The sequence below is a fragment of the Saccopteryx bilineata genome, chromosome 5, assembly GCF_036850765.1.
Source record: "Saccopteryx bilineata isolate mSacBil1 chromosome 5, mSacBil1_pri_phased_curated, whole genome shotgun sequence".
Lineage (NCBI taxonomy): Eukaryota > Metazoa > Chordata > Mammalia > Chiroptera > Emballonuridae > Saccopteryx > Saccopteryx bilineata.
In genome coordinates this window covers 159,288,580-159,865,295 of record NC_089494.1, presented here as the reverse complement: position 1 = coordinate 159,865,295, position 576,716 = coordinate 159,288,580, and the positions used below count along the sequence as shown (strand labels likewise).

The window sequence follows — 576,716 nt, the reverse complement described above, 5'->3', positions numbered from 1 at the left end:
GTGCTCCCTGCCTCCCTTCCACGCAGCCTTTCGTGTCGAATACCAGCAGTCAGATACGAACTGTCTATTTAGATGATAACACGTGTGGCCCTATTCTCTGGAGCCCACCCTAAGACAGACTGAGCTGTCTGTTATGATGGTGTTTTAAGAAAGGACAGATGTGATGGTAAAAGCCTGTGTCTGTTTCATGACAACTATATAGACAAATAGTCATCCTTTGCTTTTACTACAATCATTGTTACTGATGAGAAAAAATCTGAAATGCCCTAGATTAAATTAGAGGAGGCTTGAGGGTGGGAGGAAGAGGCAGGATTGACCAATCAGTAAACAGCTACAGGCCAGAACCAATACAAGACTGATTATATTCCTGAACATAAGCTGAAATTCTGAATTAACTTCTGATTATTTCCACGATCATCTAGAGAACAGCCAAATAGCCAGGTGTCACCCTGTCGTGCTTATGCATGAACTTTCCAGACTGTTGCCCAAACCAGTCTGAAAGAGCAAACACTCCTTCCTTGAGGACTATTCCAGAACTAGCCTGCTCCCTCACCCCATCACCATTCTTTAGAGCCAGTGAAAAGTCTGTCAAACAACTAACATCTTACCTGCTGTCTTCTCCACCCAGCCCTGCTGCTGGTGGTCAGACGTCATGGCCCAAGACCTGGTCCTTTTCTGACTAGAATATGGCTCAGTATATCCTTTCTTTCAGAAAAGCTTTTTGCTGTAAAGGTGGGGTTTTTTTGTTTGCTTTCTGTTTGTTTTTTTTTAACATACACTCATCATTTCTAAAAAAAATATTATTTATTTTTAATTGAATTTATTGGAGCAACACTGGTTAACAAAATTATATAGGTTTCAAGTATACAGTTCTATAGTACATCATCTTCAGAGTGTTTACCAACCCATGTCTTCTCATCACCATTTATTCCCCTTTTACCCTCTCCTATCTCTCCCCTACCCCCTTATCCTTCTTGTAATCACTATATTGTTGTCTGTGTCTATGAGGTTTTTTTCCTTTGCTTAATTCCTGCACCTCTTTTATTTATATTAATTGAATTCATGTCCTAGGAAGACTGAAGTGCCATTATCAATTTGAAAAGTAATGAAAGTTCTGCCTGACCAGGTGGTGGTGCAGTTGATAGAGCGTCAACCTGGGACACTGAGGACCCAGGTTCAAAACCCCAAGGTCACCAGCTTGAGCATGGGATCATAGACAGGACCCCATGATCACTGGCTTGAAGCCCAAATTCGCTGGCTTGAGCAAAGGGCCACTGGCTTGGCTGGAGTCCCCTGGTCAAGACACATATGAGAAAGTAGTCAGTGAACAACTAAAGTGCCTCAGCTATGAGTTGATGCTTCTCATCTCTCTCCCTTCCTGTCTCTTTCTCTCCCCCTGTGTGTGTCTCTTTCACTAAAAAAAAAAAAGTAATAAAAGATCTAGGTTTAGCCATTACCTGTATTTGTTTAAATTTTTTATTGATTTGAGAGAGAGTGGGAGGGAAGGGGGAAGAAAGAAAGAGACAAAGTATTAACTCATTCTCCTTGGTTGTTCCATTTAGTTGTGCACTCATTGGCTGCTTCTCATGTGCCCTGACCGGAGATGGAAACTGAGACCTCTGTGTGTTGAGACAACTATCCACTGATCTACCTGACCAGGGTCCATTTTCTGTATTCTTAAAGCAAACCAGGCCACAGTGAAAGTTTTGCATACTTAAGTCAAGGTCACCGACTGCCTCAGTTTGCTAATCCACTGCTCTCCTTCCAGAAGTCTTTCTATCTCCCTTTTTGTGTGCTGGGGTGCCTGAATTTCCCTTCTGTCTGACCTGCTGTTCCTGTTCCATCTCCGTGGCTGCACCTTCCTCCACCAGACTCTGCATGTGAAGTCTACTGTCCAGTGCTACAGTCTGAATAAATCATCTATATACGAATGACTTTCCATTTTCTGTTTTACACCTGGCTTCTGGGCAACAGGCTCACAGCCCAACTTGGCCTCTTTGGTGTCTCCACCTAGATGGCTGAGGAACATCTTGGACATCAGATGTCCCACATGGCATACTGATTGTTCGCACCTCACCTGGATGCTTCACCATAGTAAATAATGACCCCTTCCACCCAAATTGCAAAAGCCCAACTTGAGGGCTATTCCTGGATCCCTCTTTCGCTCAAACCACACACTGAATGGAGCAACAAGCCCTGTCTACTCTACCTTAACAACACTTCCCAGCATTGTCACCTGTTCTGAACCATTGCCCGATCTCCTAACTGGGCTCTGTGCTCTTACTCTCACCCTTCTCGCTTTCATTCTCCCCTCAATAGGAGGTGATGCTCTAATACTGCACCTCAGGTCTCTCCTCTCCTTAGGCCCTTAGGTGGCTCCTGGTTACTCTGAAGCTAAAGTTAACATTCACAAGCATGCGCATGTGATTGGGAGATCATCACTTCCTTTGCCTCCCCTCACAAGCCCTCCCTTGTTGGCTCTGCTCTGTCATAAGCCTCCCGCGTACCCTGCCCCCAGCACCCCAGATTTCCTGTGTCCTCTGTCTGAGCACCTCTTCCACTGATTCTTTATTTTTCTGGACTTAACTTCCCTGTCACCTTATCAGAAAGGCCTACCTTGACCACCCTCCCTGACATGCCCCTTCATGTGTGTTAATTCATTGTCCTCAGTGCACTTACTACTATTTAATTATCCTGCTTGTCACTTGTTCATTGCCTGCCTCCCACACCAAGTGACAGATCCATCAGAATGAGATTCTTGCTTTGCTTCCTCACTGCTGTGTCCCTAGTGCCAACCACAGTGGCTGGCACATGGTAGATACTCAACATGTAGTCATTGAGTAAATAAGTAATGTCGGACACCTATAAAAAGCCAGTGGGTTTTTTTGTTCTTTATTTTCATACTATATCATGGGCATTTCTTTTGGTACATTCTTTTAGTATCTCATTAAATGATGTTTCTTATTCGTGTGGTGCAGATAAATGAGATGGCTTACTCTGGAGCATATATTATAGTGGAGCTGTTAGCAGATGTTAATTATATACCACTGAGCACCCTTCATGGCCGCAGGCAGCAGCCTAATGGAGAGCATCAGTCACACCCTGATGGGCACGGCCCTGCTGCAGAGGAAGTGGAAATGTGAAATGAGAGTGAAATAACCCATTCAGTCGGTCCTCCGACCCACTCAGATATTCAAGCCCAGAACACAATCCTGAAATAGTGTCCCTCTAAAGCACTGTGACCTGAGCAGCTGGGGAGTGCCTCCTGGTGGCTCCCTAGGGAGGTGGCACATGGCCCCTATCCTCAGAGTGACCCTGATACCCTCACAAGTTTCCCTAGAGGCCACTCTCAGCTTTCACATGTGCTTTCCAGAATTTTATCTTCGGCTCCTCTCCAGTTCTCCCACTGCTCCCTCGGTCCAGGTTTCCCAAGCCCTCACCTGGTCTGCAAATTGCCTTCTAACTTCTCTTCCTGTTATCGGACCTTGAATTCCAGGTGTTTGAGTCTCAATGTCATAGAAATGGGTGCTGATCTCAATACAAGATCAAGCAGATGGAGTTTATTGAAAAACCCTGTGCACAGGGAGTCAATCAGAAAAGAGAAGCTGAGCTACCAGAGGGGATCTTGTGTATGGCTGACACAGGGGTCTTGGGGAGGGGTCTAGGGCTTGGGACTGAGAATGAGGTCAGTTGTCCCTCGATTGCCATTGGGTGGTAGCTGATCCCAGGGTATCATAAGTTGTTTTCTATGGTTAGTGGACCACTCAAAGGGCCTGTAAAATAATGCTTGCACAAGTATTCTAGTTACCATTTAATTGAAAAACATCTATAGGCAGTCCCGGGTTATGAACAAAATAGGTTCTGTAGGTTTGAAAATGTTTGAGCATTTATACACACAGAAAGGTAAAAATAATACTATGTTAAGACAAACATCTGTCTCAGTTGCACTTAATACCTGTCTTGTTTATAAACAACTGCCTGTATTTTGTAGAACATGATGTTTAAAAAGGATATCATCGTACATTAAGGGTGCAACTAGGTTAATTTCAATGGCAGAATTTTATCAATAGCAAAGGGTCGTTGTCAGGACTCGAAGACGGAGTCCTTTCAGTCAAGATGCAGTCCAGTGCTACCCCTATCCTGTCTCATTCCTGCCTCTGGTACTTTATCCACACATGTCTAGAATTTGCTTCCTCAAGCATAAGTGGGACCCCTTCGCTCATGACACATAGCTCAACATTTTTTGAGTGAGGTATCAGGTATGTCTTCTAGGAAGGCAGCTTAAGGGGAGTTAGTGTCCCCCACGACTGCCAGCTTTGTAGCCTGGCCCACGGTCTTGCCCGAGCAGCCCCTACTTATATTTCCCGCTTCCCTGCCAGCCACTTCCCATCTGTCCCAGCACCCTGAGCATTCCATCCCTCCCCTCTGCTGCCTTTTTGTATCCTGAAAGCTTCCATCCAAACGCATGTCCTGGTTCTTCTGACTTTATAACCCAGAATAAATTCTATTCCTTCTCTGATGTCCAGTTGTTCCTAGGCATAATGCTACTAAAGTTCTTTTCCCACCACTTTCATTTCATTTAAATTGTGTGTTATCTTACCTGTCTTTCCTCCTCAAGGACAAGTCTGTGTTTGACTCAACCTTTTTACACCATGCCTGGCACAAAGTACACTCTAAAAAACTGTGTTCAATGAGTGAGTGACCACCGAAACACTATTAGAAACAATAAACCAATACAGTAAAATCACAGGATAAAAAATTAATATACAAAAGTCTATTGGTTTCCTATACACCAATGATGAAACTTTGGAAAATAAACTAAAAAAATACAATTCCTTTTACAATTGCAACAACAAAACAACAAAAATACCTAAGAATAAACTTAACAAAGAATGTGAAGGACCTATATACTGAAAACTACAAAACATTATTAAAAGAAGTTCAAAAAGACACAATGAAATGGAAAACATTCCATGTTCATGAATTGGAAGAATCAACTGAATTAAAATGGCCATATTACCCAAAACAATATACAAATTTAATACAATCTCAATTAAAATTTCAATGTAATTTTTTTAAAGAATTAGAACAAAAATCGCCAAGTTTGAATGGAACCATAAAAAACCCCAACCATCCAAAGCAATCCTGAGAAAAAAGAATGAAGCCAGAGGTATCATTCTAGCTGATTTCAAATTATACTACAAAGCCATGATAATCCAAACAGCATGGTATTGGCAGAAAAACAGACATACATACCAATGGAACAGAATTGAGAGCCCAGAAATAAAACCACATATATATGGACAAATCATCTTTGACAAAGGAGCCAAAAACACACAATGGAGAAAAGAAAGCCTCTTCAATAAATGGTGCTGGGAAATTAGCAAAGCCACATGCAAAAGAATGAAACTCGACTACACATTGTTCCCCTACGGGAAAATTAACTCAAAATGGATCAAAGACCTAATATAAGATCTCAAACAATAAATCACATAGAAGAAAATATAGGTACTAAACTGATGGAACTTGGCCGTAGAGAACAATTTATGAATTTGACACTAAAGGAAAGGAAAGGTAAAAATAAACTAGTGGGAGTACATCAAACTAGCACTAAGAAATCTTATTCTCTAAAATGGGAGACTTTCAGAAACTTTTCTGTTTGAAATCACGTCACTAAGAATGGACTCTCCCCCCTCTTACCTGGAAGATTCGAGTGTTGGGGACGCAGAGTAGCAGCCTGGGTTTCCAGCCCAGGTAGTAGAGCTTCAGATGAAGAGGTTGTGGACTGCACATTCTACATTTCTCTTAACCCTGTAGTTTCCAGGGAAACAGGACGCGGAGTCTACCCTCAGTCCAGGCTGATGGTAATTCCTTCAGACAAGCAGCCCTGCTTTGCTTTGAGCCCATCAAAACAGTGCTTCATTTGTAAATCCCACCATTTCCCCAAGTCCTGTAAGAACCTACTTGTTTCCTTTGTTTGATGAGTTACTGATTCCCTGGGGCACAATCTGCATTGTAACAAGTGAATTAGCTTCACTGTGGAAACACATTTATCTCTAGTGATCCCAACGTTTATTTCTTCAGGCATTCCTGGGAGAGTGAGCCCTGAAAGTACACAGCAATATGTAGAATTTGAGAAGTGACTTTGAGAGCTTAAGATATGTGGTTCTCTGGGTTGTATGAATGGATGGATGGATGGAAGGATGGATGGATGGTTGGATGGATGGATGGATGGATGGATAGATGATAGATAGATAGATAGATAGATAGATAGATAGATAGATAGATAGATAGATAGATAGAAATGGAGTATGGAGTATAGTAGGGAGTCACTGGGGATTTTTGGAGTCAGAAAGCCCTGGGTGAAAGTTCGAGCTCCCCACTTTCTAACTGGGTGTTACCCAACCTGTCTCAGCTTTCATCATTTTTATTCTGGGGTGCTGCGAGGATTTAATGAGGTAATGCCTGAGAAATTTTAATTATGGTGCTTGTCATATATTAACCACTCTGTTAACTGTACCTATTTGTAAATTAGGAATGGATATTAATTTGAGATGAATCATGAAAAAATAAATATATCAGCTTTGTTGCAGTTGTGGGATTTGGGGTGACTTTCTTGTACATCAATATTGTTGTTCCTTTATTGTGATGTCTCCCTTTCTCCAGGGCTCACAGGTAGACCACAGGCCTGCCTCTTCTGCAGCTTTCCCTCTGTCAGTTAATGGAAACTCTGTTTTTCCCGCTGCTCAAGTCAAGACACCTAGAATCATCGTGGGTCCTCCCTCCCCCACCTCACATCTAAATGAATAAATCCTTGTTCAAAACCCCATCACCTGTCTCCACCTTCACCTCCACATACTGGTCCAGTCAACCATCACCACTTGCCTTGGTTACTGAAAGTGCATCCTAACTGGTCTTCCTGTTCCTCCCATTCCTCAGCAGCAGCCTTTTAATATGTAAATTCGACTGCACCCTTTTATGCTCAAAACCCTCCACTGACACCCACCTCATCAAAATCTTTACCATCCCTTACAAAGTCCTAAACAAACTGGCCCTGGTCACCTCTCTGAATTTCTCTCTCACCCCTCTTCTTTTTCATTACTCCACAGTAGCCACACTAGATTCTTAGCTATTCCTCGAAATGCCAAGGGCACTCTTACTTCAGGGCCTTTGCTTGTGCTACTCTTTCTTCCTGTTGCACATGATTTCAACATGGTTGCCTTCCTCACTTGCTTCAAGTCTATGCCCAAGTGTCACCTTCTCAGAGATGCCTCCCTGACTATTGTGTGCATGGACATAGACACACAAATACACGCACACACATAGAAGGTAAATGCTTCCATTCCCACCACACTATCATCTATATCCTGCTTTCTTTTCTCTCACAGCATTTATTGCCACTGGACACGCCATGTATTCACTTTCTATTTGTTTATTTTCTATCACTAGAAAAAGAAAATGATCAGGGACTTTCTTTGTTTTGGTCACTACTGTATTTCCAGCATGTAGCACAAAGCTGGCATAAAAGAGATGTTTGATTAATATTTTTAATAAACTATATGAATAAAATCTAAGGTTTTAATGGGTGTTAATTACTTCCCATGCACTGCTGAGCAAGAAAGACAATAGCATTTTTTCTTTTCATCACATGAAACAAACAATAAAAAGAAAGTCAGTGATTTTATCCCAGGCACATCAGGGCCAGGGAGTTCTCACCTGCTGCTCTGGTAGAGGAAAGCAATGGACTTCGCAGAGTCCCCAGAAGTCAAGGGCTCATGTCCGTGTACACACACACACACACACACACACACACACGCACACGCACACACTTGCATACAGTGGTGCAGAAGAAAACCTCACCCAAGGAAGCAGGCGGTCTACTGCCAGGCCACCAGGGGCAGCAGCTGCACTCACTGCCATTTTTAGAACTCTAAAGCAGCTTGTCGGCAGAGCCCACCGAGCCAGGCTCAGTGTCCACATGCTGTAGTTCTGGAAGAGCAAGCCCAGAGCAGCCTCAGCTGCATCTCCTGGGGGCTCGTTTAGAAATATGGTATCTCGATGCCAGCAGACCCACTGGCTCAGAGTTTGGGGGACTGGGCTCAGCACTCTGCTTTAACAGGCCCTTCAGGTGATTCTGATGCACTAAAGTTTGTGAACCACTTACCTTCATGGATAAGTAAGAGCATATGAGCAGGATAGAAAGTATGAAAACTGATAGAATTGTTGTCTAATATTGAGTTCTGATTTGAATGTGTCAGGCTGTATAAATCTGAAAGAACTTCGGAGGTGAGGGGACCAGGAGCTTTCTGGAAATTGGAAATTCTGTTGCTTCCCCATTACTGATCTTTGACCCCAACCCAGCTGTTTCTGTCCAGCTGGTGGGAAATAGATTGACAACATCTCTAGCTTCCCAAGGAACAGGTATCTCTGGCATCATCACAGCAACTGATATCACTGCCTGCACCAGCTAGGCAGCCCTACTCAGGTTAAGAATCAAGGTGACTAAGTGGGTCCTGGGGATTGGGTAACCTTCTGCGGACTCCAGGCTGCCTGTGCTGCACGCACTCCCACCCCATTCCTGCCCTGTATACGGGAAATAGGGGGCATTACAGAGTGGTCTAGAAATACAGGACAGTAATGAAGTCTGTGGAAGGAAAAATAGAGCCTAGGCCTTCTGTCCTAATTACACTACACTTTTAGCTCCCAGTGAGCAAGGCTGACTGTGGTTAATAATGTCATTGATATCTATCCATACTGATTCTAGATCCAGAAGCCAGTATTACTGGAGTCCATCATGTAATCACTCAGAGAGAGACACAGACCCTTCTTAAAATGCCACTTCCCTGTTTGAGCTCCATGACACCTTTCCATCACATTTAAAATAAATCCTAAACCCCTCACCTCCACCACCACCACCCACCAACACAAGCAAGCAACCTAATTAAAATAATGGTCAAAGAACTTGAATAAACATTTCTCGAAAAAAGATATACAATGGCAAACGGGCACATGAAAAATGCTTAGCATCTAATTATTAAAAAGATGCAAAGCAAAACCAGTGAGAGATCACTTTACCCCATTAGGATGGTTACTATTAAAAAGTTAAACAAAACATAAAGTTAACAATGCTGATGAGAATGTGGAGAAATTGGAATCCTAGTACATAGCTGGTGGGAATGTAAAATGGTGCAGCCATTGTGGTAAAAAGTTTGATGGTTCCTCAAAAAAATTAAACATAGAATTACCATATGGCCCAGCAATTCTTCTTCCCAGTATATACTGAAGAATTTAAAGCAGGGACTTGACCAGGTATTTGCACAGCAGTGTGTATGCAGCGTTATTCACAATAGCCAAAAGGAGGAAACAACTCAAAAATTCATTGATCATTGATTGGATAAATAAAATGTGCTGTCTGCAGGCAATAAAGCATTATTCAGTCTTAAAAAAAAAAGAATGAAATTATGATATATGCTGCAACATGGATGAGCCTGGAAGACATTATGCTAAGTACAATAAGATATACCCAAAAGGACAAAGATTGCATGATTCTTCTTATATGAGGTTCCTAAAGTCATCAAAGCCATAGAGATGGAAAGTAGAATGGTGGTTGCCAGGGGCTAGGGAAGGGGAGAATGGGGAGTTAGTGTTTAATGAATACAGAGATTCAGTTTGATTAAAACGTTCTCAAGATAGATGGTGGAGACAGTTGCATAGCAATGTGAGCGTACTTAGTAAAACTGAACTGTACACTTGTAAAATGTTTAAAATGGTAAATTTTTAATGTATATTTTATCACAATAAGAAAAAGTCTTAAATCCCAAAGCCCTCTCCTAATCTCACCCTCACCCATATTTCCAACAATCTCATAGTGCTCCACCCCTTGCTGACAGTACTTCAGCCACACTGTTCTCTTTTCAGTTCCTCAAATGTGGAAGCTCTTTCTTGCCTCAAAGCCTTTGCACACACCCTTCCTCCTATCAAGAACATTCCTCCCTTTTTTCTTTGCAGGGATAAGTTCTTTTAATCATCTGAATCTGCAGCAGAAACTAGCTATCTGTTCACCAATCTGCTCCTCTTCCTCCTGGACACACAGCTAGACCTTATTTCCCAGCCTCCCTTGAAGTTAAATATGTCAAGTGATGGTGAGCAAAAATAACATGCATCCCTTATGGCTTGCACACCCCTCTGAAAAAAACATGATGCAGAAGAGCATTGCAGCAATAGAAGTTATGTATTAAAAACTGAGGAGCCACAAGATGGAAGGGGCCAGGGTCCCTGAAACACTCCATGGAAAAGAGCCATCAACTGATTGGAAATATTCATTTTGAATTTTACATGACAAAAAACTTGTCATTGAGCTATTATCCGTTTAGAGGGTGTTCCTGTTGTGGATAAAAAATCTTAGGAAACAGTATTCTCTGTCCCACCAACATCTAAGACAGGGGTCGGGAACCTATGGCTCACTAGCCAGATGTGGCTCTTTTCATGGCTGCATCTGGCTCACAGATAAATCTTTAATAAAATAATAATAACGTTAAAAACATAAAACATTCTCATGTATTACAGTCCATTCATTTCCTACCACTCATGTTCATGGTTGCAGGTGGCTGGAGCCAATCACAGCTGTCCTCCGGGACAACACCAAATTTTTATTGGATAATGTGAAATGTACATGGGTCGTTGTATGGGTCGTTCTCATGGAATTACATTTTAAAATATGTGGCATTCATGGCTCTCTCAGCCAAAAAGTTTCCCGACCCCTGATCTGAGAGCTGTCCTACAGTCCATTATTTGTGTGTCACCCAGTATTTTCTTGGCCTCTCTTTGCAGTTTATAAGTTATTCATTCATTTAATACATTGGTTTTGGTATGTTTTCCCCACTAGCTAGTAACCTTCTTTGATATGCAAACTGTGTGCCTGGTTTAGCACTACATTTCTCAGTGCCTAATAAAAGCTTAATGAACATATACCATATAAATGAATAAAAGCTAAATTTCAGCCTAGGTGTTGGTCCATTCTGTTAGAGTCTCCTCTGAAGTCATGCTCCTCTGAGATCACATGTGTCTTCATTAGTCCTCTGCTTGATAGTCTCAGAGCCTTCTGAATTTGGCACATCACATTTTTGTGTAAATGCTGCAGTTAACACTGTCCTTCAGAGGCCAAGTTTTCCCCAAGGTGCATTTGCATTCTTAGTGTCTAGCATGTAGTAAGCAGTCAAATGAACTGAGCAAGTGAGTGAATAAGTCAAGAGAAGGACTGGTCCCATCTCAAGTCAGAGGCAGAGCGCAGAATACAGCATTGGCAAGTTTAGCCTATTCCTTGTCTAGACAAGTGTCATGAGTCACCACATCCCAGGAATGGAGTATGGTCTGGAAAGAGCACTGGCCACGGGGGCAGGAGACATGGGCTCAGAGCCCACTCGGTCCCCAGCTGCCTTTGTACTCTCTGGCAAGCCACCTATCTCTCCCAGACGCAAATCTCTAATTTGTAAATTATGGGATTTGAACTAATCAATATTGAAAGGCCATTTTAACTTTAAAATAACATTATTTAAACCTGAGCAGCCAAAGAATAAACAAAGAACAATGCTCAGCCTGTTTTATTTCAGAAGACATGAACCACATGGAGCTATTGAGAGCTTGAAATGTGGCTAGCCCAGATTGAAATATGCTGTGAGTGTGAAATGCACACTGGATTTCAAAGACTGGGTATTTTTTAAAAAGCATGTAACAGATGACATCAGAGTAATGGCGGGGTAGGAAGCGATACCGATAAATCTCCCTCAAAACTCAACAAGATCTTCACCCAGAAACAGAAAAACCTATACTTGGAGCTTCCAGATGCTTCGCAATACACCCAAAGATGCCATTAAGGAAGAGAAAATCGAATATCATGGATACAAAAGAAAGAGAGGTAACACAGCTAGATGAGGAAAAATCTATGGAGAAAAAATTTAATATATTGGAAACCTTGGAGCTAAATGACAGAGAATTCAAGATAGAAATACTAAAAATCCTCCAAGATATACAAGAAAACACAGAAAGGCAATTTAGGGAGCTCAGAAAACAACTCAATGAACACAAAGAATATATGTCCAAGGAAATTGAAACTATAAAAACAAATCAAACAGAGATGAAAAACTCAATTCACGAGCTGAAAAACAAAGTAACAAGCTTAGCTAATAGAACAGGTCAGATAGAAGAGAGGATTAGTGAAATAGAAGACAAGCAACTTGAGGCACAACAGAGAGAAGAAGAAAAGACTCAAAAATTTAAAAAAATGAGATAGCCCTACAAGAATTATCTGACTCCATCAAAAAGAATAACAAAAGAATAATAGGTATATCAGAGGGAGAAGAGAGAGAAAATGGAATGGAGAACATACTCAAACAAATAATAGATGAGAACTTCCCAAGCCTGTGGAAAGAACTAAAGCCTCAAGTTCAAGAAGCAAACAGAACTCCAAGTTTTCTTAACCCCAACAAACCTACTCCAAGGCATATCATAATGAAATTGACACAAACCAACAGCAAAGAAAAAATTCTCAAGGCAGCCAGGGAAAAGAAGAATACAACATATAAAAGAAGGCCCATTAGATTATCATCAGATTTCTCAGCAGAAACTCTACAAGCTAGAAGAGAGTGGACCCCAATATTTAAAGTCCTGAAAGAGAGAAACTTTCAGCCACGAATACTATACCCATCAAAGCTATCCTTCAAATATGAAGGAGAAATAAAAACATTCACAGATACAGAAAAGATGAGGGAATTTATCATCAGAAAACCCCCACTCCAGGAATTACTAAAGGGGGTTCTCCAATCAGATACAAAGAACAAAAAAAAACAGAGCCACAAGTAAAAGCTCCAAGAAGAACACAATAAAACCAAATTTAAACTGTGACAACAACAAAAAGAAAGAGGGGGAGAAGATGGAGATTAACAGTAGCAAAGGACGATGGAGTGCAAAAGTACTCACAAAATAGTTCGCTACAATGAACAGGGTAGGGACCCTTTTCATTACTCAAAGGTAACCACCATTGAAAAAACCACCACAGAAGCACATGAGATAAAAAAGATAGCAACAGAGGAAAGATGTATGGAATACAACCAAATAAAAACAAAAGATAGAAAAACAAAAGAGAAGGATCAAACAAGACACAAAACTAACAGAAAGCAAGATATAAAATGGCAATAGGGAACTCACAAGTATCAATAATTACACTAAATGTAAACAGATTAAACTCACCAATAAAAAGGCACAGAGTAGCAGAATGGATTAAAAAAGAAAATCCAACTGTATGCTGCCTACAGGAAACTCATCTAAGTAACAAGGATAAAAACAAATTCAAAGTGAAAGGCTGGAAAACAATACTCCAAGCAAATAACATCCAAAAAAAAGCAGGCGTAGCAATACTCATATCGGATAATGCTGACTACAAGACAGGAAAAGTACTCAGAGCCAAAAATGGCCATTTCATAATGGCTAAGGGGACACTGAATCAAGAAGACATAACAATTCTTAATATATATGCACCAAACCAAGGAGCACCAAAATATATAAGACAGCTACTTATTGATCTTAAAACAAAAACTGACAAAAATACAATCATACTTGGAGACCTCAATACACCGCTGACGGCTCTAGATCGGTCATCCAAACAGAGAATCAACAAAGACATAGTGGCCTTAAACAAAACACTAGAGCACCTGGATATGATAGACATCTACAGGACATTTCATCCCAAAGTGACTGAGTATACATTTTTCTCCAGTGTACATGGATCATTCTCAAGAATTGACCATATGCTGGGCCACAAAAACAACATCAGCAAATTCAGAAAAATTGAAGTTGTACCAAGCATATTTTCTGATCATAAAGCCTTGAAACTAGAATTCAACTGCAAAAAAGAGAAAAAAAATCCCACAAAAATGTGGAAACTAAACAACATACTTTTAAAAAATGAATGGGTCAAAGAAGAAATAAGTGCAGAGATCAAAAGATATATACAGACTAATGAAAATGACAATACGACATATCAGAATCTATGGGATGCAGCAAAAGCAGTGATAAGAGGGAAGTTCATATCACTTCAGGCATATATGAACAAACAAGAGAGAGCCCAAGTGAACCACTTAACTTCACACCTTAAGGAACTAGAAAAAGAAGAACAAAGACAACCCAAAACCAGCCGAAGAAAGGAGATAATAAAAATCAGAGCAGAAATAAATGAATTAGAGAACAGAAAAACTATACAAAAAATTAATAGAACACGGAGCTGGTTCTTTGAAAAGATCAACAAAATTGACAAACCCTTGGCAAGACTTACCAAGGAAACAAGAGAAAGAACTCATATAAACAAAATCCAAAATGAAAGAGGAGAAATCACCACGGACACCGTAGATATACAAAGAATTATTGTAGAATACTATGAAAAACTTTATGCCACTAAATTCAACAACCTAGAAGAAATGGATAAATTCCTAGAAAAATACAACCTTCCTAGACTGAGTCAAGAAGAAGCAGAAAGCCTAAACAGACCTATCAGTAGAGAAGAAATAGAAAAAACCATTAAAAACCTCCCCAAAAATAAAAGTCCAGGCCCTGACGGCTATACCAGCGAATTTTATCAAACATTCAAAGAAGACTTGGTTCCTATTCTACTCAAAGTCTTCCAAAAAATTGAAGAGGAAGCAATACTTCCAAACACATTTTATGAGGCCAACATAATAACCCTCATACCAAAACCAGGCAAGGATGGCACAAAAAAAGAAAACTACAGACCAATATCTCTAATGAATACAGATGCTAAAATACTAAACAAAACACTAGCAAATCGAATACAACAACATATTAAAAAAATAATACATCATGATCAAGTGGGATTCATCCCAGAATCTCAAGGATGATTCAACATACGTAAAACGGTTAATGTAATACACCATATCAACAAAACAAAGAACAAAAACCACATGATCTTATCAATAGACGCAGAAAAGGCTTTCGATAAAATACAACACAATTTTATGTTTAAGACTCTCAACAAAATGGGTAGAGAAGGAAAATATCTCAACATGATAAAGGCCATATATGATAAACCATCAGCTAACATCATATTAAATGGCACTAAACTGAAGGCTTTCCCCCTTAAATCAGGAACAAGACAGGGTTGTCCACTCTCTCCACTCTTATTTAATGTGGTGCTGGAGGTTCTAGCCAGAGCAATCAGACAAGACAAAGAAATAAAAGGCATCCATATCGGAAAAGAAGAAGTAAAGGTATCACTTTTTTGCAGATGATATGATCCTATACATCGAAAACCCCAAAGAATCCACAAAAAGACTACTAGAAACAATAAGCCAATACAGTAAGGTCGCAGGATACAAAATTAACATACAGAAGTCAATAGCCTTTCTATATGCCAACAATGAAACAACTGAGAAGGAACTCAAAAGAATAATCCCCTTCACGATTGCAACAAAAAAAATAAAATACTTAGGAATAAACATAACAAAGAATGTAAAGGACTTATATAATGAAAACTATAAACCATTGTTAAGGGAAATCGAAAAAGATATAATGAGATGGAAGGAAGACTATACTTTCAGGGATCATTTCTATAGTTTGAGATGGAAGAATATACCTTGTTCTTGGCTAGGAAGAATAAATATAATCAAGATGGCTTTATTACCCAAAGCAATATACAAATTTAATGCAATTCCCATCAAACTTCCAATGACGTTTTTTAAAGAAATAGAGCAAAAAATCATCAGATTTATATGGAACTATAAAAAACCCCGAATAGCCAAAGCAATCCTAAAGAAAAAGAATGAAGCTGGGGGCATTACAATACCTGACTTCAAACTATATTATAGGGCCACGACAATCAAAACAGCATGGTATTGGCAGAAAAATAGACACTCAGACCAATGGAACAGAATAGAAAGTCCAGAAATAAAACCACATATATATGGTCAAATAATTTTTGATAAAGGGGCCAACAACACACAATGGAGAAAAGAAAGCCTCTTCAATAAATGGTGCTGGGAAAACTGGAAAGCCACATGCAAAAGAATGAAACTGGACTACAGTCTCTCCCCCTGTACAAAAATTAACTCAAAATGGATCAAAGATCTAAACATAAGACCTGAAACAATTAAGTACATAGAAGAAGACATAGGTACTCAACTCATGGACCTGGGTTTTAAAGAGCATTTTATGAATTTGACTCCAATGGCAAGAGAAGTGAAGGCAAAAATTAATGAATGGGACTACATCAGACTAAGAAGTTTTTGCTCAGCAAGAGAAACTGATAACAAAATAAACAGAAAGCCAACTAAATGGGAAATGATTTTTTCAAACAACAGCTCAGATAAGGGCCTAATATCCAAAATATACAAAGAACTCATAAAACTCAACAACAAACAAACAAACAATCCAATAAAAAAATGGGAAGAGGATATGAATAGACACTTCTCCCAGGAAGAAATACAAATGGCCAACAGATATATGAAAAGATGCTCATCTTCTTTAGCTATTAGAGAAATGCAAATCAAAACAGCAATGAGATACCACCTCACACCTGTTCGATTAGCTGTTATTAGCAAGTCAGGTAATAGCAAATGTTGGAGAGGCTATGGAGAAAAAGGAACCCTCATACACTGTTGGTGGGAATGTAAAGTAGTACAACCATTATGGAAGAAAGTATGGTGGTTCCTCAAAAAACTGAAAATAGAACTACCTTATGACCCAGCAATCCCTCTACTGGGTATATATCCCAAAAACTCAGAAACATTGATACGTAAAGACACATGCAGCCCCATGTTTATTGCAGCATTGTTCACAGTGGCCAGGACATGGAAACAACCAAAAAGCCCTTCAATAGATGACTGGATAAAGAAGATGTGGCACATATACACTATGGAATACTACTCAGCCATAAGAAATGATGACATCGGAACATTTACAGCAAAATGGTGGGATCTTGATAACATGATACGAAGCGAAATGAGTAAATCAGAAAAAAACAGGAACTGTATTATTCCATACGTAGGTGGGACATAATAGTGAAACTAAGAGACATTGATAAGAGTGTGGTGGTTACGGGGGGGGGAGGAGGGAATGGGAGAGGGATAGGGGGTGGGGAGGGGCACAAAGAAAACAAGATAGAAGGTGACAGAGGACAATCTGACTTTGAGTGGTGGGTATGCAACATAATTGAACGACAAGATAACTTGGACTTGTTATCTTTGAATATATGTATCCTGATTTATTGATGTCACCTCATTAAAAAAATAAAATTATTAAAAAAAAAGCATGTAACTATCTCATTCACAATTGTTATATTAATTATATGTAAAAATAATATTTTTGATATATTAGGTTAAATAAAGGATACTATTAAAATTAATTATACCCATTTTGTTTTGCTTTTTTTAAATATGGTTACGAGAAAATGTAAATTACACACATGACTCACACTGTGGACAGCACCATTCTGTGCCATCAAGAATGCTGTAATCCAGCTTCATAATCCAAACTGGGATGCATAAGTCATTGCTCCTAAATTCTTTTTGGAGTTCTCCAAATTCATTGTGAAATGAATCCATAAGAAGTTCACTAAAGTGGAATTACCTGTATTGAAATTTCAATATAAATATATGCCATGTTTTGTAACCAGTTTGTTTTAGGTTGAAACTGTTAGAAAGAAAACAATTGCAGTGATGGAATTCCAAGCTGAAACAATTTTGATGGAGACAGTGAAAGACACACACAAAAAAGGATAGCTTTTCCAGATGTGGGATAGCCCTCTTTGTACCCTTGAACTTCAGATGTAACTGCTGTGTTATGAGGAAAGCATAGTGAATGTCTTTTCTTTGTTTCAGTCATTTCTCATTTCAGACATGAATAGAGTATAATCTGAGATGGTGGTTGGGGCTGGGAAGAGTTATAAAAAGGAGACTGTTGGGTAAAATAAGTGTCCACATGAGAAATGAGAAATCTGAGGGAAGCAGAGTGGGACCAGAGCAAGAAACCAGGAGAGAGATATGGGGATGGCTTACAGGACCAGCAGCAGCAGGTCAACATCACCTGGGAAACTGAAACAAATATAAATTCTTGGGTCCAACTCAAATGATCAATATGGGGCCACTTATATCTTTCCCAGGACTTTTCTCTCTCCACAAAGTCTTGGCAAAACACTCATCTAGGGCTGGGGTTTCCAAGGAGTAGATGGCAAAGATTTTTTGTGGTTGAACCCAGGCCAGTATTGTCACACAGTCTTCTCTTAAACAACCCACCCCCATAGGGCAGCTGGAATTACCTGAAGGACTTGGGGAGAAAGGTCCCTCCCTTGTCACTTTGGGTCTTAACTGTCAGTAAAGTTTTCTCCTACCTGTCTACCTAACCTACTGTCTCCTAAGGGACCACATCACCTTTGTAGAAAAGGCTGATACATAGAACTATGAATCCAGGACTTAACAAGTGAGTCATTCAGACACTGAAAACATGATGTTAAAAAATAATTTATCTCCAGATGCAGTTTTCTGGTCTCAGTAATCAAGCACCAAAGACAGTAGGAATGAAGAACAACACCCAGCCAAATTTGTTTCAATAGCAACAAGAGTTGTTTTAATTCTCAATCATGCCCTTAAGGAAAGTGGAATCTAAACAGAAGGCAGATGGAAAAGTAACACTTTTAATGCCCAAAAGTCACCTCCTAGGAAGTCCCCATCTCAGTCAGGGCCCCATTGTTAATCTCCACCTTCATTCTTCTTCACAACACTTTCCACCATGGGAAATTATATGTGTATGTATATTTATTTCTTTAATGTAGGTTTCTTCTACCTGACCATAGCTCCTTGGGAGCAAAAACCTTGTTTATATTTTCACTTGTGTATCCTCAGGTGCCTGGTTCGTATTGGGCATTGGTAAATATCTACCAATGGAATAAGTATCCAAGATGTGCTTTATAATCATGAAATAACTACAAGACTTAGTTCTCTAACTTTTTATGAAAAATAATACTGGGTTTGTAGAAATGTGTGGTCATGAGCAGCAGACAGGTGAGAGAAGGGGTCAGGGCTCTGAAAGCTTCATTTTGTCCACAACAGCTTGAAACACAAGTCAAAAGACTGTGTGCAAATCCAGACCAAAACCCCATTCGGGATGAGAGGGAAGGGAAGTTTATCTGGGAGAAGAAGACTTCCCCATATAGTTGACATATAACCAAAAAGAAGATGAGAGGAAAACTCCAGAAGTTGATTTTTGGTTTAAAAAATGTCAGCCTCCATGGTGAAACTTTTCAAGTATGAAATAAGAAACAAATTCCTTCCTGAATTATGTCTAAATTAGATCAGTTCACAACTGTGTATTTATTTCATGTTATTTTCCACGGTTATGTGGACTATACCCTGCCCATCATTTCTCAGTCTACACAGTTCTCTGACCTGAAACCCATTATATCACATTCCAGTGACTGGTGTTGACACTACATTGCTAATCTGTAGGAATCCCCATGCTGACAGGACAGACGAGTCACCAACAGTAACTGTTGTTAATTGTTCCTCCTCCTCCACTGTTAAGAGAACTTTCTCAACTGAAGATACCAGAGGAGTGGGGAGAAAAAGATACATCTCAGGAACACCCCCTGCAAAGTTTATCTTTTTTCTCCTCACATCTACAATCCCAGTTGTTCAGCAGACAATATTAGTAGGCCACTTCTCTTCTCCTAAATAAATAAATAAATAAATAAGCTTTGCAGAAATGAACAGATGGAGGAAAAATTCAAAGCAGCATGTGGGCGTTTCAGGCTCAAATCACATTAACAGATAACAGGATTTATAACAGCAGCTCCCACATGGAGCTTTGGTAATTTTAAATTTGTGTGTAATAGACTGGGCTCCCCCTTCCCCCAAAGTATCTGCATTGACATCCTTTCATTTGGGTCAAACTTCTTTCTCTAAGCTAAAGTGTCAACGTTGCCATTCAAGAAGTATGTGTTAGGGGCAGCAGGTGTTAGGTGAGAAAGGGGCCTGCAGGTGGACAGCACAAGGTCTTATCATTCATATGGCTTCTTCTATCTTCCTTTCCCAGGAGTTGTTCAAATTCTGGAGGGGTGGTGGGTTGGTTGCGGTAAAGCAGAACCTTGACACAAACAAAGGAAAGAAGATTTCAAGCATGGATACTCTCAGTTACCTAAAGACATGGCTGCCTTGTTTCTATAAAACAAGAAAACCTAGACTCAAGTTAATGTCAAAATATTAAGAGGCACCACCTAGCGCTCTAGCAAAGAGATTGATGCAGTTCTGAAACTACGCAGGAGAGAAGTAAGATCACTCAGGGACAGTCAGGAAAGGACTCTCAGAAGCAGACAGAAGAAACCCCAGGAATCCCTGGCTGGGATGGGAAGGATATGAGGAGGTGTTTGAAAAGGGAGCTGCTAACTGGAAGCCATTGTTAGAGAGACCCATGCTTACTCGATTGTCCCCCTCAGTTTGATAGGGAAGTAGAAGCTTTGCTCTTAAAAGTTCATTGATTATCCTAAAACTCAAGATATGCAAGGATAAAAAATCCATGATGGCCATGACTCAAAATTGAAGAAGACATATAGAGTTCCCTCTAGCCCCTGACCTGGGTACTAGCCTCAGAGTGTATATCTCATTGAATCACAGGCCTCCAGAAATGCAAAGACAAGTGATGCCATTTTACAGCCAACTCATGGGGCCGGTAGAACACAGTATCAGAGAGTCAGTGCTTCCGGCACATCTTAAAACCCAGTAAAAATGTCACCCATGCCACACACCAATAAACAAATGTTACCATCCTATTTCAGTTTCAACTACCTCAAAGAAACCTTCCTTTACTTCCCCTTACTCAGGCCTCCCTGTTAAATATTTCCATAGCACGCCATTCTTCTTCATTGCATTTAATCTACCTGTAATCATGCATTTAATTAGTTGCCATTATATACTTAATATCTGCCATTCCTGCTAGACTGTGAGCTCTGTGAGAGTGGAAAAACATGTTTATTTTTCTCATCATTTTATCGCTCGTGCTTAAAAAGTATATGTTGACTACTTTTGGACTAACGGCCAAGAATAGTTTAGGCATCATTTATTAAGTAAAATGACTGAATAAAATGAATTAATAAACCAATAGCATTTAATTAGAAAAGAGAACTTATGAGATTACTTAAATTAGGATATGGCACAAACCTTTTGATTATCTATCATAAGATCCAAAAAATGAAAATAGAATCTGGTGAGCTGGGTAGAGACATTGCCTTTGAAAAAAATCTAATGAGAAGCCCCATTTGAAGATGACGAGCCAAACCCTCAACTTCAATGTTTGTCAAATGTATATTTCTCCAATTTGGCATACCTTCAGTAGGTCAAGGTAAGCAAAGAATGTCTTGATGTGTTTGGTTCTTGAACTGGATCCCTTGGGAGAACTGAGGTATCTTTTCTAGCAATGAGTTATTACTCAAGAATTTAGAATGTGCACTGATCTATGCAAATGACATTGAGTCTGAAGGGCCACTTGAAAGGAATCTCCACTTGAAAGGAGGCTAGTACTCTCCCAATACACATAACCATTATTTACTAAGCTATATTTATTCTAAAGGTCTAGAACATGTCAGCCATAAGCATTTTAGGGGATTATAGTGAGTGCCCTGTATTCATTAAATAACCTTGACTTTCCTACTTTATTTAGGTAAAATCAATCAGAATCCTAGTTGGATAATGATAGACAAATCCAGACATATTAATATCATTGAATTCAGGAAGGCAGTGTGTCTTATTTAAGAGGGAGTACATATATTTTCTCAGTCTCTCACATCTGCTCAATGGCAGCTGTAAGAACAGGTATCAGTGTCCTGAGTTGTGGTGGCTGAGTGTATCCTGGAAATGTAGTATTCTCTTGGAAGCTGAATGACAAGGTTTGACAGTTCACATGTTAGACTATGTAAGTTTTCTAAGGTTCTCTAATCATCCAGAAAAGGAGATAGCTCCAAGATAGACTAGACTCCGCACCTATATTGGCATGGGAACTGTGAAAGAACGAGCATTCATGGTTGTGAAGTATCTCCTTTTACATATGCAGCTGACTCTCAAAAAGAAAATAGGCTTCTGAAATATTTTTCTGAGCAGCGGGAGCATTTACCAAGTTTATATTATTGTGGCCAGTAAAATAATAAAAGTTTGGTTATTGGTGAGTAAATTTAATTTCCTACGGTAGAGTTTATAACTGTAAGAAAACAAACACAATTTCCTTTGACAACTATTTTTTAACAAACTTTGAAGTTTATGCAAGTGTATAGCTTTGGGTCCTAGCCTCAGGTGATAATTTTCCAAAAGTAAATAACCTCTGACTGAGAGATCAGCTCTCAGTTAAAGTATTCTATGCCTTTCGTTAATCAAAATTTAGGAAGAACTTTCCTGATATCTACAAGTATCAGAGCATACACAAATTTTTCTCTCTTTCTCTAAAAATGAATAAAAATAAAATTAAAAAGGTAAATATAACTAAAAGACAAAGTTTCTTCCTTTGGCAAGAGTCATTAGTCCATCAAAGCCTTCATAACCTAATTTTTTTTTTTTAGATTTAACCAGACTGAAATAATATAATTTTAAGTTATCATTTTTTCATTTTCACAGGCTAGTTTTAACTGCACTTAGGGAAATAAAAGAGATATGATCATATTTATACCGCAAGGACTATAGGACAGTTTCTCCCTGTTGTTTTACATGAAGGTGTAATACTGTATTTACCACGAGTCAGCCTTTGTAGCATGACTTTGTGGAGGAGTTTTATTCTCCTTTCATGTGGCTTCAGGAGAGCCGACAGGGGACTAAGCTTCCAGCAAGGTCTGCGAAGAGCTTCGTTTGTGGTAGGGGGAGGAGGGAAAATATATAAAAAACTATCAGTCTGTGTTTAACACACAGAATAAAATTATGTAAAGAAGGGCCCCTGGAACTTAATTAGAGCACTATTACATTTTAAGCTACAGGCTGGACTATTCTCTGTCTCCCTCTAAAAGAGCAGAATTTTTACCTTACCCTTCTTTCTCACTGTCACTGTCGTCCAAGATGTGGCAATCCCCCACCACTCTGTCCTTAACAGACACAAGCTTGGGAAAATACCCGAGGTTCACATCATTCTCTTTATCCTCTGTCACCCATGGCCTCTCTGCTCATTCTTCACACCACTCAGATGCTCAATGCCTTCTTTCGTCCTTCTATAAAAACCTAGTCTCAGGAAGTGTCCTGATCGACTCATGAACATCTAAGTAAATATGTCTGATGAACTGGCTACCCCTCCCCAGAGCGCTTGCTTTTCAATAAAGAAAAAGTTTTAAGTCAAAAGAATGATACTCTGCTGGTCCAATTTCAGGATTCATTTACCTGGTGGCCACGAATGGATATCCTGGTGATTCTGACCCAAGAGGGGCCCCATACTCTACCACATACTTGCAGACTTGTCTGGTATTCTTCTCCCCATCACCCCCACGCACAGTCTAATTAGTTATCTCCACTATGAAATTCTCTCTAAGATCCAGAGCACTCCAAGCTCTGGCATCTTATAAGAAGAACAGGGTATAAAGGTTGGCTTCAAAACTTTCTTGGATTCTAGTCATGGCACAGTCAGTCTCAGATCCAGTGGCATCAATCGTTCCATCTAATTCTGAGAGCAAAGGGCATAGGACTATGGAAATTGTAACTACTAAAAAGAAAGTGTCAAAATCCACAAAATGATACTGTTATCTTAAAGGCTAGGGGCCAAAAATATTAAGAAATCATCTGAGTGCTTAAATCTCCATGAAGAGAACAGTGATACACAGGGCTGCTACTGACCAGAAGCAGCATGGCTTAAACCCAACCCATCTGCTGGGCATCTCATCCCAGTCACAAGCTCCTCAGGGGCTGGAAGCTCCCACAAAGCTGAAGCAGCAGTGTGCCAGCGCCCAAAGCTGTACAGCCGATAATGTCATTTAGGGCATGGCCAGCCACCTCACTTGCTCTGGACAGCAGGCAGAGTGGGGCCAACAGACCAGCTGTGTCTGATGTCCATGCTGGGGGTGGACCTGACCTCACCACCCTTTTAACTCCACCCACTGAGTTCTGGCTTCAAAAGAAACTAAAGACAACCCCAAACAGTGCAGAAACAGGGAATGGGGCAGAGTTTCCTGGCCAAACCGTGTGGGATAGTTCTGAAGGAACTTGGGTCGGAAAAATGCTACAGGGACCCTTGTACAACTATCAGTTCATTTTCATGAACACATGGGATGAAAACCTCTTTCTCTGGGTCAGATCTGTAAGCAGTGCTCTGTGTGTAGTACCTGGCACTGGGCAAGCATCAAGCGGAAGAAAATCAGAAATAAAATACACGGAGTCTACTTTCTCATCAGAGTTGAGAAACAAGCCATCTTTGTGACCATCCCCTGGGCATCACTTCGCTTGACCAGACATTGTCATTGTGTTCTGAGTCACATGGAAAACCGAAGTGGCCACCAGCCCCTACGTGTTGCTTATTTTACAATTTTCAAAGGGGACTTTCTGAATAAAGCTGCCGTCATTTGTTGAGCACCAAGCATGTGAAGGCACTTCATCAGGACAATGCATTCCTGTGTGACCTCATCTGATCTAAGCAAGCTTGAGATGCAGACCAGAGAGGTGCGTGTCAGTCCTGCATCTGCACAGTGAGAGAACAATGAGTGCCTTGTGATTTACTAAAAATCACAGCGTTGGTAATTTATGAAACTAGGTTTATAACCCAGGTTATCTTACTCTCTCTTTAGGAATTTTCACCATACTGGTGGCTCCCCTGAGAATTTCTCAATCTAGCTGGGCAGAAAAGAAATGTGAGTATCTAATGCAAAATATTATACCTCGTGAGCAATACAGTTAATAAAAGCCAAGAGAAGTCAGGAGGAAAAGTCTGGTGGGAGGCTGGAATAGTGAGGAAAGACTTCCCAAAGGAGGCAGGACATGAGTTTGGATTGGAACGTGTGTAAAAGAGGGATAGTTGAAGAGAAGTAGGGAATTCTGGACATAAGAGTATAATTAGGGTGGTTTCAAGGTGGGAAGAAATCATTTGGCCAGTCGGGTTGTAAAGGACAAATTGTAGAAAATAATGTGAGGACAGTAACATGAAGTCAGATAGCAGAGGGCTTGTAGGGAATGAAGCGTCACAGAGAATCTTGAACAGGGGAAAGTTATAAGAGCTATAGAACCTATTGAAAGTCTCATTATTTTTCTCTGGAAACTCTATGAGTTTATGGTGCATGAAACAAAATCAGGAGAGAGAATGAACTAGAAGTGTGAACAACATCTTAACATTTTCAGGTTAAGTCTGGCAAAGGTGACGAGGTGGTGAACTAAGGGGAAGGTGAGGGAAAGGAAGGGAAGGGCTCAAGAACAAGGTGCTTTGGGGAGGGACAGTCACCAGGGTCTGGCAATGAATTGAGTATACGAGTCAGGGTGGCTCATATCAATGTTGTCCTTGTCTACCTGTCACTGATGATCTGTGTGACTTTAGATAAGTCAGTTCTGCTTTAAAAAAATAAAAAGTTTTTACAAGCCATCAATAATTCTTGGGGATTTATGTGATTTCCCAATCTCAATAAATTTCCTCGTAGCCACATCTCTTGACCCACAGATGAAAACTTCACCCAGCTAACATGTTTCCCTCATCAGGGTGGGACTGATGGAGAATTTGTGAAATATGGAGTTATCCTGGTTGAAATGAGAAAATTAAAGTTATTGCTAATAACTATTTAGTACCCCATATTTGGTGCCATCAGTCATCCAGATCTGGAAGGCAATTTTTATCTCCCCTTTTCTGTCATACTATTTAGTAACTAAATTTAGGTCTTATATCATCTGTTGACTGAGTTTCTGCAAAATCTTCCTTAACTGGTCTCCTGCCCCCATTATTCCTCCCTCCCTCCCTCGTATCTTCTCTACATAGCCAAGAATGTGTTCACTACAAAGCAAACATGGCTCTACAATCTTAAAATACTGAAAAATCCTCAGGGATATCCTACAGGATACGATCTGTGCTCTCTACTCAGCACAGCGAGACTCTCATAATCCGCCCTGCTTAATTCTGTGGACTAACCAAGCATTCTCTGCCTCCTCTCTATGCTGGAATAAACTGTATCCACTACAGGTCCCTACATTTGTTGATTTGCCCCAGGGCCTTTGTTTATGCAGTCAGCTTTGTGCCCAGTAAGCCCTTCTCCTTGTCCTACCCTTTTCTCCATGGCACCTTTTATGTCTGACTTAACTCCTTCACTCATTCACCTTCCCCAGGAAATCCAAACCGACATACCACTCAACCAATCCCTGCACTTCTTGCATTCCACACCCTGACTTCATTGCATGCTTCCTCTCTGCACTTATACTTTGAGCATAGCTTAAGCTTTAGGCTTACTGTGTGGCTTTATAACCTTTTATTTTCATGTTCGTTCTCCTCCAGACTATTGGCTCCATAAAGATAGAAGCAGTGTCTTCTTCATCTTTCTCTGACATGTAGCACATAGTAGTGCTGGGACATAGTAGCCTTTTATTTAGTGTTTGTTGAGTGAGTGAATGAATGAATGAGATCCCATCTTATTTACCACTCAGGGTCAATGTTTCATTTTGGTCAGTTAAGTTATAAATCTTTTCAGTTATATTCCTCTGTTTCTACCATTTTAACTATGAGAAACTATGGTGGATTAGTGCAGAGTTCAACCAAAGCCACGTCTATGAGTTTAATTCCTTCTACTTTTGTTCCATTTCCAATACCGAGAATCTCACCCCAACAATAGCTAATTGAAGTGAGCTGAATGGTGGCCCCCCCCAAAAAAAAGGTATGCCCATGCTCTAAAACTGTGAATGTAAAGATGATCCTATTTGGAAAAAGGGTCTGTCCAGATATAATTAATTTAAGGATCTCATAATGAGATCAGAGATGAAATGAGATCCTGGATTATCTAGGTAAGTCTTAAATCCAATGACAAATAAAAGGACAGACACACAGAGAAGAGGAGAAGGTCACGTGAAGACTAAGGTAGAGATTGGAGTGATGTAGAAACAAGCCAAAAAAACACTTAAAACCACCTGAAGCTATCCTGACCAGGTGGTGGCATAGTGGATACAGCATTGGCCAGGGATGCCGAGGACCCAGGTTTGAAAACCCGAGATCACTGGCTTGAGCATGGGCTCACCAGCTTGAGTGTGAGGTCGCTGGCTTGAGTATGGGATCATAGACATGACCACATGGTCACTGACTTGAAGTCCAAGGTCGCTGGCTTAAGCCCAAGGTCACTGGCTTGAGCAAGGGGCCACTGGTTTGGCTGGAGCTCCCTGGTCAAGGCACATATGGGAAAGCAATGAGTAACTAAGTTGCCACAACTATGAGTTGATGCTTCTCATCTCTCTCCCTTCCTGTCTGTCTCTCTCTCTTTCTTGCTAAAACAAACAAAAAAACAAACAAAAACCACCTAAAGCTGGAGGAGACCAGGAAAGATTCTCCCCTAGAGCCTTTGTAGAAGCACAGTCCAGCTGACATCTCGGCTTTAGGGTTTTGGCCTTTAAAACAGTGAGAGAACAAATGTTTACTGTTTTAACCCACAGACTTCTTATAACAGCCCAAGGAGATGACTGCACAGGCCAGTAGACTTGGGTCCTTCCACGGGCACCACCAGGGGGCCCAGGCTGCAGAGGATGCACTCAGCAGCACAAGCATCCCCAGTCCTGGGAAAACAGCCATAGAAAGCATCGTCAATAATAAAAGTAAATTATTTTCTTAGGAAAACAATAATAGTTTATATTTATTGAGTTCTCATTAAGTGCCTGCCACTGTTCTAATCATTTCATACTTAGAAGTCAGTCTTCTTGACAATCCTATGAGATAGCTAGTGACATCATTCCCATTTTACAGACAAGCAAACTGAGCTCCGAGTGTTTCGCTCACCTTCCCAGGTTCTCATAGATGAGCAGCAGGGCCCACACAACCACATCTTTGCATAAAGCACAGTGAAACACAAAGGGAAGAACATTCGCTCGCTCCGGGTTAGAAGGGCCTGGATCTCATCTCAGATATTGGTGGGCAGGTTTCCTGGACTCTCTGAGATGGACCGAAGCTCTGGCTGGTCTTCCCAACTCTGACATTCTGGGGTCTCCAAAATCTGTTCTAATTCTGAAATGTTATGATTTGCAAATCAGGTGTTTCCTATTATCAGTGATTTGCTTCTCTGTTTGCACAGCTCCCTCCTGCCAGAATTTGGAGCCCAGGCCTGCTTGGCCATCAGTCCGGGAGAGTAAGCAGCAAGGCAACGGAGCCAGCATATTCCCCAAGCATATGGAGGGGTGGTAAGGAAAGCACCTCATATTTTAAAATGACATTTCCTCCACCCCCACCCCTGCAACCAGGCCTCACTGACAAAACAGGCCCCAGAGCTGCCAGGAAACCAAGCTGCCTCTTGTTCTCATATTTAAATTTAATTTAACCGTAGCATTACCCTGCATGTCAACAGTTTGGGACGAATTGATGGATTCAAGTTTAACTATTTAGCTGTGCCAGTGGTAATACCTTCAATCCTGCATTAAATTCAAAATGACACTTGAAAATATGTGTATCCTGGACCATAGTTCTGTGCACCAAATAGGAAAAGATTTAAAATGCTGTCTAGTGGAGGATTACCACTGAAGATGCATGAATCTCATTACAGCAGGCTGCACAGAACACATTTGCAAAACTCCATTTAAAAGGCTCTCAGATTGTACAGCTTGGTTATCTGGCTGGCTAAACAAGCCATTTCCTTTCCTGAGGAGAAAACCTAGCTTCTGCCAAAGCAAAAATGTCAATGTCGCCTTGCTCCTAACACACACCTCGATTCCTGGGCACCCACCCTCTGCTCATGGGTCACCTATTTTGCTTGGGGTTGTCTCAATCCCTTTGCTGTGCCCTCTCCCTCCCAGGGCAGCGGACATATAAAAAATGGCTTTCATGGAGCCTCAAGAATGAAACAATCCAGCGTAATGTGGACTGCAACACGGTACACCCGCGCCAGCGCCTCCTCCAGTGGTACCAGAACCATTATGAGCAGGCAAAGCACCTGGTCAATGGCTGGGCCTCCCCACTTCCCTCACCCCCGAGGCTCATGTCCAGTAATGCCGCTGAGATGCAGGCTCATCTTCCTGCTTCTCTACATGAGCACAAGTCTAACTACTGTCATGATAGCAAAATGCAAATAAAACCTCATTTCATAAAAAGTTCAATCACATTACCCAGTTAAATCCATGGCTCCTGAAATAATCTTACTTTCTAGAAAATGAACAAAGATCAAGTCTAAGACATTTTTCTATTTACCCAACTCCACTTCTGTTCATGTCTCTTACTTCATATGTCCTACCTTACTTCCATCTCCTAGTGATAGGCTGGAACGTTCCATTTCCTACAGAAGCCATACAGACACTCAGTTTTGCAGTTCTGCATTTCTTTCTCGCCTGCCCCACTGAGAAATTCCCATTGTCAGGAGCTTTACCGCAACCTAACCTTGCAGAGTTCTCGGTTGAGCTGGCCTTGGCGCTGAGAGGACAGCCTCAGGACGAGGCAATACTAACCCGATTTCAGCAGTTGGCTTCTGAGTGTGCTTGCATCTGCTCTCTTAATGGACTGTGAGGGATGCCAGACTGTCTTCTAGAACCTGCTGTCAAGGTTGAAGAACACAAGCAGACAGCACAGCGGGAGCCTGGATGCTCAGTGGCTACCCTTGGTTGGCTATCTCGTACTGTCAGGCAGGTCTGTCTGGAAGCCTCTAGCTGTTCCTGTTCCCCTTTTAATTTTAAAAGTAGAACTATTAAACATGGCCTGAACTTATTCAATTAGAACATAACTAAATATTTTCATCAGTCTCATTTCCTGGGGGTCATTTTAGTATCTTGTCCTTTGTGAGAAGGCCCAGGCATTTCCATGTATAAAATCCTCCATTACAGAGCTTTGACAAAGCAGGCACAGGACGGGCCCTGCTTAGGCAAAGCAGACACATTGACCATAAACAGAGGTTCTGTCTAATCAAACTGAAATGCACTGTTTGTTTTTATAAATAGCTATTATTTGTTAAACATTAACTGCATCCCGAAATTTATGGTTGTGATAAGGTGCCAAGGAACTGTAAACTTAGCAGCAGCAATGCCATTTTAAAGAGGAAAAGTCAGGCCTTTTACCCCCTCCTTTCTGTAGAGAATGGGAAGAGAAGAATGCAGGAGCTTCCTGGCTTACAAGGACAACTGGGTCATCTAGTCATAGTTTAGTTAATTCCTAGAATTCTCTGAAAGGGTGCCTGGGACCACTTGCCACACAGAGCAAGGAAGATAGAACTTATCTGAAAACCTTAGAAAACAATGTTTATGTACCTTAATCAAGAATTCCTATACTTGGACTCACCCGAAAGTCATGAGAGTAACTGTTGGTTGATGGATACATGAATCTACCAAAACTTCCAAACTGCCCTTTCGCTGTTCTGCTTGGCTATCTGACCCCACCCTTACTGGACTATCGCCCCTGAAACAGAAAAGTTCTAGGAAGCTGGTCAGCCACCCCGAGGAGAAGTGTTCCAAGAAGTCGATATCGTAGGACTGCAGAAGGGAGCATACCAGAATTGCTGACGCAACACACACTTGCTCAAAGCTCTCCTTTAACCCTAAAAAAAATTTGCCTCAGAATCTGTTTGGGTGCGCTTCTCCTGGAGAAGTGCCCCGGCAGGTCTTTCTCCTCTAATAAAGCCTGCACACCTGGTGTTCGAGTGCCGTCTCATTCTTACATTGGTCAAATAAGGTTTGCATTGGGTGTGAGGGACAAGCTGTAAGCAGTTCAGGTCGTTATAGCCTAAGGCTTAGTTTTAAGACTAAGCTTTTCCCTACACCCTTGACTATTGCATGATAGTGGGTGGTGCACTTTCATGAGGAATCCCATTATGGCTCAGATAAGTGACTTTGTATCAGAGACTTCCTTGTTTGTATATTGGATTAAAGGTTTTGATTTCTACACTATAAAATGGGGCAGACCAGGATCTTACTCTCTTTTGGTTCCTGAGATTAGCATTAGAGAGGAGAGCAGAGAAAGGCCACAAGGTGGAGAGGAGAAGTAGCTAAGATGACAGAGTGCTGAAGGAGAAGCCAGTTTGTGCAGTGTGTGCAGAGAGAAGGAGATGGGGAACAGAGGTGAATCGGGCTGATGAGGTAGAAACTTTGATTCTAGGAAACTCAGATAAGTCAGTGGCTTTGGGAGCCCTGAATGGAAAGGGAAGTGTTTTCCCACTGTGTGTACTTCTTGCCCGCTGGATGCAAGCTAGGATTAAAGCTAACGGCCCACCAGTTCTTGGCTCCATTGTTTCCTTACCATCTGTCTGAATCTAATGTGAACCTGCATGGGCCAGGTGGCTGTGACGGTGGCTGAGGAGCCACTGCACCACCTTACCCACAGGTGTTGTAAAGTACCGAAAGCTGCAGAATTAATATTAATATTTTAAGAGGCTTGAAGAACATTTTATTAATTTGGGTTAAGGTGTGCAGAGAAATTTTGAGAATAATCTCTGTACTGTGTGATTGGCCTAATACCAGGATGCCCCTGGCATTGTATTGTAAATGCAAAGGGAAGGAAAACATGGATTCCCTGACATTCCACCACACCTGTGGGGAAAGGGGTGAATGGCTAGCCAGGTGCAGGAAGAGAAAAGCCAAAATAAACCTTTTCTTATAGTAATGAGCCATTTGCGAGTATTTGTCCCCATGGAAACTACCTCTCCATATGAATGCATGTAGTTAATGTGTGTGAGAGATGGTGGATAAAGAATATAGGAATGCCTTTTAATATGTAAAGAGACATCTTTCTACCATTGTGTTGACTTATAAATTTTGTTTTCTCCAAAATGATGTATGGCTTGCAAATTGAACATGATCCTATCATGTTAAAGGACATATGACTATAACCAATAGCGGTAAAGGGCACCTAATTGCAATTTTTGCTTCTGTACTTCCCACTTGCAAAACTATAAAAACTAGGTAGAACAAAGGGCTGGCACGCTCTTCCTCAGATTTCTGTCAGAGTTGCCGCCGCTTGACCAAGCTAGACAATAAAGCTTTGGTGTGGAGTCTACGGATTTTGTTCACGTCTTCAATATTTCAAGTCCCTCCAGATAAGGCTTACAGTGGCCGTGGCTACTGGCCTTACAGTAATGTATACCTCTAGACAAAGGGATCACCCCAACCAGTATGTGATTTGGTCTATAAAATCAGCCTCAGAATTGTAGGGACTACTACATGATTTGGGATTGTGCCCCATGTAGCTAGCTGGTTAATTAATTAACTCCTCAAAAATTCATCTGGACTTGGTGTCTTTGAGGAACTCACTGGTTACATTACAACATGGTAAAGACTTTAAGTGACCCTATCACTGTCCCCGGTAAAGGTTTTGGTACTTGGCCAAGATTACATACCTAGGAATAGAGGAACAGGGTTGGAATTCATACCCAAATCATTTGATAACATGGTCCATCGTTACTGGTTCTTATAAGGGGAGCAGGTTTTACTCTCAGGAATGAAATAAACTGATGGCAACTCTGGAGAGCTAGGTCCTGGTTTGAATCTCATTCTTCTGTTCCACTCATTTTTATCCTTTTTCAACACTAGAATCTCTTTGTTCTCTCCAAAAAATGCATCATTGTTGTTTGGTTCCTGTTTCTCACACAGGCACCGCTTGTCACAGAGACAATGACTACTCAGAGACCACCTGGAGTGCCCGAAGGACCTAAGGGAGACCACCTCACAATCCCCACGCAAGTTTCAGGAGACAGCCCGGACCCCCAGTCCTTACGGGTATTTATTGATACACACAGATAGAAGCAGGGATGAGAATGAGGAAGTCAGGAAGCAGAAAAGAGAGTAAGGAAGTCAGAGGGGAACTTCTATAGAGCAGACAAAAGAGCAAGAAAGTAGCTCAAATGTCCCCACCTATTGATTAATCAGAATTGCTAATTCTATCCCTATGGTGCTGCATTCAGCACAGTACTGCCTTTAGTACTTTGTCAGTAAAGCCACTGTGGCTTTTGCCTCAGGGCACTGAACTCTGTCCCTGTTCTATGTTCTTATTCAGGGCCTCTACATATCTTGATAATCACTATTCTCTCAGTACACATTGAATAATGCAAAAAGCTAGTGTGAATTTAATAACATTTATAAACAAGTTTGCATCTTATTCCTTACAATCAATTCAGTGAACACAACATGTGTGTGAAGGTCATTATTATCCAGTCAGCACACAAAGCTTAGGGTGCGTATGGATTCTTGGGTCCCTTGAACTACTTCAGAAAGTCACAGTCAGGAATGATTTCTGCCTCTGCTCCTTGTCTCATAGGAGCCCAAAGTGGGTGGTGTAAAGATAGATAAGCATTCTGACTTAAAAATAACAGCACAATAACAACAATGAAACACATTTAAGTGTTTAAATCAAGGAGTAATCTAAGAAGACACTGAACTTATTGTGAATGTTCTTGTCTTCTTAGGGTTGGGCACAAAATCAGCCTGCAGAAGAATGAAAGATTCTGGGATATGAGAGGAACTATCCTTTCAGAGAGTTTCCAGGGCCTTAAAGAAAGAGCCTTGGTCTGAAGTGAACTGTTTCGCTAACCAGGACAGGACAAAGTTCCCAGGGCTGCCCACTGACTGCCTGGGCTCCACCTGGAGTCTGTGATCTATTGTTTTTGCTTTCTTGTTTTTTGCTAAAATACCAAGATTTTGTCTTGCACCCTTGATAGGTCACCTTCATTATGTCGTGACAGTCGGTCAAAGGACTCCAAATCAACATGTCTCTTCTAATCAGCATTAGATCAGCTCTAACAAAAAGCAAAAAAGTTTCTTTCAAATTATTTTTATTCTCTTGATAGAGTCACTTCACTTTCTGAGTTTCTTGGTCTTAGATGCTGCAGGGCAATCTGCCATTGCAAAGCTGCCTGACCACAAAGGCGCGACAAAGTCTGGTGGCCTTACCACTGCCAAATACACTGCTCACAAACATTAGGGGATATTTTATCGTTTCATATTCATTTTGAAATATCCCCTAATTTTTGTAAGCAGTATATTTTGAGTTCTCTTATTTTTCAGATGGGTTTTGAGTAACTCCTGGCATCAAAGGAATAACTACCATCCAAGCAGTTCCTAGGTTATAGGGATGTTCACAAAGGAAGAAGTCCCCTCTGCTAGATATGTGTTTGTTCTAAAATTAACATGGAAAGAGAATTCATCCTAAATTTTTTATATTAGAGACCCAGAATTTAAGTCCATATTATTGGCACTGCCACTTATCACAGGGAGAGGAAGCTAACAAAGGATGACTTGTATGTGTCATATGTCAGGTGTCCCCAGGCAGACTCCATCAAGTCATGTGTCTGTTTGGATAAGGTTTAGTCTGTGGGGTCCAATGCTTCAGTCCACAATCATGGTTATAACTCAAAGACCTGCTAAACAGACACCTAGGAAAGCATTTCTGGCACCGTCCTTTCTCACCTCCAATTCTCACACAGCAGAGTGCAACTCAGGCTGCAAACTCTGCCTCAGCAACAGAACCAAAGTCCCAATCAGTCTCCAGTTTGCCAAGGAATCCGTTCACAAGAGGGACTGGAAGACTACAGGATGATTACGGGACAGACCCTGATTCTTGTCGATTCTACTAAGTGCTTTTCTCCTGAGTGGTTTGTAGCTAGTCTTGACTTGCTAGCCTTTACAACTCTCTGTAAGACTGAGAACAACATTTTTAATTTTATTTTTATTAATTTTAATGCAGTGACATTGATAAATCAGGGTACATATGTTCCGAGAAAACATCTCCAGATTATTTTGACATTTGATTATGTTGCATACCCCTCACCCAAAGTCAAATTGTCTTCCATCACCTTCTATCTGGTTTTCTTTGTGCCCCTCCCCTCCCCCCACCTCCTCTCTCTCCTTCTTCACCCCCTCCCCACCCCACCCCCCACTCCATCCCCTATTACCATCACATTCTTGTCCATGTCTCTGAGTCTCATTTTTATGTCCCATCTATGTATGGGTTCATATAGAAGAACAACATTTTTTATATCTGTTTTTCACTTGGGAAGATCTGAGACAAGACTTTTTGAGCCCCCTGACTTGTCCACAAGTTAGTCAGCAAAATGATAAATAGGACTGACATTTCACGACTTGTCTTTTCAGCTGTATATTTCCTGGGAGAGAAGGGGGAAAGACGTGTGATTGGGCCCCCAAATTGAAAGAACAAGGAAGAGTTAATCCTTAACTGAAAAGTTATTTAGGAAAGAGGTCAGAGCCTGGGGACAGCTCATTGAATATTGAATATGGTACATGACCTGTCAACACTTGGTCAACTTATGCAGCCTCTCTAAGTCTTAGTTTCTCTTTCCTATAAATAAAATCAAATAGCGTCAGCACTACATAGTTATTATGAGGATTCAAAAAAATAACGTTCATTAAGCTTGGAACCAACGGGATTTTGTCCTCCAATATGGCTCTAGCTTAAGGTAGAGTTAAGTCTCTTGTCACTTTGCTTAAACAATCCTTCTAGAGCCCTGACCTTCACTGCATAACTGGGACTGGGTCACAGTGAAAGAAAAATGGCCCAGATGGGAATATCAATCCTCACTTTTTTCTCAGATATTTAATACAGATCAGAAAATTAATCCATGAAACTCTTATTCGTATCTTCTCTGTTCTCCAGATCCCCCAGCGTAGGTCAGTCTTTCGCCCTAACCAAATCCACCAGCCACCCTTCCTCCCCTCATCGCTGCCCCAGTTCCCTCGCTTCTCCGTGCATATCACCTCCACACTTCCAAGAGAAATTTTTTACAAAAATCTGTGCATGTGGCTTTTGTCCTCTTTTTTCCTTGGGAGGAAAAAAAATAAAACAGGGCTGGAGACAATTCTGAGGCAAAGGGGCTCAGGGAGTTATGAACTCCCACACATTAATAATGTTTATACCATCTTATAGTATTAAAACACAGGGTTCTTTATTTTCTCAAGTATTATGTTGCTATATATAGTGTTTAAATTTCCCAGGAGTTTAAATAAAACATTTTATATGGTCCATAAATTGTGATATTAGCCCTGGGATGGCCTGGGAAGCTCTATAACTTTTTCCCAGGCATCAAAATCATGCTAGCATCACTGTAGCAGTTTCTTTTACAACCGTCTCTGGATTTCTTCTTCATTCCAATTTTTATTTATATTTTAATAGTCATTTGACTGAAAACTCTTTTTTCTTTGTAACTTAACTGAAACCATATTTTCTACTCTTGACATAGCCATGCTATAAATTCTAAAATGTTAGCCTACTCCTGTGGAATATTTATAAAATAAGGATGTTTTTCTTTGCATATATACTTATATCACAGGAAACAAGCTTGAAGACTGCAAATATCATATAAAGTTTAAATTTTTTATTTATAAGTGTTATTTGACAAGGAAATAATGACAAGTGTCGGCCTCAGGTGTGTATAAGTAGCTAAAAACAGAAACAGAAGAAATGACATTTTTATAAAAACTAGTACCTTACCACTATTTTTAGGTTCTAAAATTAGATGAAAGAAATGTTTTGATCTGGATTCTCTTAAACCAGACCCTCTCATTTGATTTCTTGATCCCTTTCGTTCCGTGTCAGTTAGTTCCTTGACTTTAACCTTCACACCACGTCTCGTGAGTGCTTCTCACTCCTCTGCCTTTCATCCTGTCCGTGACCATCTGACCTGCCCTGAGTGACTGTCTCTTTTTGTCTACTCCTTTAGTCTCGCCCCCTCAAATAACCCCCTGTCCCCTACTTGTTACTATAAAAATTAAGCTAAAATGGACATCAAAAGCTAAAAATATAAACATCCATTACATTTTCACCTAAAACTCTGCTTAAAAACCAAAGATTCAAGTGGAGCCGCTGCTAAGCAGGAAAGCCTTTCTCCAAGACCTGCAGTCTGAGTTGAGATGGAGACAGAGAGAAAAGCCAAGCAGAACTACGGCATTGCCAGAATTCCTGATGTCAACCAAGAGGATGGAGAGCAAGCAGTGAAGAATGTAATGTCAGGCACTGGTGTAGTCTTCTGTTTCATTGTGTTGCTTTGCAGGCAGTTTATCTCTCACTGAATTAGATCATCTTAAAGTACCAATGTGTTTATTATTCTCATTTTCTTTCCTACTGTTTGACAAAAATAATACAACTATCCTATCTCCCTCTGAGTCACTTCAGCAGGAAGTGACTAGAAATCAGGGAAGTTCCTGACTAGCAATTGTAATTAGCCAAAGTGAATCACACACATTGCCAGCCTGTGTCAGAAAAACACAGATGTCCTTCAAAACAAAACCATGAAAAACAACCACCGAAAATTGAGTCAAGGGATAATAGACAATGAAAGAAATGTTATTCTTGTTTATTCAAATTTTCTATTGCTTGAATAGTAAGAAAAATATAAAGAATTATAACAGTTTTATATATAATTTATTTTGGGTGATGGATATTTGTAATATTTTTCATGGCTGTTCAATTCTAAATTATATGTCTTTTTTGTAAATTAATAACTGATTGTTACAGTTATTGACAGGTGAACTGCTACTGGCTTTGGAATCTCCCTCAGACATCCTGTGAATGTGTAATCATGGAGCTCAGAGACAGTAGGTTGTTTGTTTGTTTGTTTGTTTTTAGTGCATGAATCAGCAATTTTTTTTATTTCTGTAGAAGCCCAAATAGCAAATATTCTAAGCATTGTGGATCATAGGACCTCTGTCACAACTATTCAACTCTTCTTTGTAGTGCAAAAGCAACCATAGAAAACACAGAGTGGGGCAAAAGTAGATCTACAATTGTTCATATGGAAAATAAAAACAATAATTAATAAGTAATAATACAGAACAAACTGTTTTACACACTCAAAACTGTAAGCCTATCTTTGCCCACCCTGTACACGTCCATGGAAATGGCTGTGCTTCCATAAAATTTTAATCAACCAGGAGGGGATTGGAGGAGAAAGGATTGTGATTTGGCAAGCAGACCATGGTTTGCCAAACCGTGGTTGTATACAACCTCAGAGATGAAGGCACCAGATAAATCTGAAAGCAACAAATCAATGGATTTGAAAATAGAATTGAAAGTGTGAACACGATGGAGCTAGGACTCAGGACCCACCTGCCATCTATTACAGCCAGGTTCAATTTCCTCCCACACTTGCTAGAGACTGAAGGACTAATGCCTGGGAAATGAATGCAGGGGATTCTGGATTCAGGCACATAGAAAGGTGGGTGAGATGTTCTAATAAAAACAAAAGGCTAACTTAAAATATCTCAAACTCTAGTGCCCAGTCGGCTAGCAGGACCTGGCAAGCAGACTTGAGTTCTTCCATAGAAGACTAGTGGCTTCCTCCCTGGGGTAACTGCCAAGCCCAGAGAAAAGATCTAAAGCTGCTGAGTGCATAACCCAACCTAACAGGCCTGCCAGATCATCCTAACATCCTAGCATAAACCTCTCCACTTAACCTCTTCTATCTTAAAGAAGCACCCTCTGTCATGAAAGACAGCAATATATATCTATATATATATATATATAGATATATAGATATATATATAGATATATATATAGATATATGTATACATGAACATTTTTTGAAGAAAGGGAAAAAACCCTTCCAAGAAACAGAGCAGATAGCCCAGAAAGCTTCAAGATAAAATAATGAATTCTCCTCTGAGAATAAGAGAAGATATTGCATCCATGAAATGAAAATAGGAGGCTGGAAAAACAAAGCATCTTCAGAGAACAAAGAAGAACTCTCAGAAATTAAAAATGCAATGGCAGAAATAACGAATTCAAGGGCAGTGCTGAAAAAGACGACTGAGAAAACCTCCTACTAAAACAACAAGATAAGAAAAAAATATATAAAATTACAGGATGGACCAAGGGGTTCTCACATCTAAATAAAATTATTCCCGCCTGACCTGTGGTGGCGCAGTGGATAAAGCACTGACCTGGAAATGCTGAGGTCGCTGGTTCAAAACCCTGGGCTTGCCCGGTCAAGGCACATATGGGAGTTGATGCTTCTAGCTCCTCCCCCCCTTCTCTCTCTCTGTCTCTCTCTCTCTGTCTCTCTCTCTCCTCTCTAAAAATGAATAAATAAAATAAATTAAAAAAAAAAATTTGCTAAATAAAATTATTCCCTTAGAGAGAACAGAGAAAATATGCTGTTCTAGAGCTCTTCTGTATTTTTATAAAATGTCACATTTTTTAAAACAAAGAAAGACTGTGATTTAAATTCATAAGCCTTTAGATTTATTTGTTGAGAAGAAACCTCCAGACAAACCAGAAAGGATCATTCATATTGCAGCTGCGTTTCCTTCTAACACCTTTAAAATCATTATTCAAACTAGCAAAGAAAAAATTAGTTTTTCTCTTTCTAAGCCATGCAAAACAGTTTAATCATCTAATATAATGCGTACATTTATTCCTTACTGGTTTTTTTCCCAATGGATTTCATCAAGGTTTGTCACCCCTACTGTCACCTGTGCCTTAGCATCCCTAAAATCCAGTCTCTCCAAACAGAATGCTCCCATCCTCTGGCAGGTGTGGGAAAGCCAGCGCCTAACTGCTGGGCGTAGAGCGGGGACCTGGGGTCCTAACTCTCTCTTTTAGACACTGTCAGATCCTCTGCCACCACCTTCAGAAGTATTCAGTAACTTTAATGCCCATATTTTTTTTAATTTAGAAAATTAAATTTAATGGGGTGACAATGATCAATAAGAATAGGTTTCAGGTGAACATCTCTATAGCATTTGAACTGTTGATTGTGTTGTGTGGCCATCACCCAAAGTCAAATCATTTTCCGTCACCTTATATATGTCCTTCTTTACTTTCTTTCCCCCACTCTTTCCCCCACATCCCCCACCCCCGGTAACCACTTCACTTTTATCTATGTTCATGAGTCTCAGTTTTATATCTCACCTATGTGTGAAATAGTAGTTCTTACTTTTTCTGATTTACTTATTTCACTCAGTATAATGTTATCAAGGTCCATCCATGTTGTTGTAAATGATCTAATGTCCTCATTCCTTATGGCTGAGTAGTATTCCATTGTGTAGCTGTGCCACATCTTCTTTATCTAATCCTCTGTCGAGGTACACTTTGATTGTTTCCATGTCTTGGCCACTGTGAATAACACAGCGATGAACATGGGGGTGCATGAGACACAGTAGTTTCTGCGAGTGATAAAAATCACAGTTTTTATCAAGAACATTAAAGTGCCCATTTGTACCCTTTGCTACCATTGAAGGTCTGTGCTCTGCAGCCCCCCCAGCAGTGAGATTCCCTCTGCTCAGTAATTCTGGTGTCAAGTCACTGGCTGAGGTGATGGCTTCCTTCAGCTTTTCCTCCAGAGTAAGAACTTTCTGAGATTCTGTGCCCTCCATTGAAAAGCTTTTGGTTTAAAAAACTTTTTAATAATTTTATTAAAAAATCATCCTTGTCAAAACAAAAAAATATGTTAAATATAAAATAAGTATACCTACTGTTGTCTTTGATTTTTTAGGCATTGCACAGATTGACCCAAAACTGTTAACACAAATGGAATTTTATACGAACAGTGAACATAAAAAGCTGCTGTTTTTACTCCTGTCATATTTCAGTGAGTTCTGCTGTCACATCAAGATTTGAAGCACTGAGGAGTCTGCTGGCTACTGAAGAAGGTATGTCAAAGATCATAATAGTATCTATCTCACAGGGTTGTAGTAAGGATTCGTTGCATAATTATACCTATAAGAGCTTGGTATAATGACCAGGATCTACTAAATACTGCATACGCAGTAGTTATTGTCTTATTGGGACCACAGAGCTCTGTGTAACTTGTGGCCCCATATCCCAGCATCCTCTTCTCACACACTGCTCTGGAGTAAGCCCTGAAAAGCTGTGTTACAGAGAAGTGCTTTACTCCACCCTCAGAGTCATTGGTCTTGGCTTATTCTTCCATCTAAATGTTTTTTTAGAGAAGTTTGATCCAGGTTTGAATCTCAGCCTTACTGCTTTATTTCTGGAGCCCAGTTCATCTGGAAAGTGAGGACAGTACCTGTCCAGTAAAACTGAGTTGAGCATCTTGAGTCAATGTGTGTAACAGCACCATACTCGGTCCATCACAGGCACTTCATAAGTGCCAAATATAGCATTATTATTACTATGATTTCTAAAACAAAAGATGGCAAAGAGTTTCACTGTTTTCCTGACTTCCTGCCCTTGACTTTGCCATAGAAAAAAGATGAGAAAAGGCTCTGAGAATATTCCTGTTCTTTCTCAGAGGAAACAACCAGTAGAAACTCCTCCTTAACAGCCACAGCTCCATAGAAATTGGGGGGGGGGGTGCTGGTTTCAGCTTTTCCGTAAGTCCCAGCAGATTCAGAAGTGTCTCGTGGAGTGCCCTTGAGGGATAAATGCACGGCTCACTAAATGTGACAGCCTGATTTTACTCTAGAGAGGAAGTCACCCAAATACCTAGTTACAGCTGTGATATGTGTATTCCTACACATTCCCAAAAGCTACCACTCCAACTAAAACCAAAGATAACCTGAAGTCTAGCAAAAAAAATTGTACCACTCAAAATGCCCTTGGGAATTTTTGCAATTGTCAGCCTACCTTATGTGGGCTTCATTTGACTTAATTACTTGATTTATGAATGGTCAAAGTTATTGACCATACAGCTGCCCATAGACCCTTCCACTTAATAAAACAGTGGCCTAATAGCCAGCTAGTTCAATAAAGCATCAAAGCACAGCAGTATCTGTGGGGACATCCAACGCAATGCAGCTGGGCTCCCCTGTCTCCACAAGCAGTCTTGCAAAGATGGTAGAGATTTTACTTTGGATTTATAGATGCCTTGTTTGATTTTGCATAAGGAAATTACTGTGTGAACTCTAACTCATTTTCTCTAAAGAGCAGTGAATATTGGTGAGCTTCAAGCTTCAAAAACACTGCTAAAAATGTACATATATACACATCTGTAAAAAGAGTGTATTCAATCTTATGGACTGCTCAACCTCCTAGCGATGTGCCAAATATTACAAAATAATTAATTCCTTTACGTAATGCTGGATTTACTGCTCCTGTAAAATAAAGCATGGTGAGTACAGATCACATTGAAAAGAAAGTCTTTTGTGATGCAGTAATACTATTCATGCTAAGGAATCAGGATTCCTTGAGATGGTAATCCCAACATGAACACAAGGTCTGTGTGTATCTATTCCCTTTGAAAATTTACTGTTCCTCACATGGTATAAATGATTTAACTCTGGACCAACTTCAAAGTGAAATGCTCCCATACTCTGGTAGAGTTTTCCATTCCCCTCCCCTCCACTATATTCAAACTGTATCTGGGAATTCTAATTTTAAGCACCTTTAACAAAGATCAGAGTTTAATAACTTGTTTCTTGTAGCCTCTGAATGAATTGTGAGTTCAATCTTGTGATATGAAGGCACATTAGAAACTCTAAGTCTCACCTGACCAGGCCATGGCATAGTGTATAGAGCATTGGACTGGGACGCAGAGGATCAAGGTTCAAAACTCAGAGGTTGCCGGCCTGAGCGTAGGCTATCTGGTTTGAGCACAGCTCACCAGCTTGAACTCAAGGTCGCTGGCTTGAGCAAGGGGTCACTCACTCTGCTGTAGCCCCTTGGTCAAGGCACATATGACAAAGCAATCAATGAACAACTAAGGTGCCACAATGAAGAGTTGATGCTTCTCATTTTTCTCCCTTCCTGTCTTTCTGTCCCTATATGTCCCTCTCTCTGTCTCTCTCTCTGTCTCTGTCACAAAAAGAAGAAAAGGGAAAAGAAATTCTAAGTCTCTGACATACGCCAGCAGTTTTGCTTGAGACTTGCTGCACAGCAGCACAGGAACGGAAATCCAGCTCTGCTATACTCAGCATGTGGTCCTGCAGAAAGCCCCAGCAATGGACAAGAAAGAGCCTTCCTTCTCTGGCACTACACTCACTGTCCATGTTGGAAAGTCTTTTTTTTGTTCTTTCTTTCATTCGTACCTTTAATGAAAGCCCCTAAATCTGTGTGGATAACTAGGAGAACTGGAAAGAGGCTGGGAAGGGGCCAGCTCTTGCGGAACAGATCTGAGAGTGGGCTAGTCCAACATTTCTACAGCTAGCCAGGCCCTCTGCTAGGGCAGAATTGACACTGAAATGTTATAGGCACCTGTGAAAACCTGATAACATGGAAGCCATTGAGATATACAAGAAAGCCAAGACCTTCTGAGAATATTTTTTTTATTTTGCTGAATATTTACAAAATAATTATATTATTTATTACACTGTTTATGAATTAGTCCAATATTTTGGGGTCAATGATAGTCACTGTTTTGCATAAATTTTTATTTAAGCACATAAATAATTTATACTTTAGTTTGGTTCTCATGGTTTTACATAGTTGTTATTCATAAAAACTGAGGGGAAAAAAGTATAATGTAGAGGATTCCAAGGTGGTGATGAAGTAGGCAGATGTTCCAACTGCTACCTCCCAGAAAAAAATTGAAGATATAGCCATTGTAAATATTTATGCATCCAATATAGGAGCATCTAAATATATATATATACAGCAAATTTTGTTTGACATAAAGGGCAAGATCAACAGCAATACAATAATAGTAGGGGATTTTAATATCCCGCTAACATTAATAAATAGATCATCCAGGCAGAAAAATCAAAGAAATAGCAGCCTTAAATGATATACTAGGACAACTGTATTTAATTGATATCTTTAAAACATTTCACCCAAAAGCAGCAGAATATACATTTTTTTCAAGTGCTCATGGTACATTTTCTAGGATAGACCACATGTTAAGATATAAAACAAGTCACAATAAATTTAAGAAGGTTGAAATTATATAAAACATCTTCTCTGACCACAATGGCATGAAACTAAAAATGAACTACAATAAGAAAACTGAAAAACATTCAAACACTTGGAGGTTAAATAGCACGTTATTAAGTAATGAATGGATTAACAATGAGATCAAGGAAGAAATAAAAAATTTCCTTGAAACAAATGAAAATGAACACACAACAACCTAAAATCTATGGGACACCGCGAAAGCAGTCTTGAGAGGGAAGTTCATAGTATCCCAGGCATACCTTAAGACAGTGGTCCTCAACCTTTTTTGGGCCATGGACCTGTTTAATGTCAGAAAATATTTTCACGGACTGGCCTTTAGGGTGGGATGGATAAATGTATCACATGACTGAGACAAGTGTCAAGAGTGAGTCTTAGACGGATGTAACAAAGGGAATCTGGTCATTTTTAAAAAATTAAACATTGTTCAGACTTAAATATAAATAATATGGAAATAATCTAAGTTATTTATTCCTTCTCTGAGGACCAGTACCAAATGGCCCACGGACCGGTACTGGTCCACAGCCTGGGGGTTGAGGACCACTGCCTTAAGAAGCAAGAAAAAGCTCAAATAAACAATTAAACTCTGCACCTAAAAGAACTAGAAAAAGAAAAATAAATAAATCTCAGAGGAAGTAAAAGGAAGAAAATAATAAAGATCAGAGTGGAAATAAATTACATAGAAGCTAAAAATAATTACAAAAGGTCAATGAAACCATAAGCTGGTTTCTTGAAAAAGTAAACAAGAGTGACAAACCTTTAACCAGACACATCAAGAAAAATAGAGAGAGGACCCAAATAAAATTAGAAATAGGAGAAGTAATAACTGACATCATAAAAACACAAAGGATTGTAAGAAAATACTATAAAATTATATGCCAAAAAATTGGACAACCTTGGTGAAATGGATAATTCCTAGAAATGTACAATTTTCCAAAAATGAATCTGGAAGAATCAGAAAACCTAAGCAGACCGGTTACAACAAATAAAATTGACAGTTATCAAAAAACTCCTAGCAAACAAAATCCTGGGCTGGATGACTTTACAAGTGAATTTTAGGGCCCTGGCTGGTTGGCTCAGTGGTAGAGCATCAGCCTGGCGTGCAGGAGTCCCAGGTTCGATTCGCAGCCAGGGCAAACAGGGGAAGTGCCCATCTGCTTCTCCACCCCTCCCCCTCTCCTTCCCCTCTGTCTCTCTCTTCCCCTCCTGCAGCCAAGGCTCCATTGGAGCAAAGTTGACCCGGGCGCTGAGGATGGCTCTGTGGCCTCTGCCTCAGGCGCTAGAATGGCTCTGGTTGCAACAGAGAGATGCCCCAGATGGGCAGAGCATCACCCCCTGGTGGGCATGCCGGGTGGATCCAGGTCGGGGGTATGCGGGAGTCTGTCTGACTGCCTCCCTGTTTCCAACTTCAGAAAAAAACAAATAAAAAAAACCAAGTGAATTTTAGTAAACATTCAAAGAACAACTAACACCTATTCTCAACCAATCCAAAAAATTCAAGAGGAGGGAAGACTTAAAAGCTCATTTTATGAGAAAATTATTATCCTAATTCCAAAACCAGTTAAAGACACTACAAATAAAACTATAGGCCAGTATCCATGGATGAACATAGATGCTAAAATTCTTAACAAAATATTAGCAAACTGGATCCAACAATACTTTAAAAAGATTATACATTATAATCAAGTGGAACTTATTCAAGAGAGGCAAGGCTGGTACAGTATTCGCAAGTCAATAAATGTGATTCATCACATAAACAAAATTAAGGCTAAAAATTACATGACCACATCAATAGATGCAGAAAAGCATTTGATAAAATCCAGCACCCATTTATGATCAAAAGTCTCAGCAAAGTGGGAATACAGAGAACATACTGTAACTGGAAAACAAAGCCAGACTCGGGGTTACCTGTCACCCTCAACACCAATAAAAAGAGACGAGGACCAAGTGGGTTAAGATGTGTCTTTAATTTCAAATTGCAGCAACTTGAGAAGCAAGGTGATTCCTGTCCAAAAGAACTGCCTTAACATTCTCCCAAAGCTGGCAGTCTTTATAGGGTTCAGGGCCTGTTAGTAATGTTATAAGGGGAAAAGGAAAAAAGGAAAAAGCCCATGCAGTTAGTCACGTAGCACTGTGCGGGAAGTGGGAGTCTGGTTTGCAGGAATGTCTCCTCTGCAAGTTCTTCTGATGTAGAACAGGTCTAATCAGCATGGTCCTATCTGGTGCACTTGGTATCTATTCAAGGCTGTGGGGGCAGGTGTCTCCCAGGTACAGATGGGGTTGTGATACCTCTGGGAACTTCTGTAATATGTAGAACTCCCTGTATTTCTTAGGCAACAAAATAAAGATTAAGGTTTATGAACTGAGCTCCTAGTTATCTACAGTGCCTTGACTCCTTGTAGAAAATTTTATGCCTCAGCGCTTATAAAAATTATTATAATTTAACTTCTTAAATACTTCAACATAATAAAGGCCATACATAACAAACTAATGATCAAAATCATACTCAATCAGCAAAAATGAAAAGCAATCCCCTTAAGAACAGGAACAAGGCAAGGGTGCCCTCTTTCACCATGCTTATTCAACATAGTTCTGGAAGTCCTAGCCACAGAAGTCAGACAAGAGAAATAAATAAAAGGTATCTATATTGGAAAAGAAGAAGTAAAACTGTTATTATTTGCTGATGACAACATGTTGTACATAAAAAATACTAAAGTCTTAGCCAAAAAAAAAAAGACTACCTGCTAAATAAATTCGACATGGTGGCAGGATATAAATTTAATATTCAGAAATCCATGGCATTTTTATACACCAACAATAAACTGTCAGAAAGAGAAATTAAGGAAACAACCCACTTTATTACTGCAACAACAACAAAAAAATAGAGTAGCTAGGAATAAATTTAACCAAGGAAGTAAAAGACTTGTACTCCAAAAATTATAAAGACATTGGAAAAAAAAATTGAGGAAAATACAAACAAGTGGAAGCATATACTGTGTTCATGGGTAGGAAGAATTAACATCATTAAAATGTCCATACTACCCAAAGCAATGTATAGATTCAATGCAGTTTTTATTGAAATACCCATGGCATACATCACAGGTCTACAACAAGTATTCCAAAAATTTATACGGAACCAAAAAAGAACCCGAATAGCCTCAGGAATCTTGAAAATGAAGAATAAAGTGGGAAGTATTACACTTACTGATATCAAGCTATACTACAAGGCCATTGTAATCAAAACAGACTGGTACTGGCAAAAGAATAGGCATTCAGATCAATGGAACAGAACAGAAAATCCAGAAATAAACCCATGCCTTTACAGTCAATTAATATTTTTTAAATTTGTTGTGTTTACATAGTTACAAGTGTTCCCCCGAAAATATCTCCCTCCCTCCCCCCACCACCTTTCCCCCTTCCCTCTATGATTTACTAATCTGCCCTCTATCTCTCCGTGTTATGTATATATACTTTCCTAATGTCTTTCCTTTGATTCCCTCTTCTCATCCCTGTTCCCTCTGACCAGTTTCCCTCTGGACTCTAACCCCTTCTCTGCCTCTCTTCCGTTCTTCAGTTCACACTGTTCATTGGATTCCTTATATGAGTGAGGTCATAAGATAGTTTTCTTTCTCTGCCTGGCTTATTTTGCTTAGCACAATAAACTCCAGGTCCATCCATGTTGTCATCCATTTCCTTCTTTTTCACAGCCATGTAGTATTACATTTTGTATATGTACCACATCTTTTTAATCCACTCGTCCACTGACAGACACTTGGGCTGTTTCCAGATCTTGGCTATTGTAAACAATGCTGCAGTAAACATGGAGGTGCATATCTTCTTTTGAATCAGTGATTTGGTATTCTTAGGATATATTCCTAGAAGTGAGATAACTGGGTCAAAAGGCAGTTCGATTTTTAATTTCTTGAGGAATCTCCATATTGTTTACCACAGTGGCTGCATGAGTCTGCATTCCCACCAGCAGTGAAGGAAGGTTCCCTTTTCTCCACCTCCTCACCAGCACTTGTTATATGTTGTTTTGTTAATGAGCACCATTCTGACAGGTGTGAGGTGGTATCTCATTGTGGTTTTAATTTACATTTCTCTAATGATTAGTGATGTTGAACATTCTTTCATATGCCAATTGGTCATCTGTATGTGCTCTTTGGAGAAGTGTCTCTTCAGTTATTTTGCCCAATTTTTTATTCGATTGTTTACTTTCCTGTTGTTGAGTTTTACGTGTTCTTTGTAGGTTTTGGTTATTAACCTCTTATCAGACATGTTAGCCAATATGTTCTCCCATTGTGTGGGTTGTCTTTTAATTTTGCTCATGTTGTTTTTTGCTGTGCAAAAGCTTTTTAGTTTGATATAGTCCTATTTGTTCATCCTGTCCTTTATTTTGCCCGTGGAGTAAAATCAGCAAATATACTGCTGCAAGAGATGTCGAAGAGCTTACTGCCTATGTTTTCTTCCAAGATGATCATGGTTTCACAACTTACATTCAAGTCTTTTACCAATTTTGAGTTATTTTTATGAATGCTGTAAGTTGGTGGTCTAGTTCTAATTTTTTCATGTATTTGTCCAATTTTCCCAGCACCATTTGTTAAAGAGACTGTCTTTACTCTATTGTATGCTCTTACCTCCTTTCTGAAATATCAATTGATCATAAAGGTGTAGGTTTATTTCTGGGTTCTCTGTTCTGTTCCATTGATCTGTATGCCTGTTCTTATGCCAGTACCAAGCTGTTCTGAGTACAATGGCCTTGTAGTATAACTTGATATCAGAAAGTGTGGTACCCCCCCCCCACTTTATTTTTCTTTTTCAAGATTGCTGAGGCTATTCGTATTTCTTTTTGGTTCCATATACATTTTTGAAATATTTGTTCTATATTTTTGAAATATGACATTGGTATTTTAATAGAAATTGCATTGAATTTATATATTGCTTTGGGTGGTATAGACATTTTAATGATATTTATTCTTCCTACCCATGAACACAGTATATGGATACCACTTGTTTGTATCTCCTTTGATTTCTTTTATCAATGTTTTATAATTTTCCATGTACAGGTCTTCAACCTCCTTGGTTAAATTTACTCCTAGGTACTTCATTTTGGGGGTGCAATAGTGAAGGGGATTGTTTCCTTAATTTCTCCTTCAGACATTTCATTGTTGGTGTATATAAATGCCACTGATTTATGAATATTGCTTATATACCCTACCATCTTGCTGAATTCATTTATCAGTTCTACTAGTTTTTTGACTGAGACTTTAGGATTTTCTATGTACAGTATCAAGTCATCAGCAAATAATGAAAGTTTTACTTTTTCTTTTCCAATTTGGATACCTTTTATTTCTTCTTCTTGTCTGACTGCTATTGCTAGGACTTCCAGAACTATGTTGAATAAGAGTGGTGAAAGGGGGCACCCCTGCCTTGTCCCTGTTCTTAAGGGGATTGCTTTTAATTTTTGTCCCACAGATGTTGTCTGTAGGTTTGTCATAGATGGCCTTTACTATGTTGAGGTATGTTCCCTGTATTCCCACTTTGCTGAGAGTTTTGATCATAAATGGGTGCTGGATTTTATCAAATGCTTTTTTTGCATCTATTGATATTATCATGTGGTTTTTAATCCTTCCTTTTGTTTATATGATGAATCACGTTGATTGATTTTCAGTATTGTACCAGCCTTGCCTTCCCAGAATAAATCCCACTTGATCATGATGTATGATTTTTTCTTGTATTGCTGAATTTGATTTGCTAATATTTTGTTGAGAATTTTAGCATCTAAGTTCATAAGGGATATTGGTCTATAGTTTCGTTTCTTTGTAGTGTCTTTGCCTGATTTTGGAATGAGGATTATGTTCGCTTCATGAAAGGAGTTTGGAAGTTTTTCCTCCTTTTAAATTTTTTGAAATAGCTTAAGAAGAATAGAAGTTAGTTCTTCTTTGAGTATTTGGTAAAATTTGCCTGTGAAGCCATCAGGCCCAGGACTTTTGTTGGTTGGAAGTTTTCTGATAACTGTTTCAATCTCTTTTGTTGTAATTGGTCTTGTTAGGTTTTCTGATTCTTCCAGATTGATTTTTGAATGATTATATTTTTCAAGGAATTTATTCATTTCATCTAGGTTGTCCCATTTGGGGGCATACAGTTCTTCATAGTATTTTATTACAATCCTTTGAATTTCTGCTGTGTCAGTTGTTACTTCTTCACTGTCATTTCTAATTTTATTTACTTGAGCCCTGTCTCTTTTTTTCTTGGTGAGTCAGGTTAAAGGTTCATCAATCTCATTTACCTTTTCAAAGAACCAGCTCTTGGTTTCATTGATCTTCTGTATTGTTTTTTTGTTTTGGGCTTTATTTTGACCTCTATGTCATTTATTTCTGCTCTGATCTTTATTATTTCCTTCCTTCTACTTCCTCTGTGTTTTACTTGCTGTTCTTTTTCTAATTCTTTTAGGTGCAGGGTTAAGTTGTTAATTTGAGCTTTTTCTTGCTTCTTAATGTATGCCTGTAATGCTATAAACTTCCCTTTCAGGACTGCTTTTTCTGTGTCCCATAAATTTTGAGTTGTTTATGTTCATTTTCATTTGTTTCAAGGAAGTTTTTTATTTCTTCCTTGATCTCATTATTAGTATATTCATTATTTAATAGCATGCTATCTAGTTTCCAAGTGTTTGAACATTTTTCAGTTTTTCTATTGTAGTTGATTTCTAGTTTCATGTCATTGGGAATAGAGATGGTGCTTGATATTATGTCAATATTCTTAAATTTATTGAGACTTGTTTTGTGTCCTAACATGTGGTCTATCCTAGAGAATGTACTAATAGCACTTGAAAAGAATGTATATTCTGCTGCTTTGGAGTGAAAGATTCTGAAGATATCTATTAAATTCAGTTGATCTAGTATGTCATTTAAGGCCACTGTTTCTTTGTTAATTTTTTGTCTGGAGTTTCTATCCATTGATGTTAGTGGGGCATTAAAATCCCCTACTATTATAGTATTGCTATTGACCTCACCCTTTTTGGCCATCAAAATCTGTTTTAGATATTTAGGAGCTCCTATATTAGGCACATATATTTATATATTCATAATAGTTATATCTTCCTATTGTAATGCTCCTTTTATCATTATGTAGTGATCTTCTTTATCTTTTACTATAGCCTTTGTTTTAAAGTTTATTTTGTCAGATATTAGTATTGCTACCCCAGCTTTTTTTTTCATTTGCGTGAAATATTTATTTCCATTCTTTTACTCTCAGTCTATGTGTATCTTTTGTTTTGAGGTGGGCCTCTTGTAGACAGCATATGTATGAGTCCTGTTTTCTTATCCATGCAGCTACCCTATGTTTTTTGATGGGAGCGTTTAACCCATTTACATTTAATGTATTATTGATATGTAGTTGTTTATTACAATTTTATTCTTTAAATCTATAATACTCTTTTTCTCAATTTCTTTTTTCCTTTGCTCTTTTTACAGCAAGCCCCTTAACATTTCCTGCTGTACCGGTTTGGCTGTAATAAATTTCTTGAGTCTTTTTTTTTTTTTTTGTCTGGGAAGTTTTTTATTTCTCCTTGAATTTTAAATAATAATCTTGTTGGATAAAGAAGTCTTGGTTGTAGGCTCTTGTTTTGCATTACTTTGAATATTTCTTGCCATTCCCTTCAGGCCGCAAGTACTTTGGTTGAAAAGTTGGATGTCATCCTTATGGGGGCTCCTCTATAAGGTAATTGACTTCTTTTCTCTTGCTGCTTTTAGTATTTTTTCTTTATCTCTTAGCTTTGATATTTTAATTATGATATGTCTTGATTGTGGCCTCATTGGGTTTCTCTTGACCCAGACTCTCCATGCTTCTTGAATTTATGTGACTTTTTCCTTCATCAATTTAGGAAAGTTTTCAGCTATGATTTCTTCAAACAGGTTCTCTATCCCTTGTTCATTCTTTTCTCTGTTGGGAACCCCTATGATGCGGATGTTATTTCTCTTCATATTGTCACAGAGTTCTCTTATAGTTTTTTCAGACTTTTTGAGCCTCTTTTATTTTTGCTGCTCTGTTTCTGTGTTTTATTTATCTTGTCCTCTAATTTGCTGACTCGGTCCTCTGCTTCATCCAGCCTGCTGTTGATTCTTTCTAGTGTAGTTTTGATTTCTGATATTGTAATTGCCATTTCTGATTGATTCTTTTTTATGATTTCAATGTCCTTTTGATTGATGCTTAAAGAATTGATGCTTGCAATTTCTTTATTTAGGTGTTCATTAAGTCCATCCATTGTAGCTCTGAGATCCTTGAGCATCCTAACAATCATTATTTTAAACTCTGCATCTGGTAATTTGGTTACTTTCATCTCATTCAGTTCTTTTTCTGGGAATTTTTCTTGTTGATTCATATGGATTACATTCCTCTGTCTTCCCATTTTTTCTGTGTGTGGTTTGCAAGCTTGTTAGGGTTGTGGGTCTGAGGTTGGTATGTGGAATGTGGCTCCTCCTCCAGGTCTTTATTTCTCAGCCTCTTCTGGTTACTTGGATTTTAATTCTCCTTAACAAGTAGAGCTGCTTAAAAATCTTTATTTCCCTGCTGTCTGTTTGCTGAGCCCACAGGGAGCTTCTGTGTTTAGGACAGGAGTATCGGGTGTATCTTTTTCTTTGGCCCCAGTTGAAACTCTATCCAGGAATGTGGTGTGTGTGACCTCTGAGAAGCAGATGGTGTGGTCTTCCCAGTTACTCTCTGGGGGCAGGGTGCATTATTCATATCTGAAGGGGGAGGTGTAGCTCAGGTCTCCTCGGATACCTGAGTCACTTCTCCTCCCCTTTATTTCCTCCTTTCCGAATGACCTTTTGCACTGATTAGAGCTGGAGAGCTTTTCAGAAGTGGGTCAACTGGCTCCACACTAAGCTTGTGATAGATGGAGGGAGTGGCCTTCCCCCCAGCTATGGCCGTCTCAGCACTGGAAAATGACCAGCTCAGGTATTCTCCCTATCACTGGCGTGTCCCTGTTCCTCGATCTCCCCACTTTCTTCATGCAAGACCAGTTCTCTCAGCCCTCCTCGTCCCCATAGCCCCAGGCAAGTGGCTATGAGTGATATTTTCTGTGCTGGCCCTTTAAGGTTACAACTTCTTTGCCAGCCGTTTCCCACAGACAGAAATCCTGCTCTTCTCCCCACTCAATGCTGTCAGGCTGTCTCCTCCAGTCTCTGGGTATCTAGGCTGGGGCTCCAGTCCTCAGACTGAGGATCCCCACCCCTCAGGGTTTCCCGCAATGAGAAATCCTCTGGACCCTCAGCTGTCCTCGCTCCTGGGAGTGGGGGAGCCTCCACTGTGTCCCTGCACTTCCTACCAGGTTTGGTGTGGTTTCTTCTGTTATCCTTGGTTTTCGAGTCCTGTTCTTTTAGTCCAAAGTTGGTTTTTACTATAATTGCTCTTAAATTAACTTATAATCCAATTTGGTCCCATGAGGTGGAAGTTTGTATGTCTGCCTACTCTGCTGCCATCTTGGAATCCTCTACAGTCAATTAATATTTGGCAAAAGAGGCAAGAGTGTACAATGGAGGAAAGACAGTTTCTTTTAAAATGGTGTTGGAAAAGTTGGGATGGTACATGCAAAAAATAAATAAAACTAGACTACCAACTTACACCATTTACAAAAATAAATTCAAAATGGATAAAAAACTTAAATGTAAGTACTGCAACCATAAAAATCTTAGAAGATAACATAGGTAATAAAGTTTCCAATATTTTTCTTTCTTTTTTTTTTAATTTTTTTTTTACCAATATTTTTCTTAGCAATATTTTTGCTGATATATCTCCTTGCCAAGTGAAATAAACAACAAAATAAATAAACAAGACTAGGTCACACTAAAAAGCTTTTGCACAGCGAAAGTCACCATTAACAAAATAAAAAAACAAGCCACTCAGTGGGAGAACATATTTTGCTGATATGTCTGATAAGGAGTCAATAACCAAAATTTATAAAGAACTTATAAAACTTAACACCAGGAAGGTAAAAAATCCTATTTTTTTTAAAGGCAAAGAAACTAAATAGACATTTCTCCAAAGAGGACATACAAATAACCAATAGGCATATGAATAAATGCTCAATGTCACTAATCATCAGAGAAATGCAAATTAAAACCACAATCAGATATCACCTCACACCTGTTAGAATGGCTCTCAATCACATATCAACAAATAAGTGCTGGCAAGGGTGGGAAGAAAAGGGAACCCTCCTGCACTGCTGGTGGGAATGCAGACTTGTGCAGCCACTGTGGAAAACAGTAATTGTGTTTCCTCAAAAGAATTAAAAGTGGAACTGCCTATGACCCAGCAATCTCACTTCTAGGAATATGTCCTAAGAGTCCCAAAACACTAATTCAAAAGAAGATATGTACCCCAATGTTTATTGCAGCATTGTTTACAAAAGCAAAAATCTAGAAATAGCCCAAGTGTCTGTCAGTAGACAAGTGGTACATATACACAATGAATACTATATAGCTTTGAAAAAGAAGGAAATCTTACTTTTTGTGATGGTATGGATGGACCTGGTGATTATTATGCTAAGTGAAATAAGCCAGGCAGAGAAAGATAAATATCATATGACCTTACTTATATGTGGAATCTAATGAACACAATAAACTAAGGAACAAAATAGAAACAGAGGCAGAGTCACAAGTAACAGATGGACAGCTGTAAGAGCGAAGGGGAAAAGGGGATGAGATCAAAAAAGGGAAAGGAATTAGCCAAATTATATATACATAACACATAGACATAGATAATAGGGTAGCAAGTCCCAGAAGGAAAGGAGGGATAGAGGTAGGAGGGGCAAAGGAGGTGAAATGAGAATAGAAAGGGACTTTGCATGGGGCATGGGGAGCATGATGTGAGGGGGGGTGAGCATGTTGGGGGACACCTGAAACCATTTTAACACATAGATTTTAATTAAAATATTTACATTTAAAAATTTTTATAACAATAATCAGCCCTGGCCTATTGGCTCAGTGGTAGAGTGTTGGCCCAGCATGGGTCCTGGGTTTGATTCCTGGTCAGAGAGCACAGGAGAGGCGGTCATCAGCTTCTTCACTTCTCCCCTTCCCTCTTTTCTCTCTCTCTTCTACTCCCACAGTTATAGCTCAATTTGTTTGAGTGTATCAGCCCCAGGCACTGGGGCTCCATGGAGCCTCTGCCTCAGGCACTAAAAATAGCTCAGTTATGAGCATGGCCCCAGATGGGCAGAGCATTGGCCCCAGACAGGGATTGCCAGTTGGATCCTGGTTGCGGTGCACGTGGGAGTCTGTCTCTCTAGTTCTCCTCCTCTCACTTGAAAAAGAAGAAAAAGTATATAAAGAACTCATAAAGCTCAAAAGCAAACAATCCAATTGCAAATGTCTCATGAAGACAAATAGCAAACAAATATATGAAAAGATGCTCATTTGCTAGCTATTAGAGAAGTGCAATTCAATGAGATTCCACCTCACACCTGTTAGATTGGCTGTTATCAAAAAATAATTTAAAAATAAATAAAGAGAACAGCAATAACCAAAAGGTTATAAAAGAGAAATTATTATATTTCTTAGTGGCTTAACATAAATAACATTTATTATGTTATAGTTTCCATGAATCTGGAATATTGTAACTACTTAGCTAGGTGGTTCTGGTAATATAATCAAGAACATTTATCATAGTGTAATTTTAAGAGCAAACATTAGAAACGATCTAAATATGCAACAGTAGAAATGATCCGAAAAAGTGCATGTACCAAAATGGTGATTGTACTAAGTAAGTGATCACTCCAAAAATTAGTGGATTAAAACTATAACCATTTATTTGTTAATGATTCTATAGTCTAGATAGTTCTGCTGGTCTCTCCTGGAGTCACTTATATGGCTGCAATCACCAGATGGCAGGACTGAGACTAGACACCCAAGGGGGCTTCACTCACCTGTCTGGCCCCTCAGCTGGGATGGCTAGAACAGTTAAGATTGCCTGAACCTCTGCCCCTTTCTCTCTCTCTCTCTCTCTCTCTCTCTCTCTCTTTCTCTCTCTCTCTCCCATTCATTTTCCATGGTCTTTCCAGCAGGACAGCCAGATCTCTTCACATGGGGGTTCAGCACTCCAAGACGGAATATTCCAAAATAATAACCCATAATATACAAGCGTTTATTAAGTCTATGCTTGTGTTACATCTGCTAATATTCCATTAGCCAGAGATGACATCTGAAATCCACAGGGCAGGCTGACAGACTGGCAATTAAGGTAAGAATTAATGTTATAGTCTTGAGTCTGAATTCCAGCAGTCTGGAAACTCAGACTGGGTATTTTATGTTGCAATCTTAAGGAAAATTTCTTTTTCCTAGGAAAACCTTAGTCTCTGATCTTAAGTCCTGCAACTGATTAGATGAAGCCACACATAATAGGAAAAGTAATCTGCTTTATTCAAAGTCCACTGATATAAATATTAACCACCAGTCTAAAAATATCTTCACAGTAACAACCAAACTTGTGTTTGACCAAAAAGCTGGGTACCATTGCCATTGCCTGTACAGTTCATTTAAAATTAACGATCACACATGGCCAAACCCAAAGTCAATGTGGGAAAGGACCACACAAGGACATGAATACTCAGAAGCACGGTCCATTGGGAGCCACCCACAGAACAGGCTACCATAGTGGATACAGCTGGGTGACAGGCCTTTTCTTTTCTCTGTATATTTCAATTTTTCTGCAAAGAGCATATATAATATTTTGAAAAAATAATAAATGTTATATAATAATTCATATTTGTTATTTTAAAATACAATAGGACAAAGAAGACAAAGGACACAAAAGGATAAAGAAGAAATCAACGAATCACTGCAAATCTCACCATTCAGAAATAATCAGTGTTAACATCTTATGATCATCCTTGCAGCCCCTCTCTGATATTTATACAATGTTTGGAAAGAGAGAAGAGAAAGAAAATTAAGTTTATAAATTTAGTATTTTTTCTTGAATTTAACAGAAAAAAAGAAACTAGAAAGATTTTGAAAGACTTATAGTACAATAAATATTTCTTCACTCCTGAAAGATACTAACTCCTTAACAATTACTCTAAGGTTAAAGAAAATTTTTAAATATTACAAAACCCATTAAGAGGTTGCAGTCATAAATTTTTGGATTAAGATTTTAAATAGTATTGACTAACACATCTTTCTAAGCAACATGAAAGTGGTAATAATTTCACACTTCCTTTACCTTCCTTTCCCACCCCAGAGTGTCTTCAATTTAGGTTGACTTTACTTTGCTGGAGATTATAGTAGTATTCTATTCTGTAATCGTAATTTGCCTGGGGGAAAAAATAGGTTTTTATTCAAATGAATTCATTGCTTATCACCAGTCCTTTTTTTACAGCCTCGCCAAACCTTATCTCATCACCAAAGATGCTGGTTTCATGCCAGCAGGTAGAGTGGGTGCCCAATCCCGACTGCGATTTCATATTTCACACTACTTGTCTGCTGCCTTTAGACATGGCAACTCCTTGGCCACAAATAGTTTTTTTAGGTTTAACTTTCCAAACTTAAAAACTTTATTATTTCTTCATTGTCCTTAAATAGAGTGTTACCATGTGTGTGGAAAGACAGCCTCATCTTAATATAAGCAGCTCAGTTCATAACACCTCCCTTCCTTACCTGGGACCAGTTTACTTTCCCCTGCTCTGAATTTCATTTTGAGGCCTGGATGTTGTTGGTCTATCCACTTCTCTGTAGCCTGAGAGAAGACAGAGCTCAGCCAGGAATTAGTTCAGCCTTTGCTTTCTTGATTTTAATCGTTCTACTAAATGTATAGAGACACCACACTGTATTTCTAATTTGCACTTCCCTAATGACTAATAATGTTGATCGCTTTTTCTTGTACTTACGAGCCAGTTTTATGTATTATTTAGGGAAATATCTATTTAAGTCTTTTGTCCATTTTTAATTGACTTGCCTTCTCATTATAACTTTTTTTTTTTTTTAATTTTTCTGAAGCTGGAAACGGGGAGAGACAGTCAGACAGACTCCCACATGCGCCCGACCGGGATCCACCCGGCACGCCCACCAGAGGCGATGCTCTGCCCACCAGGGGGCGATGCTCTGCCCCTCCAGGGCATCGCTCTGTTGCAACCAGAGCCACTCTAGCACCTGGGGCAGAGGCCAAGGAGCCATCCCCAGTGCCCAGGCCATCTTTGCTCCAATGGAGCCTCGGCTGCAAGGGGAAGAGAGAGACAGAGAGGAAGGAGAGGGGGAGGGGTGGAGAAGCAGATGGGCGCTTCTCCTGTGTGCCCTGGCCGGGAGTCGAACCCGGGACCCCCGCACGCCAGGCCTACACTCTCTTATTATAACTTTTAAGAGTGTTTTCTACATTCTGGATAGAAGTCTTTTATAAAGATATGATATGCAAATGCCTTCTCCAAGTCTGTAGTTTGTTCTTGCATTTTCTTAATAATATCTTTTGAAATGTAAGATCTTTTAATTTTAATAAAATCCAATTTAGCAACAAAAAACCTGTAATGCATGCTCTTTATAATATTTATAAACCCTATATAACAAGAGGAGGAGGCATCATGTACATATGTGGGTGACAGCATCTGTATACTTCTATGTTTTCATAAGAAATAAAGAGTCTAAAAAATTGCTAAGAAAGTGGTATTTTTTTAATTTTTATTTATTTATTTATTTATTTATTTATTCATTTTTAGAGAGGAGAAAGAGAGGCAGAGAGAGAGACAGAGAGAGAGAGAGAAGGGGGGAGGAGCTGGAAGCATCAACTCCCATATGTGCCTTGACCAGGCAAGCCCAGGGTTTCGAACCGGCAACCTCAGCATTTCCAGGTCTACGCTTTATCCACTGCGCCACCACAGGTCAGGCGCAGAAAGTGGTATTTTTAAATTTAGCTATACAACACTTCAATTTATTAAAACATAAGTAAAACCTTCGAGTAGCTAGAATATTGCTCATTCTGTTTTTGAATGGAAAAGGTAAATGAAAACATAGCAAACTAATGTTAAGAGGTTTATTTTATGACACTTATTTTATACCACCCAGAAGTGTATTTAGATTATGCATATTCTACATTCACAGAACTGTCAACTGTATAAGATATTCTTCAAATATTAAACAAGAGCTGAAACAGACTACTCCACCTTCCCAGGAGGTCCATTAATTTTATGACACCTTGCCAGAGCATTTTAATTAAGCATGGCCTTCATGACTAATTGAGGCCACGAGTACATGTGTGCCTCACTTATGATCCATTTAGCTTTACAGAAAGATCTAGAAAACAATTACCCTACAAATATTTAGTTCAATGGATGTCATACACCTTCATCAACCTGGAAACATAAACTCATCAGTGGGTAACCAATAAGAGACAATCAATCTGCAAACAGACGCTCATCAACAGATACTAAAAGTAGTAAGTGAAAGCTTCACAAGAAACAGGAAATTTACGTTAAGTCACATGGTATCTCCCCATAAATCACTTATTCACTGCAAAGGGAGCAAGTGACTCCCAAGGGAGCAAAGTCACCGTCACCGACATTGCACGAATAAACATGTGCCTGCTGACAAGATGCACTGAGGACAGAATAGCACTTTTGTGCTATTCTTGCCAAAATCCAGAACTTGAATCTAGTTATGAGGAAATAGCAGGCAAACCAAATAGGGGGACATTCTACAAAATAAAGGGCCTCTACTTTTCAAAAATGTCAAGATCAAGAAGATAAAGACAGGCTGAGAAATTAGACTAAAGGAAAACATGCTGTGACAAATGGAGGCAATCTGGCTATAAAGGAAACTATTGTTACCCCTGAAGAACCTGGATATGGCTGGACTGTGGAGGAAGTAATAGCATTGTATCAGTGTTAAACTTCTTTATTTTTATGATAGGATGGTTATGTTATAGAATACTCCTGTTTTTCTAAATGTGTACTGAAATATTTCAGGGTAAAAGGGAATGTTGTTTCCAACTTTTATGTATTGCAGAAAAAAGTGTGTGTGTGTGTGTGTGTGTGTGTACAAAGAGAATGAAAGAGTAAAATGTGAACAGCTGGTGATTGTGGGTAAAGGATTTTCAGGAATTCTTTGGACTATCCTTATAACTTTTCTGTAATTTAAAATGTTATTAAAATTTTACTCTGTGTTTGTATCACACTGTGTCAGCTAGGTGGAGTTTTGAAATTTCTCTAAGCTGCTCTGTCTCCTTTAGAGGACAACGCATGTCATCTTGAAGCAGGCTTTCACTATTATAGACATAGTCACGTGAATGGCCACTGTTCACCATGTCAAAGTAGGATAACATTGGAAAGGTGCTTCCCCTGGAGGTTCTGATGTAGACAGACTTGGGGGACAGATGGCTACATGCTTACCAGAAGGGAAGAGCCCAGAACTGTTTGAGAAAGGTTACAGAATGTCAGGAATTATATTAAATTATATGTTCTATTTAAGTACATTAGAAGATCCTCCCAAAACAATAGTGCAGCGCATATTTTTACAATGTGAACCTCTGAGCTGGCATCACATTATCATCTGTAAAAATCTAGTTTCAAGCAAACTATCTCTGCAATAGCATTTACATTATTTCAGATGCAAACAAAGGTATAATATGCATTTCACAAGTCAAAAAGAGCAAAGCTAAAACACTCATCTTCCAGTTTACCCACTTATTTATATTGTGAGCAATGTTAGTCACCCGCTAAATGCTCAGTAGACAAAAGCTCTTAAAGCTCTTCTCTTTCCTATTATTTGGAATTGGAGACGCATTTACTTACCCTCTAATGAGCATGTCAGATTCACATAGGCTGACCATACTCCTGATTCCCACATTGCCTTCCCAGCCCTGTACCTCTTCCATCTTTTCCATCCTCAGCAAAGGGCAGTGTCATTTTCCTAGTTCCTCCACCCCAAAACCTTGGAGACAGTCTTGACTCCTCACTTTGTCTCACAACCAGCATCTAAGCTGAGAACAAGTTCTCTCTGTGCTACCTTCAAAATAGATCCCAAGTCTGGCCATTGAGTATCTCCGCCACTTCTTACCTCTCAAAACTAAGCACCATCACATCTCACCTGGATTATTAAAATAGCAGCGAGATGTTCTTCCAGCTTCTGCCTTGCCCCGCACATTCTGCACTCACACAGAAGAAAGAGTAATCTATTTTAAAAGGAAAGTCACTGCTTTAGTCTGCTTGGGCTGCCATGACAGACTGATGGGCTTAAACAACAGACATTTATTCTTCTCACCACTCTAGAGACTGGAAGTCCAAGATCAAGGTGTAGACAGGGTTGGTTTCTCCTGAGGCCTCCCTCCTTGGCTTGTAGGTGGCTGCCTTCTCCCTGTGTCCTCACATCAACTTTCCTCTGAGTGTCTGTGTCTTAATTTCTTCTTCATATAAGAGCACCACTCAGATTGGATTAGAATCCACGCATATGACCCAATTTTACTTAAATTTGCTCTGTAAAGGCCCTATCTCCATATGCAGTCACATTCTGAGATACTGGTGGTTAGGATTTCAACATATGAACTTCAGAGGGACACTGTTCAGCCCATAAGAGCCAGGCCACACAGTCCTCTTGAACTGTCAGTGGCTCCCGTTAACACTCAGCATAAAATCCAAAATTCCTAGAGTGACCTACAAACCCCGAGACTGCTCTGCCCTTCTATCCATTATTCTCACCTGGCTCACTCTGCTCCCACCTCACTGGCCTCCTTGCTGTCCCTAGGCTATGCCAAGTACACCCCACATCAAGGTCTTTGCGAGGCTGCTCCTTCTGTCTGGACCTCTCTTTCCCCAGATATGCACATGGTCTTTACCTTATTTTCTTCAGGTCTCTGCACAAATGTGATTTGATCAAGGTGAAGCCCTCCCTGACCACTCTATATAGCAGAGTTGGCAAAAGTACTTTTGCAGTTGTTTATATGGAAAAAGACAAGCAGGTTATGATTATTACAATAGCTTTATTAACTCAAAAGAACATCACAATGGCAGAGTGCACTTAGGTACAATCTCTAAGTGCTTGAATTGCCAGCCTTCATTATTCCCACAGTCTTGTACTGTAGTTACTCTAAAATATACTCTGTTCCATGTATTCACAACTGTAAGCTTACTTTCGCCAACCCTATATAATAGCAAACAACCCCACTATGCCCTACCCTTCGCCTGATTTCTTCCTCTCCATAGCTCCTGCCACCAGCTGACATTATTTATGTTGCTTGTCATCTCTCTCCCCCACTGAAATGCAAGTTTCTAACAGTACCATATTTTTCCAATTTGTTGACTATGATAGCCCCAGCACTTAGAACACTTGGTGACTTTTTATTGCAAGATTGAATAAATTAACTTATTTTACTGGTTTGCACTACACTTTGTGAGAAATATGAAATTCACTAGCACTTTTCTGCCTTTGAGAAGAAAAGTGTATAGTCTTAAAGAGTGTTAAGAAATTACTTATTAGTTGACATGTTTCTTTTTTTAATGTTTAGAAATAAAGGAGGGTAAGCAAAATTCTCTTCAGTTTTACAGAGTGATGGAAGATTGTCTTCTAGCCTGTTTATTTTCTTGAGACATCTCCATTCTTATAACAGCATGTACTTCTTTATTATAATTGAGAGCCTTAGAAAATACATTTAAAAAATAATTATGCCTGGTGATTGGTTTAATTGTCCCTCTCTAGAGCACTAAATCTGCCACAAAACATGCCACAAAGGGAATTTTTACCTTTTTTTATTTTTATCTTTTCTTAAACTATAAATATATACAACTCAAATGGCATCTGCCTGCTCTTATTAATTGTGCTTGGATAATTCCTATTTACATCACTGGTTACAAAGTTTAATCTCTCTGAAGAGATCTCCGTAGTCCCAAGGGGAATTGTCTAGAAGACTCTAATAGGTTGTATCACTTCATTTAATGTTATTAAGTGACAGCAAAGGCTGAAAGTCTGAAGTGGAAAAGAATCCCTCAATTCTACCTCAAATTATTGTGATGAAATAAAACCTCTGACATTTGATTTGTTCCTTTGGGTCAGGGCTCACCATCTTCTACCGTCCACACTCGCTGTGTTGGAAGGCACTCTGCAGCAACAAGCTGACTCCTAGCCTGATCAAAGCTGTCCCTCCAATCGCGTACTCTGCATGCAGCCAAAGAAATCTCCAATCATGTCCAGCCATTGCAAGCCCCCAAGCTTTTGCCCAGATGTTCCCACACATGAAGCCTCTCACTTGCCTATTTGACTAACTAACTTCAATCATTTTTCCTGACCCAGCTCAAGTGTCATCTCCAAAGTCCTCCTTTGCACTCATTCTGACAGTGAATAATTCCTTTCCCCAGGCTCCTATAACACTTACCTTATTCATATCTGAATCTTGGCAATAATCAATGGGTTAGTCAGGTTAGTCTAGATTATGCTTCAGGAACAGTAACTCCCCAAATCTTAATTATTGTAAAAACAAAAGCTTATTTCTCTTTCAAACAAAATCTGCTCAAGTAATGGTGAGAAGGACACCTGTACTCCATGTGGACTCAGTGATCCCACCTTTTTTATTTGTTTGTTTCTTTTAGGTGAGAGGAGGGGTGATAGTGAGGCAGACTCCTGCATGCACCCTAACTGGGATCCACTCAGCAACCCCATCTGGGGCTGACACTTGAGTACTACAATATTTTTAGTGCCTGAGGCTGATGTGCTCCAACAGAGCTTTCCTCAGCATCCTGGGCCAGCTTGAACAAGTTGAGCCACTGGCTGCAGGAGGGGAAGAGGGAGAGAAGGAAGGGTGAAGCAGATGGTCATTTCTCCTGTGTGCCCTGACCAGTAGAGCGTCGGCCTGGTGTGCAGGAGTCCCGGGTTTGATTCCCAGCCAGGGCACACAGGAGAGGCGCCCATTTGCTTCTCCACCCCTCCCCCTCTCCTTCCTCTCTGTCTCTCTCTTCCCCTCCCGCAACGAGGCTCCATTGGAGCAAAAAACGGCCCGGGCGCTGGGGATGGCTCTGTGGCCTCTGCCTCAGGTGCTAGAATGGCTCTGGACACAACAGAGCGACGCCCCAGAGGGGCAAAGCATTGCCCCCTGGTGGGCATGCCGGGTGGATCCCGGTCAGGCGCATGCGGGATTCTGTCTGACTGCCTCCCCGTTTCCAGCTTCAGAAAAATGAAAAAAGAAAAGAAAAGAAAAGAAAACATTGATGTAAACTGCAGCTTTTTACAAATATTTATTTATTGATTGAGTAAATGTATAGATGGATGGATGAATGGATGGATGGATGGATGCAAGGATGGATAGACAAATGGTTTAGCAAACTGCTTCCCTATCCCTATTGCAAAAGAGTCTACTGTGCTCAGATCACCGAAGCTACTACAACATCTGTTATAATAAACATCACTGGGCATAGTCATTTTTCTCCCTCTACACTGATGTCAGGGTCATCCTCTAAAATTCAGATTGGATCACGTCGTCACCCTATTTTCTTTTTAAAAATCAATTATTCATCATTTTTTAAGGAAAAGAAAAACATTCAAAGTCCTTTATATGATATTTGAGATCCTTCACAATCTGATTGGAACGTGCTCCTCAACCATCTTCCACCCGCCTCCTCCTACTGCTGTCTCTCCACAGACCCAGTCAGCTTTGGCCACATGAGACCATGTGCTGTTTTTTGAAAAGTGTGCATCTTCACATCTCTGTGCTTCTGCTCATTCTTTTCTTTTTCTCCCTATCCCAAGATGTCCAAGTCAACTGGTATTTCCTCTGTAAAACCTTCCCAGATCCCTTCAGACAGAATTCACCATTTCCTTTTATGTTCTCCCATTATATGGGTCTGTACTTTAAAAAAGACTACTACATACACTTAGGATAATACACTTTACACTTGGACTTAAACCTTTTGAACTAAAAAAAGGACACTTTAGTTGTGTAAGTGTATCTATTAGATTATATTTTTTTGAGAACAAGCACCATATTTGACTCTCTTCAATCCCAGTTACTCACTGTTTCATTGAACAAATGTTATTGAGTGCTATGTGCTAGGCAGTGAACAAGACAATTCATATTTGTAGATATGAATTAAAACCTGAATAGAATTCTGTTCACCAGAGCCCTTATGTTATTTTTACATAGTCTACAATTTCATGTGATGGTTATATCATTAATAAAGCTTATTTCATAATTAAATATTACTTCATTATCTTGTCCTGATGCCTACAGCATTCTTGATATACAATCTTAGAAAGGGAGAAACAGAGACCCTCGCTGTGAAATACTTCCCTGATAATATCTTATATTCATTTCTCAGGAGATTAGGTTGCCACTCTCTGAATTTTTTGGAAGTTTTTATGGCCAACTTGGTCATTTGGATATGGACTAGTATTAGTTACAAGATGCAGAAATTAGACATGCCATGTTGGCGCACATTTATTGCTGCACACATTTCCATTACTCAAGACAAAATGTTTGTGGTGTTTTTTAAGATGATCCTTAATCTTTTCAATGGTTCCATAAAATTGTTCTTGTGCATGATGAGCTTTCATTTTATTTCTTTTTAAGGCATTGATAGAGAAAAATTGAATGCTTCCAAACAGCTTCTATTTTTTTCATGGTATAGAAGTTGGGGGTCGAAATGCACACTGCATTTCCTACGCATGGGTTCAATAGCCAGAACCGGCACTGCACTATAAGACATCTATTCTCCCTTCAGACAAGGCCCTGAAACTCCCACTTCAGTTAATAGAAACAATCATACCCACAAACTAAAAGGAAAATAGACACTCATTTTGTAAATTAGTCCAGTCCTGGTACAAACCAGGAAAGAGTAACATGAAAGCATGACTCTCTCTACTTAATTGTCTGAAACAAATGGGAAGCTTCCCATTCCCTCTAATAAAAAAGGAGAGACAGCAAACTCTCAGCAGCAACTTGAGAAATTAGTCTGTGAACTCCTCCACTGTTTCCTTACTAAACCTTTTCTGCAAATGGTAAATGGCCAGCCTGCTGATTGCTTTTGCCAACCCCATAGATCTACATGGAACAAGTCCCACTTTCCAGAAGCCATTTCCCATGGAGAGAGACTGGCTTGCTTTTAATTGTGTTCATTTTTTATTAGACAAAATAAAAATAGATCTCTCTCTCTCTTTAAGATTATGAAAAACTGAAAAGTGTATTTCCCCTTTCTAAAAACACTTGCACTTAAATTCAATGCTGACAAAGTCACAAGTTGACTATCTAAGATAGGGCTGAAATAGCCCACAGCAGTGATCCAGAATAGGACCAGTCATTAATAGTGACCTTTGGAGGGTCCTCCTTTTTGGGGAAATACACTCAGCAAGCACCCAGTCATCATCTAGATATGGAGACTGCAAGGACACCTCTGATACAGCAGTCAAAATTCACCTGCCCAGTTTGCCCTTAGAACAAAACTAATGTATTTTGAAAATGACCCAAGGCATGGAGATTTATCTCCACTTACAGACAGCTGTTGTCCTTGCAGTATTTCCCTGGGACGTTCCATCATCATCTTTCTACAACCTGGCCTTGGTCCTCTCCTTTTGTACCTTAGTGACCCAGGGCATACCTGAGAACAAGAACATGGCCTTCACTCCATCTGGGCATTTAGCATTCCTGAGCATGTGCGGCCCCTAGTTGATAATCATGCTATAGCTATGGCTGCTGGGTCCCAACAGCCAGAATTCTTGATAAACTAAGAAATGGTTGCATCCTAATGTTCTTATAATTCTTTCTTTGCACACATCAAACCGTTATACTTTGAAAAAATATTTTTTAGAAGTTAAAACTGAATATTAAAGCTACAAGAGATAATATAAATTTATATAGATAATATCTTGCATAAAGATACACAATTAGAAGAAAATTTAAGAGGATAAAAAGACTTCCAATATATAGTAAGAATGATCCCAACATTATTCATGATAATGAAAAATAGTTTCTGTTGTATTCACCACTGAGCCTCCAGTCCCTGTGTGAAGCTTATTATACTCATTAAATATTTGTTAAATTAATAAATAGCAAATGAGTTATGGGATTTCATAATTTAAAATTTTAATTTGTTTTACATAAGAAATATGATGATCTGCCTGACCAGGCAGTGGTACAGTGGACAGAATGTCTGACTGGGACACAGAGGACCCAGGTTCAAAACCTGAGGTCACCAGCTTGAGCACATGCTCATCTGATTTGAGTGTGGGCTTACCAGTTTGAGCACAGGGTTGCTGGCTTGAGTGTGGTGTCATAGACATGACCCCATGGTTGCTGGCTTTAGCCCAAAGGTCACTAGCTTGAGGCCCAAGGTCGCTGGCTTGAGCCCAAGTTGCTGGCTTGAGCAAGGGGTCACTGGCTCTGCTGTAGCCCCTCCCCCCATCAAGACACATATGAAAAAGCAATCAACAAACAACTCAGATGCCACAATGAAAAATTGATGCTGGGAGTGACATCAGAGAAATGGTGCCGTAAGGAGTGATACCAATATATCTCCCCAAAAACTCAACAAGATCTTCAACCAGAGACAGAAAAATCTATCCTTGGAGCCTCCAGAATTTCCACACTAAACGCGAAGGTATGATCGAGCAAAAAATTGACTAAATATATAATCAACCCTGAAGGAAATAAGGAAGAAGAAACACTCTGCCTTCCTCACTAACCTAAATAAGGGCTGCTTTCACCGGGAACTGAGAGTATAGGAACTGAGGCGGGCATAGGGTGTGAATAGAACCAGACTGCGGCACAAACGTCCGAACCAGGCTGTGGCACCGACATCCACGCCGAGGAAAAACTGTGCTTGTGGCAACCCAGTCAATACAAGCTAACGCTCGCACCAAACCCAAACAAAGAAAGGCACTTGGGACAGCCATCCGCCCCAATCTCCTGGTCAGTGCATGCAGATAGTAGGCGAGAGATTCCTCCTAGAGCCCCGGGAGTGGGCGCCCATGTTACTGGACAGAGGGGCTGAGTCAGAGGCCTTTGTGTGGGCTGAAACCGGAATCTCGGAGTTGCCCCTGCGCCCCAAAAAGCAGCGCCCGGGGACGGAGCGGGAGCAAAATTTCCTATGCTCGAACTTTTCCGTGTAGGTGGGGCGCCTTACTGGGAGTGAGAGGCAGCCAGCCTGATATTCTGGTCTGCGAGCACGGAGAATAGGCAAGAGATTCCCCTGGGAGTGGGTGCCCATGTAACCAGACAGAGGGGCAGAGTCAGAGGCCTTTCTGTGGGCTGAAACTGGAGTCTTGGGGTTGCCCCTGCACCCCGAAAAGCAGCATGCGGGGAGTGAATGGGAGTGAAATTCCCTACGCTCGAACTTTTCCATGCGGGCGGGGCACCTCACCGGGAGTGAGAGGCGGCTGGCTGGATATTCTGGTTGGCGAGCGCAGATAGTGGGCGAGAGATTCCCCCGGGAGTGGGCGCCTGTGTTCCCAGACAGAGGGGCAGAGTCAGAGGTCTTTGTGTGGGCTGAAGCCCTGCCTGATTATGCTAGGGGCTCTGACCGATTGAGCCTTACCCAGAGCCCTGTGCTGAGTGGGAATAGAGTGGGGATTTGCCAGCTCTTTGAGCCTCTTACTCTCCAGGCAGAGGCAGCAGCAACCCCATAGCTGGATTATCAGGTTACTAATTCAGGAAGGAAAGACTAGGAGAGAGGCTCCAGGAACACGGACTCTCTCAATGGCAGGGCCTGCAAATGCTAATGAGCCTCGACTGCCAATGAGACTGAAGCCTAATATATGACATCGCCATACAGACTTATCAACTGCAAACCTCTACCTAAGCATGCCACAGGGGCAGAACCCAGGGTACAGAGTCACCGACCAGGAAGAGGGAGAAAAAGAAAAAGCAAAAAGATAAACTCTCAAAATCAAGAATAAGCCACAGACTTTATCCTATCCCATTTTATTATATTTGTTCGTTTGTTTCTCTTATCTTCTTGTCTTGATTATTTTCTTCCTCTTCCAATTTGGTCATTTAATTTTCTGCTGGTCTTACTCTCTCCTCTCCTTGAACTACACTACCCACAAGTGTTACATCTCCCATTATCTTTTCTTCCTTCTTCCTTTCTCTCTATGAGGGTTGCACTTCAAAACCCTTAACTCTCTCTCTCCCTATCTCTCTCTCTCTCTCTCTCTCTCTCCTTTTATTCTTTTTACTTCTTTTTGTGTTTTCCTCTTTCTTTCTTTCTTTTTCTTTCCTTCTATATTAGTTTCTTCTTTTCTCCTTTACTTTTCCTCTCATTCAATCCTCAATCATGAACAAATTATTTTATCTGGGACTCAAATTTTTCTTTGTGGAGCTTTGGGGGTTTTTTACTTTGCTTTTTTAACTCACTAGCAGTGCTCCCAAACCTGGCTCTCCATTTTATCTAGTTCTTGCTCCACTAAATACAATAGTAATTTTTAAATTATTTCCCCTTTTACCTGTTTCCCTCTTATTTCTCTCATCATATCTCTTAGTCAACCATCACCTAAAAGCAAATCATTTTATTCTTGACCCAAATTTTTTCCTTTTTTGCATTTTGTGGGTCCATGCCCCCTTTTTTGCCCCTTTATCACTTCTCCCCAACTCAGGCCCTCCAACTATAGGTAGTTTTTGTTCTATTTAGCATAACATAATTCACAGTTCACCACAAAATTTTCTCAAGAAGGAGGGGAAAGGAGAGGAGAGGAAAAAAGGGGGGAATGATATATTTTTTTATTCTTTTTATTTTTTTTACCTTTTTATTCTTTATTAATTCTCATTAATACTATCAACAAAACCACCCTCAGATGTCATTAAGGAAAAGGAAATTGAATATCATGGATACAAAAGACAGAGAGGTAGCACAGATAGATGAGGAAAAATCTATGGAGAAAAAATTTCATATATTGGAAACCTTAGAGCTAAATGACAGAGAATTTAAAATAGAAATCCTAAAAATACTCAGAGATATACAAGAAAACACAGAAAGGCATTTTAGGGAGCTCAAAAAACAACTCAATGAACACAAAGAATGTATGTCCAAGGAAATTGAAACTATAAAAACAAATCAAACAGAGATGAAAAACTCAATTCACAAGCTGAAAAATGAGGTAACAAGCTTAGCTAATAGAACAGGCCAGATAGAAGTTAGGATTAGTGAAACAGAAGACAAGCAACTTGAGCCACAACAGAGAGAAGAAGAAAAAGACTCAAAAATTTAAAAAAATGAGAAAGCCCTACAGGAACTATCTGACTCCATCAAAAAGAATAACATAAGAATAATAGGTATATCAGAGGAAGAAGACAGAGAAAATGGAATGGAGAACATACTCAAACAAATAATAGATGAGAACTTCCCAAGCCTGTGGAAAGAACTAAAGCCTCAAATTCATGAAGCAAACAGAATTCCGAGTTTTCTTAACCCCAACAAACCTACTACAAGGCACATAATAATGAAATTGGCACAAACCAATGACAAAGAAAAAATTCTCAAGGCAGCCAGGGAAAAGAATACAACATATAAAGGAAGGCCCATTAGATTATCATCCTATTTCTCAACAGAAACTCTACAAGCTAGAAGAGTGTGGACCCCAATATTTAAAGTCCTGAAAGAGAGGCACTTTCAGCCATGAATACTATAACCATCAAAGCTATCCTTCAAATACGAAGGAGAAATAAAAACATTCACAGATACAGAAAAAATGAGGGAATTTATCATCAGAAAACCCCCACTCCAGGAATTACTAAAGGGGGTTTTCCAACAAGATACAAAGAAAAAAACAAAACAAAACCACAAGTAAAAGCTCCACCAAGAACACAATAAAACCAAATTTAAACTGTGACAACAAAAAAGGGGGGGGGAGAGGACAGAGATTAACAGTAGCAAAGGATGATGGAGTGAAAAAGTACTCACAAGATAGTGCACTACAATAAATAGGGTAGAAACCCTTTTCATTACTTAATGGTAACCACCATTGAAAAAACCACCACAGAAGCACATGATTTAAAAAAGATAGCAACAGAGGAAAGATGTTGCTCAAACAAAAACAAAAAATAGAAAAACGAAAGAGAAGAATCAAACAAGACACAAAACTAACAGAAAGCAATGTATAAAATGGCAATAGGGAACTCACAAGTGTCAATAATTACACTAAATGTAAACGGATTAAACTCACCAATAAAAAGGCACAGAGTAGCAAAATGGATTAAAAAAGAAAATCCTACTGTATGCTGCCTACAAGAAACTCATCTAAGCAACAAGGATAAAAACAAATTCAAAGTGAAAGGCTGGAAAACAATACTCCAAGCAAATAACATCCAAAAAAAGCAGGTGTAGCAATACACATATCTGATAATGCTGACTACAAGACAGCAAAAGTACTCAAAGACAAAAATGGTCATTTCATAATGATTAAGGGGACACTGAATCAAGAAGGCATAACAATTCTTAATATATATGCACCAAACCAAGGAGCACCAAAATATATAAGACAGCTACTTATTGACCTTAAAACAAAAACTGACGAAAATACAATCATACTTGGAGACCTCAATACACTGCTGATGGCTCTATATTGGTCAACCAAACAGAATCAATAAAGATATATTGGCCTTAAACAAAACACTAGAGCACCTGGATATGATAGACATCTACAGGACATTTCATCCCAATGTGACAGAGTATACATTTTTCTCCAGTGTACATGGATCATTCTCAAGAATTGACCATATGTTGGGCCACAAAAACAACATCTGCAAATTCAGAAAAATCGAAGTTGTACCAAGCACATTTTCTGATCACAAAGCCTTGAAACTAGAATTCAACTGCAAAAAAGAGAAAAAAAACCCCACAAAAATGTGGAAACTAAACAACATACTTTTATAAAATGAATGGGACAAAGAAGAAATAAGCGCAGAAATCAAAAGATATATACAGACAAATGAAAATGACAATACGACATATCAGAATCTATGGGATGCAGCAAAGCAGTGATAAGAGGGAAGTTCATATCACTTCAGGCCTTTATGAACAAAAAAGAGAGAGCCCAAGTGAACCACTTAACTTCGCACCTTAAGGAACTGGAAAAAGAAGAACAAAGACAACACAAAACCAGCCGAAGAAAAGAGAAAATAAAAATCAGAGCAGAAATAAATGATAGAGAACAGAAAAGCTATAGAAAAAATTAATAGAACAAGAAACTGGTTCTTTGAAAAGATCAACAAAATTGACAAACCCTTGGCAAGATTTACCAAGGAAAAAAGAGAAAGAACTCATATAAACAAAATCCAAAATGAAAGAGGAGAAATTACCACGGACATCATAGATATACAAAGAATTATTGTAGAATACTATGAAAAATTTTATGCCATTAAATTCAACAACCTAGAAGAAATGGATAAATTCCTAGAACAATACAACCTTCCTAGACTGAGTCAAGAAGAAGCAGAAAGCCTAAACAGACCAATTAGTAGGGAAGAAATAGAAAAAACTATTAAACACCTCCCCAAAAATAAAAGTCCCGGCCCAGATGGCTATACTAGCAAATTCTATCAAACATTCAAAGAAGACTTGGTTCCTATTCTACTCAAAGTCTTCCAAAAAATTGAAGAAGAAGCAATACTTCCAAACACATATTATGAGGCCAATATAACCCTCATACCGAAACCAGGCAAGGACAGCACAAAAAAAGAAAACTACAGACCAATATCTCTAATGAATACAGATGCTAAAATACTAAACAAAATACTGGCAAATCGAATACAACAACATATTAAAAAAATAATACATCATGATCAAGTGGGATTCATCCCAGAATCTCAAGGAGGGTTCAACATACGTAAAACGGTTAACGTAATACACCATATCAACACAACAAAGAACAAAAACCACATGTTCTTATCAATAGAATCAGAAAAGGCATTCAATAAAATACAACACAATTTTATGTTTAAGACTCTCAACAAAATGGGTAGAGAAGGAAAATATCCCAACATGATAAAGGCCATATATGTTAAACCATCAGCTAACATCATATTAAATGGCACAAAACTAAAGGCTTTTCCCCTTAAATCAGGAACAAGACAGGGTTGTCCACTCTCTCCACTCTTATTTAATGTGGTGCTAGAGGTTCTAGCCATAGCAATCAGACAATACAAAGGAATAAAAGGCATCCATATCGGAAAAGAAGAAGTAAAGGTATCACTTTTTGAAGATGATATAATCCTATACATCAAAAACCCCAAAGAATCCACAAAAATACTACTAGAAACAATAAGCCAATACAGTAAGGTCGCAAGATACAAAATTAACATACAAAAGTCCATAGCCTTTCTATAAGCCAACAATGAAACATTTGAGAATGAACTCAAAAAAATAATCCCCTTCACAATTGCAACAAAAAAAATAAAATACAACAAAAAAATAAAATACCTATGAATAAACATAACAAAGAATGTAAAGGCCTTATATAATGAAAACTACAAACCATTGTTAAGGGAAATCGAAAAAGATACAATGAGATGGAAGAATATTCCTTGCTCTTGGATAGGAAGAATAAATATAATCAAGATGGCCATATTACCCAAAGCAATATACAAATTTAATGCAATTCCCATCAAAATTCCAATGACATTTTTTAAAGAAATGGAACAAAAAATCATCAGATTTATATAAAACTATAAAAAACCCAGAATAGCCAAAGCAATCCTAAAGAAAAAGAATGAAGCTGGGGGCATTACAGTACCTGACTTCAAACTATATTATAGACCCATGACAATCAAAACAGCATGGTATTGGCAGAAAAATAGACATTCAGACCAATGGAACAGAATAGAAAGTCCAGAAATAAAACCACATATATATGGTCAAATAATTTTTGATAAAGGGGCCAACAACACACAATGGCCCTTCAACAAGAGGCCCTTGTTGAAAAGAAAGCCTCTTCAACAAATGGTGCTAGGAAAACTGGAAAGCCACATGCAAAATAATGAAACTCAACTACAGCTTGTCCCCTTGTACTAAAATTAATTCAAAATGGATCAAAGACCTAAATGTAAGACCTGAAACAATAAAGTATATAGAAGAAGACATAGGTTCTAAACTCATGGACCTTAGTTTTAAAGAGCATTTTATGAATTTGACTCCAAAGGCAAGGGAAGTGAAGGCAAAAATAAATGAATAGGACTACATCTGACTAAAAAGTTTCTGCTCAGCAAGAGAGACTGACAACAAAATAAACAGACAGCCAACTAAATGGGAAATGATATTTTCAAACAACAGCTCAGATAAGGGCCTAATATCCAAAATATACAAAGAACTCATAAAACTCAACAACAAACAAACAAACAATCCAATAAAAAAATGGGAAGAGGACATGAACAGACACTTCTCTCAGGAAGAAACACAAATGGCCAACAGATATATGAAAAGATGCTCATCTTCATTAGTTATTAGAGAAATGCAAATCAAAACTGCTATGAGATACCACCTCACACCTGTTAGATTAGCTATTATCAACAAGATAGGTAATAGCAAATGCTAAAGAGGCTGTGGAGAAAAAGGAACCCTCATTCACTGTTGGTGGGAATGTAAAGTAGTACAACCATTATGGAAGAAAGTATAGAACTACCTTATGACCTAGCAATCCCTCTACTGGGTATATAACCCCAAAACTCAGAAACATTGATACATAAAGACACATGCAGTCCCATGTTCATTGCAGCATTGTTCACAGTGGCCAAGACATGAAAACAACCAAAAAACCCTTCAATAGAAGACTGGATAAAGAAGATGTGGCACATATACACTATGGAATACTACTCAGCCATAAGAAATGATGACATCGGATCATTTACAACAAAATAGTGGGATCTTGATAATATTATACGAAGTGAAATAAGTAAATCAGAAAAAAACAAGAACTGCCTTATTCCATACATAGGTGGGACATAAAATCGAGACTAAGAGACATTGATAAGAGTGTGGTGGTTAGGGGTGGGAGAGGAAAAGGGGGAGGGGGAGGGGCACAAAGAAAACTAGATAAAAGGTGACGGAGGACAATCTGACTTTGGGTGATGGGTATGCAACATAATTGATTGACAAGATAACCTGGACATATTTTCTTTGAACATATGTACCCTGATTTATTGATGTCACCCTAGTAAAATTTTAAAAAAATAAATAAAATAAAATAAAATAAAAAAAGAATTGATGCCTCTCATCTCTCTCCCTTCCTGTCTTTCTGTCCCTATCTGTCCCTTACTCTGTCTGTCTCTCTCTCTCTGTGTGTCTCTGTAACAAAAAAAGAAAGAAAGAAAGAAAGAAAGAAAGAAAGAAAGAAAGAGAGAAAGAAAGAAGGAAGGAAGGAAGGAAGGAAGGAAGGAAGGAAGGAAGGAAGGAAGGAAGGAAGGAAGGAAGGAAGGAAGGAAGGGGAGAGAGAGAGAGAGAGAGAGAGAAAGAAAGAAAGAAAGAAAGAAAGAAAGAAAGAAAGAAAGAAAGAAAGAAAGGAAGGAGGAAGGAAGGAAGGAAGGAAGGAAGGAAGGAAGGAAAGAAGGAAGGAAGAAGGAAGGAAGGAAGAAGGAAGGAAGGAAGGAAGGAAGGAAGGAAGGAAGGAAGGAAGGAAGGAAGGAAAGAAAGAAGAAAGAAAGAAAGAAAGAAAGAAAGAAAGAAAGAAAGAAAGAAAAAAGGAAAGAAAGAAAGAAAGAAAGAAAGAAAGAAAGAAAGAAAGAAAGAAAGAAAGAAAGAAAGAAAGAAAAAGAAAGAAAGAAAGAAAGAAAGAAATATGATGTTTCAATGATGCTGGCAGTAGTTACATTTGCAGGGATGAAGTATAGATGAGGCTGGGACATCTTGTGGTATTACATGTGTAACCACTACAGAGATCATCACCTCCTGCATCCCACAAGATGCCCCAGTCCCGTCTATACTTTGTCCACACATATATAAATACAAAAATTCATCCTGGTGCACACTTGAGATTAGTGTTACATGTTATGATATCTATGATGTCCTCAGTTAAGAAAAAGTAAATGATTATACATGATGCTTCTAACTTGTTTTGTTGTCTTTTCAAAAGGACTTTTATCAGCCCTGGCTAGTTGGTTCAGTGGTAGAGTGTTGGCCTGGCATGTGGAAGTCCCAGGTTCAATTCCTGGCCAGGGCACACAGGAGAAATGCCCATCTGCTTCTCCATCCTTCTTCCTCTCCTTTCTCTCTATCTCTTTCTTCCCCTCCCGCAGCCAAGGCTCCACTGGAGCAAAGTTGGCCCAGGGGTTGAGGATGGCTCCATGGCCTCTGCCTCAGTGCTGGAATGGCTCAGGTTGCAACAGAACAATACCCCAGATGGGCAGAGCAATGCCCCCTAATGGGCTTGTGAGGTGGATACCAGTCGGGCACATGTGGAAGTCTGTCTCTCTGTCTCTCTGCTTCTCACTTCAGAAAAATACAAAAATATAAAAAATAAAAAGCCTTTTCTCTACTTTTGTGTGTTGGGAATCCTATATTCCAGGGCCTTTCTAACTATGATTTGATTAAAATTTAAATACTGGTCTTATTTCCCACCAGCTCTTACTTAAATGATTTATGATTCCCAGATTACTGAATTTGTTTTGTTTTGCTAGAAAAAAACAAACAAACATGTAACTTGGTCCTGCAAAATAAAAATGTAGAACAACGTAACATAAACAGATAATTTTTTCAAACACATTTAGACATATATAAGATTAAAAACATATTATATATTAAATTGGTCATCATCTTGTGTTTTACAAAGCTTACGATCTCTAATTAAGGAAGCACCAAAAATAATGTCAAAAAATCTCTCCAGTTTGCAATCTTGACAGGCTCTCTTCCCAAGCAACTTTCTACTTTAACTGGAGAGCACCTAACAACTTCACACCAAAGGATGTGATATTCAGGAAACAGATCCCACTGGCACGTGACGTTAAACCAGTCATGTAGTCCCTTCATTAGGCTTCAGTTTTCTCTTAAAAAACAAGAAACTCCTATCAGGTCTAAGGTCACAGTCAACTCTATCTTTCCATATTTCAATGCAAGATGAACTTCACTTGTATTAGTAGCATTTCTTAAGTGTTCAGTTTAATAGCATCTACAAAGACACATTTTCTCCTTACCTTTTCTCTACATAAAGATGGCTTTGCTTCCATTTCCCAATTCAATGATGTGAATAATTGTTGTCTCATGTGAGGAACATTACACAAATATTAATTAGAAGGAAAAAAACTTTTGTTTTTTTGTATTGTGCCAAATTAACAGCACCTCGCTGGCTCTCGAATATTGATTAATGTCTTTGAGCCTATTAAAATTAATTAACATCTCCAATGCCCCAGAGTTAATAAACTACCACAAAGTAAGCAGCTCATTCCCATTTTAGGAGTCTGCAGTGTTTCTAAAATTTTCTTAAGAGTTTATGATCAGACCACCATTCACATACTAAGTTAAATATTAATATTTTGACAAAACTGGGAGAAAACCAGGAAAACTCAAAATAAATACTGAAACTCAGCCTTGAACTTGTCTTATGATCTATCATAAAGGGCCAGAAATGAATGAGACCTATCAGGTAAGTTAGTATCACTGTGAATGACGTGGGCTTGTGTTACTCGACCACAGATATCTGTCATTTCTGCCCACTGACAGTCTCTTCTTAAAGTCTGTCTCATGCACAGCTCAGGAAGGGTGACTACCCATTACATCTGCTAGGAGCGAAGAAAGCAGAACCTGATCTGGACTGGGCTGTCAGCTCTTCCCATGCAGGAATCTGGAATTGCCAAACAGGTTTTGAATCAGTCAGATGGCGTTGGAACTGAAGATTCATGTAAAGTTAGAGCTCCATAGCATGCAAAAGCCAAATACTAGGCAAAATTATTGTCTTACTCCATCCATTTGAGCTGCTAAAACAGAATACCATAGACTGAGTGTCTCATAAACAAACATAAATTCATTTCTCATCGTTCTGAAGGCTGTAAAGCCCAAGATCAAGGTGCTAGCAGATTTGGTGGCTGGTAAAGCTACGCTTCCTGGTTCAGAGAAGGTGCCTTCTCACTGTGTCCTCATAAGGTAGAAGGGGTGAGAGAGCAAAGAGGAGTCTCTTTTATAAAGGGCACTTAATGCCATTCTTAAGGATTCTACCTTCATGACCTAATCACTTCCCAAAGCAAGGGGCAGGGCAGGGTGGAACTAAAAGACTCACCACTTAATGCCGTCACCTTGGGGCTTAGGTTTCAACATATGAATTTTGTGGGGAAACATTCAGTCTGTTGCAGTTATGGATATCAGAAACTAGGAGGCCGACTAAGAAAGCAGGGTAGCTCTTTAATTCTTAGAGGCTGACAACATAGCAAACAAACATAATTCCACCAAGTCATTCCATCATGTTATGTCCCAGGCTGGCTTTGGCCACCAGAAAGACGCCAGGCCTCACCTCCCCCACTGTCAGGGAGTTCATTAGAATAGTGTTGCCTCCACCTGGAAGTTTCTGAGAATGGAAGTGGAAGAGAAGGGGCATTCCTGCATTCCTTATTTCAAACACTGAGAGCGTACCACGTTCTAGGTACCAGTTAGCAGTTTACTGCACTTTCCTATAAATAAGGGATATAAAACTGAGACTCGTGGACATAGATAAAAGTGAAGTAGTTACCAGCGGGAGAGGGATAGTGGAGAGGGGAATGAGGAAGGGGTAGGGGCAAAGGTGTAAAGAGGGACAAATAAAAGGTGATGGAGGATGATTTGAGTTCGGTTGATGGGTATTCAACATAATCAACAGTTCAAATGCTATAGAAATGTTAACCTGAAATCTATGTATTCTTATTGATCAATATCACCCTGTTAAATTTAATTTTCTAAATGAAATTTTTTTAAAGTAGTTATGCTTCATTATTTATTATAACGTGTCCCAAAGCTATTATATGCAGGTCTGGAGACCACACGACTCAAAAGTGGTTTGCAGCAGGGAAAATTTTTTTTGAAAATTTCTTTTTTTAATTGAGATGATGGCAAAAGGGAAGTAAGGTAGGTATTGAATCATAGCCCTCATCCTTACTGCAGAGCTGTTGCTTAAAGAAATGTCCATCATCCATTCCTAATGAGAGGTATTCAACAAATTTTTCTTGAGTTCTCATACATGCTAGGCGTGATTCTAAACTCTTGGAACACATCAGCCATTGAAACAGACAAGCTTCCCTCTTCTCTAGGGGCTTCCTTTCCAGAGGATGTCATAAATAAGAATTTTGGACACTCTGATTATTTACCCATTTATTTCCATTTAGTGATAGTGCTGATGATTGGAAAGATTCTTAACATTTTTTTCTGATACTCACTTAGAAATCATCACTAAAAAATCCATGTGCTTCCCTCACGGTATTGAAAGCATGGTTTCAACAATATTCATATCAGAAATGTGTACTGAAAGATTTTTCTGTGACAGGGAAGTGTGCTGACAAGTAGGAGGGAATATAAACATGTGGAAAACATTTCTGTAAACTTATCCTTTGGTGGGTTGCATCTATACCATGATTTCAAAGGAAAATACTATCATCGCTATGTTACAATGTTGGCCGACGTTATAATTCCATTGACTATCATAGAGTTGTGACTCTACCTTCTGCTAAATAAAAGTCCCTTTGGTTCAGATAAGTGTACCTGGACAACTAAAATGGGAAGCAAAGAGCACATGAGACTCTTGGTGACATGGAGGGTCATTTAAGCCTAGTCCTGGCCATCATGGTTCTAGCAGGATAAAGACCCACCCAAGATCACTAAAAACCAAGATGTAGGAATAGAATATAACCTGTTGGCCATCTGATCATCTGATATCATATATTATTCTCTGTTCAGAACCAGTTGAGAATGTTCTGTGACAGAAGGTGATCTTAAAGGAGGTAACAATTTGATCTTGATTGCCACATAGTACAAGTAAGTCAGGGCTGAAAGGAACTGCTACTTTTATGCAGAAAGTGACAGTTTGTGCTGGAGATGAGAACCGCAGAGCGTGAAGTCAGATTCCTTGGTTAACCGAAAACACTTGACCACATTTAAAGTTCTAAACCATGTTCTACAATTTCTTGGTTTTGAGTATTTGGCAAAATCCTCAATTTTCTATTTTTAATTTTAGCATAAAGGGGTCAAGGAAACTTCTATGAGCTTCTCAGATTTTTCTTGACCTGAAAGGTTCTTTAAGAATAATATTTTGATGAGTTAAGAATAAATGACTCAGAAACATGAATTGTATTTGCATTGATATATCATACTTTAACACAAAGTGGATTAAAACACTTCGCAATACCTTGTGTTCTACCAAATGTTTGCAGAAAGTGTAGTAACATAAACAACTCTGGGCACCTCACTACTTTTGTATGCTTCTCCTTCTTTTCATTTTTTCCTTTCATGCTTTCTGAAATAAGTACTGGACTTCGGATAATAGTCAGCAGCATGAGGGACTTCCACTTCCATTGCCCAAGAAGTGCCTGGGATGGTCTGCTCAGCAAAAATGAATAAACACAGGAAAAGGCCACACTATGTTCTTAACCACAACAAGGCAGCCTTTCTTAGTGTTTCATTCAATTCCAGCTTCCTGCTTATCTGAGATATCAATCAGGCCTGGTGGTGACAGGATCATAATTCGAGGAGCTCAGTGCAAAGTAAAAGTGTGGGTCCTTTGCCCTGGTGGGATTCAAATAATTTAACAACTGGTTCTCTGCCCTAATGACCATTTTAAGTATAAAAAAAATATTTATATATACCAAAAGATAGTTTATTATTTCACACATTCAATACTTAAATAAGAACAATAAAAGAGGTACACAAAACTAGATTATGTTCTAAGAAAGTGAAGTAGTTATGTTCTAAGAAAGTGAAGAATATGTTTAAAATATTAATGAAAAATATTACATAATACTGACAGAAAAACAATAAAACTGTTATTTAAGATATTTCCATATTTCTTCTTGATTGGCATCCTCACTTGCAACCGTTTTCACCTGTGGATGGAATGAACATTACTACAGGCACTTAGAATACGCTGTTGCGTAGATGAATGTTAAAAAAGAGTAAGGAATGTAAATTTGTGATTTCCACATTGGGCAGCTGCCCAGGCGCCCACTTTACAGAGAACACTGAAGACAAGTGTCATTTTAACAACCAGTTCACCAAACTCAACAAAAAATTAGGTACTGGTTCTCCTGAACCAGTGCAAACCGGCTGAATCCCACCACTTGTTCAGTAAGTATTCAGAGTTTCAGGATGGCACAAACAGAGCATTGGAAGCAGCATGGCGAGCCTGGCCCTGAAGCCAGCTCTACGTGGCAATACACTGAGGCACTTGCTCCCTGAACACTCCTTATCACAAATAAAAACAATTTGATGGCAGAATAATTGGTGTGAATTCAAATTAAAAATGTGACATAAAGTTATAATTTAAGAATTTGGATTTCCCAAGCACTATTAACTAAAACAGCAAGAGTGGGAGGGGCTGATGTCCCAGGCTGAAGCAGTGAAGGTCTGACTAACAAAGGGGTGGCACCTCTGGGATCAAGCTGTGGCTGTGGGACTCCAGGCCACTGGGCTGCTTCCTGCTGGGGCTCTGAGACAAGAATTATTTTTAGAACTGATGGCACCATTTTATTATAACACACCAAGGACAATTTTAAAGGAATGTGGAATAGCTCCGGGATGTTTAAGTGGGGAAGTCTCTGCATTTGCAATTTTTAATTTTACCATATGCCACCTGACCAGTCGGTGGCACAGTGGATAGAGCGTTGAACTGGGACACAGGGGACCCAGGTTTGATACCCCGAGGTCGCCAAAATGAGCGCAGGCTCATCTGGTTTGAGCAAAAGCTCACCAGCTTGGACCCAAGGTTGTTGGCTCGAGTGAGGGCGTCACTTGGTCTGCTGTAGCCCCCACCCCCCTCGGTCAAGGCACATATGAGAAAGCAATCAAAGGACAACTAAAGTACTACAACGAAGAATTGATGCTTCTCATCTCTCTCCCTTCCTGTCTGTCTGTCCTTATCTGTCCCTCTCTTGGACTCTTTCTTTCTCTGTCACACACACATACACACTAATAATAATAATAATAATAATAATAATTTTACCATATGCCTTATTCAGTGTTGCCTAAGAAAAACCTCCTCTTCTTCCCTCACTGTTTCCAGAGAAGAATAAATATGCAAAGTTACAATGTGGGAACACAGAAATCACCTTAGAAAAATCCCTTTAAGATTGAGCTTCAAAAGTGAACGACAAGATAACCTGGAGTTGTTATCTTTGAATATATGTATCCTGATTTATTGATGTCACTCCATTAAAAATAAAATTATTAAAAAAAAAGATTGAGCTTCAAGAATCCTAGTATCTAACTAAATGTAGGCATTGCCCATAAGCATTTCTTTAAAAATTTGTACACAGCACATGTTTATGTATTACTTTTTTCCTGTTGATAAAATTTTGAGCATGTAGAACACAAAATAAAAATTCCTTGGTTATTTCTCTCTCTCCTTTTATGAGACACCAGATACATATTTCCTAACTTTTCTATTTGTCATATTGTATTATAAAGATCATTTTATAAGTTTAGTAGTTTTCAGTTTCTCATTAGTCCTTTTTGTTTACCTATAGTGTCTATTAAGACTTGCTTTTAAGCCCTGGCCAGTTGGCTCAGCGGCGGAGCATCGGCCTGGCGTGTAGAAGTCTCAGGTTTGATTCCTGGTCAAGGCACACAGGGGAAATGCCCATCTGCTTCTTCCCCCTTCTCCCTCTCCTTCCTCTCTGTCTCTCTTCCCCTCCCGCAGCCAAGGTTCCATTGGAGCAAAGTTGGCCCGAGGGCTGAGGATGGCTCCATGGCCTCCATCTCAGGCGCTAGAATGGCTCTGGCCACACGGAGCAATGCCCCAGATGGGCAGAGCATTGCCCCCTGGTGGGCATGCCGGATGGATCCCCGTAGGTGCATGCAGGAGTCTGCCTGATGCCTCCCTGCCTCTAATTTCGGAAAAATACAAAAAAAAAAAAAAAAAGACTTGCTTTTAGAAAAAAAATGAGATAAGACAGCCTGTTTTACATTCTTCACACAGTTCTCTATCATCTTTAAAAGAGAATGGATTCTATTTTTTAGCTAAGCAGCATGAGGTAAATTATTAAGTATTCAATTCCATTTTTGTATCATATTTATTTATGAAGACGAATGAATCTGTGTTTTTTTCAAAAAGTAAAGTAATAAGTGCTTCATATATTGCAGATAATAAATATTAATTCAATAAGAAAACTAGAAAATATTCAATATTCCAAAGACTTGGCTTTAGGCAAAATATCAGTTTAGTTACATTCTATAACCATTTGTTATATATTTACTGGTTAGCTACCACATATCTAAAGATAAATTGGACTCTACCCTGGCCTTGTGCAGCTTTGCTGTGTGTAAGAACTGTAGATGCAAAAATGCCCAAACACTGCGGACTCAGTAAAGTGCTGGAATGAAAGAAGCTTGTCCCAGCATAGTGGATCAGGTGACTAAATGCCTTTCATTTCAAACTTATGTCATTTCATAAATAACAAAGCAGTGCATAACAATGCAAGGACTTTATTTCCTTTATAGACCCCACTGTCTAGCAGACTGGGAAGTAGTTCAAACAGTACAATCTACACTTGTCAGATTCGGTAAGGAAAGGCCATGTAGGACACATTTATTTTCCTTGACTTTCTTCTACAGAGGTTTTTCAATTCCTTGCAAGTTTTCAAAATTTGGTAGTTGACAACTGATCTCACAGTAACAGCAATGAATTAGGCAAGTCTGGCTTTCAGAAACATGAGATTTCTACATTCTGTTAAGCCCTTACAGTTAGGAGTGGTGAAGACAAGTTGGGGGAATTGAGAATATCTATGAATTCCTACCAAAAAACAAAACAAAACAACAAACTAGGTTAGAAGTAAACATCCCATCTGAGCTGATTCTCATTTTTTTCTATTTTAATAAATCTAGGCGTTAGAAAACAGAGACTTTCTTTATCCACAGCATCTATTGCATTTGAAGGTGTGTTTACAAAGTTGGAGGTGTGTGTGTGTGTGTGTGCGTGCGCGCGTGTGTGTCGGTGTCTTTGGGAAAGGAAGGAGAAAAGGAGAAAAGTTAGGTGGGAGACAGCAGCAATGCATGGACCTACAGAAGCAAGGTTGAAGACCTGGCATTGTCTACAGAAAAGGAGGCTGCAGACTGCTTTTGATTTACTCCTTTACTCCCAATGCCTCTGATGCACCCCTTCTTTGGCCTTGCTTATTTACATACAAAACACGGCAGCCCCAGGTAGACACTGGTTTGAGCAGGCTTGAGCAGAGTGAATGGAACAGAAAGCATACAGCTTGCTATCTTTGATATCCCTGGGTTGACATAATAGATACTATAGATACTACAGATTCATGGCTTTGTGTCTCACAGTTCTGAAGGCTGAGAAGTCCAAGATCAAGGTGCCAGTAGATTCGATTCTTGGAGAAGGCTCACTTTCTGGCTTGAAGATAGCCACCTTCTCATTGTGTCCTTTCATGGTGTTGGGTAAACAAATGTTTTCAAGTTTGCTGCTTGTATTGGGGCAGTGTCTTGTGTGTATAGTCTTGGTGCTTGCCCTCTGGGCCACAGATTGCAAATTGCAGATTGCCTTCCTGCTTGGGAGGAGTGATTGTTTGCTGGAGAAGGGTTTTTATCCCCAGCCTGTTTTGCTAAAGAGAGCAGAGAGAGAGAAAGGTGGGGGTCTGTGAGTCAGGGAGTCTGGAGAATGAGTTGGGGCTTTGGGGAGCCCTGAGTAAGAGGGAAGTGGTCTTCCCTGCCTGTTTGCTCATCTGCCATTATGAGACTTTAATAAATGGAATGACCCACCATTTTCTGGCTCCACGGTTTCTTTATCATCTGCCTGAATCCAGTTTGGGAACCTGCATGGCCATGGTAGTAATGGCCCTTGGTCTTATATCTGACATAGTTGGCAGGATTCGGATCAACATGGTATGGAGCCGCAGCCATCATCCTTAAAGGATGGGGTAAAGGACTGGTCATTGCTCTCCAGCATATGGTTCCCATGGCTCTCCTTTTGGGGACTGTCAGATGGCTGTTTTTTACATCCCTGCAAGAGGAAGCTGAGAGCCGAGGCCAAGAGCTCCAGAAAGAGCTGAAGATCCAAGAACTGCTGGTCAGGCTAAAGTCTGAGAATAGCAATGACTCAAACTGGAGTGAGTGCTGGAAAAGGAGGTAGACCCGATTCAAGAGCTGCTGAGCACTGATGGTGCCTGGAACTGGAGCGATCTACAGGCTTGTGAGTTGCAGTTTGCCCTGCACTCAGAAGTGGAACACTGGCAGCAACAGTTGGTGGAGACACAACTGCAAGGTCACCTTTAGGCCAAGAGCCAGCAGCCACAGGAGCTGAAGATGTCGCTATGCTGGCAGAGTGGCTCTGAATCAGCAAGAGCAGACGTTTCCAGCTCCTCTTCTGAGGATGAGGATGCTCAGGCTGAAGCTGCCGTTTACACACTCAAAGCTTGGCCGGTGGTTTCCCAGAAGGTAAAAACCCAGCACCAAAGAGTCCCTCAGGGGCAACCACAGCCTCTTCCCCAGGTAATGGAACACTCTGTGATCCAGCCTTATACCCTGGCAGAGCTGATGGAATTTCTGTGATTGTGGTCCCAGCAATTGGGGTGGATGGCATCATGCTCTCTGAAGCAAAAATAGAGAGGGTGGCCACTGTTGCCATGAACTCCTCCTTGGGGCAGAGTCTTCAGCGCTGCCATGACTACAGAGATGAGAGGGAGGCCTGAGGACCTATGTGAACCTAGTTGCCTGTAATGGACCTTTACCTTGGTGATTTGCACAGGCGGGCTGTCTATCATGAACCAATTCTTAGACTGAAACCAAAGGGGGACACCAGCTCCCCTGTTAAATGGACATACTGCTTTTGGATAGTATGAGAGACCCTGACAGGGGGCGCTGCTCTGGTGGAGGCCCTCCTGCACCGGAAAGCTGTTCTCATTCAGTTGGAGAGACACACCCAAGGCACTTTAAGGTTTCCATGGACTATACAGGGCCTCCCACCTACCATGGAGTAGGGGGCTAGAGATAGGCCTCCAGTTTACACCTTGGGCAGAATGCTCAAGGAGACATTGTAAAGGACACCTTTGTAATTATTGTAATTGTACAACTTGTGCTGTTGTTATAGCCTGTTTGTTTATGTATGGTACCTCATTCTTCACACAGAAATACTTATGGTGTAAATTGTAAAGTGAGCAAAAGGGGTGGAATGTTGGGTAAACAAATGTTTTTTGAGTTTGCTAGCTTGTATTCGGGCAGTGTCTTGTGTGTATAATCTCAGTGCTTGCCCTCCGGGCCACAGATTGCAAATTGCAGATTGCCTTCCTGCTTGGGAGGGGTGACTATTTGCTGGAGAAGGGTCTTTTCTTCCAGCTTATTTTGCAGAGACTGTAGAGAGTGCAAAGAGAGAGAAAGAGGGTGTTGAGGCGGGGGGGGGGGGGCGGAGAGGAGCTGTGAGTCTGGGAGAGTCTGGAGAATGAGTCAGGGCTTTGGGAGCCCTGAGTGAGAGGGAAGCAGTCTTCCCTACCTGTTTGCTCATCTGCTATTATGAGACTTTAATAAACAGAATAGTCCACCATCCTCTGGCTCCACAGTTCTTTAACCGTCTGCCTGAATCCAATGTGAACCTTCATGGCCATGGCCATGGCCCCTGGCCTTATATTGGTTTAACATTAAAAACTATCAATGTAATTAACTACATTAACAAGTTTAAAAGAAAAGATGTACAATCAACTCAAATTAATGAACAATAGGCATCTGACAAAATTCTACAACTATTCATGATAAAAACTCGCTGTCAACTGTGACTAGAAGAAACTCCTTCAACTAGATTAAGTGCATCTACTAAAAATCTGCAGCTAATATAAGACATCATCATGAAAGAAGGAATATGTTAGTTTAAAAAAAAGCAAGAACATCCATCCTTATCACCTCTATTCAATATTACACCTAGCCAGTGCAACAAGGCAAAACAAATAGAGGACAAAATTGGAGAGAGAAAAAAATTGTTTCTTCACAAGTGGTATGATATATACCAATTCTAAGGAACCCACCAAAATGCTACAAGAATTCATAAGGGATTTTACAAGACTGTAAAATACAAAACCAAAAACAAAAATCAATTGCATTTCTATATATAATTAACGAACAATTGTTAAGTGAATGAAATACATGGAAAACTGAGAAACTCTGATGAGAAAAAAAATTTTTTAACCCAAATAAATGAAGATGTACACTATTTCATGAATAGGAAGATTCAATACTGTTAAGATGTTGATTCTTTCTGAATCAATCTGTATACATAATGCAACCTCAAAATCCTAGCAGGCTATATCTAGAACTTAACCTTACACCATATAGTTTTTGTTTATTTGTTTTTTTGTTTGCTTTTGTATTTTACCAAAGTTAGAAGCAGGGAGGCAGTCAGACAGACTCCCACATGTGCCCAACCAGGATCCACCTGGCATGCCCACCAGGGGACGATGCTCTGCCCATCTGGGCCATTGCTCCATTGCAGCTGGAGCCATTCTAGTGCCTGAAGGCAGAGGCCATGGAGCTGTTCTCAGCACCTGGGGCCAACTTTGCTCAATGGAGCCTTGGCAGCGGGAGGGGAAGAAAGAGACTGACAGGAAGAAGAGGAGGAAGGGTGGAGAAACAGATGGGTGCTTCTCCTGTGTGCCCTGGCTGGAAATTGAACCTGGGACTTCCACACAACAGGCCCACTCTCTACCGCTGAGCCAAGCAGCCAGGGCAACCTCACACCATATTAAAAAATAACTCAAAATGGATCACCTTAATGATGTAAAAGCTTAAAGTATAAAACTTCCTGAAGAAAACATAGGAACACCTATAAGTGAACTTGGATTATAAAAAAAAAAAAGACTTTTCAAATAGGGCACAGAAACATAAACTTCAAAAAAAAAGTGATAATCAAATTTGATAGGTCAAAATTTAAATTTTTTGCTCTTTGAAAGACAATTTAGAATATAAAAAGGCAAGTCTCATCTTGAGACAAAATGTATGCAAAATGTTAGGGTTAAATTAGCCCTTGTAAAACTCATATTCCCCTCACCCAAACATTTTGTAAAGATAGAGTTAATTTGCTTGCTATTCTCTCTCCTAGCAGCTGTCTAGCCTTCACTTTGAAATGTAGCAAAAGCTTACTTTCACAAAAATGTCTTAAAAAGTTTGCATTGGGAACCTGACCATTAGGAGAGCTTTAAACCACAATAGCTATTTGTGACAGCAGGCTCACAGACTCAGGCCCCCCGCTATTACTGGGAGACTGAACTCTTAGCCATCTTCAAGATTTACCAAGGACACTAAGTCTGTGCTACAGCAAAGAACTTATGTCTCTGTAGCAAAATTACTCTAGTTACATCAGTAACCAAGGCCACAAGAACCCCAATATGCTAATCTAAGCTTGCCCAGGTGTATGAACCCCATGCCAGCAAATTCCCTATGTCTAATGCCTCCTCCCTCAGCTCAGGACTGACACCCTTTGCTCTCAGTCTGCTTGTCCCCAAGCAATTTTGGAAATAAAATTTCCTTTTGAAACACACCAGCCTCATGTTTTTGGTTCGTCCAGTGCTTTCTGCCTTTCATAAAACATATTATCTAGTTAAAGACTTTTAGAGGAATATATAATGAAATTTTACAATTCAATAAGAAAAACAAAATCAATAAAAAAAAAACAAGATAGGCAAAAGATATAACCTTCCTAGTCTTAAGAATGGCAAACAGCCCATAAAGTTCAACATTACTAGTCATTACAGAAGTGCAAATTAAAATACAAGATGATACCACAACATAACCACTAGAATGGCAAAAATGTTTAAGACTGACAATATTTTTATTGGTGAAGATGCAAAGAAACCAGAATTTTTCTTTCTTAGCTGGTGAGGGTTCTCCTTAAACAATCGCTTTCAAAAACACATTGACAATTTTTAATCAAATTAAATATATACTTATCACATAACCCAGAAGTCCTCTTTTTAGGTATTTATTTAACAATAAAGAAAATGTTCACAGAAAGCCTTGGACATAATTTTGATAGCTATTTTATTTGCAACACTCCCCACACTGAAAACAACCCATAGGATGGATCAGTGAATGAATAAATAGTGATAAGTTTGTACAATGAAATCCTACTCAGCAATGAAAAGGAATGAATCACTAATACAGATGACAACATGGGCAAATCTCAAGAGCATTATGCCAAGTAGAAAAGTCAGATTCACAAGACTACAATATTATTATATTTGTATTTAATTCCATACAAGAAAAGAAAAATACAGAGACAGAAAGCAAGTCAGTTGTTGCCAGGACTGAGGGAAGAAAAAAAGGAACTATCCACAAAGACTCACAGAGGAACTTTTTGGAGTGGTAAAAATATTCTGTACCCTGATTGTGGAGGTGGTTATATGATTAGACACATTTTTTAAGACTCATTGAATGTACACTTAAAATGCATGAATTTTATTAATAGTGAAGTACAGCTTTATAAGAACATATATAGGCCCTGGCCAGTTAGCTCAGTCAGTTAAGAGCATTGTCCCAAAACAAGGTTGTGGGTTTGATCCCCAGTCAGGGCACACACAGGAAGCAACCAATGAATATATGACTGAGTGGAACAACAAATAAATGATTTCCTTTCCTCTCTTTCTCCCTTCCTCTCTTTGTCTCTAAAAAAATAAAATAAAAATTAAGCCCTGGCCAGATAGATGGCTTGGTTTGTTGTAGCATCATCCTGGAGTGCAGAGATTGCTGGTTCAATTCCCCAGTTAGGGCACATAAAGGAGCAAATTGATGTTCCTGTCTCTCCCTCCCTCCCTGCCTCTCTCAAAAAAAAAGAAAAAAAAAAGAAAAAAAAAAGTGGGGGGGGAGAACATATACAAACAAAAGCAAAAGGATATTCATTACATTATTTTTAAAGATTGCCTCTGGGAAACGGAGGCAAACAAGAGTAAGAAATAGAAATAAAAGAGAAGGAAGAGAGAGACCTGAAGATGGCAGCGGAGTAGGCAGATGCACAGACTCCCAGCTCACACCACCGAAATGGATTATAAACTAATTTATGAACAATCAACGTGAAAAACCAAATCTGGACTACAAGAACAGCTTTCAAAAACCAAGGAGCAAAGAAGAAGTTACAACAAACCTGGTAGAGAGCACCTGAATCTCCCCTGCTTACAGGAACAGAGAGGGTAGGGGTGAGGCTGGGCTCTCACTCCAAGGAAAAGAGCAGTAAATACTGTTCTCAGCCACTTGCCTGGCGACCAGGGAACGAGGTGTGTTGAAAGGGCCCGCTTGTATTCCAAAAAGAAAGGAGAGAGACAGAGACGGATGGTGAGGGGGAGAGGAATATAGGTGATGACATGAAAAGCTGACTCATTCAGTGCTGGAGGCGGCCATACTGGGGGAGGGGCTGATCCTTCCACAAAGCAAAATACAAAAGTACTTCCAGGTCACAGAGATACAGCCATCTCTCCAGCTCCAATCAGCGCAACAAGACACAGCTGAAAACAAGAAGTGGGAAGGAGGGGCAGTAACTCAGGTCTCCATGGAGATCTGAGATACACCTCCCCCTACTGAAGCTTAGAAAGCAACCCGTCCCCAGAGAGATTAACTGGCAGAAGAGGACTTCAGAGCCTCAGGTCACACCCACTGCATTCCTGGATACAGTTTCAAATAAGCCCCCTGCTGAGATCAGCAAACAAGACAATCACCTGTTAAGAAAACAAACAAATCAAGACTTCAAAGCAGCCCAAATCCTAAAGTGGATTACAAATAATAGCTGATGCCAACCCAAGAAGACTTAGAAACAACACAAGTAAAAACTAGAGGCAGAGAACAGCAAGCCTAGACTCAATCAGCTCTACAAAGAAAACACCCTGGGTAGGCACAATGAGAAGACAAAAAAGTGCAATCCAAATGAAACCATAAGAGAAACCTTCAGGAGATGAACTGAGTGATATGGCAATAATTAAACTTCCGGATGCGGAGTTTAAAATAATGATTGTAAGGATGCTTAGGGATCTTAGAACAACAATGGATGGTCATCACGAACACCTAAATAAAGAAATAGCAAGTATAAAAAAGGATATTGAAATATTAAAAAAGAATCAGTTGGAGATGACAAATAAAATATCAGAAATGAAGACCACAATGGAAGGAATTAAAAACAGGATGGATACAGCTGAGGATCAAATCAGCGAGTTGGAGGACAACTGGAATGAAGGCATGAAAGCAGAGAAGAAAAAAGAAAAGAGACTCAAAAAGTCTGAGGAAACTCTTAGAGAGCTCTGTGACAACATAAAGAGAAATAACATCTGCATCATAGGGGTTCCTGAAGAAGAAGAGAAAGAACAAGGGATAGAGGCTTTGTTCAATCATATCATAGCTGAAAACTTCCCTAAATTAATGCAGGAGAAACTCTCACAAATTCAAGAAGCACAGAGAACTCCACTAAAAAGAAACCCAAAGAAACCTACACCAAGACACGTCATAATTAAAAAGAGAAGGAAGAGAGAAGGAGAGAGGAAGAAAGGGAAAGAAAGGGTAGGCAATAGAGGAGCTTATATATACCAATACTGATAATATGCCATGAACTGAGGTTTTTGATAATTAACCTAATCTTCTATACCTGGGTATAGATGGGAGAGAAATCTTTAAACCAATGTAATATAAAAGAAAAGCCCAGATATCATATTACTGATCATGCTGAGAGAACGAAGTATTCATAAATGATGATGGAACACCTGTCACCCATTTGGGAATAACATTTAACCTGTACTTTACAATACACACAAAAATTAATTCTAGGTGGAATAGAGAATTAATTTTAAAACTCAACACATTAAATTTTTTATATAAAAACATTTTTAGAGCTTTGGTTGAGGAAGATATCCTTACACAATATGTAAAAGGAACAAACCATAAACACTGACAACTTTGACATTAAAATTAAGATGATCTCTTTATTCAACAACAATCTAAAGATATTCAAAAGCCAAGCCACAAGCAAGAAGATACAAAACCCATATAATTGACAAAAGATTAGTGCCCAGCATTGATAAGGAACTCATAAAATATTAACAAAAAGACAAGTAATAGAAAAATGGATGGAACATATGAACACTTTTCTAGAAATAAAAAGACAATGGCCAATGGTGGAATATGTAAAGATACTCAACCTTAACTGCAGTCCAGAAAATGCAAATTAAAACCCTAATACAAATATCAGTTTATACCCCATTCCCAAAAGAGGCAAAATTTTTAGAAGTTGCAAAATACCAAACGTTCACAAGTTTGCAAAAACAATGGAAACTTTTATACACTGATATTGAGAAAGTAAATTGTTATGATCACTTTGGAAAGCAATTTGACATTATCTGATAAAGCTGAAAATGAACATGCTCCATGATTCTGCAATTCCATTCCCAGAAGCAGACCCTAGAGGCCCTTGCTCTGGAGCATTGGGGAACATGCTCAAGAATGTTCATATCAGCCTGACCAGGCAGTGGTGCAGTGGATAGAGCGTCGGACTGGGATGCAGAGGACCCAGGTTTGAGACCCCAAGGTCGCCAGCTTGAGCGTGGGTTCATCTGGTTTGAGCAAAGCTCACCAGCTTGGACCCAAGGTCACTGGCTTGAGCAAGGGGTTACTCAGTCTGCTGAAGGCCCACGGTCAAGGCACATATGAGGAAAGCAATCAATGAACAACTAAGGTGTCACAACGAAAAAACTAATGATTGATGCTTTTCATCTCTCTCCATTCCTGTCTGTCTTTGACTCTCTCTCTTTAAAAAAAAAAAAAAAAAGAATGTTCATATCAGCACTGTTTGTAAATGCAAAAACACAAAACAAAGAAACTAGAATCAATGTCCTTCTATAGGAAAATGGATAAATAAACTGTGGCCCAGTTATTCTATGAAATATTATAGATCAGTTACAATTAACTAAGCATAATTACAAACATTAATTGATTTTTCTAAGAATGCATCTATGAAACAAGAAATGCAAAAAGTGAGTCACAGAAGAATAAAAACAGCAGGATACTATTCATATAATGGTCAAAAATACAAATCAAAGTCATCTAGTCTAAGGGTTCATACTTAGGTAGTAAAATTACAATAAAAAGCAAGGGAATGAGAAACACAAAAATCAGAGCAGCATTTATCTAAAGAAGGGAAATGTAATCATAACATAATATTCTTAAGTTGGATGATGAGCATTTGGCTGTTAATGATGCTTCATAGCTTAAACATAGATATAATAGAAATCTTTTTGATATCTGAACCATATTATAATAATTTTTAAATTAACAAACAAAAATTTTTTTTAATGTGGGAGAAAATAAATAGCCATGGAATTCAGATTTATCAGTGAACTTTTGCTTCCATACAAAATATAGCTTCAGCACACTGTGTTACAAAGTGCTGTGGGATTTGGGGCATTTTCTGTAGATGACTTGTAATTTCTCACAGTCTCAACCTTGCTTTAAGGCTACTTGGTAGCAGTCAGGAGAAAAGTCCAATATTTCCCCTTGCTGACATATTCTTTTAATCAAAGTATAAATTTTATTTTTTTATAAGAGTGGGCACTATTGGGTGCCCTTTGGGTTAGAAAAACAGTTTATTTTTCCATGGTAAACAGATTTGTCAGCCATTCCAACAGCACAAAATGTCAAAGCATCAATGAGGAAAGGGGTGATCACTGCAATATTTAGGTGGTTATCCTGTTTAATTATTGATATGTTGAAGATCTAAATCTCCACAGACTGTTTTTTAATAATGTGACTGGGTTACATGTTCTCGCAGCCTACCCGATTGTCACACGGAAACCAGCCATTTAAATGTGCTCTACACTTTTCTCCTTTCTTCCAGAAACTGCAATCAGTGTTTTGTCCCTTGTTTCTATAATATCCAATGACATATTGTATATAAAATTACTTTGACTATACAAAGGAATCTCTACATGAACTATTACCAATTATTACTATCCTTGTCCCCCAGGTAAAATAAGTGAGGTTGGCAACAAGGTTTAGACTTTGACCTTCCTCCCAAATCTGAAGCTAAGAAGGAAAAATAATGAGTTTTCAATCTTTAAAATAAAACAAACAAAAAAAATCTGTACAACTTTTTGCACAATAAAATCCTGCAAATTGCTAACAAAACAGTTGAGCGACTCTCGCTGGCACATAGAGGATCTGGAGACAGGTGGCTCAGCCCCTTCGCAGGCAAGAGGGCCTGATGGCCACACCCGAAGCCCTGGCAGCCCAGAGACTCCTCCTGACCTCAGAGGTTGCTAAAAGTGAGGAGGCGGCATAAGTGGGGGGCTTTCCTAGTGATTAGGCTTGACCCTAAACGTTATGGTGTTCTGTTGGTCCCAAGCATGCAGTCACTTTCTCCAAAGCCAGTCAGCAATCCTAGAGTGACAGAGTCAGGGAAGAGTCCAGGGTCCTGACCACCTGGAAGAGTGCCTGACACAGAGTGGGCACTCAGTGAGTATCTATCACAAGTAATCAGTGAGTGAATGAGAATCGAGGGGCTGCAGTGCCTAATCTACTCCTCAGTAGGGCACCTACGCATTAGACCCTCTCATAGCCGATCTGTCATGTAAAAATGAATGAATGCACATCAGAGCGCCATGCCCGACACACCCTTTCACACTGTGGTGTTGACACAGGTACCCTCCCATTTGATGATGCTGGATATGCTCGTTTTCCTGCTTTGCCCTTGGGCCACCCACTTTCTCCTGTGTAGTTAGCTTTGAGTGATGGCTCCCAGAGCTGTGGGAGGGAAAGAACCTTGTGCTGCTGGCCCATGACCCCCGCCAGGTTGCTGGGGATAAGTGAAGTTCCCCCTTCTACACAAATCAAGTAGGACAGTGAGGCTGGATACAAGGGCAGGGGCATGTGGCAGGAGCTGGCTCTAAAGACAAAAAAAGTTATCAACAAAGAAACCCAGCCATGACCTGGGCAGGAAAGTGGACAGTGGTAGAGAAAGCAGTCCAGGAGAGGGAGCGAGGTGCAAGAGGAAGAGAGAAGGGGATGATAAAAGGGAGTAGAAGGAATCTGTCCTTTTCTGATCGTGCTAGAGACACCATCTGAGCCATGGTTCAAATGATGAGATAGAAAAGGATTCTGACACTTTCTAAGTTGGTTCCAGCTGGGGAAGCTGACTCACTGAGAAAGTTGACATCTCTTCTGCCTTTAAAATCACTATGTGTTCTGGTTGCCTTTGCCCCTTGATTAATAACATTCCATTTTCACATATGCACACACATATGCGCCAACAGATACAAACACATTTAAATTACACATACACAAACACACATGTGCACACATATAAATACGCACACACAAATATACACATGCTAACACATGCACTTAGAAACATAATACATATAGGCACACATGTATAAACACACACAGACGCCCTGGCTGGTTGGCTCAGTGGTAGAGCGTTGGCCTGGTGTGCAGAACTCCCGGGTACGATTCCCGGCCAGGGCACACAGGAGAAGCGCCCATCTGCTTCTCCACCTTCCCCCTCTCCTTCCTCTCTGTCTCTCTCTTCCCCTCTCGCAGCTGAGGCTCCTTTGGAGCAAAAGATGGCCTGGGAGCTGGGGATGGCTCCATGGCCTCTACCCCAGGCGCTAGAGTGGCTCTGGTCGCAACAGAGCGACGCCCCAGATGGGCAGAGAGAGCATTGCCCCTTGGTGGGCGTGCCGGGTGGATCCTGGTCAGGCGCATGCGGGAGTCTGTCTGACTGCCTCCCCATTTCCAGCTTCAGAAAAATACAAAAAAAAAAAAACCACACACAGACATAAACACATACACGAACATATTAAATACGCAGAGATGCACAAATAATATACACCATGCACATGCTCAAACATGCATGCACACATACAGTCGTATGCATGCATACATATATACAAAAACATGCACATACACAAACATGCATTCTTATATAAATAAACATGTAAACATATACACATACACAAACACATGCATGTATACACATATGCACATACACACATACTGTGACATTTAGTGCTCAAATGGTCACACTTCATTCCAGAAAAAGAAACAAGAAAAAAAAGCTAAGTGCAGAGGAGTTTCTGGATCTGACATCCTGACCATATGAATAGAAGTGGGTCCTTTGATTCAGCTGAGACCTCCCTGGAAAACTGTGGGAAATCTTCTTCAGCAAGAAACAGGTCTTTGTGACCCTCCAAGTAGAACAGCCTTCTTCCCTGGCACAACCAGGGGAGTCTCCCCCTCAGAACAGGAGGGTCTGGCCCACCCAGAATGACAGTCATAGAGGGCCTCCCGAGGGTCACATAGCCAGGCCTGGCTGAGCAAATTTCCTCACTCCCCCTCCCAGGTTGAGAGAGGTCAGCTGACAGAGCTCCAGGCCAGTTCAGCATCTGGTCTACAGTCGAATCCGGTTATTCACAGTAGCTATGTGCTATAAAGTCTCCTGAACTCTGATTTATAAATTCTGAATCATTGCTCCTCAGGGAAGTATGTGTGAACACACACACACAGCTCACACAGATTATGATCTTAAATGCTAAACACAACTCATCCTGTAGATTTTATTTTTGTTTTTACAAAAGAGAAAGTGAGGTTCAGCATGTCACATGACTTGCCGAGGCTGCCCCACTAACAAGAACCAGACCGGGATCAAGCCGTCGGCTGGTTCCAGAGCCAGAAATCCTGGTACTGCCTGCCAGTGACCATCTGCCTCCACCCTCTGGTCATTTCTGGATGGGGTTGAAACACAAAGGCAGAGAGCTCTGCTTTACTCTAGCTGAGACTTGTACTTGAGGCCATTTAAATATTTCATGAGTCTGTGCATATCCATGAATGACCAGCCATTAGTATTGATTTTTGGATTACAGATAAATTACAGCAAGTGGGATAATTTGCAGGATCCAAGAGAACAATGAGAATGACTGTACTCGTACACAGGGTTTCCACCTCTGATAGCATCTAAAGAAAGAAGTCTGTTGTAAAAATTGTTGGAAAACAAGGGATATATTTCATACCTCATTTTATATGAGGAAAGGCAGGACATAGGATCTGAGTGCGAGTGAGTCCAGTCATTAGTAGTGGCAATCTGGAGGCTTCTCCAGCCAGTGGGACTCAAGGAACAGGAATACGTATACCCCTGCTGACCATCGCAGTTCTGAAGGAAACTGAGGCCCAGAGAAGCTACCCAAGACCCCATAGCGAGGTAGTGGCCAAGCTGAGATGAGCAGGCAGGCCTCTTGGCCACCAGCTCAGTGTACTTCCCACTATTCTGAGCTACTTTCTGTGTTGTGAGGTGAAAAGAGAAATGAATTTAAAACCAAAACACTGACTTCCCCTGACTATGTCTACCACAGCCTCTGCCATGTCACCTTGGACAAGGGACAAATTTTGTAAATCCCTCATGTATCTGAAGCCAAAGGCTCAGCCTGGGGCATGTGGACAAGATGAGAAACAGCGATGAGGAACAGGCCCTGGATCAGGCATCCATACAAGTCCTCCAGCCACCAAGTCTATTTTTGCCAATAAAGGCTTGAAAGGAAACCTGAATAGAATGCAATCATATGTACAGATAAAGCTTTTAAAGCTGAAACCCATTCTAATGCAGGCAAACATCTGGAGCCTCTTCTTCTAGTGTTGCTTTGTTCACAACAGAAATGCTCTTGGAAGCTTCCCAGGAAAGGAGCAGAAACAGGACAGCTGCTAAGAGAATCCAGAATCCCATTGCTCTACAGGAGGCCAGTCACATGGCTACCACTTCATTCAAGACTTAGGAAGACAAATGAAGGAAACTGAGACCTCTAGGATACAGGCCCCAGGAAGGTCAGTGGGAGGGTATGTACTAACTGGCAAGAAGCCAAGAGTGCATGCTGCTCAAGTGAAGGTGGGTAGCTTTATTTCTGCAAGGCTTTCTTCCTTCTAACAGCAGAATAAATTTCATTCTGCAAATACAGCTGAAGGAGAAAGAGATGTTAGAGGATATACAAGCAAAGCCTGACTGGGCAGTGGCTCAGTGGATAGAGCGTCAGACTGGAACACAGAGAACCCAGGTTCGAAACCCCAAGGTCGCCAGCTTCAGTGCAGGGTCACTGGCTTGAACGTGGGATCACAGACATGACCCCATGGTCACTGGCTTGAGCCCAAGGTTGCTGGCTTGAAGCCCAAGTTTTCTGGCTTGAGTCCAAGGTTACTGGCTTGAGCAAGGGGTCACTGGTTCTTCTGTCATCCCCTAGTCAAGGCACATATGAGAAAGCAATCAATGAATAACTAAGATGCCGCAACAAAGAACTGACACTTAGAATCTCTCTCCCTTCCTGTCTGGCCCTATCTGTCCCTCTCTTTCTCTCTTTGTCTCTTTCAAAAAAAAAAGGATAAAAAGGATATACAAGCAAAAAAGTGGTTAGCTTGGATTGAGTTGAAGTTTGGGGACATTAGTGAGTAGTTGCCATGTGTCACCTGGCACAGAGTGGCCCACTGAACCCCAATTAAACAAGGGGAGGGAAAACTCTAGCCATCAGCAGGCCTGGGCCTGGCAGTAAGCTCCTGACTAAATCTCCACTCCTTGTGATTGGCAGTTGTCCCCAGGCCCATTCAGGGCAGGGATCTAGCGGGCAAAGGGAGGGAAGAAGGAGTTCACTCGCAGAGTAGCTCTCCCCCTGTTCTTTGGGTTCCCTGGAGTTCAGACAGGATCAACTGTACCCCCTGCAAGAGGTTTGTAGGCTGGCTCCCTCTCCAGGGAGACAATTATGGACTGAATGGGTCTTCCTAAATTCATATATTGGTCCTAACCCTCAATGTGATGCTATTTGGGAGAAAATAGATTCAGATAGTTGGTGCCCCCATGCCAGAACAAGTGTCCTTATAAGAGGAGGAGAAGACAAAAGAGATTTCTCTCTTTTCTCACAAAGAGGTCGTGTGAGCATACAGCAAGATGGCTGTATGCTGTCTACAAGCACACCAAGAGCAAAATCTGATGGACATTGTTCTTGAATTTTTAGCTTCTAGACCCATGTGGAATATACATCTGTTGTTTAAGCCTCAGTCTGTGGTATTTCATTATAGCTGCCCAAGCTGCCTAAGATAGTGGCTTCTCTACCATCTGGAATCCCAGGATTCTCTCTGTAAAGCACAGTCTAATAGATGTACTCAAAAATGCACCCTAAGGTTTTAAATCCACAAGTGTTTTATAAAATATTCTATTAGGAATTTGTCAGGGTCAAGAAATCCCTTGGAAGGTAAGGCAGTGCCAACGGAAAAGAATGCACAAGGAGTTGACATGGGGGAGGGCAAGTTACAGAAGCTGCTAGGCACTTTATTTCCCGGGGGCAGTTTTATACCATGCAGAAGAATTCATGCATGCACAACCCCCCTTCTGCTAAAGCAAACTATAGATAAGGTAGTAGGTTATATAAGTGTGGGAGCAATTGCACATGCCCTCCCACTTCCGGGTCATGTCCTTTGGCACAGCTACTGTGCAGACACTCAGGGCTCCAGATCATAGCTGGGCTCTCATAGAATTGTACCTTCAGCCCTAGCACCCAGCTCTAGCACCATGCAGGGCACATTATGAGCATGGGACAAATGTTTGTTGAATAAAGAGAGGCATTTAATGTCACCAGTTCTCTTAAGACACATTGCTTGGGGTGTTTACAGTTGTTAGTTCCAAAACTTGATTCCAAATAAGTGTGGAAGGATCAAATAAAAAGGTCACTATCGGCCCTGGCTGGTTGGCTCAGTGGTAGAGTATCAGCCTGGCATGCAGGAGTCCCGGGTTCGATTCCCAGCCAAGGCACACAGGAGAAGCGCCCAGTTGCTTCCACCCCTCCCCCTCTCCTTCCTCTCTGTCTCTCTCTTCCCCTCCCGCAGCCAAGGCTCCACTGGAGCAAAGTTTGCCCGGGTGCTGAGGATGGCTCTGTGGCCTCTGCCTCAGGTGCTGGAATGGCTCTGGATGCAACAGAGCGACACCCCAGATGGGCAGAGCATCAACCCCTGGTGGGCATGCCGGGTGGATCCCGGTCGGGTGCATGCGGGAGTCTGTCTGACTGCCTCCCCGTTTCCAGCTTCGGAAAAATACAAAAAAAAAAAAAAAGTCACTACAATTTGGTAACTGCCATTGTGGCATAAAACTCTGACACCCTTTTAGGATTCTAAACGTGTCCCGTGTCACTACATGGCACCTGGAGAGAGAATGAAGCCTGGCAGCCCGCCTTACCAGTGCCAGGAAGGTAAGGTACCTGAAGGAGCCTTGCTATGAAAATTACATTTTAATCTGCATTGCATAGTTGATTCAGAGCCAATTATTTCTCTGTCCAGAAGAGTGACTGCCTTCTTTGAAACCTTACAGTGGAAAAGCATTCATGATGTGCCCTTTCTAACAGAAGGTAATTTGCACATGCTCTTTCTCTGGGAGCATGTCATTTAAATGAGAATAAACTTCCTTTAAAAAGGGGGGGGGGTAAAAGAAAATTAATGAGACATTCAGGAAAAAAAAGACATCACTAGAATGCGTCCCGACCCGTGCCAGATTGATCACATCCTTGGGAACCGTGCTCAGAGTATCATCACGATATTACCCTCACCTATCACTGCTTAAAATTTAGAAGACTTTCAGATGCTTGTAGCAATCACCGTGGGTCAGTTTCCAACCACACTGTGCATCTCAGATATGACATAAACCTGTGAGGCAACAGAAGCTGTTGTTTATTTATGGCACAGGTCTTTTTAATGGATGCATATTTCTCTGATGTGGTTATGACCAGCTGCCTTTGGTGCTGCATTTATTTTCTCTGCACTGCCTGACCATGAAAGAGAGCTGCCTTCAGGATATATTTCCTTTCTATTCTAATACCCAAAATGTTAACAGAAAATTGCTGCTTTATGGGTGTCAAGAGTTGGCCCAACGTGAAAAATGAATATGATTTCAAAACGGGGCTTTCACAAAACTCTCCTAGTAACATAAAACTACCTCCTAACTCCACATTTCCAAAAAAGGCAGAGTAGAACCAGTAAATTATTACCTTCATAACAACAAGGAAATAATGCCGTCACTCTACATAGTTATACGCATTATACTTTTCTGCAGGCCCAGTTCTAACACCTGGCCCAAGCTACCATCTCCTGCACCTGGGCTGTTACACTAGGCTCTCACTGAGCCCCGACTCCAGGAGGATCAGAATTAGGGGGAGGCAACTGGTCACTGCAGGTTCAAAATATAACAAGATGCTGAAAAACATAGGAATCAAGACGAATAATATTTTAGTGCTATATTTTTTTAAAACCCAGGTTTTTTAAAACATTACCACAGTAAACAAAGTATCAAAATTATAAATAAAGACATTGCACACTGCCTTACGCACTCAGACTGAGCAGAAAGTGTATCTCTATCTGCAGGCTTTTACAGAAATTTTTAATTGTAATATTTTTAGAACATTAAAATAGTTCAGAGTATTAAATTTTGAAAAGAAGGTTTAAAACTCAAATGTTATTTTAAGTTTAAATAATCCAAACAGAATTTATTATAACTCAACTTTCTTAGATATAAGAAATGACAGCCAGCCTGACGTGATGGCGCAGTGGATAAAGTGTCAACCTGAAATGCTGAAGTTGCCGGTTCAAAGCCCTGGGCTTGCCCAGTCAAAGCACATATGAGAGTTGATGCTTCCTGATCCTCTCTCCTCTTTCTCTCTCTCTCTATTTCTCTCTCTTTCCTCTCTCTAAAAATCTATAAAGGAAAGAAGGAAGGAAGGAAGGAAGGAAGGAAGGAAGGAAGGAAGGAAGGAAGGAAGGAAGGAAGGGAGGGAGGGGAGGGAAAGGGGGAGAGGGGGGGAGGGTAAGGGAGGGGGGAGAGGGGGAGGGCAAGGGAGGAAAGGAAGGAAGGAAGGAAGGAAGGAAGGAAGGAAGGAAGGAAGGAAGGAAGGAAGGAATGGAGGAAGGAAGGAAAAGAACTGTCTGACATGTAGTGGTGCAGTGGATAAAATGTCATCCTAGAATGCTGAGGTCGCTGGTTCGAAACCTTGGGTTTGCCCAGTCAAGACACACAGGAAAAGCAATTATTATGAGTTAATGCTTCCTACTCCTCCCCCACTCTTTCTCTCGCTTTGTCTCTCCCTTCTCTAAAATCAATTTAAAAAATCAGAAGAATAAAGGGGGGGGAAGAAGAGGAAGAAGAACAAGAGGAGGAGGAGGAGGAGGAGAAGAAAACAAGAGAAATAAATAAATAAATAAATAAACAAACAACAAATGGCACAGGAAGCAGAAAGAACTGATATCTGTAGATAGGGACAGATAGGCCAGGGCTCCAGTGTCAGGTTCTCTCCCAAAGGAAAGCGGGGACAGATCAGAAAAGGAAGACTTGGGGTTTCAGGCAACTTATGAATTAGTGTGTTCAGGCACAGGGACTGAAAAGGGGCCAATCCTCAGAAACCAAAGAATCAATACAAAGCAGGGTTTGAATAAGAAAATAATATATTCACTGGGATGAACAGGGAACGTCACTGGATGCTAATCACCAGAATATTAGAGAACTATTAGAATCATCTCCTAACTGGTCTTCTGCTGCTGCCCTTGCCTGGATGGTGTTTTCTCCAGCCAGTAGCCATAGTGAGCAAGTTAAAACACAATTGGATCCTTTCATTCCCCTCCCGAGGAGATCCATCTCACATAGTAAAATTCAAATTCTTTACACTGGCCCTCAAGGCACTGCCCACCCAACCTCATCTTGCTCCAGCCCCACCAGCTACTGTACAGGGCCTCAGCCTCTCCAGCACAGTCCTGCCTCCAGCCTTCACCTAGAACACTCTTCCTGGAGCTATGCCTATGCTGCCTCCCTCACTTCCCTTAGGTCTGTGCTCACAGCTGGCCTTATCACAGTTCATCTCTGACCAAACAAAAAAGCTTCTGCACAGCAAAAGAAACTGACAACAAAACAAATAGGCAGCCAACTAAATTGGAAATTATATTTGCAAACAACAGCCCCAATAAAGGGCTAAAATCCAAAATATATAAAGAACTCACAAAGCTCAGCAACAAACAAGCAAACAATCCAATTAAAAAATGGAAAGAGGACCTGAATAGACACTTCTCCCAAAAAGACATACAAATGACCAACAGATATATGGAAAAAATGCTCATCTTCACTAACTATTCAAGAAATGCAAAATCAAAACTACAATGAGATATCATAGCACACCTGTTAGATTGGCTATTATCAACAAGACAGGTAATAACAAGTGTTGGAGAGGCTATGGAGAAAAATGAACCCTCATTCACTGCTCGTGGGAATGTAAATTGATAGAGCCATTATGGAAGACAATATGGTAGTTCCTCAAAAAATTAAGAATAGCTCTACCATATGACCCAGCAATCCCTTTACTGAGAACTTACTCAAAAAACTAAAAAACATTGGTACTTAAAGATACATGCTCCCCCATGTTCACTGCAACATTATTCACAGTGGCCAAAACATGGCAACAACCAAAGCATCCTATGATAGAGGACTGGATAAAGATGTGATACATAGGCCCTGGCCGGTTGGCTCAGTGGTAGAGTGTCAGCCTGGCGTGCAGGAGTCCTGGGTTCGATTCCCGGCCAGGGCACACAGGAGAAGTGGCCATCTGCTTCTCCACCCCTCCCCCTCTCCTTCCTCTCTGTCTCTCTCTTCCCCTCCTGCAGCCAAGGCTCCATTGGAGCAAAGTTGGCCTGGGCGCTGAGGATGGCTCATGGCCTTTGCCTCAGGCACTAGAATGGCCCTGGTTGCAACAGAGCAACGTCTCAGATGGGCAGAGCATCGCCTTCTGGTGGGCTTGCCGGGTGGATCCCGGTCGGGCGCATGCAGGAGTCTGTCTGACTGCCTCCCCGTTTCCAACTTCAGAAAAATACAAAAAGAAAAAAAAAAAGATGTGATAGAAATATATACAATGGAATACTATTTGGCCATAAGAAATGATGACAGGAGGAATTCAAAGATGGCAACGGAGTAGGCAAACATTCCAATTGCCACTTCCCAGGACCAAATTGGATTACAACTTAATTTAAGAACAATCATCTTGAAAAAACAACTTTGGACTAAACAAAGAAGAGTCTATAACCAAGGATCACAGAAGAAGCAACACTGAGACTGGTAGGAAGGGCAGAGACATGGAAAGGACTGCCCTCTCTCAGGAGCAAGCAGCAGCTGAGGGTCCAGAGAGACTCTCACTGTGGGGTGGGTCACCCTGAGAGGTGTGGGTGCTCAGCCCCAGGCCCAGAGCCCCAGCCTAGAGACCCAGAGCCTAGAAGAGGTGCCCACAGAGCATTTGGCAGTGAAAAAAAGCAGGATTTCTGTCTGCGAGAAAGAGACTGAACTCTTAGAGATGCAGACTCCATCTTAAAGGGCCTGTGAATGAGAAAATCTCATTCACAGCCCCTTACCTGGGGCTTCGGCAGAGGGAGAGCTGAGAGGACTAGAGTTGCATGAGGAGAGTATAAAGTTGGAGGCCCAGGGAGAGACACTGTGTTGGACAGCCACTGGAAGCCCTGTACTGAGTCATTCTCCAGTAATGCAGTCTCCATCTTTCTTGGGTGGAGCAGTCCCCTCTGGGTGGCACCATCCTGGGGAGAAGCAATTGCTCTGCCTGCTCTTGGGAGTACCTCCTGTGTACTCAGTCATGGCGACTGAGTCATGCTGAGAAGCCAGGAGGCAGGGGCGCATCAGTGACTCAGTTTTCTGGTGTTGAGGCCAGAGCTTCCCCTGCCCCCATACTCCCGACTCTAAGACTGATAATTCCACCTCACAGGAGACTCAGTGGAAACTGTCCAGAGTGTGGGCAGACCACACCTCTGGGTTTCAGAGGCCACAACCACTGGACTCCTGGAGCCACACTCTACTGAGGTCTGTGGAAAAAGTCTGGAGAGACTGACACCTGGGGGCGGGTGCAGAGCCACACCCACTCTCCTTCCTAATCCCTGAATTGTGGCAGGCTTCAGGCTCTAGCAGAGGTTTTTTCAGTGGCTGAGCCCAACAAGCAGCCAGCAAACAGAGGCTGCAGGAGGCAGGACTCAGGGAACCTTCCCCCAGGACTAATGTGGTTTTAAAGCCAGCCTAGGTGTGCAGCTTGGTATTTCCATGTGCACCTGGGCCCAGGAGAGATAGCCACAAACTCTGGATTGATTGTAGCTCCAAGATGCTTGCTGAGGGCCAGTCATGGGCAGTGTCTCCCACTAGTCTGTGCTAGGTTCCTGCCAGAGAGGCCCAAGACTGGTACATCCAGGGGCCAGCTGAAAAGAGCATTGGTTTGGGACCTAACAACCCTTGCTACAGTGGTATCCAAAGGTGGGGCTCCTCAACCTGGCCCAGCTGAGGCGAGTTCCACTCTGTGATCAGCACCAGCACAGCAGCTCATGTGCATTGGGTAGGGTGGAGCTTCATAGTCAGCCAGCCCAGGTGCTAGATATCCTACCCTGCTGGGCTAGATTACACTGGGGGAAGGGGGAGAGGCTTGGAGCATGAACATTTAAAGTGTAGGTCCCTGTGAACCTAGTGTTGGATCTGGTCGAGGGGCTTAGCCATTTTCTGCAGGAGCACAGTCAACCCCAGGAGAGGTCTCTCACAGTCTTCCTCCCTGAGACTAGAGTCTCACCCACTATAAGAACTTCTGCAGAAGGGACTGTTGGCCCCACTTTGACCTGACCCTGCAGCTCACCTTGTTGAAGAGAAATAAAATTTGAGTATCCAGCAGTGGCTGAGGGATTAGGCTCTGGATAGGAGCCACATTCCCCATACTGAGCTCCTGACCAAGAGATCCCACTGAAACAGTTGGATTCCCAACCTCAGCTGCCCTAACTCAACAAGCTTGCAACCTGAAGAAGGGTTGGTAGGGTAAGGTCAGTCTGGACCCACACTATAGTCTTTCTACAGAAGACTGTGGGAAGACCTGGCAGCTGCAAGAGGAGGTGGAGCAGCTGAAAAGTGGAGACAAATCTTACAGAGCTTGGGGATTTTACAGAGCTGATGTCATCTCTCAGCAGGAGGAAGCTGATATCTATACACAGGTTGGCCCCTCCCAGGCACAGAAAATGAAGATACAACAGCAAAAAAAGCAGTAGCTTCAGGTAAGTAGCCCACAGCGGGTTACAAACAACAGCTGACACTAACCCCAAAAGATCTAGAACCAACACAACTGGTAGTGGGTGGAAGACAGCAATAACCCTAGACTCAGCTAGCTATACAATCAGCATGCCCAAAGAAGGAGTCTAGCAGGCACCAGACACTGTGGAGAATGAATACACCCAAGAAGACAGACATTGCACAATGTGTAATACACACGATCAAGGTTGACCCTTAGTACTAGCCAGCCTAAAGGAATAATCGTACCCACAAAAGGTCCAACTGCATTCAATAATCACAGACGACATGGGGGAAAACAGTACCCTCAAGAAGGATTCCAAGAAAAAGGAAAACAGGTGGCCTTTAGGTCAGTACCACTGAGCCCATCTTCCTCATAAAGAAACTACAAAAACTTCAAAGTTAGACAGTGCTACCTAGTACATAGACAAAAAGGGTACACAAAAAATATGACCCAAATGAATCAACAAGAGAAATCCCCAGAAAAAGTACTAAGTGAAATGGAAGTAACCAAACTATCAGCTGCAGAGTTTAAAATAATGATTTTTAGGATGCTCAAGGATCTTAGATCAACAATGGATGGTCGTAAAGAACACCTACATAAAGTGATTGCAAGCATCAAAGAGGACATTAAAATCATAAAAAGAGCCAGTCAGAAATGAGAAATACAATATCAGAAATGAAGGCAGCACTGAAGGAATCAGCACTAGAATGAATCAAAAGGAGGCTGGATAAAGCAGCAGATCGAATCAGTGATTTAGAAGACAAGATAAACATAAGCACAGATGTAGAGCAGCAAAACAAAAAGAGGCTCAAAAACAGGAAACTCTAAGAGACCTCTGTGACAATGTGAAGAGAAACAACATCTGCTTCACAGGGATTCCTGAAGGAGAGGAGAATGAAAAAGGAATAGAAAACCTGTTTGAAGAAATCACAGCTTGAAATTTCCCTAAATTGATGAAGGAAAAAGTCACACAAGTTCAAGAAACACAGAGAGTCCCATTAAAGAGGTACCCAAGGAGGCCTATACCAAGACACATCAAAATTAAAATGCCAAAGTTAAGAGAAAAATAAAGAATACTAAAAGCTGCAAGAGAAAACCAGTTAATTATCTACAGAGGAACCCATATAAGGATGACATCAGACTTCTCAACAGAAATACTTGAGGCCAGAAGGGATTGGCAAGAAATATTCAAAGTGATGCAAAACAAGAACCTACAACCAAGACTTCTTTATCCAGCAAGGCTATTGTTTAAAATCAAAGGAGAAATAAAAAGCTCGCAGACAAAAAAAATCTCAAGGAATTTATTACAACCAAACCAGTACTGCAAGAAATGTTAAGGGGCCTTCTGTAAAAAAAGCAAAGGAGAAAAAAAATCTAGAAAGAGAAGATTGTAGATTTAAAAAATAAAATGGCAATAAACAACTACATATCAATAATAACCTTAAATGTAAATGGATTAAATCAAAAGACATAGGGTAGCTGCATGGATAAGAAAACAAGACCTGTACATAAGCTCTCTAAAGAGACCCACCTCAGAACAAAAGATACATATAGACTGAAAGTGAAGGGATGGAAAAAGTATTTCATGCAAATAGAAATGAAAAAAAAAGAAAGCTGGGGTAGCAATATTTATATCTAACAAAATAGACTTTATAGGCTATAGTAAGGGATGAAGGAGGTCACTACATAATGATAAATGGAGCAATCCAACAGGAGGACATAACCATTGTATTATTTATTGTAATATTTATGTGCCTAATATAGGAGCACTGAAATATACAAAGAAGATTTTGATGGACATAAAGTGTGAGATCGACAGCAATACTATAATAGTAAGGAATTTTAATGCATCACTAACATCAATGGATAGATCCTCCAGACAGATAATTAACAAAGAAACAGCCATCTTAAATGACACAGTAGATCAACTGGATTTAATAGATATCTGCAGAACCTTTCACCCCAAAGCAGCAGAATATACATTCTTTTCAAACGTTCATGGTACATTCTCTAGGACAGACCACATTGTTAGGACACAAAACAAGTCTCAATAAATTTAAGAAGATTGAAATAATATCAAGCATCTTCTCTGATCACAACAACATGAAACTAGAAATCAACTACAATAGAAAAACTGAAAAATCAAACAGTTGGAGGCTAAATCGCATGTTATTAAATAACAAGTGGGTTAACAATGAGATTAAGAAGGAAATAAAAAACTTACTTGAAACAAACGAAAATGAACATACAACAACTCAATATTTATGAGACACAGCTAAAGCAGTCCAGAGAAGGAAGTTCATAGAATTATAGGCATACCCTAAAAGGAAGAAAAAGTTCAAGTAAACAACTTAACCCTACATCTAAAAGAACTAGGAAAAGACAACAAATAAAGCCAAGAGGAAGTAGAAAGGAGGAAATAATAAAGATCAGAGTAAAAATAAATGACATAGAGGCTAAAAAAACAATACAGAAGATCAATAAAACCAAGAGCTAAGTTTTTAAAAAGATTGACAAAACTTTAGCCAAACTCATCAAGAAAAAAAGAGAGAACTCAAATAAAATTAGACATGAAAGTGGAGAAGTAACAACTGACACAGCAGAAATAGAAAGGATTGTAAGAAAATACTATGAAGATCTATATGCTAAAAAATTGGACAACCTAGGTGAGATATATAAATTCCAAGAAACATATAATCTTCCAAAACTCAATCTGGAAGAATCAGAAAACCTAAACAAACCAAATACAACAAATGAAATTGAAACAGTTATCAAAAAACTCCCAGCAAACAAAAGTCCTGGACCAGATGGCATCATAGGCAAATTTTACCAAATATTCAAGGAAGAAATAACACCTATCCTTCTTAAATTATTTCAAAAAATTCAAGAGGAGGGAAGACTTTCAAGCTCCTTTTATGAGGCAAGCATAATCCTCATTCCAAAACCAAGAAACTACAAAGAAAGAAAACTATAGGCCAATATCCCTAATGAACTTAGATGATAAAATTCTCAACAAAATATTAGCAAACCAGATCCAGCAATACATGAAAAAAATCATATATCATGATCGAGTGGGATTTATTCTGGGGAGGCAAGGATGATACAATATTAGCAAATCAATCAATGTGATTCATCACATAAACAAAAGGAAGGAGAAAAATTTCATGATAATATTAATAGATGCAGAAAAAGCATTTAATAAAATCCAGCACCCATTTCTGATCAAAATTCTCAGCAAAGTGGAAATACAGGGAACATACCTCAACATGATAAAGGCCTTCTATGACAGATCCACAGCCAACATCATAATCAAAGGACGAAAATTCAAAGCAATCCCCTTGAGATCAGGAATAAGGCAGAGGTGCCTGTTTTCACCACTCTTATTCTACATAGTTCTGGAAGTCCTAGCCACAGCAATCAGACAAGAAGAAGAAATAAAAAGTATCCAAATTGGAAAAGAAGTAAAACTATCATTATTTGCTGATGTCATGATACTGTACATAGAAAACCATAAAGTCTCCATCAAAAAACTACGAAACCTGATAAATGAATTTGGCAATGTGGCAGGATGTAAAATTAATATTCAAAAATCAGTGGCACTTTTATACACCAAAATTAAACTGTTTGAAAGAGAAATTAAGGAAACAATCCCCTTCACTATTGCAACAAAAAAATAATAATAAAGTACCTAGGAATAAATTTAACCAAGGAGGTAAAAAACTTATACTCAGAAAATTATAAAACATTAATAAAAAAAAATCAAGGAAGATATCAACAAGTGGAAGCATGTATCATGTTCATGGATAGGAAGAATAAACATCATTAAAATGTCTATATTACCCAAAGCAATCTATAAATTTAATGCAAGCTCCTATTAAAACACCAATGGCATAGTTCAAAGATATAGAAAAAATATTCCAAAAGTTTATATGGAACCAAAAAAGAACACGAATAGCCTCAGCAATCTTGAAAATGATGAATATAGTGGGAGGTATCACACTTCCTGATATCAAGTTATACTACAAGACCATTGTACTCAAAACAGCTTGGTACTAGCATAAGAACAGGCATACAGATCAATGGAACAGAACAGAGAACCCAGAAATAAAATCACACCTGTATGGTCAATTAATATTTGACAAAGGAGGTAAGAGCATACAACGGAGTAAAGAGAGTCTCTTCAATAAATGGTGTTGGGAAAATTGGACAGCTAACTGCAAAAAAATAAAACTAGACCACCAACTTACACCATTCACAAAAATAAACTCAAAATGGATAAAAGACTTAAATGTAAGTCCCGAAACCATAAACTTCTTGAAAAAACACATAAGGAGTTAATTCTCCAATATCTCTCCTAGCAATATTTTTGCCGATTTATCTCCACAGGCAAGTGAAATAAAGGACAGGATGAACAACAAATGGGACTATATCAAACTAAGAAGCTTTTGCACAGCAAAAGACACCATGAAAAAAATTAAAAGACAACCCATACAATGGGAGAACATATTTGCCAATATGTCTGATGAGAGGTTAATAACCAAAATTTATAAAGAACTTCTAAAACTCAATCAACACCACGAAGATCAACAATCCAATTTTAAAAATGGACAGAAGAACTGAATAGACACTTCTCCAAAGAGGATGTACAGATGGCCAACAGGCATGTGAAAAAATGTTCAACATTACTAATCATCAGAGAAATGCAAATTAAAACCACAATGAGATATCACCTCACACCAGCCAGAATGGCGCTCATCAACAAAACAACACAGAATAAGTGCTGGCGAGGATGTGGAGAAAAGGGAACCCTCCTGCACTGCTGGTGGGAATGCAGACTGGTGCAGCCACTGTGGAAAACAGTATGGAGATTCCTTAAACAATTAAAAATGGAACTGACTTTTGACCCAGCTAGCCCACTTTTAGGAATATATCCTAAGAATACCAAATCACTGATTCAAAAGAAGATATGGACCTCCATGTTTATGGCAGCATTGTTTACAATAGCCAAATCTGGAACCAGCCCAAGTGTCCATCAGTGGATGAGTGGATTAAAAAGATGTGGTATATATACACAATGGAATACTACATGGCTATGAAAAAGAAGGAAATCTTACCTTTTACGATAGCATGGATGGACCTGGAGATTACTATTCTAAGTGAAGTAAGCCAGGCAGAAAAAGACAAATATCATATGATCTCACTTATATGTGGGATCTAATGAACAATGTGAACTGAGGAACAGAAAAGTGGCAAAGGTGGGGTCACAGGGAACAGAGGAACAGCTGTCAGAGGAAAGGGAGATGAGGGGATGGGATCAGAGAAGGTGAAGGGATTAGTGAAATTATATATACATAACAGAGATAGATAACAGGATAGCAAATCCTAGAGGGAGGGGGAGCAGTTAGAGAGAGGGGGTCAAAGGGGGTATAAAAAGGGACACAGGGGTGGAGGGTGAGGGTATTATATTCAGTGGGACACTTGAATCCTTGTAAACACAATAAATTAAAATTAATAAAAATTAAAAAAAAACAAATGATTTTATTGCATCCAAAAAAAATTCTTAAAGATACTGACACAGTATAAATAAATATAAAAATGAATTTAAAAAAGAAATGATGACATAGTGACATTTACAACAACAGGGATGAACCTTAGGAACACTAAATGGAATGAAATACATAGATCAGGAAAAGCTGAGAACTATATGATTTCATACATAGGTGAGATATAAAACTAAGACTCATGAGCATAGATAAAAGTGAAGTAATTATTAAGGGGAGTGATATGTGGGGGAGGGGTGTTGGGAAGGGAGTAAAGAAGAACAAATATGGCCCTGGCTTATTGGTTCAGTGGTAGAGCATCAGCTCAGCATGTGGAAGTCCCAGGTTCAATTCCTGGTCAGGACACACTGGAGAAGTGACGATCTGATTCTCCACTTCTCCCTCTCCCCCCCCCCTCTCTTTTCCCCTCCCACAGCCGTGGCTCAATTGGTTTGAGCAAAGTTAGCTCCGAGTACTGAGGCTGGCTCCCTTGCCTCACCTCAGACACTAAAATAGCTCAGTTGCCAAGCAACAAAGCAATGGAGCAATGGCCCCAGATGAGCAGAGCATTGCCCCATAGGGGCTTGCCAGGTGGATCCCAGTTATGGTGCATGTGGGAGTCTGTCTCTGCCTCCTGCCTCTCAATAATAATAATAATAATAATAATAATGACAAGTATACAATGACAGAAAAGAATTTGACTTTGGGTGATGAGTATGCAACATAATCAGCAGTTCAAATGCTTTAGAAACATTTTCTTGAAACCTATGTACTCTTATTGCTCAATGTCACTCTGTTAAATTTAATTTTCTAAATAAAATATTAATAAAAATAAAATAAAAAATAAATTGATGCCTTCCAATAATATTTAATGGTACTGAGGAAACTTTACAGAAATAGTACTGAATGAAAAGAACAGAAACAAGTGTCAGTAGAGCATGACCAAATTTTGTTTGACAAGTACACATACACAGAGAAGACACTATAAAAAATAAACAAACTATTACTTTCATCTCTAGTGGAGAAATTACAGGTGGGGTTTTTTTTTTCTTATTTTTACTTATTTTCTACCATAAGTATGTATTAGTTTTAGAATCAGAAACAAAGGGTTTTTTTAATTTTTATTTTTTATTAATTTTACTAGGGTGACATCAATAAATCAGGGTACATATGTTCAAAGAAACATGTCCAGGTTATCTTATCGATCAATTATGTTGCATACCCATCACCCAAAGTCAGATTGTCCTCTGTCACCTTCTATCTAGTTTTCTTTGTGCCCCTCCCCCTCCCCCTTTCCCTTTCTCTCTCCCCCCTCCCCCTGTAACCATCACACTCTTATCAATGTCTCTTAGTCTCACTTTTATGTCTCACCTACATATAGAATAATGCAGTTCCTGGTTTTTTCTGATTTACTTATTTCACTTCGTATAATGTTATCAAGATCCCACCATTTTGCTGTAAATGATCCGATGTCATCATTTCTTATGGCTGAGTAGTATTCCATAGTGTATATGTGCCACATCTTCTTTATCCAGTCTTCTATTGAAGGGTTTTTTGGTTGTTTCCATGTCTTGGCCACTGTGAACAATGCTTCAATGAACATGGGGCTGCATGTGTCTTTACGTATCAATGTTTCTGAGTTTTTGGGGTATATACCCAGTAGAGGGATTGCTGGGTCATAAGGTAGCTCTATTTTCAGTTTTTTGAGGAACCACTATACTTGCTTCCTTAATGGTTGTACTTTACATTCCCACCAACAGTGAATGAGGGTTCCTTTTTCTCCACAGCCTCTCCAACATTTGCAATTACCTGTCTTGTTAATAATAGCTAATCTAACAGGTGTGAGGTGGTATCTCATTGCAGTTTTGATTTGCATTTCTCTAATAACTAATGAAGATGAGCATCTTTTCATATATCTGTTGGCCATTTGTATTTCTTCTTGGGAGAAGTGTCTGTTCATGTGTTCTTAAGCAATAAACTGATTGTTTTCCTTTAAAATAAAAGGATATAGCTCTCTCTTCTTAGACAAAAGGAAACTCAGTCAGAATATGTATAAATAATATAGATTTTTCTTATTTTGTTTTTTCCAACCCTTTTGAATAAATCAGGAGGATCCAATATCAACAATAGCTTTTTACCCAAATAGCTTGATTTATATTTTGATTCAGTCTATTTAGTGCATTTATTCACTCAAAGTCTCATCCACTTTTTGCTTTATTAATGTAGGGGATTTTTTTGTTTTATTTTGTAGGGTTTTGGGCTTTATTTTCTTTTTGCTTCTTATACTATAAGTTAACACAGAAAAAATAAAAGTTATTTATTGGAATTTTGGTGTGCTGGGTGTTTTGTTTTGTTTTGTTTCCAGATCTCTGTTACTGCTAGTATAGCATGGTTCATGCAATTTAAAATTTTATCACAGCTTGGTTCATCTGGTTCCACGGTAGTGTCTGGAAAGGTAAAGTGCAGTCTTGTCTAAGTACCCATCAATCATCCACACAGTGAGATCTTGGAACTGGAGGCATGACTCACAGACCAGCCATCTGTGACCTAGACTTATGTCCTTCATGGCTCTTAAAAACCAACAGTATGACATGAAGTCATCCTGAAAGACGACAGACGCGTATGCTAAAACGCTGGAACAGTGCCCAGCCTTTAGAAGGAAACAGGCATCAGTTTGTTTTGGTGCTAATGTCTTTTCCATTTTCAGTCTCTGTTTCAAGTTCATTTTCAGGGTGGGTCACTGAAGAGTATAAGAAAGATACCCTGGCATGGCTCCAAGTTTTTTTTAACTTCCTGGATTTTTTTTCAGTTTCTGTATCCATATTTATATATATTCTCGGAAGCTAGATGTGTAAATAAAGTTGGTTAAAAAACAATATAAATCAGAATATGTCACATAGGTATTCTGTCCTCACATTTCCTTAGACTGCCTGCAGGAACATTATACCAGTGATAGTTCACCGTGGCTTTCCTAGGAATGGATTGTGTCAGCTGTCTATTGGACAGATCAAGCCACATGGCCAAGGTCAAAGTCTTGAACAATTTTTAAGTGTGCCCTGGACACCTGCCAGGAGAAGTGCCACCATGCCCCCTGTAATGCTGGTGGCTGAGGCCAGGCAGGTCCACATTGGATTCAGGCAGATGGTAGAGAAACTGTGGAGCCAGAAAGCATCGGGCCATACCCGTTTATTGGAGGCTCGCAAAGACAGGTGAGCAAATAAACAACAAAAGGGAAAGAGCTAATAAACAATGGGAAATCTGCTATTCACAGTAAGGGCAAGGGGGCAAGAAAAACGGCACCTCACGGTGGCTAAGCGTGATCTGGAAGAATCACCGCCCAGGGGAAGCACCCATAGCCTTATACAGGCTATGCACACGTGCTTCTGCCATGTGCTCACACACTAATCAAGCAAAGTGCTTGCAGGTGGTAAACCTGCAAGCCAGACTAACACAGTTGCCCCAAACCCCCATTTCCATAGGGCTCTTTTCTCCCCCATCCAAGAAGGGACTCATTAAAACCTTTGCAAAAGGACTATAAATGTTTCATTAAAATAAAATGTAATGCAGGTCCAAGCTGGAGCTTCAACTGGGATTTATATCTGTTGAACTTGTCTGGTGAACTGGTGGGAGAGACGTGTTATTTGCACCTGGCACTGGCATTTCCTAGGAAAAACCTCATTTTTCCTAGGAAAATGAGGGAGTAAAGGAATGAGGCATGGAGAATAGGATTCATAAGAAGGGCACACTGGCTCTTTATCTAAAGAAGAAAGAAGAATGGAAATAAAATCAGACAGGCTATTTTATTAAAATAGTTACAGAACTTCATGGCACACACACATGCACACACAACATAGAGTAACAAAGAGAGCTGTTGGTTCTCCCGCATCTTGCCACAGACAGCCACACAGCTTGGCAACAGAAATGCCCCACTGAATTAGGAGCAGTGTCCAGAGAACGATGCCATGGTATCAGTGGAAGACCATAAAGCCCAGGGAAAATAGTGAGACATCAGATGTACCCAGGGAGACACTGCATGCCCAAAGTAGAAACAGTAACAGTACTCCAAGGAGCAGCCTTATTCAAGGGCAAGTGAGGCATGCTCCAGGGAGCTCTTGAGATGTGTTAGGAGAACCTACACTGAAATAAAGGTCACCAAGGAGGCAGGGCAGAGGAATCAGGGGGCATTAGTAGGAGACAATAAAATTTGAGTTATGACTCATAATATGATCCCATTAGACATACAGGTTAGCAACTGCCAGGGAAACACAGGCTGCGAGACTGTATCTGAGGCTGTAATTATCAGTCCACTTATTTTCACTGATGACAGGAACAGAAGCCCAGAAATTAGAGGAGACTCAAACATATTGTGTTCCATCTATTCCATATTTTATAGGGGAAGCTTACAACCAGATGAACTCTAGGACACACTATGGCTCATTACTTTTGACAGGCTGGGACAGAAAACATGAATTGCCAAGTGATCCATCACCATTTGTACTCAGATCATAAATCTTTATTTTCCAAAAGTTATGTTTTGGATTCAGGACAGACCATAGTTTTTATTCTTTTTCGTTGACAGCCAGAAGAATAGCCTCCTGATGTCCTTCCCTATAGATTTTATGGTGTCTTTGGGGACCATTTTACACACTTTCTTGTGATTTGTTTCCCACCCAATTAAAAAATACAGCTGCTGTAATGAAGGAAAGGATTTTTCACAAGTCAGTTTTCAAAAACCTTTGGGGTGATTGTGTTGGCCCTGACCCTGCTAAATTGTAGTTCATTGGTTCATCTATTATATAGAGTTAAGGAAGTCAAAATACTATTTTAAAATTTAAAACAACACAATTAAATGGAAAAATACTCCATGTTCATGGATTGGAAGAATCAGCATAGTTAAAATAGCCATATTACCCAAAGCAATATACAAATTTAATGCAATCCCCATTAAAATCACAATATCATTTAAAAAATAGAACAAAAATAACCAGATTTGTATGAAGCCATAAAAGAACCTGAATATCCAAAGCAATCAGAGAAAAAAGAATGAAGCTGGAGGTATCACACTACCTGACTTCAAATTATACTACAGAGCCACGATAATCAAAGCAGCCTGGTATTTGCAGAAAACTAGACATATGGACCAAAGGAACGGAATCAAAAGCCCCCAAAATAAAACCACATATATAGAGATAAATAATCTTTGACAAAAGAGCCAAAAACACACAAAGGAGAAAAGAAAGCCTCTTCAATAAATGGTGCTAGGAAAATTGCAAAGCCACATACAAAAGAATAAAACTTGACCATACATTGTCCCCATGCAGAAAAATTAATTCAAAATGGATCAAAGGCTTAAATATAAGATCTGAAACAATAAATTGAATAGAAGAAAAACATAGGTAATAAAGTTATGGACCTTGGCCATAGGGAACATTTTATGAATTTGACCCCAATGGCAAGGGAAGTAAAGGCAAAAATAAATGAATGGGATGTATCAAACTAAAAAGCTTTTGCACAGCAAAAGAAACTGACAACAAAACAGCCTACTGAATGGGTATTGATATTGACAAGTAACAGCCCCAATAAAGGGTAAATATCCAAAATATATAAAGAACTCACAAAACTCAATAACAAACAATCCAATTAAAAAATAGGGAGAGAACCTGAACAGATACTTCTCCCAAGAAGACATACAAATGGCCAACAGATATATGAAAAGATGCTCATCTTCACAAGCTATTAGAGAAATGCAAATCAAAACTACAATGAGATACCACCTCACATTTGTTAGGTTGGCTGTGATCAACAAGACAGGTAATAACAAGTGTTGGAGAGACTTTGGAGAAAAAGAAACCCTTATTCACTGCTGGTGGGAATGTAAACTGGTACAGCCATTATGGAAGAAAATATGGTGGTTCCTCAAAAAATTAAGAATAGAACTACCATATGACCCAGCAACCCCGTTACTGAGTATCCAAAAAACTTGAAAACACTGGTATATAAAGACACATGCAGCCCCATGTTCATCACAGCATTATTCACAGTGGCCAAGACATGGAAACAACCAAAGTGTCCTTTTCTTTTCTTTTCTTTTCTTTTTATTTTGTATTTTTCCGAAGTTGGAAACGGGGAGGCAGTCAGACAGACTCCCACATGTGCCCAACTGGGATCCACCCGGCATGCCCACCAGGGGGCGATGCTCTGCCCATCTGAGGCGTCATTCTGTTGCAACCAGAGCCATTCTAGCGCCTGAGGCAGAGGCCACAGAGCCATCCTCAGCGCCTGGGCCAACTCTGCTCCAATGGAGCCTTGGCTGCGGGAGGGGAAGAGAGACAGAGAGGAAGGAGAGGGGAGGGATGGAGAAGCAGATGGGTGCTTCTCCTGTGTGCCCTGGCCAGGAATCAAACCTGGAACTCCTGCACGCCAGGCTTGGGTAAAGAAGATGTGGTACATATATACAATGGAATACTACTTAGCCATAAGAAATGATGACCTACTGCCATTTACAACACGGATGGACCTTGAGAACATTATTCTAAATGAAATAAGTAAATCAGAAAAAGCTGAGAACTATATCACTTCACACATAGGTGGGATATGAAACTGAAATTCATGGATATAAATAAAAGTGAAGTGGTTACCAGGGGGACGAGGATGTAGGAGAGGGGTGTGGGGAATGAAGTAAAGAGGGAGGATAAATGTTGGGCAAATAAGTTTATAAAATTTGCATTTTTTGAGTTTGCTCACTTTTACTGTTAAAAAATGGTGCTGGCAGTTCTATCGGCAAGGGCAGAAGCCGGCTGGCCACCACTGAGGCCCAGGATGAGCTCAGTCTTGCCTGGCTGGGGAGGAGGGGGTGTGCAAAAGTGGTCAAGCCTAGCTGTGGGCCGCCTGCAATCCAGCCTGCGGGGGAAGGGCAGGAGCCCTGGAAGGGGTGGAGACCAGCCCTTGAGCAAGGGTACAGGAGCACAGCATTGCCCCACCTGCGGAACAGAGGCTTGTGGCCTGACTTGGGAGCCAGCTCCTCCCGCGGGGGTGGAGCCAAAAGCCCAGAACAGGCAGAATCCCACTACTGAGCATGGGCACGCAGAACCCGCCTGGCCTGTGGAGCCAAGGCTTGGAGCCATCTCAGGAGCAGGCTTCTCCTGCAAGGGTGGGACAAAAGCCCAGAAACAGGTGGGGACTGCAGCTGAGCAAAGGTGCTCACCACTGCCCTAAGGGCCGAGCATAATGCCACCCACAGGGGCAGGGCAAAGGCCAAGGCCACCAAGGCTTATACACCCGAGCACATGATCACAGCCACTCCTGTGAAAGAGAGGCGGAAACCACAGCAACAGCCCAAGTGGGCAGGCACCAGCAATGCTCATACCCAAACACCCTAGGCAGCAACGGCAGAGGGGGTGGCAGGCCTGCAGACAGACCATACCTAGAGAACAGAGGCCATACCCAGTAGACTCCAGTGGCCAAAACCTTCCTTTACACAGAGAACATGAGAAGGCATAGAAATGCAACACAAATGAATCAAGAGAAAGCCCCAGAAAAGGACCTGAATGAATCAGATATAACCAAATTACCAGAAGCAGAGTTTAAAATAACAGTTGTTAGGATCCTCAAAGATATTAGAACAACAATAGATGGTCATTACGAACACCTAAAGAGATAGCAAATATAAAAAAGGACATTGAAATAATAAAAAAGAATCAGTCAGAAATGACAAATACAATATCAGAAATGAAGAACACAGTGGAAGGGATTAAAAGCAGGATGGATGAAGTTGAGAATCAAATCAGTGAGTTAGAGGGCACAATAAATAAAGGCACAAAAGCAGAGCAGAAAAAAGAAAAGAGACTCAAAAAGTCTGAGGAAAAACTAAGAGAGCTCTGTGACAACATGAAGAAAAATAACATCTGCATCATAGGGGTTCCGAAAGAAGAAGAGAAAGAACAAGGGATAGAGACTTTTTCAAGCATATCATAGCTGAAAACTTCCCTCAATTAAGACAGGAAAACATCTCACATGTTCAAGATGCACAGAGAACTCCATTAAAGAGAAACCCAAAGAAATCAACACCAAGACACATCATAATTAAAATACCAAAGCTAAGTGATAAAGAGAAAATATTAAAAGCTGCTAGAGAAAAAAAGACTATCACCTACAAAGGAGCCCCCATAAGGATGACTTCCAACTTCTCAACAGAAACACTTGAAGCCAGAAGGGAATGGCAAGAAATATTCAAAGTAATGCAGAACAAGAGCCTACAACCAAGACTACTTTATCCAGCAAGGCTATCATTTAAAATTGAAGGAGAAATAAAAAGCTTTACAGACAAAAAAAACAAACTCAAGGAATTCACTACAACCAAACCAAGGCTGCAAGAAATGCTAAGGGGTGTGTTGTAAACAGATCAAAGAAGAAAAAGAATATAGCAGAAGAGGAATATAGTTTTAAAAAATAAAATGGCAATAAACAATTACATATCAATAATAACCTTAAATGTAAATGGATTGAATAATCCAATCAAAAGACATAGAGTAGCTGCATGGATAAGAAAACAGGACCCATACATATGCTGTCTACAAGAGATACACCTTAAAACAAAAGATGCACATAGACCGAAGATAAAAGGATGGAAAAAAATATTTCACACAAATGGAAATGAAAAAAAAAAACTGGGGTAGCAGTACTTATATCAGACAAAATGGACTTTAAAACAAAGACTATAGTTAGAGATAAAGAAGGTCACTACATAATGATAAAAGGAGCAATCCAACAGGAAGATATAACCGTTATAAATATCTACGCACCTAATATAGGAGCACCTAAATATATAAAGCAGACTTTGATGGATTTAAAGGGTAAGATCAACAGCAATACTATAATAGTAGGGGATTTCAATACCCCACTAACATCACTAGATAGATCCTCAAGAAAGAAAATTAACAAAGAAACAACAGACTTAAATGACATACTAGATCAACTCAAATTAATAGATATCTTCAAAACCTCTCACCCTAAAACAGCAGAATGTACATTCTTTTCAAGTGCTCATGGTACATTCTCTAATATAGACCACATGTTAGGGCACAAAAGTGGTCTCAACAAATTTAAAAAGATTGAAATCATATCGAGCACTTTATCTGATCACAATGGCATGAAACTAGAAATCAACCACAATAGAAAAACTAAAAAATACTCAAACATTTGGAAACTAAATAGCATGTTATTAAATAACGAATGGGTAAACAATGAGATCAAAGAAGAAATTAAAAAATTCCTAGAAACAAATGATAATGAGCATACATCAACTCAAAAATTATGGGACACAGCAAAAGTATTCCTGAGAGGGAAATTCATAGCATTACAGGCATACCTCAAGAAGCTAGAAAAAGCTCAAATAAACAACTTGAACCTACATCTAAAAGAACTAGAAAAAGAACAGCAAGTAAAGCCCAGAGCTAGTAAAAGAAAGGAAATAATAAAGATCAGAGCAGAAATAAATGACATAGAGGGTAAAGAAACAATACAGAGGATCAATGAAACCAGGAGCTGGTTCTTTGAAAAAGTAAGCAAGATGGATGAAGCTTTAACCAGACTCACCAAGGAAAAAAGAGAGAGGACTCAAATAAATAAAATTAGAAACGAGAGGGGAGAAATAACAACAGAAATACAAAATATTGTAAGAAAATACTATAAAGAACTGTATGCCAAAAAACTAGACAATCTAGATGAAATGGGCAAATTCCTTGAAACATAAAATCTTCCAAAAATTAATCTGGACGAATCAGAAAACCTAAACAGACCAATTACAATGAATGAGATTGAAACAGTTATCAAAAAAACTCCCAAAAAAGAAAAGTCCTGGGCCTGATGGCTTCACAAGTGAATTCTACCAAATATTCAAAGAAGAACTAACTCCTATCCTTCTCAAGCTAGTTCAAAAAATTCAAGAGGAATGAGGACTTCCAAGCTCCTTTTATGAGGCGAGCATAATTCTGATTCCAAAACCAGGCAAAGACAACACAAAGAAAGAAAATTATAGGTCAATAACCCTGATGAATATAGATGCTAAAATCCTCAACAAAATATTAGCAAACCAGATCCAGCAATATATGAAAAAAATCATATACCATGATCAATGAATTCTTGGGAGGCAAGGCTGGTACAATATTCGCAAATCAATCAATGTGATTCATCACATAAACAAAAGGAAAGAAAAAAACCACATGATAATTTCAATAGATGCAGAAAAAGCACTTGATAAAATCCAGCACCCATTCATGATCAAAACTCTCAACAAAATGGGAATATAGGGAACATACCTCAACATGATAAAGGCCATCTATGACAAACCCACAGCCAACATCATACTCAATGGGCAAAAATTAAAAGCAATCCCCTTAAGATCAGGAACAAGGCAGGGGTGTCCCCTTTCATCACCCTTATTCAACATAGTTCTGGAAGTCCTAGCCACAGCAATCAGACAAGAAAAAGAAATAAAAGGCATCCAAGTTGGAAAAAAAAGAAGTAAAACTATCATTATTTGCAAATGATATGATAGTGTATATAGAAAATACTAAAGTCACTGTCAAAAAACTACTAGACCTGACAAATGAATTCAGCAAGGTGGCAGGATATAAAATTAATACTCAGAAATCAGAGGCATTTTTATACACTAACAATGAACTGTCAGAAAGAGAAATTAAGGAAGCAATCCCCTTTACCATTACAACCAAAAAAATAAAGTACCTAGGAATAAATTTAACCAGGGAGATTAAAGACTTGTTCTTGGAAAATGATAAAACATTGATAAAAGAAATCAGGGAAGATACAAACAAGTGGAAGCATATACCGTGCTCATGGTTAGGAAGAATAAACATCATTAAAATGTCTATGTTACCCAAAGCAATTTATAAATTCAATGCAATACTAATTAAAATACCAATTACTTACTTCAAAGATATAGAACACATATTTCAAAAATTTATATGGAACCAAAAGGGAACATGAATAGCCTCAGCAATCTTGAAAAGGAAGAATAAAGTGGGAGGTATCACACTTCTGGATATCAAGTTATATTATAAGGCCATTGTACTCAAAACAGCCTGGTACTGGCATAAGAACAGGCATATAGATCAATGGAACAGAACTGAGAACCCGGAAATAAACCCACACTTTTATGGACAACTGATATTTGACAAAGGAGGTAAGAACATACATTGGAGTAAAGACAGCCTCTTCAACAAATGGTGGTGGGAAAATTGGACAGCTACCTGCAAAAAAATGAAACTAGACCACCAACTTACACCATTCACAAAAATAAACTCAAAATGGATAAAAGACTTAAATGTAAGCCGTAAAACCATAAGCATCTTAGAAGAAAACATAGGCAGTAAGCTCTCTGACATCTGTCGCAGCAATATATTTGCCGATTTGTCTCCACAGGCAAGTGAAATAAAAGACAGGATAAACAAATGAGACTTTATTAAACTAAAAAGCTTCTGCACATCTAAAGACAATAAGAACAGAATAAAAAGACAAACTACACAATGGGAGAACATATTTGACAATGCATCTGATAAGGGGTTAATAACCAAAATTTATAAAGAACTTGTAAAACTCAATACCAGGAAGACAAACAATCCAATCCAAAAATGGGCGAAAGAAATGAATAGACAGACACTTCTCCAAAGAGGACACACAGATGGCCAAAAAGCATATGAAAAAATGTTCAACATCACTAATCATTAGAGAAATGCAAATTAAAACCACAATGAGATATCACCTCACACCAGCCAGAATGGCGCTCATCAACAAAACAACACAGAATAAGTGCTGGCAAGGATGTGGAGAAAAGGGAACCCTCCTGCACTGCTGGTGGGAATGCAGACTGGTGCAGCCACTGTGGAAAACAGTATGGAGATTCCTCAAGAAATTAAAAATCGAACTGCCTTTTGACCCTCTTATACCACTGTTAGAAATATACCCCAAGAATACCATAGCACTGTTTCAAAAGAAGAAATGCACCCCCATGTTTATGGCAGCATTGTTCTCAATAGCGAAGATCTGGAAACAACCCAAGTGTCCGTCAGTGGTCGAGTGGATTACAAAGCTTTGGTACATATATACTATGGAATACTACTCAGCCATAAGAAATGAGGACCTCGGATCATTTACAACAACATGGATGGACCTTAATAACATTATACTGAGCGAAATAAGTAAATCAGAAAAAACTAAGAACTATATGATCCATACATAGGTGGGACATAAAAATGAGACTCAGAGACATGGACAAAAGTGTGGGGGTTATGGGTGGGGGGTAGGAGAGGGAGGGGGTTGTGGGAGGGGAGGGGCACAAAGGAAACCAGTTAGAAGGTGACAGAAGACAATTGGACTTTGGGTGATGGGAATGCAGCATAATCAAATGTCATAATAACCTAGAGATGTTTTCTCTGAACATATGTACCCTGATTTATCAATGTCACCCCATTAAAATTAATTTTAAAAAATGGCGCTGGGCAACCACCTGTGTGCTTGCCCTCAGATCAGGGCAGTTGATTGCAAATTACGATTGCACTCCTGCTTGGGAGGGGCCATTGTTTTGCTAATGCTTGCTGGAAAAGGGGTCTTTGTGGGCCCCCCTTGTTTTGCAGGGAGAGCAGAGAGAATGCAGAGTGCTGAAGAAGAAGCCAAGTTTTGCAGAGAGAGAGAAGGTGTGCAGATGGGGAACCAGAGCTGAGGGGCTTTGGGAGCCCTACTGAGGCTTGTGGGGGTCTTTGATTCTAGGAGGAACCGGAGAAGATTCTCTGGTTGTGGAACCAGAGAATGCGTCAGGGCTTTGGGAGTCCTGAATGAAAGGGAAGTGTTTTCCCTGTGTGTTGGCTCATCAGCCAGGGCGAGACTTTAATAAAGGAATGGCCCATCATTTTTTGGCTCCACTGTTTCTTTACTGTCTGTCTGAGTTCGATGAGAACCTGCATGGCCACGATGGTGGCAGCAGCCACTGGCCTTACAACAAATATACAGTGATGAAAAATAATTTGACTTTGGGTGATGGGTATACAACATAATCAACAGTTCAAACGCTACAGAAATGTTCACCTGTAACCTATGTACTCTTATTGATCAATGTCACCCTGTTAATTTTCTAAATAAAATTTTAAAATTAAAGTTTTGGGGTAATTTGCTACAAGCAATTTATTATCAGAATACCCCAAACTCCCAGAAAAATAGATCTTCTTTAAAGGTACTAGCAGAATAGAGGCTCTGTACTTCCAAAGAAATGCATTTCATATAGAAAAGTGATTGCCATGTTTTGAAACCAACATTCTGCTTATAGACACTTAACTGTTGTTTTTGTTGTCATCGCACTGAGAAGAGATGATTGGGTTGGGGATAGGGGTGGTTCCAGGCACTTGCAGTGTGAGGGAGAACCTTGCCTGGAGATTCCAGCCTATCTTCTGGGCTACAGCAAAATGAAGTTAATTGCCAGCCTATAAAAACATGATGGTGATTAGGTCCCTCAATGCGCTACCATCTATTAGCATCATGACAATTGCAGAATCAGGTGAAACAAACGTACTTTCCAGCCTCCCCCAGCTGAAGTACTGCTAAAGGTTAATTGAAGTACATTTCGGAGTCTGTGCATTTCAGAAGGGATTGTACATGTTAATTGCAAGCCAAAATACAAGATGCTGTGGCATTCAGCTCACTTCAGGTCATAGTTGCAAGCTGCCTTTCCCAAATTAATGCCATTGTCAGGTTTTGAGCTCCCCCTACCATCAGCGAAGTTTCAAGCTATTAGCAATTCACAGGTGTTCTTGTTTGTTGATTTGTAAATTGCAATGGTGTCTGAGTCCAGTCTCTTTGCAGAGAGAATAAAGGGAGTCAAGCAAAGGAATTTCCTGGGTTATTTCATGACAGTGGGTGGGCCCAGAGTTGCCAATACATGTGAAACACATTAACTTCCTCCTAATTTGTGGCTTGGTAACAGCCAGCTAAGAGGCTCTGCCAAAAACCAAAAAACCAAAAAACCCAAGCAGAGCCCTGGCTGGGTAGCTACAGCATCCTCTGGATATGCCAAGATTGTGGGTTTGATCCCTGGTCAGGGCACATAGAAGAAACAACCAATGAATGCATAAATAAATGGAACAACAATTGATGTTTTTCTCTCTCTCTTCTTTCTCTAAAATCAATAAGTTAAAAACAAACAAACGAGCAGAATTCCAAAATTCCAGGGTGGCAAATTAACCTATCTATAATCTGATGTTTACCTTTTGAAATTGAGGTGTCAGAAATTTCTAGAGCACCATTCCTGTAATGCTGGTGGCCGAGGCCAGGCAGGTCCATATTGGATTTGGACAGATGATAGAGAAACTGCAGAGCCAGAAAGGGTTGGGCCATTCTGTTTAATAAAGTCTCATAACGGTTAAACTGCCTCTCAGGCAAAGAAACAGCAAGACTGGCCCCTCACAGTGGCAGGCAGGCAATTTGCCATCTGCAGTTCCCTCTCATTGCAAGCACCCATAGCCATAGCCTTACATAGGCCATATACACGTGGTGCAGTCACACACTCATGTACCAATTATGCAAAGTCCTTGCAGCCGATAAACCAGCGAGCAAGCCTAACACAGCTGCCCCCAAATTCCCAACATGAGAATGTGTCTGTGGCACAATCCCCACCCCTCTATTCTTTGGCTTTTCATACGCTCAGGTCATTGTTTGTCCTAGGGTTGTAAAATCCATTCAAAGGTGTTCAGCACAGGTCCCCTGCCCCCACTGCAGTGTGTATGAGCTCATCTCTTGATATAATTGACTTGGTAAGTAGTAAAGTCACTTTGGAACAAGTCAGGGCACCAGTGACTATGTAGAATTGCCTGATAACTTGTACAATTTTCTACCACTTCCAAACCAGGTCCTAAGTCTCCAGCAGAAGAAAGTTGGCCTTGACTAAGCACTTACTGGGTCAAATTTTCTTTGCTACACATATTTTGTACCAAGTCCCAAGCCAGGGATTTGGCAAAAATCCTTGAGGACTTAGCCACTGGATGTGAGAAAAACAACTTTGGTAGGTTAGTTGCAAGCTATTCCTTGGTCCTAAGTTGGGAAGTCTTTAGCTCAGGGGGCACTGGACATGGAACCAGAATGAAAACTTGGAGAAAGCCCTTATACCTGGGCAACCAGGGTCCCTGCCAACATCCTGAGCTGGTCTTTCAGCTGAGCCACTTATATGCAGAGTAGAGTTCACTAGGTTAAGAGTATGTCCTCTGCCCACCCAAGTCCCTGACCTCAAGCCCCTTGCAGGCCTGACACTGACCTCCTCTTCAGTTCCATGCTCTCTAGGGCGGCCCGTGCTGCCTACATGCATCATCAGGGACAAAGAGCGCCATGAAGTGGGTGCTTACACGGGAAAGGACTGGAGGTGCCTATGGTGCAGGAGAAAAAAGGCAGGCTCTTTCCTGGGTCCTGCAATGCTGCCATTGGGCGTTCACACAAGATTAGTCCTGGAAAAATTCTATTTGTTTTAGCAGCAAGGTTGTGTAATGCTAGTGGTCAAGGCCAGGCAGGTTTACATTAGATTTGGGCAGACCACAAAAGAACTGTGGAGTCAAAAGACATTGGGTTCTCATAGAGGCAGGCAAGCAAACAGGTGTGGAAGAACACCAGCCACTCACAGTGGTGCGCAAGCAGGGGCAGATTTAAGGGCGGGCGCCCCAGACGCGCGCCCTGGGCCCCGACTTCTGAAGGGCCCTGCAAAACCCCAACTTGACACTTCTTTCTAATGACACCAAGTTTGATTTCATATGTGCAGTTTTCACATTAATAGTACATAATATTTTTTATTTATTTAAAAATATGGTTAACATGTATTTTTATTTTCCCTGTCTCTCTTTTTTTTAAGGGGCCCAATATTTTCTTCTGTGCCTGGGGTCTCAACGGACCTTAATCGACCTCCGTGGGCAAGCCATCCATGCTGAGGGAAAGTACCCATAGCCTTACAGAGACTACACACACATGTGGCTTTCTGCCACGTACCCATGCACTAATCACACAAAGTGCTTGCAGCTGGAAGACCAGTAAGCAAGCCCACCACAGCTGTTTCCCCCACAGAAGACACAGCAATCCTTTTACCCTCCTCCCCTCTGCCCCATCGACACCATGAGGGTGACAAAACCCTGACACTTCTTATTTCTTTGCAAGTCATCCTTCTATTTTTTGTTTCCTAACATACGTTAAAATTTTCTATTTTTCACTTCAGAAGCAATGGTTAGTCTTTTCGTGTGCTCAGTGGGGCAGCTGTGTTAGGCTTGCTCACTGGTTTACCGGTTGCAAGGCCTTTGCATGATTAGTGCTGGAGCACATGGCACAGGCACGTGTGTATGGTCTATAAAGCTAAGGGTGTTTGCGCTCAAAAAGATTGGAGATGGCGGACTGCCTGCCCGTCACTGTGAGGGGCCATTCTTGCTGTTTGTTTGCCTGAGAGGCGGTTTTCTCCTGCCTGTGTGCTTGTCCACTGTTGTGAGACTTTATTAAACGGAATGGCCCAACCTTTTCTGGCTCCGCAGTTTCTTTATCATCTGCCCGAATTCAGTGTGGACCTGCCTGGCCTCGGCCACTGGCATTACAGGCTCTTTCATTGATTTCGTATGAGTCATTGATTCTTGGTTGAAAAATAACACAACCACCAAGGTCTTCCTCTCAGCACTTGCTAGTTGCATGTGAAAAATGAGGGTGCTTCAAGGTTCTGAGGAGCCCTGACCCTTGGGATGAAAAGCCAGTCCTGGACTAGGCACAGCCTAAGCTAGAAGACTAGAAGACCTGGTGTCCTTGAGTTTATGATTATCCCTATATCCTTCCATATCCTTCATGCCTGATAAAGTGAATTCATATATGGGAACCCACAGAATGGAGGCCACCCTGTGGCCCAGCCCATGTCACAAATCTAACCCTAAGAAAGCTTGCACAGGAAACAGCTGTCCAGGAGACCTAACACCCACAGTCACAGTTCTCCAACTGAGCTTCAGCTTGCTCACCTGACGTTGGAGAGCCGGGCCCGCTGGCCTGATAAGGAAATCCCCTCCCCGTCTATCATGCCCAGCTTCCGAGGTGCTGCTTCTATCACCCTGTAAAAGCTATTCTTGCCCAAAATCCCTTGGGAGGAGTCTCCTTTGCTTGTGAAACACCTCACTCCCTGAATCTATGGATTGCTTTCCCTTGAATCAAGGACATCAAACTCATTACTGAATTGTTTTCATGTCATCCTTGGACATGCCACTACCAGGAACGGGGAGTTGCATACCTTGCTTATATTCCATGGTTATATTTCAGTGTAAAACTAGCAGCCAGACCCAGATTGCCTCCCAGATGGGAATGAGATGAAAGGAGCTGAATAAAGTCAGATGGCTAATTCAAGAGCCAGATATAAATAAACTAAAATTGAACTGGGGCTAGGATTTGGGGGAAGAAAATAGTTCCTTTCTTGTGGCTCTGGCCAGGGCCTTGGCCATATAGGACTGATGTAGAAGATCTAATTTAGGATGCCACAAAGAATTCACTGGTTCAAATTTCCTCTGCTCCTCACTTTTTGTTCCAAGTCAGAAGCCTCTGATGCTGGAGGTTCCGGGCAGGGCCACTGGGTCCCACGGAGAGAAGGACCAGCTCCTCCTCTGCCTCTCAGCCGCACTGTTCACTCGTGTGTTGATTTCTTTCTGATGATGACAGCACTGTTTCTCTGAGAAAGCCTTGATTTAAAAGTTTAAAGGAAGCATTTCTTTCACTTTGGGCATAACTTTAATACATTTAGGAATGGCAAAATATAAGCTGTAACATACAATATTAAGGAAATCCTTAAGTAACCAAAAATACTTATTAAAGGCTTATTAAATCTTCAGCCCTGGGGTAGGTACTAAGAGTAATTTCAAGAAGCCTAAGATATAAAAAGGCAACTCAAATAGCAGTAGTGAGTGAGTCCTGAATGAATAATGTGGTTATTAAGTGTCTATCTTTCATTTATATACTCAACAGACATTTATGGAGTAAATCTGATGTTTTGGGTACTTAAAAGGCACCAAATGACATAGATGAGAGACAAAGCCCCTTTCCTCAAGGACTCAGAGGTGATCAGGGGAAGCAGACACATCACAAGTAGACTGAACAATATTCAAACGGCAGTTCTTCTAGCCAGAGCTAGAAGGGGAATCGGGGAAGGGTATTTCAGACCTAGTGAGGGCCTGAGCAAGCTGGAGCTCAGACAGCACAGGTGGGGCTCAAGTCTGGCTGAAGTCAGGTTTCCTACAGGCACTATGGGAAGGAAGGCTAACCAATGCTACCCTTTCATTGGTTCATTCAACTGACTTGCTGAGCACATTGTATCATCAGGCCCTGGGTTCTGCAGAGAGGTCCCCAAGATGAGCAAGACACAGTCTGAACTCTCATAAACACCTCGTCTAGTGGGGGAAGGAGACAGGGCAACAACCAGCCACTATTCCATGACATAAGCACAACCCAAAGAGCTGTGCCAGGGCCCAGCACGATGGAGAGAGTGACCAGCTGAGCCAAGCAGTCACAGAGGAGGCTGCATTTGGGTGGAATCTTCAAGAGGAACAGCAGTGTCCAAAGTTGATGAGAGGAGGAAGGGGAGATGTGGACGGCATACCAGGAAAAGCTTGGCCTCTGCAAGCACCACCGTGAGAGGTTCCATGAGATCAGAACCTAGCTCATGAGTCTGGGGTCTTTCTTGAAGGTGAGTGAGACTATGGAATTATGGGGCAACCAAAACAGGCTGTTTCGGGACCCCCCCAGAGGCCTCTTTTTTCAGGATGCTGAAGCTGGAGTCAGGAAGTGACACAGTAAAACTTTTACTTTTAAATGACAACTGGAGATTTTATGAAAAATAGATTGAAGGAGCACAACCCTCCAGTTTGTATTGATGGCAATTACACACTGTTGAGGGATTCCTGAATTCAATGTTGGGAAGTTCAACTGGCCAGGGAAGATCTACAATTGATTTTGTTTGGGCTAAAATTTCCTCTCATTATTCTCTCAAATTAATGATAATAATCTTAACTGTGCAGTTATTTATTGTACCTTTAGAAAATGCAAGGCATCATATGAAGAACCCTACCTGAGAACTGATGTGAGAGAGGCTCCCCATTTCTCAGATAAAGAAATCGAGGCTCCCGGAAGCTAAGTAATTAGCTTAAGTTTGTATTACTACCAAGAACGGGATCTTGGATTTTTTTTAGACTCCCTAGTCCACACTTTTAACCCTATACAATCTTCTAATTTTTTTAACCATTAATCAAGGTCCTTTGTTGATGACTAACCCTCATGCGAGAATTTGTGCAATTGTGTGAGTTACAAATGAACGTGTTTGGTAAAGAGCCAAGTGCTACCATCCTTGTTGCCCACGTGTTAAGTGAAGTCTGGAAAGTTTTCAGTGCTGGTTGTGAGTGTTAGTTCTCTACACTGAGCATGACCAAAAGAGCCTAAGAGGGCAGATTTAAAGCTGAACTGGAGACAAAACTTGTGCCACAGGATTCTTTCCATCTTCCCTGATTATATCCTGTCGGCTAACATCACATCTCTTCTTGGTGCCAACAAGGGCTGCTAAGCCAAGGAGAAAATTCTGGAATGATCCAATGAAAGAAGGATTTTTTCTTTAGCATAGCTTTCATCAAAAATGTATCCTTTGATCTAGTGTTAATCCTTGTGCATTGTCTGCTCCAGCATGGCAGCTGACATCAGGATGTTTATTACGTGTGTCCATTGGTACCAGCTTTACTTTAAAATTGAAAGTCTCTCAAAGCCTGATTGATCTTTGTGCCCTGAAATGCACTTTCAAGAGCTGAAGATCTCCAGAGTGATTTTAGCAACATCAGAGCACTTCCATTAACTTCTGTATTATTATCTCCAGAAACAATAGAAAAGTGAGAACCAATTCTTGCCTGACTTAATAAGTGTTCTGGATAGACCTTACACTGAGGTTAGCAAGCAAAATTTTATCCTTGTGTTATTCTACTACTTAGCAAAAACAACTTTCTCTTTTTTATTCCTCCTCTTTACCTCTTCTGCTCCCTCCTTCTTTCCTTGTAATTGTTATTTTTCCTGGCTTATCAGTCTCTCCTGGAGGACTCTGAGTACCAGTAGGACCTATAAACTACTTATGAGATGGCTACCCCTTGCCCAAATGCTGTTCTGCAAGTTCAACCTTCAGTGTGCAGATACGCCCAGTCCTCCTCAGAACCGTCTTTTCCACTTCACCTCCTCTTGGTACTTAAATTCTACACCTATCAATTACTTTCCACCTTGAGGAGTTGGTTTCTATTTGAACAGGCAGCTGGAGGCAGTCAAAGCATGACTTAAAATGATCGTTTGCTATTGCAAAGCTCCCTTCATCCACAGGCTTACCATTAATCACACCGGAAAATAAAAGAATAATAAAGAGTGACTGCTGGCATTAATAAACCAACCAAACACAGCCAACAACAGAACCAACCAAACACAGCCATTGGGAACTGTTGTATTGCCTTATTACCTCTGAGTGATTGTCTAGCTGCCAGACCCTAACTATGCCCTCACAAACAAAAAGTTACACTCAGAGGGACACCCCAGACATCAGGAAGGCTGGCAGTGGGGTTCAGACATGGCAACATCTCTGGGCTTTGCAACCCAATATAACAGAGAGCTGGTTGGATTGTTAAACAAAATGTCAATTTATTACTATGCAATAAAAGGTAAGGTTTGTTAAATACAGGAATTGAAAAGCTAGTAAACTATTAGGCAAGTTGTTGTGTGACTCTTACATTACAGAAAAGGAAGCGAGGACAGTCACCCAGCTACCCCAACTGGACTAGTCACCCTTCTCTACTGTCACGGGTCCTTACATTCACAAATATTGGCAGGGACTCCTGTGTACCAGACAGACAGTTCTAGGAGATGGGGCCAGAGAAGCTGGCACACAAAGCCCTTGCCCTCTTGGAGTTTATTCCCATTGATTAGAAAGGCAAAGGCGTAAATAGATAAATGTCAAAGAGAAATAAGTACTAAGAAATAAAAGTAAAACAAAAAAGGAGAAGAAACAGCCGGTTGTTTAGGAACAGTCCCTCTGAGAAGGTGACATCTAAGCAGAGACTTGAGTGAAGAGAGGATAGGCTTTATGAGTCTCTGGGGCAACGGCCAGCCAGCAGAGGGGAAGCATGTTTCCGGCGCTCAAAGGAATGGGCTTTGCTTCCTAACAAACATTGTAACAAATTAGCACATCTTTACCCTCAACTAAGCACAGCACTTTATGAGATCGCCATTTTGCAATTGCCTATATAGAATCATTTTCAGGTCGCCATCTACATCCTCTGCCTTTCAGGCTTCCATTACAATAACCAAAGAACATAAACACAAGCCAAAAAGAGAGGGCTTGGAAGTAGAGGGCCATCAGCAGGCCAGAAACTTGTTTTTTCAACAAGAGAATTCCAAATGACCTTCCCTATGAGGAGATGGTTGTACTCTCTTAGCCTCCTGATAGGGGCCAATAGAAGTGGAGATGAGGGGGTCTTGCTTCGTTTTGACAAACATAAAAGGCCAATATGCATTTGACAGATTTGTTACAATTGTCTCTAGTGCTCTTGATTTTTAAAAACTAATAGGTAAAGCAAATCTTCCTAAATCCCTTTGCGGCAATATTAATGCACCCTGGAGATGCAACCACACCTAAACCCTTGGAACAGAAAAAGTGCATTTCTCCCTGTGCATTGACAGTTGTTAAAACCCACTGGGAGTGCTGGTTGATATTTTTACAGAGCAGTGGGAGGACCTGATCTGAGATGAAATTAGACATCTTTTCTTGAAAAGATTATACTGTGAAAGCCTCTTGCTTGGCTCCTTTGCACTAGCCTGGCTTCCTTCTCCTTTCCAAATACGCTAGTGTCCACTTCCTAGGTGACCAAGGTTGTTTTTTTATAACACCACTCATAAGATTTCATTAAAAATTCACACTTTAAAATAAATTTAACGTGAAATATCTCATACTATAGAAGAGTGTACCAAACACATGTCTGTGTTGTAAATAACCATAAAGCAAACACCGACGCGACCATGACCCAGGCTAAGAATCAGAAGGTGAGCACAACCTAGAAGCTTCTTACACTCCTCTCTCTGATGTCTCCTCCTTCTTCATCCCTGAAAAGTGAAATAACTGCATCCTGAATTTTGTACGGATTATTTCCCTCCTTCTTATTGTTTTGTCACATTTTAATGTGTCGCTGTGCAATAGCTTTCGTTATACAATAGTCTCATTTTGCCTCTATCTATACTTTGTGTAAAGGAAGCCAAACTGTATGCAATCCTTTGTGATAAACTTCTTTTGTTTAATATTGTGTGTGAGATTCATCTTTGGGTCCTTTGTCAATGATTGTTTTATTAATATCTTCCTTATCATTTTTATCTTAAGAAATACTTCACTATTCACTCCAAAGAAAAAACGATTTCGGGTTTAACCTACCTAACCTACCTTCCAAAAAAGAGAAAATTGGCCACCACTAGGGAGCCATCCTTTTTAATTTATCAATGGCAACACTTTAGGCTCCTTCATTCCTGCCTCCACTTGTTAGATTGTTAAATTGCACAAGTAATTTACATTCATACTTCTCTGTAATGCTCCCCATTTTCTGATAAGTTAGGCTCCAATTTATAGGCAAGGAAATTGATTACCAAAATCAAGTAATGAGGTTGAAGAGCCAGCATCTGAATCTAAAAACCTGAGGATTAGAAGAGACCTCAAAACTCATCTTTGAGCTCTCTTGTTCCACTGAGAAGATTAATCATATTTAGCCAGGGAAGGGCACAGCCCCAGCCATAACCAAGTTCCTGACTCCTAGGCCACGATCCCTTCCATTACCTGGTAAGGTTCTCCCCCATGTTGGAGTCACTTTACTGAAGCTTGTTAAAGCTCTGTAAAGAGGGTCAGGCTTGCTTTTGTACAAAGTGATAGATAAAATGGCTACTCAGCTGCCATCTCAAGAGCAATGCAGGCCCAAAGGAGAATAAGGACTGACTGACTTAGTAACCCAGCCCATACCTCTTTTGTAGCCGGTTGCTGATAAGGAACGGTTGAGTCAGGTGTAAACAGTTTTGAAGAACTGTGATGCCACTCCAATCCACAAACAAAGGAAACTGTCTTGCACCAGCAGATGTAGCAATGTCAGCTGCTTTTGCCCCAGGCCCTTTGATTTATCTATATCAGTGATTTTCAACCTTTTTTGAGCCACAGCACATTTCTTACATTGACAAAATCCTGGGGCACACCACCTACCAAAATGACACTCTAACACAGTACATATTATACATATAGTTAATAATATAGTTTCTGAATGTATTTATACTCACTTAGTGTGAAACCTGGGCCTGTTTCGATGAACACAAAAGGAATATCCTGGCAGGAATGGTAGAAAGACACACACGAAGCTCTTCCTCAACAGTTCTTAGTCTCTCTCTGTTTTTAGTTTTTATCGCAGTCAAGCTTGAGAAGCTCAGCTCACATAGATATGTGGTTGAAAACGGGAGCAATGTCAAAATAGCTTTGTTGGCCAGAATGGGGAACTCCTTGGCAACAGATAACCAAAAACTGTCCAAAGGAAGATCAGCAAACTTTAGCTTTAAAGTTAGACAACATTGTGATGCATTGTGATGCATTGTATATCACCCTCTGCGGGGGCCTCTTTTAAAAAGAAAAAGGTCAAATATCTATATATACCATCAGGATAGACATAACCAGCTGAGGCTGAGGCTTCATCTAGTGGTGGCAACATTTACCTCCAGTCCTGACCAGGATTAGAAATCGGGACCATAGGGAGGAGTAGCAGCTTCAACTACTCGCTGCGGCCACACAATGACAAGTGCACGGCAGCCCGAGCGGGGACCTTCCTGGGTGTGGATGAGAGGCGGCCTACTATTGGTTCATCGCTAGTGGTCGGAATGAATCCTAGAAGGTGATTGGTCAGTGAGCGTTCCCTGTGCCTCCACTCTTCCTGTCTCTGATAGCTGGAGGGATTGTGAGGGGAATGTTTATGTTCGGATGGAGGCAGCTGGCAGCGGGCCGGATAAATAGCCTCCGTGGGCTGTATCCCGCATGCGGGCCATAGTTTGGGGACCCATGTTTAATTTCCCCACAGCACACCTGACCATGTCTCACGGCACACTAGTGTGCCGCGGCACACTGGTTGAAAAACACTGATCTATATAACCCCTGCCCTTTCTCTCCCTTGGGGCTGACACCCTCTGCTGGTCTCAGCCCGCTTGCACCCAGGCGTTTTTAAAATAAATTTTCCTTTTTGAACACACTAGCCTGTGTTTTTGGTTTGGCCCGCGGTTTCTGCCTTTCACAAAGTCTGTATAGGATAGTTTCAAGTTTGTCTCTCAGTTAGAATAGGACATTCCCCATGTAGTAACCTCTGGTTAGAAGGGCAGAAGCAGGCTTTAGTTGAGATGAAAAGTGAACTAAAATCAAGGAGACAATTCTCAGAACATTTCACATTCTAAATCTGTTTACATTTTCTAAAGAAATTATAAAACTGTCTGCTGGCTTATGTTTTTCTGATGTTTTAGTTTACAGAGCACTTTCTCCTATGCTGTTCATTTACTGAACTCAGCAAATCTTCATTTAGTTAGGACTGTGGCAAATGGTTACGAGACACCTCCCTTGTGTCCAGAGAGGCAAACGAGGACACCACCTCTATCGTCCATGACATAGCATGACATATGCTGTGACTCCTCTAGGGCTGGAAGTAGCAGAGCAATGTGGATGTTAGGAGCAGCCTGGTGATCGGGATATTAGAGCTGGGTCATGAGCCATGGGTGAGATTCAACAGGTGGCAGTGGAAAGGCACGCACTCCAGGAGTGAGGTGCAGAAGCGGGAAGAAATGTGCAGTGGGAACTAGTGTCCCAGGGTGTGGGCTTTGCTATCTGGAGGACCTGGGTGTGCGTGGCAGTGCTGCTGTCTACGCCTGTTAGGTATGTTCTTTGAATCTCTCTGCCTCTGATTCCTTATAGCAAAACAGAGCATATGAATAGGGCACAGATTTTGGGTTGCTGTGAGGAGTAACAGATAAAGCATGTGGCAAAATACCAGACACGTGGAAAAGGCTACCTGCTATTATTTCAAAACCTGTAAGTAGCCTGACAAGGCTGGCCAGTGTATTAGGGTCACAGTGTCCATGACAAATAAGCCGGATTTTATTCACTGACAAGGGAGAAGGTTTCTGAGCAAGGCAGTAATATGCTGAGATGTGTTTCAGGAAATAACCAGCAGTATTATGGAAGAAGACAGTCTGGAAGCAGAGAGCCATCTACTCACTGGTGTGAAGAAAGGTTTAACGGTTTGTGCCCTGTGTGTGTGCTTCTGTTTCATCTACAGAACGCTGGTTCCCTGATAGCAGCACCCTGCCCTGCTTATTTCCTTGGGGGCCCAGTGCCAGAGTGCAGCCGGCTTCACTGCATCACCAGATGAATGAATGAGGAAAACTGTGACCCTTACAATGCTACGCAGCTGTGGGCAGCAAAAGTATGGTTGACTCATTTCACAGATGAGGAAAGTAAACACCAGAAGGCTGGGTGACTTGCCCTTGTCCCTCAGCAGGAGGCAGCCCAGGGTGAGAAAGGAGGATTTTTTCCTATGTTCAGGAACCTGTCCTATCAAACTGACAGAGCACTTTCTCCTATGCTGTTCATTTACTACAACTCAGCAAACCTTCATTTAGTTCGGACTGTGGCAAATGGTTACGAGACACCTGCCCTGTGTCCAGGGAGGCAAACGAGGACACCACCTCTATCGTCCATAACATAGCATGACACATGCCGTGACTCTTCTAGGGCTAGAAGTAGCAGAGCAATGTGGATGTTAGGAGCAGCCTGGTGATCAGGATATTAGAGCTGGGTTATGAGCCATGGGTGAGATTCACTTTACGTTAGTTCACCTCAACCAACAACAGTAGATTAATGTTCTAAGAAAAGAATTTGAAGCCCAACTGAGTAAATAATAATAATGATGATAATGAGTGAATTTCAAGTCTGATTAAAAAGTTTAAAAGTTCTGTTGATACACACTAGATGGCAGTATCTTGCACCATTTTAAGGACAGTAACAGCAGCAGCCACATCCCTCCGGTGAGGGTCTGTAGAACCGGGCCCTAAGCTAGGGCTTGAATTTATTATTTGATGTATGCCTCACAACCACTCAATCTGATAAATTAAAATCTCCCAGCAAAAAGCATCAAATCCATCTTGCAGAAGCCTGAGGCCCACCAGCCTTCCTATTGCCAGGGTGGGTGTGGAAAGAGTTTCAGCTGGCTGCTTTGCCTTTTCACTCAAGACACTGCAGGGGAAGCATTGATTCCTAGAAGCCTCTCAATTAGGGCTTTTCTGAGTTAAGGAGGTGTGGCAGGATAGAGGCTTCCCCTGGGCCTCAGAATGGGCCGGCACTCCCATCTGCCTTCTCTCCCAGTCCCTGCCTTCAGCTAAATTGGGCCAGCCCTGCGCACACTGGTGACAGCCCACACCTGCCACTGCCGAAAAGCCCTCTTTCCAGGATCTATCATTTAATGGCAAATAATTATGGAGCACCCACTCTGCACCAGGCATTCTACCCCGAATGCCAGCCTGCCACCTCCACATACCTTTACCCCCATGATCCATCCCCATCCACCTCCTCTTCCAGACTCCTCAGGGCTCGTGCTTGCTGTGCCTGAGCCTGAATACTCACAGCCTGGCTGTTTCTCCCTTCTCAAGCCCAAAGGGGTTGCCCCGGCTGTTCCCAGGGCCTGAGAAAGCACCAAGGGATCTCTGCTAAAGCAGTAACAGATAAATGTGCCATGTCTCCCCAGGAAACGGCATAGTGGGACTTTAACAGATCTATGCTGTGGTTGGCATTTTAAAGGTTAATGCTGTGGGCCTTCAGAAGAAGAATTGAGAAGCAGTAGATGTTATGCTTTAAATCCTCCCACAAGGCAGAGGGTCTTGTCAGGAGGATTGCCCTGGGCCTGTGCATTGACTATGTGAGCAATACAGTCTTACAGTGACTCTATCCCACACAGGTGTCTGATGACTGAGCCCGGACTTGCTCAGACCTCATAAATACAACACACAGTTAACAAAGGAACAGCAACAACATTAATTGCTAATGTTTGTTAACTACACCTTTAACTTGTACAATAACTCAATGATGCAGATACACATATTATCCCCACATTTCAGATAAGGAAACTGAAGCCAGAGAGTTCATTTTCCCAGGATCACAGAACGAGAAAGTAGTAGGGCTCAGCTCCCATCCAGAGCCTGTGCTCCGGACCTTCCTCCACTACCCACCCAGTTTTTCCCCAAACTCCAAACTGACGTTAAATATGAACTCCGTTCGACCCTGGTTATGGAAAGCAGCCCCTCCTCCCAAACACACACACACACACACACACGCACGCACACACACACTCATGCACACACAACCCTTCCACTGAAGGCAGCCGGCTCTGATCCTGTCTGGTTCAGGCTGTCGGCCAGTGAGAGTTATTCCAACAATTAGTTCTGAACTGCACTGTGTAAAGGAAGCACCGAGACTTGAAAGTTGGCCGTTGCCCTTGGCATTGCTACATTTTGCTTTTATACAAACAATGCATGTGGGGTGCTCAGGTATGTTCATATGGTGACACAGACAAGACTGTGGAGCTTCCTGATGACACCTGCATTTGAACGTTCTTCATACTCTCTTAAGAAAGTATAAATTGCGCTTTCATGGCTCCTACACTTTCCACAGCCATCTCTGTGAAGGTCAACACACAAAGGCTCCTTGCATGTTGAGGACACTGTTTACCTGTAGGGTCTCCAAGGAGTATAAGCTCAAGAATGGGGACTCCATGCTACGGGGGTTTCACCTTCACGCTGACAAGCACACACGGTTGGTGTTCAAAAAATGTTAGCTGACACCAATAAAGTGTGACCACACCCCAGGGAGGGTAGAAGGTGGGCTCAGGGAAGAATGGGTCTCTCTTGGTTCCTGCCACTCACTGCCTGGGACAGCCTCCCGCTCCCATCCTGGTTTCACCGCCCCTCACTGGTGCTCCCTCACTGCGCCACACTCAAACAGAAGGAGGTGTGAGAAAGCACACCTAGGGCCGAAAGCCATCATGAGTAAAATCAGATGGGAAGAAAGGACCACAGCACTGCAGAAAGAGCCAGCACAGCTGGTATGAACAGGATGCAAGGTTTTTCAAGACCGCGTGTAACAAACAAACTGGCTGCTATAGAAAACAAAGTAACGGGCAGCGACTCCAATACAGAAACTTGACTCATCTGAGCCTCGAGGTCACAGGCTTGAAAAAAAAACTCACCTGCCTAAATTTGAGAACAGTGCTGAAGATTTATGTATTTTTTTTTATTTCACTAGGTAAGAAGGGTGGAGAGAAATGGGGGGGAGGAAACGTTAATGAGTTGTGTGGAGAATGAGGGGAGAGGAAACTTATTTTTAAGACTAACAGCTTATTAATTAACTAACAGCAAATAAAAAGCCTACATTTAGGATCTGCCCAGTCTGAGTTACAGATTAAGTTCCCTTGCCTGGAAAACATAACGTGGAAGAGCAAGGGTGATTATTTGCTGTTCTACTCGGACCTGTCCACGATTCTTCTGTCTAGTAGTTTCTAATTGGCTAGATGTGTTCACAGTGACTGGCCCACCCTCACTGCCTTGCTCCTGCCTCTTTTGGGGGCTTTGAAGCACTCACCAGAGCTGTCATTTTCTATTTGTTGGTGTGGTTCTCTCAAAAACCTTTGTCTGTTAACTAGATTATGTTAAGCTCCAAAAAGCAGGGACTGAATATGAATTTGTTCAACATTGTGGCCCCATCACTGGGGGTTGAGATAAAAAGGGACCGATAGCCTAAAACAGAATGCATGCTTCCTCAGAACCCCATGCATTCCTGCGTGCCAACTATAGACAGGTACAGAAGACAGCCTGTCCCCTGGCTGGTACTAATTACCCCACAGCAAAACACACCATTCTTCCAGTTCACGTCAGGAAGCAAATCTAAACTCACCACATCCTAACCTTAAGCACCCCAGGAACTTCTTTGGAAATAAGCAATGGCAGGTGTTAGCTGGCAACACCACTGTCACTGTCACTCATGGGTGGGGGGCTGTGGGTTCTTTTTCTGCCGCCTCCTTGCCACACGCCACTCTCCTGTTACTGGTACTCATAAGAACTTGAGTTTTCAACTGTCCAGTTGTATTTTCTGGAGAAGAGTCTGTGAAACAGGAAGATCAAGACTAAGAGTCCCAGTTAATTCAGAACATCATTTGATCTGTTCAATTTCCCCGGCCTCCCTCAGAGAACGTTTCTGTGGGCATCGACACGCAGCAATATAACCGTCTGATTTAGTGTTTCTTTCTTTCCTTAATTTGTTCCCATGGCTCTTATGTTCTAGGTGTTCACATGGCACTTTAATTTAGTGCTTGTTATTATTTATTACACCTTATGCAATGTCTTATCTCTGAACAAGATTATAAAAACCTCAAGGGCTGGAACCAGCTCCTAGCAAGATATCTCATAAACCACTCCATAAGTAGTTTACTGTACTTGACTGGTCGCCCCGCTTATTTTTGAGAAACTGAAATCACCGAGGAAGGAAACAGGAATGGAAAGGAAGAGCAGAAACAGAATCTTCTCCACATAGCAAAGCCCGACCCATCAAATTTATAGTAGCCAAGAAATTGCCTTTGCTCACTTGAGTGTCCACAGTAAATGTTGCCCTTGCTATCGTCCGAGGGTGGCTGTCAGCCCCGGAGGCTACGTAGGATCCTACCCTGACTGGCTCGCGGTTCCTTGGCTAAGATCCAGCCCAGCTGGTTAGCAGATGTTTTAGTCGTGCTGCTCCCCTTTGCCGGCATCTGGCTGACACAGGTGCAGTGGTTTCCTGACCTTGTCAATGAATAAATCACTGTGGGTCAATGACCAAAGGGTTATCATGTGGGTGCACCCCAGACTTCAATAGTGATGTCAGAACTGCGCCTCTGTTCTCTGCTGTGAATTCAATTCTAAGTCAGCCTCTGGCCAACCAAGAGTCTCCCCAAGGCCCGGGACACAGGGCCCAGTAGTTACCACTGAGCTGCACTTCCTCACCTGCCGTCACCTTGACCTTGGCCAACAAAAGCAACAGTGGGAAAAATCATTTCTGTAACCATGTTGCCTTAAATTCCAGGAAACACATAAAGATAAAGCTACAACTGCACCCCTTGTAAGGAACCCCAAGTTAGGCCTCTGTTCCCTCATTAGGGGTCAACCAGGAATTGGAAGTTTCTCGCTGACATTCTGGAGTCTAAACTCTCTATTCCTTCCCAGGGCCTTTTTTATCTTTGACTCTCCATCCGTTACATGTCTGTGTGCTTAAAATTGGACTTCTTTTTAAGTTAGAAAATTAAATTTAATGGGGTGACATTAATCAATGAATACATAGGTTTCATGTAAATATTTCTATAGTATTTGAACTGTGTTGTGTGCCCATCACCCACAGTCAAATCATTTCTTGTCGTCGCTGTATATTTGTCCCTCTTAACTCCCCCTCCCCCCACCTCCTCCCCATAACCCCTCCCCTGGAACCACTGCACTGGTATCTGTGTCCATGAGTCTGTGTTATATCCCACCTATGTGTAAAATCATAGTTCTTAGCTGTTTCTGATTTACTTATTTCACTCAGTATAATGTTCTCAAGGTCCACCCATGTTGTCATAAATGGCGATGTCATCATTGCTTATGTCTGAGCAGTATTCCATAGTGTATATGTACCACATCTTCTTCATCCAGTCCTCTATCGAGGGACACTTTGGTTGTTTCCATGTCTTGGTCACTGTAGTGTTGGAATACAGGCCTCTTAGAAAAAACTGACCCTGTATTTTCTGGGGAAAATATTATTTTGTAGCCTTCCTATCTAAAAAAGGAAAAATTTTAAAAATCCTTTAAATTAAAAAAAAATTGGACTCTTGATGGTTTCCTAAAATAGATTCACTTTTACTTATTTTTTGGAAACAGTAAAATCATTGTGTTGTAATTTCTCACCAGATGTGCACTCTACACACAATTATGATACGAATAGCCTTTACATTTTATGAAGCAGGCACATTTTCCAAGATTCTTTTTATTTTTGCTTCTTATGCCCTTTTAAATACTAGTGATTCAAGAACACATTCTAATTGTATAAAGCTTTTTAAATATAAAAATATGCAGAATAAACACAGAGCACCCTGTTATTATATTTCTAACCCCAATTTCCTTCTTTCCCCATTGTTAACATAAATAAGCTTCCAGTTCTATTTACAAGCCTTTTTTTAGAAGAATGGATATATGTACTTTAAAATTTTCATGTAAATGAGATTATACTATGTGTATTCTTCTGCAGCTTGCCTTTTTATATAACAGCATAGCTTCAAAGTCTTATTTCTATATATGTAGAATAATATAATAATCTTATTATTGTACATAATCTAGTAAGCTAGGTGGGTCATTTCCAAGTAAAATTATGAGAAATGCTACAAAAATATATTTGAACAACAATCTTTGTGCACATAAACATTTTTGAAGACCAAATTCCTAGAGATGCAACTGTGTATCAGAAGGTATGTACATTTTAGAAGCTTTGTTGAGGTATAACTCAAATGCCATAAAACTTACCCATCTCAAGCGGATATTGTTATATAACACTTACACTAATATGATTACTAGTATGTATAAGAGTTGTGCAATCGTCACCGCAATTTTTTTTCAATTGTTTCCATCATGTATGCCCATTAACTGTCACTCCCCATCCCCACCAAACCCACCACCTCCAGCCTTAGGCAACTACTAATCTACCTTCTGTCCTTAGTTTTATTTATTCTGGACATTGCATGTAAGTGTCACTATGCACTATGTCCCTGTTTGTGTTTGCTGCCTTTCACTGACATTGTGGAATGTATCAGTACTTTGTTCCTTTTTATGGCCAAATAATATTTCATTGCATGGATATACATTTGCTTATCCACTCACCGGCTGATAGACATTTGGGCTATCACTTGTTAGCTGTTTGCGTTTCCATTTTTTAGCTATTACAAATAATGCTGCTATGAATATTTGTGTGCAAGACTTTGTGTGGATGTATGTTTTCATTTCTCTTGGGTAGACACTTAAAAGTAGAACTGCTGAGTCATTTGATAGATCTATGTTTAACTTTCCAGGAAACTGCCAGACTTTTCCAAAGTGGCTAAGCCATTTTACATTATCACCAGCATCCTTGTCAACACCTGTTGTCTTTTTGATGATCTCCATTCTAGCAAATGTAAAGATAATGTTTTAAAATTGACTTTACCAATTTGTATTCCTACTGACAGTATGCATATAAGTGTACCTGTTTCTACACATCCTCACCAACAATATCAATTATCGATCTATTTAATTTTTGCTTTCTGAATATATTTTCAAATTACCTCACTGTGTTTAAATTTGCATTTTCCTGATATTAGTGACATTGAGCATCTCTTCATGTGTTGATGGTCCATTTGTATTTCTTTTTCTGTGAATGGCTTGTTTGGACATTTTTTATTGGACTGACAACTATAGACATTCTGTATGTAACATATTATTCATTTGCTGACATATATGTAGTATACCTTAGTCTGCTACTTGTCTTTTAATGTTTTTTATACCAAAAAAGAAGTTTATTTTTCACCAGCTAAGTCTGTCAGCTTTCTTCATTATAGATTTTGTGTTAGATGTATTGCTTAGAAAACTCTTCCACTTCCAGGATTATAAAAAAATACTCCTTTATATTTTCTTCTAATAGTTCTATAGTTTTATTTTTTATCCACTTTGATAAATTTGGAAATTAGTCTTACATATGATATTAAATAGAATACATATTTATTTGGTTATAATGGCCCCCAAACCTTTCATTGAATCATTTATCCTGTTGTAACTAATTTGAAATAAAATTCTATCTCGATCATAAATTCCACTATGTAAATAAGTCTCCTTCTGGACTTTATTACATTCTATTGATCTATTTGTCTACTCTGAACCAATATTCACGCAGTTAAATGACTATTTCTTGAAAGTGTTTTATATCAGACAAGACCCCTTTCATAATTCCTATTTTAAAATAAAATCCCTCTGTAAATCTTTATAAGTGTAATGAAAACGTTTGTGGTTCAATGAGACTCATACTATAAGAAATACAAGGTAGAGTCACATCAGGGGTAAAATGGAAAATCCAGGGTAACTCAACATCCTTTCGCTCTATCACTACTCAAAATGCAGGAGCACTTTTCTACTCCAGCAATTCCAGTGTACCTCATGCCGATTTTGACCTCTATTTCCATTTGCCATCAAGAACCAGTACTCCTTAAAGACATGTAGTCCTATGTCTGTCAGGAAAGAAAAATAGGATGGTCTGAAACATCATACTGTTGTAACAAAATAAGGATACATTCATAAACTGTTAAAAGTAATATTATAAAAAACTCAAAAAAATAAAAAGAGGAATAAGCTTGAAAAGCTTCCACTAGCTAAGTTTTAATATTCTGAACTAAAAAAAGAGGTGGAAATTTTAAGTTGAATATATATAGAAGGCCACAGATTCATGATACTAAAGAGAAAAAGGAAATGTAATGGAAGGGAGGAAGGGAGGGAGGGAGGGAGGCAGGCAGGGAGGCTGGGTAAGATTATACAGCCCAGGAAACATGATGAAGTATAATTGAATTCTTAGTGAGATATGATAATATATATGGCCATAATAATAGTAGGGAAGTTTTTTTAAAGTAAAAAAAAAATATTAGACAGTTTAAAACTCAAAAATTTATTTATAAAACAGACTTTTAAAAATATGTTTAGTAGGCCCAGCGTGTGGAAGTCCCGGGTTTGATGCCTGACCAGAGTACACAGGAAAAGCGCCCATCTGCTTCTCCACCCTTCCCCCCCTCTCCTTTCTCTCTCTCTGTCTTCCCCTCCCACAGCCAAGGCTCCATTGGAGCAAAGTTGGCCTGGGTGCTGAGGGTGGCTCCATGGCCTCCGCATCAGGCTCTAGAATGGCTCCTACTGCAGCAGAGCAACGTCCCAGATGGGCAGAGCATCGCCCCCTGGTGGGCATGCTGGGTGGATCCAGTTGGGCGCATATCGGAGTTTGTCTGTCTGCACCCCCCTTCTCACTTCAGGAAAAAAAATATATGTTCAGCATTGTATTCAATTGTACTAATTTTATGTGTTGACTTGACTGAGCTACAGGGTGACCAGACTATAAACATCACATCTATGTCTAGATGGTTTTTCCAAATGAGACTGGCATTTGAATTGATTGGTGGACTCAGTAGATGGCGCTCTCTAATGTGGGTGGGCATTATCCAATCAGCTGAGGGCCTAATAGAATAAAAAGGCAGACGAAGGGAGGTTTTGCTCTCTCCAGGCAAAGCAGAAACACTGGTCTTCTCCTGCCCTTAGGCTAGGATTTATACTATCAACTTCCCTAGGTCTTCATACTCAGACTTAATTAACTACACCACTTGCTCTCTTGGGTCTTCAGTTTACAGACGCCAACTGTGGGATTTCTCAGCCTCCATAACTGCATGAACCAATTTCTCAAATACGTAAACCTTGCTTTATACATATATTTATACCATGGTTTTCAGGTTATGACACAATTCCATTCCTAACAACAGTGACATAACCCAAATTTTGGTGTAAGTGGACACACACCCTAGCCTAAGTCACTTACCTATCCTAACACAGTTATGAAATCATAATCTAGAACATAAAAACACAACTAAGCCACAGAAAAAGGAAAAGGACATAAATACACTGTACTGTACACTATACTGTAAGTAACAGAAAAAACAACAAAAAATGAGTGTAAAAAAAATCCCTTACCTTTATTCCTGTGACTGGCTTGCACCCTGGAAGGGGCATTGCAAGGTGGGAGAGAGTGACCTATTGGGAAAAGGAAGCTGGAGAGGCAGGAGAACCTGCAGAAGGTGCTGGAGATACTGGGTCAGGTAAATCAGGATTGCCTAAGGAACATGCAGGAGATGCTGGAGATGATTCGACCTGTACTACAAGTGTTTCATCTTGAGAAGCAGCTGATGTAGAGGGTACAGGAGCTGTTGCAGGCCTCTCTACCTTCTTAAAGACTTGTTCCAGGCTAGTCTGGAAGTACTACGTAGTCTATATAGTATGATGCTAACAGCGTAAGCCAAAACACTCATGTCTCAATTTTTTAAAGTGTTTAAGGGAGTAAGCATTGTAAACTCAACCTCATATGTCAAGGCTGTCGTAACCGGAGGACCTGCTGTATGTACCTTTCCTGTTTACCCATTTCCCCCAGCGCTGTTTCTCTGAAGAACCCTGACAGATACATCAAGCATGGTTCATGTGCTTTTTAAGGAGTTTGAAAGGTTCAACACAATTAGGCATGCTAAATCAGTAACTGCAATTTAAGTTGTTTGAGGCAGTTTAATTAAATTCACAATAAATGTTTAAATGCTCAAGAAAAAAAAATGGTGTTACCTTCTTTCCTTCCCAAGTAACGCCGGGTTACATACGGGAGGTCCGTACACGGGCAGGCTGGCAGCCAGGCTTTCCCTGCGAGAAAAGCTGCAACTATGGAGAGGAGGAAAACAATAATGTGCTATTGGGTTAGAATCGGGGATGTTGCTGCTACCTAATGATTTTCAATAACCATCGATATAAAAAAAATATCAATGTGAATGTACAAATACATATTTACACTTAACACACACAAATATATTTACATTTCCTAACCTTGAGGGGCCTAGGAGCAATAACATCCCAGTAACAATCAGCATACTTCCTATAAATAACCAAACACCGGTTTAATTGGCAAGGTGATTAGCAACCACGATCTTGCTAGAAAATCTAGACATTCAAACCATCCCCAATTGATAATCAGAATGCATCTTCTCATGAGAAAAAAAAAATTAGAAATTGTAATTATGAGACTGGCTTATAAAGTTTTTTATATCATAAGACTTCAAAAAGAAAACACTCGTTTCTCATTATACTAGTAAATGTGAGCCTGGTAGTAATATTCTAATACTTCTTTTAGTTGTACTATATTCAGCATTACAAGTCTTATCAAACACATTGATTTCCCTCTGTATTCTTTCAAATCTATTACAGGAAGTCCGAGTTACCAATATCCAACTTACATACACCTGTACTGATGAAGAGTGCCATAAGGCTACTGATCAACTGCAATGGACATCAGTGAAAATATCATAGTTACTTGACTCCCATGGCAAAGAATGAACCAATGAAGACCTTATAGAACTAGAGCAGCAGATGACAGCATTTAGGGAAGAAAACAGGGGACCTACAAACTCCAGAACCAAAAGTTTTCTACAAGTTAGCTGATGTTTTTCATCTACTGAAGCAGGAATGGCAAAGTCAGAAGAGCAAGATCTTGAAAGAGAGGTTCACCAAAGTTTACCGTACAGTTACTGAGATGCTACAGGGCCATTTGTGATGAGAAAAAGAAAAGCTCTGCACAAACCTCCCTTGATGCTACTTCAAGAAACTGACTGCAGCAGCAGAGTCAAACCCTGACTGTCTAACGCCAGTCCCCTCCTCTGTAACAAGTCCTTCATCTTCTGCATCATCCAAGATTGTTTAAGGTTGTATTTAAAAATGTTAAGTATTTTAAATGTTAATGTTTAACATTTAAAAATGTTATAGTCACAGAAAGGTAAAAATGACTACTATGTGAAGACAAACATCTAAGTTGCATTTAATAGGTAAATGTATCTGTTCTAACTCACATACAAATTCAACTGAAGAACAAACCCACAGAACCTACCTCGTCTGTAACCCAGGGACTGCCTGTACTACATATATTATAATAAACATATAGTACGTTCCAATGAAATGAACTGACTGCCTCAAAATTGTCACATTGAGAAAATGCATAGTAAATCCAAGGATAATTCAAATAATTTTTGGAACCTGTCTTCTGTGCTAGCCTTTAGAACTCAGGGCATAACCTTAGAGGTAGCAAATCTTTATTGCCCTAAGTAGATCTGATTTTCAAAAAAGAGTCCAAACATACTAAGAATCGATGATCAAGCTGAGGAATAATTTGGGCTTGAAAAATTAAAGAAACTGAAACCTCCAAACTAATTTAACCAACAGAATAATGAAATCTTGTGCATATCTTCCCCAAGTGACTTCTTTGAGGAAAACATTAATTTAATTGCATAAGCAAAATAATTTTATGGTCACACTTGAGACATGCACTAGTTTACAAGCACTAAAAAATGTTCCTTCCCAAAATATATCTCCCACTGTCCTACCAAGCTATCTAAAATTAAGAATACTTTGTACTGCAAGACTGACAGCTGCTGCTAATATACCATAGATTCTATGGGAAATATAGCGTAATACCTTAGCATGAATTTGACACAATAAATTGTCAGTCTTGACTGACACAAGGCAAGAGGACATAACTGATTTGGAGGCAAGGCTGTCAAGGAGCACGGTCACCGAAATTCCAGAACCATCTTCTGATCTTTAAATTGAAGACAGCCCGCCCACCCCCATTCAGTTCCAGACATCCATTTCAAACACATCAGACAAACACAGCTGCATGGTCCAAGCATGTGGTGATTTTTATTAAGAATAACTTTGGTTCTAAGAATTCCACCCTCGATTCTGTAATACTTTCCATTAAAAACAATTATACAAGAGCAAATACAAAAAATATTAAATTATGAAAACAAACGCATTAAGGCTCCCTTTATATATATATTATATACACTCAAACAAGTCAAGATTTTTCAGAGTAGAAGAATAAAGTCAACTGTAGTCGCTTAGAAAGCAACACTACTTTACTACTTGGAGACTATAAAATACTGAACTAGTTATAAGAAAACCAGAGTGGGAAAATTGAGCCATATTTGTCAAAACGTGGCTCAAAGCACAAAACTGCTCGGATGTTCATGAGTCCTAGGGGTTTGGACTGTACAGTGTAAAGTGTGTGTGGGAAAGGCTTTTTAAACTCAGGCCTGTGAGCTAAACTGATCTGCTGATTTCAAAGAGCTTCTCTACGTGTACCTTCTACAGTTTAGTTGTAAGACATCACTGTATGCTATTTACAAGTCTTCTTTTGGCCAGACCTTATACTACTAACTACAAATAATGCTGCAGACTTACGAGTAAGACTGGGAGGGAAATACTTTTGTAATTTATTATTTCCCCAGGGAAGAATGAATTCTAAGTTCTAGGAACAGAAATGGTCCTTCTAATGGAGCCTATCAAAGCCCTTGAGAATTGTATCTAGTGGCAGAATTACTTCAAGGACACAGGACCTAATGATCTTCTATGCAGATATAGGCTATGTATGGGCCAGTCCTGAATCATCGTTTTACAAATCACACTATTCGTCCATATGCACAAAGAAATAACTCCGGTCAAGGTGCAATCAGAAATGTACTTTCAAGATGATCAGTTAACATGCTTTCTTCTCTCAAAAGGAAGAGTGATGGAAATATTAGTTACCATTTTATCCTTCAAAAGCAAACTATTAGAGAGCAGTATCTTAAGCATCTTCCATTTTATTGCAGTAATACTTGCTGAGGAGAGAAAGCCATTCCAGGTGGAATCCACTTATTCTCAAACTAGCAATACACGATCACTGTATTTATGTGAATCTTGTTCACATTAGGACTGAATATAAGCCTAATCGTCAACGATGAAAACTACAGCATTCCCACAGAAAACCAATTTCTACTATGCTTATTAAGAATTCAAAAGCTCAGAATCCAGCTTTCTTCGAGCCTTGAGAAGAATGGTAAGAAGAGCCTTCACTGTAGAAATTACTGGCTGAACTGGACCTACGGGATTCTGCCTAAGAACTTTGCTGTTACGGGCAACTTGGGCTTCACTCTGAGTAGCTTGCTGACTAGAGTGTGAAACTAAGCACTTGGCTCTTCCTGAGATGCAGTACAGTAGTCATTAATGTCATCGTATCAACAGCATCATCATCACGAAGGGAGTGAGAAAACAGTCTTTCTTCTCAAGAAAAAAAAAGGCAAAGAAATGGGTGATTATTTCTCAGAAATTTTCAGAGCTTGGATTTCAGTAACACTGAACACATACAAATGCTATGAGTCTTCCAGCTAGGCCTCCTTGAGACCATCTACATTTGCTTCACATTAAAATACCAAAGAACTCCTCTTTTCTACGCTCCCAAAGGGAGCATTCCCCACACTGCTCTCCGAAGGAATCAAAAGATCTGGACCCTTTACTTTCGACACTGAAGTTGAGTTATGTGGACTAGCTTTTATCCTCCAAACGATGGGAAGATTATTTCATATAAAAGGACTAGCTCAGCAAGAAATATAAAAAAACAAACAAACTAATAGTTATCAAAGCAATAGATGAATTTATATAATGTGTCTTCTCTGAACCAGAATGTTACCACGGAGCATAACTAAAAGGAATTAAAATAAGATCAAGGTGGCTGTTCATATCTTTTTGTTTACATATGTTTGTTTACATACTTTTTAAACCTTTTCATTCTATTGCTGTCAATAAAGGTAATGTCTGTGCTCACCATTAACACCAACATTCTCAGGTGTGAATCCTAACATAGGTAAAAGTATAAATTAAATTTAAAAAAACTGTGGGCTCTCAGAATTGATGAATATTGGCTGTAACAGAGCAAATGCATTTCTGTGCGATCTACACTATGTGATAGATAACTAAAGGAAGAATGAAACACACTCTCCTTAGGTTTTAAAAGAAAAAAGGCTCTGTGCCCCACTAAACTTGGATCAGAAGAAAAACCAAGTAGTGCAACTCTCAACAATTTATTCCAGTGTCCTCTTCCTCTTTTTGTTGTTTTTTGAAAGTCTCTGAACACAGGTCCACATCCCAACTTAAGTGCTGGTCAATGTCCTTTGTTTGGCGAATAGGAATTGCAACTGTCACAGGTAATTCACCCACCCACATTGTAGGTGAACCAAGACCAAATCCTTTTTTAAGCAACAACTCTCCGCTGGCTGGGGTGCTCCCAGGGGCTCTGCCCCAAGAGCGGGCGTTGAGGAGGCACTGCTCACAGCTTCGGTGCAGTCTCTGAGGCGCGGCCTACGACTCCTGGGCTTGGGCCACTTCTTGGCCCGTTCTCCTAAGATTGCCTTTAACCTTCACAAACTCTGGGGCGTTTTCTTGCTCTTCTTGCAGTTTCTGCTTCTCAAGTTCAAGCTAAATAAAATTCAAAAGCAGGAAAATTATTAACAAATTAAGAGGCTTTTCAAAACACTCCTCTTTCCTCAGTCCCTAATGACTGTTTCCCAATGGAAGAGATCCTCTCTTGGTCTCCAGTGAGGGGTTGATATTTATTTGTGTTATCTCCCAGGGTCACTCCGCTCAGGAGCAGCCGATGAGGTTGTTACTATAAGCAATACCAAGAGATGACAAGAATCTAAAACTCAAGGGTAAGACAAGCTCTTGAGATCAACACAATTGTTGTCCTGCGCTCTCAGTGAAGTTAAATTTCACTCACTTGTTTGAGCTCCCAACACTGCTATGAATACAGTGAAGGCCCCTGGCTTTGGCTGCGCCTCCTGAATCTCTCCCAGGTCCTTAGAATCCTGGACTTGACCCTGAATGCATTTCAGCCCATTTGCTGACAGTTTGCCTCACTTTCCTTTCATGGCATATACATTTACATCTGACATGTCTGGTAAATTCTGCTGGTTAAGACATTCTTATTTTTCAGGACAAAAAAAAAAAGACAACTTGTAAGTCGGAGAAAAACAAATACCAAATCATATCTCTTATATGTGAAATCTTTAATACAACAACAACCTGTGAAAGCGGAGAGTGGAATGGTAGTTACCCAGGGCTGGAGGGGGGAAGTGGGAGATGTTAGCCTAAGGCTTGCAACTCATAGATAAATAAGTTCTGGAGACCTAAGACACAGTACAGTGACCGCAGACAACCAAACTGTATCAGAAACTTAAATTTGTCAAGAGAATAGGTCTTAAGTGTTCCCAGCTACAGAAGAAATGATAATTATGTGATGCAACAGAGGTGTCAGCTAAGGCTACAATGGCCATCATAGTGCAATATAAGTGTACCAAGTCAGTGCGCTGTGTACCTCAAACTTACAGTGTTGTATGACAAATGTAGCTCAATAAAAAGGACCACTTTCACTTCAGTCACCCTTACCTGCTCCAGCTTCTGCTGCCGTTTTAACAGTTCTATTTCCAAGTCAGATTTCTTCTTCTGTGCTTCTTCTTCCTTCTGCTTTATTACTTGATCTCGTTTTCTCTTTTCCATCACCTTCTGCAGTTCTGGCTTATTCTGAGGGGCAAGACCCCTGTAAAACAAAGCATTAATAAAATAAAACAGTTATACTCTAACGAACACAGCTTTCATGAATAGAAATTTAAGGCATCAGCCACAGATAAGGGGTCTAATGAATTAGTATGATTGTGACCCCTTGACCCCTACTACCCAACACCAGTGGTCTCAGAAATCCATGAGCATGAAAGAAAGGACAAGAACACCTCCCAAGAATAAACAAGATACCCATGCACTGAATAAAAATGGACCTGAGTGCCAGGTGCCGTGCTCTACAAAAGAGGCTAGTGGGGTGATGGGCTGGGGAAGGTGGGGGGCAGCATGCTCATTCAATGTGACAACCACCCAGATGGACATGGACATGGAGATGACATGGCTTCACCAGAAATTTAAACAGCAAAATGGCCAAAGTATCAGGTTTGTAAGAGTTATTGCATGTGTAAAGGCACATCCAAGGTTACATCATTACTAGGGGCCATGTCCACAGAGGAACTCTGACCTCCCCTCCCCCAGCTCCCAGTGATCCCTGTGGCTGAATCATTTCAAATGTGTGGTTGACTATTGACATTAAAGGAAGCCTGACATTTTTAAGGGATAAGATAGGCTACCACCTTTTCAAATAGAGAGAAACAAAACCAAAACTTAGGCCCTAGCAACACTCCAACCAAGAAGTCTGTGGCAAGGCAAGGGAAGATCACTCCCTAGCATTTCAGCCAGTCTCCACTGGCTCTTATGTAATCTCCCCTTGATATCAGTATTTACTAAGAGCATTTAAAATAAAAATGAGGCCCTGGCTGGTTGGCTCAGTGGTAGAGCATCGGCCTGGCGTGCAGGAGTCCCGAGTTCAATTCCCGGCCAGGGCACACAGGAGAAGCGCCCATCTGCTTCTCCACCCCTCCCCCTCTCCTTCCTCTCTGTCTCTCTCTTCCCCTCCCGCAGCCAAGGCTCCACTGGAGCAAAGTTGGCCCACACGCGAAGGATGGCTCTATGGCCTCTGCCTCAGGCGCTAGAATGGCTCTGGTTGCAACAGAGAGGCGCCCCAGATGGGCGGAGCATCACCGCCCGGTGGGCGTGCCAGGTGAATCCCGGTTGGGTGCATGCGGGAGTCTGTCTGACTGCCTCCCCGTTTCCAACTTCAGAAAAATACAAAAATTTAAAAAAAAAATGAAGCAAACCCCCAAACTAGAGAAGTACTGTCAATCTCAGGAGCAAAGGATATAAGTGGTGGTTATCAAATTCACACTCATGCATTCACCGATGGATGTACTTGACTGAACAGTAATCCGTGCTTTTCTGGGCTGAAGGAAGCGAGCACGGTGAATCAGCCTTCCTACCACTGTCTGGCCTTGCTGATGAGGGCTGCCAGTCTGTACATCGGGGATGGCTGCCTCGATGGTTACTACTCCAACTACTTGAATCAAGTAATGACACTAATCAACTAGTCATCTGAATAACCGTTAAATGATTTCCAAAATGTGTGCTCTGGTTATAAGAATCTCAACCACACACTTCTCTCATTTATCTAGTTATAATCTTAGATAATTCTGGCATCTCTCCAAGCTACATATTTTTTTAAATTGCAAAAAAATTTTCATTTGTTTACAAAATAAAGACCAGTGTATTTCATCATTGAAGATAAAGGACACATAGTCAAAATAACAGGTCTCCTCCTGATTTTCATTAGCAAAACTTTTGTTAAAAAAAAAAAAAAGGAAAATATTAAATTCAACCAAATTCTAGTGAAACAAAAGGGACAGGACACTTTATGACTGAATTATGCTTTCACAGTAACTATAATTATATGAGGGGGACAGAAATAGAGACCAGCTTTTCTGGTAATTAAATCTTTAATCAGCATGATAAAAGTTACTGATGGTATTGTGTTCACAACAAACCTAAGGATCATTGAATACAGGAAAATTTGTTTGTAAATAAACTGATTCGAGACCCACTCAGCTTCATGACTACTAAAGAGTCTTATGACAGTATGGACAGAATTAAGGGACTTAAATTTTAGGATTAAGGATTTAGCTATCTGCTAAATGTCAAACCTTTTTTCCCCCTATATTTTACAGGCAAGATTAATTTCAACCATTATTAAATTCTTCTGGATTACACAGAAGCTACTGCACAAACTATGATGTATGACATGCTGAACTGACATTCCACTGCAATATATGAATGGATTTAGGTATTCATTTTCTATTCAAAGATTTTATACAACAGTGGTACTGAGATAAAATATTCAGTAACAGAAAGCTTAGGAAATGGTGCCTATATGACAAATGTTCTGAATTTGTAACAGTTGAGAAGCCATACAAATTTAGTTAATAATTTATAGTAGCCAATCACTTAATCTGTGCTGACTGGAAAAAGTCAAGCTAGCACTGCCTGTATGGTTCTGAGTATAAAATAGTCAGACTGAGGAGAGAAATAAGTTTCTCCAAATTTCATAAAAACGATATCATTCTGGGTATGACAACAGTTGATTGTCTTTAATCAATTCTGATATATACAATTAACAAGTACATTTGACACCTACACAACTGTGGCTTCAAACTACTCACAACCAACAGTCCTGAACCTGCTTGCTGCTGTGACTATAATAGTGGGCCAAACCAATTTTTAAAATTACTGAGTGCTCCCTGCATAAAAATAGATTAGGTGACATATACATATATAAAATAAAAAGTGAGCTTGACCAGGCGGTGGCACAGTGGATAGAGCATCGGACTGGGATGAGGAGGACCCAGGTTCGAGACTCCAAGGTCGCCAGCTTGAGCACGGGCTCACCTGGTTTGAGCAAAGCTCACCAGCCTGGACCCAAGGTGGCTGGCTCAAGCAAGGGGTTACTCGGTCTGCTGATGGGTTGCAGTCAAGGCACATATGAGAAAGCAATCAATGAACAACTAAGGTGTTGCAACGAAAAACTGATTGATGCTTCTCATCTTTCTCCGTTCCTGTCTGTCCCTGTCTATCCCTCTCTGACACTCTCTCTGTCTTTGTAAAAAAAAAAAAAAAAAAAAAAAAAAAAAAAAAAAAAAAAAAAAAAAAAAAAAAAAAGTGAGAGCACACCCGAACTCCTCTTTTTAAACAGATCTTTGAAGCACTATTTAACACTATTCTATATGAACGGTGGCCCTGAAAAGTGTACAATGTAGAGGCCCTGCCCTCATGGACCTAAAGACACCAGAGTAGTTGAGGCTCATCCATACCTTCTATACCTCTGCAAATAAAGCTCTTCCTCATTCTTCTTTACAACTGCACAAGACATCACAGTACAGAAGAGCCATAAGTTTGCCACTCTCATATTGATATGAATTTAGGTTGCTTCCTGTTGTTGCCTATTAAAAGTATCAAGACAATGACCTTCCTTGTACATTTACATTTATACTCATATAAGTATTTCTGTTGGCTACATTCATAGATATAGCATTGCTGGCTAAATACATTTTACATTTTGATTTTATTGTCAAACTGCCCTTCAAAAAGGCCATTCATACCTTATATTTCTACCACCAGTGATGAAATATACAAGTTTTTTTTATTTAAAAATTTTGTTTTTGCCTGACCAGGCGGTGGCGCAGTGGATAGAGCATCGGACTGGGATGCAGAAGGACCCAGGTTTGAGACTCCAAAGTCTCCAGCTTGAGCGCAGGCTCATCTGGCTTGAGCAAAAAGCTCACCAGCTTGGACCCAAGGTCGCTGGCTCCAGCAAGGGGTTATTCGGTCTGCTGAAGGCCTGCGGTCAAGGCACATATGAGAAAGCAATCAATGAACAACTAAGGTGTCGCAACGAAAAACTGATGATTGATGCTTCTCGTCTCTCTCCATTCCTGTCTGTCTGTCCCTATTTATCCCTCTGACTCTCTGTCTCTGTAAAAAAAAAAAAATTTTGTTTTTAATTTATTGTGTTGACATGGTTTTAGGTGGCCCACTCAATATAACACCCTCTACACACTACACATCATGTCCCCCATGCCCCGTACAAAGCCTTCCATTCCCATCTCACCCCCACCGCCCTCCCTCCCCCTATCTCCCATCTCCCCTTTCCCTCTGAGAATTGCTAACCTGTTGTCTGTATCAATGTGTTACGTACATATAATTTGGCTCACCCTTTCACCTTCATTGATCCTGTCCCCTTTTCCCCTTCCCTCTTACAGCTGTCCTGTGACCCTGCCTCTGTTTCTATTTTGTTCCTCAGTACATTGTGTTTATTAGATTCCACATATAAGTGAGGTCATATATTAGTCGTTCTCTGCCTGGCTTATTTCACTTAGCATAATAATCACCGGGTCCATCCATGTTGTCACAAAAGGTAAGATTTCCTTCTTTTTCATGGATGTGTAATATTCCATTGTGTAAATGTACCACTGCTTTTCTATCCACTTGTCCACTGACAAACACTTGGGCCATTTCCAGATCTTGGCAATTGGGAACCATGCTGCAATGAACATGGCAGTGCATATCTTCTTTTGAATTAGTGCTTTGCTGTTCTTAGGATATAATTCTAGAAGTGGGATAGCTGGATCATAAAGCGGGTCCATTTTTAATTTTTTTGAGGAAACACCAAACTCTTTTCCACAGTGGCTACACAGAAGCGTTGGTGGTATAGTGGTGAGCATAGCTGCCTTCCACAGCGGCTGCACCAGTCTGCATTCCCACCAGCAGTGCAGTAGGGTTCCCTTTTCTCCACACCCTTGCCAGCATTTGTTGTTTATTAATTTGTTAACGAAAGCCCTTCTGGCAAGTGTGAGGTGATATTTTTTTGTGGTTTTAATTTGCATTTCTCTAATGATTAGTGACATTGAGCATTTTTTTCATATGACTATTGGCCATCTCTATGTCCTCTTTGGAGAAGTGTCTATTCAGGACCTTTGCCCAATTTTTTTTTTGTTTGTTTGTTTTGTTTTACAGGGACAGAGAGAGAGTCAGAGAGGGATAGATAGGAACAGAGAGAGAGTCAGAGAGGGATAGATAGGGACAGACAGGAACGGAGAGAGATGAGAAGCATCAATCATCAGTTTTTCGTTGTGACACCTTAGTTGTTCATTGATTGCTTTCTCACATGTGCCTTGACCACAGGCCTTCAGCAAACCTAGTAACCCTTTGCTCAAGCCAGCGACCTTGGGTCCAAGCTGGTCAGCTTTGTGCTCAAGCCAGATGAGCCTGCACTCAAGCTAGCGACCTCGGGGTCTCGAACCTGGGTCCTTCCGCATCCCAGTCCGACGCTCTACCCACTGCACCACTGCCTGGTCAGGCTTGCCGAATTTTTAATAGGATTGTTTATCTCCCTAGTGTTGAGTTTTACAAGTTCTTTATAAATTTTGGTTTTAATGCCTTATCAGATATATCAGCAAGTATGTTTTCCCATTGCGTGAGTTGTCTTTTTATTTTGTTAATGGTGTCTTTTGCTGTGCAAAAGCTTTTTAGTCTGATATAGTCCTATTTGTTTATTTTGTCCTTTATTTCACTTGCCCAAGGAGATTTATCGGCAAAAATATTGCTATGAGAGATGTCTAAGAGTATACTGTCTTCTTCTAGGATTTCATGGTTTTTGTGACTTATATTTAAGTTTTTTTTTAATCTATTTTGAGTTTTTGTGAATGCTGTAAGTTGGTGATCTAGTTTCATTTTTTTGCATATACCTGTCCATTTTCCCAGCACCATTTATTAAAGAAACCAACTTTACTCCATTGTATGCTCTTACCTCCTTTATCAAATATCAATTGACCATAAAGGCATGGGTTTATTTCTGGGTTCCCTGTTCTGTTCCATTGATCTGCAAGCCTGTTTTTATGCCAGTACCAGGCTGTTTTGATTACAATGGCCTTGTAGTATAGCTTGATATCAGGAAGTGTGATACCTCCCACTTTGTTCTTCATTTTCAAGATTCCCGAGGCTATTTGGGTTGTTTTCTGGTTTCATATAAATTTTTGGAATATTTGTTCTAGATCCATGAAGTATGTCATTGGTGTTTTAATAGAAATTGCACTGAATATGTAAATTGCTTTGGGCAGTATGGACACTTTAATGATGTTAATTCTTCCTACCCATGAAGACAGCAAATGTTTTCCACTTTGTATCTTCCTTGATTTCTTTATTCTTTTAGTTTTAATTTTACTTATTCATTTAAAAATTTTATAATATTTAGAAAATTAAATTGAAGAGGGTGGCATTAATCAATAAGAGTACATAGGTTTCATGTAAATATCTCTATAGCACTTGAACTGTTGATTATGTTGTGTACCCATCATGCAAAGTCAAATTACTCTGCTCACCACATACTTGCCCCTCTTTACTCCCCTCTCCCACCCACCTTCCCCTTTATTCCTCCCCCCTGGTAACCACTTCACTTTTTTCTATGTCCATGAGTTCTGTTTTATATCTCACCTATATGTGAAATCATATAGTTCTTAGCTTCTGACTTACTTACTTCACTCAGTATAATGTTCTCAAGGTCCATTCCATCCATGTTGATATAAATGGCAATATGTCATCATTTCTTATGGCTGAGTAGTATTCCATTGTATATATGTACCACATCTTTATCCAATCCTCTATTGAAGGACACTTTTATTTTCACTTGGCCACTGTGAATAATGCTGCAATAAACATGGGGGTGCATGTGTCTTTACATACCACTGTTTTCAAGTTTTTTGGGTAGGTACCCAGTAGAGGGATTGCTAGGTCATAAGGTAGTTCTATTCTTAATTTTCTGAGGGACCACCATACTTGCTTCCATAATGGTTGTAAGTGTTTACATTCCCACCAGCAGTGAATGAGGGTTTCTTTTGCTCCATAACCTCTTCAATACTTGTTATTACCTGTCATGTTGATAATAGCCAATCTAACAGGTGTGAAGTGGTATCTCATCATAGTTTTGATCTGCATTTCTCTAATACATAGTGAAGATAAGCATCTTTTCATATATCTGTTGGCCATTTGTATGTCTTCCTGGGAAAAGTATCTGTTCAGGTCCCCTCCTCTTAATTGGATTGTTTGCTTGTTTGTTCCTGAGCTTTGTGAGTTCTTTATATATTTTGTATATTAATTCCTTATTGAAGCTGTTGCTTGTGAACATCATCTCCCATTTGGCTGGCTGCCTATTTGTTTTGTTGTCAGTTTTTCCTGTGAAGAAGCTTTTTAGTTTGATATAGTCCCATTCATTTATTTTTGCCTTGACTTCCCTTGCCTCTAGGGTTAAATTCATAAATTGTTCTCTATGGCCAATGCCTACTATTTTATTACCTGTATTTTTTTCTTCTATATAATTTATTGTTTCAGATCTTAGACCTAGGTCTTTGATCCATTATGAATTAATTTTTGTGCAGGGGACAAGGTGTAGTCAAGTTTCATTCTTTTGCATGTGGCTTTCCAATTTTCCCAGCACCATTTACTGAAAAGGCTTTCTTTTCTCCATTGTTTATTTTTGGCTCCTTTGTCAAAGATAACTTGTTCAGTCTGACCAGGCGGTGGCGCAGTGGATACAGCATCGAACTGGGATGCAGAGGACCCAGGTTTGAGACCCCAAGGTTGCCAGCTTGAGCGTGGGCTCATCTGGTTTGAGCAAAAAAGCCCACCAGCTTGAACCCAAGGCCCCTGGCTCCAGCAAAGGGTCACTCGGTCTGCTGAAGGCCCGCGGTCAAGGCACATATGAGAAGGCAATCTATGAACAACTAAGGTGTTGCAACGCGTAATGGAAAACTAATAATTGATGCTTCTCATCTCTCTCCATTCCTGTCTGGCTGTCCCTGTCTATCCCTCTCTCTGACTCACTCTCTCTCTGTAAAAAAAAAAAAAAAAAAAAAGATAACTTGTTCATATATTATATAGTTTTATTTCTGGGCTCTCAATTCTGTCATAAGGATGTGGGCGGGGCTGCAATCACTATGGTGGGTGGAGCATGTAGTAAGGGCATTACTGCTTTAGAAACAGTGATCTCAGGCCTCCAGGGTCCAGACGTGGAGCACCTATGTTCCTCAAGGGAGAGAGTAGCTCTGGAGAGCTACCTGTGGGGGTCTGTCTCTGCACTCTCCATACCATGAGGTGAGGGAGGCAGGATCTGGGAGGCAGGGCAGCTGCACTTTAGGTTTCTCTGTCTCTGCCAAGTACGGGCTGCAGGCAGACCACAGGAACACTGGCCGTGACCCTTCCTTCTGTTACCGCTTTGGTTTATTATCTCCCATGTCCCTCAACCTCTCCGCTCCTCCCGGCAGAAGGAAACCCAGTCACTCGGGCCTCTCTCCTCTCTGGACCCAAATGGGAGTGCATCTTATCTTCTGCCCCCATTTTCTACCCTTCCCACCTTTAGCCCATTCAGTGTGCAGATCTTTCAGGCAAGCCTGCGAGCCCAGCTGGAGTTGCTTCAGTGCATTATAACTGTTCAATTTGTTGAAATTTCCAGGGGAGAGATCAAGAGTACTTAACCTCTCATGCTGCCATTACTCTGACATCATCTTCCTCGATTTCTCTTTTCAATGTCTTATAATTTTCCAAGTATAAGTCTTTTACTTCTGGTTAAATTTATTCCTAGATACTTTATTTATTTTGTTGCAATAGAAAATGGGATTGTTTCCTTAATTTCTCTTTCTGGCAGTTCATTATTGGTGTATAAAAATGCCTCTGATTTCTGAGTATTTGTTTTATATCCTGCCACCTTGCCAAATTCATTTATCAGGTCTAGCTGTTTTTTGGCTGAGATATCAGGGTTTTCTATGTACAGTATCATCTCATCAGCAAATAATGATAATTTTACTTCATCTTTTCCAATTTGGATGCCTTTTATTTCCTCTTCTTGTCTGATTGGTGTGGCTAGAACTTCCAGAACTATGTTAAGAGTAGTGAAAGGGGGCACCCATCTTACTGCTGATCTTATGAGGATTGCTTTTAATTTTTGCCCATTGAATATGATGTTGGCTATCAGTTTGTTGTATATGGCCTTTATGTTGATGTATGTTCCTTGTATTCCCATTTGGATGAGAGTTGTGATCATAAATGGGTGAATTTTATCAAATGATTTTTCTGCTTCTAATGATATATGATCATGTGATTTTTATCCTTCATTTTGTTTATGTAATGAATCATGTTTATTGATTTGCAAATATTGTACTAGCCTTGCCTTTCTGGAATAAATCCCACTTAATCATGATGTATGATCTTTTTAATGTATGATCTTTTTAATGGCTGGATCCAGTTTGGTAATATTTTGTTGAGAATTTTAGCATCTATGTTCATGAGGGATACTGGCCTATAGCTTTCTTTCTTGTAGTGTCTTTACCTGGCTTCAGAATTAGAATAATGCCTGTCTCATAAGATTAGCTTAGAAATCTTATATTTTTTGGAATAGTTTGAGAAAGATATGTGTTAGTTCTTCTTTGAGTGTTTGGTAAAATTTGCCTGTGAAGACATCCGGTCCAGAACTTTTGTTTGCTGGGAGTTTTCTGATAACTGTTTTTATTTCATTTGTTGTCATCAGTCTGTTCAGATTTTATGATTCTTCCAGTTTTGGAAGATAATATGTTTCTAGAAATTTATACACTTCACCCAGGCTGTTCAATTTTTTGGCATGTATTTCTTCAAGTATTTTCTTAGAATCCTTTGCATTTCTGCTATGTCATCAGTTACTTCTCCTCTTTCATTTCTTTTTTTTTTTTTTTTGAATTTTTCTGAAGCTGGAAACAGGGAGAGACAGTCAGACAGACTCCCGCATGCGCCCGACCGGGATCCACCCGGCACGCCCACCATGGGGCGACGCTCTGCCCACCAGGGGGCGATGCTCTGCCCATCCTGGGCGTCGCCATGTTGCGACCAGAGCCACTCTAGCGCCTGGGGCAGAGGCCAAGGAGCCATCCCCAGCGCCCGGGCCATCTTTGCTCCAATGGAGCCTTGGCTGCGGGAGGGGAAGAGACAGAGAGGAAGGTGCGGCGGAGGGGTGGAGAAGCAAATGGGCGCTTCTCCTGTGTGCCCTGGCCGGGAATCGAACCCGGGTCCTCCGCACGTCCTCTTTCATTTCTAACTTTATTTATTTGGGTCCTCTCTTTTTTTCTTGATGAGTCTAATTAAAAGGTTCATCAATCTTGTTTACCTTTTCAAAGAACCAGCTCTTGGTTTCATTGATCTTTTGTGTTGTTTTTTAGACTCTGTAATTTATTTCCACTCTGACTTTTATAATATCCTTTCTTCCTTCTACTTCCTCTGGGATTTATTTGTTATTCTTTTTCCAGTTCTTTTAGGTGCAGGGTTAGGCTGTTTGAGCTTTTTCTTGCATCTTAAGGTATGCCTATAATGCTATGAATGTTCCTTTCAGGACTACTTTTGCCATGTCCCATAGATTTTGGGTTATTTTTGGTTCATTTTCATTTAAGCCAAGAAAATTCTTCTTTGGTCTCATTGTTAACCCATTCATTAATTAATAACATGCTATTTAGCCTCCAAGTATTGAATATTTTTTAGTTTTTCTATTGTAATTGATTTCTAGTTTCATGCCATTGTGGTCAGAGAAGATGCCTGATATGATTTCAGTCTTCTTAAATTTACTGTGTTTGTTTAATTTGTTTTGTGTCCTCACATGTGGTTTATCTTAGAAAATATACCACATATCTTTATCTTAGAACTTGAAAAGAATGTATATTCTGCTGCTTTGGGGTGAAATGTTCTGAAGAAATTAATTAAATCTAGTTGATTTAGTGTGTATTTAAGGCCGCTGTTTTTGTTGATTTAATACCTGGAGGATCTAACCATTGATGTTAGTGAGTGTTAAAATCTTCCCTACAATTATTGAATTGCTATAGATTTCTCCCTTTATGTCCATCAAAATCTGCTTTATATGCTTAGATGCTCCTATATTGGATGCATGAATACTTGCAATGGTTATAGCCCCTTGTTGGGTTGCTTCCTTTATCATTATGTAGTAACCTTCTTTGTCCCTTAGTATAACCTTTCTTTTAAAGGCTATTTTGTCAGATATAAGTATTTTACCCCAGCTTTTATTTACTTATTTTTTCATTTGCATGAAATATTTTTTTCCATTTCTTCACTTTCAGTCCATGTGTAACTTTTATACTGAGGCAGGTCTCTTGTAGACAGCAAATACACAGGTCTGGTTTTCTTATCCATGCAGCACAAACCACTGAATACATCCAGTGGCACACCACCTTCGCCTCTACTCTATATGCACTCAAACCCATAAAAGTTCTCCTCACCTGGGAAAACCGAGCGAGAGGCAAGGCTGACGCAGACGCTAACAGAACATGCTTCCCTGCCCATGCAGCCAAACATCTCCTGGTCTTTTTTTTTTCTTAGGGTGAAGGGAGAAGGTGCATTTTTATTTTAAACCCTTGATCTTTAATCTTGGAATATTCTGGTCTGCCCTACCTTGTCTACTTTTGTGACTGAACCATTTCTACCTGCATGGATTCAAATGCAAATACTTTGATATCTATTTCCCGTATTTTTCCATGTTGCACAGCAATGAGTATTTATTGAGGAAATGTCTATCCAGCAAAACATGCCAAATGAAGTTATGATGATCAACTGAAAACACAGGAAATAAAAAACTCTGATTGAAATGTGCAAGACAAAGAACCAGTTTTAGAAATGTGTTTGATTAGTTGGGTATGCTGTATTTGCCCTCCACAAAAGTACTCCTGTAGAGAAGTGAATCTAAATTATATTAGAAATATTTTTAAACACTAATCATTGTACTTAAAAAAAAGTTGCCTCTTGAAATCTGCCCTTCTTATGCTATTGTGATCACCTATAGAAACTGAGAACTTTCTAAAAATGGTCTTAATCAGACCTTGCGGCAAATTGTGACCAGACAGAAATATAAACACTTTTAACCTGACACTTAGCTGGTCCAAAAGATAGCAAATAGAGGAGCAGCATTATATTCTTAAAGGAGCTTAGATCTCAGAGTTAGAAAACCTATGAGTAGAATATTTGTTCTCCTAACTGGGGACTTTACTTTTATCTTACGATCACTAAGAAGTAATTCATAAAACTCTTTGACCTAACTGTTACAGGGCTCTACAGAAAGCCTGTTCTGTGTTGATCTCATTTCTGTCCTCTCTCATTTCCCTACCCCCTTTATAACTTTTACTATTACTATATTTGCTCCATCTCTGCCTTTAATTTAAACTGCCTTTAATTCTATGTTTATTTCTACCCCTTTTATTCCAAAAAACTACTGTGAGATCTTGAGAAAATTCCTTAGCCTATTATTCTGAGTTTTCTATTATTAACAAATCAAAGTAGGGTAACCCCACAATAACACCTCAGGTCACTGGAAAGACCATTGGATTAGATAATATAAAATATGGGAAGGCCCTTTACAAATTATATAAAGTAAAATAAATATACCTTCATAATGGTACAAACCAGCAATCAAGTATGATTACCCTTTAACCAAACATACAGTGTGTCTGTAAAGTCATGGTGCTCTTTTGACCGGTCACAGGAAAGCAACAAAAGACAATAGAAATGTGAAATAAAAGGAAAACCCTCCATTTCTGTAGGATGATGTGGCAGCATGTGCGCATGTGCAGATGATACAGTGTATACAGCGAAGCAGCCCACTGCCATGCAGGTCGAGATGTGGGCGGTACAGAGGGAAGTTCAGTGTGCTCTGTGGCTCGCTAAATTCGAATCCGTGACCAAAGTGCAACATGAATATTGGTGCATTTATAACGAAGTGCCACCACATAGGAATAACATTACTTGGTGGGATAAGCAGTTGAAGGAAACCAGCAGTTTGGTGGAGAAACCCCGTTCTGGTAGCCATCAGTCAGTGACGAGTCTGTAGAGGCTATACGGGATAGCTACCTAAGGAGCCCTAAAAAATCTGTGCGTGAGCCCACATCGAACTGCACTGAATAGGTATGAAACTGGGAGAGTTTTCCTTTTATTTGGTGCAGATTTCACATTTCTTTTGTCTTTTGTTGCTTTCCTGTGACTGGTCAAAAATGCACCATGACTTTACAGACACACTGTATTTATTATGGATGTGAAATCACCCTACTTGCTGGTATTAAAATTTAGAAATAAACACCTAGTCTGCAAAATGTATATGGGATAGAAGATGAATAAAAGAAACTGCTTGAGAAGTTTCACTCTAAAACCAGTTGTACTTCCAATAAGAGGACCCTAGCAAACTAAGATTTTTACTTTGAGAAACCTGAAGACATAGGATAAGATAGTCATTTGACTTTGAAATCTGTGTTTTTTCTTTCTTTCTTTCTTATCTTAAATGTACTTCTATGGCCAGACCAGAACTTTTTAAAGAAGGAGGAAAAAACAATAGAAATTTCCAGATGACACATAGGAAGGAAAGATGTGGGACTAATTGAGCACTTACTGTATGTTAAACATTTTAACACATATTTGCACACGCTATTATTTACTTTCACTTTTGTAAGAAAGATATTTTTATCTCCTACTTTATATATGAAGAAACATCTCAAGAAAGGGGAACTTGCCTGACCAGGCAGTGGCGCAGTGGATAGAGCATCAAACTGGGATGCAGAAGGACCCAGGTTCAAGACCCCGAGGTCGCCAGCTTGCGTGAGGGCTCATCTGGTTTGAGCACAAAGTTCACCAGCTTGGACCCAAGGTCACTGGCTCCAGCAAGGGGTTACTTGGTCTGCTGAAGGCCCGCGGTCAAGGCACATATGAGAAAGCAATCAATGAACAACTAAGGTGTCGCAATGCGCAATGAAAAACTGATGATTGATGCTTCTCATTTCTCCGTTCCTGTCTGTCTGTCCCTGACTATCCCTCTCTTTGACTCTCTGTCTCTGTAAAAAAAAAAAGGGGGGGGGGGGCTTGTCCAAGCTCATAAAGTCATTTCTCTCTGACCTCAAGGCCCACATCCTCTCTATCCCAGGGCACCTGAGGGAACACCAGCACTTTCCTGAATTATCTGAGCTGGGCTTGCCTAAAGAGTCAACTGTGCAAACAAGTTGCACTCTGGAGAGCATAGCCCAGAGGACAGAAAGAAGGGTGTTCCATTTTCACAGAAAATGCCTATTCCAAAAAAGTTTGGAAATGGATTCAATTGCACAAACCTGTTTGTTTTATAGATATAGGACCCAAGCTGTTAAATAAATTTTTTGCAGAATAATTTGTAGCCAATAATTCAGAAGACAAATTATTCTGCCAGTTGTGGTTTTACTTTTGCCCACTCCATTCTGACTTGGAGTCTTTTCAGAGATATCATAGAAAACAAGTAAACAAACAACAAAAAAACACCAGTTTGAGTTAGAATGGTCCTCAGAGATCAACTAAGTCCGCTACTCCCATTTTACAAATAAGGGAACTGAGGTCCAAGAGGAAAAGACAATCAGAAAACCATTTACCAGTAGTTTAGAAAGCCATTTAGCTATTCTCTTTTCAAGTATAATGAACTTTCAATCTTTCCCCCCAAATGGAGACATTTCCAGGCAGGATCGTCTCTAAATTCTGTGGCTTATTTAGGAAACTATAGTCTTATTTTGCTTTGGGTACGATAATAATGAATCCACGTTTTATTTTGTTTGGTCTTTTTTAACAAAGACCAGTAAAAAAAGCTAAATACGAATCAGAAAGGTTCAAAGTTGCATTCAATTTCTAAGCTTTAATCCAGCACTGGGGCTGAAAGGAAATAAGTCATATTCCCATAATCTAGAAGGAGAATACACTTACAAAGAGTTCCTGGGACAGGAGTTCTGGTAGAGGGCGAGCTGAGAAGAACTGCTATAAAAATGTCCTCTCATTTCCTTTAAAATAACTTTAAAAATTTTAAAAATTAGGCCTTCCCTCTAAAACATGACCCTAATGCTTAACTTCACCTGCATATCTTTCAGTTCAATGGGTAGTACCAGGGCTAGCAAAGAGTGTGTGGATGAGTGATCTATCAATATATTAGTGTTTTTCAACCGGCGGTACAGGGACTAGACTGCCAAAAATTTCGTGCCAATTCGCAAAACAGTTAACCACCCTGACACTGTATGAAGATTATAAACCCAATGATCTTAGTGGAATTCGCTTATGCTCAGGGTTATTTCTGCCTTATCAGTCCCCAGAGTAATTCCCCTATTTTCACCAGTTGCCAAGTGTAAAAAGTTGAAAACCACTGACTATATAGTCTCACAATTCAGACCAACAATTTCATTTTGAACGTCTAAAAAACAGTTCCAAATGAAGCTTAACAGATCTTAAATAAAGAAGGCAACCTTGTGGCCCTGGCTGGTTGGCTCAGTTGTAGAGCGTCGGCCTGGCATGTGGAAGTCCCGGGTTCGATTCCTGGCCAGGACACATAGGAGAAGTGCCCAGCTGCTTCTCCACCCTTCCCCCTCTCCTTTCTATCTCCCTCTTCTCCTCCTGTAGCCAAGGCTCCATTGGAGCAAAAGCTGGCCCAAACACTGAGGATGGCTCCATGGCCTCTACCTCAGGCGCTGGAATGGCTCCGGTTGCAATGAAGCAATGGCCCAGATGGGCAGAGCATCGCCCCCTGATGGGCATGCCGGGTGGATTCTGGTTGGGCGCTTTTGGGAGTCTATCTGCCTCCCCACTTCTCACTTCAGAAAAAGAAAAAGAAAAAAAAAAAAAAGGAAACCTGGAAACCTTATGTCCTAATAAATAAAAATAAAATAGCTTTGTACCTTCTGCTCTTCCAGTGTCCTGGCCCTGAACAGCATCACTTAAAAAGCAGAGTACTACAACCCAACATCCAAAATTATTTATAACACAGGGGGAATTAACAAATGATTTACAAAGAAAATAAAAGATAAATGTTTTGCTCCTCTCAATAATAATAAATAATACTACAAATGACAACAGTGATAATTAAAATGTTACTTAAGAACAAAGAAGAAAAGAGTGTGTTGGGGACCGAAAAATAAACAGGCTATTTTGCAATTTGGAGTCTGGGGCACAGAGGTGCTGAGAGCTGACTGTAAGCTGACAGTCTGCCCAACCCCCCACCTCACCTGCCTGATTAAGTTGCAAAGGGTTGTGCTTCATTCAGTACTTGCCCTGCCTACCCATGTTCCCCTGAAGGACTGGAAGCTAGTTACTTCTTTGTGTAAAGTTAAGATAGTGGGGTTTTCTGCACCTGGTGGTTTTCTTGTGTTGCCTTGGAAATGTGATTGATTTGCTAATGGCCCACCTTGCCCAGTAAATAAAGAAGGATGTCTTTCTGAGGGCAGCCATGTTTTGCAGCTCAGCGGAGCGATAATTTTACTGCTGGCAAGAAGCTGTGGCTTCCTCCCAAAACCCATCTTATATATGTCTTTAGTTCTTTGTCTATTTTCATTTAATTCGCACCGTTCTCGCTTGGGACCCTGGAATAGACTCGTCGCGTGGGTCGCAACAAGAGGGCTCTCATCTATTTGTTAAGACTGATGTGGGCCTTAGCCAGCTGGCTCAGTGGTAGAGTCAGCTTGATGTGTGGATTTCCTGGGTTTGATTCCCGGTCAAGGCACACAGAAGAAGTGCCCATCTGCTTCTCCACCATTCCCTTCTCTCTCTCTCTCTCTCTCTCTCTCTTCCCCTTCTGCAGCCATGGCTCTGTTGGAGCAAGTTGGCCCCAGGTACTAAGGATGACTCCATGGCCTCTGCCTCAGGCGCTAAGAAGATCTTGGTTGCTGAGCAATGGAGCAACACCCCAGATGGGCAGAGCATTACCAGTGGGCTTGCACAGTGGATCCCAGTCAGGGAGCATGCAAGGAGGGTGTCTCTGCCTCCCCTCCCCTCACTGAATAAAAAAAAAAAAAAAATTAAAATAAGTAAATAAAAATAAATACATTTTAAAAAGACTGAGGTGGTTCTAGAGACTTCAACCTGCTACTCAAAAATGCCAATGCAGACAGTATTTACATCTGACTCCCACATATTCACATACACAGGGGGAAATTCAGAATGTTTACAAATCTAAGAAATAGTGTATTTCTCTGTGACTTAGGACACTCCCTATTATTCTTAGTTCAGACCCTTCCACCCAAATTTTAAAATCTACATCCATTTGAGAAGGGGACACAGAACTGCAGACCTCTGAATAGCACCACCTCCTGCTGGCCTCACTCCACCGAGGGACATCCTGGCCCAAAATGCCAGAAGGAATAAGGAAGCTTCAAATATAGTCAAGAAACAAAAACTTCTTTCAAGCCTTAGTAAACATAATTAAAATTAAATTTAGCTACCTTGCAAGTCCAGAGAACAACTCTGCTTGGGAAGCCATCTTACCTTTTCTGATTCATAAGAAGTTCTCTGTGAAGATCTTGGTGGTTGCGGGATGTTTTGATGGGATTGACAAGTTTTTGAGGTCTAATGAGTTCAGGATTGTCATCTTCTATATAGTCTGGCTCGGCCATGATGTTTCTTGGAATGAGATAGGAGTCCTTAAGGTCAGGATCCTCAAATGGACTGTCTGAAACAGAACGATAAAACTCATTTGTGGTCCTTTTTCTTTTCTTTTTTTTTGAGAGAAAGAGAGAGAGAGAGAGGGAGAGAGGGAGAGTCAGAGAGAGAGACAGATAGGGAGACAGGAAGGGAGAGAGATAAGAAGCATCAGTTCTTTGTTGCAGCTCCTTAATTGTTTGTTCACTGATAGCTTTCCCATATGTACCTTGACTAAGGGGCTACAGCAGAGCGAGTGACCTCTTGCTCAAGCCAGCAACCTTGGACTCAAGCCAGAGACCTTGGGCTTTAAGCCAGAGAGCTTTGAGCTCAAGCCAACCACCCTGTACTCAAGCTGGTAAGCCCGCACTCAAGCCGAAGACTTCAAGGTTTGAGCCTGGGTCCTCTGCGTCCCAGTCCAATGCTCTATCCACGGTGCCGGTGCCACTGCCTGGTCAGGCGATTTTGTGGTCTTTTCTGAGATGATGTCTCACACAAATGCAGAGGCCAGTGTGGATGTGCACAGTGCCCTTGATGAGCACGTCATCCCCTCAGTCCCCTTTACTTCTTCACCCCAATGTTTTCTGGAGCTCTTATGTAGAATTAGCTGGGGAGTAAAGGAGAGAAAAGAACATATTGCTCTGTACTGCCTGTGACTAAAACAAATAACCCCTGAATCTGGCTCTGGTCATACCCTGAATTTCAGGTCACATTGGACACGTCCTACCACCATGTCTAAAGACCAGCTCAACCCACAGGTAGTGGGTGCTCTGTGAACATGTTACATTTAAGGAGATAGAAGAAAATAAATATTCATCGGGTGCCAGAGCTGCAAGGAAAAGGCTGGCTGAGCATCAAGCATGGTAGGTCCATCGGGCAGGTATCCTATTGCCATAGATACACCTCCTGGTTCTAACCCCACCCTGCTCCCGGCCCCCAAAGTAAATCTGGCAAACATTTCAAGACAATTAACACTCCATTTGATGCTTCTCTGTCCCTATGTGATGACTTTATTTTCCAAACCAAAAATCAGTTGCAGGACCTAACTATGCAGGCTACTTGACATAGGGCCTTCCTAGCAACTCTCTAAAGGATATGATGACTAATCCTCTTTTCAGTTCTCTGACCTTAAAGGGAGTGCTGATTCCATGTGAACAGGCTAACACCCAGGACTACCATCTCTCCCCCCTCTCCAGGGAAGTCTACAGAACTGCCATTTCCATGCCTGCAGGGCCTCATCAGCAGTGCAGATGTCATTTTGTCACAAAAGGCAGCCTAACAGAGGGTAACCACAGGTTTCATCTGTTCTCTGTAAGAGCTAAAACCACTTCTTTTCCGGTTTTGAGTCTCCGGGTCCAGCAAAGACCCAAGTCCTGGCACATGGCAGAAGCTGAATAAATGCTAAACAAAGTCAAATCTACAGTAAACAGAAAAAGTGAAGTGGTCCTCCATGAACAGCACTGCTCCTAGATGGAGAAAGGGCTCCATCTTTATTTCAGCCCCTGAAATCAAACATCCGAGGAAAGAGTGTGTGTGTTTACATATGGCACAGGGGTGACCAGAGGAAGGAACACGTGTGTGCTTCCAGGGACTCTGGCACGGTGAAGAGGGGCACTCAAAAAGAATAAATCCAAAACAACAACAACAAAATAGGTCCAGTGGCTATCAGCTACAAGCAGGAGTTTTGGTTTCAAAGTCATCAAGGATGTATTCCTGAATCCCGGAACTGTCCCAAAGCACTGCTGTATCCAATAAGAAACACTGTTCCAAGTGGCAACCAACAATGAATCATTGCTTTAGATATAGCACTTATGGGTATGTGATCACATCTGATCTTAGCAACAACCCTAAGAGCAGAAGAATTAAAATCTTCACTTTATACACAGTAAATCGGAAAAACAAAAACTAAATAGCTTGTCCATGCTAATGTTGCCAGTAGTATAAAGCTCAAATGAAAATGAATGTCCTCTGATCTCAAAAATCTATTTATATGTTCTGTCTTCCAAATTATAATGCCTAATATTTTTATAGAAAAATATTGTGAAAAAGAAGATAAACATGCATACTATAGAATAAATAATCAATAAAAACAGAAAAATTAGATGTTCATTGTTTATAGGTTTTAGGTATAACTACATTATCAAGGCTCAAAATTACGAAATAAAAATACACATATAAGAAAATTACACCAAACAGTCCTTAAATGCTACCTGCATTGATCTTTTAAATAACCTTTCACCAACTGAAGAATTACTAACCTTGCACATGCTGAGTCAGCGATCTCATCGTAGCTAGCCTAACTTTCATATACTGGCCCTCAGGAAAAAATGTTCCTTGGTTGAAAAATAAAATGTACCATACAAACCTCTGTGTAGTCCCAACTGTCTTTAAAAGCTAACAGCAATTTCATTTTAGTTAATCTTTAGACAAGAAGAGCTGTATACTTCCATAAAAGGAAGTATACTGCCCTAAACCATGGATAATCTCCATGACACCAAATCACTGCCTCCTAAAACCACCATACTGTGGGGGAGGGGAGGCTCTGTGAACACGTGGGAAAAGAGCATTCCAGACAGAGGGAGCAGCCAGCACAAAGATCATAGGCAGGTGTGCACCAGACGGTATGAGGCATAGCCAGTTTGTAAGGTCTCTGGCCTTTACCCTGAGAGATATGGGGAGCCAGCCATTCAGAGTTTTGAGCAGAAGAGTGACATCTTATGACTTGTATTTTTAAAAGATCACTCTAGCTACTGAGTTCAGAACAGACTGAAGCAGGCAAAGAAGAAATCAGGAAGGCAACTACTATAATAATGCAAGGGACAGATGGTTTAGACCAGGACGGCTACAGGGCAGGCTGGAGGAAAGCCTCCGGATTGCCTGCAGGACTAGAGATGGGTTATAAAAGCATAGAGGAACCAAAGATGACAAAGTTTCTGGCCTGAGCAACTAGGAAGTTAGCGTTTACCTCCCGGTGGTGACAGCGAGAAGGCAAAGCACTCAAACCCTGGGTAATGACTATTTCCTTTGTCTTCCTGAGTGACCTCCTCAGTCCCTCACTTTGCCTGCTCCCCTCCTCCGCACCACCATTCCCACTAGTCCCACAGGTAGAGGCAGCACAAGACCCCCCCACTTCTGGTCTTTCCTGAAGGTCAGCACCAGGGTACAGACACGTCTTGGTCCCTGGAGCCACAACGTGGGTTGAGCTTTGAGTGTGCAGAATGAAAAGGCTTCAGTTCTTAGTTTAGGAAACGAGTTTTAGCTTGGGTTATTATTTTTTTTTAATTTCTCTTTGGATTTAGTGTCTAGTAAGTCCTTCTTCCATAGGGCCAGTGTAGTAAGATGGACCTCAGCCTGTCTCCTACCTGGAGAGCACAGGTGGGTGGGCGCTGGAGGAGTTCTGCTGTAAATGAAAGCAGACATCTCCCTTCCTTCCTTCTCACTGGTCTGCCTTGCAGTTGGGAAAGGGAGCATAGAAGCCCCCGGGTCTGGGTCAAGTATGCAGATTTTAAGCCTGCCTATTGCCCAGACTGGAGTCTTTGTACCCCTCATGCAGTAAACCACATCAGGTCCAGGAAAGGTTATTTAATAAGGAGGAGCTCAAGTGACCAAGAGTAACCTCTGTCACTGTGTACATACAGGCTAGGGAAGGATCTAGGAGCTGGTTCTGGCCACTTCTTAGTGACTTTCCGCCCTGAAGCCATGACCAACAAATGGCAACCATCACCTAAATGACCTTGTTCAACTTTCTTCCCTTTGTCAACCATGTTCCTCACTGCCACCAAGGCTGGGAAATGCCACTTTGATCCTAAGAGAGCTCTTCCATGTCACAGATCCTATCCTCCGACTGACTGGAAACAAACACTCCCTGTTCCCTGTGTCTGCACACATCTCTGCCTTCCTCGCCTGCACCTCTGCACACAGTTCCCTGCAGCAGGAGTGCTGGTCCTCTTCCTCTCCACCCCTGGACTGCCACAGCCAACTCTCACTCACCCCTTCAGATCCAGATAAATGTCGAATCTTCCACAAAGCCTACCCTAATTTCCCAGGTGCAATTAAGCGCTCCGACCTCTAAACAGCTGCGGAATTTTCTTTGTTCCCTTTTCCTAGTATTCACTGATCTCCACCTTGTATTATAGCAATACAGATATAAATCCTATTGTCTCTTCGCTGCAAAGACCGTGTCTGGTTTGTATTCACATTCCTCAGATCCCTTGGAGGGAGGGATGTGAATACTTAGGTAAGTAACCGAGTCACAGTTAACTACCAGTAGAGGGAGCTCATGACCTGCTGAGAACAAAGCAGCAGGCCAAACAACTGAAGGTCGAGCTGGGAGGACCTGCCAGTTTTCCTCACTGAGCAGCAAGTAATACAGAAGCCTGAGAGAAACAATGAGATAGAAATGCCTGGAACTAAAAGCACTTTGTAAGTGGTTATTATTATTACTACAAGAAACATTCTTCTAGAAATAAACATGAAGATATTCTTGTCATATTCATTCCTCTGGTCAAGCAAATGATACAGAAAGTAATTTTTAAAGTATGAAGTCAATGAAGAAAAACTAATGTTGACTCAGTGGCAACAGAAAGAAAACTGGCTTGAGATCTTGGACAAAGCTTAATACCTTCTCTGACCCTCAGTTGTCCAATGTGTTAAAATGAATATGGCTGTAAGAGCTGGCTGAAATGTGGATGTGAGTTCCCTGTATCATCCCTGGCACATCTGTGAAAATTCAATCAGTGGATGCTACTATTAGTCAAACTATGGGAGGACCAAAGCCATCCGTATTTTATTTAACAGTCTAGGAAATCTTATACACAAAACTCTAACTTTCTAGGCCTTGGTTTCTTCAAAAATATAAAAGTTCAAGTAATGACCACCAAGTCATCTCACTAAGATTCAATGGTTCTAAGATCCATTGGTGCTACACACATTAAGAACCTTCTGGAAAGTTTAAAAATAGTCTATCACACCTTCAAAGTACAGCACAGAGTTCTGAATGGCTTCAGCTAGACTGTAAGGATGTAGCAAAAAAACAGACAGGCCTGATGGTGAGGGCTTGTTCTGAGGGGGAGGGCTCACTGAGAGATACTAAGCAATTTAATAACAATACAGGATTACATTTTAGACAGATACTAACAACATGCACTGAAAATGCCACCTGTTAGAATTCTGCCTTTAAGAACTGTGAAGCAACAAATGACATCATTACGAAACTTTCCTCTCCCAGAGGATAAGGAATCCCATTCTTATAGATGAATCTGGGATCTTGCTCTTCATTTTCTTCCCCTTTTATGGGTTCGTTCTGGACTCAGTTGCAGGCATAACCTGGGTATTTTATATTGATTGCTCTTCAGAGGTTAAACACTGCCAAAGAAAAATTTCACAAATGGGCTAATGACACAAACATTTATTGTGGCTTCGTTTTCCACCGTACTATTTTGGCTCCAGTTGTTCATTTGCATATTTGCATATCAAAAAAGGTGAAATTTAAAAACTCATCCTATGATATTGACAAATCAGAACTTAGCGGTTATGTTAAATTTCATGTTTACCTAAACACTTAAAATCAAATTGTACCTAGAAGTACTACTAGTTGGTTGAATCCTTTTGAAAACAATACCTGAACCATGGCTTACAGATGACCTATAACCATAACCAATCAAAACTAAACAGTTAAACTTTTGAATTGTTAAAGCTACTTCTGTAAAGTTAAAATGCCAAGAAATTCTTTAAGACAACTTTTCCCAGGCTGTCTCTAAGAGATTGAGCAATCCTCTGACAATATCTAAGATCCCAGTTACTTTTGATTGCAGGCCAGCAAACTCAAGGCCTGGCTCAGTTGAACAGGGGAAATGCTCCCCTGGATCCCAGCTGTTTGCCTGAGCACCCCCAGTTCCCAGAGGGAGGGTGGTGAGGCAAAAGGCTGAGAGAGAAGAGCAGAGTGAATTAAAATGGGAATTTTCCCCAAAAAGCAAAGCCTTAAGCTGACAAATTCCTGACCTGCCTGAATATGAGGTTGATTCTTGGACCAGGAACAGTGACACCAACCTGTACCCATACACGCTGGACAAGTGCCCACAAGACCTGCATGGCCACAAATCTACAAGAAGGCTTACAAGTGATGCCCAGCCAGAACAACCCACACAAGTAGGGAAATGCGACTTTTCACTCTGCCCAGCCCCACTGCTACTGGAACTCCAAACTCGCGGTAAACTGGCTGCAAATATGCCGCTGTACAAATGCCAAATAGCAAAGCTTTGGGAAAAATGTCAAACTTGTTTTCTCACAAGTTTTTTTCACCCACCAAAAATATATTTTTATAAAAAAAAGGCACATATTTTATATTTAGAAAGTGGGAAAGGAGGCAAGAAACTTCAGGAAGACAGAACACATGCCAATAGGAACAATAAGTTGGCCTGAGTGAGGTGAGACCACGAGGTGGCGATAGTTCCTCAAATAGGTGTCCGTTTTCATGACAGCGTGACAGCAAGTTCTTTTCCTAACAGCTCCACACTAGAAGCAATCTAAATCTCTATCACCAGGAGGCTGCACTGGAATACTACACAGCAATGAGAATAAACAGAGAGCAGCTGGAGCAACAGCATGCTGAATCTCACAAATATAACACTGAGTAAAAGAAAGCAGACAAAAAAGAGTCCGTACTGGATGAATCCATGTACATAATGTTCAAAAGCAGGCAAAACCAAACTTTGGTGTTAGCACAATAATAGTTATCTTAGGAACACGGAGGGAGTAAAAGGGATAAAAGGGGCTTCTGGGTGCCGGTAATATTGTTTCCTGATGTAAGTTTGATTACACAGGTGTGTTCACTCTAAAAATTCACCAAACAGTACACTTTATTGACTTCTGTGCTTCTCTGTTTGCATAGTGTAATAAATAATAGTACATATTAAATAGCTATTAAAATTACTATCTAAAGATCACTTGGTTCCTGCTAGACCAGTACAACTTTGTTATTTCAACTTTAAACCTTGTTTGGTACATAAGAAGTTAACAACGTTATAATGGGAAAGGGCATGAGGTTTGAAGACCATTTATCCTGAATTATGCACTTATGTATACGATTTTGTACAATTAATATATCTGAGTCTTGATTTCTTCATCTGTAAATCAGAGCCCATTCAGGGGATTTCCTCAGGGCTCCTGGCTTCTTAAGGTACACTCTCAGCCTCTCCCTGGAATTTGAGGCCACTGTCAGTCTCCTTGAGTTGAAAGCCAGCCCCTTGGACAACCTTCTCCTGGTTCTCCCCACCACCTGTCCACCCAAGTGTCCTCCTCCCTCTCAGTCTCTTGACACCAACAGTTCTCCAGGAACAGTTCCTAAACCTATAGTCTTCTCTCTCTGTCTTGCCTTTGGAGGCCCCACACGCTCTTGGCCCTTTCATTAGGAGAGTAATTTCTACAGTGTGGATGAAGCTGACCTCTCCATGAGTCTTCCCACGGCCATTCCTCAAGAACCATCTATCTCCTGCTTGTCTGGACAACCTAACACAATTTTACTTGATCGCCCTCTCCCTATGAATTTGACACTTAACTTGACTTGATGTTTCATGTGTCTGCCTACAAGGGTATCCCTTCAGAAGGGAAGAGACCTTCGGCTGAATGAAATCTCTCCCACAGCTCTAGCACATGCTTCACAGCCCCATACGTACGCCACAAGTAGCCACATGGTGACTAGTTGACACAAAAGAACTGGTAGAAAGCTGGAGCCACGGACTCCTTGTGCCTTTGTCTGGGATCCATGGGGGCCAGCAACATTCCTGGCTTTACTCCCTGGTGCATCCCAGCGCCATGCTTGTGCCACATCACGGGCACTCTACAAACAGTACTGAATGAGAGGGGCAAACACTAAAGGATTAGAGCATCCAAATGAAGTAACTCGTTCCATGAAGCCTTCCAACTCCTCCTGAGGTTTCCCTTCTTCCTATCCCCACAAGATACTGTTGCTACTTCTCTTAGGATACTTCCATCTGCTTCCATTAAAACTATAAGTTTTCTTACATTAAACTCACAAAGGGAAGTTTCTTATCCCCAGAAACATCTCAGTATGCCTTTTGCATACTGCTTGACTAAATCTTGACACAGGTCAAGAGAAGTGTAGAGTTCAGATTTATAGAAGGGACCAAAAACGGGACAGGAGGGGAGGTCAACTCATGCTCTGGACAAATTGTATGTCCTCATTTGCTCTCAAAGGAGCTCAGAATGAGACAAGTGCCTGCTTCTCTTGATAACAGATCTGAACAGGGAACCCAACCAAATGCCTATTTTTCTAAAACAGCTGATTATGTTCCCTCTTGAATAAAATGATCCAATAAACCGCTCCCTAAAAGTCCACAACATTAATTGCTGTGTATAAGCAATGAGTCTTTTGCCACAGAAGGACAACTCAGATTACTGTCTGATAGGGAAATAAATATGAGTACACTGGCTTGCATAAATATTCCCAGGAAGACATTAGCACTTCATTGATGTGCAGCCCATTAATCTGCATAAACCAGTAAGCAAGTGAAATGCTGTCCAATTAACAGTATTCTCTAATAACTGACCACCTTAAACTCACTGGCCTTACAACTGCCTTATCCTAGTAATTACATTTATCATAGAACATTTGCTAGATGACCACTAAGTGACTCAGAGGTTCTCTGTCTCCTACATAAAGCAGCTTGATGAGATCTGAAGATCAAGTACCCTTAATTTTATGAGTGAAGAGTGTTTTGTGGTCTGACAGCATCACCAAGTGTTAGAAGGCACAATTTGTGTTCACAGTAGCTATTGTTTTTTATAAGAATTATTGGTCACGTTTTGGGTTTTTATTTTATTTTACTTTTTACTAAAAGGAAAAAAGCAGTTTTTAAAACTGAACTAAGAAAACTAGTATTTATAAATTCCAGAAAGTATGGGGCTGGTGCAAGAAGAATGCTACCCTGTGTCTAAGGCTACTTTGAAGTTCTGGGATCATGCAGGAATATGCAGATCTAAAGAAGTACAGTGAAATTCCTTTGCCTCAGGGGGAGGTGCACATTTGACACTATATCAATGTCGTGTCCCCAGGCTGAACAATAGGACCACAGTCACCCCTGCTGTCTGCTTTACTACCTACCATTCAACCACTTCAATTCTCAAATGCTCAGCTCTTCCAGATCAAGGAAAGAAAAACTAGCCAGTTTTGTTGCATGGTTGACTATCGGAAATATATGAGGTGAAGTTTAATTGAAAATAATGAATTATTTACTTCCTTATCTGTAAAAAGAGAAGGCTGGGCCAGATGACCCTTGAGATCCCTACTAGCACTAACATTCTGATAATCCAGGAGAATCTGGTTTATCTGTCGTCTCCACTACAGGGGTTTAGGAGTTAATAAGGGCTGCAGAGCTTTGGCCCCACCATTAGGGCCGGGCGGACCTGGGCAGGCCACTCCTCTTACATACCACACATTCTTCACCTTGGCCTCCACTCCTACTCATCCCCTTTCCCCAGAAGCACAGATTTTTCCGGCATGACATCTATGCTGATTAGGTTTTCTCCTGGTGAGGCTGAATTTCCCCAGGTGCAGCCGCCAAGTCCCTTTAGGAGAGTCTCAACTGCTCGGTCCAGGGCTAGAGATGTCCACACAGGATGGAGCATGGGCTAGACTTTATTAACCCAAAGCTCCAAATCCAGGGGTTCCTACATACCAGTCAGAAATCACATATATACTAAAATGAAGCACTATTTATTCTTCTTTGTATAAAATCGCCTGTATAAGGTACATATTACACCATAATTAAATCAATTCAAATCTGAATCCTAAGCCTGCTCTGAAATCAAGCCACAAGGCAGTCCCTGTTGCTCTTCCCCTCACTTCCCTTGATTATATCTTTGTCTTCTCTATAAATCCATAGACACTCTTCTTGCCTACTCCCACCAAGGACCAAATACATGAGTTTTATAAAGTTAATGATTGTTTTCTCCTCATTCCCTTACATTTAGAAAATCAGTATCTCCTTTCAGAGACTAATCCTGAAAAGATAGATTTTTGCTATTTTCTTTCTGAAGAATTTGTTGGTAGTATGTGACAAAAGGCTTTAACATGTACACCTCCTTGATTCTGGTAATTCTACTTCTAGGACTTTACTCCAAGGAGATAATCAGAGATGTAAATAAAATTTATGTGTAAGTATATTTTATCTGTGACAGTGAGAAAAAAGGAAACCATTAACTATAATAATAAAATACAATGCAGCTTAAAAAATCATAATATTAAAATAATAGAAGAGTAAATATTTACAAAGTATCAACTGGGAGAAAGTGTCAGGTTCTAAAACAATATGCCCTTTATTTTCCCATATGCTCATTTGTGTGTACAGAAGCTATTCCAGGTGTAGTTCAAGGACCAGATGCATCGCACAAATAAGGAACTTGCTTAAATGCAAATGCTGAACTGAGAGCTACTGAATCAGAATCACTGAGAGCGGGCCCAACAATCTGTGTTTTCATGTTTACTAAGTGCCACACAAGCTTTGAGGTAGATACTAAAATTCACCCCATTGTACAGATAGGAAATTGAGGCTCAGAGAAAGAATCTAGGTAACAGCTAATGCTACAAAGCAGCATCACACATCTAGCTCCGGAGTCTACACTCTTAACCACTTTGTTCTGGTGCTTCTCAAGGTTAACTCGTGTAGGATTTGGAAGTGTGCTCTGGTGCTCTTTCCCCTGAATTGACAGCATGATGCATCCTACCTCTTGTTTTGTCTTCATAGTGTTTTAGCACTGTTGTTGCAAGTTACTGACATCTCTGAAGGCTACAAAAACATGTTCAGATTTATGTGCACATTACATATCAGCCCATATTAGCAGAAACCTTAATGCCTGACAGTGACAGGTAGCATGGAGAGCATGATACCACTAATACAGAAGGCCTTCCAATTGCCATCTAGAGTGAAGCTGCCACGGAGCAACCCCATAAATACTCTCTGGAGTCTTTGAAATTGTGCAACTTTTGATCAATTTTTTTGTTTCTAAATTATTTCAATATTTACATAGAATATTTAAAATTTTATATTATGTGATTTTATAATCACAAAATTCAAATTGCTAACAAATGCTACCAGACTTTACTCCCAAACTACAAATTCCTGAATAAAGAGGCCTCACTTAGCATTTTTATTTTGTTATTTTCTAAGAAGGAAACACCTTAGTCATTCACTTCAGGAAACAACAGAGAGGATGGACTGGGAAGATGGCTGATCAGGCCTCCTCTCCTCGGAGAGGAAGGAAACGACAGAAGAGAAAAAGCATCCGGCTGGACTAGCTTTCAAAGCCCTCACACATTCCTGTCTTCATGAGCTGAATAATAATTCCATAAAAATGATGACCTGACCCAACTGGGCAACCAAAGAAATATTTTCAAAACAGGAGACCATCTTCAAAAGGACTGAATGACAGAAACTTTGGAAGAAACACAGACCACTTGGTTCAACTCTCTCATTATTACAGAAGAGGAAACTGAGGCCATTATTACAGGTGGCTTGGCTGAGCCCACAGGGAAAAGGCAAAGTCTGGGCTACAACCAATATCTGACTCTGGTCCACACTCACCTAACCTACCACTTGCTTCTGACTTCTATACTGGATTTTCTACATTTTCTAGTGATTCAGGGAGGGGTGTTTTTGGCACTATCACTAACACCACCATTAACATTATCTCCTGATCAATAACTGGATGGCATCTTTAAAGATGTTTATATTATAAGGATACTTTAATTATAGCACTGCAGTTCTGCTTCTATATGCTGCCAAATTCCAGAGAGTACAAAGTCATTGTGATAATTGGAAGAAAAAAAAAGCCTTTCAAAGTAGGAGACAACTACTCATTTGCCTCTTTTTTGTTTGGTTGGTATTTTTCTGAAGTGAGAAGTGGGGGTGGGGGGTGAGGGTAGGGGGATGGCAGACAGACAGACTCCTGCATGCGCCCAACCAGGACCCACCTAGCATGCCCACCAGGGGGCGATGCTCAGCACCTCTGGGGTGTTGCTCTGCTGCAACCAGAGCCATTCTAGCACCTGAGGCAGAGGCCATAGAGCTATCCTCAGTGCCTGGCCAACTTTGCTCCAATGGAGCCTTGGCTGCAGGAAGGGAAGAGACATAGAGAAAGGAGGGGGGGAAGGGTGGAGAAGCAGATGGGTACTTCTCCTGAGTGCCCTGGCTGAGAATCGAACCCAGGACTTCCACACACTCGGCCAATGCTCTACCACTGAGCCAACTGGCCAGGGCTCATTTGCCTCTTTTTTAGCCTGAGATATTAACACTGAACAACTATAATGTTAAAAAAACAATGACTGCTTAGAAGCAGTAACTTCAGACTCCCCATTTACAGCCCATCCTTCTTTTATTAAAATCTATTCTTCCTCAAGCATCAACACTCAGGGTATAATTAAATAAACTATTGGAAAAGTAAAAAGCAGCTCTACTGACAACAGGAAAAGACAAGCCTGACTTACAACCGACCCCAGTGTTGCCATGAGAACATAAAGAATGCTCAGAACAAGCTCACACTACCATTACAAAATGACAGACACCCCCCTTTTCTCCCTGACGTGTAGTTGCTAATTCTTTCCTAAGCAACAACTCTAACCTCACATTCATCTCCCACCATCTAGATAAAAACTGTTATAAGATACCTGATCAATGAATTGTGCCTGCTTCCTGACCACAACCTAACCTTGTCTGGCCCCATTTCCCTAACTCCACTTTCAAATCACACAGCACAAGTACCAATTTAATTCTGTCTTTCCAAAAAAGAAAAAAAAAATCCCAACATTCTTCTGATCTCTGATCTCCATCGCCTACTGCAGCAAGCTAAATGAACAGAATATTGGTATGACTACTCCTGTGGTCCTGGTGGTTGTGGGTGATGGAATTCAATACAATTTTGTTCTAATAAGTTATCAGTAAAGCTGCTAGAGTAGAAAGACCCTTAAATAAAAGGCCCACAAATCTATACCCTGACTTACTACTTCTCTGGATCTGTTTCCTTATTGCTAAAACAAGAACCAACAATCCTATCATTTTAGAAATTTTCATCTCAAATCTGTTATTTCTCAAATTTAAGCCATATTATGGGTCAAACAGATTTTTCCCCCCCTGTGGAAGGACATGCTTTGTCCTCCAATCACTCAATTTCCTATTTCTCTGTTACAGTCTGACTGGAGCATTTCCATTTTTCACTCAAAGAAAAAAGGAGGCTCGCATGCCAGAAACAGTGGTTACATGTTTCTAAATGGTTATGTGTTTTTCTAAATGACTAAAATGCTTCATAATTTTAACACTATAAATTGAAGAGTATTTGATTTCTGCTTCCACAATGAAAATGGGGCATGTCTCTGTCTGGATCTTTGGAGAACTGTCTGGCTCTAAACTAAACCCCAGAGAACAGCTACGTATTTATATAGCCTCGGTAATTTTCATTAAAGTATGGAAATCTTACCTCTCTTCAGGTTACCTCATGTACTTTCTATGACCAAGAGATAGCCTTGTTTTGGAGGACACCACAACCAAAGTAAGGATATTAAACCAACCATTGTCACAAGACCAGAACCAAGATTGTCTGTCTACTTATGTACTTAATCACTATGTCCCTCCTATGTATGAGCTGTGGGTTGTGCCCTAAAGATCTAGAGATAAGTGAGATGTGGTTCCTGATGCCTAGAACTCAAAACTAGTGAAGACAACTGCATACAATAAATACAGCATGATGTGTACACACCTTGAGGGTGGAAAGTCTAGGGAGGTCTCAAGACATCTGGTCTTCCTAAGACTATACCTCCTTTCACCTCCAAAAGGAGAAAGGCTTTCCCTTATAGACTGTATCAGTGATGATGCTCTGGGACACATGTTAATACACTAGACTAAAAGTCACTGAAACCACAGGGGCTCATTTTACCTTTCACCAGAATCTGGCATTAAGCTATCCATGGCTGTTTCAGAACTCAGTGATGAGATCAGGACCCTGGGCTCTTTTCATCATCCTGCTCTGCTTCAGCAGCCCTGTGCACCTCCAAGAGGAAAGGCAAACTGGGAAAGCCTCACCATACCAGCCTCTCTCTTTATCTGGGAGGGAAGTATTTCCCGTAAGTCTTTGGAGGACCTCTCACATCTCACTGGCCAAAACAGTGTCATGTGACTACAGCTGCAAAAGACGCTGGGAATATGGGAACATGCCAATTCAGCAGTGTAGAGGAAACAATAAACTCTGCCACATACACAGACTGTTAATGGCTGAATGTGTCCCCTGCAAATTCACATGCTGAAGCTCTATTCCCCATTGTGATTGTACTCAGAGTGAGTGAGTCCTTTGTGAGGTAACTCAAATTAGATGAGGTAATAAACATGGGGCTTCATATGAGATTACTGTCCTTACAAAAGGAAGACACCAATGTGCCCTCTCTGGCCTGTGTAAGCCAGGAAGACAACCTCACCAGGAACTGAATTGGCCAGCACCTTCATGTTGGACTTCTCAGCCTCCAAAACTGTGAGAGATAAATGTCCGGATAAGCCACCCAGTCTAGAGCATTCTGTTATGATAGCCTAACAAACTCAGACACATACTCAATTCAACTGTCTTCAAAGGTATTTTGACTTCCTGACAGGGCTCATCGCGCCCATTGGGTGAGGACATTGTGCTTCTCTGGCCCTCAGCTCCACAGCTGCAGTTTCCCAACTACAGCAATGATAATTTCTTAGAACTGTCTAGTCCTCGCCTGACCAGGTGGTGGCGCAGTGGATAGAGTGTGGGACTGGGAAACGGAGAACCCAGGTTCAAAACTCCAAGGTCACCGGCTTGAGTGTGGGATCATAGATATGACCCTATGGTCACTGGCTTGAGCCCAAAGGTTGCTGGCTTGAAGCCCAAGGTCACTGGCTTGAGCAAGAGGTCACTCACTCTGCTGTAGCCCCCTGGTCAAGGCACATATGAGAAAGCAATCAATGAACAACAAAGGAGACTAAGGAGTCACATGAAGAATTCATGCTTTTTATCTCTCCCTTCCTGTCTGTCCGTCCATCCCTATCTATCTGTCTGTCTGTCTGTCTCTCTCTCTCTCTCTCTCTGTCATACACACACAAAAAAGAAGTGTTTGGTCCTCACAGCATCTATAATGAGAGCTTGAATAAGCAACCAGAACAGGAGACTTTTAATGGAAACCCTTTCTGCTTTAGCTTTTCCAACTCCACAAAACCCCCCTTTTTAAACTTGGGAGGTTGGCAAAAGTTCAAATGTAAGTACATTTGTAGTGGGTGTGGGCCCCGGAAGAGGGAGTAAACTATACTGACTCAACTTTCTCTACTTGAAGGCTGCACATTAATTCAACTCCCTCCGGAGGCTTGTCACTCCAAGAGCCAGGCCTTACCATTTTCCCACGGGCTGTCTCACCGAGTCACAGAAACACAAAAAGCAAGTCTCCCTCAGTTCCTTGAGACCTTCTGCTAATACAACCAGTTATTTTAGTCATCCTCATCTTATAGGCACACTCAATCCAGAAAATGGATTTGATCACTCCGTGGGGCTATGCCAAAGCCTTGACTATCTGTACATATAGTAATAGGCAGAGGAAAGTAAGAATGAAGAAAAAATGACAGTAACCCAGTTGGCAAACAAGGAACACAGGAAAACGAATGCTGAAAAACAACTAGCCTGCATTGACACTAGCAGACATCAGGCGCCACAATGTCTGAAAAGAAGGACAGCCTTTTTCCTCACTGGAATGGTAACAAGGCTCTCCATTTTAAAAACTCTTCAAGATTTCAAAAATTCACATACTACTAGAGTAAGCAGAGGCCTGATCTGGAATAAATAGAGGCCTGAGAGAAATAATCACTTAATTTTAGTGAAAAGGAATAAAGACCTCAGTCAGAATCCAGATCTATAGAAGTTGAGTGATTTCATTCACCTTCATTCAAATAGGATGCTTTTAATGACAATTTATGACCATAAACTGAATTTGTAATTATTGTCTCATACTTACTTTGTAGCTGCCATCTTCAAGTATATTCTCTCTCTTAAAGCCTTAACAATTATTCCTTCCTCCCCCACCCCCAAGCAAGTATGTAGAACTCAAAACCATCTACCCCACTGTATCCACAGTCCCCACGTCCTTGGCCACCAAAGATTAGACTTTTGACCTAAGTACCAACATATGCTTCATCAGGCTACTTACTCTGGCATTTCAGTCAAACCCATCACTACTTAATAACACTACAGTCAGATCGTGTTTTCCCCAAGTCTTGACACATTATTAGCTACTTATATCCTGTAGCAGCAATACCGATTAAGTGAAAGAACAGGAAGGGCTGGTAACTAGTAAATGCTCTGCCCTCACCAGTTCCACATGAAATGGAGAACTCTGCTTCTGTCTCTCCCTGAAGTAACCCAAGTTTAAAATATTTTTATTTCTCTATTGCAAGAGGTTCCATTACTCAAGAACTCAGCTTCCAGAATCTTCCCATCAGCTCTGACTTCTTTCACTGCTCTCTTCAAAAAGCTCAGGACTTTATTTTAATAGTATCTGCTTTAAAATCCACACATATAGGAGTTACTGGTTACTCTAATTAAATAAAATGGGCAAAAACAAATGACATGTCAACATATTCCTAATGAAAACTTGTCTTCTACTTATAGTTGCTTATAAAGAAAATCATTAATTCCTTCCAGAAGAACTATATAATTCCCCAACAAGAAATTACAGATGTATCATGATAGCTAACTACACACTTCCCTTATGCCTTAAAAAACAACAAAAGACTCATCTGAAAAAGCTTAATTAAGATAGGATAGTTAAATTAAGTATTCAAAGTAAAATGTAGCCAAAGGGCCATGAAAAGTGAGAAAATTCTGTTAAGTGTTTAAGGTATTCAGAGTTCAAAGAACAAAATCTAGAAGTAAAATTCTGCTCTTTAGTCTGTAATTCTACAAATACTAAACTAAAGAAAATTCCAAGTATTTCAGAGTATCCTTGAATATTTTAAAATTCAGTTTAGAAAACCTACAAACACAATGGTACATGTGACATGTTAGTTAGGAAGGACATTGACAACTTTATTTTCCTATAAATCTTCAGAATTGAAGTCATAAACTTTATTTTCCATTTATGAACTATGTAAGCTCTGGGGAAAAACATCTCCATGTTACCATTCCTAAGTTTCATTATATCTGATGGCAATACTATATACAAAAAACAATGATCAAGACTCAACTATAAGCACTTTCCTTCCATGCAGAGACTTGCTCTAAAAGTGGATATACTTTCTAAAATACCTCAGATCAATGACTTTCAAGTTTTGCTGCCTGTAAACCTCTTTACACAGTGACCCAACACATACCCACACTAAAATCAGCTGAAATAAAAATTTCCAGAAGCAATATACACACAGCCTTTACTGTACACTTTGACGTATTCATTGTTTCACTTTTCTGTAATGCTTGTCGTGACCCACTAAACTGATTTCATGAGCCACTAATGGATGCAGCTTGAGAACCCCAGCCCTAATTCGTTTACTTAAACTTGCCACAATAAGTTGGCAACACTCCGAAGACCAGGGAAGACACCTGAAAATTTCTAACAGGCAAACTGCATGAGCTGCTGTATGCCAACTATCATCATCCTTCCCAAATGGGAAATACTTATAAACCATGACCTTTAAAAAATTTTATTTGGGGTAGCAGTAATGATATTAAAGCCATCATCTTCTTTCTCTTCTGCCTAATCTTTGACCCATCCTTACTCCAAAGAATGACCTCAAATCCTTCTGGCCATTTGTGACTGAGAAAAGGAATAACAATTAAAGGTTAGAGAATTATATTTGTTCTTAGGTTAAGTCTTTTTCCCTGTTATGATGGAATATGAGAAGTACAGATGACCCAGAAAGTATTTCCTCCCCTTATTAAAATATTTTTAAAGTTTTAATACTTTCTCTATTATATAAATAAAATGATACAGCACATCAATATTTAAAACTTGAAAGGCATTTGCCTTTAAAAAAATTACAGTGTAACACAGATAATGTTTCTTAATATCAAAACAATAATTCTGTTTACATAATTTTTAAGAAGCAGAATAAAATTCCACACACTTAGCCAGAATAAAAAATGAGTAAAAAGAAAGTTCTCCAGTCCCAGGTACCTGGAACCAAATAGTCCAAGGCCATTTATCCCCACACACAGGAAACTGTAAGAAATGAAGAACTGATCTATTTTTCTTCCTGGTTAAAAAAAAAAAAAGGGTAACAGTGATGGCAGTATGGAACAGAAGAGCGAGCCTAGGCATTAGCACTGGAGAAACTCACACCCAGCTCTGCTATGTACTCACTGTATCATCTTAGTTCAATAATAAAAATAATTCAGTAAACATTAGCTGTGGGCTGGGTACAGTCCTAAATGCCCGCATTCATTACCTCATTGAATTTTCACAACACTCTAAGGTAGTTTCTGAGGGCCAGAGCAGCTATGAAACTTGCTCAAATTCTTACAGTCATGTCAAGGCCAGAATTCAAACCCAGGCCAACCCATTTCAAAACCCTTGCAGGGATCACATTGCCGTCTGAGCCCTTGTTTCCTTATCTTTCTCTCCTAGTTATTATATGGATTAACAAATGCTTCTGGCAGATCATATAAAGAACTCGTTATCACCATGATCCAGTAACACAGCTGCCACCAGCACAGGCCACAGAACTATCTCAGGTAAACTGGTTTCATTAGTTTAGTCAGAAACTTCTTTATCTTCTGTTTAGAGTCAGAAGGTTTATCTTTTTTCTTCTACCCTCCTAATGCTCCACCCCTCAAGCACACCTCCCCCAGGAATACCTTCCACTGACCTTAGGAGATCCAGCCTCTTTCATCGGTGCTGGAGGTATGAGTAATGTAATACCTATCAAGTATATTTACTAAAGGAAGGGGGGTGGGTATCTAATGTTTGTACCGCAGGGCAAAGCTGTCAGGCTTAATTCAAAGCCAGACAATGACAAGCAGAAAGCCAGAAAAGCTGGGACTCAGAGGGCACAGCAGGAGTGAACTGGACAATCACTAGGGTGAAATTTACTTACGAGGTGAAGTCTTTACCACAGCAGCATGAAGACAGGAGAGAGAATAGGCAGGTAGGGCTGTGTGAGATGGATTGGGCTAGCTGTGTGGGGATCTGGCACAAATTAGAGGGGCAGGGCCTCAAATATGCCAGGAATTCTGCTGAAGGCAGTAAAACAATCTCAAAATGGAGAGTAGGATTACGTTAACATCAGTTCTGGAAACAGGAAGTACCAGTACCAAGTAGCTAATAAGTGTGGACAGAATTTTTCAAAACAGAATTACCTTCTTCCTGCCTTTCCTGTCTGTATTAGTTGGCAATGTTTTCCTCTTCACTTTTTTACCATTAAAAAGTGTGTAAAAGGAGGCACTGAGAGTCCACTGAATGGGAATAAAGTACAACCAAGTTAATTTAACCAAGTTGATGAAAGATGTGCTGATAATGTAACATTACCTAAATACTGACCAGGTCATTTTTTAAAACAAATATACAATAACTGTGTGAGTATGGGTGCCTCTATCATGGGTGGCACAAATTAACTATTAATGTTAGACTTAAACTGTTAGTTATCATAGCTACAGTAGATCATAATGCCTGCTCAGATTGATACTGAGCAGTTTAGCTCTTACATTACACATCTATTACTAATTATTATATAAACTACCTTCCAGGTATTAAGAAATCACAAGTTTGCCAACCAAAGAGAAATATAATCTATAAACTTGACTTGGAAAAAGCACCCATGAGTCTAAATGACATAAATTGAATTTATGAATGTTCATAAAACAGGACATTGTTATTACAAAGCTATTTAATAATCCTGAGGCAGGATAGTAAGAAGCTAGAAAAATTCCTTGGCAAGTGGAATGGGGAAACTGAGACAGATAGCTGAACAAATTGGTTGAGCAATTTACAGCCAGATACAGAAGGTCACCAGGGAAGAAAGCCTCAGGTGCCTAACGATAAGCAAAACTGGCACCAGACCTGGCCTCCAGGGTGACCTTTCCTCCACTGGCACCATATCTCTGGTCATGTGGTTTAAACCCCCTGGCATTTCCTCCCTAGAGATAACGTCTAGGTCTCAGTTGTATTTCAGCTTCAGACCCAGAAAAGCAGCAAAACTGGGCCCACAGCCCCAGGACTAGCTGCAAAGACTAATGATGACTCTCTGCCCTGGTGCTGACCAATCAGTAAAGACCACGACCCTGAAAGGGCAACCTGAGAAAACTGATGTATATTCTATTGAGATCCCCCCCTGAGACCTCCTCTAAACCTCCAGCCTTTAGAAACAAAACAAAGGACTCAGCATGTGCTCCCTCTCCCAGGAGCAGCCTGTGCCAGCCTTTCCTTCACTTCTTCCCCCACAGGCTTACATCTCCTAAACTCTAAAGGATTCCTCCCACAAGACTTGAACCTAGGGCAGCTCATCCTGGGCTAACTCCCTGAACCTGTCCCCAAGGCCCCCTTTTCTCTGATTCTCCAGTGAGCTGACAGCATCCCTGCCTGGGCTTTCTCCTGTTGCTTCTTCTAGCCTAAGTCCTTCCTTATTGCACTGTCTCCAGCCTTAATAAACGTACTCTTAAAATCAGCTGAACTCATGTTGTGAAATCTTTTCTGCATGAAGGCATGAACCCACACAGCACTGGCCGGACCCAAGGCACATTGCCGTAAGCATCTGAAGAGATACAATGCTTGTTTTTCACCCTTAGGGAAAAGAAATTAATTATGGAAATGCCAGATTAAATAATATTCTCTAACAAAAATAAATTTACTAACACATCTATTATTTGAATTAAATTAAGTACCAATGACATTATAAATTCAGGATCATTAATGTCACTCCCATGACATAATTCAATGCTTGATTACAAAATAAACATATGAAGTATCCTAGGCAAACATTTTATTTCTCTTTAATCTAGTTTTACTTTGCCTCATTCTTTAAAAAAAATAAGTTCTGCTCCTATTAGAAACAAATTTTGTTTTAAAATGGTTCACTGCAGAGATAAAACAGATTCAACTTAGTGACTTGGAATAATTGAACATTATTCATTTCTTCATTACACTTGTTACTAACCATTTCCTTTACAGTTAACTAAGCATCATGCTTAGTGAAAGGTCACAAGTCCCAGGTTCAGAAATGCCAAGTCCTATTATCAACTCTACTGTCCTCAGACTCTGTGCCTTCAGAAGATGACAGTGGCCTTCAGTTTCCTTTCAGTGAGCCTCCACCAGATCAGAGGTTCTCACTAGTCAGCACACTCTAGACAAACTTGCAGACTTACGCACACATGCTGTGCACCAGACACCAGTCAGGCTCTCTTTCAAAGCTACACACATCCCTCCTCCTCCTCCAAAAAAGGGAACAGTGAGAAATCTGTACTTTATCTGTCTGCAGCTATAATACAAAATAAGAGTGACTCCTAAGAAATCTATGACCCATAAGAAATCCATATCAAAGCTTGTGTCTGAATACAATGTCCCATTGCTGTGATGGGCCTATCAATACCTTGGAAATGATCAGGCAGAGAGAAGGAAAAGAGCACTCACTATTTAATGAATGATGATAACTTTAAAATGGCCTCAGAACCAACTGATCTGATAGTATCTGATATCAGAAATTTACAATACAGTAGTCCACAGTTATTCCTCCCCATGACTAGAAGACCTACAAGTACTGATCAGAGTTTCTAGATTGTTCCTGGCTCATCCAGGACGCTGTGACTGGAAAAGGAAATAGACTAGTCAGCACTTAACATGCCAGAGGTTGGCTGGGTCACTAAAATCTCATCTGTCACAGCCCTGATTGAATGAATGAGAGTTCTGCTCTTGACACAACAGAGCTTGCCGACCTCTAGCTTGATGAGCAACCTACTGTGTGCTCTGCTTTTTGGGACAATGGGACTCCACAAAGTGACTAGGGCCACAGGCCATCAGCTGGCCTCCACAGTTCAGCTGCAATGTATTTTAGTGTAAAAATTCAGAAGGCCACCTTGGCATTGTGCGTCTCAAATATACCTAGATACAACATTTCCGTGGCTAAATAAAACAGTACCAATGTTTTCATTATTGAATAAAAAAATGTCAAAGCAGGCAACCTGCATTAAGAATTATCTTTCTTCCCATAGGGTTGTTTTAAGAATGTAAATTGGGTTAGGTCACTCCCCAATGGCTTCTGACCTTCACTCCTAGCTGATCTGACCTGGGCCTATTTCTTTCTACACCTCAACTCAGCCTCTCCTCCAACCTCACTTCCCTGCACTCCAGCCAGCCTTGCCTTCCTTCATATATTACCTGGCTAAGTCTTTGCACATGCAAATCGCCCCGACCTAGAGCAATCCCCCCCAACTCATCTCCATCCCAAAACTCTCCTACCATTGGCTCACCCTCATCATAGTAATGATTTTTCTTGCCCACCTGTGTGTGCACATGCATGCACACACGCAAATGCACGTGTTTTCAAATTCTTATTTGCTCTCTCTAGCTTTTAGAAGTCAGGAAGTAAATAAATCACCTAATTCTTTCACCCTGAAGTGCAAAAGGTAAATGATTTGGCCTTTCTCGAGATGCCAAAATGCATAACTTTTAAAATGTTACTTTTGCATAAAGTAGAGTTTGAATTATTACATAGCCTGAAAATGACCAAAACTGGATGGAAATTTCAAGAAGTGTCCAGGAAAATAATTAAACAGAGAGGCCAACTGGCAACTGCTCAGCTGATCCCAATTTTCCTAACAGTATTTGTAAGGCCAGTGGCCGCCGCCATTGCCATGCAGGTCTCCACTGGATTGAGGCAGTCGGTAAAAGAACTGTGAAGCCAGAAAATGGTGGGCCATTCTGTTTATTAAAGTCTCCTAAGGGTGGGCGGATGAGCAAACAGGGAAGACCACTCCCCTTTCTCCCATCTCAGGACCCCACCAGTCTCAGTACTCCCCAGCCAAACAGGCCATGTGGAAATCAAAATCTCCAGCCCTACAGCACTCCCTCCCTCTCTCAGCACTATAGCAAAAACACCTGGGGAAAAACCCCTTCTCCAGCAAACAGCCCCTCCCAAGCAGGAAGGTAATCTGCAATTTGCAATCTGCTGCCCTGAGGGCAAGCACCAGCAGCCTTACAAATACTATACACACAGGGCACTGCCCCAATACAAGCGAGCAAACCTAAAAAACAGTGGTAACAAACTTGTTTGCACAACAGTATTTCTTCCTTGGTGTAAAGCCAGTAGCCACAGCCACCATCACAGCCGCTTGGCCCATGCAGGTTCGCATTTGATTTGGACAGACGGTAATGAAACAACGGAGCCAAGAACTGGTGGGCCATCATCTTTATCCTAGCTTGTGAACAAGAAATACACAGTGGGAAAACACTTCCCTTTCCATTCAGGGCTTCCAAAGCCACTGACTCATCCTAGAATCAAAGGTTTCTAGCTCACCAACCTTAATCACCTCTGTTCCCCATCTCCTTCTCTCTGCACAAACTGGCTTCTCCCTCAGCACTCCTCCAACTTGGCTGCTTCTCCTCTCCTCCACGTGGCCTTACTCTGCTTTCCTTTATAGCAGTGGTCCCCAACCCCCAGGCCGCGGACCAGTACCGGTCCGTGGGCCATTTGGTACCGGTCCACAGAGAAAGAATAAATAACTTACATTATTTCCGTTTTATTTATATTTCAGTCTGAACGATGTTTTATTTTTAAAAAATGACCAGATTTCCTCTGTTACATCCGTCTAAGACTCACTCTTGACGATTGTCTCGTAAGTTCAACAATTATATTTAAAAATACCACAGTTTTTACAACGGTCGCATAATTTTATTTTGTGCATTTATCCATCCCACCCTAAAGGCCAGTCCATGAAAATATTTTCTGACATTAAACCGGTCCGTGGCCCAATAAAGGTTGGGGACCACTGCTTTATAGTGTAGAAATCAAAACCTTTAATCCAAAATATAAACCAGGAAGTCTCTGAAACAAAGGCACTTATCTGAGGCATAAGGGGATTCCTCATAAGAGTGCACCACTGCCTATCATGCAACAGTCAAGGGTGAGGAGAAAAGCTTAGTTTTGAAAAGATTTTAGTATTAAAGGGTGGGAAAGGCTTAGTCTTAAAACTAAGCCTTAGGCTGTAAGGACACTGCTTACAGCCTGTCCCCCACATCCAATGCAAACTATAAGCAAGCAAACATATATCATATTTTCAAACTTATTTGACCAACACTTGGATTCTGAACTCTGTCTAATAACTGTGATTCTGGCGAGTGCGGGGAGGACTGGGAAACTGGGGAGTGGAGAGAGAGCACGGGGCAGGAAGATGCTAACTCCTAGTGTTTGGAGCTGGAGACCACCTGTACTCTTACACTATGTTGCTGAATTTAAAAAGTCAAATCAACACCTTAATGATATGTTCTGCCAAGTATAATAAAAATATGCCCAAAGAGCTTGACTCTTACTAGCTGCCAAGAGCTAAATGTGAAAGGAAGCCCAAAGCAGCAACTGAAGATGTAGGGGAAAGAAAACCTCTTTCACTACTGAGTTGACGGGTCCAGCTGAAGAGCAGAAAAATGCTATATATATAACCCAAAAGGACATGTTAATTCTGTTTATTTACACATAAACCAATGGCTTAAGTTAACCTCCATTTTCTTTCACTCTACGAACTGTAGTTTTCAACCCTAGCTTGCACATCAGAACTACGTGTGGAACTTTTAAAAAAGCAGTGTCTAGGTCTAGTACAGCAGTGTTTTTCAACCGATGGTCTGCAGACCAGCTGCCAGAAATTGCTTGCAGGTCCATGAGTTAATCATCCTGCTGTATGAAGATTATAGAACCAACGATCTTAATCAAATTCACTTATGCTCGGGGTGACTTCTTACTTAGCAGTACCCAAAATAATTCTATTTTTCACCAGTCCACAAGTGTAATAAGGTTAAAAACCACTGCAGTAGAGAACCACTAAAAGAGAAGCAACCATAATCAGCCACACCTACTGTAAAGCCAGTGGCCATGGCCACCATTACAGCAGCCTGGCCCATGCATGTTTGCATTGGATTCGGACAGTCATTAAAGAAACAATGGAGCCAAAAACTGGTGGGCCATCATCTTTAATCCTAGCTTGCATCCGGCAGGCAAGTAAAAACACACACTGGGCTCCAAAACCCACTCATTCAGTGCTCACAAAGCTACTGACTTTATCCAAGTTTCCTAGAATCAAAGGTTTCTAGCTCATCAGACTTATTCACCTCTGTTCCCCATCTCCTTCCTTCTTCCTGCACAAACTCTGCACAAACTGGCTTCTCACTCAACACTCTGCCATCTTGGCTGCTTCTCCTGGCCTCCTCCACGTGGCCTTTCTCTGCTCTCTGCTGTCTCCTCTAATGCTAATCCCAGGAACTAAGAGAGCAAGCTCCTGTTCTGCCCTCATTTTATAGTGTAGAAATCAAAACATTTAATCCAATATACAAAGTAGGGAAGTTTCTAATACAAAGTCACCTATCTGAGGCATGATAGGATTGTACCACCCCACATCAAAAAGGGGGGAAAGGCTTAATCCCAAAACCAAGCCCTAGGCTACAAGGATCCTGCTTGCCCACAGCCCGCCCCCAAAACACATTAATATCACCTGGGCGACAGCTTCCATGTGGGCAGCGAAAGCTTCCATGTGGGCAGCGCCATATTTAACAAAGTGAGCATAATAAGGTCTACCGGAAAGTTCTATCCATTTCTATCACAAGTTTCTACACGTAAGCACATGTTTATTTGATGCATGTGTGCCTCTCTATTTTTATCACTTAATGTATACATACTGACATAGCACATTAACTAAAACAAAGTTGATTCACGTTAGTCTTATGTGTGAAGCGATAGTGTACCCATGGCTACTGATAAAGTTCATTTACACCACTGTAATTTTTACGAATTTCAGCAAGGAAGAAATGCTACAGAAGCATGTCTGTCGCATCCACCATATTCTCCGGACTTAGCACCCTCCGACTATCACTTGTTTTTGTCCTCACAAAATATTTTGAAGGGCAAAAAATTCAAAAATGAAGAAGATATCAAACAAGCACTGGTTCAATTTTTTGCATCAAAAGATAAAACATTTTTCAAAAATGGGATATACAAATTGCCCTCACCCTGGCAAGAAATCATTAATAATAATGGCAATTATATTATTTATTAAAGTTTATTGATGGTAAGAAAAATTTGTATTTTGTTTCATCTACAACATAAGGTAACCATGGGAAGGCTGGTCAAGACTACAAGAGCCAATCAATCCACACATCTTCTCTCCCTCCACCTCTAAGACCAAGCAGCTGAACCAAACCCCCAGTCATCCACCCCTCACTGAGCGCCTCTGTGCCAGCACTGAGCATCAAGCACACATGGCGAATGTAAAGCCAGTATTCACGGCCACCATCAGAGTGGCCTGGCCCATAAAGGTTCGCATTGGATTCGGACAGTTGGTAATAAAACAACGGAGCCAAGAACTGGTGGGCCATCATCTTTAATCCTAGCTTGCACCTGGCGGGCAAGTCAAAACACACACTGGGTTCCAAAACCCACTCATTCAGTACTCACAAAGCTACTGACTTATCCGAGTTTCCTAGAATCAAACGTTTCTAGCTCACCAGACTTATTCACTTGTGTTCCCCATCTCCTTCCTTCTCCCTGCACAAACTCTGCACAACCTGGCTTCTCACTCAGCACTCCACCATCTTGGCTGCTTCTCCTGGTCTCCTTTACATGGCCTTTCTCTGCTCTCCTCTCTGCTAATCCCAGGAACTGAGAGAGAAACTCCTGGTCTGCTCTTTTTATAGTGTGGAAATCAAAACCTTTAATCCAATATACAAATAAGGAAGTCTCTGATACAAAGTCACTTATCTGAGGCATGATGGGATTCCTCATGAGAGTGCACTGCCCTACATCAAAAAGGGTGGGAAAGGCTTAGTCCTAAAACCAAGCCCCAGGCTACAAGGATCCTGCCTGCCCACAGCCCACCCCAACACACATTAATATAATCATGCCCATTCCAAACATAAGGGCAACTAATATCATCACCTGGGAGATGGGCTTCCATGTGGGCAGCGCCATCTTTAACAAAGTGAGCATTAATATATTTTATCTGCCCAACAGTGAACAACCCTGGTAGACCTACCCTCAGGAGCTTCTGTTCTAGTGGAAATCATATCAGGGAGATTTAAGTTACATACTTTACTCTTGGAGGGAAAAAAAGGAACTTTTATAGAACCTTTTAAAAGTGTAGGGCAGGGGTCCCCAAACATTTTACACAGGGGGCCAGTTCACTGTCCCTCAGACCATTGGAGGGCCAGACTATAAAAAAAACTATAAACAGGCTCTGGCCGGTTGGCTCAGTGGTAGAGCGTCGGCCTGGCGTGCAGAAGTCCCGGGTTCGATTCCCGGCCAGGGCACACAGGAGAAGCGCCCATCTGCTTCTCCACACCTCCCCCTCTCCTTCCTCTCTGTCTCTCTCTTCCCCTCCCGCAGCTGAGGCTCCATTGGAGCAAAGATGGCCCGGGCGCTGGGGATGGCTCCTTGGCCTCTGCCCCAGGCACTAAAGTGGCTCTGGTCGAGGCAGGGCAGAGCGACCCCTGGTGGGCAAAGCGTCACACCCTGGTGGGCATGCCGGGTGGATCCCGGTCGGGCGCATGCGGGAGTCTGTCTGACTGCCTCTCCCCATTTCTAGCTTCAGAAAAATACAAAACAAAAAACAAACAAAAAAAACTATGAACAAATCCCTATGCACACTGCACATATTTTAAAGTAAAAAAACAAAACAGGAACAAATACAATATTTAAAATAATGAACAAGTAAATTTAAATCAACAAACTGACCAGTATTTCAATGGGAACTATGGGCCTGCTTTTGGCTAATGAGATGGTCAATGTCTGGTTCCATATTTGTCACTGCTAGCCATAACAAGTGATATGACGTGCTTCTGGAGCTGTGACGTGTGCGTCCCGCGTCACTGGAAGTAGTACTGTACGTGAGTAACACCACATACAGTACTCCTGTGCTCCTCTCACTGACCACCAGTAAACAGGTGCCCCTTCCAGAAGTGTGGCAGGGGCGGATAAATGGCCTCAGGGGCCGCGTGTGGCCCACAGGCCGTAGTTTGGGACCCCTGGTGTAGGGAATCATCCATCCAACCTTGAACCCTGACTTGGATTGGAGAACTTTAGTTAAAAGCCCTGAGTGAATGTCTCTTGGATGCAAACACCAAGAAACTGTGTGAGTGACCTTTGTGCAGACACAAAGGAATGCATGTGAACAGGCTTTAGAAAATTAGCCCGGAGGTTCTGGATTGCCCTTTCCTTTGTGAATGTTAATTAGCAAAAGAAAAGAATGTACTGACCCAAATTAGCCCTTTCTCCAAGTCAGCAAAACAGCTATCAGTCATTCTTTCCCCTCATCACCTGGCCTCCCTCTCTTGTAATCCTGTTACCTCTGTTCTGCTTCTGATCAAGAAAAGCTAAAGGAGAAGGAGATTCAGGAGATCTTCTTTGCCTCCCTTGGCAGGCCTCCCCCTCTTCCTCTTGACATAAGTTTGTGTCTTGAGTAGGTTTCTTCCATGTGACATTGGTAGTTCCCAGCCGGCTGAAGTACTACATAAAAGTCCCCCCAAGCAATGTCAATGTTATTGAACTTAAGTCCTTTTAGTCATTAGGGCAGTGTGGTATTGTCTTAGAGGAACTGGTAAGAGCCTTCCTAAGTGTGAAGAAAATTACACTAGTTCAAATTTTAAAATCTGAACATCTTCCTTCCCTGGTTGAAAATTATAGTTCTTTTAATTTTCACACAATCTCCAGGCTTATAAATAAATCCACAACCCCTGCCAACTAAATATCATTTCAACTGGCAGGCTAGACACTACCCAACATACGGCCCTACTCAACAGCTCGATCAGTCAGTATTTGCTCAATGCCCCTTCTGTGCCCCATACCCTTAGAGTGTTCCCAAATCAAAACCTGCTCCCATCAGCATTCTGGATTTCATTACTTTTTCTTTCATTTTTTACCCTTGGAACAAAATCACATTATCACGGGATATAAAAAATATATAAAAGTCCCTCTTAAAGAATGTTTAGCCTTTCTGTAAAAACCAAACCAAGATAGATAACATATTACAATAATATCATATCATATTATATTATATACTGATTTAGAACTAAATTGCATGACTATTGGGGACAATGGGTTGGTAAGTATATGAGAGCTTCACTGAAGCAAGCCTAGAAGGAAGGACTTGGCCAGGAGTTAGCAATGACCAAGCAGGACATTTTAAGGCACACAAAGGGCACACAGAAGGGAGGAACATGGAAACACCAGCCTGGCTGAATCAATGAAAACTCACCCTATAAATGGCAAGATATGAGGTTGAACTAGTAGGAGAAGCAGTTAACGCATGGCTCTGAAACCAGATGTGATGTATCTGTAACAGTCAGGGAGGGAGTGGTGTGGCAGGTCCCAGGGAAGGAGTAAGGCATGATGGAAACTGTTTTAGTCATGTGGAGAAATTACTGCCATCAACTCTGTCAGAGCTCCTGATAAAATGTCTGACATCCCAGTTATTTTCAACAAGAACTTCATCAAACCACTTCCTTCCTAATATCAAAAATAACATCAAAGAATGCCAAAGGCCCAATATTTACTAATTTACCCACCTCCCTGGGATTTTCATGCCCTCATTTTCCCCTCCTATAGAGCATTACTGTTATGGGTGACACTGACCAGACAGGAGCCATCCAACTATAATTTTGTTCTCTAAACATCAGACTATCAGGCATGGTTTCTGGCAATTCTGAGTCAAGCCTAAAATTCAGCAACGCCTTTGATGCACTGTCTTTCTAAAGTGTTCTGTGTAAATGCAATCTTATGTATAGTACACAAGACAATCTGAGTTCATTCTGCCATTAATTCATCACAGGATCTGGGGATTCTGTCTCCTAAGTGCCAAGCACTATCCTAAATAAAGTGGAATTAGCAATTAGCAGCAAAGGAAACAAAGCTCCTGCCCTCGTAAAGACTATATTATGAGAATTAGGCAGACAGTAAGTAAGCAAACAGAAGTATAATATCAGCTACTGATAAAACACTGTAGGAAAAGTACAGGTAGAGAAACAGAATAAGCAGGCTGTGCAATTCAATATATTCAGGGAAGACTTCACTCTGGAGAGAGCAGACACCTGAATAGTATTTGAGCAAAGATCTAAATGAAGAGAGGGAGGCAAGCATTATACTATGTGGGAAAAAGTTTCATTCCAGACAGAGCCACCAGCAAATGCTGAGGCCATGGCCAGAGGCAAGGAGGCCTCCAGGCTGTAGTACAGGGAGCCAATAGGAGGCAAAATGGAAGCAGTGGTCAGGAACCAGTTTATGGCAAGGATTTCAGATTTTATTCTCAATACCACAGGAAGGTAAGGGTAAAACACCCCTGCGGTTTATGGTATGGTAAAACAATAATAATGCCCATCATTCCTTACTTAGACTCTGCAAATCCTTCCTGCCTGTTCACTAAAAGGTACTGCTCACTTTGAAGTGTAAACTGTGATGGGAAACTACTTAATTGCCTATTCTTGTACTGTTTTACATGAAAAGGTCATTCTATCCTCTGCTTAAAGTAATTGAGAATATTCTACTTGGAGGCATCCCTAATGGTTAAAGTCATTATTAAATTTGGAAATATTCTAATGTTTTCTTTTTTTCTCTCTCTCTCTCTCTCTCTCTCTCTCTCTCTTTGTATTTTTCTGAGGTTGGAAACGGGGAGGCAGTCAGACAGACTCCCGCATGCGCCAGACCGGGATCCACCTGGCATGCCCACCAGGGGGCGATGCTCTGCCCATCTGGGGCGTCGCTCTGCCACAATCAGAGCCATTCTAGCGCCTGAAGCAGAGGCCACAGAGGCCACAGAGCCATCCCCAGCGCCCGGGCCAACTTTGCTCCAATGGAGCCTTGGCTGCTGGAGGGGAAGAGAGAGACAAAGAGGAAGGAGAGGGGGAGGGGTGGAGAAGCAGATGGACGCTTCTCCTGTGTGCCCTGGCCGGGAATCGTACCCAGGACTCCCACATGCCAGGCCGATGCTCTACCACTGAGCCAACCAGCCAGGACCTGAAATATTCTAATTTAATTTTTCCTTAAATGAGAAGTGAGGAGGCAGAAAAACAGACTCCGCATGCGCCCTGACCAGGATCCACCCAGCAAGTTCCCTATAGGGCAATGGTCTTTGCCCATCTGAAGCTGTTGCTCTGTTGCTCAGCAACCAAGCTATTTTGGCACCTGAGGTGAGGTCATGGAGCCATCCTCAGTGCTCAGGGCCATTTTGCTCCAGTTGAGCCATGGCTGCAGGAGGGAAAAGAAAGAGAGAGAAAGGAGACGGGAGGCGTGGAGAAGTAGTTGGTTGCTTCTCCTTTGTGCCCTGACTGAGAATTGAACCTGAGACATCCAAACGCCAGGCTGACACTCTACCGCTGATCCAACCAGCCAGCGCCTCCAATATTAATTTTCATCAGATTTTCTAGGTTGAACATTTTGGAGGCTTGGAGATGTACTCCAGATATACATACACATAAGTCTTGAATCAAGTTTCTCTAATAAATTAATTCCTAAATAAAATAAAACATTTCTGACTTTAAAACAGCCACAGAAGAGGTACATTACTCTATTAAATAAACAAAAACATTAAGTAGAAAAAAGAATCTTTGTTGCCACTTAAATCTAGGGTTTTACTTATAAAAAGTGACACATGAGTGAGGGAAGCAGTTTAATAGACATCCGTATTTCTGAATTTTTAAAACAAGAAACTTATTTTTCCCTGGTTTAATAAGCAATATACCTAGTGGTTTCTTATTTTTATTATTGAAACTACTCTTTGTATTTAGTTATTTCTTGGATCTGTCATTGTCTTTTAGTAAACAGTATTGGGAGGGACTGAAACACTGCCTGTCACTAACTTATTAACGAAAGCCTCAGAACTGTAGTTCAGCTGGAAATATCCAAGTGATAATGTTCTCATCTTTAGGATGGTAAGTAGAGGATGTGAAACTGCTACTTTCCTGCTTTATGGATATTTTGTAACTTGTATAGACATGTTAATAATCACTTAATTATATCATCAGGAACATTAAACAAAAAAAATACCAACAATGGATGAAGTCCTCCATTTTTCAGGACGCAGACCATCAGCAGATTTGGATTCCTGTCAGATTTGGATCCTGTCTACAAAGGACAAAAGCCTTAATGTGACAACACTCTAGTACAATACTGCATCAGCAACATAACTGTGAGCAAACATCCTTTCTAAATCCAGGGGTAAAAGCAGAGGACTAATCCCTGGATGTGAGCTGCCCTTTTCATTTCTCTGAAGCCACTTCAACTTCTAGTCATTAATTATAAAGAGAAACAGTCACACCACAGGCAAAATTACTCAGAGGTTAAGTGCATGCTAACTTCCATGATACATACTTCTCCACATTGAGAGTAGCTCTATTATCACTGTAGGACAAGAAGATCCTTTTGCCATTTACTTAGATAAGAATTAGGTACTGCTTGCCTGAGAGGTAACACAAAGGAAGATACGCAAATTATGTCTCTGCTGGCCCTGGCCGTTTTGCTCAATGGATAGAGCATCGGTCTGGCATGCAGACATCCTGGGTTCCATCCCTGGTCAGGGCACACATGAGAAGTGATCACTGCTTGTTTCTCCTCCCTTCCCCTCTCGCAGACAGTGGCTCCAGTGATTCCAGCGTTGGCCGTGGGTACTTAGGATAGCTAGGTTGACTGGTTGACTCGAGCATGGAACCCAGACAGGGGTTGCTGGGTGGATCTGGTTGGGGTGCATGCAGAAGTCTATCTCCCCTCTTCTCACTTAAAAAAAAAATTATGTTTCTGCTATAAAGTAAAACAATTAATGCTTTTCTTCAGAAAGTCTTGAATAAAGTTTCTCTAATAAATCAATTAATTCCTATTAAAATTAAAAAGTTCTGACTTTAAAACAGCCACAGAAAGGGCACATTACTCTATTAAATAAACAAAAGCTTTAGGTGAAAAAATAAATCTTCGTTACCACTTAAACCCTGAGGTTTTACTTATAAAAAGTGACACATGAGTGAGGAAAACAGTTTAATAGTCATCTTATTTCTGAATTTTTAAAACAAGAAACTTATTTTTCCCTGGTTTTATAAGCAATAAATTTGGAAAACAGAAAAGTATAAACAAAATAAAATATTATCCATGAATGCATCACTAAACATATTCAAACTTTAATATATTTTCCTTTCAGTTAATACACACATCTCATTTTTTTTTTTTTAGCAAAACTAGGATCATACTGAATAGACAAATTTATTACACTTGTAAGCATTTCATCTCTAGAAAATACTTTTTTTTTTTTGAGAAAGAGAGAAAGGGGGAGGGGAAGAGAGAGAAGCATTAATTCCTTCCACACAACACAGTTATGCACCCACTGACTGCTCCTCATTCATGCCCTGACTGGGGCTGGAATCGGCCATCTTGGGGTCAAGTCCAAGCAACGCGGGATCAAACCGGAGATCTCAAGATCGGTGACCTCGCCCTGACCGGTTGGCTCAGCGGTAGAGCGTCGGCCTGGCGTGCGGGGGACCCGGGTTCGATTCCCGGCCAGGGCACATAGGAGAAGCGCCCATTTGCTTCTCCACCCCCCCCTCCTTCCTCTCTGTCTCTCTCTTCCCCTCCCGCAGCCAAGGCTCCATTGGAGCAAAGATGGCCTGGGTGCTGCGGATGGCTCCTTGGTCTCTGCCCCAGGCGCTAGAGTGGCTCTGGTCGCAGCAGAGCGACCCCTGGTGGGCAGAGCATCGCCCCCTGGTGGGTGTGCCGGGTGGATCCCGGTCGGACGCATGAGGGAGTCTGTCTGACTGCCTCTCCCCGTTTCCAGCTTCAGAAAAATACAAAAAAAAGATCCATGATCTCAGTACTTGGGGTGACATTCTATCCACTGCATCACTGTTCAGGGCAGAAAATACTTTTTAAATATGGTTGTATAATATGCCATTATATAGCTGTATTATAATTGACATCTATCCCTCTTCTGTCCTATTCAAAATGCAAAATAAATTAATGAATTTTAATGTATCAGAGTAGGAAAAAATCGTTTTTATAGTTTCAGAATCCACATTGTACCTAACCTTTAAGAAACCTACCAGTTGTCAGGTTTTGGTTTGTCATCAAAGAAAAATATCCATAACTATTTGCAAAGGTTATTTCAATGCTCCTGCCTTTCCCGTGTGAGATTGGATTTTCTTCATACACTTCAACCAAAACAACATATTGCCAGACCATACACAAACAGATAGGAGAACACTTATTTTTTATTAAAGCTGATTATGAAACAGATTTGTAAAATTACAAAACAGTGCCATTCTTCTCACTGAATTTTTTACAATTTAGAAAATAGTTATTTTTCACTTAAAAATCATTAAAAAGACTTGTACAAATGCAAAACAATATCATTTATCTCCACTATTTTTTGTTTCAGAAAAACTATTTTTATTTTTTTTTCTTTTATTTGTTTGAGAGCGGCAGGGAGAGAGACAGGAACTGTTCCCATATGTGCCCTGACCAGGGAATTGAACCAGCAACCTCTGTGCTTCAGGACGATGCTCCAACCACCCGAGTTATATAGCCATGGCTTACTTTTTTTTACTTTAGAGACAGAGAGAGGAAGGGAGACAGAGAGGAGGGGAAAGGGAAGTATTCATTTGTTGTTCCACTCAGTCATGCATTCACTGGCTACTTCCCATTAGTGCCCTAACTGGGATTGAACCTGCAACCTTGTCATTTTGGGAAGATGCTTGTAATTGACTGAGCCAACTGGCCAGGGCCAGGAAAAGTTACTTCTCATTACAAATAATCTTTTTGTTAATAGTCAATGTGTTTATTGTTACTTTTGTTAATTTCAAGTGAATTTAAACTTCTCAGTTTTATACAATAGAAAATATCAATAGATATAACAGAAAAAGTTCTTTGGGCATCAACTACTTTTTAAACAATGTAAAGGCATCCTGAAGGAAAAAAAAAAGTTTGAGAATCACTATGTTATAGAACAAAAGATCTCTTTAACAAATAAATAGACCTATGTATTAATTTTTTCCTTGTCACTGGCATCTGCTTAAAATGAGACTGCTCCAAAATCTTCCACAGATTAGCAGTGTCTTTGTGAAGTGGAATCCTTCCCATTCTAGCCCCCAAACTCTTAATATATTTCAGCATTCTATTACCAATCACTTTTTAAAGCAGTTATTGCAAGGTAAACAGACCCCAGAAAATCAGAAGCATGGATCTTTAACCACAGCTCTCTACTTGTTTGTGTGTGTGTGTGTGTGTGTGTGTGTGAGAGAGAGAGAGAGAGAGAGAGAGAGAGAGAGAGAGAGAGAGAGACCAGGAGGTGGCACAGTGGATAGAGCATCAACCTGGGATGCTAAGGACCCAGGTTCGGAACCCTGAGGTTGCCAGCTTGAATGCAGGCTCACCTAGCCTGAGCAAAGGCTCACCGGCTTGAGCCTGTGATCATAGACATGATCCCATGGTCGCTGGCTTGAGCCCAAGGGTCTCTGGCTTAAAGCTGGAGGTTGCTGGCTTAAGCCCAAGGTCATTGGCCTGAGCAACGGGGTCACTGGTTTGGCTGGAGTCCCCTGATCAAGGCATGTATGAGAAAGCAATCAATGAACAACTAAAGTGCTACAACTACGAGTTGATGCTTGTCATTTTTCTCCCAAATTATATATGGATAAGAGCAGAATGATTCAGATGATGGTAACTGATACACACTTATCTTCACAGTCATCATTTGTTTTTACTTCCTCCTACCAAAATTACACAAGCAAGTCTGTGAACTCTGCAGACCAAATGGCACATGCTCCATTCCAACTACCAGTGTCCACAACTCAATGGAAATAAGAAAACACCCATTTAGTTCCTGGTTATTTACTAGTCAACAACAATGCAAGGAAAGAGCCAAGACACTAATGACACACAGATATTCCTAACGGTGGTTGGCAAACTCATTAGTCAGCAGAGCCAAATATCAACAGTACAACGACTGAAATTTCTTTTGAGAGCCAATTTTTTTAAACTTACACTATATAGGTAGGTACATCGTTATTAACTTAATTAAGGTACTCCTAAGCTAGCCTTTGCGCCCGCACTCAAGGGGCCAAAGAGCCGCATGTGACTCGCAAGCCACGGTTTGCCAACCACTGTCCTAGTATCACAAGAACCAAAATTCTACTACATTATTGTCCTGTTCTTCTATACCATGCAGTTTCTACAAAAGAACCAAACAATCACACTTTTAAAAAAGGCTGAAAATAAAAAAACACCTCTTTCATTGAAATATATACATACTTATTGAGTATGCCAGCAGGTGGCTAGCACACTTCTCGACACTAGGATAAAGCAGTTACAAAAGGAAGTCCCTGCTCTCATGATGCTCGTATTCAAATAGGGGAAGCAGACTGTTGGTAAAATAAGTTTGTAAAATATGATTTTTATGTTTGCTCGCTTATAGTTTGCACTGGGGGCTGGGTGGGGCCAGGTATATGTGGTCTGTGAGATTACAAATTACCTTCCTGCTTGGAAAGGGCCACTGTTTTGCTAATATTTGCTGGAGGAGAGGTTTTCGTGCCAGAAAGTTTTGAAAAGAGGAGAAGGAGAAGAGGCAGAGAGAAGCCATGTTTGTAGAGTGAGAGAGCAGAAAGAATGTAGAGCGCTGAAGAAGAAGCCATGTTGGCAGGGAAAGAGAAGGCATACAGATGGGGAACCAGAGGTGAGGGGCTTTATGAGCTCCACTGAGACTAGTGAGGCCTTTGATTTTAGGAGGAACCAGAGAAGATTCTCCTGGTTGTGGAACTGGAGAAGGTTTTTCCCTGTGTGTTTGCTCATCAGCAGGTGCGAGACTTTAATAAAGGAATGGCCCACCATTTTTTGGCTCCACTGTTTCTTTACCATCTGTCTGAATTCAATGAGAACCTGCGTGTGCATGGCCATGACAGCCGCGACTGCTGACCAAACACAGACAGTAACAAAGGAGTAGCAATAAAATGTGCTGGGTTTTAATAAAAGAAGCCCAGGAAACCCTCAGAATAGGCTGCAGAGATCCAGAAAGATCACCCAGATGAAATACAGTCCCAGAAGAGACCTCTTCATGGACATGTGGCAACTCACACTTTAGGTATAAGTTTAAGATCAATCAGAAGGAGGAAAAAGGAGCTTAGGAACAAGAATACATTCACGTGAAAATGCAAACTCACTTGGGGAGAGAAAGAAGCACCTTCCAGAATGAAAAAGGCACTGAGGAGGAACAAGTCTGATGAATCAGAGAAAATTAAGAGATCAGTTTTAGACATGCTGCATTTCAAGTATCCAAAAACATGCAAGTGAATATATAAAGGAAGTGCTGAAACAAGTGCTTGAGCTTGAGAGTCAGACAAGGGCTAGATACACAGATCTAGGAACCAAAAATCCACAGGCAACTTGAAGCTATGGAAACTGCTGCTGTTCCTCAATAGGGTGATCAAGGTGCTCCCCAATATCCCCAAATATAAAAGGGTAGTAAAGAATAAGAGCCTGCAAAGAAGACAGAAAGAGAAGGAAATGCAAGAGAATATGGTCTCAGAAGCTAAGTATGAGAATGTCTCAGAAAGGAAGCTGTTCTCAGCAATGGTAAACTCGGTCAACAAAACTGCTGAGTGATCAAGTGAGGGGACAGGAAGCACCCTCTGGACTCAACAACAGGGAGGATGGCCTCCCTGCGGGGCTGGCTTCACAGGCGGGCATGGGACTTTCCCCGTTCCCACACTTGGATGGGCACTGCACGTGGTTTAATGCTTTGCTGTTGTTGCCATGGTGAAATTCTTAATTATTTTTGCATGAGGAACCCCACATTTTCATTTTGCACTGGCTCTGCATGTCATATAGCCAGTCTGACTCTAGGTTTCAGTAAAGTGGTGGAGATTTAAAAATAAAAAATTAGAATATAATGGTTGAGGATTAAAAAAATAGAATATAGTAATTCAAGGAGTAAATGAGGAATAAGCCAATCAAGATGTGGTCAAGAGGCTTTCTGGTAGCCCCCAGAATCCTCATCTGTTCGCCTCCCAGTATAATTCCCAACCCCCACGTGTAGCCAGGACCCATCAGTCACTTCTAACCCACAGAATATGGTAAAGGTGATCAGCTATCACTCCTGTGACCTTGCTCAAGTCTCTCTCTCTCTCTCCCTCGACATCTGTGTAAGCTACCACAAAGTAAATGAAATCTCACATGGCATGGAAGTACAAGTGACCTCCAGGAATTAAGGACAACCTAAGTACCACAAATGCATTCTGCCAACAACCTGAGTGAGCTCAGAAGTAGGTATTTCCCCATTTGAGCCTCTGATGAGACCACAGTCCTGGTACTGCAGCCTGGGGACACTCTTAAGCACAGAACCGAGATAAGTTGGGCCAGGATTCCTAACCCACAAAACCTGTGAGATAATAAATGTGTCATCTTAAGCCACTAAGTTTATGATAATGTGTTAGCAATATATAATTAGTACAAGCCAGAAAGCAGAATAATCCTCTCCAGTAGTTTAAATGGAAGGAGAGAGGAAGTGGTAGCCAAAAGAGGAGGGCACCAGGAAAGGCTGGGTTTCACAGGGTTTGGTTTTTGTTTTATGACAAGTGAGACAGAGAATGGTAAATCCTTATGAGAAAGAAACACTAGGATGGAGATTTAAATAGGATGTGAAAAGATGGCTGTAGAGAAACTGATTATTAAAAAGTGAGGAGGTACTTCCTGCACTATAAACAAGAAAAATGAGCAAAGGATAGAGGAGCAAGCAGATGTGCAAAGGGAAAGTGGGAAGATGAGAGAACGGCCTTCACATGACTGCTTTACCAGTCAGGGAAAGGTAATCTGGTGAGGGCGAGGCACAAGTGGGAGGGATGGGCTGACCAAGAAATGAGAGATTTAAGAAGTGTGAGGGGAAAAAAAAGTGTAGAGAAGGCTGAAAATAGTCATGCAGATCAAGAATGCTGATGAGAAAAGCATTTAATTTCCAGGCAGTGAAGAGGCCCTGATAAGGTTGGAGACCAGGACATCTGTGTGACTTTCTCTGGCAGAACCTGGCAGCCCAGGAACAGATGTGGGGACAGCGGGCTCCCTGATCCTCCAGTGTTGGGGTGTGCCAAGACAGTATATGGAAGGGACTTTGTTGTATTGAGAAGTGCACGGTGGAAATGCTGGCCGTGGAACTGGAACAGTAGAGCTGAGCCATGCCTGACATGCAGGGTGACAGCAGGGGCAAGGGACTTGAAACGGACCTGGAAGAGCAAACATCTGATGCTACTTGGGATAGTTTGTCAGATGAACTAGAGGCATAAAAGGTTCTAGTCAGCAGGTGGGATCTCTTAATTTCAGATCAGAATTCCTAATTTTTACAAGATCTAGAACAGTGACTCTGTAGGGTGACCCTGATTTCAGCACTTAAAGTCCCATGTCCTGGGAAATACCCTAGACCCGGGCAAACTGGGATGGTTTTAATAATGAAAGTCCTTCATCAAAGAAAGCCCCACCTCCCAGACCCAGGCAAACTGAGACTGCTGGTCATCCATCTTTGGCTACCATTTAACAAATATTGACACCTGGAGCAGAAGATCACCATCAGATGGCCAGTAAGTGACAGCACTGAGGAGTAGAAGACAGAATATGATTGAAATGAGCAACCAATGGGTAAGGAGAAAAAGAGTAAAAATCTGAATATGGTCATGAGGAGCAGGGGCCCCATCCCATATATAGGAGAAGGGTCATTCCCCACTCACCAGAGCCTGAGACAGCAGCAAACTCAGACAGCCAGGATTCAGTCAGGATCAGGAGGTGAAGACTTTGGAGGAAGAAACTGGCTGATCATGGAGTAGAGTGAGAGCACGCAGTAGAGAAGTCTGAAAGTCTAGGGTGAGGGGGATGCACAGAGCAGTCCTGGTAGGAAAGTCCCCAGAGTTCCAGGACTAGAGGACCCAACAGAAATAGCTGAGGGGAGAATGGGAACAGGTGGAAGGTATACCACATGTGGTTTGCAGGTTGTATGGCTGGTGACATACTAAATGGCAACTCCAAGGAAGCTGCTGTCCCATGATGACTGTGGGACATAAGCACCGGTGTAATTTAACACACTAAGATAGCTATTGGATGTAAAGATATATATTTATCCTGAAAAAAGAGAAGGACTTTTCCAAGCTTCAAAACGGGCTCCTTTGGTCCTTGTCTAAAAGTCTCTTCATCTTGAGACTCAATTCTCTGTTTCACAAATCATCATCTTCGTTCTGATATGCAAACCTTCACCCAACCCTAAGATTCTCCTTAAACCTTTCACATTTCACTAACACACTGTGTCTGTTAACTTAGTCCAGAAAATCCTCATGAATTTGCTGATATATTATAGCTGTTGATAACTGATACAGGAATAAGAGTACAGAAATGTATTTCTTGAAATAAAATGCTGAAGTTATCACATCATCACGGAAGAAGGGACGGGTTCCTGTGTATCTTGTGAACTGTATGTTGTGGTATGTATGTGCATGTTTGTGCGTGCACGTACCACCTGGAGATTTAAGTCCTATGGAAGCTAGAAAAACTCAGCAGTACAACATACTGTTTCAGCAAAAACTTTTTAGCATTATTTAGAAAATATATATATACAAAAAACCTCCCTTGACTCAAAAACAACTCAAGTACTTCTGTTCAGTCTAACCTTGTACTCTAATTTTGGAGAAGACAGAGTTAAGCCAGGCCTGAGAGTGCAGGGCCCTAACCAAACAAAAACAGATAGTAAGCTCATGGGTCACCAGGAAACATGATGATTACTAGACACAGACCTGGAAGGGAGCTCAAAAGCCCTGTGCCTCCTCTCTCACACAGCCCACAAGTTCTCTCCCCCTTTAGCCCATCAAGTCTAGGCTGGGCTTCATGAAGGAGACTTGGACGCTGTTCCTCACCAGTGTGCTATTGTGATTTCCCCAGGAACCCAGGGGAGTAACAGAGTCCAACACTCTCCAGCCTTGGCCCAGTACACAACCATGCATGCTGGGCCAGCCAAGGGCTCATCAAAAACCAGAGTACAGAAAGTGAAGCAATGCCTGACCTGTGCTGGCACAGTGGACAGAACGCTGACCTGGAATGCTGAGGTCGCTGGTTTGAAACCCCAGGCTTGCCCGGTCTAGGAACATACGAGAAGCAATCAATGAACAACTAAAGTGAAGCAACTATGAGTTGACAGTTCTCATGCCCTCTCTCCTTCTCTCTCTTTCCTCTTCCCTAAAATCAATAAATAAAATCTTTAAGAAAATTTTAAAGAAAAAAAAAAGTTGAAGCAAAATCCCTACCAACCAAGTCTGTTTTTCACAAATGCCTTTACCAATAAATATTTCTAAATAATTTTCATTAGCTACAAAAAGAGAATTATTTTATGAATTAAAGCTTTCAAAAATTAGGCCTTTAAGATGGTGTTGATCACTGTATACAAAGTAGATGAGAACCTTATGTTAATAAGGGTAGCCCATGTTTTTTCTTAAATGAAGACACTACAAATACACCTAGTTTTTAAAAAAAGTGTGTGTGTGTGTAATCTGCTTGTCTAGATAAACATTACACTGTCACCAAATATTTGTGCACATCTACGTCAGGCACAAATATAGTGAAGTACTATGTAGCAAGACAAACCAAAGCCACTGTGAAAATCATTATTACACCACAAGGAAGAAGAACATCTAAATACCTATTCTCATTAGACAGGAATTAATAAAGATTCAACATACTGTTTCCATGGTGGACAACACCCAAGAAATCATCTTTCCTAATCCCAATCAAGGAATCAGAAACAAATTAAAGTGAGGGCACATTAGAGTGTTCTGTTGTTACGGTATATTAGTGTTACTTTATATCCACAACTACTAGGAAGAAGATGAAGGCAATAAGCAAAACAATTTCAACTCAAGTAGTACTATTTTGTGAAAGTGAGTAACTTCAAAATACATATAAATCTTATAATTTTCATTGGATTGTCACACTTCACCAGAAGTGAATCTTAAAAAAAAAAAAGTACAATTTAATCACCAAAATTTCAGACATTGAATGAAACAAGGATAAAAAATGGAGATAAACTTAATAATAGGTAAGCAAAGTCTCATGACAGAGACGGTTAGATATTTGAATAAATTTTAGGGGGAAAAACAGTTGATGACTAAAGATAGTCTACTGCAAAGTTCTTTCCCTAGCAAAGACATGATAACCGAAACAACAACATGACATGATTTTTTAGTTTTGTATAAGTCTGTTTTCAAAGCCACAACTTCAAGTTCAAACATTTGAAGAACTAATTATTCAGTGACTAATGGGCAGATTTCAAGGTTCATTCTGACCTCAGATACACATTTTCTTGTTTATAATTATGAATATTCAAATTTTGAAAAATCATCCTGTAATAAGATACAGTTAGCTGACAAAATCACCTCACACTTGTCATCTATTCAAGGCATAAGCAACAGAAGAGAATGAACACTAATGTCTTTGGCTATTTTCAGGCTCCTTGTTCAAGGTAACAGATAAAAAGGTCATAGTAAGAAGGCATCTCTCAACAGTCATAGTTCCTTCAGGTGGTGAAGAAAAGCATCCAAGACAAGAATTTACCACATTACTCCCCTCCCCCATGCTGAAGCTCTGTTCTTGGGAAAAAAAACCCACAAAAAACAAACAAGTTCAAGTTCAAAAGGAGACACCATAGCGACATCATAAGGCATAGAAACAAGAGCAAACAATGAAAAACAACAAACTGTTCCAACTCTAGTACCAGTTACAGACCTTCCAGGCAATCTGTAACTTCATAAGGCACAGAAACAAGAGCAGTGAAACACAACAAACTATTATAACTCTAGTACCAGTTACAGACCTTCCAGACCAATGGAATGTGCTATCCCCAGCAGGACAGTACAATATAGTTATGCAGTAAACATCAGTTACTCTGCTTGAAAGCAAATACCTTCTATACAAGTTAACTGAAATCTACTAATGAAAGTACACATTTCCCTTCCAAATCAGCTCCCACAGTAAGTTGCGTGAAAATACATATTTAAACAAGTCAAATGCACCAGGAACTCCCCAGGTCTGCATATGCATTGTCCCAGCTCAACATTCACACACCTTACCCAGGTTCCAGTCACCTTTCCAGCTACTTAAAAATACCCCCAACCCAACCAGATGAGGTTGAGTTTTAATATTCACTACAATGCCACTGCAAATACCTATAGCATACAGGCTTTAAGGCAACTAAAACTTGCATTCCTAAGGTTCATAGTTCATGACATTACAGTCCATTCATGTGGAACTCTAGTCCCAATTCTGTCCAACTACCGGTGTGGCTCCGGGCTAAATGGTCCACCTCTCTAAACCAAGGATGTTTCCTTCAAGTTATAGATTGTTGTTACTAAGTTAGCAGGAAATATGAAATCTAAAGTGAGGCAAGAGTGCAAAATTACAACTGTAGAGATATATACAAGACACAGATTTAGTCAGGTAACTTCAATTCCGATCCTTCTTTCTCACTATATCCCTCTCACAACACAGGTAAGATTGTGTAGCTCTCAACATGAAAAATGTCGTTAAGACTTGGTAGAAACTTGAGTGCAACTCTACTCTGCCTGTAAAAAAGTGTTTAAACAAAATAGGGTTTTAGTACAACACATATATACACGTTTCACAAAAAACAGTACTGATCTCGAATATGGGCACATTTTCTATTGCATTCTATGTTTTAAAATGTTAGTTATAATGCACAGTATAAAAAACAGAGTTAGATCTACTACTGACAGATGAATAAACAAGAGGTGGTATAGATACAATGGGGTATCACTCAGCCTTGAGGAGGAATGAAATTCTGGCACATGCTACAACATGGATGAACCTTGAAGACCTTATTCCAAGTGAAATACGCAAGTCACAAAAAGATAAATACTGCATGATTTCACTGATATGACATACCTAGAATAGGCAAATTCATCAGGACAGAAAGTAATATGGTGGTTCCTAGGGGGAGAAGGCGGGAAACATGGAGTTAGAGTTTATGGGTATAGTGCTTCAGTTTGGAGAAATGAAAAAGTTCCAGAGAAGGATGGTGGTGAAGGGTGCACAACAATGTGAATGTACTTAAAGCCACTGAATGAATAAGATGGTAAATTTCGGTATATTTTACCACAATAAAATAAATAAACATTAAAAAAAACCCACTGAATTACAAAGTAGTCAACAACTGGGAAATTCCCTTAAAAAATAAAGACTATGGCCCTGGCTGGTTGGCTCAGTGGTAGAGCGTCGGCCTGGCGTGTGGGGGACCCGGGTTCGATTGCCGGCCAGGGCACACAGGAGAGGCGCCCATCTGCTTCTCCACCCCTCCCCCTCTCCTTCCTCTCTGTCTCTCTCTTCCCCTCCTGCAGCCGAGGCTCCATTGGAGCAAAAGATGGCCCGGGCGCTGGGGATGGCTCCTTGGCCTCTGCCCCAGGCGCTAGAGTGGCTCTGGTCGCAACAGAGAGACGCCCCGGATGGGCAGAGCATCGCCCCCTGGTGGGCGTGCCAGGTGGATCCCAGTCGGGCACATGTGGGAGTCTGTCTGACTGCCTCCCCGTTTCCAGCTTCAGAAAAATAAAATAAAAAAATAAATAAAGACTGTGATGTTAGTGAAAACAGCACAATTGGGAAGGAATATTTATAGTAGTATTATGTAGCATTACTGTGAGTTAACAGAAAAAATATATATTAGTCTCTGAGCCTGGTTTCTGGCACAGAGCTCCTAAAACCCTTATAATCTCTGGTAACGGCACTAGGAGCATCTTTTGTTCTAAAGAGGCAACTCTGGGTGGGTACCTAGATGGGTACTGGTCACCAGATTGACCAAGCCATGGTTAGAAGACTGGTCAGCCCTGCCTCCCACCCACTCTCCAGAGAGGGGAGAGGGGCTTAACCAAACATGCTTAAGTGAGAAAGTCTCCACAAAAATCCCCAAAGTACAGGGTTCAGAGAGCTTCTGGGTTGGTGAACATATCCACATGCTGGAGGGTGATGTACCCCAAACTCCACAGGGACAGCAGCTCCTGCACTCGGCCTTCCCAGACCTCGTCCTATGTCTCTCTTCACCTGACTGCTTATCTGTATCCTTTATCATTCCTTTGATAAACTGGTAACTTGTTTCTCTGAGTTCTATGAGCCATTCTAGCAAATTCATCCAACCCAAGGAGGGGGTTGTAGGAATGTCCAACTTGTAGCTAAATCAGCATAAATTGTGAGTAGCTTGGGGCCCAACTACTGGCGATTGGCATCTGAAGTGAGGGCAGTCTCTTGGAACTGAACCCTTATCCTGTGGGATCTGATTCTGTCTCTGGGAGATCGAAGTGTGAAAATTGAGTTAAATTGTAGGACACTCAGCTGGTGTCACAGAATTCCTTGGTGGGGGGAAACCCCTTCACATCTGGTGTGAGAAGTGTTGTGAGTGTGGCAGTGTGAGAGTAAAGGAGAGACATGGGAGGAAAGACTGGGTGTTTTTTCCTAAAGCGATTAGACTCCTAACAGTGTACTCAACTTTCACTATTCAATCTTAGTTTCTTCCAACTACCATATTTCCCCATGTATAAGACATACACTTTTTCGAAAAATTTGGGGTCTAAAAACTGGGTGCATCTTATACAGTGGTGGTACATTTTTTTTATTTGCATTTCCCGCTTTTTCACACTTGTTTTTGTGCTCACTGTTGAAGACAGTGATTTGTCATCAGACACAGATGAGGACAAGCTAATGGATGGGAGTTTTGACAGTGATGAGTTGTATGAATTTTATGATGAATAAAACTTGAGTTCAATAACTTTATGTAACTACAAGGCCACTGTACTCAAAACAGCCTGGTACTGGCATAAGAACAAGCATATAGATCAGTGGAACAGAACAGAGAACCCAGAAATAACCCCACACCTATATGGACTGCTGATATTTGACAAAGGAGATAAGAGCATACAATGGAGTAAAGACAGCCTCTTCAACAAATGGTGTTGGGAAAATTGGACAGCTACCTGTAAAAAAATGAAACTAGACACCAACTTACACCATTCACAAAAATAAACTCAAAATGGATAAAAGACTTAAATGTAAGCCGTAAAACCATAAGCATCTTAGAAGAAAACATAGGCAGTAAGCTCTCTGACATCTCTTGCAGCAATATATTTGTCGATTTATCTCCACATGCAAGTGAAATAAAAGACAGGATAAACAAATGGGACTATATCAAACTAAAAAACTTTTGCGCAGCTAAAGACAATAAGAACAGAATAAAAAAACAAACTATACAATAGGAGAACATATTTATATTTGACAGTACGTCAGATAAGGAGTTAATAAACAAAATTTATAAAGAACTTGTAAAACTCAATACCAGGAAGACAAACAATCCAATCCAAAAATGGGCAAAAGAAATGAATAGACAGACACTTCTCCAAAGAGGACATACAGATGGCCAATAAGCATATGAAAAATGCTCAATATCACTAATCATTAGAGAAATGCAAATTAAAACCACAATGAGGTATCACCTCACACCAGTCAGAATGGCGCTCATCAACAAAACAACACAGAATAAGTGCTGGCGAGGATGTGGAGAAAAGGGAACCCTCCTGCACTGCTGGTGGGAATGCAGACAGGTGCAGCCACTGTGGAAAACAGTATGGAGATTCCTCAAAAAATTAAAAATCGGCCCTGGCCGGTTGGCTCAGCGGTAGAGCGTTGGCCTAGCGTGCGGAGGACCCGGGCTCGATTCCCGGCCAGGGCACACAGGAGAAGCGCCCATTTGCTTCTCCACCCCTCCACCACGCTTTCCTCTCTGTCTCTCTCTTCCCCTCCCGCAGCCAAGGCTCCACTGGAGCAAAGATGCCCCGGGCGCTGGGGATGGCTCTGTGGCCTCTGCCTCAGGCGCTAGAGTGGCTCTGGTCGCAACATGGCGACGCCCAGGATGGGCAGATTATCGCCCCCTGGTGGGCAGAGCGTCGCCCCATGGTGGGCGTGCCGGGTGGATCCCGGTCGGGCGCATGCGGGAGTCTGTTGGACTGTCTCTCCCCGTTTCCAGCTTCAGAAAAATGAAAAAAAAATAAAAAAATAAAAATCGAACTGCCTTTTGACCCAGCTATCCCACTCTTAGAAATATACCCCAAGAACACCATAGCACTGTTTCAAAAGAAGAAATGCACCCCTGTGTTTATGGCAGCATTGCTCACAATAGCAAAGATCTGGAAACAGCCCAAGTGTCCATCAGTGCACAAGTGGATTAAAAAGCTTTGGTATATATATACTATGGAATACTACTCAGCCATAAGAAATGATGACATCGGATCATTTATAACAACATTGACGGACCTTGATAACATTATACTGAGCGAAATAAGTAAATCAGAGAAAACTAAGAACTATATGATTCCATACATAAGTGGGACATAAAAATGAGACGCAGAGACATGGACAAGAGTGTGGGGTTTACGGGATGGGGAGAGGAGAGGGAGGGAGAGGGGGAGGGGTGGGGCACAAAGAAAACCAGATAGAAGGTGACGGAAGACAATTGGACTTTGGGTGATGGGAATGCAGCATAATCAAATGTCAAAATAACCTAGAGAGCCTGACCAGGTGGTGGCGCAGTGGATAGAGCATCGGACTGGGATGCGGAAGACCCAGGTTCGAGACCCCAAGGTCTCCAGCTTGAGCACAGGCTCATCTGGTTTGAGCAAAAGCTCACCAGCTTGAGTCCAAGGTCGGTGGCTTGAACAAGGGGTTACTCGGTCTGCTTAAGCCTGCAGTCAAGGCACATATGAGAAAGCAATCAATGAACAACTAAGGTGTTGCAACCCGCAACAAAAAACTAATGATTGATGCTTCTGATCTCTCTGTTCCTATCTGTCCTTGTCTATCCCTCTCTCTGACTCTCTGTTAAAAAAAAACAACAAAAAAAACCTAGAGATGTTTTCTCTGAACATATGTACCCTGATTTATCAATGTCACCCCATTAAAATTAATTAAAAAAATAAAATAAAAAATAAAGTGTTAAAAAAATAAATTTTATGTAACACATTTTTTTTCATATTTCGGGTCCCAAAACTAAAGTGCATCTTATACATGGGAGCATCTTTTTTTTTTTTCCCATGGGAGCATCTTATATGGTATGTATGGTATGTATAAAACAGGAATAAAGATGTTCACTACAAAATTAAAGAAAGTTGCAACGCTCAAAAATGTTGATAAAAAAGTTGAGAACGCTGAAAATTTAGTTAAGAATAAAAATTATCAATATGATTCCACTCATGTAGAATCTAATAAACAAAATAACAGATTCAGAGAACAGACTGACAACCTTCGGAGGGGAAAGAGTTTGGGGCTGAGTGAAAAAAGCGAAGTGATAAAGCAAAAGGAAACACTCATAGACAAAGATGACAGCATGGTGATTCCCAGAGGGAAAGGGGCTGGGGGAGGTAGAAGAGGGTAAAAGGAGGAGAAATGCTGATGGAAGGAGACTTGATTTGGGATGGTGAACACACAATACAATAGACAGATGATGATTTATACAACTGTACACCTGAAACCTATATAATTTTATTAACCAATGCCACCCCACTAAATTCAACAAAAAATTATCAGATCACTGAATATCAAAAGGATATTTTATTAGAGTAAATCTTCCCAAAGTATTATGAGATCAGTAATATGTCACTTGTATCAAAAACTAGGAAAAAGAAAAACACTGATTTTAAGCAATAGAACAAATGAGTATAATCACGGAAGGCTTTTTTTGATCAAAAAAATGATTTCTTTTTAAAAACTTTTATTTCAAAGACATGCTGATTAATATCACAGTGTTTGCCCTTACTTTTTAAATTGATATCTGAGGAACTGAGCTCTTAAGAGGGTAGGAAGGGCCTTGCTCTTACTCAAATCTCAGGTCCAGTTTCCCCTAAAGCCAAGCCCTATAAACTATAACAACACATCTTCATAGCAGGTACTCTGGGGAAATCAACCTAATGTTTTTACCACAAATGTGAGTAAAAAGTCTTTACTTACAATCTATAGTTTTCTATTCACATGCCACTCCAATATTAAAATCTTTCTCCAAATAAACATTTTGAGGCAATTAATATTTCTGTGGCTGCAACAGGCCAGGAAATACAATGAGTTTTATTAAAGTACTATCACTAATATCACCTAAGAATAATTCCTTTTTCCCCAGTTCTTCCCAACTGAACTTAGTCCTAAAGCGGACACCTATTTTTATGGTGTCCTAAATCAGGCCTTATGGGTTCTCAAACTCTAGGTTCAAAGCCAGTACATGGAAGTACAAAGCTTTCTTTCAATCAGGAAAGTTCCCTCAACAGCGCCGACCTCACTTCAACACATTGAGCAACTAGTTTGTTAACGTATTTGTTAACTGTATGATTAGCCTCCTTAATTAGGTATCAAGACCCTGAAGAGAAATATCCTGCAGACTTACCTGTGCCCAGGATGCTGGGTCTTTCATCAGTTTAATAAACATCACTTGGATTAATATCTTCCACAAACTCAATCCATTTTATTCATTTTTCTTCACTTGGCCAAATGTCTTTGAGTAATTGCTCAAAGTTAAGAAATATAGAGAAGAAAAATCTAGAACAAGTTCCTTCCTTACTGTGAATACCCATTTCCTTTGGAAATTCTGAAATCATACCACTAGGTTATAAATATTACAAGTCCTTATTGAGGGGAAAAAATCCATCACAGACTTGCCAAGAGAGGATTTTGTCAAATGGTTCACTGTTAGGTCCTAATTATAAAGAATATAATAGTATTCATTTAGGATCAATTTCCCATAGGAGCCATTGATAAGGCAAGAAAAGACAAACAGCACCCTCCATCAGTAGAAAAAATATTTACTCTGAAATACTTATTTAGCAAAAAAAAAAAAAAAATCATGACTATTTGAGAAAAGATTTTCTATTAATTTTATAGTACCCTCAGGAAAACTCCAGTAACAAACACCTGGAAAAGATCTACTCACTACATTAAGCAATAAGCTCCAGTCACTAAACAAACTGATTTTCTAAGCGGAAAGATATTTCCTTAATTGCTTATAAACAATTACCAATTTGACACACCAAGTTTGAAAACCAGTTTATTAGAATGTACACTTCTCAAAAGGAGGTTCAAGTAGTTAAAGCATCACTTGTAAACATCCATAACAACCCATGTAAATCTCTGAACACAGGAAGGCACTAATTTACTGAATGCAAAAACTCAAATCCTTTGGAAATAGCAATGCTTAAGGAACTGTATTTTAATATTCAAAAGTCAGTTATCTGGCCTGACCTGTGGTGGCGCAGTGGATAAAGCGTTGACCTGGAAATGCTGAGGTCACCGGTTTGAAACCCTGGGCTTGCCTAGTCAAGGCACATATGAGAGTTGATGCTTCCAGCTCCTCCCCCCCTCCTGTCTCTCCTCTGTCTCTCCCTTTCCTCTCTAAAATGAATTAAAAAAAAAAAAAAAAGTCAGTTATCTGGTTTTCCTATAACCGTGCATATTTAGTTTAAAGCCCTTGACTGCAAGGTAACTAAACTCTTGCAATTGGGGAATAAAAAGATAAAGCCAGTGAGGTATTTACCTCAAAACTGTACTCTGATTATTACAAGTTACTACTTCCCTACCAAATGGTTACTGATATTAAATTGCTTCTCTGAACTTATCTGCCAAAGAAATTCTACCTAAGCAAGCACAGATATTTCTGTCGGTAGCATTATTCAAGTAAAAACACACAAAGCTAAGTGATTTCAAAACCAAGTTGGCTACTCAATACCTTGCATTAAGAGATGAGAGAGGAATAAAACTGTCCTTCTCTAGTTCTTTCCTGAGGAGATCTGGAGAACCTCAAAATAAGTCATATATGCAACTAGATAAACAGAATTAAAAAGTCAAGGCCATACTACTGAGGAAAGAGCAAAAATGTGACACATTCAAGCTAATATAATTCCCAGATCTGAGAATTAAACATGGTTTTGAGCTTCCTAGTGACCAGGACAAAAACAAATGAATAAAAAGTTATATACTTTTCATTATCAGGAAAAAAACAGTATCTCATCCACCTTCTCAAGAGAAAGAAAAAATATCATGGCACATGCATGCACTAGAGTCTCAAAGAAATTCCCCTCCTGGGTGAGACCTTACACAAGAACCAATGAGAAGAGGGTGGACAATATCCTTTATTCATCTGCCCTCAAAAGTTCATGGATCACATGGCTCTTTTCTATTAAAAACAACCTGTTAAAGACCAAAGGTTGAAGATTATGCTTGACCTTTAATTCGCTGCGCTTTAATTCATTTTAATTCATGGAAAGGAAACGCTACCTGATCCCCCCCTTTAGCCTCCAAAATATGACTTCATACCAAGATAGAACTTAAAATAATGCATTCTGCAGCACTTTCTTCTTTATTGAGAAGACTGATGATTCAGTAATCCTGATGATTAAAGGCTATAGAACTCTTACCCTGTGTTGCTTTGGAAGGATAGCATATGGGAAGCCATTTAACCTGGTGGAAGGACATCTGGGGTTACAGAAACCAGTGCTGTAAGAACAAAGCAGAGTCGCCTGACCTGTGGTGGCACAGTAGATAAAGCGTCGACCTGGAAATGCTGAGGTCGCCAGTTCGAAACCCTGGGCTTGCCTAGTCAAGGCACATATGGGAGTTGATGCTTCCAGCTCCTCCCCCCTTCTCTCTCTCTGTCTCTCTCTCCCCTCTCTCTCTCCTCTCTAAAATGAATAAAAAAAAACAAAACAAAAAAACCCAAAAAACAAGAACAAAGCAGTCTCTGATGCTGGAAACACTGGTTCCACGGACTTTTACATTCTAGCAGCGGGCTGAGGGGAGAAGCAAGGCAGGCAGAAAACAAAGGTGCATACACGCTATCTGCAATAGATCTGGTGGTGTCCAGTCGAGTCGACAAATAAAGCAGGTAAGAAGGTGTTAGCAGGTCAGGGGGCTGCTTTAATAAAGGGTGAGAGTGAAGCCTCTGTGTTTCTGGGATGAGCTTTCCAGAAAGCGGATCTAGAGAGCCCCACAGGCCCTAGGCAAGCGTGAGCCTGGCTTGTTAGGAAAAACACAACAGAGGCCAATGTGGCTGGAGCCAGCAAAAGAGGAAAGTGCTTGGAAACTAGGCCAGGGAGGTGGCAGGGGCAAGTCCAGCTTCTGATTCACCCAAACCTTGAAGACATAGTTGTTTTAGGTCTCACGGTTCCATGCCACTGGCCTGAAAGATGCTTACAGCAACCCCCTGCATCAGCCTTATAAAGCCATTGTGAGGGTCCGAAGGGACATCTAACTTGGACTTCACCTGCAGCTGTCCACACCATCAGTAGTTGTGAAATCAATGCCCAGTTACTATAAGAAGACACACTGTAAGGGGTTTAGGATTATTGCCTCAGACTTTGTAAAATACTTGACAGTTTCAGCACTGTTGAACATTCTTTGTGAGAGCAGTTAAAACTCTAGGTTATGGTATGTTAGACAAAAACTCTTCCATCACAGGGCACATTCTCATTTCACCTGCTGCAGGTTACCAAAAGGATCTGAGTGTCCTGGGACACTCCCATTTCAGATATTCTGAAATACCTGCACAGTTATCAAACAATAGACTCTAGTCATGATTGGAGAGAGACAATGACCATACCTCAAGGAAATAGGTAACAGTTCTAAAAACAGTACCCGAGTATTAAGGTGTATGTTTTTATCAATAACATAACCACGCCTGACCAGGCGGTGGCGCAGTGGATAGAGCGTTGGACTGGGATGCAGCGGACCCAGGTTTGAGACCCTGAGCTCACCAGCTTGAGCAAGGGCTCATCTGATTTGAGCAAGACTCACCAGCTTGGACCCAAGGTCGCTGGCTTGAGCAAGGGGTTACTCGGTCTGCTGAAGGCCCGCGGTCAAGGCACATATGAGAAAGCAATCAATGAACAACTAAGATGTCACAACGAAAAACTAATGATTGATGCTTCGCATCTCTCTCCGTTCCTGTCTGTCTATCCCTCTCTCTGACTCTCTGTCTCTGTAAAAATAAAATAAAATAACATAACCACATGTTTTTTAACACTTTATTGAGAGCTTACTATGTGCAGGCATGTTGCTAAGGCAATAGCTGGGTTTCTGTAAAACTCTGTAAGGTATGTATTATTAACCCCATTGTACTGATAAAACTAATCAAGTATAGACCCAGAAGGTGAGCCCAAGTGTTCTGATTCCAGAGGCTGCCAAATCACACTACTTCTTTACTGAAAGATACTGGATGGAAAAGAAAAACTCATTGATGGAATATATATCCTTTTCAATTTAGCTAATAAGACAGTCTGTGTGTTATTTAACACCCAGAATCAAGACTCTTTAGGGAGATATATATACCCTAAAAACTCTTTAGGGAGATATATATTTCCCTGTAGTATATACAGGGAAAGAATCTACTGCTTCTTAGTGACTAGTGACAAGAAATATGGAACCACAGTATGGACCACAAAACTCTGAAAACAGGATGCAGGTTCACCTTCCTGGGCATGCAACCACCCACCCACTAGCTACCCTTCTCTTACATTTTTATATTCTTTCATCTGTGGGAGGCCATAAGCTTGTTGCACAGCTCTCCATTTCCTTTATTTTTTTAAAGGGGTGATGGAAGTTGTGGGCTTACACCCCACCCAAATCATAAAGATATGATGGGTGGGGATAGAGGAGGAAGAAAAGGATCAGAGCCCATCCAACCTGCACTGCACATTTACTGGCCAACATCAACTACCACGAAGGAAGGGGAAAAGTTCAGAATGTAAATCAGCAGCAACACAAGGGAAGGAACACACAGAAGCACAGGATCTTCCACTGGCAGAACAGTCTTCTGTATCTGGAAATACTGGGACTCTCTGCAATCACAAGGCTGCTTCTTGGGATCTAGGGTCTGGGACACAATACAAAGTACAAGACAATTCCCCTAAAAAGGTCTGTTATGGTTACTGGTGTTGTTATTGTGTGTGAGCATGTCTGTGTGTTTCAAGGCAAGTCCTTAGGAGGGATGGGTGTGTGTGTGTACATGTGGGTATGTGAGTGTGTGTGTTTCAAGAGAAGTCCTTAGGAGGGAGGGTTTTCAGCTCAGGAAAGGTGGGACTACAATGATACAAAAACATAAGAAAACAGTACTTTTTAAACTGCAGCTACTTCTACAGAGCTCATACTGACAAGTCTGACTGAAGAGGCCAAGCTCTCTATATAAGCTTTATGCTTTTATGACTGAAGTCAGCCCAGTCCTTTCTAAACAGAAAGCAATTCTCAGGGTCCGAATCTGGCCCCTCAGCATCCCACCCAGCACAGCAGCAATACCTTAACAAGTACTGACTCTCCATAGGACAAGATTGGGATGACAGAATCCCCACCCTCATTTTCCAATCAGAGATGGAAAAACACAGTCCTAGATCAAGTGACCATAGAGAAATCCATGGTGGAAAAGCACTTCCAAGCAGGGCAGACGAGTCCTGGGTCCTCATCCCAGGACACTCAATTGTGCAGTCTTTCACTCCATCTCATCATAAACAAAACAACCTCAAAGCACCACACTGTGCTATGCCACACTGGCATCCAAATCAAATCGTCCACGTGGAACCTCTAGGAAGAACATGAACTCTTTTTCTGGGGGCTGAAGCTCTTACCAGAAGTTACAGAGAACTCCTGCTAAAAGGAAAAAGAAATCCATGTGGGGTGCATTACCAACACTCTGGGCTCTGCTCACCCACCCACTCCCGCCACCTCCAATCCCTCATACCCCAATCCCTCATACCCCAATTTTTAAGAACTCCAACAGGACTTCTAGTCAGGCTGACCAGTAAAGGCAGATGGAGCCTCCTCTCCTTCCTCTCTCCCCCTTTCCCTCTCTCACAAGTCCTGCCACCAAGGGACTGGTTACATGGGGCTAACGGTATCCCAGGGAGCCCCAGGGAAGAAACAGAATCTCCTGAGAACCCCAATCAGAGGTGCAATTACAGATGCTGCTGGGTGTGACTGCATTAAAGTTTACAGCATGAACAGATCGGTGCCAAAACAGTCGATGAAAACATAAACCAAGAAAGAAAAGAACACTGAAAAATGTAATGCAGAATACTCTTCAGAGTTCAAATAATAAGGCAAGAGATGGCGGCCAAGCTCCCAGATGAGGCAAGTAAGCCTTGGGGTTATCACAGAACCTCACATCAGACAAACCTTTAATGAGGACCTTTCCTCATACACACAACAGTTCCCTGCAACCATGAGGTATGTTCGCGGGATGGATATAGTATTTGTCAATCAAACCAAGTCTGGCTGCAATGAGTGTGGATGAAGGCTCTTTACTTGAACAAAAAAAAGACAGGAACCACGCTCACTCCAGACACAACAGGAGGCACACCCACTGCATGTGTGAGGTACACAGGTGGGCCACTCTCCTGCAATGAACTGCTGACACTGGAAGCCTGTTGTTTCGGGGTGTAGGGCTGCCCTGACTCAGCAGTCAGTTCCCATGTTTACAGGAGCATGTGATCCCACAAACGAAGAGGGCGAGAACCCTTACTCAACATCACTGTGAACTCCTAGTTACTGGTGACCTACTGACCTCCTTTTCTCCTCTGCTGGTTCAGATTCCTGACCCATAGCTTCACTCTCCTTTCTAATCGTATCTCCCTCCTTCTACCTCCATCCTGGACACTGAACAACTAACTACCTTCTCTACAGAACACTTCTTTGTTTCTAAGAACCCTGCCTGCCCACAGATTCTAAACCTCTGATAACTGTAGTCATTGCTATGGGCCAAATGTTTATTCCCCCAAAATCAAATGTGGAAGCCCTAATTCCCAATGTGATGGTACTCGAGGGTGGGAGACTGGGGGATGGTTAGGTCACAAGAGCGGAGACCTCATGAATGGGATGAGTACCCTTACATGAGATATGAGAAAGATGATCAGTCTCCACCATGTGAGGACACAAGATGGCCATCTACAAACCAGAAAGTGGGTCCTTACCAGACAGCAAATCTGCCAGCACCTTGATCTTTGACTTCCAGCCTCCAGAACAGTGAGAAATAACTGTCTGTTGTTTTAGGCCACGTTTGAGCCAGCGGTCTCTCTCCCACTCTGCTATCTGGCCCTAACCCTAACCAGCTCCCTATTCCACCACTGCTCATAAAACTGGCTCAGCACTTCAGGCGCAGAAGGCCTATGAGACTGATACAGGTAGAATAGGCAGTCATCCTAAACCTGAGGCAAACTCTCTCAATTGAGTCCTAACAAAACTGAAAAGTTTTGTTCTACTGGGTGAGTAAAAACAATCATGTATGACATCATATCCAGATCCCATTTGGGTGCAGCACACACAGGGAGAATACCAGCATTTGTTGACGTATGTGCAGAAACTGTGCCTAATATTCCCCTCGCAGAGATGAGAAAACATGCTCAGAGAGGTAAAAGAGCTTACCACACACCACCAGGTCCATCTAAAATCAGGTCTGCGTTCTTCCTAGGATGCCAATGTTCAAACTAACAAATGATAAAACACTTGAAAACACCTTGTGGGGCAAGGCAATATGAAAAGCATCCTTCCAAAATTATGGAAAGAACTCATATATTTAGTTAGAAATATATGCTTGTATTATTTTTAATCAGAAAGAAATTGCTTAGCCCTAGATGTCAAAATGTGAACAACAGAATACAGTCGGCAAAGACAGTTCTCACACGTTTAAAATAAATACCTAGGCTTTTGTTTGTGCGGTATTTTTAATGTTTAATGTTTTTAATCTTTGGTATTAGTGTAAACAAGAACTAGAAACACACATCTAAAAAAGAAAGTTGTTTAGGATGACACAATTGTGTGAGGTTTTTTTAAAAAAAAACATTTTTCTACAATAAAATCATCATCACCCCAGTAGCTAGGAAGTTTTTGTTTTTGTTTTTATTCTTTTGTGGTGACACTGTCAGCAGATGGGGCAGATAGGGCAGCGCAGGTGAGAGCAAAGAAAACTACTGAACTAGGACTCTGGAAGAGAGCTCTAGTCCCAGATGCGCACTGAGCTGGTTTCATCCGAATGCCTGAGCTTCGGTTTCCTCCAGGAAATTCAAGCACTCCATGTCCCTCTATGAGGCCTTGTCCCCCATTCAATCCTACTGACTACTGTGACTATAGTGACACACTTCAGAGAAACCACGGGGAGTGTATTTAAAGAGGACTATCAAATGAGTCATCTGTGAATAAAAAAAAATTTTCTCCATTTAAAAAGTCATGTTTATCTACAGGATGTTAGCAGAGAGAACACTTTACAATCATTCTGAAGAGGGTATAAATAGGCAGTATTTGTAATTAGTGAGCCATGAGCCATGGTTCACCAAGAAGCACATGTATGCAACATGTGGCAGACTGCATTTGCAAGCTGTTTGGTTTCTAGCATGCATGGAGTGGAGGAAAGAAACCAGTCTTGGTGGATCCAATCATTACAGAGTCTAGCTGTATTTAAGAAACAGGAAGCTTGTGAAGAATTGCAATTTAGACTCATATAAAATAAACAAAAACACATGGTATATACATGGATCACTGCAAAGCCAACTGTCTTTTGGTTTTACTACAAATTGTTTAAAGTCACCATGGATCAGAACACTAGAGACATGCAAGAGGAGATTTTCCGGGACTTGACCAGAGGTACTCATTTAATGCAGATCAAAGAATCTAACAGCCACCTCTGTGGCACCCCTATCAGAGTCTGTGCAGGCAGCATGGACAGAGAAAAAGGTGTGTCTCCCAGTCTTAAGAAATAAGAGGTTGACCACACTCAGAAAAGCAACACCAATTGCCTTATCCTGTTTTCAGAGGGCTGACTTGTCACCTCCGTTCCTCCCTGCCCATCACCCTTCACACACTTGCTCCTAAAAGTAGACTCGCTCTTGATGACATCTCTGCCACAGGACAGCCCAGGATGTGACTGAAGGGCAGGGGAAGAGGAAAAAGACAATGAGGCTCTCATGTGAAACGCACCACAAGTCAGTTCCTTGGTGATGTTTACTGTCTTTAAAGGATAAGCAGTGGTTATTTTAAAAGAACTAAAGGAATTCTCTTTTAAAGCTCTGTGTTGGTACAGAGTATTTACAAAAGAAAGAAGCAATCAGTTCAAACCTACCTAGACAGCTTTTCAGAGTCCTGAACCATCTATCACCTAAAAGCTCTTTTAAATGCTAAGAGGCCAAGCAAATTACCATTTACATATTTATCATAGCTAGTATGTCACTTCCAAATAAATAATTTATTTACAATAAATTCGAGCTGGCAAGTTTAGTCTAGATCTTTACAGTACATGAAAGGCCTTGAAAAGGCAATGTTTATGGACAGTTAGTTAGGAATAAGGCATTCCTTTAATAGGTTTAATAAAGTTAAAAATAATAATAAAAAGGAAGAAAAGAAGGAGTACAGTAAATGGCAGTGCCATAGAGTAGATAAGCACACTCTCTGTACTGAGTATATCTGAGTTCTGTGTGATCTTGGGTAAGTTACTGAATGTCTCTATGCCTCAGTGTCCTCAGTAAAATATAGTCAATTAGAGTCCTACGTCACAGGGTAAGAATCAAAAAAATGCACGTAAAACATTTACTATGTGTGTCAAACACTCAAATATTACTGATTGTCAGCCTGGGATGAGTTTTAGTTCCAACTCTACTAATAATTAGCATGTGGTCTTGGGCAAGCTAGTTGACACATCTGACCATTGATTTATTGACCAAAAAATGGAGTCTAGATTAAATGAGCTCTTGATCTCCATGGCTTCTCCAAGCTCAACTCCCCATGACAATGCAATAGAGTTTATAATTTCAAGTTAGTTTTAGTTTTAGTTTGTGGTTTACACACCTTTTTTATGACTTACCTGGTCATAGTCAAGATTTATTCATACAAGTGTGTGGTCACAAGCACATCTCTTAATCATGAGGCTCTGTTTACAAGAATCATAGAACATGCTATCCTTTTCACAGTGTGGTTTCCAGGAACACACTGGGCAAAAGGCAGGTGTGCCTATGCTAGGAATAATCAATTATTTCCATTCCAGTGGCCTGCAAGTGTTAAGGTTGTCCAAAAATCAGATTGCTGGTAGTATGTCCCTGTGTGGCCTGGCAGTGATTGAGTGTACATAAATTCAATTCATTTGCTATCACCAACCTCCTTGAAGGGACTCCCAACTACTCTCTGCTGGAATCACTGCAATAATTTATCCTTTCAACGTTAACAATACAGTCAAAAGTTGACATAAGAGGTCCACTTCTCTTATATATACCTTGGCAGAACAGAAACAAAACCAATTCAGATTTATCATTCTCTTCCTGTGTTGTTAAACTTATCAATGACTTTTTATTTTAAAAACAAAGACAACACATAAAAGTCCTTACCTATCAAAAAAATTTTAAATGATTACTGAAAAAGATAATCTATTATGGTCTGTACCATCATGTGGAATTCTCTATCTGATAACCCCATGTTCTAATAATATCTTAATTCAGGCACCCAAGTTATGTAAGCAAAAGAATATAATATATATACAGACAGACTTTAACATTGCTGCTACACGAGACTCATAATAAAATTAACCTGACATGATAACATTCACAAAAAACTGTGGAAATAGTAATTAGCTCTAATGATTGCAAGTATTCCCAATGCTTAGATAAAGCCAGGCCAATCCTTCTTCTCTAGATATCCCTAAGATGTATCAATGTTGACCATTTTTCCAGACACCTTGTCCAGTTTAAATCTCATTTCACACTCTATTAACATGCTCATTAGGAGAAAAGAATCAATAACCCCTAATGAAATAATTACTTCGGGCAACAGTCTTCAACAGATGCTAAACAGATGTTGGGAGAAAGGTGGATGAGGAAATTCACAATGGACGGATCAAAGTGCCAGACCATCCACCTCAATCAATATCTCAAGGGAGACAACCAGACATTTTCCTGAGATGACGAAACATGCAGCACACAACATCACCAACAAACTAATCTTGCCTAAAAATCTGGACACGAATCTAATTAAGCTTTAGTGTTGACTTCCTCTTTACAGAAATAGACTAGTGGAACAGGTTTAAACAGAAAATTATCAGCCAAGTCCAGAATGTGGGACATTCTACAAAACAAGTGACCTGAGTTGTCAGCAAATCAATAGTATAGGAGGAAAGGATGAGGGAAGAAATGTCCTAAAGTTAAAAAGCTTTGAGACTAACTGTAAAAAGATATTTTCTAACTAACAGAGGTGAAATCAATGCTGGGGAGATTGGGAATTCTATACTCAACCCTTGATATCTGCTGTTCTAGAACTGCACATTCAGCCACTCCCTGACTGCAAAGAGCAGGGCCCATCAGCAGAACTGGCCATACCCAGGTATCCAGCTCCACGCAACAAGGGGAAATCCTCAGGTAAAACGACTCAGAACATTCATGGTTGACAGAACAAGAGGGAATTTACAGGTTACTCTGCCAGTAATTTTTGCCAACAGGTATCTAGCAGCCCCAAGTTTCATCTGAAATCCATTCATGCAAAAAGCATAAAATCACTGTTCTGAGAAGGTAATGACCATCTGAAGCAAAAGGAGACCTATAAATTGAGAGAGAAGGAAACAAGATGGGCAATACCCAGGTGATAACTTAGATTCTGCATTCTTGAGTGGAATCCACCTCAGCACCTCTATTCCCTGGAGCACTTGGTATTGTTTAGCATTTTTGTCTATCTTTTTTTTTTAATTGAGGTATAACTTATGCAAAGCAAAATGCACACACCTTACATAAACAGCTCCTTCAATTTTTACCTCCTGCAATTATAATTTCCTTTGGTTTGGCTTTCCAGTATAACATCCCCTTTCTTCAAGACTAGTGCTGGTCAGAAGCAAGCCTGGCATGCAAAAATAAACACACTGGAACCTGCTTCCAACTTCTGAGCCCTGCATCCTGGTGGCCATGCAGCAGTCTGGCCAGGACACAAAGAATAAAGTTGAACAGAATCTAATGGCAACTAAAGATATGGCTTCTTTACTGCACTTTTTAAGTCTCTACCTCTGCCCCCAAACCCTATTTCCCCAAAGCTACAGTTCAAATCATAGGGGTTTTAACCTACTGCTCTCTGGAACTGTCCAATGGGTTTGGAACAATGGTTGCTCACTGGTGGTAATTTTGAAGACCTAGCATTTTACTAGTTAATCATCTTTTAAAACAGCAGACTCCCCTGTGGTTCTAACCATATAAAGAGATTAGAAAAGATTTGAAGGAAACCTTTTTAGATCAAAATTTAATGCTGTTAATTTTTTACTCTTAAAACCAGATATTTTAAATTATTTTAAAATGCCACTTTTTTAATTTGATATTTTGAACTAAGAAACTGGGACTATAGTTAAAAACCCCTAAAGAGGACAGATGTACTACACTTAAAGGGTTAATTTAATCGTGCCACAATTCCATTTTAAAAAATCAGGAAGTTATGACACCAGTAAAAAATGTCTTACCAGAGACCAAGGGCAGAATACTGATGTAAAGTTAGCCCTGTTCCAAAAAGGTTATTGCTCAGCATGGCTAACATATATAACTAGCTCTTACCAAGCTACTCGATAATCTTTTAAAAAATATATAGACTAAAAGATATGCAATGTTTAAAATCTTTTTAAATTTGGTAGGTATTTATGATACACAAAGACTTCCTCTGCATTAGGGAATACGAAATCTTCCAACATAGATTATATGTGAATAGGAAAAAAAATACTGTTTAAATATAAAATTGTTACATGAAGGAGAAAATGTATTCATAAAAAACATAATTAGATAAACATCATAAAAAATGCATGATGCCTAATTAAATGCTATCCATTAATAAGGCAACAGCCTTGAGATACTTTGTACAAAAAGGTCATTTCTGGTAAATATAATATTTAAAACACAACTCAAATACAGAAGCTCTGCCTAATGACATAATTATGTGTTTTCCATTTGGTGCCACTCTCACTCTAAGCCTAAGAAAGCTACTTCACAAATGGACCACTTTAAGACACTATCATCTCCACATGACAATGCCAAAATCAAAATACAGTATAAATAATTCTCCTTAAAACACCAAGTATAGATTTGCCTGACAAGTCAATTATTCCAACTGGGATTCCAAGCCCCTTCTGGAGATAAGTCAAAGTTTTATAGACACAGTTAAGGGAACACAGAGATAGGGCCCAAGTTTGATACCAGTTCTTACAACATTAGGCAAGAATTTTCATCTCTCCATGCTTTAGTTTCCTTCCTCATTTGTGAAACACTGATAATAGTACTTACCTCGTAGAATTACTTGAAGACAATGTAAGATAATAAATGAAACCATGCCTGGCATAATAGTGAATATTCAATAAATGCTAGCTATTATTTTTATCATCATCTCAAGGCCCACCTCAGTGGAAATCATTTTCATCGGCCCAGAGTACCTCTTTCTGACAAGGGCAAAGAATATTCCTTAAAAGCAAATGTGTTGTGCAACAATGGATACACCTTAAAAACATTCTATGAAATGAACAAAGCTAGACACAAAAGGTCACCTACTGTATGATTCTCTGTATATGAAATTTTTCTAGAAAAGGCTCAGACACAGAAGAAAGATTAGTAGTTACCCAAGATGGAGGCTGGGAAAAGAACTTGACTACAAAGTCTAAAACTGGACTGGGGTGATGGATGTTGTTGGGAAAATAGCTGTGTTAGGCTTGCTCACTTGTACTTTGCCTGACTGGTGCTTGAGCCAGTGGCAGAGGCACATGTGTATTCTCCCTGTAAGGCTAAGGATGCTTGCTCTCAGGGGGCTGGTGGATTGCAGATTGCCTTCCCGCCACTGTGAGGGGCCATTTTGCTGTTCCTTTGCCTGAAAAGCGGTGGGCCCTGCCTGTTCACTCAGTCGCTCTTGCAAGACTCTATTAAACGGGAATGGCACAATGCTTTCTGGTTCCGTAGTTTCTCTCCCACCTGCCAAAATCCAAAGTGAATGGCTTCGGCCACTGACATTAATTACACTTGCTGATAGCACAAATTTACTAAAAATGATGCAACTATACACATAAAATGGGTGAACTGTATGGTATATAAGTTATTCCTCAATAAAGCTGTATTAAAAAATGGATGATGTGTTTTGAAAGTGTTGCACAGTATAACAGTTCACGCCGATCCATTATAACAAATTCAACTATTTCCACAGTACAGCAGAAACAGGTGAGAACACAAGGCTTGGGCAAGAACCAGGCTTGGCTTTTACCCTGACTTTCTTCCTAGGTCAAACTTCTTACTTCTGACTCAGTTTCCACATCTTAAAAATGGGAATCATAACAGCATTGATGTTAGAGAGTGTTGTGAGCATTACATATCTTCCCCCAGGTTTCCCTAATCAGTAAGTGAGTAGCACTTCACCCAGGTGACTAGACTTAAAATGTAGGTGTCACTCAAGATTGGGAGGGGCCTTGCCCCATTAAAAACACCACCTCCTCTCCTACCAGAGTCTAGCCCTTCGACCTGATTTACTTTTCTCATAGCACTGACACACTAGCTGGAATCCTATTATCTATGTATTTGCATTCTGCCTTCCCATGAATAAGAACTCCGCACAAACAGGGATTTTGTCAGTCCTACCCGTGCCAGATCCACAGACTCCCAGAGTCTGGCACAACACCTGGAATACTTACTAAATGAATGAAGAAATTTCACAAAGCCCTGAACACAATGCCTGCCAGGAAGGAGGTGCTCAAGAAGAGTTACGTGGTAATAACAAAAATAATATTACATTTATTATTCTATTTCACAGACAAGAATATGGATGCTCTTCTAGGTTAATTGACTAACCCAGGTGGAACCCTAAGTCTGACAGTCTCGTATTTCCAGGATGTGTATTTCCAGTCCATGAGTGCAGAATAACTGATGTTCCCACCATAGCAGGAACCTAGAGGATGGTGAGCCAGTTCTCTTTACCATTCTGTTGCCTCTTGTCACCCTCAAAGAGGCAGCCTTATCCCAGAGGGTGGCCCTCATGCAATCAGAACCCTAGGGCAGTCCTGACACTAACAGCTTACAGGTATGAGTGCTCCACCAGTTATAAAAAACAGGCTTTGATTCCACTCTTTTTTTTTTTTTAACAGCTGACAACATTTCACTCCCAAGACACTGTAAGAGTTGGGCAAGTGTGATTGTCTCCATCTTACTGATGAGGAAATAGAGAAACAATCTGCTTAAAAATCATATACTAATAAATAGGAAGCTTAGGCCTACAATTCTGAAAATTTAAAAAGACAAGGCCTCTCTCTTTCCAACACCCTATAGTACCCTGGGCATTCATTAAAAAAGAAAAAGGACCCTTACCACAACTTAACCTATTTCAAATAACATTAAGTTATAAGGAAAAGAGTATTACTTTTTAAGTCCTGCTACATATGCATATGCACAATTACATTCTTAACTTCCTCTAGGACATGGGATTTTAATACATGTACATCAGACATTTATAAAGAACTGCTGATTATGCATACTGCAGGAGTTTATAATATGACTGTACAATTTTATAAACTCATTAGCATGCATCAGCCCAGAGGTCTGAAAAACCTGGATAAAATGTGAGATTTAACGTGCTCTGTTTCATATATTAATAACGACACAGAAAAGCTTCTGCCAGTGTCACAGCCCTCTCTCCTATATACTTTATTATGACAAAATCTGTGTCCCAGAATAGAATGAAACATGCCATTTCCAATATCAAAGCCAGGTTATCTTTATAAAACTCTCAAAGGCAGAAAGGCACCCTGAGGAACCAGGTGAAGAGAGAAGGGAGAAAGTCACCCACATGTCCCTCATCAGTATCTTGGCATTACTGCTGCTAGGTTACTAAAAAGTTGAGTCAAAAGACATGGGCAATAGCACAAAAGCTTAAACACCCTGGCCAGCTATGTCAGGGACCATGAGTTTGGGGCTTCATGACCTTGCATTTGCCCTCACCTTGCTGTAAGAGATATATCTTACTAAGTTTGCCTCACAATTGAGAGCACTAGAGTTGCCAGGAGTTCTGTGACTTGCTGGAGGTCACAACACCGGGGTCTGATCCTAACTCAGAGCGACTGACTTCAAAGCTTTAAGTCGTTCCCCTACACCTCATTAAAAATGTACCCTGTTTCCCAATCCTACCCCCTTTTAGTCCAGGGCTGGCACTGTGGAAGGCCATACTCAGTAAATGTTCCAGTGTAACATAAGTCAGCAATAACAACAAAAAAGGACAATAGAGAATGAGGTGACAAAATCTTACAGCTTGCATGTACCCACAACCAGCCAGGGTATGTTTAGCTGGTCTGCCTGCATATTTTCCATCTTGTTTTTGGAGAACATCTGCCAGCACATATACAACCCAGAAGGCTCTCTGGCTTAGCAGTCCTCACATAAGTCTTCTCATCCTAAGGACTGCTAAGGATTTATGATCTACTAGCAGGAATAACACCAGACAGCCCAGAAGCTCCTGCACATTAAGGCCTCTAAACAGGATTTTCTTCACACTCCTAAACCCCAAGACTTTGCTATGCATAGGTAACATTATTGCCATCAACCATGCCTCCATCCCACCTCCTCATACACACACAACACTACAGAGCACAGAGAACGGTCACTGCTCTGTACCAGCTGCGTCATTCACAAGAAACCTTTGACAGAACCTCACCCTGTTAAAGAGCTCACCTACTGTGCTGAAGCAAATCTCCCTGTTTCTGTACCTCTCCTGTGTTCCTTCCTATACTTCACCTGAGTTGGAAATATACATATATTATTAAATAAGTCTTGCCACAATTTCCCTACAAACCTGTGTCAAATCTTCTCATTTGTACCAGAACCTCTGGTAGTCATAGATGCAGTCGGTTACCATCTGCATAAAACTAGTCTTCAACGTCTGGGAATTTCTCAGAACAGTTCAGGACACCACTACCCCACAACTGCATTGAGGTTTACCTTCAGAGGGTACACTGGAACAATACCACTTCCCCAGTCCTTCCTCTAGAAAAATCTGAACAGCCAAGATCCTTCCAACTTGCTCTTAAACTGATGAGCCCTGAACAAATCCTACTCATTTCCCTCCATGCTTCTCCAAACCTGGCCTTCACCTAATAGCCAGGAACCCTTATCCAAGGCCTTCTCTGTGATTTACATTATCATTTCTGAGTTATCTTAATTCACGAAGTGCTACTTACCCCTCTCAGCTCTTAACTGTCATTAAATAATTTTTTGCATAATTTTGTGCAGTTCTTTAAGTATCTCCCTCGCCTGTCCTGCCTTGAGGGACCCCATCAGTCTCGTCACCTGCAGTACACCCAATGTTAGGCCAGCGCTGGCGCACAAGCAGCTCTGAGTAAATGTCTGTTAAATGAAGGAGTGAATGAAGAGCAACGTCTTCCCTCTCAGTCTGAGAAACAACCATTGTAGACCTACCATGACTAAATGGCAACCTACACCAGTTTGCCAAATAGGTTGTTTCCTTTACTGACAGGGTACTGGAATCAATATCGGATGGGTAAACGTACAGATGCCTTCTGCCTGAGCTTTAAGTACGGTATATACTTAGCATAAGGAAAAGTTCAGATGGATAAGGCCCAGCACTTCTTGCACTAGAAAGGATAAGAGAAGAAAAATGTTTTGCTTCAAGAAAGAAAAACAAAAATAGGTCTAGATTAGAAAAGGAAATTACACAAGAGAGTGAAGGGCAGTCTCACCCAGTCACCCTGCCCAGCCGTGTGCTGCGCAGACTGCGCAGGGCAGAGCGGCTTCCCCTCCCAGCGTGAGAGGCAAAGTAGACTGGTGCCCACAGCTGCTTTCTCTGCACTTAAAGAAAGGTAACTAACGACCCCCCAAGATATCTGGGGACTTCTACAAGTGCCTGAAATTTAGATTTCACATAACCAAACTTCTTGACCCACAGAGAATTCGGGGGGGGGGGGGGGGAGGTGCAAATAGGACATTAATAACAATAAGCCATAATACTAATCACTACACTCCCTCTTTTTTGGAGAAAAGTCTTCCAACCCCTTGACCAGCCCCCAAAAAACCAGTAAAATCTCTTTCACCTTTACTTTAAATAATTGAGAAATCAAAGGAAAGAGGGAAGGAAGGGAGGAAAGAAGGGAGGGAGGGAAGGAAGGGAGGAGAGAAGGGGGAAGGGGAGGAAGGGAAGGAAGGAAGGAAGAAAAGAGGGAAGCAGGAAGGGAGGAGGGACAGTGTCTATCCTACTCCAGTTCAGGAACAGGATTTCTCATAGCACTACTCTCAAGCAAAAAAGCAAATCTACTTTTAAATATTCCAGGAATGGACTCCCCAGTCCACAGGGACACGAGGCTGGCCATCGCAAATAGCCATAGCAAGGCCGTCACACTGGGCCACTGCCAAACTTTTTCTCCTCTCTGCGAGGCAATGTTACAAAAAAAGAGTGAAACTACTGAACTCTGACCTCAGATCCAGCTGCTTACATTGCCCAAGGCCACAGAAGGTTGAAAAATAAGATTTAGAGGTTCTAGTATTTTCTATTCAGGTTTCTTCTTTGACTTTTCTATGTAGAAAGGTACCATTATTTCAGAAGGAATGCTGATCACCACAGACTACATACTTCACACATTCATTTACATGTCACTACTGCACAAACGTAATTATGCATGCAGATTAAGAAGCCTCAAATGAGAAACAGGAACAAAGATTGCACCTGATAGTACATAACCACAACTTCCTTCTTTAAATTCTTCTAACTTCAAAAAGTATTGCATCATCCTCATGCTCAGTCTACTTCTAAACAGTTGTCTCCAAGAGCTTTTACTTTGCACATTGGAAAAATAAAATATTTGAAAATTTTACAAGTGGAAAAAAAGTATATAATGACAAAAGCATTCAATGGTTAATCTGGGATTGAACAATGTTTTCGTTTTTGTTTATGTTTTGGTTTGGTTTTCCACAAAACACACACACTCAAAACTACACACAAAAGACTCATAAGGAATTCCCTTATTTACTTACTCAATGCAAAGTCTTTCAGAAGTAAGCATGTACCCAGCTACAAAACCACTGATATCCTTGTGCTACAAAAACAATTCTTTCCAATATTTATCTCCCATGAGAATCTCAATTTTAATTTTTTTTTTTTTTTGTATTTTTCTGAAGTTGGAAACGGGGAGGCAGTCAGACAGACTCCCACATGCGCCCCACCGGGATCCACCTGGCATGCACACCAGAGGGTTATGCTCTGCCCATCTGGGGCGTTGCTCTGTTACAACCAGAGCCATTCTAGCACCTGAGGCAGAGGCCATGGAGCCATCCTCAGTGCCCGGGCAAACGCTGCTCCAGTGGAGCCTTGGTTGCGGGAGGGGAAGACAGAGACAGAGAGGAAGGAGAGGGGGAGGGGTGGAGAAGCAGATGGGTGCTTCTCCTGTGTGCCCTGGCCAGGAATCGAACCCGGGACTCCCGCACGCCAGGCCAACGCTCTACCACTGAGCCAACCAGCCAGGGCTTTCAATTTTAATTTTTAAATATGTTTAAAGCTGAAAGACAGAATTCTATTTAAAAATAGTCAATCCTGTCTACGGCCATACCACCCTAAATACGCCAGATCTCGTCTAAAAATAGTCAATCTCAAAGTATTGCTGAAATCTAAAGAATAGAGTCCACAAAACTTATCGGTCAGTCTACTGTTCAAAAGTGGAACTTGCAATGTCTTTTCTTCCCTCCCCTTTCTGCACAGGTGTTTATTTGCAAGGGTATAAGAAAAGATAGTTAAACAACTTGTTGATGTTAATCCTGTGTGGAAGTGGCAAACCACTACTGTAGAAATATAGTTTATTCAATATATTTTAGTTTGATGTGACTGGTAAAGATGACAAATCGGTAACTCCCTCATTTGTTCACACATTCTCTCTCTCTCTCTCTCTCTCTCTCTCTTTCATACACACACAGACACACACACCATGGCTGCCTAAGTCATACATCAACCAAAGATGTCTTCATCCTCAGGTTGTGTCTTGGTGGTTGGGTACGTGAGTGAATTTTTCTTAATGTACTTTTTCAATTTTACTTTTTCAATTTTTAATAAATATATATAACTTTGTACTTAAAAGTTTTAAACGTAAAAGTACTAACACTAAGAAATATCTAGAAATACACTCATTCCAATAAAAAAATGACTGCTCTACTGGCATTGACCAAGTAAGGTTTTGGAGGGAAGGGAGTTCATGGTACCCAGCCCGAGACAGTAAGATTTGCAATCTATCCTCTCAAGCGGATCCTATTCACACTTCAGAAGGGGCTTTACCGAACCCTACTACCCATTATGTTAAAACTTAGCCATCAGCATCCATGTCATCCCCGAGAGACCTGGAGATGCTTGGGTAGAAACTGGGAACCCAAATTTTAGAATTTCTTAGGGGCAGACGCCATCCAAGATACTGGGTTCACTGGAGCAGTAGGAGAGGAGATATGTCAAAATGAAAAAGTTACTTACAGCCTGGAAACAGTGCCACTGTCATCTTTAACCCAGCGGGGCAACCCCCCGCGGCCCCTCCTTTGTTTGCCCAGGCGGCGGCTCCCTCGGTCTCCAGAGCCCGCGTCCGGCCGCCCGGGGCAGCGAGGGGCGAGCCGGGCGCCGAGGACTCGGCATCTGGCCTCGCGTGGCGAAGGCAGCGGGCAGCGCATTCCCGATCCAGACGGGGGTCTCTCCATTTTCAGGCCCGAGGACGCAACAATAAGCCAATCGGCGCGGCAGCCCGGGCTCCTCTCCCTCGCTGCGCCCCCTGCCTCCCACCACCCCGGGCCCGGGGTCACCACCCCGGGCCCCCGCCACGCCTCGGCCCTGCGCCCTCCCCGCACACGACGCCGGGTGACCAGCGCGCCCAGCATGCCCACCGCCCAGGGTCAGGTCGCCTTCTCGCGCTCGCAGCAACCCCCGCCTCAGAATCCGTGCCGCTCGGACCGTCGGCCGCGGGGAGGAGTAGCCCGGCGGCCCTGCCCGTCCGGGGGTTTCTGGGGCCGGGGCTTGGGGCAGGGCGGGGGCCGCACAGTCTCCCGAAGGGCACCCCGCCTCCCCCGAGCTCCCAGTCTTTGTGTGCAAAGTAAGTGCGGGAGGCGAACCTACCTCAGCGCGCACAAAGGCGCTCCGCTCTCTCCTCGGGTCTCGCTCCGGGGGCTGCGGCGGCGCTCAGCGGCCCCGACGCTCCGGGTGGCTGCGGCGGCCAGTCCGACGTAGCGCGGCTCTTTCACACTCCGCGGCCCCGCGCGTCGGAATTAAGTGGCGGGGCGGGGCGGGGGCGGGGCGAAGCTGCGGAGGCCCCGCCCTCTCCCCACCCCGCCGCGCCGCTCTGGCCTGGATCCCAGCGTTCCCACTGCCGCGTGTGGAGTATAGACTGCGCCCTGCGATGCGGGAGCTCCGAGAAAGTCTGGGGATTTGGTTCCGGGAGGTTTTCCTTCTTTTGTTTTAGTTTCGTTGACTTGAGAAAGTCTCGAAAGAGGAGAGGGAATGTTGGAAGGACGAAACTGTCACCAAATGGGAGAGAAATGAGAAATCGAAGATCGGTGGCTGATCTCCATCTCCAGTCCGCCCTATATGCCTGTGACGCTCAAAGAGGACTGACCCCATTGAAATCTTGCTACTATGTCACGGAAAAAAACTCAGAAGGAATTAGGAGGAAAAGGAAACAGATCTGCTGTAATTCTACAAATTTCAAACTGGAGTTTTAAACCCAGTGACCTGGGAATTTATTCATATTCCTCACACTGTTCCACTCCCTCCCCATCAAAAGGTAATTGGAGATTTTAGTTTGTGCTCAAGAAGGAAAGAGTTTGTTTTACCTCTTTTTCTCTTGATTTTCTTTTTTCTTTCGGTTTTTATTTATTTTATTTATTTTTTTTAGCTTTCTGACAGTAAATTAGTTCTCTGCCCAAGCCTAAGACTTAAATTACCATCTACTTAGTAGGTCCAACAATGGGAGATACCCATTTCAGAGTCACAAACAAGGACAGCAGATTGATGGGCTTTAGATCAAAAGTGATTTAATTTTCTTGTAATCAGATGAATTAGTGTTTATTCATTGGGAAACTTTTCTGACTAAAACAGCTTGGTTCATGATTACACAGAATAGTCCTATCAGTTACAGATTTCAATAAACAAATTACTCCAAAGGTGCTCTGAAGTCACATCCCTTTAAGGGACTGGCCATTCTTAGGTTTCTGAAACCCAACGAGGAAATCACCAGCCACAGGACTTAGAAAAAGAAAAACTACTTTTTAGCCCGAGAAACTGCTTTGGGTACACTTCATTCCCAGCGCTTCCTACCAGTCTTCCTTCTCTCCCCATCCTTGCATTGTGCTATTTTTATTCTTGACAAAGGGTCCACGAGTCACCAGAATAGAACCTGGGATCCAGACCAGATTTTCCCTTCCCTCCTCACATGGGATTCAATTCCAAGTCCTGTGCATTTTATAGGATGCCTAGATAGCCCCATCCCCACCCCATTGGCACTGCCACAGTTGACCTTTAGCATCTGTCACCACACTGTGCCACTGGTCTCCCAACTGTCCCCAGACTCACACACCCTTTTCTTCCAAACTGCTTTTCCAGTGAACTTTCCAAATGCAAGTATGCCCAGGTTCTTCCTCTTCTTTTTTTCTGCATTTTTAAATTTTTATTTATTTATTCATTTTACAGAGGAGAGAGAGAGAGAGAGAGAAAGGGGGGAGGGGAAGGAATCATCAACTCCCATATGTGCCTTGACCAGACAAGTGCAGGGTTTCAAACCCACGACCTCAGCATTCCAGATGGACGCTTTATCCACTGCACCACCACAGGTCAGGTCAGTTCTTCCTCTTCTTAAACAGGGGTGCTCAATTTCTATTACATGATCAAGTCCAAGCATCTTAGTACAGTATCCCAAAGGTCAGCATACTTCTTGACATCACCGTGAGCCCTTTCAACATTCCCCAAACATCTAGGGCGGGGGTGGGGAACCTATGGCTCAAGAGCCAGATGTGGCTCTTTTGATGGCTGCATCTGGCTTACAGACAAATCTTTAATAAAAAAATAATAACGTTAAAAATATAAAACATTCTCATGTATTACAATCCATTCATTTCCTACTGCTCATGTTCATGGTTGCTGGTGGCTGGAGCCAATCACAGCTGTCCTCCAGGACAACACCAAATTTTTATTGGATAATAGTTAACGTACACGGGTGGTTGTATGGCTCTCACGGAATTACATTTTAAAATATGTGGTGTTCATGGCTCTCTCAGCCAAAGAGGTTCCCGACCCCTGATCTAGGGCTTCACTCAGCCAAAGTGCTGTATTTGCTAAATGGTGCTGTTCTATTAATACGAAGAATGGATGAAAAAATCTGTCACCCTTCCCCATGCCTTCCCTCTACCTAGCATACTTTAACTCCCACCTGCTCACCTCCTAAGAGTTTCTCTCTTCTCTGAGACCCAGGTTTCTCTTAAAAGCCTTCCTTCCTCTGCTTAGACTGAATACATATTGTCTGCCCTTCCCACACTTAGTACAGTCTTGTGATTATTGCATTGTATTGTAAATCTGTGCCTTCCTGGAATAAATTTGGTGCTTGATATATATACATATCTTTACATCCTTGTGCTTAACATAGTGTCTGGCATATAAGAAGTGTTAGGGACTAAACTGGGTCTCCCCCACCCCCAAAATTCACATGTTGAAACTCCAACCCTCAGTGTTATTTGGAGAAGAGCCTTCAGAGATATAATTAAGGTTAAATGAGGTCGTAAGGGTAGGCCCCTAATCTGATAAGACTGGTGACCTTATAAGAAGAGGAAGATACACCAAAGATTCCACTCAGTCTACGCACACAGAAAGAAGAAGCCATATTCAGACACAGCTAGAAAGCCCCTGCAAGCCAGGAAGAGGTCTCACCAGAAACCAGCCCTGCTAGCACCTTGATCTTGGCCTTCCAGCCTCCAGAACTGTTAGAACATAAATGTCTGTTGAGTAAGCCACGGTTATGGCAGCCCAAGAGACGAAGACAAGGAACAGGCATTAGCTTCTAGATTCTAATTTTGGAAAAGCATTAACCTACCAATGATCTGTAATGACCCTCAAAGCAGCCTGGACAAACTTCTGTGATGCCAGGACAGTGGACAGTGTTTGGATGTGATAAGTGACCACACAGCCCTTTTCCTGCCCTGTGAGAGAAATAGAAACGTGCAGCTTATTCCATAGTTTGATGTATAACTGTCCAGACTGTCAGTCTCTTACATCAGGAACCACAATTTCTCTTAAACCAAAAACAGTAAGAGGAGATCAAACATTACTTTGAACTTCTTACATCAAAGGTTCATTAAGAGAGAGGATACCAACACTCATTTATTTTAAATAAGTCCTCTGTTTGGGGCTGAATATCTCACATTCTTCAGGAATCTTAGGGGAATTTTGATCCATGTAGGATCAAGTATCCAATTTGTTTTGGGGGCCCTGGAGGCTCTGTGGGTGGGCCCCAGAAATAAGAACTTTACAGTTACGGACTAGAGTGATATTTATTTTTGTATCCATACCATCTACCAACAGTGCCTGGGACATAGCGTGTGATCGATGTTTGTCTAATGGATAAGCCTGGGTTTTCAGGGCATAGATAGATTCCCCAGGGTCATGCCAGGTGACAACAAACTCTCCATCAGAGTCTGATATCCTATAGATTTTATATTCCGAATGTAGACAGGACTCTAGAAAATGTCAGGTAAGCCAGTAGCCCAGGCACCTAGTGCTCTGCATGGGTTTCTGCTCCTGGGCTGACACAGTTTATTAGGCACAGGGAGGGCCTTTGTGATTTGCTTTCTCCAAATCCAAGAAAAAGAAAATGATTTTTTATTCACTTAGCCCATCATTGATGGTAGAGTCTCTAATCTCACCTTACTGGAAAACATACACAATAATTTTCCCACAAGGTCACACATATATTCACCTTTAACCTCACCCTTTAGTTTTGACATCTGTGGGACTTTTAAGTTCATTCCTCAGGAAAACTGAAGAAAGCAGAGATGAACATTTGGGGACATAAAGTGGAACAAAGCAAATCAATTTGGAATGTTATATTGTTTTTCAATTTCCTACTTTGGTCATTTTCTGAATGCACAACCTTGAAATTGTTGCTTTGTGCCCTAACCAGCATCCTAAAGAGCTCCAAAGGGGTGAGAAGAGTTTAACAAAGCCCTAGAGAAGGGAAATTTATTTTTATGTATATATTCTTTTGTATCTTAAATTTTGCACTGTGTACATGGACATTTGAATAGATAACTATTCAAAAAGATATAAAGTTTTAATTTTCAAATCATATTTTTAAAACCATGTTCTTTAATGCCTATATCAGTTATCTTTTACTGCATAACAAATAACCTCAAAACATAATGGCTTGAAATAAGAACTAACGATCTGCTCACGAAGCTGTGGGTTGCAGTTTGGGTGAGGCTAAACGGGAGCAGCTCGGTTCTGCTCCATTTGGTCTTAGCTAGGCTCTATCATGCATCTGCAGTCAGTTGGGAAGTCAGCTGGGGACCAGCTTATCCTCTGAGTGGCCATGAAGTCCAGATGTTAACTGGAGCTGTCTGCTTGGTTGTCCCTCAGATGTCCCTCACACGGCTGTCACCAGGCTCTCTGCAGCCTCCTCACAGGGCAGCTGGACCCGACAGGGTGAAAGAGGAAGCTGTAAGGCCTCCCAAGGTCTAGCCTCATGGTTATTCTGCTGCATTCTTCCACTCAAAAATATCCCACAGCCAGCCCAAACTAAGGTTTAGGGAAATGGACTCTACTCCTCAATAGTAGAAGAGGTAATCTTATTACAAAGGGACCTGAGTACTAAAGTAGGAAGAATTGTTGTGACCACCTTTGCAAACAATCTTCCCCTGACTCAGTTGTGGAACTACACACTGGAGGGGAACCATGATAGGTGATAACAATAGTTTTAAAAGAAAAATATTCTAGCCTGACCAGGTGGGGGCACGGTGGATAGAGCGTCAGAATGGGATGCCGAGGACCCGGGTTCGAGACCCCAAGGTCGCCAGCTTGAGTGTGGGCTCATCTGGCTTGAGCAAAAAGCTCACCAGCTTGGACCCAAGGTCGCTGGCTCAAGCAAGGGGTTGCTCGATCTGCTGAAGGCCCGCAGTCAAGGCACATACGAGAAAGCAATCAATGAACAACTAAGGTGTTGCAACGAAAAACTAATGATTGATGCTTCTCATCTTTCTCCCTTCCTGTCTGTCTGTCCCTATCTATCCTTCTCTCTGACAATCTCTCTCTGTCCCTGTAAAAAAAATAAAAAAATAAAATAAAATATTCTAAATATAAACAAGCCAAAATCCCTTTGCAATTGAACATAAAACCCACAACAGATAAAATAAAGAACTAAGGCTTAAGACTCTAAAGAAGCTAAGGTTGACCAGGTTCTAAATGGGTGTGTTAGTTATTTATTGCTACATAACAAATTACCATAGACTTAGCAGGTTAAGATAATGGCCCTGGCCGGTTGGCTCAGTGGTAGAGCGTCGGCCTGACGTGCAGGAGTCCCGGGTTCGATTCCCGGCCAGGGCACACAGGAGAAGCGCCCATCTGCTTCTCCACCCCTCCCCCTTTCCTTCCTCTCTGTCTCTCTCTTCCCCTCCTGCAGCCAAGGCTCCATTGGAGCAAAGTTGCCCGGGCGCTGGGGATGGCTCTATGGCCTCTGCCTCAGGCACTAGAATGGCTCTGGATGCAACAGAACAACAACCCCAGATGGGCAGAGCATTGCCCCCTGGTGGGCATGCTGGGTGGATCCCGGTCGGGTGCATGAAGGAGTCTGTCTGACTGCCTCCCCGTTTCCAACTTCAGAAAAATACAAAAAAATAAAATAAATAAAAATAAATAAATAAATAAAGATAACACTCATAAATTAGCTCACCCTTGCTTTAGTTCACACACTCTTTGGCTGGGTTCTCTACTTACGGCTTCCAACTTGGAAATCAAGGTCTTGGCACAATTCATAGTTCATCTCAAGTAGACCTCGAGATCCTGTTGGCTGAATTCAGTTCCTTTGCTTGTAGGACTGAAGTCGCTGCCTTATTGGCTGTCAACTGGGATTCACTCTCAGCTCCTAAAAACTGTGCACATACCTTACCATGTGGCCCTCTCTATCGTCAAGTCAGCAATGGAACAAGAAATCCTTCCAGTGCTTCCAATCTTCACCTCCCCCCAGCTGTGCCTCTAGAGCAAGGGTAGTCAACCTTTTTATACCTACCTTCCACTTTTGTATCTCTGTTAGTAGTAAAATTTTCTAACCACCCACTGGTTCCACAGTAATGGTGATTTATAAAGTAGGGAAGCAACTTTACTTTATAAAATTTATAAAGCAGAGTTACAGCAAGTTAAAGCATATAATAATAATTACATACCAAGTACTTTATGTCGGATTTTCGCTAAGTTTGGCAGAGTAAATCTTTATAAAACAACTTACTATAGTTAAATCTGTCTTTTTATTTATTCTTTGGTTGCTCTGCTACCACCCACCATGAAAGCTGGAACGCCTACTAGTGGGCGGTAGGGACCAGGTTGACTACCACTGCCTTAGAGCCTGATTTACAGTGCTCACGTGATTAGGTAAGGCCCACCAGATCATCTACCATATGGTCAACCAATTTGAGACCTTCTTTACAACTGCAAAATTCCTTCACAACAATACCTAGATTATTGTATGATGAAATCAATGAGAGAAGGTATGTGTACATGGAGGGCCAGAAATCTTGAAGCTGATCTTACAATTCTACCTGTACCAGCAGGAATACAGATAGATGAATGGCGAGGCACACAGACAGATGTTTGTTAGGGTAAAACATATGTGAGGGCAGGCAGAAGATAGGAGCCGTAGGGAGATACCACATACAAGCTCATCAGTTACTTAAGGTAAATCAGAAGCCAGGCCTAAGAAGGAATTCTGATTGGGTAATAACTACCGTATTTTTCGCTCCATAAAGACACACCTGAGCATAAGACGCATCTAGGGTTTTTGTTTTTGTTTTTTAAACACTGATTTCTTTTTTAAATTTATTTATTTTATTTATTCATTTTTAGAGAGGAGAGGGAGAGACAGACAGAGAGAGAGAGAGAGAGAGAAGAGACACAGAGAGAGAAGGGGGGGAGGAGCTGGAAGCATCAACTCCCATATGTGCCTTGACCAGGCAAGCCCAGGGTTTCGAACCGGCGACCTCAGCATTTCCAGGTCGACGCTTTATTCACTGCGCCACCACAGGTCAGGCCGCACCTAGGGTTTTAAGGAGGAAAATAAGAAAAAAAAAATCTGAACCAAATAGAGTGTTAAAATATATAATAAAATACTATACTTTTCGCTCCATAAGACACACGGGCATTTCCCCCTCCACTTTTGGGGGGGAAAAGTGTGTCTTATGGAGCAAAAAATAAGGTAGTTTTTGTAAAGCTCAATAGATAGGAAGTTTTCATTAAATCCTAGTGACCTGATTATTGAAATAGAAAAAGACAAAGAATATTAACTAATTTTATCACTTAAATTAAGTAATATAATATGAATATAACATTTTCTTTATTTTGCTTAACTAGTTTGCACTGTTTTTTGCATAATGGTAACATGAAGATAATAATTCTCAATGAAGATACTTATAGAACTCATTTGTGGAAAATTTTTGTCAAAGGATGTGTGGCTTTCCAAACAAATAAAGTAAGTATGTACCTTTTAAAATTAGTAGTACTTAGAAAGGATCAAAATGCTATACCCGGCCCTGGCCGGTTGGCTCAGCGGTAGAGCGTCGGCCTAGCGTGCGGAGGACCCGGGTTCGATTCCCGGCCAGGGCACACAGGAGAAGCGCCCATTTGCTTCTCCACCCCTCCGCTGCACTTTCCTCTCTGTCTCTCTCTTCCCCTCCCGCAGCCAAGGCTCCATTGGAGCAAAGATGGCCCGGGCGCTGGGGATGGCTCTGTGGCCTCTGCCTCAGGCGCTAGAGTGGCTCTGGTCGCAACATGGCGACGCCCAGGATGGGCAGAGCATCGCCCCCTGGTGGGCAGAGCATCGCCCCATGGTGGGCGTGCCGGGTGGATCCCGGTCCGGCGCATGCGGGAGTCTGTCTGACTGTCTCTCCCTGTTTCCAGCTTCAGAAAAATGAAAAAAAAAAAAAAAAAAAATGCTATACCCAAATCAAAAAGAATGTGCAAGATCATGATGTGTTATGCTGTTATGTTAAAATAACCTCTTTGCATGAGCATTTATAAGCAAAGGAATGGAATAATTTCACTGTTCTTAATAGCTCTGATTAGAAAAATGAATATCCTCCCCTTTAATAGTTATCCGCTACAAAATGTTTTGCAAACCCAACATCAGAGCTGGAGTTCATAAATGTAACAGAATGGTGCTATTTCTGGAGAGTTTAAAGTTTAGGAGTTTTAATTTCAAAACATTCACTGATGAGTGGAGCAATAGTCTCAATAAGACAACAAAGGGTTTGTTTTGCTTTTTTGTTATTTGTTTATTTTGGTGGCTATGAAATGCCTCTCAAGACAATAGTTTATTTACCTCGGTTCAGTTGAAGCCACGTGGAGTCAATAAGCATCTTTTGATCCAATTAAAAATGTTGCCCAAGGCCCTGGCCGGTTGGCTCAGTGGTAGAGTGTCGGCCTGGCGTGCAGAAGTCCCGGGTTCGATTCCCGGCCAGGGCACACAGGAGAAGCGCCCATCTGCTTCTCCACCCCTCCCCCTCTCCTTCCTCTCTGTCTCTCTCTTCCCCTCCCACAACCGATGCTCCATTGGAGCAAAGATGGCCCGGGCGCTGGAGATGGCTCCTTGGCCTCTGCCCCAGGCGCTAGAGTGGCTCTGGTTGCAACAGAGCGACGCCCAGAGGGGCAGAGCGTCGCCCCCTGGTGGGCGTGCAGGGTGGATCCCGGTCGGGCGCATGCAGGAGTCTGTCTGACTGTCTCTCCCCGTTTCTAGCTTCGGAAAAATACCAAAAAAAAAAAAAAAATGTTGCCCAAGCCCGCGTGTGCGTGCACACACACACACACACACAAAACATTTAATGAATGTGTTGCCTGAAAAGCTTAATTTAGTTTGTTTGTTTTTTTCCCCCTGTATTTTTCTGAAGCTGGAAACGGAGAGGCAGTCAGACAGACTCCCGCATGCACCCGACCAGGATCCACCCGGCACACCCACCAGGGGGCAATGCTCTGCCCATCCGGGGCATCGCTCTGCCGCGACCAGAGCCTCTCTAGCGCCTGGGGCAGAGGCCAAGGAGCCATCCCCAGCGCCCGGGCCATCTTTGCTCCAGTGGAGCCTTGGCTGCGGGAGGGGAAGAGAGAGACAGAGAGGAAGGAAAGGGGGAGGGGTGGAGAAGCAGATGGGCGCTTCTCCTGTGTGCCCTGGCTGGGAATTGAACCCGGGACTCCTGCACGCCAGGCTGACGCTCTACCACTGAGCCAACCGGCTAGGGCGAAAAGCTTAGTTTTAACAAAACACTTGCTCTTTGTTATTTATCATTTTAAAATCAAATCTAGCCTGACCAGGCGGTGGCGCAGTGGATAGAGCGTCAGACTGGGATGCAGAGGACCCAGGTTCAAGACCCCAAGGTCGCCAGCTTGAGCGCGGGCTCATCTGGTTTGAGCAAAAGCCCACCAGCTTGAATCCAAGGTCGCTGGCTCCAGCAAGGGGTTACTCGGTCTGCTGAAGGCCCACGGTCAAAGCACATATGAGAAAGCAATCAATGAACAACTAAGGTGTTGCAACACACAATGAAAAACTAATGATTGATGCTTCTCATCTTTCTCCATTCCTGTCTGTCTGTCCCTGTCTATCCCTCTCTCTGACTCACTCTCTGTCTCTGTAAAAAAAAATAATAATAATTAATAAAAAAAATCAAATCTATAAATTAAATCTATAAAATGATGATTAAGTTTGTAACCAAATATCACCTAAGAATCAAGAGAAACAGCTATTAGTCACATAAACAGCAACTGAATGATGCAAAGACCTGAGTTTTATGTCTTTTTCTTTATATAAATCAAAAACCAGAAAAATAGATTTCCTGAGACTCTTCCTGTATATTAAAACTGAAGTTTCCAAAAAGCAGAAGGGGGAAAAGCACTCAAACTCCCATCCTGTCAGAAATATTAAGATATCTTATAGTAGGTAATAATGCATTAAAGAAAGCCATCTCTGCATTATAATAATTTCTGTATGTTTTCTAATTCATGTAACTAACATAAAACAAATGGCCAATTCACTAAGAACATTCTAAATTTTGCTCCAACATTTCTTTTTTCTTCTTCCTGATGTATATGCCAGATACACACATTTCTATTAGCAGGAAGTATCCCTTAAACCTCTTATATTGGTAATAACTAGTTGAATGCCATTTGTATATATATTCACCTACCTTTAAGCAATGAAAAGTTCATGGAGTAGTGAAAAGAAAAGTGAGCTGGGGCAGAAGAGATCTCAGTCCTGGCCCTGCTATCACCAAGGTTTGAGACTTTGGACAAGATATTTAACTCACTGTGGATTTAATTCTTAATAATTCTACAGCAAGATATAGATATAGATATAGACATAGTGTCCTGTATAAAACTTCAGCATTCTAGTATATATACAAATATATATATATATATATAAATTAATATGAAAATTACAGCACTGATGGTGTGTCTGTTGCTGCCCAGGGTTGGCTGGAAAGGGGGCCTGCTCAATTCACTTTGAGTTTAAAGTAAAGTCCTAACTGCAGTTAAAGCTAAATCTTGCCAGAGAAAGTTTGCTTATTAACTTTGCTTAGAGAACTGTATCACCCAGTCATTGAAGTGCAAATTACTGGGCTTTTTGAGAGGTAATTTTCTTCTACTTGTTCCACCCAAGCTTAATGTGAATTAAAAGTCTATCTAATGTGAGCTTTAGCCGGATAATGTTGATATTAATACATGTTTGCACTTTATAAGGACTAAGAATGAATGAGAATAGGGCCCTGGCCGGTTGGCTCAGCGGTAGAGCGTCGGCCTAGCGTGCGGAGGACCCGGGTTCGACTCCCGGCCAGGGCACACAGGAGAAGCGCCCATTTGCTTCTCCACCCCTCCGCCGCGCTTACGCCCAGGATGGGCAGAGCAGCCCCCCCTGGTGGGCAGAGCATCGCCCCTGGTGGGCGTGCCGGGTGGATCCCGGTCGGGCGCATGCAGGAGTCTGTCTGACTGTCTCTCCCTGTTTCCAGTTTCAGAAAAATGAAAAAAAAAAAAAGAGAATAGGCTAGAGTCTACTGGAGCACCTAACTGCAATTCTGGGTATGTTTGTAATCTTCTCCATTCACCTCGCAAACAGCCATCGTCCTTGCCCAGAACAACCTGCCTTGTCCTGGTTCTAACTTGCTCTGATGACCTCCCTTTTGTGAGTCAACAGCTGAGACACATAGGAAACAGTACTTTGACAGGCACCTGCCTTCACCAGATAATTTCTCTCCACAACAACTGCTTAAGCCATCTGCTATCATCTACATCAGCGCATAAAGAACTACTTAAGAGGATAAAAGAAGAAAAGAAATGCAAAAGAATAATGGAAATTATCTTTTTCTTTACCAGACCAATACTATTGACAAACCTCTGTTCAAAATGATGAGAAACAGAGACAGAGAAAGACACATAGAAGAGAACAAGTAAAACAATACTAGAAATGAAAATGCAGGCATAACTATAGATACTCAAAGGCTAAAAACAAAATATGAAAACACTATGAACAATTAACAACTTATTTGATAAGTTAGATGGAATGGTTGAATCTTAGAAAAAGACAACTTCTTAGAGATGATAACTCAGGATGAAATGAAAAAATAGAATATTTTATAAACTCAATAAATTATATCAGCAATTAAAATTTTCTCACAGAATAAGAGGAACCTAGTGCTATAGAAATTGATTTTCAGATTGATTTCCTAATGTCAGTTCTTAGCTTGGCTAGAGATATTCTTAATCTTTTTGAGAGACAGTTTATCGCTGTGACTAACAAAAAGCAGAACTTCTCTTTTCACTCTTAACTTCCCTACTTATCGTATGTTCCCTTTCAAGAAGACCCTACTAACCTTGGGTCCACAACTCTGAGATGATCTTTATTTCCTCTCTCAGGCTCCAGATCCACTTAAGTCACAAAACCAAGCCGTTACTGTCTTTATCATTTCTCTTATATCTACATTTTTCTCTCCACCTCTATCAAATTCTGCCTGAACCACAGATACTTAATCCTCATTGAATGGGCACCTACTGGAATGAATACTGCTTTCCTTCCAGCTGACACACAGTGCACACTACCACCCAAGCCATAGCACCAGCAGGCCACACCCACCAGGCTAATCCAGTACAAACTTACAGTTCTTCTCCCCTCAGATCCATAGCAGTGGCTTTTTTTTTATTAAAATTCAAAATTACTTCTTCTGTTAGGAAATGGTTTGCCCTGACCAATTAGCTCAGTCAGTTAGAGCAGTGATTTTCAACCTTTGTTGAGCCGTGGCACATTTTTTACATTTACAAAATCCTGGGGTATACCACCTACCAAAATGACACAAAATGACACTCTGTTAGAATTTGTTTAAAGTTTAAATAAATTACATTTATTAAAAAAGTTAAATATAAAAGGATAACCCCCTCATATATCAGTCCCATGTAACATCCCCTCATATACAGTCCCACATAACATCCCCTCATATACAGTCCCACGTAACATCCCCTCATATACAGTCCCATGTAACCTCATATATACAGTCCCATGTATCCCCTCATATATACAGTCCCGCTAATAGATACTGGAGCTTTCATCAAGGTTGTGGGTTCAAATCAATTTGGCAAATACTCTCTCTATATAGAGACTGGACAAAATCAATTTTAGAAAATGTTGGGTACTTGTGTAACATCATAAGTCCTCAGAGCATCTCTACTGTCAGGTTGAGAAGTTTGCTTTCTAGGTAAGGATTCTGATAAATACTAGAGTTCTCCCTGAGGTTGTGGGTTCAAATTCCATGGTCAGCTGGGAGCAGGGGCCTTGGTTCTGTCTGTTTTGATGCTGTATATAGAGATTTGAGCTCTAAGAAGATGACCCCTTCAGGAGGCCATATACAATATAGATAACATTGTGATGCATTATATATCACCCTCTGTGGAGGCCTCTTTTAAAAAGAAAAAGGTCAAATATCTATACACACCATCAGGATAGACATAACCAGCTGAGGCTGAGGCTTCATCTAGTGGTGGCAACATTTACCTCCAGTCCTGACCAGGATTAGAAATCAGGACCATGGGGAGGAGTAACAGCTTCAACTACTCGCTGCGGCCACACAATGACAAGTGCACGACAGCCCGAGTGGGGACCTTCCTGGGTGTGGATGAAAGGCAGCCTACTATTGGTTCATCGCTAGTGGTCGGGATGAATCCTAGAAGGTGATTGGTCAGTGAGCGTTCCCTGTGCCTCCACTCTTCCTGTTGCTGATAGCTGGAGGGATTGTGAGGGGAATGATTATGTTCGGATAGAGGTGGCTGGCGGTGGGCTGGATAAATAGCCTCCGTGGGCCATATCCAGCACAAGGGCTGTAGTTTGGGGACCCATATTTAATTTCCCCATGGCACATCTGACCATGTCTCACGGCACACTGGTTGAAAAACACTGAGTTAGAGCATTATCCTGAAAGGGCAAGGTTGCCAGTTTGATCCCCAGTCAGGGCACACACAAGAAGCAACCAATGAATGCACAGCTAAGTAGAACAACAAATGAACGCTTCCCTTCCCTACCCTCTCTCTACTTTCCTGTCCATGTCTCTCGAAAAATCAATCAAACAATAAAAAATTAAGCCCTGGCCAGATTGGAGTGTCATCCAAAGCACAGAAGTTGCTGGTTCAATCGCCAGTCAGGACATATATAGGAACTCTCTGCCTCTCTTTCTCTAAGAAAATAAAAGTTTTCTTAAAAATATAACTACCGTATGATCCAACAAATTTTCTTCTGTGTATATACACAAAGAAATTACATCGGTACTTCCAGGAGAAAGCACTATCTCTGCACTGCAGCATTATTCACAGTAGCCAAGACATGGAAACTCCTTTAGTGTCTGTCTATGGATAAATGGACAAAGAAATTGTGGCATATATATGCAATAGAATATTACCCAGCCTTTAAAAAGGAGATCCTGCAATGTGTAACAACATGGGTGAAGGACATTATGCTAACTGAAATCATCCAAAAACAAAAAGAAAATATGCATAGTCTCACTTTTAAGCAGAATCTAACAATGTTGAATATATAGAAGCAGGGAGTAGAATGGTGTTACCAAGGGTGGGGAGGTATTGTAGTTATTTAGGTTGAATTAAGTCTGTAGATCTAATCAGCAGCATGATGATTATAGCTATCAATACGTATTATATCCTGGAAATTTGCTAAGAGGGTAGATTTTAGGTACTTTCACCACACACACAAAAAAATGGTAACTATGTTAGGAGATGATATGTTAATTAACTTGGCTGTAGTAATCATTTTACTATGCATGTGTATTAAATCAGAACATTATACACTTTAAATATAACCATTTTTATTTAAAACATGATTTTCTTTTCCCCCAAACAGTTGTCTTCAAGAGCCAATGCTAATAAATTCAACTGAGCTAAATATATAAAGGCCGAGGCAATTTACTCCTATAGAATAATGCATTTTCTCATGAATTGTAGTGCTGATCAGAATTATTACTTTTTAAAAAGAACTTGACACATCTTCAGAAATAGTACTCAAGGATTTTGAAAGAGCTGGTTCTTAAATATTATTATTTAGTATCAAAATATTTGTCTAGATAATTGTTGCCCAATTGCCTATTTTCTTTGTATATTTAGTATGAAAATAGATAAGCCAAGTTATAAAGGACTCTGAATTTTTCTTCATGAATTTTTTTAAACCTATTCTACTACTCTGGATAATAACTTTAATTCCATTTCTCATTTTTCTTGTCTTCTCAAAATATAAATGAAGTCTAAAATAAAAACTTTAGTAACCTAAAAAATGACATGGAGGCCCTGGCCGGTTGGCTCAGCGGTAGAGCGTCGGCCTGGCGTGCGGGGGACCCAGGTTCAATTCCCAGCCAGGGCACATAGGAGAAGCGCCCATTTGCTTCTCCACCTCCCCCCCCCTCCTTCCTCTCTGTCTCTCTCTTCCCCTCCCGCAGCCAAGGCTCCATTAGAGCAAAGATGGCCCGGGTGCTGGGGATGGCTCCTTGGCCGCTGCCCCAGGTACCAGAGTGGCTCTGGTCACAGCAGAGCGACGCCCAGGAGGGGCAGAGCATCGCCCCCTGGTGGGCAGAGCGTCGCCCCTGGTGGGCATGCCAGTTGGACCCCGGTCGGGCGAATGTGGGAGTCTGTCTGACTGTCTCTCCCCGTTTCCAGCTTCAGAAAAAATACAAAAAAAAAAAAAAAAAAAAAAAAGACATGGATTTGGAATTAATATTTTTAATCATCCTTATTTATCTTACTCTCCTTAATCTTAATTAGGTCAATAAAGTAGTGCTCTCCTTTACATAATGCTATGGATTATCAAGGGGAGAGTTTACAGTGTAAACATGAGGATGCTGCATAGTTGTGAACAGGACTACTAAATAGTACCAGTGAATATCTATCAAAAGATGCTGCTTTTTTTTATGTCATTATATTTTTTTAAGATTTTATTTATTGATTTTAGAGATAGGAGAAAGAGAGAAAGGGGTTGGGGAGTGGAAAACATCAACTCATAATAGTTGCTTCTTGTATGTGATTTGACCAAGTTAAGCCCGGGATTTCAAACCAGCAACCTCAGCATTCCAGGTTGATGCTTTATCCACTGCGCCACCGCAGCCAGGCAAAATGATGCTGCTTTTGCATTGCTACATATATATTTTTTAATTTTATTTATTCATTTTAGAGAGGAGAGAGAAAGAGAGAAGGGGGGAGGAGCAGGAAGCATCAGCTCCCATATGTGCCTTGACCAGGAAAGCCAGGATTTCGAACCAGCAACCTCAGGATTCCAGGTCAATGCTTTATCTACTGCGCCACCACAGGTCAGGCGCTACATTTTTCTTACTTTTTTTTTTTTTTTACTTTCAATTTTATTTTCTATTGGTTTCAGATGTACAGCTTAGTGGTTAGACAGTGATATACTTTACATGTGCTTTACAATGATATTTCCAGTACCCCATTATAAAAAAGCTGTGGTAGCCTGACCAGGTAATGGCACAGTGGACAGAGCATTGACCTAGGATGCTGAGGACCCAGATTTGCAACCCTGAGGTCACTGGCTTGAGCTCAGGCTCATGCAGCTTGAGCATGGGTTGCTGGCTTGAGCACGGGATCATAGATATGACCCCATGGTTGCTGGCTTGAGCCCAGTGGTCACTGGCTTGAAACCCAAGGTCACTAGATTGATCAAGGGATCATTAGCTCGACTGGAGCTCTCCTGTCAAGGCACGTATGAGGAGCAATCAATGAACAACTAAGGTGCCACAACTATGAGTTGATGCTTCTCATCTTTCTCCCTTCCTGTCTGTCTGTCTCTCTCTCAAAACAAACAAATAAACAAACAAATAAATAAAACAGCTGTGGTACATTTACACAATGGAATACTACTCAACCATAAAAAAGAATGAATCTTACTTTTGTGACAGCATGAATGGACCCACAGGCTATTATACTCAGTGACATCAGTCAGTCAGAGAAAGACAAATACCATTCTTATTTATTTTTGAGCAAGTTATGACTTCTAATATTGGGATAAAAAATCAAATTTTTCATAGAGGAGTTATCAAATAACATAATTAAAAATGTCTTGGAGAACAGTGTCATGCTTTTGATAAGGTGAAGGGATGGTTGCTTTGCCACTTCTAGGGTCAAATATAAGAATTAAGTTCACAGTCCAGTTGATGTGAGTCTGTGTCCTGTATCTCCTGCTTCCCGCTGAGTAATCTTGGCTAAGTTATTCAACTTCTCTAAGAGTCAGTTTTCTCATCAGTAAAATGCGGGTCTATCCATTTATTTGTTAAACAGCATTTCTTGAGCACATTCTCTTTTGCAGGCACTGTTCTAATTCCTGAGAATACAGCAGTGAACAGTACAGAAAAAAATCCCTGCCATTATGGGATATATATTCTAAAAAGGGGGAATCAAACAAGAAAGGAAGAATGATGGAAGAAAGGAGGAGGAAGGAAAAGAGGGAGGGAGGGCGAGAGTGAGGGAGGGAGGGAAGAAGAAGAAATGGAAAATATGAAAGCATATAGTTTGTCATATGGCCTTCATTATTGCTATGCTATAGAAAAAATAAAGCTGGGAAAGGGACAGAAAGTGGTGGCAGGAATGTGTAATTTTAAATAGGGTGGCAAGGGAAGGTTTCTCTGAGAAAGTGATATTGAGCAAACACCTGAAGGGCATGAGGCAGTTGTTTCACAGGCATCTGGAGGACAAGCTCTCGGAGCAGCTAGAATAGCAAATACAGAGGTCTTAAGGCCGGCACACATGGCAAATTCAAGGCACAGCAACAGTCCAGCGTGGCTGGAGAGCACAAACAGGAAACGTGATAGATGATGGGGTCAGAGAGGTCATGGGGGAAGGCAGAACAGATCACATAAGGCCCCAGAAGATACGGTAGGGAGTCTGGCTTTTACTCTGAACAAGCTGGGAAGCCATAGAGGGTTCGGGGCAGAGGAGAGACCTGGTCTGATGTGCATTTTAAGTAGATCTCCTAGCTCCTGGTTTGAAAGTAAGCTTGAAGAGAACAAGGTAGATTCCAAAAAAAATATTTAGAAGGCTGTTGCATTGCTCCAGAAGAGGAAAGTTGGTGCTTTAAATGAGAGTGATAAGAAACAATTACATTATGGATATTTTGAAGGTACTGTAGATCTGACAGGATTTGCAACTGGATTAGATTTGGAAAGGGAGAAAAAGAGAGTCAAGAGTAACTCCGGAGTTGTGGGCTGGAGAACCTGGAAGGATCTGTTCCCCTCTTCTGAGAAGGAGGAGGCTCTGAGAGGAACTGCTTTTAGAGAGAATATGAGACGTTCAACCCGAGATAAGTTGAGTCCAAGATGCCCTTAATGATCCAAATGAAGATATCAAATAAGTAGTCAGATATGAGTCTAGAGTTAAGAGGAGAAGTCCAAGCTGAAGCTGGAAATTTAGGAGCCATCAGTGCGTATGTGATGTTGAATGCCAGGAGACTGCATATATCACCAAGTAAGTGACTGAGCTTTGGACCTTGGGTCACCTCGACATAGAGAAGTCAGGGAGATGAATGGAAACTAGAAAATCAGACAGAATAAATGGCCAGGGAAAGGATGAAGAAAAAAAACCCAGAAAGTTATGTGACATAGAAGCCAAGTGAGCCCAGTGTTTCACGGAGAGAGCGATCCAGTGAGGGGGGGACTGAGAATTGACTGTTGGGTTTACCTACTCATGTGTCACTCATGGGGCAGCAGGAATGGGAACCTGGCTGGGACAGCTCCGGGGGAGAGTGGAAGGAGCAGCACAGGAGACAGCTGGTCTGGGCAACTTTTTCTAGGGCAGTAAATAAAAGAGAATACACAGCCAAGAAAGTTTTTGTTGAATTATTTGGTTTGGTTTTTTTAAGTAGAAGAAATCAATGGCATGTTGAGATCTGTGTGTAGTTTTTGTTAGATTCCTTGTTAGCTGACAGGAATGATCCTGTATGAGAGAATTAATGATTACCCTTACTGGCCTTTCAAACATTAAACACTGACCGGGCTAAAGTGAACACGCTGTTCCAGCCAATTTTCCTCACTTTGGCATGAAAACACTTGCTCCCGCCTGTGAATCCTATTCATAACCTTCCCTCTGACAGGAATACTGTTCCTCTACCTTTTAACAGATCCAAATTCTACCCATATATTATGTGTCAGCTGAAGTTCTCCTTCAGCCAGGGGGCTTTCTTTAACTTTTGTAATCTAGATTAATTTCTTCCTTTATTTTACTTTTATAAAACTTAGTATTTCTAAAACATTTATCAACTGTCTCTGTGTATAAAGGAGTGGACTAGATTAGGGAGGTGAATAAGTTAAATAAGAAGCACAGTATCTACACTCAAGAAGCTAACAAACTTATCTGTTGTGCATTATAACTTTTATGTGCCTATCTTTTCCCTAATTACCTTGTGAATCTTTTTATTCCTCTTTAATTTTGTTTTTCTATTCAGTGAGAGGAGGGGAGACATAGAGACAGACTCCCACATATGCCCTGACCGGGATACACCCAGTAAGCCCCTAGGGGGTGATGCTCTGCCCATCTGGGGTGTTGCTCCGTTGTTCACCAACTGAACTCTTCCTAGTGCCTGAGGCAGAGGCCCTGGAGCCTTCTTCAGCACCTGGGGCCAACTTGCTCCAATCAAGCCATGGCTGCAGGAGGAGAAAAGAGACAGAGAGAGAGGAGAGAGAAGAGCCTTATCTGGGAATTGAACCCAGGATATCCACATGTTGGGCCGATGCTCTACCACTGAGTCAACCAGCCTGGGACTAAACCTTGTAAATCTTGAAGGCAGAGAAGAGTCAGTGTTGTCATCTTTTCAGTGTTTAGCACAAGAGAACCTTTAATATAATAAAATTATTCTAATTATTTAAAATATTACTTCTAATTATATGAAGTAATTACCCCAAAACCTTAGTTTAACAGTTCTTTCCTTCAAACATTTTATAAGTTATTTTAAATCTTTCTAAAAGCTGTTAGACATTTCCGTGCTGTTTTATAAAGGTTCTTAGAGACAGTTTTTTTCAAAAGTGATTCTTATCTTGTGGAAGGCAGAACTGGGTATCTTTATTGGGAATTTTGATAAAGCTGACCTTAGGGCACATTGTATATTTGCTGGAATAACTGTTCTTAAGACTCAGTTTTATATGTAGGAAAAGAATCTGATAAGTCATTCTAGGGAGCAATTGGAAACTTGTGCTTCAAAAAAATATCAAGGCAAACGAAAACACAAGAGGCATTGTCTTAACTGAGATTTCCACAATTCCCAGTGCCCTCTGATGACACAGAGTAAGTCCCGGAGGACTACTAAAGAGGTAGGAAGTATGAATATGCATGAGCTGGATTCACACCAAGAAGCTGATAAAGGGTTTGTTCCTCGCCTCAGTCTGCCTGGAATTTTTTTAAAAAGTGGAAGGATCCAGTGAGTATATTGTTGGCAGATTTTCTCCCAGGTTTATTGGAGAACACAAAACTTTATTAAATAAAAACAGCAATAATTAAAGATACATGTGAGACCCTTAAAGAAAGTGAAGAGTAGGAAAAATAAAGCAAAAATAAGATGAGCAGCTAAGCAGAGAAACGCAGGAGGAGGAAGAGAAGGAAGGGGTAAAGGAAGGGAGAGGGAGTAATAAAATAAAGACAGGAAGAAGGAAGACAGGAAGAACTGATGGGGCAAGAATGCAGTGGGAGAAAAGAAATAAAGAGGCTGGAAAGGAAAAGGAAGTTAGCAGGGAGAAAGATGTCAGATTCTGTTACAATTTTTTTTGAAGGTCATGCCCTGGTTTTATTGTGAATTAAAGATTCAGGAAACAAACCTTCCTGTTGCATGTGTGTGATTCTTGTTATGTTCCTTGTAAGTGCTTACTGTGTATTAAGATAAGAGTATCTGCAAAGAGAAGGGGTTGCCCCTGAAGGCTGGGACCCTTTCCTTGGGGAAGATACATGTTTGTTAAACTTGAAAAAGGAAGTGAGAGAGAGAGAGAGCTTGCCTTGGTCTTTGCTCAAAAAGGATTAAAGCCATGCAAGAGACATAGTCTAAATAAAAGGTGTTCATTAATATGATTTAACATAACACTGTATGTTCTGTCATTTGAAACTTAATATATCATAATTTCATAATTGATGGCTTCTTCAAGTTGAAACATAGAAGTACAGAGTGGGACAAAAGTAGCTTTACAGTTGTGAAGACATGAAAAAATAGTTTATTCTTGTATTATTATTTATTAACTATTGTATTATTTTCCATGTGAACAACTGTATACTTACTTGTGCCCCAGCCTGCATGTAGTTATCCATATTTGAGTTCAGATAAGTAGAACACTAAGTCCAAAGGCAGGACAGATGAAAACCAGGAGCAAATTGTCCTGGTAGGGAAGCAGAACACAGCCATGTCTGGGGAAAGGCTGTCAAGAGAATAGACCTAGGAAGTAGGAAACAGTCAAATAGAGGCCAAAAAACTAGCCCGAGGCACACATAGGAGCCAGGCTGGGGCCTCTTGGCTGCACGCTACTCAGGTTTTCTAAGTTTCTGGTGGTCTTAAGGGCTGCTCCCTATAATTATCAGAAAATCATTCCCCAAAGTATGGACCCTGATTTAGACACTTCCTCTCTTGATTTCCAGCCAGAGAAAAAACTATGCTGACATTTACTAATTCCAATTAACCTGAATATGTCTTAACAATCTCACATTAAAGTAGTTTATATACAGTTGACCCTTGAACAAACAACAAGCATTTTTCCATCCACACTGGGGCCAGGCAGTGTTTTAGGAGCTAAGAATATAGAAATTAATAGAGTTCACTACCCTCAACAAGGTAACAGCCCAACGGAGGAGACAGATAGTGAAGCAAACGGATATAGCCCAGTAAAGTGCTGTGATGGACAAACAACCAGGAGCCAGGATGAGGGATTCTTAACTCAGACTGGAGAGGAGAGTCAGAGAAAGCTTTCAGCAGGAGACTGCACCTGAGAAGTACATAAAGGATCTGTACACTAGAAATCATTTTATCAACTATTGGTACATAGAGATGGGCAGTTAATCAGCGCGGTAAACTGTATAAAAATAATAGATACCTTAAACTCTTAATTTAAACAGTAACACATATTGGGCATTTGTTCACCAATTTACTTGATTATAGGGTCGCAGTTTTCTTTTAAACAAAAGTCTTCCAATTGGATTTTCCTCGGTTTCTTTCCAGCACATAATTAATTACACAATTTCTAGTTTGTTTCTTTAAATGGAAGCAAGAATGTGGAGAGAATTGTAAAGCATCTAAGTAGAGAATCCTTACTGATGTTTAGAACTTTGTCTTATATAATTCTCTTGCCCACTCCTAATTTGACAGCAGCTCATCTTCCTTTATTTCCATGTTTTTTCAAACATTTGATTTGATTTGCATAGTAATGACCCTCTTTGGCACTCATATTTTGTTGACTCATTTAATGTTAATTATATTACAATATTACAATAATAATTGGAATAAACAAGTTTGAAGCAAACATTATATTTTCAGTTATCAAACAACTCAATCAGTAAAAGTGAAAGTATGTATGTAGGAATAGCCATCAGCTACAAGAATCTAGCATATGCTGGGACTCACCCTGTACATCTCATGGGGAGAATTTAGAGTGACAGTCAATCTAGGAGATGGCTAAGAGGAGATCTGTGAGAAGGACCGGTACTACGGAAGAGGCACAGATTTTCCAAGGAGAATGGGCGGCACAGGGACGGAGATGGGCACACAAATATTTATGGAGGATGAGGATGAGTTCAGACTTCAAGCTAAATATCTCACACTAGGACTTTGCATTTCAAAGGCATATAAAACAGTTCATTATCCTTAATTTTCCCATTGTTTAACAAAGATATCAAATTCATCTTTCTTAACTTGAACATTAAACATTGCTGAGGACCTCACATTTTAATAAACTTGCCAACATCATTTGTAAGGCATTTTTCTGAATAATGGATCATTGTAAATGTCTGTTGTCTGTGTCATCAGCTTCCCATGGTATATGCACCCAAATGGTTCCTAGCATACATAACAACATAGAAGCAGGTAAGGTTGGTGCCCAATTCAAAAAACATATGTAGTACCATTACAAAACTGCTGGAAGCTCTGAAAGAGACCCATTAACAATGTAAACAACCTAATGTCATGAGAACAATAAATAAAACATGAAACCCTTCAGAAAATGCAAGAAGTGTGGAAGGTGTTCCAAAATCGGTTGAAAAAGCTGGAGGAGACGTGGCAGAGCCAGTTCCCATGGGACCACAGTTTTGTTCAGCCCACTTTATTTCAAAAGGAACTTAGGAGTCAGCTCCCAAGGAGCTTAAGGTCCCTGAGTAGCTTTCCATATTTGAGCACCACAAGTTGCACATACGACAAATGTGGCAAAATAACTCAAGCAGCTGACAAATGCAAGGGGAATGTAGGCAATGGAACTGTTAAATCAATAACACAGAGGTCTTATAAACCAAAACACATACATAAAGGTTATTTATCTTCATCAGTAAGTATTCACGAGCATGAAACACTTGTACTCCTCGTGGCCCATTGACCTAGATTCATGACAATACTTCTATTGATTAGAATGTCATTTTCGTGTGTGTGTGTGTGTGTGTGTGTGTGTGTGTGTGTGTGAGAGAGAGAGAGAGAGAGAGAGAGAGAGAGAGAGAGAGAAAATCCTTTATAGCCCTGCCAGTTTTTCAACTTGGCACTAAATCATTTCTCTGTCGGAGGGTCATCCTTCATTCCTTCTTCTTTGACCCTCTGGCAAAGCCTCATCTAGCCCCTACACACCTTCCCAGGACAGTGAACAAAGCTGGCCCTAATCTGTTAATTGCTTCCAGCCAGGGTCTGAAAGTCATGAATATGACTCTTCTGGCAGCCCTGCAGGGAGCTTATAAGAACAGGCAAACAGGAGGGACCAGCCCTGCTTTGCAGCTGTGACATGAGGTGCCAAAATAGGCATTAATGTCGTGTGGAAGAGAAACAGGCAAAAGGGATGGAAAGAATTTGCCTCATTAGAGCTGAGCTGTGGTCATTTTTGTGGTAAAATTTGAGTGGTTTTAGTATCTAGTATTCTTGCTTAGAATAAGAAAAAAACAGCAGAGAGAAATAATTGAGTTAAATAAATTTTCAGTTTTTCAGCCCGGACCCATTCAATTTGATACTGCAAGCAAACTCATCCAACCCTGCATGCAGCTGTTCCTGGGTAAATGAACAGCTAATTTCAACAGGGCTGCTGAATAATCAAGACTTAAAAGGATACGTCCTAATGGAATCTGATCTCTTGCCTACCTCATTAGAAAACCTACAGCTGTACATCAAAGCCAAGCACATTTCCTCCCTCATTAGGGCCAAAGGAAGGCTGGGACTTTGGGTCCCCCCCAAAGTACACTTGAAACTCTTTTAAGACAGTATTTGTTTTGAAGCCACCAAAACAGAAGAGAAGAGAAAAGCCATCTCCTGTTATGGTGATGACTTTACTTAGTTTTCTGAGGACTGGCCACTGCTGGCCACTGTCAGTCTCTGGCTGGCTTTGGTTTACACAAAACCCTTCTTGTAGCATGAATGAACTGAGATTCCCTCCTCTCTCCTCTGTCTCCAATATACAATTCATTAGAGGAACAATAGAAACAATGCTGTTTTATATTTGAATAGCAATTTAGAATTTTCCATTGTACTATACAATTGTCCAAGAGCTGGAAATCCTGGAATTTAGATGCAAGAGAGCATATTCTCCCCTACCACTTCTGCTTTTTGGTTTCTTATTTGGGGTCACAGTTACACAGGAACCAACTTCCACGGAAACAGATTGTGGCATTTGATTTAGATCATTTCATATCTTTAGGTGTCTTATAAGTCTCTGTGTATCTCAACACAGCTCTTGGGCCATGTATGAAAAGTACCAGTGAGAACATGATCAATGACCTCTGAATTTATTTCCAGTCTGCCCCAGGTGAGCCATTTGTATCTCACTCCATCTCTTGGACATCACATTTAAATCCTCATTTATTATACAGATTTTCTTCTGCACCAAACTGGCTATGCTTCCTGTTCTCATCAACATCTCTCCCCTCACACGATGCTCCTAATTAGATATGACATGACCTGAAGGTGGCCTTCAGAAAGGACAATTATAGAGGGATTGCTGGGCCAAATGGTAGTTCTATTCTAGTTTTTTGAGGAACCTCCATACTTTCTTCCATAATGACTGTACCAGTTTACATTCTCACCAGCAGTAAGTGAGAGTTTCTTTTTCTCCACAGCCTCTCCAACAGTTGTTATTACCTGTCTTGTTGATAACAACTGATCTAACAGATGTGAGGTGATATCTCATTGTAGTTTTGATTTGAATTTCTCTCATAGCTGGTGAAGATGAGCATTTTTTCCTATATCTGTTAACCATTTGTATGTCTTAGGAGAAGTATATGTTCAGGTCCTCTCCCCATTTTTAATTGAATTGTTAGTTTGTTTGTTGCTGAGCTTCGTGGGTTCTTTATATGTTTTGGATATTAACTCCCTATTGGAGCTGTTTGCAAATATCTCCTATTTGGCTGGCTGCCATTCTGTTTTATTGGTTTCTTTTTCTGTACAGAAGCTTTGTAGTTATAATTTTATTCACTTATGTTTGCCTTTACTTCCCTTGCCCTAGGGGTCACATTCATAAATTGTACTCTATGGACAAGGTCCATAAGTCTTAATATCTATGTTTTCTTCTATGTAATTTATTGTTTCAGATCTTATATTTAGGTCTTTGGTCCATTTTGAATTAATTTTAGAAGGGGACAAACTGTAGTCAAGTTTCATTCTTTTGCATGTGGCTTTCCAATTTTCCCAGCACCATTTACTGAAAGGCTTTCTTTTCTCCAATGTGTGTTTCTGGCTCCTTGTAAAAGATTATTTGTCCATATATATGTGGTTTAATTTCTGGGCTTTGATTCAGTTCTGTCGGTCTGTATGTCTGTTTTTTTTTTTTTGCCAATATCTGGCTGTTTGGATTACTGTGGCTCTATAGTATAATTTGAAGTCAGGTGGTGTGATACCTCCAGCTTTACTTTTTCTCAGGCTTGCTTTGGCTATTCTGGGTTTTATATTGTTCCATACACACCTGTTAATTTTCAGTTCTATTTCTTCAGAAAATGACATTGGGATTTCAATGGGGATTGTATTAAATTTGTATATTCTTTTAGATAATAAGGCCATTTTAATTATGTTGATTCTTTCAATAATGCTTTGTAGTTTTCAGTATATAGGTCCTTCATATCCTTTGTTAAGTTTATTCCTAAGTACTTTTTTGTTGTTGTTACAATTGTAAAAGGAACTCTTTTTTTAGTTCATTTTCTGAGGTTTCATTGTTGGCATATAGGAAAGCTGTACTTCTGTATATTGATTTTGTATCCTGTGATTTTACTGTATTGTTTTATTGTTTCTATTAGTTTTTTTGGTGGAGTCTTTGGGGTTTTCTATATATAGGATCATGTCATCTGCAAAATGTGATACCTTTACTTCTTCTTTCCTGATATGAACGCCTTTTTTTTCTTTCTCTTGCCTGATTGCTCTGGCTAAAACTTCCAGAACTATGTTGAATAAGAGTGGAAAGAGTGGGCAACCTTGTTTTGTTTCTGATTTAAAAGGAAAAGCCTTAATTTTTTCACTATTTAGTATGATATTAGCTGATGGTTTGTCATATATGGCCTTTATTATGTTGAGGAACTTTCCTTCTATACCCATTTTATTTAGTGGTTACTCATAAATGGGTGTTGTATCTCATTGAATGACTGTTCTGCATCTGTTGATAGGATCGTATGATTTTTGTTCTTTTTGTTGTTGATGTGGTGTATTATGTTGATCAATTTACATATGTTGAACCATTCTTCTGCTCTGGAAATAAACTTTTAATGTATCATTGTATTCAATTTGCTAGTATTTTGTTTAGGATTTTTGCATCTGTATTCATTAGAGATATTGGTCTGTAGTTTTCTTTTTTTGTGTTTTTCTTGCGAGGTTTCGGTATCAGGGTTATGTTGGCCTCATAAAATATGTTAGGGAGTTTTGCTTCATCTTCAGTTTTTGGAAGATTTTGAGAAGGACACATACCAAATCTTTGAATGTTTGGTAGTCTTCTGGTCCTGGACTTTTATTTTTGGCGAGGTTTTTGATAGTTGTTTCTTTCTATTTCCTTCCTGCTTATGTGTCTATTTAGGTTTTCTACTTCTTCATGACTCAGTCTAGGAAGAGTGTATAATTCTAAGAACTTAAACATTTCTTCTAGATTGTTGAATTTGGTGGCATATAATCTTTCATACTATTCTAGTATGACCCTTTGTATAACTATGATATCTGTGGTAATTTCTCCTCTTTCATTTTGAATTTCTTTACATGAGACATTTCTCTTTTCTCCTTAATGAGTCTAGCCAGGGGTTTATCAATTTTATTTATCTTTTTAAAGAACCAGCAGCTCTTTGTTGTATTACTTTTTTCTATAGTTTTTTTGTTGTTGTTCTTATTGTTCTCTATTTCATTTATAGTTCTCTAAGTTTTAGTATTTGCTTTCTTTTGCTGACTCTGGGTTGCATTTGTTCTTTTCCTAGTTTTTTAAGATGTGATGTTATATTGTTTACTTGAGATCTCTCTTGTTTCTTGATATAAGCCTGTAATGATAGAAACTTCCCTCTTATTACTGCTTGCGTTGCATCCCAGAAATTTTGATATGTCGTGTGTCATCTCATTTGTCTGTATTTATCTTTTTTTTTTATAAATAAATTTTATTTTAATGGGGTGACATCAATAAATCAGGGTACATATATTCAAAGAAAACATGTCCAGGTTATCTTGTCATTCAATTATGTTGCATACCCATCACCCAAAGTCAGATTATCCTCTGTCACCTTCTATCTAGTTTTCTTTGTGCCCCTCCCCCATCTCCTCCCTCTCTCCCTCCTTCCCTCCCCCCACCCCCCATAACCACCACACTCTTGTCCATGTCTCTTAGTCTCGTTTTTATGTCCCACCAATGTATGGAATCCTGCAGTTCTTGTTTTTTTTCTGATTTACTTATTTCACTCCATATAATGTTATCAAGATCCCATCATTTTGTTGTAAGTAATCCGATGTCATCATTTCTTATGGCTGAATAGTATACCATGGTGTATATGTGCCAAATCTTCTTTATCTAGTCTTCTATTTTTTTTTACAGTGATTAAAGCCTTTAAGCAAACTCTTGGCCAATACAGCAAGAATCCATAAAAGAGTAGTGTCCTTAACATGTTCACCAAGTCCAAGTTGGCCCCAACACCATGCCAAATCCCTGAAAATGCAACCCAACCCCAGTTCAGTCTATTAGGAGCTGTCACAAGGAGCAGAAGTCCAGGAAAATTCCACATCCAGGAAAAGACCGCATGGCACTGGTATTATTGTCACAATTCTATACTTTGCAGCTCACGTCCAAGTCCCAATGACCACTGCTTCTAGCTGGTAATGATTCAGGTAGGCTAGAAAAGCCATCTGCAGCATGTGTGGATATGGAGCTTCTGTTCTCCTCTGCCTGGAGAGATGAGACCAGGGTGCTTTTCCCTGGAGCTCTGCGACTGTGGCTTGGTAAAGAGAACCTTGGGATACACTAAGCTGGGTGGCAAAGATAGATTCATAATAGAAGTTGGCAAAAGAGGGAAAGAGACCTCTAAATTAGGAGTAGGTCCCAGCTTGAAATATGAGTGGGGCATTGAGGTAGGAGCAATAAAGGAAACACTATATATTAAACAAAGCAGCAGAAAATAGGACTATCAACACCCACAACAGAGATCTTCGAGGGAAGAATAAAAAACCTGACTACTCAGGCAAGACATAGTTAAGTGGCCCTTGTGCAAATGAGATCAGTTTACCTGCTTCTTGGAAGAAATACCCTAGGCTTGTCCACAGTGTCATAGATGGGGCCGATGACCCTGGGCACCTTCAGCCTTCCGTGGCAAACCCCAGCATTCTGGGCAAATAACACCCTTGAGTATTTCTTGCAGTGGGGGTTTTCCAGTGATAATTTCCCTCAGCTTCTGCATGTCTGTAAAAGTTTTTATTTCTCCTTCATATTTGAAGGATAACTTTGATGAGTGTACTATTCTTGGCTGGTAATTCTTTTCTTTTAGTACTTTGTTTGGATCCATTCTCTTCTGGCTTGTAGAAATTCTGTTGAGAAGTCCAATGATAACCTAGTGGGCCTTCCTTTATATGTTATGTTCTTCTTTTCCCTGGTTGCCTTGAGCAGTCTTTCTTTGTCATTGATTTTTGACAATTGTGTTATAATGTTTTTTTGGAGAAGGTCTGTTTTGGTTGAGGTAACTTGGCATTCTGTTTGTTTTGTGGATTCAAGGATCTAACTCTTCCCATTGGCCTGGGAAATTCTTGTCAAATATTTGTTTGAATAACCTCACCATTCAATCCTCCTTCCTTTTTCTTCTGATATACCCATTAATCTTACATTGCTTTTTCTGAGTCAGACAATTCTGGTAGAACTCTTATCATTTTTATAAATTCTTGAGTCTCTCTCTTCTTCTCTCTGTACCATCTCTAGTTGCCTGTCTTCTATGCCAGTGTTTTTCAACCAGTGTGCCACGGCACACTAGCATGCCATGAGACATGGTCAGGTGTGAGTATAAATACATTTAGAAACTATATTATTAACTATATGTATAATATGTACTGTGTTAGAGTGTAATTTTGTGTCATTTTGGTAGGTGGTGTGCCCTAGGATTTTGTAAATGTAAAAAATGTGCCACAGCTCAAAAAAGGTTGAAAATCACCGTTCTATGTCACTCCTCTTATGTTCTCTCCTCTTATGTTCTATTAGCTAAACTTGCTACCTCAGTTTTCAATTCATATATTGAGATCTTCACCTCTGTTTTTAAACTTTCAATATCCTTGGTGAAGCACTCATTTTGTTCATTAATTTTTTGAGCTTATTATATGCCTATCAGTGTTTTCTCACATCTCATTGATTATTCTCAAAACTTTAATTTCAAATTCACTCTCATTTAACTCCAATGTTTTATGTGATTGAGATCTTTTTATGGAGATTTTTCATTTCCTTTCTGAACTACATCTGTTTTGTGTAGCCATGGTATTCATTTTCTTCTTCTCTGATGATGTTTGAGAGTGGTATCTGTAGGAACTCTAACAGAAAAACAACTAAAAAATGAAAAATAAAAATGAAAAAAATAACAATGTAAAATGCAAAAATTCACAAAGTAATGACAGAAAAGAAATCCACAAACACAAAGAACAAAAACAAAAAAATCCAAAAAAAAATCCCCCAAGAAAATAAGAATAATACTTTAAAAATTAAAGAATATGAAATTCAAAAGAGAAAGAGAATAAAAGAAAAAATTACTTCAGTTTTCAGAGGTAGTTCTGTTTTCTTCCAGTCATGCTGTATTACAAGTTTTAGCTCTATGAAATTCCTGGGCTGACCTCCACTGAGATGTTACTGTCGCAATGATGTAGGTGGGGCTGCAGTAGCATTGGTGGGTGGGACATGTTGTGAGGGTTTTACATTCTAGCAATGGCATATCAGGCCTCTGGGTGCTCCTCCCCATGTCTCAACAGGCCAGGTGACCAGACACAGAGCACCTATCTTCTTCAGGGGATAGAGTGGCTCTGGAGAATTAGGTGTGAGGGCCTGTCTCTGCCACTCTCTGTACCTGTGAGGTGAGGGAGTTGGGATCTAAGAGGTTTGGGGGGGGCGCACTTTAATTTTCTCCCTCTCTGCACCAAGTGTGGGCTGCAGGCCAACTGTGGGAACACTGGCCATGACCCCTTGTTCTGCTGCTAGCTTTGGCCCCTAAGAATGTCCATTATTTCTTTAACAATTAGCATATTTAGGGTTTTTTTTTAATCTATTTATTTATTTTCAAATTGAATGGCTTTTAGGTGATAAAGTCCTCCCCACTATTGGAAATGGAAAGATTTGTTCAAAGTTTCCGTCAAACTGGAAGCATCATTCTCTTTTCTCTTCCTACTGAAAATTTATCTACTTACAAAGTTCAAATTAACCTCTCTGTGCATGACACTCAAACCTTTGGAATGTTAAAACAGGGAAAAATAATCTTTGGGCTGGGCCTAAGCAATCTTGTTTTCCAAAGAACTGTTTGCAAAGATAATGAAAAAGCAGTTATTATGATTAATGTTCTCTTGTTCATAGTGATATCTTGGAGATCCTATTTGTATCTAACCTAGAGTTTGGCCATGGTAACACACAACACTCATTGAATAACTACTATGTGTGGTGCACTGTTAGCAATATTTCACATGTTTTAACTCATTTATCCCCCACAACAAGTCTTTCAGATAAAAACTACAGGGGAGGAAACAAAAATTAAGTAGTTTGCTCAAGGCCACAAAGCACATAAGTGTTGGAACTTAGATTTGAACCCAGAGCATCTAACTCCAGATCCTGTACCATTAACCATAAACTATACTGCTTCTCAATAAAATTTGGTTAAATAAATGTGTGCGTGAATGAATTTTTAATCAACTTTTTCATTTGTCTCCTTGGCTTATTTTAGCATGTCCTAGGTGAAATCTCTTTGGATTCACAACTCTCAAGGCAGAGTCTCATCTGCTTTATTTTCAGACTGACCAACTTGCACCAACAGAGCTCTCACATGAGCCTGATATAACCTGGCTGGGTGGCAGGTACTACATAATAACTTGGCAGGTACTCCAAGTTAAATAAAACTAGTGAGTTTTCTTTTTGCTTGCTAGATTTTTTAGGGTAACACCTTGCATAAATGCTAGCCAGCACTATAGAATTTTAGAACTGTAAGGGTCTTAGAGATCATGTGTTTCAAGTCCATGATTTAATGATGGGGAGCATGAGACTCTGATCAGCAAAGTCATCAGACTGTCCATGGTCACACAGATAGTTAGTGATTCCCAAATAGATGCGAAAGAAGACAGAATACTCCAAAATTGATTGGTACATCCTTTTTCTCCAAAGGAAATGCCCAGTTCTGACATTTTTTCCCATTCTTTTTTTTAAATAAGAAAATTGCTTCAAAGGAGTTATAATCCAGTTACAATAATTTCATCCTTTACCTAGCATGATTTGCTTCTACTTCCAAGTATGTTTAGATTCAAAAGATATATGCTGGCTTTATTATATCCTATTAGATGAACATTCTTTTGCCTCAGAAACGAAGAGATTGTTTTTCTTATCAGAAGTTATAACAGAAGGGGAAAATATGCTTTAACTAAATGTGTTTGCTTAAATAATTGATTATCAACAAAGTCTTACACACTCTGTAGTTCTTTTCTCAGATAGCTAGAAAACCAAGTCAAAACTTTCTAATAACCCCAATTATATTATAATTGCTATATATATTTTATATATAATAACTACCAATTTTGATATATAAACAGATAAAATATGCTGGGAGTTTGGGATCCTCTGTCACATGAGACTTCTGAATAAATCAAGCCAACACTGGTTTGGGAAAATATAAGTTGCTGCGTTGAGCACTATATTTGGGTTACACAAATTAACACAGAGGCAAGTTTGGCCAGTTTCAGATGAATGACTCTCAGGTACAGAACCTTAGTAACCATTGCAAGCAGCCATGAAATTTTTCCAGAGGATAATTTCAAGTCACTTTGGGCAAAGACATAAGAAAACCGTTGTTCATTGTAAGGTTTAAAAAGTTATTGCCATATTACTTATTTGGAAATGACCTAATGGTGTTGGTAACAAGGAGGAGAGATCAAGTGTAAGGAAGAAGGATATTTCCTCTCCTTTTGTGACTTCTTTTTTTTTTTTTTTTGTATTTTTCCGAAGCTGGAAATGGGGAGAGACAGTCAGACAGACTCCCGCATGTGTGCGACCAGGATCCACCCAGCACGCCCACCAGGAGGCGACGCTCTGCCCACCAGGGGGCGATGCTCTGCCCCTCCAGGGGGTCGCTCTGTCGCAACCAGAGCCACTCTAGCGCCTGGGGCAGAGGCCAAGGAGCCATCCCCAGCGCCCGGGCCATCTTTGCTCCAATGGAGCCTTGGCTGTGGGAGGGGAAGAGAGAGACAGAGAGGAAGGAGAGGGGGAGGGGTGGAGAAGCAGATGGGCTCTTCTCCTGTGTGCCCTGGCCAGGAATTGAACCCGGGACCCCTTGCATGCCAGGCCGACGCTCTACCACTGAGCCAACTGGCCAGGGCTCCTTCTGTGACTTCTTATTCTCTCTCTCTATGTCTGCTTAACCTTATTATTGCAGTAAGATGGCAGAACTGTGGAGAGTGGCCAACATATTTGGGACACTGCAACAATAATACAACAACAGTAATAGTGATGGCTAGCATTTATTGAATGCTTACCATGTTCCTGGCACTATTCTCATTTAATTTTTATTTAATCCTTTCTTGCATACTTGGCATTGTGCCTTTCATATATTTCGTTGTGTTAATCCTCAGACCTAGCTGATAGATAGGTCTTTCTATCCTATTTTACAGCTAAGAAAATTTCCCAAAGTCAAACAACAAATCAGAGCATGATCTGGGACCCACACCCAGCTTGGCTTACTTGGAACCACTTGATCTCTCCCACTTACGCCATCTGCCGCCATGAAGGCCCTCAGCACCACATATATTAGCAGACATCAATATGACAAGCATAGCAGATGTTTTTCTCTCTGCTAGAGGCTGGAAAATGTAAAGATCTCATCTTGATTTTGCTTTAAATTTGTCATGTGACCTTAACAAGTAATTAACAATAGTGATTCACTTTCTCTGTGACTTAGTTTCTTTTCTTTTCTTTTTTTTTTTTTTTTACAGAGACAGAGAGAGTCAGAGAGAGGGATAGATAGGGATAGACAGACAGGAATGGAGAGAGATGAGAAGCATCAATCATCAGTTTTTTGTTGCGACACCTTAGTTGTTCATTGATTGCTTTCTCATATGTGCCTTGACCGTGGACTTTCAGCAGACCAAGTAATCCCTTGCTTGAGCCAGCGACCTTGGGTCCAAGCTGGTGAGCTGTGCTCAAACCAGTTGAGATCGCACTCAAGCTGGCGACCTCGGGGTCTCGAACCTGGGTCCTTCTGCATCCCAGTCCAACGCTCTATCCACTGTGCCACCGCCTGGTCAGGCTGACTTAGTTTCTTTACTTATAAAGTGAAAGTTGTATATGTCCCACCTTATGTCAAGATATTTTTTTTTAAACATTTTTTTTTATTTATTCATTTTTTCAGAGAGGAGAGGGAGAGACAGGGAGAGAGAGAAAGGAGAGACAGAGAGAGAAGGGGAGGAGGAGCTAGAAGCATCAACTCCCATATGTGCCTTGACCAGGCAAGTCCAGGGTTTCGAACCGGCGACCTCAGCATTTCCAGGTCGACGCTTTATCCACTGCGCCACCACAGGTCAGGCATGTCAAGATATTTTAATGACAGATTCAATAAATTGATAGTGAAAGCATTATGAATGCTGCTGTACAAATGTGGGCATTGGTGTGGTTGTGTTTACAAAATGCAGAAATCTTCTTATTTGACAGACAGGAGAGGTCTTTTTTTATATGTCTTGTGTCTTATCCTCTTCATACCCAGCTATACAAACAGACAATAACTTCTCTTTATTTATAAGAATGGGTACATAGAGAGTGTCTGGTCTAGCAGGTGCTCAATAATATTAATTTTCTTATTTTGTTTGAATGGGCATAGGAGGCAGAGCCTTGCTATGGCTAATGTTATGTGTCAACTTGATTGGGTAATGGTGTGCCTGGATTTGGTCAAATATTATTCTGGCTGTTTCTGTGAGGGAATATTTGGTTGAGATTAACATTTAAATCAGACTGAGTAAAGCAGATTGCTCTCCCTACTGTGGCTGGACCTCATTTAATCAGTTGAAGGCCTGAATAGAACAAAAAGGCTGACCCTTCCCTGACTAAGAGAAAATATTTCCTGCCTTTGGACTCTAACTGAAATATCAGCTCTTCCTGGGTCTTGAGCCCACCGGTCTCTGAACTAGAACTACACCATTGGTATTCCTGGATCTCCAGCTTGCCATCCTACCTAGCAGATCTTCAAGTCTTGGGTCTTGCCCACCTCCATAATTACATGAGCCAATTCCCAATTCCTCATAATATTAAATAATCTCTCTCTACACACACATACACACACACACCATAGATTCTCTGGAGAACTCTGACTAATACAGCCTGGTACAGGCTTATCAAACATCATGGAGAATGTGTTTACAGCAACCTAAAAATAATATTCAGCCATAATCTTGTAAACAATTGATTTCCAAAATGAAAATCCTGAGTATGGTGGGGAAAGGTAACTGTGCATGCATAGGAATCACTGAGTTTCATTTAGAGCCCTAACCTTATGATTCAGGACTTATATCCTTGGGGAATTCAGCTTTTTTCATGGCTGGGAACTAACTGTTCTTTCCACCCTAGGATGCAAATCACTTATTTAGCTGCAAAAAGCTCCTTGATTGCCTTCCTCACATTCTCCATTTCATCAATCTGTAATAGATCTCCTCTACAGAAGGTAGTGGCTATTTCAGTAATTAAGAAATAATCCACAAAGGCTTATCACCTGGATATATTAAGATGACTTTTTTGTTCCCCTTTAGTCTCAGCCAGCCTGGGAAAGAACACATCATGGCTGTCTGACTTCAGTTGGTGCTTTCTTCTCCACATCTCCATTGATTTATAACATTTTTTTTCTGGTTAACCATGGCAATGGTGGTGGCAGTGCACACTACCATGGCTAGACTCCTCAGTTTATGGGGGGATATGGCTATTAAAGAGAGAGCCTGGCTCCCAGAGGATCTGGCTCCTGAGATGCATTTTTCTTCCTTTCTCATTTGCTAGTAGGAAATAATGCCTGGGAGGAAACTAAGATAAACAGTGGCGGTTCAGATGTTCCCTAAGCTAGAATTTATTTTTTACTTTTTCCAGATCCCAGATAAATTCCTTTCCTGGTTTCTGTTTTATGTCACTTTGGCTGACATATGTCAAGCTCTTAGCATTGATAAAAATAGCCCATTTGGATGCAAACAGAATATCATAAGACGGGAGGTTGCTGTTTAGCTTTGTGGTTTTAATAAATGTTAAGGTTAATAAAAGAGCTAAAAGAATAGTCTTGGAGACCAAGTTCTCTGTTTATCTATAGAACAGACGTAACTTCTCAGTTTTGCTCCATCGCACTCAATCTACTGGATTACTCAGAAAGTTGGGTTCACCCTACCCTTTACCACAGCCCCCATGTAGAAAGAGCTGACTAAAGAGAACATCTATCATTATCTTTGTTTAGGTTACAATCTTGCTTGATAGTTATGTGGGTATAAATCTTACCTTCTCTTTTAAATTGAGACCGCCCTAAGATTACAGATTGTGTCATTCACGTTTATTGCCACAAGACATAACACGATGTCTTCCACATGAAACACATTCAATCACAATTACTTAGTCAGATGAATGAGTGAACAAAAATAAGTTAAATGGTATAGATAGCAAGAATTCTAGGAGCTGTTAGGCTCAGTTATAATTAGCTGCATGCTGTTGTACACCACTTTAGTGCAACCAATCGATACTAGCCGATTGGTAGGTAAAAATGTATAACCATCTCCTATAAGGTTATTGTTTCCATTCAGATTGCTATTTGAAGATGAAATGAGGCATTTCTAGTCGGCAGTTCTGAACCCAGGCTAGAGCTATGTGTGATGGTCTGTACAAATTTCCAATGCGAAATAGGGCACTATAGCTGGAACAGGTACAGGACCAATGCCCCAGTTTAGGGTGACAATCCCCAGAAGCTCTGTTTTGCTAGATTGAGGCAATGTTGTAAGAAGATACTTTATTATTTCCCCAGCCATTTTGTATCTTAAACTGCATGTTGAGGTGTTGCCAAATATAAGGAATGAAGACAGTTTGATTTCTGTGAAAAAACAAAATAAGGATGGGGTAAAAATGAACTCTTCAGAAAGAAGTCTACTTAACCTTTCTTAAGAGATTTAGCTCATTTGAAAAAGAGATAAAACTAGTTTTTTCTTTAAAAATAAACTTCAATCAAAATTTTCTTTGAGTACCTCAATATTTTCCATTTCTGGTCAAAATCTGAAAAGGAAAAACAGAAGTATGACCTGAGGTAATTATGGTTCAACCAGGAGCAAAACAGGCCCCAGACCTCACTAAGAAGTTTAACCAAAAGAGGAACAGGGCTCTGTGAGCTGGTGAAACGACTGCTGGAGTCACACTGACCAGCCCTGATTCTGAGCAGGTGCAGTCACTCTGGCCTATTGCTGACAGGCAACACACAGGAGAGAAAACACAAAGCAAGGAGAAGCACAGAGCGCTAAGAGGCTTTCAGAGGCTCCTGTTGCTAGGGAACCACTTCCTCTGTGCTTATACACAGCTAACTCAAGCTATTCAGATACCACTAGAATAATCTTTCTTAAGCTCAGGAGGAAAGGAAAACAGCTCTCACAGCTCAAACGTCATGGTAACACCAGGCAAAGCTCAGCTTTTCCAGCAGATGCCAAAGAGCCAAGGATGCCGGGAGAAAACCAGAAGTGAATGGGCATCTTGTTTTAATTCAGACAGATGGAGGGCGGACCCTTTCTCTCCTTTATCTCCACCAGTGTGTCAGTTCCAAACAGTGACAACACATGTGTGCACACACATGCAATTTTATTATCAGTTTCCTAAGAGCAGAGTCAATGTTTTATTCATCTTCAGATACCCAAATCATTCAACATGGTGCTTTTCACTTATTTCTCTAAATTGAATTCAACTCCTGCATTTCACAGATTTATTGAGAATTTGGTTCTATGTGTAGTGTGTGGAGTGTTGTGCTAGAGATAATAATGCACAGATATAATTCTCACCCCAAGAAGCATCCTGATCTTATAAGAGGAACATAAGAGAGGATTAGGTTTGGCTACAAATAACAGAGACACAAATAGAAGTGGTGTAAATGAGACTGAATGTTTTATTTTTCTTCTTATACGTAATAGAAGCCCACAAGGAGGCAGTCCAAAATTGGTATTGTGACTCAATGGTCACTAGAGACCCAGGATTCCCGTTTTTCTTCCACTATTCATAATTCATGGTTTCATCCTCAGTTGCCATGTGGTCCAAGATGGCCACCATGATAACCTGTCAATATTCTGGATAGGAGAAAAGAGGGAGGGTGTGCTCATTTTCCGGAGCTTTCCAGGAGCCCTACAGTAGTAGATGCTACCACTGAAGTCCTTTTATAAATAACACTAACATCCCTTCCCCTCAGAGGCGGATTTAACAGTGGTCACACTGGGCACGCGCCCTGGGCCCCAACTTCTGAAAGACCCCGCAAAACCCCAACTTTACACTTTATTCTAATGTAAGGGGCCCAATATTTTCTTCTGTGCCCAGGGCCTCAACCAACCTTAATCCACCTCTGCTTCCCCCCCTTATTGTTTTGTGGTGTGAAATAAGTCTTATTTGTATACAGTTACACTTTTTTTCATTATGAAACTTATGGCATCTCATTATGGTAAATTTGGAAAATAGATAAATTCATACCCAATTCCAATACTTGTTTATTTAAGAATAACTAATATTTATTGCATACTGGGGTATTAGGAGCTAGAGCTCTGAAGGTGAACAACTGCTGTGAGTATTCTGGATTTTTCCTCCATTTTGTAAAGTTATACATCAGGTTTAGTGTGTTGTAGTTGAAATGATAATAAACCATTTTATATCCTACTTTTTCTTGTGTAACATTCAATTACTAGTGTTTTTTCATTTTATTACATCACTAAAATATATTAAGACATAATATATATTCATAGTAATAATTAAAATGTTATTTTTTTTAAAAAAACCTGCCATAAACAATAATCAGCTATCAATTCACACCTCTTAGAATAGCCAAAATCTAAAACATTGACAACACCAAATGCTTAGTAGGCTGTGGAGCCACAGAAACTTTCATTCATTACCAGTGGGAATGCAAAATAGTACAGCCATTTCAGAAGGTGGTTTCTTAAAGAAACTAAACATACTTCTATCATACAGTCCAGCAAATTACACTCTTTCCTATTTTCCCAAAGGATTTTAAAACTTATCTACCAACTGTATTCACACAAAAACTTACAAAAAGAAGTCTATAGGAGGGAGTGGCAAGATGGTGACAGAGTAGACAGACATTCCAATTCCCACCTCCTAGAATCAAAGTGGCTTATAACTTAATTTTAAGAACAATCATCTTGAAAAACCAACTTTGAACTAAACTAAGAGGAGTCTATAACCAAGGGCCATCAAAGAAACCACACTAAGACTGGTAGGAAGGGTGGAGATGAGGAAAGGGCTGCCCTGCTCTCAGGAGTGAGTGGGAAGCCTGGAGGGACTCTCATGGCAGGGTGGGTTTCCCAGAGAGTTGTAGGTCCTCAGCCCCAGGACCGGAGCCCCAGCCTAGAGCCCCAGAGCCTAGAAGAGGCATATGGACAGTATTTAGCTGGGAAAAGAGCCAGAATACTGTTTGCAAGAAAGAGACAGAACTCTCAGACCAAAACTTCATCTTAACGGGACTGCACAGAAAACCTCGTTCACAGCCACTTACCCAGGGCTCCAGGAGTGAGGAGAGCTGAAAGGACTGGAGTTGCCAGAGGAGAGTGTAATCTCAGAGGCACAGGGAGAGACACTTTGAGGGACAGCCACCCTAACTCTTGGACTGAGTCACTCCCCAAATCTAAAGTGACCATTTTTCCTGGGAGCAGCAACACCAGCCAAGGGAAGAAATTACCCTGCCCACCAGAGACTCTCCTGCTCCAGTCAGAGCAAAGAAGTGCTTAGAAGCAGGGAGCACTTCAGGGACACAGATAGTGAGTGCTGAGGTCTGAGCTACACCACCCCTCGTGCTGCAGAGTACTCACGGAGGCTGGGGTGGCCGGGGAGGTTATGATGGCAGGGACTGGGGCAGTCCGAGCACACATTCACAAGACCGCCTGAGGTGGCGGAAGCCAAGGTGGCTGCAGGAACAAGTGCCCAAGCTCAAATGCCTGAGGCAACAGCAGGGGTGGTTGCAGGCAGGTGGACAGACCACACATCAGGAACACAGTGGCCACGCCCTTCTGAGGGCTGAAAAAGAAAAAATAATAAAATAAAATAGAAAAAAGTCTAGATAGAATAACACCTGAGACTAAGGGGCAAGCCACATCCAATACTGTACCTAATCTCTGAATTACATTACTGAGCCCAACAAGTAGCCAGCAGTAAGAGGCTGCAGAAAGTGGCTCTCAGGGGGAATTTGAACTTTTAAACAAACTTCACCCAGGCCAAGAGTAGATAAAAGCTAGCCTAGTAGTGCAGCTGATATTTACAATGGCACCTGGGCCCAGCAGAGACAAACACAAGATCTGGATCGCCTGTGGCTACAAAAAGGTTGATAAGGGCCAGTCATAAGCAGTGACCCTCCCACTGATCTGCACAAGGCCTGACCAGGGAGGTTCAGGGTGGGCATATCCAGCGGCAAGACATGGAAAGCATCAGTTCAGGACCTAACAACCCTTGTTAGAATGGTATCTAAAGGAAGGGCTCCTCACACTAGACCCAGCTAAGACATAGAATATGCCAACACAAATAGCAAAAAGAACAGTGACAGCAGACAAGTAGCCCACAGTGGATTACAAACAACAGCTAATGCCAACCCAAGAAGACCTAGAAACAAAAAAACAGGAAATTGGAGGCAGACAACACCAACCCTAGACTCAGCTAGCTACACAAACAACACATCCAAAGAAGGAGTCTATACATAAACAAAATGGGAAGGCAGAGAAATGCAACCCAAATAAATCAACAAGAGAAATCCCCAGAAAAAGAACTGAATGATATGGAAATAACCAAATTACCGGTTGCAAAGATTAAAATACTGATTGTTAGGACGCTCAAAGATCTTAGAGCAACAATAGATGGACATAATGAGCACCTAAAGAAACACCAATCATCAAAAGGACATAGAAATCATAAAAAAAAAAAAACAGTCAGTAATGAAAAATACAATATCAGAAATGAAGACTACACTAGAAGGAGTTAAAAGTAGGATGAATGAAGCCAAGGAGAAAATCAACTACTTAGAGGACAAGATAAACAAAAACACAGAAGCAAAGCAGAAAGAAAAGAGGCTCAAAAACACTGAGGAAACTCTAAGAGAGCTCTGTGACAATATGAAGAAAAACAACATCTACATAATAGGGGTTCCTGAAGGAGAAGAGAAAGAAAAAGGGATAAAGAACCTGATTGAATAAATCATAGCTGAAAATTTCCCTAAACTCATGAAGGAAAAAGTCACACAAGTTCAAAAAGCACAGAGAGTCCCTTAAAGAGGAATCCAAGGAGGCCTACACCAAGACACATCATAATGAAAGTGCCAAAGTTAAGAGACAAAGAAAGAATACTAAAAGCTGCAAGAGAAAAGCAGTCAATTATCTATAGAGAAGCCCCCATAAAGATGACATCCGACTTCTCAACAGAAACACTTTAGACCAGAAGAGAATGGCAAGAAATATTCAAAGTAATGCAAAACAAGAGCCTACATCCAATACTTTTTATCCAGCATGGGTATAATTTAAAATTGAAAGAGAAATAAAATGCATCTCAGACAAAAAACAAAAACAAAAAAAAAATTTAAGGAATTCATTAAAAGCAAACCAATGCTGCTAGAAATGTTAACAGCCTCTTGTAAACAGAACTATGGGGAAAAACTATAGAAAAAGAAGAATGTAGATTTAAAGAATAAAATGGAAATGAACAACGACATATTAATAATAACCTTAAATGTAAATGGATTAAATGCTCCAATCAAAAGACATAGGGTAGTTGTGTGGATAAGAAAACAGGACCCATATATATGCTGTCTACAAGAGACCCACCTCAGAACAAAAGAGACACACAGACTGAAAGTGAAAGGATGGAAAAAATATTTCATGTAAATGGAAATGAAAAAAGCTGGGGTAGCAATACTTATATCTGACAAAACAGACTTTAAAACAATGGCTATAGTAAGGGCTAAAGAAGGTCACTACATAATGGTAAAGGAAGCAATCTAACAGGAACATATAACCATTATAAATATCTAAAGGCCTAATATAGGAGCACCTAAATATATAAAGCAGATTTTGATGGACATAAAGGGCGAGATCAACAGCAAGACTATAATAGTAGTCTAAAATCAATGGATAGAACCTCTAAACAGAAAATTAACAAAGAAACAGCAGCCTTAAATGACACACTAGATCAACTGGATTTAATAGATATCTTCAGAACCTTTCACCCTAAAGCAGCAGAATATACATTCTTTTCAAGTGCTCATGGTACATTCACTAAGACCACATGCTAGGACACAAAATGAGTCTCAATAAATTAAAGAAGATTGAAATCATATCAAGCATCTTCTCTGATCACAATGGCATGAAACTAGAAATCAACCACAATAGAAAAACTGAAAAACATTCAAACACATGGAGACTAAACAGCATGCTATTAAATAATGAATAGGTTAACAATGAGATCACAGAAGAAATAAAAAATTTCCTTGAAACAAGTGAAAATGAACAAACAACAACTCAAAATTTATGGGACACAGCAAAAACAGACCTAAGAGTGAAGTTCATAGCATTATAAGCATACCTTAAGAAACAAGAAAAAGCCCAAATAAACAACCTAACCCTACATCTAAAAGAACTAGAAAGAGAACAGCAAGTAAAGTCCAGAAGCAGTAGAATGAAGGAAATAATAAAGATCAGAGCAGAAATAAATGACATATAGGCTAAAAGAACAATATAGAGGATCAATGAAACCAAGAGCTGGTTCTTTGAAAAGGTAAACAAGATTGATGAACCTTTACCCAAGAAAAAAAAAGAGAGGACTCAAATAAATAAAATTAGAAATGAGAGTGGAGAAGTCACAACTGACACAGCAGAAATACAAAGGATTGTACAAAAATACTATGAAGAACTGTATGCCAAAAATTAGACAACCCAGGCAAAATGGACAAATTCCTTGAAACATATAATCTTTCAAAAGCCAATCTGGAAGAATAAGAAAACCTAAAGAAACCAATTACTTCAAATGAGATTGAAACAGTTATCAAAAAACTCCCAACAAACAAAAGTCCTGGGCCAGATGGCTTCACAGGTGAATTTCACCAAATATTCCAAGAAGAACTAACTCCTATCCTTCTCAAGCTATTTCAAAAACTTCAAGAAGAGAGAAGAAAGACTTCCAAGCTCCTTTTCTGAGGCAAGCATAATCCTCATTCCAAATCCAGGCAAAGACACTACAAAGAAAGAAAACTATAGGCCAATATCTCTGATGAATTTAGATGCTAAAATTCTCAACAAAATATTAGCAAACCAGATCCAGCAATACATGAAAAAATCATACATCATGATCAAGTGGGATTTATTCTGGGGAGGCAAGGCTGGTACAATATTTTCAAAAACAATCAATGTGATTCATCACATAAACAAAAAGGCAGAAAAATCACATGATAATCAATAGAAGCAGAAAAAGCATTTAATAAAATGCAGCACCCATTTATGATCAAAACTCTCAGTAAAGTGAGAATACAGGGAACATACCTCAATATGATAAAGACCATCTATGACAAACCCAAAGCCAACATCATAATCAATGGGCAAAAATTAAAAGAATTCCCCTTAAGATCAGGAACAAGGCAGGGGTACCCCCTTTTACCACTCTTATTCAACATAGTTCTGGAAGTCCTAGCCACAACAATCAGACAAGAAGAAAAAATAAAAGGCATCCAAATTAGAAAAGAAGTAAAACTATCATTATTTGCTGATGACATGATACTCTACAAAGAAAACCCTAAGTCTCAGTCAAAAAACTACCAGACCTGATAAATGAATTCAGCAAGGTGGCAGAATATAAAATTAATATTCAGAAATCAGTGGCATTTATATACACCAACAATGAACTGTCTGAAAGAGAAATTAAGAAAACAATCCCTTTCACTATTGCAAAAAATAAAAAGTAAAATAAAGTACCTAGGAGTAAATTTAACCAAGAAGGTTAAAGACTTGTACTCGGATAATTATAAAACATTGAGAAAGGAAATCAAGGAAAATACAAACAAGTGAAAGCATATACAGTACTGTGTTCATAGATAGGAAGAATAAACATGATTAAAATGTCTATATTACCCAAGACAATCTATAAATTCAATGCAATTCCTATTAAAATACCAATGGCATACTTCAAAGATATAGAACAAATATTCCCAAAACTTATATGGAACCAAAAAGAACACAAACAGCCTCAGCAATCTTAAAAAAGAATAAAGTGAGTGGTATCACATTTTCAGATATCAAGTTATATTACAAGGCCTCTGTACTCAAAACAGCTTAGTACTGGTTTAAGAACAGGCATTCAGATCAATGGAAGAGAACAGAGAACCCAGAAATAAACCCACACCTATATGGACAATTGATATTTGATAAAGGAGGTAAGAGCATACAATGGAATAAAAACAGTCTCTTTAACAAATGGTGTTGGGAAAATTGGACAGGTACTTGCAAGAAAATGAAACTAGACCACTAACTTACACCATTCACAAAAATAAACTCAAATGGATGAAAGAGTTAAATGTAAGTCGTGAAACCATAAGCATCTTAGAAGAAAACATAGGCAATAAGCTCTCCAACATCTCTTGCAGCAATATATTTGCTGATTTATCTCCATGGGCAAGTGAAATAAAGGACAGGATGAACACATGGGACTATTATCAAACTAAAAAGGTTTTGCACAGCTAAAGACAATATGAACAAAATAAAAGGACAAACCACACAATGGGAGAACATATTTGACAATACATCTGATGAGGGGTTAATAACCAAAATGTATAAAGAACTTGTAAAATTCAACACCAGGAAAGTAAACAACCCAATCAAAAAATGGGCAAAGGAACTGAATAGACACTTCTCCAAAGAGGACATACAGATGGCCTATAGGCAGATGAAAAAATGTTCAACATCATTAATCATTAGAGAAATGCAAATTAACACCACAATGAGATACCACCTCACACCTGTCGGAATGGCGCTCATTAACAAAACAACACATAATAAGTGCTGGCGAGGATGTGGAGAAAAGGGATCCCTACTGTACTGCTGGTGGGAATGCAGATTGGTGCAGCCACTGTAGAAAACAGTATGGAGATTCCTCAAAAAATTAAAAATGAAACTGTCTTTTGACCTAGCTATCCCACTTTTAGGAATATATCCTAAGAATACCAAATCACCGATACAAAAGAAGAAATGCACCCCCATGTTTATTACAGCATTGTTTACAGTAGCCAAGATCTGGAAACAGCCAAGTGTCCATCAGTGGATGAATGGATTAAAAAGCTGTGGTACCTATACACAATGGAATACTACGTGGTAAGATTTTCATAAGGAAATCTTACCTTTTGCAACAGCATGGATGGACCTGGAGACTACTATGCTAAGTGGAATAAGCCAGGCAGAGAAAGAAAAATATAATGTGACCTCACTCATATGAATAATTTAATGAACAATGTGAACTGAGGAACGAAATAGAGGTAGAGGCGAGATCAAAGGGACCAGAGGGAAAGCTGTCAGAGGGAAAGGGGAGAAGAGGGTGAGATCAGAGAAGGGAAACAGATTAGTAAAATTATATATAGATAACACAGCATTATAGAGAGCAGAACAGCAAATCCTGAAGGGAAAGACGGAGGACTTTGGGGGGGAAGGGTCAAAGGGGGTATCAAGTGGAACACGGAGTGGGGGAGATATATTCAGTGGGACACTTGAATCTATGTAAGCACAATAAATTAAAATCAATAACAAATTAAAAAAAGAAGTCTATAGGAACTTATTCCTAATTTTTAATACTTGGAAGCAACCAAGATTTCCTTCAATAGGAAAATGAATAGTTAAACTGTGATACATTTAGACAATAGAATATTATTCAGTACTAAAATGAAATGAGATATCAGATCATGAGAATGCATAGAAAAAACTTAAGTGCATGTTAATAAGTAAAAAAGCCAATCCAAGGTTTATGATTCCAACCATAGTACATTCTGGAAAAGGAAAATTATGGAGATAGTAAAAAGACCAGTGGTTGCCAAGGGTTGGGGAGTTGAGAACAATAAACAAGCAAAGCACAGAGGATATTTTGAACAGTGAAACTACTCTGTATAATACTATAATTGTATATACATAACATTATATATTTATTTGTCCAAACCTATAGAATATACAACAGCAAGAGCAAACCCTCATGATAATTATTGGCTTTGGGTGATCATGATAGATCAGTGTAGGTTTACCAGTTATAATAACTGCATCACTCTTGTGCAGGATGTTGATAATGAGGGAGGCTACACATACGTAGAAGCAGGGATATATGGGAAATCTGGTTACCTTTCACTCAATTTTACTATCAACCCCAAACTGCTCTAAAAAAAAAAGTTTATTGAAAATCCAGCCATATTCCATTACCCTTCAATGTGCCATGCTCCAACTTGGCACTTGGAAAACGGCTATTACCTCAAGTAATATCTCAGAGTTCCTGAACCGAATGAAACTCCAGTCACCAAATCAATTGTTTTCTTAACCAACCGTTCCTTGATTGGCTGCCTGTCTAGTGCTGTTTCACTTCCCCTCCCTGTATGTGCTTCCTGAGGTCTCCTCCAAAATAAACAAGCTGTGATCCTTGTCTGAAGATCTACTTCTGGGATAACTGGATTAGGATATCCCATGACAATTTAGCTTATGCATCATTGGTATGGAGGCCAGGAAATGTAGTTTTATAGCTGGGCCTAAAACTGCACCCAACAATGTCAGGGTACTGTAGCTAAAATAGAGAATATTAATACCGAATATACAACTGGCAAAGATATGACAAGCCCACACATGCCCTGAAAATTATGGGCCATAAGAGAGATATTGGAGGGATTTCTTACTGGTATGTACTCTATAACTCCATGACAATTATAGAATTTGACTTGGACCTTCAAGCCTAGCTGTGGTGTTAATAAGTGAACGGTGGCGTGTAGGATATATAATAGCAGGTAAAGCCTGGATTCGGAAAAACAAATTTGGAAACTATTAAAATATAGTTGACCCTTGAACAATGTAGGTAGAAACATCAACCTCCTATACAGTTGAAAGTCTGCATATAACTATTTACTTACCCAAACCTTAACTGCTAATATCTACTGTTGAGCAGAAGCCTTACCAATAACATAAACAGTGAATTAACACACATTTTATATGCTTATGTGTTATATACTATATTTTTATGATAAAGTAAGCTAGAGGAAACATTATTAATAAAATCATTAGGAATAAAAAATACATTTACAGTATTTATTGAAAAAAAATCTGTGTACAAGTGAACCCATTTCAAACCTGTGTTGTTCAAGGGTCAACTGTAGCTTAGGTATGAGGAACTAAAAACCTAAATGGGAGTGTCACAGCAGGACTGGAAAAGCTGTAATAAAGACGAAAAATACTGCAGAGATTCTCAGCAAGATAGATATGGAGGTTAAGCAGAAAGAAGGAATCAAACATGACCTTAAAGCTTGAAGCCAGGATGAATGTGAGACCATAAACAGAAATTGTACAAATTGTACAATTGAATAAAAGAGCCAAGTTTGAGGGAAATTTGTTATTATCTTTGATTCTGCCAGATTTAAACATAACATCCCAATAGAGTGAAACAGATTTAAAACAGAGATACTCAACTTCACCAAATCTTTTTTTTTTTTAAGTGAGGACTCTTGGCCCTGGCCAGGTGGCTCAGTGGATAAAGCATCATCCCAGCACACTGAGGTCACGGGTTCCAATCCCAGTCAGGCCACAAACAAGAAGCAACCAATGAGTGTACAACTAAATGGAACAACGAGTTAATGCTTCTCTCTCTCTCTCTCTCTCGCTCGCTCTCTCTCTCAAATCAATGGATAAAAGGGGAAGAAAAGAAAAGTAAGGACTCTCATTTCTATGCTTTATCTTTTTTAAAGATTTTATTTTTATTCATTTCAGAGAGGGGAGAAACAGAAAGAGAGAGAAGCAGGGGAGGGGCAGGAAGCATCAACTCCCATATGTGCCTTGACCAGGCAAGCCCAGGGCTTTGAACTGGTGATCTCAGAGTTCCAGGTCAATGCTTTATCCACTGAACCACCACAGGCCAGGCTCTATGTGTTATCTTAATCAAAGTATGACTTTACATGCCCAGGGCAAATTCCAAGAACTCACCCTACCCCAGCACTCCCTACTTGCTGGAAACCAGGAGGATTAGGCTTTCTAAAGGACACCAAATCTAGGACCCCTGCTGATAAACTTGCTCAGCTCAGCAATATTAAATCAACCCTGTGAGAATGGCACTTGATTTTTACCAAGTTTCTGAAATGGCTAAAAGTATAGGGCTGTGGACTCCACCAGGACTATATAGGGATAAATTAACATTTTAAGCTTGAGTTTTCTTATCTGCAAAGTGGGTATGCACACTATCTATTCATAGGGCTATTAAGAGGATTAAATAAGAAATCCATGTAAAGTAAAGTACTTAGCACAGTGCCTAATGCATTGCAAGTACTTAATTAATGTTAGCTAGTATTATTGTTAGAGTGTTAGAGTACCAGGCAAGCATGGCTACCTGAGGTTTTGAGTTCAGTTATGAGAAAAGAATAATCCAGATAATGTCACCCTGAATGTGCTTAAATTAAAAATGGCAGCTGGACCAGATTAACTGAGCATACAATCAGTGTAAGTGTCAAGGAACAGAGAAGGTTGTAGTTCCCTAAAGTAATGCAATTATCCATTTTCTTCAAGTCTTTTCAAGTTGTTGGAAGGAGCTACATATTTGGACCTTAGAGCAGAGCCATGAAAATAATTCAGACACAGAAACAATGATGAAACATAAATTTCTGGAAACATAGCTATTAGGGTGGAGGGCAGTAACAGGCTCCAGATGAACCTAAGGCAATACTTAAGGCCCTATCTCAGTGCCCAGCACAGAGGAGAGGCTTCATAAATGCTTGTTGAATACATGAACAGATGAACCATGTGACTGCATGAATGATGCCACAGTATTCACAACTACGTCCAACTACTAGAAGTGGGTCTTTGTAAAACATGCCCTGACTTTTTGAGTCCTTGATCTATTCTGCTACTATGACTTGGAAAAAGCCAAGGGCAATTTGTCCCTTTTGTCAGTTTCTCCTTGGCTAGGAAAACTGAAATTTCCTATGATGATTATACATACTGGAGTCATGCTTGATTGACATCATCTAGATAGAAAGTGCCAGGCACACAGCCAGACAGGCAAATGCTCACAAAGGAAATTTTATATCAGCCTTGCTGAGAAAAAGCAGAAACAGAAGGTCTTTACTATTGTCTTCTTGGTTTATGTGATAGGAGAAGGCTAGAGGAGAAGGTCAAGGCTCTGTAGCTTTTCTAAGGACCTCAGTGTCATCAAGGTGCCAGCTGGAACTACACTTCTAGTTGTTTAGCCACACCCATCCATTAATTGATTCTGTTTCCTGAGGGTACCCTTTTTAGTTGCAAAATGTTTGTAATTTTCCAATACTGAAATACTGTAATGAGAAGCTTCTGAATAGGATAGACTTAGCCTCTTACACAGAAGAAAAGGAAACTGCAGTTTTGGGAAATTGTGTAAAGATCAGTAGCTGAGATAGTGTTCCTCAGTTTGATGTTAGCATTTCCTCCCCGGTTTCCATAGTAATGGCCCCACACAATCATACCTGCTTCTCAGACCACTGGCAGGGTTGGAAGGAGCTTCAAAAGGATGCAACGCTGGCTGATTAGTTAGTGAGTTAGTTAGTGAGTTGGTTAGTTAGTTAGTTAGTTAGTTTTTCCCATTTAAGAATGCAGGTCTCTGGTGGCCAGTTCTTACAATTTCTTAAGAGAAACTGGAACCTAGATTTTTATAAGGAATTTTCCAGTTTTTGAACATTGGCAAACAATTTTTAAAAATGTTAAGAATGCAGGTCAAACAAAACACATCTATAAGCTGAGTCTACCTTGTTTTGTAATATTAATCATAGGCAGTTAGAATCACCTCTCAGATTTTCAGAATTACTAACCATGTCTAAATATCTGTGTGGAATGTAGACTGCTTATCAACCTTCAGCCATAACTCGTTAGAGAATGGTCTTCATTAACATTTTACCATTGTATTTTGCCTTTCTCTCATTTTCTCTCTGTGATGAAGAGCAAGGAACCTAATGTTCTTTTCTAAGCTGTTTTAAAAATCAGGCTCAGGACAGGAGCAATGAATGCTCAGGCTCACACAGACTCACTGTAAAGCCAGTATCCACGGCCACCATCACAGCTGCCTAGCTCATGCAGGTTTGCATTGATTTGGACAGATGGTAATGAAACAGTGGAGCCAAGAACTGGTGGGCCATTAGCTCTAATCCTAGCTTGCACCCGGTAGGCAAGTAAAAACACACACTGGGCTCCAAAACTCACTCATTCAGTGCTCAAAGCTACTGACTTATCTGAGTTTCCTAGAATCAAAGGTTTCTAGCTCACTAGCCTCATTCTCCTTTGTTCCCCATCTCCTTCTCTTTATACAAACTCTGCACTAACTGGCTTCTCTTTCAGTACTTCCGTCATCTTGGCTGCCTCTTCTTTCCTCCACATGGCCTTACTGTGCTCTCCAACCTGCTCTCTGCTCTAATGCTAATCTCAGGAATCAAGAGAGCAAGCTCCCGGTCTGCCCCCATTTTATAGGGTAGAAATCAAAACCTTTAATCCAATATACAAACAAGGAAGTCTCTGATACAAAGTCACTTATTTGAGGCATAATGGGATTCCTCATGAGAGTGCACCACCCTACATCAAAAAGGTTGGGAAAGGTTTAGTCCTAAAACCAAGCCCCAGGCTACAAGGATCCTGCCTGCCCACAGCCTGCCCCCAACACACATTAATATAATCATGCCCATCACCTGGGTAACCGGCTTCCATGTGAGCAGTGCCATCTTTAACAAAGTGAGCTAATATATTTTATCTGCCCAACACCCACTCAGAAATTAAACTGAACATTCAGACTCATATTTGTGACTCAAGAATAAATGCTTTTATGATGTAAATCCACTCTTTAACTTCATCAGTCCTGCTTCCCCTATCTCTGATACAGACAATGACAGTTTCTCAATATTACATGAAGTGTGGAAAGGTTGAAAAACAACCTTAGGACAGGTTCCTTATGTCTTTCCAACCACATTGCTTGACCCTGTGCCCCTCCTATGTACATACTTTGGAGCAGTGGCTGACCTGTCAGGAACTGTTTAAGTGAGTAGTAAGGTATGGTTTCCACAAAGCCAAATTGCTGCAGTGTGGGGAAACAAGCTGATTTCAGAAAACCCTAGGACCAAAATGCCACTTTATTTAAACACTTGCAGGAAAACATGGGTAAATAGCAACAACAACAATGACAATCTTTGAGATTTAAAAACTTCACATTCTCTCCCCTAAGAGCATCTGTGACTATAACCATCTGGAATTTCTGGATGGCAATTTCCACTCTCCATATCTTGAGAATGAGAGGAAAGGTATACTTCAAGAACAGGGCAGGTTGGGCCCTGAATACATAGCATGCAACATAAGATCCACCATTTTATTCACATGCAGGAAAAGAAAGTGAGAAGCAAGAAGTGAGTAGAGAGATACCTCCAGGATGAAAACATTTAAAGACCATGTGGCTTCACAGTTTGAGTCATGCAAAGCCAGTAGGCAGGGCCACCATCACAGCAGCCTGGCCCATGCAGGTTCGCATTGGATTCGGACAGTTGGTAAAGAAACAACGAAGCCAAAAACTGATGGGCCATCATTTTTAATCCTAGCTTGCACCCGGCGGGCAAGTAAAAACACACACTGGGCTCCAAAACCCACTCACATTCAGTGCTTACAAAGCTACTGACTTATCCGAGTTTCCTAGAATCAAAGGTTTCTAGCTCACCAGACTTATTCACCTCTGTTCCCCATTGTAAGGCCAATGGCCACGGCCAGGGCCACCATCAGAGCAGCCCAGCCCATGCAGGTTCGCATTGGATTCGGACAGTCGGTAAAGAAACAACGGAGCCAAAAACTAATAGGCCATTTTCTTTAATTCTAGCTTGCACCCGGCAGGCAAGTAAAAATACACACTGGGCTCCAAAACCCACTCACATTCAGTGCTCACAAAGCCACTGACTTATCCGAGTTTCCTAGAATCAAAGGTTTCTAGCTCACCAGCCTTATTCTCCTCAGTTCCCCATCTCCTTCCTTCTCTCTACACAAACTCTACACAAACTGGCATCTCACTCAGCACTCCGCCATCTTGGCTGCTTCTCCTGGCCACATGGCCTCTTTCTGCTCTCTGCTCTGCTCCCTCTGCTCTCTCATGCTAATCATCCCAGGAACCAAGAGAGCAAGCTCCCGTTCTGCCCCCATTTTATAGTGTAGATTCAAAACCTTTAATCCAATATACAAAATAGGGAAGTCTCTAATACAAAGTCACTTCTCTGAGGCATGGTTGGATTGTACCGCCCCACATCAAAAAGGCTTAATCCCAAAACCAAGCCCTAGGCTACAACGATCCTGCCTGCCCCCAACACACATTAATATCACCTGGGCAATGGCCTCCATGTGGGCAGCGGGCAGCGTTATCTTTTACAAAGTGAGCATAATACATTTTATCTGCCCAACACCATCTCCTTCCTTCTCCCTGCACAAACTCTGCACAAACTGGCTTCTCACTTAACACTCCGCCATCTTGGCTGCTTCTCCTGGCCTCTTCCACGTGGCCTTTCTCTGCTCTCTAATGCTAATCTCAGAAACCAAGAGAGCAAGCTCCTGTTCTGCCCCCATTTTATAGTGTAGATTCATAACCTATAATCCAATATACAAAATAGGGAAGTTTCTAATACAAAGACACTTATCTGGGGCATGATGGGATTATACCACCCCACATCAAAACGGGTGGGAAAGGCTTAATCCTAAAACCAAGCTCCAGGCTACAAGGATCCTGCCTGCCTACAGCCTGCCCCCAACGCACATTGATAATATCACCTGGGTGATGGCCTTCACATGGGCAGCGCCATCTTTAAGAAAGTGAGCATAATATATTTTATCTGCCCAATAAGTCATTTAACATAAGCATTACTTCAGTCATTGCTGTTTTGTATATTAATGTCACCTTCCCATTTCCTTCTCCCCTAATGGACCCCAATAACAAATTTTAAGCAAACAAACAAGAAAATAAAAATAAAGTGAAATAGCATATAAAATAGGCAATTCTGGCCTAAGTATTACCACAATGAAAATTTCATTCTTGGTAACTGATTCACTTTATGACCTGAATAAACTTCTGGAAAGCTCCATGTCTCCATTCTCACTGTGCTAAGAGGACATAGGATTGGATAGAGAATAATAGGTGATAAAACTACTGAGCTGTCTCAGGGGCTGTGTGGCCACAATACCGAAACTAAGCATTTGCTGTGCAGGGACATTTCAGCTCCTCTTCAAGGCATAGGTGCCCAGTTGATCAACAAGGCATCAGGTATACCTAAACACAGAGGACTAAACCAAACCCTCATGATTATTTGTATTCATGTTTTCCCATTTATGAACAATAAGTGGTCTGTAGAATTTCCTGAATCCAAAAATAAAAATAAAAATCTGGAAATGATTAGTTCTCTGCCCAAGGAGAGAAGAGAAAAAGCAGAGACTAATCTCTGATGACTCTGAGAAGAATAGATGCTGTGGTTGGTTCAGAGCCATGGGTGATAATATCACTTAACAGATTTTGCCTAGGAAAGTGCAAAGAATGTGAAAAGAGAATTTCATTAGTCTGATGCCTTCTCAGTGCAAAATGGCAGTGAGTTGGTAGCAGACTGGAACATCTTTCACGAGGAGACCAGGAAGTCTCCCTTCATCTCAGCCCAGACACATAGTCTTGCTCGTTCTCCTGCCAACAGCAGACAACATCCCCAACCTGCATATCCTTTCACTCCTGGTCACCAGAGAAATAGCTCCTTAGATTTTAAGGCAAGTTCACTGATTTCACAGGTGAAGAAAATCTAGGCCAAAAAAAAAAAAAAAGACTTTTGATTCTGGCCAGGTGGCTCAGTGGTAGAGCATTGGTCTGGCTTATGGAAGTCCTGGTTTCAATTCCCAGTCAGAGCACACAGAAGAGGCAACCATCTGCTTCTCTCTCTCTCCCTCTCCCCTCTCTCTCTCTCTCTCTCTCTCTCTCTCTCTCTCTCTCTTTCTCTCTCTTCCTCTCCTGCAGCCATGGCTCAGTTGATTCAAGCACGTAGGCTCTGAGCACTAAGAATGGCTCTGTGGAGCCTCTACCTCAGGTGCTAAAAATAGCTCAGTTGTGAGCAGCCCCAGATGGGCAGAGCATCTTCCCCAGAGGGGGTTGCAGGGTGGATCCTGGATGGGGCACATACAGTAGTCTGTCTCTCTGTCTCCCTTCCTCTCACTTCAAAAAAAAAAAAAAAAAGACTTTTTTCCTACTCATGCTGATAAGGCAGGATCTTCAACTAAAATCTAAAAACATTTTCCTCTTTATGAATCTATGTTAAAGAGGTAGGACCCATGACCTCCTTCCTGTCCAATGGCGTCTTAGTTCTTGGAAAAGGGAATATATCACCTTCACAGGTCTGTGTTCCTGTGCTTAAACCTCTTGCATCAAGTATGTTGGTGCCCTCCTTCCTTGGGAAAGACATATAAGTTAGTGAAACTCCAATCAGTATCATTTGAAGTAGAGACAAAATAATGAGATTCTTTCAACTAAACTAAAAATAGAGTAGCTAAGTCTCATAAAGAGATTTAGTGATCAGAACTGCTGAAAGCCATCTATAACCCCACTATCTTTTTCTCTAATAAAAAGGAAAGGGAATGGAAAGAAGAAAATCTCAGGATAAAGGAAGTCCATTTAGTGTCTTGAGGGCAAGACCATGTTTACCTCATCTTTGACTACTCTGTGGATTAGCGTGCTTCATTCTGTGTTTGTTAAATCTTCAACCAAACAACAGTTTTTATAGTAAGAGTTGTGCTGTAAACCAGACTCAATCATTCATGCATGCAGGCATACTTTATTGAAACAATAATTTATTTTGAGTTCTTCCACCTTTCAGGCATTGTGCTAGGGGGTTGGGAGAAAACAAATAGACGTGACTCAGTGCTCAGTTTCTGATTGATCTAATTGCTTTAGCAAGAGTTTAAAAGAAAAGAGCAAGCACTCATTTTTCACCCAACAAACATTCAAACATAAGTGCCCACCGCATGTCAGGCTCTGTTCTAGGCATTGATTCTGTATGCAGCAGCACATAAGAGGCCCTAACACCCCTGCCTTCATGGAGCTTACATTCTAGAGGGGAAGACACAGAAAGAGCAAGCCAAGGAGATAGGGTGTCAGAGAGTGGTGAAGTGATTTTCAGACAAGCAAGGAGTGGCAAGGAGATAAGAGATAAGGCAAAGTTGGCAGTTCTGCTCCAGGTGGTCAGGAAAAGCCTTACTGCAAGCAAAGACCCAGCAGGAGGCAGGCATGTGAGCTGTGCAACCGAATATCCCACACAGGAATTTAGTAATCAGGCCTGAGCTGAAAGCCATCTACAACCTAGTAATGTTGTCTCTAGTAAAAGACTTCCCAGAACCCTCAGATTGTCTGTTCAAGGTTAAGGGAATGGAACGAACGTCATTTAGGAAAAAGGAAGTACACCACCCTTCTGTTTTCTGACTTTCTTACCAAAACAGTTTTCTATTCATTCTTTGGCAAAAGCCTCAGAAAAATTGGTAAAAAAGACAACTTTTTGCACAATTAGGGTAGGGTGAGACTGAAATCTAGTTGTTTAGGGCAGAAACCTCATTTTGACTTTTCTATGAGATGAAAGTAAAAGCAGACTCTTTAGTTGTCTGAATTATCAGAGAATGGGTCTCATGTTTTCACCTCCCAAGACTCTGAGCCAGAAAATTGACCTCTGTGTACAGGGAACCAGCCTCACACAGTAACACCATGTTGCTTAAGAAGCTACTCTTTAGAACCCTGGTCTCACTTCCCCATAAAGATGACAAAAATACATGCATTTTTTTCTTCACTGCATCCATTTTTAGTTGAAGAATGTTAACCGTTTGAGGTTCATTGCTTCACACTTGAGAACCCTACAAACCACAGGAAATGAAAACTTGACTAAATGCAGATGACACAGCCAGCCAGCCCTGAAAGTGCGTTGGGCCCCCTCAATGCTAGGTGGCCTTTAGCAGAAGTAGGGTGTTCTGACAAAACTCCTGCACTGTCATAAAATGGCTTTAACTTGTAGGATTCTCTCCTGTTTTCATCAAAGTGGTCTTTGGGGTCTTGACAGCACAATTTGAGTGAATCCCAAAACATAATAAGAATTCTGAAAAGTCTTCTTGAATGTTTAACACATTTAAAGTTGCTTCAGCATTCAAAAATACTTGACCTCCTTCTAAAACAATGCATAAACAAGAAAAAGGCAAGATCAAGCCAGCATTTTAAAAACCTGTTTTACCAAAAAGGGGGGGGGGCATAGCTAACAGAAAGAATGTAATTTATTTATTTTTTAAAAATTTTCCAGAAAGTGTAACTGGCCTATTCATTGCTCTTCTTGCACACAGGGAATAAATAAACAAATTAAGATCTGATATGCCACCTCTGAAAGGTTGTTAATCTCCATCTCTCTCTCTCTCTCTTCTCAAAAACTGATACTACATCATTTCTATTTCTCTGGCTACAGATAAGATTAGTATGGGCAAGATTTGTAGTTTCTTTATTCATTTTAGAGAGGAGAGAGAGAGAGAGAGAGAGAGAGAGAAGAGGGAGGAGCAGGAAGCATCAACTCCCATATGTGCCTTAACCAGGCAAGCCCAGGGTTTCGAACTAGTGACCTCAGCATTCCAGGTTGACGCTTTATCCACTGCACCACCACAGGTCAGGCTGTAGTTTCTTTATGTCAGCTATTAACTTGAGCCTCTGTACTAAAAAAGTAATGTTCAGTTTTAATCTTATTCAAAGTGATGCATTTCATAAGCTGTTATATGTATGTGTGCTTGTTCCAAGGGCCTTTCAGTGGAATAGAAAGAAATTATATGAAGACACATCATAAAATTTCTTCTCTACAGTAAAAAGTCAGAGCAACCATAGAAGGGTCTGAAAAAGAAACACATTCCATGGAAAGGCAAAAAGGAAAGAGGCTAACTACCCATGGAAAGAAAAACCAGAGAAGAGGTAGGGCACGGGAACCACAAAGACCAGAAAGTCTTCCAACTGTGATGTAGCAGTTGCTGAGAAATGAGGCATAAGTCCATGTAAAAACATACAAACTAGTTTCTTCCCTTGTCTTCAGCTACTTCTACTTCTAGTAAGCGACTTGTCCTCAGAGGATTATCAGGCTTCACATTATGTCTTTCTAACAGACATAGAGTACTCTCTGTCTGGAATTATAAGTTTTCCCTTGTAATTATTAGTAAAGTGTCTTTGCTTTTTCTTTCTTATCTGAACAACATTATGGTCATATCAAGGGAACTCTGAAGTATGGGCATCTTTACTCCACAATGCCTCCACTTATATTATCATTTTTCACAGGTCCATTACCTCATTCTTCCTTCACCTTGGGCATAGCCCAGGTCCAATCTTTCTTTCTTTCTCTTTCTTTCTTTCTTTCTTTCTTTCTTTCTTTCTTTCTTTCTTTCTTTCTTTCTTTCTTTCTTTCTTTCTTTCTTCTTTCTTTCTTTCTTTCTTTCTTTCTTTCTTTCTTTCTTTCTTTCTTCTTTCTTTCTTTCTTTCTTTTTTCTTTCTCTTTCTTTCTTTCTTCTTTCTTTCTTTCTTTCTTTTTTCTCTTTCTTTCTTTCTTTCTTTCTTTCTTTCTTTCTTTCTTCTTTTCTCCTTCCTCCCCTCCTCCCTTCCTTTCTTTCTTCCTTTTATATTTTTCCAAAGTTAGAAATGGGAAGGTAGTCAGACTCCTGCATGCACTGACCAAGATCCACCCAGCATGCCACCAGGGAGGGGGTGAGGCTCTGCCCATTTGGGGCATTGCTCCATTGCGGCTGGAGCCATTTTAGCACCTGAGGTGGAAGCCATGGAGCCATCCTCAGCACCCGGGCCAACTTTGCTCGAATGGAGCTTTGGCTGTAGGAAGGGAAGAGAGAGATATATAGGAAGGAGAGGAGGTAAGGTGGAGAAGCAGATGGGAGCTTCTCCTATGTGCCCTGACCGGAAATCAAACTTGGGACTTTCCCACACCAGGCTGATGCTCTACCGCTGAGCCAACCAGTCCTTTTCTTTATTTTTACATTGAATGTTATGTCAGATGCACTGCACCTTTCAATAAAGGATACTGCAAACAGACACAGCTTCTAAGAAACACACAGCCTAATGGAACCTTCAATGGATGTCCCCATGATTCAGGGCCTTCCTAGGCTCAGGACAAGATAGTGATTAATCATGCATTATGACTGGAGCCAGAAATGCCTTCCTACCTGTTTGCTGATGTTTCCAGTCCCTTTAGCAGCTGCCAATTTTTTTTATCCCATAGGTAGATGTACAACTTAAAATACTAAATAGGCTGAAAAAGAGGCAACACAATGATGTTAATTAATATGTACTGATTGCATGTCCTGATGGTAGAGAACCTGGGGACTGAAGATAGTGAGGAGGGAATCCCACTGAGGAGGGGCTGGGTGCAGGAAGGCACGCTGGACGCAGAGGTACACGTTGTCAGATGAAGCTGCCTGGCACTGGTCCTGCTGAAAGGGAGTATCAGCTCACAGCAACCTACGCACTATCACATTAAACAGGACTTATAAATGGGCTAACTGATCCACTCAGTTAATATGTTTATGAAGTCAAGAACAAACACCACAGTAGCCAAGACACAGAAACAACCAAACGTCCTTCAATAGATGACTGGATAAAGAAGATGTGGTACATATACACTGTAGAATACTACTCAGCCATAAGAAATTATGACATTGGATCATTTACAACAAAATGGTTGGACCTTGATAACATTATACGGAGTGAAATAAGTAAATCAGAAAAAACTAAGAACTGCATGATTCCATACTTAGGTGGGACATAAAAATGAGTCTCAGAGACATGGACAAGAGTGTGGTAGTTACGGGGGGGGGAGGGAGAAGGAAGGAGAGGGGGGAGGGGAGGGGCACAAAAAAAAACAGATAGAAGGTGATGGAGGACAATTTGACTTTGGGTGACGGGTATGCAACATAGTTGAATGACAAGATAACCTGGAGCTGTTTTCTTTGAACATATGTACCCTGATTTATTAATGTCACCCCATTAAAATTAATTTTTAAAAAAATAACAAACACCATCTGATTCTGAGCAGGCATTAGGCTTCTGTCTATTATAGACAGGCTACTTACTAAAACAAACAAACAAAAACCTCAAACATACATAGACACTAAATTATGAGAGATAAAAAAAAAAACCCAGATAATGAAGTTGGCAGAGTTTCAACACACTCTTAATCACCCTGTCATTACTCCTGGGTGGTTCCTGCAAGTGCAAATTATAGACCTCAGGAAAAAGTGACAGATGCCTAAGAATTAAGTCACCAACCAAAAACTGGCTGAACTCCAAGTGAGTATTCCTTTGGATTCAACTTATAGTATTTAGTGTTCACTTCATAAATGCCCTGGCTAATATGTCTCCCTTCACAAAGGGTTCATAGCTATCCTTCAAGAGTCAGCTCATATGCTGCGATCTCTTGGATAGTTTCCTGAATTCCCCAAATGGCATTTCCCCCTCCTCTTTAGCACTCCCTTCCTCCCTCCTCCTGTCTCTGTTTTAGCCTGTACTGTATTTTACCTTTTGTCTTAGCCTTCTGTGTCCCTATTTAACTATAAGCTCAGTAAATGCCAAACTTCCACAGTACCCTACCTTATCTGCAAGTTATAGTTTATTTGTGAAAGAGTATAATTTTGCTATAATTTACTTTTCTTTATATGTGTAACGGCTGTATTTCTCATTTTCCCAGAAGCTCCATAAAGCACGGAGTCATGTTTGTTCTACTTACCACCCTAGATATAGCATAATTTCTTGCACAGTATTGAGCATATAGTAGACATTTAATAAACATTTTTTAGTTAATGTATGATATGTTCATACTTTTTAAACAACCTGGCAGATACAACTTATACCTAACAGGATTTCAAATAATGGCTATGTACAGTAGGCTTAAAGTGAATGAACTAAACCTAGAGACTCAAGTGTACCAAAACCACAGTATAAAAACGCACATTTGGAATAAATCCCAAATAAAGAAGAGATTTCACAAAAGCTCCCAAATCAGTGGATCCAAGCATTTTTGTTTTTAGAAATAGTGCAAAAATTTGCATTTTCTGCTTGAAATTCCACATATAAAATAATGTTCTTATATTTGTTTGCTTTTTTAAGAAAACAGGAAAATGATCCATTTATTCACAATCCAAAATCTAAAATGATATACTCTGGTTACAAAGAAATTGCAATTATAGATTTCTAACTGAACTGCATGCCTCCTGTTCTGTGGAACGATGTTCCATGGGGATCTCTGACTATACATTGCATTTGCTGAGGGAAATCTTTATTACTACACTAGATTTCTAGTAAAGTACGCTGAGCCCCTAATGATCCAGGAACGCTAGCAGACTGTTTGCAAATGAAATCTCTGATTTCTCATCCTGAGATGAGGACTACTGGAGTCAACTGGTCTTAGAAAAGCCTTCAAGAGCAGTGGTGCCTCCATAACATGTAGGGTAATTAGGCTTTGGATATGAACAAATGTATTTATACTTAAAATACAGTGGGCACTATGCCAAGAGAGCAAATAGTATCACTTATAATAGCAGCTGAGAAACAGTCTCTTGGCTGGAAAAGTGTGCATTGAGCTCACAGTGGCCATCATTGCAAACTCCTTCTCTAGCTGGGGAACTGAAAATCAATAGGAAGTGTGCAAAAGTGGCAATCAGGATGGTTTTCAGAGGTGTAACAGCAAACTCCAACTCTGCTCTTCAATACCTGCTTTCAAACCCCAAAATTCAGTACAAGAATCATCAAACCCAGGAGACTTTTTAGATCTTGCTTCCTTATGCAATTTAGTTGCTTCCTCCTTAGTGCTCCCAGGAGCATTTTAATTGTATCAATATTTTCACATTATTTCTTATGTTCTAATAACCACATCTGTCTCTTAGACACGATTTGTTTTCTAGACAGCAATCACCATTTCTTACTCTCTTTTATGTCCCAGAAATCCAAAATAAGTATGGAGTTGGCTCCCATCAAACCCACTTCACCCATATCTCCATTACAGAGAGAAAAAGAAAGTCTCTCATATTGTGGACATGGGCGCCTCAGTAAGAATTTACTGACTGATTACTATGTGCTGGGTGCTGTCTAATATGTTGGAGATACCAATAAGTAGGAAAGATCTTACTCTTTAGGGGACATTAAGTAGTAAACCAATCAACAAAAAGACTATTTTAAATCATATTGGATGTTATGAAAAAATAAAAGTGAGCAATGGGATGAAGAGTAAAATGAAGGAATGATATGGTGGCACTGAAACTTTCAGCTCAGACCTGATCAATGAGAAGGAGCAGTCATGCCATGGTCTGCAAGGGGACAGTGTCCTGGAAAGAGCCATTAAACTACAGAAATTTTAGTTTACTGGGGGTAGACATTGGGAGGGGTGTAGAGGGAGATGGTGGAGCTGGTTAATTGCTAATTCTCACTGCATCTATTATCAGAGCAAGGTACTATCTTTCCCCCTTCACTCGGCATATTCTTTTCATTACCACTCCCCTTTTCTTAATTCTGTTCCCCGATTTCCATTAAATTAGAAGGACATGAGCCTCTGTCAGCAGCAAACACATCTGGAGCTCTTCTAACCTCTAATCACATAAACACCAATCAGAAAGCCAATGGAAAATAAAAGCTGAGAGTACTAAGATTTAGCTTTCACTCTTATTAAGTCCATTCAACTAAGGTTTATTTTTATGACTATTACATCTCATTATCAGTACTGATCATAGTCATTTGTTTCTTTCTATATTATCTCATAGGAAGTCCTATAATGGGGTAAATATCTTTAACAAAGGTGTATATTTAACTATACAGTAACATTTTAAAAGATCCAGCAAATGCATCTAAATAATATTTTCCAAGGTAGGAATAAACATTTCAGTTAATAACTATACTACTGATTTTAGTATTACTAAACTTGAAATTTCTTCATCATTATCATCATGTACTTCATTGCAAGTATTTATTCATGAAAAACTATAATCAATAAAAGAAAGAAGAAGAGAAGAAGCTATTTTCTGCCTCATAACCAGATTGTCCAGATGTCATGCCTGGAATACATTAGAAGTGACATTTAGTCATGTTTCCAGTCATTTGGAACATACAGATTTCTGTTGCAATCTGGAAACTGTGAGCCCTGCAGTTAGCAAAAGCAGTCCAGGAAAGGATGTGTCGCATGGAATGTACTCTACCTGATGTCGTCTTCTGTTCCATCTGGGGGCATCTAAGTTTTTCTTGGGATTCCTCTTCTTCCTGAGTTCCAGCCCCACACACCAAAAACATAAAGAGAAAATCAAAATAATGCATTTACTTGCAGCAATACTTTTGCAAATCTACCAATAATATGAGGTCAAGATCTGAAAATAATTAGACTAAGTCTTTTTAAAAACTGAGACTTTGGAGAAGCAACAAATGCAGCAATAGATATTGAGTAGAGTGACTGTGCGGGCATTGGGTTACAAACTGCAGGGTGCCATACACATGGTTGTATCTGTAAATGCTGCCCCTGAGTAGTACAACCCAGGGACCCCTGTTTGAGGGCATCAGTGACTTAAACATAGTGGTGATGGATTTCTCCATAATATAGAAATTCTGTCAACATGGTACAACACAAGAGAACTATGTTTTAGTTTTTACAATTCAAAGACCTGATTTCATGTACTTTTAAAAATTTTACCACTGTTCACAATTACTCTTTTTTTTAATGTTCATAGCAGCTTTATTATTAATGACCCAAAACTGAAAACAATCCCAGGATGTCCTTCAGTGGGTGAATGGTTAAACAAACTATGGTACATCCATACCATGAAATACTACTGAATGATAAAAAGGAACAAACTATTGATACATGCAACAACTTGGATGGAATTCAAGGAAATCATGCTGAGTGAAAAAAAAGCTAATCTTTAAAGGTTACATACTACATGATACCATTTATATAACATTATAGAAATGACAAAATTAGAGATACAGAGAACAAATTGTAGTTGCCAGAGACTGGGACTTGGCGGTAAGGGAGGGAGCATAGCACAAGGGACTAGTCTGCATTTTGCAGTGGTGGTCACATGAATCTACACATGTAATAAAATTGCATAGAACTAAATGCACATAAATACACAAAAAGAACAAAGTTCAAGCAGTTGAGCACAAATATTTTAATTCTCTAAAATGAAATTTTCTTTAAAGAGTTATCTACAGTTCAAAGTTCATTTCCATGAGGTGTCACATCCACCATCCTTTTAAGAGACATAAAATTATGAAGGGATATCACCAGAAGCTACCTAAACACTTCAGCTAAGGGCTAAGATACAGTTAAAGGTGTTTTCACCCAGAAATCCAGAGAAGGCAATCAGAATGAAACAAGTTCCACATGGTCATACACATCCTGTGAAGGAACTAGAGTGGAAGCCCAAGCTGGTGAGCAACTGGGAGAAGGAAAGAAAAGATGGTTCAAAACAGATCACAAGAGGAAAACCAGTACAAGTGCTGGCTTCAGCATTATCTGGGTAACCTCTATTTTTTGTCAAAGGTGACTGTAATAATAGTGCTAGTGTTGCAAAATCAGTTCAAATCCTATCAAGTTAAAAAAAATCCCTTGTTGACTTGTTTGGATGTAGGTGGTAACCCATATCTTTCCACACCAAGAGAGATCAGTTCTGGCAAGAAAGTTCGAATGTGCCATCATAGTGCTGTTGGTAGGATGCCTTAAGCCAGGCATGTCTCAGTGATGTTCTGCTGGCTGAGATACAAGGTGGAGGAAGAGTAGGCCTTCTTACTCAATCCACTTCTTGGCCTGAAAAAGCCACGAAGGTAGAAGACCTGCCAAGTGGCCAGTCCAATGAGGCAGAACATTGAAAAGAGATTAAAGCATAGGACCAGGTCTTTGTTGACTCATTGGTTCACTCATCTCTTCCTCTCCCTTCTTCATGTAGGCAAAATCATTAACGATAGATTCTGAAAGGTCTTCTAGGCATCGCAGCTCCACCTCCAAAGATGTGAACTTCTCAGCTTTTGTGATCACTTCATAATTTTTCACCTCCACTCCATGCCTCATGTCTCGGATCACAAGTTGGTCAGGTATCTGCCCTGTTCCCTTGCTCTCAAAGCGCACTTCGAATATATCAAAACCTTCCCTTGGTTGCATCCTCTTTGGAGTATAGAATAAGGGCAGCAGAATCTGTGATCTTGAGGTGAGTGTGCAGGCCACCAGAACCCCTAGGCTGGTCGGTATATGCACCAGTGACCAGCAGGTGCTTGTGAATCTCCTCTCCAAGGCACTAGTGGGAGTTAATGGGCAGATGGAAGAAGATGGCAAGAACCGGGCTGGGGCAGAGCAGAGTGAAAGCAGCAAAGGTAACTGGCAAGGACCATGCTGGGCTTGTGAGCCAGACAAACCAGACATGGTGCCGCACAATTATTTTTATCTCTGAGAAGGTGGGTAAATTTATTCTTTGAGTTTTGGCATGATATTCTTTAATGACAGTTGTCACTGCTATAGCATTAATATATAAGTAGACCCAGCTAGGAATAAGGGAGGTAAATTAAGAGGAATGCCTATATATGCTGCTTTTCTAATTTTGTCTGCAAGATGGCTTCATACTGATTCCTTCATTTATTTTTTTTCCTTCATTGAGTAAATATCTGTTGAGTGACTGTGATGAAGCTATTTCTGTGAGATCTTAATCTTTAGACAGGATCCCTTCCAATATTCTTTGAATTATACTGTGGGCAACATAGACTCAGCTTCCTTGCTAGGCAGGCACACTTCCTGTGCGTACTTTGTTCTACCTAAGAAGTTAGTCCAATTGAAGCTATTCCATATTAAACCATACAAGTATGGGTTCCATAAATGATACCAAAGCTATTCTAACTAGAGTGGAACAATAGAACTCAACCACTGATATTGTCCATCAGAAGAGCACATCCCAATTTGCTCTCAGTTTGCAGTTCCTGGGCAGTATCTCATTGCTGGTGATGAAAACCCACCAGTCTCTCTGGGTTGGTTAGTAAGATTTGAAAAAAAAAATGTCCTTTTAAACTCATAAAAATTAGTTTCCTTAAATTACCATCAGTATCAACTCATAAGGGAATTGGTTTCACTTGTTTAGGAACAAATAATTTTCCTAAAGATAAAAAATTAATCTCAAATGTTCATCATCAGGAACGAGTTTCAAAAATTTGTCCTGCTTTTAAAATCCATGAAATAACACTGTCATGGGCAATTTGTGTAAACCATCCTTTGGTTCAATTATTTCAAATTTATATACTACAAGAAATTTTAATAAATTTGTTTTTGAAATTACATTTCTTGCCCTGATCAGTTGGCTCAGTGGTAATGTGTTGGCCTTGCATGTGGGTGTCCCAGGTTGATTCCCGGTCAGAGCATACAAGAGAAGCAACCATCTGCTTCTCCTCCCCTTCCCCTTCTCTCTCTATCTTTCTTCCCTTCCCACAGCCATGGCTCAATTGATTTGAGCACATTGGCCCCAGGTGCTGAGGATGGCTCTGTGGAGCCTCTGCCTGAGGTGCTAAAAGTAGCTCAGTGTGAGCATGGCCCCAGATGGGCAGAACATCAGCCCCACATGGGGGTCACCAGGTGGATCCCCGTCAGGACATATGAGGGAGTCTATCTCCCTCCTCTCACTTAAATAAAAAAATAAAGAAATCACATTTCTGAAAAAGGTGTGAATTAATACTATACCAGAAGACATGCAAATGATTTTTAAAAAACCCCTATCACACTGCAACTTAGTGCAGCAAATAATTTCTTGTTTCACATGCCCCAACAAGACAATAAAAACATGAGAAGCTATTTTATGATACAGCCACAGAGACAATCTCTAGAGATGCCAAAATAATCCAAATAAAGTTGTTTCTTAGATGAAAGGTCTCTCCTTTGAGCCAATAAGACTGTTTACTTTTTTATTGTTCTGAATTCCAGAATAGTGAAATAACTTAGCTCTTTATTCTTCTAAACATCTATGGCTTCAGTTTAAATTGCCCCTCCCTCAATTTTCTCATAAACTAGTAAAAATTGCAAAGCCCTGCCATGATCTGCAGATGGAAGGATACTTGGAATACTTTTGGCTGGAGAGTTCTCAGCATAGAATAAATAAGCATCTGTCTTAGATAGTATAAACTATGTTGTAGTGAAAAAAAGGCTGAGCTCCTTAGATTCTTGTGTTTCTTTTCTTCAGTGCAAATCTGTGATTTGCTGAATTTGTTCTTACTGGCTTTTTCCCCAAAAAGCTGGAATAAAATGACAAGAGTCCAACTGTAGTAGCCATCTGTGGAGTTTGCTGCCTGGCATTCACTCACTCTGTCTAGTAAGTGTGTCCTGATTTTCTCTCTAAAGTCATTCTTTCCCACTCTTAATGAATTGTGATTCCTATAAAACCAACTCCATACACTGCACAAGCCCCTCATCTACCCTAAGGGTTAGGCCCATCAGTCCAACACATTTCTATATGATTGGTGCAGGGTGGTCATGTGACCCAGTTATGTTTATCAACCCAATTTTCTCTGAGATTGGTTTAGACTAGTCATATGACTCTGGGCTGTGCCCATCAGTCCACTTCACAGTGGTCATGTGACTCAGTCAGGGCTGGTGACAGATATTCTCTGGACTTGCAACTTCTATTCTTCCCCACTGATCCTGAAACCTGGGACAACTGTGAAAGTTGGAGTTACTGTCATCACTTGCAGCTGAAACAGAAGTCCACTCAAAGGAAGGCAGAGAAAAGAGATGGACTGATACAGAGTCCTCATTATATCATTTGAGCCCTAAATCTAGGCATGCCTGAAGCAAGTTAACCCTGGATTTTTCAACCTAAGCCAGAGATTAAATTACTCTTAAAAAGAAAAACAACTACGTTGATTTTTTAAAAAAAATCAAAACCATTTCTACTAGGTTTTCTGTCACTTCTAACAGAAAGGGTTCCAGCTGATACTTCTGGGAAGCCTGGAGTGGGGTGTGTTGATTATTGATTTATATACCTCACACACCATCATGTACTTCACAACCTAATTAAATGGAGTGTGACAGGGATGACGCACTGAGGAGTTGCTATGAAAATTTGGCAAACAATTGGGCTTTTCATCTGTGTCTGAGGACTAATCCCAAGATGCTTTATTGAGAGGCCACATGATTTGTATACTTTATGAGATGGTCAGTGAGGTGTGGCCCCAAGAGGAGGCAGAGGTTTGGGGAAAAAAAAAGTTTATCATTCTCACAGGTCCTAGAGAAGGAAGTGTGGCACCCCTCACAGGGCCACGTAAGACACCATGGTGGTCACAAGGAGAAGGCAGGAGCAAGGGGAACATTTAGACCACATACTTTATTGGGTTCCAGAGGGTAAGGCAAGGCAGAGAGAGGCCATCAGGGGAGCCCAAGAAGACGGAATGTGCCACTCCCCCCGAAACCACTTCACCTCACTCTGACCACCACTGAGCCCATGGAGGATGGATTGCTCATGAGCAAAAACTTCATTTCACTAAACTACTCAAGACTGGGGAGCTGGGGACCTTGACCAGAAGATTGCTTAATTCACTGCTTATGTGGTGTCAGAGTGCTAAGCCTCTGCTTTTCTTAATCTCTGCTTGTAAGAAACCTAAATAACTACAGCAAAAGAGGAGATGCATTGGATCTCAGGCTTGCAAAGCTATAGTTCTTGAATTTGAGTGTGTATTCAACTAACCTGGAGGATGTGGCAGAAACACAGAGGCCCAGCCCTTTCCAACTTTGACAAACCTGAGCCTCTGGATTCTTTATCATCTCTCCCATTGGTGCTGATACATACTCAAATTTGAGAATCAATGTTGGGAAGGATGATAATTGGGTCTAATATTCAGACAGTGTCATCTGGGCCTCCCATTCACTCATCTACATTTGTCTGTTTCTATGAATTTATCACTTCTTAGTCTGTTCCTTCATTGCATGATCAAGGCCACTAGAAGGTCTAGGACCACATCCTTTCAGCCTATTGAGACTTCAGAGAAGTATCTCTGAACCCCAGTACACAGAGAGCTCCTTTCAAAGATGGACAAAGAGTGTCTCAATCCCTGCATTCATATCCAGAATTCTAGGGCAAGACTCTGATTGGTCCATCCTGAGTCACATACTTATCTCTAGACACAGGCACATCTCTATGGGGGGATGGGGGCTGTCATTTTCCAGACTTACATCACTGCCCACCCCAATAGCCACTGGAAGGAGGGTGTTCTAATTGTATACTTCACCAGAACCTCAGAGAATAGAGAAGGTGCAGTTCCCTAAGGGAAGCTATGTCCCAGAGTGGGGGAAGAAGGGATCCTGGTTACAGTTCTGTTCAAAATATATACAGGCAGTCCCTGTGTTTTGAACAATATAGGTTCTGTAGGTTTTTGAATTTGTATGTGAGTTGGAACAGGTACATTTACCTATTAAATGTACCTATTAGGCAGATGTTTGTCTTAATATAGTATTTATTTTTACATTTCTGTGCATATAAATACTTAAACATTTTCAAATGCAACCTTAAATAATCTTAAGATGATGCAGTAGATGAAGGACTTGTTGGAGAGGAGGAGACTGGTGTTAGAGATGCAGGGCTTCATTCTGCTGCTGGAGTCAGTTTCTCGAAGTAGCATCAAGGGAGGTTTGTACAGAGCTTTTCTTTTTCTCATCATAAATGGACCTGTAGCATCTCAGGCCTTTGGTAAGTGTATGATAAACTTTGGTGAACCTTTCTTTGTCTGGATTTTGTGCCTCTGTTTGCCACTCCTGCTTCAATTAGACAAAAGCATCAGCTGACACTTTTATAGAAAACTTTTTTGGTTTTGGAATTTGTAGGTCCCTGTTTTCTTCCCTAAATGCTATCATCTGCTGCTCTAGTTTCATAAGGTCTTCATTGGTTAGTTCTTTGCCAAAACTCTATGGGAGTAACTCTATGATGTCATTTTCACTGATGTTCAACTGCAGTTGATTACCAATAGCCCTCATGATGCTCCATTCGTAAGTATGAGTTGTCTGTAAGACAAATGTTCATAACTCAGAAGCTACCATAAGAATACATATGTCTACTGCTTATTTAGTGCCTAGCATGGACAAGAGCTTCATATATGTTACATGTAACATGGGATGATATTAAAAATATTTAAAAGCTTGGATGGTACAAGCCACAAGGTATCCAGAACAGGAAGGGTCTTGGAGGTCCCTGGGGTATAGGTCATAACCTTTTAGTTCAGGGCTCCAAAGATGAGTAATGTGGGACATGGACACCAATCAAGGGCTTGGGAAGCAGTTATTTACCAATCAATAAAAAGTGTTTTAATATGTTAACAGCCAATATGTTCTTACTAATGTATACCTGCTGAATATTTTCAGTCCTGAGTACCATATTAACAACCACACTCCTAAGGGGTAGGGATCCCCTGGAAATATGCTGTAATATGCTAGAGGTATGCAAAACCTCTTCTAGAGCATCAGTTTCACTCAAAGATACGGGAGGGAAAACATGATTTGTATATTAAAACAAATTTGAGTACATTATGGAAAGTTTGTAGAACAGATATAAATGTTTAGGATAACGATGGATGTCAGGAAAGTCTGGACAAGGGGTCCCTGATAGCAGGTACTCCTGTAAAAACAATTGAAAAGCATTGTCAGAGGAACTCAATGTTGGTATTTGTGACCCCATTTTACAGAAGGGACTCTGGAGTGGTGAAGACTTAGCCTAAGCTTGCATGCTTTAAATTGGTCAAGATTCATACCATCTGCCTGGGTCAAAGCCTCTGCTCTCTTAGCCTTACCATGCTGCTTTCTTTTATGTTTGCTTCTCACTGGTATTATTTATTAAAAATTTAGCCTTAAGTGGAAAGAAAGCTAGTTATTAAATAGCTATATTTAGTGAAAGGACTAACTAAAGAAAACTCTGGGTAGAGCACATAAATCATATCGTTTTACAAAGGAATGAGCAACTCTTCTTCAGAGCTAGGGAAGGGCATTTCAAAGACAGACCATTGTGTGTTTTGAGGTTTAGAAAGAGCCAGGGCAAGAAAACCACAGAACAAAACAACACTTAACACATGGAAATTTCAGAACCAAGCATGTAGGAAAGTTTGACACATCATTATGGCTATAATTCAACACGCTTCTCCTAAATTACATAATGATTGCAGAATATTCAAATTAAAATAAACTCTCAAACTGCAGGGAAACTGAAGGTGTAAGACTGGTTGCCCATACTGATTTCTAATGTCTGAATGACTGTCTCTCTCCAAAATTTATGTTGAAATCCATATCTCCAAGGTGATGGTATTAGTAGGTAGAATATTTGGGGGTGATTAGGTTGTGAGGATGGAGCCCTCATGAAAGGAATTAGTGCCTTTATAAAAGAGGCCCCAGAGAACTCCCTCACCCATTCCACCATGTGAGGGCACAAGAAGAAGATGGGTGTCTATGAACTAGGAAGTAGGCTCTCACCAGACACCAAATCTGCCAACACTTTGAACTTGGGCTTCTTAACCTTTAGAGTGTGAGAAATAAATGGTTGTTGTTTAAACCACCCAGTCTATGGTACTTTGTTATAGCAACCTGAACAGACTAAGACACTGATTAACTGAGGATTATTATATATCCCACATATAGATTGGTATTATAGATCTTGAATGAGTGATGAGAGACAATCATGGCTCTCTGGCTACTTACACCTTATACTGTATAGGTACTCCTTAAACACTGGCTGAATGAATAATATCTGTGGTTTTTAAAAAATTAATTAATTAATTAATTAATTAAAGAGAGTCAGGGAGAGAGAGAGACAGGAACATTGAACTGTTTCTGTATGTGCCCTGACAAAGAAATCAAACTAGCAACCTCTGTGCTCCGTTTTGACTTTCCAACATGCTGAGCTATCTGACCAAGGTTTGATTGATTGATTGATTGATTGGGGAACAGTGAGAGGAAGGGAGAGAGCGGAGAGGGGGAAGGGAAGCATTCATTTGTTGTTTTACTCAATTGTGCATTCATTGGTTGCTTCCCATGTGTGCCCTGACTAAGGATCGAACCCACAATTTTGTCACGTTTCTGGATGACACTCTTAACTGACGGCGCTAACTGGTCAGGGCCAAATAATATTTATTTTAAAGAAAAAATTTCCCCCCCAATTTTTTCTTGTGTAAAACTGAAGCTCCAGAAAGCTCCACATGCATATCACATGGCTTCAAGCTCTGCAGGGCACATAGCCAAATATCCCTGGAAGACAAGGCAAGTTTGAGAGAGAATGTGCCAAAAGAATTTCATGCATACATTATGAAACAGAGAATATGAGTATTATTGGAAATTTGGGCCTGGTTTCCATATCCTGATTAATCTCACTTTCAGAACTTATTCTAAGCCATGACATTTGTGGAAGCTAGAATTATGTTTATGAGCAGAAGTTACAACCCTAGATAGTAATACCCAACAACTCTTTTGGTTTCCTGAAGAAATTTACAAAATAAATTGAAATGTGATGGTGGATATTTTTGGTAAACCTTAATTTTTCTAGCCCTAGCCAAAGCTAAGTGATGGTAAGAGCATTTAGATTTAAGTTCCAAAACTCAACCACTTTTTGGAAGACTGAATTGACATGAGGTACTATTTATTAATTGCCCAAATGAACTCAAAATATTGTCTGCAACCACCCTGGGGAAGAACTGCTAAACGAGGGCTGCTTAATGCTCTCTCACCGTCTCCCGGCTCCACCAATATGCAGGGTCCTGACCAAGCATACCTCTTAAAGCAACCTTTAAAACTTCATTTTTAAATATAATTGTGCTGGCTTTTAATTAAAGTATTGTCCTGAAACTGATGGATTTTCAGGAATTTCCCTCACAAAACTTTATGCTTAAAAAATCCTGGAAACCTGTTAGAGAGGATTCAGAATTTCCCTGGGTCAATATAGAACTTTCATATTTCAGGCTGTGTTACAAATAAAACAATTTTTTTAAATGTCCTTCCACTAATTCTTGTTAACATTATTTTAGAAGAGCAATGACATCTAATGAAAAATGAGAGTCAGAAGAACCATCTTCCATCCCATGTAATAATGGGAACCTAAGTTTATACTGCCTGGGCTTTATTGTCTTCTTAACAAAATGGAGAGAACAGCAGCCCTTATTAGCAACATCATTACCATGCTTCCAGAGCAAATAAGTGAGGGAGCAGGAACAGCACCATGGGCTCTTTTGAATAACATACAACATACTTGTTATTTGGAAAGAGACCATTATAAAGGCCAGTATTTATCTTTTTGCTTCAACAGAACCCATTCAATATAAAATCAACATAATGAATCCTGTCACCTTGCTCATAGTGATGACTTAGCAAATACTTATAGTTTGTGGGTTAACCTCACCATGCAGACAATTAGGTGTGTATGTTGGGAGGGGGCAGCTTATAATAAAAAGTGCTGCCAAGAGTAATTTTCTACCATTTTCATTCCCATTCTGCCTATAAATACTTCTCTGCCAAGTTATTAACTTCTGGTTGGAACCTGATAGAACTATAGAACCAATCACTCCTAGACTATAAGGATCAGGGCAACTTACACATACACACTCACACAAACACATACATGAACATAAACACACAGACAAACATACACATGCACAAACACACATATTTAAACACACATACTCACATAAGCACATAAACACATACACACAAAGACACATACACAAATACACACATACTGGAACACACATGCACATATAAGCACACACACATACGATGCATGAACAAACACAAACACACATACAATACACACACTGTACCAAAAGTAAACTGAACAACAATGAAGAAAAAGTCTGGTAAGGAGATTTTTCAGTTGCTTAGCCTCTCCAAGCCTCCTGTAAATGCCTCTGTTCTTCCTATCAGGATACAGGTTATTTGCTTCAGACTCTCTTTTTGTCAGAGCTCCCAGAAAGAGAAAGGCAGTTACTGAAAATCTGAGTGTTGACTTAAGCTATGTCGAGTTCTTTCACAAGAAATTAGTCAACAGAGTTGCATTTTTCCAGACACCATTCCATGGTCTGAGCACCCTCCACCCACCTTCCTGCTGGCCCACTGCTTCCCACAGCATCCGTTGACATAGTCCATCTGTTGACACTCAGACTTACCAGTTTAACTGCTCACTTCTCTGTGGGCCTATCCCTAGAGCAGTGGTTCTCACTGCTAGAAGATTTCCAGGTGTGCCCTATGGTATTCCAGAGAAATATGTGCCTGTTGGAGACCAAAAAACCAACAGGGTTTTTGAAGTTTAGATTTTTGGGGGACAGAAGTGTGGGGAATTGGCTGTAAACTGACAGTCTGCTCAACTCCCCACCTCACTTGCTTGATTAGGTTGCAAAAGGCTGTTAAACTGTGGTGCTGAATTGTTTGTACTACCCCTCATGTTCCCCAGAAAGACTGGAGGCAAGATTCTTCTATCCTTTGTTTGGTGTAAAGTTAAGATAATATGTATGATGGGGGTTTTCTGCACTTGGTAAAATTCTTGGGTTGCCTTGGAAACATGATCAAAGATCTCATTGATTTGCTAATGGCCCACTTTACCCTATAAATAAAGCAAGATGTGGTTTTTGGGTGTGTTTTGTTCTTGCCAGCAGCAATTACAGGGCCATCCTGACTCCCTATTTTCTTAATTCCACATTGTTTCCACTCAGGACCTGGAATTACTAGCTGCACTGGTTCGCGGCATGTGCTCAGATATAAAAATAAATATAGTTACTCTATCATACCATTTCATTACAGAAATACTGCTCTTTTTGTTAACAAATTATTATTATATTTATTATTAACACATCATATATTATTTTTAGATAAATACACCCAAATAAAATGGAATGATTTCTCAAAAAGAAGCATGATGTTGAAGAATCTAATTCTACTGACCAGGTGGTGGCACAGTGGATAGAGCGTCGAACTGGGATGCAGAAGACCTAGGTTTGAGACCCCGAGGTCACCAGCTTGAGCACGGGCTCATCTGGTTTGAGCAAAAAAAAAAAAAAAAAAAAAAGCCCACCAGCTTGAACCCAAGGTTGCTGGCTCCAGCAAGGGGTTATTCGGTCTGCTGAAGGCCTGTGGTCAAGCCACATATGAGAAAGCAATCAATGATCAACTAAGGTGTTGCAACGCACAATGAAAAACTAATGATTGATGCTTCTCATCTCTCTCCGTTTCTGTCTGTCTGTCCCTGTCTATCCCTCTCTCTGACTCACTCTCTGTCTCTGTAAAAAACAAACAAATAAATAAATAATTAAAGTGAGCAAAAGTTAAGTGTAAATAAAATAGGGCTTGAAGGCTGATGGGCAGAATTTATAACATTTTCCATCACTTAACACTGAACAATATGATTGGATTAAAAACCCATTCATGGAAGCTTCAAGTGATTTTGGTTTAACATTAACAGAAGAAGAAGAACTGGCAGCTATATCCACTGATCATGGATTGATGATTAAACATAAGAAATTGTCTCTCTTTTTTTTTTTTTTTTTTTTGTATTTTTATGAAGTTGGAAACGGGGAGGCAGTCAGACAGACTCCCACATGCGCCCCACCGGGATCCACCCGGCATGTCCACCAGGGGGCGATGCTCTGCCCATCTGAGGTGTCGCTCTGTTGCAACCAGACCCATTCTAGCTCCTGAGGCAGAGGCCACGGAGCCATCCTCAGCGCCCGGTCCAACTTTGCTCCAATGGAGCTTTGGCTGCAGGAGGGGAAGAGAGAGACAGAGAGGAAGGAGAGGGGGAGGGGTGGAGAAGCAGATGGGTGCTTCTCCTGTGTGCCCTGGCCGGGAATCGAACCCGGGACTCCTGCACGCCAGGTCGACGCTCTACCACTGAGCCAACCGGCCAGGGCCAGGAATTGTCTCTTCCTTTTGGATTTCTGTAAAAGAAGAATATGTGGCAATATCTAAAAAAGCTTTGAACATTTTACTACAATTTTCAACATCCTATTTATGTGAATTAGAATTTTCTACCCTCAACACAAGAGTAAAAAGAGAGGAATTCTTCAATGTATTAAAGGAGGAAATGAGAGTTTGCCTTTCAAATATATGCCCAAACATTGAAGAAATTGCTAGGACACATCAAGCTCATGTTTCTTAGAAACATAAGAATGAGAAAACTTAACACATTTGCGCCATGACCTGCCAAATTTACTAAATCTTACTAAGAATTTATCTATATATATAAAAAGATAACTTTTTGTCGTTTTTTATTTTTTAACCCCTTTTTTACAAATTTGAAAAAGCATAACTCAAAAATGTAACATGAAAATGTTTTTTAATGTCAGAATAAATTTAATTTTGTCATATTTATTTCATTTAATTACCATAAAAGCACACCTGGACTTTATATTTTTTTCTTTAATATTTGACTTCATTATTTTAACATATTTCTCAGAAATTTGTATATAGTGCGCCTACAATTATTTGTAGGATTTTAAATGCGCCCGACTTCAAAAAGTTTGAGAACCACTGACTTAGAGGAATGGTCCTTTAAGGTAGAAGAGAGGTGTTTATTGGAAAAGGAGATGATTCTGGGCTTTAATCTAAATCGAATGGCAAGCCTGCTTTCTTCTCATGGGAAACTTATTCATTCAGCACAAAGTCACTGAGTACCTACTGTGTGCCTACCTGCTGCTGAGCTATGTGTGAGAGATACAAAAAGGACCAAAACATAGTCCTGGCTGTCAAGGAGCACCTAGAGGAGGAAAACAGTCCCTAGAATGTGAGGATTGTGAGGGGAGAGTTAAGAGGAAGGGTTTCGCTGTCTGCAGGTGATGAGAGGTAAGTAGAAGGAAGACGTGTCAGGGGAGATAGCACCCAATGCCAAGAAAGGGGAAATGGTGGTATTCTAGATAGGGAACAGGTCCAAGAAACACAACTGCTGATAATGTTTTTCCATTTTAATTCCTCTTTAAAAGTGTACCATGTATCTTAGAGATAACTGTATCTCCCATACCTTCCATGTGGCCCATCCTTCTTCCCAGCCTGCCCACTTATTAATATGTCATAGGTTCTCTTGCCCTCTGGTTTTCCACTGGGCTCAGTCCATGGCAATAATGGGCAGGAGATCTGAGAGAGGGAAGAGTGTGAGTTAAAGCACTTATTCTACTCTCTGACCAGGCAGTCTTCTTAGGAAATGCTCTTTATTCCAGGTTCCTGCTGCGGCTTCCTCCTGCCCTCATCCCTTTGCGCCTGTGAGTGGTAACATCTTTTTCACTGTTATGTGTATCCCTTGTGGTTCCTTGCCATCCCACCCACACTTTTGTAAACAGTGGCTTTATTAAGCTCTCCTTGAATAATTCCAACTTAAGGGCCATCTGTTTCCTGTTGGGACCTTGATTGACAGAGCAAATAGCAAATACATCACAGTGAGCAGGATGCAAAAATTATATAAATATGTTTTTTGTGTGTAATATATATATAGATACACAAATATACCAGTGATGGTGCCTAATCAATTCATTCATTTATTCCAAAGGCAGTATGATGGCCAACTATGTGAAAGGCACAACGGGTAAGGGAACCACACTTTTCAGATCAGTTACAACATCCTTTGTTATGGTTAGACTAAGTCTTTTAATTTGGGGTTCATAAAATATGATCTCAATAGCTATGGACAAGGGGATGAGTACTCTCAGAGTTTATCTTCTCGTCTAGTTTAGTCTTCCAAATTCCAAGTCTTTAAAAGAAAAGGCAAATGGAGAAATTCCAAGACATGACCAAGTAACAGCTCTGCATTCTGCAGGTCATGCTAGGCAAAGCTCCCTCGCTTGCTCTCTGAGCGGTGAGTCCACTGCTTTGGGGTTAAAAGCATAGACAATGATAACGAAGGCTCGTGATATGCCAGAGGGTGAGCTGAAAACTTCACGTGCTATGTTGAATTTATTCTTCATAAAAACGCTATAAAGCAGCCATGGTTTTCCTCATTTAGAAGAAAGCTGAAGTTTAAAACGTTAAGCAGCTAGTAGTTAGTGCCAACTAACCCAAGTCTATATCCAATACAAGCCCAAGCCTATATCCAAGGCTCACTGCTCTTAACTATTCTGCTGCAATGTCTCTTCCAGGAAAACAGTTCACAGCCAAAGCCAGAGGCTGTTTAGGGAATGAAATAATTACAGGTTTGGAGGCAAAGGGCTAGCCTGCAATTTTGGCTTACTTTCTGTTATTATATCCACACAGAAATCAGCTGGGGAACCAACTTCACAAAAGTCTTCTTTTGATTCCATGTGGTCAAATCAGCCCTCAACTAACAATTTGCTCAGATTAGATTAAAGATTAGAAAGAAGGGGCAAGTCAAACAAGATGTACCCCAGGGGCACACCAAAGATTTGCTTTTGTGGAGGGTCTGGCTCCCTTTGAATTATCAAATAATTATTGCTTTGGCGAGGTAGTAGAGATTGAAATGTTAATGTGAAGGGAGGTAAGGGGCCATTTGAAATTGAAGGCTATTCTATTTGTGATTAGTTACACTGGAGCAGAGGTGGGCACAGCCTTACCATATACATACTTTCTTTGGGGCCAGGGCAGCCAACCTAACAACACAGGTGGGTTTTATAAAAGGCAAACAATACAAATGCTTGTAATTTAAAGTACCCTGTGGATTTTGAAGAATTCAAGTTTAAGATATGTTTATGCCCTTATAAAAATTGTACCTCACTTTTCCCCTACATCTAAAATACCCATATATAATGGTTTATTCCTGATGTCCCAAATGCTAACTAATCATGTCCCCTTTCACTCTCAGAAGTGTCGACTTAGATGATAAATTTTCACCCTACCTTTGCTGTTATGTAACTGATCAACAAAATAAGGTGAGGGGATGGGTCTGTGAGCTTCAAATAGCCAAGTTTGGTTTTAGGATGAATATTGTCTTCATGCAAGGGCCTAGGTGACTCAATTAACCTCTCTGATCATTTATGTGCCAAGTGAGAATAAAATACGTGGCTTGTAACTTTTAAGAGCAATACAAATAGAAGTAGTTTGTAGAGTTATAGATCTCAGAAATAGACACAACCTGGAGAGATCATTTAAGCACACAGAGTTATGAAGAGACAAGTCATGATGATGCAATCAGTCTTCCCCATAACCCTGTATTGTTTTGGAGAAATCTAGCAACTCAACCTAGCCATGGTAAACTATATGATGGAGAGTTGATGGCCTTCCGTCAAGAAGAATTCTAGCTACCAATTAGCCTGTGTCTGTTCACCTGTGTTTATCACAACAAAATATCTAGTGGTCCCCTGCCCTGTTAACAAACCTCAGAAAAGTGTTCAACCCAGATTCAGCTGCTGGTTCTTAATGGGGAATACACTTGCCAACTCATCAGTGGACTTCATAGAGAAGGGTAGGATTGGCGGACCCAACCCCAAAGACCCGTTGGCTGTGACCAGAGGCACATTGACTGGTCCCAGCGATTTGTTTCTCCTAGTGTCTCTGAAGACTGTTAAAGTCTGCTCCTCTCTGTCCTGTTTACTCATGGTCTGAATCAAGTGTGTCCCCAGTCCCCACTACTCAACTGACTTAACAGTCTTATTTAGAGGGCTATGGATGTAAAGGATATAATAGCTCAGCTCTTAAAGAAGAAGCTGGAAAAAGCTGACTTGGTTCCTCTGCTCCTTTACCTGTTTGTGGCTAACTCTTTTTTCCTCCTCTCCTTCCACCCCAGAACCCCAACCCAGATGTCTCCAAACCCAATTGAATCTCAGAAATGGCAGAGGGTCATTACTTCAGATTTTCCAAGGCTTAGAAACTAGAATCATTTCTTTTTTCTCTTTTTTATTTTTTGTGGCAGAGACAGAGAGAATCAGAGAGAAGGACAGACAGACAGGAAGGGAGAGAGATGAGAAACATAAATTCTTCGTTGCTGCTCCTTAGTTGTTCATTGATTGATTTTTCGTATGTGCCTTGACGGGGGGGGGGGGGGAGGCTACAGCAGACTGAGTGACCCCTTTCTCGAGCCAGTGACCTTGGGCTCAAGCTGGTGAGACTTGCTCAAATCAGATGAGCCTACACTCAAGCTGGTGACCTCGGGGTCTCAAACCTGGGTCCCCCACATCCCAGTCCAGTGCTCTATCCACTGCGCCACCGTCTGGTCAGGCGAAACTAGAATCATTTCTAGGGCAAGTATTACAGACTTTTGAAATAATGCAATTAAAAAGTTGGTCACACCTGTCCAGGAATTAATCACAGGCCAAATTTGAATTTGGCTGCCAATAATTTATAAAGTATTGTGTTTCAGAATCTATTTTCTCCCTCTTACAATAGTTGTAGAGAAAGTGGGAAGGAGGCAACTAAAAATAATCACTTTCCAATGCCTTCACATCTAAGGAAAATGTAAGGGTCACTTTGAAAGTTGTTTTATCCTTCTGCAAAATGGGTTGCCCATGGGTTTCAATGAAAGTAGCTGTTGACTCCCCTTGTATGTAGTTTGTGACATCTATCTTTATGCATCTCTATCTAGACTGATTCTATAATTTTGCACCTTTATTGTTGTGGGGCCACTTGCCACACATTGGCCCAGCCCCAATTCAAATTCTGGTTTTGAAACACAAATAACAAGATTAAAAATAATGTCCATAGAAATTAAAATTCTATAAAAACAAATAATTCATGTTGTAGTACTCCTTAGCCAAGTTAAATCCTGGTGGGTTTGCTTGCAGAGAAGTAGACATCTACATGGAAAGTTCCTTAATTTAGTAATCAAAGGCCCAATTGAAAGTTATTTGAGTAAAAGCAGAAAAAAGTTGTACTAAGTGTTGGTAGAGTGAATGCAAAACCTAGAGGGCTATTAGAATATCTGTATCTTGTAGATATTTGGAAACTATTTGCAAACTTCTAAATGTAATTCACAAAATATTTACTGTTTACATCTAAATGTACACTGTATTTTATCATTTTAAAACATTTTCACACATATTACATCATTAGAGCTATGTAGCAGCCCTTGGGTATATAATAGGGCTCGAAAAGTTATGTGATTTGACCAACATCATATGGCTACTACTCAACTCCAGATTGGTCTGATTTTCAGTATGGGGTTCATTTCAAGATATCCCTGCCGACTTGCTTATGCTTACTGTATACAAAGTAGTGTGCCAGGTTTCAGGGAACTACAGCTTAGAAAACATTGCCCTGCCCTCTTTGAGGCCAAGACAGAAATACAAATAACTTGTAATACAACGTAGATGTATTCATCATAAACTGTTAGGAGCACATGGTGTGGAGGTTCTGAGAAGGGTAGAACCATACTTCTTTGGGGGACTAGGGCGATCTTGCTGACAAAGAGGCCTAAGTTGGAGCATGGAAACTGGGCATACTGTGAGCAAGTAGAGACAGGAGGTAGGGGTACAGTATGGACTTAAGGGGACAATACGAGCAAGGGAAGGGAAAGTATGGTGAATGCTGAGAAGGATAAGACACAAGTTCTGCCCATAGAGAGGGCATTTGTAGGGAAAGTGGTTAAAACACATGGTGCAGTGCTTCAGAGCCACGTAAAGCTTTTTATTCGATTTGAAAGGCGGTGGAAAGCCCACAGTGGAGCATAAAGACTGACCATCCTGAAGATTGGCGTCGAAACAGTTTGTAGACTGGATTGGCGTGTGTCCAACCTTTGAGTGGTAAGGACAATGAAGAATCCTTTTTTAAAAGCCATAATGACAGTTGTAATTCAGGGAGAATAGCTGACAAAACGAGGTCAAACAAAATCCAGAAGAAAATCAACAGAATAGAGAAATAGACTATTTCTTTGGAAAGACTATCTTAGAAGGTGAGCCATTTCTTTGGGCAATTTATGAAGCTGGAGGGAAGCCCTGTCACATTAAAAGGCTATTATACTTAGCATCATCTAAGTTACCTTGAGGGATGAGAGAGCACCTGGTTCCACAACTTTCAGAACTGAAGGAAAATATTCTTGAGTTCTGAAGAGTTCCGTGTGGATGGCTTACTTCCACATGGGAACCCTCAAGGCTTTTCAGTGTGTGCTGAGAATTTAATGTAAGGAGAGTAATTAGTGCTGACATCAGATGAGATTCCATTAAGATGAATGTCCTGAATCTGAAACAATAAAAATGGGGGTAGGAACAGAGGTGGAAGCTGGAAAAACTCAGCCTGAGTTTTATCTCTGTAACCTGAGCTGGATCCATGATGCATAATCTTCTGTAGTTCCTGCTGCATCCCTTTTCTGCTACAGAGAATGACCCTCTCCTTCTCAGATGTTGAAACAGACTAGCCCTGGCCGGTTTGCTCAGTGGTAGAGCATCGGCCTGGCGTGCAGGAGTCCCGAGTTCGATTTCCGGCCAGGGCACACAGGAGAAGCGCCCATCTGTTTCTCCACCCCTCCCCCTCTCCTTCCTCTCTGTCTCTCTCTTCCCCTCCCGCAGCCGAGGCTCCCTTGGAGCAAAGATGGCCTGGGCGCTGAGGATGGCTCTGTGGCCTCTGCCTCAGGCGCTAGAGTGGCTCTGGATGAAACAGAGCCACGCCCCAGAAGGGCAAAGCATCGCCCCCTGGTGGGCATGCCGGGTGGATCCCGGTGGGGCGCATGCGGGAGTCTGTCTGACTGCCTCCCGGTTTCCAGCTTCGGAAAAATGCAAAAAAAAAATTTTTTTTTAAAGAAAAAAAAGAAACAGACTAGCCTCTAATATCCACTGGCGGCTCTGACAAATGATGTTATTTGAAATCTCACCAGCTCTAGACAGGTGCAGCTGGTCACTTGAATGCTTTAATAGCAAGGAGGTGGGGGGAATGCCACTGAGGTTGAGCGTGAAAGTTTAGCTCTGACCACTAATAACCTTTCGGGTTACAGGGAAGCATCCAGACAGTGACTGACTGTGGGGCGCGTGCAGGCATCCACTCATATGCATGCACGTACACATACACACGCACGCATGAGCACGCATTCACATTCTCCTTCACCCCTGACCTGGCTCCTCACGTGCTCTAAAGTAGTGTGCTTTATGTTGATGCCACACTACAGCCAGAAGTGAAACAGTCATGCTTTCCTTGGAAAATTTGTCTCTACTGCCTCCTTCTTATGGAAATAAACATTCATCTCATTCGATCTTTAAGTTACTTCTTTTTTTATTTTTTAATTCAGCGAGAAGAGGGGAGACAGAGACAGTTTCCTGCATTTTCCCCCACGGGAATCCTCGGCAAGCCCCCCTGCTCAGCCCATCTGGGGAGTTGCTTTGTTTCTCAGCTCCGGAGCTGTTCTTAGCACCTGAGGCGGAGGCCAGGGAGCCATACTCAGCGCGGGGGGGGGGGGGGGGGGGGGGGGGGGGGGTCAACTCACTCCAATTGAGTCATGGCTACAAGAGGAGAAGAGAGAGGGAGCAGTGAGAGGCGGAGGAGTGGAGAAGCAGGTGAGTGCTTCTCTTGTGTGCCCTGCCCAGGACATCCACACACCAGGCCCACACTTTACCACTGAACCAACCACCAGGGCTTAAGTCATTTCTATGAAAGTATTGTTTAATGTCCTAATTTAACTTCCTGCTCTCTGACATTATGCTAAAATTCTAACAAAATTATTTTAAAAAATATTTGTGCCAGGCCAAGCCCTCCTTTATTTATTTATTTATTTTTGCTATTTTAAATGTTGACAGCAGTACTGATTCTATTTTCTTATTTCTCACAGAATCATGGAATGTGGGAATAAAAAAGAATGCAGAGACGATTCAGTCCATCAGTTTATGTTACAAATCAGGAAGGGAGACCTGACAGAAGGAATGGCTGGCCCAAGGCAAGGGGTGTGTGTGTGTGTCTGTGTGACTGTTGTCTGTGTGTTTTCTTTTTTTCTTTTTTTTTTTTTTTTTGCAACTCTTTTTTTTTTTTAATTTTTTATTTATTTACTTTTTTAGATTTTTATTTATTTATTCATTTTTATTAGAGAGAGAGGGGAGAGAGAGAGAGGGAGAGATACAGAGAGAACAGGGGGAGGAGCAGGAAACATCGACTCCCATATGTGCCTTAATCAGGCAAGCCCAGGGTTTTGAACCGGCGACCTCAGCATTCCAGGTCGACGCTTTATCCACTGCGCCACCACAGGTCAGGCTGTGTGTTTTCTAATAAAAGGGTAAAGGAAGAGGAACTTGTGTGATGTTATAGTGGTGATTTTCTGCAATACAAGCCCATTGTCCCCCTGGTGATATTTTTTCCTTTTCTAAAATTTATTTTTATTTAATTAATTAATTTTTAGGTAGGAGAAGGAAAGATAGTGAGGCAGACACCCAGATGCACTCTGATCAGGATCCACCTGGCAGCCCCATCTTGAGTGAAGGTACTGAGCTATTTTTAGTGCCTCAGGCTGATATGCTCCAACAAAGCTATTTACAGTGCCCAAGGCCACACTCAAACCAATTGAGCTACTAGCTGGGGGAAGGGAAGAAAGAGAGAAGGGACAGAGGGAAAGAAAGAAAAGTAGATGGTCACTTCTGTGTGTCCTGGCCAGAATTGAACCTGGAACATCCATATGCCAGCCAGCACTCTATCCACTGAGCCACCAGTCAGGGCAAAAAATTTATTTATTTGTTTGTTTGTTTGTTTATTTATTTATTTATTTATTTATTTATTTATTTATTTATATTAAATGAGAAGCAGGGAGGCAGACAGACTCCCACATGTGCCCCAACTAGGATCCTCCCAGCAAACCCCTTACCAGGTGATGCTCTGCCCATCTGGGGCAGCAGCTCTGTTGCTCCACAATGAAGCTATTTCAGCACCTGAGATGAGGCCCCAGAGCCATCCACAGTGCCCAGGACCAATTTGCTCAAACCATTTGAGCCATGGGTGTAGGAGAGGAAGAGAGAGAAAGAGGAGAGAGACAGAGAAAGAGAGACGGGGGAGAAGTAGAAAAGCACATGGTTGCTTTTCCTGTGTGCCTTGGCTGGGAATCGAACCTGGGACTTCCACACAATAGGCCAACACTACCGCTGAGCCAACCAGCCAGAGCCTATTTTTAAAAATTAAATTTATTGAGGTAACATTGGTTAATGACACCATACAATTTTCAGATGTACTAGATTATTATTCAATTGTATGCTCCCCACCCAAAGTCTAGTTACCTTATACCTTTACCCACTTTGTCCTCCCCCACCCTTTTTCCCCTCTGGTAACAACCATTCCTTTGTCTTTATCTATGAGTTTGATTTTTGTTTTATTTTATTTTATTTTTTTAGAAAATTAAATTTAATGACATTGATCTATAAGAGTACATAGGTTTCAGGTACACATCTCTATAGTATTTGAACTGATCATTGTGTGGTGTAACCATCACACAAAGTCAAATCACTCTCTGTCAACTTGTCCCTCTTTACTCCTCTCTCCCACCCCCTCTCCCACAACCCCCTTCCCCTAGTAAGCACTTCATTTTTATGTGTTCATGAGTCTCAGTTTTATATCCTACCTATGTGTGATATAAATGATATCATTCTTAGCTTTTTCTGATTTATCAATACTTATTTCACTCAGTATAATGTTCTCAAGGTTCATCCATATTGTTATAAATGATACTATGTTATCATTTCTTTTAACTGAGTAGTATTCCATTGTATATATGTACATCTTCTTTATCCAATCCTCTATCGGACACTTTGGTTGTTTCTTTGTCTTGACCCCAAAAGTTGCTGGCATGCTCTCTCTCTCTCTCTCTCTCTCCCCCCTCCACACACACACACGCACACACACACACACACACACACACACACACACACATGAGCTGCATTACTGCCATAAGTAGGAGGACCCAAATATTTATTCTCCTTCTCTTTTCAATTCTTCATTTTGTTAAAATCACTTTACTTCTACCATTTTTAAGCATGGTTCTCTACCCTAGACTATAATGATTAATGGTGAAATATTCCTGCATTTTGGGTATTTTGAAAAGTAACTAGAAAGACGTCATTAGTCTCACAAAAAATCCCATCTTGTGGAGGAGAAAGCAACTTTATGAGGAAAATAAGATAATACAAATTCAGATTGAGCTGTGGAAGGCATAGCATATGTTAACGGCTATTAATGGAAGAGGCTTCAGCCCCTAACATTACTGGCAAACAGTCCCGCCATGACAAGTTGTCCCCACACTTTCCCGTCCATTTCCCATCTTGCCGCCTCTTTGTGAGATTGCCCAGTCTTTTCACCATAGGAGATTTGAACCCCAGATCAACTGACCATTTCCCTTTCTCATGACTTCGTATGCATTTCAGACAGATATCTGCAGGAGGATATGATAAGACGATATCCTACTTATTTCATGATCTAAGGAGCTGAATTTCCCAAGGAAAGAGCCTTGAGATAAATGGTGAAGGAAAAATGTAGCCAGGCTATATTTTTACATTTTTCTTTGGTCATTAAATCTCAACCATGGTAGTATATTTGAAGAAAAAAATGGGAAATCGGGAATTTTTTAAATTAAAAATGTCTGATCTGGAAAAGACATCCTTAAGAGAATAAAAAGCAATAGCACGGGAGAAAATATTTGCAAAACACATATCTTATGAAAGGCTGGTATCCAGGATAAATAAAGTACTCTTAAAACTCAACAACAACAACAAACAACCTAATTTAAAAATGGACAAAAGACCTAAACAGAAATCTCACAAAAGAAGATATATAGATGGCAAATAACATATGAAAAGATACTTAGCATTATATGTTATTAGGGAATTGGAAATTAAAACAATTTAATACCATTTTATACCTATCAGAATGGCCAAAATCCAAAAACTGACAACACCAAATGCTGGCAAGGATATGGTACACTAGGAACTCTTATTCATTACCGTTGGGAATGGAAAATGATACAGCCACTTTGGAAGCTAGTTTGGCAGTTTCTTATAAAACTAAATATAACTCTTACCACCTGATCCAGCAGTTGCACTCTTTAGCATTTACTCAGGTGAGTTGGAAACGTGTACAGAGAGAGCTGCACATGAATGTTTATTGTATTGTAGTTTTATTAAGAATCACTAAGTCATGGAAACAAAGAAAAGGCTTTCAGTAGTGAATGGATAAAAAAATTGTGGCACATCCAGACAATGGAATAGCATTTAGATATAAGAATAAATGAGCCACCAAGCCATAAAAAGACATGGAATAACCTTAAATAATGTTGCTAAGTGAAAAAAGGTAATCTGAAAAAGCTACATACTCTATGATACCACAATAAAACATTCTGAAAAATGGAAAAATCTATGCAGATAATAAAATGATCAGTGTTTGCCAGGGGGTGGGGATGAGAGAGAGAAGAAGGTGAAGCACAGGGAATTTTTAGGGCAGTGAAACTATTGTATACAATATTATATTGGTGGATACATGTCATTATGCATTCATCAAAATCCATTAAAATGTACAACACAAAGAGTGACTCCTAATGTAAACTATGGACTTTAGTTAATAATAATGTATCAATTTTGGATCATTGATTTGTTAACAAGTATACTATACCAATGCAAGATGTTAATAATAGGGGAACTTGGGGGAGGGAGTAAGTGGTTTATGTGAACTCTCTGGACCTTGCACTCAATTTTTCTGCAAACATAAAACTTCTAAAAAAAAGTCTACTAATTTAAAATGATAGATAGGTAGATAGATGATAGATTTTTAAAAATACCTAGGTACCACTCCAGAGCTTCTGATTGAATTAGTGTCCAGTGGTACATGAGTTTTCCTGAAGTAGTTGGAGGCTTACATTCACCGCTTCTTGTCAAAGATCAAGGGTACAAAGACAGGCTTTTCAACTGTAGTTCATCAGCATCACTTAAGAAAAGTGCAGGTTTGTTATTTTAGGAAGTCATCGACATAGCGGTGACTAACGGGAAGCCAAGGCCATTGGTATAGTGAGTCTAAGACTTAATTATTAGAAAGAGTAATTTCTGGGAAAAGGTTTAAGAAACAAAACAGCCAGTGCTTCAGATCAGAAGTAGGTATTTTTTCCCCCTAAATTATTTTTTCTTGAAAGTACACAGGAAGGGCCTTGTTTTAGGGAAAAAAATCATGGTCACTATGGGCTGTAGTTTCCGGCACTTTCCTTAATGGTGGCTAAGACTAAAACTGTGCCTGCCTCTAACTTTAGGTCTTCTTGAATTTACATTCCTAACCTTCAGGTTTATGCCCCAGTCTTGGCTACTGAGCTTCAGAGTGGCCCTAACCTTCCCTTGCCCCAAGCTAAACTCTCTGCTCTATTTGTTCTATGTGGGTTTTAGAATCTCAGTCAATGTCTTCTGGCTAAGCAGATTAAGTTAACTACATTGTTGTAATGAAAGATAATGTGATATTTACATTGCTCCCTCTCAACAACTGACAATACACACGAAAAGCCTCCGTGACCTTTGGCCCAGAAATTTCTTAAAAGTCAGCACAGCTTCATCTATAAGTATGTTCATTTTAGAGCATAGATAATGTTACACAGAAAATATTTTGAAAATATGTGACAAGGGACTACTCCTCAAGACATTTCCTTGTAACATTTACCATTTACGGCCCAAAGGAAAGGAGGAAGGGAATGCCATCCAGGGCTGGAGGAATTTATGACGTAAGGAAAGTCTCTGAGTAGGAAAAAATAATGCAGATCTCTTGTGGTTTCTGAAGGAGAGGGAAAGAGGGTGGGGAGCTGAGTTGGGGGGAATTAGAAGATACTGGTATTCTGCACCAAAATTCTAGAACAAGGCATGTTAAATGGGTTGAGCAGAAAGTACAGGACTTTAGCATTCATGGTTGCCTACTGGAAAGGCTTCTGCAAGCATCTGGGGAAAAGGTTCTTATGCAGCCACATCCCACATGGGGGGAGTGCTGCTAGCTCAGCATTGGTCGTAAGAAGGGGTCATTGGGGGACCTGCGGCCATATTCCTGAACCCTCACAGTCTCTGTTAACTCGGGAACTTTACAAGTCTCTGTGCTCTTCAGTATGGGCACAGAGAATTGGTGGGCTGGTAGTCTTGGTTCAGGACACAGTGGTGACTGTGTACTGGGACTTTAAGACAAGATGCAAATGGCCAGTACCACAAAATCCAGTAATAAGAGCCACATAATGGCTCAAAAACACCTTAAGAGACTCACATCTCAGCAGACAGCAAGTGCAAGACAAATCCAGACCTGCCAATCTCTCTCTTTTTTGTTTTTTGACAGAAACATAGAGTCAGAGAGAGAGGACAGATAGGGACAGACAGACAGGAAGGGAGAGAGATGAGAAGCATCAGTTTTTTGTTGTGGCTCCTTAGTTGTTCATTGATTGCTTTCTTATATGTGCCTTGACCTGGGGGCTACAGAAGAGTGAGTGACCCCTTGTTCAAGCCAGTGACTTTGGGCTCAAGCTAGTGACCTTAGGCTTTAAGCCAGCGACCTTTGGCCTCAAGCCAGTGACCATGGGGTCATGTCTATGATTCCATGCTCAAACTAGCAACCCAGCACTCAAGCTGGTGAGCCTACACTCAAGCCAGATGAGCCCGCACAAAAGCTGGCGACCTCAGGGTTTCAAACCTGGGTCCTTCGTGTCCCAGTTCAACACTCTATCCACTGTGCCACCATCTGGTCAGGCTAGATCTGCCAATCTTTATTTGGCAATGAGAATGCTGATGGTAGCACAGGAATCCAAAGCCTTTAACCAACACCCCCACCTTCCTCCTGCAAAAAATCCAGACTTGTTGTCAGGAAGGTACTGAGGACAGAGCCCTGACCATTTATCCAAGGAAACTGACCTGACTGGGACTACTTAACCTGGAAGACAGAGAATTTTTATTTTCTTCTTATAATAGTGTTTGAAAGCCACAGAAGCAGTGTTGGATCAGTGGTGGAAAATAAACTCTATATTTTTTCTCTCTGAGTAGTGTTGTTTTAAATTTTCAAACCATTACATTTACCATATAGCTAGGTTTTCCTTCAAGGCAGAAGGTTGGGGGACCCTATATACTCAAACCAGAGAAAAGCGCATTAAGCATTGAGGTTGGGATGCTTACAACAAGAAAGTGGTGATCATTAACCCCTTATAAGACGTGTTGTCGAATATGTTCTCCCATTGTGTGGTTTGTCTTTTTATTCTGTTCATATTGTCTTTAGCTGTGCAAAAGCTTTTTAGTTCAATATAGTCCCATTTGTTTATCCTGTCCTTTATTTCACTTGCCCGTGAAGATATATCAGAAAATATATTTCTGCGAGAGATGTCGAAGAGCTTACTGCCTATGTTTTCTTCTAAGATGCTTATGGTTTCACAACTTACATTTAAGTTTTTTATCCATTTTGAGTTTATTTTTGTGAATGGTGTAAATTGGTTGCCTAGTTTCATTTTTTTGCAGGTAGCTCTCCAATTTTCCCAAAACCATTTGTTAAAGAGGTTGTCTTTACTCCAATGTATGCTATTACCTCCTTTGTCAAATATCAATTGTCCATAAAGATGTGGGTTTATTTCTGGGTTCTCTGTTCAGTTCCATTGACCTATTATGCCTGTTCTTATGCCAGTACCAAGCTGTTCTGAGTACAATGGCCTTATAGTATAATTTGATATCAGGAAATATGATACCACCCACTTTATTCTTCTTTTCAAGATTGCTGAGGTTATTCGTGTTCTTTTTTGGTTCTGTATAAATTTTTGGAATATGTGTTCTATATCTTTGAAGTATGTCATTGGTATTTTAATTGGTATTGCATTGAATTTATAAATTGCTTTGGGCAATATATACATTTTAATGATGTTTATTTTTCCTATCCATGAATACGGTATATGCTTTCACTTGTTTATATCTTCCTTGATTTCTTTTATCAATGTTTTATAATTTTATGAGTACAAGTCTTTAACCTCCTTGGTTAAATTTACTCCTATGTACTTTATTTTTTTGTTGTTGTTGCAATAATGAAGGGGATTGTTTTCTTAATTTCTCTTTCTTTTTTCTTTTTTTATTTTTCTGAAGTTGGAAACGGGGAGGCAGTCAGACAGACTCCCACATGCGCCCAACCGGGATCCACCCGGCATGCCCACCAGGGGGCGATGCTCTGCCCATCTGGGACATCGCTCTGCCGCAATCAGAGCCATTCTAGTGCCTGAGGCAGAGGCCACAGAGCCATCCTCAGCGCCCGGGCCAACTTTGCTCCAATGGAGTCTTGGCTGCAGGAGGGGAAGAGAGAGACAGAGAGGAAGGAGAGAGGGAGGGGTGGAGAAGTAGATGGGTGCTTCTCCTGTGTGTCCTGGCCGGGAATCAAACCCGGGACTCCTGCACGCCAGGCTGACACTCTACCACTGAGCTAACTGGCCAGGGCCTTAATTTCTCTTTCTGATAGTTCATTGTTAGTGTATAAAAATGCCTCTGGTTTCTGATATTTTATATCCTGCCACCTTGCTGAATTCATTTATCAGGTCCAGTAGTTTTTGACTGAGACTTTAGGGTTTTCTATGCACAGTATCATATCATCTGCAAATAATGATAGTTTTACTTCTTCTTTTCCAATTTATAAAGAACTTGTAAAACTCAACACCAGGAAGATAAACAATCCAATCAAAAAATGGGCAAAAGAGCCTGACTAGGCAGTGGCGCAGTGGATAGAGCGGCAGACTGGGATACTGAGGACCCAGGTTCGAAACCCCAAGGTCGCCAGTTTGAGCACGGGCTCATCTGCTTTGAGCAAGGCTCACCAGCTTGAAGCCAAAGTCACTGGCTTGCGCAAGGGATCACTCGGTCTGCTGTAGCCCCCCAGTCAAGGCACATATGAAAAAGCAATCACTGAGAAACTAAGGTGCCACAACAAAGAAATTATTCTTCTCCTCTCTCTCCCTTCCAGTCTGTCTGTTCCTTTCTCTGTCTCTATCACAAATTGAAAAATGGGCAAAATAAATGAATTGACACTTCTACAAAGAGGACTTACAGATGGCAATAGGCATATGAAAAAAATGCTCAACATCACTAATCATTAGAGAAATGTTGAAACCAGAATGAGATATCACCTCACACCAGTCAGAATGGCACTAATTAACAAAACAACACATGATAAGTACTAGTGAGGGTGCAGAGAAAAGGGAACCCTCCTGCACTGCTGGTAGGAATGCAGACTGGTGCAGCCACTGTGGAAAACGTATGGAGATTCCTCAAAAAATTAAAAATAGAAATGCCTTTTGACCCAGCCATTCCACTTTTAGGAATATATCCTAAGAGTACCAAACCACTGATTCAAAAGAAAAAAATGCACCCCCATGTTTATGGCAGCATTGTTTACAAGCCAAGATCTGGAAACAGCCCAAGTGTTCGTCAGTGGATGAGTGGAATAAAAAGCTATGGTACATATACACAATGGAATACTATGGGGCCATGAAAAAGATGGAAATCTTACTTTTTGCAACAACATGGATGAACCTGGAAACTATTATGTTAAGTGAAATAAACCAGGCAGAGAAAGAAAAATATCATATGATCTCACTCATTTGAGGAATCCAATGAACAATGTGAACTGAGGAACAGAACTGAGAAAGAGGAGGGATCAAAGGGACCAGAGGAAAAGAGAACAGAAGGAAAGAGGAGGATAGGATGGGATAATCCTGAAGGGAAGGGCTGAGGGGGACAAGGGAGATGTTGAGGGGAATATGGGGGGGATGCATTGGGGCCGACACTAGAATCTACGTAAACACAATAAATTAAAATCAATCAATTAAAAAAAAAGAAAAAATAGTGGTGATCAGCCTGCTGTTCTGTAGTGAAATCTCTAATTGGCAATCTCCAGACCTCACAAAGAGACTTCACAGAGTGTGTGACCCCTTATCTGTTGCTTCTTTTTATTTTTTTATTTTATTTTTTACAGAGACAGAGAGAGAGTCAGAGAGAGGGATAGATAGGGACAGACAGACAGGAACGAAGAGAGATGAGAAGCATCAATCATTAGTTTTTCATTGCAACACCTTAGTTGTTCATTGATTGCTTTCTCATATGTGCCTTGACTGTGGGCCTTCAGCAGACTGCGTAACCCTTTGCTTGAGCCAGTGACCTTGGGTCCAAGCTGGTGAGCTTTTTGCTCAAGCCAGATGAGCCCGTGCTCAAGCTGGCAACCTCGGGGTCTCGAACCTGGTTCCTCCGCATCCCAGTCCGATGCTCTATCCACTGCGCCACTGCCTGGTCAGGCTGTTGCTTCTTTTTAAAATATGAATCAACAAGCAAGGCTCAGCATACATTTGAGAAACAAACAAAAAATGACTTAGAAGAATCAGAGACAATACAAAGAATAGAGGAGCAATATTTTTGAAAATCATTAATATCTTCAGAGAGAAAGGAGATCCTTAAAACAATAACAAGTTATGTGCAAAAAAGAACCAATCAGAGCTTAAGAAAGAGACAAATTATGTGATTCCATTTAGCCATCACATAATATGTGGTCTTTGTGACTGTTTTCTTTTATATGGCATAAGGTTTTCAAAGTCCATCAATGTTGTAGCATGTTTCAGTACCTCATTCCTTTTATTGCCAAAAACATGTCATATTGTTCATCTATTCATCAGTTAGACATTTGGGTTGTTTCCACTTTGGCTTATTATTAATAATATTGCTACAAACATTCATGTACAACTTTTACTGAAACACAGCTAAAAACAGAATTGCTAGGTCATATGGCCAACCTATATTTAACATTTTAAAGAACTGCCAATCAGTTTTACAAAGTAGTTATACTGTTTAGCATTCCTACCAGCAGTCTCTGAAAGTCCCACTTTTCCATATCTGTGTTAATTTTTGTTATTGTCCTTTTTATTTTAGCCATCTTAATGGCTGTGAAGTGGTGTCATATTGTAGCTTTGATTTGCATTTCCATAATGACTAATATATTAAGCATCTTTTCATATGTTTCTTGGCCATTTTGTACGTCTTCCTTGGAGCAATATTCAGTCAAATCCTTGGACCATTTAAAATTGGTTTATTTGTCTTTGTATTGTTAAGTAGCAAAAGTTCTTTACATATTCTGGATACAAATCCCTTATCAGATATATAATATGAAGATATTTTCTTCCAATCTGTGGGCTTTCTTCTCAATTTCTTCTTCTTTTTTTTTTTAAATGAAGTTAATGTTGCTTTTTTATATATGGCCTTTGATTTTTTTTTTATTTTATTTTTTTACAGAGAGAATGAAAGAGAGAGAGAGAAGCAGGATGCATCAACTCATGTAGTTGCTTCCTGTATGTGCCTTGACCGGGCAAGCCCAGGGTTTTGAACTGGTGACCTCAGCATTACAGGTCAACACTTCATCCACTGCGCCACCACAGGTCAGGCTCAATTTCTTTTTGAAGTCTTTTGAAATATAAATTTTTTTCAATTTTAATAATGCCAAACATCTATTTTTCTTTTATAACATGTACTTTTGGTGTCATATCTAAGAAACTATTGATGTATCCAAGCTCATGAAAATTTACTTCTTTATCTTATTTTAAGAATTTATACTTTTAGCTATTACATTTAGGTCTTTAATTTATTTTGGGTTAATTGTTGTATGTGGTGTGAGGTAGGGATTCAACTTCATCCTTTAGCATGTGACTATCCAGTTATCCCAGCACCATTTATTGAACTAATTATCTTTTCCCCTTAATTTTCTTAGAATCTTTGTCAAAAATCATTTGGTCATAAATGTAAAGGTTTATTCCTAAACTATTAATTATATTTCATAGATGTGTTATGTTTATCCTTATACCAGTGCTACCCTGTCTTAATTTCTTTATATATTTAAGTTTTGAAATCAGGAAGTTTGAGTTCTTCAAACTTATCATTTTTAAGATTGTTTTTTGTTGTTTTGGTTCCCTTGCATTTTTATATAAATTTTAAGATCAGTTTGCCAATTTCTTCAAAAAGGAGAACTGAGATTTTGATAATGTGTTTAATCCATAGACCACTGTGGAAAGTATTGCCATCTTAACAATATTTAGTTTCCCAATGGATGAATATAAGACATCTTTCCATTCACTTAGGTCTTCTTTAATTTCTTTTATTGATATTTTACAGTTTTTCATGTAAAAGTATTATGCTTCTAGTTAAATTTATTCTTAAGTATTTTATTTTTTTGATGGTATTGTAAATGGAATTGTTTTCTTAATTTCATTTTTGAAGTTTTGATGCTAGTATATAGAAATACAATTTATTATACATTTCTCTTGTATCCCGAAAGCTTGCTGAATTTATTCATTGGTTTCAATAGCTTTTTACTGGATTCCTTATGTTTTTTAATATACACTACCATATAATCTGTAAATATAAACAGTTTTACTTACTCCTTTCTGTTATAGATATCTTTAATTTCTATTACTGGCCTACTTGCTCTGACTAGAACCACCAATATAATGTTTAATATAAGTGGCAAGAGCAGACATCTTTGTCTTGTTCCTGATCTTAAGTCAAAAGCTTTTTGTCATTCACCATTAAGTATAATGTTAGCTGTTAGTTTTTCATAGATGCTCTTTATCAGGTTGATGAAGTTCCCTTCTAGTTTTTATTAATTGAGTTTTAAAGATCAACTTAGAATAAAAGCACTGAGGCCCTGGCCAGTAGCTCAGTGGTAGAGCATCGGCCTGAAGTGTGGAAGTCCTGGGTTTGATTCCCGGTCAAGGCACACAGGAAAAGTGACCATCTGCTTCTCCACCCCATCCCCTTTATCCTCTCTTGCAGTTGAGGCCCAATTTGAGCAAAGTTGGCCCCAGGCACTGAGAATAGCTCAATGGCCTCACCTCAGGTGCTAAAATAGCTTAGTTGCTGAGCAACAAAGCAGCAGCCCAGATGGGCAGAGCACCACCTAGTAGGGGCTTGCTGGTTGGATCCCAGTCAAGGCACATATGGGAGTATGTCTCTGCCTCCCCACTTCTCACTTAATGAGAAAATAATTCATTGAGAGTCATTTTGAAAATTTAGACTCAGAATTTTTACTTTATCTTCTGCATTTTTCACTACCTTAAAAATAATCCTAGAAATAAAATAATGTGCTTATATAGTTCTCAATGTTATTAAACAGAAATATTGAGCATGAGACATGTTTCATGTCCCAGAGGGAATAATTTCTCCCACATACATACAAATCCCTCAGAAAAGATGCATTCTGGATGATATCAGAGTAATGGCTGTGTGAGAGAGATACTCATGGTCTCTCCTCTTGAAATTTCAACAAATTGAACAGCTATAATACAGTGAAGGAAACTCAGCTGAGCTCACAGGCAAGCCTAAAAGATCTGTGCACCAAATGGACTAAAGTTGGGACAAGTTTAAAAGGGGGGCAGAAGATAAAAACCCTCTTGCATTCAGCTCAGGAAAGAAGCCCAGATTGACTAGTGTTTGTTGTTGTTTTTCTCTGCCAGGACTACAAAGAAAAGAAAAAATCAGGCTGTCTGGGTTTTGCCTGCCAGGCACATAGAGAGGGAAATTCAGAGTGACTGGACCTCCTTCTGTCAGGAGGAGTGGAGAGAGTAAGGGGCAGTGGGGTAGAAACTAAACCAAAGAGGTAGCCAAACGATGGTCATGACTGTGTTTCTGCTGTCTGCCTGCAGCTTGCATTTGGCACAGAGACAGAGAAAACCAAAGTGCACTTCCCCAGCCTCTCAGATCCCACCTCCCTCATTTCACAGGTATGGTGAATGGCAGAGACAGACCCCACAGCTAACTCTCCAGAGCCATTTTCTACTCTGAAAAACAGAGGTTCTCTGTGTCTGGTCCCGTGGTCTGTTGAGATGAGGAAGAAACACCTGAAGGCCTGAAAATGCTATAGCTAAAGCCATAAAGCTATAAAGCGATAAAACCTTCACAACACACCCCACCCACCAACTGCAGCCCCACCTACATCACTGTGACAGCAACATCTAAGCAGAGGACAGCCCAGGAATTTCACAGTGCTAAAACTTATAAAACAGTGATATCTAATGGAATAAAACAGTAGCTTCTCAAAACTGAGTTTTTTCTGTTTCTTTTTATTCTTTCCTTTTTTCTCTTTTGAATTTCATTTTTCATAATTTTATATTTTTTATTATTACTTTTTTGTGGGTGTCCTGTTTGGTTTTTATTTTTATTTTTTTGGTTTTTACTTTTTTCTGTAGTTTTCTTTCACTTGTCATTTAAAATTTTTTATATATTTATTATATATTTTTAATTTTTATTTTTTTAGTTTTTTTTTTGTTGTTGAGTTCTTAACAATACCACTCTCAAATGCCATCAAGAAATGGGAAAATACTATGGAAACACAAGACAGAGATGTAGTTCAGAAAGAAAATGAAAAATCTCCAGAAAAAACTCTCAATCACATGGAAATCTTAGAGTTAAATGATAGAGAATTCAAAATTGAAGTTTTGAGAATACTCAATGAGATGTAAACAATACCAATAGGTAACTTAATAAGCTCAGAAAACAAAACAAATACCTCACCAAGGAGATTGAAACTTTAAAAACAGAGTTGGAGAACTCAAAACAGTAATTGAAAATTGAAATAACAAGTTTAGCTAATAAAACAGGCCAGATAGAGGAAAAAATCGATAACACTGAAGACAGGCAACTAGAGATGCTACAAAGAGAAGAGGAGAGAGACTCAGAAAAATTTTTTAAATTAGAGAGTTCTACAAGAATTGTCTGACTTCATCAGAAGGAGCACTATAAAAAATGATTGATATATCATAAGAAAAAGAAGAGAGATAAGGGAATGGAGAGTCTATTCAAACAAATAATTGATGAGAAATTCCCAAGCCTATGGAAAGAGTTAGAATCTTGAATCCAAGAAGCAAACTGAATGACAAGTTACTGAAACCCAAACAGACTTACTCCAATACACATCATAATAAAATTGTCAAAAATCAATGTCAAAGAAAGAATTCTCAAGGCAGCTAGGGAAAAGAAAAACATAACATATAAAGGAAGGCCCATTAGTTTATCATCAGACTCTCAGCAGAAACTCTACAATTCCGAAGAGAGGGGACCCAGTCAAAGTACTGAAAGAGAGGAATTACCAGCCAAGAATAGTATATTGAAAGTAATTCTTCAAATATGAAGGAGAAATAAAACTTTTGCAGACAAACAGAAACTGAGGTAATTTATCACCAGAAAACCCCCACTGCAGAAAATAATCAAGAGGGTTATTTGACCAGATACAAAGAACAAAACAAATAAAAACTACAAGTAAAAACTCCAACAAGGTCACAATAAAAACAAGGATAATCTGTGACAACAATAACATAAAAGGGGAGAGGATCAAGATCTGCAGTAGCAAAGAAGAATAAAGTACAGAAGCACTCATAAGGCAAAGGACTCTTGTACATATGACAATCTTTCTCTTAATAACCTAATGGTAACTACCCACAAAAGAGCCGCAAAAGAGTTTTAAGCTAATAAAACACATAGCTTAAAATAAAAAAGAAACAGGAGAAAGAAGTTTAGAATGCCATCAAACAAAAACAACTGAAAGAAACAAAAAAGGGAAGAGCCAAAGGACACACAAAGTTACCAACAAACAAAGCAGAAAATGGCTATAGAAAATCTTCAAACATTGAAGGGGTCCAAGATGGTGATGCAGTAGGCAGATGTTCCAATTGCCACCTTCCAGGACCAATTGGATTACAACTTAATTTAAGAACAATCATCTTGAAAAACCAACTTTGGACTTAAAAAAAAGAGAAGTCTATAACCAAGGATCACAGAAGAAATCACACTGAGACTGGTAGGAAGGGCAGAGACAGGACAGGGCTGTCTTGCTCCCAGAAGCGAGCAGCAGCTGAGGGTCCAGAGGGACTCTCTCTGTGGGGAGGGTTGCCCTGAGAGGTGTGGGTGCTCAGCTTCAGGCCCATAGCCCCAGCCTAGAGCCCCAGAGCCTAGAAGAGGTGCCCAGACAATATTTGATGGTGAAAAGAGCAGGGTTAATGTCTGCAAGAAAGAGACTGAGTTTCTGAGATACAGACTTCATCTTAAAGGGCCCATGCAGAAAATCTTGTTTACAGCTAGTTACCTGGGGCTCTGGTGGAGGGAGAGCTGAGAGGACTGGAGTTGCATAAGGAAAGTGTAAACTTGGAGGCCCAGGGAGAAACACTGTGGAGGACAGCCATCAAATCCCTTGAGCTGAGTCATTCTCCAATACTGCAGTCACCATTTTTCTTGGGTGAAACATCTCCTTTGTGCTGCACCAGCCTGGGGAAAAGCAACTGCTTCACCCTCGGAAGTCTCTCTTACCCCAGTTATGGTGACGGGTCATTCAGACAATTCAGGAAGCAGAGGGTGTGTCAGTGGCTCAGTTTTCTGGTGTTGAGACCAGAGCTTTCCCCGACACGCTCCCAACTCTAAGACTGGTGCTTCCACCTCACAGAAGACTCAGCAGAAACTGTCCAGAGAGCAAGCAAACCATACCTCTGGGTCACAGACTCCTGAGGCTACACCCTACTAAAGTCTGTGAAAAAGTCTGAACAGACTGACACCTGGGGCTGAGAGGTGGAGCCAAACCCACCACCCTTCCTAGTCAATGAATTACTGCAGGCACTAGACTCTAGCAGAGAGGTTTTTTCAGTGGCTGAGCCCAACAAGCAGCCAGCAGCCAGAGGCTAAAGGAGGTGGATCTCAGGGAAACTTGGCCTTTTAAGCAGAACTTGCCCCAGGCCCAGGGTGGGTAAAAGCAGAGCTAAGAGTATAGCTTGGTATTTCCATGTACACCTGGGCCCAGCAGAGGCAGCCACAAACTCTGGATTGCTTGTAGCACCAAGAAAGAAATTGCTGAGGGACAGTCATGGGCAGTGTCTTCCATTGGTTTGTGCCAGGGTCCTGCCCAGTGGCCAGCTATGGAAAGCATTATTTCAGGACCTAACATCCCTTGCTAGAGTGGTATCCTAAGGAAAAATTTATCATACTTGGCTCAGGTGGGGTGAGTTCCATTCACTGTGATCAGCACTGGCACAATGGCTCATCTGCATTGAATAGGGTGGAGCTTCACAGTCAGCTGGCCTGGGTGCTGGATATCCTGCCCTGCAGGACTAGATTACATACGGGGAAGGCAGAAAGGCTCTCAGCATAGACATTTAATGTTTGGGTCCCTGTGAGTCTATTGTTGGATCTGGCTGAAGGGCTTAGTCACCTTTAGGGGAACACAGTCAGCCCCAGGAGAGGACTCTCTTAGTCTTCATCCCTGAGACCAGTGTCTCACCAGCTGAAAGAACTTATGCAGAGGGGACCGTCAGTCACACTCAGTCTGAATCTGCTACTTACCTTGTTGGGGAGAAGTAAAATTTAAGTATCCAGCTGAGGCTGAGGGATTAAGCTCTGGAGGGATTAAGGTCAAGAGCCCTATACTAAGCTCATGACCAAGAGACCCCTGACATAGGGGGTACCACAAACGTTGTACTCACAACCTCAGCTGCCCTAATCCACCAAGTGTGCAACCTGTAGAGGGGTTGATTGGGTGAGGCCAGTCTGAGCCCACACTACTCTCTTACTACAAAAGACTCTGAGGGAAGAGCAGGCAACTGCAAGAGGAGGAGGAGCTGCTGAAAAGTGGAGACAAATCTTACAGACTTGGGACTTTTATGGAATTGCTGTGATCTCTAAGCAGGAGGAAGCTGATACTTATTCAAAGGTTGGCCCCTCCCACACTACCCAGGCACAGAAAATGCAGATACAAACAATAAAAAGTGAAGTAGCTGCAGACAGGTAGCCCACTGCAGGTTACAAGCAACAGGTGATGCCAACCCAATATCTAGAGCCAACACAACTGATAGTGAGTGGCAGACAGCACCAACTGTAAACAGCTACATACACAAGCAGCATGGTCAAAAGTGGAGTCTCTCAGGCACTAGACACTGTAGAAAATAAATACACACAACAGGACAAACATTTCACAATGTATAATACACATGATCAAGGTTGACCCTTAGAGCCAGCCAGCCTGAAGGAATAACTGTACCTGTGAAAGGACCAACTGCATGTAATACTCACATACAATAAGAGGGAAAATAGTACACTTAAGAAGCATTCCTAGAACAAGGAAAACAGGTGGTCTGGAGGTCAGTCCCACCAAGCCCATCTTCTTCATAAAGACACCACAAAAATTTCAAAGTCAGACACTGCTACCTAATGCACAGATAAAATGGGAAGACAGAGAAATGCAACCCAAATGAATCAACAAGAGAAATCCCCAGAAAAAGAACTGAATGAGATGGAAAAAACAAAACTACCAGATTTAAAATAATGATTGTTAGGATGTTCAAGGATCTTAAAGCAACAGCAACAATGGATGAACATAATAACACCTAAATAAAGAGATAGCAAGCATAAAAAAAGGACATTGAAATCATAAAAAAGAACCAGTCAGAAATGACAAATACAATATTAGAAATGAAGACCGCACTAGATGAAATCAATAGCAGGCTGGATGAGGCAGAGAATTGAATCATCAATTTAGAGGACAACATAAAACCACAGAAGCAGAGCACCAAAAAGAAAAGAGGATCAAAAAGTCAGAGAAAACTCTAAGAGAGCTCTGTGACAACATGAAGAGAAACAACATCCTCATTATAGGGGTTCCTGAAGGAAAAGAGAACAAAAAAGGGATAGAGAATTTGTTTGAAGAAATCATAGCTGAAATTTTCCCTAAATTGATAAAGGAAAAAGTCACATAAGTTCAAAAAGCACAGAGAGTCCCTTAAAGAGGAACCCAAGAAGGCCTTCACCAAGACACATCATAATAGAAGAGACAAAGTTAAGAGACAAAGAAAGAATACTAAAAGCTGCAAAAGAAAAGCAGTTAATTACCTACAGAGGAGCCCCCATAGGGATGACATTCGACTTCTCAACAGAAACACTTGAGGCCAGAAGGGATTGGCAAGAAATATTCAAAGTGAAGCAAAACAAGAACCTACAACCAAGACTTCTTTATACAGCAAGATTATCATATAAAATTGAAGGAGAAACAAAAAACTTCCCAGACAAAAAATAAAAATACAAAAAAACTCAAGGAATTTATTACAACCAAGCCAGTACTGCAAGAAGTATTTAGGGGCCTGCTGTAAAAAGAGCAAAGGGAAAAAATTCTAGAGTAAGAGAATTGTAGATTTAAAGAACAAAATGGCAATTAATAAGTACATGTCAGTAATAACATTAAATGTAAATGGATTAAATCAAGGGTCCCCAAACTTTTTACACAGGGGGCCAGTTCACTGTCCCTCAGACCATTGGAGGGCCGGACTATAAAAGAAACTATGAACAACTCCCTATGCACACTGCACATATCTTATTTTAAAGTAAAAAACAAAATGGGAACAAATACAATATTTAAAATAAAGAACAAGTAAATTTAAATCAACAAAATGACCAGTATTTTAATGAGAACTAGGGGCCTGCTTTTGGCTAATGAGATGGTCAATGTCCAGTTCCATATTTGTCACTGCTAGTTGTAACAAGTGATATGATGCGCTTCCAGAACCATGACGCGTGCATCCTGCATCACCGGAAGTAGTACTGTATGTGAGAGATGACAATGAAAGAGGTGCCCCTTCTGGAAGTGCGGCAGGGGCCAGATAAATGGCCTCAAGGGGCCACATGTGGCCCACAGGCCATAGTTTGGGGACCCCTGGATTAAATGCTCCAATCAACAGACATAGGTTAGTTGTTTGGATAAGAAAACAGGACACATACATATGTTGTCTAAAAGAGACCCACCTCAGAATAATTGAGACACATAGACTGAAAGTGAAGGGATGGAAAAAGTATTTAATGCAAATGTAAATGAAAAAAAAAAAAAAAGCTGGGGTAGTAATACTGATATCTGACAAAATAGATTTTAAAACAAAAGGGATAAAGAACATCACTACATGATGATAAAGGAAGCAATCCAACAGGATGATATAACCATTGTAATTATTTATGCACCTAATATTGGAGCACTGAAATATATAAAGCAAATTTTAATGGACATAAAGGGTGAAATCAACAACAATACTATAATAGTAGGGGATTTTAATATGCCACTAAGATCAATACATAAATCCTCCAGAGAGAAAATTAACAAAGAAACAGCCACCTTAAGTGACACACTAGATCAGCTGGATTTAATAGATATGTTCAGAACCTTTCACCCTAAAGCAGTAGAATATACATTCTTTTCAAGTGCTCATGGTACATTCTCTAGAATAGACCACATGTTAGGACACAAAACAAGTCTCAATAAATTTAAGACTGAAATCATATCAAGCATCTTCTCTGATCACAATGGCATGAAACTAGAAATCAACTTCAATAGAAAAACTGAAAAACACTTAAACACTTGGAGGCTAAATAGCATGTTATTAAATAACAAATGTGTTAACAACAAGATCAAGGAATAAATCAAATTTCCTTGAAACAAATAAAAATGAACATACAACAACTCAAAATTCATGAGACACAGCAAAAGCAGTCCTGACAAAAAAATTCATAGCATTACAGGCATAACTTAAGAAGCAAGAAAAAGCTCAAATAACAAATTTAACTCTGCATCTAAAAGAACTAAAAAGACAACAGCAAGTAAAGACCAGAGGAAGTAGAAGGAAGGGAATAATAAAGATTAGAGTGGAAATAAATGACTTAGAAGCTAAAAAAAAAAAAAATACAGAAGATCAATGAAACCAAGAACCAGTTCTTTGAAAAGGTAAACAAGATTGATGAACCTTTAACCAAACTCACCAAGAAAAAAAGAGAGAGGACTCAAGTAAATAAAATTAGAAATGAGAGTGGAGAAGTCACAACTGACACAGCAGAACTACAAAGGATTGTAAGAAAATACTATGAAGAACTGTATGCCAAAAACTTAGACAACCTAGGTGAAATGGACAAATTCCTTGAAACATATAATCTTTCAAAAATCAATCTGGAAGAATCAGAAAACCAAAACAGACAGATTACAGCAAATGAGATCAAAATAGTTATCAAAAAACTTCCAGTAGTACAACCATTATGGAAGAAAGTATGGTGGTTCCTCAAAAAACTGAAAATAAAACTACCTTATGACCCAGCAATCCCTCTACTGGGTATATACCCCAAAAACTCAGAAACATTGATACGTAAAGACACATGCAGCCCCATGTTTATTGCAGCATTGTTCACAGTGGCCAGGACATGGAAACAACCAAAAAGCCCATCAATAGATGACTGGATAAAGAAGATGTGGCATATATACTCTATGGAATACTACTCAGCCATAAGAAATGATGACATCAGATCATTTACAGCAAAATGGTGGGATCTTGATAACATTATATGAAGTGAAATAAGTAAATCAGAAAAAACCAGGAACTGCATTATTCCATACGTAGGTGGGACATAAAAGTGAGACTAAGAGACATTGATAAGAGTGTGGTGGTTACAGGGGGAGGGGGGAGAGGGAGAGGGAAAGGGGGATGGGTACAAAGAAAACTAGATAGAAGGTAACAGAGGACAATCTGACTTTGGGTGATGGGTATGCAACATAATTGAATGACAAGATAACCTGGACATGTTATCTTTGAATGTATGTATCCTGATTTATTGATGTTGCCCCATTAAAAAATAAAATTATTAAAAAATAAATAAATAAAATAAAAAAATAAAAAGTTATTAGCAAAAGAAAAAAAACCACAAAACTTCCAACAAACAAAAGTCCTAGACCAGATGGCTTCACAGGCAAATTTTACCAAACATTCAAAGAAGAACTAACACCTATCCTTTTCAAGCTATTTCAAGAAATTTAAGAAGATAGAAGACTTCCAAGGTCCTTTTATGAGGCAAGCATGATCCTCATTCCAAAACCAGGCAAAGACTCTACAAAGAAAAAAAAGCTATAGATTAATATCCCTGATGAACATAAATGCTAAAATTTTCAACAAAATATTAGCAAACCAGATCCAGCAAAACATTAAAAAAATCATACATCATGATGAAGTGGGATTTATTCTGGGGAGATAAGGCTGGTACAATATTATCAAATCAATCAACGTAATTCGTCACATAAACAATAGGAAGGATAAAAATCACATGATTATATCACTAGATGCAGAAAAAGCATTTGATAAAATTCAGCACCCATTTATAATCAAAACTCCCAGCAAACTGGGAATACAGTGAATTTACCTCAACATGATAAAGGCCATCTATGAAAAACCGACGGCCAACATTATACTCAATGGACAAAAATTAAGAGCAATCCTCTTGAGATAAGGAACAAGACAGGGGTGCCCCCTTTCACCACTCTTATTCAACATAGTTCTGGAAGTCCTAGCCACAGCAATCAGACAAGAAGAAGAAATAAAAGACATCCAAATTGAAAAATAAGTAAAGCTATCATTATTTGCAGATGACTTGATACTGTACATAAAAAACCCTAAGTCTCAGTCAAAAAACTACTAGACCTGATAAATGAATTTGGTAGGGTGGCGGGATATAAAGTTAATATTCAGAAATCAGTGACATTTTTATACACCAACAATAAACTGTCTGAAAGAGAAATTAAGGAAACAATCCCCTTCACTAGGAGTAAATTTAACCAAGGAGGTAAAAGACTTGTACTCAGAAAATTAAAAGACATTGAAAAAAGAAATCAAGGAAGATACAAACAAGTGGAACAGCTTCAGCAATCTTGAAAATGAAGAATAAAGTGGGAGGTATCACACTTCTTGATAGCAAGTTATACTACAAGGCCATTGTGATCAAAACAGCTTGGTACTGGCATAAGAACAGGCACATAGATCAATGAAATATAACAGAAAACCCAGAAATAAACCCATGCCTGTATGGTTAATTTTAGAAAGTAGGTAAGAGCAGACAATGAAGTAAAAATAGTCTCTTTAATAAATGGTGCTGAGAAAATTGGACAGGTACGTGCATAAAAATGAAACTAGAGCACCAACTTACACCATTCACAAAAATAAACTCAAAATGGATAAATGATTTAAATGTAAGTCATGAAACTATAAATATCTTGAAAGAAAACTTAGGCAGTAAACTCTCTGATATCTCTTATATTTTTGCCGATTTATCTCCACAAGTAAGTGAAATAAAGGACAAAATAAAAAAGTGGAACTATATCAAACTACAAAGCTTTTGCACAGCAAAAGATACCATGAACAAAATTAAATGACAACTCACACAATGGAAAAACATATTTGCCAATAAGTCTGATAAGGGGTTAATAACCAAAATTTATAAAGAACTTCTAAAATTCAACACCAGGAAGGTAAACAATCAAATTAAAAATGTGCAAAAGAACTGAATAAACACTTCTCCAAAGAGGGTATACAGATGGCCAACAGGCATATGAAAAAATGTTCAATGTCATTAAACATCAGAGAAATACAAATTCAAACTACAATAAGATACCACCTCACACCTGTCAGAATGGTGCTCATTAACAAATCAGTACACTTACTAGTGCTAGTGAAGGTGTGGAGAAAAGTGAACCTTCCTTCACTACTGGTGGGAATGCAGACTCGTGCAGTCACTGTGGAAAGTAGTATGGAGTTTCCTCAAAAAATTAAAAATGGAACTGCTTTATGATCCAGCTATCCCACTTTTAGGAATATACCCTAAGAATACTAAGTCACTGATTCAAAAGAAGGTATGCACTCCCATGTTTATTGCAGCATTGTTTACAATAGCCAAGATCTGGAAACAGCCCAAGTGTTCATCAGTGGATGAGTGGATTAAAAAGCTGTGGTACATATACATAATGGTATACTACATGGCTGTGAAAAAAAAATCTTTTTTTTACCTTTTGCAATGGCATGGATGGACCTGGAGATTATTATGCTAAGTGAAATAAGCCAGGCATAGAAAGACAAATATCATATGATCTCACTTATATAATATGTTGAATCTAATGAACAAAGTGAACTGAAGAATGGAATAGAAGCAGAAGCAGGGTCACAGGGACCAAAGGGACAGAGGGAAGGGGGATGAGGGAATGGCATCTGAAAAGGTGAAGTGATTAGTGAAATTATATATACATAACACATAGATACAGATCACAGGACAGCAAATCCCAAAAGAAACAGAGGAGGGAGGGGCAATTGGGGAAAAGGGGTGGTGGTGAGGGAGTTATATTGAGTGGGACACTTGAATTCATGTTAACACAATAAATTAAAGTTAATAAAAATTTTTTTTGAAAAGGAAAATCCTCAAGTGTCAATAATTACCTTAAATATAGATGGATTGAATTCACCAATTAAGAGGCAGAAAGTAGCAGATAAGATCAGAAAACAAAACCCAAACATGCTGCCTTCAAGAGACACATCTAAGCTACAAGAATAAAAGTTTTAAAGTGAAAGTTTATAAAATGATTTTCCAAGCAAGTAATAGCCAAAGTATAGATGTAGTCATACTCATATCTGACAATGCTGAGTTCAAGACAATGGTAACAAGAGACAAAGATGGACATTTCCTAATGATAAAGGAGACATTGAGTCAAGAAGACATAATATTTTTTAATATATATGCTGCTTATACCTGTGCTGGAGAGGGGGCTCTGAGCTGTTTGGTATGAAGTGTAATGAAACAGACTTTCCCACCTGAAACTGCTGCTTTAAGTTAAGATCAGGCAAAGAAAATACCTTCAAACAACCAACAAGACCAAAGAAGAGTACACTTAAGTGGAAGACACAACACTTGATTTGAAACAGGAAGTTTGTGCCTACTCAACAGCTTTAAAAGAGCACTTTTTTTCTTTTCTTTTTTTTTTTTTTTTTTTTGTATTTTTCTGAAGTTGGAAACGGGGAGGCAGTCAGACAGACTCCTGCATGCACCCGACCGGGATCCACCCGGCATGCCCACCAGGGGGCGATGCTCTGCCCATCTGGGGCATCGCTCTGTTGCAACCAGAGCCATTCTAGTGCCTGAGGCAAGGTCATGGAGCCATCCTCAATGCCCGGGTCAACTTTGCTCCAATGGAGCCTCGGCTGCGGGAGGTGAAGAGAGAGATAGAGAGGAAGGAGAGGGGGAGGGGTGGAGAGGCAGATGGGTGCTTCTCCTGTGCGCCCTGGCCGGGAATCGAACCCAGGACTCCTGCATGCTGGGCTGACACTCTACCACTGAGCCAACCAGCCAGGGCCAAAAGAGCACTTTTTAATGCTGCTAGTAGTCTTTGTTTTCTTTGGTGCTGTACTGTGAGATTGCCCGGTGCAGCAGCAGTTGTATTCTTTATTGGCTTAATAGATTACTTTCTCTCTCTTTCTTTTAATTTTTATTATTATTTTTTTTTGTAATACAAATGATGGATAAGGGTTTATTTTATTTTATTTTTTTATAAATAAATTTTTATTAATTTTAATGGGATGACATCAATAAATCAGGATACATATATTCAAAGGAAACATGTCCAGGTTATCTTGCCATTCAATTATGTTGCATACCCATCACCCAAAGTCAGATTGTCCTACGTCACCTTCTATCTAGTTTTCTTTGTGCCCCTCCCCCTCCCCTCCCTCTCTCCCTCCTTCCCTCACCCTGCCCCCTGTAACCATCACACTCTGGTCCATGTCTCTTAGTCTCGTTTTTATGTCCCATCAATGTATGGAATCCTGCAGTTCTTGTTTTTTTTCTGATTTACTTATTTCACTTCGTATAATGTTATCAAGATCCCACCATTTTGTTGTAAATGATCCGATGTCATCATTTCTTATGGCTGAATAGTATATCATGGTGTATATGTGCCAAATCTTCTTTATCTAGTCTTCTATTTATTTATTTTTTACAGTGAGTAAAGCCTTTAAGCAAACCCTTGGCCAATACAGCAAGAATCCATAAAAGAGTAGTGTCCTTAACATGTTCACCAAGTCCAAGTTGGCACCATCACCATGCCAAATCCCTGAAAAATGCAACCCAACCCCAGTTCAGTCTATTAGGAGCTGTCACAAGGAGCAGGAGTCCAGGAAAAGTTCACATCCAGGAAAAGTCCGCATGGCACTGGAGTTGTCATAATTCTATACTTTGCAGCTCACGACCAAGTCCCAATGACCACTGCTTCTAGCTGATAATGATTCAGGTAGACTAGAAAAGCCATCTGCAGCATGTGTGGAGATGGAGCTTCTGTTCTCCTCTGCCTGGAGAGATGAGACCAGGTTGCTTTTCCTTGGAGCTCTGTGACTGTGGCGTGTGAAAGAGAACCTTGGGATACACTAAGCTGGGTGGCAAAGATAGATTCATAATAGAAGTTGGCAAAAGAGGGAAAGAGACCTCTAAATTAGGAGTAGGTCCCAGCCTGAAATATGTGTGGGGCATTGAGGTAGGAGGAATAGAGGAAACACTATATATTAAACAAAGCAGCAAAAGATAGGACTATCAACACTCACAACAGAGATCTTTGAGGGAAGAATAAAAAACCTGACAATTCAGGCAAGACATAGTTAAGTGGCCCTTGTGCAAATGAGATCAGTTTACCTGCTTCTCGGAAGAAATAGCCTAGGCTCGTCCACAGTGTCATAGATGGGGCTGACGGCCCTGGGCACCTTCAGCCTTCAGTGGCAAACCCCAGCATTCTGGGCAAGGTTAGGTCATAGGTGGCTGGAGCGGGGCTGGAAGAGACTGAACCCTCCCTTAGAGGACCAAGGGGGAAGCCTACCTTCCAGTGTCCCTGTTTCCTCACAGCAGAGGCATGTAAGCCTGGCAGGCTTTAGCTCAATTACCTTTCTTTCCACTATTGAAGCAGAACCCAGATGGATTCCTATGAGACTCCTTTGGGGCATTGGAGCCTTTAAGGGCACATCCTAAAAGCTGGTAGTTCACCTTATCTCTATTGGGCTTTTTCTGCCTCTTGGTATCTTAAAAGCCATGCTCAGAAGATCTCTCTGAGGGGTTTCCCTTTCGCCTATATAAATATTTTCCATATATCTGGAGCTATTTGGAAAAAGACAAAACAGTGTTATTAGCTGGATCAAATAAAAGAAGGTAGAAGTTTGCATGAGGAAAAGATGTGGCGTCTCCTGTTCTCCTGTTCATCAGCATTCAAAAAAAATTAAAAAATTTTTAAGTAAAAAGCATGATATGGTAGACCCATAAAAGTTCCAGGATATGACTCCCCCCTTTTAATTTTTTTTAAATTGACCTTAAAATATTTGCTCGGTACACTTTAATAATACCTTGACTTTAACAATTGTAAAAAATACACATAATTCGAAAGGTTTGACAAAATACAATAAATGCTTTTGCTCCATATGCAGGAGCATTGTCAGTTTAACTAGTTTAGGAAATCCAATAATAGAAAAAGGCATACAGACAATGAGCTATAAGATGCTTAGTAGCCTCCTGTTCTAACAGAGGTTACTATAAATCGAGAATATGTATCCATTGTAACATGGGCATAGGACTGTTTGCCAAATGAAGGTATATGAATAACATCCGTTTGCCAAAGTTGTCCTGATAGGAGTCCTTGAGGGTTAACTCCAAATGAAGGGACAGATTGTAGTATAGAACCCCTTGGACAGGATTTCCCAATCTGCTGTGCTGCTTCCCAAGAAAGTTGAAACTGTTTACACAGGGCTGCAGGGTTCTGGTGATGAATAGTATGAGACTGAATTGCTCGATCTGTCATGGTTGCTCCAAATAATTTTCCTCGAGTGAGCTCGAGGATATCCTATAAAACATGGAGCTCTATGCTGACATACAAGTCTTTGAAGAAGGAGGAACTGCTGAAATAGTTCCTCAGCATTTGTCCCTAAGACAGCAGTCTTTATAGTGGAAACACCATAAGTAAATATTTGCTGTCTGTATATAGATTAAAGGGGAAATATGGCAAATGCTGAAAATCCATGATAATGGCATATAATTCTAGTATTTGAGCTGATTTTAAGTTGACATTTCAGTATAAAGTTGCCCATTGATTTGCAAGAGCGATTTGCCATTTAGTGGAAGTTTCTAGAACCATTGTTGTTGATCCTTTGAAGAAAGGAACAACAATAATTTTGAGGCTCAAAACCTATAAACTGTAAGGGTCGCCTGTGCACCTTGATAATCCAGGAGGCAACAAGATCAAAATATGGAAGTGTATTCCATGGGCTATTAGATGGTTCTATGTGCCCAAACTGTAGCTGCTCTTGTACCAATTGAGCAGGTGCCCTAAGTTTCTCCTGAGAAAGGGGACATTGGTCTACCCATACAGGCTTATCTGATTTCCAAGTAATTGGGTCTGCACAGTGCATTATTGAGGTAGCAGGAGCTATCAAGGCCCCTATGCTAAATTTTAATATCCTAATACACACATTCTGGCATTGGGTGCCACTTCTATGGAGGTGAGAATTCCTCGCTGTTCTTCCAGGGGTCTCCAAACTTTTTACACAGGGGGCCAGTTCACTGTCCCTCAGACCATTGGAGGGCTGCCAAATACAGTGGTCCTCTCACTGACCACCAATGAAAGAGGTGCCCCTTCCAGAAGTGCAGTGGGGGCTGGATAAATGGCCTCAGGGGGTCGCATTGCGGCCCGCGAGCCGTAGTTTGGGGACGCCTGCTGGTAGGCAAGAATCCCCAATCAAGCATCTGAGTACTGACTAAACCATTAGGACTGACAAGCAATGCTCCCATATTTTTTAAAACATCTCTACCCCACAAATTAACTGGCCATCCAGGGAGCACATAAGGCTTAAAAAATCCAGAATGACCTTCTTAATCTTCCCAATGTAGAAAACTAGAACTTTGTTGAGAGGATTTACTTTGCCCCATACCCTGTAATTCTGTGGCTGCTGCATGAGTGGGCCAGGAAGCTTAGCAATAACAGACACATCAGCCCCAGTATCTAAAAGTCCTTTAAATTTATGCTCATGTATTGTTAGTTCCATTTCAGGACGTTACTGACCTATTTTTTTTAAATCCAATGGCAAAATCAGAGGAGCCAAATCACCAATTTTCTTGGGGCCCCTTTTGTAGGATGTGGCCTGAGAAGCAGAATTAGCATCCTTATACTATTTTTCTAAGTGCCTGTATTAGCTGTGAGACAAATTCCTTTTTTTAAATAATTTTAATAGGGTGACATTGATAAAATTTTCTTCTGTCACCTTCTAATTCATTTTCTTTGTGCCCCTCCCCTCCCCCAACCCTCTCCCTCTCCTTCCCCCCACCGTGTAACCCCAACACTGTTGTCCATGTCTCTGAGTCTCACTTTTATGTCCCACCTATGTATGGAATCATATAGTTCTTAGTTTTTTCTGATTTACTTATTTTACTCAGTATAATATTATCAAGGTCTATCCATGTTGTTGTAAAAGATCCGATGTCATCATTTCTTATGGCTGAGTAGTATTCCATAGTATATATGTACCAAAGCTTTTTAATCCACTAGTCCTCTGACAGACACTTGGGCTGTTTCCAGATCTTTGCTATTGTGAACAATGCTGCCATAAACATGGGGGTGCATTTCTTCTTTTCAAACAGTGCTATGTTTTCTTGGGGTATATTCCTAACAGTGATATAGCTGGGTCAAAAGGCACTTTGATTTTTAATTTCTTGAGAAATCTCCATACTGTTTTCCACAGTGGCTGCACCAGTCTGCTTTCCCACCAGCAGTGCAGGAGGGTTCCCTTTTCTCCACATCCTCGCCAGCACTTATTCTGTGTTGTTTTATTGATGAGCGCCATTCTGACTGGTGTGAGGTGATATCTCATTGTGGTTTTAATTTGCACTTCTCTAATGATTAGTGATGTTGAGCATTTTTTCATATGCCTATAGGCCATCTGTATGTCCTCTTTGAAGAAGTGTCTATTCATTTCTTTTGCCCATTTTTGGATTGGATTGTTTGTCTTCCTGGTATTAAGTTTTACAAGTTCTTTATAAATTTTGGTTATTAACCCCTTATCAGACGCATTGTCAAATATGTTCTCCCATTGGGTAGTTTGTCTTTTCATTCTGTTCTTATTGTCTTTAGCTGTGCAGATGCTTTTTAGTTTGATAAAGTCCCATTTATTTATCCTGTCTTTTATTTCACTTGCCTGTGGAGACAAATCGGCAAATATATTGCTGCGAGAGATGTCGGAGAGCTTACTGCCTGTTTTCTTTTAAGATGCTTATTGTTTTACGGCTTATATTTAAGTCTTTTATCCATTTTGAGTTTATTTTTGTGAATGGTGTAAGTTGGTGGTCTAGTTTCATTTTTTTGCAGGTAGCTGTCCAATTTTTCCAACACCGTTTGTTGAAGAGGCTGTCTTTACTCCAATGTATGCTCTAACCTCCTTTGTCAAATATCAGTTGTCCATAAAAGTGTGGGTTTATTTCTGGGTTCTCAGTTCTGTTCCATTGATCTATATGCCTGTTCTAATGCCAGTACCAGGCTGTTTTGAGTACAATGGCCTTATAATATAACTTGATATCCAGAAGTGTGATACCTCCCACTTTATTCTTCCTTTTCAAGATTGCTGAGGCTATTCGTGTTCTCTTTTGGTTCCATATAAAGTTTTGGAATATGTGTTCTAAATCTTTGAAGTAAGTCATTGGTATTTTAATTGGTATTGCATTGAATTCATAAATTGCTTTGGGTAATATAGAAATTTTAATGATGTTTATTCTTCCTAACCATGAGCATGGTATATGCCTCCACTTGTTTGTATCTTCCCTGATTTCTTTTATCAATGTTTTATAATTTTCCAAGTACAAGTCTTTAATCTCCCTGGTTAAATTTATTCCTAGGTACTCTATTTTTTTGGTTGCAATGGTAAAGGGGATTGATTCCTTAATTTCTGTTTCTGAGAGTTCATTGTTAGTGTATAAAAATGCCTCTAATTTCTGAGTGTTGATTTTATATCCTGCCATCTTGCTGAATTCATTTATCAGGTCCAGTAGTTTTTTGACTGAGACTTTAGGGTTTTCTATATACAATATCATATCATCTGCAAATAATGATAGTTTCACTTCTTCTTTTCCAATTTGAATGCTTTTTATTTCTTTTTCTTGTCTGATTGCTGTGGCTAGGACTTCCAGAACTATGTTGAATAGCAGTGGTGAATGAGGGCACCCATGCCTTGTTCCAATCCTTTTAAGCAATTAAAAGGGGATTGCTTTTAATTTTTTCCTCATTGAGTATGATATTGGCTGTGGGTTTGTCATAGATGGCCTTTTTCATGTTGAGGTATGTTCCCTGTATTCCCACTTTGCTGAGAGTTTTGATCATGAATGGGTGCTGGGTTTTATCAAATGCTTTTTCTGCATCTATTGAAATTATCATATAGTTTTTCTCCTTCCTTTTGTTTATGTGATGAATGATATTGATTGATTTGCAAATATTGTACCAGCCTTGCCTCCCCAGAATAAATCTCACTTGATGATGGTGTATGCTTTTTTTCATATGTTGCTGGATCCGGTTTGCTAACATTTTGTTGAGGATTTTTGCATCTAAATTCATCAGGGATATTGGCCTATAATTTTCTTCCTTTGTGTTGTCTTTGCCTGGTTTTGGAATCAGAATTATGCTCGCCTCATAAAAAGAGCTTGGAAGTCTTCCTTCCTCTTGAATTTTTTGAAATAGCTTGAGAAGGATAGGAGTTAGTTCTTCTTTGAATATTTGGTAGAATTCACTTGTGAAGCCATCAGGCCCAGGGCTGTTCTTTCTGGGGAGTTTTTTGATAACTGCTTCAATCTCATTTGTTGTAATTGGTCTGTTTAGGTTTTCTGATTCTTCCAGATTAATTTTTGGAAGATTATATGTTTCAAGGAATTTTTCCATTTCATCTAGGTTGTCTAGTTTTTTGGTGAACAGTTCCTCATAGTATTTTCTTACAATATTTTATATTTCTGTTGTGTCAGTTGTTATTTCTCCACTCTCATTTCTAATTTTATTTATTTGAGTTCTCTTTTTTTTTTCTTGGTGAGTCTGGTGAAAGGTTCATCGATCTTGTTTACCTTTTCAAAGAACCAGCTCCTGGTTTCATTGATCCTCTGTGTTGTTTCTTTAGCCTCTATGTTATTTATTTCTGCTCTGATCTTTATTATTCCCTTCCTTCTACTAGCTCTGGGCTTTACTTGCTGTTCTTTTTCTAGTTCTTTTAGATATAGGGTCAAGTTGTTTATTTGAACATTTTCCTAGCTTCTTGAGATATGCCTTTATTGCTATGAATTTCCCTCTCAGGACTGCTTTTGCTGTGTCCCATAAATTTTGAGTTGATGTATGCTCATTATCATTCGTTTCTAGGAATTTTTTAATTTCTTCTTTGAGCTCATTGTTTACCCATTTGTTATTTAATAACATGCTATTTAGTTTCTAAGTGTTTGAGTATTTTTCAGTTTTTCTGTTGTGGTTGATTTCTAGTTTCATGCCATTGTGATCAGAGAAAGTGCTCGATATGATTTCAATCTTCTTAAATTTGTTGAGCCCGCTTTTATGCCCTAACATGTGATCTATTCTAGAGAATGTACCATGAGCACTTGAAAAGAATGTATATTCTGCTGTTTTAGGGTGAAAGGTTCTGAAGATATCTATTAAATTGAGTTGATTTAGTGTGTCCTTTAAGTCTGCTGTTTCTTTGTTAATTTTCTTTCTTGAGGATCTATCTAATGATGTTAATGGAGTATTGAAATCCCCTACTATTATAGTTTTGCTGTTGATCTCGCCCTTTAAATCCATCAAAGTCTGCTTTATATATTTAGTTGCTCCTATATTAGGTGTGTAGATATTTATAACAGTTATATCTTTCTGTTGGATTGCTCCCTTTATCATTATGTAGTGACCTTCTTTATCTCTAACTATAGTCTTTGTTTTAAAGTCCATTTTCTCTGATATAAGTATTGCTCCTCCAGCTTTCTTTTCATTTCCATTTGTGTGAAATATTTTTTTCCATCCTTTTATCTTCAGTCTATGTGCATCTTTTGATTTAAGGTGTGTCTCTTGTAGACAGCATATGTATGGGTCCTGTTTTTTAATCCATGCCGCTACCCTATGTCTTTTGATCGGATCATTTAACCATTTACATTTAAGGTTATTATTGATATGTAATTGTTTATTGCCATTTTATTCTTTAAAACTGTATTCCTCTTTTGCTATATATTTTTTCTCCTTTGATCTGTTTACAACAGATCCTTTAGCATTTCTTGCAGCATTGGTTTGGTTGTAGTGAATTCCTTGAGTTTTGGGGTTTTTTTTTTGTCTGGAAAGCTTTTTATTTCTCCTTCAATTTAAATGACAGCCTTGCTGGATAAAGTAGTCTTGGTTGTAGGCTCTTGCATTACTTTGAATAATTCTTGCCATTCCCTTCTGGCCTCAAGTGTTTCTGTTGAGAAGTCAGAAGTCATCCTATGGGGGCTCTTTGTAGGTGATAGTCTTTTTTTCTCGAGCAGCTTTTAATATTTTCTCTTTATTACTTAGCTTTGGTATTTTAATTATGATGTGTCTTCGTGTTGATTTCTTTGGGTTTCTCCTTAATGGAGTTCTCTGTGCTTCCTGAACGTGTGAGATGTTTTCCTGCCTTAATTGAGGTAAGTTTTCAGCTATGATATGTGTGAACAAAGTCACTATCCTTTGTTCTTTCTAGCAACTTTCATCCTTTGAAACATGTGCTGAAGAAGAAGAATCAGCAAATACTACTGAAAGTGCAATATTTGAATATCACTGCAAGATGAGCTTCGATCCAAACCTTCCCTACAACAATGGACACAATGTGTACCCCAGTGATACTTCAGCAGCCCTGTGTGAAACCAGGATTATTGAAAATGTGCTAACCTCTTATGGATTTATTCAGTGTTCGGAACATCAAGCTAGACTTTTCCTCCACTGTTCACAGTATAATGGCAACCTGCAGGACTTAAAAGTAGGAGATGATGTTGAGTTTGAAGTATCATCTGACCGGAGGACTGGGAAACCCATCGTTGTCAAACTGGTGAAGATAAAATCAGAAATCCTTCCTGAAGACCAAATGGATGGAAAAGTTGTGTGTGCTGTTCCTCACAACTTAGAGAGTAAATCTCCAGCTGCCCAAGTCAGAGTCCAACAGAAACTGTATGCTATAAATGTTAATGCAGAAGTGTTTTATCTGACTTATATCTCTGACAATACGGAATGTTCAGCTGGCTACTGGAGATAAAATAAACTTTGTAATTGATAACAATAAGCATACTGGTGCTGTAAGTGCTCAAAACATTATGTTGTTGAAAAAGAAAGAGACTTGCTGCCAGGGAGTAGTTTGTGCCATGATGGAGGCATTTGGCTCTATTGAAAGAGGTGATGTTGTAAAAGAGATATTCTTTCAGTATAGTTTTAGGGGCCTCTAAACCTGGAGATGACATGGAATTCACAATCAAGGAGAGAAATGGTAAAGAAGTTGCAACAGATGTCAGACTATTGCCTCAAGGAACCGTCATTTTTGAAGATATCAGCATTGAACATTTTGAAGGAACTGTAACCAAAGTTATCCCCAAAGTACCCAGTGAAAACCAGAATGACCCATTGCCACAAAGTTCACTTTGTGATTTCTAAAGAATTTCCCTTTGGAGACAAAGATACAAAATCCAAGGTGACCCTGTTGGAAGGTGACCATGTTAGGTTTAATATTGGACAAATTAAAATGAGCAACTGAGATGACGTCAGTGTAATGGCGAGGTAGGAAGCGATACCGATAAATCTCCCCCAAAACTCAACAAGATCTTCAACCAGAAACAGAAAAACCTATCCTTGGAGCCTCCAGATGTTTCACAATACACCTGAAGGTATGGTCGAGCCAAAAATTGGCTAAATATATAATCAAATCCCGAAGGAAATAGGGAGTAAGAAATGATCTGCTGGCCCTGGTCGGTTGGCTCAGTGGTAGAGCGTCAGCCTGGCGTGCGGGGGACCCGGGTTCAATTCCCGGCCAGGGCACATAGGAGAAGTGGCCATTTGCTTCTCCACCCCCACCCCCTCCTTCCTCTCTGTCTCTCTCTTCCCCTCCCGCAGCCAAGGCTCCATTGGAGCAAAGATAGCCCGGGTGCTGGGGATGGCTCCTTGGCCTCTGCCCCAGGCACTAGAGTGGCTCTGGTCATGGCAGAGCGACGCCCCGGAGGAGCAGAGCATCGCCCTCTGGTGGGCAGAGCTTCACCCCTGGTGGGCGTGCCGGGTGGATCCCGGTCGGGTGCATGCGGGAGTCTGTCTGACTGTCTCTGCCTGTTTCCAGCTTCAGGAAAAAAAAAATGCTCTGCTTTCCTCACTAACCTAAACAGGGCGGCTTTCACTGGGAACTGAGAATATAGAAACTGAGGCGGGCAAAGGGGGTGAATAGATCCAGGCTGCGGTACAAATGGCCGAACCAGGCTGTGGCACAGAGATCCAAGCTGAGGAAAAACTGTGCCTGTGGCAAGCCAGTCAATACAAGCTAACACTCTTGCCAAACCCAGACAAAGAAAGACAAGCGGGGAAGCCATTTTCCCCGATCTCTGGTTTGGCACGCACAAATAGTGGGTGAGAGATTCCTCCAACTGCCTCAGCAGTGGGCGCTCGTGTTACCACACAGAGAGGCAGAGTCAGGGGCCTTTGTGTGGGCCGAAAGCGGAATCTCCGGGCCACCCCAGCGCCCTGAGGGAGCCACGCACGGGGAGGGAGCGAGAGCCAATTCCAATGGTGCAACTTTTCCGTGCGGGTGGGGGTTTCACTCAGAGGGTGAGACTTCCAGCCTGATATCCTGGTCTGTGTGCGCAGATAGTGAGCAAGAGTTTCCTCTGAGTGCCTCAGCAGTGCGCGCCCGTGTTATCCCACAGAGGGGCAGAGTCAGGGGCCTTTGTGTGAGCCAAAAGTGGAATCTCCAGGCTGCCCCAGCACCCTAAAAAAGCCGCGCACGGGGAGGGAGAGAGAGCCAATTCCAATGCTGGAAATTTTCCATGCAGGCATGGGTTTCACTCAGAGTGTGAGATTTCCAGCCTAATATTCTGGTCTGTGCACAGATAGTGAGCAAGACTTTCCTCCAAGCACCCCAGGAGTGGGTGCCCACCAGTGTTACCAGGCAGAGTGGCAGAGCCAGAAGTCTTTGAGTGGTCGGAAGCCCCGCCTGATTATGCTAGCAGCTCTGACTGACTGAGCCTTACCCAGAGCTATGTCCTGAGTGGGAATAGAGTGGGGAGTGGCCAGCTCTTTGAGCCTCTAATGATCCAGGCAGAGGCAGCAGCAACCCCATAGCTGGATTATCGGGCTACTAATTGAGGAAAGAAAGACTAGGAGAGAGGCTCCAGGAACACGGACTCTCTCACTGTCGGAGCCTATAAATGCTAATGAGCCTCGACTGCCAATGAGACTGAAGCACAATACATGACATCGCCATAGAGACTTATCAACTGCAAACCTCTACCTGAGCGTGCCAAAGGGGCAGAACCAGGGGTACAGAGTCACTGACCAGGAAGAGGGAGACAAAGAAAAAGCAAGAAGATAACCTCTCAAAATCAAGAATAATCTGCAGACTTTATAACCTATCCCATTTTATTATATTTGTTCATTTCTTTCTCTTATCTTCATTCTTGATTTTTTTTTCCTCCTCCAAATTGGTCAACTCTCTGCCAATCTTACTCTCTCCTCTCCTTGAACTACACTACCCATAATTGTTACATCTCCCATTATCTTTTCTTTCCTCTTCCTTTCTCTCTATGAGGGTTGCACTCCAAAACCCTTAACTCTCTCTCTCTCTCTCTCCGCTTTTTTCTTTTTTCTTCTTTTAGTGGTTGCCTCTTTTTATTCTCTCTCTCTCTCTTTCTTTTCTCCCTTTATATTAGTTTCTTTCTTTCTCCTTTACGTCTCCTCTCATTCAAACCTTAATAATGAACAAATTATCTTACCTGGGACTCAAACTTATGTTTGTGCCATTTTGGGGGTTTTTTACTTCACCTTTTTAACTCACTAGCAGTGTCCCATCCCTGGCTCTCCATTTTATCTAGTTCTTGTTCCACTAAATACAATAGTAATTTTTTAATTTATCCCCCCCATTTTCATGTTTCCCTCCTATTCCTCTCATCATAACTCTTAGTCAACCAACACCTAAAAGCAAATCATTTTATTCTTGACCCAAATTTTTTCCTTATTTGCTTTTTGTGGGTCCATACCCCCTTTTTTCTGTTTTTTTCCCTTTTATTACTTCTCCCCAATTTAGGCCCTCCAGTACAGGCATTATTTGTTCTATTTAGTACAATATAATTCACAGCTCACCACAAGATTTTCTCAAGAAAGAGGGGAGAGGAGAAGAGAGGAAAAAAGGAGGGGGGGAATAATTTTCTTTTTTAAAATTTTTTATTTTATTTTATTTTTCTTTATTTAATTATTTTTTTTAAAACTTTCTATTTTTTATTTTTATTTTTTTAACTTTTTATTCTTTATTAAATCTCATTAATACTATCAACAAAACCACCCTCAGATGCCATTAAGGAAGAGAAAATTGAATATCATGAATACAAAAGAAAGAGAGGTAACACAGATAGATGAGGAAAAATCTATGGAGAAAAAATTTAATATATTGGAAACCTTGGAGTTAAACGACAGAGAACTTAAAAGAGAAATCCTAAAAATACTCAGAGATATACAAGAAAACACAGGAAGGCAATTTAGGGAGCTCAGAAAACAACTCAATGAACACAAAGAATATATTTCCAAGGAAATTGAAACTATAAAAACAAATCAAACAGAGATGAAAAACTCAATACACGAGCTGAAAAACAAGGTAACAAGCTTAGCTAATAGAACAGGCCAGATAGAAGGTAGGATTAGTGAAATAGAAGACAAGCAACTTGAGTCACAACAGAGAGAAGAAGAAAGAGAATCAAATATTAAAAAAAATGAGATAGCCCTACAGGAATTGTCTGACTCCATCAAAAAGAATAACATAAGAATAATAGGTATATCAGAGGGAGAAGAGAGAGAAAATGGAATGCAGAACATACTCAAACAAATAATAGATGAGAACTTCCCAAGCCTGTGGAAAGCACTAAAGCCTCAAGTTCAAGAAGCAAACAGAACTCCGAGTTTTCTTAACCCCAACAAACCTACTCCAAGGCATATCATAATGAAATTGACACAAACCAACAGCAAAGAAAAAATTCTCAAGGCAGCCAGGGAAAAGAAGAATACAACATATAAAGGAAGGCCCATTAGATTATCATCAGATTTCTCAGCAGAAACTCTACAAGCTAGAAGAGAGTGGACCCCAATATTTAAAGTCTTGAAAGAGAGGAACTTTCAGCCACGAATACTATACCCATCAAAGCTATCCTTCAAATATGAAGGAGAAATAAAAACATTCACAAATACAGAAAAGATGAGGGAATTTATCATCAGAAAACCCCCACTCCAGGAATTACTAAAGGGGGTTCTCCAATCAGATACAAAGAACAACAAAAAAAAAGCCACAAGTAAAAGCTCCAAGAAGAACACAATAAAACCAAATTTAAAATGTGACAACAACAAAAAGAGAGGGGGAGGAGAGGATGGAGATTAACAGTAGCAAAGGACGATGGAGTGCAAAAGTACTCACAAAATAATGCACTACAATGAACAGGGTAGGAACCCTTTTCATTACTTAAAGGTAACCACCATTGAAAAAAACCACCACAGAAGCACATGATTTAAAAAAGGTAGCAACAGAGGAAAGATGTATGGAACACAACCAAATAAAAACAAAAGATAGAAAGATGAAAGAGAAGGATCAAACAAGACACAAAACTAACAGAAAGCAATCTATAAAATGGCAATAGGGAACTCACAAATGTTAATAATTACACTAAATGTAAATGGATTAAACTCACCAATAAAAAGGCACAGAGGAGCAGAATGGATTAAAAAAGAAAATCCAACTGTATGCTGCCTACAAGAAACTCATCTAAGTAACAAGGATAAAAACAGATTCAAAGTGAAAGGCTGGAAAACAATACTCCAAGCAAATAACATCCAAAAAAAAAGCAGGCGTAGCAATACTCATATCTGATAATGCTGACTACAAGACAGCAAAAGTACTCAGAGACAAAAATGGCCATTTCATAATGGCTAAGGGGACACTGAATCAAGAAGACATAACAATTCTTAATATATATGCACCAAACCAAGGAGCACCAAAATATATAAGACAGCTACTTATTGACCTTAAAACAAAAACGGACAAAAATACAACCATACTTGGAGACCTCAATACACTGCTGACGGCTCTAGATCGGTCATCCTAACAGAGAATCAACAAAGATATAGTGGCTTTAAACAAAACACTAGAGCACCTGGATATGATAGACATCTACAGGATATTTCATCCCAAAGTGACTGAGTATACATTTTTCTCCAGTGTACATGGATCATTCTCAAGAACTGACCATATGTTGGGCCACAAAAACAACATCAGAAAATTCAGAAAAATCGAAGTTGTACCAAGCATATTTTCTGATCATAAAGCATTGAAACTAGAATTCAACTGCAAAAAAGAGGAAAAAAATCCCACAAAAATGTGGAAACTAAACAACATACTTCTAAAAAATGAATGGGTCAAAGAAGAAATAAGTGCAGAGATCAAAAGATATATACAGAAAAGATATATACAGACTAATGAAAATGACAATACGACATATCAGAATCTATGGGATGCAGCAAAAGCAGTGATAAGAGGGAAGTTCATATCACTTCAGGCATATATGAACAAACAAGAGAGAGCCCAAGTGAACCACTTAACTTCTCACCTTAAGGAACTAGAAAAAGAAGAACAAAGACAACCCAAAACCAGCCGAAGAAAGGAGATAATAAAAATCAGAGCAGAAATAAATGAATTAGAGAACAGAAAAACTATAGAAAAAATTAATAGAAGAAGGAGCTGGTTCTTTGAAAAGATCAACAAAATTGACAAACCCTTGGCAAGACTTACCATGGAAAAAAGAGAAAGAACTCATATAAACAAAATCCAAAATGAAAGAGGAGAAATCACCACGGACACCGTAGATATACAAAGAATTATTGTAGAACACTATCAAAAACTTTATGCCACTAAATTCAACAACCTAGAAGAAATGGATAAATTCTTAGAACAATACAACCTTCCTAGACTGAGTCAAGAAGAAGCAGAAAGCCTAAACAGACCTATCAGTAGAGAAGAAATAGAAAAAAAACCATTAAAAACCTCCCCAAAAATAAAAGTCCAGGCCCTGACGGCTATACCAGTGAATTTTATCAAACATTCAAAGAAGACTTGGTTCCTATTCTACTGAAAGTCTTCCAAAAAATTGAAGAAGAAGCAATACTTCCAAACACATTTTATGAGGCCAACATAACCCTCATACCAAAACCAGGCAAGGATGGCACAAAAAAAGAAAACTACAGACCAATATCTCTAATGAATACAGATGCTGAAATACTAAACAAAATACTAGCAAATCGAATACAACAACATATTAAAAATATAATACATCACGATCAAGTGGGATTCATCCCAGAATCTCAAGGATGCTTCAACATACGTAAAACGGTTAACGTAATACACCATATCAACAAAACAAAGAACAAAAACCACATGATCTTATCAATAGACGTAGAAAAGTCTTTTGATAAAATACAACACAATTTTATGTTTAAGACTCTCAACAAAATGGGTATAGAAGGAAAATATCTCAACATGATAAAGGCCATATATGATAAACCATCAGCTAACATCATATTAAATGGCACTAAGGCTTTCCCCCTTAAATCAGGAACAAGACAGGGTTGTCCACTCTCTCCACTCTTATTTAATGTGGTACTAGAGGTTCTAGCCACAGCAATCAGACAAGACAAAGAAATAAAAGGCATCCATATCGGAAAAGAAGAAGTAAAGGTATCACTTTTTGCAGATGATATGATCCTATACATTGAAAACCCCAAAGAATCCACAAAAAGACTACTAGAAACAATAAGCTAATACAGTAAGGTCGCAGGATACCAAATTAACATACAGAAGCCAATAGCCTTTCTACATGCCAACAATGAAATATTTGAGAATGAACTCAAAAGAATAATCCCCTTCATGATTGCAACAACAAAAAAAATACCTAGGAATAAACATAAGAAAGAATGTAAAGGACTTATATAATGAAAACTATAAACCATTGTTAAGGGAAATCAAAAAAGATATAATGAGATGGAAGAATATTCCTTGTTCTTGGTTAGGAAGAATAAATATAATCTAGATGGCCATATTACCCAAAGCAATATACAAATTTAATGCAATTCCCATCAAAATTCCAATGACATTTTTAAAGAAATAGAGCAAAAAATCATCAGATTTATATGGAACTATAAAAAACCCTGAATAACCAAAGCAATCCTAAAAAAAAAGAATGAAGCTGGGGGCATTACAATACCTGACTTCAAACTATATTATAGGGCCATGACAATCAAAACAGCATGGTATTGGCAGAAAAATAGACACTCAGACCAATGGAACAGAATAGAAAACCCAGAAATAAAACCACATATATATAGTCAAATAATTTTTGATAAAGGGGCCAACAACACACAATGGAGAAAAGAAAGCCTCTTCAATAAATGGTGCTGGGAAAACTGGAAAGCCACATGCAAAAGAATGATACTGGACTATAGTTTGTCCCCCTGTACTAAAATTAACTCAAAATGAATCAAAGATCTAAACATAAGACCTGAAACAATTAAGTACATAGAAGAAGACATAGGTACTCAACTCATGGACCTGAGTTTTAAAGAGCATTTTATGAATTTGACTCCAAAGGCAAGAGAAGTGAAGGCAAAAATTAATGAATGGGACTACATCAGACTAAGAAGTTTTTGCTCAGCAAGAGAAACTGATAACAAAATAAACAGACAGCCAACTAAATGGGAAATGATATTTTCAAACAACAGCTCAGATAAGGGCCTAATTTCCAAAATATACAAAGAACTCATAAAACTCAACAACAAACAAACAAACAATCCAATAAAAAAATGGGAAGAGGACATGAACAGACACTTCTCCCAGGAAGAAATACAAGTGGCCAGCATATATATGAAAAGATGCTCATCTTCTTTAGTTATTAGAGAAATGCAAATCAAAACGGCAATGCGATACCACCTCACACCTGTTAGATTAGCTATTATTAACAAGACAGGTAATAAATAGCAAGTGTTGGAGAGGCTGTGGAGAAAAAGGAATCCTCATACACTGTTGGTGGGAATGTAAAGTAGTACAACCATTATGGAAGAAAGTATGGTGGTTCCTCAAAAAACTGAAAATAGAACTACCTTATGACCCAGCAATCCCTCTACTGGGTATATACCCCAAAAACTCAGAAACATTGATACGTAAGGACACATGCAGCCCCATGTTCATTGCAGCATTGTTCACGGTGGCCAGGAAATGGAAACAACCAAAAAGCCCATCAATAGATGACTGGATAAAGAAGATGTGGCACATATACACTATGGAATACTACTCAGCCATAAGAAATGATGACATCAGATCATTTACAGCAAAATTGTGGAATCTTGATAACATTATATGAAGTGAAATAAGTAAATCAGAAAAAACCAGGAACTGCATTATTCCATACGTAGGTGGGACATAAAAATGGGACTAAGAGACATTGATAAGAGTGTGGTGGTTACGCGGGGAGGGAGGAGAGGGAAAGGGAAAGAGGGAGGGGGAGGGGCACAAAGAAAACTAGATAGAAGGTGACAGAGGACAATCTGACTTTGGGTGATGGGTATGCAACATAATTGAACAACAAGATAACCTGGAGTTGTTATCTTTGAATATATGTATCCTGATTTATTGATGTCACCCCATTAAAAAAATAAAATTATTAAAAAAAAGAGAAAGAAACAAGCAACCAATATAGAAGTTCTATCAAATACATTTCAGTTCACCAATGAAGCCAGAGAAATGGATATAATTGCTGTTATGAGAGATGGTTTTAGATTCATCAAGTGTTTCTCAAATGTCCTTCCACCACAATAAGATTCTGGATGGAAACCAGCTCCACACTGCAGATGAAGTAGAGTTTACTGTAGATTCTGATACACTCTCTGCCCAAAGAAATCATGCTATCAGGATTAGAAAACTTCCCAAGGGCATGGTTTTGTTCCATTCCCAGATCATCGCTTTTTGGGCACTGTAGAAAAAGAAGCCACTTTTTCTAATTCGAAAACCACTAGCCCAAACAAAGGCAAGAAAAAAGAGGCTGAGCATGGTATTATTGCTTATGATGACTGTGAGGTGAAATTGACTATTGCTTTTCAAGCCAAGGATGTGGATGGATCTACTTCTCAAATAGAGGATAAGGTTGAATTTAGTATTAGTGACAAACAGAAGCCTGGACAGCAGGTTGCAACCTGGGTGCAACTTTTAGGTCGTAATTCTAACTCCAAGAGGCTCTTGGGTTAGGTGGCAACTCTGAAGGATAATTTTGGATTTATTGAAACGGCCAATCATGTTAAAGAAGTCTTTTTTCATTACAGTGAATTCTCTGGTGATGTCGATAGCCTAGAACTGGGGGACATGGTTGAATACAGCTTGTCCAAAGGCAAAGGCAACAAAGTCAGTGTAGAAAAAGTCAAGAAAACACACTTGGTGAATAGCATTACTGAGGAAGCCGATCCAACCATCTACTCTGGTAAAGTTATTTGCCCCTTGAGGAGTGTTGATCCAGCACAGACTGAGTACCAAAGAATGATTGAGATCGTGGATGAAGGGATACAAAAGGTGAGGTCTATCCATTTGGCATAATTGGAATGGTCAACAAAGGTATTTCCTGCAGAAAAGGGAGTGTGTCAAATTCCAATTGTGTGTCCTGGGCCAAAATGCACAAACTGTTGGCCTACAACATCACACCTCTGCATAGGGCCACTGTGGAGTGTGTGAAAAATCAGTTTGGCTTCATTAACTATGAAGTAGGAGATAGCCAGAAGCTCTTTTTCCATGTGAAAGAAGTTCAGGATGGCATTGAGCTACGGGCTGGAGATGAGGTAGAATTCTCAGTGATTCTTAATCAGTGCACTGGCAAGTGCAGCGTTGGTAATGTTTGGCGAGTCTGTGAGGGTCCCAAGGCTGTTGCAGCTCCATGACCTGATAGATTGGTCAATCACTTAAAGAACAGCTCCCTGGATGATGCTAGTGCTCCTTGCCTAATGGTTCTTCATCAGCCAACAGCACCAGATAACTCAATGGGATTTGGTGCAGAAAGAAAGATCCATCAGGCTGGTGTTATTGACTAACCACATCCACAAAGCACATTTTTAATCCATTATGATCAAGTTGGGGGGATTCTGGTGAAGGATTCTGAAAATCTCCCTCTTCATCCATCCCCAAATTCAATCTGGAATACTTATTCTCTTGAGCTATTACACTAGTTTTAACACCTTCCTTGTGTTATGTTTTTTTGTTTGTTTGTTTGTTTTTTTCTGAAGCTGGAAACGGGGAGGCAGTCAGACAGACTCCTGCATGCACCCGACCGGGATCCACCCAGCACGCCCACCAGGGGGCGATGCTCTGCTCATCTGGAGTGTTGCTCTGTTGCAACCAGAGCCACTCTAGCGCCTGAGGCAGAGGCCATGGAGCCATCCCCAGCGCCCGGTCCATCTTTGCTCCAATGGAGCCTTGGCTGTGGGAGGGGAAGAGAGAGACAGAGAGGAAAGAGAGAGGGAGGGGTGGAGAAGCAGATGGACACTTCTCCTGTGTGCCCTGGCTGGGAATCGAACCTGGGACTTCTGCACGCCAGGCTGATGCTCTACCACTGAGCCAACTGGCCAGGGCCTTACACCTTCCTCGTGTTATGTTTTAAAAAATAAATAATTTTAAGAAAATTGTGCATTTTAAAATTATGCACAATTACAGCCTGGAAAACTTAAGGTGGCTCCTTGTAGTATCAATTTTAGGAGCTTTATTTGGTGCATTTAACGCAACTGGTAATTGCAAAATTCACTATGTAAGTGAAAAATATAGACTGTTACCTTGTTGGCCCTATGAAATTCTTCACTTGATATTTAGTATATATTCTACCTTCATTACTTCTGGCAAGATATCCTGCCTTAGCATTTAGTTACATTCTTTTCCTTTTCTTTCTTGTTCATTATGATTTAATTCTGAGGACCATATGAGGGTAGACTATATTAAAAATTACAAAAATTTGTGTAAGCAAAGCGTTTCCTGAAGTTGATGGCCAAATGTTAAAATGTTATTTTTTTCTGTCATTTATAATCGAGTTCATTTAACAAAGTTTGGTTAGATTTCAATAAAAATTATCTTCCAGAATAGTTATTTTTTTCCCCTGGGGTGGGGGTGGGGGTAAATTTACTATAATTAGTATGTATGGTGCAGAATTTTATGCAAATGAGGTGTGCCAGCAGTGTGGTAATTTAAACAAAAAGACAAATGCACAAACTTGCTGCTGCTTAGATCATTGCAGCTTCTAGGACCCAGTTTCTTTTACTGATTTAAAACAAAACAAAAATAATAATAAAAAAGTTGTGCCTGAAAAAAAAATTTCAGGAAGATTGAACTTATACCCAGCATATTTTCTGACCTTTGAGATTAGAATTCTATTGGGAAAAAAAGTAAAGAAACCCACAAAAATGTGGAACTTAAACAATATACTTCTAAAAATGATTGGATTAAAGAAGAAATAAAAGCAGAGATTAAAAGATATATACAGACAGCCTGACCATGTGGTGGTGCAGTGGATAGAGCATCAGACTGGTATGCAGAGAACTCAGATTCAAAACCCTGAGGTCGCTGGCTGAGCATGGGCTCATTCGGCTTAAGCGCAGGCTCACCAGCTTGGGTGTAGGGTTGCTGGCTTGAGCGTGAAATTATAGACATGACCTCATGGTCGCTGACTTGAGTCCAAAGGTTGTTGGCTTGAGCAAGGGTTCACTTGCTCTGCTGTAGGCCCTGGTCAAGGCACATATGAGAAAGCAATCAGTGAACATCTAAGGTGCCACAAGGAAGAATTGATGCTTCCCATCTGTTTCCCTTCTTGTCTGTCTGTACCTATCTGTCCCTCTCTCATCTCTCTCTCTCTCTCTCTCTCTCTCTCTCTCTCTCTCTCTCTGTCATACAAAAAAGGACATATACAGACAAATGAAAATGACAACATGACATCAAAATTTCTGGGATGCAGTAAAAGTAGTAATGAGAAGGAAGTTTATGTCATTCCAGGCTTATATCAAGAAACAAGAGCCTGACCTGTGGTGGCGCAGAGGATAAAGCGTCAACCTGGAAATGCTGAAGTCCCCAGTTCGAAACCCTGGGCTTGCCTGGTCAAGGCACATATGGGAGTTGATACTTCCAGCTCCTCCCCACCTTCTCTCTCTGTCTCTCTCTCCTCTCTCTCTCCCTCTCTGTCTCTCTCTCCCCCTTTCTCTCTCCTATCTAAAATGAATAAATAAAATTTAAAAAAAGAAACAAGAGGGTTCTCATGTAAACCATCTAAGTCACATCTTAAAGAACTAGAAAAAGAAGAACAAAGGCAACCCAAAATCAGCAGAAGAAAAGAAATAGTAAAATTAGAGCAGAACTAAATGCTGAAGAACAACAACAAAAAAAAACTGTAGAAAAAATTTATGCAACATAGAGCTGGTTCTTGGAAAAGATAAAAAAATTGACAAATCCCTGGCTAGATTCACTAAGGAAAACAAGAAAGGACTCATATAAATGAAACCCAAAATGAAAGAGGAGAAATTACCACAGATATCATAGATATACAAAGGATCATACTAGATTACTATGAAAGATTATATGACACCAAATTTAACAACCTAGAAAAAATGGATAAGTTCTTGGAACTAAACAATCTTCCTTGGCTGAGCCACAAAGGAGTGGAAAACCTAAATAACCCCAATGCAGGGAGGGAACAGAAACAACAATCAAAACCTTCCCCAAAAATAAAAGTCCAAGGCCAGATGGCTATACTAGTGAATTCTACCAAACGTTTAAACATTTTGTACCTATCCTTCTCAAAGTCTTCCAAAAAAGTAAAGAAGAAGCAATACTTCCTAATACATTTTATGAGGCCAATATAACCCTGATACGAAAACCTGGCTAGGACACCACACACACACACACACACACACACACACACACACACACACAAACTACAGACCAATATCTCTAATGAATACAGATGCAAAAATTCTAAACAAAATACTAACAAATCAAATACAGCAACAACACATTAAAAAATAATACATCACAATCAAGTGGTGTTCGTTCCAGGACCACAAGGATGGTTCAACATGTGTAAATTGATCAACATAATACCCCGTATCAACAAAACAAAGAACAAAAATCATAGAGTTCTATCAATAGATACAGAAAAGGCATTTGATAAGATACAACATCCTTTTATTTTTAAAGCACTCAATAGAAAGGGTATAGAAGAAAGGTATTTCAGCATAATAAAGGCTATATATCACAAACTGTCAACTAATATCATACTAAATGGTGAAAAAATGAAAGCTTTTCCTCTAAAATCAGGAACAAGACAAGGCTGCCCACTCCCTCCACTTTTATTCAACATGGTTCTGGAAGATTTATTCAGAGCTATTAGGCAAAAGAAAGAAATAAAAGACACCCCTATTGCTATAGAAGAAGTAAAGGTGTCACTTTTTGCAGATAATATAATCCTGTATATAGAAAACCCTAAAGGCTCCACCAAAAACCTATTGGAAACAATAAACCAACACAGTAAACTCACAGAATACAAAATCAATATACAAAAGTCTATTGCTTTCTTATATATCAATGATGAAACTTAGGAAAATGAACTCAAAAAGACAATTTCCTTTACAATTGCAACAACAAAAAATAAAATATCTAGGAATAAACTTAATAAAGGATGTGAAAACTACATAACAACTCTATATACTGAAAACTACAAAGCATTATTAAAAGAAATTGAAAAAGTCACAATGAAATGAAAAATATTTCATGTTCATGAACAAGAAGAATCAACATAGGTAATATGGCCATATAATCCAAAGCAATATACAAATTTAATGCAATCCTCATTAAAATCCCAATGTCATTTTCTAAAAAAATAGAACCAAAAATCACCAGGTTTGTATGGAACAATCAAAAACTAAATAGCCAAAGCAAACCTGAGAAGAAAGAATGAAGCTGGAAGTATCACACTATCTGACTTCAAATTATACTACAGAGCCACGATAATCAAAACAGAATGGTATTGGGAGAAAAACAGACATACAAACCAATGGAACAGAACCGAGAGCCCAGAAATAAAACCACGTATATATGGACAAATAATCTTTGACAAAATACACAACGGAGAAAAGAAACTTCTTCAATAAATGGTGCTGGAAATTGGAAAGCCACATGCACAAGAATAAAATTTTATTACAGTTTGTTCTCCTGAACAAAAATTAATTCAAAATGGATTAGAAGCTAAATATAAGATCTGAAACAACAAGAAGAAAACAGGTATGAAATTATGGACCTTTGCCATAGAGAATAATTTATGAATTTGACTCCAACAGCAAGGGAAGTAAAAGCAAAAATAAATAAATGGGACTATATCAAACCAAAAAGCTTCTTCACAGCAAAAGAAACTGACAACAAAATAAATAAGCGGCCAGCCCCATGACCTAATCACTGTGCAAAGTCCCTACCTCCTAAGCTCATCACCTTGGACATCAGATTTCAATATATATGAATTTTGGTGGACATAGACATTCAGTCCATTGCAGCATTTGGGATAGAAAAAGTTAAAAAAATATCCACATTGATTCACTTTAGAACTTGGGTTTATCAGGTCATGTGAATTTGAAAGATTAATGAGTAAGCACAACATGAATATGTATGTATAGTCATATGTTTATATGTATCTCTTGTGTAGTGAGTAGTAATCTGCTCATTCTTTAAACATCAAGTATCTGCAGCATGTCAGGCATTGTCTGACTACAGTAGAATAAAGGTTAATAAGATACAGTCCCCCATCTCAAAGCACTCACAGAAAGGTACTAACCTAGTTTTGCATATATTCCATATATTCAGATAGTTTATCTAATTCACAGAACACCAGATCCACTGTGAATTTTTGTATCAACTCTAAAAATTGTCTGGAGCATGTGTTCACTTTACATCTGTAGGAAGAGAGTGTTCTCTGTGATGAAAAACTTTGACTAGAATCCTCCCAGAAGGAAAAATCAGTCCCAAGTCTTTACACAAATTCCCAGGAGCTGGGTAATAGTGAAGGAAAAATCAGTCCCAAGTCTTCACACAAATTCCCAGGAGGGGGAAATGCGATGACAAGGGCTCACCTGCACCTGAAGAACAGAGACCCCAGGTCTCAAACACACAAAGACTCAGTTCTCTTTTCTTCCAAAGTCACTGTGAGAGAATGAAGCATGGACATTTCTAAAACTAGTTTGAGAATGAAAGCCCAAAGATATACATTTGTAGAATCTATCCGCAAGGCTTTTATAACTTCAAAAGGCTGCAAGGAAATAATATTGTTAGGAATATGGTATGAATGAAATAGAAGCATATGATTTAGATTACTATGAAAATAAACTCAGCTGGGGTGGTAGGGGGAAACAGCATCTGAGGCCATATGCCCTTGTGTGGGCCTTTGTGTGTGTAAGCCCACAAGCCTTGCAGAAATAGTTGAGAATCTCGGGGCCTCAGTAATATCTAGCTCCCTATAGACCCAGACTCATTGAGCTTGGCTGGATGTTCTAGAAGCTAGAGCTTTGAAATTGGATACACTTAAAGACACCTAAAGAAAGATGGACGAGGGGAGTAAGATGGAGATTTACTACTCAAAAAGCAAGGTTTATGAAGTACAGAATATCTTTTACAATGAATTATATGTTAAATCAAAGCTCCTGTCTTAGTCAGTTTGGGCTACTATAACAAATTCACCATAGACTGCGTGGCTTAAACAACAAACTTTTATTCCTTACAGATCTAGAGGCTGGGAAGTTCAAGATCAAGGTGTCCACAGATCCAGTGTCTGATGAGGACCTGCTTCCTGGTTTGCGATGACCATTTTTTCATTGTCTCCTCATGGTGAGGGGGGCAGAGACTATTGGACAGCATGGAACCAAACTGGAAGGACAGCTGTTTGTTGAATCTCTGGGGATAGTTTTGGGGGGTAATATTCCAGAATTAAGGACAATAGTGTCATGCTCCCCACACCCAGAAACTATGTCTACATGCCTGGCAGCTAGAAATCTGTACAGCCAACTTTGTGCAAGTGACTTGACCCTACACAGTAGGTACTGACCCAAAGGACAGACTAAATGACTTTCAAATTATCACCTACTCACTTGTGCCTTCTCCCATAAAGGGGTTCTCTCTTTTTTAAAATTATGTCTTTATTCATTTTAGAGTGGGGGGAGAAGCAGGAAGCATCAACTCCCATATGTGCCTTGACTTAGCAAGCACAGGGTTTCAAACCGGCGACCTCCGCATTCCAGGTCAATGCTTTATCCACTGCGCCACCACAGGTCAGGCTATAAAGGGGTTCTCTAAACTCTGGTCACTCTCTAATCATCAATAACAGATATGTGTTTTCCAGAAATAGCACAGTCATACTTTAGGCTTTGGTTACAGTGCCCTAACTATGTCTCTTAGATCTTAACTGTGACAGTGGGTTCCAACTGGGACTTCAACTGTCAGTAACTACATCTGTGCCATAGGGCTTTTAAAACTAAGGAAGACTATAGCCTGAGATGCAGCAGTCCAGAAACACCAGGGAATTAACACCTTTCAGTAGCAGCCCTCATCTGATAACTCTTGGGAGATGGCGTACACATACCCCTCAGCTCTCAAAGGGATCATGCTGAAGTGTGTATCTTACACACTTCCTAGAGTTTCCCTGTTGTATTAAGCCCCAGTTGTCCCCTGTGGTAGCTAACTTAATAACTGGTTTCCTTTCTTTGGATCACTTCCCCACTCTCTTCCTGACACTTCTGGGGGAGCCCACACTAAAATAGACACTCAAAGTTTCAGCTGAATCTCCATGCTTTAGCAGCCCACCTCACTCCTATTTTTAAGTGAGAAGCTCATAAAGTGATTTCAAGAAGTTTGAGGTAAATATAAAAGCCCTAAGCAGATGAAAGATGAAATACCCTCTAGGAAACTCTTAAATTCCAAACAAAAGTGCCCTGGCTGATTGGCTCAGTGGTAGAGCATAGGCCTGGCATGTGGATGTCCCAGGTTTGATTCCTGGTCAGGGCACACAGGAGAAGCACCAATCTGCTACTCTACCCAACCCCCTCTCTTCTCTCTCTCTCTCTCTCTCTTTTCCTTCTGCAGCCAATGGCTCAATTGGAGCAAGTTGGCCTCAGTTACTGTACGTGTCTCCATGGCCTCTGCCTCAGGCATTAAGAAGAGCTTAGTTGCTGAGCAATGGAGCAACACCCCAGATGGGCAGAGCATTGCTTCCAGTGGACTTGCCAGGTAGATCCCAGTCAGGGCTTATGGGGGAATCTGTCCCTCTGCCTCCCCTCCTCTCACTGAATTAAAAAAAAAATCCGAACAAAAGAAAGAAAACCATACTAAGCTTTTCAGTCATTGGCAACCTCTATCGTCAGTCATCATTGATGGTCACATTCTCTCTCTCTTTCATTCACTGCTGACCCACCCTCATATAGTTATGGAGCAAGAAAGTCTATTGAATAATCCAAGAGTAAAAGAAACTGAATTTCCAGGCAACACAACATTGGTAAGCTAGCTGATGGTCTCAGATCTAGACTCAAAGCCACAGCTTGGAATCCTTAAGATCAGTTTCACTTGCACTGTTCTCTTTAGCCGAAGATTTTCCATTGAGCAAATTTACTGCAATCCACCAAATTTGTTAAAGAACAGACAACAATTATCTTTCTCCTGTTTTGGTTATTTATTTCTTCAGAAGTGTGGTTTTCAGTGTATGCTGTATATGTGTGTGTTGTGTGTGTGCATGTATGTGTTTCTTTTCTTCTTCTTTTTTCTAATTGAGAGGAGGGGAGACAGAGAGACAAATCCCTGCACACGCCCTGACTGGGATCCACTCGGCAATCACCGTCTGGGGCCGATGCTCTGCCCATCTCGGGCTGTTCTTGCAACAGAGCCATTTTTAGTGCCTGAGGTGGAGGTTCCAGCCTCAGTGCCCTGACCAACGTGCTCGAATCAATTAAGCCATGGTGCGGGAGGGGAAGAGAGAAAGAGAAAGAAGAGGGGAAGGATGGAGAAGCAGATGGTTGCTTCTCCTGTGTGCCCTGACTAGGAATCAAACCTGGGACATCCACATGCCAGGCTGAGCTCTACCACTGAACCAACTGTCCAGGGCCTGTATGTATTTCTTTTTCATTGTCAGTGGTAGAAGTCATAACTTGAAAGTAAAATCAGCGAGGAATATAAAGACAAAACACACTAAATAAAAATGAAGGGGAAAGAAGAAGAGAACCGCGCAGGGTATCGATTCCAAGTGCACAGAAGCCCTGCTGGGCCAGCAGAGGTAATTTATGTGGGCTATTCATCACTGTGGGCCTCGAGAGATACATTCCTTCTCTTTGTCAAAAGCTTCGCCACCCTGATATATTCTTATAGACTAGAATATTGGGTTGGGAGGTCCTATTCCTCTTAATGCATGGTGATTTATTTGCAAAAGTGAATCGCAGACAAGCTTGCAGAAATGATGAGCTAATAAGGACACAGATGCTCTTAAAGTATTCAGTCATCATATAACACTACTTATACTCACTTCCAACTTTGTTTTGAACATGCTTCTTTTCAAGAGCATGTTCAAGAGAAAGTCCAAAATGTAAGTAATGGTACCCAAATATCAGCCGATTGATTCATTTATTAAGCACCTGCTGGATGCTAGGCGCTGAAAAAATAAGGCAGAGAGTATGCTTGCCCTTATAGAGTTCTCAGTCCAGTAGAAGGGGAGGAATTAAATCAATAATTTTACCCCCCTTTCAAATTTATTTCTCAGCATATATGCTCCTCTGTTTTTACCATATTATTCTCCTTTAATCCTGTTATATCTAAGGTGACCAGACATCAGGTTTCCCTGTGCTAGTTCCAGTTTACTCCTGCTGTCCCCATGTAATTATTATCAATGACACCTTTCACTCTCAAAAGTGCCTCAGTTTCTGTGGTAAATTGCATAATTACCTGACTGTAACCACCCTTTATATACCATCTCGATCATAGTATTGATTTTCTTGGCTTCTTTTCTTACAATAGCTAGCACTCAGCAGGTATTGACTACATTCTGAACACCCCATGAGCAACAGCAAGGAAATGGATCGCATCTATTTCTCCACTCTATGAACCAGTCTTCCCTGGAGGTGGAGAATTCGTCAATTTGTCAGGGAGGCAGTGCTGTCATGGGAAAATATTGATTAGGCCAGGAGTCTGAAGAGCTGTTTTCAGTGATAACTTTGTCATCTACTAGATGTCATCTCACTTCCTGGAGTCCTAATAAGTGGCCTTTTTTGCAAAGTGGCAAAAATAATACCAGATATTGCAGCATCCCCTGATCCAGTTAAGATGACACATAAAATTAACTATCACAGTCCCTTTAAAGAGTGTTTGGTCTCCTGATGGTTATAAATAAGACTTTGGCAAAGGCAACTGGTACTAAACCAATGCTGTCATCATTTGAGCCATTGACTCAAATAAATGGACTAGATTTGTTCAAGTACACACACTTAAACTTAGAGTCAGTATGCTCTTCTTCACTGAAAACATCACTAATTAATCTGTAATGAGATTTAAATGTTAAGATAAAAAAGAGAAGAAATGAAAATGTCCTGCCATACACAGGATCAAAAATCCATTGTATCATTAATTTATAAGCCTTGGGGGGTGGGGAGAGTGAGTTGAAGGTTAAGCTAATAGGTTTCCATGGTAATAAGTGGAGCACCACAGACACTAACATTGTCAGACCAAAGACATAGCCCAATTACACTTTTCTGACACAGGCATATCAACACAGAGAGGGAATTAGATGATCTACTGAATGATTGTAAAAGTGATTATTAAGAATTAGTAGGAAATGTACCTCAAATGTTAGAACCTGTCTTCATTGCTCAAGCTGAATGACAACTTGAGTCTACAGATTTAATACTGCCCTTGGCATTTTTTTTTACAGATCTGTGCTTTTAAATAGTTCATCTGGCCAATATCTTGGTAGTGAAATTCAGTGGATGCAGCTTTTCAAATCTCTCACAGAAAACAAATTAATATACCTCATCTCCCCTTTTGGCACACGGAAGCCCATCTGTACCAGTCTAGCCTGCCAAATCAGCTCAGACGTGAGCCAGTCAGTATTGGCTGCCGCACAGGCTGGTCTCCTGCAAGATGTCATCCACCTGCTGTTTTGAGCTTGTATTGCAAAATTGGGTTGTATTTCAGTGTTCAGTACTTCCGAAGTCCTGTGCATGCTGGTGGGAAAAATAAGTTGAATTCATCCCCCCAATATCTGATGGCCTTTCGTGATGGTCCAGATACACATCTGTTGGAATTATTTAGGGGTGACCTTGACTAGAAGCAGGGTGAAAGGTGGTTAAATGACCCCTCAGGATGTCTGTCTCTTTAGTAAAGGAAAAAAAGTCTTGAATTCCAAGTCCATTTGAGGGAAATCTATAATCAAAAGATTAGCAAGAAAATTTGGGGTAAAAGACAGAGTGCTATAAACTGATTCCAGGAAAAAATACCTACTTACAAGGGGATAAGACATTGGAATGCATTATTTAGGAAGACTGAGAAGACTCTTTTCCAAACAGTTTAAAGCAGAAGGGTGGCTAATGTTCTGCCAAGCTTCTCTGAAGCAGGACATGGACTGGAGTACTATTCATAGTGAACTTTGATGGATATGTGGTGATCCAGCTTTACTAGGATTCTAGCGTCTCTTTCCTGGGAAATGTAGTAATATTCACACTTAATTTTTGCATATTTATCTATAATTTCCCCCAACTGCTATTATAAATTATTATATTTTATTGTTATAGGACACTATGAGGAAAGTAAAGCATGATTATAGGTTAACTCTCATAAAATACTACAACAGGTTTTAGTTATGGCATCTGGAGTAGAAGCAATGAGGAGAGAGGGTAGACAGAAAAGACAGCAGTCCTTAAAAAAACTCCTTTTGGCCTGACCAGGTAGTGGCACAGTTGATAGAGCATTGACTTTGGACGCTGATGACGTCAGGTTCAAAACCCCAAGGTTGCTGGCTTGAGTATGGACTCACTAGCTTGTGTGCAGAGTCACCAGCTTGAGCATGGAATCCTAGACATGATCCATGGACACTGTCCTGAGCCCAAAGGTAAGTCGTTTGAGCAAGGGGTCACTGACTCAGCTGGATCCCCCCAGTCAAGGCATGTATAAGAAACAATCAATGAACAACTAAAGTGCCTCAACTACAAGTTGATGCTTCTCATCTCTCTGCCTTCCTGTCTATCTCTCTCTCTCTATCTCTCACTCTCTTGCTAAAAATAAAAAAATTAAAAAAAAATAATTGTCTTTTGCAAAGCATTATAGTAGACTATGATAATCAGCCTTAAAATGGACAAGCAAAAAGGGACCTGCAAGACCATCAAGTTTATTCCCTAGTTTTTAAATCAAGAAATGGGCCCATAGCCTGACCTATAGTGGCACAGTGGATAGAGTGTTGACCTGGAATGCTGAGGTTGCTGGTTTGAAATAAAGGGCTTGCCTGGTCAATGCACATACGAGGAGCAACTACTACGAGTTGATGCTTCCTGCTCTTCCCCCACCCTTCTATCTCTCTCTCTCTCTATCTCTAAAATCAATAAATAAAATCTTTAAAAGAAAGAACAAAAGAAAAAAAGAGAAAGAGAGAGAAAAAGAAAGAAAGAAAGAAAGAAAGAAAGAAAGAAAGAAAGAAAAAAAGAAAGAAAGAAAGAAAAAGAAAGAAAGAAAAAGGCTCATAAAAGGGAAGTGATCAAGCCAAGTTATCATATCAAGAGAGAGGCAAACTGAATAAAAACATTGGTTGCATAACTCTCGGCCCTATGTCCTTTCTGTTTGTCCATGCAGTCTCCTTATAATTCTCACTTCTTTTAGTTTTATACCTTATCCATACCAAAAACCTGAGTTTAAAATTGATTGTAGGCCCGGCATATGGACATCTCAGGTTTGATTCCTGGTCAGGACACACAGGAAAAGCAACCATCTGCTTCTCTCTCCCTCCCTCTCCTTCTTTTCTCTCTCTTTCATACTGCCCTCCCCCACACCAGCCAGTGGCTCAATTGGTTAAAGTATGGCCCCGGAGGTGAGTATAGCTCTGTTGGAGTGCATCAGCTTTGGGTGCTAAAAATAGCTTGGTACTCAAGCATTGACCCCAGATGCTGGTGGATCCCGATTGGGTTGCATGCAGTGGTCTGTCTCACTATCTCCCCTCTTCTCACCTAAAAAAATAAATAAAATGAAATAAAGTGGATTATAAATAATTTTAAAATAGTTTTATTAATTGCTTATGAAAAACACTGTAAGCACCACTTTAACTTTTTATTTTATTTTATTTTATTTTATTTTATTTTATATTTTCTTCTTTTCCAAGTGAGAGGAGGGGAGATAGAAAGACTCCTGCGGCCCTGGCCGGTTGGCTCAGCGGTAGAGCATCGGCCTGGCATGCGGGGGACCTGGGTTCGATTCCTGGCCAGGGCACATAGGAGAAGTGCCCATTTGCTTCTCCACAACCCCCCCCCCCTCCTTCCTCTCTCTTCCCCTCCCGCAGCCAAGGCTCCATTGGAGCAAAGATGGCTCGGGCACTGGGGATGGCTCCTTGGCCTCTGTCCCAGGCGCTAAAGTGGCTCTGGTCACGGCAGAGCAAAGCCCCGGAGGGGCAGAGCATCGCCCCCTGGTGGGCAGAGCGTCGCATCTGGTGAGCGTGCCAGTGGATCCCGGCCGGGCGCATGTGGGAGTCTGTCTGTCTCTCCCCGTTTCCAGCTTCAAAAAAAAAAAAAAAAGAAAGAAAAGAAAAGAAAAGAAAAAAAGAAAGACTCCTGCACATGCCCTGACTGGGATCCACCGGACAACCCTTGTCTGGGGCCCGTGCTCTGCCCACCTGGGGCCATGCTGGTAACCGAGTTATTTTTAGGCAGAGGCTCTATGGAGCCATCCTCAGTGCCCGGAGAGATGTGCTCTAACCAATTAAGCCATGGCTGTGGGAGAGGATGAGAAAAAGAGAGAGAGAAGGGGGGGGGGGTAGGGGGAAGGTGGAGAAGCAAATAATTGCTTCTCCTGTGTGCCCTGACCAGAAATTGAACCCAGAACATCCACATGCCAGCCAATGTTCTACCACTGAGCCAACTGGCCAGGGCCATCACTTTAACTTTTAAGTACTAGCTTTAAAGAGCAAACAAGTAGAAAATAAATAGCAACTGATAGTAAGAATGTTAGTAAAATCTTTGTATAAGTATATCACAACTTATTTATCCATTGATAAGCATTTAGATCACCTACATTTGGGTTATTCTAAATAAAGCTGCTAGGAACACTCTCATGCATGTCTTTTGGTGGCTATTCTGTTGGGTATATTCTTAGAAGTGAAATTAATGAACTATTGAATCATGGGAGGTCCTTGACATTTCCCTTCAAAACTTCTCTTTCTTGAACTTCCCATATGTGTAAATGGCACCACAACCCATTTAATTTTCTAGCTCTAAATCTGTGTTATCTCACCTTCTATGCCACCACCATTCACTCATCTGTGAGTCCTTTTGACTTCAAGATGTAATCTGGCCTGACCAGGCGGTGACGCAGTGGATAGAGCATTGGACTGGGATGCCGAAGACCCAGGTTCGAGACCCCAAGGGCGCCAGCTTGAGCGAAGGCTCATCTGGTTTGAGCAAAAGCTCACCAGCTTGGACCCAAGGTCACTGGCTCGAGCAAGGGGTTATTCGGTCTGCTGAAGGCCCGCAGTCAAGGCACATATGAGAAAGCAATCAATGAACAACTAAGGTGTCACTGCGCAACGAAAAACTAATGATTGATGCTTCTCATCTCTCCTTTCCTTTCTATCCCTGTCTATCCCTTTCTTTGACTCTCTCTGTGGAAAAAAAAAAAAGATGTAATCTGAATTTGTCTACCTCTAACATTCCTACTAACCTCCTCTTTATGTCACCATCACCCTATTTCAGTGCTACTGAAATGACCTCCCAAATGTCTCCTTGCTTCCACTTTTGACCTCCTCAATTCCTCTCTCCATAGCAGTCAAAGTTTTAGTACTGTAAATCAAATATATCATTTATTTGCTTGCTTAAAATCTTCCTTCAAATTTCTAATGAAATCCAAACTCCTTTCCTGGCTTACAAAGTCCTGTTTTTCATCTGGCTTCTACCTGCCTCTGAAACTTTATCTCTGATACATGGTGCTCCCGCTACCTCTGGACTTCCTTCTTGAGTACACCAAGCTCGTTCCCAGGGCACTGGCATGAGTTACTCGCTTCAGCTGAGAAAGCTATTCCTCTGATCTTGGCGTGACTAGCTCCTTCTACTCTCTCAGATCTCAACGCAAAATTCACCATATTGGGTTCTTCCCTGAACACCTGATCTTATATAGCCATTTTGGTCACTGGCTTTCACAACAATGTAGTTTAATTCTCTGCAGGGAAATTATGACTACCTGATATTTTTATTTATTCCTTTCTTTATCGTGTGTTTCCACACAAGAACATATGCTCACAAGGACAGGGAGCACTGCCCATTGACCCCCACACCCAGGCTTATTCTGAGCCTGGTATACAGGATAAATGTATGACTTCAGTGACAGCAGGGGTCCAAATGCAACATCCCCCAGAATTCCTCTGAAGCTCACTTGTAGAACCGGAGAGAGCAGATTCAAGTTATAAGTCTGACAGGTGGATGCAGACTTTGTACAGGAAGTGATGATGTTATTGAGGACATTGGCAAGAGGACGCTGGAAGTGATACAGGTCAGAATCCCCACTGGGTAGCAAAGGGAAGAAGCTATGTGGGGAGAAAATGTGGTTGGGGTGGGGCTGGAGGTTTTGGCACAGTAGAAGAACATTTATATCCAGACTATGTTGAAAACCTATTCAGAAATGGGGGAAAAAATAACTGAGGAAGTGCTCAGACTTAACAGTTGCCCTGCCAATGGTTCAGCAGTGTGACTGAGTTTTCCTTTATAAACTTAATTTATGTAGCACAGTGCTTGGCACTAATTAGTAAATGTTTGTTGAATGAATGAATGGATTAATTAATGCAAGGATAAATAAAACAAGATAAATAAATAATAAAATAATTAAATGAATTAATGATAGAATTTAAAACTCATTCAACCATGTTAATTCTGGAAGTGAAAAGAAATCATATCTTTATGTAAATTTGTAAACCTATTTTCAGCAGGGTCTCTGAGGATACGGTTAGTTCTCCCTCCCAACCCCAGCCTCCCGTTTAAGGGATAAGCCAAACTGTTTGGGATAACTTTCTTATAGACACAATTAAGATTCTGTCCTCATGTATATTCTTAAGTTCCAATTGCACTAAATTGAACAATACTTAACTTAAGCATAGTAAGTTTGCTACAAAAAAAAACAAACAAAACATTATGACTCAATTCTCCTGCACTGTCTGTATAAATCAATGCTATATTTTTAAAAGTTCAAGATACACTAAAAACCTTTACTAAGTACAAACATCATAATATCATAAATCATTAACTGGTCATTGCTAAAAATTTATTTTAACTCCAGCCAAAGGTAACTATTACTGGGATTTGTTTCCATGCACAAGCATGCAGTGTTATTTCAGGATGGTCAATGCTGTAATTTTGAAAGGGTCATCTAAAAATAGACCTTAATGAATGCAATGGGAAAAACTGCCAGTAGAATAGAGTGGATGTTGTGGCCTGAAGCTGCAGAAGAACCCACTGGGGCCTTGAAAATGTCATTTCCCAGCAGTCAGACCGGAAGGTAGCACCAGGTGGCCTTGTTAGTAGCCTGGGGAAGGATCTCACTGCCTGAGGAAGAGTGAGGAGTGTGAAGTCCTGTGAACCCACAGAAGGACAAAAATAAGGGAAGGAGTAATGAAGGAGGCAAAAAAAGGCAATGAGCCCAGAGAAATTCCCAGAGCATGATGGAGCCAGAGACCTCATCAGGGTGCTGAGCAAAAGCAGAGAGACTCTGTTCATCTCTGCTTTATAGTAGGCCCTTTTGTTTTGCTCATATGATTTCCCTCTTATTCATACATCACAGTGTCGGGATGATATTGAGAGAAAAGGGAAGTAGGAGAGCGAGAAGAATGAAGAAAAGTGCTTCTTTTATCAGAAAAAAAGCATTTTACTTTCACTAGGAAATAGTCTAAGATAAATTTATCTTCCCTAATGGTCTTAAAATGCTCCCCAGGCCAATAGGCCAGTCTATCCCCATGGGGCACTGCTCTCTCCAACTAGCTCGTTGGCTTTATTTAGACCAGAGTCAGCTCAGTTTATCTTTTTTCTCTATCTGAAAATGTGATTGACCCCACCGACTGATGGTGATGTCGTAAGCATGCTGAATATCTTGGAATGAAACCTGTTATTGGACAAAAAGCTTTATCTCTACTTATTCAATTCCCATGACACTGAGCAGCAGGTAGTGTCACCATTGTGGAACATTTACCATATGCCAGCTTTGTGAGAAACAAGTTACTTACAAGCCCTCACTGGCATTTAACAATATTCATACATACAAATGTACACCAGGGAGGAAGATTTCTCCATTATACAGCTAAGGAAGCTGAAACATAGGAAATGTAAGTAACTTATTACAAAAGTAATAAATGACTGAATTTGGACCTGAATCCACATCTGACTCCAGAGCCCAGGTTGTTTAAAAATAGTCCTTAATTAGATAAGGTAAAGCAATTAGAATTGTTGGGAGTGGAAGTTAGGGAAAAGACAAAGTGGATTTCAAAGTAGAGTTGGCTTTATCCACACCACCCTTGAGTCCATGCATTTGTACAAATAAGTGGTGAAAGCGATGGTCATCTTGGGTTCCAGGCCAAGCTCTGTCTTCCAGTGGCAATCATGCCCCTTAATCTCTTTAGGTCTCTTTAAATGTTATCTGTTAAATGAGATGTATCTCAGGGCCCTTTCAGTCCCAAAATATTCCCAAGAGATTCCCCGTGGTAGCCTATTTCTGGGTAGCCTGAAGCATGTCACACACCATCTGAAAAAGGAGGTTAAGAAGTAATTACAAAATTAGGCCAGCAGCACCTGGAAGACTGCCTGTTGGACTAGTGATTGCAAGATATCCAGATATTAAAAGTAGCAAACAATTTGGGTTGAATGGGTTGGTATACTAAATTTTAGTTGATTTTGTTGTCATACTAACTGCTATCTGTTCTGAATATTATTGCTGTGTAACAAGTAACCCCAAAACTAGTGGTTTAAAGCAACTACTTGATTTTGTTCACAGTTTTGTGGGTCAGAAATTTGGAAATAACTTGGCTGGGCTGTTTAACTCTGATTCACGTATATCAGCTAAGAGGGCTGGTACTGGAGGATACCTTCCTCCTCTGCATGTCTGGAGACTCTCCGTGTGGCTTCTCACCACCTGGCCTCCTCCTGTGGCTTAGACTTCTCCCGGGATTGTGGCCTTAGAGTATTCATACTTTTAACATGACAGGTGGCTGTTAAAAACCCAGATGAAAGCTGCCAGTTCTCTTAGAGGATATGCCCAGAGTGGAATAGTGTCACTTCCACCATACCTTATTAGTAAAAGCAATCACAGAGCAGCTCAGATTCAAAGGGAAGAGAAAGAGGCTCCACTTCTTAATGACAGGTGTGTCAACCCACTATGGTGTTCAACCTCAGGATCTGACCAGAAAGGACCCAAGAAATAGTTGGATTTGAAGAAAGTGAGTGATCCAGGACATAGAACTACAGCCACCCACCATGAAAGACAGGCTCTGTAGGCAGACCCAGTAATGGATTTGCCTGCCCAACATCCAGGACTCATCCAGCTCTCATCTGGCAACAGCACCTTGGAGAACCTGACCTCCTTGGTTCAGTTCATGAAGTTCAGGTAGCAAATAGATTTTACCCCTGGGGCATGTGACTTGGGCCTGACCAATCATCATCAATGCCTAGAACAATGCCTGGCATATAGTAGGTGCTCACTATGAATAAATGAAAGAAAAAGAATTCATTCTTCAGGTTGCAAGGATTGTTTCAAGGATGGACATACAGTTCAAGTTCTAGGACTTCTAGATTGACTAGGAAAGAGGTTTTCCTCTTATGCTACACTTGGAGTTGTGGGCATGTAATCCTAGAGCCATTAAGAGAAATCACAAAGTAAATCCCTGAAAGATAACAGAGCTGACCCAGGGGAAAGGAAATCTAAGAGATGAAAGAAAAGATCAAGACAGTCTTGATGACATCATTTGACATCCAGCTATGCCTAAAGTTAGTCTGTCTCTTGGACTATTCAGCTAAATGGCTAAAATCCAAAACAGACACCATCAAATATGACTAGGATGTGGGACAACAAGAACTCATTCATTACCAGTGGGAACATAGAATGGTACAGACAATTTGGGGGGACAGTTTGGTAGCTTTCTACAAAGCTAACCATTGTCTTACCATTCTATGCAGCAGTCATGCTCTTAGGTGTTTACCCAAATGAATTAAAAACTTATATTCACATAAAAACCTTCACATTAATATCTATGGCAGCTTTATTTATGATTGCCCCAAATTGGAAATAACCAAAATTTGCTTTAATAGGCAAATAGATAGACTGTAGTACACCCACACAGTGGTATATCATTCAGGTATAAAAATAAATTAATGACCAAGGCATGAAAAGACATGGAAAAGCCTAACCAGTGGCGGTGCAGTGAATAGTTCCAGGTTCAAATGCGGGCTCATCCAGCTTGAGTGCAAGCTCACTAGCTTGAGCAACAGGGTCACCAGCTTGAGTGTGAGATTATTGACATGATCACATGGTAGCTAGCTTAAGCCCAAAGGTTACTGACTTGAGCCCAAGGCTGCTGACTTGAGCAAGAGGTCACTGGTTCAGCTGGTGCCCCCTGGTCAAGTCATGTATGAGAAGCAGTCAATGAACAACAAAAGCGAGCAACTCTGAGTTGATGTTTCTGATCTCTCACTCTTTTCTCTCTTTCTCTATCACACAAAAGAAAGAAAGGAAGTAAGGAAGGAAAGAGGAAGAAAGGAAAGGAAGGAGGGGGGGAGAGAGGGAATAAGACATTGAAGGAACTTAAATGGATATTACTAAGTAAAAGAAACCAATATTGAAAAGCTGAAAGCTACACACTATGATTCCAAATATATGACTTTCTGGAAAAGGCAAAACTCAAGAGGGGTTCAAATGGAAGGAGGCACAGAAGGAGGAGTGAATAGGTGGAGTGCAGGGGATTTTTAGGGCAGTGAAACTATTCTGTACAATACTATATTAGTGGATACATGTCATCATACAATTTTCAAAACCCATAGAATGTACAACACAAAGAGCGAACCCTAATGCAAACTATGGATTTAGTTAATAATATATCAGTATTGCTTATCAATCATTACAAATGTACCACACTAATGCAGTATGTTAAAAATAGGGAAAACTGTGTGCAGAGGAGGTAAGTAGGGGGAGAACGGGAAAAAGGGTATGTGGAGAGTCTGTGTTTTCTGTAAACCTAAAATTGCTCTAAAAAATAGTCTGTTTTGTAAAAAAGAAACAAAAAACACAGAAAATCTATTGTTGGATGGATAAAATGTATTATGCTCACTTTGTTAAAATGGCGCTGCCCATTTAATGTGGAGGCCATTGCCCAGGTGATATTAATGTGTATTGGGGGCGGGCTGTGGATAGGCAGGATTCTTGTAGTCTGGGGCTTAGTTTTAGGACTAAGCCTTTCCCACCCTTTTTGATGTGGGGTGGTACAATCCAATCATGCCTCAGAGAAGTGACTTTGTATTAGAGACTTCCCTGTTTTGTATATTGGATTAAAGGTTATGAATCTACACTATAAAGTGGGGGCAGAATGGGAGCTTGTTCTCTCGGTTCCTGGGATTAGCATTAGAGAGCAGAGCAGAGAAAGGCCACGTGGAGGAGGCCAGGAGAAGCAGCCAAGATGGCGGAGTGTTGAGTGAGAGGCCAGTTTGTGCAGTTTGTGCAGGGAGAAGGAAGGAGATGGGGAACAGAGGTGAATAAGTCTGGTGAGCTAGAAACCTTTGATTCTAGGAAACTCGGATAAGTCAGTAGCTTTGTGAGCACTGAATGTGAGTGGGTTTTGGAGCCCAGTGTGTGTTTTTTACTTGCCTGCTGGGTGCAAGCTAGGATTAAAAATGATGGCCCATCAGTTTGTGGCTCCATTGTTTCTTTTTTTTTATTTATTTTTATTTTTTTTATTTTCATGCTCTTTAATAATAATTACATGATAGTAATAATAATAATATTAATATTAATGATAATAATTTTTTTAAATAAATTTTTCTTAATGGTAATGGGATGACATTAATAAATCAAGGTACATATATTCAAAGAAAACATGTCTAGGTTATTTTGTCATTAAATTATGTTGCATACCCCTCGCCCAAAGTCAGATTGTCCTCCGCCACCCTCTATCTAGTTCTCTGTGCCCCTCCCCCTCCCCCTAACTCTCTCCCTCCCTCCCTCCCATGTCCTCCCTCCCCCCACCCCTGGTAACCACCACACTCTTGTCCATGTCTCTTAGTCTCATTTTTATGTTCCACCAATGTATGGAATCATGTAGTTCTTGTTTTTTTCTGATTTACTTATTTCACTCCATATAATGTTATCAAGATCCCACCATTTTGCTGTAAATTATCTGATGTCATTCTCAAGAATTGACCATATGTTGGGCCACAAAGACAATATCAGCAAATTTAGAAAAATTGAAATTGTACCAAGCATATTTTCTGATCATAAAGCCTTGAAACTGAATTCAACTGCAAAAAAGAGGGGGAAAAACCCACAAAAATGTGGAAACTAAACAACATACTTCTAAAAAATGAATGGGTCAAAGAAGAAATAAGCGCAGAGATCAAAAGATATATACAGACAAATGAAAATGAAAATACGACATATCAGAATCTCTGGGATGCAGCAAAAGCAGTAATAAGAGGAAAGTTCATATCACTTCAGGCCTATATGAACAAACAAGAGAGAGCCGAAGTAAACCACTTAACTTCACACCTTAAGGAACTAGAAAAAGAAGAACAAAGACAACCCAAAACCAGCCGAAGAAAGGAGATAATAAAAATCAGAGCAGAAATAAGTGAAATAGAGAACAGAAAAACTATAGAAAAAATCAATAAAACAAGGAGCTGGTTCTTTGAAAAGATCAACAAAATTGACAAACCCTTGGCAAGACTCACCAAGAAAAAAAGGCACAGGACTCAAATAAAATCCAAAATGAAAGAGGAGAGATCACCACAGACATCATAGATATACAAAGAATTATTGTAGAATACTATGAAAAATTATATGCCACCAAATACAACAATCTAGAAGAAATGGATAAATTCCTAGAACAATACAACCTTCCTAGACTGAGTCATGAAGAAGCAGAAAGCCTAAACAGTCCGTTGTTTCTTTACCGACTGTCCGAATCTAATGCGAACCTGCAAGGGCCGGGCTGCTGTGATGATGGCCCTGGCTACTGGCTTTACATCTATACAGTCATTTCTAAATTGATGTTAATTTATTGTGTTTACATAGATTCAAATGTACCACCAAATACATCCCCCCACCCCCGTGTTCCCCTCAACATCCTCCTTGCCCCCTCCCCCCAATGCCTCCCCCCTTCCCTCCAGGATTTGCTTTCCTGCTCTCTATAATGCTGTGTTATGTATATACAATTTTACCAATCTCCCTTCTCTGACCCCATCCTCTCATCCCCTTTCCCTCTGTCCACTTTCCTTCTGGTCCCTTTGATCCCGCCTCTGCCTCTATGCCATCCCTCAGTTCACACTGTTCATAGGATTCCTCAAATAAGTGAGGTCATGTGACTTTTTTCTTTCTCTGCCTGGCTTATTTCACTAAGCATAATAGTTTCCAGGTCCATCCATGTTGTCGCAAAAGGTAAGATTTCCTTATTTTTCATGGCTGGGTACTATTCCATTGTGTATATATACCATCGCTTTTTAATCCAACTCATCCACTGACAGACATTTGGGCTGTTTCCAGATCTTGACTATTGTAAACAATGCTGCCATAAACATGGGGGTGCATTTTTTTCTTTTGAATCAGTGGTTTGGTACTCTTAAGATATATTCCTAAAAGTGGGATGGCTTTGTCAAAAGGCAGTTCCATTTAAAAATTTTGAGGAATCTCCATACGTTTTCCACAGTGGCTGCACCTGTCTGCATTCCAACCAGCAGTGCAGGAGGGTTCCCTTCTCTCCACATCCAATCCAGAACTTATTATGTGTTTTTTGTTGATGAGCGCCATTCTGCCAGGTGTGAGGTGATATCTCATTGTGGTTTTAATTTGCATTTCTCTCATGATTAGTGATGTTGAACATTTTTTAATCTGCCTATTGGCCATCTGTATGTTCTCTTTGGAGAAGTGTCCATTTCTTTTGCCCATTTTTTGATTAGATTGTTTATCTTTTTGGTGTTGAGTTTTACAAGTTCTTTATAAATTTTCATTAGTCCCATTTATTCATCCTGTCCTTTATTTCACTTGCCCTTGGAGATAAATCAGCAAATACCTTACTGCAAGAGATGTCAGAGAGCTTACTGCCTATGTTTTCTTCTAAGATGATTATCATTTCACGACTTACATTTAAGTCTTTTATCCATTTTCAGTTTATTTTATTGAATGGTGTAAGTTTGTGGTCTAGTTTCATTTTTTTGCAGGTAACTGTCCAATTTTTCCAAAACCACTTGTTAAAGAGACTATCTTTACTCCATTATATGCTCTTACCTCCTTTGTCAAATACCAATTGACCATAAAGGTGTGGGTTTATTTCTGGGCTCTCTGTTCTGTTCCATTGATTTATATGCCTGTTCTTATGCCAGTACCAAGCTGTTTTGAGTACAATGACCTTGTGGTATAACTTGATATCAGGAAGTGTGACACCACCCACTTTATTCTTCTTTTTTAAGATTGCTGAGACTATTCGTGTTCTTTTTTTTGTTCCATATAAATTTTTGGAATATTTGTTTCATATCTTTGAAGAATGTCATTGGTATTTTAATAGAAATTGCATGGAATTTATAAATTGATTTGGGCAATATAGACATTTTAATGATGTTTATTCTTTCTGTCCATGAACACAGTATATGCTTCTACTTGTTTGTATCTTCGTTGATTTATTTTATCAATGTTTTATAATTTTCCAAGTACAAGTCTTTAATCTCCTTGGTTAAATTTACATCTAGGTACTTTATTTATTTTGTTGTAATAGTGAAGGGGGTTGTTTTCTTAATTTCTCTTTCAGACAGTTCATTCACTGATTTCTGAATATTAATTTTATATCCTGCCACCTTGCTGAATTTATTTATCAGGTCCAGTAGTTTTTTGACTGAGACTTTAGGGTTTTCTATGTACAGTATCAGATCATCAGAAAATAATGATAGTTTTACTTCTTTCTTTTCAATTTGGATGCCTTTTATTTCTTCTTTTTGTCTAATTGCTGTGGCTAGAACTTCCAGAACTATGTTGAATAAGAGTGGTGAAAGAGGGCACCCCTGCCTTGTTCTTGACCTTAAGGGGATTGCTCTTAATTTTTGCCCATTGAGTATGATGTTACTTTTGGGTTTGTCATACATGACCTTTATCATGTTGAGGTAAATTCCCTGTATTCCCATTTTGCTGAGAGTTTTGATCATAAATGGGTGCTTGATTTTATCAAATGCTTTTTCTGCATCTATTAATATTATCATATGTTTTTCCTCCTTCCTTCTGTTTATATGATAATCACATTGATTGATTTGCAAATATTGTACCAGCCTTGCCTCCCCAGAATAAATTCCACTTGATCATGATGTATAACTTTTTTCATCTACTGCTGGATTTGGTTTGCTAATATTTTGTTGAGAATTTTAGCATCTAAATTCATCAGAGATATTGGCTTTTAATTTTCTTTCTTTGTAGTGTCTTTGCCTGGTTTGGGAATGAAGATTATGCTTGCCTCATAAAAGGACCTTGGAATTCTTCCCTTCTCTTGAATTTCTTGAAATAACTTGAGAAGGATAGGAGTTAGTTCTTGGAATATTTGGTAGAATTCACCTGTGAAGCCATCTGGCCCAGGGCTTTTTTTGTTGAGAGTGTTTTGATAACTGTTTCTATCTCATTTGTTGTAATCGGTCTGTTTAGGTTTTTTGATTCTTCTAGATTGATTTTTGAAAGATTATATGTTTCAAAGAATTTTCATTTCACCTAGGTGTCTATTTTTGGCATACAGTTCTTCATAGTATTTTCTTACAATCCTTTGTATTTCTGTAGTGTCAGTTGTGACTTCTCCACTCTCATTTCTAAATTTTTTTACTTGAGTCCTTGCTCTTTTTTCTTGGTGAGTCTGGTTAAAGGTTCATCAATCTTGTTTACCTTTTCAAAGAACCAGCTTTTGGTTTTATTGATCCTCTGTACTTTTTTTTTTTTTTTTTAGCCTCTATGCCATTTATTTCTGCTCTAATCTTTATTATATTCTTCCTTCTACTTCCTCTGGGCTTTACTTGCTGTTCTTTTTCTAGTTCTTTTAGATGCAGGGTTAAGTTGTTTATTTGAGCTCTTTCTTGCTTCTTAAGATATGCCTGTAATGCTATGAACTTCCTTCTCAGTACTGCTTTTGCTGTGTCCCATACATTTTGAGTTGTTGTATGTTCATTTTCACTTGTTTCAAAGAAATTTTTTATTTCTTCCTTGATCTCATTGTTAACCCATTCGTTATTTAATAACATGCTATTTAGTTTCCAAGTGTTTGAATGTTTTTCAGTTTTTCTGTTGTGATTGATTTCTAGTTTCATGCCATTGTGATCAGAGAAGATGCTTGATATAATTTCAGTCTTCTTAAATTTATTGAGACTTGTTTTGTGACCTAACATGTGGTCTATTCTAGAGAATGTACCATGAGCACTTGAAAAGAATGTATATTCTGTTGCTTTAGGGTGAAAGGTTCTGAAGATATCTATTAAGTTCAGTTGATCTAGTGTGTCCTTTAAGTCTGCTGTTTCTTTGTTAATTTTATTTCTTGAAGATTTTTCTATTGATGTTAGTGGGGTATTGAAATTCCCTACTATTATAGTATTGCTGTTGATTTCCAACTTTATGTCCATCAAATTCTGCTTTATACATTTATGTGCTCCTATATTAGGTGCATAGATATTTATAATGGTTCTATCTTTTTGTTGGACTGTTCCCTTTATCATTATGTAGTGGTCTTATTTATCCTTTATTATATCCTTTGTTTTAAAGTCTATTTTATCAGATATAAGTATTGCTACCCCAGCTTTCTTTTCATTTCTATTTGCATGAAATATTTTTTTCCATTCTTTTACTTCAGTCTATGTGTATCTTTTGTTTTGAGGTGGGTCTCTTGTAAGCAGCATATTGTCAGGTCCTGTTTTCTTATCCATGCCGCTACCCTATGTCTTTTGATTAGATCATTTAATTTATTTACATTTAAGGTTATTATTGATATGTAGTTTTTTATTGCCATTTTATTATTTAAATCTACATTCCTCTTTTACTAGATTTTCCCCCCTTTGTTCTGTTTACAGCAGGTTCCTTAACATTTCTTGCAGCATTTATTTAGTTGTAATGAATTCATTGAGCTGCTTTTTTTTTTTTTTTTTTTGGTCTGGGAAGCTTTTTATTTTTTCTTCATTTTCTTTTTCTTTTTTTAAAAATTTTACAGAGATAGAGAGAGAGTCAGAGAGAGGGATAGACAGGGACAGACAGACAGGAACAGAGAGAGATGAGAAGCATTAATCATCAGTTTTTTGTTGCGACAGACACCTTAGTTGTTCATTGATTGTTTTCTCATATGTGCCTTGATCATGGGCCTTCAGCAGACCAAGTAACCTCTTGCTCAAGCCAGAGACCTTGGGTCCAAGCTGGTGAGCTTTGCTCAAACCAGATGAGCCCGCACTCAAGCTGACAACCTCAGGGTCTTGAACCTGAGTCCTCCGCATCCCAGTCCAATGCTCTATCCACTGTGCCACCACCCATTCAGGCTCTCCTTTAATATCAATCGATACCCTGGCTGGATAAAGAAGTCATGATTGTAGGCTCTTGTTCTGCATTACTTTGAATATTTCTTTCCATTCCCTTTTGGCCTCAAGTGTTTCTGTTGAAAAGTTGGATGTCATTCTTATGGGGGCTCCTTTGTAGGTGATTAACTGCTTTTCTTTTGCAGCTTTTAGTATTCTTTCTTTATCTCTTAGCTTTGGTATTTTAATTATGATGTGTCTTGGTGTAGGTCTCTTTGGGTTTCTCTTTAATGGAATTCTCTGTGCTTCTTGAACTTGTGTGACTTTTTTCTTCATCAGTTTAGGGAAGTTTTCAGCTATGATTTCTTCAATCAGGTTCTCTATCCCTTGATTTTTCTCTTCTCCTTTAGGAACCCCTATTATGTGGATGTTGTTTCTCTTCATGTTATCACAGAGCTCTCCTAGAGTTTCCTCAGACTTTTTGATCCTCTTTTCCTCTTGCTGTTCTACTTCCGTGCTTTTGCTTATCTTGTCTTCTAAATCACTGATTCAATCCTCTGCTTCATCCAGTGTGCTTTTAATTCCTTCTAGTGTAGTCTTCATTTTTAATATTGTGTTTGTCATTTGTGTCTGATAATTTTTTATGATTTCAATTTCCTTTTTTGATGCCTGTTATCTCTTTGTTTAAGTGCTCATTATGTCCATCTATTGTTGCTCTAAGATCCTTGAGCATCCTAACAATCATTTTTCTAAACTCTACATCAGGTATCTTGCTTATTTCCATCTCATTCAGTTCATTTTCTGTGGATTTCTCTTGTTGATTTATTTCAATTGCATTTCTCTGTCTTTTCATTTTTTCTCTGTATAAACTGTCCCTTTGGATGTGTTGTTAGTGTAGCTATCTGAGTATAGGGTTGGTATTGTCTGCCTTCAGCTTTGAGTTGTGTGTTTCTAGATCTTCTTGGGTTGACCTCAGCTGTTGTTTGTAATCTGCTGTGTTCTACTTGTCTGCTGCTACTGCTCTTTTTGCTATTTGTGTCAGTGTTTTCTATGCCTTAGCTGGGTCAGGTGTGAGGAGCTTTTCCTTAAGATACCACTCTAACTAGGGTTGTTATGCCCTGAGCTGATGCTCTCTGTATCTGGCCACTGGATATACCAGCCCTGGACCTCCCTGGCCAGAATCTGGCTTAGACCAGTGGGGGTCACTGCTTATGACTGGCCCTTATTTTTTATTATTATTGAGCTTCAGGTGATCCAGTATTTGTGGCTGCCTCTGCTGGGCCCTGATGCCATTGTAAATATCAGCTGCACTCCTAGGCTCACTTTTATCCATGCTTGGCCAGTTTGTATGACCTCTCTATTCCTGAGGTGTGGTCTTTCCATGGGCCCTCTGATGCCACTGCCTCTTTGGGTACTCAGCATCAGCACTGCCTGGCATGGTCTTGTGAACCAAGCTTGAGCTGTCCCGTTGGTGTGCCGGACTCCTTGTCTCACTGAGCTCCTTCCCCCATGGGCATGTGGGCTGCCTCTTCAGGCTCCGCCCCCAGGGGTGCGTGGGATGCCTCTCCAGGCTCCATTCCTCGCTGCCACATGGGCCAAGTGCTTCGGCCACTGCCACAGCTGGGCCCTCCCACCCTTCAGAGGATATTCAGCAGTTTGAACGAGCAGTGTAGCTCAGGCCTCAGCACTCAAAATCTGTGTCCCTGATGTGCCTTCTGCTTCTATTGACTCTTTGCACTGACTGGTCAAGAGAGCCTCGGTGGGCGGGGTAATTGCTTCCCTTTGCTGGCTTGGTTCTCCCAGGAAAAATGGTCACTTATGGTTTAGGGAGTGACCAGTACAGGGGTCAGGTTGGCTGTCCCCCACAGTCTCTCCCTGTGCTCCCAAGACTACAATCTCCTCTCGCTACTCCAGTTCTCTCGGTGCTCCTCACTCCTGGAGCCCCAGGTAAGTGGCTGTGAACGAGATTTTCTGTGCAGTCCCTTTAAGATGGAGCCTGAGTCTGAGAGTTCTGTCTCCCTCTCGCAAACAGTAACCCAGCTCTTCTTTCAGCTAAATACTGTCCATATGCCTCCTTTAGTCTCTGGGGCTCCAGACTAGGGTTCCAGTTCTGGGGCTGAGGACCCACAACTCTCCAGCAACCCACCCCACTATGAAATACCCTCCAGGCTGCCTTCACTCCTGGAAGCGGGACAGCCCTTTCTGCATCTTTGTCCTTCCTACCAGCTCAGTGTGGTTTCTTCAGCGATGCTTGGTTACAGATTCCTCTTAGTTTAGTCCAAAGTTGGTTTTTTAAGATGATTGTTCTTAAGTTAAGTTGTAATCCACTTTAGTTCTGGGAGGTGGGAGTTGGAACGCCCGCCTACATCATTGCCATTTTCCCTCTCCTAAATCTATACAGTCTTGATGACATCATTTGTCATACCTATGTCTAAAATTATCTATTCCTTGAACTATTCAGCTACAAATTAATACATTCTTTTTTTAGCTTAATCAAGCTTGAGCTAGTTTTATATTACTTATAATAAAAATAAAAGTCCTGGTAGGTTTTGGGAGAAAATCCCATTTGGTGGCCACAAAATGGCATGCAAAGATGATAGCAGAACATGACTGAGGACAGACAACAGTCATCAAAGGATATTCGAATTTTCCAACAAGCAGGAAGTGCTACATGGCCTTCCCATGGCTCTGGTGATCAGAACAATGGCAGTCAGTATGCCAACCAGAGCCAGGGTGTCAGGTAAGGGCTCTGGGGCAGACACCAGACTAGAGAATGGGAACTGAGAAGAACGAGGTGGGACCTGAAATACTGAACAAATTGTCAGGCAGTTCCCAAGGAGCAAGGCTGAAGGCAGATGTCAAGAACAAAGAGGCCTGCTCTCAACAGATCATGTAACATGTCAATTGCATGTCACTCAACAGGGAACTCTAGTCTCCCTTACCTTTCCTACTTTTTCTTTATTCTTTAGCATTTGCTCACTAACAACTATATAATTTACTTATTTATTGTGTTCCACTTGGGAAAATCTGAGCTTAATAAGAGCAGCACTCATCTGTTCTGTTCACTTGTGAACCTAAAACAGTACCTGGAATATGGTAGGTGCTCACTAAGGATTTGTTAAGTGCTGGATAAATTGCTCTTCTTTTCATTCTTGGCTAAGATGATGAGAGAGAAAAAGTGAGACTATAAGCTTTTTGCATTCAAAGGTTAGTAGTGGCCTGGGTAATAAAATGGTAGAAAGGTAGTAATGGCCAGATTTTAGCAATTTCTCACTGGAGCCTGTACCAACCCATAGTCCCCGCACCATCTCTTTCCTTCTCTTTTATAATCAAACTTCCTGAAAAATATTCTGCACTCCTCGTCTCCACTGCCTAATCTTCCTTTTCTCTTAGCCTCACTGTAGTATTGAAGCTACCCCTCCGTTGAAACAACTCTCATAAAGATCATATTATTTACCAAAATAAAATGTACTTTTTTTGTCCCTTTATTTCTTGACCTTTTCTACTTCCTCCCTTCTTGAAAGCCTCTCCTTCTTGGGTAATAAAATTAAACAGGTTTCAGGTGCAATATCACCCCCAATAAATTCAATAAAAATTTTAAGTTGAAAAGAAACTCTTCCTACAGCTTCCTCACTCTTCTGGCTTTCCTCTTGCCTCTCCTTGTTTGACCTTTCTCAGTCCCTTCAGAGGCTCTCTTTTTTCTTTTCTCAAAATGCTGATGATCCACACCCATGTGCTATCCTTGAACCTCCTTCCTCCTTATTCTAGATTCTCCCTAAGTAGTCTCAGCCACTTCCATGGCTTTAATAATAACGAACCTCTCTCTCCAGTTTAGCTTACTTTCCTCTGTCATCCAGCCCTCTCTATGCCAGTGACTCATAAGCATCTCAAACTCAACATTTCCAAAATCAAACATATCTTCTCCCTCTCAAATCTGTGACATCTCTCTCTTCACCACTGCCCAGCGCATTAAATTAGAAGTGAACTGTAGGCCCAGCCAGTTGGCTCAGTGGTGGAGCATCGGCCCTGCTGTGGATGTCCCAGGTTCAATTCCCAGTCAGAGCACACAGGAGAAGCAACCATCTACCTCTCCACCCCTCCCTCTTCTCTCTCTTTTTCTCTCCTCACTCTCTCTCTCTCTCTCTTCCCCTCCCGCAACTATGACTCAGTTTGAGCAAGTTGGCTTCGAGTGCTGAGGATAGCACCATGACTTGCCTCAGGTGCTGAAATAGCTCATTGCCGAGTAATGGAGCAGAGGCCCCAGATGAGCAGAGCATCACCTTTAGGGGGCTGGCCAGGTGGATCCTGGTGGGGCGCATGCAGAAGTCTGTCTCTGCCTCCCTGCCTCTCACCTAATTAAACAAACAAACAAACAAACAAACAAACAAACAAATAAGTGATCTGTACCTTATTTTCTCTTATTAATCCCACATTTAATCAATTACCAAGTCCTGTCAATTCTATTTTCAAACGTTAACCTAAATTATATCATTCTTGGATTTTTCTGTCATTATTTCTTACCTAGATTCCTGTAGTAACTTCCTTAGTGGTTTCCTTAGTGGGACTTTCAGTCTGTCCCACACCATCAACCTCCCATGATACAGTGGTGATTCTAAAGTGGTTTTCCTTACAATTCCCCAGTTATTCTCCATGATCTTCAGTATAAAATCCAAACTCCTCAATAAGGCATGCAAAGTTTTTATGTTCTGTCTGCCTGTCACTACATCGCTCCCCACCAGGTCCCTCCTTGAATCATATACAGCTACAATGAAGTGTTTCTTCCTAAAACACCCTCATTGGCCTTTGCTCTGGCAATTCGCACTTAGTCTTCAATGTTTAATTTATGTGTCACCTCCTCTGATAACACATCCCACTGTTTACTTCTGTCAAAGCACTTACTATACCATTCTTATTCTGTTTTTCTATATTTCTAACTAGTCTAGGGATTCCTTGAGAAAAAAAGCCATTCTCTCTCATCTTTTTATTTCACTAAGAAGTAAACACAGTGCCTAGCTTTTAATAAGTTCTCAATAAGTGTATGTTGAATGAGTAAATGTCTTCAAGCTGGGAATGAGGGTAATGGTTAGATGTAATAAAGGCTAAAGGACATCTACCATTCCCTTTGGCCACTCAATATCTAACCTTCCTCCCATGGCTAGAGAATTCCTTTGAGTTTCAGAGGAAAGCAGAGCCTACCTCCCACTTCTGATGCTGAAGATATCAGTAGCTCACTATCCCAGCCTTTCCCTGCAGCTACAGCAACGGCTTTACTCTGACTTTCTGCAATCAGATGGGCAAATTTTGCATTCCTGGGCCAGCAACAGCAGTGGTGCTAGTAGCAGCATCTCGTGTTCAGAGCCAGTAGAATTGGAGGAGCAAGCAGCAGCAACATTCTAGTAGGGGCCATGGTACTACCTTCACAGGACCAGTTTGGCAGTGCAATATGAGGTGCTGTTTTAGGCTGTGTAGCCCAGTGCTTAATTTTTCAACCTCCTGGTGATTCGATAAACTACCTAGCTATCCTTTGATCTGTTTTGTTTCAATCAACCAGAGTTCATTTCTGTGGTTTGCAGCTACAAACTCTGATTGGTATCCAGAGGTTTCAAAGGTACAGCAATTAACTAAAATGAAGCACAGAGAAAACCAGATAAAATTCCAGGGACAGCAAAGCCTCAGCAGTCCCAATGGAATTGTGTGACCTACTTGCTCAAGTGCCAGCTGGCCTGGATTTTCCTCTTTTCTTCTCAAAGCAAGGTATAAGAATAGATCTAATTATACCTTTGGGATCTAGAGTAACCTTCTTTTAAAAAAAGAAAGAAAAAATCCCAAATGTTTGTTGTAGAGTCAAAACACACGTGATTTGTGGCATGCTCAGAGCTTAGCACCAGATGAGACCTTTTAAAAGGCTTCAAGAGAACTGGAGTTTGGTTCCAGCCAGCGTTCCTGGGAAGAGGAATTGTTGACATGGAATGGCTGTGTTCATAAGCCAGGAAACAATGCCATTCAAAAGAAGCAAAAGTCCAAATCATGTGATCTGCCAGCCTCTGGAAGCCAGTTTGTCTGATGATTTGAAACCTGAGTGACACTCAGAGGGGTTGCTGGTGACTGGCATGTCTTTCCCTGCTCATGTGATCTAATGTGTTGTGTGCTCAGCACCCTTCAGTAAGATTCTTGCATTTTGACATTCTCCCAACCCTCTCTTTCCCTTCTCAACCAATCTTGGCTCAACCAAGATACTAGTACCCCATTCCTACTTCCTGATGAAAACCTACTCTGTAGATCAAAGCTAGACTGAGTTCATCTCAGAGAAATATACATACTTCATATAATAATTTCCCCTGGTGCCAGCACCCTTACTCTCTGGCCAAACGAATAATGTACTGACCTTATTAGAACTGAAGTATGGCCAAAATTCACATCCTGTTATAGTGAAGTCTTCATAGAGACAAGAAATTAGTCAGAACTACAGTAGTTGCTATATGCTTGTATTGCTTTATTTGCATAATTTCTCACCATTGACCTCTTACATCTCAGGGAGCCAGAGGAGCAGGAACCCAACTCTCCCACCAGCAGTCATGTCTTTGAGATAAGGCATAATTCCAAAACCACTTTATGACAATGCAGATGTGTTATAGAGGGATCATTAACAGACATGTACACAACCACAGCTAATATACCTAAAGGGAATGAAACTTAAGATAAGGAAGAGGAAAGGGAAAAAAGGTCTAATCCCATCATGGAAGCCAGTCATGGCTGAGGCACCTCAGTGATCATCCTGAGAAGCTGAGGCACTTGGGAACTCAGAAAGATGGGAGTGAACACAGTTAAAAGGGAAACCACCTAGGAAAATACCACCTGGAGTGAGGAGAACAATTTGGAGGCGAGGCTAGAGTGAAAACCCATCGGTAGCATCTCTGAGGCCTTTCTTATAGAAAAAATTCTACTCATTCATGAATATCTTCTACATGCCCCAAACAACTACTGGCTATGGTCTGAGCCACGTCTTGGGACATCAGACATCCAAGGACGCTAAATCATAATGAAAAGATATAAAAATAAAATTTGCTAGAAAAGCATTTTTAAAGCATTGTAAAGCTATCAAAGATGAGAACACTCAGGTTTGTGAAAAGTACAAGCATTGCATATGATATTTACTGATACTGTGCCAGAGACATCATGAACCTGCAGGACCCAGAATCTAGTCCTCAAACCCAGGCAATCAGGGACCCCATCTGAAGCACTTGGCTCTAGAGAATCCCACTCAAGGAGTTCTGGATCAGGGCACATGCCCACCAGGCACCCACCTCCCTTCCAAACAATGATTCAGGTACTGGGGACCCAGGAATTCCCTGTCCCAACCACCTCAAGTGGAACCTTTCTCAGTACTTCTGAAGGACCACAGGGCAGCTGTGTGCACCTATAGTCAGGAAGAGGGTTCAGAGGGTGGCTCCTTGGGGTGGGATTGGACAGCGCTGGGACCTGAAGGCTGAGATGTACAGACATGTGTTGGAGGACCTGCAAAGTACAAAGCAAAATTAGGTGTGGCATAAATAGGGAGCTGGGCCTCGGGCTCTTTTTTTTTTCTTTAATCATTGCTCCAGTCTTGAAAATATTAGGAGTAGGTCTGCCCAGTGTATTATTTCTATGTCAGCACATCTGTTAAGGGTCTGGCTCCCATGCTCTTGGACATCATTAGGCAATGAGAAGAGGAGCATAACAGGCACCAGCTGGGCAGATGGGGTGTGTACATCTGCTACCTTCCTTCCTGCCTTGTTATGACCCCCAGGGACATGTTGAACCCCAACACAGAGACCCTCCCTCCCACCTTTCCAAACAAGAGACAGTTCCAAAGCAAACTCACAAATGTAGGGCTTTAAATAAACTTACGTAAAGTATTAAAAACTAGAGAACATTTTGGGAAGTCGTTCAGTTTTCAGATAATTTCTGATACATGTCCTTATCCTGCAAAGTGCTGAGCCTGATTTGATAGCACAGCTTATCCTCTGTGGCTTTTTATGAACTTGTCAGTTAAGGATGGGGCACAGCCCCTAAAAAGGGAAGTATGAAAAAGTCTGGGGTGCCAAGCATTGAGCAGAGTTCCTAAGAGAGGCAGGTAGAGGAAAGGGACCTGATAAGCTAAGTCTTTGGTGGGGAGTCCTGAGACATCTGTAGTTCCTTAGACCATCCCCAGATGCTCCTGAAGTTGTCACTGGGTGTCCCTCTCCCCTAATCTGTGGCTCTGAGAGCTGCAGGGACAACAGGACAAGGAAGCACCAGGTTGTAACCATACCCAGACTGAAGCCTACCTGCTTTGAGCTCCCACCTTCATCTTCAAAGAACAATTTGGAGTAAAATTGTACCAGAAAGCTTTCCCCAGTGACTATGAGCACAAGGATGTTGTACAAAGAATGAGAGGAATCAGGACAGAGATTGAATCCACAGCTTCTCTCTTGCTCTGTGATCCAATTTTTTTTTTGAAATACCAACCATTCTCCCTCTTTTAATATTTACTGGGCCAGGGTGGATTTTTCTGTTTCAGGCTGATGTCATTCCCAGCCTGCAGGTTTCCCAGTGTCCCATCAGCTGCTGCTGCAGACTCCTGCAAAGACACTGACCCATTCATTCTGGTCTGACATGCCATCCTTCCTTCCTGCTTTTGCTGCAGTCTGGAAAATGATGCCTGGAAAAAGGAACCCAACCTATTGCCTATCAAATCTCTATGACGTCAGAGCTTCTTCCTTTTTGCTCCTTACTCATCTCTTCAAAGGTGGCCCTCTGAACCACCTTGGCACAGAGCTCCTAATACAACAGACTTCCTGGAAGAGGCCCAGCTTTACATTCAAAGGTTTCCTTTTCCCATTCCACTTGAAAAAAAGTTCAGGCAAGTATTTTCCTTCCTCTCTAGGACCAAGTCCAGATGCAAAAGCATATAGTGTTTAGTAAACCTTGGTTGTTAATAATAAGAATGGTTTGGTAGCATGTATATTCAGCCAATTCAAATTTCACTATAGAATAGGAACTAAATTGGTGCCATGGTGCATAATTCCATCATGTGCGTGAGGACCTCTGTTTGTGTCACTGTATCTACTGTGATGATAAGATGAGATAGATAAGGCTCATGTAATCTTAGCCATTCCAACATAATATCATATAAAAGAAAATGTGAGAATGGGCAATTTTTATCAGGATAAATATAATTTTGATAAGTGCTCCCTAAGCACACCACTTCTAGTTCAAGAGCAACTTATGATATTATTGAAAGGGGAGTAACAAAAAGAGCGGTGACAGATGTCAGTGATTTTGCATGCGCATGCATGTGCACACACACACACGCCAGCATACACTGATACACATACACTAAGTCTTTATGATCACCCTTTTCCTGAAAAACTAAACTCCACTATTCACCCCTAACCAGGATGACGACAGGAACTAGAAGTTCAAAATGTGAGTATAAAGTGCTATTTACTGAAGACATGGAGATCAGACTAAAAAATTTCTTCCTCTCAGTCCTCACACCTTAATCACACAAGGGGCTTCCTCAGACTGGATGCTTGGCAAGATTCACTAGATATAGAAGGAACTTTTAAATTTTTTGTAAAGAGTCATTGTAATTATTTAATACTTACTTAATAGTAAAATAGAGTTCTTCATTTTTAGTCTCCCTCATATCCATGTTATGTTTACTGTGTTTGGATGAGTAGAAGAAAAAGGAGGGAAAGAAATGGAATATTTAAATGATGACTTTTTTGTATATTACTTTACATATAGTCTTCAATGACAAAGAGAATTTTTTCTGCTTTTCAAAAAAGAAAAAATATATACTTACATTTCCATTTTGATAACCAAAGAAAGTATTTTGTAAATTTTTTTTCAAATTTTCAACATCCTCCTTCCCCATATAAAATATTGTAATGTTATTTATAACAGCCAAGATCTGGAAACAGCCTAAGTGTCCATCCATGCATGAGTGTATAAAAAAGCTGTGGTACATATATACAATGGAATACTATGCAGTTATAAAAAAGAAAATCTTCCCTTTTGCAACACCATGAATGGACCTGGAGATTATTATGCTAAGTGAAATAAGCCAGGCAGAAAAAGACAAATACCATATGATCTCACTTATATGTGGAATCTAATGAACACAATAAACTGAGGGACAAAATAGAAACAGAAGCAGGGTCACAGGGGACAGACAGACAGCTGTCAGAGGGAAGGGGGAAGAGGGAACAGGATCAAAGAAGGTAAAGGGACTAACCAAAATCATATATACATAATACATAAATACAGACAACAGGGTAGAATAACCAGAGGAAAGGGGAGCTGGAGATAGGAGGTGGGGAAATAGAAGAAAGGAAATGGGGGTAGAAAGAGACTTTTCATGGAACATGGAGGGCACAATACAGTGTTTAGAGGGTGTTATATTGAACGGGACACTTGAAACCATGTCAACAAAATAAATTTAAAAAAATTATTTTAATCCAAGTAATTTCTGAAATATATATGTATGGGTCATTGAGCCTCCTGTGAAGCCATTGTGCCCCTCTCCCAATAAACACCAAAGCACTGTGGGTAGGATAGCTTTGAGCTTAGCTCCAGAGGTAGGATCTACCTTGTCCATACTCCATTCCCAAATTTCTGAAAGTGTAAAATCAGGCTCTAAAAGTTTGTGAAATGTGTTCAAGATCCATCTAGCAAGAATTGGGACTAGAGCACAGGTCTTTTTAATTTTTTTTATTTTACAGAGACAGAGAGAGGGATACACAGGAACAGATAGACAGGAACGGAAAGATGAGAGGCATCAATGATTAGTTTTTCGTTGCGCATTGCAACACCTTAGTTATTCATTGATTGCCTTCTCATATGTGCCTTGACCACGGGCCTTCAGCAAACCAAGTAAACCCTTGCTCGAGCCAACGATCTTGGGTCCAAGCTGGTGAGCTTTTGCTCAAATCAGATGAGCCTGCGCTCAAGTTGGCGAGCTCGGGGTCTCGAACCAGGGTTCTCTGCATCCCAGTCCAATGCTCTATCCACTGTGCCACCGCCTGGTCAGGCGAGCCCAGGTCTTTTGACTTCAAAATCCCTGATGCTGGCCCTGGCTGGTTTGCTCAGTGGTAGAGTGTTGTTGGCCTGGCGTGTAGGAGTCCCAGGTTCGATTCCTGGCCAGGGCACACAGGAAAAGCACCCATCTGCTTCTCCACCCCTCCCCCTCTCCTTCCTCTCTGTCTCTCTCTTCCCCTCCCGCAGCCAAGGTTCCATTGGAGCAAAGTTGGCCCGGGCACTGAGGATGGTTCTGTGGCCTCTGCCTCAGGTGCTAGAATGGCTCTGGTTGCAATAGAGCATCACCCCCTGGTGGGCATGCTGGGTGGATCCTGGTCAGGCGCATGTGGGAGTCTGTCTGACTGCCTCCCTGTTTCCAACTTCAGAAAAAAAAATCCCTGATGCTTTTCTCTCCATGAAACTCCTTAATAGTCTCTAATGTGTCAACTTGGCGAGGCTATGGTATCCAGGCATCTAATCAAACACTAATTAATCTAGGTGTTACTGTGAAGGTATTTTGCAGATGTGGTTAACATCTACAATCAGATGATTTTCAGTAAAGATTACCCTCGATAATGTGGGCAAGCCTCATCCAATCAATTAAAGGCCTTAAGAGCAAAGATGAGGTTTCCCAATGAAAAAGGCACCCAACCTAAAGACTGCAGCAGGTCTTGCCTGAGTATCCATAGGCCTAACCTATGGATTTCAAACTTGCAAGTCTCCACAACTTTGGGAACCAATTCCTTAAAATCTCTTGATAGAGAGATAGATGGTGATGATGATAAATAGATAGATAGATAGATAGATAGATAGATATAGATAGATAGATGTAGATACACACACACACACACACACACACACACACACACCACCTATTTGTTCTGTTTCTCTGGATAACTCCAATATACTATTCAATGAACCAAATAGGGCAAATCCAAAATTCTCCTGATGAAGATCAAGAAATTGAGAGAAAAATCCTTTGGATGTAAGAAACCACTGCCTAATGACTTCTGCAGGGAGATGGTGATGTGTGAATAAGACTTCAAAACTGCTATGTCATGTAGAGAAAATCATGAAGGAGAAATCTCCGGCAAACAAAGAAAAGACTTTACAACTGAGGATTTCTTAAAGCAAGCAGAGTCTTTTCCTGGTAAGGTCCAGAGCTAAAGGAAAAACAACATGCTCTCATATCTTTTCATGATTCTGTCTCTTTGCTTCTTTCAGCAACTCTGAAAGCAACCAACCTCTGGAGCTCTAGTTACTTGAGGTATGTCCTTACTTAAGCCAACTGGAGTCAGGTTTTCAGCCACTTGCTGCTGAAAATGCCTTTCTCTGCCTTGCTCACCTTGTGAGCACCTTCTTAGTTTTGAGATCCTGCTCTAGTGCAGTGTTGATTCACTACCTCTGTTCTTAGTACTCCACACTGCTATCATGGCCCCATGCTCCTATGGATATTTCTGTTTCTGTTGGCCAGACTGCAAGCTCCTTAAGAGAAAGAAATGTCTTATTCATTTTGTTTTCTCCAGAACTAAGTTGAAAGGTGGGTGGATGGAAGGATGGATGGATGGATGGATGGATGAGTTATCTTGGAGTTAGAGATTCTCTGTGACAACAGAAGTGCTGAAGCATACGTAAGAGTCAAGAGAAAAGGAGTCAAGAATGATAAAGGACAGCATAGAAGTAGGGAGTTAGGGGACAGCAAAATGAAAAAAAATTAAGATTATGATTATGAAAAACTGATATGATAGAATTAAGGCTCATGGAAACTTCTTTGGATAGGCATTAAAACAGTGTATATCTTTATTATATGCGGCTTAAGTGTTTGTCGCCGATAGCTTATTGGTTGCTTGCGTAACTGTACTAGCCAATGGATGAAGTTGCCACGGCATTCAAATAGTCCCGCCTTCTGGCACGCCACCTCACAAATTGAGGTTAAAGATTGGAGCAATTATTATGCTGTTAAGAAATCTTAACACCAGAAGAGGTCTTTGCAATGGTACAAGACTAGAGGTTCTCCAATTGAAAAATAATGTCATAATAGCTAAGTCTTTGACTGGCTCCTCTAAAGGTGAAATACATGTCATTCCAAGAATTGATTTGGCTCCATTTCAAACAGGGTTGCCATTTCAATTGAGATGTAGACAATTTCCTGTAAAACTTGCCTTTGCTATGACCATCAATAAGTCTCAGGGCCAAACGCTTAAGCGTGTTGGTATTTGGACACGGTCAACTTTATGTTGCCTGTTCAAGAGTTTGTGAAAGAACGGACGTAAAATTAAAAATAATTGATGGTCCTCTGCAAAGCGAGCTTAAAAATGATGGAAAGATCTACACAAGAAATGTTGTGTACAAAGAGATCTTTGACATGTGAATTAACATTTTATTATTTAAATTACCTTTATTTATTGAGCTAGCGGTGGCTCTTAAGAAATGTACCTACCACCAGTGGTTTCCTTCATTGCACTCTACTTTAAGCAATTAAGCAAGTAGAAGGGGGAAACCCCGTGGGGCAGTAAGCAAAGGGGCGTCCTCGCCGCCTGCCCTGGGTAATTCAGTTTGAATTAGCAGACACCTTTGCACAAATCATTTTAATTACAATTTATAATATCTAGAACAGCGGTCATTTCATATGACCACCGGGCTTTCTAGTAATTATATAGATGCTTTTAACACTAAGCCATAGAAATGAAATGTGTTTGTGTCATTTGGGTATTTGTTACCTCATTCTGGAGCTCTTTATTTCCCTGACTCCTGTCCTATGGAAAGCAAGTCAAAGTAAACTAGTGCTCTGTTCTCCGTGGCATGCCCAGTACCTAACCCAGCACATGGTGGGCCCCCACTAAAGTTTACTGAACTGAGGAGTGAATGAAGACTTTAAAGCTTTAAAGCTAGACTTCACACTAATTACTGAAAGCACAGAAGAAATAACCTGTTGAATATTTTATTTGAAATTATTTGTTTCTCATTAAATAAATTACTCTCTAACACCCTAACTTAACAGCAATATGTAAATCATTGGCTTCTATCTCAGATTTAGAAAGTAAGCCATTAAGTGTGAAATTATATGCTTCATACTTAAATAAACTGACAATGTCTTTTTAGATATAGAGTTCTCTGCAAATCAGTAAAAAGAAATTTCTTTTCAAGCAAAAACAGAATTGTTAAAAAAAAATTTAAAGCATTCTTGGCAGTGTCTTTAATGTAGCTCGGTGTCTTATCAATGTCAACAGTATTATGCATAAACTTTCCACATGCTCCTAAAGTAATGAGATAAATACACGCTTTTGTTTTCTCCTGCTCCCATTTTAATGGTATCATTATTTGTTATTAATATTCCACATTTTCTCCTGTAATGCTTAAAGACCCATATAGTCATTTTTTTTCTAATACAGTACTAGAATCATAGAAACTCTTATTATTCTCATTTTGGAAACAAGAAAATGGAAGCAAAAAGAAGTCAGTTCTTTGCCATGTGGGAAACTGACTGAGGGGTTCATAAAATGGACTAGAAGGACAGTTGAAAGGAAACTGCTTCTTCTGGCTGAGTTCACTTCAAAATAAATGTTACTGGCTCTTTTGTCCCAAACCAGAGTAGTGTACAGTGCATTCTTCAAGGAGAAAAATTACCTTGGCCCCTAGTCCCTGGAGCGGCTTTATTTATTTCTACCCATTTCTAAAATAATGAGTAGAACACAAAGACGTTGGCAATACTAAACAAAGATTAAATGATAAGAATATATGAAGGCTCATAAATCCCTCTCCTGATTTTGATGTTATTGATTCATCCTTAATTTATTTCATAAAAATGTATTAAGTGCCAGGCATTGTTCTACTGACTACCTATAATAAAGTAAAAAGAAAAAACATATGCAGCCCCTGCCTTCAAGGTCCTCACAGTCTAGTGTAAGAGCCAGTTTCATAAACAAACAGATGCAGTTTAATAAGTGCTTTAATTGAGGTAAAAAGCAAGTGTCAGGGGAGCCCAGAAGTGGGTATTAGTAATAATGTCAGGAAAGGGTGACAGAGAAAGAGACAGAGAATGAATTGTCCAAAGTATGGAGGGAGTGGCGGAAGGAGGAAGCATGTGGTCCAGATGCTACTGGCAGCTATTTCATAACCAGAAAGGAAATCGCTGGAAGGATAAAGCCAATGTTGTAGGTGACTGAGCAGAGAGATGGAAGAATCTAGATGCTCAGTGGCTTCACTGAACTGCTGAATTCATCAATCTGAAAGCCACCCTATCTCAGGTCTTGTTTTTAAATGAGATATCCCATTTCCATATGGTCTAAGTTTAAATAAGGCTTTCTGTTTCTTGCAACAAAAATAATCCTAAGTGATAGATGGAGGCTTGGGAGAAAGTTCATTTCTGAACATATTGAATTTGATAATGGCTGTGATGCTACCTGAAGATGTCCCAGGAATAGTTGGGTCTTGATCACCCTTGTTAAAAAGTTTTTAATTATTTTTAAATACTTGAATGTAAACATTTTGAGTCTCTATACCCTAAGGACAGTTAGTTGCACTTGAAAGGGCTCCATGGCATCCTGAAGGACCAGGTGCTTCCCTGCCTTGCTGTTCTGCCCTCTCTAGATTGTTTGCTTTCATTCACAGCCTGTCCTCTCACACTTACCGGATGGCTACAGAGGTGCCAAGCATCCCTTCCCCACCCAACAGTGTTTAAAGGCCAAATACAAGTATATTTTTCCTGTGTTTCTTTTTGAGAGCAAAAAAAGTTTTGGAGTTAATGCTCAGAGGTGGTTAGTTAGTGTTTGAAGGGTTCTAATCAGGAGTTTGCATTCAGAGGTGGCTATAGCAAGTATTTCAAATGATGTTAGCTAAATCTGAACCAGAAGTTTCACTAATTAACATAAGAGATTTTGGAAATCATTTTCACTTGTGAAATGGACAGTATTCAAGTACTGACTAGCATTTTTGTCTTTGCAAAATGATGTGTAAGAATGTGGCAAGTTCAGCCTGACCAGGCAGTGGTGCAGTGGATCAAGCATCGAAATGGGAAACAGAGGACCCAGGTTTGAAACCCTGAGGTCACTGGCTTGAGCTCATCTGGTTCAAGCAAGGCTCACCAGCTTGAGCCCAAGGTCGCCAGCTTGAGAAAGGGGTCACTTGATCTGCTGTAGCTCCCCCGCCGCCCCCCCAGGTCAAGGCACATATGAGAAAGCAATCAGTGAACAACTAAGGTACCTCAACAAAGATCGATGCTTATTATCTCTCTCCCATCCTGTCTGTCTGTCCCTCTCTCTATTACACACACACACACACACACACACACACACACACACACACACACACACACAGAATGTGGCAAGTTCAGAAATCTAACTCCTTGCCTGACCAGGCAGTGGCACAGTGAATAGAGCATCAGACTGGGATGCGGAGGAACCAGGTTCGAGACCCCGAGGTCACCAGCTTGAGCGCAGGCTCATCTGGTTTGAGCAAAGCTCACCAGCTTGGACCCAAGGTTGCTGGCTCGAGCAAGGGGTTACTCAGTCTGCTGAAGGCCCACAGTCAGGGCACATATGAGAAAGCAATCAATGAACAGCTAAGGTGTCACAACAAAAAACTAATGATTGATGCTTTTCATCTCTCTTCATTCCTGTCTGTCCCTCTCTCTGACTCTCTCTCTGTCTCTGTAAAAAAAAAAAAAAGAAAGAAAAGAAAAGAAAAAAGAAATCCAACTCCTTTATAGTAGCATCCTGGATCTTGACCTCCATTTGCTTCTTGACCTGCTTCTGACAGAGGGCTCCTTCACTCCCTGTGACTGTAAGGCTTGCTGATTTTGCCATTATAATATCATCACATTCTCATATATTATTTTATTCATGAGAGGGGCTACTGTGTAAAAGGACAGGAGTTGGGGAACTACTCTGGCATACAGAATCAGGTAACATGTTTCTTTTTATGCCTGCTTGCCAAAATATATTTGTACCTGTGGCAAAATTCATATAAGACTTTCTTTATTGTAACACATCCCTGGGGAAAAAGCTGTGGCTGGGCAAACATGTAGCTCCTACCTGCCTATAATTATTGGGGGCAACTGACAGGCCTCCTAGAATCCTGGAAAGGGAAACTTTTGGGAGAGCCGTCACCTCACTATCAGAATCTATTCAGCTGGTCTCCTTTCTCCATTGCTGCTCCATGTGTCTCTCTCCTGAAACACCCAGCTCAGGCAAAAAGGAAAAACACTTCCCAGATAAGAGAGGAATTACTACAGTTGGGTGTGTATTCATTGATGCTCCCATTCAAAAGCTTCCTTAGACGGGATCTCACCCTTTATTTGGCCTCTATATGCATGAATTTTTCATTCCCATCACTCACAGTCAGGAATGTGGCCAACACTTCCTGACGGCCATCACCTCCCCAGCTCTAGTCTCCTTTTTGTTCTCCTTGAGTTAGCATACCAGAAAGTAGATGAGTGAGAGTGATATTTTCCCAGCTTTATTGATGAATGATTAACAAATAAAAATTGTATCTATTTCAGATGTACAACAATATATGTATACATTGTGATCACCACAATCCACTAATTAACATATCCATCCTCCCACATAGTTACCTCTCTTTTTTGTGGTAAGACCACTTAAGATCCACTCTCTTTGCCAATTTCAAATATACAATGTGTTGTTATTAACTATACACCTCACTGTACATTAGGTCTCTAGAACTTATTCATCTTAGAGCAGAAAGTCTACACGCTTTGACCAAGATCTCCCCCTTTCCCTCACCACCTTCAGCCCCTGGCAGCAACCACTCTGTTACTATGAGTTCAATGTTTTTAGATTCCACATAAAAGTAAGATCATGCAGTATTTGTCTTTCTGTTTCTGGCTTATTTCACTTTGTATAATGTCCTCCAGGTTTATCCATGTTTTCACAAGTGACAAAGGAAGATTTAGTACTTCTTTCTTAAGGCTGAATAATGTTTCATTTTGTGTGCGTGTGTGTGTGTGTGTGTGTGTGTGTGATCTTTTCTTCATCCATTTATCCATTGACAGACACTTTGGACTTAGGTTATTTCCAAGTATTGGCCTACTGTGAAGAATGCCTCTGTAAACATGGAAGTGCAAATATTTCTTCAAGATAATGATTTTATTTCCTTTGGATAAATACCCGGAAGTGGGGTTGCTGGATTATATGACAGTTTTATTTTTAATTTTTTGAGCAACTACCAGACTGTTTTTATAATGGCTGCACCAATTTACTTGCCCACAGTGTATAAGCATTCCCTTTTCTCCACATCCTAACCTTTGTGATATCTTTTGGCTTTTTGATAATAGCCATCTTAACAGATGTGATTTCTCATTGCGATTTTCATTTCCATTTTCTTAATGGTTAGTAAAATTGAGCATATTTTTATATATCTACTGCTCATTTTTATGTCTTTGGAGAAATGACTACACAATCTTTTTGTCCCTATTTTAATGGTGTTATTTATTTATTTTTTTTTATAATTTTATTTTTTTAATGGGGTGACATCAATAAATCAGGATACATATATTCAAAGATAACAAGTCCAGGTTATCTTGTCGTTCAATTATGTTGCATACCCACCACCCAAAGTCAGATTGTCCTCCATCACCCTCTATCTTGTTCTCTCTGTGCCCCTCCCCCTCCCCCTTTCCCTCCCCAATTCCTCCCTCCCCCCCGTAACCACCACAATCTTATCAATGTCTCTTAGTTTCACTATTATGTCCCACCTACGTATGGAATAATACAGTTCCTGTTTTTTTCTGATTTACTTATTTCGCTTCGTATCATGTTATCAAGATCCCACCATTTTGCTGTAAATGTTCCGATGTCATCATTTCTTATGGCTGAGTAGTATTCCATAGTGTATATGTGCCACATCTTCTTTATCCAGTCATCTATTGATGGGCTTTTTGGTTGTTTCCATGTCCTGGCCACTGTGCACAATGCTGCAATAAACATGGGGCTGCATGTGTCTTTACGTATCAATGTTTCTGAGTTTTGGGGATATATACCCAGTAGAGGAATTGCTGGGTCATAAGGTAGTTCTATTTTCAGTTTTTTGAGGAACCACCATACTTTCTTCCATAATGGTTGTACTACTTTACATTCCCACCAACAGTGTATGAGGGTTCCTTTTTCTCCACAGCCTCTCCAACATTTGCTATTACCTGACTTGCTAATAACAGCTAATCGAACAGGTGTGAGGTGGTATCTCATTGCCGTTTTGATTTGCATTTCTCTAATAGCTCAAGAAGATGAGCATCTTTTCATATATCTGTTGGCCATTTGTATTTCTTCCTGGGAGAAGTGTCTATTCATATCCTCTTCCCATTTTTTTATTGGATTGTTTGTTTGTTTGTTGTTGAGTTTTATGAGTTCTTTGTATATTTTGGATATTAAGCCCTTATCTGAGCTGTTGTTTGAAAATATCATTTCCCATTTAGTTGGCTTTCTGTTTATTTTGTTATCAGTTTCTCTTGCTGAGCAAAAACTTCTTAGTCTGTTGTAGTCCCATTCATTAATTTTTGCCTTCACTTCTCTTGCCATTGGAGTCAAATTCATAAAATGCTCTTTAAAACCCAGGTCCATGAGTTGAGTACCTATGTCTTCTTCTATGTACTTAATTGTTTCAGGTCTTATATTTAGATCTTTGATCCATTTTGAGTTAACTTTTGTACAGGGGGAGAGACTGTAGTCCAGTTTCATTCTTTTGCATGTGGCTTTCCAGTTTTCCCAGCACCATTTATTGAAGAGGCTTTCTTTTCTCCATTGTGTGTTGTTGGCCCCTTTATCAAAAATTATTTGACCATATATATGTGGTTTTATTTCTGGACTTTCTATTCTGTTCCATTGGTCTGAGTGTCTATTTTTCTGCCAATACCATGCTGTTTTGATTATCGTGGCCCTATAATAGAGTTTGAAGTCAGGTATTGTTATGCCCCCAGCTTCATTCTTTTTCTTTAGGATTGCTTTGGCTATTCGGGGTTTTTTATAGTTCCATATAAATCTGATAATTTTTTGCTCTATTTCTTTAAAAAATGTCATTGGAAGTTTGATGGGAATTGCATTAAATTTGTATATTGCTTTGGGTAATATAGCCATCTTGATTATATTTATTCTTCCTAGCCAAGAACAAGGTATATTCTTCCATCTCATTATATCTTTTTTGATTTCCCTTAACAATGGTTTATAGTTTTCATTATATAAGTCCTTTACATTCTTTGTTATGTTTATTCCTAAGTATTTTATTTTTTTTGTTGCAATCGTGAAGGGGATTATTCTTTTGAGTTCCTTCTCAGTTGTTTCATTGTTGGCATATAGAAAGGCTATTGACTTCTGTATGTTAATTTTGTATCCTGCGACCTTACTGTATTGGCTTATTGATTCTAGTAGTCTTTTTGTGGATTCTTTGGGGTTTTCGATGTATAGGATCATATCATCTGCAAAAAGTGATACCTTTACTTTTTCTTTTCCGATATGGATGCCTTTTATTTCTTTGTCTTGTCTGATTGCTGTGGCTAGAACCTCTAGTACCACATTAAATAACAGTGGAGAGAGTGGACAACCCTGTCTTGTTCCTGATTTAAGGGGGAAAGCCTTAGTGCCATTTAATATGATGTTAGCTGATGGTTTATCATATATGGCCTTTATCATGTTGAGATATTTTCCTTCTATACCCATTTTGTTGAGAGTCTTAAACATAAAATTGTGTTGTATTTTATCAAAAGACTTTTCTACGTCTATTGATAAGATCATGTGGTTTTTGTTCTTTGTTTTGTTGATATAGTGTATTACGTTAACCATTTTACGTATGTTGAAGCATCCTTGAGATTCTGGGATGAATCCCACTTGATCGTGATGTATTATTTTTTTAATATGTTGTTGTATTCGATTTGCTAGTATTTTGTTTAGTATTTTAGCATCTGTATTCATTAGAGATATTGGTCTGTAGTTTTCTTTTTTTGTGCCATCCTTGCCTGGTTTTGGTATGAGGGTTATGTTGGCCTCATAAAATGTGTTTGGAAGTATTGCTTCTTCTTCAATTTTTTGGAAGACTTTGAGTAGAATAGGAACCAAGTCTTCTTTGAATGTTTGATAAAATTCGCTGGTATAGCCGTCAGGGCCTGGACTTTTATTTTTGGGGAGGTTTTTAATGGTTTTTTCTATTTCTTCTCTACTGATAGGTCTGTTTAGGCTTTTTGCTTCTTCTTGACTCAGTCTAGGAAGGTTGTATTTTTCTAGGAATTTATCCATTTCTTCTAGGTTGTTGAATTTAGTGGCATAAAGTTTTTCATAGTATTCTACAATAATTCTTTGTATATCTACGGTGTCCGTGGTGATTTCTCCTCTTTCATTTTGGATTTTGTTTATATGAGTTCTTTCTCTTGTTTCCTTGGTAAGTCTTGCCAAGGGTGTGTCAATTTTGTTGATCTTTTCAAAGAACCAGCTCCTTGTTCTATTAATTTTTTCTATAGTTTTTCCCTTCTCTATTTCACTTATTTCTGCTCTGATTTTTATTATCTCCTTTCTTCGGCTGGTTTTGGGTTGTCTTTGTTCTTCTTTTTCTAGTTCCTTAAGGTGAGAAGTTAAGTGGTTCACTTGGGCTCTCTCTTGTTTGTTCATATATGCCTGAAGCGATATGAACTTCCCTCTTATCACTGCTTTTGCTGCATCCCATAGATTCTGATATGTCGTATTGTCATTTTCATTAGTCTGTATATATCTTTTGATCTCTGCACTTATTTCTTCTTTGACCCATTCATTTTTTAAAAGTATGTTGTTTAGTTTCCACATTTTTGTGGGATTTTTTCCTCTTTTTTGCAGTTGAATTCTAGTTTCAAGGCTTTATGATCAGAAAATATGCTTGGTACAACTTCAATTTTTCTGAATTTGCTGATGTTGTTTTTGTGGCCCAACATATGGTCAATTCTTGAGAATGATCCATGTAAAATGGAGAAAAATGTATACTCAGTCACTTTGGGATGAAATGTCCTGTAGATGTCTATCATATCCAGGTGCTCTAGTGTTTTGTTTAAGGCCACTATGTCTTTGTTGATTCTCTGTTTGGATGACCGATCTAGAGCCATCAGCAGTGTATTGAGGTCTCCAAGTATGATTGTATTTTTGTCAGTTTTTGTTTTAAGATCAATAAGTAGCTGTCTTATATATTTTGGTGCTCCTTGGTTTGGTGCATATATATTAAGAATTGTTATGTCTTCTTGATTCAGTGTCCCCTTAGCCATTATGAAATGGCCATTTTTGTCTCTGAGTACTTTTCCTGTCTTGTAGTCAGCATTATCCGATATGAGTATTGCTATACCTGCTTTTTTTTGGATGTTATTTGCTTGGAGTATTGTTTTCCAGCCTTTCACTTTGAATTTGTTTTTATCCTTGTTACTTAGATGAGTTTCCTGTAGGCAGCATACAGTTGGATTTTCTTTTTTAATCCATTCTGCTACTCTGTGCCTTTTTATTGGTGAGTTTAATCCGTTTACATTTAGTGTAATTATTGATACTTGTGAGTTCCCTATTGCCATTTTATATCTTGCTTTCTGTTAGTTTTGTGTCTTGTTTGATCCTTCTCTTTCGTTTTTCTATCTTTTGTTTTTATTTGGTTGTATTCCATACATCTTTCCTCTGTTGCTATCTTTTTTATCTCATGTGCTTCTGTGGTGGTTTTTTCAATGGTGGTTACCTTTGAGTAATGAAAAGGGTCCCTACCCTGTTCATTGTAGCGAACTATTTTGTGAGTACTTTTGCACTCCATCGTCCTTTGCTACTGTTAATCTCCATCTTCTCCCTCTCTTTCTTTTTGTTGTTGTCACAGTTTAAATTTGGTTTTATTGTGTTCTTCTTGGAGCTTTTACTTGTGGCTCTGTTTTTTTTTTGTTCTTTGTATCTGATTGGAGAACCCCCTTTAGTAATTCCTGGAGTGGGGGTTTTCTGATGATAAATTCCCTCATCTTTTCTGTATCTGTGAATGTTTTTATTTCTCCTTCGTATTTGAAGGATAGCTTTGATGGGTATAGTATTCGTGGCTGAAAGTTCCTCTCTTTCAGGACTTTAAATATTGGGGTCCACTCTCTTCTAGCTTGTAGAGTTTCTGCTGAGAAATCTGATGATAATCTAATGGGCCTTCCTTTATATGTTGTATTCTTCTTTTCCCTGGCTGCCTTGAGAATTTTTTCTTTGCTGTTTGTTTGTGTCAATTTCATTATGATATGCCTTGGAGTAGGTTTGTTGGGGTTAAGAAAACTCGGAGTTCTGTTTGCTTCTTGAACTTGAGGCTTTAGTTCTTTCCACAGGCTTGGGAAGTTCTCATCTATTATTTGCTTGAGTATGTTCTCCATTCCATTTTCTCTCTCTTCTCCCTCTGATATACCTATTATTCTTATGTTATTCTTTTTGATGGAGTCAGATAATTCTTGTAGGGCTATCTCATTTTTTTTAATTTTTGAGTCTCTTTCTTCTTCTCTCTGTTGTGCCTCAAGTTGCTTGTCTTCTATTTCACTAATCCTCTCTTCTATCTGACCTGTTCTATTAGCTAAGCTTGTTATTTCGTTTTTCAGCTCGTGAATTGAGTTTTTCATCTCTGTTTGATTTGTTTTTATAGTTTCAATTTCCTTGGACATATATTCTTTGTGTTCATTGAGTTGTTTTCTGAGCTCCCTAAATTGCCTTTCTGTGTTTTCTTGTATATCTCGGAGGATTTTTAGTATTTCTATCTTGAATTCTCTGTCATTTAGCTCCAAGGTTTCCAATATATTAAATTTTTTCTCCATAGATTTTTCCTCATCTAGCTGTGTTACCTCTCTTTCTTTTGTATCCATGATATTCGATTTTCTCTTCCTTAATGGCATCTGAGCGTGGTTTTGTTGATAGTATTAATGAGATTTAATAAAGAATAAAAAGTTAAAAAAATAACAATAAAAAAATAAAAAATCGAAAAGAGTTGTTTTTTTTTAAAAAAAAATTAATAATGAAATAATAAAAAATAAAATAAAAATTAAAAAAAAGGAAATTATTCCCCCCCTCCTTTTTTCCTCTCCTCTCCTCTCCCCTCTTTTTTGAGAAAATCTTGTGGTGGACTGTGAATTATAACAAACAATGCCTGTGATGGAGGGCCTGAATTGGGGAAAAGTAATAAAGGGGCAAAAAAAAAAAAAGAGCGTATGGACCCACAAAAAGCAAATAAGGAAAAAATTTGGGTCAAGAATGAAATGATTTGCTTTTAGGTGTTGGTTGTCTAAGAGTTATGATGAGAGGAATAAGAGGAAAACGGAAAAATGGGGGGACAAATTAAAAAATTACTATTGTATTTAGTGGAACAAGAACTAGATAATATGGAGAGCCAGGGATGAGAGCACTGCTAGTGAGTTAAAAAGGTGAAGTAAAAACCCCCCAAAATGCCACAAACATAGGTTTGAGTCCCAGATAAGATAATTTGTTTGTTATTGAGGTTTGAATGAGAGGAGACGTAAAGGAGAAAGGAAGAAACTAATATAGAGGGAGAAAAGAAAGAGAGAGAGAGAAAAAAAGAGGTAACCACTAAAAGAAGAAAAAAGAAAGGAGAGAGAGAGAGAGAGTTAAGGGTTTTGGAGTGCAACCCTCATAGAGAGAAAGGAAGAGAAGAGAAAAGATAATGGGAGATGTAACACTTATGGGTAGTGTAGTTCAAGGAGAGGAGAGAGTAAGACCGGTAGAGAGTTAATCGGCCAAATTGGAGGAGGAAAAAAAAGTATCAAGAATGAAGATAAGAGAAACAAACGAACAAATATAATAAAATGGGATAGGTTATAAAGTCTGCAGATTATTCTTGATTTTGAGAGGTTATCTTCTTGCTTTTTCTTTTCTCTCCCTCTTCCTGGTCGGTAACTCTGTACCCCGGGTTCTGCCCCTTTGGCACGCTCAGGTAGAGGTTTGCAGTTGATAAGTCTCTATGGCAATGTCATGTATTGTGCTTTAGTCTCGTTGGCAGTCGAAGCTCAATAGCATTTATAGGCTCCGACAGTGAGAGAGTCCGTGTTCCTGGAGCCTTTCTCCTAGTCTTTCCTTCCTTAATTAGTAGCCTGATAATCCAGCTATGGGGTTGCTGCTGCCTCTGCCTGGATAGTAAGAGGCTCAAAGAGCTGGCAACTCCCCACTCTATTTCCACTCAGCACAGGGCTCTGGGTAAGGCTCAGTCAGTCAGAGCTGCTAGCATAATCAGGCGGGCTTTCCACCCACTCAAAGACCTCTGGCTCTGCCACTCTGTCCGGTAACACAAGCGGGCGCCCACTTCCGGGGCGCTTGGAGGAAACTCTCACTCACTGTCTGCGACCAGGATATCCGGCCAGCAGTCTCACGCTCTGAGTGAAACCCCCAACCGCAGGGAAAAGTTGTAGCGTTGGAATTGAGTCTCGCTCCGTCCCCGTGCGCGGCTTTTGCAAGGCGCTGGGGTGGCTCGAGATTCCGCTTTGGCCCACACAAAGGCCCCTGACTCTGCCCCTCTGTGCGAAAACACGGGCACGCACTGCCGAGGCACTCGGAGGAATCGCTCACTCCTTATCTGCGTGCGCAAACCAGGATATGAGGCCGGCCGCGGTTCCCTCTGAGTGAAACACCCTCCAGCACAGAAAATCTCCACCATTGGAATTAGTTCTCACTCCCTCCCGTGCGTGGCTTTCCCAGGAAGAAATTCTCGCCCACTAACTGCGCACCGACCAGGAGACCAGGTAAAATGGCCGCTCTGCTTTTCTTTCTTTGTTTGGGTTTGGCGCGAGTGTTAGCTTGTATTGCCCGGGTTGCCACAGGATCAGATTTTCCTCGGCTTGGATCTCTGTGCCACAGCCTGGTTCAGCCGTTTGTGCTGCGGCGGCCTGGATCTATTCACCCCCTTTGCCCGCCTCAGTTTCTATATTCACAGTTACCAGAGAAAGCCACCCTGTTTAGGTTAGTGAGGAAGGAGGAGCATTTCTTACTCCCTATTTCCTTCGGGGTTTGGTTATATATTTAGCCAATTTTTCACTCAATCATACCTTTGGGTGTATTGCGAAGCATCTGGAAGCTCCAAGTATAGGTTTTTCTGTTTCTGGTTGAAGATCTTGTTGAGTTTTGGGGGAGATTTATCGGTATCGCTTCCTACTCCGCCATTACTCTGACGTCATCTCCGTAATGGTGTTATTTTTTATGCTGTTGAGTTGTCCGAGTGACTTTTGTATTTTAAATATTAGCCCTTATCAGATACATGGTTTGCGAATATTTTCTCCCAATCTTTAGGTTGCCTTTTAATTTTGCTGATAGTTTTCTTTGCTGTGCAGAAATTTTTTCATATTATATAGTCCCACGTGTTTATTTTTGTTTTTATGCCTGTGCTTTTGATGTCAAATCCAAAAATTCATTGCTAAGACCAATTTCAAGGAGCTTTCCCCCTATATTTTCTTCTAATAGTTTTAAGGCTTCAGGTTTTTAATCTATTTTGAGTTGATTTTTGTGTACAGCATAAAATAAGAGTTCAATTTTATTCTTTTACATGTGGAGATTCAGTTTTCCCAACATCATTTATTGAAGATACTATCTTTTCCCTATTGTATATTCTTGGTGCATTCAGCAAAGATTACTTAACCAGATAGTAGTGGCTTTTTAAAAAGAAATAACTTTGAGGCCATGGCCAGTTGGCTCAGTGGTAGAGCGTTGGCCTGGTGTGCAGGAGTCCCGGGTTCAATTCCTGGCCAGGGCACACAGGAGAAGCGCCCATCTGCTTCTTCACCCCTCTCCCTCTCCTTCCTCTCTGTCACTCTCTTCCCCTCCCGCAGCTGAGGCTCCACTGGAGCAAAGATGGCCAGGGCACTGGGGATGGCTCTGTGGCCTCTGCCTCAGGTGCTAGAATGGCTCTGGTTGCAACAGAGCGACGCCCAAGATGGGCAGAGCATTGCCCCCTGGTGGGCATGCCGGGTGGATCCCGGTCGGGTGCATGCGGGAGTCTGTCTGACTGCCTCCCGTTTCCAGCTTCAGAAAAATACAAAAAAAAAAAGAAAGAAGAAGAAATAACTTTGAATTAGCTCTAATTACAAGTGTACCTATAGCACATTTGAATTTTTATAAGACTATGCATTGTTTTATGTAAAAAATTTTAAGTTTTCAAAGTCAATTTATTATTTAAAAATTGGAGTACTAATTACTTAAAACTAATTACTATTACTAACAAAAAATGTGAAACATCTTTTTAGGATTTGTTGTTTTAAATTACAGAAACTGACTCTCCCTACTCAGGTAGTTCATTTGAGGGGAAGGTTCTTGTTTTCTGCAGACAACCAAATCATACCTAGGTGTTTAGATTTTATGTGGGAAACCCACAACTAGCTTCCCACAGCAAAACTGTAAATCCTTCCCATAGGATTTCCTATGCTTGTTATGGAGTTTCCCCTTTCTCTAATTGCATCAAATTTCTAATCTGTCACCTCTCCTGGTGTGGAATTATAAAACCACATGTGTCAACTTTATATGGGAAAGAGTGTTAATTTGATAAGCTGAATTTTCTTTAGAAAAGTAGAACTGTGAGAGCAAAACTTAAGACCAGTCAGATCAGGTTAACAAATGTTCCAAAACTTCTAATTTCCCATGATTTATATAGTGCATTCATTTAAGTAGCCCTTGTAGTTCCTAGAGCATTTAAAATTTTCAGCATACCCAGTGAGTAGAATATTAGATTGTTTAAAATTGGAGTATACTGTATGTTATATAATTAAAAGGATGGAAATTCTAATCCTACAGATGCAGGTATTTGGGGGAAATGGGTCTTGTCAATGAATTGGAATATCCTTGGTGGTGCTTTTGGTTAGACACTCCAGGCCATGCCTGCTCTTTTGTTAACCACCTGTGAAAATGAGGGCAAAGGATCAATTAGGTCATGGGCAGGTTGCCAGATTCTCTCTGTTGAGCTAGAAATAAGTGCTGCTCAAAAGTGGGCTGACCTCTTCCTTTCATACCTTTCTCCTTCTGACATATCAACGCCTACTTAGAAAACATTTATCATTCTTACCTGAATTATAAATGAAGGGGTAACTTCACTTGAAAATGATGCTTTAAAATTTGGTAAAATCATACATTCAACTTTTATTCTTAGTTTGGAATATGTGTACTGATTTGCTGTAAATGGTATGAAAACTTTGCATTTTTGCAATTCTCTGCAGTTTTAATGAATGGTCTCCAGTAGTCAAAGTTGACAATAAAAATTTTCATAGTTTTACAAGGACTATTTAATTTAGTTTATTCTAAGAGAAGCCAAGAAGCACTCTCTCTCTTTTCCAGTTGGGATGCAACTGAATATCTATACTGGAAAATTCCTGTCTGAGTACACTGGGTGTATCATGCACTATCATGCCACTATGTTTAACATCTTCTGAAAGTAGAAACCCAGCATAGGAAATTATCAGGATTTAAAGGAAATAGGATGGGATTCCCACCTGTTCACTAAGATATGCTCTTTGTTTGGGGTGGGGGCAGTTCATGATTTTGTTCGGGGGGCATGAAAGCAACTAGAAAACTAATGTTTTATTGCATGGATCTGTAATTTGCTTTCTATAAAAATTTTTTTTTGTGTCAAATTGTCTGTCTAGCAGAGAGCTTCCTTAATAGAGTATTTGTTTTTATAGGTAACTTATAATTCTTTTCTCTCCTATTAGGGCCCATAGAAAAAGAAAGGGAAGATTTCATTCTAAAGAAATGCAAGAAAACTGGTTTGTACTAAAAATGGAAATACAAAACAGCAGAGTTGCTCCCAATCATACTTAAATAAGGAATACAGAGTTAAGTGGGGATGAAGGATGATAGATGTTTACACAGAACTTTATAATATGCTTCTAAACAGCACTGCCCTCTACAGATACTCCTAAGGTCTGACTTCAAGACAACTATAAAACATAGGTAATGAAAATCAGTTTGTTAAAAAGATCAGTTTTCCTGTAGTGATGAACACCTCCCAGAGCTTTTCTGTTAATAGGTATCTAGGAGTCTCTCCAACATCAAAATCCAATTAACATGGCCTTGATACAGCTTCAAGAGAGCATGACTGGAATATGATTCTAAACAAGGAAGCTGAAACCCAATTAATTAAGCTGCCCTCAGTTTAAACAAAGACTTTGCCAAGCAAAGAGGAAGGATGGGCATAGAGTTTAGACATGGAGAGCAGAATAAGCAGCTATTTAGTTCTTGGTAGTGAGAGTTCTACACTGCCCAAGGAAGTCATGCTTTGACCAGTTGACTTGAGCTTCTCCCTCTGCTGGAATGGTAACCTTTAGAGTAGAAATGATCAGATGTTTAATTCCCTTGAGTCCTAGTTTCCTTGTCAGTAATATAACAGTAGGTGATGAATTCAGAAAGGTATTGGAGGATAGTTTGTACAGGACCAGTGGGCCACTGTGAAGACTTTACTTTTACTCCAAGGGAACTAGGGAAACATTAGAGGGTTTTGAGTAGAGGGTTGATTGGTATTATCAAAAACTAACATTATGCCTGACCAGGCGGTGGCACAGTGGATAGAGTGTCAGGCTGGAATGCGGAGGACTCAGGTTCGAGACCCTGAGGTCGCAAGTTTGAGCGCGAGCTCATCCAGTTTGAGCAAAAGCTCACCAGCTTGGACCCAAGGTCGCTGGCTCAAGCAAGGGGTTACTCAGTCTGCTGAAGGCCCACAGTCAGGGCACATACGAGAAAGCAATCAATGAACAACTAAGGTGTTGCAACAAAAAACTAATGATTGATGCTTCTCATCTCTCTTCGTTCCTGTCTGTCCCTATCTATTTCTCTCTCTGACTCTTTCTCTGTCTCTGTAAAAAAACAAACAAAAAACCCCAAAATAAAACAACTAACATTATAAAAGGATTAGAAGGATCAAATGAGTTAATCTATGTAAAGCACTTAGCACCCTGCTTAGTCTATTAGTAGTGCTCAATAAGTGGTTATAATGATCATACTTCAGTGATGCTATTAAAGTAACTTCTCTTCACCCTGACTGAATTATGAAAAAGTAAAAAATCTAAATAGACCTATAAAACTAGTAAGGAAATTGAATCAGTAACCAAAAACCTCCCAACAAAGGAACACCTTGGGCCTGATGGCTTCACTGGTGAATTCTGCCAAACATAAAAATAGTTAACTTCAATACCCTTCAAACTTCTCCAAAAAATTGAAAAGAAAGGAGCACTTTCTATCTCATCCTAAGGGCAGTATAACCCTGATCAAAGTCAGACAAAGACACTACAAGAAAAGAAAACTAGAAACCAATATTCCTAATGACTATTGGAACAAAAATCCTCAACATAATATTAACGAAGAGAATTACACCATATGCTAAAAGGATTACACCATGATTAAGTGGGATTTATTTCCAGTATACAAGGACAATTCAACATACAAAAAAAAAGGTTCAATACAAAGCACCACATTAACAGCGTGAAATGGAAAATAACATATGATCATATCAAGTGATGCAGAAAACACATGGACAAAATTTAACACACTTTCATGATAACAATATTCAACAAACTAGAAATAGAAGGAAACTGTTTCAACACAATAAAAGCCACATATAAAAATCCAACATCACACTCAACGGTAGCATCATAATTAATGGTAAAAGACTAGAACTTATGCTCAAAGGTCAGGGTCCAAGGATGTTCATTTTTTCTACATCTGTTAAACATAGTTTTGTTAAATAGTATTGGAAATTCCAGCCAGAATTATCAGACAAGAAAAAGCCATCCAAATTGGAAAGGAAGAAATAAAATTATCTCTGTTCCCAGATCATATGATTTTATAGGTAGAAGCCATAAACATTACTCACACACAACTAATAAATTCAGCAAAATTGTAGGATGCAAAGCCTATGCACAAAAATTAATTGCATTTCTATACACCAACAATGAACAATCTAATGGAAATTAAGAAAATTCCATTTACAATAGCATCAAAATAAAGGTTCAATACATAAATTTTTAGGGATAAACAACCAAGAGGCAAAAGACTTGTATACTGAAAATTAAAAACATTGCTGAAAAAAAAAAATTAAAAAGACACAAATAAATGGGAAGCCAAACCATGTTCATGGATTAGAAGACTTGACATTGTTAAGGTGTCAATATTAACCAAAGCAATTTATAGTTTCAATGCAATCTCTATCAAAAGCTCAATGATATTTTTCCAGAAATAGAAAAATTCACCCTAACATTTATATGAAATTTCAAGGGATCCCAAATAGCCAAAACAATCTTGAAAAAGAACAAAGTTGAAAGTTTCATACTTACTAATTTCAAAACCTACTATGAAGCTGCAATAATCGAAGCAATGTGGTACTGACATAAAGAAAGACATATAGATCAATGGAATAGAATAGAGCTTTAAAACCCCTCATATGTATGATCAAATGATTTTTCACAAGGATGCCAAGACCACTGAATAGAGAAAGGACAGTCTTTTCAACAAAGGGTGTTGTGAATATTAGATATCCACATGCAAAAAAATAAAAATAATGTATTTGGAACTTTATCTTATACCATATTGCAAAAACTAACTCGAAATTAATTAAAGACCTAAATATAAGAACTAAGAACTAAAATGTGAAGAACTAAAACTCTTAAAGAATACATAGAGAAAAAGCTTTATGATATTACATTTGGCAATGATTTCTTGAATATGACACCAAGAGCACAGGCAGCAAAAGATAAAATAGACAAATTGGACTTTGTCAAAATTATAAATTTTTGTACATCAAAGAACACTATCAACAGAGAGAAAAGGCAACCCACAAAATGAAAGAACATACTTGCAAATCATGTATCTGACAAGAGATTAATATTCAGACTATAGAAAAAACACCTATAATTCAACAACAAAAATTTAAAAACCTAATTAAAAATGGGCAGAACCCTTGAATAGACATTTATACAAAGAAGATCACAAATGAGCAATTATTTTTGCATATGAAAAGATGCTTAACATCACTAATCATTAGGAAAATACAAATCAAAACTACAATGAGATAGCACTTCATACCCATTAGGATGGCTATTATCAGAACAAACAAAGGTTCCAGAAGCAACAAGTGTTGACATGGATATGGAGAAATTAGAGCCCTTGTGCATTGCTCTTGGAAATATAAAGTGGTACAACCACTGTGGAAAATATTAATAGTATGGCACGTCTTAGAAAAATTAAAGATAAAATTACCTTGAGATCCAGCATTTTCAATTCTGGGTATATACTCAAAAGAACTGAAAACAAGGTCTTGAAAAGATATTTGTACATACATACTGATAACAGTATTATTCCCAATTGTCAAAAGGGAACAATGGCCCAAGTGTTAATCAACAGATGAGTGCGTAAACAAAGTGTGGTGTGTATACACACACACACACACACACATATGCGCAAAGGAATATTATTCATCCTTAAAAAGGCTGAACCCTGGACCCTAGAAAGCAGTGACTGCCTAAGCCTCTGAGGCTTGGTCCAGGCCACCATCTGGTTTCTGGAGATGTTTTGGTTACCACTTCTCTGTCTACTAGCAAAACCAGCCTGTTAACGAAAAGCAATGCAGTTGACAACTCCAAGATGGATCCTGTTTCCCTTTCTCTTTTGTAAACCTGACTTTTAGTTGAAATGCACAGGAATTATTTCCTAAACCACAATTACTTTCTTTTCCTGTGTTAGGCTGGCTACTTTGCTGGAGTAAGAACAAGATAAAAACTTAAAACTGCTATGATAAGATTTTCTGAAACTACCAAATCACTCTGAAGCTGCTTAGTGTGGGAACTATTTCCTACATTGCCAGTACTGTTAAGGGACAGGGAGAGAGGAGAAAAACAGCACCATTCAACAAGAAAGGGTGTAGTGTTGAGTCTGGCATGAACCTATGAAAGAACAGGGAAGAAATCCTCCTCTATACATTTCAAGCTTCCCTGTCTTCCCAAGGTTAACATGGGAGCCTCTTTCATGTGCTTCTGTGACATCCAGTGTTGACCCATAAGCCTTCTCTTACTGCATTGACACTGCCTTTTTACCCAGCTCTATCTCCCACCAGAATGTGAGCAACTTCAGGGATTGTGTCTTAATCGCCTTTGTTTTCCCAGGGCTAGGTGCTGTCTTGGCACACAGTAAGAACACAACGTTTGGCTAAAAAAAATAAACAGCATACTTCTATATTTCATTGGCTTTCTGACCCCATTAATTATAAGACACTTAAATTGCAACACCACTAAGAAATAAAAAAGATTATAATCAGGAGATATAAGATACATTCCAATATTAGGGTTGTCATCACCTTGATTTCAGGCCTGGAACAGGGAAGATATGACCATAAAAATGTTGAAGACTAATCAGCATCACTATAAATACAGACACCTGCACATATAATGACACACAGAGAAACCTTTCCTTTTTACTTAGCTCACTAGCCAAGTGAGCTAGCCAAGCTCACTACCTTGAGCTTTTCCTCTAAGACAAGATGTTTTATGAAATTTAAATGAATCACCTTCCTGTCTGAACACTACCAGTCAACTAAAGATGAATAGAGAGACTTGTTTGTCCTATTTTATAGCTATGTTTATGTCCTGGGGCAGAAAGAGAAAGAAAAGGAAAGAAAGGGAAGAAAGGGAAGGAAGGGAAGGAAGGAAGGAAGGAAGGAAGGAAGGAAGGAAGGAAGGAAGGAAGGAAGGAAAAAGGGAAGGGAAGGGAAGGAAAGGGAAGGGTAGGGGAGGGAAGGGAAGGGAAGGGAAGGGAAGGGAAGGGAAGGGAAGGGAAGGGAAGGGAAGGGAAGGGAAGGGAAGGGAAGGGAAGGATGGGTGAATGGGTTATTTGTTGTCTCTAAGAAGGCAACTTAAATAACTAAGATCAGTGCATCCAAAAGGGAAATATTTTTTACCACTGGGCAAGATTATGATAAAGAAGCTTGTGCATTATCTGATGAGAGGAAAAATGTCATGATAAAATTAAAGGTAATGAAAAGTCTGGGTAGTCCTACGGCACTTTTAATCAGAAGATCTCAAAGCAATCTTACACTGTCGTCAACAAAGCCTTGTCATCAGCAGGATTGCAAAATGGAAAGTGCCCCTTTCCATATTGTTATACACCAAGAAACTGAGATAAAAAAGATTAAGTGAATAAAAAATAAATAACAATTATTATTATACATATATATGGTTTTGTTTATATATAAATATATACACACACATAAATAGAATTTAAATTTGATTGCATACAAAGTAAGATCATGTGCGAATATTTAATTGAAAATCCTCAAACACCACATATAATGAGCAGTAGAAGCATGTTACAATTCAGAGGCCAGACTTTGGAATCAAACAGGACTGGACTCCAATCCTGGATCTAACACTTCCCTTCTCTGTTATGTTGAGCAAATGTCTTAACCTCTCTGAGTGTCATTGTCCTCATCTGTAAAATAAGAATTATAAGAATATGTGCCTCACTGTGACCAGGGTTCAGTGGGATACACTGTAAAGCTCTTAGAAGAATGACTGGCAAACATCAAGTACTCCATTGAACTAGATTAGATGCCCATTTACCATGTCCATGGGACCTGTTCTTCCCGCACACCCTGGTACTTGATTCTGCAGTGCTTTCATTTCATCACTCCCAGTTTGATCTCACCACTTCTCTATCTAGTCTGGGCCCCAAAGTCAACTGCTGCATTTGCTACCCCATGGGATTTTTTCTATGCCCCTTCGTTTTCACCCTCCTACTATTTATTCTCTTCATAACTATCTCAAGCTGGGACTACTTCAAGGCCTCTCAGCTCCAGTCTCAATGGTAATCCATCCTACATGGCTCTACCTTTTTATCTTCCCCAAATGAAATTCCAAGCATGACATTTCTCTGCCCAAAATTCTCATAGCCTCACCACTGCCAAATAAATTACTGTATTTCCCCATGTATAAGAAGCTCCCATGTATAAGACGCACCTTGATTTTGGGGCCTGAAATTTGGGGAAAAAAATGTATTACATAAAGTTATTGAACTCAAGTTTTAATCGTCATAAAATTCATACAACTCCTCATCACTGTCAAAACTCCCATCCGTTAGCTTGTTCCTTCATCTGTGTCTGATGACGAATCACTGTCTTCATGTATTGCCTCATCCTCAGTTCCATCTATGGTATTTGAAAGGCCACAACCACTGTAAAAGATGCACCCAGTTTTTAGACCCCAAATTTCTCCATAAAGGGTGTGTCTTATACATGGGGAAATACGGTAACTTTTCACTATAGCTCTCAAAACATCTCATTTTTGGCCTGACCTGAGGTGGCGCAGTGGATAAAGCGTCAACCTGGAACACTGAGGTTGCTGGTTCAAAACACTGGGCTTCCCTGGTCAAGGCACATATGGGGGTTGATGCTTCCTGCTCCTCTTGCCTTCTCTCACTCACTCTCTCTTTCTCCTCTCTAAAATGAATAAATAAAAAAGTATTTTATAAAAAAAAAAATCTCATTTTTGGCCTCAATCTACCTTTCCCATACCTCTCTGATTTAGCCAATCTTGTACATATTGCTATAGTACTTCTCACTACATTCATGCTTTTGTTCATTCAAGTTCCTTTTATTGAAATGTCCTCTTCTTCATCTCTGCCTTTAAAAATCCTAACCCTCTTTCTAGACAAATCTCAAATTATACCTTCCATGCAGTGTACCTTTCCAGACCTCCTTTGAACCATCTTATGTGTGTCTTTCTTTTGGGACACTTATATTTAGCCTTGCATTGGGGCTGATTCTATTATAAGGCATATCTAACCTCTATTCATGATTTTACTCATATTAATATCAAGTGTACAATAAATATGGATGTTACCTCACTGTGTTTAATTGGGTATACATATTTAAATATACATAATTACCTTGAGGCCCTGAGTCATATATGTTGCTAAAACAGAAAGATAAAATCAAATCAATCCTCTGTAGTTGCTGCTGTACATAGTAATATAAGGTAGGTCCAGGGTTGCTGGAATGTTTACCCAACAGAAAGTCATCAGTTCACTGAAACAAGCACATCATTAGGTCATTTAATATGCAAGAAGTGTAAACTTGACCTTGATATCCACTTAGTGAACTATAGTATTACTAAAAATATCTTGATCTTAAAATGAAAATTGAACAAAAATTGTTGGGGTTTTGTTTAGGATTTTGATTTAGTGATGCTAAAAAAAATATTACAGAGCTTGCTGTAACAGAGGGCTTGGTGACATTCTCTATTTATTTAATCATTTTATATAAGTTTGTGGAATGTCAAATGAAACTATTTTTTAAATTATGTTTTAACCCTATCTTCACTGTTTGGCAGGTTTTCATTGTCCATGAGATTTCTTGGATTCAAGTCAGCAAGTCAAACAAAAATGATTTGTTAAACTACACAGAAGAAAATGATTTTTTAAAAATCAGAATATTTTAGTAATGAATCCTCAAAGACATCTCACTTACGTAAGTCTAGTCCTAAACTATTTGGCAAGAATATGACCAAAAAAATTCTCAAGTGGTATTTGGTATTTGGAAAACACCATTCAAGAAACCCTGCCTCTACTCTGTTTCCCCAGATTGGAATTACCAAAAGCTTTGAAATGATTGTGTAGCTCAATCCAACCAGAATATCCAACAATTAAAATTCAGTAATGCCAAAAAAAAAAAGATAAATAACTTAATATGTGGTCTTTTAAGAGCAGTAGCACCATATTTTTCAAATAAGTTCCTTCCCCTGCCTTTTAGTCTCAGAACACAATCACAGAAACATCCATAGTATGAATAGTTGCATCGGTCAGTTCCTTTTTTTATTGCTCTGCATATACGGTGATTATCATTTTCAAATTTTCCCAGATTGCTTTGCTATCCCATGACTCATTTTAAATAGAGGCAATTTCTTAAATCCTATTATGCAACCTTTCATAATGTAGATTTTCATATAAATTCACAGACTAGTTATTAAAATAATAGCTTTCCCAGACTATATTACTCCTAATTTTTTATTGAGACACTGTTGGCTCTGCAGCACTGTAGGTAGTTAATTAAAAGTCAATATTGGTCATTGCGAAGGCCCCAGTGCTTATTGTCCTTGCCTTCTTCCACATCCTTTGAGAACCTTGTGAGGCTTTACCCACTTCCTCTCACTAGTAAGAGTTCTCCTCAATGTCTTATTTACTTATAAAGTTAAGTAAGTTTGTTTCCTGAAGGCATTTATCAAATGATCAGAACTCTCTTACAACACCATTCCTTTTATAATGGTATCGGGAATACTCACCACTTGCTTTTCAATAATTGACGGTCTGGGGATAGAAGTTTGAAAAGTAACTGTTTCACAGTCCACCTCACCATCCAGGGTCCCAGGCAAATCCTCAGAGGTCTCGGCAGGCTGGACAGTGTGGTTACTTGAATTCCTATTTGCACTGCCATTCCTCTCTGAATGGGTGCTAGAATCTCGCCTTTTCTCTGGAGTTTCTTCTTCTCCCCTTGGGTGACTTGGGTGTCGGCCCACTTTGGCCATAGGCTGTTCATAGATGGTGGAATGAGGATCAGGCACGCTAGGCTGATCAAATGGAACATTCTCCTGTGTATTCCCAAAACAGGCCAGCAGAGCTGAACATGGAAACGGGTGCATTCTTCCAGGTGGCGATTTCAGTCTTCTGGCGAGCCTTGCTTTCCACGTGGACATGACCTGCAGTGAAACATGGCAAAGTTCATGTTCTGAACAGAGAAATTTCTAGGGGTTCAGATAATCTCAGTTTCCTTATCATAAATAACTATTTCCTTGCCTAAAGAGAAGGACTTTGTACTAGTTGCCCCTAAATAAAAGAGATGGCAAGGCAACACTCCCTGGAGTCACACAGCGGCTAATCCCCCTTCAGAAGCGTTTATCTCTGGCGATTTCATGGCTAAAGAAAGCTGTGAGGTATGTGGTTGGCTTGGGTTACAGTCCCCAGGCAGGGCAAATGCTTCAGTGTAATGTAGTGCCAAGTCAATAGACAGTTGCTTCAGGTTACCTTGGAGGCATAAAGATAATGTAGCCTGATAGTATCCACCATAATAGCGTCAGCCTGTGTATCAATAACATCATAAAAGCCACATAACCTTCTTCAGTTACCCCCTTCAAATATTTATTCCTCCAAACAAAACAAACACCACCCAGATATCTATCACAAATAAAGACCCCCGAGAGGGTCCTCGACCTTGGCGGTTGTTTTATTATTAAAATGGGAGGTAGACTTGAATCTTTTGTGTGGAGAAATCCAATTTGAGTTTGATGTCAAAGGACTTTTCTGGATCTTTCCTGAATCTTTGCCTCAAACAAACTTCCTGGCTTCAAGATCCATATTGCACCTTTAGGTAACTGTAATGTGTCTTTGTTAACTTGCTTTTTTAATATCATGCTGAGTCCTTGATTAATTTTCAGGATTATAAAAAAAAAACTGAACCAACATGAACAATTAACACAGGTATTATGTATGTGTGAATGTGTGTTCAGCCCATCTATTATATATATTACTTAATTTTAGAAACTAAGCCCCCTTTGAACATATCTTTACTTTTCAACACATAAATATGTGAATGTTAAAAAATAATAATAAATTATAACCATATTCCAAGACAGAGCTCAAAATGGAGATTATTTTTCCCTTAGCCAAACATCTGCTAAGAATGTTAGAGAAATATAATACTGTAATGGTTTTACCATTAATACTGACTTCAGGTCAAGATTTCAGGGTTTATTACCTATTCTAATTTATTTGGTTGCTCTCTCCTTTAATTTGATGTCAAGATGTGCTCTTAAACCCAGACAGGTGGTAGATATTTTAGCACTAATCCCCATGTTACATAGACAGAAACCCACTCTTTGAAATTTCAAGAACCAAGTTTGAGCTGCTTAGGAGAGTTAGTGAAAAGCCCAACATTCATGCTACTCTGTTTGGTCTTTGAGTCTCATTTCAGCCTGATAGCCATTTTATCGACACAACAGCTGTACGGGAAGTAAGTGTTGAATGGGCAGTCATACCCATAATACACAAAGCCAGACATGGCTTGATAAGGAGTAAATAGAGCATCAAATGCGGATTTTATCTTAATCTCTACCAAAATTTAGAAGTCATATATAAAAAGCTGTAACTTACTTAGAGGATACCATGTACCAGGCCCTGTGCCGACTCAGAATTTCCAGTCTTAAGAAGTCTCCTTTAAAAAAAAAAAAAAAAGAAGAAGTCTTCGTTTAATCCCAAGTATGAACAGTCTTACAGGGTAGCAGGAAGAGTAGGCTTTTAGCAAGCTCCACCACAAGTGTTCCTGGGGAGCCCTGGAATCATGTTTGCCTCTCTTCTGCCCTGGTTGCTACTGTGACCTCCGGCAGGGCAACTCTATGATGCTTCCTCGCCTACTCCTTCTCCTAGATCTCCTCCCTCTCAAGCATGCTTACAGTAAGGCTATGCTGTAACGGTTAACAAGACGTTACTGAAAGCTTGAGGATGACTGAATGAAGGAATTAGGAAGAAGAAAATATAATTCTCCAGACTGGTTTTACTCACTCATTTATTCACTCAACTATATGTCAAGCACTGTTTAGAACTGGAGGGACAACAATTAACAATGCAGCTCTTAAGTAGTCACATTTAGTAGACTAATGGGTAAAAAAGCTCCAAGCCTCTCAGCTGTCTCTCTCCTCTTGTCCCCATTTTCAGCCCTTCTGTGGGCTCTATCTTATCTCCCCATGGGTCATGCTTAGGAACAATATCCAGAGTGTCTGCTCCAGCCCACCAAAAACAACAACCTTTTTTTTCACTAGTGTGGTTGCTAAGCCTCACCTAGAATAACAACATTAACAGATAATAGTTATTGAGTGTTTATTATTAGACATGAATCCAGCAAATTAACCCATTTAATCCTTACAACCCTAGGAGAAAAGTGATATTAATAATTCTTGTTTTTGCTCATTAGGAAAATGTTGGAGGAAAGCCAAAGCACCAAGTGACTTTCTGTTCCCATCCTGAGAAAGTGAAGGTCAAGACCAAGCACACATGACTGAAGGCGGTTGAGCCCAGAGAAGGCTCAAGGGCGCAATGCTTGGCCCTGCTGGAGCTTTCTGCAGGTCAGGAATCAGACAGCAGATGGTGTGGTGTTATGACTCAGAAAGGGCAAGAGAAATCTAATCAGTTTTGCAAAACTAAATAATAAAATTGTACACTGTATTCTGCTTGTTAGTTTCTTACATAAGATGACATATTTCTGCTTAATAAATTGGATAGCTGATCTCTCCAAGGCACCTCAATCCTTGAGAGATTGGGGTTCTCCACTTGCAGTATTGTTGCTGCCTCATTCATTTGCTGTTCCTCTTCATGAGACCCTGAATACATTATAACAACAGAAAAACAAGACACAGAAACTTAAGTAACTTGCCTAGGGTTACAGAAATGCTGAGAAAGAGAGCCAGGATTATGAGCCCAGGTAGCCGGGCCCTAGAGTTCATGCTTTTAATCACTCTACAGTATCACTTTACACACACACACACACACACACACACACACACACATACACACACACACACTCCAAAGAAGAACTTTCCAAAAACCTTCAATCCAACACTTTACCTCTAAAGAATTTTTCCTATAAATACAGATGTGCATAAAGATATTTTTTAAATGTTCATAGCAGCAGTATTTAGAGTCACAAAATTTATTGTTATTTAGTAGAAGACAAATTAATATATAAGAAAATATCTATATCAGCAATTTTCAACAAGTGTACTATAAGAATTTTTAAAACATGCAATACCTGATATATAATCAGGGCACTGACCTCTTTTCCCTTAGATTGTCAAATAAAAAAGTGACAACAGTCACTAAACAATAGCCATCTACTGTGAATGCCCTGTCTTGAACCATAAATATATAGGTCATATAATAGAGTAGCATCTTATTGGTCACATCACATAATAAGTGTAAGGTCGGTGGATAATGGGGGATGGTCACGTGGGGAACTCAGACCTGCGAACTTTGGCTGGGACTGCCCACAACCGGGTGCACCAAAGGGAAGCTTCCCAGGAACCATTTGGAAAAGAGTGATCGTCTGCCAGCCAGTGAAATTTCACCACGTCATAGTAGCTCCACTTCCCTAAAGGGATTCCTTTAAATATCTCCCATGCAGTTTAATCTTTGCAACTTCCCTAGACTCCATCTTTCCTCGGGGCTAGGGAACCTTACCGGGCGGGATGCGTGCTTTGTACTGAATAAAGCCGTTTATTATTTCACACTTTGTGGCTCCAAGACCTCTTCCTTCCTTCTCGGCGGGGAAAAATACCTTACAATAAGGTTGTGTCTTTTTGGTTAATTCTTAGTACCAGAAATCCTTATATACAAATATATATATAATATATATGCACCTGATTTTTTGAAAAGTCACTTTGAAACAAAGATTCCAAGATGCCAACAGAGTGGGTGGACATTCCAATTGCCACCTCCCAGAAACAAACTGAAGTTATAACTAAATTTAAGAACAATCATCCTAAAAAAACAACTTAGGACTAAATGAAGAGGAGTCAATAACCAAGGAGTCACAGAAGAAGCCATATTGAGACTAGCAGGAAGGGTGGAGATGTGCAAAAGGCTGCCCCCACTCCCAGGAGTGAGCAGTGGCTGAGGGTCCAATGGGACTCTCAGCTGTAGGAAGGCTTCCCCTGAGAGGTTTTCCCCGAGAGGTATGGGTCCTAAGGCCCAGGCCAGGCATCCCAGCTTAGAGCACCAGAGACTAGAACAGGTGCTCACGTAGCATTTGGTGGTGAAAAGAGGCAAGGTTTTTATCTGCAAGAAAGAGATTGGATATCTCAGAGACACAGGCACCCTCTTAAAGAGCCAATGCAGAAAATCTCATTCACAGCCACTTACCCAGGGCTTTGGCAGAGGAACAACAGAGAGGACTTGAGTCACATGAGGAAAGTGTGAATTTGGTGGACTTGGAAAGAGACACAGTGGGGGACAGCCACCAGAACCCCTGTGCTGAATCATTCTTCAGTACTGAAGTTGCCATATTTCTTGGGTGGAGCAGCCAGTTCTGTGTGGCAGTAGCCTGGGGAAAGCAACTGCCCCACCCTTAGGAATCTCTCTTGCCCCACCCTACGGAGATTGGGTCTGCTGAGAAGTAAATCTGGAAGCAGGGGGCGTGAGAGTAACTCAGTTGTCTGGCATTGAGGCTGGAGCATTTCCCCCTACTTGTGAGAATATGACTGGTGCTTCTGCCTCATGGGAGATTCATTAGAAACTGTCCAGACTGAGGGTATACTATATCTTTGTGATTCAGAAGCCACATCTACCAGACTCTTAGTGGCCACACCCTACTGGAGTCTGTGAAAAATTCAGGACAGACTGACACCTGGGGCCCTAAGAAGGGAGCCACACCTACCACATTTTCTAATCTCTGAATTGTCCCAGCCTCTAGATTCTACCAGAGGTTTTTTTTAGGGGCCATGCCCAAAAAGCAGGCAGCAGACAGAGGCAGGAGGAGATGACTCTCAGGAACCCTGGGCCTTTTGCTGACTTTCCCCCAGGCCCAGTGCTGTTGAAAGCCACCCTAGGTGTTCAGTTTAGTCTTTCTATGCGCACCAAAGCCCAGCAGAAGCAGCCACAAACTCTGGATCATTTATAGCTCCAAAAAGGTTGCTGAGGGCCAGTCACAGGCAGTGTCTTACACTGGTCTGTACCAGGTTTCCTTCTAGGAGGCCCAATACCAACACATTCAGTGGCTAGCTACAGGCAACATCAGAACAGTATCCAACTACCCTTACTAGCAGCATACCCAAAGGGAGAGCTCATCAGACGAAAAACCCAGCTGAGGCAAATTCCATTTCTGGTGGTCAACACCTGTACACCAGTGCACACGCATTGGACAAAGTAGAGCTTCACAATCAGCTAGACCAAGTTCTGGATATGCTGCCCCACTGGGCTAAGTTTCACAGAAAAAAGGGATAGAGGCTTAGAGTACAGACATTCAAAGTATAAGTTCCTTGGAGCTTAAGGTTGGGACAGGTCGAAGAGCTTAGCTACCTTCTGGGGAAGCACAATCAGCCCCAGTGGAAGACTCTCTTAACCTTCTTTCCTGAGACCAGGGGCTCTGCAGCTGAGAGAATTTCTGCAGAGGGGACTATTAGCCTCACCAAATCTGAACCTGCTGCTCACCTCACTAGGGAGAAATAGAATTGGAGTACCCAGCCGTGGCTGAGGGATTGGACTCTGGAGTAGGGGCACTTTCTTTGTACTGACCTCCTGACCAAGAGACACCTGATGTAGGGGGTCTCACTAACATTATCATCCTGACCTAAGCATCCTTATCCCATCAAGTTTGTAACCTGTGGAGGGGTTGGTGAGATGAAGCCAGTCTGAGCCCATGCTAAAGTCTTTCTATAGAAGACTCTGTAAGAAGACCAGGTAACTGCAAGAGGAGGTGGAGCAGCTGAAAAATGGAAACAATCTTAAGAAACTTGGGCCCTTTTACGGAGCTGTTTTCATCTCTAAGCAAGAGGAAGCTGATCCTTATACATAGGTTAGCCCCTCCACACACACCCACGCACATAAAATGCAAATATAAACAGCAAACAGAGTGGTAGCTTCAGACAGGTAGCCCACAGTGGTTTACAAACATCTGACATCAACCCGTACCCAAACCTCACCCAAGAGGACCCAGAACCAGCACAACCAGTCATGGATGGCAGTCTGCACTAATTAGATTCAACTATCCACACAAATGGTACATCCAAAGAAGGAGTCCAGCAGGTACCAGTTCCTTCTGAGAATAACTACACCCCATAAGACAGACACTGCACAGCATCTAATACATGTGATCAAGTTGACCCTTACAACCAGCTAGCCTGAAGGGTTAACTCCACCCAAAAAAGACCAAAAGAATTTAAGACTCACATACAACTAGAGGGTAAATATAACCCTCAAGAAACATTCCTAAAGAAGGAACTCAGGTGGGTTGGAGGTTGGTATCATTGAGCCAACCTTCCTCATAAAGACATCACAACAAATTTGAGAGTCCAAACAAAGCTACCTAATACATAGAAAAAATGGGAAGACAAAAAAATATGCCTCAAATAAATCAGCAAGAGGAATCCCCAGAAAAAAGAACTAAATAAAAAGGACGTAGCCAAACTATCAAATGCAGAGTTTAAAACAATGGTTATTAGAATGATCAAGGATCATAGAGCAAGAATGGATGATCACAATGACAATGTAGTAAATATTTTAAAAGACATTGAAACCATAAAAAATAACTAGTCAGAAATGACAAATACAATATCTGAAATGAAGACTGCACTAGAAGGACAGGTTGAATGAAGCAGAGGATCAAGTCAGCAGTTTATAGGACAAGATAAACATAAGCACAGAGCAGAGCAGCAGAAAGAAAAGTGACTCAAAAAGGCTGTGGAAACTCTAAGAGAGCTCTGTGACAACAGGAAGAGAAACAACATTCGCATCATAGGGATTCCTGAAGGAAAAGAGAACGAACAAGGAATAGAGAACTTGTTTGAAGAAATTGATGAAGGAAAAGCCACACAAGTTTAAGAGAACCTGTTTGAAGAAATTGATGAAGGAAAAAGCCACACAAGTTTAGAGCAAAGAGAGTCCCATTGAAGATGAACCCAAAGAGGCCACACCAAGACACATCGTAAGTAAATGCCAAAGATAAGAGACAAAGAAAGAATACTAAAAGCTGCCAGAGAGTAGCAATAATTACTCACAAAGGAGTCCCTATAAGCCTGACATCTGACTTTTCAACAGAAACACTTCAGGCTAGAAGTGTTTGGCAAGAAATATTCAAAGTGATGCAAAACAAGAACCTAGAACTAAGACTACTCTATCCAACAAAGCTATCCTTTAAAATTGAAGGAGAAATAAAGAGCTTCATGGGAAAAAGAAAGGCTGAAGGAGTTCATTACCACCAAACCAGTACTGCACAAAATGTTAAAGGGCCTGCTATAAGAAGAGGAAAGACAAAAAGAAATCAAGAGAAAGGGTACTATAGGTTTAAAGAATAAATGGCAATAGGCCCTGGCCGGTTGGCTCAGCGGTAGAGCGTCGGCCTGGCGTGCAGGGTTCCGGGGTTCGATTCTCGGCCAGGGCACACAGGAGAAGCGCCCATCTGCTTCTCCACCCCTCTCCCTCTCCTTCCTCTCTGTCGCTCTCTTCCCCTCCCGCAGCCGAGGCTCCATTGAAGCAAAGATGGCCTGGGCGCTGAGGATGGCTCTGTGGCCTCTGCCTCAGCTGCTAGAATGGCTCTGGATGCAACAGAGCGACGCCTCAGAGGGGCAGAACATCACCCCCTGGTGGGCATGCTGGGTGGATCCCGGTTGGGCACATGCGGGAGTCTGTCTGACTGCCTCCCCGTTTCCAGCTTCGGAAAAATGAAAAAAAAAAGAAAAAGAATAAATGGCAATAAATAAGTACATATCATGAATAACCTTAAATGTAAATGGATTAAGTGTTCCAATTAGAAGACATAAGATAGCTGCATGGATAAAAAAAATAAGACACATATATATATACTATCTACAAGAGCCCCACCTCAACCATGTTATGGTCAATTAATATTTTACGATGGAGTCAAGAGTATAAAATGAAATAAAGACATCTCTTAATAAATCTTGTTGGGAAAATTGGACAGGTACATGCAAAAAAATGAAACTAGACCACCAACTTACACCATTCACAAAAATAAATGCAAAATAGATAGAATACTTAATTGTAAGTTCCAAACCCATAAAAATCCTAGAAGAATTCTGACGGGATGACGTCAGAGTAATGACGGGGTAGGAAGCGATACCGATAAATCTCCCCCAAAACTCAACAAGATCTTCAACCAGAAACAGAAAAACCTATACTTGGAGCTTCCAGATGCTTCGCAATACACCCAAAGGTATGATTGAGTGAAAAATTGGCTAAATATATAACCAAACCCTGAAGGAAATAGGGAGTAATAAATGCACCGCCTTCCTCACTAACCTAAACAGGGCGGCTTTCTCTGGTAACTGTGAATATAGAAACTGAGGCGGGCAAAGGGGGTGAATAGATCCAGGCCGCCGCGGCATAAACGGCCGAACCAGACTGTTGCACGGAGATCCAAGCCGAGGAAAATCTGATCCTGTGGCAACCCGGGCAATACAAGCTAACACTCGTGCCAAACCCAAACAAAGAAAGACAAGCGGAGCGGCCATTTTACCCGGTCTCCTGGTCGGTGCACAGTTAGTGGGCGAGAATTTCTTCCTAGGCCCTGAGAGTGGGTGCCCGTGTTGCCCCATGGAGAGGCAGGGTCAGAGGCCTTTCTGTGGGCCGAGGGCAGAGTCTCTGGGCAGCCCCAGCGCCCTGGGAAAGCCACGCACGGGAGGGAGTGAGAACTAATTCCAACGGTGGAGATTTTCCGTGCTGGAGGGTGTTTCACTCAGAGGGAAACGCGGCCGGCCTCATATCCTGGTGTGCGCGCACAGATAAGGAGTGAGCAATTCCTCCGAGTGCCTCAGCAGTGCGCGCCCGTGTTATCGCACAGAGGGGCAGAGTCAGGGGCCTTTGTGTGGGCCAAAGCGGAATCTCGAGCCGCCCCAGCGCCTTGCAAAAGCCGCGCAAGGGGACGGAGCGAGACTCAATTCCAATGCTGCAACTTTTCCCTGCGGTTGGGGGTTTCACTCAGAGCGTGAGATTGCTGGCCGGATATCCTGGTCGCAGACAGTGAGTGAGAGTTTCCTCCAAGCGCCCCGGAAGTGGGCGCCCGCTTGTGTTACCGGACAGAGTGGCAGAGCCAGAGGTCTTTGAGTGGGCGGAAAGCCCGCCTGATTATGCTAGCAGCTCTGACTGACTGAGCCTTACCCAGAGCCCTGTGCTGAGTGGAAATAGAGTGGGGAGTTGCCAGCTCTTTGAGCCTCTTACTATCCAGGCAGAGGCAGCAGCAACCCCATAGCTGGATTATCAGGCTACTAATTGAGGAAGGAAAGACTAGGAGAAAGGCTCCAGGAACACGGACTCTCTCACTGTCGGAGCCTATAAATGTTAATGAGCTTCGACTGCCAACGAGACTAAAGCACAATACATGACATTGCCATAGAGACTTATCAACTGCAAACCTCTACCTGAGCGTGCCAAAGGGGCAGAACCCAGGGTACAGAGTCACCGACCAGGAAGAGGGAGAGAAAAGAAAAAGCTAGAAGATAACCTCTCAAAATCAAGAATAATCTGCAGACTTTATAACCTATCCCATTTTATTATATTTGTTCATTTGTTTCTCTTATCTTCATTCTTGATACTTTTTTTTCCTCCTCCAATTTGGCCGATTAACTCTCTACCGGTCTTACTCTCTCCTCTCCTTGAACTACACTACTCATAAGTGTTACATCTCCCATTATCTTTTCTCTTCTCTTCCTTTCTCTCTATGAGGGTTGCACTCCAAAACCCTTAACTCTCTCTCTCTCTCTCTCTCTCCTTTCTTTTTTCTTCTTTTAGTGGTTACCTCTTTTTTTCTCTCTCTCTCTTTCTTTTCTCCCTCTATATTAGTTTCTTCCTTTCTCCTTTACGTCTCCTCTCATTCAAACCTCAATAACAAACAAATTATCTTATCTGGGACTCAAACCTATGTTTGTGGCATTTTGGGGGGTTTTTACTTCACCTTTTTAACTCACTAGCAGTGCTCCCATCACTGGCTCTCCATATTATCTAGTTCTTGTTCCATTAAATACAATAGTAATTTTTTAATTTGTCCCCCCATTTTTCCGTTTTCCTCTTATTCCTCTCATCACAACTCTTAGACAACCAACACCTAAAAGCAAATCATTTCATTCTTGACCCAAATTTTTTCCTTATTTGCTTTTTGTGGGTCCATACACTCTTTTTTTTTCTTTTTTCTTTTTTTTTCGTTTTTTTTTTTTCTTTTTTTGCCCCTTTATTACTTTTCCCCAATTCAGGCCCTCCATCACAGGCATTGTTTGTTATAATTCACAGTCCACCACAAGATTTTCTCAAGAAAGAGGGGAGAGGAGAGGAGAGGAAAAAAGGAGGGGGGGAATAATTTCCTTTTTTTAAAAATTTTTATTTTATTTTTCTTTATTCCATTATTAATTTTTTTTTAAAAAAAACAACTCTTTTCGATTTTTTATTTTTTTTATTTTTTATTTTTTAACTTTTTATTCTTTATTAAATCTCATTAATACTATCAACAAAACCACGCTCAGATGCCATTAAGGAAGAGAAAATCGAATATCATGGATACAAAAGAAAGAGAGGTAACACAGCTAGATGAGGAAAAATCTATGGAGAAAAATTTTAATATATTGGAAACCTTGGAGCTAAATGACAGAGAATTCAAGATAGAAATCCTAAAAATCCTCCGAGATATACAAGAAAACACAGAAAGGCAATTTAGGAAGCTCAGAAAACAACTCAATGAACACAAAGAATATATGTCCAAGGAAATTGAAACTATAAAAACAAATCAAACAGAGATGAAAAACTCAATTCACGAGCTGAAAAACGAAGTAACAAGCTTAGCTAATAGAACAGGTGAGATAAAAGAGAGGATTAGTGCAATAGAAGAAAAGCAACTTGAGGCACAACAGAGAGAAGAAGAAAGAGACTCAAAAATTAAAAAAAATGAGATAGCCCTACAAGAATTATCTGACTCCATCAAAAAGAATAACATAAGAATAATAGGTATATCAGAGGGAGAAGAGAGAGAAAATGGAATGGAGAACATACTCAAACAAATAATAGATGAGAACTTCCCAAGCCTGTGGAAAGAACTAAAGCCTCAAGTTCAAGAAGCAAACAAAACTCCAAGTTTTCTTAACCCCAACAAACCTACTCCAAGGCATATCATAATGAAATTGACACAAACAAACAGCAAAGAAAAAATTCTCAAGGCAGCCAGGGAAAAGAAGAATACAACATATAAAGGAAGGCCCATTAGATTATCATCAGATTTCTCAGCAGAAACTCTACAAGCTAGAAGAGAGTGGACCCCAATATTTAAAGTCCTGAAAGAGAGGAACTTTCAGCCACGAATACTATACCCATCAAAGCTATCCTTCAAATATGAAGGAGAAATAAAAACATTCACAGATACAGAAAAGATGAGGGAATTTATCATCAGAAAACCCCCACTCCAGGAATTACTAAAGGGGGTTCTCCAATCAGATACAAAGAACAAAAAAAAACAGAGCCACAAGTAAAAGCTCCATGAAGAACACAATAAAACCAAATTTAAAATGTGACAACAACAAAAAGAAAGAGGGGGAGAAGATGGAGATTAACAGTAGCAAAGGACAATAGAGTGCAAAAGTACTCACAAAATAGTTCGCTACAATGAACAGGGTAGGGACCCTTTTCATTACTCAAAGGTAACCACCATTGAAAAAACCACCACAGAAGCACATGAGATAAAAAAGATAGCAACAGAGGAAAGATGTATGGAATACAACCAAATAAAAACAAAAGATAGAAAAACGAAAGAGAAGGATCAAACAAGACACAAAACTAACAGAAAGCAAGATATAAAATGGCAATAGGGAACTCACAAGTATCAATAATTACACTAAATGTAAACGGATTAAACTCACCAATAAAAAGGCACAGAGTAGCAGAATGGATTAAAAAAGAAAATCCAACTGTATGCTGCCTACAAGAAACTCATCTAAGTAACAAGGATAAAAACAAATTCAAAGTGAAAGGCTGGAAAACAATACTCCAAGCAAATAACATCCAAAAAAAAAAGCAGGCGTAGCAATACTCATATCGGATAATGCTGACTACAAGACAGGAAAAGTACTCAGAGACAAAAATGGCCATTTCATAATGGCAAAGGGGACACTGAATCAAGAAGACATAACAATTCTTAATATATATGCACCAAACCAAGGAGCACCAAAATATATAAGACAGCTAGTTATTGACCTTAAAACAAAAACTGACAAAAATACAATCATACTTGGAGACCTCAATACACTGCTGACGGCTCTAGATCGGTCATCCAAACAGAGAATCAACAAAGACATAGTGGCCTTAAACAAAACACTAGAGCACCTGGATATGATAGACATCTACAGGACATTTCATCCCAAAGTGACTGAGTATACATTTTTCTCCAGTGTACATGGATCATTCTCAAGAATTGACCATATGTTGGGCCACAAAAACAACATCAGCAAATTCAGAAAAATTGAAGTTGTACCAAGCATATTTTCTGATCATAAAGCCTTGAAACTAGAATTCAACTGCAAAAAAGAGGAAAAAAATCCCACAAAAATGTGGAAACTAAACAACATACTTTTAAAAAATGAATGGGTCAAAGAAGAAATAAGTCAGAGATCAAAAGATATATACAGACTAATGAAAATGACAATACGACATATCAGAATCTATGGGATGCAGCAAAAGCAGTGATAAGAGGGAAGTTCATATCACTTCAGGCATATATGAACAAACAAGAGAGAGCCCAAGCGAACCACTTAACTTCCCACCTTAAGGAACTAGAAAAAGAAGAACAAAGACAACCCAAAACCAGCCGAAGAAAGGAGATAATAAAAATCAGAGCAGAAATAAATGAATTAGAGAACAGAAAAACTATAGAAAAAATTAATAGAACAAGGAGCTGGTTCCTTGAAAAGATCAACAAAATTGACAAACCCTTGGCAAGACTTACCAAGGAAAAAAGAGAAAGAACTCATATAAACAAAATCCAAAATGAAAGAGGAGAAATCACCACGGACACCGTAGATATACAAAGAATTATTGTAGAATACTATGAAAAACTTTATGCCACTAAATTCAACAACCTAGAAGAAATGGATAAATTCCTAGAAAAATACAACCTTCCTAGACTGAGTCAAGAAGAAGCAGAAAGCCTAAACAGACCTATCAGTAGAGAAGAAATAGAAAAAAACCATTAAAAACCTCCCCAAAAATAAAAGTCCAGGCCCTGACGGCTATACCAGCAAATTTTATCAAACATTCAAAGAAGACTTGGTTCCTATTCTACTCAAAGTCTTCCAAAAAATTGAAGAAGAAGCAATACTTCCAAACACATTTTATGAGGCCAACATAACCCTCATACCAAAACCAGGCAAGGATGGCACAAAAAAAGAAAACTACAGACCAATATCTCTAATGAATACAGATGCTAAAATACTAAACAAAATACTAGCAAATTGAATACAACAACATATTAAAAAAATAATACATCATGATCAAGTGGGATTCATCCCAGAATCTCAAGGATGGTTCAACATACGTAAAATGGTTAATGTAATACACCATATCAACAAAACAAAGAACAAAAACCACATGATCTTATCAATAGATGCAGAAAAGGCTTTCGATAATATACAACACAATTTTATGTTTAAGACTCTCAACAAAATGGGTATAGAAGGAAAATATCTCAACATGATAAAGGCCATATATGATAAACCATCAGCTAACATCATATTAAATGGCACTAAGCTGAAGGCTTTCCCTCTTAAATCAGGAACAAGACAGGGTTGTCCACTCTCTCCACTGTTATTTAATGTGGTACTAGAGGTTCTAGCCAGAGCAATCAGACAAGACAAAGAAATAAAAGGCATCCATATCGGAAAAGAAGAAGTAAAGGTATCACTTTTTGCAGATGATATGATCCTATACATCGAAAACCCCAAAGAATCCACAAAAAGACTACTAGAAACAATAAGCCAATACAGTAAGGTCGCAGGATACAAAATTAACATACAGAAGTCAATAGCCTTTCTATATGCCAACAATGAAACAACTGAGAAGGAACTCAAAAGAATAATCCCCTTCACGATTGCAACAAAAAAAATAAAATACTTAGGAATAAACATAACAAAAATGTAAAGGACTTATATAATGAAAACTATAAACCATTGTTAAGGGAAATCGAAAAAGATATAATGAGATGGAAAAATATACCTTGTTCTTGGCTAGGAAGAATAAATATAATCAAGATGGCTATATTACCCAAAGCAATATACAAATTTAATGCAATTCCCATCAAACTTCCAATGACATTTTTTAAAGAAATAGAGCAAAAAATCATCAGATTTATATGGAACTATAAAAAACCCCGAATAGCCAAAGCAATCCTAAAGAAAAAGAATGAAGCTGGGGGCATAACAATACCTGACTTCAAACTCTATTATAGGGCCACGACACTCAAAACAGCATGTTATTGGCAGAAAAATAGACACTCAGACCAATGGAACAAAATAGAAAGTCCAGAAATAAAGCCACATATATATAGTCAAATAATTTTTGATAAAGTGGCCAACAACACACAATGGAGAAAAGAAAGCCTCTTCAATAAATGGTGCTGGGAAAACTGGAAAGCCACATGCAAAAGAATGAAACTGGATCAAACTCAAAATGGATCAAAGATCTAAACATAAGACCTGAACCAATTAAGTACATAGAAGAAGACATAGGTACTCAACTCATGGACCTGGGTTTTAAAGAGCATTTTATGAATTTGACTCCACAGGCAAGAGAAGTGAAGGCAAAAATTAATGAATGGGACTACAACAGACTAAAAAGTTTTTGCTCAGCAAGAGAAACTGATAACAAAATAAACAGAAAGCCAACTAAATGGGAAATGATATTTTCAAACAACAGCTCAGATAAGGGCCTAATATCCAAAATATACAAAGAACTCATAAAACTCAACAACAAACAAACAAACAATCCAATAAAAAAAATGGGAAGAGGATATGAATAGACACTTCTTCCAGGAAGAAATACAAATGGCCAACAGATATATGAAAAGATGCTCATCTTCTTGAGCTATTAGAGAAATGCAAATCAAAACGGCAATGAGATACCACCTCACACTTGTTCGATTAGCTGTTATTAGCAAGTCAGGTAATAGCAAATGTTGGAGAGGCTGTGGAGAAAAAGGAACCCTCATACACTGTTGGTGGGAATGTAAAGTAGTACAACCATTATGGAAGAAAGTATGGTGGTTCCTCAAAAAACTGCAAATAGAACTACCTTATGACCCAGCAATCCCTCTACTGGGTATATATCCCCAAAACTCAGAAACATTGATACGTAAAGACACATGCAGCCCCATGTTTATTGCAGCATTGTTCACAGTGGCCAGGACATGGAAACAACCAAAAAGCCCATCAATAGATGACTGGATAAAGAAGATGTGGCACATATACACTATGGAATACTACTCAGCCATAAGAAATGATGACATCGGAACATTTACAGCAAAATGGTGGGATCTTGATAACATGATACGAAGTGAAATAAGTAAATCAGAAAAAAACAGGAACTGTATTATTCCATACGTAGGTGGGACATAATAGTGAAACTAAGAGACATTGATAAGAGTGTGGTGGTTATGGGGGGGAGGGGGGAATGGGAGAGGGATAGGGGTGGGGAGGGGCACAAAGAAAACAAGATATAAGGTGACAGAGGACAATCTGACTTTGAGTGGTGGGTATGCAACATAATTGAACGACAAGATAACCTGGACTTGTTATCTTTGAATATATGTATCCTGATTTATTGATGTCACCCCATTAAAAAAATAAAATTATAAAAAAAAAAATTTATTCTGACATTAAAAAAAAAAAAATCCTAGAAGAAAACATAAGTAGTAGACTCTCAGACATTTCTTGAAGCAATATTTTTGCCAGTAAATCTCCTTGGGCAAGTAAAATAAAGGACAAAATAAATAAATGGAACTATATCAAACTAAAAAGCTTTTGAAGAGCAAAACACACCATTAACAAAATACAAAGACAACCCACTTTATAGGAGAACATATTCACCAATACATCTGATAAAGGGTTAATAACCAAAATTTAAAAAGAACTTATAAAACTCAACACCAGGAAGGTAAACAATCCAATTAAAAAGTGGGCAAAGGAATTGAATAGACACTTCTCCAAAGAGGACATACAGATGGCCAATAGGCATATGAAAAAATGCTCAATGTCACTAATCATTAGAGAATTGCAAATTAAAACCACAAATCTACCAGAATGGCTTTCATAAACAAACCAACAAACAACAAGAGCTGATGAGTGTGTAGAGAAAAAGAAACCCTCTTGCACTGCTGGTTGGAATGCAGACTGGTGCAGCCATTGTGGAAAACAGTATAGCGTTTCCTCAAAAAATTAAAAATGGAACTGCCTTATGACCCATCTATCCTACTTCTAGGAATATATCATAATAATCCCAAAACACTAATTCAAAAGAAGATATGCACCTCCATGATCATTGCTACATTATTTACAATAGCCAAGATCTAGAAACAGCTCAAGTGTCTATCAGTGAATGGATGGATAAAAAAGCTGTGATACATTTACACAGTGAAATACTATAAAAGAAAATAATCTTACCTTCTGTAATGGCATGGATGAGCCTATAGATTATTATGCTAAGTAAAATAAGATAGGCAGAAAAATAAAAAATAAAATAAGATAGGCAGATAAAGACAAATACCACATCTCACTTATATGTGGAATCTAGTGAACACAATAAACTGAGGAATAAAACAGAAATAGAGACAGGGTCATAGGGAACAGATGGACAGCTGTCAGAAGAAAGGGGGAAGAGGGAATGAGGTCAAAAAGGTGAAGGGATTAGCCAAATTATATATACATAACACATAGATACAGACAACAGGGTAGCAATTCCCAGAGGGAAAGTTGGGATGGAGGTGGGGGTGGGGGACAAAGAAAGTAAAATGGAGTTGGATAGAAACTTTGAATGGAGCATGGGCAGCTCGATGAGGTGGGCAAAGGGTGTTATATTGGGACACTTGGAATCATGTCAACATAATAAATTTAAAAATTTTTAAAGTTACTTTGGAGCAAAAAGGGTAGGTAATTACTAATTTTTTTGTAAATCAATCAAAATTATTCCTATTTTTCTTGTCAAGTTAGCAAAAAAATATATTTTTTGGTGTGCTGCAGAATTTTAGTAGTTCAAGTGTGTCATGAGATGAAAAAGATTGAAAATTGCTGATCTACACAATTGATTACTATACAGCCACTAAAAGGAATGTAAAGACTTCAGGTTTAATATGGTGTGCTAATTAGGCACATTTATTCATAACATTCCCTTTCTGAGAACCATTAAGATAACAATAATGGTCTTTTTTAAAAAGGCTTAAATTCACACCATTGTGGAAAATAGGAGGCCATTACTATACACGAAAACTCAAAATTCCTATAGAACAAAAAGCAGGTAAAATGTTGTTAATTAATGGGGGAATGAAACAGAAAGCCAGTATGCTGAGCAGAAGTCCAAGGAAACTTTTGACTTGGGCAGCAGGTGCAATGGAATCGAAGAGTAGGTCTAAAAATGTGGGATTAATTGAAGGTCTGAATATGGCAGTCAAAAGTTTCTTATGCCCTCTTCTCTCTGCTACAAAATTAATAAGTAAAATGAATATATGAACAAATAAACATGAATAAGTAAGTAAAATAAAAATTAATGTGGGCCTTAACTATTTAATGAACTATCTAATCAGTTCTTATCTAAACTATTTAATGAACTAATGAACTAACAAGAGTAGCTGTGTGGATGTCAGTATCCTAGAATAAAGGCTCGTTTGGTCTATTTAGAATCCAACATAAAAGAAAGCTCCCTGCCTGTTAACTTAAAGCGATGAATCCCACCAGCATTCACACAGCTTTAACCTTCCTTCCTTTGTAAAAACACAGATAGATTATGTAACTTGACAAGAGATTTGAAAAACAATGAAAAGTTCCTAGCAAGGAAGAGTGAAGAAATGACAGTTGGGTAGCAACAGGATCTGCCACTCTGAGTGTGGTCCAAGTATGCAGTGAACTACAGTGCTGCTAGATTCTGAGCAGTGGGTGGAGAGCAAGGGGGGAGAATCTTTGCAACTGGACCCACCAGCATTCTCTTTGAGTACTGCAGTAGGCATAACAAGAATCCTAGGGAATTTGAAAACATTAATTCACTCTGCCATAAAAACTGTTTATGCTTTATATATAATACTACTTACATCTTTTTTAACTTTCAGAATTAATAGACAGACCAATAGTTGCACATTGGTGGCTCTCAAGCAAAATTAGTTCTCCAGATGTGTTTTGTTTGGCAAATGACATTTTGAAAAATTCATTGCACTGCTGTTAGATCACAGTAACCACCACTCTGTATCTTTCACTCATTCGGTTCACAAGTTTATATAAACAGAACCCTGAAGACATTAGAGCTTGTGATCTCGGGTGGGTATTTGTTGGTGGTGCACAGCATCCTTTTCTCCTTTCTTTTGAAAACAGCACTCTGATTTTTTTTAGGGAGGAACCCCTTTCATATTCTGAGTTCTAGTCCTGGTTCCAGAAATGGCAGTTAGGTAACCAGCACACCCAAAGCCTCTGCTCACAGCAGTAGGTTCAAGATTGAGCATAAGAACACGTTGTTCCAATCAAAATGAATCCCAAAGTTTGATTTACTAGATTTCTAGAGTTCTTTTTTTTTTTTAAGAAAGACAGACTGCCACATGCAGTGCCTCATTTGGATGTGTCTGCAGTCTTGGAAGCTTGACTACCCTGTTCTCCTACAAATGGACCTTGAGACTTGTTTGGAGGTTCTAGCAGGGGAGCGCAGCTACTCGTATACCCTTGACTGAAAAACAGTCCTCTCCTCTTATGGGGAAGGTCGTCCTCTTCCACCCAGCACAAGCACGCAGTTTCAGGAGGGATGCACATGGAGCAGGGAGGGAGGAAGGGGACACCCACCTAGCCAGCCAGATAAGCTGAATCAGCCCTGGTGATCAATGGGGTGACAGATGTCACAGCCAGATTGCCTTCACCTTTGATTTTCAGGGTTTAAACTTAAAAGAGTAAAACTCTGAAGCAGCTGCCAGCATCTTGACTCTTTGAAGAGAGAGCTTACCCAGGATAGAACCCACCTAAAGTAGAATTTAAGAAATGCAGAAAGGCCCTGGCTGGTTAGCTCAATCAGTTAGAGCAGTGTTCCCCAACCCTTTTGGGGCAACGGACCGGTTTAATGTCAGAAAAAATTTTCACGGACCGGCCTTTAGGGTGGGATGGATAAATGTATCATGTGACCAAGACAAGCGTCAAGAGTGAGTCTTAGACGGATGTAACAGAGGGAATCTGGTCATTTTTTAAAAATAAAACATCATTCAGACTTAAATATAAATAAAACAGAAATAATGTAAGTTATTTATTCTTTCTCTGCGGACCGGTACCAAATGGCCCATGGGCCGGTACTGGTCTGCGGCCTGGGGGTTGGGGACCACTGGGTTAGAGCATCATCCTGAAACAACAAGGTTGTGGGTTCAATCACTGGTTAGAGAGCACACATGGAAAGCAACCAATAAATCCACAACTAAGTGGAACAACAAATGAATGCTTCCCTTCTCTCTCTCCTTTCTCTCCCTTCTTCTGTCTGTCTTTCTAAATTAAGTCCTGGCCAAATAGTTTGGTTGATTGGAGCTCTGTCTGGAAGCACAGAGGTTGTGGGTTCGATCCTTAGGGCACTTACAAAACAGCTCAATGTTTCTGTCTCTCTTTCTCTTTCCCTGCCTTTCTCTAAAAAAAGAAAAGAAAAGAAAAGAGAGAAACTGGGTCCTGATAACATTTTTGGATGAAGTTTCGTATGAGGCTGCATCTTTTCCTACACTTTGGTGTTATGTGAGCAAATTAATATCCTTTCCTGCATTACTTATTTTGAGTTGAATTTTCTGTCACTAACTACTAAAAGAGTAGCATATAATTCATATGTGTGTGTGTGTATAATATATTTATACTGACCTATATGTATGCATATAGTTCTTAGCCCTGTCACTGAGAGGACCTAGACACCTTACCAGCAGTGAGCATACCTGGTTCCAATATTCCTGGTTTCTAAATACCAGTCTCATATAAAAGGAAGCAAGGCTCTTTGGAGGAGTGATTGGGTCAAAGAAAATACCAGATGAGCCTGGAGCATCTTATAGTACCACAAAGTAAGGAAGTACTAAAAATGAAGGTGGCATGTTAAGAGAATACAAAGCCAACCTGGAAGAGCTCTCAAGGGCTAGAGCTGGAACAAATTAAGTAATAAAATTTTAAAATGTTGATATTTGATTATAATCCTAAGATCAAAATTAATAACCACAAGACCATACTGATATAAATAAATAATTAAATAAGTAAATAGAAGGGAAGGGATAACTTCCTTACTGAAAAACACAAATTAATAAAGGTAAAAATGAGGGAGATAATCACCATTGGACTACCCCATGGACCACAGAAAATTACTGTGGAATAAGAGATCATAATTTCCAAAAGGGAGAGATTGGTCACTACAACATTTATATTTTCCCAGGGCAATAGATTTTGGTTACTATATCAGACAGCATTTAAGCAGGCAATAGAGGTACATTCAAAGTGTGAAATTAAAGGCACTTAATGAATAATTTGTACAGAGGTGTGAGCAAGTTTAAGAGAACCAACATGGCAAAGAAAAGCATCCTGATTCATGGGTCTGAACAGTTGAGGGGAGGTGCCATGAGCCCAGAGAGAGCTAGTACCCTGGAAACAGGGTTGACTTATAGAAATTGTACTTACTGCAAAACGGACCCACAGCCAAAACTTCAGAGATACAAGCAGGGAAGGGAAGAATAAATATCCAACCTCTCACTCTCCTGCACTCGGATCTCCTGCTGGTGCCTTCTATTGGCCAAACCCACAACAAGTCAGTAAGCGGGCAGTCTGCAGAGGTCAGCCTCCTGGGACAACACAACAGGGCAAGAAGCTTAAAGAATGCTTCTGGGAGGACAGATAGAGACTATGTTTATCTATATCAGGAGAAAAATCATGAATTTTAATTTCATTGATAGGTATTATGGGTTTAATTGTGTCCCCCAAAAAGATAGGTTAAAGTTCTACCTTCCAGCACCTCAGAATGTGGCCTTATTTAGGTACAGGGTTGATGCAACGTAATTAGTTAAGATGAGGTCATATTGAAGTAGACTGGTCCCTTAATTCAATATGACTGGTGTCTTTGTGTGTGTGTGTGTGTGTGAGAGAGAGAAAGAGAAAGAGAGAGAGAGAGAGAAAGAAACAGACAGACAGACAGACAGACACAGAGGGAGAGAAATAAAAAACATCAACTCATAGTTGAGTTACTTTAGTTTTTCATTAATTGCTTTTCATACTTGCCTTGAACAGGGGGCTCCAGCCAAGCCAGTGACCCCTTGCTCAAGCCAGTGACCTTGGGCTCAAGACAGCAACTTTGTATACCTGGAATGCTGTTCAAAACCCTGGGCTTGCCTGGTCAAGGCTCATGTGGGAGTTGATTCATCCTGTTCCTCCTCACCTTCTCTCTCCCTTCTCTCTCTTTCCCTCCTCTTTCTTTCTCTCTCTTCTGTAAAATGAATAAATATAAATTTAAATAAACAAACAAATAAATAAATAAAGACAGCAACCTGGGGATCATGTCAGTGATCTCACTCTCAAGCCAGCAACCTATGCTGAAGCTGGTGAGTCTCTGCTCAAACCAGGTGACCTTGGGATTTGAACCCAAGACTTCAGCATCCCAGGTCGACGCTCTGTTCACTATGTCACTACCAGTCAGGCATGACTGGTGTCTTTAAAAGGAGAAGAAGAGTCACAGAGACAGACACAGAGGTGGAATGTCATGTGAACACAGAGGCAGAGACTGGAGTGATACATCTACAAGCCAAGGATCATCAAAGATTGTCAGCAAACACCAGAAGCTGAAGGAATCAAGGAAGGATTCTCCCCTGAAGGATTCAGAGGAAGTGTGGCCCTGCCAACACCATGGTTTTGGACTTCTAGGCTCCAGAACTGTGAGACAGTGCATTTCTGTTGTATTTAAGCCACCCACTTTGTAGTGCTTTGGGACAGCAGCCCTAGGAAATGAGTACAGTGTGCTTACATGAATCAGAGAAGGAAATCATGAGTTTCACTTTCTGCTACATAGAAAACTTTTTTAAAAAATATTTTATTTATTGATTTTAGAGAGAGGAGTGAGAGGGCTTGGGGGAGGAGTGGGAAGCAACAACTCATACTAGTTGCTTCTCGTATGTGCCTTGACCGGCAAGCCCAGGATTTTGAATCGATGACCTCAGCATTCCAAGTTGATGCTTTCTCCGCTGTGCCACCACAGGTCAGTTAGTAAACTTTTTATCTGGTGAAACCCACAATTTTCTTAATAGTCATTATGTTTTACTTTTGGGACAGTAGCATGTGAAAAAGTAAATGATTTCAAAGATTTCAAGTAAAGCATGTAGTCATCAATATTGCACATCATCAATACTGTACTATGAAAATGGGTATGGACATAGACTATTAGAGAACTCTTTGCTTCAAAGAGCAAATCATACTTCATATATTTCATTTACTCATGCAGGAAATGTGCTGATAACACAGTAAAAAAGTCAACAACTATGATCAGTATTGATCAGCTTTTTATCTTTACTCATAATTAACCAGAAAATTAAAAATTTAAAAACAATTTCCCAAGCAGAAGTTAATAATTTTTATTATATGACAGTTACCCTCACCCTTTATTTGAGGTTACTTTTCCTATCCAAAGCATTTTATAATATCTGATAGAGTAGCTTGCGAGAGGTCTAAGAAGCAAAGGCTGCATCTACTACCTACAGGGAATAATGAGAGTAGCAAACTACAGATCTGGAGAGGAAGCAAATATGTGTTTAAGATTTCTCAATAGGTTGCCACCTGCTGGCTGGAAAATTGCATCTATGTATAAACTTGTTTCTCTTACAATGCCAATGTCTGATAAAACAAGTGTGTTTAAGGCCATGGTGATGCATTTAAAATAGTAATGGGCTATAAGTCAGGGGTATTATAGTCCCAACACTGTCACTGGCTTGCGCTTCTTCAGATGGAAAATTAAGGTCTAGGGCTATTTCTGTTATGGGACCATTCTGTGAGGGTTTCTCTATCAGAGATCAATGATTTAAAGTTTATTATTAAATCATCTGAGTTAATAAAATGATATCCAAATTTCTAACTTATAGACATACTACCCCTCAATTATTGTGATGTATGAGAAATTTGGGGAGTTACGATGTGTATGGATAATCAGCTGCTTAAGAAATGATTGAGGCTGAACAACAGACCATGCCCCGAGGGTGATAGGGTCACTAGGACACCTTGTCAGGTGCAGTTATGGGTTTATCCAGGAGCTCTGGTTCTGTGAAGCTTTGCCTTAAGAGTTCCCAATTTCCCTACCTCTCGGAACAGATTCTCAAATGATCATTCTGCTCTTCTAAGACCGGTTTCATATCACCTTGAAGAGTTGAGCTCATAACGCAATAGGAGAAACTGTCTTGCATTTTTGAATCTTGATATCTGGCTTTCTCTTCTTCTAACCTGAATTAATTTTACCAAAATTAATTGTATAGCCAGAATCATATTAGGACATAAAGCTAGCTAATAAATATTGCAAATAGATGCAACTAGCATCTATTACATTTACATGACTGTATCTCAAAGCCCTCTTCTCCACTGCCTTTGTAAAAGTGTCTCCCCCACACATTGGAAGCTCATTCTATCAGTTTTCTTTTTTTTTTCTTTTTTTCTTTTTTTTCTGAAGCTGGAAACGGGGAGAGACAGTCAGACAGACTCCTGCATGCGCCCCACCGGGATCCACCCGGCACGCCCACCAGGGGCGATGCTCTGCCCACCAGGGGGCGATGCTCTGCCCCTCTGGGGCGTGGCTCTGCCGCGACCAGAGCCACTCTAGCGCCTGGGGCAGAGGTCAAGGAGCCATCCCCAGCGTCAGGGCCATCTTTGCTCCAATAGAGCCTTGCTGCGGGAGGGGAAGAGAGAGACAGAGAGGAAGGAGGGGGGGTGGAGAAGCAAATGGGCCCTTCTCCTATGTGCCCTGGCCGGGAATTGAACCCGGGTCCCCGCACACCAGGCCAATGCTCTACCACTGAGCCAACCGGCCAGGGCCTCTATCAGTTTTCATAACCATTTGTTATAATGATTGTGCTATCAAGAGAAAGACAACTCAAGACAAAATGGTTTTAACAAAAAAAGGAATTTGTCCACTCACATAAGGAAGTGTGAAACTGGCTTTGGGCAGGATTATGCATGAGGAGGATATACATATATTTTGCTCATTCTCTACTGGCCATTTTCTACCACCATTTAAAGGTTCACAAGTTATTCCACAAATGAATTAACTCAAAATCTTATCCTTTAGTTCTTATGTGAGCTTTTCTAAATTTGTCTTGAGTATCCAGGAGTTAAATATATCTTTGTGTCCGAAAGTTATTCAGAGAGCATTCCACTGGTTTAACTTTTTAGATTTTGGTCAGCTCTGAGTCAAGATAAAGTAATTTATCTTTGCTCACATATTAGCAGACCTAGTTTCAGATGTTGCCCATTGTGACCAAGGTTATATAGAATTCCATGTACTTTAAACTATCAATAAGAGGAGAAACAAAAATATCAGTATATAATCAAAGGAAGGCTGCAATTCCTAGCTTTATTCTAATCCATTCTAAGAAATTATATTCAAAATACAAAAATTCAATACACTTTAAAGCAGAGAATATGAATAGAAAGTAATAATTGTTCATTTTGTTCTCTGATTCTGAAATACTAACCTAATCTTAAATATGTATATTTTAAGTTATATATAAATAGATATATATAAAGTCTATATAACTTATACTGTATATATAATATATAATATATATATATACTTTTTACCTGCAAATATAGAGAAAATTCTAAAATACTTGGAACCAAAACATTTCAGACATAGAATAGGTCAGCAAAGTTTCTTTAAATTGTTTCTATTCCTTTGTGATGTTATGCTGCTTAAGATGTTAATAGGACCACTCAAAATAATATCATGAGTACTCCCCACCCAAATACAGTACCAACTTAATTATTTTTGTGATGTCACTATGTAATTTATAACGGCACCTTTGCTTTTTAGAGTTTCTCACTTTCTTTTGTGTGTGTGTGTGATAGAGAGACAGAGAGGAACAGACAAACAGGAAGGGAGAGAGATAAGAATGCATCAATTCTTAGTTGTAGCACCTTAGTTGTTCATTGTTTGCTTTCTCATATGTGCCTTGGCAGTGGGCTAAACAGAACAGGTGACCCCTTGCTCAAGCCAGCAACCTTGGACTTCAATCCAGTGACCTTTGGGATCAAGCTACTGACCCTGCACTCAAGCTGGATGAGCCTGCACTCAAACCGGCAACCTTGGGGTTTCCAAGCTGGGTCTTCTGCGTCCCAGGTAGACACTCTATACACCTGATCAGGCTCTCACTTTCTTAAAGTAGTGAATATTTCTAGTAAAATTTAAAATTATTTAATGTAACACAACCTAGAAAAACAGATATTAAAAACCTCTTGAATTTCACCACTCTAAGGCTAATATAATTTCTAGCCTTTTTATTTGAACATTTTACCTACATTATACAGTATATATAATTTACTAACCCTATTTTCTTCACTTATTATAGCATAAGTATACTGCAAAGTCTTCACATCATTGTTATCTATTATCTGTTGTATGACTACTTTCTGCTTTTTGCTACAATAAATACACTGGGAAAATTTTTATGAATACAGCCATTTCTCTATATTTAGATTATCCATCAAGATATTAGGATAAATATAAATATCTCAGGGTTCTTAAACTTGTCAAATCTTCTAAAAGACTGAATTTTTCTTCTTCTTAACAGTGTCACTGGACTCATTGGATAAGAAAGCAGCACTAAAAAAAAAGGTTGCAATACAAGATTCTGTTAGCCAATAATGCTTCTTTTTAATATGATTCCATTTATAGGTTTTGAAAATATTCTAATTTTACTAAAAATTATAAAATATGAAGTAGATTTTATTTAATTCAGAGAGATGTAAAGAAAAAACAAGCAAGCAAAATTAGGTCACAATTTACCTGCTCAGATTACTAAAATTGACATATTTTAATAAAAGTAATATATGTATTTAGTTAGAAAATACAAACTACATTGAAAAAAATGCAACAGCAAAAGTAAAACTTTCCATAATTTTCAATTCTTCTCCCCAAAGCAATTTACAGATCAAATTTTTGTTCAAATTATAGAATCTATCAACTCTCTGGGACAAAGGGGAATTTTGTAACACAGAAAAATATAGCACAGAGGGCTCTTGTCTATGTATTTTTAAAATATATATTTAGATAATATGCCATTGTCTTATACAGTGTGTCCGTAAAGTCATGGTGCACTTTTTTTTTTTTTTTTTTTTTTTTTCTTTTCAGATTGGCTTCTTTTTTTTTTTTTTTAATAAATTTTTATTAATGATAATGGGATGACATTAATAAATCAGGGTACATATATTCAAAGAAAACATGTCTAGGTTATTTTGTCATCAAATTATGTTGCAAACCCCTCGCCCAAAGTCAGATTGTCCTCCGTCACCCTCTATCTAGTTCTCTGTGCCCCTCCCCCTCCCCCTAACTCTCTCCCTCCCTCCCTCCCATGTCCTCCCTCCCCCCCCACCCTTGGTAACCACCACACTCTTGTCCATGTCTCTTAGTCTCATTTTTATGTTCCACCAATGTATGGAATCATGTAGTTCTTGTTTTTTTCTGATTTGCTTATTTCACTCCTTATAATGTTATCAAGATCCCACCATTTTGCTGTAAATGATTTGATGTCATCATTTCTTATGGCTGAGTAGTATTCCATAGTGTATATGTGCCACATCTTCTTTATCCAGTCTTCTATTGAAGGGCTTTTTGGTTGTTTCCATGTCTTGGCCACTGTGAACAGTGCTGCAATGAACATGGGGCTACATGTGTCTTCACGTATCAATGTTTCTGAGGTTTTGGGGTATATACCCAGTAGAGGGATTGCTGGGTCATAAGGTAGTTCTATTTGCAGTTTTTTGAGGAACCACCATACTTTCCTCCATAATGGTTGTACTACTTTACAGTCCCACCAACAGTGAATGAGGGTTCCTTTTTCTCCACAGCCTCTCCAACATTTGCTATTACCCGTCTTGTTGATAATAGCTAATCTAACAGGAGTGAGGTGGCATCTCATTGTAGTTTTGATTTGCATTTCTCTAATAACTAATGAAGCTGAGCATCTTTTCATATATCTGTTGGCCATTTGTATCTCTTCCTGGGAGAAGTGTCTGTTCATGTCCTCTTCCCATTTTTTTATTGGATTGTTTGTTTGTTTGTTGTTGAGTTTTATGAGCTCTTTGTAAATTTTGGATATTAGGCCCTTATCTGAGCTGTCGTTTGAAAATATCAGTTCCCATATAGTTGGCTGTCTGTTTATTTTGATATTAGTTTCTCTTGCAGAGCAAAAACTTTTAATTCTGATGTAGTCCCATTCATTTATCTTTGCCTTCACTTCTCTTGCCATTGGAGTCAAGTTCATAAAATGTTCTTTAAAACCCAGGTCCATGATTTTAGTACCTATGTCTTCTTCTATGTACTTTATTGTTTCAGGTCTTATATTTAGGTCTTTGATCCATTTTGAATTAATTTTAGTACACGGGGACAGGCTGTAGTCGAGTTTCATTCTTTTGCATGTGGCTTTCCAGTTTTCCCAACACCATTTGTTGAAGAGGCTTTCTTTTCTCCATTGTGTGTTGTTGGCCCCTTTATCAAAGATTATTTGACCATATATATGTGGTTTTATTTCTGGGCTTTCTATTCTGTTCCATTGGTCTGAGTGTCTATTTTTCTGCCAATACCATGCTGTTTTGATTATTGTGGCCCTATAATAGAGTTTAAAGTCAGGTATTGTAATGCCCCCAGCTTCATTCTTTTTCCTTAGGATTGTTTTGGCTATTCGGGGTTTTTTATAGTTCCATATAAATCTGATGATTTTTTGTTCCATTTCTTTAAAAAATCTCATAGGGATTTTGATGAGAATTGCATTAAATTTGTATATTGCTTTGGGTAATATGGCCATTTTGATTATATTTATTCTTCCTATCCAAGAACAAGGAATATTTTTCCATCTCATTGTATCTTTTTCGATTTCCCTTAACAATGCTTTGTAATTTTCATTATATAGGTCCTTTACGTTCTTTGTTATGTTTATTCCTAGGTATTTTATTTTTTTTGTTGCAATCGTGAAGGGGATTATTTTTTTGAGTTTGTTTTCTAATATTTCATTGTTGGCATATAGAAAGGCTATGGACTTTTGTATGTTAATTTTGTATCCTGCGACCTTACTGTATTGGTTTATTGTTTCTAATAATCTTTTTGTGGAGTCCTTCGGGTTTTCGATGTATAGGATCATATCATCAGCAAAAAGTGATAGCTTTACTTCTTCTTTTCCGATATGGATGCCTTTTATTTCTTTGTCTTGTCTGATTGCTCTGGCCAGAACTTCTAGCACCACGTTGAATAAGAGTGGAGAGAGTGGACAACCCTGTCTTGTTCCTGATTTAAGGTAGAAAGTCCTCAGTTTTATGCCGTTTAATAGGATGTTGGCTAATGGTTTATCATATATGGCCTTTATCATGTTGAGATATTTTCCTTCTATACCCATTTTGTTGAGAGTCTTAAACATAAAATTGTGTTGTATTTTATCAAAAGCCTTTTCTGCATCTATTGATAAGATCATGTGGTTTTTGTTCTTTGTTTTGTTGATATGGTGTATTACGTTAACCGTTTTGCGTATGTTGAACCATCCTTGAGATTCTGGGATGAATCCCACTTGATCATGATGTATTATTTTTTTAATATGTTGTTGTATTCGGTTTGCCAGTATTTTGTTTAGTATTTTAGCATCTGTATTCATTAGAGATATTGGTCTGTAGTTTTCTTTCTTTGTGCCATCCTTGCCAGGTTTTGGTATGAGGGTTATGTTGGCCTCATAAAATGTGTTTGGAAGTATTGCTTCTTCTTCAATTTTTTGGAAGACTTTGAGTAGAATAGGAACCAAGTCTTCTTTGAATGTTTGATAGAATTCACTAGTATAACCGTCTGGGCCTGGACTTTTATTTTTGGGGAGATTTTTAATAGTTTTTTCTATTTCCTCCCTGCTGATTGGTCTGTTTAGGCTTTCTGCTTCTTCATGACTCAGTCTAGGAAGGTTGTATTGTTCTAGGAATTTATCCATTTCTTCTAGGTTGTTGTATTTGGTGGCATATAATTTTTCATAGTATTCTACAATAATTCTTTGTATTTCTATGATGTCTGTGGTGATCTCTCCTCTTTCATTTTGGATTTTATTTATTTGAGTCCTGTGTCTTTTTTCCTTGGTGAGTCTTGTCAAGGGTTTGTCAATTTTGTTGATCTTTTCAAAGAACCAGCTCCTTGTTTTATTGATTTTTTCTATAGTTTTTCTGTTCTCTATTTCATTTATTTCTGCTCTGATTTTTATTATCTCCTTTCTTCGGCTGGTTTTGGGTTGTCTTTGTTCTTCTTTTTCTAGGTCCTTAAGGTGTGAAGTTAAGTGGTTTACTTCGGCTCTCTCTTGTTTGTTCATATAGGCCTGAAGTGATATGAACTTTCCTCTTATTACTGCTTTTGCTGCATCCCAGAGATTCTGATATGTCGTATTTTCATTTTCATTTGTCTGTATATATCTTTCGATTTCTGCACTTATTTCTTCTTTGACCCATTCATTTTTTAGAAGTATGTTGTTTAGTTTCCACATTTTTGTGGGTTTTTCCCCCTCTTTTTTGCAGTTGAATTCTAGTTTCAAGGCTTTATGATCAGAAAATATGCTTGGTACAATTTCAATTTTTCTAAATTTGCTGATATTGTCTTTGTGGCCCAACATATGGTCAATTCTTGAGAATGTTCCATGTACACTAGAGAAAAATGTATACTCTGTCGCTTTGGGATGAAGTGTCCTGTAGATGTCTATCATATCCAGGTGTTCTAGTATTTCGTTTAAGGCCATTATATCTTTATTGATTCTCTGTTTGGATGACCGATCTAGAGCCGTCAGCGGTGTATTGAGGTCTCCAAGTATGATTGTATTTTTGTTAGTTTTTGTTTTAAGGTCAATAAGTAGCTGTCTTATATATTTTGGTGCTCCTTGGTTTGGTGCATATATATTAAGGATTGTTATGTCTTCTTGATTCAACTTCCCCTTAATCATTATGAAATGACCATTTTTGTCTCTGAGTACTTTTTCTGTCTTGTAGTCAGCATTATTAGATATGAGTATTGCTACACCTGCTTTTTTTTGGGTGTTGTTTGCTTGGAGTATTGTTTTCCAGCCTTTCACTTTGAATTTGTTTTTATCCTTGTTGCTTAGATGTGTTTCTTGTAGGCAGCATATAGTTGGATTTTCTTTTTTAATCCATTCTGCTACTCTGTGTCTTTTTATTGGTAAGTTTAATCCATTTACATTTAGTGTAATTATTGACACTTGTGGGTTCCCTACTGCCATTTTATAAATTGCTTTCTGTTAGTTTTGTATCTAGTTTGATTCTTCTCTTTTGTTTTTCTATCATTTGTTTTTGTTTGTTTGTGTTCCATACTTCTTTCCTCTGTTGCTTCCTTTTTTAAGTCAAGTGTTTTTGTGGTGGTTTTTTTAAGGGTGGTTACCATTAAGTAATGAAAAGGGTACCTACCATATTCATTGTAGTACCCTATCTTATAAGTATTTCTGCACTTCATCATCCTTTGCTACTGTTAATCTCCATCCTCTCCCCCCTTTTTTTCCTTTGTTGTCACAGTTTAAGTTTGGTTTTATTGTGTTCTTGGTGGAGCTGTTACTTGTGGTGTTGTTTTCTTTTGTTCTTTGAATCTGGTTGGAAAACCCCCCTTAGTATTTCCTGGAGTGGGGGCTTTCTGTTGATAAATTCTCTCATCTTTTCTGTATCTGTGAATGTTTTTATATCTCCTTCATACTTGAAGGATAGCTTTGATGGGTATAGTATTCTTGGCTGAAAGTTCCTCTCTTTCAGGGCTTTAAATATTGGGGTCCACTCTCTTCTAGCTTGTAGAGTTTCTGCTGAGAAATCTGATGATAATCTAATAGGCCTTCCTTTGTATGTTGTACTCTTCTTTTCCCTGGCTGCCTTGAGAATTTTTTCTTTGTCATTGGTTTGTGTCATCTTTATTATGATGTGCCTTGGAGTGGGTTTGTTGGGGTTAAGAAAACTTGGTGTTCTGTTTGCTTCTTGAATTTGAGGCTTTAGTTCCTTCCACAGGCTTGGGAAGTTCTCGTCTATTATTTGTTTGAGTATATTCTCCATTCCATTTTCTTTCTCTTCTCCCTCTGATATACCTATTATTCTTATGTTATTCTTTCTGATGGAGTCAGACAATTCCTGTAGGGCTTTCTCATTTTTTATTATTTTTGAGTCTCTTTCTTCTTCTCTCTGTTGTGCCTCAAGTTGTTTGTCTTCTATTTCACTAATCCTATCTTCAATCTGGGCTGTTCTGTTAGCTAAGCTTGTTACCTCGTTTTTCAGCTCGTGAATTGAGTTTTTCATTTCTGTTTGATTTGTTTTTATAGTTTCAATTTCCTTGGTAATATATTCTTTGTGTTCATTGAGTTGTTTTCTGATCTCCCTATATTGCCTTTCTGTGTTTTCTTGTATATCTCTGAGTATTTTTAAGATTTCTATTTTAAATTCTCTGTCATTTAGCTCCAAGGCTTCCAATATGTTAAGTCTTTTCTCCATAGATTTTTCCACATCTATTTGTGTTACCTCTCTTTCTTTTGTATCCATAATATTCGATTTCCTCTTTCTTATCGGCATCTGAGGGTGGTCTTATTGATAGCTCTAATTAGAATTAATAAAGAGTAAAAAGAAAAAAAAAGGGTAAAACACCCCACAAAAAAAAACAGTAATAATTTATTATTTTTCTCTTTTTTTCTCTCTTCTCTTTCCCTCCTCTCCCCTCCTCAGGGAAATATCATGCCTATAATGGAGGGCCTGATTTGGGATGAAGAGTTCAAGGGGCAAAAAAAGGGAGTAGGGACCTACTAAATGCAAAAAAAAAAAAAGGAAGAAAATCTTAGACAAGCATAAGATGATTTGCTTGTAAGTGATGGTCAACTAAGAGATATAATGAGAGGGATAAGAGGGAATCAGAAAAAAGGACCAAAAAAGAATAATAAAGAAGAAAAAATAAAAATAATAAGTAAAAATCTGTTGTATTAAGTGGAGCGAAGACTAAATACAATGGAGCCCTTGGGTTGGGAGGACCCAAAATGCCACAAAAATAATCAAACAAGAGAAAAAAAAATAAAAACAAAAGCAAAAAAGAGAAATAAAGCCAAAAAAAAGCCTTGAGTCCCAAATTAACTAATTTGTTCGTGATTGAGGATTATATGGGAGGAAAGTAAAATGAGAAAAGAAAAAACGAATAGAAAGAAAAAAATAAGAAAAAGAGAAAAACGAAGGAAGAAATAAAATAGGAGGAGAAAAAAACAAAATAAAGCAAGACAAAAAAAAAACAAAAAAACAAAACAAAAGAGGAGAGAGTGAGAGTTAAGTGTTTTGGAGTATAACCTTAAAGGAGTGTGAGGATGAAGAAGAAAAATAAAATGCAACACTCATGGGTAGTGTAGTTCAAGAAAGGGGAAGCATAAGATGGGCAGAGAATAGAAGGACCGAGGTGGAGGAAATAAAGGCAAAAAGATAGAAGAAACAAACAACAACAACAAAAAAAAAAAAAATTAGTGGATCAAGTTGTAAAGTCTGTGGGTTTTTCTTGATTTTGAGAGGTTAACTTCTTCCTTTTTCTTTTCTCTCCCTCTTCCTAGTCGGTGACTCTGTACCCCAGGCTCTGCCCCTGTGTCACTCTTAGGTAGGGATTTGCAGTTGATGGGATTCTATGGCAATGTCATATAATTGGCTTTAGTCTTGCTGGAAGTAAAGGCTTGTTGGCGTTTGCAGGGTCCAACGATGAGAGAGTTTGCTTTCCTGGATTCTCTCTCCTAGTCCCCCCTTTCTGAATTAGCAGCCTGGTGATCCAGCTATAAGGCTGCAACTGCTTCTGCCTGGGGAGTAAGAGGCTCAAAGAGCTGGGAAATCCCCACTCTATCCCCACTCAGTGCAAGGCTTTGGGAAAGGCTCTGAGAGTCAGGGCCTCCAGTGTAATCAGGCGGGGGTGGGAGTCAATGGTTGTCAAGGTGACTGTTCAGCGCCTATCATTTAGTTGGACCTCTCAACCCAGGCTTTCCACACTCTGTAGCCTGTTTTTGCAGGGAAGAAGAGGCACTAGTCTCTGCTTACGACTAGTGTAGTATAGACCTTATTATCTGCCAAGTCCTTCTTGTTAGCGTTTATCCCTGAATATGGAGGCTCTATCAATCAGAAGTTGCCCCCGCCCCTTTAGCGAGAGGCACTAAAAAATATCACGCCTCTTGTCTTGGATCGCTGAACTGAGAGAGATCTTATCAATTAGAACCGAGGGTGCGCAGATTTTATGGGTTAAGCTAATTTCAGTGATTGGGTCGCAGCTGTGCTTCCGAAGGTATTTTAGGCTGCCTGCGCGCGCCCCTCCCCCAACGCTTGATTGTTAGCTTGAATGGCTGGGTGAGGTGCCCCGCCCACGGAGAGAATCTCCCAAGCCTCTCCCGCTGGCCCCGCCGCTGGCGGCTGGACCGCACCAGGCGCAGGATAATGGAGCCCCCTGGGTGTGCGGGCCAGCAGGGCGTCCTGGGCGCGTGGAATGCCCAAGGCACGCGCGCAAATGGGGCGCTCCGGGCACTGGTGGCCGGCGACCCCCACTCGCAGTGTGCGGGCCGCTGGGAACGTCAGCGGTGCTCAACCGGACCGGGAGCGGGCGCGGCGGCTCGTGGCGGCCGCTCGCGGTGGCGGTTCACTGTGGCTGCTCGAGGCGGCGGCTCACGGGGGCTCGCGGCAGCTCGCGGTGGCGGCTCGCGGTTCCCAAGTATATGGGCTGACTCACCGCAGGCGCACTCCCTCGTGGCTTGAATGAGCGTCGCTGCTGCGGTAGCTTCCTCCACACCCTCGTCTCTCAGATTCAAGTGATAACAGTCCTTTTGCTTTCAGTTTGTGTGGAACTCCGGAATGCTCCGAGGATAAATTTTTCTGTTTCTAGTTGATAAATTTGTTGTGATTTAGGGGAGAGTTGTCGGATGCGCTTCTCATGGCGCCATTTCCGTGACGTCACTCCATGGTGCACTTTTGACCGGTCACAGGAAAGCAACAAAAAAAGATAGAAATGTGAAATCTGCACCAAATAAAAGAAAAACCCTCCAGTTTCTGTAAGATGATGTGGCAGCATGTGCGCTTGAGCAGATGATGACGTAACACTGTGTATATAGCGGAGCAGCCCACGGCCATGCCAGTTGAGATGTGGAAGATACAGAGGAAAGTTCAGTGTGTTCTGTGGCTCGCTAAATTTGAATCCATGACCAAAGTGCAATGTGAATATCAGCACTTTTATAACGAAGCGCCACCACATAGGAATAACATTACTCGGTGGGATAAGCAGTTGAAGGAAACTGGCAGTTTGGTGGAGAAACCCCGTTCTGGTAGGCCATCAGTCAGTGATGAGTCTGTAGAGGCTATACAGGATAGCTACCTAAGGAGCCCTAAAAAATCTGTGCGTGAGCCCACATCGAACTGCACTGAATAGGTATGAAACTGGGAGAGTTTTCCTTTTATTTGGTGCAGATTTCACATTTCTATCATCTTTTGTTGTTTTCCTGTGACTGCTCAAAAGTGTACCATGACTTTACGGACCCACTGTAGTATAGGAAAGTGAAAGTAAAGAGGTAGAGATAATTCTTCTAAGACTTTTTTTTATTAAAGGAAACAGAAATATGAGACAATAGCTGGTGATTGGGGATTTTTGTTTGCTTGTTTGTTTGTGTTTTGGTGGGAGATAAAGCAGCAGATTTGTGTAGCAACTCAACAAAAAACAAAAACCCAATTTAAAAATTGAGCAAAAGACATGAATATACCATATTTCCCCATGTATAAGACCCATCTTTAAAAAAAAATTGGGGTCTAAAAACTGGGTGCATCTTATACAGTGGTTGAGGCATTACAAATGCCATAGATAGAACTGAGGATGAGGTAATATATGAAGACAGTGATTCGTCATCAGACACAGATGAGGGACAAGCTAATGGATGGGAGTTTTGTTTTTTTTTTATAATTTTATTTTTTTAATGGGGTGACATCAATAAATCAGGATACATATATTCAAAGATAACAAGTCCAGGTTATCTTGTCGTTCAATTATGTTGCATACCCACCACCCAAAGTCAGATTGTCCTCTGTCACCTTCTATCTTGTTTTCTTTGTGCCCCTCCCCACCCCCTATCCCTCTCCCATTCCCCCCTCCCCCCCGTAACCACCACACTCTTGTCAATGTCTCTTAGTTTCAGTATTATGTCCCACCTACGTATGGAATAATACAGTTCCTGGTTTTTTCTGATTTACTTATTTCGCTTCGTATCATGTTATCAAGATCCCACCATTTTGCTGTAAATGTTCCGATGTCATCATTTCTTATGGCTGAGTAGTATTCCATAGTGTATATGTGCCACATCTTCTTTAATGGATGGGAGTTTTGACAGTGATGAGGAGTTGTATAAATTTTATGATGAATAAAACTTGAGTTCAATAACTTTATATAATACTTTTTTTTCAAATTTTGGGCTCCCAAATTAAGGTGTGTCTTATGCATGGAAGCATCTTATATGTGGGGAAATATGGTACATTTCTCAAAGAAATATGCAAATGACCAACAAGCCCGTGAAAAGATGACTCTCAAAACCACTAATCATTAAGGAAATGCAAATCATCCCACACCCATTAGGATGGCAATGATATATATTATATATATATAATATATATCATTAGGCATAATTACATATAATGATATATATATAATATATATATAATTCTTCTCTGTTATGTTTACATCTTCTTGTCTCCAAGCATATTTGTGCCTTTGTTTCCTCTTCTCACAAGAACACTAATCAGACTAGATTAGAGCCCATCCTAATGACCTTGTACTGACATTTCTTTTTGCTGTTTTATATTTTAAACTTTTTATTGAATTTATATATATATACATATATGTATATCAGAACAAAACAGAGAACAAAAGTGTTGGTGAGGATGTGGAAAAACTGGAATCCTTGTACACTATTGGTGAGAAAGTAAAATGGTGCAGAAACAATGAAAAACAATATGGCAGTTGTTCAAAAAATTAAAAATAGAACTACCAGATGATCTACCACTTTGACTTTGGTATATATCCCAAAGAATTGAAAGTAGAACTTGAAGAGATATTTGTACACCCATGTTTATAGCAGCATTATTTTCAACAATTAAAGATGGGAGCAACCTAAGTGTACATCAAGGGATGAATGGATAAACAAAATATAGTATATCCATACGATAGAATATTCTTCAGCCTTAGAAAGGAAGGAAATTCTGACACATACTACTACCACATGGATGAACCTTAAGGATCTTACGCTAAGCTGGTCACAAAAAGACTAATACTGTTATTCCACTCAGATGAGATATCAAGAGTAATCAAATTTATAGAGATAAAAAGCAGAATGGTGATTTCCAGGGAAAATAGGCAATAATTATTTAATGGTAAATAAATTATTTAATTAATTTATTTAATAATTATTTAATGGTAACTCTTTTCAAGATGAAAAGTGTTCTGGAGATCGAGAATGGTGATGGTTGCACAACTGTGTGAATGTTCTGAATGCCACTGACCTAAGCACTGAAAAATGGTTCCAGTAGTTTATCAGTTTGCTAGGGCTGCCATTACAAAATACCACAGACTAAGCAGCTTGAACAAGACATTTATTTTCTCATGATTCTGGAGGCTAGAGTCCAAGATCCAAGTGGCAGCATGTTTGTTTCCCTCTGAGACCTCTCTTCTTGGTTGATGGCCACTTCTCTGTTACGTTTACATCATCGTCTCTCCAAGTGTATTTGTGCCCTTGCTTCCTTTTCTCACAAGAATGCCAATCAGACCGGATTAGAGCCCATCCTAATGACTTTGTATTGACTTAATTATTTCTTTTTTTTGTTTTCCTTTTTAAATTTTTTATTGAATTTATTGGAGTGATATTAGTTAATAAAATCATACAGGTTTCAGGTGTACAACTTCATAACATATTATCTGTACACTGCACTGTGTATTCACCACCCCAGTTCTAGTCCCCATCCATTACCATCTATCGTCCCTCCAAATTGTTTCTTTAAAGGCCCTTTCTTCAAATACAGTCACATTGAGATCCTGGGGGTTGGAGCTTCAATGTATGGATTTGGGGAACAGAATTCAGCCCATATCAAATGGTAAATTTTATGTTATGTGAATTTCATCACAACTAATAACTTTTTAAGTAAAACCAGCATACATGAGTGTTAATGGAAATGACCCAAAAGAGGAAGGTACCAGAAGATGTAACAGAGAGAAGGGTATAGGAACCAAGTACCCAAGTAGGTGAGACAGGATGAGCATGGACTGTTCATCATTCATAACAAAAGAGAAAACAAAATGTCGGAGTCCAAAGGCAAGAAGGTTGTTAGATTTGTGGATAAAGTCAAGGATGTCCTCTTCACTATTCATGTCTATTTTCTCAGTTGGAATCAAGGACATCATCTGAAAAGGGAGGACCAGTGAGAAGGTTCTGCAACTTCTGGAAAATACAGATGTGAAATACTTTTCTCACAAAGTAGAAGAAGCCCTTCTCAAGCCACATTCAGTAACTCAGGTGCAGGGCAGAGCCAGCCAGAGTTCAATTTCATCAGGGTTTGCCAGGAAAGTACTAGGCAGGATCAAAGGAATTAAGAATATATGCAGCCCTGGCCAGTTGACTCAGTGGAAGAGCATCAGATGGGTGTGTGGAAGTCCCAGGTTCGATTCTCAGTCAGGGCACACAGCAGAAGCAACCATCTACTTTTCCTCCTCTTCCTCTCCCCTTTCTCTCTCTCTCGATCTCTCTCCCCCTCTTGCAGTCATGGCTCAAATGGTTCAAGCAATTTGGCCCTGGGTGCTGAAGGTAGCTCCATGGTCTCACCTCAGGCACTGAAATAGCTTCAGTTCCCAGCAATGGAGCAGCGGCCCCAGATGGGCAGAGCATCACCCCCTTGTGGGGCGGTGGTGGATCCTAGTTGGGGCACATGCAGGAGTCTGTCTGTCTTTCTGTATCCCGGTGTCCCCGCCTCTCACTTAATTTAAAAAATTAAACTTAAAAAAGGATATATGCAAAACATTGATTATAATATTTCTAAGCTTGGTGAGAAGGGAAAAAATTATATGAGGCAGGAATGATAGATTTCAATAAAGCAAAGAAATGAGCTATAACCAAATACCTGCTAAATGATGAAAGCAGCAAACTGAATAAACGTGCTGAGATGATATGTGGCTTTAATTCCTCCTTATTCCTTATTACCACCTCCCTTCATGTGTTTCTTTCCTCCATCTGTACTTCACACAGAGTTTGTATCAACTAATGCAGAGCAATGCATTTGCCGAAATAGCTGAAAAGTTATGTTTTAATCAGAAATTTTGTGTGTGTGTGTGTGTGTGTGTGATAAAACTCTCCAGACACAAAATTATCAAATCTCTAAGGGTTAAAGGTCAGACCACTAATAGATATTGAAGGGGAAAAAATTGGCAGAACACCTAGCATATACCAATATGTTTATTAAATGAGTGAAAATATAAAAATGGCAGTGCCCTAGAACAAGGCCCTAGACTAGTGAGCTTTTATGGTGAGACATAAGTAATGGGAAGATCAGTGGGTCCTTAGAGAAAATACTCAAAGGGCTGCAAAGCTAACTTGAACTCAGACTAGCATCCTTTCCTTGGTTATATGGTAAAAATTCCCAGAAAAATAAAAGCTAACTCTTACATATTCTTCTTTCCTTTTTCCTCCCCTGGCATCAATATGGTGTTATGTAATCTTTGAGAAAATATTTACAAAATGACCGAGCATAGAGTCAATGGACCAGCCAGATGAACTGATTCCAACATCAAAGGCAGGACAGGAGGGATGAGTCCAGGAGTCATTGTGTGCATATCTCTTAAAGCAATGATCCTCCACATGCTCTGAATTTATTCTAGAGCCTTATTTGCTCCCAATACACCTCAGCACAGAGAAGCTTCAGTGCAGTAGTCCTTGAATAGAAAAGGCCTGCACTGCTGTTTGCCCTGGAACCGGGACTGCAGCCAGCTTCCACAGTAGGTGACTCATTATAGTGGAAGAGTGAGGATACCTGCTCCTTGGCGTTCTGCACCTGGGAAGGAAGGAGCTGCCAAGACAGAGGTGCCCACCAGGAGGAGTGCATTGTCCACAAGGTATCAGTTACACCCTGGCATGCTTGCTGACTGATTTGTGGGGATGTCGTACTGCTGGGTCCAGCCAGTGAGGCTCAGAAGAATCAGGGAGTGGTTCCCACAGGGGACCTGCTCTTCACCCTGCACAGGAAGAAGAGAAGGGAGTGGAAACTCCATAATGTTAGTGCCGTACACTTGCTATGCATAGAGATAAGACTGGAAGGACCTATTCTCAAAGGTAAAGAGTTTTCTTTACCTGATGGAATTACCAGTGATAGCTATTATCTTATTTTTGTTTATTTGCATTTTCTAACTATTATACAGTGCATATGTTTTCCTTTTGAAAAGGGGTAGGTCTAGGAGAAGGAAAAGGTTCTTTAAACACCTCCCATTTCATGCACTGGGGAACATTAGCTGGTTTGACCCTCACACAACAATCTTGTAAGGAATAGAAAGCCTTCATCACCATCCTCACTTTGCAAATAAAAAACCAAGGTCTTGAACTTACAATATCATTCTTCACTAGGTTATAGCTATCTCAAGTGAGCTGATGTCATAGACAAGTCCCTTTTTGAGGCTTCCCTCCCAGATGGCTGGTACTGCCACTCACTACCCTGAAGCCTTCTCATACTGTCCACCCCCTCCAGTGGCCTGGAGGCTGCTGCTCAGTCTTCAATCAATGGTTACTTGACAGAAAAGGCAGAATCCTTTATTCTGAGACTCAGGACTATACTCATATCAGTAAGAAGTATCAAGGTGGCCTGCTTTCTCCTGCTTGTGGCCTCTCTTTGAAGAAAGGAATCTTACAGATAAGAAGAAGTGAACTAGTTCACCAAAGATCACACAGCTAGCAATGGCATAGTTTTCATGTAAACCTGACATTCTGTCTGTAGAGATCTCTCAGTTAACCATTTGATTATAGACCCTCAGTAAAACTGTCAATGTTCATGCAAAACAATATAGGTGTGGAACTCTCAGCTGGCACACCACCAGAGCTAGGGGAATCTCTTGAGTCTTCACCTGCACTGGACAATGTGAGCTGAAGCACTGGAGCTAAGAAGACAGCCATCATGAATGGGAGATTGGTTGTATCCATAAGAATTAATCAAATACATTGAAAATAATGGGAGCCAGGCTTCTCACTGTGGAAGAAGGGTGGTACACATATGGAAGAGTGAAGACTAGAATAACTCGTATGATGTTGGATTGCAATCGGAGGCATTGGCACAAACATAGGTTTTCCAAAATATGCAGATATAGATCTAGATAATATATGTATGTGTGTATGTAGCTCTACCCACTGGGAAGGTAGACCCCTGGTAGCACTGAGCAATTTTAACACCTAAATCTTGAATTCTAAATATTATTCTCAACTAAAAGAAACTAGCTCTCCTTGAAGAAAGGCTGATTCCAAGGCTGGAGCAAGGAAAATATCAGATGAGCCTGGAGTTTCTGGTGATAGGAAATATGGAAGCTCTCAAAGAATGATGGGGACAGGATTTTTAAAAAGTTCCTACTGGCCCAATCTGGGCCAGTTTGAGCATCAAAGGAAACACTGCTGGTAATGAATTAAAACTCATTTAATAAAACAGGAATTCATACTGATATAAATAAATAAGAAGTGAAGACTCTACTTTAGAGTAGAATACCAACTAATAAGTATAGAGGGAAAAGTAGCATTATATAATTATCAACCATCTTAAAAATTGGGTCAGGTTAAGAAGCATCTCTGGAAGCCAAAATTAATGCATAGAGGTATAATGGGGAACCTGATATTTACACAGTCTTAAACTATCTCCCCACAAAATATCAACATCGTAATGAATACTTACCAATACTTATTAATATTCTATTATAAAGTACTTATTAATTTATTGTGGAAAAACCTGAAAGACACCATCTTAACCAAATAATAAAAGTCAACATCACTAGTAATAAATAAAATTCACATCATGTACCTTCTGATGACATATACTTAAAAGAACACACCATCATTTTTTTAATCTTCCCAGAATGTATCTGAATCTGATCATTACAAAACATTAGACAACCCTAAACTGAGGGACATCCTTCAAAGTAATTTGTGTGTACACTTCAAAAATATCAAGGTCATGAAAGATAAAGACTAAATAACTTGTCCAGATTGAAGACAACTACGGAGACATGCCAGTGTTCAGTTCTGGAAATATAAAGGGCATCGTTAAGACAACTGGTAAAATTTGAGTGAGGAATCTTTCTATTTGAAAATAGTACAGTATCAGAGGCAGATTAAGGTTGGTTGAGGCCCCAGGAGCAGAAGAAAATATTGGGCCTCTTAAAAAGAGAGAGAGACAGGGAAAATAAAAGTACATGTTAACCATATTCTTAAATAAACAAACATTATTATGTACTATTAATGTTAAAATTGCACATATGAAACCAAACTTGGTGTCATTAGAAAAAAGTGTAAAGTTGGGGTTTTGCAGCGCCCTTCAGAAGTCGGGGCCCAGGACGCCCTCCATTAAATCCTCTTCTGATGTTGATGGGATTCTGTGACTATGTAAGGAGTGTTCTTATTTTAAGGAAATACACATTGTGTTATTTAGAAGTAATGGTAGATCACACCTTTGCAATTTAATTTCAAATGCTCAAGGAAAAAATATGCGTAAATATGTAGAGAGAGAAATGGAAAATATGGAAAAGTAATAACAATTGGTTACTCTTATGAAACGTCTATAGGACTTTTATGTATTATTCTTGAAACTGAAAATTTTCTGGAAGTTTTAAATTATTTCAAAGTAAAAGTAACGCCCCAAAAAGTACATGATAAAATTCAACACTGACTTTTAACAAAAGTAAATAGGAGGAGGAAAAAGAGAGAGACATAATTTGAGATTTTTTTCTATGCTTATGGCTATACACAGGAATGTTGTTGTTTTTGTTTTTGCTGTTTAAAAAAAAATGGGATCACACTATACAAACTCTTTTGCACCTTTCTCTTTTCATTTAATATATCTTAATTATCTTTCCACATCAGTAGAGAGAAATCTATCTCAGCCTTTTAATTATTGCATAGAATTCCCTTATTTTGATATTCTTTCATTTTTAAACCGATTCCCCATTTGAAGATATTTAAGTTGTTACATAAAATTTATTAAAGCATGCATTTTCTTTTTCAACTTTTACTACTAGATAAGATCATGTACTTAAAATCCTCATGTGAATGACTGCATGTCATAGGAGGAAAAAACGTCTTCAGACTTGGGTTACTGAAGTATTCCAAAGATACATTCAAGGTAAAGTTGGTACCAATGGACAAAATCCTTAAGAACTTTACACAGGGCCTAAATTTTCCATGTGCTTACTCTCTGGCAATGCAACTAGCAAATTTTCAAGGTGTCTTATTTCTTTCTAACAGTCTATTCTCTTTTAAAATTATATTTTAACTTAGGAGGACTTTTGGTCATTTGACTTAGAATGGGCATCACAATTTCCTTTCTTGTTCTATATCTGTGACCCATGTTACAGAAAGCATGCACATGTGAAATGATTCAGGCACATTCATAATCAGTAAAAACTTAGAGGAAGCAATTTTGTCTGCTGCGTTTGCTAAAGAACAGTTTCTCCCTTGGTATACTCCTTGGGAATAACAAAATTTCTCTGTACAAGTCATTCTATAACTAGAAGATGAAAGAGGGAGAGGCATCTATGAAAGAACATAGGCTTCCTAAAGCACATGGGACCATCACTCTGCCAACAGCTAGGGAGATGTTAAGCACAGTAGGAGCAGAGGTTGGGCCAGGACAAGAATTCGAAGCCTTGCAAAACTGACCCCCAAGTCACCTGGGAATCACTAGAAATACAAGGCATGACTTATGTGCGTATGCCAAAGGTAAGCCTGCGGGTGGTTATTTTTGTTAGGCTTTTCGTTTTGTACATTGGGGCCAATGAAGCTAAGAGAAAGAATATTCTAGTAGTCCTTTCTGCCTGTTTCCATTTCCTAGGAAGTGACACACTGATCAGAGAGTCAAGATCTTAGGAATAAAAAGTTTATAAATGCCATTGCCCCAATCATCCCTCAACCCAAACCACACGTGATGGTCACTTTAAAAACATTAAATCATCAAATCATCATTCTTGTAGCTAGGGAAAAACTGAATTTGAGATAACTACAGTGATTATTATTAAAAGCTTGTAAGTGGCTTTTGCTTTTTAATATAGTATTTACTCATGAAGGCTTATGTTTAAAATTAACATATAAGTAAGCTTTTAAACCAAACCACATCCATAGATACTCATTGACTTTCCCAAGCAATATATTATATATTTTCCCCTTCCTCTAGAAGAGAACTATATAATTTAGAGTATGTCCTAATAAATAAGATAGATAAAAATAATTGATACTACTATGAAAACAGGGAAAAGTCAACCATTATATTTTCTAACAATTTAAACAAATGAAAAGCAACTCTTCAAAATAGACTAATAGAGAATGACATTATATTATCTTTTTTGCCTAATAGGAAAAAAAATAAATGGGGAAATTACTAATAGTCTAACTAGCTCAAATAAAGCCCAACTCACAAACTGTTTCACCTGAGATAGATGAGTTTCAAGAGTTTTAATAGGCATTCTAGACACATATGCTGATGAGTAAATTTCCCAGGCACTTCCGGAGAGCTGATCGATGTGGCTGCAATAAAAAGATCACTGAACATATTCATCATACTTGTTGTTGGACAAGACAGTTGACCTAAATTCTCTTGCATCTCACATGACACAATAACCCCATGGAGGTGTAGAATTAAAGACTCCAGAAATACTGAGTCATCCCAAATAAAAGAACCCACTACTGATCACAGGTGCCATTTCAGAACACATTATATTCATTACCTATTGAATTCCAATCACTTCAGAACAATTTATTTTGGCTATTTCTTTTAATCCCATTAAGAACTCAGAGGCACAAGGTGTGGATGTGCCAGATTTCCACTAAAAAATCACTTTAAAGTCTTAATTGCTTGATTTAGCAATCTCACTCACCCTTGAACTTCTCAAGCAAAAAATTATATCCAATCCAGAAGTCAGGTGACTTGAATTTATTTCCAAGCTTTGGTGACCAAGTCACTAAATGTCGCCTCTGCCTCACTTCCTCATCTATAAAATGGGCCAATAACATGCTTTCATGTAGAACACTGTGACAATAAATGAAATCTTAAAAAGTGGCACTCAGATTCAAAAAATATCTATTAAGGTATCTACCCTGAGATAGGCACTCTGTTACATATTTTACTTATATTTTTTCCATTTAATCTTCACAATAACTCAATTAAGTAGATATTATTAGTAAACATTCTAAGAGGAAAAACTAAAGATTAGAAAAATTAAATGACCCTTCTCATATAGCACCTCAGACTAAAATTCCAGTTCAGTGCTCTTTCTGTCTTATTATTTCTACTTCTATCTTTGTATGTTCAAGATGCTATTACACTAATAAGATTTTTCCAATAGAATGAAACTTTTGGCAACTACCAATAAATTATATCAGAGAAAACAAAGGAGACTGCAAAGGTCATTTGAAAATGGGTCTGAACCAGACTTTTGAGCACTTATAGCCTAACGTTAAGGAGCTGTAACTCGGAACTTTCTGGAGAGGCAAAAAACATATACATATGAATATAATTTGGAAAGGAGAAAATTCCAGACTCCTTTGTGAAAGAAACAAGGAACGTGTTAATTTGGGACTGAGGAGGAATAGAGATATATGAGAAGTACTATATTTGGTGGACAGTGGAAGACACGGAAATGAGAGAACATCAAATTTCTGGGATAGACGCGTATTCTTAGATAATAACTATCAGGTGAGCAAGTTCACTGTCTGCTAAAAATTGCACAGCCCAAGATCCCTCAGAAAGTATTTACAGCTGCTCTACCACTAAAGCACCAACATTTGATCTGTTCTTTCCAAAATAGGTTTTAAAAAATTCAAAAGGAAAAAAGGCAAGAGCCCTGTAAACAGTAACGTCTTCTGCAGCTCCTGTAAACAGTGCAGCTACAGTGACTATCAGACAGTTGGTTGCAAAGGCTGAACCGACTTTCAGGCTGATGAGAGGAAAGTCTCCAGGGTGGTAGTTGCAGGAAGGAGGAGCAGCTACTCCTTTCTGCTACATGGTTATTGTGACCTGAAGAGGCAAAACCACAGGTGACCCACCTGTTTGAAAGGAAGACGACATGGTGAGCACGTTTTCTTGGTGAGTCTTGAACGTTTACCCTGAACTATGCTCAGGGAAGGCATGTGGCCAAAGAAAGAAGCAAGGCACCTAGAGTCCTAATTACCTGAGTTCCCCAGCTGCTTTTCAACTCCTTTCTAGGAGAAAGAAGCTCTTTCTGCAGGAGACTAGTCCATGGGAGGTAGAAAAAAAGAAAGTTCAATGTCTTAATGACTGGTAACAGCCAAATTGGGGTCACCACAGAATTACAGTGCCACAATCTCTCATCCAAGATTCAGAAATCTGAAAAGCTCTGAAAATAAAAAGTTTCTTGTTTGTAATTGACTTGACAAGCAAAGCTTGACCTGACTTCTTCTGGATTTATGGAAGGGTGTTACAGGGTGCTGCCCCAAGCTCCTAGGGGATTATAAAATATTTAGTGTATGCATCATAGTATTTTTCCAGAATCTGAAAATAAATTATGAGTTCTAAGAATACCCAGCTCCCAGTATTTTGGTAATGGACTGTGGATTTCTATTCTCTGTCTTATGCGTTCTTTTTTGTTATTGTTGTTGTTCTAAGTGCTGGTTAACCCATCTCTTATACAGTATAATTCAGCTAATCTACAGTATCTGAATAAGCAGTATACATTCACAGAAAACACACAACTTGTCCGACCAGGTGTGCTAACTTTCAGGGTCAACCATGAAACTTTGAAAGAACCGAATTTACAGGTTGAGCTTCACACACCAAGAGCTGAGGGAATTAGGCATATGGAAAGCACCTAGGACAGATTTGTAGGGAAATCATCTAAAGAGCTCTTAAAAAATACTGCCTTAAAACCGATCCACTCCACTGACAGCTAACAACGTTACTTCTGCCAACTACTACATTAAAAATTTTAATTTATCAGTCTCACACACTAAAATTTTAATTTAAATCCTGGTGAGCTTTAGAAATTCAGCACTGGGGTGGCCTGCACAATCCCAAATTCTCACAATTTTTGTCATTAAAAATCATACCTAAAACAAACAGAAAACATAGTAGTACATACTACTCATTCTGTTTTCTATTTCTCTCTTGTTGAAATTATTTTATTTCAAACACATTGTAGAAGAATGGGCACCTGAAAATCACTTCTTCTGGATGAAAGTCAGTGGATAAACTCAGATATCTTCTTATAAAAGAAACCAAGAGCTGCTGAAACCCACAGACAGGGCCTCTGGATCACAAAATGCTTTGCTCTTTTTTAGGGATCTGATAGTCTTAATATTTTCTTGTTTTATATGCCAAGCTAGTAGGCTAAATTTGATGTTCTAAATTTAACAGCCTTCAGTAGGTTACAGATAGACACACTCTAATAAAGAACTTTTAAGCTATACTCTAAATGTTATATCTAGTCTCTCATTTGTACTTAGGAAGCACAGTAAAGGGTCATTACTTGGAATTTTAGAAATCTAAAATTTATATCAGGAGTAATGTCTGCCCCAAACATTTTTTTTTTTGTATTTTTCTGAAGTTAGAAGGGGGGGAGGGAGTCAGACAGACATCCACATGCGCCCAACTGGGATCCACCCGGCATGCCTACCAGGGTGCGATGCTCTGCCCCTCTTGGGCATCACTCTGTTGCAGCCTGAGCCTTTCTAGCACCTGAGGCAGAGGCCATGGAGCCGTCCTCAGTGTCCGGGTCAACTTTGCTCCCATGGAGTCTTGGCTGCAGGAGGGGAAGAGAGAGACAAAGGGGAAGGAGAGGGGGAAGGGTGGAGAAGCAAATGGGCGCTTCTCCTCTGTGCCCTGACTGGGAATCGAACCTGGGACTTCCACATACCAGGTCAACACTCTACCGCTGAGCCAACTGACCAAAGCTTCTGCCCCAAACATTTCAATGAAAGTTTTTAGCCCAGAGTTTTGTCACTTCTGTCAGAATGTCTGACTTCTAAATCTTGTGTGCTTATGAAATTGGGGTAAAAACTCACCAAAAATGCATTAACACACACACGAGAGAGAGAGAGAGAGAGAGAGAGAGAGAGAGAGAGAGAGATTTAGAATGAAAATAAAATAGAAAAGCAGTAGCTACTTCTTGACCAAAAAAGAAAAAAAGACATAACGGCATACATTTATGAAAGAAGCAAATAGCAAGGAGAGGGAAGAGTTATTTAGGGTATGATAACCAGGAATTATAACTAAGATTTACAGGAAGGAGAGATTTATGCTGTATGACTGAGGTAGCTTATGGCCAAAAATTATTTCTTCCTTCTTCCTCAATTAAAAAAAAAATTCCTGGTATTATTTGGGCAGCAATGGAACTCAACCAAACGATGTTATTTCCCAAACTGCCTTGCATCTGGGTTTGGCATGTGGTTAAGTTCTGGTCAGTGACATATAGGCAGAGTGTTCAGTGGGATATGGAACTTTGGTTGGGGTGGAGCAGATCATAGGAGGAGAGGAAGGAGAGGAAGAAGGCTGCTCAGTTCAGAGGCAGGTCTTTTCATGGCTTACCCTTCCTAGAACAAAGAGTTCTAGCAGCCAACTGGACAGTGGGTTAAGAATGGAACCCATCTCTAGGATTTGAAGCAAAAAATCAGAGCTCAATTCTGAATAATTAACTCTGCCATATTTACTCTGGACTGACTACCTCTGGGCTTTCTTTTACATGAAAGAATCAATACTTGTGATTTTATTGTTGTTTGTTTTTTTTATGATTATGGTTCTATTCAGCTCTATCATAAACCTAGCTGATTGAGACTGGCAGAAGGAAAAATAAATCAATTACAGGATCCACGACTCAAGCCCTTGCTGCTCAAAGTGTCCCTGGAAGAACAGGCTGGGTATCACTTGGAGTTTATTAGTAATACAGAGGTTCAGGCCCCTTCCAGACATACTGATTCCAAACCACATTTTAACAAGGTACCCAGGTGATTTGTATGCACAGTTTGAGAAGTTTGAGTAGCACTGACTAAGAGTAAATGTCTTTTGAAAAACCAGATTAAATATTATGGATTTGGATGACCTATTAGGCAGTATTTTTATTACCTAGATTTATAACCTGATTAATTAAAAAGACACTGAAAAATCTGACCTGAGTTTGAGATATCAAACATACTATTTTCAAACAACAATTTTCTCAACAGGTTCAAATGCATGAAAGAAAAACAAACAAGTTTATAAAAAGTAAAAAAAAAAACAAAAAAAAACTAAACTAAATTTGGGCAGTTTAAAGATATAATTCATAATTAAGTAGAGTGCTTTACACATAACAATAAAAGCTGCTGAAATCCAAGAGCAATAACCCTTTGGCCGTTTATGACACCAAAGCTTTTTTATTCTCATTTTTAAGTTACTAACCACTAATTCTCGGGCAAGTTTGGTTACATCCCAAGTGCTCAACTAAAATTTTGTTTACCTGTGCAGCATTTAAAAGTGGAAATAATACTTCCAATGTATACTTGCAGTCTGGAATATTTCTCCTCCACACCCCAAAAGAACTCTCAGTCAGTATGCAATTCTTTAAATGCACAAGAAGTTTTGAATCAATTTTAGTTAATTTTCTAATAATTTCCATACAATAAAATGCCCAGATCTTCCCTGTACTACCAGATGAGTTTGACAGTGATATTCACCCATGGAACCACTATCAAGTTACAGGTGGTCTCATCCCCCCAGAAAGTTCTGCTGGGCTGCTCTGCAGTAATTCTCCACCTCCACCTTGCACACAGGCAGCCACTTCTCTGGTGGGATCTTATTCTTAGTGGCCAGAAAATGGAGCCAAAAATGATTCTATAATTTAAAGCTGATAAAATAGCACTTAGAACCATAAAGCTCCATGTTGCCTGCATGTACCCTTATTCTGTTTTAATCCTTAATCAAAAAGTGATCTACTATGTGATGGGAAGGCATGTGAAAGACATTGAACTTTGATCACTCAGCAGTGTGAGTATTGATAACAATCTGCCTAAACATTGGATATACTTGAACAGTGGCTTAGCGAACATAACTGGCGCCTGGGCTCGACACTTTATTGGCGCCTCCCTTCCCCCTAACTAGGCTTCTACTACGCTTTTCTTGTTTGCTTGGAGACCATTTGGCGCCCCTCTGCCAGTGGCGCCCGGGGCATGATAGACCCTCTTGCTCCCCCCCCACACACACACACCTATGCCATATACTTGAGTGGATTCTTGATCTATTGTCTTTAAGTAGGTTTAAACAGGTTTTAAGTAGGTTTTCTTATTATGGGAGATACTATTTCAAGTAGTGCCTCCTGCCCTCCCATTTCTGATACCAAAGAGAGCTAGAAAGTAGAGTGATTTGTAGTTGAAAACACAGTTTACTTTAAAAAAAAACACTTTTGATTATGCCAGGTTATTATTTTGGGTTGAAGTGGGGAGTTATTACACTAAATGTTGTTCCTTTTGTCCTAATCTAATCTATTTAATTATATATTAGTGCACAGAGTGAATACTTTCCTCCTTTCTAGAATCAATTTACCCATCAATTTTTCAGTAGTTCACTTTTCCAAATTTTAGGAGGTAGTCAATGATTGTGATATACTTCTTACAAGAAAATGATGAGAAAGGCACTTTTAGGTTTTGGTACACTGAAAATGTAAAATACCACTAATATTAACAGTTATGCTTACAAACTCAAGCAACCAGTTCTGAGGTACAATATCAAAACAAATGTATGAGACTATAACACGGTAATTCCTGGTTACTCTTCACCAACACATCTATATGCTATAAAATCATTTTGTCTCTAATTCCAATCAGCGGTGCACTGGTGTCCAAGGTCAGAGGTCTGCTTTGGGGTACGCTGCTGCATACTTGGGCGCCAGTTCTTGGATCAGATTCACGTAGTCGGCTTTTTCCACGCAGGCCCTGCACTCCTCTCCCCAGCTGTCCAGTATCTGTTTCAGCTCTGCCACTCTCATCTTCCACAGGTCCACGGATGCTAAGTTTAATTTCCTTTCTAAATAACAGAAAGGAAGAGCACAATGTTGAAAAACAACAACTTGAAACATCTGGAAAGGCAAATGTTGTTACTTATCTTGGTGCTGACTAACCTATGATCCAAGGTGGAGAACAGTTCCAATTCTATGGAAATCAAGACATACCTAAGTAAAGTGTACATATACAAAGCTATTGGGATAAGCTGCGGGCTATCAGACTTTCTCTCCATGAAATTATACTTGCTTCAAAACTGTGTAGCTTTGCAGTATCTGCTCCTACCTCATGCCTTCTCAAGATCAGCATTACTAAAAATAAACAGCACCACATTCTAATTGCTGCTCCTAAGGTAAAAAGAAGGTAATCGATAAAAAGGAATGCCTTGGAACAATCGATTGTATGGCCAACTGAAATCCACCGGTTATAATTAACTAGAAAGCTATGGCTCTGGCTGGTTGGCTCAGTGGTACAGCATAGGCCCAGCATGTGGATGTCCCAGGTTCTATTCCTGGTCAGGGCACACAGGAGAAGCGACCATCTGCTTCTCCACCCCTCCCTCTCCCCCTTCTCTCTCCTCTCTCTCTCTCTCTTCTTCCCCTTCTTCCCCAAGCATGGCTCAATTGGTTTGAATGCATTGGACCCCCAGTGCTGAGGATGGCTCAGTGGAGCCTCTGCCTCGCACACTTGGCTGTGAGCATGGACCCAGTTGGGCAAAGCATTGGTCCCAGATGGGGGTTACTGGGTGGATCCCAGTCTGGGCACTGGGAGTCTGTCTTTCTATCTCCCCTCCTCTCACTTGAAAAAGAAGAAGAAGAAAGAAATAAAAGAAAGATAAGGCTCAATTTTTATGCTAAGATGTGTCTTCAGTAAAATAGCTAAGCATACATATTACAAAGTAGTATTGAGACTTTAAATACAAATTTAGAGAAACCTAAACACATGAATATAATTAGGGGCATTCTTATTGATCCTTATTTGTTTTGGATATCTGCTTAACCTCACCTAATCCCCCACCCCTGCTAGAATCACTCATTTATCATGGCATTTACTTTCAGTCCTTCAGGGTATAGCCAATTCTTTAATGCTAATGCTTCAGTGCCAGAGAACCTGGCTTCTAACATTCTTTTTTTAAAGACTTTATTTATTCATTTTAGAGAGAGAAGCAAGAGAGAGAAAGAGAGAGAGAGAGAGAGAGAGAGAGAGAGAGAAGGAAGCATCAACTCCCACATGTGCCTTGACCAGGCAAGCCCAGGGTTTCGAACCAGCGACCTCACTCAGTATTGCAGGTCAACTCTTTATCCACTGTGCCACCACGGTCAGGCCGGCTTCTAACATTCTTTCCAGTAATACTTGTCACCAACATCTAACTCCTTTAGCAAGACTACAGAATATCTGCCGTGAATGTCAAAAACTCAATTACTTCTCTAATGTCAAGCCCCAAAACAGAAAAACAAATTAAACTTATCTCTAGTATATTTATGATGATAATTTCCCAATCAGAAAGGGGTAATTTCCCTTAAATTTATGCAATGGTTTCAGTCAACTATATCTCAATAAATCTAGAAAAAATTAATAAGAGTTGGATTTTAAAGCCTTGTTTATTTGGAGGGTCAGCTGCAGATGAAGGAGTCAGCTACCCTTAAATTTTTATAATGATCCCCATCATTTTAAGATACAGAACAAGTCAAAATATTCTTTCAGGTCAAAAACCAAATGGCACCTTCCTAACTGAAAACATAATCCAACTCTACACTTACCTTGATTATTAATTTCATGGCTAACTTGACAGAATATTTTTAAAAGTAGAAGCATTTATATCCCAAATTATTAATATCCCTCACTCAAAGTCCCCCTGTTCAATCTCAACTTTCTTGCCAACAATAAGCAGGGAACAAGAAATTGGGACTAGTGGTTTATTTAAGATATATAGTTAAAGGAGAAATATACTTTCTTGCAATTGTCAATAGTTTCTTTGAGTTTTCTAAAGAACTGAAATCTGGCATTAATTTTAAAAGGGGGCAACCTCTGTAACACCCTAAAACTACAAGGAAAAAGTTGATATCAAAATTAAACTAGTTCATGGCTCCCCAAGGGCCTCTAGTGGCAGCACTGACAAAACACTAGTAAGCATTTCTTTATAATAGCTGATTAATTTTTTCTGCTATTCAAGGAACCCAGTAAGATCTATTGCACATAATAGAAGATATTCAAAATAAATTTGTTGAAGAATCAGCACAGCCTGACCAGGTGGTGGCGCAGTAGGTAAAACATCAACCCTGAGGACCCAGGTTAGAAACCCTGAGGCCACCAGCTTGAGTACAGGGTTTCTGGCTTGAGGGTGGGATCATAGATGTGATCCCAGGGTCGCTGGCATGAGCAAGGGGTGGTCACTGGCTCAGCTGGAGCATCCTGGTCAAGGCATGTACGAGAAACAATCAATGAACAACTATAGTGACACAACTATGAGTCACTGTTTCTCATCTTCCTCCCTTCCTGTCCATATCTTTCTCTAAAGAAAAAAAAAAAAAAAAGAATCAGCACAGGTTTGTCCCTTTCAAGAATACTGTTTATATGGACGCAGTGATTCCTGCCTCTACTTCATTACTTGGAAGCCAATAAAAAGTGATGCTTGTCCTATAATCCCTACCCTGGAAGTTAGGGCCTGCCCTTGGCAATTTGAGAAACAGGTTGTTTTTGGTATCTTCCAACCTTAAATCTATTTAAAACCAGCTTTGTAGCTATGGTGCATAGGCCTATTACACAGCTATATTAGAAAATAAGACTAAAATAATTCAGAGCTGGGTGCTAATTAGGTCGTTTACAATAATACTACACTTGGTATGTAACATAAAACAGTGACTTGATCAAAAGAAATGGGTCACTACCAATGGAATTTCAGGTCTTAAGGACAGGCTAAGTGAGGAACCCACCCAGCCTTTATCATACCTATTCAATCTACCCAAAAAGGCTGGCCCAGATAGAAATCCTCAGTATAAAAATAGATTTACCCAGTTGAAATGTATAAGGACAAGGATAATGATTTAAATAGGACATTTTTCTTTCCTCATTGTTTATTTTAGGTGCCCTCAATAAGCCTATTTCATCAGACAAAACCTGATTTGATGTGAATAACCTATTTCCTAAAATTTAAAGCTGGCAGAATAATAGACAAATCTAAAAAAAAAAAAAAGATGCAGACACATTTAAAACTTCAATGTCCTTACATCCCTTTTGAATAGATCATTTTTCTTAATAAGTTACCAAGAACTAAATCACCATGACACCGAGAGTAGTTGTTCCCTTAATATTTTGCGTTTTTCCTTGACATACACAGTCGACACTGCCTTGATGATTTAAGAGTTTAAACTTTCCTATTTGGGTTGACAGTTTTAACTAAAGCTGATTGTGCTAGTATTCATTTCTCTTACCCCTCAAAAACTCCATGCAGCAGCCCAACAATCTATGAGCAGGTGAAGAATTTCTTTCCTTCTAACACTGACTTTTTAGAAACATAGCCTGTTTTGAGAATTGGCAATACTTCAAATACTCTGAGAAAAAAGATTTGACTCCATTATACCGTATTTCAGCTCACAGATTTGGCTGTCCATCTTCCTGAGCTTCTCACAAATCTTCATTGCAGGCATGTGCACAGTCATTGGGCGTGTAACCTCACTTAGGATCTTTGTGGCTGCATCTTTTGTTGCTCCTAGATAATAGCACTGAAGGAGAACAAAGAGAATGTAGTGATGCAGACACTGAGAAAAGCAAGTCATATAATTTTGAGAGGTAAGAAAGAGGTTATCCTAGTTTTTATGGCCCACGTGTTACATTTTAAACCCTCCTAAGACACCAGAAAACAAAAGACTCCATTCCTATGATCATCCTAATGAGAAGTGCCGGACAGTTCACATGATGCTCCAAGGTTTGCTGAGTGTTTTCCCTGTGCCAGGTGCTGCTCTGTGCTTTACAGGTTTGGACTTATTTAATTCCACAACAACCCTATGAAGTTAGTACTATTATAATCCCTATTTAATGCCCAAGCCCATTGAAGGTCACCTAGCTAGCAAGCAGAAGAGATTGAATTTTTTAAATCTAGCATTTTGGCTCTACATTCCACATGCTTTTTCCTGTTATACTGTCTTTCAAGCTCTCCAACTTAGCATTTTACATTTAAAAATATAAAACAATGATACAAATAAATGCTGAGAGATCTACAGTGTGCCAGTGGTGAGCTGTTAACAATGCAAGTTTAACTGAAAATTTAAATGACAATTTTAGGCAAAAGGAATTGGCATCAGATTGTTTTTAGTGATGTAAACCAGTACATTGAAAAAGTCATTTGTGTATATTCAGGAAACACTATATAAACACCATTACAAGAAAATATAAATACTTTGTTTTGTATAAGTAACGAAATAAAATCTTTTAAAAGGTTTAATTGTCTTGGTAAGAAATAGAAAGTCTATCCATTCTTAACTCAGGACAGTAAATTCTCAATTAGGTATTTAATTGTATAATTTTAATTAAGGAAATATGGGCTTGGTTGTCTGTGGTTTATTCCAAAAGCAAAATGAAACTAGATGTATTCTAGATGAAAATTCATATGACTGCGTTTCACTGAATGATCAATTTCTGCTGGCTTTCTGTAGTGAGTATACCTGGGCCAGCTTCTAAGCAGGAGAACATTGTCCAAGATAAGAAATGAAGAGTATTAGCAGTTTCCCTCAAGCACAAGGGAAAAATGAAAGGCGAAAATTTATCATACCAGGCGGTTTTCTTTTCCCTTGACATCCAAGCAAAAGCTGATCAATTCTTTTTCTATGGCATCCAGAGAAAAGTTAATTCCTCTGTCTATCAAGGAGTTGTAGAATCGGTTCAAGAATTCTTCACATACTAGAAGGAACAAAGAAATTATGTATTAATGTACAAGATAACTACTACCACACCTATGTATACATCCTACTCACCAAATAAAAATGTAAGCATGATTTAACACATTGTGACATTGAATTAAAAATATTAATAAGGATAATTTGGGTTCTGTAACTATTAGCTTAGAATTGGGCTTTAAATAATATGAGTTGATACATAGAATCAACTAATCAATCAATCTTCAGAACCAAGTTTCACCTCAAATGAGAACAGTCCTAAAAAATTTGGCTAACCTTAAAATACAGCTTTCTATAGAATATGATGCCTGGGACATCTTAGTTTGGGGGAGCTTTTTAAATTCGATATCACTTTGTATTAGTTTCAAGTGTACAGCATAGTGGTTGGAGAATCATATACTTTTTACAAAAGTGGTCCTCCTGATATTTCAAGTACCACCTGAAACCACACATAGATATTACAATATTATTGACTGTGTCCCCTACCCTGTATTTTTTACATCCCCATGACTATTTTGTAACTACCAATTTGCACTTTTTAATCCTTTCACATTTTTTACCCAGGACCCCAAAACTCTTCCCCTCAGGAAACCATCAGTCTGTTCTCAGTATCTATGAGTTTGTTTCTATTTTGTTTGTTCATTTATACTGCTCACAAAAATTAGGGGATATTTCAAAATGAATATGAAGCTATTAAATATCCCCTAATTTTTGTGAGCAGTATATTTTGCTTAGATTCCACATATAAGTGAAATCATGTTGTATTTGTCTTTTTCTGTCTGATTTACATCACTTAGCATAATACCCTCTAGGTCCATTCTTGCTGTTGCTAATAATAAGATTTTATCCATTTTTATGTCTGAGTATTATTCCATTGTATACACATATCATCACTTTTTTACCTACTCATCTATTAGTGGGCACTTGGGTTACTTTCATATCTTGGTTATTATAAATAATGCTGCAATAAATATAGGAATGTATATATTTTTTCAAATTAGTGTCTTGGGTTTCTTTGGAAATATACTCAGAAGAGGAATCACTGGGTCATAAAGCAGTTTCATTATTAATTTTTTGAGGAAAATTTGTAGTTTTCCACAGTGGCTGCAGCAATCCATGTTCCCACCAATAGTGCACAAGGGTTCCCTTTTCTCCACATCCTCACCAACATTTGTTTCCTTTACTGATGACAGCCATTCGGACAGGTGTGAGATGGCATCTCATTGTGGGATATTTAGCATTTCTCTCATGCTTAATAATGTTGAGCTTCTTTTCATATGTCCTCTTTAAAGAAGTATCTATTCAGGACCTCTGCCCATTTTTTAGTTGAATTATTTGTTGTTGTTTTGATATTGAGTTGTATGAGTTCTTTATAAATTTTACATATTAACCCCTTATCAGATGTATCATTGCTGAATGTGTTCTTCCATTCAGGGGGTTGTCTTGTTAGTTTCCTTTGCAAAAACTTTATAGTTTAATCTGTTTCCTTTTGTTTATATTTTCTTTTGTTTCCCTTGCCTGAGGAGATAGCCCAGAAAAAAAAATTGCTAAGAGAGATGTCTGAGATTTTTCTGCCTGTGTTTTCTTTTTCTTCTAATGGTTTTATGGTTTCGTGTCTAATGTTTAAGTCTTTAATCCATTTTGAGCTTATTCTTGTATATGATGTGAGAAGGTGGTCTATTTCATTTTTTGCACTTATCTTTCCAGTTTTCCCAACACCATTTATTAACATACATTTTACTCAATTGTATGATTTTACCTCTTTTGTTAAATATTAATGGACTATACAGGTGTACGTTTGTTTCTGGGCACTGTAGTATCTATTCCATTGATCTATATGTCTGTTTTTATGCCAGAACTATGCTGTTTTGATTACTATAGCATTGTAGTATAGTTTCATAATAGGTAGCATGATTTCTCCAACATTGTTGTTCTTTCTCAAGATTGCTGTGGCTATTCAAGGTCTTTTGCAGTTTCATATAAATTTTTGGAATATTTGTTCTAGTTCTGTGAAACACACCATTGGTATCTTGATAGAAATAGTGTTTGGATAGTATGGACATTCTAATGATGTTAATTATTCCTATCCATGAACTTGGTATATGTTTCCACTTATTTGTATCTTCTTCAATTCTTTCTCCAGCGTCTTATAATTTTCTGAGTATAAGTATTTTGTCCTTGCTTAAATTTATTTCTAGGTACTTTATTCTTTTTGAAGCAATTGTTTTCTTAGCTTCCCTTTCTGATAGTTCATTAATGGTGTATAAAAATGTAACTGATTTCTGAATATTTATTTTGTATCCTGATACCTAGCTGAATTCACTTACTACTTTTAGTAGTTTTTTTGGTGGAATCTTTAGAGTTTTCTATATACAGTATCATATCATCTGCAAATAATGACAGTTTACTTCATCCTTCCTCTTTTGAATATCTTTTATTTCTTTTTCTCATCTTATTGCTGTGGTTAGGTCTTCCAATACTATTTTGAATAAGAGTGGTGAAAATGGATATCCCTTTCTTGTTCTGATCTTAAGAAAAACACTTTTAGTTTTTGCCCATTGAGTATGATGTTGGCTGTGGGTTTGTCATGTATGGCCTTTATTATGTTGAGTTATGTTCCCTCAATTCTCACTTTGCTAAGAGTTTTTAACATAAATGGGTGCTGGACTTTATCAAATGCTGTTTCTGCATCTATTTATATGACTATACGGTTTTTTTATTCTTCATTTTATTTATGTGGTGTACAATGTTTATTGATTTTCAAATATTGTACCAACCTGGTGTCCCTGAAATAAACCCACTTTATCATAGTGTATGATCTTTTTCATGTATTGCTGGATTTGTTTTGCTATAAATTTTGAGGATTTTAGCTTTATGTTCATCAGGGATATTGGCCTATAATTTCCTTTCTTTTTACTGTTTTCATCTGGTTTTAGAATTAGGATAATGCTAGCCTCAAAAAATGAGCTGGGAGTCTTCCCTTCTATTGAACTTTTTGAAATAGTTTGAGAAGGACAGTTCTTATTTAAATGCTTGGCAAAATTCACATGAGAAGTCATTCAGTCCAGGACTTTTGTTTGTTGGGAATTTTTTGATTACTGCTTCAATTTCATTAGTTGTAACTGGCCTGTTTAGACTTTCTGTTTCTTGTTTCAATTTTGGGAGGTTGTATGTTTCTAGGAATTTACCAATTTTTCCAGATTGTCAAATTGTTGGCATGTAGTTCATAATATTTTCTTATAATCCTTTATATTTCAATGATGTCAGTTGTTACTTCCTCTCTTTCATTTCTGATTTTATTTATTTGAGTCATTTCTCTTTTATTCTTGATAAGTCTGGTTAAAGGCTTTTGAATCTTGTCTATCTTTTCAAAGAGTCAGTTCTTGGCTTCATTGATCTTTGTATTTTTTTTAGACTCTATTTGTTTATTTCTGATCTGATCTTTATTATTTCATTTCTTCTACTCACTCTGGACTTTGTTTTGTTCTTTTTCTAGTTTCTTTAAGTGTTAAGTTAGATTGTCCATATAAGAGAGGCCTATAATGCTATACATTTTTCTCTTAAGACTGCTTTTGTTGTGTCCCATAGATTTGGGGCTGTTTTGTATTCTCATTTTCATTTGTTTCAAGGTATCTTTTGATTTCTTCCATGATCTCATTGTTAACTCATTCATTGTTTTATAACTTGTTGTTTAGCCTCCATGTATTTTTGTGTTTTTCAGTTTTTGTTTTGTTTTGTTTTTGTGATTGATTTCTAGTTTCATACCATTATGGTCAGAGAAAATGCTTGATATGATTTCAATCTTCTTAAATTTATTGAGATTTGTTTTGTATCCTAGTATGTGTTCTAGCCTAGAAAATGTTCCACGTGCACTTGAAAAGAATGTATATGCTGCTGCTTTGGGGTAAAATGCTCTGAAGATATCAATTAAATCCATCTGATCTAGTGTGTCATTTAAGGCTGATGTTTCCTTGTTGATTTTCTCTGATTTATTCATTGCCATAAATAAGGTGTAAAAGTCCCCTACTATGACTATAGTACTCTTGAGGAATATCTTAATTTAAAACACAGAGACAAACCTGAATATGTATCTTGAATGAAGCCCCTTGGTACTCTGCATATGTCTATATGTTCCATCATAATGAACCTGAGGTGAAATCCCAATTTGAACCATTATATTCGAACCCAGTGTCAAGAGCCAGTGAATAAATGGAGCTCAGATGAGGCACTGGCAACAACAACACCCATAGTTAAAATGTGTTGGGTATTTACAGGTGCTAGCATGAGTATGTATGTTACTCATTCGAGTCCCAGACCAAAGCTATGATGTGGATATGTTACCATTCTCATGTTACAGATTAAGAAACTGAGTCAAAGGGAAGCCAATAAAATTGTACAGTACGTGGTAGAGAGGATACTAGATCCCAGGGTCTGTGACTCTGGGCCCATATTTATCCATCTGGTTACTCAGTAGGAGAAGAATGCTTTCCCATGTTGCTTTCTCAAATGGAGCAAGCAAGCCAAGAAGAAAACAGAGGTTGGAAGCTTATAGTGGAAAACAATAGCTTTAATATTAGAAAGAGAATTCTAGGGAAACAGAGTAAGAAAAATTGGAGAGGGCATTTTGGTTCTCTCTATCCTTCTTAGTAATTTATGATATTAATTAAAACTGGGTAATGTGCTCTATCCTCCAGGCCCCCAATAACCAGGTGTCTTATCTATCTGTTGGGCAAATGGGGCAAGATCTATTATATAAATCACTCTAATATTAAACACCTAAAGTCATTTAAATTATGTACATTTAATATATTAACTTATTCAATGAGTAAAACTTTGTCAAGCACTTTCCATGTATGAAGCACTGTAGAATTACTAAACAATGCATTTCAGAAAGGAGACAAAAATCCAGAAAAAAGGATGAAGTTGTAAGAAATAAGGATAAAAAGAAGAAAATGGCAAATGGGAGAAAAATTTAACTAATAATTAATTGTAAAAACAATAATAATGAATATGTAAGCATATAATCATTGTTAAAACCCAAATACAAGAAAATCCTAATGCTTAGGATGACAAATAAAGAAGAATGCGACTTAAACTTCCCAAGGTCCTTTGTCATCCAGAAGGAGAGTAGCAAAACATTATCATTAAGTCATATTAATTTTTAGGCAATTAAGCATGTTAAAAATGTAAGCGTTAATTTCTTTAAAATGTGAACAAGACTAAAGTTAAATCAGTATTGGTGAAGAGCATGGGAAGGGATTTTAAAAACTTTATCCATCCACTAGAAAGCAGGAAAGAGAAAAAAGAATAAAGAAAAAGCACACGGCCCTGGCCCGTTGGCTCAGTGGTAGAGTGTCGGCCTGGCGTGCAGAAGTCCCGGGTTCGATTCCCGGCCAGGGCACACAGGAGAAGTGCCCATCTGCTTCTCTACCCCTCTCCCTCTCCTTCCTCTCTGTCTCTCTCTTCCCCTCCCGCAGCCAAGGCTCCATTGGAGCAAAGTTGGCCTGGGCGCTGAGGATGGCTCTGTGGCCTCTGCCTCAGGCGCTAGAATGGCTCTGGTTGCAACAGAGCAATGTCCCAGATGGGCAGAGCATCGCCCCCTGGTGGGCGTGCGGGTGAATCCCAGTCAGGCGCATGCGGGAGTCTGTCTGACTGCCTCCCCGTTTCCAACTTCAGAAAAATAAATACAAAAAAAAAAAAAGAAGAAAAAGAAAAGAAAAAGCACAAAAACCTTTTTTTTAGCCTGACCAGGTGGTGGCGCAGTGGATAGAGCATCAGACTGGGATGCACTGGACCAGAACTGGGATGTTCGAGACCCCAAGGTCGCCAGCTTGAGCACAGGTTCATCTAGTTTGAGCAAAAGCCCACCAGCTTGAACCCAAGGTCGCTGGCTCCAGCAAGGGGTTACTCGGTCTGCTGAAGGCCCGCGGTCAAGGCACATATGAGAAAGCAATCAATGAACAACTAAGGTGACACAAGGCACAATGAACTGATGATTGATGCTTCTCATCTCTCTCTGTTCCTGTCTGTCTGTCCCTGTCTATCCCTCTCTCTGGCTCACTCTCTGTCTCTGTAAAAAATCAATAAAATAAAAAAAAAAACACCTTTTTTCTAAACCCACAACATTAACTGAGAGAAATAAAATCCAAATATATCATTAATTACAATATACATAAATGTTAAAAATAGAACTGCCTTATGACTCAGCAATTTCACTTCTGGGTATATTTCCAAAGAAACCCAAAACATTAACTCAAAAAGATATATGCACCCTTATGTTTATTACAGTGCTATTTATGATAGTTGACATGGAAGCATCCCACATGCCCATCAATAAATGAGTAGATTAAAAAGTAGTCGTACACACACACACACACACACACACACACACACACACACACTGGAATATTGCTTGGCCATAAAAATGAATAAAACCATACCATTTGTGACAGTATAGATGGACCTAGAGGATGTTATGCTTAGTGAAATGTCAGACAAAGAAAGACAAATACCATATCATCTCACTTATATGTGGAATCCAAAAAACAAAATAAATGAACAAACAAAATAGAAAAAGACTCATAGATACAGAGAACAAACTGATGGTTGCTGGGGATGGGAGTTGAAAGACTAAGTGAAAAGGGTAAAATGATTTACAAAATAGTCATGGGGATATAAAGTACAACATAGACTATAGTCAATAATATTGTAATAACTAGGTATGGTCTCAGGTGGGTACTAGAATTGTCCAGGGCATTAGTTCGTAAATTATATGTCTAACCACTATGCTATACACCTGAATCCAAAATAAATAATGTTGAATGTTAATTTTAATTTAGAAAATTTAAAAAACACTGTTTTATACATTTCATCTGGTTTTCTAGTTTATTAATGAAAGAAAAGTAAATATAGTTTCTGTTATGCCATCTGATCTAGAAGTAGAAATCTCCATTCATTTTGATTTTTGTCTTGGGAAATAGATGTTAATATGTAATGAATTGATTCTTATTGTTTTTAAATGAGTTAAAAATAATTTTGAAATTTAAAAAATAATATAAAAATAAAAATATATGTCAGAAAATTTCTATCCAAAACCTGATTTCCTATATAAAGCTTTACTAGGTATAACAAAAATCATAACTAGTCATAAAATAAATAATTTACCAGAAACATAAAATAATTTTTAGCAGTGTACACCCAATAACATATCCTGGCAATATAGGAAATCCTGACAGATTTATAAGAAATTGACATATTCATACCTCGGTAAACGGTTTAACACTTTCTCAGTAATTATTTATTCAAATTGACCTAAAGCTAATAAGGGCATTAAATGTTTGAACAACACTATTCATAAATTTAACCTAATAACATATGTGGAATACTTCCTACCCAAATTATAAAATTCATAGTTTTTAAGAATATGTACAACATTTATATAAACCTGCCGTGTATTCAGCCAAAAAGCAAGTCTAAACAAAGACCCCAAAAACTGTGTCATAACAGACCACATTCTCTGAACATAATTAGAAATCAATAATAAAAATTATATAATCAAACCAGTATCTGTCCCCCATATCCTGGATATTTTCAAATGTAAACTTCTAAGTCATCTGTGAATCAAAGAATTAGTAATGCAACTGTACAATTTTTAGTACTTAATTCCTTTAAAGTACTATCAATACATAGAAGAATTAAGGGGCCCTAACCAGTGGCTCAGTGGATAGAGCTTCAGCCCGGTATATGGATGTCCTGGGTTCTATCCCCCCATCAGGGCACCTATGAGAACAAACTGCCTGCTTCTCCCTTCCTTCCCCTTCTCTCCCTCTTCCCCTCTTGCAACCAGTGGCTCAGTTGGTTTGAGTGTTGGCCCAGGGTGCTGAGGATAGGTTGGTTGGTCCAAGTGTCAGCCTCAGGAGCTCAGGATAGCTCCATTGATTGGAGCATCAGCCCCAGATGGGGGTTGCTGGGTGAATCCTGGCCGGGATGCATGTGGGAGTCTGTCTCACTATCTCCTCTCCTATCACTTAAAAAAAAAAAAAGGGTGGGAAGCACACATAACTCTAAAATAGGCATTTTCCCTGAAAGGGGTGGGAAAAATAAAAAAATAAAAGTGTTAGAATTAACGGCAACTATTTTAATGAAAAGAATGGTAACAAATATAACAAAATATTAACATTGAATCTAGATGTTACATATAGAGATTATACAAATATTTTTCTGAGTGTTTGAAATGTTTCCCAGTGTATTTTAAAAACTCACCATACCTTTGCCTAACTATTAGCAAGAACGCAAAAGGGGAAAATGACATTTGAAAAATATAATAGAGCCATCTGCAGAAAAAGAGTACAAGTTTTTAAAAAAGATAATGATAAAATGTTTAAAATCAGGTTTGTGAAATTATTCAACTTATAAGAAGGCTAGGAACATTACTTTCAACAGTTTCATCCACACCTTCCAGAACTAAAGTTAGTTTCTGTTAACTGCTCTAGCTTCATTTTGGAAAAGAAAAAGAAGGGGGGAAAAAGACACCAGATTAGTGGGTAGTACCAGGAGTAGGGGAGAACTGATACCTAAGTATATTATGTATGTTATATTGAATTAAGACTTTTACCGGAATTTCTTGAATATTTTGTATACTATCTCATTGTTTTATTCTTAATGTTGCCCCAAATAAATTAGTTCCCAACACCACACTCAGTAGGCAGTGCTTGGGCTCTGATGTCAGCCTCTCTGGGTTTAAATCCTGGCTTTACTACCTACTACCTGTGAGACTTTGGGCCTTTCATTGTTGAATCATCTCTCAGTCAAATCACCATTCTTTTGAAGGTATCAGTCTTTATTCTCTGGCTGGGTTTAAGTTGTCCCTTTTTTCTCTGTGTGTTTTCCAATTCCTTTATTATATGATTAGATATTGATCAGATATTTTTATTTATACCATTTGGAGCATATCAGACTTCCCAATCTGTGGATTGATGGCATTCATTGATCTGGAAACATGAGCTATTCTCCTCTCCTTCTGGAGGGCCAGTTAACCTATGTTGGAATGTTTCCCTTTATCCTCGTTGTACTTTTATCTTTCTTAATTTTTTTTTGAGAGGAAAGGAGAGATTGGCATCAATTTGTTGTTCCACTTAGTTGTGCCATTTATTGCTTCTCATATTGCCCTGACTATGGCTCCAACCAGTGAACTCGGTTTTCCAGGATGATGCTCTATCCACTGCACCACTATATTTTTTCTCTTAAGCTCTCAGAAATTTCTTCTTCTTCTTCTTCTTCTTCTTCTTCTTCTTCTTCTTCTTCTTCTTCTTCTTCTTCTTCTTCTTCTTCTTCTTCTTCTTCTCCTTCTTCTTTTCTTCTTCTTCTCTCTTCTCCTTCTCCTTCTTCTTCTTCTTCAAGTTGAGAGGAGGAGAGATAGAGAAACAGACTACCACATGCATCCCACCCAGATCCACCTGGAAACCCCTGTCTTGGGCTGATTTTCTGCCCATCAGGGGCCATGCTTACAACAAAGCTATTTTTAGCACCTGACACAAAGGCTCAAAGGAGCTATCCTCAATGCCCAGGAATATGCGCTTGAACCAATCGAGTCATGGATGAAAGAGGGGAAGAAAGAGAGAGACGGGAGGGTGGAGAAGCTGATGGTCACTTCTTCTGTGTGCCCTGACCAAGAACTAAAACTAGGACATCCACATGCCAGGCCAACACTCTACCACTGAGCCAATCAGCCAGAGCCAGATTCCTTCTTGATAATTACTTCAATCTTCTAACTCACTAAGTCTTTTCTCAGTTCTGTTTAATCTACTGTTGACTTTATTAATTTATATTTGTAGAAGTTTTGTTTTTTTCCAAATATGGTTAGACTTTTATTAATAGTCTTCTGTCCTTTGTTTATATCTTTAATCCCTTTCATTATTTCTTTAACCATGGCAAACATTTTATATCCTCTCCCCCATAATTCCAGTATCTGAAGCCTTTTCAGGTGTGCTTCTTCTATATCTTGCCTCAACTGGCTGTCACGGCGCCCTTCTTCCCCATGGGTTCGTTGTTTTTCTGAATGTAAGCTTTACTTCTTAGAACTTTATTTGTGGGAATTCTTTGAGAACTAGGTGGAATGTAGATTCTTGTAGGTAAGACTGGCATTTGCTGATACTTGCTTGAACTTCCTTTAAATTAAATTCTCAATTTGAGGTGTTTTGAACCACCCATGAAATACAAATTTGGGCTTCAGCCTATATGTGGGTTAGCTTGTGATTATCAATTACCTGGAGACATTTTTGTTTCCTCTGTTAGTAAAAAGTTCAAGTAATACAATATCTTTTAGTCTATAAAGATGGTAGTAGAGTTGTACTTATTTTTCATTACCTTTTATAATGAAGGTCTAGCTCTGGAGTTCCTAATTAATTCAGAGGGGGGGTAGCATTTTAGTATCACAGTTCTAACTTGGGAGAATCCTTGGCTTTGTCTTTATTCTCTTTGTTTACCCAAATCCATGAAAACCTAAGTATGGGTCATAGGGTAGCAAGTAAATGCCCTCAAGGCAAAAGTCAGCTTCAAGTCTCCTTTTACTCGTTACTACTTTTATTTTGTTTTTGGTCTCTAGATATGCCTTACTAAATAGCATTTTTAATACTTTTTACATTTTTATTTTATCCAGTATTTTTAGTGTTTTCAGCTATAGGGCCAGTCATGTCATCTTTTAGAAATCATATTGACTTCTAATGCTATTAATAGGAACAGAATACTTAATGTGATTGTCAGTTTTTCATGGCATTAATAAATATTTATTGAGCAATTAGTAAGTGCCAGACTATATTCTAGGTTATTAATATTCAGCAATGAAGAGCAGAGGGAAAGCCCTTACCCTCAAGGATTATATTCTAATAAACAAATAAAAGCATCTTGTGGATATGAAGAAAAATAAACATGGTAAGGGTGACAGATGGTGACAAGGTACCAGTATTATTCTACACGAATAGTCAGGGAAGGCCTCTGGGATGAATAAAGTGGTATTCGAGCAGAGACCTTAAGGAAGTGAGAGAACTGCTTGGGAAGAACTGCCCAGGCTGGGGAAGAACAAGTGCAAAGACTCTGATGTAGGCAGGCAGGTCTTTGGTGGGTTTACCCACCAGAAAAGGGGCCAGTGGGGTGGAAGTAGAGTGAACAAAAGGGAGGACAGGTCAAATGGGCAGCAGCATGCCAGGTCAAGTAGGGCCTTGCAGCCATCGTAAGGACTTTGAGTCTTACTCTGAGAAAAGAGGCCATTACAGGTTTTGAGTAAAGGAGGACAGTCATTTGACATTATTTTGGTAGTTTACCTCTGGAGGCTGTCTGGAGAATAGATAGCTGGGATGCAAGAATGGAAACAGGAAACTGGTTGGGGGGTTCTGAAAATAGTTGCATAACTTGGACCAGGGTAGTAGCATTGAAGGCAATGAGAAGTGGTTGGATTATTTAAGGAAGGGGCAAAAGAATTTGCTAATGGATTGGAGGTTGCATGTTGGGGAGGGAGACACAGAAATATAGACAGACAGATAGACAAATAGGAGGTGAGGATGACTCCAAGGATTGTGACCTGAGAAGCTGGAGAAGTAGAGTTGCCATTAGCAGAAGTGGAAAGACTGCAAGAGAAGCAAGTTTGTGGAGACAAGCAAGAACTCAGTATGGCATGTGACACTTGAGATACTTCTAAATATCTGTGATGGTTAATTTTATGTGTCCAGTTGTAAGGTGTTTTTGAATGAGATTAACATTTAAATTAGTAAACTTTATGTAAAGAAGATTGCCCTTCATATGCGGATAATCCTCATCCCATCAGTTAAAGTCCTGAATACAACATAAAAAACTACCTCCCCAAGCAAGAAGGAATGCTCCAGCAGACTCTCTTCAGACCCACTGGAACCATCAGGACTCCTGGGTCTCCAGCCTGCCAGGCTCCACTGCAAAATTTGGATTTCTCAGCCTCCATCATCAGGTGAACTAACTCCTTATAAAATCAATCTCTCTTTCTCTCACACCTATTAATTCCATTTCTCTTGAGAACACTGACTAATACAATATCCAAATAAAAACAGTAAGAAGCAGCTGGACATGTAAATTTGGATTTCAAGGGTAAGGTCTACATACCTAAATTTGTAGCACATTAACATTCAAATGGCATTTAAGAGATAAGACCAAAGCAGGAGACATGCAGAAGAAACATAGTCCCCAGTCCCAGTCTAGTGAACTCCATTGTTTAGAAATTGGGAATATATAAAAGAACTAGAAAAGATTGACAGGAACATCCAGTGAGGTAGGGTAAGAATGAAGAGTGTATTACCAGAAAACAAGAAAGTATTAAAAGAAAGAGAGAAAGAGAGAAAGGAAGGAAGGAAGGAAGGAAGGAAGGAAGGAAGGAAGGAAGGAAGGAAGGAAGGAAGGGGAGACTAATCAGCTGTGTTAAACGATACTGACAGAATGTGGAAAATTAGATATTGCCAATATGAAGTCTGCTAAGTTTAATTAGCAAATATATCAAGTATACAAAGGAGACACCTCCTGTAATGATCAGTGCTTCAAGTTAGCAGAAGCTATCATTAAAGGTTCTCAGTAACCTCTAGTTTACATCTTCCTACAAAAGAAACCCAATGTTCCAGTGCCTCCTAGTTCTTACACTATTCCCACAATATACTTTTATGATTTCTAGACCTCAGCTGTTGTTCTGCCAATCTATTACATAGATGATGAAAGTTGGGAATTCTAATTTGTACTTTTAAAGATATACCTTTGACTCACTAACAGTTATATAAAATTTTATTGCAACATATATGAACACTTTTGTTCAACAAAAGTAAGTACCTACCTTATGCCTTGCATTATGGTAGCCATGGAGATGACATGGTGAAAGAAACAGTCTTGACTTCCAAAAAGTGCACATGTGGAGGAGACCAAAACAATTACTGAATGCTATGAGAAGTGCACTAGATATGTGGGGAAAACACGAGGAGGCACCAAACTGGGGGAAAGTGGGAGACCACTGGAAGATATTAAATAAGTAACATGATAACACTGCCAGACTAAAGAGGAGAAAGAAAGGCAGGAAGGATGCTACTGTTGTAGGTAAGGAAGATAAAAATGATTAATGTCCTTAACTAGGCAGTGGAGCTGCAGAAGAGTCAACCAGAAGGTAATGGAAATGGACACAGTGCCTGATGAGCATAGGCAATCAGGTAGAAAGAGATGTCTAGTCTAGCATACCAGGCCAATACTGACATCATAAGCATATCAGGTTTTGGTGACTGATAAGCGAGGAGATGATTGTGGTTTGTGACTGTTGAGTTTGAGGTATAAGATATCTAAGTGGAATGTTCAGTAATCAATTGGATTAGGCCCTGACAGTTGGCTCAGTGGTAGAGTGTCATCCTGGCATGTGGACGTCCTGGGTTTAGTTCCTGGTCAGAGCCCATAGGAGAAGAGATCATCAGCGTCTCTACCCCTCCCCTCTTCCTCTATCACTTTCTCTCTCTCTCTCTCTCTCTCTCTCTTTCTCCCCCTCCTGTAGCCAAGGCTCAATTGGAGCACATTGGCCCTGGGTGCTGAGGATGGCTCCATGGCCTCCGCCTCAGGTGCTAAGAAGAGCTCAGTTGCCAAGTAATAGAACAATGCCTCAGATGGGCAGAGCATCACCCCCTAGTGGGCTTGCTGGGTGAGTCCTGGTTGGGGCACATGCAGGAGTCTCTCTGCTACCCCTGCTCTCACTAAAACAAAGTAAAAATATACTGCTCACAAAAATTAGGCAATATTTCAAAATGAATATGAAGCGATAAAAAAGAAGCATTTGATCTATTTTTATTAAAGAAGAACATCAGAAAAGCAAATGACGAGTCAAAGAAAGTAGTTCAATCATGCAAATGAGAAGCAAAACCAACTTTTATTTCATTGGTGGAAATACACTATACAAAAGGCTGAAAGTACCGGAGTATCTGCACGTTCCCTGATCCTCTAATATTTGTAAACAGTGTGCAAATAAAAAATAAAAATGAGGTGGATCAGATATATAAACATTTGGGATTAATCAGACTATAGTTAGTGGATTCTGATTATACTGAAGAGTGTGTAGACTGAGAAGAGAGAAGAGCAGAGTACAGAATTCTGGAAAATTCTAATACTGAAGCCATGGCTAAAAAATCAGAAAAATAACCCTGGCCAGCTGGCTCAGTGGTAGAGCATTGGCCCAGTGTGTAGAAGCCCCAGGTTCAATTCCCGGCCAGGGCACACAGGAGAAGTGCCCATCTGCTTCTCCACCCTTCCCTCTTTCCTTCTTCTCTCTCTCTTCCTCTCCTGCAGCCAAGGCTCCATTGGAGCAAAGTTGGCCCAGGCGCTGAGGATGGTTCCAGTTGCAACAAAGCAATGCCCTAGATGGGCAGAGCATCGCCCCTTAGTGAGCTAACCAGGTGGATCCTGGTTGGGCACATGCAGGAGTCTGTCTCTCTGCATCCCTGCTTCTTGCTTCAAAAAAAAAAAAAAATGAATGAGAAAGATACCATGAACACGTGAACACGGAGTCAGGAAGCACAAGCAAGACAAAAGCACTGATGCCATCAAGAAAATTTCTGAAAAAGAATGAAGTCAGTGGTGTTCTAAACCAGTGGTCCCCAACCACCGGGCTGTGGACCGATACCAGTCCGTGGGCCATTTGGTACCAGTCCGCAGAGAAAGAATAAATAACTTACATTATTTCCATTTTATTTATATTTAAGTCTGAACGATGTTTTATTTTTTTTAAATGACCAGATTCCCTCTGTTACCTCCATCTAAGACTCTCTTGATTCTTGTCTCGGTCATGTGATATGTTGCTGCTAAAATTAAAACCCATAAACTAGCAAAATGAGTGAAAAACAAAATTCCATCGAAAGTTTTTTTGTGAAGTGGAAAAGGGCCAGTGAGGAGACAGAAGAAGAACCTACAACCTCGAAGAAAAAGAAGGCTTCATTTAACAGACAATACCAGGAGTCCTACTTGAAGTATGGATTTATTGCAACTGGTGATTCTCCACACCAAGGCCACTCTGCATAATATGTGGCGACCGGCTAAGTAATGAGGCAATGAAGCCCTCAAACTTCTTCGCCACTTGGAGACCAAGCACCCTACTTTAAAAGACAAGTCTTCTGAGTATTTCAAAAGAAAAAAGCATGAACAAGAAAGACAGAAACAATTACTGGTGGCCACTACATCAATAAATGCGAGTGCACTGAGAGCATCATACTTGGTGGCTAATCGTATTGCTAAGGCTAAGAAGCCATTCACCATTGGTGAAGAATTGATCCATCCAGCCACTAAAGACATTTGTTGTGAGGGCCCTGGCCGGTTGGCTCAGCGGTAGAGCGTCGGCCTGGCGTGCGGGGGACCCGGGTTCGATTCCCGGCCAGGGCACATAGGAGAAGCGCCCATTTGCTTCTCCACCCCCACCCCCTCCTTCCTCTCTGTCTCTCTCTTCCCCTCCCGCAGCCAAGGCTCCATTGGAGCAAAGATGGCCCGGGCACTGGGGATGGCTCCTTGGCCTCTGCCCCAGGCGCTAGAGTGGCTCTGGTCTCGGCAGAGCGATGCCCCGGAGGGGCAGAGCATCGCCCCCTGGTGGGCAGAGCGTCACCCCTGGTGGGCGTGCTGGGTGGATCCCAGTCGGGCGCATGCGGGAGTCTGTCTGACTGTCTCTCCCCGTTTCCAGCTTTAGAAAAAATACAAAAAAAAAAAAAAAAGACATTTGTTGTGAACTTCTAGGAGAGGCTGCAGTTAAAAAGATAGCACAGATGCCTCTTTCAGCTACCACCGTCACACGGGGCATTGAGGAAATAGCAGAGGACATTGAATCACAATTGTTGGACAGAATTAATAAATCACCGTGGTACGCTCTCCAGGTTGACGAATCTACAGATATTGACAAGGCAATGCTACTTGTTTATGTGCGTTATCTTTATCAAGAGTATGTGCATGAGGATATGTATGTGCACTATCATTGCCAACCAAAACCACAGCTGCAGAACTATTTCAATCGCTAGATGACTATATATCAGGAAAACTGAAATGGTCTTTTTGTGTCGTCATATGCACAGATGGAACTGCTGTCATGACTGGAAGAATATCTGGTTTAACTACTCGGATTAAGGAGGTTGCACCTGAATGCAAGTCTATGCATTGTGTCATTCACAGGGAAATGCTGGATAGCTGAAATATATCACTGGAACTTAACAGCATATTGAATGATGTCATTAAAGTTATTAACCACATCAAAGCACACGCCCTTCATTCGCGCCTGTTCAAGCAGCTTTGTGAGGAAATGAACGCGGAGCACAGACACCTTCTCTTATACACAGAAATTATATGGTTATCCCGAGGGAGGTCCCTGGCCAGAGTGTTTGAATTACGAGAGCCGCTGCAGAGATTTCTCTCAGAAAAAAAGTCACCGCTAGCAGCACATTTCAGCGACGAGGAATGGATCGCAAAACTCACTTACTTGTGTGACATATTTAACCTCCTCAATGAACTCAATCGGTCACTTCAGGGGAAAATGACAACTGTCTTCAAGTTGGCAGATAAAGTAGAAGCATTTAAAGCCAAACTGGATTTGTGGGGATGATGCGTGAACAGGGGTATATTTGACATGTTTCAAACATTCACGTGAATTTTGGAAGAGACTGAGCCCAAGCCTTCATTGTCCCAGCTGGAGCACGATCACCTGTATTTGCTTTTAAAAGAGTTTGAACGCTACTTCCCAACCACAAAAGACCCACAAATTGCCAAGGAATGGATCCACGATCCATTTGTCAACAGACCAGGTGAATCCAGCGTGTCTATGCAAGAGGAGGATTAACTACTGGAGATCGCAAATGACGGTGGCCTTAAAAATATGTTTGAGACTACAACTCTGCCGGTGTTCTGGATTAAAGTCATGGCAGAATACCCTGAGATCACCACAAAAGCACTAAAAACCCTGTTGCCATTTCCGACATCCTATCTGTGTGAAGCGGGATTTTCTGCAGTGACAGCAACCAAAACAAAATTACAGAATAGACTGGACATAAGCAACACACTTCGGGTGTCATTGTCTCCCATTACCCCTAGATGGGACTGTCATGTTGCAGAGAAACAAACTCAGGGCTCCCATTGATTTAGCATTATGAGAGATAGGCTACTATCTCTCATTCTATATAAACATTATAATAAATAACCCTTAACTTACAATATTCATAACAATGGTGAGCTGTATTTTTCATGCACTTTATATTTGTTTTTGTATTATATCTTATTTTTAAGGCATGTTTAAACATTACTATAGCGACTGGAACGTGTTTGGAGGCAGAGAGGATGTTACTCATGTTATGTTGTTGGTGCGATGTTAAGAGGACGCTTCTAATAAAGTCGCATACGAGTACACAGTGGATTCATGTTTATTTTTATTGTCGTAGGTTCATGATTGGTAGCGAGCCTGAACCTATCATATTACATATTAATGTCAGACATGAAACGTTGTCAGAATAACAAATTTAAATACAGCCTGAATAATGAGGACATGCTCATTCCTCCTTTAATTTAGCCCAATAAATATTGTAAGTTCGACAATTATATTTTAAAATACCACAGTTTTTACGCCGGAAAGGCTGGTCCATGAAAATATTTTCTGACATTAAACCGGTCCATGGCCCAAAAAAGGTTGGGGACCACTGTTTTAAACCACAGAGAAGTCAAGATAAGAATGGAAATTTATTCCTTGGGCTTACATGAGGAGAATAATCTCACCATAAATCACCTAACAAATGAGTAATTTAAAGTTCCTTTCCTGTATTTATTGCTACAACCAATTAAACATTTTTTTATGTTGTGGACTTTTTTTTTATTAAAAAGCCCTATAAGCAAATTTATAATTATTTCAAAATAAAAAGTTCTAAAAGAGTCACAGAATACAATGCTTTTAAAGAGATCTAGAAATGTTTATATTATTTCATTAAGCCTCCCATCACCTAAAACAGTGCTCAGAAACATATTCACAGGGACCAGGCAATCAAAATAAATGGGTAAAGAAATCCCAGTGTAGAAAAGACAGAAACAAAACCTGGAGAGCAGATGTCCTTTCTAAAAGGAGCAGCCAGCCAATTCCCAATACATGGATGCAGAGGCTAGTCTTAACAGATCACATGTTTTTTTTAAGAAAAGGCAGAAATAGGCCCTGGCCAATTGGCTCAGTGGTAGAGAATCGGCCTGGCGTGTGGAAGTCCCAGGTTCGATTCCCGCCCAGGGCACACAGGAGAGGCGCCCATCTGCTTCTCCACCCCTCCCTCTCTCCTTCCTCTCTCTCTCTTCCCCTCCCGCAGCCGAGGCTCCATTGGAGCAAAAGATGGCCCGGGCGCTGGGGATGGCTCTACGGCCTCTGCCCCAGGCGCTAGAGTGGCTCTGGCCGCAATAGAGCGATGCCCCGGATGGGCGGAGCGTCACCCCCTGGTGGGCGGGCTGAGTGGATCCCCATGGGGTGCATGCAGGAGTCTGTCTGCCTCTCCCTTTCCAGCTTCAGAAAAAAATACAAAAAAAAAGAAAAAAGAAAAGGCAGAAATATTAATTTTTAAGTCTTTTGATTTTAAATGTAGCCAATTGATTTAAATGTTTTTCAAAATGCTTTGTGAACTTTCAATAGGTCCCAGGTAGCTCATGGACTATCAGTTTCTTACCTTTACCTTAAAGTATGTATAATATAGCATTTTACTAATGATAAAGACTCATATGCAGCAAGAAAGCCAGATCTAGAATCTGGTTCTTCTTATTCTAAAACTAGTATTTCCTTTGCCAGTGATTCTTTTGTTTTCTTCTTCTTCTTCTTCTCCAAGTGAGATGAGGAAAGATAGAGAGACAGACTCCCTCATGTGCCTTGACAGGGTCTACCCCTACTCTGGGGCCATGCTAGGAAGGGAGCCGCTCTACCACTGAGCCAACTGGCCAGGGTCTTGCTTGTGATTCTACAATTTCTTTATCTAACAAAGGAAATATTCACCCAGGTTAGTCAGACATGCAAAAATCACAACGTGCTGTAGTAAATTCAGGAAAGATGGCATAAACTTCACATTTAATTAATACAGATACTCTGGCTTTTCTGAAATGTTTTTAGGTAGAAGCTCCAGAAAATAAACTACTGATGACTAATCAATTGTTTATTTCTCACAAATTCTGCTTTAAATGTATAGGACACAACTGTAAGCTATTTTTAAACAAAATTACAACTTAACAAATGTCTGTATCTATATAAAGTTTTTAAAAATTACATCAGGTAGATATTTTTAGTTTCCGGAGAAAAGTTTAATTATTGCAGGTCTGAGAGAATACTGGACTCAAATCTCAAAGCTTTATTACAGACTATCCCTACTCATTTATTCAACACATAACTGTGATTTTACAATTTCCTATTAAGTAATGATAGATTGCAAGCCTACAGAAGGGTCTGGATACACATTTACATTATTTCAATAAATGAAACACGAAGGTAAGTGATACTACTTCAGGAAGAGGAAGCTAGTGTAGCTAATTATCTTTCCTGTTAATAGTCATCTAAAGGAGATATCACGCTGATTTTGCCGGAACGAGGTAAGTCTGCCACAGAGCCAGCGGAGACGTGTTCTTACTTCAAGTCCACAGCTGAGATACCGTGAACTGAAAAGGAATCGTTCTGTATCCCTCCTCTAAAGGAGTTAACATACTCCTTTGTAAAGCTACTTTTCCCTGTAATCATAATAAACATCAGTTATGTCCTTGTAGTCCTTAGTTAAGCCACCTCAACTCAATTACAGACACGTGTCACGTTTTATTTTCCTGTGGGGAATTGCAAATTGACTTGAACTTAACACATCTCCTGTGCAAGGAGAGGCAAATTCCGCCGGATAGGTGCGGCTGAATCAATTCGGTGCCAGGGTCGTCTGCTCTAGCTGCGTTTGCCCATGCTCGACTCCAGATCCAAACCCACCAGGCTTGACTGCGCAGTTTGTCACAGCAAGACCAGGAGGAGCGGCCTCAAGGTGTCAGCGGGCCCGACTGGAACTTCTGCCTAGGCTCGGGCGAAGGCGATAGGAAACCAGTGGCAGCGACCACGTTTCCTGAGTGAAACCTTATTTATAGCCAGTGCCTGAAGAAGCCAAAGACGACAAAAGCTGAGCTGCAGCGCAGTGCCACCGTCATGCAAGCTGGTCACACACCGCTCACCTTCACAGTCGGTCCCCGGCTGCCTCCCGGCCCCCTGGCCCTGCGCAGGCACCAGATTAGGGACCCAAAGCCCGGCGCAAAAGGCCATCATTGCGGCTGGACTCGCGCACCACATGTTGAGCGAGCAGCTCTAAAGGCCTCGGCCACCTGAACCCACAGGCAGCCCCGACGCTATCGCCGGACTCGGCTACTGGACGCTGCCAAGCAGAGAGAGCCCGAAGTTGCTAGGGCAAATGACGCAACTCAACCCACAATTTCCATTGGTTCTTACTAAAGGAGCGGAGCGAAGGAGCCTTTTCCTCTCCCATCTCAACTGGCGCGTGCGCGCTACAGCACACGCTGTGTCACTTCAGTAGGGTGGGGAGAGACGCACTAAAGCTATTCGTCGGCTCTCCGTGTGAGAGGCGGGACCTTCACGCTGATTGGTGATAACTAGCGAGGCCGCGGCGTTTGGACCGGACGCTGTGGGCGGGCGGGAACGTGAAGTCTCCGCGGTGCCTGATGGGGCTACTGGGAACCGGAGACTTGTAGCCAGTGAGGGACTACTCTTTACTGTTGCCGCCGTCTCTGCCGCCTAATGGCGGCCATCGGAGTTCACCTGGGCTGCACATCAGCCTGTGTCGCTGTCTATAAGGTGAGGAAATTGGGGGCTGGACAACGGGCCTAATGTCAGCTACCCCGTTCTCTGAGTGTGGGGCCAGGTCCTTTAGTTACCTACGGCGTTGTGAACCGCGTGTGTCCGGCCTAGGAACGTCGCGCTGGGAGGAGTTACTGCGGTGAAGTTTTGAGGCTAAGGGTCGGGTGGACGTGGTCTCGTTCCCTGCGCCCCCGGAAAGTCGGCTGCGCCCTGGCGGAGGATCGTGACGACGCCGGCGCGCGGGGTCCCAGGGACGTCAGGGCCGCGGGAGGCCCAGAGGGGTCTCGGGGAAGTCGTGGGCGCTGCTGGCCGGGGGTGGGGGTGGGGGCGGTCCCGGGGATGTCAGGGCCGTAGGAAACCCGCGGCGGTCTAGGGGAGATGGTAGCCGCGGTTTCTGGAGTGTAGGTATCTGGACGTTTGCCAGGAATGGGTGGGGTGGCCGCGATCTGGAATTGGAGCTGTTGATCCCGCGCAACGTGTGAAGCGAGTTAATGGTGCGTGGTCTACTGACTTGGTCTTTCTAGAAATTAAGAGAGTTTAACAAAGAGTTGTGGCCTTACTTTCAACAATGAGGAGGCGGAAGGTATAGTAATACTGAACTCCCCTGACACTAGTCTCGCGTTTAAATGTCAAATGGCCTGTAAGTCCATTCATCATATGTAGAAAAGGAATGAAAGGTGTATTTGCAGAGGAAGGAGGAGAAGTAGGAAGGATGGCCTAATAATAAGACTTGTCATTATTGGGTGTAGAAAAGTTATGTTTGTCCCAATAGTATTGACTATGCATAGAAGACAAAAAAAAAAAAAAAGGAAATTAATAGTGGCAATTAAACTTACTAGTTTAAAATATTAGTAGAGTCATTTTTCTTCCCACATATATGGCAAAGTAACATTGGCCCGCATATTTCTGAATGTGTCTAATGAGACTATACATTTCATTCAAAATAACTAATGTAGTTATGTACTTTTCTCCAGGATGGCCGGGCTGATGTGGTTGCAAATGATGCAGGTGACAGAGTTACTCCAGCTATTGTTGCTTACTTAGAAAATGAAGAGGTACTATTCCCCCTCATTTTTGTGCTTTGAAATAAGTAAAAAATTCCACGCATTGTAATATATTGCTCTTTTTCAGGTTGTTGGATTGGCAGCAAAACATAGTAGAATAAGAAATATTTCAAATACAGTAATGAAAGTAAAGCAGATCCTTGGCAGAAGGTATGGAATAAAATAGTATTTTTATGAATGGTAATGAAAATGTGTTTATACATTCTTAGCGCAATGTGGAGTGAAACTAGAAACACCATTTATTTTTTTGTTGTTTTTTATGACAGAGTCATTTCAAAGAGTACCCCAGTAGACTGGGTTTGGGTTTTTTGTTTGTTTTTAATAACTAGTGTTTAGTCTTCTCAAGGATGGGATTTACTCAGACATTTGTTTCTTGCTGGCAGGTCTGTTTGTATTGATAAATGCCAACATTCCTTTAGTTTTGACAGTTTGTATCGTTCAGAGGTGGTATTTGGACTTTGTACATTTTTATATTTTTTACTTGGGGAACTTCACAGATTCTGTGGGAATTTACAGAATTTCTTTACACTGCAGTCAATTTTTGCTAAATCTGTTACATTTGGTCATAATTTATGTAGACACTACAGTTTTCTTCTCAGGTCCTTCTGTGACACTTTCTGGAAACTAACTTTTCCAGTGGTTTACAAATTTAATCACTAGAGGAACAGCTTAATTAATATCTTAAGTAAGAATCAGGTTAATCATCTGTTGTAACTTTAATTAAAAGATTAAAACTCCTGCTTCCCCAAACTCATGTCTCCTCAAATTATAGATTACCGTAGTAATTAGGGAGTTTCATTTTCACTGGAAGAATAATGCTTGATACAGTGTTTTTAAGTTTTCAAAGGGCTTTCACATCTATTATTTTATTTAATCCTCTCAAATTCCTGTAAGCTTGGTAACCCTCCCCAATTATGGATGAGAAAATCAAGACACATAGAAGTTAGGTATTCTTAAATTTGTTAGGGGAGTGAACTAGATAGGACTAAAGTTCAGGAGTTCTAAGCCTTAGCCCGGGTTGTTGCCTTTATATGTTATTTGGTTGCAAATTTAAATAGAAATTTTCTTATGTTGATTTTAAGATAATAAATTTAATTTAATACTTATTTTTTATACATACAGATAATTTTTATTATCCCTTACCTGTGTGTAGTTAATCTGAACTTGACATTTTTTCTCCTTAGGATAGCAATTCCCTAAGCCAAAAACCATAGTATTTTAGAAAGAATTCAAATTTTTATGATAAATTAATTGGTGTCAGAGATGTTCAAATTATAAATTCTGAGAAAAAAGGAGGGAGTTACAGATGAATGTTAGCAGCCATGTTCTTTTTTATTGAATTTTTTATTTTGAGTATTGTAATACTGTTGCATAAAAAAAATATTGCAATAAGATGCTGCGTACAAGTGGATATACCACTTTCTCCCAATGATAGATAACATCTTGTAAAATTTTAGTGTGGTGTCACAACTAGATACTGGCATTGATAACAGTCAAAATATAGAACTTGTCCCTAGATCTGTCTACTGATAGCCATATTTGTTTTATGCTGCTGTTTGGGGGCAGGCGGTTAGAGTGATGATGTGGTTGTCTGCTATATTATGCAGAAAACTTTGTATTACTTTAAGCTTCCTTTTCTGGCCCTAAAAGTTATCTTTTAATGAAAGAATGCAATGGTGACTGACAGTCAGATGGGTAATACATAGTCACAGCATACTGCTGAGGCCAAGGTTAGTGAGGGATGAGTGCCCTTTAGACACACTGCCACACCATGGTCCTGCTAGCACTTGTCCAAAGTAAGCTGCCTTATGCTCCAGGTATTTTCCACCTCCGTCTGTCTACTTACAAGACAATGATGATTTTTACAGATACACAGTTGTACTAGATTTCAGCCTTGGAAGCATTCTGGCCTTGGTGGAGGAGCCAGTCCCCTTGTTTTCAAGTCAGTAAGTCCCTTTTTAGCCCCTGGTCCAGTGTCCATCCTGCATAAATTCCCAAAGTTGGGCTTTCTCAGTCTTGGCATCCTGCCTATTTGTGACCTACTTACAGGTAGCACTGCTTAACTTGCTGCCACAATTATCCTTATACCCTTCCTGTAACTCTCATTCCCCTGTGGCCTTCCAGCCAGAAATTTGGTCCTTGGACCTGGCTTCTCAGCAATTATCCCTGAAAGGGAAGAATCTGCTGGCTCCTGGATATAGACTGAAAGCACCCAGAGCTTCCCCTCGCCTTCTGATTTGCACCTTGCTGCCCAGGAGCTTTCTTCAGATAGCTTTCCTTCCCAGTTCACTATGGCCAGTTCCAATAGCAGTGCTGGCATCCGGTGGTCCAGACAGGAGACTCGAACTCTTCTCTCCATACTAGGCGAGGCAGAGTATATTCAACGCCTCCAGACTATGCATCATAATGCAGATGTCTATCAGGCTGTGTCTAAGCGAATGCAGCAGGAAGGCTTCCGCCGCACCGAACGCCAGTGCCGCTCCAAGTTTAAAGTGTTGAAGGCATTATATTTAAAGGCATATGTTGCCCATGCCACAAGTATGGGTGACCCACCACACTGTCCGTTTTATGATACATTGGATCAGCTTCTCCGGAATCAGGTAGTGACTGATCCAGACAACTTAATGGAGGATGCTGCTTGGGCCAAGCACTATGATCAGACCTCAGTGGCCCCTGACACTCCAGGGGAAGAGGGAACCAGCATTCTGAGAGCAAAAAGGACTCAGGCAGCAGCAGATCATCAGCCTGCCTTGAAAACAGTTGAGGAACCTGATGAGGATTGTCAACTGCGAGTCAGTGACCAGAGGCGAGAAACCAGTGACCTTGAGGACTCCTGGGATGAATCCTCAGGTGCAGGTAATTCCCAAACGTGAAGGACGGGGGTCCCAGAGTCACTTGGTTCTAAACAGCACTGTATGTTTGGATTATGTTCTTTTCAGCATCATCCCTGTTTTGGTCCCTTGCCCTTTTTAAAAAACCTAATGGTAAGATAAAGGGCTCCAGGTATTTAAAAGCTATGACCCTAGTTAGGTAAGGTATTACAATTCTTTAAACATAGAAGTACTTTTTAGAACCAAACTATTTTAGTGTTATTTATAATGGGTCCTTAGGCATTTGTGGATATAGAGTGGGTTGGATAATTAAGTAGAAAGGGCTCAAGAAGGTAAGGGGAGGTTTTGGAGGTAATACTTCAATGGGCTAGAATGTCCAGATTAAGAAAATGCATTTCTCCCAGTCCCTTTTGGAAAGAGGCCTTTCCAATAATGACCACAGTTTGGTAATTGTCTTTCAACTGTGCTGCTAGCTCCATGCATTCCCTGAGCAGGAATGTCCTCTCTGCAACATTGTTGCTTTGTTTTTCAGGGTGCTCTCAAGGGACCCCCAGCTACAGCAGCTCCCACCACCTTTTCAGAGGTGCAGTTGCTCCCTGTCAGAGCAGCCCCATGACCAGACTGGGTGTGTCCGGTGAGCCCAGTCCCTGCACCAGCCGAAACACTCCTGGGGTGGCCTCCACACAACAGCCTCCTCCAATGTCCTCCTCCGGAGTTCCTTATGTTTTTGGTGGGGTCAGGCCTTTGACCAACGAGCCCCCTCCAAGGTGGGCAAGACGAAGAAGGCGGTCAGTGGCCAGGACTATTGCAGCTGAATTGGCAGAAAACAGGAGGTTGGCCCGAGAACTTTCAAAGCGTGAGGAAGAAAAACTGGACAGGCTGATTGCTATTGGTGAGGAAGCCAGTGCTCAGCAAGACACAGCCAACGAGCTCCGCAGGGATGCCGTAATCGCAGTCAGACGCTTGGCGACAGCGGTGGAAGAGGCAACCGGTGCTTTTCAGCTAGGGCTTGAAAAATTGCTTCAGAGGTTAATTTCAAATACCAAAAGTTAGGAACTGATTATAAAAGGCTGTATATCCTGAACTGATAGAAGCCCAGATCCAGCACTTGCCTTTTGGTACCCTGGCTCTTTTTCCATTTCCTCAGAAAAAAGAATGGATGAGCCTAAATACTCAGAGGAGTAGGGATATCCGTGCTAGTTGCTTTTCCCAAACTTCTCCACTAACTGAAAGACTTCAGATATGTGAGAGGTGGCCTAACGGAAAACAGACGGAACCAAGTTCAGAGAGCTAGTTAGCCCAGGCTTTGTCACTGACGTGAGGCAGTTTAGTTTACCTCTCTACACCAGTTTCCTCATCAGTAAAATGGGAACTGGGTAACATAACAGTTCCTGACCTGCCTACCTCACAGGGTTGTTGTGAGGATCAAATGGCTAATAGATGTGAAAGGGTTAAAAGTTTAAAAGCACTATACACATGTGAGTAATTCACGTTTATGACCTTAGCCAACGTGAGGCGAGGGTGAGGTGCATTAGTTGACACGATATAGAATTATGGTTGTCTACCATGATTACCTCGTTGCTTGAATATTTGTTTAACTTGACTGCTTTCTGGAGTTTAAAGTCTTCATTTCTTTTTAATTCCTCTATACTCAAGACTACCATCAACACAACCTGTTGTATTTATACCTGTCTCTCATTTTCACTGCTGTGTCTAGGACATAGCTACTAGTAATCATTCAGTAGGCAAACCATCTTTCCTTCTATTTAATAGTCTCTATAAGGATATAATTCAGAACAGATAGGGAACCACAATTGTGTTACGATTCACATTAATATAATAAGATATTGGTTGTTTTATAAAATATTAAATATAAGTAAATTCTTTGCATTTCATCTTATTTGGGTCCCTTACATGCATAAATATACATCTTTAAGTTTGGGTTGCTATTTGAACATCATAAAAAGAATTTGGATATCAGTTTCCCAACTGCTTTTCACTAATTTCATTCTTTTCTGTTAGCCTTGTTTCTGTCTCGTGTTACAAAAGACAAGCCCTAGAAAACTTTCCTTCTAGGGAACTTTGCAAAGTCATTTTTTCTCACATGGTGCAGACAAAAGGTCACCTAGTTAGTGGCATATAGTGGAAGAGAACAGCTTTGGGGACAGTTGAAGGTAGTGTTAATAAAGACCACCAGACCACCTGTAGTAGATAACTTCTTTTAGGCACAAACTAAACAGATAGGTTCCGTTACCCCCCAAAAAACACACCCTTTGGGATGTAAACAGATGTTGAGCCATACTTTTAATTTAAAAAGTTTTTCTTCAATCTAGAGACAAAAAAACCATATTGGGAGAGGTTTTATATTTTGTAGGCTTGGGTGCTTAATGCTGGAAATACAAATAATTGAAGAAACAGAACAACAATGGAAACATACCTGGGACCATGAATAAATAGCAAGTGAGCTGCTCTGATGAGTGGGTGACAAATGTAGGGGCAGCTAGGGTAGCATACACTGAAATCTAGTTAGACCTCCTGGGTTCTACTGTCCCAGTTACATTGACAAATCATTTGAATTGTTTTAGGCCATTATATGGAGGGATATATGTCAGTTATTACTAGATAACACTAATGTAGGTAGGTAGACTTTTTGGAAAAACAGGCAAGTACTTGGTGAAGAATCTGTTAAGGGTAGCAAAATACAGAGACAAGGATATATTTGAGATAAGGGAAGTGCTAAACTGGAGTTAAACTTTGAAGGTAGGTAGCATTGTGAAAAGCTAATTGGTGAAGTAACCTTAATGTGGGAATAAAACTAAAGGTAAAGGTCTTAAAGAAGTAAACAGAAAAATAGGCAAAATATAGTTGAGAGGAAGGAAGTTGTAATAAGGGGACATTGTATGAAAGAAAGCAAGTCCAGAAATCCTGCCTAAGCTCTAGGCCCCACCATTACTACCTGTGTATCCTTAGGTGGGTCATATCACCATTCTGTAACTCAGGATCCTCCCCTATAAAGTGGGAAACTAGAAACTATGTTATCTACCTTGCAGAATGTTGTGAGGGTCAAATGAACAGAAATGTAAAAACGCCTTCACACATGGAAGGCACCATACTGTGACAGTAGTGAGAAAGACCTGTAGGACATCAGCGCTGGTGTGTGTGAGATCCAAGGACCTGTTCACTGTGCGAGAGACATTTAAGGAAAGGAGGAAGAGAAAATGGCATTGTTGTGGTAAAGGTGATACAGTAGTAGGATTGATGCTCTGCCTCCTAAAAAACATTGATGTAAATGAGGTGCTATGTATACCAGCCTCCCACCACCCTTTGTTGTTCTGTTGCATAATTAATCCTAATGTGGACAAATAAAGTTTTTCCTTGTATGTAGCTGTGGGTCAGTTCGCTACTTCCCGGCGCTATCCGTGATCATTTATTGTCGCCTGCATTCTCTGCTTTCTGCTTTTCTGCTAGCTAATCTCCAGGGTCTTGCCAATACGTGGTCCCAAGAGCTATGTGTGCTTTCTGCCTTCACATAAGTGATGCCCTCTTTGCATAGCAGTTGAGAAATAATTTTCCATTTCTAAGAGTTCTGTAAATTCCATAAAATATCCTTTCCCAGAAAATATTTGAGTGGTAGGTAGGCTACACATAATAGGATAAATTATCCTGATTGGCTTAAATTCTATTCTAAAGAAAACCGAGTAGTAAATATTGTGCACAGACTTTAATATTAGCGCAAAAAATTACTATGGGCACACTTTTATTTTCTTAAAATATTTGTCCAGGATGTAGTTTAAATATTGGGTTTAGAAAAGAAAGAAAGGAGGATTCAGTGAAAAGAATACTTAACTTTGCATTGAAGATCTGGATTCTGGCCATTACTGCCATCAGTTACCGTGTGACTTTGGGCAAACTACCTACTTATTTCCTCTCTACCAGTTTTTAGGTGATAGAGAAGAAAGTATGAGGAATTGGGTTGATTTTAAACCTCTTTGTCTTTATCTTATTTATAGAGAGTAGGTTCACCAGATGTCAGTGACCCTTCAGCAATTGGCCATTGTTAAGTTTTAGCTCTTATTAAACATTTAAGACTAGCTTTTATTAAACATTTAAGACTGTTCTCTGAACAGGATAGACACATCCCCTAGCACAGGGGTAATCAACCTTTTTATACCTACTGCCCACTTTTGTATCTCTGTTGTTAGTAAAATTTTCTAACTGCCCACCAGTTCCACAGTAATGGTGATTTATAAAGTAGAGAAGTAACTATAAAATTTATAAAGCAGAGTTACAGCAAGTTAAAACATATAATAATAATTACTTAACAAGTACTTTATGTCGGATTTTTGCTAAGTTTGGCAGAATAAATCTCGATAAAACAACTTACTATAGTTAAATCTATCTTTTTATTTATACTTTGGTTGCTCCGCTACCACCCACCATGAAAGCTAGAATGCCCACTAGTGGGCGGTAGGGACCAGGTTGACTACCACTGCCCTAGCAGGAAGGGTTTAGGGGAAGGATTTACTTCATCTTAATTTTTGGATGAATTTAAGCCAAGGATCAAACACTCCTATTTTTGCCCAAGGGGTAGAGGTACTTAAATCATACACCATCTTACTCCATGGCAGTCAAGTAAAGTGTGAACAACCACACCCTTTTAGAGAAGACCTAGGATCAAATACTGACTCTGCCCCTTAATAGCTTGTAAGTCATTGACCCTCTATGTACCTGTTACTGCTAAATTGATACCTGTCAAATTAACTCCATTTAGGTATTGTGAAGATCAAGTAAGGTAATAAATGTGAAAACATAGTCTGAATAAGTTGGTATTACTATTTTGAGCAATTTAACACAGTAATTTTTTTCACTGCCATGCACATTTATTTAGTACCCAGTTTAGGATATTATAGAGCGATCTATTTATAGTACTGATTCATACTTACGGTATTAGGCATGCTGGTTTGACCTTAATTTGCAATCTTACCTTCTTTGTCCTTTTTATCTCAGTGGTTGGGTCTTCAGGATTACAGATGTGAGAGTATATGACAAAATCATAAATCACCATCAAATGTATAGCATATCAATAGCAAAATCAGGACAAGTTTACTTTCAAAAGCAAAGATTAACACTTTGTTAATAGAGCATTGTAAATACCCATACATTTAATCCTATCATCTGAATACTTGAAGTTTTTAATATTAAGCAACTTAATTTTGTTTATATTTTTGTGTTTGTTCAGTGGTTTTGAAAAATAGAGTGTTTTTTAAAGCTTACATATGAACAATACTGATTTTAATACTTAACTATCTTTATCTTTATGGACAGCTCTGATGACCCACAGGCTCAGAAATACATCACAGAAAGTAAATGTTTAGTGAGTATGGTTCTATTATTACTTCCCTATTATACTAAGTAATTGCTAAGGTGCTAACCTATAATGTTGGTTTGGAACTTTGTATTTTTATTATAATTATTCCTTATTTAACACACTTATAATTTCCTTTATAGGTCATGGAAAAAAATGGGAAATTACGATATAAAATAGATACTGGAGAAGAAACAAAATTTGTTAACCCTGAAGATGTTGCCAGGCTGATATTTAGTAAAATGAAAGGTATTGAGCCAAGGAGAAAATCTTTTAAGAGTTGACCTTTAAAAGTTAGATAGGCCCTGGCCGGTTGGCTCAGCGGTAGAGCGTCGGCCTGGTGTGTGGGGGACCCGGGTTCGATTCCTGGCCAGGGCACATAGGAGAAGCGCCCATTTGCTTCTCCACCCCCACCCCCTCCTTCCTCTCTGTCTCTCTCTTCCCCTCCCACAGCCAAGGCTCCATTGGAGCAAAGATGGCCCGGGCGCTGGGGAGGGCTCCTTGGCCTCTGCCCCAGGCACTAGAGTGGCTCTGGTCGCGGCAGAGCGATGCCCCGGAGGGGCAGAGCGTCGCCCCTGGTGGGCGTGCCGGGTGGATCCCGGTCGGGCGCATGCGGAAGTCTGTCTGACTGTCTCTCCCCGTTTCCAGCTTCAGAAAAATACAAAAAAAAAAAAAGTTAGATATGTTTTCTTGTCCTGGGGAGAATCAGGTGATTGAGCAGATTAGCAATAAGGACACCTAAACTCTGTATCTGACTGGGCCACTAATTGGCCATGTGACCCTGGTTAAATGACTTACTTTCCCTGACTTTGGTTTCCCTATAAGTAATGTAAATGGATTGGACTAGATTAGAATTTTCAAAACTTCCTAAGATGAAGTGGTCAAATGCAATGAAGAGCGAATATTATATCTCTCTCTTTAAGATTGACAGTACACTGTCAACAATATTTAGGCAGTGAGTAGGTCTGGTTTCATCACCACTTCAGGTGAGGGCTGGAGCTAAGTGATGCATTTTTTTGATCCATTTAGGAAATTTTGGAGTAGATTATTTATAAAGCTCACATTACCTCTGGAATTATGTTTTGAACTTGTAGGATATAAGGCATCCCTGTAATGTGTTAAACTAAAATTCTGCTGTTTGTCTTTACATTGACACATTAGAAGCTCATTCTCAATGAAACCAGTCTAATTAAGAAGATGGTTGAAACTTTGAAGTCTAAGAGCCAGGCACTTTGGAAAGTACCTAGTTCTGCATCCACAAACTAGACCAAAACCACAAAAAGTAGTGTATGATTTAAGAGAGCAAGAGAAGAAAATCAGTAGTGTGGGACAATCGAGTGTACTGCAAAAACTTTATAGTGATGAGATCTTTGCTGCAAATCGAAAAACCTCATCACTTGGCATATTTTTGTGTCATCAGAATTTATTTTTATATTGTTTTAATATACAGAAACAGCACATTCTGTCTTGGGCTCAGATGCAAATGACGTAGTTATTACTGTTCCATTTGATTTTGGAGAAAAGCAAAAAAATGCTCTTGGGTAAGTATAATATGGGTTTATCATTATTTGCTTAGTTAAATACAAGTTTCACAACATCACCACATAGTAAAAAGTAAAATTGAATTTGAATACCTTTTGGGCAATAAAACTGTATTGTAAATATGTGTTTGTGTTTTTGTAAATAGTATGGTAAAAAGTATGTTAATCATAAATTTTTCCTATCTTTTATGAAATGGCAAGAGAACATAAAATTAGATTTACTTTCTTAGCTGTTTTGATTGGAAATGTTTTTAATTACGAGGTTAAGTTTTATTTATGAATAACTTCACTTTAGTTTTATGTAATTAGGATTTATGGTAGAATTACAAAAAGTATGCAATTTTAGAATATGTTTGCAAGTATTTATTCACCTTAGATCTTAATATCTAAACAAAAAGTTGCATTTAGTTTTTGTAGGTCATTAAGCAGATGTAATTGATTATTCTAGAATGTATGCCTTTGCTTGTGGGATAGAGTTCCACAGGGGCTTTGCAAAGCATCTCAGTTGCTTCTGGGGCAGAAAATTGCTTTGTTTACTTGAATTTGGGGGATGTTTAAAACTGTGATGTTTAAAAAAATTGAAAAATTGCAAAATGTATTATAAATTTGTCTTAATCTCTTCATTAAGTTTATAACATGGGCGTTTTGAGAGCTTTCTTTTCCTTGTTCAATATAAGCACATGCCATTTTCTTTGTTAAGAAAAAAGACTCTGAACATTATTATTTTAAATGGAAAGTGATCTCTTTCAGAATTATATCCATTTCTTGTGTTCTGTTATCTTGCATCTAAAGCTCATTACTGCTCATGTTCTACTTAGGAAATCTTACTTGCTATTGCATAAAATCTTTAGCGGAACATTTCTAAAATGTAGACTTGAAGATGTTTGATATGAAATTCATTAAAAGCAAGTTGTCCACAGGGAAGCAGCCCGAGCTGCTGGGTTTAATGTTTTGCGGTTAATTCATGAACCATCTGCAGCTCTCCTGGCTTATGGAATTGGACAAGACTCCCCCATTGGAAAAAGGTAAAAACCATATTTGCAGCTTTAAGTTTTTCAATGCAGAGAACATTTTAGATTATAGCAATTATAATAATAGAGATTATTGTAAAATGCAGTGGTTCTAAGCCTTTGAATGACATAAAATTCTCAACTAAGGTTTTCAAATATCAATAGATGAAAAAGATGTCCTAGGAAAGCAGAGAAAGGACATACAAGAGGAAAGATTGAGCCTTTCTGCCCTTGAGCTTTTCTGCCCTCTTCTTCTCACCCACATTTTTTTCCTTTAATGGAGGAAGATTTGAAATTTGTAAGCCCAGCCACCTTCCAACTCAACCTGAGACATGTAGTTTTACTACCAATTTCAATTATTAAACATGTTTATAATCAGAGTGTAGTTTTATATACTAATCATCCTGACAAGAGATGACAAGAAACCTAGGATGGGGATTTAAGAATTCTTTTGATTATGGAACAAACATACTCCTAATGTAGTTGTCAAACTTGTCTTAATAAGCCTGACACAGTATGCAATGTTAGGGAAATTAATTCTGATGTGTTAATTTTCCCTAATTGTTTTACTTCATTTGTATCTCACAGTTTGAGTAAAGAAATTAATATTCATAAGTCACTAGAAAATTGTTTTTAGGTAAACTAGATAAATGTAAAATATCAGAAATTATGAATTTTGATACATAGGAAATTAGCTACTAGACTTGAATATGTTTCATTTTATACATTATTTCGTATAAAATGTAGTAACTTGGATAATAACACAAAAGTTCTATATTTAATTCTCTTACAATTCACTATAATCACACATCTTCATTTGAAAAGTAGGCGTTTTAAACTCCAGTTACTCAGAAGAATACAATTTTACCAGCATGACTAAAGAAAACTAATTTTGACCTAAAATCAAAAGATCTGGTTTCTAGGCTTGATTCATCACTAAGTGATGACCATGGAAAATTTACTCGTGAGATTTTGTTTCCTCATTTGTGGTATAAAGGGATTAAACTCGGTGACTTCTTTATGTAAGAAGTCCAACTGAGCTTTAAAATGTTGTGATTCTTTCATGACTTACTTATGTTCTGTCTTTTTTAAAGCAATATTTTGGTGTTCAAACTTGGAGGAACATCCCTATCGATCAGCGTCATGGAAATTAACAGTGGGCTATATCGTGTTCTTTCAACAAACACTGACGCTAACATCGGAGGTATACATTTTACAGAAACCTTAGCACAACATCTAGCTTCTGAGTTTCAGAGGTATTAATGGCTTTGATGATATATTTTGATTGAAGTTTCCCTTTACTTTGTTTTCCCTAATTTATTTGAGATTGCTCTGCTTCAAAGGAAGATGTTTTTTCTCGATATTAGTGTCTAGAGTTAATAATGGCTATCCAGGCAGATATGGAGAGACAGAAGCCAAGCTTCCCAGTACAGTGTGTTTGGAATTTTTAATTTAGTTAAGGGATTACTAGACACTGAACTATGTGAACTTGAATCTCAAGTTTGATTTCTTAATTCTTCATGTGCTGCTCTAATGTCTCAATGAAGGAGGTTACACGGACACTGAGTCCTCACTACCTTCTAAGCAGTTTTTAAAAGTTTAAATCTGATGAGGATTACATTGTTATAGTCATATTCCATGGCATAAGTGAAGTGTTTATTTAATTACTAATCCACTACTACAAGGAATATTTTACTTTTGTTACAAGGTATAATTAGTCCATTCAAAATTTTAATCTTGTTTGGCATATCAAAAGCCAAATATATACATATATAAAGGTTATATTTTGGACGTATTGCTCTAAAAAATGTAGCTGAAACAATGTTTTCATTAGTTTGGCTAAACTGGGTAAAAAAGGTCTTGAAAAGGTGGTAATTTTTCACTTGTTAAATAAAGACCTATACCACTTTTGTTATAAAGATGTTTCAAATCAAGGTAGAGCATTATTAATTTTACTCCCAGTTCCAATTATGAAATATGTGTAGAAACAAGGCCATTGATGACTATTTATCAAACTGTATTAATAAATCTTGGAGGTAGAGGAACTATAATTTTACATATCTTGTATATGTCAAATTTCTTTGAAGAAGCACTTGTAGTTTTTTTAATGCTAGACAGATCATTTTATACCATTAAACAATGTGCTGCGGTTGTAAAGGGTGAAATATGAGACTTGACTCGGTTATTTTAATCTTCAACCTCCATTTGTCTCATTTGTAAAAAAAAAAAATGACAGCTACTCTGCTATCTACAAGGTGCACTCTTATTAAGGATACTGAATGCAACAATTCAGATTATTAAGTATATTGGTTATTGATTTTTCTTGAAGAAATACTTCTTTTAATTACAGAGAATTTTCTTCAGAAATTTTGGAGGATTGGATGCCAGATATTAAAACCTGGGATTAACACTGCTTTATGAGTTGCTTATTATTCTAGTAGGGATTACCCAGAGTTTAGTTATAATAAATTTTAAATTACCTAGTAATTTTTAAACTTTAGAGACTATATTTTTAATTTAGATCCTTCAAACATGACATCAGAGGAAATGCCCGGGCCATGGTGAAATTAATGAACAGTGCTGACATTGCAAAACATTCTTTGTCAACCTTGGGAAGTGCCAATTGTTTCCTTGACTCATTATATGAAGGTCAGGATTTTGACTGCAATATATCCAGGTAAAACTGAATTTCTAAAAACTTTTATAAAACTGTTAAGTGCATTCTTATTTAGGTAATTTTCTCATTTTGGGTTTTTTGTTTGTTCACTTGAGATTTATTTGCCGTCTAAAAAAGGAAAGCGTTCTTGTCTTTACTCCTGGGATCCAGTTTTTTGTCTTAATAAGTAACTGTTGCCAAAGTAATTACGTCAGTTGTGATTGCTTGTTATTTGCAAATAGCAGTGTGTGACAAAGGCACTCTAGGTCTGTTAAAGAAAATGACAGGAGGCTTAAGTTTGAGACTTTCATATTTCTCTTAATAAATGTCCCATACTTCTTTGTTGCTTAAATTTGATGGGAGGCTTACGCATGTTTAATGGTTGTTTCCTATAACTTAATGGTTAACACACATGTGTGGCAGCCTGTATTCTAAGTATCAACGCATTGAATCCTCAGAACAACCGAAAGAGTTATTATTGTCTTTATTTTACACGTGAGGAAGCTGAAACACAGGTTTTATTACATACTTGCCCAAGCTTACATAGCTAGTAAATGATAAACCTGGGATTAAAACCAGCCAGTTTGCCTGACCAGGTGGTGGCGCAGTGGATAGAGCGTTGGACTAGGATGCGGAGGACCCAGGTTTGAGACCCTGAGGTTGCCAGCTTGAGCGCAGGCTCATCTGGCTTGAGCAAAAAGTTTACCAGCTTGGACCTCTAAGGTCGCTGGCTCAAGCAAGGAGTTACTTTGTTTGCTGAAGGCCGGTGGTCAAGGCACATATGAGAAAGCAATCAATGAGCAACTAAGGTGTGACAAGGAAAAACTGACAATTGATGCTTCTCATCTCTCTCTGTTCCTGTCTGTCTGTCCCTGTCTTCCCTGTCTATCCCTCTCTCTGACTCTCTCTCTGTCCCTGTTAAAAACAAAAAACAAAAAAACCCAGCCAGTTTGACCCTAGAGTTCATACTCTAATTATTACACTACACTAAAGATTGATATTTATCTTGGTTTTGTTTGCTATGTCATCCATTGTCAAAATTTTAAATATTAATGGATTTTATGATTTTCAGTAAACACAAGTATAATGTGCATGAAATTGTTTTTAATACCCATGTCTTTTATGTAATCCAAAATGTTGGTTACAAATGATTGCACTTTTACCCAGAAAGTCCAAAGGGATAATGCTGCCTTATTTTACATTGCATATTACTGACAGTAGTAATAGTGACCACTAGTAAAACTATTTAAGCCTCCTAAAAACCTAACTGATGACTTGAAAACACAGTGGAAACTTCCATAATTATAGGATTATATTATTTTTAGGACTTCACTGACTATATTTGGTTAAATTCTCTATCAGGCCATTGTTTAACTCCCTCACTCTCCCTGGGCTTTTCTGAAGACTCTGAATCTGCATGTCTAATACAGTAGCCTCTAGTCACCTCTGGCTATTTAAATGGAAATTAATTAGAAACAAATAACAAAAATTTCATTTCTCAGTAGCAGCAGCCACAAGTCCAGTGCTTAAAAGTCTAATAACTAGTGCTCACAGAAAATTCAGTTAGACAGCATTGCTCTAGATCAGGGGTAATCAACCTTTTATACCTACCTCCCACTTTTGTATCTCTGTTAGTAGTAAAATTTTCTAACTACCCACCGGTTCCACAGTAATGGTGATTTATAAAGTAGGGAAGTAACTTTACTTTATAAAATTTATAAAGCAGAGTTACAACAAGTTAAAGCATATAATAATAATTACTTACCAAGTACTTTATGTTGGATTTTCACTAAGTTTGGCAGAATAAATCTCGATAAAACAACTTACTATAGTTAAATCTGTCTTTTTATTTATACTTTGGTTGCTCTGCTACCGCCCACCATGAAAGCTGGAACACCCACTAGTGGGCGGTAGGGACCAGATTGACTACCACTGATCTAGATCTTTTAAGAGAGCTTTCAAGCTATAGCCCAAAAAATAGAAAGGTGAGCAGTGTCTTGATATTTTTTTGTTTCCAGAATTCCTAACTTAGTGCTGAGTTTTTCCAAGAAGTCAGTATATGTTGGCTTATTAATATCAGTTATTAAGAAAGAAATAAAATTTATAAATTTTTATTAGGAAATTTTGCCTTTATCACAAAGATTGCTACCATAAGGTATGTTTCAGTATCTAAAGATAGTACAAATAAATTTTAAAATCTGTCATCTACATCTAAGAAGTTCAGTATAAAATTAGGGAGTACATTCTTTTTTTTTTGTGGCAGAGACAGAGAGAGTCAGAGAGAGGGACAGATAGGGGCAGACAGACAGGAGGAAGGGAGAGAGATGAGAAACATCAATTCTTTGTTGCAGCTCCTTAGTTGTTCATTGATTGATTTCTCATATATGCCTTGACGGGGTGTGTGGGGGGGTGTACAGCAGACCTTGGGTCAAAGCTGGTGAGCCTTTCTCAAACCGGATGAGCCTGTGCTCAAGCTGGCAAGCTTGGAGTCTTGAACCTGGGTCCTCCACATTCCAGTCCAACGCTCTATCCACTGCGCTACTGCCTGGTCAGGCGGGAGTACATTCTTTATGAACATAGATTGGTCTTAAAATTATATGCTAGCATTCAGGTTTCTTAGATGGTGCCAAAGAGCTAAATTTAAGTATGATATGGTCTCAGATTATAAAGAAAAATAATGAGAAATAATTTTTAAACTTATAACACATAAATATATCAAACACTTCCAAATGATGGTCTGATTTGAATCAATAAATTTATTGTTGGAACTGCCATACATTCAGTCTCTGTTTTCAGGTTTTAGAAAACCTATAAGTAGACCATGGGTAAAAATCTCCAACCCGAATTTGATCTTAAATGTCTTCATACATTTGTAGATAAATAATTTAGATTTTTTTTTTCCTGTGGTATTACATTGTTAGGTTCTAAATATCCTACTATGATCATAAACCTGTTCTTAAGAGAACTGTCACATTAGGTTTTGGCATTACTCTTCACAAGAAAAAGATGTTTTGTTTAATTATAATACTGTAAGCCTTTTTTTTCTTAGTCTTTCTCTTGTGTGTTTGTTTGTGTGTGTACAGAGCAAGATTTGAACTTCTTTGTTCTCCACTTTTTAACAAATGTATAGAAACAATCAGAGCACTTTTAGAACAAAGTGGATTTACAGCAGATGATATCAACAAGGTAATTCTTTATTTACTTTATATATTTTAGGAGTAGTTTCAGACTTGGTATTTAGGAAATAGCACCTCGGTACTGAAAGAATATTTTTATGAATTTAAATATTTTCTGAGCTTATGTTAAAGAATAAGGAAAATTGAATAAAGTTTGATTAATGGCTCTAGTTACATATATCAGTTTTCTAGCAAAAAAGAATAATTCCTTTCCAGTATATTTTTTAATATGTAAGCAATGAGTGACAGGTATTTGAATGTTAGGCACTATTTCTAAGTGTTTTATATGGATTAACTCATTGACTTCTCACCAACAACTCTATGAGGTAGGTGCTATTATGTATTTCTATTTTATAAATGAAGACCAGGGTGCAAAGAGATAAGTAGTTTCCTGGCAAGTATGTGGTTAGTGGTAGAGCCAGGATTTAACTCTGTGTAGTTCCTGAGTCTGCCTGTAACCAGTATACCGTATGGATCCTCCCCACGGGCATAAGAAATATATTGAAATCAAATATGAGAAATTTAAAAATACACAGTCTATATTTTTATACTCATTTTATGTGGGACCACAAGATTTTAGAGAAGACTTATTTTGACTAACCTCCAAAGCAGATCTTTTCGGGAACTTTGCCAAGGCAAACATGCTTTTCTTTTTTCCTTTGACTCCCTCAGCTGGTGTTCCTCATCCCCTGACCTAGGATTAGGTTGATACTCCCTCTCATTTCACACGTCATGCTGCAGAGGCCTAGTTTCTTTTCTTTTTTCTTTTTTTTTTTAATTTTATTTTTTTAATGGGGCGACATCAATAAATCAGGATACATATATTCAAAGATAACAAGTCCAGGTTATCTTGTCGTTCAATTATGTTGCATACCCATCACCCAAAGTCAGATTGTTCTCTGTCACCTTCTATCTAGTTTTCTTTGTGCCCCCTCCCCCTTTCCCTCTCCCTTTCTCCCCTCCCCCCCATAACAACCACACTCTTATCAATGTCTCTTAGTTTCAATTTTATGTCCCACCTACGTATGGAATAATACAGTTCCTGGTTTTTTCTGATTTACTTATTTCGCTTCATATCATATTATCAAGATCCCACCATTTTGCTGTAAATGATCCGATGTCATCATTTCTTATGGCTGAGTAGTATTCCATAGTGTATATGTGCCACATCTTCTTTATCCAGTCATCTATTGACGGGCTTTTTGGTTGTTTCCATGTCCTGGCCACTGTGAACAATGCTGCAATAAACATGGGGCTGCATGTGTGTTTACGTATCAATGTTTCTGAGTTTTTGGGGTATATACCCAGTAGAGGGATTGCTGGGTCATAAGGTAGTTCTATTTTCAGTTTTTTGAGGAACCACCATACTTTCTTCCATAATGGTTGTACTACTTTACATTCCCACCCCACCAACAGTGTATGAGGGTTCCTTTTTCTCCTCAGCCTCTCCAACATTTGCTATTACCTGTCTTGTTAATAATAGCTAATCGAACAGGTGTGAGGTGGTATCTCATTGCAGTTTTGATTTGCATTTCTCTAATAGCTAAAGAAGATGAGCATCTTTTCATATATCTGTTGGCCATTTGTATTTCTTCCTGGGAGAAGTGTCTGTTCATATCCTCTTCCCATTTTTTTATTGGACTGTTTGTTTGTTTGTTGTTGAGTTTTATGAGTTCTTTGTATATTTTGGTTATTAGGCCCTTATCTGAGCTGTTGTTTGAAAATATCATTTCCCATTTAGTTGGCTTTCTGTTTATTTTGTTATCATTTTCTCTTGCTGAGCAAAAACTTCTTAGTCTGATGTAGTCCCATTCATTAATTTTTGCCTTCACTTCTCTTGCCTTTGGAGTCAAATTCATGAAATGCTCTTTAAAACCCAGCTCCATGAGTTGAGTACCTATGTCTCCTTCTATATACTTAATTGTTTCAGGTCTTATGTTTAGATCTTTGATCCATTTTGAGTTAATTTTAGTACAGGGGGACAAACTGTAGTCCAGCTTCATTCTTTTGCATGTGGTTTTCCAGTTTTCCCAGCACCATTTATTGAAGAGGCTTTCTTTTCTCCATTGTGTGTTGTTGGCCCCTTTATCAAAAATTATTTGACTATATATATGTGGTTTTATTTCTGGACTTTCTATTTTGTTCCATTGGTCTGAGTGTCTATTTTTCTGCCAATACCATGCTGTTTTGATTGTCGTGGCCCTATAATATAGTTTGAAGTCAGGTATTGTAATGCCCCCAGCTTCATTCTTTTTCTTTAGGATTGCTTTGGCTATTAGGGGTTTTTTATAGTTCCATATAAATCTGATGATTTTTTGCTCTATTTCTTTAAAAAATGTCATTGGAATTTTGATGGGAATTGCATTAAATTTGTATATTGCTTTGGGTAATATAGCCATCTTGATTATATTTATTCTTCCTAACCAAGAACAAGGTATATTCTTCCATCTCATTATATCTTTTTTGATTTCCCTTAACAATGGTTTATAGTTTTCATTATATAAGTCCTTTACATTTTTTGTTATGTTTATTCCTAAGTATTTTATTTTTTTTGTTGCAATCGTGAAGGGGATTATTCTTTTGAGTTTGTTCTCAATTGTTTCATTGTTGGCATATAGAAAGGCTATTGACTTCTGTATGTTAATTTTGTATCCTGCGACCTTACTGTATTGGCTTATTGTTTCTAGTAGTCTTTTTGTGGATTCTTTGGGGTTTTCGATGTATAGGATCATATCATCTGCAAAAAGTGATACCTTTACTTCTTCTTTTCCGATATGGATGCCTTTTATTTCTTTGTCTTGTCTGATTGCTCTGGCTAGAACCTCTAGTACCACATTAAATAAGAGTGGAGAGAGTAGACAACCCTGTCTTGTTCCTGATTTAAGAGGGAAAGCCTTCAGTTTAGTGCCATTTAATATGATGTTAGCTGATGGTTTATCGTATATGGCCTTTATCATGTTGAGATATTTTCCTTCTATACCCATTTTGTTGAGAGTCTTAAACATAAAATTGTGTTGTATTTTATCAAAAGCCTTTTCTGCATCTATTGATAAGATCATGTGGTTTTTGTTCTTTGTTTTGTTGATATGGTGTATTACGTTAACCGTTTTACGTATGTTGAACCATCCTTGAGATTCTGGGATGAATCCAACTTGATCATGATGTATTATTTTTTTAATATGTTGTTGTATTCGATTTGCTAGTATTTTGTTTAGTATTTTAGCATCTGTATTCATTAGAGATATTGGTCTGTAGTTTTCTTTTTTTGTGCCATCCTTGCCTGGTTTTGGTATGAGGGTTATGTTGGCCTCATAAAATGTGTTTGGAAGTATTGCTTCTTCTTCAATTTTTTGGAAGACTTTGAGTAGAACAGGAACCAAGTCTTCTTTGAATGTTTGATAAAATTCGCTGGTATAGCCATCAGGGCCTGGACTTTTATTTTTGGGGAGGTTTTTAATGGTTTTTTCTATTTCTTCTCTACTAATAGGTCTGTTTAGGCTTTCTGCTTCTTCATGACTCAGTCTAGGAAGGTTGTATTGTTCTAGGAATTTATCCATTTCTTCTAGGTTGTTGAATTTAGTGGCATAAAGTTTTTCATAGTATTCTACAATAATTCTTTATATATCTATGGTGTCCGTGGGGATTTCTCCTCTTTCATTTTGGATTTTGTTTATATGAGTTCTTTCTCTTTTTTCCTTGGTGAGTCTTGCCAAGGGTTTGTCAATTTTGTTGATCTTTTCAAAGAACCAGCTCCTTGTTCTATTAATTTTTTGTATAGTTTTTCTGTTCTCTAATTCATTTATTTCTGCTCTGATTTTTATTATCTCCTTTCTTCGGCTGGTTTTGGGTTGTCTTTGTTCTTCTTTTTCTAGTTCCTTAAGGTGGGAAGTTAAGTGGTTCACTTAGGCTCTCTCTTGTTTGTTCATATATGCCTGAAGTGATATGAACTTCCCTCTTATCACTGCTTTTGCTGCATCCCATAGATTCTGATATGTCGTATTGTCATTTTCATTAGTCTGTATATATCTTTTGATCTCTGCACTTATTTCTTCTTTGACCCATTCATTTTTTAAAAGTATGTTGTTTAGTTTCCACATTTTTGTGGGATTTTCTTCCTCTTTTTTGCAGTTGAATTCTAGTGTCAAGGCTTTATGATCAGAAAATATGCTTGGTACAACTTCAATTTTTCTGAATTTGCTGATGTTGTTTTTGTGCCCAATATATGGTCAATTCTTGAGAATGATCCATGTACACTGGAGAAAAATGTATACTCAGTCACTTTGGGATGAAATGTCCTGTAGATGTCTATCATATCCAGGTGCTCTAGTGTTTTGTTTAAGACCACTATGTCTTTGTTGATTCTCTGTTTGGATGACCGATCTAGAGCCATCAGCAGTGTATTGAGGTCTCCAAGTATGATTGTATTTTTGTCCGTTTTTGTTTTAAGGTCAATAACTAGCTGTCTTATATATTTTGGTGCTCCTTGGTTTGGTGCATATATATTAAGAATTGTTATGTCTTCTTGATTCAGTGTCCCCTTAGCCATTATGAAATGGCCATTTTTGTCTCTGAGTACTTTTGCTGTCTTGTAGTCAGCATTATCAGATATGAGTATTACTACGCCTGCTTTTTTTTTGGGTGTTATTTGCTTGGAGTATTGTTTTCCAGCCTTTCACTTTGAATTTGTTTTTATCCTTGTTACTTAGATGAGTTTCCTATAGGCAGTATACAGTTGGATTTTCTTTTTTTATCCATTCTGCTACTCTGTGCCTTTTTATTGGTGAGTTTAATCCGTTTACATTTAGTGTAATTATTGACACTTGTGAGTTTCCTATTGCCATTTTATAGATTGCTTTCTGTTAGTTTTGTGTGTTGTTTGATCCTTCTTTTTCGTTTTTCTATCTTTTGTTTTTATTTGGTTTTATTTCATACATCTTTCCTCTGTTGCTATCTTTTTTATCTCATGTGGATCTGTGGTGGTTTTTTCAATGGTGGTTACCTTTAAGTAATGAAATCTCCATTTTCTCCTCCCTCCTTTTTTTTTGTTGTCACAGTTTAAATTTGGTTTTATTGTGTTCTTCTTGGAGCTTTTACTTGTGGCTTTTTTTGTTGTTGTTCTTTGTATCTGATTGGAGAACCCCCTTTAGTAATTCCTGCAGTGGGGGTTTTCTGATGATAAATTCCCTCATCTTTTCTGTATCTGTGAATGTTTTTATTTCTCCTTCATATTTGAAGGATAGCTTTGATGGGTATAGTATTCGTGGCTGAAAGTTCCTCTCTTTCAGGACTTTAAATATTGGGGTCCACTCTCTTCTAGCTTGTAGAGTTTCTGCTGAGAAATTGGATGATAATCTAATGGGCCTTCCTTTATATGTTGTATTCTTCTTTTCTCTGGCTGCCTTGAGAATTTTTTCTTTGCTGTTGGTTTGTGCCAATTTCATTATGATATACCTTGGAGTAGGTTTGTTGGGGTTAAGAAAACTCGGAGTTCTGTTTGCTTCTTGAACTTGAGGCTTTAGTTCTTTCCAGAAGCTTGGGAAGTTCTCATCTATTATTTGTTTGAGTATGTTCTCCATTCCATTTTCTCTCTCTTCTCCCTCTGATATACCTATTATTCTTATGTTATTCTTTTTGATGGAGTCCGATAATTCTTGTGGGGCTATCTCATTTTTTTAAATTTTTGAGTCTCTTTCTTCTTCTCTCTGTTGTGCCTCAAGTTGCTTGTCTTCTATTTCACTAATCCTCTCTTCTATGTGACCTGTTCTATTAGCTAAGCTTGTTACTTCATTTTTCAACTCGTAAATTGAGTTTTTCATCTCTGTTTGATTTGTTTTTATAGTTTCAGTTTCCTTGGGAATATATTCTTTGTGTTCATTGAGTTGTTTCCTAGCTGCTTAAATTGCCTTTCTGTGTTTTCTTGTATTCTTGGAGGATTTTTAGGATTTCTATCTTGAATTCTCTGTCATTTAGCTTCAAGGTTTCCAATATATTAAATTTTTTCTCCATAGATTTTTCCCTATCTAGCTGTGTTACCTCTCTTTCTTTTGTATCCATGATATTCAATTTTCTCTTCCTTAATGGCATCTGAGGGTGGTTTTGTTGATAGTATTAATGAGATTTAATAAAGAATAAAAAGTTAAAAAATAAAAAATCAAAAAGTTGGTTTTTTTAAAAAAATTAATAATGAAATAGAGAAAAATAAAATAAAATAAAAATTTTTAAAAAGGGAAATTATTCCCCCTCCCCTCTTTTCTTCCTCTCCTCTCCTCTCCCCTTTCTTGAGAAAATCTTGTAGTGAACTGTGAATTATAACAAATAATGCCTGTAATGGAGGGCCTGAATTGGGGAAAAGTAATAAAGGGGCAAAAAAAAAAGAAAAAAGAGAAAGAAAGAAAAAAGAAGGGGGTATGGACCCACGAAAAGCAAATAAGGAAAAAATTTGGGTCAAGAATAAAATGATTTGCTTTTAGGTGTTGGTTGACTAAGAGTTATGATGAGAGGAATAAGAGGAAAGCAGAAAAATGGGGGGACAAATTAAAAAATTACTATTGTATTTAGTGGAACAAGAACTAGATAAAATGGAGAGCCAGGGATGGGAGCACTGCTAGTGAGTTAAAAAGGTGAAGTAAAAACCCCCCAGATTGCCACAAACATAAGTTTGAGTCCCAGATAAGATAATTTGTTTGTTATTGAGGTTTGAATGAGAGGAGATGTAAAGGAGAAAGGAAGAAACTAATATAGAGGGAGAAAAGAAAGAGAGAGAAAAAAAGAGGGAATCACTAAAAGAAGAAAAAAGAGGAGAGAGAGAGAGAGTTAAGGGTTTTGGAGTGCAACCCTCATAGAGAGAAAGGAAGAGGAAAGAAAAGATAATGGGAGATGTAACACTTATGGGCAGTGTAGTTCAAGGAGAGGAGAGAGTGAGACCGGCAGAGAGTTAATCGGCCAAATTGGAGGAGGAAAAAAAAAATATCAAGAATGAAGATAAGAGAAACAAACGAACAAATATAATAAAATGGGATAGGTTATAAAGTCTGCAGATTATTCTTGATTTTGAGAGGTTATCTTCTTGCTTTTTCTTTTCTCTCCCTCTTCCTGGTCGGTAACTCTGTACCCCAGGTTCTGCCCCTTTGGCACGCTCAGGTAGAGGTTTGCAGTTGATAAGCCTCTATGGCGATGTCATGTATTGTGCTTTAGTCTCGTTGGCAGTCGAGGCTCATTAGCATTTATAGGCTCCGACAGTGAGAGAGTCCGTGTTCCTGGAGCCTTTCTCCTAGTCTTTCCTTCCTCAATTAGTAGCCTGATAATCCAGCTATGGGGTTGCTGCTGCCTCTGCCTCTGTCTGGATAGTAAGAGGCTCAAAGAGCTGGCAACTCCCCACTCTATTTCCACTCAGCACAGGGCTCTGGGTAAGGCTCAGTCAGTCAGAGCTGCTAGCATAATCAGGCGGGGCTTCCACCCACTCAAAGACCTCTGGCTCTGCCACTCTGTCCGGTAACATAGGCGGGCGCCCACTCCCGGGGGGCTTGGAGGAAACTCCCGCTCACTATCTGCGCGCGCAGACCAGGATATCAGACTGGCAGTTTCACGCTCTGAGTGAAACCCCTAACCGCATGGAAAAGTTCCAGCATTGGAATTGGCTCTCGCTCTGTCCTGTGCGCGGCTTTTGCAAGGTGCTGGGGTGGCCTGAGGTTCCGCTTTGGCCCACACAAAGGCCCCTGACTCTGCCCCTCTGTGCGATAACACGGGCGTGCACTGCTGAGGCACTCAGAGGAATTTCTCATTCACTATTTGCGCGCGCAGACCAGGATATCAGGCCGGCCGTGTTTCCCTCTGAGTGAAACCCCCACCAGCACAGAAAAGTTACACTGTTGGAATTAGTTCTCGCTCCCTCCCGTGCACGGCTTTCCCAGGGTGCTGGGGCTGCCCAGAGATTCCGCTTTCGGCCCACACAAAGGCCTCTGACTCTGCCTCTCTGTGGGACAACACGGGTGCACACTCCTGGGGCTTTGGAAGGAATCTCTCACCCACTATCTGCGCGCACCGACCAGGGGATCGGGAAAATGGCTGCCCTGCTTGTCTTTCTTTGTCTGGGTTTGGAGCGAGTATTAGCTTGTATTGCCCGGGTTGCCACAGGAACAGTTTTTCCTCGGCTTGGATCTCCGTGCCCAGCCTGGTTCAGCTGTTTGTGCCGCGGCCTGGATCTATTCACCCCCTTTGCCCGCCTTAGTTTCTATATTCACAGATCCCAGAGAAAGCTGCCCTGTTTAGGTTAGTGAGGAAGGCGGAGCAATTCTTACTCCCTATTTCCTTCAGGATTTGGTTATATATTTAGCCAATTTTTCGCTCGACCATACCTTCGGGTGTATTGTGAAACATCTGGAATCTCCAAGTATAGATTTTTCTGTTTTTGGTTGAAGATCTTGTTGAGTTTTGGGGGAGATTTATCGGTATCGCTTCCTACCCCGCCATTACTCTCACCTAGTTTCCATCAGTTGTTTCTCTCTCCTGATATACTGTGCTTTGAGAACATTCGTGAAAAGACTGAAATAAAAAGTGATCATTGATTATTTTCCTTCTTGGGTGACCTGTTTATTTGATATTCAAAATACCTATGGAGTTTTAAGTGTTAAATGTATGGATTAATGAGGAAACTAAGGTATTTTTAAAGGAGCGATTTTACTTTATTTAGCTTTATTGAGGTATTGATAAAGTGTACATTAGATTTGATATACATATAGATTGTGGAAGGATTCCCACCATCAAGTTAATTAACACATCTATCACCTCATATATTTACCTTTGGCGAGTGAAAACACTTAAGTTCTATTCTTTTAGCAAATATCAGTTGTACAATACAGTGTTGTCAACTGTAGTCAGTCACTATGTTGCACATTAGATCTTTAGACCTTATTTGTCTTATAACTGAAAAAGTTTGTATACTTTTACCAGCCTCTCCCTAACCCTCCACTCCCCAGCCCCAATCACTTTTCTACTATCTGTGCCTATGAGTTTGACTTTTTCCCCCACACATAATGATACCATGCACTATTTGTTTTTCTCTGTCTGACTTATTTCACATAATATTGCATTGTGTGTATTTTTGTGTGTGTATATATATATATATACACACATACCTACACCATGTTTTCTTAATCCATTCATATATCAGCAGACACTAGGATGTTTCCATACTGAATAATGCTTCAGTGAACATAACAGTACAAACTTCTCTTTGAGATAGTGATTTTGTTTCCTTTGGATATATACCCTAGAAGTGAGATCTTATGGTAATTCTGTTTTTAAAGTTTTGAATTTCCATACTGTTTTCCATAGTGACTGTACAAGTTTGCATTCCTAATAGTGTACAAGGGTTCCCTTTTCTCTACATACTTGTCAACAATATCTTATCATCTTAATAATAGTCATCCTAACAGGTCTGAGGTTTTGATTTGCATTTTCCTGATGATTAGTGATGTTGAACACCTTTTCATGTATCTGCTGGCCACTTGTATGTCTTTCCTGAAAATGTCAATTCAGGTCTTTTGCCCATTTCCTAATTGGATTTTTTGGAGTTTTTTGTTTGTTTGTTTTTGTTATTGAATTTATATATTTCTTATATATTTTGGATATTAACCCTTTTTCAAATATGTGGTTTTGCAAATATTTTCTCCTATTACACAGTTGGCTTTCTCATTTTGTTACAATTTCATTTGCTCTACAGTTTTATACTTTATTGTACTTCCACTTACTGATTTTTGCTTTGAGTGTTAAAAACCATCATTGCCAAGACCAGCGTCAAAGAGCTTATCCCTGTGTTTTCTTATAGTTTTATGGTATCTTACATTCAAGTCTAATCTATTTTTAGTTGATTTTTCTGAATTGTGTAAGATAGTGATACAATTTTATTTATTTTTTGTTCTTTGTATTATTTAATTTTTCCAATATTTTTTATTATTAATTTTAATGGGGTGACATTGATAAATCCGGGTACATAATGTTAAGAGAAAACATCTCCAGGTTATTTTGACATTTGATTATGTTGCATTCCCATCACCCAAAGTCAAATTGTCTTCTGTCACCTTCTATCTGGTTTTCTTTGTGCCCCTTCCCTTCCCCCACACCCAGTAACCACCACCCTCTTGTCCATGTCTCTGAGTCTCATTTTTATGTCCCACCTATGTATGGAATCATATAGTTCTTAGTTTTTTCTGATTTACTTCTTCTAATCCATAAACATGGACTATCTTTCCATTTATCTGTGTCTTCATTTTCTTTTCTCAGTGTCTTACAGTTTTTGGCTTACTGATCTTTCACCTCCATAGTTAAATTTATTCCTAAATATTTTATTATTTGAGATGCTATTGTAAATGGGATTGTGTTCTTAATTTCTCTTTCCATTAATTTATTGTTAATGTATAAAAATAATTTAATTTTTGATTGGTATGAACTTACTATTGCCATTCAGTTAATTGTTTTCTGCTTGTTTTTTAGTTCGTTTCTTTCTTGCCTTCTTTTGTGATTTGATGATTTTTCTATAATCATGTGTTTTGATTCCTTTCTCTTTATCTCTTATGTATCTACTATAGGTTTTTGGTTTGTGGTTACCATGAGTTTACATAAAACATCTTAAAATTATAACCTATTTTAAGCTGATAACTTTGAACATAGAAAATCTCTACATTTTTAAACTCCCCCCACATTTTTATGTTTTTAATGCCACAATTTATATATTTTATATTGTGTACCCATTAACAATTTATTTTTAATACCTTTGTTTTTTAATCTTTATACTAGCATTGTAAGTGATTTACCCACCATTGCAATATTAGAGTACTCTGAATTTAACTACATTTTTACCTTTATCTGTTAGTTTTATACTTTATGTGTTCTCATGTTACTACTAAGCCTTTTTCTTTCGATTTGAAGAACTCCCTTTAACACTTTTTATAAGGTCAGTCTAGTGGTGATGAACTCCTCCAGCTTTTATTTGAACGTACAACACTTTATGCTCTAATTCTAAAGGACAGCTGCTGGGTAGAGTATTCTTGGCTGACAAGTTATTTTTCTTGTAGCACTTTGAATATCTCTCATCTGGCTTGCAAGATTTTTGTTGACATATCTACTTATAGTTTTATGGGATTTCCCTTGTATGTACCAAGTTGCTTTTATCTTGCTGCTTTTAAGATACTCTTTTTCTTTTATTTTTCCTTAACTTTTTTGATAATGTCATTATAATGTGCCTTAGTGTGGATCTCTTTAAATTCATCTTATTTTGGTACTTCTTGGACTTAGTGGATTTGGAAATCTGTTTCTTTCCCCAGTTTATGGAAGTTTTCAGTCATTTCTTTGAATCAGCTCTCTGCCCTTTACTATCATTCTCTCCTCTTGAGACCCCAATAATGTATATATTGGTCCATTTATTTTTCTCCTATAAGTCCCTTAAGCTATCGTAATTCTTTTTTATTCTTTTTTGCTCTTCTGAATGGATGAATTCCTCTGCCCTGTTTTTGAGTTTTACTGACCCTTTCTTTTGCTTGATGTAGTTTACTGTTGAACCCCTCTGTTGAATTTTTCAGTTCAGCTACTGTAATCTTCAACTATGATTTTTATTTGGTAATCCTTTATATTTTCAGTCTCTTTGCTGAAATTCTTTCTGTGTTCATGCATTACTTGCCTGACTTCAGTGAACATCTTTATTACTGTTATTTTGAACTCTCAGGTAAATTGTTTATCTTTGTTTCATTAAGATCAGCTTCTGGAGATATATTTTGTTATTTTGTTTGGAAAATATTTTTCTGTATCTTTATTTTTCTTGATTCTCTTTGTTGGTTTCTATGCAATACAGAAAACTGCCACCTCTCTCAGATTTGACAGACTAGTCTTGTGTAGGAGATGAACCTTGTCAATCAGCCCAACCCAAGCACCTTGTTGCCTCTCAAACCTTTTTGTATGTCTAAACTGCCATCTTTGTTCTCACTTGTGCTTAGTAGTTAAGGGTGTGCCAAGACTGTCCCAAAGACAAACATTGCAGTCAGCACCTAGACACGGGTTGGTGAGAAGCCAGATCCTCAAGCAGCAGCTATGAACGTATGCAGTCAAGCACCTTCCAGGGAGAAACTGGAAAACTGGTGTTTTTGAGCCCAGGTGCATAACCATGGGTATAAGATGCTCCCTCCCTGATAAAAAGAAAAATAAAGTATTTCCTTGTTTGCTATAATCCTATGGGACTTGTGAATGCAAGCATATTGGCTATCAGCCAGATGATTTAGTGGACAAGCTTATAAAGGAGCAATTTTATATGAAGTTTTTCAGAGACAATGATATATATGTATATATGTTTACATGGTAGATATAACAAAATAGTGTTAAAATAACGGTTTCTTATATTTTACCATTACATATGATAAAGGTAGGCCAGCCTATTACACTAATATTGAGAAAAAAACTGAAAATAAAAGTATTTTTATTTTCTAGGTTGTCCTTTGTGGAGGATCTTCTCGAATCCCAAGGCTACAGCAGCTAATTAAAGATCTTTTCCCAGCTGTTGAGCTTCTAAATTCTATCCCTCCTGATGAAGTTATCCCTATTGGTGCAGCTATGGAAGCAGGAATTCTTATTGGGAAAGAAAACCTTTTAGTGGAAGACTCTTTTCAAATAGAGTGTTCGGCCAAAGATATTTTAGTAAAGGTATGTTTTGTTTTTCTTTTCCATAAAAGTGGCATAAATTTGATGCCATAAGTTTTTATGCATACCATGTTTTACAATAAAATTCTGCATAGTGGTAAAATTTTTTAATCTATATAACTTAATGAGTTTTATGTATTCTTTAAGTTAGTATTTAACATTAATTTTATAACTAAATGTAAATTTAATTATAAATTTCTAATACAGGTAGAGATATATACAGTATTTTAGTTTATTTTTGAAATAGGTTAGGATTAAGGATCATTTCTATTTTCTTTTGTCTATCTGTAGTTTGCAACAATTATCAGCAAGGAATATATATTACATTTTTAAAAACAATGATTTTTTCATAATTGTAACAATAAATATCAAGGGATATGCATATTATTTTCCTGCTTATTAGGGAGTTGATGAATCAGGAGCCAACAGTTTCACAGTACTGTTTCCATCAGGGACTCCCTTGCCAGCTCGAAGACAACACACACTACAAGCCCCTGGAAGTATATCTTCAGTGTGCCTTGAACTCTATGAGTCTGAGGGGAAAAACTCTGCAAAAGAGGGAAACAAGTTTGCACAGGTGACTACATAAAATTGGATTATGAATTAGTCACATGAAACTGTTTAGCTTTTCTTTCTAGATTAGACTCAGTTTAATATCAATTAATAGAAAATGTATGTAAGTCATCTAACACATTTTTAGGAATGGATTACTTCTACGTTACTTATTTGTTTCTGTAAAGGAAGGAGAAATAGGCAATTTTAATTTGAAAGAGTTACAGGAAAATAACAAAATACAATTCAAATTTATACTCTTTCTCTTTGAGCTCTTGACCTTCCTTGGTGACAAGGTGTGTAGCAGAAGAAATCACATTTTTTGTTTGCTAAATGCCAGGTGCGTTCTAGGCTCTTCACAAACATACTCTCAAAATGCTGTGAGATAGGCAATTATGTGCATTTTATAGATGATTAAGAAATGGGCTTATGTAGTTAAATACCTTGTTATTTTCTTGGATGAGCTGTTTTATTCTCAAGTTGATTTTATACCTGGGCTCGTGCTTTTGCCTTTAAACTGTGTTGCCTCTAATAAGGATAAGTTTGCTTTTCAAAAATACCATATGTATATTACATGCTGTATGGTTCTCTGTATCCTTTTAAAAAGAGTGAGAGGAGCCATGTTATTTGCTTAAAACATGCCCAAGAAATATTTGCCTTAAAACATCCACACAGAAGGACTGCAGAACCATCTTTACAGTATGGTATACAGTAATTTGTATTTCAATAAAAAGGTTGAAAGCATGGGTCTACATGAGGGAAGAGGTATTTAGGTAGATGTATGTATAATATTTAGATGTCCATGCATGGATACAGAAAATATCTATAGGTATTTGAACTGTATTCAAAAACCTTAACAATGGGTAGGTTTGAAGATACCAAGAGGGTTAGTTTACTTTTTAACACTTTATACTGAGTTTTTTATAAATAACACAGGACATGAGCATTAATTTTATGTAAAAATAAAACAAATATAGGTAACAAAAGGAAATGTATATTTTTAGCTTTTTATCTATTTCCTGATTTCAACAAAAGAATAATGAAAACACAGACATATATAACATGTTTGGACTCCACCTCAGGCTTAACATCTTAAAATCTACTGGAATAGTGCTTCTCAACTAGTCAAGTTTTCAAAAGCTTGTCAGAGTGTTTTTGTTGTGTACTACTCTGTAAGCATTTTCCTGTGTACCAGATTTCTATCCTCAGGTGGCAGTCTTGGTATGCACTTATCTTCTGTCTTATACATTACTTTTTCTCTTTACATATTACTCTGAGACTCTGTAACTACTATCAGTATATGCGATGTGTGTGTGTGTGTATCCTGTATATCCTGTACACAGATGCCAGAAGAAGAGTTAGTCATATGCACTGAATTTGGAAAGAGAATCTTTTAAAGAACCTACTGTTCTAACCTCCTCCTTTTCACACGAGTAAAGCAAGACACTTAGTACCTTGCCTAGAGGCATAAAGCTTGATAATGGCAGAATCTGGAAAGTTACTTCCAAACTTGGTTTACTGTTTTACCTTTCTTTAGGAAACAAGAATTTTATAGCAAATTCACTAGTACCTCTAACCTACAGATTAGGTTAGTACCTCTAACCTAATCTTAGCTGTACAAAAGAATTTGCCACAGGTTTCTTTTAAATAAGTTTTTCTAGTGTATTTAATAAAACATTTGAATTTTTTAAGGTATAGAAGGCTTACCAAAATATAATTTACATGTTACTGACATGACTTCATTACCAAAAAGAAAATTATCTATATTTCCTGAGATAAACAGTACTTCATAGGAATAATCATTTTAATCTAGGACATGGCATTTTAGAGGGACAAATAATACTAGTTATCTTCTATGCCCTCCTGGAGGAGACATTTCATTTTATAGTTAAGAAAGTTTTAACCTATTCTCTGAATTTTGGTAAGTGTTAGGAGAATTGAAAACTGCCCTATTTTAAAAGTTTTGTTTCAGTGATTAGTATTTGGTCCATTGGAATAATTGATGCATGCGTTTATTAATGTGTCAGAGTACTGAATCATCCTTGTGTTATTTTTGCATAAACAGGTTATACTACAGGATTTAAATAAAAAAGAAAATGGATTACATGACATATTAGCTGTTCTTACTATGAAAAGGTAAAAAATTAAACTACTTCTGATGATAAGAAAATTTATCTTGAGACTTGACCTTTTTTGTTGGTTTATTGCTTCTTCACCGATTATTCTGAGAAAATCATTTAGTAAAAACTTACAAAGATTTTATTAGTGATTTATATTTTTTACCCTGAAGAATTACTGTATTTTACAAAGAAAACTATATCTCAGGTCATTTGCATTCTGAATTTTTTAATGAACCCTTTAATTATTTTGGGTGTAGTAAACCAAAAACCTGGTTTGTGCAAGTTAGGATATAATTTTTATTAATTTTAAATATAATTTTATGAGGTTTACATAATTCATATTATTTGTCCTACGAAAGGATAAGTTTATTTCAATATTGCTACAGAAAAATCTCTAGGGGCCCTGGCCAATTGGCTCAGTGAGAGCATCGGCCCAGCATATGGACGACCCTAGTTTAATTCTGAGCCAGGGCACACAGAAGAAGCAAGTATCTACTTCTCTCTCCCCTTCCCTCCCCCTACTCTCCTGCAGCCAGTGGCTCTATTGCAGGGGTCCCCAGACTTTTTACACAGGGGGCCAGTTCACTGTCCCTCAGACCATTGGAGGGCCGGACTGTAAAAAAAACTATGAACAAATCCGTACGCACACTGCACTTATCTTATTTTAAAGTAAAAAAACAAAACGGAAACAAATACAATATTTAAAATAAAGAACAAGTAAATTTAAATCAACAAACTGACCAGTATTTCAATGGGAACTATGCTCCTCTCACTGACCACCAATGAAAGAGGTGCCCCTTCCCGAAGTGCGGGGGGCCAGATAAATGGCCTCAGGGCTGCATGCGGCCCGTGGGCTGTAGTTTGGGGACGCCTGCTCTATTGGTTCGAGTGTTGGCCTGGGTGCTGAAGATAACTCAGTTGGTCCAAGCATGTCAGCCTCAGGTGCTAAAAGTAATAGCTCAGCTGATTTGAGCATTGGCCCCAGGTGGGGGTTGCCAGGTGGATCTCAGAGTACATGTGGAAGTCTTTCTCACAATCTCCCCTCCTCTCACTTAAAAAAAAAGTCTAGGAAATAAATTATTAAATCCAGCTATTACCATTTTCCTGAGACCAGTTTATTCATAACACTCTGTCTTGCAAGTAAATCATTTGGAAATTAACATTTGGGACTTCATTTCATAGATCGTACTTGGCAAATATATTGAATTTATTAGGATAGGTTTGCCTTTACCCTCAGCTTGAAAACAGCATGATGTGTCTTGAGCTTGAATAAAGTCTTAAACTTAAGATCTTTAATATCATTGTGGGTTTTTAAGGAATATAATTTTTGTCTCAGTGGTCTAGGAGGAAAATTTTAAAAACAACTCCCTAATTAAAGCATATAATACTAAATTTCAAGACACTGAAATTTGTATTTCTTTCTTGTCTTTACTACTCTTCTTTCAAAAATAAAATTATCTCTTGTTTATGCAAAGCCCTCAAGTAACTTCTTAAGGACTTTCTGTTTTTATAAAATGAGCTTATGAAGTGTTATTTTTGTTCATATAGGGATGGATCTTTACATGTGACATGCACAGATCAAGAGACTGGAAAATGTGAAGCGATCATTATTGAGGTGGCATCTTAGTGTTTTAAAAAAACATGAATTTTTTAGAACTTACATATCAACATTATTTGGTTTTGTTTATAAGTAATGTTTATATTAAAATACTTTTGATGAACTGTATAATCTATGTTTCTATTAAACTACAACATTGATAAATGTTGCAAACTTTTTTGTTTTCCATTTAAGATGAATCATTATTAGTGGGAAATAGAAGGAACTTTTTCTATCACAAAGCTTATTTAGAATAAAATTGAGTGAATTAAAGGACACTTTACTGGGAATTTAATATTGTGTTCTTAAAATTGTTTTGTTTCTAGAACTTCTAATTTTAAGAAGCCTTGTATTCTTATTTGTTAATTAACTACGAGAACAATTGAAAAGTCTTTGGTATTAAATGAAAAAGAAATTTCAGAACCATGTTTAAAGTAAGATACCATTTTTGATTAAAGAAAAAAGTAAACTCATAAACTCAGCAATTATATATAGATACACATGTGACAGAAAAAAGTCAAGAAGGCTAAACAGCAAACTTTAAACAGTGGCTTCTTTTGGGGAGGGAACTGTAGGGGAAGTACTTTTACTTTTTCTTTTGATACGTTTATTTTGATTTTTTCCTCTTACAAACAAACATTGTTTTCTTTTTGAAATAAAAACAATTTTTTATTTTGAGGAAAGGGATAGCCGCATTCTGTTCATCAGAAAACATTCACAAGGGCATTGAGATCCTCAGTGGGTTACCAATGAAAAAGCTTATTCTCTAAATAAAACAAGACAACTAATCTGCCTGTATTAAGGAGAGAGTTGGAAGGTGTGTCGTGCACATCAGACTACTACCAGCAGAAGATTTCCTACTTATTTCTCTTCTTGGTCCCCAGCAGACTTGAGAAGAGGAAATACCTTTACTCAGAAGCAAAATTTAAAAATTCTTTACCTGTTCAAATTTTGTGAATGTGCTTAATTATTCTGGCTTTTATGGAGATGAATGGCAATAATATTCTATTTCTAAAGATACAGAAACCAAAAATAAATTTTTTCATGATTATTCTACATCAAATTATTGATAGAAACACAAAGAGAATTCAGGTATGATTTTAAACCCACAAGGAAGCAGTTTTTTGATTAGGCATACCTTATTAAGGTTGAACCTTAGGATCTTTTCCAAAGTTATAAAGTTTTAAAACAAACATATGTATATGTCATTAAGTATTTTCAGAAAATAGGAAAATACCAACTCAACTAGTTGAACTGCTAAGTCTAAATGCTTTCAGTTATCTTTAGAAAAGTGTATTAAAATTTTACTTTGAAGTTATTGTTAGCTCTTTTTACTAGATCAGGGCTTGGCAAACCATGGCCAGTGTGTCAGTTCTTCCCCACACCTAGTTTTATAAATACAATTTTATTAGAACATAGCTACACTGAATTTTATGTTTGTGGCTGCTTTCACTTTGTTGACAGAGTGAGTAGTTTCAACAGACTGTGGCCCATAAAATGTAACATATTTACTGTTTGGCCCTTTACATGAAAAGTTTGTCCCCCGAAGTAGAGTATTAAAACTCGTAAAGTAAAATATCATAAGGGTTTATTCAAGTTTTCTTCCATATCCATGTAATAATTTACTTATTTGACTGAAGACTCTAGTAGATTATTAAGCACTGTGAGAGCAGAGAGTCTCAGCTTTGGTGACTATGATGTCCCAGCCCCTAGAATAGTACCTGAACATAGGTGTTCAGTAATGTCTGTCAAGTCAGTAAATCACATAGAAGAAAAAAATAGCAGTGTCATTTTTGTGGCTACAAGAAAACAGCCAGTAAGTAAATCTGTTACATATTTTATGGTTTGGAAACACAAGAAAAGAAATACTGCTTCTGATTTTATTGGTCAGATTTGTATGGTTTTTTCCCTCCAAACATCAAATTTGAAATAGTCATCAAAAGTGCTCTATTTCCTGAAATGTACTTCCAAATTTTCTTGTATCCTCAGATTACTACTTTTTTCTTTTGAATTTGTGTAAAGATTCACCAATTTTCTAGTTTTTTTATTTTTTAAGGTGAAAATAGCTTCAATATTATTCTAATTATAAAATGTTGTATGTTAATTAGAAAACTAAAAAAGAATATAAAACATCATATAGGCCCTGGCTAGTTGGCTCAGCAGTAGAGCATTGGCTGGGCACGTGGAAGTCCGAGGTTTGATTCCCCCTGGGGGCACACAAGAGAAGCCACCATCTGCTTCTCCACTGCCCCCCTTCGAGTCTCTCTATCCCCTCCTGTAGCCATGGCCCAAATGATTAGAGCAAAGTTGGCCCCAGGGAACTGAGGGTGGCTCCATGGCCTCGCCTCAGGCACTAAAATAGTGCAGTTACCCAGCAACGGAGCCCAGATGGCCAGAACATCACCTGGTGGGGGGCTAGCCTGGTGGATCTGGTTGGGGTGTATGCGGGAGTCTGTTTCTGCCTTCCTGCCTCTCAATAAAATAAATAAAACATCCTGTATTCCACTACCCAGAGTAACAACTGTTAATATATTTTTGATGCCCAGGCGAGTAGTGCAGTGGATGGAGCATCCTCCCGGAGCACTGAGGTCTCTAGTTCAATACCAGGGTTGCTGGCTGGATTCGAGGTCCCTGTTTCAAACCGCTCTGGGCATAGATGGGAAGCAATCAGTGGGTGCATAATTGAATAGCATAATGAATTGTTATTTCTCCTTTCCTCTTTCTGTCTCTCTCTCAAAAAAAAAGTTGATTTAAGAAAAGATTTTTTGGTGAAAGTCTTGATAATCTTAAGATGCACATGTCAGGTTATTTTTGCAGTGTTACATATTTATTTAAAACTTGAGCATTTTTGCCAACCAAAGGTTTTGTGAAATTGCAGTTATGATTTTGCCTATTGTCTGACATTTTTTAAAGAACAGGGCCAAATGTAAAAATAGAAATGACTATGTAATGCTGTAGAAGTCTTGGGAGGCCACAACATATTTCATCACAAACCAAAAGCTATTCTTTGTATTAGAGTTTTTAAACATTGGAGCACAAAAAAAGTTCTATGGGAAAGCATCAGGATTTCTAAAATAACGGTGAGTGACCATTATTTATAACAAGACTGTTGTTTATTTGCTTTAATTCTTTATTTTTTAATTGTGATCACCCCAGAACTTCATGATTAAGTAGTTGCATTATATCAGAGTACTATGGAATGTTGTTTCTGTGCTCTAGATGTGGAAACAGTCTCAGAGAAGTTACATAATTTATTCAAGATCTCACAGTGAATTTTGACCTAATATTCAAATTTTTTAACTTAATTTTTCTTGATTTCTTACTAGTATAAGCATATTGTGTGCATTATTTCAATTAAATTCACATTTCCAGTATCCATTCTCGTATTCTTTGCCTCTCAAAGAAGAACATTTATTTAGTGGAAGAGGAGACACTTCATGGACCTCATATTTTCAGTGGTCTTTATGAAAAAAATATGGGTTAGAGGAATACTTTATTTTCCCTTTGAGAACACTGGTATATGTCTCTCAGTGACCTTTAATTTCCCTCTCCATTTATAGGCAAGGTTTACCAAGATCTTTAAATTGTTTAGCCTCAGGACTCCTTTACCCTTTTAAAAATTACTGAGAACCAGCCTCACCAGTGGTAGTGCAGTAGATAGAGAGTCAATCTGAGATGCTGAGATCCCAGGTGCAAAACCCTACTGACTCGAGTGCGGGCTCATCCGGCTTGAGGGCAGGCTTGAACATGGGATCATCAGTATGATCCCATGGTCTCAGGCTTGAGCCTAAGGATGCTGGCTTGAGCCCAAAAGTCTCTGGGTTGAACAAGGGTCACTAGCTAGGCTGGAGACCCCAGGTCATGTATGAGAAGCTATCAATGAACAAGTGAAGTGATTTAGCTACGAGTTGATGCTTATCTCTCTGTCTCTATTGCTAAAAAAAAAAAGTTTCAGAACCAAGAGTGTTTATATTGGTGATAAATATATTATTAACGGTATAGAAATTAAAACCAAGAGACTTAAAATAACTATCCACTTTTAAATAAAACCATTGTAATGAACAGTAACTTAAAAAAATAGTGAAAGGAGTGATATTGTTTTATATTTTATCAATCTCTGTAATATCTGGCTTACAAAGATAGCTCTATTGTGGTATCTGCTTCTTCAATCTGTTTGCAATATCCAAGTTGTATACCTCTGGAAATTTCACTCTATATCCATGAGAGGAGAGTAAATAATTCAGATAACATCTTGGTATTATTATGAAAATAGTTTTGAACTTTGGAACCTTCTGAAGGGTTTTGGGTCCCTGTACCCTACTTTGAGAGTTGATGCTATAGATAATAGAGTGATGCATGACGAAGAGACGAGGCCTGATATATCTCCTGGAATTAATGTGATTCAAGACTAGAAAAATGAAGGAAAGAGTTGATTTACTAAAGAGTTTAATACATTTGTTCTGTAAATTTTTACTGAAACTGATGAAGACCCACCCCCAAAAAACAGACAAGATAACTGAAGATTTTGGTAAGTGCATTTAAGGGAGAAAAGAAGAGAGAATGGAAGATAGGAAGTACCTACTTCAGAAAGGGTGACCAGGAGAGTCTTCTGAGGAAGTGACCTTTAAACTGAGAACCATGTGATAAGAAGTTAGCCATGTGAAGAGTGGAAAGAGCATGTCTTCTGAACTAGGAAGTGATTTAGAGTTGCCTTAAGTTATTTATTTTCTTGTTTATTTATCTGTTCCTCAGGTTTTTTGTTGTTTTTTTTTTTCATGTCCACTGTTATATTCACAGCACTTTGTATAGTGCCTGGCACATCCAAGCATAATACATGATTTCTGAATGACTGAAAAACAGTCCTAAGGATAGTGAGCAAAGGGGAGAGTGGCACAAAGTAAGGTTAGGGAGGCAGAGTTCCAATCACACAGGGCGACATAGACCAATCCAAGGTTTTGGTTTTATTCTAGATCCGTTGGGAAGTATTTAAAGCAGAAGGTGGAAACGTTCCACTTTATGGTTTTTGTTTTTTGTGTGGTTTTTTTTTTCTGTATTTTTCTGAAGCCAGAAACGGGAAGGGACAGTCAGACAGACTCCCGCATGCGCCCGACCAGGATCCACCCGGCACACCCACCAGGGGGCGACGCTCTGCCCACCAGGGGGCGATGCTCTGCCCCTCCGGGGCGTTGCTCTGTTGTGACCAGAGCCACTCTAGCGCCTGAGGCAGAGGCCATAGAGCCATCCCCAGCACCCGGGCCATCTTTGCTCCAGTGGAGCCTCGGCTACGGGAGGGGAAGAGAGAGACAGAGAGGAAGGAGAGGGGGAGGGGTGGAGAAGCAGATGGGTGCTTCTCCTGTGTGCCCTGGCCGGGAATCGAACCCGGGACTTCTGCACGCCAGGCCCACGCTCTACCACTGAGCCAACCGGCCAGGGCCCACTTTATGTTTTAAGATCACTTTTGTAGCTGTGTGTAAAGTGGACTGGATAGTGTCAGTAATGGAAGTGAAAACAGGTAGGTGTTTACAGGACTCCAGTAGAGAAATGTCCTCTACTACTAAGATAATAGCGGTAGCAATGGGGAATGGGGGCAGAATTATTTTGGACATACCATTGACACAACTTGTAATGGAGTTAATTTGGAGAATGAGGAGAGGGTGAATCAAGATGACACCTAGATTTCCTTCTCAAACACCTGAGTAGATTGTGCCAGTGTATTAAGATAAGAAAGTTTGTGGGGAGAACCAGGTATGGAGGCAAAATCAAGGGTACTTTTATGAGTATGTTCAATTTGAGGTGTTTGTGCTACACCTCTAGATATGTCAGCTAAGCACTGGGGATATTAAAGTCGGGAATTCAGGTCAAAATCAGGGCTGGGGACAAAAAGCATGAAGATAATCAAGATGTTTAAATCCATGGGAAATGAGGCAGGCATTTAGGAAGAGAGCATAAGAGAGGGACCCTAGCATTTAGGTTGGGCAGAGGAAAGAGAGCCAGAAAGGGAAATGGAGAGAGGCCAAGGAGGTAGAAGGAAAACCAGGAAATAAATTGCATAAGAATGGATGCTCAAAGGGGTGCTGTAAGAACATACAGTGAGTACACTTGAGAAGGAGAGATGGGAGATGTCCTGAGAAGGAGGCAAGTCCTCTTCCCTCATTAATCACTTTGATAATAAGGAATAAAAGATCCTATCCAGCCTTATCACATGGAGGCTCTCTGTGATACGGTTCCTGTCCATTTCTCAATCCTTACTGCTCATCAGTTCCTTCTATTCTAATTCATAACTTTGAATATTCCCTGCTTCCTATCCCCAGGACTTAGGTCAATTGTTTTCATGCCTAGAAAAAGCCTACATTTCTCTTATCTTTGCTAGGATTACTGGTTAAATTTGTAAAGACCAGAAGTCAATAAAAAAATTTTCAGAGAGGCCTGACCTGTGGTGGCGCAGTGGATAAAGCATCGACCTGGAAATGCTGAGGTTGCTGGTTCGAAACCCTGGGCTTGCCTGGTCAAGGCACATATGGGAGTCGATGCTTCCAGCTCCTCCCCACCTTCTCTGTCTCTCCTCTCTCTCTCCCTCTCTGTCTCTCTCCCTTTCTCTCTCCTCTCTAAAATGAATAAATAAATAAATTTTTCAGAGATAATTTATAATTTATTTTCCTACACTTTCTCTTACATGGTTAAAACTGTATATTTTATTTTTTTGTTGTTTGATTTGTTAATATATTAAACCCTATGATTTTAAAAGCTTCATAAAGACCATTTTTAATGGATAGACACTATATCATCATAGTGATAGATACATGAATTTACCAGAACTTCCAGCTGCCCTTTTGCTGTTCCGCTTGCCTATCTGACCCCACCCTTGCTTACTTACTATCACCCCTGAAGCAGAACAGTTCTAGGAAGCTGGTCAGCTGCCCCGAGGAGAAGCGTTCCAGGAAGCCGAAATCGTAGGACTGCAGAAGGGAGCATACCAGAACTGCTGACTCGACGCACACTTGCTCAAAACCCTCCCTTCCCCTATAAAATTTTGCCTCAGCGTCTGTTTCGGTGCCCTTCTCCCCAGAGAAGTGTCCGGCAGGGTTCCTTTCTTCCTTTCAATAAAGCCTGTTACTCTGGTCTTTTCGGACTCCCATGGATTCCAACATCTGTTGCCAAAACCCAGGACAGGGTACTAACTGCCTGGACGATCCCTCTTTGCTGTCCAAACGAAGCCTGGACAAGTAATTGTAGGTTGATTGGCCAGCGATCTGTCCCTGTCCTGAACCCCTGCCGGACCAGAAAGGTAAGGAGTTTCTCTCTTCCCTCTCCCGATTGGCTTTAATTTGATCCATAAGTTCCTAATCCATCATCGGACGCTTTCTCCGGTCAGCCTCACATTTTGAGGGGTTTGCCATTTTTCTGTCCCAGGGACAGCAATTTCCAAAAGTCTAAGCACTTAGCCAAATCCCTCCACATTCTCTTTGAGCTCCTTCTTGGGCAGTGATGACCCCTAAGTAGGACAACTCCACATTCCCAGGAGAGCTTTCTCCTTTGAGATTGTGATTGGAGGCGGGGACGCCCTCTAGATCACTAATCTCCACAATGGGCTCTTCGGAGTCAAAGCCATCTGACCAAACCCCATTGGGCTGTCTTCTAAAAAATCTTACTAAATTAGGTCTCTCTGACCTCAAGCCAAAGAAACTCATTTTCCTTTGCAACACTGCCTGGCCTCAGTATAGGCTCAACAATGACTCCCATTGGCCTGAAAACGGGACATTCGATTACAATAGTCTGAGGGATCTTGACAACTTCTGCCACCAGACGGGAAGGGCATCAGAAATCCCTTACATGCAGGCCTTCTTCTATCTCCAGTATAGACCTTCTCTTTGCTCTTCATGTTCTACCTATCAAGTTCTTCTGGCCAGAACTTGTTTCTCACAATCCACTCACTCTCCACTCTCTGACCCTCCATCTGATGACTTTGACCCTCAAGACCACTCTGCTGCCCCTTCCGCTCCTACTCCTCCATCTCCCTCTCCTACTGCTGAAGGCCTTATCAGACAAAATCACCAGAAAATATCCCTCTCCCTCCCTCCCCCAACAGTACTCCTCCAGTTTCCCCCCTCACCTACGCCCGCGTAAGCCACCCCAGCCAGGCGTGTACCCTCTCCGGAAGTTGCAGGAGCTGAGGGAATTGTTAGGGTCGCTATCCCTTTCTCCCTCTCTGACCTTGCCCAAATTGAGTGCCGCCTAGGGTTATTCTCCTCAGACTCGGACATTTACATGAAAGAATTCAAATACTTCACCCACTCCTATGATTTAACCTGGCACAATTTAAGTATTTTTCTCACCTCCTCTCTGTTGGCCAGTGACAAGGACCGAATATGGACCACTGCCCAACAAATTGCAGATGAGGCAAACAGTAGGAACAACAACCTCCCCATGGGTCGTCTAGCAGTTCCCTCGGATGACCCCAATTGGAATTACCAACTCAATCATGCCAATCAAAAACTCAAAGATCAAATGATTGATTACCTACAACAGGCCCTCCGCAAACTTGCTAATAAGGCTGTTAATTATAACAAAGGAAATAATTCAAAGGCCCCAAAAAAGTCCTGGGGAATTCCTAGAACACCTTTCACAGGCCTTCCAAAGGTACACCCACCTGGATCCAACAACTCCAGCAGGGACCATACTCCTACACTCCCACTTTATCTCACAATCTGCTCCAGACATAAGGCGCAAGCTTAAGAAGCTTGAGAATGGGCCCGAGACCCCCCAGAGAGACCTCTTAAATCTAGCCTTTAAGGTCTTCAATAATCAGGAGGACATGGAGAAGGAGGAATGACAAAAAAGGGATCAAGAAAATTACCTAGCCTGACCTGTGGTGGCGCAGTGGATAAAGTATCAACCTGGAAAGCTGAGGTCGCCAGTTCAAAACCCTGGGTTTACTTGGTCAAGGCATATATGGATATATGGGAGATTTGATGCTTTCTGCTCCTCCCCCTTTGTGTCTCTCTTCTCTCTCCCTCTCTCTCTCTCTCTCTCTCTCTCTCTCTCTGTCTCTTCTCTCAAATGAATAAATAAAATCTTTAAAAAAAAAAATTACCTAATGCTAGTGAAGGCCCTGCAAGGGAACCCTACTATGAGCTCAAAGACCAAACCCTTCCGGGGTCAGTCTTCTAAATCCAGGCCAAAGGACCCTCCAGGCCCTTGCTACCAGTGTAAGCGACCAGGACACTGGACTAACCAATGCCCTAATCCCCGTCCTCCACCAGGACCTTGTCCATATTGCCATCAGGAGAGGCGCTGGGGAGTCGATTGCCCCAGTCGCCAGAGAGGAATCGGGTCAAACCTTCCCACTAATACCCAGTCAGTGACTGATTCCCTAGGCCTGACAACGGAGGACTGAGGAAGCCCTGGGACACCAGCCCCTGTACGGATCACCAACAGTGAACCCAGGGTAAAACTTCATGTAGCGGGTAAGGTAATCTCCTTCCTTATTGACACCAGGGCCACCTACTCCACCCTCCCTGAATTTGGAGGACCTCTGAGTCCCTCTAATACTTTCATAGTTGGGGTCTCAGGTCTATGCACTAGCTCTCTTATAACTCCACCACTTACTTGCATATTAGACCAGACATCATTCACACATCAATTTCTAGTTATTCCACAATGTCCCACTCCACTACTGGGATGAGACATCCTAACTAAATTCAATACTACACTCCAATTATTTCCATTCAATTCTACTCAAACATTACAAAAGCAAACTTCCAATATTCTCCTTTTGTTGGCCAGTGGTTCATCACCCCAACATGCCAACTCCCAGCTTCTCTCTTCTCCCCTTCCTTCCTCTCTAGTAGACCCGTCGGTTTGGGACATTCAACATCTGTCTATAGCTAGACATCATATCCCTTTCCAAATTTCCCTTAAGAATCCCTCCCTCTTTCCTAATGTACCCCAATATCCCATTTCCCACAAAAACCTCCTAGGACTAAAACCACTTATCACTAAATTCCTTAATGTAGGACTTCTTATCCCCACCAGTTTGCCATACAACACTCCTATCCTTCCGGTAGTCAAACCTAATGGCACTTATAGGCTAGTACAGAACCTGCGAGCCGTTAACTTGACAGTTCTTCCCATTACTCCCATAGTTCCTAACCCCTACACTATCTTATCAACCAATACTACACTCCAATTATCTTACCCACCAATACTACACACTTTACAATATTAGACCTTAAGGATGCCTTCTTTACTATTCCCTTACATCCTGACTGTCAAAACCTCTTTGCATTTACTTGGACCGATCCTGACACTTTACATTCACAACAGCTAACCTGGACCGTCCTACCTCAGGAATTCCGGTATAGTCCCCACTTTTTTGGACAGGCATTAGCTAATGACCTCAAATCACTAACTTTGTCCCAGAGCACCATCTTATAGTATGTTGATGATATCCTTCTCTGCAGTCCATCCTTGGAAATTTCTAAATCAGACACCATTCAACTACTCAATTTCTTAGCTCATTTAGGCTACCAGGTAGCTCCTATCAAGGTACAGCTCTCCCTATCACAGGTCACATATTTAGGACTGCAGTTGACTCCAGGACAAAAGGCCATCACCACTGAGAGGAAACACCTAATATCCTCCATACCAACACCCTCTACCAAAGAGGACCTTCTCTCCTTCCTAGGAATTGCGGGTTTCCTCAGATCATGGATCCTTAACTACAGTCTTTTAGCAAAACCTCTCTGTGAGGCCACAAAAGGGAACCTCACCAAAGCCCTAGATCCTAAATTCCCAATACAAACACCCTTCACCAAACTCAAACAGGCTCTCCTCCAAGCACTTGCCCTACAGCTTCCAGACTTAAACCTAGAATTCATACTCTATGTTACAGAAAAACAAGGGCTTGCCTCTCTAAACAGCTTGACCCCACTTGCAAGGGATGGGCACCCTGCCTCAGAGCTCTGGCAGCTGCCGCCCTGTTAGCCCTTGAGAGCAAAAAGCTCTCATTAGGACAAAAGGTCATCATCAGGTCTCCCCACAACCTACAGGACCTTGTTACTCATAAGGCCTTAGCTCCTTTATTACCCTCTCGATTATAACAAGTTCATATCATTTTTCTTGAAAATCTGAATTCTCTTTCCAGCCCTGTTCTGATCTAAATCCGGGAACACTCTTACCTACCTCTTCCTTACCCCCAGCACATTGTTGCATTGAAACTCACACATTTCGCTACCCCCTTCCCTCACCTCTCTTCTACACCTCTTTCCTTTCCAGACCTCACCCTCTTCATTGATGGGAGCGCACTTAAGACCAGACAACAGTCCACTCAGGCAGGCTAAGCAATCATCACTGACCAACACCTCATCCTCGAGGCTTAGCCCCTACCACAGGGTAATACCTCTCAACAGGCTGAACTTACAGCTCTTACAAGAACACTAACTCTCAACTCTGGCAAAATGACTAATTTTTACACAAATTCAAAATATTGCTATCATATTCTTCACTCAGCTGCAACTATTTGGAGGGAGCACGGATTCCTTACTACCAAAGGCGATCCCCTCCAAAATCACATTTACATACAAAATCTTTTAAATGCAATCTTTTAAAAGCTCTACTTCCCAAGCAAGCAGCCATTATTCATTGCAAGGGTCATCAAAGAAGCACCTCTCCTATAACCATTGGAAATAACTTAGCTGATCAGGTAGCCAGGAAAGTTGTGACCTAGTCTCCTGACTCACAAATTTACTTCCTCGCCTCACCTACTCCACAGTATTCCACTAAGGAGAAAACTACCTACTCCTCTCTCCCACAAAAGGAGGAATGGTTTCGCAAGGATGGTAAACTCCTCCTTCCACAATCCCAGACTGAGATCATCTTACAGTCCATACACAAGTCTTTCCACCTAGGCTACCAACCTCTTCTAATCTACATCTCCTCCTTCCTCACAGGCAACAGTATTTCTGCCACCCTTAAACGCATAACCTCGTCCTGTCATATCTGTACCTCTTGCACCTCACAGGGAGGAATACATCCCAAATCTTTCCCTGCCCACCAGGTTCGGGGACAACTACCAGCCCAAAATTGGCAAATAGACTTTACACATGTGCCTAAATATAAGGGATTCAAATACCTCCTCACCATAGTAGATACCTTTTCGGGATGGATTGAGGCATTCCCCACTAAACGGAAAGATGCTAACACCGTTGCCACCATCTTAACCGAGCATATTATTCCCTGATTTGGCCTTCCTTCTGTACTTCAGTCTGATAATGGCCCTGCCTTCATTTCTCACATCACCCAATCCTTTTCATCCTACCTAGGACTCAAATGGCAGTTACACATTCCATACCATCCTCAATCCTCAGGGAAGATAGAATGAGCAGACCAGGTCCTTAAAAATCATCTCACAAAACTCATCCTAGAACTACATCTACCTTGGCCTCAGCTCCTTCCCTTAGCCCTCATGAGAATTTGAGCTATGCCTAGGAAACCATTGAAACGAAACCCTTTTGAGATTATGTATGGTGAACCCTTTGTCTTAGACTCTAATCCCCTTACACCCTCTGATCCAACTATAGGGTCTTACTTTCCTGCCCTGGCCCACATGCAAGCCAACCTATACGCCGAAGTCAACAAGCTACTACCTCAACCCTTTCCAACAACTAAAACGCATTTTTCCCTTCTGCCCAGAGACCAGGTATACAAGAGGACCCGAGGAAAAACACCACTCCAACCAGTTTGGATGGGACCCCACACAGTCATCCTGAGTACTCCCACAGCTGTTAAAATAGAAGGAGAAACCCACTGGACTCATCTCTCTCCTATCAAACCCTATATCAGCAAACCTCCTAAATCCTATCTGTCCACCCCTACAGGACCTTTAACTCTCAAATTCTCCTCTATTCCAGAGGAATGAGCCCGCTCCTGTGCCAAGTCAGTTTAGCTCTCTACACACTTCTATCATTCTCTTGCTCCCAACCCTATAGCCAACAACATTTCTGGAGATTCTTCATAAATGAAACTGTTGGGCCTTCATATTCACCACAAACTCCACACACAGTTGAAACTGCAGATTGTTCCCGTACAGGGTGCCATTCTTCCATATTAGTCCTGTTGTGGACCGTAAATGGCAAAAAGCCTTTGTAGATTCAAGGCTTAGCAAAAGGCTAAGTTCTCCCCCCTCCACCTCCATATTGGCTATGATGCTGAGTATTTGCACCCACTTCACTTGCTTCCTTAAGTTGCACGAAGCAATTTACATGCCCTTCCACTTACTTTTGTTTGTTCAGATGTTGGTTGATTTCACTTATGCCTTGGGAGAGTTCCTGTTTCAGCCTCAGATGTGTAACTTTGTATCAAGGGACTTCCTTGATTTGCATATGGCTATATAATAAAGCAAACTGGGGCTATGGGGCACTCGGATATTGCCATCAGCATTTGAAGAGTCCTCCTGGTCCCATCTTTTTTTCTTTTTCTTTTTTTTTTATAAATTTTTATTAATGTTAATGGGGTGACATCAATAAATCAGGGTACATATGTTCAAAGAAAACATCTCCAGGTTATCTTGTCATTCAATTATGTTGCATACCCATCACCCAAAGTCAGATTGTCCTCCGTCCCTTCTATCTGGTTTGCTTTGTGCCCCTCCCCCTCCCCCTTCCCCTCTCTCTCCCTCTCCTCCCCGCCTCCCCCCGTAACCACCACACTCTTGTACATGTCGCTTAGTCTCGTTTTAATGTCCCACTTTGTATGGAATCATATAGTTCTTAGTTTTTTCTGATTTACTTATTTCACTTCGTATAATGTTATCAAGATCCAACCATTAAAAAAAAAAATCCAACCATTTTGTTATAAATGATCCAATGTCAACATTTCTTATGGCTGAGTAGTATTCCATAGTGTATATGTGCCACATCTTCTTTATCCAGTCATCTATTGAAGGGCTTTTTGGTTGTTTCCATGTCTTGGCCACTGTGAAGAATGCTGCAATGAACATGGGGCTACATGTGTCTTTACATATCAATGTCTCTGAGTTTTGGGAATATATACCAAGTAGAGGGATTGCTGGGTCATAAGGTAGTTCTATTTTCAGTTTTTTGAGGAACCACCATAATTTCTTCCATAATGGTTGTACTACTTTACATTCCCACCAACAGTGTATGAGGGTTCCTTTTTCTCCACAGCCTCTCCAACACTTGCTATTTATTACCTATCTTGTTGATACTAACTAATCTAACAGGTGTGAGGTGGTATCTCATTGCAGTTTTGATTTGCATTTCTATAATAACTAATGAAGATGAGCATCTTTTCATATATCTGTTGGCCATTTGTATTTCTTCCTGGGAGAAGTGTCTGTTCATGTTTTCTTCCCATTTTTTTATTGGATTGTTTGTTTGTTTGTTGCTGAGTTTTATGAATTCTTTGTATATTTTTGATATTAGGCCCTTATCTGAGCTGTTGTTTGAAAATATCATTTCCCATTTAGTTGGCTGTCTGTTTATTTTGTTGTCAGTTTCTCTTGCTGAGCAAAAACTTCTTAGTCTGATGTAGTCCCATTCATTTATCTTTGCCTTCACTTCTCTTCCTTTGGAGTCAAATTTATAAAATGCTCTTTAAAACCAAGGTCCATGAGTTTAGTACCTATGTTTTCATCTATGTCTTGTTTCAGGTTTTATATTTAGGTCTTTGATCCATTTTGAATTAATTTTAGTACAAGGGGACAAACTGTAGTTGAGTTTCATTCTTTTGCATGTGGCTTTCTAGTTTTCCCAGCACCATTTGTTGAAGAGGCTTTCTTTTCTCCACTGTGTGTTGTTGGCCCCTATATCAAAAATTATTTGACCATAAATATGTGGTTTTATTTCTGGACTTTCTATTCTGTTCCATTGGTCTGAGTGTCTATTTTCCTACCAATACCATGCTGTTTTGATTGTTGTGGCTCTATAATATAGGTTTAAAGTCAGGTATTGTAATGCCCCCAGCTTCATTCTTTTTCCTTAGGATTGTTTTGGCTATTAGGGGTTTTTTATAGTTCCATATAAATCTGATGATTTCTTGTTCCATTTCTTTTAAAAATGTCATTGGAATTTTGATGGGAATTGCATTAAATTTGTATATTGCTTTGGGTAATATGGCTATTTTGATTATATTTATTCTTCCTATCCAAGAATAAGGAATATTTTTCCATTCCATTGTTATCTTTTTTGATTTCCCTTGACAATGCTTTGCAGTTTTCATTATATAGGTCCTTTACATTCTTTGTTATGTTTATTCCTAGGTATTTTGTTGTTGTTGCAATCGTGAAGGGGATTATTTTTTTGAGTTCATTTTCTAATGTTTTGTTGTTGGCATATAGAAAGGCTATGGACTTCTGTATATTAATTTTGTATCCTGCGACCTTACTGTATTGGTTTATTGTTTCTAGTTATTTTTTTGTGAAGTCCTTGGAGTTTTCAATATATAGGATCATATCATCTGCAAAAAGTGATACCTTTCCTCCTTCTTTTCCAATATGGATGCCTTTTATTTCTTTATCTTGTCTGATTGCTCTGTCTAGAACTTCTAGCACCACGTTAAATAAGAATGGAGAGAGTGGACAACCCTGTCTTGTTCCTGATTTAAGGGGTAAAGTCCTCAGTTTTATGCCATTTAATATGATGTTAGCTGATGGTTTATCATATATGGCCTTTATCATGTTGAGATATTTTCCTTCTATAACCATTTTGTTGAGTGTCTTAAACATAAAGTTGTGTTGTATTTTATTGAATGCCTTTTCTGCATCTATTAATAAGATCATGTGGTTTTTGTTTTGTTGATATGGTGTATTATGTTAGCCGTTTTACGTATGTTGAACCATCCTTGAGATTCTGGGATGAATCCTACTTGATCATGATGTATTATTTTTTTAATATGTTGTTCTATTTGATTTGCTAGTATTTTGTTTAGTATTTCAGCATCTGTATTCATTAGAGATATTGGTCTGTAGTTTTCTTTTTTTGTGCTGTTCTTGACAGGTTTCAGTATGAGGGTTATGTTGGCCTCATAAAATGTGTTTGGAAGTATTGCTTCTTCTTCAATTTTTTGGAAGACTTTGAGTAGAATAGGAACCAAGCCTTCTTTGAATGTTTGATAGAATTCACTAGTGTAACCGTCTGGGCCTCGACTTTTATTTTTGGGGAGGTTTTTAATAGTTTTTTCTATTTCCTCCCTGCTAATTGGTCTTTTTAGGCTTTCTGCTTCTTCATGACTCTGTCTAGGAAGGTTGTATTGTTCTAGGAATTTTATCCATTTCTTCTAGATTACTGAACTTGGTGGCATATAGTTTTTTGTAGTATTCTACAATAATTCTTTGTATATCTATGATGTCTATGGTGATTTCTCCTCCTTCATTTTGGATTTTGTTTATATGAGTCCTTTCTCTTTTCTCCTTGGTGAGTCTTGCCAAGGGTTTGTCAATTTTGTTGATCTTTTCAAAGAACCAGCTCCTTGTTTCATTAATTTTTTCTATAGTTTTTCTGTTCTCTATTTCATTTATTTCTGCTCTGATTTTTATTATCTCCTTTCTTCAGCTGGTTTTGGGTTGTCTTTGTTCTTCTTTTTCTAGTTCCTTAAGGTGTGAAGTTAAGTGGTTCACTTTCTCTTGTTTGTTCATATATGCCTGAAGTGATATGAACTTCCCTCTTATTACTGCTTTTGCTGCACCCTAGAAATTCTGATGTGTCGTATTGTCATTTTCATTTGTCTGTATATACCTTTTTACCTTTGCGCTTATTTCTCTTTGACCCATTCATTTTTTAAAAGTATGTTGTTTAGTTTCCACATTTTTGTGGGTTTTTTCCCTCTTTTCTGCAGTTGAATTCTAGTTTCAAGGCTTTATGATCAGAAAATATGCTTGGTAAAATTTTGATTTTTCTGAATTTGCTGATGTTATTTTTGTGGCCCAACATATGGTCAATTCTTGAGAATGTTCCATGTACACTAGGGAAAAATGTATACTCTGCCGCTTTGGGATGAAATGTCCTGTAGATGTCTATTATATCCAAGTGCTCTAGTGTTTCGTTTAAGGCCAATATATCTTTATTGATTTTCTGTTTGGATGAATGATCTAGAGCCATCACCGCTGTATTGAGGTCTCCAAATATGATTGTATTTTTGTCAGTTTTTGTTTTTAGGTCAATAAGTAGCTGTCTTATATATTATGGTGCTCCTTGGTTTGGTTCATATATATTAAGAATTGTTATGTCTTCTTGATTCAGTGTCCCCTTAATCATTATGAAATGATGATTTTTGTCTTTGATTACTTTTGCTGTCTTGTAGTCAGCATTGTTAGATATGAGTATTGCTACGCCTGCTTTTTTGTGGATGTTATTTGCTTGGAGTATTGTTTTCCAGCCTTTCACCTTGAATTTGTTTTTATCCTTGTTGCTTAGATGTGTTTCTTGTAGGCAGCATACAGTTGGATTTTCTTTTTTAATCCATTCTGCTACTCTGTGTCTTTTTATTGGTGAGTTTAATCCATTTATATTTAGTGTAATTATTGACACTTGTGGGTTCCCTATTGCCATTTTATAAATTGCTGTCTGTCAGTTTTGTATCTTGTTTGACTCTTCTCTTTTGTTTTTCTATCATTTGTTTTTGTTTGGTTGTATTCCATACTTCTTTCCTCTGTTGCTATCTTTTTTAAGTCATGTGCTTTTGTGGTGGTTTTTTCAGGGTGGTTACCATTAAGTAATGTAAAGGGTACTTACCATGTTCATTTTAGTACTTTATCATATGAGTGCTTCTGCACTCCATCATCCTTTGCTACTGTTAATCTCTGTCTTCTCCTCTTTTTTTTTTTTTGTTGACACAGTTTTATTTGGTTTTATTGTGTTCTTGGTGGAGCTTTTTCTTGTGGCTTTGTTTTGTTTTGTTCTTGTATCTGATTAGAAAACCCTCTTTAGTATTTCCTCAAATGGGAGGTTTTCAGATGATAAATTCCCTCATCTTTTCTGTATCTGTGAATGTTTTTATTTCTCCTTTGTATTTGAAGGATAACTTTGATGGGTATAGTATTCTTGGCTGAAAGTTCCTCTCTTTCAGAACTTTAAATATTAAGGTCCACTCTCTTCTAGCTTGTAGAGTTTCTGCTGAGAAATCTGATGATAATCTAATAGGCCTTCCTTTATATGTTGTATTCTTTTCTCTGGCTGCCTTGAGAGTTTTTTCTTTGTCGTTGGTTTGTGCCAATTTCATTATGATGTACCTTGGAGTAGGTTTGTTGGGGTTAAGAAAACTCGGAGTTCTGTTTGCTTCTTGAACTTGAGGCTTTAGTTCTTCCCATATGCTTGGGAAGTTCTCATCTATTATTTGTTTGAGTATGTTCTCCATTCCATTCTCTCTCTCTTCTTCTGATATACCTATTATTCTTATGTTAATCTTTTTGATGGAGTCAGACAATTCCTGCAGGGTTTTCTCAATTTTTTTAATTTTTGAGTCTCTCTCTTCTTCTCTCTGTTGTGCCTCAAGTTGCTTGTCTTCTATGTCACTAATCCTACCTTCTATCTGGCCTGTTCTATTAGCTAAGGTTGTTACCTCATTTTTCAGTTCATGAATTTAGTTTTTAATCTCTGATTTGTTTTTATAATATCAATTTCCTTGGTAATATATTCCTTTTTTGTTACAGGGACAGAGAGAGAGAGTCAGAGAGAGAGAGATGGGTAGGGACAGACAGACAGGAAGGAAGAGAGATAAGAAGCATCAATCATCAGATTTTCGTTGTGACACCTTAGTTGTTCATTGATTGCTTTCTCATATGTGCCTTGACCATGGGCCTTCAGCAGATCGAGTAACCCCTTGCTTGAGCCAGCGATCTTGGGTCCAAGCTAATGAGATTTTTGCTCAAACCAGATGAGCCTGCACTCAAGCTGGTGACCTCGGGGTCTCGAACCTGGATCCTTGGCATCCCAGTCCAATGCTCTATCCACTGCGCCACCACCTGGTCAGGTGGTAATATATTTTTTGTGTTCGTTGAGTTATTTTTTGAGCTCCCTAAATTGCCTTTCTGTGTTTTCTTGTATATCTCTGAGTATTTTTAGGATTTCTATTTTAAATTCTCTGTCATTTAGCTTCAAGGTTTCCAATATATTAAATTTTTTCTCCATAGATTTTTCCCTCATCTCTCTGTGCTACACCTCTGTCTTTTGTATACATGATATTCAATTTCCTTTTCTTTAATGGAAATTGAGGGTGGTTTTGTTGATAGCACTTCGTGTTCAGTGTATGCGACTTCCAGATGCTCCAAGGATAGATTTTTCTGTCACTGGTTGAAGAACTTGTTGAAATTCTGGAAAGAGTTATCGGTAGCACTCCTCACGGCACCATTTCTCTGACGTCACTTCTCTTTCTTAATAAGTATGTTTCCTTAATTCCGCACCATTATTAGGAGCCGTGCTGGTCCACGACATAGCCCCAATTCTATTACAAAATCTCCAAACCCTACAAAAATCTACCCTCTCAAATCCTACCTTATTTTTTCCTCATCTACAAAGCAAGCCTTACTGCCCTGCCAGGAAATCTGGACCCTGGGGGGCATGCCCTGGGGGACCCAAAGAGGCCATAACCACTAGCTGAAAACTCTCATCTCTTCCCTTTACAGACTATTTCAACTTCACTATAAATGACCCCTGGGTCCCATTTTGGGAGAGAGGAATAACAGCTTCTATCTTCCAATCCTCATCATCACAAACCCCCTCTGGATTACTTTCTTTAAACTGACAATGGGTAAGGGAAAAAAATCTCCTACAAAAATTCTAGAGGAGCTAACTAATTTTATCCTTACCCATGAGGATAAACTTAAAACACAAGCATCTAACCCCTACTCCCAACCTTTCTCATGGCTAGGACTCATTAAACAGGGCATCCAAGTTCTCAGCCTCACTTCTGTATACAACACTTCTCACTGCTTTCTCTGCACCTTTTTAAACAAGCCTCCCATCACCGTGGTTCCATTACCATACCCACTCAACACCACCAAAATTCAAGACCTTTTTTCTCTCTCTGGAGTTCCTCTCTTGCTAGAAGACCCCACTTCAACATTGAATGTCTGCTACACTAATCGGCCTACCCCATCATGTAATAATACTATCCCAATCAAAACTTCTCTAACCAACCCTAAAAGAACTCACTTCTGGTAGAGTAGAACTATTCTAAAAACTGTGAATGCCTTTTCCCCCCTCCCTGTGTCCCAGTAATAATTTCACCACAACTAATATATTATGAAGAAGAAGAATTCTCAGCCCAGCTGAGGAAAGACAGGAATAAATGGGCTGCCTTTCTCCCAGTCCTCCTTGGCCTTACCCTTGCCACCTCTATAGCAGCTATAGGAATAGGTGTGGATGGCCTGGGCCACAGTATATGGATTACTAAACAACTAAAGGCATACCTGGAACAGGCCCTTGATAATTCAGCGACCTCTCTAGGCTCCCTCCAAAGACATCTGACCTCTCTAGCTCAGGTCACCCTACAAAACCGAAGGGCTTTACTACTTTTTTTTAAAAAAATTTTATTTATTCATTTTAGAAAGGAGAGGGAGAGAGAGAGAGAGAGAGAGAGAGAGAGAGAAGGGTGAGAGGAGCTGGAAGCATCAACTCCCATATGTGCCTTGACCAGGCAAGCCCAGGGTTTCGAACCGGTGACCTCAGCATTTCCAGGTCGACGCTTTATCCACTGCACCACCACAGGTCAGGCAAAACCGAAGGGCTTTAGATCTACTAACAGCCAAGAAGAGTGGTACTTGTCTCTTTTTTTTAATAAATTTTTATTAATTTTAATGGGGTGACATCAATAAATCAGGGTACATATATTCAAAGAAAACATCTCCAGGTTATCTTGTCATTCAATTATGTTGCATTCCCATCACCCAAAATCAGATTGTCCTCCGTCACCTTCTATCTAGTTTTCTTTGTATCCCTCCCCCTCCACTCTCCCTCCTTCCTCCCCCCCGCCCCGGAACCACCACACTCTTATCCATGTCTCGTAGTCTTGTTTTTATGTCACATCAATGTATGGAATCATGCAGTTCTTGGTTTTTTCTGATTTACTTATTTTCTCTGTATACTGTTATCAAGATCCCACCATTTTGTTGTAAATGATCCAATGTCATCATTTCTTATGGCTGAGTAGTATTCCATAGTGTATATGTGCCACATCTTCTTTATCCAGTCTTCTATTTTTATTTTTTTTTACAGTGATTAAAGCCTTTAAGCAAACCCTTGGCCAATACAGCAAGAATCCATAAAAGAGTAGTGTCCTTAACATGTTCACAAAGTCCAAGTTGGCACCAACACCATTCCAAATCCCTGCAAATGTAACTCAACCCCAGTTCAGTCCATTAGGAGCTGTCACAAGGAGCAGGAGTCCAGGAAAAGTCCACATGCAGGAAAAGTTCGCATGGCACTGGAATTGTTGTCACAATTCTATACTTTGCAGCTCATGTCCAAGTTCCAATGACTGCTGCTTCTAGCTGGTAATGATTCAGGTAGACTAGAAAAGCCATCTGCAGCATTTGTGGAGATGGAGCTTCTGTTCTCCTCTGCCTGGAAAGATGAGACCAGGTTGCTTTTCCCTGGAGCTCTGCAACTGTGGCATGGTAAAGAGAACCTTGGGATACACTAAGCTGGGTGGCAAAGATAAATTCACAATAGAAGTTGGCAAAAGGGGAAAAGAGAGCTCTAAATTAGGAGTAGGTCCCAGCCTGAAATATAAAGGGGGCATTGAGGTAGGAGGAATAAAGGAAAAACTATATATTAAATAAAGCAGCAGAAAATAGGACTATCAAAACCCACAACAGAGATCTTCGAGGGAAGAATAAAAAACCTGATTATTCAGGCAAAACATAGTTAAGTGGCCCTTGTGCAAGTGAGATCAGTTTACCTGCTTCTTGGAAGAAATATCCTGGGCTCGTCCACAGTGTCATAGATGGGGCCGACGGCCCTGGGCACTTTCAGCCTTCAGGGGCAAACCCCAGAATTCTGGGCAAGGTTAGGTAATAGGTGGCTGGAGCAGGGCTGGAAGAGACTGAATTCTCCCTTAGAGGAGTGAGGGGGAAGCCTATCTTCCAGTGTCCCTTTTTCCTCACAGCAAAGGCATGTAAGCCTGGCAGGCTTTAGCTCAATGACCTTCCTATTCACTATTGAAGCAGGACCCAGATGGATTCCTATGAGACTTCTTTGGGGCATTGGAGCCTTTAAGGGCATATCCTAAAAGCTGGTAGTTCACCTGATCTCTATTGGGTTTCTTCTGCCTCTTGGTATCTTAAAAGCCATGCTCAGAAGATCTTGCTGAGGGGTTTGAGGATCCCCACCCACCTATATAAACCTTTTCCATATATCTGGAGCTATTTGGAAAAAGACAAAACAGTGTTATTAGCTGGATCAAATAAAAGAAGGTAGAAGTTTGCATGAGGAAAAGATTTGGCGTCTCCTGTTCTCCTGTTCATCAGCATTCAAAAAAAATTTAAAAATTTTTAAGTAAAAAGCATGATATGGTAGACCCGTAGGAGTTCCAGGATTTGACTCCCCCCTTTTAAATTGACCTTAAAATATTTGCTGGTTATACTTTAATAATACCTTGACTTTAACAATTGTAAGAAATACCCATAATTCGTAAGGTTTGACAAAATACAGTAAATGCTTTTGCTACATATGCAGGAGCATTTTCAGTTTAACCAGTTTAGGAAATCCAATAATAGAAAAATGCATACAGACAATGAGCTATAACATGATTAGCAGCCTCTCCTGTTCTGATAGAGGTTAGTATAAATCCAGAATAGGTATCCACTGTTACGTGGACATAGGACTGTTTGCCAAATGAAGGTATATGACATCCATTTGCCAACGTTGTCCTGGTAGGAGTCCTTGAGGGTTAACTCCAAATAAAGGGAGAGATTGTAGTATAGGACCCCTTGGACAGGATTTACCAATCAGCTGTGCTGCTTCCTGAGAAAGTTGAAACTGTTTACACAGGGCTGCAGCGTTCTGGTGATGAATAGTATGAGACTGAATTGCTCGATCTGTCATGGTTGCTCCAAATAATTTTCTTTTGGGTAGCTTGATCAACAGGGCATTTCCTTGTGCTAAAGCTCCAGGGAGCATGGAGTGAGCTCAAGGGTATCCTATAAAACATGGAGCTCTAGGTTGACATACAAGTCTTTGAAGAAGGAGGAACTGCTGAAATAGTTCATCAGCAGTTGTCCCTAAGACAGCGGTCTTTATAGTGGAAACAACCATAAGTAAATATTTGCTGTCTGTATATAGATTAAAGGAGGAATATGGCAAATGCTGAAAAGCCATGATAATGGCATATAATTCTAGGATTTGAGTTGATTTTAAGTTGGCTGTTTCAGTATAAAGTTGTCCATTGATTTGCAAAAGCAATTTGGTATTTAGTGGAAGTTTCCCAGAGCCATTGTTGTTGGTCCTTTGAAAAAAGGAACAACAATAATTTTGAGACTCAAAACCTATAACCTATAAGGGTCGCCTATGACCCTTGATAATCCAGGAGGCGACAAGATCAAAATATGGAAGTGTATTCCATGGGCTATTAGATGGCTCAGTGTGCCCAAGCTGTAGCTGCTCTTGTACCAATTGAGCAGCTGCCCTAAGTTTCTCCTGAGAAAGAGGCCATTGGTCTACCCATACAGGATTATCTGATTTCCAAGTAATTGGGTCTCCACAATGCATTATTGAGATAGCAGGAGCTACCAAGGCCCCTATGCTAAATTTTGATATCCTAATCCACACCTTCTGGTATTGGGTGCTACTTCTATGGGGGTGAGAATTTCTCGCTGTTCTTTCCCTAGTCCCTTAGTGGGCAAAAATCCCCAATCAAGCGTCTGAGTACTGACTAAACCATTAGGACTGACAAGCAATGCTCCCGTATTTTTGAAAACATCTCTACCACACAAATTAACTGGCCATCCAGGGAGCACATAAGGCTTTAAAAAATCCAGAATGACCTCTTAATCTTCCCAATGTAAAAAACTAGAACTTTGTTGAGGGGATTTACTCTGCCGTATACCTTGTAATTCTGTGGCTGCTGCATGAGTGGGCCAGGAAGGAGGCCAATGTAGCTTAGCAATAACAGAAACATCAGTATCTAAAAGTCCTTAAAAATTATGCCCATGTATTGTTAGTTCCATTTCAGGGCGTTCCTGACCTATTTTTTTTAAATCGAATTGGCAAAATCAGAGGAAACAAATCACCAATTTTCTTGGGGCCCCTTTTGCAGGATGTGGCCTGAAAAGGAGAGTTAGCATCCTTATACAATTCTTCTAACTGCTTGAATTAGCCATGAGACAAATTCCTCTTTTTTTTTTTTTGATTAATTTTAATGGGGTGACTGATAAATCAGGGCACCTATGTTCAGAGAAAACATCTCTAGGTTATTTTGACATTTGATTATGGTGCATTCCCATCACCCAAAGTCCAATTGTCTTCTGTCACCTTCTAACTGGTTTTCTTTGAGCCCCTCCCTCCCCCAACCCCCTCCATCTCCTCCCCCCCAACCTGTAACCCCCACACTTTTTTTTTTTTTTTTGGATTTTTCTGAAGCTGGAAACGGGGAGAGACAGTCAGACAGACTCCCGCATGCGCCTGGCCGGGATCCACCTGGCACGCCCACCAGGAGCAATGCTCTGCCCACCAGGGGGCGATGCTCTGCCCCTCCGGGGCGTGGCTCTGCCACAACCAGAGCCACTCTAGAGCCTGGGGCAGAGGCCAAGGAGCCATTCCCAGCGCCTGGGCCATCTTTGCTCCAATGGAACCTTGGCTGAGGGCGGGGAAGAGAGAGACAGAGAGGAAGGAAGGGGGGGTGGAGAAGCAAATGGGCGCTTCTCCTATGTGCCCTGGCCAGGAATCGAACCCGGGTCCCCCACACGCCAGGCCGACACTCTACCGCTGAGCTAACCAGCCAGGGCCCTCACACTCTTGTCTATATCTCTGATTCTCATTTTTATGTCCCATCTATTTATGGAATCATATAGTTCTTAGTTTTTTCTGATTTACTTATTTCGCTCAGTATAATGTTATCAAGGTCCATCCATGTTGTTGTAAATGATCCGATGTCATCATTTCTCATGGTTGAGTAGTATTCCATAGTATATATATACCAAAGCTTTTTTTTTTTTTTTTCTGAAGCTAGAAACTGGGAGAGACAGTGAGACAGACTCCCGCATGCGCCTGACCGGAATCTACCCAGCACGCCCACCAGGGCGCGATGCTCTGCCCCTCTGGGGTGTCACTCTGCTGCGACCAGAGCCACTCTAGCGTCTGGGGCAGAGGCCAAGGAGCCATCCCTAGTGCCTGGGCCATCTTTGCTCCAATGGAGCCTCGGCTGAGGGAGGGGAAGAGAGAGACCGAAAGGAAGGAGAGGGGGAGGGGTAGAGAAGTAAATGGGCGCTTCTCCTGTGTGCCCTGGCCAGGAATTGAACCCGGGACTTCTATACACCAGGCCGATGCTCTACTACTGAGCCAACTGGCCAGGGCCTATACCAAAGCTTTTTTTTTTTTTTTTTTTTTTTTTTTTTTCATTTTTCTGAAGCTGGAAACAGGGAGAGACAGTCAGACAGACTCCTGCATGCGCCCAACCAGGATCAACCCGGCACGCCCACCAGGGGGCGACGCTCTGCCCACCAGGGGGCGATGCTCTGCCCATCCTGGGCGTCGCCATGTCGCGACCAGAGCCACTCTAGCGCCTGAGGCAAAGGCCACAGAGCCATCCCCAGCGCTCGGGCCATCTTTGCTCCAATGGAGCCTCGGCTGCGGGAGGGGAAGAGAGAGACAGAGAGGAAAGCGCGGCAGAGGGGTGGAGAAGCAAATGGGCGCTTCTCCTGTGTGCCCTGGCCGGGAATCGAACCCGGGTCCTCCGCACGCTAGGCCGACGCTCTACCGCTGAGCCAACCGGCCAGGGCTATACCAAAGCTTTTTAATCCACTCGTCCACTGACAGACACTTGGGCTGTTTCCAGATCTTCGCTATTGTGAACAATGCCATAAACATGGGGGTGCATTTCCTCTTTTCAAACAGTGCTATGCTGTTCTTGGGGTATATTCCTAAGAGTGCTATAGCAGGGTCAAAAGGTAGTTCAATTTTTAATTTCTTGAGGAATCTCCATACTGTTTTCCAGAGTGGCTGCACTAGCCTGCATTCCCACCAGCAATGCAGGAGGGTTCCCTTTTCTCCACATCCTCACCAGCACTTATTCTGAGTTGTTTTGTTGATGAGCGCCATTCTGACTGGTGTGAGGTGATATCTCATTGTCGTTTTAATTTGCATTTCTCTAATCATTAGTGATGTTGAGCATTTTTTCATATGCCTATTGGCCATCTGCATGTCCTCTTTGGAGAAGTGTCAATTCATTTTTTTTTTTTTTTTGCCCATTTTTGGATTGGATTGTTTGTCTTCCTGGTATTAAGTTTTACAAGTTCTTTATAAATTTTGGTTATTAACCCCTTATCAGACGCATTGTCAAATATGTTCTCCCATTGTGTAGTTTGTCTTTTCATTCTGTTCTCATTGTCTTTAGCTGTGCAGAAACTTTTCAGTTTGATAAAGTCCCATTTGTTTATCCTGTCTTTTATTTCACTTGCCTGTGGAGACATATCAGCAAATATATTGCTGCGAGAGATGTCAGAGAGCTAATTGCCTATGTTTTCTTCTAAGATACTTTTGGTTTTACGGCTTACATTTAAGTCTTTTATCCATTTTGAGTTTATTTATGGAATGGTGTAAGTTGGTGGTCTAGTTTCATTCTTTTGCGGGTAGCTGTCCAATTTTCCCAACACTTTGTTGAAGAGGCTGTCTTTACTCCATTGTATGCTCTTACCTCCCTTGTCAAATATCAGTTGTCCATAAAAGTGTGGGTTTATTTCCGGGTTCTTAGTTCTGTTCCATTGATCTATATGCCTGTTCTTATGCCACTACCAGGCTGTTTTGAGTACAGTGGCCTTATAATATAACTTGATATCTGGAAGTGTGATACCTCCCACTCTATTCTTCCTTTTCAAGATTGCTGAGGCTATTCGTGTTCTTTTTTGGTTCCATATAAATTTTTGGAATATGTGTTCTATATCTTTGAAGTAAGTCATTGGTATTTTAATTGGTATTGCATTGAATTTGTAAATTGCTTTGGTAATATAGACATTTTAATGATGTTTATTCTTCCTAACCATAAGCACGGTATATGCTTCCACTTGTTTGTATCTTTCCTGATTTCTTTTATCAATGTTTTATAATTTTCCGAGTACAAGTCTTTAATGTCCCAGGTTAAATTTATTCCTAGGTACTTAATTTTTTTGGTTGCAATTGTAAAAAGATTTCTTCCTTAATTTCTTTTTCTTTCTTTCTTTTTTTTTTTTTTTTTTTTTTTTGAATTTTTCTGGAGCTGGAAACGGGGAAGTAGTCAGACAAACTCCTGCATGCGCCCGACCGGGATCCACCCGGCACGCCCACCAGGGGGCGATGCTCTGCCCATCCGGGGCATCACTCTGTCGCGACCAGAGCCATTCTAGTGCCTGGGGCAGAAGCCAAGGAGCCATCCCCAGCGCCCAGGCCATCTCTTGCTCCAATGGAGCCTCGGCTGTGGGAGGGGAAGAGAGAGACAGAGAGGAAGTAGAGGGGGAGGGGTGGAGAAGCAGATGGGCGCCTCTCTTGTGTGCCCTGGCCAGGAATTGAACCCAGGACTTCCGCATGCCAGGCCGACGCTCTACTGCTGAGCCAACCGGCCAGGGCCAATTTCTCTTTTTGAGAGTTCATTGTTAGTATATAAAAATGCCTCTGATTTCTGGGTATTAATTTTATATCCTGCCACCTTGCTGAATTCATTTATCAGATCCAGTAGTTTTTTGACTGCGACTTTAGGATTTTCTATATACAATATCATATCATCTGCAAATAATGATAGTTTTACTTCTTCTTTTCCAATTTGGATGCCTTTTATTTCTTCTTCTTGTCTGATTGCTGTGGCTAGGACTTCCAGAACTATGTTGAATAAGAGTGGTGAAAGGGGGCAGCTCTGCCTTGTTACTGATCTTAAAGGGATTGCTTTTAATTTTTGCCCATTGAGTATAATGTTTGCTGTGGGTTTGTCATAGATGGCCTTTATCATGTTGAGGTATGTTCCCTGTATTCCCACTTTGTTGAAAGTTTTAATCATGAATGGGTGCTGAATTTTATCAAATGCTTTTTCTGCATCTGTTGGTATTATCATGTGGTTTTTCTCCTTCCTTTTGTTTATGTGATGAATCACATTGATTGATTTCCAAATATTGTACCAGCTTTGCCTCCCCAGAATAAATCCCACTTGATCATGGTGTATGATTTTTTTCATATATTGCTGGATCCGGTTTGCTAATATTTTGTTGAGGATTTTAGTATCTAAATTCATCAGGGATATTGGCCTATAATTTTCTTTCTTTGTGTTGTCTTTGCCTGGTTTTGGAATCAGAATTATGCTCGCCTCATAAAAGGAGCTTGGAAGTCTTCCTTCCTCTTGAATTTTTTGAAATAGCTTGAGAAGGATAGGAGTTAATTCTTCTTTGAATATTTGGTAGAATTCACTTGTGAAGCTATCAGGCCCAAGACTTTTCTTTTTTGGAAGTTTTTTGATAACTGTTTCAATCTCATTTGTTGTAATTGGTCTGTTTAGGTTTTCTGATTCTTCCAGATTAATTTTTGAAAGATTATATGGTTCAAGAAGTTTGTCCATTTCATCTAGGTAGTCTAGTTTTTGAGCATACAGTTCTTCATAGTATTTTCTTACAATATTTTGTATTTCTGTTGTGTCAGGTGTTATTTCTCCACTCTAGTTTCTAATTTTATTTTATTTGAGTCCTCTCTCTTTTTTTCTTGGGGAGTCTGGTTAAAGGTTCATCGATCTTGTTTACCTTTTCAAAAAACCAGCTCCTGGTTTCATTGATCCTCTGTATTATTTCTTTAGCCTCTATTTCATTTATTTCTGCTCTGATCTTTATTATTTCCTTCCTTCTACTAGCTCGGGGCTTTACTTGCTGTTCTTTTTCTAGTTCTTTTAGATGTAGGGCCGAGTTGTGTATTTGATCTTTTTCTAGCTTCTTGAGGTATGCTGGTAATGCTATGAACTTTCCTGTCAGGACTGCTTTTGCTGTGTACCATAAATTTTGAGTTGATGTATGCTCATTATCATTCATTTCTAGGAATTTTTTAATTTCTTCTTTGATCTCATTGTTTACCCATTTGTTATTTAATAACATGCTATTTAGTTTCCAAGTGTTTGAGTATTTTTCAGTTTTTCTGTTGTGGTTGATTTCTAGTTTCATGCTATTGTGTTCAGAGAAAGTGCTCAATATGATTTCAGTCTTCTTAAATTTGTTGAGTCCGCTTTTGTGCCCTAACATGTGGTGTATTCTAGAGAATGTACCATGAACACTTGAAAAGAATATATATTCTGCTGCTTTAGGGTGAAAGGTTCTGAAGATATCTATTAAATCAAGTTGATCTAGTATGTCCTTTAAGTCTGCTGTTTCTATGTTAATTTTCTTTCTTGAGGATCTATCCAGTGATGTTAGTGGGGTATTGAAACCCCCTACTATTATAATATTGCTGTTGATCTCGTCCTTTAAATCCATCAAACTCTGCTTTATATATTTAGGTGCTCCTATATTAGGTGCATAGATATTTATAACGGTTATATCTTCCTGTTGGATTGCTCTCTTTATCATTATGTAGTGACCTTCTTTATCTCCAACTAAAGTCTTTGTTTTAAAGTCCATTTTGTCTGATATAAGTATTGGTACCAAAGCTTTTTTTTATTTCCATTTGCATGAAATATTTTTTCCCATCGTTTTATTTTCAGTCTATGTGCAACTTTTGTTTTAAGGTGTGTCTCTTGCAGACAGCATATGTATGGGTCCTGTTTTCTTATCCATGCAGCTACCCTATGTCTTTTGATTGGATCATTTAATCCATTTACATTTAAGGTTATTATTGATATGTAATTGTTTATTGCCATTTTATTCTTTATAACTGTATTCCTCTTTTGCTATATTCTTTTTCTCCTTTGATCTGTTTACAACAGGTCCCTTAGCATTTCTTGCAGCCTTGCAGTTTAGTTGTAGTGAATTCCTTGAGGTTGTTTTTTTTTTTTTGTCTGGAAAGCTTTTTATTTCTCCTTCAATTTTAAATGATAGCCTTGCTGGATAAAGTAGTCTTGGTTGTAGGCTCTTGTTCTGCATTACTTTGAATAATTCTTGCCATTCCCTTCTGTCCTCAAGTGTTTCTGTTGAGAAGTCAGAAGTCATCCTTATGAGGGCTCTTTGTAGGTGATAGTCTTTTTTTCTCTAGCAGCTTTTAATATTTCTCTGTATCACTTAGCTTTGGTATTTTAATTATGATGTGTCTTGGTGTTGATTTCTTTGGGTTTCTTTTTAATGGAGTTCTCTGTGCTTCTTGAACATGAGAGATGTTTTTCTGCCTTAATTGAGGGAAGTTTTCAGCTATGATATGCTTGAACAAAGTCTCTATCTCTTGTTCTTTCTCTTCTTCTTCAGGAATCCCTATGATGCGGATGTGATTTCTCTTCATGTTATCACAGAGCCCTCTTAGAGTTTTCTCAGTCTTTTTGAGTCTCTTTTCTTTTTTCTGCTCTGCTTCTGTGCCTTTATTTATCTTGTCCTCTAAGTTGCTGATTCGATTCTCACCTTCATCCATCCTGCTTTTAATTCTTGTATTTGTCATTTCTGACTATTCTTTTTTATTATTTCAATGTCCTTTTTTATATTTGCTATCTCTTTATTTAGGTGTTCATAATGACCATCTATTGTTGTTCTAATACCTTTGAGCATCCTAACAATCGTTATTTTAAACTCTGCATCTGGTAATTTGGTTATATCTGATTCATTCTGGTCCTTCTGTGGGGATTTCTCTTGATTCATTTGTGTTGCATTTCTCTGTCTTCTCATTTTCTCTTTGTAATGGAAGGTTTTGGTCACTGGAGTCCACTGGGTGTGGCCTCTGTTCCCTAGGTATGGTCTGTCTGCAGGCCTGCCACGCCCTCTGCTGTTGCTGCCTAGGGCATTTGGGTGTGGGCGTTGCCGGTGCCTGCCCACTGGGGCTGTTGATGTGGTTTCCGCCTCTCCTTCACAGGAATGCTCGGGTGTACAAGCCTTTGTGGCCTTGGCCTTTGCTCCGCTCCTGTGGGTGGCCTTATGCTCGGCCCTGAGGGCAGTGGTAAGCACCTTTGCTCAGCTGTGTGTCTCCACCTGTTTCCAGGCGTTCGCCCTGCCCTTGCAGGAGGAGCCCACTCATGGGATGGCTGCAAGCCTTGGCTCCACAGGCCAGGCGGGACTGCGTGCCCACACTCAGTAGCGAGACTCTGCCTGTTCTGAATTTTTGGCTCCACCACCTGCGGGAGGAGCCGGTTCCCAAGTCAGACCACAAGCCTCAGTTCCGCAGGCGGGGCAAGGCTGTGCTCCTGTGCCCTTGCTCAAGGGCTGGTCTCCACTCCTTCCAGGGTTCTCATCCTTCTCCCGTCGGCTGGATAACGGGTGGCCCACAGCTGGGCTTGACCACTTTTGCATGTCCCCTCCTCCCCAGCCAGGCAAGACTGAGCTCACATCTGGGCCTCAGTGGTGGCCAGCCAGCTTACGCCCTTGCTGAAAGAACCATGTTTCCACGTCCCTCTGCCGCCTGCCCTCTAGCGAGCCCTCAGCCGTGTGGGGTGCGGGCGCTGCAGCTCAGACCCTAACACTCACTACTGTAGTCCTGAAAGCTCCCTCTTTCTAAGAGTCTCTGCTCTGAGTGCCATGGGAGAGCTTGTTTGGCTGGTGTCCTGCTTCCTTTTTCTGGTATTGCTGTTTCCAGGGGAAATATTCACTTCAGATTTGGGGTGTGACTTGTCCCAGGCGTTAGGGTGGCTGTCTCCCAAAATGTTTCTCCCTGTGCCTCCTAGATTACACTCTCTTCCTGCTACTCTGGTACTCTCCTCTCTCCCCATACCCCCAGAGCCCCGGGTGAGTGGTTGTGAGAGAGGTTTTCTGCACGGTCCCTTTAAGAAGAATCCTGGGTCTGAGAAATCAGTCTCTTTCTCACAAACAGTATCCTGTCTGTATTCCAGCTAAATACTGTCCATACGCCTCTTCTAGGCTCTGGGGCTGCAGGCTGGGGCTTTGTTCCTGGGATTCAGGACCCTCCCCTCTGCTAAACTCAATTCCTGCCACGTGAGTCTCTCCTGGCTGCTGTTCACTCCAGGGAGCTGAGCAGCCCTCTCCGCATTTCCACTTTTCCTACCAGTCTCGGTGTGGCTTCTTCAGTGTTCCTTGGTTGAAGAGTCCTCTTAGTTTAGTCCAAACTTGTCTCTTTTTACAGGAACAGTGTTGCTACTACATCAACGAGTCTGGCCTGGTTGAGGAGAATATCAACTCTCTCCAAAAACTTCAAGAACGAATCCGCAGCGGCCGGGCCAGTACTGACCCCTACTCTGAATAATTGTGGAAAAGCCCCTTGTTCTTCATGCTTGCACCAATTATAGGACCAATCCTAATTTTGTGCCTAATTTTAATGCTTGCCCCTTTCTTTATCAAGTTCCTACAGGCCCGAATGAGAGAAATCTCCAGAATTACCTACAATCAAATGCTTTTACAACCCGTACTCCAACTGCCCCAGGAGGAGGTCTACGAAGGAGGTTCCCAATAAGGATAACAGCAAGGAGTAGCTCCAGAAGATGGCTGGTCCGAGACAAACCTTTTTCCTGAACCTCATACTTTTTTCTTCCCCTCACCTCTTTTCCTTTTTTATCATACCACAGAGTTGAGAAATGATAGATACATGAATTTACCAGAACATCCAGCTGCCCTTTTGCTGTTCTGCTTGTCTATCTGACCCCACCCTTGCTTACTTACTATCGCTCCTGAAGCAGAACAGTTCTATGAAGCTGGTCGACCACCCCAAGGAGAAGCGTTCCAGGAAGCCGAAATCATAGGACTGCAGAAGGGAGCATACCAGAACTGCTGACTCAACGCACACTTCTCAAAGCTCTCCCTTACCCTATAAAATTTTGCCTCGGAGTCTGTTTCAGTGCCTTTCTCCCTGGAGAAGTGCCCGGCAGGGTTCCTTTCTTCCTTTCAATAAAGCCTGTTACTCTGGTCTTTTTGGACTCCCATGGATTCCAACAAATAGAAATAAACATTAATTCCTTTAACGTTATGTTTATTTTGTTATTTCAAAATTTATACAGATGCTTTGTAATTTTTTAAAAATATTTTTTATGTAGATTTATTTTTAAAATCCTTGGTAGATGGCAAACTGCTTTCTACCGAAGTTTTTGCAATTTACTCTTCTCAGAGTTCTGCTTTAGATTGTTAGAACAATCACCATGGATGCAGTGTGAAGAATGGCGAGGGGTGGAGCCATTAGAAATCTCTGGAATTGTCTTGCTAGGAGGACCTGGGTGTTGATGCAGCCTTGCTACAGAGGCGTGGCCCTGATCCAGATGCAACATGGTGCACATTCTGGGATCTCATCAGAAACAAAACCTCAGGTCCCAGCCCAGACCTATCATTCGAATGTATGTGCATTTTAGCTCAATCACCAGATGATTCCTACGCTCTATTCAAGTGTTAGAAACACTGGTCTACCTGGTGGTTTCAAACTGCTGCACACCAGAATCACCAAAATTCCAATAACTAGGTCACACTCCATGCCAATTAAATCAACCCATGAGTGGGAATAGAGAGCAAAACCTCTCTGTTGGTCAAATACGTTTGTAAATATAATATATATGTTTGCTTGCTTATAGTTTGCATTGGGTGTAGGGGACAGGCTGTAAGCAGGCAGGGTTGTTATACCCTAAGGCTTAGTTTTAAGACTAAGCCTTTCCCACCCTAAGTGACTTTGTATCAGAGACTTCTTTGTTTGTATATTGGATTTAAGGTGTTGATTTCCACACTATAAAATAGGGCAGACTGGGAACTTGCTCTCTCTCGGATCCTGAGATTAGCATTAGAGGAGAGAGCAGAGAAAGGCCATGTGGAGGAGAGCAGAAGCAGCCAAGATGGCGAAGTGCTGAAGGAGAAGCCAGTTTGTGCAATTTGTGCAGAGAGAAGGAGATGGGGAACAGAGGTGAATAAGGCTGGTGAGGTAGAAAACTTTGATTCTAGGAAACTCCGATAAGTCAGTGGCTTTGGGAGCCCTGAATGGAAAGGGAATTTTTTTCCCACTGTGTGTATAATATTTCTTGCCTGCCAGGTGCGAGCTAGGGTTAAAGCTAATGGCCCACCAGTTCTTGGCTCCATTGTTTCATTACTGTCTGTCTGAATCAAATGTGAACCTGCATGGGCCAGGCAGCTGTGATGGTGGCTGCAGCTACTGGCCATACATTTGGCGTAGTCTGTGGCAGGATTCAATACAGATCAGCAGGGAGCCACCACCACCTTTAAGCAGTGGAGTAGAGGACTGGCTACTGTTACGGTTCCTCATGGCTGTCTTTTTGGGGGCCGTAGGCTGACTGACTTTTACAGCCTTGCGTGAGGAAACTGAGAGCTCTGTGGAAGAGGCTATCCGGGACCTGCAAACCGAGCAGTAGAAGGAGCTGCGGGGAAAAGAGATGCTGACCCTGGAGCTGGAGGAAGCACCGGAGAAGGAGGCCGACCAGGTTCGTGAGATTTGCTTGGAAATGGAGCAGCCGCTGCAGAAAGAATCAAATGTTCATGAGTTGCAGATTGCTCTGGATGTTGTGGAGAGCCAGCAGCAGCAGCAGGAGGCCGGGGCTGGGGCTGCAAGGTCTGCAGAGCAGAAGGCAGCAGCAGCCCAGAACTCAAGCCTGGCAGCGGGAGCTGATGTTTCCAGTTCCTCTTTGGAGGATGAGGAGAATCGGGCTGGAGTTGCAATCCGCACTCTCCAGAAGATGAGAGCCCAGCTGGAAGGAATACCTGCTATGCCCCTGGTATGTCTGCGATTTTGGGACATAGGGGTGGGTGCCATCATGCTCTCTGGAGCAGAGATGGAAATGCTGACTGCCATTGCCACATGCTCCTCTTTGGGACAGTGTAAGACTTACCAGGACGGCAGGGATGAGGGGGGTGGCTGAGGCCCTATGTGCATGGACTGATTCCTGGACTACGACCAGAGTGGGCACTGGCTCCTTTGTTGGATGGACTTATGGATTTTGGACAATGTGAAATACTCTGATGGGGGTGGGAGGCGGCTTTGCTGGAAGCACTCCCCTGCCGTGAGAAGCT

At 39.9% G+C, this 576,716-nt stretch overlaps 4 protein-coding genes, 2 non-coding genes and 2 pseudogenes across 12 annotated transcripts; 5 read left to right on the top strand and 3 right to left on the bottom strand.

Moving 5' to 3' along the window:
• Window positions 1-149,285: 149,285 nt before the first annotated feature.
• On the bottom strand, window positions 149,286-430,406 carry FAM107B (family with sequence similarity 107 member B). Of its 5 annotated transcripts, none has more exons than XM_066280686.1 (5): window positions 429,999-430,406; window positions 302,934-302,994; window positions 170,232-170,415; window positions 152,874-153,024; window positions 149,286-151,904 (listed from the first exon to the last, which is right to left on the bottom strand). In XM_066280686.1, exons 1-5 carry the CDS (start codon window positions 430,404-430,406, stop codon window positions 151,788-151,790), a joined length of 921 nt encoding a protein of 306 aa, XP_066136783.1. In that variant the 3' UTR covers window positions 149,286-151,787. The 5 variants fall into 5 exon arrangements, with proteins under 5 accessions (XP_066136783.1, XP_066136785.1, XP_066136786.1 ...); XM_066280688.1 differs by lacking the exons at window positions 302,934-302,994; window positions 429,999-430,406 and adding exons at window positions 202,614-202,687; window positions 240,743-240,868; XM_066280689.1 differs by lacking the exons at window positions 302,934-302,994; window positions 429,999-430,406 and adding an exon at window positions 240,743-240,875.
• Window positions 246,133-246,208, top strand: TRNAV-GAC (transfer RNA valine (anticodon GAC)). The gene has a single exon. It is a non-coding gene; the product is annotated as a tRNA-Val (tRNA).
• On the bottom strand, window positions 304,447-305,143 carry LOC136338004 (transmembrane emp24 domain-containing protein 10 pseudogene; annotated as a pseudogene).
• On the top strand, window positions 335,240-335,314 carry TRNAF-GAA (transfer RNA phenylalanine (anticodon GAA)). Its single transcript has one exon. It is a non-coding gene; the product is annotated as a tRNA-Phe (tRNA).
• On the top strand, window positions 356,205-366,796 carry LOC136338233 (cold shock domain-containing protein E1-like; annotated as a pseudogene).
• A 43,998-nt stretch (window positions 430,407-474,404) lies between the features above and the next one.
• Window positions 474,405-506,548, bottom strand: CDNF (cerebral dopamine neurotrophic factor). Its single transcript, XM_066279628.1, has 4 exons — window positions 506,236-506,548; window positions 485,898-486,025; window positions 484,710-484,851; window positions 474,405-481,154 (listed from the first exon to the last, which is right to left on the bottom strand). The coding sequence occupies exons 1-4, from the start codon at window positions 506,348-506,350 to the stop codon at window positions 480,976-480,978; spliced, it is 564 nt and encodes a 187-aa protein (XP_066135725.1). The 5' UTR covers window positions 506,351-506,548; the 3' UTR covers window positions 474,405-480,975.
• A 166-nt stretch (window positions 506,549-506,714) lies between these two features.
• HSPA14 (heat shock protein family A (Hsp70) member 14) lies at window positions 506,715-542,207 on the top strand. 2 transcript variants are annotated; one of them, XR_010731868.1, is made up of 14 exons: window positions 506,715-506,869; window positions 507,847-507,927; window positions 508,004-508,086; window positions 516,093-516,141; window positions 516,276-516,381; window positions 517,583-517,673; window positions 518,594-518,698; window positions 519,778-519,939; window positions 521,205-521,360; window positions 524,423-524,525; window positions 536,990-537,202; window positions 537,652-537,776; window positions 539,817-539,887; window positions 541,420-542,207. XR_010731868.1 is itself a non-coding variant. In XM_066279251.1 (14 exons), the coding sequence occupies exons 1-14, from the start codon at window positions 506,813-506,815 to the stop codon at window positions 541,496-541,498; spliced, it is 1,530 nt and encodes a 509-aa protein (XP_066135348.1). In that variant the 5' UTR covers window positions 506,715-506,812; the 3' UTR covers window positions 541,499-541,850. The 2 variants fall into 2 exon arrangements, 1 of the variants encoding a protein (XP_066135348.1); XM_066279251.1 differs by having other exon boundaries at window positions 537,603-537,776; window positions 541,420-541,850.
• On the top strand, window positions 507,872-514,151 carry MSANTD7 (Myb/SANT DNA binding domain containing 7). 2 transcript variants are annotated; one of them, XM_066279253.1, is made up of 4 exons: window positions 507,872-507,927; window positions 508,004-508,086; window positions 510,061-510,786; window positions 511,300-514,151. In XM_066279253.1, the coding sequence occupies exons 3-4, from the start codon at window positions 510,228-510,230 to the stop codon at window positions 511,818-511,820; spliced, it is 1,080 nt and encodes a 359-aa protein (XP_066135350.1). In that variant the 5' UTR covers window positions 507,872-507,927; window positions 508,004-508,086; window positions 510,061-510,227; the 3' UTR covers window positions 511,821-514,151. The 2 variants fall into 2 exon arrangements, with proteins under 2 accessions (XP_066135350.1, XP_066135349.1); XM_066279252.1 differs by having other exon boundaries at window positions 510,061-510,792.
• Window positions 542,208-576,716: the final 34,509 nt, after the last annotated feature.

Bases quoted from the DNA above. Each gene is read 5' to 3' on its own strand.
- CDNF (XM_066279628.1), bottom strand. From the start codon at position 506,350: ATGTGGTGCGCGAGTCCAGCCGCAATGATGGCCTTTTGCGCCGGGCTT. The intron at 486,026-506,235 runs GTGAGCGGTGTG...TGTTCCTTCTAG, and splicing joins GCCGGGGACCGACTGTGAAG to TATGTGAAGAATTCTTGAAC. The intron at 484,852-485,897 runs GTATGATAAATT...GTTCTCCTTCAG, and splicing joins AGGGAAAAGAAAACCGCCTG to TGCTATTATCTAGGAGCAAC.
- MSANTD7 (XM_066279252.1), top strand. From the start codon at position 510,228: ATGGCCAGTTCCAATAGCAGTGCTGGCATCCGGTGGTCCAGACAGGAG. The intron at 510,793-511,299 runs GTAATTCCCAAA...TTTGTTTTTCAG, and splicing joins GGATGAATCCTCAGGTGCAG to GGTGCTCTCAAGGGACCCCC.
- HSPA14 (XM_066279251.1), top strand. From the start codon at position 506,813: ATGGCGGCCATCGGAGTTCACCTGGGCTGCACATCAGCCTGTGTCGCT. The intron at 507,928-508,003 runs GTACTATTCCCC...GCTCTTTTTCAG, and splicing joins CTTACTTAGAAAATGAAGAG to GTTGTTGGATTGGCAGCAAA. The intron at 516,382-517,582 runs GTATTGAGCCAA...TTTAATATACAG, and splicing joins GATATTTAGTAAAATGAAAG to AAACAGCACATTCTGTCTTG.
- FAM107B (XM_066280686.1), bottom strand. From the start codon at position 430,406: ATGTCCACGTGGAAAGCAAGGCTCGCCAGAAGACTGAAATCGCCACCT. The intron at 302,995-429,998 runs GTGGTGAGTATT...GCTGGAACTCAG, and splicing joins CGTCAATTATTGAAAAGCAA to GAAGAAGAGGAATCCCAAGA. The intron at 153,025-170,231 runs GTAAGATGGCTT...TTTGTTTTACAG, and splicing joins CTTCTTATGAATCAGAAAAG to GGGTCTTGCCCCTCAGAATA.